The sequence below is a fragment of the Cladophialophora bantiana genome, assembly GCF_000835475.1.
Source record: "Cladophialophora bantiana CBS 173.52 unplaced genomic scaffold supercont1.4, whole genome shotgun sequence".
NCBI classification, from domain to species: Eukaryota; Fungi; Ascomycota; class Eurotiomycetes; order Chaetothyriales; family Herpotrichiellaceae; genus Cladophialophora; species Cladophialophora bantiana.
The window spans coordinates 1046106-1580885 of NW_015971578.1; the positions used below are offsets into that span (position 1 = coordinate 1046106).

At 52.2% G+C, this 534780-nt stretch overlaps 188 protein-coding genes and 2 non-coding genes across 190 annotated transcripts; 88 read left to right on the forward strand and 102 right to left on the reverse strand.

The window, feature by feature from the left end:
* Positions 1-1367: 1367 nt before the first annotated feature.
* Z519_03158 (uncharacterized protein) lies at positions 1368-3005 on the forward strand (the record flags this gene model as incomplete). The annotated part of the gene is made up of 1 exon (XM_016760910.1): positions 1368-3005. The coding sequence occupies one exon, from the start codon at positions 1368-1370 to the stop codon at positions 3003-3005; it is 1638 nt and encodes a 545-aa protein (XP_016622760.1).
* A 650-nt stretch (positions 3006-3655) lies between these two features.
* Positions 3656-5901, forward strand: Z519_03159 (uncharacterized protein; the record flags this gene model as incomplete). Its single annotated transcript, XM_016760911.1, has 2 exons — positions 3656-5196; positions 5298-5901. The coding sequence occupies 2 exons, from the start codon at positions 3656-3658 to the stop codon at positions 5899-5901; spliced, it is 2145 nt and encodes a 714-aa protein (XP_016622761.1).
* Positions 5902-7775: 1874 nt separating this feature from the next.
* Z519_03160 (uncharacterized protein) lies at positions 7776-8285 on the forward strand (the record flags this gene model as incomplete). Its single annotated transcript, XM_016760912.1, has 1 exon — positions 7776-8285. The coding sequence occupies one exon, from the start codon at positions 7776-7778 to the stop codon at positions 8283-8285; it is 510 nt and encodes a 169-aa protein (XP_016622762.1).
* Positions 8286-8934: 649 nt separating this feature from the next.
* Positions 8935-10584, forward strand: Z519_03161 (uncharacterized protein; the record flags this gene model as incomplete). Its single annotated transcript, XM_016760913.1, has 1 exon — positions 8935-10584. One exon carries the CDS (start codon positions 8935-8937, stop codon positions 10582-10584), a length of 1650 nt encoding a protein of 549 aa, XP_016622763.1.
* Positions 10585-11346: 762 nt separating this feature from the next.
* On the reverse strand, positions 11347-13371 carry Z519_03162 (uncharacterized protein; the record flags this gene model as incomplete). The annotated part of the gene is made up of 1 exon (XM_016760914.1): positions 11347-13371. The coding sequence occupies one exon, from the start codon at positions 13369-13371 to the stop codon at positions 11347-11349; it is 2025 nt and encodes a 674-aa protein (XP_016622764.1).
* Positions 13372-13781: 410 nt separating this feature from the next.
* On the reverse strand, positions 13782-15293 carry Z519_03163 (uncharacterized protein; the record flags this gene model as incomplete). The annotated part of the gene is made up of 1 exon (XM_016760915.1): positions 13782-15293. One exon carries the CDS (start codon positions 15291-15293, stop codon positions 13782-13784), a length of 1512 nt encoding a protein of 503 aa, XP_016622765.1.
* An 869-nt stretch (positions 15294-16162) lies between these two features.
* On the reverse strand, positions 16163-18586 carry Z519_03164 (uncharacterized protein; the record flags this gene model as incomplete). Its single annotated transcript, XM_016760916.1, has 1 exon — positions 16163-18586. The coding sequence occupies one exon, from the start codon at positions 18584-18586 to the stop codon at positions 16163-16165; it is 2424 nt and encodes an 807-aa protein (XP_016622766.1).
* A 611-nt stretch (positions 18587-19197) lies between these two features.
* Z519_03165 (uncharacterized protein) lies at positions 19198-20781 on the forward strand (the record flags this gene model as incomplete). Its single annotated transcript, XM_016760917.1, has 1 exon — positions 19198-20781. The coding sequence occupies one exon, from the start codon at positions 19198-19200 to the stop codon at positions 20779-20781; it is 1584 nt and encodes a 527-aa protein (XP_016622767.1).
* A 904-nt stretch (positions 20782-21685) lies between these two features.
* Positions 21686-23311, forward strand: Z519_03166 (uncharacterized protein; the record flags this gene model as incomplete). Its single annotated transcript, XM_016760918.1, has 1 exon — positions 21686-23311. One exon carries the CDS (start codon positions 21686-21688, stop codon positions 23309-23311), a length of 1626 nt encoding a protein of 541 aa, XP_016622768.1.
* A 334-nt stretch (positions 23312-23645) lies between these two features.
* Z519_03167 (uncharacterized protein) lies at positions 23646-24873 on the forward strand (the record flags this gene model as incomplete). The annotated part of the gene is made up of 2 exons (XM_016760919.1): positions 23646-24472; positions 24516-24873. The coding sequence occupies 2 exons, from the start codon at positions 23646-23648 to the stop codon at positions 24871-24873; spliced, it is 1185 nt and encodes a 394-aa protein (XP_016622769.1).
* A 323-nt stretch (positions 24874-25196) lies between these two features.
* On the reverse strand, positions 25197-27957 carry Z519_03168 (uncharacterized protein; the record flags this gene model as incomplete). Its single annotated transcript, XM_016760920.1, has 2 exons — positions 25197-26405; positions 26530-27957. The coding sequence occupies 2 exons, from the start codon at positions 27955-27957 to the stop codon at positions 25197-25199; spliced, it is 2637 nt and encodes an 878-aa protein (XP_016622770.1).
* Positions 27958-28257: 300 nt separating this feature from the next.
* Z519_03169 (uncharacterized protein) lies at positions 28258-30220 on the reverse strand (the record flags this gene model as incomplete). Its single annotated transcript, XM_016760921.1, has 3 exons — positions 28258-29520; positions 29574-29938; positions 29983-30220. The coding sequence occupies 3 exons, from the start codon at positions 30218-30220 to the stop codon at positions 28258-28260; spliced, it is 1866 nt and encodes a 621-aa protein (XP_016622771.1).
* Positions 30221-32305: 2085 nt separating this feature from the next.
* Positions 32306-35601, reverse strand: Z519_03170 (uncharacterized protein; the record flags this gene model as incomplete). The annotated part of the gene is made up of 3 exons (XM_016760922.1): positions 32306-32431; positions 32481-32549; positions 32608-35601. 3 exons carry the CDS (start codon positions 35599-35601, stop codon positions 32306-32308), a joined length of 3189 nt encoding a protein of 1062 aa, XP_016622772.1.
* Positions 35602-37888: 2287 nt separating this feature from the next.
* Positions 37889-38743, reverse strand: Z519_03171 (uncharacterized protein; the record flags this gene model as incomplete). The annotated part of the gene is made up of 3 exons (XM_016760923.1): positions 37889-38172; positions 38223-38562; positions 38627-38743. The coding sequence occupies 3 exons, from the start codon at positions 38741-38743 to the stop codon at positions 37889-37891; spliced, it is 741 nt and encodes a 246-aa protein (XP_016622773.1).
* A 1500-nt stretch (positions 38744-40243) lies between these two features.
* Positions 40244-42040, forward strand: Z519_03172 (uncharacterized protein; the record flags this gene model as incomplete). Its single annotated transcript, XM_016760924.1, has 2 exons — positions 40244-40604; positions 40665-42040. 2 exons carry the CDS (start codon positions 40244-40246, stop codon positions 42038-42040), a joined length of 1737 nt encoding a protein of 578 aa, XP_016622774.1.
* A 1144-nt stretch (positions 42041-43184) lies between these two features.
* Z519_03173 (uncharacterized protein) lies at positions 43185-52936 on the reverse strand (the record flags this gene model as incomplete). The annotated part of the gene is made up of 2 exons (XM_016760925.1): positions 43185-52818; positions 52878-52936. 2 exons carry the CDS (start codon positions 52934-52936, stop codon positions 43185-43187), a joined length of 9693 nt encoding a protein of 3230 aa, XP_016622775.1.
* A 479-nt stretch (positions 52937-53415) lies between these two features.
* Z519_03174 (uncharacterized protein) lies at positions 53416-55417 on the forward strand (the record flags this gene model as incomplete). The annotated part of the gene is made up of 3 exons (XM_016760926.1): positions 53416-53519; positions 53576-54755; positions 54815-55417. The coding sequence occupies 3 exons, from the start codon at positions 53416-53418 to the stop codon at positions 55415-55417; spliced, it is 1887 nt and encodes a 628-aa protein (XP_016622776.1).
* A 911-nt stretch (positions 55418-56328) lies between these two features.
* On the forward strand, positions 56329-59202 carry Z519_03175 (elongation factor 2; the record flags this gene model as incomplete). Its single annotated transcript, XM_016760927.1, has 6 exons — positions 56329-56337; positions 56392-56415; positions 56510-56558; positions 56611-56689; positions 56744-56858; positions 56914-59202. The coding sequence occupies 6 exons, from the start codon at positions 56329-56331 to the stop codon at positions 59200-59202; spliced, it is 2565 nt and encodes an 854-aa protein (XP_016622777.1).
* Positions 59203-60350: 1148 nt separating this feature from the next.
* Z519_03176 (uncharacterized protein) lies at positions 60351-62001 on the forward strand (the record flags this gene model as incomplete). Its single annotated transcript, XM_016760928.1, has 3 exons — positions 60351-60505; positions 60653-60989; positions 61168-62001. The coding sequence occupies 3 exons, from the start codon at positions 60351-60353 to the stop codon at positions 61999-62001; spliced, it is 1326 nt and encodes a 441-aa protein (XP_016622778.1).
* Positions 62002-62498: 497 nt separating this feature from the next.
* On the reverse strand, positions 62499-64500 carry Z519_03177 (uncharacterized protein; the record flags this gene model as incomplete). Its single annotated transcript, XM_016760929.1, has 5 exons — positions 62499-63510; positions 63565-63651; positions 63701-63826; positions 63876-63982; positions 64030-64500. The coding sequence occupies 5 exons, from the start codon at positions 64498-64500 to the stop codon at positions 62499-62501; spliced, it is 1803 nt and encodes a 600-aa protein (XP_016622779.1).
* Positions 64501-67409: 2909 nt separating this feature from the next.
* Positions 67410-68019, forward strand: Z519_03178 (uncharacterized protein; the record flags this gene model as incomplete). The annotated part of the gene is made up of 3 exons (XM_016760930.1): positions 67410-67535; positions 67594-67857; positions 67963-68019. 3 exons carry the CDS (start codon positions 67410-67412, stop codon positions 68017-68019), a joined length of 447 nt encoding a protein of 148 aa, XP_016622780.1.
* A 1639-nt stretch (positions 68020-69658) lies between these two features.
* On the forward strand, positions 69659-70440 carry Z519_03179 (nascent polypeptide-associated complex subunit alpha; the record flags this gene model as incomplete). The annotated part of the gene is made up of 3 exons (XM_016760931.1): positions 69659-69904; positions 70008-70066; positions 70119-70440. The coding sequence occupies 3 exons, from the start codon at positions 69659-69661 to the stop codon at positions 70438-70440; spliced, it is 627 nt and encodes a 208-aa protein (XP_016622781.1).
* Positions 70441-70852: 412 nt separating this feature from the next.
* On the forward strand, positions 70853-71566 carry Z519_03180 (uncharacterized protein; the record flags this gene model as incomplete). The annotated part of the gene is made up of 3 exons (XM_016760932.1): positions 70853-70864; positions 70968-71450; positions 71537-71566. The coding sequence occupies 3 exons, from the start codon at positions 70853-70855 to the stop codon at positions 71564-71566; spliced, it is 525 nt and encodes a 174-aa protein (XP_016622782.1).
* A 482-nt stretch (positions 71567-72048) lies between these two features.
* Z519_03181 (uncharacterized protein) lies at positions 72049-73854 on the reverse strand (the record flags this gene model as incomplete). The annotated part of the gene is made up of 1 exon (XM_016760933.1): positions 72049-73854. One exon carries the CDS (start codon positions 73852-73854, stop codon positions 72049-72051), a length of 1806 nt encoding a protein of 601 aa, XP_016622783.1.
* A 1349-nt stretch (positions 73855-75203) lies between these two features.
* Z519_03182 (uncharacterized protein) lies at positions 75204-76609 on the forward strand (the record flags this gene model as incomplete). The annotated part of the gene is made up of 6 exons (XM_016760934.1): positions 75204-75363; positions 75414-75534; positions 75583-76139; positions 76194-76308; positions 76360-76491; positions 76546-76609. The coding sequence occupies 6 exons, from the start codon at positions 75204-75206 to the stop codon at positions 76607-76609; spliced, it is 1149 nt and encodes a 382-aa protein (XP_016622784.1).
* Positions 76610-76845: 236 nt separating this feature from the next.
* On the reverse strand, positions 76846-77523 carry Z519_03183 (uncharacterized protein; the record flags this gene model as incomplete). The annotated part of the gene is made up of 1 exon (XM_016760935.1): positions 76846-77523. One exon carries the CDS (start codon positions 77521-77523, stop codon positions 76846-76848), a length of 678 nt encoding a protein of 225 aa, XP_016622785.1.
* A 239-nt stretch (positions 77524-77762) lies between these two features.
* Z519_03184 (uncharacterized protein) lies at positions 77763-83159 on the forward strand (the record flags this gene model as incomplete). The annotated part of the gene is made up of 5 exons (XM_016760936.1): positions 77763-78593; positions 78641-79220; positions 79265-80502; positions 80560-82038; positions 82092-83159. 5 exons carry the CDS (start codon positions 77763-77765, stop codon positions 83157-83159), a joined length of 5196 nt encoding a protein of 1731 aa, XP_016622786.1.
* Positions 83160-83773: 614 nt separating this feature from the next.
* On the forward strand, positions 83774-84586 carry Z519_03185 (uncharacterized protein; the record flags this gene model as incomplete). Its single annotated transcript, XM_016760937.1, has 1 exon — positions 83774-84586. The coding sequence occupies one exon, from the start codon at positions 83774-83776 to the stop codon at positions 84584-84586; it is 813 nt and encodes a 270-aa protein (XP_016622787.1).
* A 521-nt stretch (positions 84587-85107) lies between these two features.
* On the reverse strand, positions 85108-85385 carry Z519_03186 (uncharacterized protein; the record flags this gene model as incomplete). The annotated part of the gene is made up of 2 exons (XM_016760938.1): positions 85108-85299; positions 85365-85385. 2 exons carry the CDS (start codon positions 85383-85385, stop codon positions 85108-85110), a joined length of 213 nt encoding a protein of 70 aa, XP_016622788.1.
* Positions 85386-85981: 596 nt separating this feature from the next.
* On the forward strand, positions 85982-88171 carry Z519_03187 (uncharacterized protein; the record flags this gene model as incomplete). Its single annotated transcript, XM_016760939.1, has 2 exons — positions 85982-86509; positions 86534-88171. 2 exons carry the CDS (start codon positions 85982-85984, stop codon positions 88169-88171), a joined length of 2166 nt encoding a protein of 721 aa, XP_016622789.1.
* Positions 88172-88497: 326 nt separating this feature from the next.
* On the reverse strand, positions 88498-89836 carry Z519_03188 (uncharacterized protein; the record flags this gene model as incomplete). Its single annotated transcript, XM_016760940.1, has 2 exons — positions 88498-89631; positions 89687-89836. 2 exons carry the CDS (start codon positions 89834-89836, stop codon positions 88498-88500), a joined length of 1284 nt encoding a protein of 427 aa, XP_016622790.1.
* A 254-nt stretch (positions 89837-90090) lies between these two features.
* Z519_03189 (uncharacterized protein) lies at positions 90091-90843 on the forward strand (the record flags this gene model as incomplete). The annotated part of the gene is made up of 2 exons (XM_016760941.1): positions 90091-90218; positions 90276-90843. 2 exons carry the CDS (start codon positions 90091-90093, stop codon positions 90841-90843), a joined length of 696 nt encoding a protein of 231 aa, XP_016622791.1.
* Positions 90844-92062: 1219 nt separating this feature from the next.
* On the forward strand, positions 92063-92755 carry Z519_03190 (uncharacterized protein; the record flags this gene model as incomplete). Its single annotated transcript, XM_016760942.1, has 2 exons — positions 92063-92163; positions 92233-92755. The coding sequence occupies 2 exons, from the start codon at positions 92063-92065 to the stop codon at positions 92753-92755; spliced, it is 624 nt and encodes a 207-aa protein (XP_016622792.1).
* A 2833-nt stretch (positions 92756-95588) lies between these two features.
* Z519_03191 (uncharacterized protein) lies at positions 95589-97067 on the forward strand (the record flags this gene model as incomplete). The annotated part of the gene is made up of 3 exons (XM_016760943.1): positions 95589-95997; positions 96047-96220; positions 96274-97067. 3 exons carry the CDS (start codon positions 95589-95591, stop codon positions 97065-97067), a joined length of 1377 nt encoding a protein of 458 aa, XP_016622793.1.
* A 30-nt stretch (positions 97068-97097) lies between these two features.
* Z519_03192 (uncharacterized protein) lies at positions 97098-97535 on the forward strand (the record flags this gene model as incomplete). Its single annotated transcript, XM_016760944.1, has 1 exon — positions 97098-97535. The coding sequence occupies one exon, from the start codon at positions 97098-97100 to the stop codon at positions 97533-97535; it is 438 nt and encodes a 145-aa protein (XP_016622794.1).
* A 1192-nt stretch (positions 97536-98727) lies between these two features.
* On the forward strand, positions 98728-100791 carry Z519_03193 (uncharacterized protein; the record flags this gene model as incomplete). The annotated part of the gene is made up of 3 exons (XM_016760945.1): positions 98728-99403; positions 99510-99713; positions 99872-100791. The coding sequence occupies 3 exons, from the start codon at positions 98728-98730 to the stop codon at positions 100789-100791; spliced, it is 1800 nt and encodes a 599-aa protein (XP_016622795.1).
* Positions 100792-101863: 1072 nt separating this feature from the next.
* Z519_03194 (uncharacterized protein) lies at positions 101864-103061 on the reverse strand (the record flags this gene model as incomplete). The annotated part of the gene is made up of 2 exons (XM_016760946.1): positions 101864-101884; positions 101943-103061. 2 exons carry the CDS (start codon positions 103059-103061, stop codon positions 101864-101866), a joined length of 1140 nt encoding a protein of 379 aa, XP_016622796.1.
* An 834-nt stretch (positions 103062-103895) lies between these two features.
* Positions 103896-104471, reverse strand: Z519_03195 (uncharacterized protein; the record flags this gene model as incomplete). Its single annotated transcript, XM_016760947.1, has 1 exon — positions 103896-104471. One exon carries the CDS (start codon positions 104469-104471, stop codon positions 103896-103898), a length of 576 nt encoding a protein of 191 aa, XP_016622797.1.
* A 3959-nt stretch (positions 104472-108430) lies between these two features.
* Positions 108431-111082, forward strand: Z519_03196 (uncharacterized protein; the record flags this gene model as incomplete). The annotated part of the gene is made up of 1 exon (XM_016760948.1): positions 108431-111082. The coding sequence occupies one exon, from the start codon at positions 108431-108433 to the stop codon at positions 111080-111082; it is 2652 nt and encodes an 883-aa protein (XP_016622798.1).
* Positions 111083-111457: 375 nt separating this feature from the next.
* Z519_03197 (uncharacterized protein) lies at positions 111458-112630 on the forward strand (the record flags this gene model as incomplete). Its single annotated transcript, XM_016760949.1, has 1 exon — positions 111458-112630. The coding sequence occupies one exon, from the start codon at positions 111458-111460 to the stop codon at positions 112628-112630; it is 1173 nt and encodes a 390-aa protein (XP_016622799.1).
* A 756-nt stretch (positions 112631-113386) lies between these two features.
* Z519_03198 (uncharacterized protein) lies at positions 113387-115143 on the forward strand (the record flags this gene model as incomplete). Its single annotated transcript, XM_016760950.1, has 3 exons — positions 113387-113680; positions 113753-113819; positions 113876-115143. The coding sequence occupies 3 exons, from the start codon at positions 113387-113389 to the stop codon at positions 115141-115143; spliced, it is 1629 nt and encodes a 542-aa protein (XP_016622800.1).
* A 1471-nt stretch (positions 115144-116614) lies between these two features.
* Positions 116615-117627, reverse strand: Z519_03199 (uncharacterized protein; the record flags this gene model as incomplete). Its single annotated transcript, XM_016760951.1, has 2 exons — positions 116615-117160; positions 117220-117627. 2 exons carry the CDS (start codon positions 117625-117627, stop codon positions 116615-116617), a joined length of 954 nt encoding a protein of 317 aa, XP_016622801.1.
* Positions 117628-119227: 1600 nt separating this feature from the next.
* On the forward strand, positions 119228-121782 carry Z519_03200 (uncharacterized protein; the record flags this gene model as incomplete). The annotated part of the gene is made up of 6 exons (XM_016760952.1): positions 119228-119419; positions 119479-119509; positions 119776-120024; positions 120095-120258; positions 120318-120636; positions 120698-121782. 6 exons carry the CDS (start codon positions 119228-119230, stop codon positions 121780-121782), a joined length of 2040 nt encoding a protein of 679 aa, XP_016622802.1.
* Positions 121783-122125: 343 nt separating this feature from the next.
* Positions 122126-124355, reverse strand: Z519_03201 (uncharacterized protein; the record flags this gene model as incomplete). The annotated part of the gene is made up of 8 exons (XM_016760953.1): positions 122126-122350; positions 122495-122722; positions 122810-122939; positions 123051-123162; positions 123237-123383; positions 123469-123708; positions 123795-123899; positions 123977-124355. The coding sequence occupies 8 exons, from the start codon at positions 124353-124355 to the stop codon at positions 122126-122128; spliced, it is 1566 nt and encodes a 521-aa protein (XP_016622803.1).
* A 2184-nt stretch (positions 124356-126539) lies between these two features.
* Positions 126540-127403, forward strand: Z519_03202 (uncharacterized protein; the record flags this gene model as incomplete). The annotated part of the gene is made up of 2 exons (XM_016760954.1): positions 126540-126738; positions 126799-127403. The coding sequence occupies 2 exons, from the start codon at positions 126540-126542 to the stop codon at positions 127401-127403; spliced, it is 804 nt and encodes a 267-aa protein (XP_016622804.1).
* Positions 127404-128417: 1014 nt separating this feature from the next.
* Positions 128418-130532, reverse strand: Z519_03203 (uncharacterized protein; the record flags this gene model as incomplete). Its single annotated transcript, XM_016760955.1, has 2 exons — positions 128418-130153; positions 130211-130532. 2 exons carry the CDS (start codon positions 130530-130532, stop codon positions 128418-128420), a joined length of 2058 nt encoding a protein of 685 aa, XP_016622805.1.
* Positions 130533-136252: 5720 nt separating this feature from the next.
* Z519_03204 (uncharacterized protein) lies at positions 136253-138649 on the reverse strand (the record flags this gene model as incomplete). Its single annotated transcript, XM_016760956.1, has 5 exons — positions 136253-136734; positions 136812-136880; positions 136926-137498; positions 137702-137752; positions 137821-138649. 5 exons carry the CDS (start codon positions 138647-138649, stop codon positions 136253-136255), a joined length of 2004 nt encoding a protein of 667 aa, XP_016622806.1.
* A 937-nt stretch (positions 138650-139586) lies between these two features.
* Positions 139587-142331, reverse strand: Z519_03205 (uncharacterized protein; the record flags this gene model as incomplete). Its single annotated transcript, XM_016760957.1, has 1 exon — positions 139587-142331. The coding sequence occupies one exon, from the start codon at positions 142329-142331 to the stop codon at positions 139587-139589; it is 2745 nt and encodes a 914-aa protein (XP_016622807.1).
* Positions 142332-143078: 747 nt separating this feature from the next.
* Z519_03206 (uncharacterized protein) lies at positions 143079-145566 on the reverse strand (the record flags this gene model as incomplete). Its single annotated transcript, XM_016760958.1, has 2 exons — positions 143079-143252; positions 143305-145566. The coding sequence occupies 2 exons, from the start codon at positions 145564-145566 to the stop codon at positions 143079-143081; spliced, it is 2436 nt and encodes an 811-aa protein (XP_016622808.1).
* A 474-nt stretch (positions 145567-146040) lies between these two features.
* Z519_03207 (uncharacterized protein) lies at positions 146041-147748 on the forward strand (the record flags this gene model as incomplete). Its single annotated transcript, XM_016760959.1, has 3 exons — positions 146041-146102; positions 146154-146208; positions 146261-147748. The coding sequence occupies 3 exons, from the start codon at positions 146041-146043 to the stop codon at positions 147746-147748; spliced, it is 1605 nt and encodes a 534-aa protein (XP_016622809.1).
* Positions 147749-148594: 846 nt separating this feature from the next.
* Positions 148595-151440, reverse strand: Z519_03208 (uncharacterized protein; the record flags this gene model as incomplete). The annotated part of the gene is made up of 2 exons (XM_016760960.1): positions 148595-150964; positions 151018-151440. The coding sequence occupies 2 exons, from the start codon at positions 151438-151440 to the stop codon at positions 148595-148597; spliced, it is 2793 nt and encodes a 930-aa protein (XP_016622810.1).
* Positions 151441-152192: 752 nt separating this feature from the next.
* Positions 152193-153173, reverse strand: Z519_03209 (uncharacterized protein; the record flags this gene model as incomplete). Its single annotated transcript, XM_016760961.1, has 1 exon — positions 152193-153173. One exon carries the CDS (start codon positions 153171-153173, stop codon positions 152193-152195), a length of 981 nt encoding a protein of 326 aa, XP_016622811.1.
* An 860-nt stretch (positions 153174-154033) lies between these two features.
* Positions 154034-154999, reverse strand: Z519_03210 (uncharacterized protein; the record flags this gene model as incomplete). The annotated part of the gene is made up of 3 exons (XM_016760962.1): positions 154034-154395; positions 154446-154501; positions 154563-154999. 3 exons carry the CDS (start codon positions 154997-154999, stop codon positions 154034-154036), a joined length of 855 nt encoding a protein of 284 aa, XP_016622812.1.
* Positions 155000-155896: 897 nt separating this feature from the next.
* Z519_03211 (uncharacterized protein) lies at positions 155897-157208 on the forward strand (the record flags this gene model as incomplete). The annotated part of the gene is made up of 2 exons (XM_016760963.1): positions 155897-156209; positions 156268-157208. 2 exons carry the CDS (start codon positions 155897-155899, stop codon positions 157206-157208), a joined length of 1254 nt encoding a protein of 417 aa, XP_016622813.1.
* A 236-nt stretch (positions 157209-157444) lies between these two features.
* On the reverse strand, positions 157445-157972 carry Z519_03212 (uncharacterized protein; the record flags this gene model as incomplete). Its single annotated transcript, XM_016760964.1, has 1 exon — positions 157445-157972. One exon carries the CDS (start codon positions 157970-157972, stop codon positions 157445-157447), a length of 528 nt encoding a protein of 175 aa, XP_016622814.1.
* Positions 157973-158708: 736 nt separating this feature from the next.
* Z519_03213 (uncharacterized protein) lies at positions 158709-161207 on the forward strand (the record flags this gene model as incomplete). The annotated part of the gene is made up of 4 exons (XM_016760965.1): positions 158709-158785; positions 158835-158909; positions 158965-160966; positions 161019-161207. 4 exons carry the CDS (start codon positions 158709-158711, stop codon positions 161205-161207), a joined length of 2343 nt encoding a protein of 780 aa, XP_016622815.1.
* Positions 161208-162473: 1266 nt separating this feature from the next.
* Positions 162474-164518, reverse strand: Z519_03214 (uncharacterized protein; the record flags this gene model as incomplete). Its single annotated transcript, XM_016760966.1, has 3 exons — positions 162474-163022; positions 163059-163835; positions 163898-164518. The coding sequence occupies 3 exons, from the start codon at positions 164516-164518 to the stop codon at positions 162474-162476; spliced, it is 1947 nt and encodes a 648-aa protein (XP_016622816.1).
* Positions 164519-164545: 27 nt separating this feature from the next.
* Positions 164546-165164, reverse strand: Z519_03215 (uncharacterized protein; the record flags this gene model as incomplete). Its single annotated transcript, XM_016760967.1, is given in 2 exon segments — positions 164546-164916; positions 164936-165164. 2 exon segments carry the CDS (start codon positions 165162-165164, stop codon positions 164546-164548), a joined length of 600 nt encoding a protein of 199 aa, XP_016622817.1.
* Positions 165165-168170: 3006 nt separating this feature from the next.
* On the forward strand, positions 168171-172232 carry Z519_03216 (uncharacterized protein; the record flags this gene model as incomplete). The annotated part of the gene is made up of 13 exons (XM_016760968.1): positions 168171-169095; positions 169148-169200; positions 169263-169738; positions 169790-169845; positions 169896-170077; positions 170166-170380; positions 170534-170928; positions 171086-171174; positions 171234-171243; positions 171308-171511; positions 171572-171692; positions 171750-171841; positions 171910-172232. The coding sequence occupies 13 exons, from the start codon at positions 168171-168173 to the stop codon at positions 172230-172232; spliced, it is 3141 nt and encodes a 1046-aa protein (XP_016622818.1).
* Positions 172233-178900: 6668 nt separating this feature from the next.
* Positions 178901-181550, reverse strand: Z519_03217 (uncharacterized protein; the record flags this gene model as incomplete). Its single annotated transcript, XM_016760969.1, has 7 exons — positions 178901-180157; positions 180251-180291; positions 180355-180526; positions 180645-180724; positions 180846-180909; positions 180987-181014; positions 181120-181550. 7 exons carry the CDS (start codon positions 181548-181550, stop codon positions 178901-178903), a joined length of 2073 nt encoding a protein of 690 aa, XP_016622819.1.
* A 722-nt stretch (positions 181551-182272) lies between these two features.
* Z519_03218 (uncharacterized protein) lies at positions 182273-185419 on the reverse strand (the record flags this gene model as incomplete). Its single annotated transcript, XM_016760970.1, has 9 exons — positions 182273-182373; positions 182428-182550; positions 182608-184593; positions 184643-184720; positions 184773-184876; positions 184933-184994; positions 185051-185086; positions 185145-185157; positions 185229-185419. 9 exons carry the CDS (start codon positions 185417-185419, stop codon positions 182273-182275), a joined length of 2694 nt encoding a protein of 897 aa, XP_016622820.1.
* Positions 185420-187612: 2193 nt separating this feature from the next.
* Z519_03219 (guanine nucleotide-binding protein alpha-3 subunit) lies at positions 187613-188984 on the reverse strand (the record flags this gene model as incomplete). The annotated part of the gene is made up of 6 exons (XM_016760971.1): positions 187613-187712; positions 187769-188007; positions 188066-188195; positions 188259-188387; positions 188450-188795; positions 188855-188984. The coding sequence occupies 6 exons, from the start codon at positions 188982-188984 to the stop codon at positions 187613-187615; spliced, it is 1074 nt and encodes a 357-aa protein (XP_016622821.1).
* Positions 188985-192770: 3786 nt separating this feature from the next.
* Positions 192771-194157, forward strand: Z519_03220 (mitogen-activated protein kinase HOG1; the record flags this gene model as incomplete). Its single annotated transcript, XM_016760972.1, has 6 exons — positions 192771-192826; positions 192881-192928; positions 192987-193116; positions 193166-193209; positions 193266-193365; positions 193426-194157. The coding sequence occupies 6 exons, from the start codon at positions 192771-192773 to the stop codon at positions 194155-194157; spliced, it is 1110 nt and encodes a 369-aa protein (XP_016622822.1).
* A 923-nt stretch (positions 194158-195080) lies between these two features.
* Positions 195081-195470, reverse strand: Z519_03221 (uncharacterized protein; the record flags this gene model as incomplete). The annotated part of the gene is made up of 1 exon (XM_016760973.1): positions 195081-195470. The coding sequence occupies one exon, from the start codon at positions 195468-195470 to the stop codon at positions 195081-195083; it is 390 nt and encodes a 129-aa protein (XP_016622823.1).
* Positions 195471-196777: 1307 nt separating this feature from the next.
* On the forward strand, positions 196778-198165 carry Z519_03222 (uncharacterized protein; the record flags this gene model as incomplete). The annotated part of the gene is made up of 6 exons (XM_016760974.1): positions 196778-196877; positions 196930-197027; positions 197076-197107; positions 197155-197303; positions 197357-197946; positions 198025-198165. The coding sequence occupies 6 exons, from the start codon at positions 196778-196780 to the stop codon at positions 198163-198165; spliced, it is 1110 nt and encodes a 369-aa protein (XP_016622824.1).
* Positions 198166-198786: 621 nt separating this feature from the next.
* On the forward strand, positions 198787-200850 carry Z519_03223 (uncharacterized protein; the record flags this gene model as incomplete). The annotated part of the gene is made up of 1 exon (XM_016760975.1): positions 198787-200850. The coding sequence occupies one exon, from the start codon at positions 198787-198789 to the stop codon at positions 200848-200850; it is 2064 nt and encodes a 687-aa protein (XP_016622825.1).
* A 585-nt stretch (positions 200851-201435) lies between these two features.
* On the reverse strand, positions 201436-202344 carry Z519_03224 (uncharacterized protein; the record flags this gene model as incomplete). The annotated part of the gene is made up of 1 exon (XM_016760976.1): positions 201436-202344. One exon carries the CDS (start codon positions 202342-202344, stop codon positions 201436-201438), a length of 909 nt encoding a protein of 302 aa, XP_016622826.1.
* A 793-nt stretch (positions 202345-203137) lies between these two features.
* Z519_03225 (uncharacterized protein) lies at positions 203138-205139 on the reverse strand (the record flags this gene model as incomplete). Its single annotated transcript, XM_016760977.1, has 2 exons — positions 203138-205018; positions 205071-205139. 2 exons carry the CDS (start codon positions 205137-205139, stop codon positions 203138-203140), a joined length of 1950 nt encoding a protein of 649 aa, XP_016622827.1.
* A 591-nt stretch (positions 205140-205730) lies between these two features.
* On the forward strand, positions 205731-207012 carry Z519_03226 (uncharacterized protein; the record flags this gene model as incomplete). Its single annotated transcript, XM_016760978.1, has 2 exons — positions 205731-206166; positions 206225-207012. 2 exons carry the CDS (start codon positions 205731-205733, stop codon positions 207010-207012), a joined length of 1224 nt encoding a protein of 407 aa, XP_016622828.1.
* Positions 207013-207151: 139 nt separating this feature from the next.
* On the reverse strand, positions 207152-208070 carry Z519_03227 (uncharacterized protein; the record flags this gene model as incomplete). The annotated part of the gene is made up of 2 exons (XM_016760979.1): positions 207152-207756; positions 207905-208070. 2 exons carry the CDS (start codon positions 208068-208070, stop codon positions 207152-207154), a joined length of 771 nt encoding a protein of 256 aa, XP_016622829.1.
* Positions 208071-208528: 458 nt separating this feature from the next.
* Positions 208529-209514, forward strand: Z519_03228 (uncharacterized protein; the record flags this gene model as incomplete). The annotated part of the gene is made up of 2 exons (XM_016760980.1): positions 208529-208582; positions 208795-209514. 2 exons carry the CDS (start codon positions 208529-208531, stop codon positions 209512-209514), a joined length of 774 nt encoding a protein of 257 aa, XP_016622830.1.
* Positions 209515-209823: 309 nt separating this feature from the next.
* Positions 209824-211354, reverse strand: Z519_03229 (uncharacterized protein; the record flags this gene model as incomplete). Its single annotated transcript, XM_016760981.1, has 4 exons — positions 209824-209946; positions 210085-210867; positions 210921-211222; positions 211285-211354. 4 exons carry the CDS (start codon positions 211352-211354, stop codon positions 209824-209826), a joined length of 1278 nt encoding a protein of 425 aa, XP_016622831.1.
* Positions 211355-211790: 436 nt separating this feature from the next.
* Z519_03230 (uncharacterized protein) lies at positions 211791-212387 on the reverse strand (the record flags this gene model as incomplete). Its single annotated transcript, XM_016760982.1, has 2 exons — positions 211791-212090; positions 212148-212387. 2 exons carry the CDS (start codon positions 212385-212387, stop codon positions 211791-211793), a joined length of 540 nt encoding a protein of 179 aa, XP_016622832.1.
* A 22-nt stretch (positions 212388-212409) lies between these two features.
* On the reverse strand, positions 212410-213698 carry Z519_03231 (uncharacterized protein; the record flags this gene model as incomplete). Its single annotated transcript, XM_016760983.1, has 4 exons — positions 212410-212521; positions 212610-213071; positions 213135-213342; positions 213398-213698. The coding sequence occupies 4 exons, from the start codon at positions 213696-213698 to the stop codon at positions 212410-212412; spliced, it is 1083 nt and encodes a 360-aa protein (XP_016622833.1).
* Positions 213699-214805: 1107 nt separating this feature from the next.
* Z519_03232 (uncharacterized protein) lies at positions 214806-216236 on the reverse strand (the record flags this gene model as incomplete). The annotated part of the gene is made up of 3 exons (XM_016760984.1): positions 214806-215333; positions 215389-215925; positions 215976-216236. The coding sequence occupies 3 exons, from the start codon at positions 216234-216236 to the stop codon at positions 214806-214808; spliced, it is 1326 nt and encodes a 441-aa protein (XP_016622834.1).
* Positions 216237-218830: 2594 nt separating this feature from the next.
* Positions 218831-219418, forward strand: Z519_03233 (uncharacterized protein; the record flags this gene model as incomplete). The annotated part of the gene is made up of 1 exon (XM_016760985.1): positions 218831-219418. The coding sequence occupies one exon, from the start codon at positions 218831-218833 to the stop codon at positions 219416-219418; it is 588 nt and encodes a 195-aa protein (XP_016622835.1).
* A 1175-nt stretch (positions 219419-220593) lies between these two features.
* On the forward strand, positions 220594-221492 carry Z519_03234 (uncharacterized protein; the record flags this gene model as incomplete). Its single annotated transcript, XM_016760986.1, has 3 exons — positions 220594-220953; positions 221010-221335; positions 221390-221492. 3 exons carry the CDS (start codon positions 220594-220596, stop codon positions 221490-221492), a joined length of 789 nt encoding a protein of 262 aa, XP_016622836.1.
* A 215-nt stretch (positions 221493-221707) lies between these two features.
* Z519_03235 (uncharacterized protein) lies at positions 221708-222522 on the reverse strand (the record flags this gene model as incomplete). The annotated part of the gene is made up of 3 exons (XM_016760987.1): positions 221708-221851; positions 221913-222306; positions 222362-222522. The coding sequence occupies 3 exons, from the start codon at positions 222520-222522 to the stop codon at positions 221708-221710; spliced, it is 699 nt and encodes a 232-aa protein (XP_016622837.1).
* A 448-nt stretch (positions 222523-222970) lies between these two features.
* On the forward strand, positions 222971-223891 carry Z519_03236 (uncharacterized protein; the record flags this gene model as incomplete). Its single annotated transcript, XM_016760988.1, has 2 exons — positions 222971-223745; positions 223803-223891. The coding sequence occupies 2 exons, from the start codon at positions 222971-222973 to the stop codon at positions 223889-223891; spliced, it is 864 nt and encodes a 287-aa protein (XP_016622838.1).
* Positions 223892-223932: 41 nt separating this feature from the next.
* Z519_03237 (uncharacterized protein) lies at positions 223933-224742 on the reverse strand (the record flags this gene model as incomplete). Its single annotated transcript, XM_016760989.1, has 2 exons — positions 223933-224602; positions 224669-224742. The coding sequence occupies 2 exons, from the start codon at positions 224740-224742 to the stop codon at positions 223933-223935; spliced, it is 744 nt and encodes a 247-aa protein (XP_016622839.1).
* An 876-nt stretch (positions 224743-225618) lies between these two features.
* Positions 225619-233250, forward strand: Z519_03238 (uncharacterized protein; the record flags this gene model as incomplete). Its single annotated transcript, XM_016760990.1, has 1 exon — positions 225619-233250. One exon carries the CDS (start codon positions 225619-225621, stop codon positions 233248-233250), a length of 7632 nt encoding a protein of 2543 aa, XP_016622840.1.
* Positions 233251-234540: 1290 nt separating this feature from the next.
* On the reverse strand, positions 234541-236280 carry Z519_03239 (uncharacterized protein; the record flags this gene model as incomplete). Its single annotated transcript, XM_016760991.1, has 1 exon — positions 234541-236280. One exon carries the CDS (start codon positions 236278-236280, stop codon positions 234541-234543), a length of 1740 nt encoding a protein of 579 aa, XP_016622841.1.
* Positions 236281-237099: 819 nt separating this feature from the next.
* On the forward strand, positions 237100-238053 carry Z519_03240 (uncharacterized protein; the record flags this gene model as incomplete). The annotated part of the gene is made up of 1 exon (XM_016760992.1): positions 237100-238053. The coding sequence occupies one exon, from the start codon at positions 237100-237102 to the stop codon at positions 238051-238053; it is 954 nt and encodes a 317-aa protein (XP_016622842.1).
* An 886-nt stretch (positions 238054-238939) lies between these two features.
* Z519_03241 (uncharacterized protein) lies at positions 238940-241186 on the forward strand (the record flags this gene model as incomplete). Its single annotated transcript, XM_016760993.1, has 1 exon — positions 238940-241186. One exon carries the CDS (start codon positions 238940-238942, stop codon positions 241184-241186), a length of 2247 nt encoding a protein of 748 aa, XP_016622843.1.
* A 474-nt stretch (positions 241187-241660) lies between these two features.
* On the reverse strand, positions 241661-242862 carry Z519_03242 (uncharacterized protein; the record flags this gene model as incomplete). The annotated part of the gene is made up of 2 exons (XM_016760994.1): positions 241661-242634; positions 242697-242862. 2 exons carry the CDS (start codon positions 242860-242862, stop codon positions 241661-241663), a joined length of 1140 nt encoding a protein of 379 aa, XP_016622844.1.
* A 2345-nt stretch (positions 242863-245207) lies between these two features.
* Z519_03243 (uncharacterized protein) lies at positions 245208-247270 on the reverse strand (the record flags this gene model as incomplete). Its single annotated transcript, XM_016760995.1, has 5 exons — positions 245208-245557; positions 245606-246029; positions 246075-246260; positions 246315-247102; positions 247156-247270. 5 exons carry the CDS (start codon positions 247268-247270, stop codon positions 245208-245210), a joined length of 1863 nt encoding a protein of 620 aa, XP_016622845.1.
* A 1506-nt stretch (positions 247271-248776) lies between these two features.
* On the forward strand, positions 248777-250260 carry Z519_03244 (uncharacterized protein; the record flags this gene model as incomplete). The annotated part of the gene is made up of 4 exons (XM_016760996.1): positions 248777-248936; positions 248991-249274; positions 249323-249444; positions 249492-250260. 4 exons carry the CDS (start codon positions 248777-248779, stop codon positions 250258-250260), a joined length of 1335 nt encoding a protein of 444 aa, XP_016622846.1.
* Positions 250261-251174: 914 nt separating this feature from the next.
* Z519_03245 (uncharacterized protein) lies at positions 251175-251570 on the forward strand (the record flags this gene model as incomplete). The annotated part of the gene is made up of 2 exons (XM_016760997.1): positions 251175-251440; positions 251510-251570. 2 exons carry the CDS (start codon positions 251175-251177, stop codon positions 251568-251570), a joined length of 327 nt encoding a protein of 108 aa, XP_016622847.1.
* Positions 251571-251694: 124 nt separating this feature from the next.
* On the forward strand, positions 251695-252747 carry Z519_03246 (uncharacterized protein; the record flags this gene model as incomplete). The annotated part of the gene is made up of 1 exon (XM_016760998.1): positions 251695-252747. One exon carries the CDS (start codon positions 251695-251697, stop codon positions 252745-252747), a length of 1053 nt encoding a protein of 350 aa, XP_016622848.1.
* A 599-nt stretch (positions 252748-253346) lies between these two features.
* Positions 253347-253829, reverse strand: Z519_03247 (uncharacterized protein; the record flags this gene model as incomplete). Its single annotated transcript, XM_016760999.1, has 2 exons — positions 253347-253632; positions 253804-253829. The coding sequence occupies 2 exons, from the start codon at positions 253827-253829 to the stop codon at positions 253347-253349; spliced, it is 312 nt and encodes a 103-aa protein (XP_016622849.1).
* Positions 253830-254923: 1094 nt separating this feature from the next.
* On the reverse strand, positions 254924-257924 carry Z519_03248 (uncharacterized protein; the record flags this gene model as incomplete). Its single annotated transcript, XM_016761000.1, has 3 exons — positions 254924-255208; positions 255265-257769; positions 257919-257924. The coding sequence occupies 3 exons, from the start codon at positions 257922-257924 to the stop codon at positions 254924-254926; spliced, it is 2796 nt and encodes a 931-aa protein (XP_016622850.1).
* A 995-nt stretch (positions 257925-258919) lies between these two features.
* On the reverse strand, positions 258920-260686 carry Z519_03249 (uncharacterized protein; the record flags this gene model as incomplete). The annotated part of the gene is made up of 1 exon (XM_016761001.1): positions 258920-260686. The coding sequence occupies one exon, from the start codon at positions 260684-260686 to the stop codon at positions 258920-258922; it is 1767 nt and encodes a 588-aa protein (XP_016622851.1).
* Positions 260687-262317: 1631 nt separating this feature from the next.
* Positions 262318-264811, forward strand: Z519_03250 (uncharacterized protein; the record flags this gene model as incomplete). The annotated part of the gene is made up of 4 exons (XM_016761002.1): positions 262318-263026; positions 263484-263572; positions 263628-263713; positions 263845-264811. The coding sequence occupies 4 exons, from the start codon at positions 262318-262320 to the stop codon at positions 264809-264811; spliced, it is 1851 nt and encodes a 616-aa protein (XP_016622852.1).
* Positions 264812-265264: 453 nt separating this feature from the next.
* Z519_03251 (uncharacterized protein) lies at positions 265265-267448 on the reverse strand (the record flags this gene model as incomplete). The annotated part of the gene is made up of 4 exons (XM_016761003.1): positions 265265-266879; positions 266927-266955; positions 267001-267308; positions 267361-267448. 4 exons carry the CDS (start codon positions 267446-267448, stop codon positions 265265-265267), a joined length of 2040 nt encoding a protein of 679 aa, XP_016622853.1.
* A 766-nt stretch (positions 267449-268214) lies between these two features.
* Z519_03252 (uncharacterized protein) lies at positions 268215-270186 on the forward strand (the record flags this gene model as incomplete). Its single annotated transcript, XM_016761004.1, has 5 exons — positions 268215-268413; positions 268475-268680; positions 268729-269172; positions 269229-269330; positions 269386-270186. 5 exons carry the CDS (start codon positions 268215-268217, stop codon positions 270184-270186), a joined length of 1752 nt encoding a protein of 583 aa, XP_016622854.1.
* Positions 270187-270343: 157 nt separating this feature from the next.
* Positions 270344-270459, forward strand: Z519_03253. Its single transcript, XR_001677167.1, has one exon. It is a non-coding gene; the product is annotated as a 5S ribosomal RNA (ribosomal RNA).
* A 197-nt stretch (positions 270460-270656) lies between these two features.
* Positions 270657-271196, reverse strand: Z519_03254 (methionine-R-sulfoxide reductase; the record flags this gene model as incomplete). The annotated part of the gene is made up of 2 exons (XM_016761005.1): positions 270657-271048; positions 271142-271196. The coding sequence occupies 2 exons, from the start codon at positions 271194-271196 to the stop codon at positions 270657-270659; spliced, it is 447 nt and encodes a 148-aa protein (XP_016622855.1).
* Positions 271197-271767: 571 nt separating this feature from the next.
* On the reverse strand, positions 271768-273357 carry Z519_03255 (uncharacterized protein; the record flags this gene model as incomplete). Its single annotated transcript, XM_016761006.1, has 1 exon — positions 271768-273357. One exon carries the CDS (start codon positions 273355-273357, stop codon positions 271768-271770), a length of 1590 nt encoding a protein of 529 aa, XP_016622856.1.
* A 2425-nt stretch (positions 273358-275782) lies between these two features.
* Positions 275783-277216, reverse strand: Z519_03256 (uncharacterized protein; the record flags this gene model as incomplete). The annotated part of the gene is made up of 3 exons (XM_016761007.1): positions 275783-275889; positions 275946-276433; positions 276492-277216. 3 exons carry the CDS (start codon positions 277214-277216, stop codon positions 275783-275785), a joined length of 1320 nt encoding a protein of 439 aa, XP_016622857.1.
* A 1038-nt stretch (positions 277217-278254) lies between these two features.
* On the reverse strand, positions 278255-278743 carry Z519_03257 (uncharacterized protein; the record flags this gene model as incomplete). The annotated part of the gene is made up of 1 exon (XM_016761008.1): positions 278255-278743. The coding sequence occupies one exon, from the start codon at positions 278741-278743 to the stop codon at positions 278255-278257; it is 489 nt and encodes a 162-aa protein (XP_016622858.1).
* Positions 278744-279149: 406 nt separating this feature from the next.
* Z519_03258 (uncharacterized protein) lies at positions 279150-280766 on the reverse strand (the record flags this gene model as incomplete). Its single annotated transcript, XM_016761009.1, has 1 exon — positions 279150-280766. One exon carries the CDS (start codon positions 280764-280766, stop codon positions 279150-279152), a length of 1617 nt encoding a protein of 538 aa, XP_016622859.1.
* Positions 280767-283614: 2848 nt separating this feature from the next.
* Positions 283615-284676, forward strand: Z519_03259 (3'(2'),5'-bisphosphate nucleotidase; the record flags this gene model as incomplete). Its single annotated transcript, XM_016761010.1, has 1 exon — positions 283615-284676. The coding sequence occupies one exon, from the start codon at positions 283615-283617 to the stop codon at positions 284674-284676; it is 1062 nt and encodes a 353-aa protein (XP_016622860.1).
* Positions 284677-286057: 1381 nt separating this feature from the next.
* Positions 286058-287037, reverse strand: Z519_03260 (uncharacterized protein; the record flags this gene model as incomplete). The annotated part of the gene is made up of 3 exons (XM_016761011.1): positions 286058-286431; positions 286539-286652; positions 286740-287037. The coding sequence occupies 3 exons, from the start codon at positions 287035-287037 to the stop codon at positions 286058-286060; spliced, it is 786 nt and encodes a 261-aa protein (XP_016622861.1).
* A 419-nt stretch (positions 287038-287456) lies between these two features.
* Z519_03261 (uncharacterized protein) lies at positions 287457-289065 on the reverse strand (the record flags this gene model as incomplete). The annotated part of the gene is made up of 6 exons (XM_016761012.1): positions 287457-287891; positions 287958-288109; positions 288156-288307; positions 288385-288638; positions 288697-288777; positions 288850-289065. The coding sequence occupies 6 exons, from the start codon at positions 289063-289065 to the stop codon at positions 287457-287459; spliced, it is 1290 nt and encodes a 429-aa protein (XP_016622862.1).
* A 1220-nt stretch (positions 289066-290285) lies between these two features.
* Positions 290286-292322, reverse strand: Z519_03262 (uncharacterized protein; the record flags this gene model as incomplete). Its single annotated transcript, XM_016761013.1, has 3 exons — positions 290286-290378; positions 290432-291790; positions 291846-292322. 3 exons carry the CDS (start codon positions 292320-292322, stop codon positions 290286-290288), a joined length of 1929 nt encoding a protein of 642 aa, XP_016622863.1.
* Positions 292323-293458: 1136 nt separating this feature from the next.
* Z519_03263 (uncharacterized protein) lies at positions 293459-295261 on the reverse strand (the record flags this gene model as incomplete). The annotated part of the gene is made up of 4 exons (XM_016761014.1): positions 293459-293981; positions 294041-294968; positions 295031-295186; positions 295219-295261. 4 exons carry the CDS (start codon positions 295259-295261, stop codon positions 293459-293461), a joined length of 1650 nt encoding a protein of 549 aa, XP_016622864.1.
* Positions 295262-298758: 3497 nt separating this feature from the next.
* On the reverse strand, positions 298759-301857 carry Z519_03264 (uncharacterized protein; the record flags this gene model as incomplete). Its single annotated transcript, XM_016761015.1, has 1 exon — positions 298759-301857. The coding sequence occupies one exon, from the start codon at positions 301855-301857 to the stop codon at positions 298759-298761; it is 3099 nt and encodes a 1032-aa protein (XP_016622865.1).
* A 904-nt stretch (positions 301858-302761) lies between these two features.
* On the reverse strand, positions 302762-303679 carry Z519_03265 (uncharacterized protein; the record flags this gene model as incomplete). The annotated part of the gene is made up of 1 exon (XM_016761016.1): positions 302762-303679. One exon carries the CDS (start codon positions 303677-303679, stop codon positions 302762-302764), a length of 918 nt encoding a protein of 305 aa, XP_016622866.1.
* A 744-nt stretch (positions 303680-304423) lies between these two features.
* Z519_03266 (ubiquitin-conjugating enzyme E2 8) lies at positions 304424-305177 on the reverse strand (the record flags this gene model as incomplete). Its single annotated transcript, XM_016761017.1, has 4 exons — positions 304424-304563; positions 304623-304804; positions 304853-304967; positions 305054-305177. The coding sequence occupies 4 exons, from the start codon at positions 305175-305177 to the stop codon at positions 304424-304426; spliced, it is 561 nt and encodes a 186-aa protein (XP_016622867.1).
* A 1377-nt stretch (positions 305178-306554) lies between these two features.
* On the forward strand, positions 306555-307580 carry Z519_03267 (3-methyl-2-oxobutanoate hydroxymethyltransferase; the record flags this gene model as incomplete). Its single annotated transcript, XM_016761018.1, has 1 exon — positions 306555-307580. One exon carries the CDS (start codon positions 306555-306557, stop codon positions 307578-307580), a length of 1026 nt encoding a protein of 341 aa, XP_016622868.1.
* Positions 307581-307854: 274 nt separating this feature from the next.
* On the reverse strand, positions 307855-308488 carry Z519_03268 (uncharacterized protein; the record flags this gene model as incomplete). Its single annotated transcript, XM_016761019.1, has 3 exons — positions 307855-307899; positions 307954-308153; positions 308245-308488. The coding sequence occupies 3 exons, from the start codon at positions 308486-308488 to the stop codon at positions 307855-307857; spliced, it is 489 nt and encodes a 162-aa protein (XP_016622869.1).
* A 601-nt stretch (positions 308489-309089) lies between these two features.
* Z519_03269 (uncharacterized protein) lies at positions 309090-310808 on the reverse strand (the record flags this gene model as incomplete). The annotated part of the gene is made up of 1 exon (XM_016761020.1): positions 309090-310808. One exon carries the CDS (start codon positions 310806-310808, stop codon positions 309090-309092), a length of 1719 nt encoding a protein of 572 aa, XP_016622870.1.
* An 846-nt stretch (positions 310809-311654) lies between these two features.
* On the reverse strand, positions 311655-313886 carry Z519_03270 (uncharacterized protein; the record flags this gene model as incomplete). Its single annotated transcript, XM_016761021.1, has 1 exon — positions 311655-313886. One exon carries the CDS (start codon positions 313884-313886, stop codon positions 311655-311657), a length of 2232 nt encoding a protein of 743 aa, XP_016622871.1.
* Positions 313887-314720: 834 nt separating this feature from the next.
* Z519_03271 (uncharacterized protein) lies at positions 314721-316525 on the forward strand (the record flags this gene model as incomplete). The annotated part of the gene is made up of 3 exons (XM_016761022.1): positions 314721-315584; positions 315637-315764; positions 315835-316525. 3 exons carry the CDS (start codon positions 314721-314723, stop codon positions 316523-316525), a joined length of 1683 nt encoding a protein of 560 aa, XP_016622872.1.
* A 183-nt stretch (positions 316526-316708) lies between these two features.
* Z519_03272 (uncharacterized protein) lies at positions 316709-317543 on the reverse strand (the record flags this gene model as incomplete). Its single annotated transcript, XM_016761023.1, has 2 exons — positions 316709-317424; positions 317480-317543. The coding sequence occupies 2 exons, from the start codon at positions 317541-317543 to the stop codon at positions 316709-316711; spliced, it is 780 nt and encodes a 259-aa protein (XP_016622873.1).
* A 360-nt stretch (positions 317544-317903) lies between these two features.
* Z519_03273 (uncharacterized protein) lies at positions 317904-319394 on the forward strand (the record flags this gene model as incomplete). Its single annotated transcript, XM_016761024.1, has 1 exon — positions 317904-319394. One exon carries the CDS (start codon positions 317904-317906, stop codon positions 319392-319394), a length of 1491 nt encoding a protein of 496 aa, XP_016622874.1.
* A 460-nt stretch (positions 319395-319854) lies between these two features.
* Z519_03274 (uncharacterized protein) lies at positions 319855-321619 on the forward strand (the record flags this gene model as incomplete). The annotated part of the gene is made up of 2 exons (XM_016761025.1): positions 319855-320080; positions 320169-321619. The coding sequence occupies 2 exons, from the start codon at positions 319855-319857 to the stop codon at positions 321617-321619; spliced, it is 1677 nt and encodes a 558-aa protein (XP_016622875.1).
* A 5680-nt stretch (positions 321620-327299) lies between these two features.
* On the forward strand, positions 327300-328040 carry Z519_03275 (uncharacterized protein; the record flags this gene model as incomplete). The annotated part of the gene is made up of 1 exon (XM_016761026.1): positions 327300-328040. The coding sequence occupies one exon, from the start codon at positions 327300-327302 to the stop codon at positions 328038-328040; it is 741 nt and encodes a 246-aa protein (XP_016622876.1).
* A 70-nt stretch (positions 328041-328110) lies between these two features.
* Z519_03276 (uncharacterized protein) lies at positions 328111-330234 on the reverse strand (the record flags this gene model as incomplete). Its single annotated transcript, XM_016761027.1, has 1 exon — positions 328111-330234. The coding sequence occupies one exon, from the start codon at positions 330232-330234 to the stop codon at positions 328111-328113; it is 2124 nt and encodes a 707-aa protein (XP_016622877.1).
* A 428-nt stretch (positions 330235-330662) lies between these two features.
* Positions 330663-332414, forward strand: Z519_03277 (uncharacterized protein; the record flags this gene model as incomplete). Its single annotated transcript, XM_016761028.1, has 1 exon — positions 330663-332414. One exon carries the CDS (start codon positions 330663-330665, stop codon positions 332412-332414), a length of 1752 nt encoding a protein of 583 aa, XP_016622878.1.
* Positions 332415-332710: 296 nt separating this feature from the next.
* On the reverse strand, positions 332711-334429 carry Z519_03278 (uncharacterized protein; the record flags this gene model as incomplete). Its single annotated transcript, XM_016761029.1, has 1 exon — positions 332711-334429. The coding sequence occupies one exon, from the start codon at positions 334427-334429 to the stop codon at positions 332711-332713; it is 1719 nt and encodes a 572-aa protein (XP_016622879.1).
* A 1129-nt stretch (positions 334430-335558) lies between these two features.
* Z519_03279 (uncharacterized protein) lies at positions 335559-336153 on the forward strand (the record flags this gene model as incomplete). The annotated part of the gene is made up of 2 exons (XM_016761030.1): positions 335559-335609; positions 335680-336153. 2 exons carry the CDS (start codon positions 335559-335561, stop codon positions 336151-336153), a joined length of 525 nt encoding a protein of 174 aa, XP_016622880.1.
* Positions 336154-337311: 1158 nt separating this feature from the next.
* Positions 337312-337603, reverse strand: Z519_03280 (uncharacterized protein; the record flags this gene model as incomplete). Its single annotated transcript, XM_016761031.1, has 2 exons — positions 337312-337391; positions 337456-337603. 2 exons carry the CDS (start codon positions 337601-337603, stop codon positions 337312-337314), a joined length of 228 nt encoding a protein of 75 aa, XP_016622881.1.
* Positions 337604-339378: 1775 nt separating this feature from the next.
* Positions 339379-340010, forward strand: Z519_03281 (uncharacterized protein; the record flags this gene model as incomplete). The annotated part of the gene is made up of 2 exons (XM_016761032.1): positions 339379-339523; positions 339586-340010. 2 exons carry the CDS (start codon positions 339379-339381, stop codon positions 340008-340010), a joined length of 570 nt encoding a protein of 189 aa, XP_016622882.1.
* Positions 340011-340433: 423 nt separating this feature from the next.
* Z519_03282 (uncharacterized protein) lies at positions 340434-341752 on the reverse strand (the record flags this gene model as incomplete). The annotated part of the gene is made up of 3 exons (XM_016761033.1): positions 340434-340608; positions 340715-341264; positions 341359-341752. The coding sequence occupies 3 exons, from the start codon at positions 341750-341752 to the stop codon at positions 340434-340436; spliced, it is 1119 nt and encodes a 372-aa protein (XP_016622883.1).
* A 622-nt stretch (positions 341753-342374) lies between these two features.
* On the reverse strand, positions 342375-344826 carry Z519_03283 (uncharacterized protein; the record flags this gene model as incomplete). The annotated part of the gene is made up of 3 exons (XM_016761034.1): positions 342375-344151; positions 344221-344339; positions 344404-344826. The coding sequence occupies 3 exons, from the start codon at positions 344824-344826 to the stop codon at positions 342375-342377; spliced, it is 2319 nt and encodes a 772-aa protein (XP_016622884.1).
* Positions 344827-347673: 2847 nt separating this feature from the next.
* Z519_03284 (uncharacterized protein) lies at positions 347674-350005 on the reverse strand (the record flags this gene model as incomplete). Its single annotated transcript, XM_016761035.1, has 5 exons — positions 347674-348336; positions 349003-349422; positions 349485-349609; positions 349662-349830; positions 349889-350005. The coding sequence occupies 5 exons, from the start codon at positions 350003-350005 to the stop codon at positions 347674-347676; spliced, it is 1494 nt and encodes a 497-aa protein (XP_016622885.1).
* Positions 350006-351704: 1699 nt separating this feature from the next.
* Positions 351705-352749, reverse strand: Z519_03285 (uncharacterized protein; the record flags this gene model as incomplete). The annotated part of the gene is made up of 2 exons (XM_016761036.1): positions 351705-352535; positions 352627-352749. 2 exons carry the CDS (start codon positions 352747-352749, stop codon positions 351705-351707), a joined length of 954 nt encoding a protein of 317 aa, XP_016622886.1.
* A 1316-nt stretch (positions 352750-354065) lies between these two features.
* Z519_03286 (uncharacterized protein) lies at positions 354066-355521 on the forward strand (the record flags this gene model as incomplete). Its single annotated transcript, XM_016761037.1, has 5 exons — positions 354066-354901; positions 354956-355079; positions 355139-355183; positions 355244-355399; positions 355450-355521. 5 exons carry the CDS (start codon positions 354066-354068, stop codon positions 355519-355521), a joined length of 1233 nt encoding a protein of 410 aa, XP_016622887.1.
* Positions 355522-356319: 798 nt separating this feature from the next.
* Positions 356320-357114, forward strand: Z519_03287 (deoxyribose-phosphate aldolase; the record flags this gene model as incomplete). Its single annotated transcript, XM_016761038.1, has 1 exon — positions 356320-357114. One exon carries the CDS (start codon positions 356320-356322, stop codon positions 357112-357114), a length of 795 nt encoding a protein of 264 aa, XP_016622888.1.
* A 331-nt stretch (positions 357115-357445) lies between these two features.
* Z519_03288 (tRNA pseudouridine(38-40) synthase) lies at positions 357446-359604 on the forward strand (the record flags this gene model as incomplete). The annotated part of the gene is made up of 3 exons (XM_016761039.1): positions 357446-357690; positions 357752-358009; positions 358071-359604. 3 exons carry the CDS (start codon positions 357446-357448, stop codon positions 359602-359604), a joined length of 2037 nt encoding a protein of 678 aa, XP_016622889.1.
* A 1529-nt stretch (positions 359605-361133) lies between these two features.
* On the reverse strand, positions 361134-362822 carry Z519_03289 (uncharacterized protein; the record flags this gene model as incomplete). Its single annotated transcript, XM_016761040.1, has 3 exons — positions 361134-361317; positions 361363-362370; positions 362431-362822. 3 exons carry the CDS (start codon positions 362820-362822, stop codon positions 361134-361136), a joined length of 1584 nt encoding a protein of 527 aa, XP_016622890.1.
* Positions 362823-363909: 1087 nt separating this feature from the next.
* On the reverse strand, positions 363910-367548 carry Z519_03290 (uncharacterized protein; the record flags this gene model as incomplete). The annotated part of the gene is made up of 1 exon (XM_016761041.1): positions 363910-367548. One exon carries the CDS (start codon positions 367546-367548, stop codon positions 363910-363912), a length of 3639 nt encoding a protein of 1212 aa, XP_016622891.1.
* An 813-nt stretch (positions 367549-368361) lies between these two features.
* On the reverse strand, positions 368362-368892 carry Z519_03291 (uncharacterized protein; the record flags this gene model as incomplete). Its single annotated transcript, XM_016761042.1, has 1 exon — positions 368362-368892. The coding sequence occupies one exon, from the start codon at positions 368890-368892 to the stop codon at positions 368362-368364; it is 531 nt and encodes a 176-aa protein (XP_016622892.1).
* An 884-nt stretch (positions 368893-369776) lies between these two features.
* Positions 369777-376826, reverse strand: Z519_03292 (uncharacterized protein; the record flags this gene model as incomplete). The annotated part of the gene is made up of 4 exons (XM_016761043.1): positions 369777-370523; positions 370576-376332; positions 376402-376572; positions 376644-376826. The coding sequence occupies 4 exons, from the start codon at positions 376824-376826 to the stop codon at positions 369777-369779; spliced, it is 6858 nt and encodes a 2285-aa protein (XP_016622893.1).
* Positions 376827-380682: 3856 nt separating this feature from the next.
* Z519_03293 (uncharacterized protein) lies at positions 380683-387201 on the reverse strand (the record flags this gene model as incomplete). The annotated part of the gene is made up of 1 exon (XM_016761044.1): positions 380683-387201. The coding sequence occupies one exon, from the start codon at positions 387199-387201 to the stop codon at positions 380683-380685; it is 6519 nt and encodes a 2172-aa protein (XP_016622894.1).
* A 2940-nt stretch (positions 387202-390141) lies between these two features.
* Z519_03294 (uncharacterized protein) lies at positions 390142-391167 on the reverse strand (the record flags this gene model as incomplete). Its single annotated transcript, XM_016761045.1, has 3 exons — positions 390142-390827; positions 390880-390948; positions 390999-391167. The coding sequence occupies 3 exons, from the start codon at positions 391165-391167 to the stop codon at positions 390142-390144; spliced, it is 924 nt and encodes a 307-aa protein (XP_016622895.1).
* A 291-nt stretch (positions 391168-391458) lies between these two features.
* Positions 391459-392391, forward strand: Z519_03295 (uncharacterized protein; the record flags this gene model as incomplete). Its single annotated transcript, XM_016761046.1, has 2 exons — positions 391459-391507; positions 391559-392391. 2 exons carry the CDS (start codon positions 391459-391461, stop codon positions 392389-392391), a joined length of 882 nt encoding a protein of 293 aa, XP_016622896.1.
* A 607-nt stretch (positions 392392-392998) lies between these two features.
* Z519_03296 (uncharacterized protein) lies at positions 392999-395035 on the reverse strand (the record flags this gene model as incomplete). Its single annotated transcript, XM_016761047.1, has 1 exon — positions 392999-395035. One exon carries the CDS (start codon positions 395033-395035, stop codon positions 392999-393001), a length of 2037 nt encoding a protein of 678 aa, XP_016622897.1.
* A 518-nt stretch (positions 395036-395553) lies between these two features.
* Z519_03297 (uncharacterized protein) lies at positions 395554-397635 on the forward strand (the record flags this gene model as incomplete). The annotated part of the gene is made up of 1 exon (XM_016761048.1): positions 395554-397635. The coding sequence occupies one exon, from the start codon at positions 395554-395556 to the stop codon at positions 397633-397635; it is 2082 nt and encodes a 693-aa protein (XP_016622898.1).
* A 1153-nt stretch (positions 397636-398788) lies between these two features.
* Positions 398789-400771, reverse strand: Z519_03298 (uncharacterized protein; the record flags this gene model as incomplete). Its single annotated transcript, XM_016761049.1, has 5 exons — positions 398789-399087; positions 399187-399448; positions 399500-400615; positions 400671-400696; positions 400747-400771. 5 exons carry the CDS (start codon positions 400769-400771, stop codon positions 398789-398791), a joined length of 1728 nt encoding a protein of 575 aa, XP_016622899.1.
* A 3049-nt stretch (positions 400772-403820) lies between these two features.
* Z519_03299 (uncharacterized protein) lies at positions 403821-404171 on the forward strand (the record flags this gene model as incomplete). Its single annotated transcript, XM_016761050.1, has 1 exon — positions 403821-404171. One exon carries the CDS (start codon positions 403821-403823, stop codon positions 404169-404171), a length of 351 nt encoding a protein of 116 aa, XP_016622900.1.
* A 706-nt stretch (positions 404172-404877) lies between these two features.
* On the reverse strand, positions 404878-405590 carry Z519_03300 (uncharacterized protein; the record flags this gene model as incomplete). The annotated part of the gene is made up of 2 exons (XM_016761051.1): positions 404878-405318; positions 405564-405590. 2 exons carry the CDS (start codon positions 405588-405590, stop codon positions 404878-404880), a joined length of 468 nt encoding a protein of 155 aa, XP_016622901.1.
* Positions 405591-406471: 881 nt separating this feature from the next.
* Z519_03301 (uncharacterized protein) lies at positions 406472-408110 on the reverse strand (the record flags this gene model as incomplete). The annotated part of the gene is made up of 5 exons (XM_016761052.1): positions 406472-406737; positions 406837-407135; positions 407233-407636; positions 407720-407905; positions 407961-408110. The coding sequence occupies 5 exons, from the start codon at positions 408108-408110 to the stop codon at positions 406472-406474; spliced, it is 1305 nt and encodes a 434-aa protein (XP_016622902.1).
* Positions 408111-409281: 1171 nt separating this feature from the next.
* Positions 409282-411286, reverse strand: Z519_03302 (uncharacterized protein; the record flags this gene model as incomplete). Its single annotated transcript, XM_016761053.1, has 7 exons — positions 409282-409553; positions 409612-409956; positions 410039-410293; positions 410347-410491; positions 410542-410829; positions 410882-410987; positions 411039-411286. 7 exons carry the CDS (start codon positions 411284-411286, stop codon positions 409282-409284), a joined length of 1659 nt encoding a protein of 552 aa, XP_016622903.1.
* A 1879-nt stretch (positions 411287-413165) lies between these two features.
* Positions 413166-414778, reverse strand: Z519_03303 (uncharacterized protein; the record flags this gene model as incomplete). Its single annotated transcript, XM_016761054.1, has 2 exons — positions 413166-414619; positions 414670-414778. 2 exons carry the CDS (start codon positions 414776-414778, stop codon positions 413166-413168), a joined length of 1563 nt encoding a protein of 520 aa, XP_016622904.1.
* A 1294-nt stretch (positions 414779-416072) lies between these two features.
* Positions 416073-418058, forward strand: Z519_03304 (uncharacterized protein; the record flags this gene model as incomplete). Its single annotated transcript, XM_016761055.1, has 8 exons — positions 416073-416178; positions 416238-416340; positions 416403-416499; positions 416549-416704; positions 416758-417081; positions 417134-417253; positions 417307-417381; positions 417438-418058. The coding sequence occupies 8 exons, from the start codon at positions 416073-416075 to the stop codon at positions 418056-418058; spliced, it is 1602 nt and encodes a 533-aa protein (XP_016622905.1).
* Positions 418059-418579: 521 nt separating this feature from the next.
* Z519_03305 (uncharacterized protein) lies at positions 418580-419860 on the forward strand (the record flags this gene model as incomplete). Its single annotated transcript, XM_016761056.1, has 1 exon — positions 418580-419860. One exon carries the CDS (start codon positions 418580-418582, stop codon positions 419858-419860), a length of 1281 nt encoding a protein of 426 aa, XP_016622906.1.
* A 1707-nt stretch (positions 419861-421567) lies between these two features.
* On the forward strand, positions 421568-425287 carry Z519_03306 (uncharacterized protein; the record flags this gene model as incomplete). The annotated part of the gene is made up of 2 exons (XM_016761057.1): positions 421568-425000; positions 425055-425287. The coding sequence occupies 2 exons, from the start codon at positions 421568-421570 to the stop codon at positions 425285-425287; spliced, it is 3666 nt and encodes a 1221-aa protein (XP_016622907.1).
* Positions 425288-427691: 2404 nt separating this feature from the next.
* Positions 427692-428827, reverse strand: Z519_03307 (uncharacterized protein; the record flags this gene model as incomplete). The annotated part of the gene is made up of 2 exons (XM_016761058.1): positions 427692-428430; positions 428496-428827. 2 exons carry the CDS (start codon positions 428825-428827, stop codon positions 427692-427694), a joined length of 1071 nt encoding a protein of 356 aa, XP_016622908.1.
* Positions 428828-431011: 2184 nt separating this feature from the next.
* Z519_03308 (uncharacterized protein) lies at positions 431012-432524 on the reverse strand (the record flags this gene model as incomplete). The annotated part of the gene is made up of 2 exons (XM_016761059.1): positions 431012-432384; positions 432470-432524. 2 exons carry the CDS (start codon positions 432522-432524, stop codon positions 431012-431014), a joined length of 1428 nt encoding a protein of 475 aa, XP_016622909.1.
* A 762-nt stretch (positions 432525-433286) lies between these two features.
* Z519_03309 (uncharacterized protein) lies at positions 433287-434012 on the reverse strand (the record flags this gene model as incomplete). The annotated part of the gene is made up of 1 exon (XM_016761060.1): positions 433287-434012. The coding sequence occupies one exon, from the start codon at positions 434010-434012 to the stop codon at positions 433287-433289; it is 726 nt and encodes a 241-aa protein (XP_016622910.1).
* Positions 434013-434390: 378 nt separating this feature from the next.
* Z519_03310 (uncharacterized protein) lies at positions 434391-435066 on the reverse strand (the record flags this gene model as incomplete). The annotated part of the gene is made up of 2 exons (XM_016761061.1): positions 434391-434896; positions 434946-435066. The coding sequence occupies 2 exons, from the start codon at positions 435064-435066 to the stop codon at positions 434391-434393; spliced, it is 627 nt and encodes a 208-aa protein (XP_016622911.1).
* A 5772-nt stretch (positions 435067-440838) lies between these two features.
* Positions 440839-443097, forward strand: Z519_03311 (uncharacterized protein; the record flags this gene model as incomplete). Its single annotated transcript, XM_016761062.1, has 1 exon — positions 440839-443097. The coding sequence occupies one exon, from the start codon at positions 440839-440841 to the stop codon at positions 443095-443097; it is 2259 nt and encodes a 752-aa protein (XP_016622912.1).
* A 1005-nt stretch (positions 443098-444102) lies between these two features.
* Z519_03312 (uncharacterized protein) lies at positions 444103-447481 on the forward strand (the record flags this gene model as incomplete). Its single annotated transcript, XM_016761063.1, has 6 exons — positions 444103-444639; positions 444709-444987; positions 445040-445501; positions 445560-445887; positions 445941-446305; positions 446366-447481. 6 exons carry the CDS (start codon positions 444103-444105, stop codon positions 447479-447481), a joined length of 3087 nt encoding a protein of 1028 aa, XP_016622913.1.
* A 792-nt stretch (positions 447482-448273) lies between these two features.
* Z519_03313 (uncharacterized protein) lies at positions 448274-452334 on the forward strand (the record flags this gene model as incomplete). Its single annotated transcript, XM_016761064.1, has 2 exons — positions 448274-448669; positions 448720-452334. 2 exons carry the CDS (start codon positions 448274-448276, stop codon positions 452332-452334), a joined length of 4011 nt encoding a protein of 1336 aa, XP_016622914.1.
* A 1629-nt stretch (positions 452335-453963) lies between these two features.
* On the forward strand, positions 453964-455401 carry Z519_03314 (calcium/proton exchanger; the record flags this gene model as incomplete). Its single annotated transcript, XM_016761065.1, has 2 exons — positions 453964-454440; positions 454496-455401. 2 exons carry the CDS (start codon positions 453964-453966, stop codon positions 455399-455401), a joined length of 1383 nt encoding a protein of 460 aa, XP_016622915.1.
* Positions 455402-456079: 678 nt separating this feature from the next.
* Z519_03315 (uncharacterized protein) lies at positions 456080-457344 on the forward strand (the record flags this gene model as incomplete). Its single annotated transcript, XM_016761066.1, has 3 exons — positions 456080-456367; positions 456468-456836; positions 456898-457344. 3 exons carry the CDS (start codon positions 456080-456082, stop codon positions 457342-457344), a joined length of 1104 nt encoding a protein of 367 aa, XP_016622916.1.
* A 255-nt stretch (positions 457345-457599) lies between these two features.
* Positions 457600-458168, reverse strand: Z519_03316 (uncharacterized protein; the record flags this gene model as incomplete). The annotated part of the gene is made up of 2 exons (XM_016761067.1): positions 457600-457737; positions 457776-458168. The coding sequence occupies 2 exons, from the start codon at positions 458166-458168 to the stop codon at positions 457600-457602; spliced, it is 531 nt and encodes a 176-aa protein (XP_016622917.1).
* A 2261-nt stretch (positions 458169-460429) lies between these two features.
* Z519_03317 (uncharacterized protein) lies at positions 460430-461249 on the forward strand (the record flags this gene model as incomplete). The annotated part of the gene is made up of 2 exons (XM_016761068.1): positions 460430-460944; positions 461093-461249. The coding sequence occupies 2 exons, from the start codon at positions 460430-460432 to the stop codon at positions 461247-461249; spliced, it is 672 nt and encodes a 223-aa protein (XP_016622918.1).
* A 152-nt stretch (positions 461250-461401) lies between these two features.
* Z519_03318 (uncharacterized protein) lies at positions 461402-462111 on the forward strand (the record flags this gene model as incomplete). Its single annotated transcript, XM_016761069.1, has 2 exons — positions 461402-461731; positions 461821-462111. 2 exons carry the CDS (start codon positions 461402-461404, stop codon positions 462109-462111), a joined length of 621 nt encoding a protein of 206 aa, XP_016622919.1.
* A 4890-nt stretch (positions 462112-467001) lies between these two features.
* Z519_03319 (uncharacterized protein) lies at positions 467002-468021 on the forward strand (the record flags this gene model as incomplete). The annotated part of the gene is made up of 3 exons (XM_016761070.1): positions 467002-467357; positions 467418-467485; positions 467594-468021. 3 exons carry the CDS (start codon positions 467002-467004, stop codon positions 468019-468021), a joined length of 852 nt encoding a protein of 283 aa, XP_016622920.1.
* An 814-nt stretch (positions 468022-468835) lies between these two features.
* Z519_03320 (uncharacterized protein) lies at positions 468836-469387 on the reverse strand (the record flags this gene model as incomplete). Its single annotated transcript, XM_016761071.1, has 1 exon — positions 468836-469387. One exon carries the CDS (start codon positions 469385-469387, stop codon positions 468836-468838), a length of 552 nt encoding a protein of 183 aa, XP_016622921.1.
* Positions 469388-471167: 1780 nt separating this feature from the next.
* Positions 471168-472300, reverse strand: Z519_03321 (uncharacterized protein; the record flags this gene model as incomplete). Its single annotated transcript, XM_016761072.1, has 3 exons — positions 471168-471948; positions 472007-472034; positions 472081-472300. 3 exons carry the CDS (start codon positions 472298-472300, stop codon positions 471168-471170), a joined length of 1029 nt encoding a protein of 342 aa, XP_016622922.1.
* A 509-nt stretch (positions 472301-472809) lies between these two features.
* Z519_03322 (uncharacterized protein) lies at positions 472810-473997 on the forward strand (the record flags this gene model as incomplete). Its single annotated transcript, XM_016761073.1, has 1 exon — positions 472810-473997. The coding sequence occupies one exon, from the start codon at positions 472810-472812 to the stop codon at positions 473995-473997; it is 1188 nt and encodes a 395-aa protein (XP_016622923.1).
* A 655-nt stretch (positions 473998-474652) lies between these two features.
* Z519_03323 (uncharacterized protein) lies at positions 474653-476672 on the reverse strand (the record flags this gene model as incomplete). Its single annotated transcript, XM_016761074.1, has 3 exons — positions 474653-474779; positions 474892-476554; positions 476615-476672. The coding sequence occupies 3 exons, from the start codon at positions 476670-476672 to the stop codon at positions 474653-474655; spliced, it is 1848 nt and encodes a 615-aa protein (XP_016622924.1).
* A 750-nt stretch (positions 476673-477422) lies between these two features.
* Positions 477423-480533, reverse strand: Z519_03324 (uncharacterized protein; the record flags this gene model as incomplete). The annotated part of the gene is made up of 1 exon (XM_016761075.1): positions 477423-480533. One exon carries the CDS (start codon positions 480531-480533, stop codon positions 477423-477425), a length of 3111 nt encoding a protein of 1036 aa, XP_016622925.1.
* Positions 480534-482402: 1869 nt separating this feature from the next.
* Z519_03325 (uncharacterized protein) lies at positions 482403-483671 on the forward strand (the record flags this gene model as incomplete). The annotated part of the gene is made up of 1 exon (XM_016761076.1): positions 482403-483671. The coding sequence occupies one exon, from the start codon at positions 482403-482405 to the stop codon at positions 483669-483671; it is 1269 nt and encodes a 422-aa protein (XP_016622926.1).
* A 1096-nt stretch (positions 483672-484767) lies between these two features.
* Positions 484768-486570, forward strand: Z519_03326 (uncharacterized protein; the record flags this gene model as incomplete). Its single annotated transcript, XM_016761077.1, has 1 exon — positions 484768-486570. The coding sequence occupies one exon, from the start codon at positions 484768-484770 to the stop codon at positions 486568-486570; it is 1803 nt and encodes a 600-aa protein (XP_016622927.1).
* A 5895-nt stretch (positions 486571-492465) lies between these two features.
* Z519_03327 (uncharacterized protein) lies at positions 492466-493517 on the reverse strand (the record flags this gene model as incomplete). The annotated part of the gene is made up of 4 exons (XM_016761078.1): positions 492466-492742; positions 492824-493222; positions 493283-493390; positions 493450-493517. The coding sequence occupies 4 exons, from the start codon at positions 493515-493517 to the stop codon at positions 492466-492468; spliced, it is 852 nt and encodes a 283-aa protein (XP_016622928.1).
* A 917-nt stretch (positions 493518-494434) lies between these two features.
* On the forward strand, positions 494435-495391 carry Z519_03328 (uncharacterized protein; the record flags this gene model as incomplete). The annotated part of the gene is made up of 2 exons (XM_016761079.1): positions 494435-494599; positions 494657-495391. The coding sequence occupies 2 exons, from the start codon at positions 494435-494437 to the stop codon at positions 495389-495391; spliced, it is 900 nt and encodes a 299-aa protein (XP_016622929.1).
* A 408-nt stretch (positions 495392-495799) lies between these two features.
* Positions 495800-496159, forward strand: Z519_03329 (uncharacterized protein; the record flags this gene model as incomplete). Its single annotated transcript, XM_016761080.1, has 1 exon — positions 495800-496159. One exon carries the CDS (start codon positions 495800-495802, stop codon positions 496157-496159), a length of 360 nt encoding a protein of 119 aa, XP_016622930.1.
* Positions 496160-497344: 1185 nt separating this feature from the next.
* Positions 497345-498250, reverse strand: Z519_03330 (uncharacterized protein; the record flags this gene model as incomplete). Its single annotated transcript, XM_016761081.1, has 1 exon — positions 497345-498250. The coding sequence occupies one exon, from the start codon at positions 498248-498250 to the stop codon at positions 497345-497347; it is 906 nt and encodes a 301-aa protein (XP_016622931.1).
* A 422-nt stretch (positions 498251-498672) lies between these two features.
* On the reverse strand, positions 498673-499568 carry Z519_03331 (uncharacterized protein; the record flags this gene model as incomplete). The annotated part of the gene is made up of 2 exons (XM_016761082.1): positions 498673-499363; positions 499411-499568. The coding sequence occupies 2 exons, from the start codon at positions 499566-499568 to the stop codon at positions 498673-498675; spliced, it is 849 nt and encodes a 282-aa protein (XP_016622932.1).
* Positions 499569-501570: 2002 nt separating this feature from the next.
* Z519_03332 (uncharacterized protein) lies at positions 501571-502257 on the reverse strand (the record flags this gene model as incomplete). The annotated part of the gene is made up of 1 exon (XM_016761083.1): positions 501571-502257. The coding sequence occupies one exon, from the start codon at positions 502255-502257 to the stop codon at positions 501571-501573; it is 687 nt and encodes a 228-aa protein (XP_016622933.1).
* Positions 502258-503065: 808 nt separating this feature from the next.
* On the reverse strand, positions 503066-504936 carry Z519_03333 (uncharacterized protein; the record flags this gene model as incomplete). The annotated part of the gene is made up of 4 exons (XM_016761084.1): positions 503066-504414; positions 504465-504685; positions 504739-504808; positions 504864-504936. 4 exons carry the CDS (start codon positions 504934-504936, stop codon positions 503066-503068), a joined length of 1713 nt encoding a protein of 570 aa, XP_016622934.1.
* A 973-nt stretch (positions 504937-505909) lies between these two features.
* Z519_03334 (uncharacterized protein) lies at positions 505910-506569 on the reverse strand (the record flags this gene model as incomplete). Its single annotated transcript, XM_016761085.1, has 1 exon — positions 505910-506569. One exon carries the CDS (start codon positions 506567-506569, stop codon positions 505910-505912), a length of 660 nt encoding a protein of 219 aa, XP_016622935.1.
* Positions 506570-506977: 408 nt separating this feature from the next.
* On the reverse strand, positions 506978-508153 carry Z519_03335 (uncharacterized protein; the record flags this gene model as incomplete). The annotated part of the gene is made up of 3 exons (XM_016761086.1): positions 506978-507106; positions 507223-507965; positions 508054-508153. 3 exons carry the CDS (start codon positions 508151-508153, stop codon positions 506978-506980), a joined length of 972 nt encoding a protein of 323 aa, XP_016622936.1.
* An 801-nt stretch (positions 508154-508954) lies between these two features.
* Z519_03336 (uncharacterized protein) lies at positions 508955-510049 on the reverse strand (the record flags this gene model as incomplete). The annotated part of the gene is made up of 1 exon (XM_016761087.1): positions 508955-510049. One exon carries the CDS (start codon positions 510047-510049, stop codon positions 508955-508957), a length of 1095 nt encoding a protein of 364 aa, XP_016622937.1.
* A 1364-nt stretch (positions 510050-511413) lies between these two features.
* On the forward strand, positions 511414-513700 carry Z519_03337 (uncharacterized protein; the record flags this gene model as incomplete). The annotated part of the gene is made up of 5 exons (XM_016761088.1): positions 511414-511493; positions 511558-511574; positions 511633-511781; positions 511838-513619; positions 513674-513700. The coding sequence occupies 5 exons, from the start codon at positions 511414-511416 to the stop codon at positions 513698-513700; spliced, it is 2055 nt and encodes a 684-aa protein (XP_016622938.1).
* A 250-nt stretch (positions 513701-513950) lies between these two features.
* Z519_03338 (uncharacterized protein) lies at positions 513951-514979 on the reverse strand (the record flags this gene model as incomplete). Its single annotated transcript, XM_016761089.1, has 1 exon — positions 513951-514979. The coding sequence occupies one exon, from the start codon at positions 514977-514979 to the stop codon at positions 513951-513953; it is 1029 nt and encodes a 342-aa protein (XP_016622939.1).
* Positions 514980-515533: 554 nt separating this feature from the next.
* Positions 515534-517135, forward strand: Z519_03339 (anthranilate synthase component I; the record flags this gene model as incomplete). The annotated part of the gene is made up of 1 exon (XM_016761090.1): positions 515534-517135. One exon carries the CDS (start codon positions 515534-515536, stop codon positions 517133-517135), a length of 1602 nt encoding a protein of 533 aa, XP_016622940.1.
* A 364-nt stretch (positions 517136-517499) lies between these two features.
* On the forward strand, positions 517500-518445 carry Z519_03340 (40S ribosomal protein S6-B; the record flags this gene model as incomplete). The annotated part of the gene is made up of 4 exons (XM_016761091.1): positions 517500-517643; positions 517719-517775; positions 517860-518119; positions 518184-518445. The coding sequence occupies 4 exons, from the start codon at positions 517500-517502 to the stop codon at positions 518443-518445; spliced, it is 723 nt and encodes a 240-aa protein (XP_016622941.1).
* Positions 518446-519084: 639 nt separating this feature from the next.
* On the forward strand, positions 519085-520379 carry Z519_03341 (uncharacterized protein; the record flags this gene model as incomplete). Its single annotated transcript, XM_016761092.1, has 3 exons — positions 519085-519245; positions 519327-519418; positions 519517-520379. The coding sequence occupies 3 exons, from the start codon at positions 519085-519087 to the stop codon at positions 520377-520379; spliced, it is 1116 nt and encodes a 371-aa protein (XP_016622942.1).
* Positions 520380-522527: 2148 nt separating this feature from the next.
* On the forward strand, positions 522528-525594 carry Z519_03342 (uncharacterized protein; the record flags this gene model as incomplete). Its single annotated transcript, XM_016761093.1, has 5 exons — positions 522528-522623; positions 522677-522738; positions 522886-523160; positions 524436-524564; positions 525392-525594. The coding sequence occupies 5 exons, from the start codon at positions 522528-522530 to the stop codon at positions 525592-525594; spliced, it is 765 nt and encodes a 254-aa protein (XP_016622943.1).
* Positions 525595-526911: 1317 nt separating this feature from the next.
* On the forward strand, positions 526912-528075 carry Z519_03343 (uncharacterized protein; the record flags this gene model as incomplete). The annotated part of the gene is made up of 4 exons (XM_016761094.1): positions 526912-527028; positions 527091-527376; positions 527431-527851; positions 527907-528075. The coding sequence occupies 4 exons, from the start codon at positions 526912-526914 to the stop codon at positions 528073-528075; spliced, it is 993 nt and encodes a 330-aa protein (XP_016622944.1).
* Positions 528076-528589: 514 nt separating this feature from the next.
* On the reverse strand, positions 528590-529856 carry Z519_03344 (uncharacterized protein; the record flags this gene model as incomplete). The annotated part of the gene is made up of 2 exons (XM_016761095.1): positions 528590-528697; positions 529560-529856. 2 exons carry the CDS (start codon positions 529854-529856, stop codon positions 528590-528592), a joined length of 405 nt encoding a protein of 134 aa, XP_016622945.1.
* Positions 529857-530886: 1030 nt separating this feature from the next.
* Z519_03345 lies at positions 530887-530958 on the forward strand. Its single transcript has one exon. It is a non-coding gene; the product is annotated as a tRNA-Arg (tRNA).
* Positions 530959-531562: 604 nt separating this feature from the next.
* Positions 531563-533295, forward strand: Z519_03346 (uncharacterized protein; the record flags this gene model as incomplete). Its single annotated transcript, XM_016761096.1, has 4 exons — positions 531563-531947; positions 532036-532337; positions 532391-532512; positions 532569-533295. The coding sequence occupies 4 exons, from the start codon at positions 531563-531565 to the stop codon at positions 533293-533295; spliced, it is 1536 nt and encodes a 511-aa protein (XP_016622946.1).
* Positions 533296-533432: 137 nt separating this feature from the next.
* Z519_03347 (uncharacterized protein) lies at positions 533433-534596 on the reverse strand (the record flags this gene model as incomplete). Its single annotated transcript, XM_016761097.1, has 1 exon — positions 533433-534596. One exon carries the CDS (start codon positions 534594-534596, stop codon positions 533433-533435), a length of 1164 nt encoding a protein of 387 aa, XP_016622947.1.
* Positions 534597-534780: the final 184 nt, after the last annotated feature.

Genomic DNA, 534780 nt, shown 5'->3' on the forward strand with positions numbered 1-534780 from the left:
TGAAAGTGACGAAAGTCCCTGTAATGGGAACTGACAGAACCCCCTACCCCCGACACCACTGAACAGCAATGAGCTAATATGTAGTATCACCCCTAGCGGCCCCTTCCAGTACATGAAGTGACGACAAAGAACGAGTGGCAATGCTAGAACCTGATGCTCATCCCGGGCTAAACTGGTATTATCCTGACCGGCGCCCGTGACCGGACTCGCGCCCCCACAAGTTCACCACGAGGTATGCTACAATCCGAATGTCAGATTGCGTGCCTGAAGGCGGAGGATTTAGGAAGAATAAAATGGTAATTTTTAATCTTTCGCCCGGAATTGCCTCATCAGGAGGAGCCATTTCACTACAGGGCGAGGTTGCCAGTATACGATGCAGTGATATTCCACAAGGGCGGAAGGTCAGGATTTCCAACAGGGTCGCGTGGTTTTTCGGGCGGCTGTTAGTCAGAAAAGCCGCCTGAATCCGTAACCAACTTGGCTTGGTAGCGGTACCAGGAAAGACAAGGGCACAGGGTCAGAGTGGCATGTTTAACCAGTAGGCGGCAGATAGGAGATCTCTGGGTTCATAACTGTATCTCATCCACTGAAGGGAGGGAGAGGCAAGGGAGACTAGGCCGGGAGCAGAACGTTGGCCAGGGTTGGCCGGGGCTTATCCTCACTGCAAGGCCCTATGGGTGCCCTATGATAACGATGAGGGCCTCTCGGTGGCCCCCAAGGAAATCTTGCATCTCGTCATGCACTCACGCCTGCATCCGCAGCTGTGGTCATGCTGTCACACTGCGGCTGGCTTCTCCGACAGCTGGGACACGCCGCTCACCACTCACCATTCACTCCTCACCACCACTCTGGTGATAGGTGCCACTCCTCCTAAACCATCCTTTTGCAGCACTGGCTGCTCTATCTGTCGATTACTCGTCTCGACGTGTCACTCAACCAAACCGGCGAGTTGTAAGGACTCGTACAACCTGCTTGCCCATCCCTCTGCCAACAAACCCTTCTCCCTTTGTTCATTTCATCCCATACTTCGTCTAACACTGTCCATACTGGCAATAATCTTTCTCCAATCCTGATTTCTCTGCTACCATATCGTCGGCCTCGTGAAATTGAATTGCCGGAAAGGAGCATACAACCCATTCGTGCATCTCCTTGATCGGAGCTGGACTTCCACCTTTGATTCCGACGGGCTCAAAAACACGCCATTGCAGCGACAAAGGATATCGACGACACAAAGACAAGCACCGTCTTTTGTCAATTGACTCAATCCTCCAGTGCAATTACCATCCTCAGCTCGATCCTTCCATAGAACGGCCACTTCTCGTGCTCGCTGTAGCACGGCCCACCCGTACGTCCGCGGGTTGGGAAATATGGCCTTCCAACAGTCCGCGGCGCCGCGGCCCATTGTGGTCAATGCGAATCAATCTCAAGAATCTTCGTCCCAGACCCAACTACCACGTCCAACAGTAGAAGATTCCCAAGAATGGGTGCTCTTCTCCCCGAGCACGGCAGAGTCAACCATCACCCGTACCCAAACCAGTCAGACTGCAGGGGTCTCAAGAGCGAGCGATATATCACTTAACACTGCTGGGCGGTCGGGCAGACTGGAGTCCTCCGTTTTTGATGAAGACGTTACGGAAGATGGCGAACTCGACAGCCTTGACGATGGATTGCACGCATTCAGAGAACCTCCCCTGTATCCTATCATCTCTAATCAGACCCAGGGAGCGGTGTTACCGACCCACGACGGCCTGGGAACCTTCCCCGCTTCGAGCCCTCCCGTCCTCGAACAGCTATGGCAGCATGAAGCGTATAATCCAAAACGCAAGTACGACGGACATCACCGGCGACCTTCCAGCGTGCAGAGGAGACTCGATACGATAGACGAGATTGAAGCGCAGGCGAGCGAAGAAAAGAGAATGCGGATAGAGAAGTGGCGGATGGAGCAAAGCCAAGCATTGATGGACGAGGTGGAACGGGAGACACGCCGACGGCTGAGGAGGGGATCTCGCCAGTCCACTTATCAAGAGACTCTAGCCTCTATCAACGAGGATGTGCTCGGAACAACACCCAAGCAGAGTGATTATCTACCCAGGCCCACTGCAGAGCCAGAGGAGTCAGAGGAGTCAGAGCCGTTCTGGCGCCGCATCACAAGAAAGTTTATCCGTGATGTTATCGGCATTGATGAACCTCTCCTGTCGGTGATATTTGGAGAGAGTCTCCCAGAGGAGGCTTATGAGAGCCGGCCGTCCTCCAGCCATGTTCTGCGGCCGATACCTGAGCTGGCATCCGAAGGGCGTGCCTTGGAGGACTCAACGTGGAGGGACAAACTTCTCCAACGCATTGCCCGCGAACTGGGTGTCTTGGTGCATCAACTGTCACCACACCCAGGGGCTTTCACCACTTACTCCCGCAGTCCTGATTATGCTGGCATGCCAGTCTCCGCAACTCGACCAAAATCGCAAATTTCGCCACCGCCCGCCGAAAGCTCAGTGAAGAACACCATCTCATCCGGAATGACACCTAATTTTCCGCCCACCGTACGTGATCTGGCCCATGCTGAGAATTGGGGTTTCGAGGAGGACCCGGTCTCTACCACGTCACCACTCGATTCATCTATGAGTCTTCAGCGGGAGCGGGAGTACTGGGAGAGAGAGCTTGATCTAAAGATGGTGTTCCGTTACCTTAGAGACAGGTTCGTGAGCAGGTCGTCTACACAATCTCCTCAGGCCTCAAGACAGCCTCTTGAAGACGCGGCCACTCGGACGGCGATCATACGCCAGCATCATCCACTCGTTGCCCGGGCTCAACGATCTCCTGTGCGATTGCGACGTGAATCCAGGACGAGCATTCGAAGACCTGCAAGCAGCTGCGCCAGCGAAAGCGTGCGGAGCAGCAGGAAAGCCTCCTTAGTGAGGAGCGGCTCCAGTCGGAATTACTGGGACATTGGTGGAAGCGTCGGAAGTGGCAGCATCCTGGCGAGCGGTGGAGCTTGGGGTGAAGTGTAGGATATCATGACATATACGGAGCATTGCAAGACATGTTAATATGTCTTATGGCATTATGCATCGGCTCTGGGAGCCTACTGTATGAATATGGATCACGACCTATCATGTTAGCTGAGGAACTCAACTTTCTTATTATCATGAGCAGAAGACAAGAGTCCGGAGGATGATGCTACTTTAGAGAGCCTAAGACTCACTTGTGGGATAAACAGGCTTTGCTTTGATCAAGACGATGGGAAGCCTGTTTGGTAATCTCTGTTACTTGCACTCTTGGTTCATCTTTCGGATTACTTCCAGGCTCGACACAGATGCCGATCACATGGAGTCACATGTAGTCACATGGAGTCACATGACGAAGACCGAGGAGCACGTTTGATTGGATTTCCGCCACGAGGTAGTGGACCCATTTTGACATACTTGGTAGATGCCTCCCACCCCCACTGCGCCATTGTTTACATCTTGAACCTGACAGTTCTACGTTGCCCAGTTCAAGAAAAAGAAAACCTGTTCTCTTTTCTTCGAAAACCTCTCTTCATGCTAGTGTTTCCAAATTGCGCCTGACCTCGCCTTCGCCTGCAACTACCTTTCCGTGACATTCGGTACTGGTCGCATTGGCCTCGATCATCCGCAAACCAGTGGCCTCTATCATAACCATGGCCGAGGAGGACGACCTATACTATCTTCAATCGGGCTTCGACCTGAACAGCCTTACTATCCCTCGCATACGTTCAATCCTTGTTGCGCAAAATGTCCACTATCCATCCTCAGCAAAGAAGGGTCAACTGCTAGAAATCTTAGAGAAAGAGATCCTACCACGGAGGGAGAAGCTGCTACGTGCGCAAGCTAGAGTCCGGCGCACAAGCAAAGGCATAACGGATGTTCCCAGCTGTCAAGCAGAGACAATTGACGGCGACCAAGATGATGATAGACAATTGATGCCACCTCCACCCCCTCCGAAAACGCCGCGAAGCAGGAAAAGCAAGTCGGACCTCAATGCCGGCAACACTGCCACCCCAGCTCCGTCCACTTCCAAGCGAACAAAAACCCCCAGCAGAAGAAGCACTACCAGAACACCTCGCGTGTCTGACACTGAACCAGAAGCGGAGAAAACTACCATCCGCAGACCGCGAAAGAGCGCACCCTCTGAGCCTGTCCTGGAGCCTTCAGTTAAGATTGAAGCACCAGATGGCAAATCGAAGAGGAAATCGCTCGAGGCAGCAGAAGCGAGTCCATTCTCTGACGACAATCCATTCCAGTCCGGATCCAGTTCGCCGTCGATTTCCCATCACCGGAAGTCCTCGACGTCTCGGACACGGAAGTCCTTGACATCAAGCAGTACCACAAAACGCGGGCAGACAATTTCGCCTCCCATCAAATCAGAAGAATTTACTCCATCGCGCTCAGAGCTCTTATTCCCAGTTTCTCGAATAAGCTCTGCTGACGCCGAAGACGGAGTCGCTGTTACAGAAGAGTTCACACCCGATGCTGCCCGTGAACTTGCGGAAGAAGAGAGGAACGGACAACTAATGCCGAGTCGGACCTCAACTCTTGTAAGACGGAAAAAGAAGAAAGAACCGAATGCGGTAGTGAAAAATGCTCCTTTAGCCATTATGACGACCGTGCTCGCCGCTCTAGGAGCATGGTACCGGCGAGAGAAGATCAACATCGGGTATTGTGGGGTGGGGGAGCCCAATTGGTCTTTGGCCTCTAATCCACACATCCCCGCTTGGGTACATGAGAACTTCCAGCCAAAGTGTGAGCCCTGTCCGCAACATGCCGTATGCTACCCGAACATGGAGGTAGAATGTGAGAGCGATTTTGTGCTCAAACCTCATCCCTTAAGCTTGGGCGGCTTGATACCGCTGCCACCAACGTGTGAACCAGACAGCGAGAAACAGAGGCGAATTAAGGCAGTGGCAGACCGAGCCATCGAGGAGCTTCGAGAAAGGCGAGCCGCCTATGAGTGTGGAGGAGATATCACCAGCTCGTCAAGTCCGGTTTCAAGAGAGACTGAGGCCGTTAAGACGGTGGCAAAGTCCACAGCACCGAAGTTGGAGGTTGCGGAAGAGGACCTCAAGCAAACAGTGTCGAAGATGAGAAGGAAGGGAATGACGGAGCAGGAGTTCGAAGAGCTATGGCGCGGTGCGCTTGGAGATATTAAGGCGCGAGATGAGGTCGAGGTCACTCAGGATCGGTAGGGTTGAGTCTCATCTCTTCTCTCTCGCCCATTATCTCCCCCTCTCTTTGTTTGCGAATCACTGACTGACTGAAGTTCCCGTCTTCCAACAATTGCAGATCCGGTAGAACTCTCCTCTCGTCTTCCTCCCTTGCCAGACTGCCCTTCGCCTGCGCCGTCCGACGATCCCTTCTCCGAGCGTTTACAGAGAATCGAATCCCTATTGCAATTTTGATTTTGATTGCATCGGCTTCAGTCTACGGTCGTCACAGGATTATATCTTATCAGCAAGCCACCGCACAAATTCCTGGGTTAGTGGCTACCACGCTGGACAGATTAGCGACGCAGGCGGCTCTAAATCAGGATGCACGCGCCTCGGAACCGTTTATCAGCGCCGGCCAATTGAGAGATGATGTGCTGAGAAACGTGTTCAGTGCTTCAGAGCGGGAGCGTGTCTGGCAGAACGTGAGGAAGATTGTGGAGGGGAATTCTAATGTCAGGGCTTCGACCCGGGAAGGAGGGAAGACGGGCGAGTGGAGTCGTGTCTGGGAGTGGATTGGACCTCTGGATTTGGCGCCGGGACTGGAGGGACGAAGGTCAGGCGGGATGATTACTGATGCAAGGACTGCAGAAGGGAGCAGCCGTGGTGATGGTGTGGGGAAAGTGGAAAACGAATCAAATGTGGGCGTCAGGAGGTGGGACGAGGGAAGACCGATTTATTGATTCTTGCTGGCCCAAATTCGGGAGGATCTGTTGCCCTCTGGGTAACTTGGGTTTGGTGGTTTTCGTTTTCCTGCTTTTTGATCATTTCTCGGGACAAAGGGCAAACAAAGCCCTGGGACCTGGAATTGCTCCTCCTTGAACATGATGCTTTTGAGGATATAGCATGCACATGGGTTGTGTATTATTAATGAGCGGCTGATGAGTTTTATTGTTGTTGTTGTTGTTGTTGTTGTTGCTGGTGAACAATGATTCACAAGGTTGCACTATATAGTTCATGTTTTGGTAATTAATGCTCATGTCAGTACACTCAATGTCTGGAGGGGGTGTTCATCTAGCCTCCGCGTCAATTTTGTGCTTACTTATATGGAGTATAGAGTAGAAATTAAGGACATTGGTAGCACCCATGTCCCTAGGTACACAGAACCCACAGAATAACAACCATGATAACTACTGTTCTTGAATAGTACCTACGCAGCAACAAACGTAAAAGATACTGTTCCACTTTGCTCAGGTTAGCCAATCATACATGTTACAGCCACTGGATTCCCAAGCTCTTGCTATGTACGGAAGTACTTCGTACACGTGGTTCGTTCTCTGTAAGACGAGGTACAGTACATAGAGTAGGATTTTCGCCCTCCATCTCCAGTATCCACCTCAGCCTTGTCTACCTGTCTCTGCCTAACAAGTAGGTTTATATATATATCAAGACCTTTCAAAGGCGGAGACACATCCGAAGTCTTGTGCCCACTAAGGAGAGACGCCATGAATTCTCCAAGCCCCTTCCATGTGTGGCCCCTTAGTTCGCTCCTAGGCTCCTCTTGAACCCAGGTGTCCGTTGGACTCCTCTTTTGATTTGATATCTCGAAACTCCGCCTTCCCGGCAGAGGGCATCAGGTGATGAGCCACGGACGGCGCCGATCATCGTCGTGAAAACAAGTTTTGGCTCAGACAACGCTTCTTGAAACAAGGACCGACTGCACTAGGAACTTGTCGTGGATAGCTTTGCCTTTACCTTTGCATTGCCACCATTGCCACCATTGCCCCTGCCCTCGTCTGCGCCCACTCGCCCGATTTCCATTACCTGCTGTTAAACTCGAAGGGGCAGGCTGAATGCACCCACCCACTGCACTACACCTTCCCATGCCCCCCTGGCTGTTATGGGGTTTTGGTTTTCGATTTGATTCAATCCAAGTTGCCTAGGGACTTGGGGGGGGGGGGGGGGGTTGTTTGGATCCCCATGAAGCGTCATAAGTCATGAGGTTCACGCCCTCCTCCCGCTTCCACTCAACCCTTCTGGATGTTTAGATTCTCGATGACTTACTCCTGTTTGCACCTGTCTATCTGTCTGTCTACCCGCTTCGACCATTTCCTGAGCTCTTAAAACTCTTTCAAAAAGCTAGTGCAGCTTGCGATAGCTCTCTCCTTTCCATTTTTCTCTGCCTTTGTCCCTTTTGCTTTTCTTCGCACCTCAGCCTCGTTGGCTACGGCACAGTATACCCCGCGGCACTCGTTTACAAGGTGCCTGGTGCATAATTGCTTGGACTGGGAAGGGGGGTTAGCTTTTGCGACGGAACTTGCCATCCACGACGCATTGAGATTCTGCGGAATTCGCTCTCCATACCGCAATTTTCATAGCTATTGGAAACGACGAGAGCCTCTTCCCTTCCTGGATCGGCGCACCGACCCTACATACAGTACGCTCCGAGTAACTTTCCGAAGGAGCTTGTTCGGACTTCAATGCAGAGGAATCTGCCCTAGCCATCGCCCCCGTCTTCGCGTTTTCTAAGCACCATCCCTCTTTTCTATCCAAGGATCTTCGACTCCAACCAATTCGCAAAAGACTTGGAAGAAGCCGCCAAATGCAGCGCTTCGAGATGGCCACGGATCCGACCGACCCCCCGGCCCTCCGCTTCCTCGACACTCTCCTTCCCTGTACCTTTCTTCTCTCCACATTCGGCTCGCTCATCACCTTCACCACCACCGTCGGCATCTTCGGTGGGCCGCGGCGATACTTTGGCGAAATCCAGGTCTTTATCGCTCTTGCATGGTTGTTTTTCTTGTTATCTCTGGCAATGGCAACAGTTACCAGTATGGCATTGGCCTTCCACAGACAGCATGTGAGAGATGCCTTTGAAAGGGGGTATAAGTCCTGGAGGGGCGGGGCGGGAAATCGCACGGCTGGCGAGAGGTCGGTAGTCTTCGGGATTGTTGTTCTGGGCCTGGGAGGAATGTGGCTCATGTTGCTGGAGTGTCTGGCCTTTGTGTTTTTGAGTCTGTCGGTGGCTGCGTACTGTCTTGCCGTGGGCTGGATTGGGTTTGTCGTGTCTGCGGGCATGATGATTCTTACCGTGGTGTTTTGGGTTCTGATGGGACAGAGGGATTGAGGCAGCAGTGCGACGAGAGAAGAAGGTGTCGTTCTGTGGAGATTGGAGTCCATTTCTAGGAAATCAGATATGACTTGTTCATGGCCTCCCAGCAAGCCATGACTGGAAGCAACTCTTACTTTCATTTTGAGACCAACAATGTAAAGTTCCCAGGCTCTTATTTAGGTGTTTTTCCTAGGCGTTGACTAGGGTTTGTGAAATCGAAAGTGCCTGTTCATATTGCCTACATCCCCGGAGCTGTACTACCATCGGAGCACCGTCACACTCTGAGTGGTCTATCATGGGGCGTGTGGTTAGAACTACCAACAGCCACATAGATAAGGATAGGCGCAGGTAAAAGCATCAGAGGCAGGGCGATTATGGGCAATCTTGATCGTGGAAACGGGCGTGTATGCCTACCTTCGACTACTAACACTTGATATACCAAAAGGGGCACGACTGGTGTCCCCACCGAGCGAATATTAAATAGTACCCCCGCACATTAGACATAATGCCGAGTAAGGCTCGGCATGTTTGTAGCCGATTATGAGTTTGTGACGTTTGCCCCCTTGTCAACTTCAATTTCTCTCCTGCATTGAGAACGGTGGACAACTACACACACACACTCTCTCTCTCCACCGTGTCCTAACTGGTAAATCGTGACCAAGTCATGGATTTAGACCAAGACCTTCCCTCCAAACGGCGCCGGACGTCAAGCGAAGACTCATTCTCATCCGGAAATTCCACGGCCGAGCCAAGATCGCATCTTCAGTCCCTGCGCCATTCAGATTCCGCCCGTTCTGGCCGAGACGCGAGGAGAGGGAGAGGATACTCGAGTTCCAGGAGCGGAAACGTCAGTCGCGATGACACACCCAATTCACGGCGGCCCAGAAGTCGCAGCCGGTCGCGTTCCAGGAGGAGTTTGAGCGAGTCCCGAACCCCAAGTTCAGCGTACGAATCTGGGCGAGAGCACCAGCCCCGTTCGAGATCACGGTCACGGTCACGGCGGAGGTCGAGGTCGAGGTCAAGGTCGAGATCCAGAACATATGACTCCTCGTTCGATCGCCCACGTTCACACTCTCGCTCCAGACTTCCGTCGGCATCACCCATCCCTCGCCCAGCCGAAAAGCCCAAGTCTCTCACCTTCACCCCTCTAGTTACGATCCCGCGTGCCCACGCTCGAGGAATCACCTCCATCAAATTCTCCCCCGACATGACTCTCCTGGCAACCGCGTCCGCCGACAATGCGATACACATCTACTCCGTCCCCTCAAACCCAACACCTGAAACATCATTTAAACACATCCGCACTCTACGTGCGCATCTGGCAGGCGTCAACGCAATAGCTTGGTCGCCAGTTGGACCACCCTATACCCTTGCCTCAGCCGGCGACGACAAGTCTATCCTCCTCTGGTCACCCCTTTCGTCGGATTTCCCAATCGCGCCCTCACCTTTAATGGGTCACAGCAACTACGTTTATTCCCTCGCTTTCTCTCCTAAGGGCAACATGCTTGTTTCTGGCTCCTTCGACGAAGCAGTGTTCCTATGGGACGTACGCTCCGGCCGTGTGATGCGCAGCCTTCCCGCGCACTCTGATCCCGTCGGTGGCGTCGACTTCTTAAAAGATGGTACTATGGTCTGTTCCTGCGCCGGCGACGGATTGATTCGCATATGGGATGCCGGGACAGGGCAATGTCTCAAGACGCTTGTCGACGAGGATCGCAAAGCCGTCACGAGTGTCAGATTCTCGCCGAACGGGAAATTCGTGCTTGCGTGGACGTTAGATAACTGTGTCAGGTTGTGGAATTACATTGAAGGGAGATGTGTCAAGACGTATCAAGGCCACGTGAACCAAGATTACAGTCTCAGCGGAGCAGTTGGGAGTTATTCTTACAAAAGTGGGAGCGGACAGAGGAGATTGGAGGCATTCGTGGCAAGTGGGAGTGAAGATGGGGATGTCGTGGCGTGGGATGTCACGAGCAAAGAGCTTCTCTGGCGGGGCAAGGGACACCGGGATGTGGTTTTGGGGATGGACTTTGGGCGGACGAAGGACGGGAAGGGCTTGCTCGTGAGTGGTGGGAAGGATCGCGATCTGAGGATTTGGATGCTCGAGGGCGACGATGAGGGAGATTACGACTTCTTTACTACCACGGACAAGCAAGGCTTGGAAGGCCGCGACGATGACATGGACATGGACATGCAAATGACAATGGATATGACCGACATGGTCGACGGCCCGACCTCACGAGGCAATCACGACCTGCACGGAGATGCAGGCGGAGTCGCAGTCCACGGGAACGATATGGTCATTGATGGGTGAAACTCCTATTCGATCGTCCATAGGGAGTACACAGTAGCTCAGCCAGGTCGCGAGACGAAGAGCTCCTACTGTAGGTATCTCTACTACCCGCGAACGAGAAGCCTATTTGCCAGATACAATTTTATCCTGGGTAGGGTGTGAGCGAAGGCGGCTCTACCTGAGCAAGTTTGAACTGAGCACTAGCCTGACAGAGCACACCTCGAGCACCTGGCGAAGAGGTAGGACGGACTACAGAGTACAATGAGCGATTACCCCCGTGCTAAGAGGGACTTGTTCTGGCTCCCTCCCTGGCAATCGGCAATACTACGTACCACATGCCAACCCCTTGGCCCCCTCCTGTGGCTTTCATTGTGCCTGGCCCTTCCAAGTCTTACATGCGCCTATCTTGTCCTGACTTATCCTGTCTTGACTTGTCCCGACTTATCCTGTCTTGACTTGTCCCGGCGCTTCAACGATGCGAATAGAAAGATCCGACGCATCGCATCGCATTTTCGTTCCGAAGCCGACAAAAGCCCGACTTCCCGCACATCACGTTCAATCTACCTGGCCTCGGACGTCTCGAACTCAATTTGTTGGGGTGGGGGAGTCGGTCCTTTTTTTGGTTTTGCTGGCCAAACTCTTGAAGAGACAAGGAGCTTTGGCCTGTGGCTCGGCATATAGTAGGGTAGAGTAGAGGGCCAGTCTCGGTTCTGGTCCTGCGCGGGTATATAGTCCTTCATGACCTTCGCGATCGATCTACCTCCGACAAAAAGACCACGACTACTATCGTGGAACGCGATAGTTCCCTCTTGCTTGCTCGGCCTTGAATCCTTCGCTCTGGCTTGGCAGCGGCGCTCGCCTCCGCGAATTGCCACCGGCGCCGCCTCCGGTACTACCAGAGATGGAGGTGGCATTTGTCGGTGCCCCTGCGCCGTTGCCAGAGAGGCCCGGGATACCTCCACCTCCTCCAATACCGGGAATTCCAGCAGCAGCCGGAGCAGAGCCGAGGATAGGAGGAGGCGGCATCTGACTGCCGGCGACCGGCGGAGGGGGTGGGAAACCGGGCGGCAGGTTGAGTTTCGTGAAGTCGATCGGCGGTACAGCGGAGGTGCCTGGTAGGGGTTGTTGACCGGCTTGCCGCTGCTGTTGGGTCAAGGCGAACAGGCGCTGAATGGATTCGGCGTCCATGCCCGGTACGGGAGGGAATGGTGGGATTGGAGGAACCGTCGCGTGAGTCTGGCCTTGACCACCTCGTGATGAAGGCCGACCCAGGTTACTAGTTGCACTAGCATTGCTCTGCAGCCCTGACAAGAGAGATAATGGTGGCGGAGGAACATTACCGATGCCGGGAATCGGTTGCGTCGTTCCATTCATTCCTATACCAGGGAGACCAGGGAGACCAGGTAGACCAGGCAACCCTGGAATAGACAACCCTCCGCCAGCGGGTGCTTGTCCCTGATTTGCCTGATCCTCCAGTCCCTCTGCCTCATCTTGCTCTTCTTGCTCCTCGAGCTCCTTCGCCTGCTTCTTCCCAAACTTTCTATCCCATGTGCCCTGTGCTTCCGCCCCTTCCTCACCCAGGTGAAATTGGTCTTTGAAGCAGGTCGTCTGCCCGGGCTGTGCGCGGGACCAGAAGCGCGTATAGTGGTCATTAGAGCCCGATGCGAGAATATGCCCTAATGGGTGCCAGTCGATAGACCAGATCGAGGAATCATGCGCGTGAGGAATGCGGTGGGCAGGATAGATTGATTGTGCAGGTGCGGAGCGTGGGTCTGATGATGCATAGGGCGAGGTCATTGTGGAAGAGACGCCAGCGGGTGTATTAGGTTCTGTGAGTAAGTAGGAATGTAGGGAGCCATCGTCGCCGCCCGTGCTAATAAGGCTGGGGTGAATTGGGTGCCACGATAACGTAGTCACACCTTTCTCATGGCCCCGCAAGATGGCAACGTCGCGCATCATACGTAAGTCAAAAATGCGGGTTTGACCGTCTCGGCCAGCTGTAGCGAGTAACTGGTCGCGAAGCCGGCTGAAAACTGTGGCCGTGATGGCGTTTTTATGACCATGCAGCGTGGTTAGATTCCTGCATGTCCGAGGATCCCATAGTCGCACGCTGTGGTCTTTACTTCCCGATACGACAAGGCCTTTCGTGGGGTGCCAGTCGCAAGCTTTTACGTCCCAACCATGCTCTGTGAACGTCGATTCGTTGGTGGAAGAGGTGAAGTCCCAGATTTTGAGAGTGTTGTCATCAGAAGCGGTGACAAACTTTGCATCAGAGGGCGCAAATGCAAGATCTCTAATTGGCGCATCGTGGCCCTTGAATTGATGGGGATTGTTCAGAGTTGGTTGTAGATAATACACGGTGCCTTCGTCGTTCGCTGCGACGAGCCAATCCTTTCGATTCGACCACTCTGCAGCGCGTAGAGAACTGGAACCCATAGCAGTAACAGTCTCAAAGTTGAAAGACATGCCGTTCCATAGCATGAACTCTCCATTGTGCACACCGGCAAGGAGTCGACGACCTTCGGGCATCCACCGCACAACCGTCACCGGCTTTTTCGATTTACCTAGTGAGGTGTGAAGATGGCGAACGGGTATCGACTCAGCAGGGGCATCTCTTCGAGCTGGGGGCGGCAATATGTCGATCACATAGCTTTGGCTAGGTCTTTCTTGTTCATAGTGATAGCTTCCCTTGTAAGGTGGTTTTCGGTTGCCCATCCACTGAATCATGGAGGAGCCATAATCGGTAATTGGTCGGGGTCTCCGTCGACGGAAGCCGCCTCCTTCTTGGTCATCGTAGACATTGGCCATGGTGTTTCAGAAATGTATTCATCGAGAGGGAAGTTCCAGGTGTAAGAGGTGGAGAGGTGGGCGATATCACGAGGTGCTTTGGAGGTGCTTTGGAGGTGCTTTGGACGCCAGACACTAAAGGACTGTGCGCTCAATATGGATACCTTCAGATGTGAAAATGCTCTGCCTCTTACACCAGAGAATGAATTAAGGTGTAGAGCGCACCGGGAAACGAGTTGGAGATAGATGGTTGGTGAAGGATGTATCCGCGAAGTCTGAAAGGGCGGAAACGGAATTCAGTGTGTATGAGGTCACGTGAGGAAGTCTGGGAGACGTGGGTTTCTGTCCCTGTAAAAGTCTGTTTGCTATTCATATCCTAAGGACCTGCCCCTTGAACAACGATAGTCCCAGAAAGTTGTGCTACAGTCTAGTCACCTCTGTACCTTGCTGAGCTCTCCGTACTTTGCTTGCCAAGCGAAGAAATAGATCATCGCAGCCAGCGGTTGTCCAACAAACACGAAATTGATCCAAAAGATACAGTTCCCAATAACCTTTCCAGTCCCATCCATCTTTGCTAGAGGCTCTGTAATCTGAATCAGAGGCAGCTGCAGCACCATCCCAAGAAAAGCAACTCCGAGAATATTGTGTGAGGGCACTCCGACGGCGAGCTCGTGGAGCAAGCCTGAGAACACAAAGACCCACGCACTGGCTGCCCGATGTGACCAGCCACGACCAACCAGAGGGGAGTAGATATGCCTCCGCATGAAATGATAGACCGGCTTATTCCAGGTGGACCAGTACATCTTGAGGCTTGTGCTGTTCCACCAATCTTCGTAAAAGACTCGATCGCCAAACATCATGATCTCGGCCAGTGCATTGAGAAAAGACTGAAACAAGGCAAAGAATCCAGCGAGCCAGACAATCAAGGATATAGTGGACAGCTTCATTAGACGTTCCGCAATGGAAGAGAAGTCGAGCACGGCCATGCCATCCAGCGAGTTGCGCAAGACTGGAATCGCGTACTGTGCACACGTGAGCCAGATGAAGACGCAGAGAGCAACGACTTCTCCGGCCCGTTTGAAGAAGAAAGTCCATCTAATTCGGTCTGTGCGCGGGTAGTATGGTTGATAGACCAGTGTCGGTGCCCACCAGAAGTAACACAAGTTAGGAAGCGTAATGTTGCGCGGATAGGGACATTCTGAGTAAATGTCAGGAAGGGCCGATTCAGGGCCACCAGGGTTCAGCATGGCATGGCGAAGATCTCGGTTGGTGAAGGCATATGAGCAGGTCTTGAGCCACACCACGATAGCGTGGAGCTCGCTGATAGTACCTAAGCCGGGATTGTGGATGAAGTAGTAGACCACGAAGCTCGAGATAAGTAAAGCAAGCGAGGCATTCAAGGTATGAGCGACAGCAATCCACCACCAAGTGTTGAGGAACTCTCTCGTCTGTTTTTCCGTCTCGGGCTTTTTGTTGGCATCTGGATCGCTCTTCTTCCGTCTTCCAATGACTCCTTTGGCATTTTCCATGGCCACTTTCTCGATAATATAGGCGACAAAAAGATGACATGGCGTGAGGGCATAGAGGGCCAGAGCGATCTTGATATCCTGATTTCGAAGGTTCGACTTCAGAGTAATGAGGAGTCCGTACTTTCTCGCGTTCTCAATGACCAGCCGCAGGTTCATGACTATGATGGTCAAAACCATGAGATTGCGGAATCCTATAAAGCTCGGCGTCTTTTTGGCTTCATGGCTGAGACACGATGGACGAACTTGGGAATGCAGCGCTGCAACATGACGGTACTTGCTGCGGATCTTGGGTTGTTGCGGCTGAGGTTTATCGGTGGAGGGCTCGGGAACCTCGATGGGTGGTCTAACACCGTGGAGACCTTTGGCTGCGATATCTTGGGTCTCTGAGATCAGCGCATGTACGTTGTAAGCCATGATAGAAGCCAGAACCTGCGAGGTGTGTGGTTGCTGTCTACCGGCTGGTGGTGAAGTTATGTACTTTCCCCTCTCTTTCAACTTGGACAGTGGATCAACAATCAACCATGATCAACAAAACCGGGCCAATGGCAGAGGAGGAGAGACCCGGCAAAGGATGGATACGAGGGAAGAAGGCTCGTGGATGACATGGCGGAATGCAGAATTGAAACGGAAGCAATGAGGTAGGAGGAGGACGACCAGGACCCTTCTGGGCGGATGGCAAAAAAGGTACGGAGTAGAGGCACGGGCGCAGACGCACATGGCACGCAGACGAACTGAAGAAGCATAATACTCGGATAAAAGCACCAAGTGACTGTGGTTGGGAAGTGGAGGGCCATTTGACGGCCACCCGAGGCCAGGGGAATCATCTGTTGGGCAATCCCGCAACCTGTGGGATTGGTCGATTCCATGCTTCGCGAGCATGTGGAAATCCCAACTGTTCTGTGCTGAGGCCTTTTCGTCAGGAGGGATTTCATAAGTATTCGCATATTTGGCATTTCCACCTTCTGAGGAGAGATGGCTTTTTCGTTCTATTATTCACGGCACAAGATTTGGACCCAATCCCAGGTACATACAGCATGGACCGACGCCGACACCACTCCTGTAACTCATCTCAGTTACCCGCACAGCTTGGGTTTCCTATACAGACACACGTGCCGCACCCAATGCGTATAGATGCGCTCATCTTCTACAGCTTCGTGAACCTCAAACGAATCTGTCAGGCAGAGAGCAAGCGAGCAAACCGCCCCGACTGTGGCCACGTCGTCCAAGCATCTTGATTTAGTCTCCCGACGCCACGAGTGCCGGGTCTAGTGGGATGATGACAATCACGTCTTCTTCTCTTGCACTGCTTGGTTGGCAGTCTCTGGCGCTTTGCTGGCTTCGAGATCCTCCTCGCCCTCGCCCTCACTCGGTTCTTCCAGTTCCACTTCGATCTCGTCTTTCTCCGTTGGCGGACCTTTAATATGTTCCGGGTCGATGGCCAATTTGTCCACATCATCCTGTGCTCTCTCGCCGCCACTCATTTGCCATTCCATCAACTTCGTGAAAGCACCGTCGGGCCGACTGCTGAGTTCCTTGTAGCTGCCCATCTCCGCAACACGTCCATCGCTACCCAGACATATGATGGTGTCAGATCGTTTGATGGTCGAAAGACGGTGCGCAATGGAGATTGTCGTGTTACTACCTCTTAGCAGCGAGGCCAGCGCTTCGTTGACCAAGGTCTCAGACTCCGCATCAAGTGCGGATGTGGCCTCATCCAAGATCAAGATGTCGGGTTCCTTGACCAGGGCTCGAGCAATGGCAATGCGCTGCTTTTGGCCACCAGACAGCTGGGTGCCCCGGGCGCCGACGGGAGTGTCAAGTCCTTCTGGGAAATCGCTAATGAATTGGCAGTTGGCTCGTCTGGCTGCACGCATAATCTCCGCGCGGGTTGCATGAGGGCGGCCGTAGGCGATGTTCTCGGCTATGGTGCCGGAAAACAAGACTGGTTCTTGTGACACGATGCCGATCCTGCGTCTGAGAGATTTGACGTTCATCGTCGCAATATCCCTGCCATCGATCAAAATGCGGCCTTCGGTAGGTGTGTAGAACCGCAAGATCAGAGAGGCAATCGTGCTCTTTCCACCGCCGGATGGACCGACAATGGCGACATTGGCGCCCTGAGGAATTTCGAAATCCAGATTCCTAAAGATACTCACTGCCGGTCGAGTAGGGTAGCTGAAGGAGAGATTCTCGAACCGAATGGGGCCTCGTGCTGATACCACCTTTTCACCTTTTGTGGGAGATATGGTTGGCTCTCTGTCCTGGAGTTCGAACAAGCGTGATGCGGCTCCCACGCCTTTCATCAACTCCGAGTAGAACGACGAAAGCCCAAAGAGCGAGGAACCTGCGTACGCAGTGTACATGAGAAAAGAGGTGAGCTCTCCAATACTGATTGTTCCGCTCGACACCATACCACCGCCGACATAGAGGAGCGACAATATGGTCATGTTGCCCATGAATCCAGTGGAAGAGAAGAAAGTGGCACTGATGATCGATTCTCTTTTTCCCAGCTCGAAGATCTTGCGCACCTGCGTGTTGTACCGATGGACTTCGAGAATTTCACCTGCAAACGCCTGTGAAGTTCGCACATTGCCGAGCCTTTCTTCTGCAATCTTCGTTAACGTGCCGACGTTCTTTTGGATCTTTCGACTCAGATTCCGGATCGCTCGCCCATAAAAGAATGCACCAAGTGCGACAGGGGGAAACAGTAGCGCCAGAATACCGGTCAACTTTAGGGACACCCATGCCATCAAGCCAAAGCCAGCAGCTCCACTGACGAAAGCGCGGAGTCCATCGGAAAGATTTTGGGTAATCGACTTGCCGACGATGATGGTGTCGGAGCTGAGTCTGGAAATCAAGTCGCCTACACGATTTGCATCGAAAAACTCGGCATTTTGAATGTAGGTTTGCCGGAACAGCCTGGATCGGAGTCTCGCCACAATCCTCTCGCCCACAATTCGAAGGATGATGATGCGTCCGTAATTGGCCGCGGCACCCGTCGCAAGAATACAGACAAGGGCGGTGTAGAATGTTGTCAAGCTGAGCCCAAAGAGCATATCAGACTTCTGCTCCAATTCGGCACCCTCCGTTTTCGCACCCCCTTTGGTCGCAATATCCAGGATCTTGCCAATTGAAAACGGTATCGACATGGTGATGGAGGACGAGATCAGGAGCAGGAGAAATGCCAGCGCAAGGACTTTTGCTTCTGGACGTGCAATCTTGATCAACCGCCATATCTCCCCAAACCCAGCGTTCTTGCCCGCAGCACCCTCTTTTGACAGTCGAGCGCTGAGATTCACGTGCGAGGCCTGATGTGCTTTTTCAGATCTGTGAAATGCATCCTCGTCATCCGCCTCATCGATGGATTTGGATCGCTGCTGCTCCTTAATAACCGGCGTAGGAGTTTCGTAAAGTGTGCGACCGCTCGAAAAGTATACCGCCCGGGCAGCTATGCTGGGCTGGAAGGGCACATTGAGTCGATCTGGCCTTGGCGCAGAACCGTTGAGCAGCTTCAATGAAGGAAATTGGCTCGGATTGATGGAAGCCTTCGACCGCGCCCATCCATGCAAAGTGCGGGATGATATCCGGGAGTGTCGAGGAGAGGAATTGTATAATGAAAGAAGGATATTCTGGTCAAGCTGGTTTAATCGAGAGCCATGTTGAAAAGGCCTGAAAGCGAGCAGCACCGAGGTACGCGTAGCAATCATGCCTGTAAGAGATCGAGGGATGCTTCAACGGACTAAAGATATGGGCGTGTCCCTCCTTCTCTTCATCTCGGCGACAGTAGTGTAGGAGGGGAGGTGCCAGTGAAGCCGGGACGTCGAATGGCGCAATGAGAGCATTGAAGAAAGCTGAGAAAAAGGTGCCTGTGTCTGCGACCCGGATGGATCAATGACGATTAACCGGCCGATGAACGGAGACGCGAGACCGAGCCCGAAGCTGCAGCCAAAGCTCTTAAGCAACTAACTAAATAAGGTACCTAGCGGGCCAGTTGGGTATCACTCTGCACCTAAGGCTCAGAATGTAGGTAATAGCCCCTCCATTTTCTTGGTGTGTGCGCGGCTGTGCCTGCAACCCACGGCCACTACGGCCACACCCCCACTACGTAACCGGGAGTGGCACTTGGTTAGATGGCAAACATCAAATTCACCATCACCCGACTCGAGGTGTTCTCTTCTAGAAGGATCTTTGTTCTCACGAGGACTCGAGAGGCTCAACAACAAACCACAAACCAAGGTTAGACTTTTCCATATACTCGACTTCTACCCTCCGACTGTTTGCCTACGATTGACACCTGCCCCCGTAACTTCGCTTCGCCATGCCCATCTCCTACGACAAGTGGGATAGGCTTGAGGTATCAGACGATTCTGATGTCGAAGTGCACCCGAATGTTGACACGAAGAGCTTCATCCGAGCCAAGCAGCGCCAGATCCACGAGCAGCGAGCACAGCGGAAGCATGAGATCGAAACCCTCAAATACGAACGGATCGTCAACGACGGTCTGCTCGAACGTATCAATGCCTTACTAGACGCTCTGAAGAGACATCAAGAAGATGCAAGCAGAAAGAACCCAGAAGAACTAGTGTTTCAAAGTCTGATCGAGAGTGCTGGCGATCCTGCCAAAGATGAACCGCCAAAACCGCCCGAGGGCGTTTATACACACCAGAAGGAGCAGCCAAGGTATTCTAAGATGATGGGCGCCTTGGTTGATCAGGTCAAAAAGGAGATCGACGAAAACAAGGCCACATCCACAGACAGATATGCAGACTTTCTGCAAGGGGTGAATGGTCATCTAAGTAAGGTCCAGAAGCTACAGCAGGACCTGCTGAAGCGGCTGGCGCAACTGGAGAAGGAGGCAACCGCCAAAATTACAAGCGAGGACATCCATTTCGGCTTCGATTCGTCTCACATCAACAAGCCGAAGCAAAAGGCGACTCCTACTGAGAAGCCAAAAGTTAAGGAGAAAACTAAGACTGAAAGTGTCGAGTTACTTAATGCACCTAAAGGACTAAGCTCACAAACACGAGAGGCTCCCAAGTCTGGCGAAGGTGCTGTTTCTTCCGGTGCGGAGGCGGACATTGAAGATGATGCTCTTCTAGACAAGCACGAAGACGAGGAGGAAGATGAGGCCAGCATCAAGCTCACGCCAGAGGGCAAGCAGTTCGCAAAGATCAAACTTGGAGACTATCGAGCATGCCTACAATTCATCTCAGAGCATCCGGACATCGTTAATGAGAAGACTCAAGACGCACTCATGATCGAAGCCTTCAACGCTCAAATGAAAGGACAGGATGCTTATGCGCGAACCTGCGTGCACCAGAGTCTCCTGATCCAATATTGTCGCCAACTGGGTCGAGACGGGGTTGGATTATTCTTCAAGCGAATCACCACAAAAGGCCATCAAGCGAATCAGGTGTTCAACAAGGATTTGGCTGAGACATACGGCCGCATCAAGACTCGTGCGGCCGAATTACAGAAGGAAGAAGCAAATGACTCAGCCGGCGTGGAACAAATCCAGCTCCATGCTGTCGAGCCTGGAACAGAAATCCACATCAACGTGCCGCAAGCTGGCTCGGATGATCCCGTCGAACAGGAGGCACGCAAAATCTTCGACCGTTTCCCGCCGGGTCTACAACGTGCGTTAGAGAGCGGCAGCCTAGACGAGGTCAACAAGGTGTTGGGAAAGATGAGTGTAGATGAAGCTGAGGAGATTGTGGAGTTACTGGGTCAAGGCGGCATGCTCAGTCTACAGGAAGGAGTGATTGACGCCACCAATGAAGAGGGCCAGAAGAGGCTCAAGGAGATTGAGGAGGAAGAGAAGCAGAGGAAAGCTGAGATGGCAAAGAGCGTCGACGCGAAAGGTCAGGGTTTAGGGGAGCCTGGTGAGGCTGTCGACTCGTGAGATGATATTTTGATGTCGCGCTGAAAAGGACCCTGTCCGATTGTCGCAAATGGATATATGGGGGCTACAGCATTTTACATAACGAGACACCTTTTGTTTTGCTTTCAGCAGAAAAAAACGGCTTTAGCAACTCTCATCAGCGGATAGTCTTTTAGCCTTCTCTCTGCTTTCAGGCGATCGCGGAATCTTTCTTGTCAGACAGTAATAATAAATGTGTAATGTGGCTGCCATGCTGGGCCCGGGGTGTACTGGCCAAGACTGGCTTGACCGGGTTTGACTATTACCCACGCAAGGGTGCCGCAAACAAAATCTATGGTCAGACAACATCTTTTTGCCTTTCTGAAAAACTCTCGCGAGCAAAGTCCTCATCTTCTCTCTTGTTGTTGGTGACTGCTTATGCTCCCCTCTTCCGTCTCAGCTTTTTCCGCTCGTGTCCGTAAGGCGTTCATCCGGCAGAAATGACCATCGAAAGGATAGTTGCCCTGGTGTGCCTTGTCAACCAAAGTTCCCCCTCGCGCTCAGCTCAGCTCGATTGGCTGCGCACACAAAGTTCCTGAACTAATGCACCTCGTCACCAATGCGCAGGAGGCCGTGAGGCAGTGAGGTAGACACTCGAGAGCCTGGCGTCCAATGGCGTCCTTCTCGGTCATCATTCAACTTTGCTCAGCCCTTTACAGCATTATCAGTGAATGCTAATGCTACATACATACCATAATAAGATTCAAAGGCCCTCTTCACCCCAGCATGGTTGTCTGTTGCTCTCCCAACACCGTTGCAAACGGATCACCTGGATGTATTTCCCAGCTCACTGACCAGACATCTTTCGCAATTACTTAGGCCATATACCCTGTGTCAACCACGACCTGAGGCAAGCTGATATCCGATCTGGCGTCGCCAGGGGAACATGTCAAATTATGGCGAAGACATGGACACTCTCGATGGGATGGTACCTGTGCATCAACACGCCGACCAAGTCTCCCAATCGTGGAAAATTGCTGGACCTAGTCCTCAGCAATGGGCCGATATCAAAGATATCTTCATCCAGCTGTACATTGGTGAAAACAGAAAGCTAAAGGATGTTAGAACGATCTTGTGCAAGAAGCACGGTTTCAATGCCAGCGAGAAGATGTTCAAACGGCGAATTACAGAATGGAAGATCCACAAGAATTACAAAGCAAAGGACAAAGAGCTTCTAGCGAAACGTGTCAAGGCATACGTGGATGCCGGACACGATATTCAGTCGATCTCATTCCGTGGAAGGCCACTGAAGCTTGATCGAGTCAAGCGGCATTGTCGCAGCGACAAAAGGTTTACTCAACTTTGGGAACAGCTATCCCAGAGTCCAGAATCCATTTCTCTCGGAGACATCACAATCAAGGACGAGTCGCCGTCTCTGGTCACAACCAGATCAAGGACCCTTCCAAACTCTACCGCATCACCCGAGGAATCTGATACCAGTATGCAAGACGAAAAAGACGGCAGATTCGGCGCCACGACAGTCAACATTCTCCCGCCGACTGATCTGTGCAATATCCAAGCTGCCCTTTTCTACACTCGAGAGGCAGTCCAATGGCAGTTCACGACCTTCAACCGACTCAAGTTGAATGAACTGCAACGTCGATTCCCGAACTCCATTCCAGAAGAGGTAAGAGCCGGACAGACAGACCAAGTATCAGCATTTTGGCTGGGGCTCTACCGTGGCTTCGAGTACCTTCAGACCGGAAGATCGCCCGATGCTTGGAGGACTTTCGACGTCTGCTGTAACATGGTCCAGCCGCTGATACATTTTGCACCCCTTCAACTCTTGTCATGCCTGCTGGTACACTTTGCAACTCCGTGGCCCGGCATGGCAGCACTAGAGCAGCACTTGTTAAGCTTTATCTCATCCATGGCAGCAAGCGTGCTCGGGAAACACCATCCTTATGCTAAAGCTCTAAGTATGATGACTGTCGCTGATAATCGAAATCATGTCATTGAATCAATGATGCAACTGATAGTTGAAGGCTACAGCACTCGACGAAAGCCTAGCAATTCGTCGCTCTTTGCCTTGCGAGTTGACCAGATTGACATGCTCCGAAAACGGAAGAACTTCCAACCTGCGCATCACATGTGCCAGCAACTGATCAAAGACAGTCAGTCAATGCATCCTAAACGGTACAGGACTGCATTGGCGGCTTTGGGAAGGCTCTATGCGGATCAAAACGAGGAGTTTGCTGTCGAGGGGGTGGCGCACCGCATCCTCCAGCATGAGACGCAAGATTCGGGTTCGACAAATAGTGGAAGCGCGGCTTGGGCTTGTGATCAGCTCGCCACCCTTTGCTTGGCTCGTAAAGACTATGCACTAGCTGAGCGATATCTTCGTCGGGCGGCGTGCATGTCTTACACCAGACTCCCGCACCGTGGTCCTTCGACAGATTCTTTCGTCAAGAGGCTTGATTCCTGTCTGCGGCAACACAGCAAGAAAGGCCATCTCAGCAAAATCCCTGAAGAGTTAGGTATCGAGTTCGGAAAGACCGCTCACTCATCGTAACTGGTAGTAGGCAGGTCACAGCGTTTCAATTTGTTGGCACTCCACCGACGCGAAAACCCTTGACGTCCACAAATAGGTCTTGGAAAGAAATTGAGAATAAGTTGTCTGGAATAACTTGAACAGTATGGCAAGTCGGAGTGGACCAGTGTCTTACCCAAATAAGGCCAATTCCGGCTGCGCATGCTCGAGACTGACCACAACCCTGAATCAGGAGGAAAGGCCTACCCACCTCAAGTCATGCAGGATCTTGCGACTCAAAAGCACGTCTCAATGCTGCCTCAACATTCGGGGACTTGCATTTTGAGCGTTGCAACCAGTTGTCCACCATACCAGAATGCCATCTTCATATTCCCGACAAGCCTACTTTTGTGAACTGAAGTTCCCGGCCGTCGAAACCATTGAGATATTGAACGGCAAATCAAATTTTCACCAATGGCACTCTGAAATCCGGCCCATTCTGTTGTCTAATCCCCTTTCTTCAGATTTGATACTTGGAACCTGGACGGAACCTCAGTCTCCTCCATCCTGGGACCCCGAAGACCAGGCATCCTTCCACGAAGAACGCAGAGAATGGCACGGTGCGAACACGGCTTCCTGTCGCTTCATCCGTGCGACATTAGCCATGAATGTGAGCCCGTTTGTCCGCCAATATACTACTGCAAAAACACTTTTCTTCAACCTTGTGTGGCTTTACGGAGAAGACGCAGGGATTGATTCTCAAGGTGGCCCTCCAGTACCTGCGAACGCTGAAACTCTGAACGCAAAGAAAGGCCGTGCCAGCCTTCTGGCCGCACTGGAAGCGAAAAGAACCCTGGACTATCTGCAACCTGTCTGCGGGACCCTCAAGCTATCCGCTTCGACCTTCCCACCTTACAGAACCAACAACGGCAACAACGAGGTTACTTCCATTTCTTCGTCGGCGACAGAAGCTCCTACCTCTTGTAACAAGTTGCTGAAACTGCAACCTACAATTACCCCAGAACCCGCGCAGGCGCCAGAGCAACATGTCCCACTAGTTCGTTTGTTCAAGCGGGCCCGCGTCTCTCCTGACGCCAATTTGGAAACCATCCATGAACACGATGAGCCCCATCCAGGAAGGCGTGTGCCGTCCGGCTGTGCGATAGATTTCGACTACGGTCTTTCCAGGGGAGATCCAGTCCAGTCCGGCGGGAGCATCAGCCCTTTTTCTGACTGACTCGGGCAGTGAATACGATGATGACGAGGTGTGCCTTCTCCCCGCGCAGCAAATGACAAGTCCATCGCTGGTGTTGTCCATATCCAGGACTGCTGACTCAGGGGATCAGGATCAGGACGAGTGCCACCTCGAAGACATCGACGCCGCTGAATCCGCATCGCAGCCAAAGAAGCGTCAAGTCTCTAGTCCGGACCTGGAGCTGAGGCTGGCAAAGACAAGCATTACCTCCATTCTAAAGACCGTCACGGCAAAAAACAAAGCGAGGAAGCAGGACAGATTCTCCTTTTCGTTCCCTCTGCGCCGGTTAAGTACGGAAAGGGAAAAATCCACGGGCGAGGGCAAGGGCAAGGGCAAAGCGCGGGCTTGATCAACTGGGACGGATATGCGATGGCAAGCTTTGGCAGTTGATGTGGATGAAGTATGTAATGTGTCGAGACAGTATTGACTTTCCTAGGATGAGAGGAGAATCATGTCTGTCATTGATCGGCTCGGGAAGTTTTTCTCCATTTATCTATTTGTTTCGGGGCGGAGTGGTGCAGAACAGAGCATAACAGAGTAGATAGCAAGCGGACAAGCTTCAGCTTCTAGGATTCCTCCTGCCATCATTTCCATCCCCCCTTCGCCCTTTCCCCTCTGCCCATTCTTCTAACTATGTAATTGTACGGTCAAGCAAGATCGTCCATCTATCCATCACCAATCCAGCCGTCCCCCATCATCCCCATCCCGCTGATGTCCTCGCCCTCCTTCCCTCTCCTTGCCGACAAATAGCCCATAGAGCCCGCCGCCGACGTTGTTCCGCACGGTCTTCCACCCGCCTTGTTCGCCGTCCTCCCGCTCTTTCATGTAGTGGCTCAGGTCCGGCGAGAGCATCGCTTCCGAAACCAGTACTGGAGTGGTGTACCGCGCGCCGAACCAGGACACGCCGTCGTCCTCTTTGCTCTTCTGCTTCGGGTTGGATCTCGCGGCACGATTAGAAGACCGTCTCACCTCTTCTTTGGCAGCCTCGCTGGCGAGTTCGGCCCCAACACCACCGGTAGCGACGACGATGTTGTCCTTTATTGGTCGTCGATCAACCCTCACGCCCTGCCGCACGGCCTTGCTGACGTCCTCGTCGAAATAGTTGAACGGCATGAACACGACGGAGCTCGCGCTCGTGTGCATCAGCGTGTTGGGGATGTCCTGGCTGCTGGGCACGTGGTGGCCGCCCAGATTGAAGTACACGACCAAATCCTCCTCCTCCACAGCCTCGCGGTCGGCGACCATCTGTGCGAAGTCCACGAGCGGCGACAGCGGCTCGAGCGCGTTGAGGTGGTGCGCCGAGCCCGGTTCGGTCGAAGGGTGGTTTCTCAGGATCCACAGGTCCGACGACGACCACGGCGCCGAGGCGCCCAGTGCTGTCGAGTTGACGATCGTCAGGTGCGCTGGGTTGCCCATCCCTGTGCCCGGTAGGACACGGTAGGCGCGAGTCTCGCCCCATTTGTTCGTGTTGTTCGGCGCGGTGATGAGGTACATTTCTCCGGAATTCTTCGGCCAGTCGAGCCCCGTCTCGTGCGTGATGGGCCTGTGCACCATGTGCATGGTATTCCGGAACCCAGGCACTTCGGGTCGATCCCAGTCGTAGGTTCTCCGGAGAGGTTCAATCGACGTCCGCATGACGGTGTTGGCAGTGCCGCAGATGTCAAAGTCGGCACGGAAATTGACGACGTGGTCGTGCATGGAGGTGTGCAGGGCAGGATGGACGCGGTAGCCGTATTCATTCGCGGACGAGTCGCGTTGTGTGAGCGGCGAGAAGGAGAACGAGGTGGAGGAGCGTGGCTCTGCGTGGAATGCCCCGAATATGTAGCCGCTAGCCCTAAGCTTGACTTCGACAGAGCCGTCGAGGTAGAAGATGTAGTCGATCTATCGATTGGCAGATGGCATGTCAGAGAAAGAAACTCTCTAGATGAGGCCGAAGAAAATAAGGGAGGGCTTGATAAGGGAGGGCTGCTGGCTGTTGGCTGCCGCTTGGAGGGAAGGGACTTACCGTGTAGTCATAGTTCCCGACCGTGCTCACACTTCTCACCACGAGGTAGGTGTTTCTGCTGACGGTCGCGCTGAACGCCGAGGTGTGTCTCTGCAACGGAGCGTCCGATGTGTATTCAAAGACGCAAATGGCGTTCCGGTTCGTGTACATCTTCCCGCCCCGGTGGTACGACATATCCATATACTCTGCGTGGCCGGGGCAATCCAGTCCCGGCACGAGGCTGAACATCATCTTGCCCATGCCGAAGAAGGTGTCCAGAAAGTGGAGGCCAGATTGCATGGGTTCGACGCCGGCGTAGTGGGCCAGTGCCTCTTGCAGGCCGAGTTGGTAGATGATCCGTGAATTGTTGTAGCGGATGTCGAAGAGCGACAGGGCCGTCGCCTGTGAGGTCGAGAAGTAGAACGAAAAACCCATCCAGGAGAGGTAGTTCTCTGACCGGTCGAGGCGGTACCGCGGGCCGTAAGGCTGGATGGAAACCGGAGGCGGCATGGCTCGTTCTGGGGTCGAGGTGATGAAATCTTCAGTATCAGTCCACGAGCCGTCTTCGTTGACAGCGAGGCGCTCAAACCCTGGAGACGCCATGGCTGCTCGGAGCATCGTGACATTGTCATAGAGAATCCCGTTGTAGAACCACTCGCCTGTCGTCCAGGTCTCGGGGTTCGCGCTGGGCAGGTTCAACTTGACGTACAGTCCCTGGGGCAAGAGACTGCGGCCGTCGGATTTCATGCCTGGACCGAAAAACTCCAACCAATGCACCATCCGGCCTGAGTCGATGAGAGCCGGTCTGGAACCCATGACCAATCCATTCGGGTCGTCAGGATCGTGCCGGTTAGTCTTTGCGCCCAACAGGTCCTGAGTAACATCAGACGCATCCTCGCCGATGGACAACGCCCATTCAAGCAGAGCAAAGACATCGGAGATGGGACTTTGGACATAGTTGCGGCCAGAGTTGTGGCAGTACGTCAAGGGCAGGATTTGAGTCTTGTTGGACGGGGGCAGGGGCCCAACCATATATTCGACGATGAAAGCGTTGTCGTCCTTGGGCTCGACAACCGAGAGGCGGGCCCAGCGGTCCGGGACAGGGCCATTGTGGTCCAGATAGTCGACAACACTGGATTTGTTGGGTCGTAGAAGTTCGATCAGATTCAGCGGGCTGCTTCCTCGAGCGCCGGTCGAGTTGAATATATTGGTGTTTTCATGAAGCCATATATATACCTGCGATGCCTCGGCTTCGTCCAATTCCGTCCAGAGATTCTCTGCAGGGGCGTGGAAGTGTCTGTGAGGATGCTTGGGTGAAGCCGACGAGTACAAGGGCGGTTGCCTGATCGGGCCAGAAGTGGAGGCGGAGAGGAGTAGGAGGAGATAGGCGAGGCTGCACAAGATAACGGCGGCAGAGATGGATATGCCCAACAGCCTCCACGACGCCATGGTGGCAAACCGCCCGACTGTCGTACGCAAGAGAGGGACAGGAAGAAGAAAGAGGAAAAAGGCCACGACAAAGTATCTATCCGTGGGATCTCGTGCTGATAGACATCAAGCGGAGATGCCCTGATCTATACGGGCACGGCGGGCTACAGTCTCCCTCTGAGGTATAGCTTCGTATTTAGCCCGAGAGTGGGAGTCTGGCATGCACAATTCATGTACATATCTCGACTAACGCGGGATGCCGCCCCGGGGGTCTTGAGGTGCAATTATCTTCCCATATTTCTGCTCCGTACCATATCTTCTTTACGTTGCAACAATCCCGTCAGGCACTCGAAGCTCCTTTGCGATTTCGTCCTTGTTGACTCCCTCGGCATCTCCATTTGTTGTCACGACCTTGTCCTCGGTCACGACCAATTTCTGGCCCTTTTCCAACGGTTCGTGTGTGAAGCGAGTGTTGTTTAGATACCATGTCAAGCCTTCGACGTCGCCCGTTCTCTCCGCCGCCGCCCATCCGTCGCCAAACCATCCAAATTCGTTTCCATCAGCCGGAGTCATTTCAAAGTCGTCGAATCGCACCTTCTCAAGCGCCTTGACAGCATGGATGCTGCTCCCGGGCCATAAGGCGGTCACTCGGCCTCGCTTTCGCTCTTCCGCTGTCGCATTTGGAGGTGACGACTTGTACCAACTCCCGCATTCGGCCGAGAAGACCGTGCGCTTGAAGAAGGCATCACAGTAATTCGTAAAGTACTCCACAACTTTCCTCTTGGGCTCAATTGTCTTGATGTTTCCCTGTCCAAGTCTCTGGACGATTTGCCCGACATAGTTTGCGATTGCTTCGATGATGATCAGGAGATTGCCATTGCCTACACCAGCATTGGGGCCAAGTGACTGGAAGAAATTGGGGAACTGGTCGGTGCAAAGACTGAGGTATGTTTCCGGCCGTTCTTTGTAGCGATCTTGAAGGTTGATTCCACCACGTCCATATATGGGGAAACGACCTTGGAAAGACGTGTCAAAGCCCGTGGCACAGACGATCGCCTCGACCGGCCTATGTTTTCCATCGGTAGTCACGATACCGGTCTCATCGATATGCGAGATCTTGGTTGGGATCACGTTGACGTTGTCGGCAACCAGGGCCTCAAGATATCCAGGACCAGGAGTGAGTCGCTTGCAGAGAGGTGGGAATTCCGGGATGAGGTGTTCCGCAATCTCTGGTTTCTTTTCCAACCGATTCCTCATGTCTTGGTTGAATGCTGACCACGCGCCTTCGTGCTCTTTGGTTCCCCGATGCGTCAGAGCAAAGCAGCCTTGCATGCCAATTTCAAGGGCCTTGCGATATTTGACGTAAGATTCGGGGTCTTTTTCCCAAGCCTCCATTTCGTCCTGAGTGTAATCAAAATTCCCATCCTGTCCATCATTCCGCTCCCGAACGAGTTCATTGCCAAACGACGCCGCGATCCACGTCCGGCCACGCACATAATGGTCCATGGATTTGACGTTGGGCTGCAAGTTGGCGACGATCTGAATACCACTACTGCCGGCGCCAATAACTGCAATATCCCTGCCCTTCGATGTCAATCAGCAAGAGAATGTAAGTCAAAAGGTGGGGGCCAACTTACTGATACGTCGTAATCAGAATCCCAGTTTGCGCTATGAAGCAGCTTCCCCTTGAAGTCGTGAAGGCCTTTGATGTCTGGCCATTTCCATTCGTTGAGAGCACCAATGCCGGTCATGAAGACGTCGCCGATGTCCTCCACAACCTCATCGGTGTCTAATCTTTGGAACTTGACGTGCCATTTCGAGGTTTCTTCATTCCATCGAGCTTCTATACATTTGTGGCTGAATTTCATGTATTTCTTGACGTCGTATTTTTCTGCGACCCTCCTCCAGTACTGGAGGATTTCTGGTGCACCAGCATAGAATTTGCTCCAGTGTACTTCTGACTCGAAGCTCAGTTGGTATGAATGAGCAGGGATATCTGTGCCTTTTGTCAATCTTTGGTCACTGCCCAGACCGAGTTTTACATACCACAGGCACAGCCGGGGTATCTATTCTCAAACCAGGTACCTCCCACATCTGGGTTCTTCTCATAGATTGCAAGTTCCACTGTTGGTAAGAACTTGGGAAACTGAATGGCGGCACAGATTCCCGAGACACCAGCACCGATATAAATGACTTTGAGTGGCCTCGGCTCGTCGATTGCTCTTTCCGATATCAAAGGATGAGCGTATAGGTCATCCGACACTTTGTACCCAATTGATCCCATCTTGGCTGAGCTCTCCACGTAAACGATTGTAGATGTGGCGAACCGCTTGGAGCGAGGTCCAAAAATGACAATGAAGGTGATACGCAGAAGGTAGAACCCCGGGTATGCTCACGGATCAAGGGCAGGCACTCTAAATCTAAGGGACGAGGGAGAAGGGGAGGAGCAAAGCAGGCTGAGAAATCGAGAGACAAATAGCAGAGGGGATGCTGCTAGCTATTTATTGTCTCACCGCGTAGTCTCCAAGAGGAAGGTGTACTCTCGCCATATCAACCTTCCAGTAGGCCAGAGCTCCGGTCCCATCGATCTGCCGGGAGCAAGGGGATCATAAGACAGTTGGAATACGACTTCTAGCTCGGTCTCCAGGAGCAGCTCGAGCCTGAAAGGGAATCTCAAGAGGCCCCGCCCCCCTGGGGAAGGCATCGCGCAGGAAAATCGCCATTCGGTTGAGGGGCCAAACGCTCTAGAGGATGTACGGAGCACATACCTAGCTCGCTAGGTAGATGGACTTGGTTGCATGTGGGTGTATGTGGGTGCATTGGTCTCCACGAGGCACGAGCTGGATTCTCGGTGCATCATCCGGCTGCCTTACTAGAAGGTTAACCATAATGGGCTCTCAGGCATGCACGTCAAGGCTACCAAATGGGTGCGCAAGGGCGCTCTCCGCGGCATTGACGACGGCACGGTGGGCGTGGTGGGATTTTTCCAGTTGTTTTCCGGCGAACGAGGCTCGGCGCCCACGTAGAAATGGGTTGAGGTGTTTCTGGGTGTTCTTGGGTGTTCTAGCATCTGGCGAAGTTATTATTATCAATCCTTTTTATCGTCAGACGGACACCTTCCGTTTTGACAGGTTTTGTAAAGGTGCGTTTTCTTGCGGTGTCGAAGGCTGAAATGCGATTTGAAGCTGAAGAGGAATTCACTGCGAACCCTCTACAGGGATAATCCTATCCTTGATTTGATATACCAGTATTTCTGATCTCTTATGAGCCGATGACATTCCCGAGGTTTGTGGCGTCAGACTCACTGTGGAGGGGGCCGAACTGCGGAATTGCATCGCATTGAACAGGACCACAAGTAGTAACAGACCCAGCTCCACATGCTAAATGTTGTTGAGTTTACGCTTTGCATGTGAATTGTATGTACAGGAGATACGTCACTCCACTGGCTGATTGGCCATTGGGGGATCTTCGAGGTTTTGTCCAGGTCGAGAAAGTTCTTGCTTGATACAAGCGCTTTCAAAGGCCTAAAAAACGACCGGAAATTCTCGAGCCAATCTTTTCCTGGTATTTGATTGTCAGTTGCAAGGCTTCGATGAGTTTGGAGGTGAAAAAAGGGGGCAGAAGCGACTAGCAAGGCAATATACCGGAGACGGCTGCCAGCTCATATGTTGGCGATACCGCTTCAAGAGTCATTCAGCGAAAACCATAGCCTCGCTAGCTAACCAGGCGGATAAAAATGCTACGCACCGAAACGGAGCGTATTTTGAAGGGTTCTAGACAAAGAGGTTACCGGATCCAATGTTGTCAATAGACGAAACATATCTCTCTTGCGAGAGATGCAAATGGTAGGTAATATTATGAGACTGCTAAGGTAACGCCGTCGGACACAGGTGGCGGACGCGCATAAGGTCTCCCGAAGGCACAGAACAAGGACCTGTCGAAATGGTGGTGAGATATTGCAGACCTTCTTTTTCGTGATAATAATACCAGAGGTTTTATCGCAAGGCTGACCAAGGCTGGATAAGGCTGGACAAGGCTTGATACCCAGTAACGGGCTCTTGAATACCAGAGGGTCGTTGAGGACATATAGCACTAACCACAGCGATTCTATTGCGATGTCCATGCTTCCTTAGAGTGAATATGACAAGGTAATCCATTAAGACAGACTGAATTCTTCAGTGCGATCTCTATCTTGTCTATGCTCTATCATGAGGGTATCAGAAAATCTGTCTCTATTTCCCTCTCCAAGCGGATTTGTTTTGCATGGTCTCATAACTCCGGATACTCCTTTTAGACAGCCATTATTCGTTTCAACACCTGCCGATGCACCTTCAAGCCGTAAATCATGGAAAAGGTTTCGTGTCAGCATCTAGTCGTCCTCGTCCGAGAAGACTTCTTCGCCGCGCTTTCTCCGGGCCATGCGTTCCTTCTTCTTCTTTCTCAGTTCAGATGACGTCAGCTTCTTCGCTTTCTTGTTGCCTTCGATCTTGTTGCCCTAAAAGAATATTAGTCTTTGTCTCAACAATATACTGCGTCAAACGTACCATAGCATCGAACTTCTCCTCTTCGTCGTCATCCTTTGCGGTCAAACGAGGACCAGAGCCTTGCCCTTGCTAAAATAAAGAGTTAGTATATCTCAACAATGACGATTCAAAAGCGAAGTTGACTTACAATCCAGTTGTGTCCACTGGGGGTCATCCGGCCGTTCATGACACTCCAAACTTCTTCGGTCAAAGACTCGGTGAATTCGGCGTTGTGGGAGATGATCACGACGCCACCTTCAAACTCCTTCAGAGCCTTCGAGAGAGCACCCAGCGAATCACGGTCGAGGTAGTTGGTAGGTTCATCCAAAACAATCAAATGAGGGCGTTGCCATGTGCAAGCGGCAAGAACGACCTTAACACGCTGACCACCAGATAGACCACGCATGCGGGAGTGAGAGATCAGCTCAGCATCGAGACCGAAGTTGGCACCATGTGCTTCAATCTCACGTCGGATCAGAGGTCGGAATTGACCGCTGGCCAAAGCTTCCTTCTGATCGACCTCGGCGACCATCTTCTGGTGGGATTGCAAGATCTCGGAACGGGGAATCCAGGCATTGTCGGCAGTCATCATGGGCGTCCATTTCTCGTTTTTCTGGCCAACGTTCTCACCAAGAGCGAACGAACACTCGTACTCATACGAGTTCTTGAACTTTCTTCGGGCGTGGATACCAATCACGCGTCGTTGAGTGCCATCGATCTTGTATATCTTGTCCATAGCTTTCTCGTCATCTTCAGTGACAATCTTGTTTGCACGATCCATGGTTTCACGGTCCTCGCCTGTCTGGAATCGCCATTGGATGTACTCTGATGGAGTCTTGTCCAAATGGTTATCAATGTGAGCGAAGGCGTGCTGTTTAATATAGGCGATACGAATATTCTCGTGCTGGTAGATCTCACCCGATGTAGGGATCAATTCACCGGTGAGAACGTTGACAAGGGTAGACTTGCCAGCACCGTTGGGACCGATGACCGCAATACGAGAACCAAGAGATACCTGGAAAGTAATATCCTGAATCTGTGGCTTGTCGGTTCCTGGGTACTGGAAGGCCATCTTATTGACACGGACAATAGCCTTGGCTTTGGTCTTGACACCTTCGAGGAAACCAGGTTCGGGGAACTTGAAGGACAATTCGGAAGCACCGAGCTCGAAGTAGGAGCGAGCAGATGGCACTCGCTTGGCGAACTCGGTCAAATTGCCACGGTATCTGCGCAGCTTGAAGCGTTCGTAGTGGATGACGTGCTGAATGACGTTGTTCAGGAATTTGGAATCGTGGGAGACAATGATGGAGGTGCAAGGAGAGTTGATGAGGTAGTTCTCCAGCCAGGCAACGTTCTTCACGTCCAAGTGGTTGGTAGGTTCATCGAGCAGGAGGATATCGGGGTTTTCGAACACAGCACGGGCAAGAGCCAACTTCATCTTCCAGCCACCAGAGAGCGAGGTAATAGGGCCCTCCATCTGGGATTCAAGGAAACCGAACTCCAAAAGCTTGGCCTTGATATCAGATACAGGCGTGTCAATACCGACGGATCTCAGCTTCATCTCGGTCCAGCCCATGACAGTGAGTTCCGTATCGGCAGCGTCCAGGTCATGCTCAACGAACACGGTCTTCACTTCGGACTGCTTGGGGAAACCTTCGACTTGCTCGTTGTTGATAGCTCGCATGAGAGTGGATTTACCGGAACCGTTGGGACCGAGCAGACCATAGCGTTGGCCACGCTTAAGCCGCAGCGTGGTCTGGTTGAGAAGGATTTTAGCACCATAGGCCAAGTTGAATGTACAGTTGCAGAGATCTTCACCCTCCTCCTCATCTGGTTCGGCCTCAGGTTCGTCCTCAATACCAGGGGAAGCACGCTTGCGGAGAGACTCGGCAACCGCTTTGGCGTCGGCTTCACCGACAATAGTCTTGAGGTACTCGACGGTATTGGAAACCCAGTCGGGTTCATCGATGACCTTCTCGTCGATCAACTGGCCTGCAATGGCAGCGACGTAGTCAATGACAGTGTCAGCCTTTGAAACGGCGCCCTTGTGCTTTTGCTCGATGATTTCCTTCAAGATCGGGACGACAGTGGCGATTTCACCAGCGTTCGAGATTTTGGGGAAGGAGCCGTCCTCCTTGACTGCACCGACACGCTTGAGAGTCTCCAAGCCCTGCTTGGTTTTTTCACGAGCCTCGGGGTCGGCCATGTTCTCATAATTCTTCGTAAGCGCAGGCATCAACTTGGGCAAGAAAGCCGCGACGATTTGAGGGTCTTCGACCAGTTTGCACATGTTGTCCACGATGACAGCAGACTTTCGCTTAATGGCGGTGTCGCGCTCAGCGAGGCCACGCTCAAGTAGAGGAACCATAATGGCCAAAGTCGGCTCATGGACATCGGTGACGAAAGTGGTAGCACCAAGCAAGTGAACGGTCTCGGGAACGTTCTCAGGTTTAGAGATACACTTGATGAGCTCGGGAATGAATTTCTCGATATCCTTGTTTTCGATCAATTTGCAGATCTTTTCCATTGTGCCATATGCCTTCTTCTTGACTTCGGGCTTTGTATCCCACATTGACTCGGAAACGATCGGAATGAGAGTAGGGACAAGGAAGGAGAGCTGAGTGGGAGCGGTTTCGACGAGAGCCTCGATGCAGTCGAGACCGGTCATCTTCTCGGGCCATTTCTGGGCCGTAATGATGGAATTTCGGATGTGAGGAAGGGCGACCTTGACGGCATTGGGGTTGATGGCTCTAACGATGGCAAGAGATGCGGCCTGCGCAGCGTTCTTGACTGAAACCATCTTGTCACCAACTGCGCTCAGGGCCAGCGGTAGCAAGGAAATAAGGTAGGGTTCGGCACCGGGAGCAATGGTGGAGTGGGAGGCGATGGCTCGGATGCCATCCAGCGCTCGCTCTCGCACATTAGCATCCTTCTTATTGCTCAGTTGTTTCTTCAAGATGTCAACAGCCTTGAGAGGCACATCGTGCTCCTCGATGGGACCATTCAAGAATGTGGCGACGTTGCCAGCGGCGCCGTTTGCCTCATCCTGAGTCTTGGAGATGGACAGTTGGTGCAGCAACTGCTCCAGGGTGGCGATCGACTGCTTCGTCTCTTTTGACGAGGAAGTAGGAGTTGAAGACATGGTGTCGACTGAGGGCATTTCTGGTGGTCACTCAGGAAGTTGGGAAAAGGGATAGATAACTCGACTCTGGTGTTTTGTGGGTGGAAAAATTTCAGGAATGTGAAAAAAAGGCGGTCTATGTCGGCTGAGACGGAGGTGCCCACGAAGACTGCGCTTCCACGCCGGTCTCTCGCTCTATCTAGCGTCTAAAAGGTAGGGAAAAAAGAACGTGCAAAGACTCTATGAACAAGAGAAAATGCGGGAGGAGTCTAGAGGAGGAGGAGAGGTGAGAGAAGAGAGATTGTAAGGAAGGAGGATGGTCAGGGTGAGCAGGCCTGGGTTTTATTTTGTATCTGGACTCGGCCGTTGACTGCTCACAGAATTTTTTTTTTCCGCTAGTGGCTGCCAGTCCCTTTGCCAGTCCCTTGCCAGGCCTCTGTTGGCCTCTGCCACCGGCTATCACTCGTCGCAACCCCTGGTCCATTTTGTACATTCGCCAGTCACATCCGGGCGCATCGCCCCATTCACCCGGCGCCCCCATCACTCTCCCTTGCTTCTCCCCCATCGAATCCATCAAATGGCTGCTCACTCCCAGTTGACTTTGACCGCCTTCCTCTAGTCCTCTGCCGCGTTGGCCGACCCAGACCACAGAGAGACACTCTCACCAAGAAGCCTCCCAAGATCCCAATAAATGAGTCCGACCCGGGGATCCAGAGGATCTTGCTCCCCAGGTTTAGTGGCATGGATTTGTCTGGACAGGTCGAAAAATCTGAAGAAAAAGGGGGCAATCACACCAAGGCATAACCAGGCATAACCAGGCATAACGGGATGGCGCTCCATGTGCCAGGGCACCATGTAGTTCTGGAAGACCTATTTTTGTCGCCACTCAGCCATGGATAATCGACATCCGCACCCTTCTGTTACAGCAACAAGGGAACCGGGGCAGGGGGTTTCAAACCAGTCCGCAGCCTGTATTTACGCCTACCACGTCAGATCTGAATGCCCAATATCCTACCCGGTACTCGCTAGCACGTCCAGAATACAGCTCGCACGGCAAGTTGACAAGGACCAATTCCCCAGGTCGCCTTTTTCCCGCCAGACATGAGAAAATGTGTAAGCATGCACAGGCTTCGCCTCCTAGGTGGGCGTTCCCACCGACTGTCCCCCTGGTGATTGGTAGCCATCTTGCCTTGAACAGCTTGTCATCCATTTTACTCGTCGGGCTTGCAGCAGTCGTCCCCCGCCCTTCTTTGGTGAGGGTTACTGAGGTAGCCTTGGGCTTGAGGGCCTGTGGGAACCCGTCCACGTCTTTCTCGTATCAAAAAATCCCCCTTATCGATAGGAATGGAACTAACTGATAAGAACGACAATTTTCTCCCACAATTTCTCCTAGGCTCCTGAAATTTCGCGAGGATCAAATACGAGGCCCGCAGACCACAGAAAGCGACGAGTGAGACGAGCCCCTTGTCGGTGCCTCGAACCCTTCTCACATTCATATTGTTTGCATTCAAAGCCTGTATCGACACGAGCAATGACGGTGTGCGCGAAAATTTACAGGAGAGCAGCCAACCCAACCGCTGGGGCTCCGAGAAGTCGGCGAAACGTTCCTGTTACAAGCTTGCCGATTGGCTGAACAAACCAATTGCAAGGATATTACCGTTCTTAGCGGCTTATGTCGTATCTTCGGTGCGAACTGGGCTTTACTCTTCCATTGTCAGCAATGAATGGATCTGACGCTGTTCGGGTACTACTGGCACCGCTACTATTGATGGCCTCTTCCACACGCGCGAAGATGCGGATCTACGCCATTGGAACACCTGTGAAACACCTTCGAATATATGCTCTCTGAAGGACCGTGACTGACTAAACTATTCGAAAGTGCTAGCTCACAGCCATGCAGTGGCAGTCGCGCGCTGTCTTCCCAGAATCTGGCACTCTCCACATTGGACGTTGGCAGACATGAACTCGCTAACATGCAGGGTAAGCCGTTCAGGGCGCTGCATTTTGCACCGCTTTGCCACACTTTATTTCCCTAAGTTCTTCGGGGTAGAAGTTTCTATATTGGGCCTTCGACGGAATCTAGTTTTGTCGTGTCCAGACGACAACTCACGCACCTGTGGGTTTTCAGAGAGAGAGAGTGAGTGAGTGAGAACCAAATTCGGAACACGAGGAGGGTAGTCTAATCGTCATTGAACGCATTGTCGCATAAAGCATAGGCGATGATCCCAAAGCGCACAGCGGACAAAGAGAGCTAGACACTCGACACTCCTCCAAACCAATCAACGAGCACTCGTGAACCGGACCTTGCTCAGTGATGGTGACGGTGTCTGCGCCTGCTGCTGTCGCTATCACTGCTGCTACTGCTTATACTTCTCCTGCTACCTGACCTCCTGCGAGAACGGGAGACGGAGCGGCTTCGGCGGCCATCGTAGTCGTCATAGTATTCGCTATAAGCCTCGCCTTCCCGGCGTTCTTTCTTCTTGTGCTTGTCCTTCTCATGCTTAGACTCGAGCTTGTGGCCGGCATATGCACCTGCAAGCGCTCCGGCAACGGTGATGAGACTGTTGCTGTGACCCAATTCATGACCAGCCCCTGTGCGACGGTTAGGCGTTGTCCAACAGGCATTGGAACATGGAACTTACATCCGCCAACGGCGCCACCAAGGAGAGTTGCGCCTATATTCTTCTCGGCCTCGTGTCCGCCGTGATGTTTCTCTCCCCTTTCTCTTGACTTTTCTCTTTCTTTTTCCCGTCTTGAGCCTCGGGAGCTGGGACGGTCGGCGTAGCGATCGTCATACCCGGAAGATGGGGGGGCATAGTATGACGAGCCGTCACCACGGTATTGACTGGCAGCAAGGGGCCCTGAGTTGCGACGTTCACGGTTGTAATCGTACTCGCCAGCATACTGGCCTACTTGCATGCCAGAGGAGCGGGGGGATCGGTACTGATCTTCACGTGGAGGCTGATACTCTCCATAGGAAGACTGATGCAGGAGTCAGCCAAGACCTGATGCCGGTCAAACACAAAATTCAACAAAATAGCCTTACCTGTGGAGCAGTGTAGCCCTGGCTGCCCTCGTATTGTGATCGCGGAGGCGGCGGGTACTGGTTGTGCCCGCTTCCTGGCGGAGGAGGATACGGGTTGGTGTTGTAATAGTCCGACATGTTGATATGCGAGAATCAAACAGCGACTTTCAGAGACGAGTGAGGCAGAGTACCGTCGCTATGTTTTCAAGGGCATCGCATCCAGGGCGACGAGTAGCATTCAGCCTTAGTCACTCAATGTCATTCCGGGCAATGTCGCAGAGCGTGGCGGGGCTAGCCGGAATGGCGGACCAGCTATGACCTCATCGTTCCGCACAGCCACGAGGTCGATGCGAAACGCCAAGCCCGGCAAGTCGCAGGTGCTGCCAAGACTTGTCACCCGTTTCAACAAAATGCCTCTTGACGATCAGCAAAGTTTCCCTGCAAACTGCATTTCCGCCTCTCTCCGTGGTTGGCAGATAGTCACGTTGGAACAAACATAACGGCACTCTACAGTACTTGGTAGACTTTGCTTCTCGACCTCTCTGGATCCTGCTCGAAAGAAAAAAAAAAATCAAAACCTCGGACGCAAACAGACTCAATACTGGTTGATGCCTCTCCTGACCGCGTTGCAGACGATAATCCTTAGAGAAATGAATGTTGTGCCAGAAACCCTCGCCCCTGAAGAGCAGTGAGAAATATCGGGCACCGAGCCTTCTTTCAATGGCCACACAACACATCCACTGGACAGTGCTTGAATTGGGATATCGATCGGGATATAATAGCAGCGACCAGCACCAGGAATATATTCCATTGTGACATCCAGCGCCAGCGCCTTACCTGACTCGGGCATGAGTAATGGCATCTGCAGTACTGTACTTGGTATGTTCCTGCATCTCAGAGCCTTGCCGGATCCTCCCGCAAGGCAGCCAACAGCCGTCTGTGGCTTGTTGCCCAAAATTGGAGACGGTGGCCCAGCCAGGTGGTTACTTCAGCTAGATTCGGCGCACTCTCGGGCAGTTTTCAGTCGACTTGATTTTTTTTCTCGCTTGCTTCCCAATCAGCTTCTCTTCCAAGGCGCGGGTGTTCTCAACGGTACATTCCAACTGGCTTCGGTCTGAACTGCGCTGACTTATCACTCCCCACCGGCCTATCTGAGTGGCATTCGGTGCCTTCGCCTCAAAAAGGGGCATGCCGACTTTTCCTTCACCTGATTTAAGCTTAATTAACTCGGCTATCTCATTGGCTGCAGGGATGTCTCGCCGCCAGCCTTTCCGCACACTCACTCCACTTGGGTCAATATCGTCGTCGCTCGCGCTTTGCGCACGGCCGAGTACGGCACAGGGATATCGAACCACCTGCATGGGTAAATGAAATCAATGCTGGATCCTGGCGCCTTGTGGCATTGGGCCCGCACGTACTCTGGCGGGGTGGTGCCCTGGTTGGGCAGCGAAGTCTCTAGATCGATTTTGTCAAGACAGCACGAGACTTCGGGACCCATGGTATATATACACCTCACCCCCGGGTCTTCGTTGCCCCTTCTATCCTCCAGCTCAATCGTGGCATTCTAATCTGCCTAAAGAAGCAGTCCTACTGTTCAAAGCTATTTCCCTTGGCCATCTTTAATTCGCCGAGCTCACCATGGATCACAATCACATATCCCATTCGACTTCTCTCACTACAACGCCCACGGTTTCGGACGCCGGCGGCGCTCAGGAGCATGGCGTTGAGAGATCAGAGACCAGGTTGACCCGGGCATCCACTCGTCGGACACTTGAACATTATGAAACCAGACCGACGCAAGATGCCTCGGACTTGCTGGATTTGCCTTACGACATCCTCAGCGATGAAGCCGATATGAACGAATATTTGGAGGAGACGACGACTGGAGTGATCCCCAAGAAGACGATATCGAGAGTCACCGGAATGCTTGAGGAGCATGAATTGGTTACTTTCAAGGTTGGCGATCCGGAAAACCCAAAGAATTGGTCGAAAGCCTACAGTATGTTCTCCGCGCAGCAATTTGGTTGATTCCCGCGTTTGCTGACGCCTCTCTGAACAGAATGGTGGTGCACTATGGTCGTGGCCTTCACTTGTTTCACTGTCGCCTTCAATTCCGCTGTTATCACGGCCGACTTGGAGGGAGTCTCGGAGAGATTCCACGTCTCAGAGGAAGTTTCCCTCCTGACCATTACCATGTTCGTCATCGGATTTGGCGTTGGTCCCCTTGCATTTGCACCATTGTCCGAACTCTACGGTCGGAAGCCAGTCTACGTCATCACCATGGGCTTGGCCGTCATATTTGAAATCCCCTGCGCCGTGGCACAGAACATTGGCACACTTTTGGTCTGCCGTCTGATCGATGGCATCGCATTCTCTGCACCCATGACCCTCGTCGGGGGCACATTGGCCGATCTCTGGAAGAATGAAGAGCGCGGTGTCCCCATGGCTGTTTTCTCGGCAGCTCCCTTCGTCGGCCCTGCGATCGGCCCCTTAGCCGGCGGGTTCCTTGGCGACGCCGCTGGCTGGCGCTGGCTCTACTGGATCCAACTCATCCTCGCCGGGTTCTGTTTAGCCATTCTGACCTTTACCGTCCCGGAAACCTACACCCCAGTTCTCCTGGCCAAACGCGCAAAGAAGCTCCGTAAAGAGACCGGTGACAGCAAATACGTCACAGAAAGGGACCTCGACACCCGTCCTTTGACACAACAACTCGTCATCTTCCTCCTTCGGCCACTGCAGCTACTTTTCCTCGAACCTATCGTCCTTCTCATCTCGTTATACATGTCTGTGCTCTATGGCCTTCTCTACATGTTCTTCGTCGCCTACCCAATCGTATACGTCGAGGGAAAGGGATGGTCTGAAGGTTCTACGGGACTTATGTTCATTCCGCTTGCAATTGGAGTCGTCTGCTCAGCCGTCCTCTCCCCATTCGTCAACAAGCACTACCTCTCCATCTGCGCCAAGTATCCCGATGGCAAACCCCCCGCCGAAGCCCGTCTCATACCCATGATGCTCTCCTGCTGGCTGATCCCAATCGGCCTGTTCATCTTCGGCTGGACATCATACCCGGACGTCTCGTACTGGGGACCCATGATGGGCGGCTTCCCCGTGGGCTTCGGATTTATCTTCCTGTACAACTCGGCTAACAACTACCTCGTGGACACCTACCAGCACCTGGCCGCCTCGGCGCTCGCCGCCAAAACCTGCATTCGATCCTTCTGGGGCGCGAGTGTCGTGCTGTTCACGGTCCAGATGTATCACACTTTGGGGTACCAGTGGGCCAGTTCCCTCTTGGCGTTTCTTGCTCTAGCGTGCTGCGCGATCCCTTACGTCTTTTATATTTACGGTGCACGCATCAGGAAACTCAGTAGGTATGCCTTCCACGATGAGGACGAGGTATCTCCTGTGAGAACGAAGACAGAAGGGGCAGTGTAAAGCGGAAGGCGGCCCACGGGCCCTGAGGGATTGCAGCAGTAATGGGGAAGAAAGGAGTGATGGAACCAAATTGGCAGAAAGGAGAGTGTGTATGTTTGTGTCTGAGAGAGAGATGGGGCAAATGCCAGACGAGACTTTCTCCCACTCAAAGGTAGCAGGAGGTTCTCTGGCACGGCGGTCCCGTCTTCTTTTTTCCCGCCCTTCCTTTTTTTTCCTGGAAGAGATTTCTATTTTCGCGGAGAGTACGGGTCATTGATTCTGTTTTTGTTGTTGTGGACGTTTCAGCGTGGGAAAAAGGAAAGGGAGGGAATCGGGATTTTGTTTACTACACGGCTCGCTTTGGTTCGGGCTGCGCGCCATCCATCATCCCTCCAGGACGATGTTGCAAAACAGATATAAATGGACGCGGATTGGACTGGATTCACTGATTGATTCAATGGTTGCTCGATTTGGCTACTTGCTTGCTTGCTTTTTTGTTTATATCTAACTCGCCTACTTGCCTGCACGGTCGTCTGAGCCTAATCGAGTGATCGCTTGGTTGATTGACGTGGTTGCTCAGAGTCGTCGCTGTTGACGATGAAGAACACATTTGCGGAAACGAAAAGGGGAGGGGGAGCACCAGGGTTGGAGGAGGGAGGGAAGCCTGTGGTGCCACCCGCCTGAGATACAAAGACGAGAGACGACAGATGACAGATGACAACTCTAGTGCAATCAATGGAAAATTGGACAATGCTACAGTACGGAGTTCATCACTATTACTTCATTACTTACTACATATTAACCAGACAACAATATCGTGTCGTCCAATGAACCCAAAGAGATACCCAGCCTGGGCGGACATTTGGGCATCAATCATCGATCATCGATAGATACGAGTGTCTTTCGTTCGGCACCGCAAGGTTCATGCAGGTTGGCGTCGCATTTACTCTAGATCCATATCCCTCAGTTCTATGTCGAAGGCAAGTAAAGGGACTTGGGAAAATCGGTCAAAAAAGGTATCGACAAAAAGTTTTGTAATCAATGCCATTTTGAAGTGTTTTAATCCCCGTGCTTTTCCCGAGCAATGGCCGAACCTATTCCCGCTCCCATTTCAATGATGTTGTCCTCCCCGCCGTCGCTATGCCTTTGAAAGAAAGGAAGGAGATCAGCTCGCCCCCAAAATCCTGGTGTACGCATCCTCTACCTCCCTCGCAATCTCCAACAGACTCACAATCGCAATGCTGTGCGTTGCCTCCGGCAGCTTGTCCCTGTGTAGCCCGATCCACTCCAGCGGCGGCGTCGCCTCGCCCATGTCCCTGAGCTGTGGAGTATCAATCACCGGCGGCTCAAGGGCCACATAGGTGAATTTACTCAGCGGGACATTGACAACCGCCGTGATTTTCTCTTGGCGTCCATTCTCACCCTCTGAGGAGGGCTCCGCTGTGACTTTGATGGCAGAGGGTGGCAAGGGTTTCCCCAGGCGCTGGGCGAGAGCGCGCGAATGGGCCTGCCACATTCCTCGGATGAAACTGATTCGTGCATAATTCCAACCCACGTCGACTTTGCCCTCAAAGGTGCTCCGGAAGGTATATTCGATGATGTTGGAGTCCGCAACCTGCCAGGTTTGCATTGCTGATACTAGGCGGGGCACTTTCACAATGGTGCCGCCTCGAGAGCTAGTGGCTCGGTCGATGACATCTGGGACGGATACCTCGCTTAAGGCCTTTGTGGTGGCCCGATTCACGCTTGACAGCGCAACTCCGAGTTGGCCTAGGGTCATTCCTAATGCACTGTGGGTTTTGCCTTCAGTTGTAGCCACGGCAAACCTTGCTTGTACTTCTGTGGCTTCGACCTTGAGAATCTGGTTGTCGAAGAATGTATTCGGGAAGACGCCAGCATCAAGTGCTCCCAATGTCACAACGACGTCTGTGTGCAACGCGAATGTGCCTTTCGCAACAGCTTTTTCTTTGCGCTCCCTGGCTGGGGCCGGGGATGCCCAAGTGCTAGATGGGAACACCGATTTCCTTCGGAGGAACTTATCCAGATCCTGGAGCGACGTCTCGTATGCTTCATGTTTTTCCTGCATCAGTCTTTCAAATGCCTGCACGAGAGCCAGGCCTTGGGCAGCAGTGGCCGTGGTGCAAAACACTTGGAATTTGCCGCCGTCGACGAGCCCGACCAGGCGATCGCTATCGCTCCCAAGACCCTGCCTCACGTTGTACATTAAGAATTCGAAGAAAGAGATGTCTGCTACCGCGAATGGTTGATAATCGAAGGCAGCCTTCACGCGGAAGTGCTCGAAACCGATAGATGCCTGGACAAGCGGAGCGCGGCGCGTCCCTGTCGCATCTCCTGGCCACTTGATCGATGTCCGTGCTCGCATGTTCTCCATCTCAATGAATCCGCTCATCCGCCCTGTGCTATCGATGCCCACCCTATCGAACCCAATGCACAAGTTCTGCTCTGAATCGCTGTTCTTTCTCGACGACGCCCATAGCTTGGAGATGGTAAAGACTGACTTGCCGAGGCCCTGGCCGAGGTCGACCTGGAGCTGGACTTCCTGCACAGACACGATGGCATGCCATGGTAACGTGCCCTTCCCGGAAAGCTCCTGATAGCGCTGCATTGCATAGGCCCGCTGATCCAGCGGCGACGCAACAGGGGCGGTTGGTTTTGACTTACTGCGAAGTTCTGCAGGGTACCATATTTCGCGGAAAAGAAGGAAGTCCTGCAACTGTTTCGCATTGACGTCCATCTGCATCGGGCTGATGTTGAGAACCACAGAAACACCTGTTGTAGTACTAACATGTTTGCTGTTCATCAGTGACATGACAATGGAATTCACTTCAAAGCTAGCAGTTGATTCCCGGGAGTAAACGTGCTGCACCGAAGCTGCAAGTTTATTGAACGTCGTCTGAATGGCAAAGAATCGTTCTTGATCAGGCGCAGATACAGTATTGACTCTGACAAAAATGTCTGCAAATTTGGCAGTGGCCGCTACTCTTGCAATGGGTTGACAGCTCAAGCTGAACTCTTGTGCCTGTATGTAAAGTCCAGCATTTACCTTGCAGCGCCCAAAAATGGCTGTTGGGTTGGAGTTATTCAGTGTCGCATCTGAAAGATAGCTGCGGGCGTCTGGTGGTGAGTTGGGCTTAGCGGCCCCGGTTCGATTATCGCCCAGGATCTCTTTAATGCTTGCGGATATCTCTTGGATCAAAGGTACGACGGTGGGGTAGAGAGTATTCGAAGATGCCGCAACTCTGACTTCGGTGCTGAGGGATGGTTCGTCTTTGTTGTCGTCCTTATATTCGACTTTGAGAGCAACGCCAGGAGCTTTCAGCACGGCGGACGAAACGTCTTCTCCTTGTACTGCCTGACCATATCGACCCGCACGGGATCGTTTCTTGCCCTTTAGAAATCCGAACACGGAACTCTTGTGTTCGGCTTCTGCGCGAGGGCTGATATGGACTACAGCCCCTGCAAAATCTGCGTCAACTAGGAGAGATGCCAGTCGTTTCCCACCTAACAAATCCAATTGAGAGGTCTGTGGTGTTGCTGGACTGGTCTCGTGGAGAGTCTTTGCGCAGCGTAACTCGCCGCCGGCATTTCCAATGGAATTTTTTAAGGCATGGCCTGAAATAACGACGTCAGAAGCGAGTCGAAGATCCAGGGCTTTCCCCTTTGCTTGGAACGCGAGACGTCGCTCATGTTTCGTGGACAGGTAAGCCGTTGCAAAAACCACTTCTGGTAGCAGTGCAGAGTTGGCTGTTCGAAGGGTAGGATTCTTCGACTGGGACTGTGGGACGATTTGTAGCTGTGTGTCTAATATCGACAGTCGAGCAGTACCCTCTTGATGGGTCTTGAGATCGACTTTTCTTATCGAGAAAACTAGGTCCTCCATCTCACGGGTAGCTGAAACGGCAGGACTTCTTGTCAAATTCCATCGCACCATAATGTTCTCAAGGTCAAGCGCATAGGTCGAAGCATAGAGAATAGTGGACGCGCCGTCGACGCTCTCAGCTGCTTCACTGGCCACCTCCATTGGTTGTTGTTCTCTGGGCTTCAACCGATCGGTGATACCAGCAGTCGTCATCCTCCGAATACGTTGGATGTTGTCTTCATTATCAGCGAGTTTAATTGACTTGATCCGATCTTGCAAAAATGCAATAATGTCGACTGCGAGGGTGGCGCTTTCCTCGAAAAGCTCAATGGCTATTCCATCGCTCCAAGCCCTGTAAACCTGAACTGTTCCTGAATTCCCAACGACCTCGGTCTTGCCTGAGGCCTTGACACCCACGATGCACGTTCCAAAATTAGCTCGCTCGTGTCTTGTGCTGCGATAGAGCCCGAGGCCGACGCCCTGAGAATTAAGGATGAATTGTGGTCGTTCATGAATCGAGTCCGGATTGTCAGTCTCGTTATGGATGTACAATGTTGTCGCTTGAAGCTTGAGCTCCATGTCAGCCCGGTAGTCCTGATCTTCTCTGGTAGATGGAGCAGTAAAGTGTATGTTGATGCCTGCAAGAGTTCCATGGATTGCATAACGAAGCAAGAGGGTGGTATCGGGAGGTCTTTCCGCCTTTGGTTTGGATTTTTCCCCCATTATATGTTCAACGGACTCTTGGAACTGCTGGACTGCTCTTCTGGAGTCTAGTATTAGTTGAATCACGCCAGGCTGATTTAGTGCGTCGAAGCAAGCTCGTACACCCGATGCTTCCAGATATATCTGTTCAACAGTCATACGAGCCCGGACGGAAACCAGAGCAGCTGTCTGAGCCAAAGAAAGGTGCCCGTTGATCGGCGGCATCTTCAAGAGAGTCAGGTCGCTTCTGGAGGCACCATGGGGCACTTCAAATAAGTGCTCGTGCTCTTTGATGTCAAAATTGACATCCAGGCCTCCATTTCGCCGTGGAATGATTGACGTCCGAGCCACGTTTCCAGCAATTGCATAGTGCAGAGATGGGACAATCACAAAGTTCAACCTGTAATCATCCAAAAACATGGCAACACGGAGGTCAAGGTTGAGAGCATCGTTTGAACTTGAAACCTCTCGGATTTTGCTGCTGCTCTTGCTTGGAACCTGATGGACGAGGTCAATAATCGTCGCAACCTCTTCGCGGACGACGGAATCGGCGACTACGAGCAGCTTGACAACGTCTTCCTTCATCTGGAACCGAAACTTATGCGAGGCTGCACAGATCTGAACAACCATTTTCTGATCTCCAGAGCTGGCCAGGGGCTGGGGCCATACTGACCCGTATAGCTTTGGCATACGGAGACGCCACATCATCAATGTGTGAGAATGACTTCTGAACTTGGCCATAGCTGTGTATGCCGCAATTGTGAAAGAAGAAATTGAGGGCTGCGATCCTCCCTCAGAGAAAGAAACAGCACTTCGGAAACTTTCAGCTGCCCATTTCAGCCTGAGGTTGATGGTGGTGAGGTGAATGGAGGCTGCATCGGCTCCCACCATCACTGTAAAGTGATTTCTCGTTGCAGAAAGGCTTTGCGCTGTCTTCTCGATGGAATCATGAGTGTTTGGTGTTCCCAATGCCAAAGGATTACCGAGCTCAACGACCTGCCGAGCGAGCTCCACTAGGGCCCAATTGAGGTGGAGCGACGTGTCTGCAGTGTAGGCTTGAAGAATGATTCTCCGCGAATTGCTGCCAATCCCGGACGTACCTCCTGGGCGCAAGATTATGTTGAAATCGAGGCCGAGTATAGCCAGATCACTCTGACGAGGACCCGGATCCAAAATAATCCCAAGTTTTCCCACGATTATTTCCGTCTGTACGACAAGCTTGTTGTCTGGTGTTCCCGGCGTTTGAGCACGCCCGCATTCAAAGAGGGAGCTCATGATCGGCACATTGTCGTGTGCATAGTCCCAGCCTCGCCATTTCTCAAAAGAGGAAAGAACCTGGCGTTTGGCCGGATCTTTTAGTTCGAGGTCTTCGCAGCCACACTTTTCGATGAAGTCTCGCCCCTTTTCTTTCTCGGTGGTAGAGAATATGTATCTGAGCCTAGAAATGATCTTCCACGAATCACTCAGACGGACATGTTTATCAGCGCTCCTAAGAACGTAGGAGGGCCTGGTTAGAAAGATGGGATCGGAGATGGCATTGCCTGCCTGAGTCAGATGGTAGATCAAGTGCCTTGATTTGTAGCTTTGATCAAGCCCTTCAAAGGCGTCGAGAATGCGATCGACCATTGACACTGTCCTCCGAATCAGCCCTGCCATGCTGTTGAGTTGATCCGCCCACAAGACCACATCGAAGTTGCTCAATTGTAATTTCGAGTTGATCTCTTCTTTCATGCAAACCCAGAATCCCACGTTCGCAAGCGACAGTGCGGTCTGAGCCGAAGGTCTCTCAGCGGCGAAAATATCGTCTCTGACAGACATAGAGAGATTTTCGATTGAACCATACGCAAGTTGACTGTGCGAAGCCTTGGGTTCCAACCGCGCACTGGTTTTTGGATGTAAGAGACGGTAAAACAACTGTGAGCTCATAAGTTTCACATCGTATTGGTCCTCCCTTGAGACTGGTGTATCGCTCTCGCTTCGTAGGCCGTTGATCAATCTGATATGCGCAAAGGGCAACTGGACAGCGAAGTCCACAACGTGGCCTTTATCATCGTGTTTGTGAGTTTCTAGTATCCTCTTCATTACGGTAATCTGCACTTTATCGAGCTGGTCTACCGGATGATCCTCCTTTAGTTCCCGGATAAAGTCTCCTATTGACAGAAAGAGGGATGGAGTGCAAAACCCTGTCAGGCCATTCTGGATCATGAAAACGACACCGTTGTGCGGCGTGTCCTCGAACTCGTCTGGCAAGGCTCCGGAATCTTTGCTGTTCTGGGGTGTCAGGGAGGGAAATTTGGCGGGACCTTGTTGAGGTAGCTGCGGCAGGTTTCTTCTGTCAGGTTCAACGTCGTGCAGCGTAAAGTGCGGCGGGGCCCATGGACTAGAGAACGTGACCAATGCTTGATGCGTATCTCGATCTCGAGAATGAAGACGGTTCAGACCTTCACGACTGAGACCCGACTTGTCCGACGGGGGCGCCCAAGATCCTGGGAGACCATGATCGAACTGATGCCGCACGCGGGATTCGAGAGACGGTGGCTTCCTTGGCGGAGTTGATGACGCCGAGATAAAGGAGTGGTGTCGGTCAGGACCCCGTCTGCTAGTGTTGCGATCCCTTGGTTCAGGAAAAGTGGTCTTCTCTACTCTCCCGACAGGTTCAGGCATTGAGGGCACTGGCATCGCTGGCGGATCACGGGCCCAGTCAGGTATTCTGTGGTTGGGTGGATAATGCTTTCCATGGTCTAATAACCAATCTGTACGGTGAGTTCGTTGGTCATGATAGCGAATATGTTGTTGTTGCAAAGCACGGTTGTGCGCAAGGTTGTCTGTCTTGTCCAGTGTCCCGATCCGAAGAGAGGTCTCAAAACAAGCAAAGGTTTCTACAGGGCCTGGTCTTCGATCGTGATGTCGCAGAGCTGCTTTGTAATCCACGGCTGCGAGGGCAACCCGGGGGATGCTGGCACGCAACATCTTCGCAAAGCTGGAGTTGGCCCAGTCGCTGAATGAGACATCAGATTCCGACAGTTCCAGCATGTAGGCAGTACCTCCTGAAACAAGCCAGAGACGAAGACCTGCAAGACTGGCTCTGAGAAAGGTTACGTCGTGGACAGCCGTCCGATTGAAAGGCGGTAAGGAATTTTCCTCGTCGTCCAGGGTGTAGATGAATGCCATAATTGAATTGGCCAGGATCTGGACAAATTTGGAGTTGCATTCGCCTGCGATCTCGCCAACATTAATATCCCAATGACAGGCATAAGTAGGCTCAGATGGTGGCGCGCCGAAGAGTCTATGACCGTACACATCAGCACCATCAATGAATAATTGACAATTCGTGATTTCGCTAGACGGCTCGTTTCCGTTGACACTTATAGACTCTAGCGAAGCCTCAAGTGGGCTCGAGCTAACCTGCAAGTCCATGTAATAGTTGGTGAAACGCATGTCTGCGTCAACAAGCAGTATGTCCACACGGACATTTTCTCGCTGCGAGTAAATGTTCGCAGGCAACAGCACGCAAGAGTTCTCGGCTCGGATAGTCAGGATGACATCGAGGTCATTCTCCTTTTTGCTGCCTGGTCGCGGTCGATGCAGCTCATTGCCAGCCAGCATGTCCTGATACTCCTCCAACGTCCTGAAATGCAGATCTTCGCCAAAGTAGTTCTCCTTGACGTTCACAAAATAGCGAATGAGGTAACCATGCAGAAAGAACTTGGGCGCGTATCCTGTAATGGTCATGAAAAGAGAATCTGTCAAGCCTGGTGACACATTGGGGTAGTAGTTGTAAGAGCCTTCCAGATTGAGCAGCTTGAGAGTCATCATCGTCGTGTCTTCGGCGAGAGTATTGAGCGTGTTCCATACAGGTGTAATGAGTTCCAAAGACGCATTATGGCCCTCGCCAATAAATTTAACGCTACTCTGACGAGGCGAGTAGTACTGCATGGGTATATCCACGTTTCCAGCCAGTGATTGAAATCCTAGGACTAAGAATGCGTTTTCTTCGAGGTCGCATGGGTTGTCAATGATGTTATAATCGTTTGCATTGAGATAGAGCTTGAGATCAGGGAACTTCAAGTGGAGTCGATAGACAAAAGGTACAAACGTCATGTAGTCAGATTTCTGCCCTGCCGTAAAATCGCTAACAAGATCGGTTAGCAGGATCATGTGGTCTCTCAAGATGAACATCTCCATGGCACTGCTCTCAATGTCGAAAACCCAGGTATGGAGGGCGTTCCATACCAGAGGATTAGATAGGTCGCATGTAACCTTTTGGGACGGACAACGCCAGAGCAATGCGTGATTGACACTGGAAGTAGCTTTTGTTTGTTTGAGGTCAAGCCGCAGATGATTTCTGTAGCCTTCTGATCGCGGTACCATGTCCATGTCATATCGCACGGTCGAATCTTTTCCTGCTGAGACGGTCAACCAGCCGAATGGGCGGATATCGGGACCAAGCTTGGTCTTGGGAGAACGGCGGAATCGAAAGTGTCTCTTTTCGCGTTGCTTCCGTACCGCGGCAGCTTCCCTGACTGCATGCGCTCGGTTCCTCCATTGCCAATCTTTCGAGCGTTCTCTCGTTGGCACGCGGAGGGTAACTTCGTCTTCAAGATCAACGCGTATCGTCATTACTGTGTACTGCCGCACATCTCCTACTTTCACAGATGGAGCCGGTGACACCGATCTGTAGGTATTTGGGAAGAAGGCTGTTTGGATTTCAACGCGAAGTCGGTCGGCCCAAGGTCCGTAGTTGACAAACCCGCCTTTGACAGTCAGGTCCATTCCGTATGCTGGTGGCCTCGACATGTTGATGTCGTCAATATGTGCGTGTCGGGCCAAGTCCGCATGTTCTTCTGTCACATTTCCTGGCATGTCCCAGAAGAACTTGAAGTGGACAGCCGGCGAGTCGAGAATTTGTGAAAACCTGGCATATTCCACATGAGACCAGCCTTCGTGATCGTCACGCTCGTCCTCGTCCAGGTACCTGCCAAGGCCATGCCATGATCGATTCTCGTCTTGGAACTCATCATAGGGGTAGTGTTTCTTAATATTACCGTCTTGCGATGCAGTAGTCCGTAACGAGCCCCTTGAGCTGCCTGGAAGAAGACGTCTGAGACCACGGAAAGCTTTACCAATCCGGCGTCTCAGACCGAATTTCACCTGCCACCACCGTCGTCGGTGATTCAGAGATTCTGCAGCTGATATGATCCTCTCAGCAGCGACATACTGAGATCTACGAAAGTCAGGGTTGGGTTTCATTTCGACTTTGGGATGGTCGATGGTGAAGTCGAACACCTGTCGGAAGATGTCTGACGACCCCGCCGCAGCTGCATCGACATGACCTTTCGCCGCTGTAAAGGTCGTGACAACCAATGCTCGCGTGTTCTCATTTCCAAGTGAGATTGCACCTTTTGAGCACTCGACGGCAATCGGCAGGGCTCGGAGAATCCAGCTATAGAACGACGGTACATCTGCGGCAAGTCGCTCCGTATCCGAGGCCACGCTGGCGTAGGTGTCGGCGCGCACAATAGGCACAGCGAAATCGCCCGACGGCGAGATCCGCTCAGCCTTTTCGCTAAGCGGGCTGTCTGCGGAGGTGTCGCTGGTTGCATCATTCGAATGAGGTCTTGTTCTGTCCCTGCGGAGATGAAGCTTGCCCAACTTGTGTTCATGTTTCTGCCCAGTAGTATGGGTCTGTGGACCGCTGTCTTTGAGATCATGATTCAGGACATCGAGAATGATGGACTCGTAGACAGGTGTTCTGTTGTACACAAACCATTCCAAGCCAGAGATATTGACGGAGATCCGAGCATCCGCAATCGCTTTGCTCCTGACACGGCCATCCTCGGGGTCTTCAAAGGGGGTCTCCGACTTATCAGAACCGTCTATGAGTGAGGTTTTCTTCTCCTTGAGCACAGACTCCTCGTCTTCCTCTTCCAGCCTGGTAAGATCTACCTGTCGTGAGGAAGACTGCCAATATCTCCAGGTGATGTAGCCATTCTGAATGAGGACAGTCTCATTCTCGGCGTGATAGCGGAGGCCTTTGAAGAAGATTCGCCCGGCTAAAAAGGATAGCTGCAACGCTTGAATGTCAATCCAAACTCGGTACTTGTGCCAGGTAAAGGCTCTCAGCCCGTAGGAGACAAGGGTCGCGAACAGGCGATTAAAGTAAAAGAGGAAGAAGAGCGTTAAACAAGAGCAAGTGCAGAGTTCGATGAACCATGTCCTGGTAAAGATTAGGATCAAGCTGGATCATTCCTAGGTGCACCTGTCACGGGAGCTCACCAATTGAAAGAAGTATTCCTCGAGATGGGCACTCCGACCAGGTTATCCAAATCTGACATATTTCACACGGCTTCTACCATGCGACGACGCGTTCATGGTTGCCGGTATTTCAAGAGTGATTGCATCATCTGTTGCATTTGCAGAAGCGCACAACAAGAGAGGACGGCTGCCAAAAGTACCTCGAGTTATGCAACGGATAGCGAACCTGCGTTGAAATGCGGATGCGGATGTGGATTTCAGATGCAACTGTGATGACTGCGGTGATGCAGTGTTTCCCCGCAGAAAACCCGACCAAGCGCATCTGAGCATCCCATCCATCACTTGCACTTTTTCCTGATCGCGCTGCATGACCTCTCAACGCCCCTATATGCGATCAAACGACTCATCACGTTACCGAAGAGGGATTTCAGTCATTCCTTTACTTTCCTTTCTGGGGATTCTACGAGTCGACGGAATGTTTGATCTGAATTCCCGGTAACGAGACTGAACTCCTCGCGCAACGCCGCAGGTGCCTCTACGGCGTCGCGCGCCATTCATCATGGAAGCAATGGCCGGTAGTGGTGGAACGGGCAGCAAGCTCACGAGACTTATCATTATCCTGGCGGGAGTATCGTCATTGCTTGCTAGTCTAATATCGTTGGTGTATGTCGCCATATCCCCAATCTTGTTGAAATGTGCAATGCTAATTGGGAGGCCAGATCAATATGGCTCCAATCCAAGAATTACAGGAAGCCTTTGCTCCAACGATATGTCATTCGAATCCTGCTCATGGTGCCCATCTACTCCGCTGCCTCGTGGGCCTCGATCGTGTCCCTAAGAGCCGCCTTCTATCTCGATCCTCTCCGTGACATCTACGAAGCATTCACGATCTATACTTTCCTGCAACTCCTCGTCAACTTCCTTGGCGGCGAGCGATCCCTCATCATCATGATGCATGGGCGAGCTCCTGTCTCTCACCCGTGGCCTGTAAGCCTGTGGTGCTCCAAGATGGACATTTCGGATCCGCATACCTTTCTCCTAATCAAAAGAGGCATTCTGCAATACGCGTGGCTCAAACCCATCCTCAGTGTTGCCACCATCATCCTCAAACTCACGGGGACGTATCAAGAAGGCTATATCTCCCTGACCTCGGGCTACTTTTGGACGGGCCTCCTATACAATGTCAGTGTGACCTTGAGCTTGTATTTCCTAGCTATGTTCTGGGTCTGTATGCATGAGGATCTGAAGCCATTCCGACCTATGCCAAAGTTCCTATGCATCAAACTCATCATCTTCGCCTCGTATTGGCAAGGATTCTTCCTATCCATTCTTCAATTCCTCGGGGCCATTCCGAATGACGTCCCAGGTTACACTCCGGACAACCTTGCTGCAGCCATTCAAGACGCCTTAATCTGTTTTGAAATGCCCATCTTCGCCGTTGCGCACTGGTATGCCTTCTCCTGGCATGACTACGCCGACGTCACGATTTCGGCAGCGCGTATGCCAGTCAAATACGCCATAAGAGATGCCTTTGGTCCCAAGGACTTGATTCAGGATACAAAAGAGACATTCAGAGGAAAAGATTACGATTATCGAACGTTTGATTCTGGGGACAACGTCATTGCTCATGAAGAGTCTCACTCTCGCGTTGCCAGGATGATGGACGGCATGAGATATGAACGAGGAGGCAAGGGCAAGTACTGGATTCCAAAGCCTCAGGGGCCAAGCAGTCGGACACCACTGCTCCCAAAGGACGGGTCATCAAGGGCACCGGCGCCAGAATCGCGAGGCAAAGCTCACGACTACCGAGCAACAGAGCCAGATATCGAGATAGGTATTGATGCGGAAGACGAGAGATTGTTCACTAATGCGCGAGCTCTGGAGTTTGGGGATTGGAACGTAAGTTGTTCATGCTTTCTTATCCGTGGGTGGTATATCTAACCGTCCTCCTTCTACAGTATCCAGTTATTACCGCACATGAGGCACGACGCGAGGACTGGCTCAGGCGTGATCCAAACTTGCTGACCACCTCTACAAACCGCAACCTCTTCCAGCCGACTCGTGATCGGAAGAGCCGTCGTCAGAGTGAAATCCAGGAGAGCATCCGAAAAGGCAAAAATCGAAGCACGTCGCCTTCCGAAAGCTCCTCACACCAGGGTGCCATCGAAGCGAAATTAAAGCGCCCCAAGGAGCGTTCCCCTTCAGCTTCTGGCAAATCCGACCGCAGCCAGCTCGTCGATCTTGTCGTCGAGGACTCGGAGGCAGAAGAGGCGGAGCGTGTCAGGGCTCGCAAAGAAGGCAGTGACGCATGGAATCGAAAACCGCAGCGGCATTTTGTGCGCACCTACGGCATCGACGAGGCGGCTCCAGAGGGGCAAACGATACGAGAAGGTTGGGATCCGGCCAACGTGCCCTCGAGGCCGCCACCTCCTGAGAGGGCTGTGAGCGATGATGAGAACAACTTTGTTGATAAGCTGGACGAAGAACAACCCTGGGCAGAACGCGGAGAAGGACAATATGCCAGCATGATCGACGAGGACAATGTGTGGAGCCGGAGTTGACATTTGTAACATCATTTCGTAAGGCAGGAAGAGCCCGGTGCGACCTCTGGCACCAGAGGCTCGTTCAGATTCTTTGGTTTCTACATGGAGAACCTTCTGTTCTGGTACACGTGAGCAATGAGAGCGTTCAAGCGAGGATAGTTTGTGTCGCCACAGGCATCGGTCAGTTCTGGTCTCCTCAACGGTTGAGGTCGTCTTTGCGCCACCCATATAGCATACTGGTAGGTACATTACGAGCATGAGCATGTAAAGCCCATCGGATTACTCAATGCCCTTAGGCCACTGAAGATGGAACCGTCATCGAAGAGTCTTGTTCATGCCACAGCTTCCGCATATATCATGTAACAGTCACGCACCATACAGCCTTGATGAGTCACCGGCTCGCACGTCGCTTCTTATTTGAGGACGGCGGGATATGCAGAGTCATAGCAGCCCTGTTGGGGTATCTGTAGCTACGGAGTAATAGGCCAAGTAGGGTTTCTCAGAACAGTGGCCAGCCCGGACCAAGTACGAGCCCGGAGTTAACAGCTCTCACGGCACCAAGGGCGACTGCGGCCTCATTGGCGGGGTACCGCCCAGTCGCACCACACACTTCACTCAGTCAAGCCCCACGTGAGAGCTTGCTTGGCAATTTGCCGCACTCGACTCTTGCATTTCTAACCACCAGGATTTTCTCATTTCAGTCCAACCCCTCCCTCACCCTCTCCGTCTCTTCCCCTTCCAGTCTTTCCTCGTCACCGCGCGGCTCAACCAGCTGCAATTTCCATCCTTCTTCATCTACCCAAGCGCAGGTTCTCGCCAGCATTTTGGCAGATCGAGCGAGCTCTCGATTCTGCACCAATTCTTTTCAACAGCTCCAGGGAGCGCTTGTTCCGCCGTTCTAAGGCATTTCAACATCAAATACCGTCAAAATGGTCAACGTACGTCTATCTTCTACAGGCTCTGGATGGGCGCCATGGCTAACACATGGACAGTTCACAATCGAAGAAATCCGCGCTGTAAGTTGCCCCTCTTTCGACAGCATCCCCGTTGTGGAATTGGATTTCATTGGGCTCTGCTGCTATGCTCGATATGGACTAATACCCGAAAAAGTTGATGGACAAGCCGGCGAACATTCGCAACATGTCTGTCATTGCTCATGGTGCGTTGTCAACCCTCAGTCTTGAGAGTACACAAACTGACTGAAACCGCAGTCGATCACGGAAAATCCACCTTGACCGATTCTCTCGTCCAACGAGCCGGTATCATTTCTGCAGCAAAAGCAGGCGAAGCGTAGGTTTTGACCATCGCCATGCATGCAATTGAAAGATAATAACAATGTTACAGTCGGTTTACGGACACAAGAAAGGATGAGCAGGAGCGTGGTATCACCATCAAATCGACCGCCATCTCCCTTTATGCCCATCTTCCGAACGAAGAAGACTTGAAGGACATTCCCCAGGTGAGAGATGACCAGCTCGGGTTGATAACTGTGCGGGCGACTAACTCAATCTCAGAAAGTTGATGGTAATGAATTCTTGATCAACTTGATCGACTCACCCGGTCACGTTGACTTTTCGTCTGAGGTGACGGCCGCTCTCCGAGTCACCGATGGCGCCTTGGTGGTCGTCGACACGATCGAAGGTGTCTGCGTCCAGACCGAGACTGTGCTCCGACAGGCTCTTGGTGAGCGTATCAAACCCGTCGTCATCATCAACAAGGTCGACCGTGCTCTACTTGAATTGCAACTCCAGAAGGAAGATCTCTACCAGTCTTTCCTCCGTACGATCGAGTCGGTCAACGTCATCATTTCCACCTACCTCGATAAGGCCCTTGGTGATGTCCAAGTCTTCCCCGAGAAAGGCACTGTTGCATTCGGTTCCGGTCTTCATGGTTGGGCATTTACCGTGCGGCAATTCGCCGTCAGATATGCCAAGAAATTCGGCGTTGACAAGAACAAGATGATGGAACGTCTCTGGGGCGACAACTACTTCAACCCAAAGACCAAGAAATGGACCAAGACCTCTGAGCATGAGGGTAAGAATCTCGAGCGTGCTTTCAACCAGTTCATTCTCGATCCAATCTTCAAAATCTTTGATGCCTTCACGAAGGGAAAGGTTGACCAACTCGTCGAATTGTGCGCCAAGCTTGACATCAAGATCACTAGCGAAGAAAAGGAACTGCCCGGCAAGGGCCTCCTGAAGGCTGCCATGAGGAAATTCTTGCCGGCCGCTGATGCTCTCCTGGAAATGATGGTTATTCACCTGCCATCTCCTGTCACAGCCCAGAAATACCGAGCCGAAACCTTGTATGAGGGTCCGGCTGATGACCCAGCCTGCATTGCCATCCGCGACTGCGATCCTCATGCTGATCTCATGCTCTACGTTTCCAAGATGGTGCCGACTTCTGATAAAGGTCGTTTCTATGCCTTCGGCCGTGTCTTTGCCGGTACCGTCCGATCCGGCATGAAGGTCCGTATCCAAGGTCCCAACTACGTCCCTGGCAAGAAGGAAGATCTGTTCGTCAAGTCCATTCAACGTACCGTTCTGATGATGGGTCGTACCGTTGAGCCTATCGATGATATGCCGGCTGGCAACATCATTGGCCTGGTCGGCATTGATCAATTCTTGCTCAAGTCTGGTACTCTCACCACCTCCGAAACCGCCCACAACCTGAAGGTCATGAAGTTCTCCGTTTCCCCGGTCGTACGACGGTCAGTCGAAGTGAAGAATGCCAACGACTTGCCGAAACTCGTCGAAGGTCTCAAGCGATTGTCCAAGTCCGATCCCTGCGTCTTGACCCAAATCTCGGAGTCTGGTGAGCACATTGTCGCCGGCGCAGGTGAGCTTCACTTGGAAATTTGCCTGAAGGATTTGGAAGAAGACCACGCTGGTGTTCCTCTCAAAATCAGCGACCCAGTCGTCTCGTACCGTGAGACGGTTGGCGGGACCTCCAGCATGACTGCCTTGTCCAAGTCCCCCAACAAGCACAATCGTCTCTATGTCATCGCCGAGCCTCTCGGGGAGGAAGTCTCCCGGGACATTGAGAACGGCAAGATTACCCCTCGCGACGATTTCAAGGCTCGTGCCCGTATCCTTGCCGATGAGCATGGCTGGGATGTTACAGATGCTCGTAAGATCTGGGCGTTCGGGCCCGACACCACTGGCGCCAACTTGTTGGTTGACCAGACCAAGGCCGTCCAGTATCTCAACGAAATCAAGGACTCTTTCGTGTCCGGCTTCCAGTGGGCGACTCGTGAAGGTCCTATTGCTGAAGAGGCCATGCGATCAATCCGGTTCAACATCATGGATGTGACTCTTCACGCTGATGCCATTCACCGTGGCGGTGGTCAGATCATCCCCACTGCTCGACGCGTGCTGTATGCCGCCACCCTGCTGGCAGAGCCAGGTCTCCTCGAGCCCGTCTACCTGGTGGAGATTCAAGTCCCGGAGCAAGCTATGGGCGGCATCTACGGTGTCCTTACTCGTAGAAGAGGTCACGTCTTCTCCGAAGAGCAACGTGTGGGGACCCCGCTTTTCACTGTCAAAGCATATCTTCCCGTCTTGGAGTCTTTCGGTTTCAATGCCGATCTGCGTGCCGCCACTGGCGGTCAAGCATTCCCTCAATCCGTCTTCGATCACTGGCAGATCCTCCCTGGTGGTTCGCCTCTTGATCCCACTACCATGGTTGGCAAGGTGGTCACGGAAATGCGTAAGAGAAAGGGTCTCAAGGAGCAAGTTCCCAGCTATGACAACTACTATGGTGAGTTTCCCTTTGCTCCGTATGGAATAATGGACAACTGCTGACCGTACAAACAGACAAGTTGTAGAGCACGCGGCGTGAAGGCATTAATAGACAAGACCATGACTTTACGAATTGCATACATGAGATTATGGTCCTGCATTGTACGACAACGACCTCCAAAAGCATGTTTCCGCGCAATGAGATGCTTGGAGTGGGAAAGTGGATTCCAAGGAGAAGTCAAGGGGTTCGAAATGAATGTATCATGAAAGAGGATGGGCCCGTCAATCCTATCTCCCGTAGCCAGGGTTTTTCGCTCAATTTCTTTTCCCTGCGATGTGATAGATGAATGTGTAGCCTGTTGTCCGTGGCAGTGGTGGAGAATTCCCTGCAGGTAATAGAACACAATCAATTCGTTGACGAAAGTGACGGTTCCGCCAGCACGAAAAGGAACCATCAGGCATTCCCACGTGACCGGATTAACGGCAGTCAAGTTCCCCTCGAGTCTGCAGCGTCAATGTCCTCGAGATGGCTGGACAATACTCGAAGACAGCTGCTATAGGGTACCAATTGGATAGATCATGTTGACGCGAATGCCGGAAAGTGTCTTCTCAACCGGCTATATTCAGGCGGTCGTTGCTGATGACTTGATTGAAGCACTCCATCAACCATTACATTGCTGCTCCAATGATGGAGTGCCGCTTCTGTTGAGGCACTTGTCTCCCTAGCAAGGCGACCCTTTTGCCTCTCTGCATACGCAAACTTGAAGGAAGTTTGCGGTATCGATAGGTAGGTGTCCGTGTGCAGCGGGGACAAATCAAACCCCCAAAGTCGATGGTGGTTTGTTGTGATGCGAAGCAGCTCGCCTTTGTCAGGGACAAAACATTCCTTCCAAGTTCCTGCAGACGTGACATTAAGCGCCTTTGCCTTTGTCCACCCCGTATCGCGGCTTAGTATTGTTCTCCAGCTGACAATAGGCACAATCCTCCGTTTGCGCATCGCGCAAGGGAGCCCCTTCACAAGTAACATGAACCCTGACCACCGAAACGAAGGGAATGATTGTTTCCCATTCCACGGCCCAGGTTGTTCACGCTGCCACCCTGTCCCTGCATCCTGATATATTTCTGTGGCCCTGAAGCTTGCAGAAGAACACTGACAATCCAAAAACCTAGAAATCAAGAAGCTCGAGACCACTCAGCATTTACTTGGCACAATGGGAGACAGACGCGGAAACCCGAAGAGGATCGAGAACTTTGCAAACGTCGTGAAGGCCTACACCTCTCACTACGGCAAGAATGATGACCAGACCACTGTGACCGAGGAGGAACGGAAGACAAGACAAGCGGCGGCGGCAGAGATTGCTGATTCGTGAGTACATGGCTTCCGCCGTAATCAAGTCATTCATTGGCCCCATATCGAGCACGCTCCCGATGGACCATATTCCATATCGAAAAGCCTCTCCAAAGAGGAAGAAACCAAGTGGCCAGCACTAACCAGAGAACGGTTTGCCCACAGATACTACGACTTCGCCTCGGCGGCGTATGAGAACGGCTGGTCCACCCACTTCCACTACACGCCCTTCCCACCTTCATTCCCGCCGGGCGAGAGCACAATCGCTACGGCGCTGTCCTTCTACGAGCACCGCCTCGCCTTCCTCATGGACCTGAAGCCGCACATGAAAGTCCTCGACGTGGGCTGTGGGATCGGCGGTCCCGCGCGGGAAATCGCAAAATTCGTGGGCTGTGAGATCGTGGGCGTGAGTATCAACCAGGGCCAGATTGATCGCGCCATCTACTTGACGAGGATGGAGGGTTTGCAAGATAAATGCACGTTCGTCAGAGGAGATTTTCTCGTAAGTCTCAACGTTCTGCCTGCCTCTCCATCCCCTGTCTCTCCTTTTGAATCCTGTTTCTATCTCTCTCCAAGATGTGCAACATCCCACAAAATCTTCGGAGAGAGAGACAGAAAGTGAGACAGAGATTAAGGGGGGGAGATATTGCGTGTACATAGACGCTAAACCTACGCGGCAGAACCTCCCCTTTGCCTCCTCCTCCTTCGACGCCGCCTACTCCATCGAAGCCACCGTGTACTCGCCCTCCCTTTTGCGCGTGTACAGCGGGATATCGCGTGTACTCAAGCCGGGGGCCGTGTTCGGCCTCTCCGAATGGGTCATGACACCGAAATACAACCCGCACGACAAGGAGCACGTGGGCATCCGGAATCGGATCGAGAGAGGGAACGCGCTGACCATGAACACGAGCGATCAGGCCCGGGAGGCGATGAGAGGGGCCGGGTTCGAGATCCTGCACGAAGAGAATTTCGCGGCCCATTTCGACTACACAAAGAGCCTCATGGAGGATTCAGCCGCCGCCGGCGGAGTGGGAAAGAGGAAGGGGAGGAGGGTGCAAAGACAGGAACCCCCAGATCTGGATCCTCACCAAAGCCCCGTCCTCGTACCCTTCAAGTCCTTCTCTTGTGGCTCCGGCTCCGACGACATGGTATCTCTCCGCCCAGCCCCTCCCCCCTCCTCACCTTTCCCATCCCCCCTCCCGGTGCCACCGACGACCTACCGACCATGGTTCTGGCCTTTCGTCAGCGCCACGCACCTAGCAACAACCTGGACCGACTACTGGACGGTGTGGAAAATGTCAAAGTGGCCGCGCCGCTGTTGCTACTGGATGGTCTGGATCGGCGAGCGCGTGGGCCTGTGGGACAAGGGTGTCACCGACGCCATGATCACGCTGGCCTACTGCGTCGACAGTACCACCGAGGCGGGCAGGGAGGAGATTTTCAGCCCGTGTTGGTGGTTCATCGGGCGCAAAGTTGGAGATGGAGACGGCGAGAATATACAACGAGACGCGTAGGACCGAACCAACGTCAATAGGGATCAGAGTGGAAAAGTAGACGAAGACCTGAGAGTCCGATATGCCGATGAGCCGCAGCCGAAGGAAGGAGCCGAGTCGTGCGATGCTGGTTGTAGGAGGCATTCACAATAACAATCTGCTTCGAAGTCCTGCAATACCCAGGCTACTAGTCGTATGCACGTTGCAGAAGCTGAGGCGCGGTTATCTAGTGTTGTATTCGCAGCTATCAAATGTATCGGCCATCGTCTCCCTGGGCTGTCAATACACCCGAAATCTGGTCCTCAAACAGGACGACAATGCAGCTCTTTGGGATATTCCATGATATCCTCAATTTCCAGCGAGAGCGATGTCGGAGCAATCCTAGACCCCCATAGCATACGCAAACAAATCCGTAACATTTCGTGTCAATTTTCCATTGCACAATTCTTCTTCCCACCATTGCCCTTCATAAAGTCTCTGCGCTATGAGTCCAAAAATGCCACCCTAATATTATGGCCTCACTTCCTTTCCTTGCCAGCAAGATTAGGAAGTCGGTTTGGAAATCGAAGTCGACAAGCGTCAACTGCGGCCTCGAGGCGAGCAGCGAAGCTCGACGTGAAACTATTCTGGGCGAATCCGGCCTTGACAAACTTGGCCCATGTGTTGGTCAGGACCAATTCTTTGATGCTGAGCTCAGCCTTGTCGAAAACAGTCTCATCGAAAGTATCGGGAATGCCAATGTTAGCGGGCAGTCTCTCACCGAAATTGGTCATCTTCAACTGTTGCAACTGAAGTGATTCACTGGCGTCGCGTTTCAGCTCGTCCTTTCCACCTTCTCCTATGGCTGTCGACACGACTGACAGTTGGTCTTTGCCCATTTGGCTTTCCAGATCCTCTGAGACCGTGGATGACCAATAGTTTTCAAAGGGGGTAGCGGCGTTGGATGCTGGCTCTGCGCAGACTAGGGCGGCATATTGCTCAAAGATGGCCTCGAGGTCTCTGAGATGAGCTGAAGAGATGTTTATCGGAAACTCCGAATATTTCAAGCTCACAAACGAAGCATAAATTCCAACAGCTTGTTGAAACTGTCGTCGAACCACGTCTGGGTGTTGGGTTCTGGTAGGTCCTTGCTTGCGTAGCGTCCCGGACCTGGGAGTTGCAGTGAGCCAGTTGGCCTTCCAATCTCGCACGTGAATCAGAAAGCTGATGTTCTCTCCCGAAAAGTCCTTCAACGCCGAGAACATAAGAAGAGGAGTAGGATTCAACTTCAAAGTCGTCTCGAGGGCGCTCATGGTGTACATCTCTCCTTGGCGGGCGCTTGTGGTACTCTTGACAGACCGGCGCGTAGAAGTCCGTGATCGAATCGCGGCTGTCCTGGATCCTGCATCAGATGAACCGTCGAATTTCTGCTTTTCCTCCCACTCGGCAATGATTTCGCGTGTTTCAGTCTCAAGTTTTCTGTTCTTGAATATCTGCAAGAAGGGAACAAAGACAACTGAGGCTTGCATAATGACAATAGAGGGAGAAAACCTGAAATGCGTGAGTGACAATCCACGCCAATAGGACAATAAGAGCTGATCTCACCATAGAGGAGGGACAAAGTACCTGTCCGTGGTCGTTTGCAAGGGTGGCGCATAGAGTGCAACTAGCCACATTGGTGATGCGGGTAAACTGATATTGTTAGTGTAGGAGCGTGGTGAAGGTCACAGCCAACACTCACCCAGCAACAATGCAGGCAATGGTTTGTGCCCGCCATCCGTGAACGTCATGGATATTCCGAACCCTCCACAGCAGTATTGGGGCATACATCCAAGACCAGAAGATTTGCCACGCAATAGACGGCCACCTGGACTGTATTAGATTTTGAAGCTACCATGTTTGAGCATCAGGCTTACCATTCCCATCCACGTCGGCAGCGTGCTCTAATATTCGCTCCATCCGGGCCACCAGACCCGGTGCGAAGCTTCGGGGAGACAAGAAAGATGATGAGGGTGAAGACAACCTGACGAGTTCAGTCGCAGGGCGCTTGGTTCAGGGGCGGTCACTCACTTGGACAGTCATGCCAATTCCAATCCATGCCATGGTGTTCTTTGTGGCATTGTATGTCTTGAGTCTCTGCCACCACTTGCGCCATAGAGGAGTCTTCTGGTTTGTGGTCGACTTGGATTCGACCAGGACATCTCCTTGCGCATATCTTTTCTGCGCCGTTGCAACAGAGAGTAATTGCGAATTGGTCGCTTGGAAAAGGGCAATCCCCAAAGGCAAGTAGATGCTCATGATCCAATATTCAGTGGCACAGGGGAAGAATCCATTGAGGACATATGCGATCATACACAAAACCCAGTACACATGGAGAGTTGCAACGGCGCTGACTGCCAGAGGAATGTTCCGAATGCGCAGGTACGGGAGGTGTCGGTTGCGAATGAGAAAGATGACGGCAGGGAGCAAGAGGCATGTCCATGCTATGACGAGGCCGATGTAAGTAATCCCGAGTCCGTCAGTGTTGAATCTCAGCGCCATGTCGTAGCCATCCGCGTAGGAGCTTTGAACTTTGGTCGACACATTTAGAGTTCCTTGATCAGGGCTATTAACAGCGCGAGGCACGGAGCCTGTACATGGCGAAGTCGCTGAAGCCATCCGTACCAGCGGGTAGCGTGTTCAGTTGGGAGATTTGGAATAAGCCGATGTCTTGATGTCGATATGACGGTGCAGTGAGAGATTGGAAGGAGAGGATGGAGATGCTGGACAGATGAGTGAAGTAAGACGAGCACGTGTCGACGTGGGTCGGCAGTGTGCGTCGTTCAGAGCTGACGGTGCGCGCTCTCAGAGCAGCAGGTGAATTAATGAAGCGGAGGTGATATGGCGAATGTGCGCGGCACAAGGTGACAAGGAAATAAGGAGACGGAAGGGGCAGGAGGGAAGGTATTGAGAGGAAGGCACGGGGAAGTACAAGATGAACACAACCGCACAACAAAGACAGAAGTGAAGCAGAAGTGAGAATGTCAGATACGTGAGATGATTTCCTCTCTTTTTTTTGTCCCCTCCCGTTAGTTGACACTTGATCGTCACCTCCAGCTCACGAAGCTTGCCTTGTGCCTCTCGATCATGGACCATGGTTGCTTTGGGTGCGGCACGCGATGGGTTTTATGTACCGTTTCATGGGCACTGCACTTGCCTTCAGATGTGTTGCCGCACCCCTCCCAGCAGATTGTTTGTCCCTGCGCACATCCGGAGCGCAGTTTCGCACATGGGAGAACACCAGTTCCTCGTCGCCTCCGATCTGGCCTGAACGAGGCCTGGCACCCTCCTTGCGGAAGATGAGGAGGAGGTGGAGGAGAAGGAAGTCGAGTTACATGCCTCTGCGAGCCTCGCAGGACGCAGCATCGGGTCGCCTGGGGCCTTGGCCCTTGGCCGCGAGAAACAAAGACAGCCACCAGGTGGAGTTGACGAACCCCAGTCACCTTCCAAACAGCGTTCCATGCTGATTCCCCTGCCGGTTCGTCTGCACAACCTTGTCCAGATCAAGCGATCGACTGGTGTCGTGCTTCATGTCCTCCTAGCTGATGAACCCGGTCGAACGTCCCTTAATTCTCTACCTGGTCAGCTACAAAACACAAGACGCAACCCAGCACACGCCATCCAGCTGATCGCGGATGTTGTCACTCCAGTCCCCGCCGCATCCGAAGCTGAGCCACTCAATTGCAGAAATAAGTGACGCTGTGAACCCCTTGGTTGGGTAAACACTCCACGCAGAATACTTGTAGTTTGGGCAGAGAGCTAGAACCTCCTCAAGCGCGCAGTACTTCCGAAGGAGCTTCGTGGAAAAGACATTTGACAGATGCACTGGTGTTTCTCAAAGCAACAGATCATCACTCTGCAGGGAAGAATTCCTCGCTTTGCCATGGTTGCACATAGGGAGTTTTACACCGGTTCTTGATGCGATTGTGTGACTCGGATAGCTGAAAACCATTCTACGAGAGAACACATCATCCAGAGTGGCGACGAGATATAAATACAGAGCAATCTCGGTGACACTTGTATTTGGATGGCTGGCTTCAGCTCACGCAGCGAAAAGTAACGCCAAGTTACATTGGACACCTGCAGTCCTTTTGTGTACAAGTCTTAGTGATATGTAAAGCATCTTCTGGAAAGAGGGAAATTACTGAAAACAGGGCCCAGCACACGACCACGGGAGTCCAACGCACATCCTTCAAAGAGGCACTCCAGGCAGTCAACTGCTAGGGGAAGGTAGTATGTCGTGGAAAAGGTGGTCGGACAAACGGGCGCATTTCGATGAGTTATGAGCAGAATCGATTGATTGGTGCCTACCGAATCATCTCACTCTGGCAACGTACATCACGCTGTCGGCAACGTGCAGGATGTAACGGAAGATTGCAAAACAGACGCGGGCCAGAATCCAGCAACCATACATGGGATCAAAGGGGTTCGTCAGGGTGGCCACCTAAAGAGGACGTTGGCATCGAACCACGTTAGATTCACCTTTTTGCCCTGGTTCATGTCAGCAATAAACTCGCACGGCTGGTTGGAACATCAATGGCTATCAAATTTCCTCAGAGATCTTGGTGAAAAGGGTACGATCATGTCAATATTGATCATTTACTATCTAGTGCAAAGGGTGTAATCATCGGAAGGAGTCCACCTGAAAGAAGACGTACATACCTTTCAAAGCGGGCTGTCTGTCACATTCTAAGACATCGAGGGAGTCAAAGAAACGAAATCATGCCGAATCCCTAGCTGACGGATTTCGAGTAAACGGGCGGCAAGGAATGTGGTCGCAGCAGGTCAAGCAACAACTATCGGCACTGTCAGTTTATGATTCATAAATTTCATAGTCCTCAGCGAAAAGAAGCTGCAGTTTTCTAAATTCAGCATATGTAAGAATTGAATATCATCTCTTTGGCACTGTTAAGAGGCTCCGGCGAGAGCCTCCAGTGCCAAATTCAATCGCAAATTATAACATCATGAGAGAGACGGTTGAGAGTAAACGTAGAAACACTCACAAGAAAACTAAGCTGTGGGCCTCAGCATCAGCCTCAGAGAAGCGTGAACTCAGGAGCTGGTGGACATTGCACACAAGACACGGCAACTAGAGATGGGAAGCATGCCTTAGCAGCACACAGCAGTGAGGAAAAAGAACGTCAAAAACAAAAGACTGGAAGAAAATTCGAGTGGTCTTTCGCGACGCGAAAAATGGCTCGAGAGGGCTTAGTGCCGAGCTTTGGTCTTGGCGGAAAATGTGTCTTGGCGTGGACGCACTATCTCGAATTTCCCTTGCATGTTGCGAAGGTCTCCGAATTGATAGTAGAGGCGACAACATTATTCCCCATAACTTTTCGTATGCTTGCCAAACATCTCCTGCTCCCAAACATACAGCTAATAATTGCGCATAGTCCTCTCTTACCGGCAAGATGTCCAACGTCGATATCAAGCCAGCCGGGTGGAAGTTGGTCGAGGTTGGCCGAGTGGTCACTCTCCGCTCAGGACCGTACGAGGGCAAGCTGGCTACCGTGGTTGAGATAATAGACCCGGGCAGAGTATGTTCTGACTCTTGAGAAGCAAAGGGGAAAAACATTTACTCACGAAAACTTCCAGATCCTGGTAGACGGCCCCTCCACGAAAGAAGATGCAGTTGTCCCCCGACAGGCTATCGCTACCAGCACCGTCTCCCTCACACCTTGGGTCATCCCCGGCCTACCAAAAGCCGCAGGCACTGGCGCAGTGAAGAAGAAGTGGGAGAGCTTTGAGGTCGACAAGAAGTGGGCAGAGTCATCCTGGGCGAAGAAGAGAGAACAACAGGATAGGAGGAGAACCCTGACCGACTTTGAGCGATTCAAGGTGATGAGACTGAAGAAGCAGGTGAGCCACACTTTAGCGATCTATACGCCGCCCCAAATCGGAGTCTCTTGCTCCAAGATTCTCTGGCGTCTTGTGGGAAGTCAACACTAATGGACAGGATTCTAGGCACGATTTGAAGTTCTGAAGGCACAGGCGAAGGTTCGGGCAGCAGCAAAGGCATAAATTCGGCACGGATACGGCGTCACAATCCAACTCCACAAATTTCAAGATGAACAAAGATATGCGGGCTGCAGCATGTCCGAGGGTAGGCACGACTGTCGGTTCGACTGACCAACACAATCCGCGGCTGTGGCTCTCTTCTCTCCGCCCGCGCGGGAATTTCTGCAGAAGCATGATTCCATAAATTCATGAAATGCGATCAAACGTTCAGACTATACGGGCTGGTTGCGTGAGGTGTTGTCGGGCTTTCCGCCTTCGGTGGTTCCATTTCTGTCGGAGCAATAAGTAGGATGTGTCCGACAAGCCCAGGTTGCGAGGTCTTTCTACACGCACTCATCCGTTGCGCTCCTTTTCATCTCGAGCTATGACTATTCTTCTTGACGCCATTGTTCGATTTCACCTCCGACCCATTTCGGTCTCTATTCGCCTATGTTTTGGCATCTTTGACACTATCCTCCCTTGCACTCGTAACGTTGTTTGAGCCTGACAATCCTCGTGTTACTTCGACAAACCCATACATAAGCTTCAACATCCGAAGTCGGAACTTGTTATAGACGTAAGAAGGAGGCTTCTAGGCGATCGTATACTTCTCTGACATATCAAACACTCCGTGTGTAATATACTCCATCCTAAGTACACAAGAGACGACGGCCGTCTCTTCAACGGTGCGGGGCACGTATACCATAGTAATGTCAAACAGATCCAATCTGTCCCGCATGAGCAATGTCTCCCACCACAGCCTTTCTCAACAACCTGCGCACCAGCGAAAACAAAGAAACGCCATCTGACATGGCAGAAGTGTGAATGTGCACATCTCTCGCTAGCTCAGAGAGGCCAGAGGCAACAGGGGCAGTAAGAGTTTCGAGAACGATGCTGTTCCACGTTTCTCTTGGGCCGACGTCCTCCGTTGTGTGACTGCTGCATTTCTCTCCCAAAGTGTCCGAACACACCACAGAATTTGCACATCATCTCATTAAGAATAGAGGCAAACCCTCAATCAAATAGCTCTGCATCTAGGAAAAACAGAAGGGGTGATTGCAGCATTGAATCGCGGGATCTTTGAATGTATCACGTCTTGCCTCCAGATGATCACTCACAGTTTAGAGCATCTTCCCGGCCGTGGCTGTGCTCTCTGAGCTGAAGCTCGCACTGGTGATGGAGAGATGATCCTAGTTGAACAAGACCGTCAGAGACTTATCGGTCCGTGCGGCGCCTAGCAACCAGGCTCCGTCACACTTATGGTGTACAGTACCTAACTAGGTGGGTATTATTAAGAGAGGTCAGCCTACGCTTGGCCATGATTGCCAGGAGAGCGGAGGACTCGTGACCATATGAAGAGACTCACAATGCCAAGCCGCACTCATATTGGCAATTTACCCGAGGCTCGTCAATTCCACAATTCAATGAACAGTCAAACGTCCACATCACAAAATCTCATTGTTCATCAACCGCTCAGAGAGGCTCAACTGTAAGATCCCTAGCTCCCACCACTTGTCGATTGAATTGATTGGCGCTCGAAGACACAGAAGGTATCTATCGCAAAGAGCATCAATCCTACCCCACAAGACCCAAGCAGAGCCTTGCTAACATTTGAAACTGCGCAGCACTTTTCAGCCAGTCCTCTCCTTCCCAACCAATCAAGATGTCGAACCCAAGAATAGAAGAGCTCCCTGACGACGAACCCGACAAGAAGGCAGCAGCAGAAGACGCCTCCAGCTCGTCTGACTCTGAACCCGAGGCCGCTGCTGAAGGAGAAGCCAATATTCCTGCTGGTTCTGCGGTCGCAGTCCACAGCCGAAATGAGAAAAAGGCGAGAAAGGCAATTGGCAAGCTGGGCTTGAAGCATGTTCCGGGAATTACACGAGTTACATTGAGGAGACCAAAAGGAGTAAGTTCTCTCCCACACCATGGCAACATAAGATCACAGAATATCCCCTGTGGTCGCGTGGATACCGTGGCAGCTGTAGCAGATCGCTGACTATCGCCCATAGATCCTCTTCGTGATCTCCAACCCTGATGTCTACCGATCGCCAACCAGCAACACCTGGATGTAAGTTGAAATTGATATCAGCGGCGAAATGTTCATTTAACAAGACTGCTAGTATTTTCGGCGAGGCTAAGATTGAAGATCTTAACTCACAATCCCAAGCCGCTGCTGCTCAGCAACTCGCAGCCGCCGAGGCAGCCAACGCAGATCACGCCGGCCACGACCACGGACCAGAGAACGGCAAGGGCAAGGCGGTTGAGGACAAGAAGGCAGAGGATGAAGAAGATGATGAGGAGGAGGTTGACGACACCGGTCTCGAGGCCAAAGATATCGAACTTGTCATGACCCAAGCATCCGTCTCGAGGAAGAAAGCTGTTAAAGCTCTGAAGGAGAACAACAACGACATAGTCAACTCTATCATGGCGCTGAGTGTATGATCAGGAAAGGGCAAGCCAAAAGTTTCTGGATCTGCATCGTTCTACAGGGGTAGTCGGTCTTCCAAGGGATTTGTTCGGTGGTCCTCAGCAATCCAGGCAGTATTTCGATGCATACAGGGCTATGTCTTCAGATGCATTTGAAAAGAATGAAACTGACATCGGCAAACTCTTCTGTTGTCTATCTCTACGCATTCGTAAGGCCCCAAAAGGTCTCCCGTAGATGTAAGGTATCAGAGCGACGTCAGGAAGCCCAGTTGGTGGTTGAGCACTTCGAGCGGTAAGGTGATCACGTGATCAGCTCTGGCATTGGGTTTCATCGAAGCTCAGGGACCTTCAACTTTGCACCTTCTCAAAATCAAGTTCGACGACTCACTCTCTCTTGTCCAGCATCTTGACCCTCAAACCCCTCAAAATGGCTGCCCAAGTATGTTTCCCAGCTCCCATCAGTCGCTCACCGGCTTTTCCGTGACAAATCAGGGTGCCCGAAAACCATTTGACTAACAGCACCTTTTCGCTTCTCACTACAGTCCCGCGCAGCAATGAAGCTCGACTGGAGCAAAGTCGGCACCCAACTCGGTCTCCGCGGCAGCACAGCTACCGCCCTAGCGAACTTCAAGAAGCGAAACGACGACGCCCGCCGCCGGGTGCAGGTGCTGCAAGACCAGCCCTCCACCGTCGACTTCGGACACTACCGCTCCATCCTGAAAAACACGGCTGTAATCGACGAGATCGAGCAGTACTTCAAAACCTTCCAGCCGAAAACCTACGACGTTGGTAAGCAGATCAAGGCCATCGAGAGCTTCGAACAGGTGGCAATCAAGAATGCAGAGGAGACCAAGGGTAAAGTGGAGGTCGAGCTAAGGAGCTTGGAGAAGGCTTTGAACGATATTGAGGGCGCAAGACCGTGGGATGAGACTACCGTTGACGAAGTTGCTGCCGCGGCGCCGGAGATTGACGAGTACACGGCTAGGCTGGTCAAGAAAGGACGATGGATGCCACCGGGATACCAGGTACGAATACTGAATCTCTACTTCTCCGCGCGCAGAACGACAATATTTTGCCCTGCAACTAGACTGCTAACTTTCCGGCTTTACAGGAGAGGTTCCCCAATTTGTCGGTGCTGTAGATGTCACGCTACATGGAGATTGCGGGAAGAGAGAGGGCCCTTGGTTGGGAGCGGCAAACTTTTCCTCAGAATCAATGCTTTTGTTTCCCCCTCCGAGAATTTATGTATAGTGGTTTAGATCAAAACATCAGCAATTGTTCAACAACTCTATGCTACTAGATCAGTCGTTCCGTTACCCCCCTTGTGGCCTGACGGCCAGATGATCGCTTGGGAACTGGGATCCATGAAAGGGGGATCTATGAAGGGACACCAATTCGCTTAAACCGTCGGAAACAGCAGGAGTGGCAATACTACAGGGTGCGAGAACCGAGACCAAGAATGAATTCAGCGCCAAAACCAGTTTGAATGCTCCCCCGATCTATTCTGACACATCAATTCTCTACTACCTAAAGAACTAGGAAAACCACCGAAAAAATACTCAATCATGTGTTGGTAACTGTCGTAAACCACAGTTCTATCCGCCCTTGCGCGGTCTCAGTTTCCTACAACCCGGAATCCTCCTGTTGAAACACGGCGGTCTGGCTGTACGTGTTCCAATCGCTGCACTGCTTGAACCAGTCCTGTCCGATGCCCAACGTCTTGATCTGATCGGGCTCCTCTAGGAACTGGGCACCCAGGCCCAGTCCTACATGCCATGCGATGTGGCAATGCATCAACCACGCGCCAGGGTTGTCCGTTATGAAAGCGATGACCAGGTAGCCCGAGGCGGGGAGCATGGCGACGTCCCTGCGGGGCGGGTTCTTGTAGTTGAGGGTCTGCGAGTTGTTGAAGATACCCTGCCCGGCGCCCAGAACGTAGAAGTCGTGGCCGTGCAGGTGGATCGGGTGCGGGATGGGCGGCGCGATCGTGGGCACGGCTTGGATGACCCAGTATGACCAGGCGTTGGCGTTGGGCAGGGGGATCAAGTTCATGCTGGCCGGGTAGCTGGTGTTGTCCGAGAGCGCGTACTGCAAGGTCGGGTCGTTCCACGGCACCTGGATGGCCGTGAAGTTCAGGTTCCACTGGAACAGCGTCTGCTGGGCCTGGTTCTGCACGATGGCGAAGCCGACGTCCAGGCGCGACGACTGCGGGATCGTGTAGTTGCTCGGCACGTCGAGTTTGACGTACGGGATCAGTTGGCCGTTGGGGTCGTTGCAGTCCGCTCCCGGGGGGGCGTTGGAGCGGGCTGCGTTGGAGGGCAGTGAGGTAGAATTGGCGCCGGCGTAGGAGAAGATGGCCAGGGCATTGGTGTTGAGGTTGCTGCTGCAGCCGGCCTGGGGTACGACGTGGAACCAGTAGTTCCCGATCGGTTGGTTTGCGTCGATGACCACGTCGTAGCGTTCGCCGATGCCGATGAAGAGAGACTGCGTGGTGAACGGCTTGACGGGCACAAAGTCTGCAGTCATGACGGTCATGTTGTGGCCGTCGAGGCCGACCTTGAAGTTGTCGTTGGTTGAAGTGTTGATCAGGCGAAGGCGGTGCTTCTTGCCCTTGGTCAACGTCGTCCGGCTGTATCGACCTGCGGTGCCATTGACGTTCATGTTGGTGCCGTTGATGAGGATATTGTTGCCCGGCGGCGGTCCGCGCGGGAACCCGCCATTCTGGATCAGTGGCCCCAGCTCGAATGCACTGCGGTAGTACCAATCGGTGATGGGGTAGGCACCCAGATCTATATCGTAGTTGGACGTTGCAGGCCCATTGATGATCATTGTGCCCACGACGCCGTCCGTGTATTGGTCCGAGAAGTGGCTGTGGTACCACGTCGTACCAAACTGGGTGCACAGAAAGGTATACGTGCGCGACTGGCCCGGCGCAAGTGGACATTCTGTCACACCGTTGGTGCCATCCATATGGTTCGTCTTCCACTGACGTAGACCGTGCCAGTGCATGCTGGTCCCGTTTGTGGTAAGGCTGTTCTTCACCGTGATCTTCAGCGTATCGCCCCAGTTGGCGACGATCGTGGGTCCTGGAAACTTGCCGTTGATGGCGTAGACCGGCCTGGAGAATCCATCTGGAGCCATAGTGGTGTTTTGTACCTCAAGGTAGTACTCAACAACCTTGCCAGTGTTGGGCCAGGTGCTGTCATAGTTTGTCGCGATGCTGAAGCCGTTGCCCCAGCATTGGCGCGTAAAAGGCCCGTTGGTGCACTGAGCATCTGGCGTATTGGTTGTAGTTGCCGAAACAGCAGCGGTGGAGGACGCTTGCCTTGGCAGAAGGCCACTGTCAATCTGAATTAGTTCGGCAGTGGGAATATAGGCGGCAAAGGCCTGGTGGAAAATGAGTGGAACGAGGGACAAGAAGAGCAACATAGCGAGCGACTAAGGTAGGGGCGGAAGGAAACAGGGACGGGGCAAGAACGCAGGAAACAGAAACAGCTGGCATACAAGAGATGTCAATATAAAGAGGGATAAGATATTGATATGCAAACAGTTACCTCTTCCCTTGCGATGGCAAAAGGTTCATTTGATCGGCATAGTGGACAGCGGCCTGATCGTGGTTGAGAACGTGGTACACTCGAGATTTCGCCCGGGTGTCTTGGATCCCTAGCAGCGTTTAGGGGCTTGATGTCGCACAAGCAAAGAATTTGACAATTCCGTGAGCCACCGGCGCGGTAGTCTCGGTCTCGCCTCGAATAGCAGGACCAGATTCGGCCGGAAACGCGTTGTTGGCTACAAGAAAACAACTGAGACAGTTCTTGGTATCTAATTTCGGCGATATACGAGCTGTGCCTGTTGTTTTCAATCAGGCCATGAGAAATCTATTCACTCGGTCGATCGAGTCAACAATACAACGGTTCGGATTCAAATGCTGAGGATGGGGAATACAGTTAACAGTCGACGGTTGGAGACCACGAGGCGACAGAAGTTGTATAACTTCTCCGTATACCAGAAACGGTCTAGTGCCATTTCCAACCAATCAGGACTACTCCCCCTTTTTGACCGCGGAGCCTGGAACTCATCGAGGACAACATCATTTTCTTCCCCCTCGCTTCATCCGGTCAACTTTGACATTGAACCCACAATTCCAATTGTCTGATGCTCCTTGCAGCGCACTCACCGAATTTATACAATCCTGGTCTTGGTCCCATTCCCAGTCAGCCCAAACATTGTATTGCGTGATTCTGTCTTGGCGAGAGCGCTTCTCCATGTTTCTTTTATTGGAAGCCCTACAAGAGTCTTGGGTTACACGACACGGTCTTGCGGACCACAGCAGAACCAGAAACCCGGATCCTTTACAATGTCTCTATGGCAGCTCTTCTCATGCTATCCGGCTACCTCGGGACCTCCAGATTCCGAGACAACCACATTGTGAATGAAGCCGAACTTTCTGAAATCAGAGCTTGCGGCGATCCATTCCGTCGACTTCTAATTTTGAGTTGGATTTCGTGTCCTGGATGTGACTGATTGTCCATGTCTCAGCTGGATTTTTGCCAAAGCCAGACTTCATCGATGTCTGCAGGGTTCTCCAGGTCTCCGTTCGTTGGGGAGGGGAAGACAATTCTGTCTCAGTTTTCAATGTCTTCTGCAAAGGGGAGTGATCCTTGGTCTCCGCCGGCAACGATGAGCCGATCCAGCTCCTCTCTGTGCTCATATAGGCCAAGTGCTGCCCCTTTTCGCAAGAATACTTTCATTTTGCGTCTGCGTTTTTTGTCGTCGATATGCTTTTCAACCCGTGCTTTGTTTCCGCCCTTTTGGCTTTGGCAGGTCGGGCTGCTGCTGACTGCTTGTCGTATGGATATGATTTCGTCAACCAAGGAGGACCCTACTGCGTCAACACGACTTCTACAGCATATTTCTCGTTCGGAACAGAATTCTTTGGTAACTAAGGAGTACCGTAAAAGAGCCGACTTGATTCTGACAATGACAAGGCTGCCAGCCAAGCGACGTCCAAGATGTCGTTACGCCAATTCTGGTCGATCCAAATAGCGACGAGTACTTCTGCTCCGACATCGCCGTCCAGCCAGATGGAGAAGATATGGTATCCACATGGTAATTCATTGTTCTCCATGGGCAAGTCTGCTTCCTGACAGCAAATAGCAACGTCCCCGGGAACGAAGTGACGAAGAACAACATGTTCTCTGGAGACTGGACAATCGTCATCGAAGGCCTGACATTTGCCTGGATGAGATCGTTTTCCATCATTGCAGCACCACCAGTGGTCATCACAACTACTCCCACCGCCACATTCACAGTCACGTCAACCCCTTCTACTACCATCACAACAACAATCACCAACGTCTTTTTGACCACTGCATCTCCTTCCACCGTCACAGTTCCTACCACTACCACGACAAGAACCATAACCACCACTCCCGCCCAAGTAACGATATATTCGACGTCGATCATTACACGAACACGTACCAGCAAAGTATTTTCCAAAACAGTCTTGACCACTACTGTCACGACGTCATGCAGAACACAGCCGCCGGCGAAAGACCCCACGTGTACCATTCGGCCCACGAAGGCTACACTTGCTGCAGCCAACGCATCAATCACGATCCTCCCATGGATGCGTCAATTCGCGCGACCCGGCCAAGACGGGCGTAGGCGAGCGAATGAACGGAGAGATGACACGCCAGTCGATAGTGGCCCAGGTACATTGCAACGCCAATTTGTGCAAGCAACGACCGTGCTGACCGCTTCCTTAGATCAATGTACCACAACTGTTGTCGATACTGCCGATGCTATTTCTTCATACACTACAGTTACAGCCCCGACAAGTACTGAAATTGATACTGAAAACGCAACAACGACAACCACTGTGTAAGTTAAACCAATAGGAGTCTAGCGACAGTCACTAAGTCTGAGCACCAGCACACCGCAGCCCGTGACGGCGTATTCTGGAAAGGCAAAGACAACAATCACAGTAACAGCACCCACGCCCACCCGCACTCGTACAACTCGTACATATCAGACAGTTTGGACCACCTCCACAATATGGGCAACGTATGTATAGTGGACTTCGATTCTTCTTGGAGTGTCTAGCTAACAGCATGCCAGAATCACCTCAACTGTCAAGACGTCGCCATCCGGTTGGGTCTGTGCTACATCTGCAGGGCATTGAATGGGAATGACAGGGGGACGGGCGGAAGGGTTGTAGACATGTTCAGACTAGAAAGGATAAAGGGGGCTGCAGGGGCCCACTGTTAACTTTTGTACTTTCCTCTTCTCAGTCAAGTAGTTTATTCGCACTTCCCGCGGTGACCGTAAAGGATCCCACTGCCAGATCTCTGTAATCTTTTTTTGTATGCTTCAGCCGCTTTTATTGATTTGACATCTTCTCTGACAAGTTTCATCAGCCTAAACTAGCGAGGCGGTTGTCGCTAATGCCAAGTCCCACAGTCGCTGGCATGAGGATCTCAAACTGGCGGTATGCCTCATCCGATTGCCCCATTTCTCAAGCACAAAACCTACTCTCTCTTCAGTCGAGTTGAATGTTGCAGGCAACAACTCGAACGCGATATCGCTCAGCTGCAGCAGGTCGATGAAGGCTTGGTGTAGCTCAAACCACTCTCTTGTGTCTTTCGGCATCAGCCTCACGCCATCATCAAACAGCCAGCGCGGAACAGGTTCGCAAAGTATGACGACGCCTTGACGCATTCTCTTCCTCAACGCCGCCCAGGCAGACGTCCCAAGCATTTCTTTTGTGGTTCGCGGTGGACCGTATAGTTTAGCATAAGCGATAGGGTCAATGCCAGATCGATCGGAGATGATGAATCCTTGACTTTGGAGTTTTTGTTCCTCATCCAGCTGCGTCTCGAGCACACGTCTCTGGAAATCCATCGCTTTCTCTGACCCGACTCGAATATCGTCTCTGTTCACATCTGCTACCACCAAGATGCCGCGGGCTATCTCCTTAATGATAGCAAAGGAAAGGTAGGTTTGTTCTCTTCGTATATGCTGAGAGACAGCTTCAACCAAAGTGGTCTTGCCAGTGCACTGGGCCCCAATGATGTATATCGAAGGCGTGTCCTCCATGGACGACCAGGTTTCTCAGACACAGACCAGTTGCGATCGAAGGAAAATGGAGTTACACAAACAATCCCACCTTCGGAAGGCCTTGGATGATTTGGCAACCGGGGCCCCTGCAAGCGCATATGCAACCATCAGGACAGCTGGTGGCTGCATACCATCACGTGCCAGCCTTCTTTTGTCGACCTCAGCTCCCTCAAATCGCTCCTCCGTACTGACGATGTGCCGTATCCTTCATTTCAGTCATGGAAAGAAGCAAGTATACGCTACAGAAAACTATCGCCATTTCGGACTCGGAGTGGCGATACGACATCGCCGACTTGCCAGGATCAGAGAGATGTCGTCAGGCTGGATGCATCAAAGCAATCCAACTGTTCTGTACATCCTTGGTGCAGGGCATATACCTGCATTGGACTCCCATCTCTTTGAATCGGGCCACTCGAGAACGCCGCTTGGAAGATCTTGTGCAGATCAGCGTCTCGGACTTTGGACCGGTCCGTGACACCCAAAATGGATCTTTACCAACAGATCACAAACAGGCTGTGGACTATGTTTGTCGTTTTCTCTCCTCTGGCGTCGTGATTAACGATGTGCGGTATTCATTCTATGGACACAGCAACAGTCAACTGAAGTCTCGATCCTGCTACCTCCTAGCCGGCTCAAAGCAGGAAGTAGCCAAAAAGGTTGAAGCTATGGGAGACTTCAGCAAAATCAAGACGGTTACCAAAAAGGCAAAGCGGATCGGCCTCTTATTCTCGACTGCTGACATCGTACGAGATGTCCCAAACACCAGATGTCGAGATATAGAAGACATTGAAAGAAATGGATTCGTCTTCACCGATGGATGTGGTCTCATTTCAGAAGATTTTGTCTGTCTACTGGCCACCAAGAAGCCCATAATATTTCGGAATCGGCCGTATTATCCCTCAGTGCTCCAGATTCGATATCGAGGCTATAAAGGGGTGGTATGCGTTGAGCCTCGGATGGAGAAGGGTCTCTGGCTCAAATTGCGGAAGTCGATGAAGAAGTTCAGCGGAACAGATGACATGAGCTTCGCCGTCGTGGCATACTCAAAGGTACAGACACCCTCGGATGTGAAACATCGGGTTACTAACACCCAAAGCCCTACACATACGGATATCTAAATGATGAGATTATGCTCCTGCTCAATTCCCTCGGCATTGACGCAGCTGTCTTCTCCAAGAAACAGAAGGAATATTTCGGGTTTCTCGACCGGTCGAGAACGGACCCCGTATGCGCCTTTCGCCTGTTGAGCTCTCTGGGCATGGCCGCCGAGGCTGAGAAACTCCTGATCGAGGGTATGGAAAAGGTCGAATGGACTGTTCGGAAGACGGTTGTCCAAGAATACGGCAGGATGCTAAACAAACACCAAGAACAAAGAACCCGAGTTCTAATACCCCGGTCTCGACTATTGTTCGGGGTATGCGATCCTTATGGCCTGCTCAAACCAGACGAGTGTTTTCTGCGTGTAACACTGGAGGAGTTTGGGGCCCCTCTGACCATCACTGGAGTTGATGTCCTGGTGTCGAGAAATCCGTGTCTGCATCCCGGGGACCTCCGCAAGCTCAAAGCCGTCAAGCGGCCGGAACTCAGCCACCTCACAGATTGTGTGGTCTTCTCCACGAATGGAAAGCGGCCGACGGCTGACCTTATGTCTGGCGGCGACTTGGATGGCGACACATGTGAGTTGAAGCAATAAGGGTTGATCTTTGCTGACTTAACGCAGTCTTTGTGTGCTGGGACTCTGACCTGATTCCCCAGGCTATCTCAGAACCGGCTGAGTACCCAGGACTGAAGGAAGCAATTAGATTCTCTCCTATCGTCGTGGATGATCTGATCGCATACTTTGCTGGCTACAACAACATGTCCCTTGGACGTATCAAGAAGGTGTACCTCGGATGGGCGCGAGCTCAGGGTCCGCGCTGCAGCCAGTGTCAGGAGCTCAATCGACTGTTCTCACAGTGCGTCGATGGCAATCGTATCAAGATACCTGACCCGCTCCTCGACCCCCCTGACGCTTCATGCAACACAAAGCCGTTCATCCTAGACATCCTGCATGAGGCAGCAAAGGAACATTGCAGCTCAGTACAGAAAATAGAAACGCCACCCAGCATCGCAGAACGGCAGACATTGGGGCATAATATTGAGACCATGAGCTCTGTAGATCGAGATACTCTGGAGTTTATCCTTAGCAACCCGACTCCTTTTTCGGATTTCGAACTGGCTAAGGTGACCGTAAGCTGGTGCCGGAGAAACAAGGTTCCCTTTGAAGATTTTTGGGCCTATTTCGACGCCTCTCAACTTACTCCCGATGAGCAGGCGTGGATGTTGACCGAACTGCCTCCTTCACCCAAGTATCCGGCCCACTTCAAAAATGGACTCCTCCAGTCAAACGTTCTCTCGCGTGAAGACCTGCAAGCCTTTGGACTGGACCGGCATTCTCTACATTGGAAATGCGTCTTCGATTCTCGATCCGATCCACTGCGAAGGCTCATGGCAACGATCAACCAGACGTTCCCGCAGTTCGCGAAGAAGCTCCTTATCCTCCGCTTGGGCGAACGGCTGAGCATCGCAGTCTACTTTCCACGGCCGATCGAGAAAGAAGAAGACGCCATCGTTCACGAGACCGTGAGACTGTTTGCGTTCCCGCATTCCCAGAAGGACAGAGCCGCACATCGACGAGTCGTTCCGACCAAAAAGAATTATAGATTCTACTACGACGAAAACACGATGCAACTGTATGAGAATCATCGCAGCAACACCTTTGTTTTCTTGGACAGGTCGCCCAATGATGACAGCGCCTACGGACGCGTACAAGGCAGAAGCAACCGGGCTCGTGCCCGCCAGGAGACAATCGACCAAGGGATCAATTGCGACTGGAGGGTAAGTATAGCTCTGGCAAAATTCAGTGCTCAACTTGCTACTCACATTGGGCGGACGCGGGGAGAGCCGGTGACTGAGGCGGTAAGTCGCGAAGATTTGGACCACACATTGAGAGGCTGTGTTGGCTAAATATCGTAGGAACTCTATGTCATCAGCAACAAAGACGTTAGGGCATTGCGGGATCTGGATCTCTTGCTCGAGAGCGTCGATACTCTCGAGGTTCTCCCTAATTTTCCTGACGAGAAGCCGCCATACAGCCTCCCAACTCTCATTGACATCGACTGGAATCTTTACAGCGACTTTGTCGTCCAGGTGGTGCAGCACAAGAACTACACCCTCCTTTCGGAAGCAACGGATCCTCAACTCGTAGACCTGCTCAAGCTGAGCTGGAAGAATGACCTCGTTGACCTCGTGTCAGAGATTTATGGCCAAACGCTGATCAAGCCTGAAACAACGGACCAAACAACCACACTGCGGTGCGCTCCTGAGGCCATTCGACGCCTCGTTGAATTTCTCCACTTCAAGCCTGTGATGGCAATACACTTCGCGCGCCTATGTCCGTGGTCTTCGCTGCCGGCCCCCTATTCGAATGCACTCCGGCAGGAGGGATTTGCTATTCTGCGTGCTCTTGTACTTTGCGCAAACAGGGTGGGAGAGCTGGTAGTGAGGCATATGTGCGCCATTCTCAAAGAAGACATCTCTCTAACTCTGTCCGCGGTCCGCGAACTGTTAGAACTTGCCTCTGTAGCAATTGCAAGTCCGGATTTGCTGCTGACGATCCTGATGGAATGCGGAGACGCATTCGCCAATGCCATTCCGGACCTTGATCAGCATGTTGTTGCATATTTCTTGCGGAATATGTTCGGGGCTGTGATCGATCATTGCGCCGAGGCTAGCGACAGTGATGAAGCTACACCGGGGTCATGGACGTTGAAACCAGGGGCAGCAAGCGGCGAAAGGGTCTCGGTTGTGACCAGCCTGCGTCGCATTGATGCTCCCAGGCTGGCCAGGCTCGCAGTCGGCGACCACGTGCGATTCGTTGCGGAGACGGCGGCGACAAATTCTTCTGCTGCGCGACCTACAACCTTCGACGCCTTGGTGGATACAGCAACCGACAACAGGGTCAAGTTTCGATGCCTCTCACAGCCTCCCATATTCCTCGAGAAGACCACTTGGACAATGAGACACTGTGGTCCAATCGTGAACACTCAGTCGTCAGGGGAGGCATTAGTACGTCTTCTTGTCGAGAAAGATCAATCCTGCGCCTTCTACCATACTCTCCTGAGCACCAAAAATGCGGTCATGATGGGCAGCAGAGCAAGAGAGACCACTTCGAAGCAGAGGATCGATCTGATTGAGGGACTGAATGAAAGTCAGAGTCGAGCTGTCGGTGTGTCTATCGATTCTCCGTTAACTTGTCTCTGGGGACCCCCTGGTACCGGGAAGACCTCAACTATAGTTGGATTGTTGCAAAAATTGCTGAAGGAAGACAAGGCCGAGAGGGTGTTAGTCACAGCTCCGACGCACAATGCTGTGGACAATGTTTTACGGCAGTATATCAGGAAAGCGCTGGACATTGACCCCAGTCTGCCACAGCAGATCCGGGTCTCTACCGAGGTAGGTATTTTTACACGCTCATGAAGACACTTCTCTAACAAGTCTCTATCTAGATGATGAAGGTTTCTGACGATATGAAAACTTACACCATTGATGCGATGTTGGGAAAAGATTTGAACCAGTATCCAGCTGCAAGACGGAAGGCCATCGAGCGGGTTTCCATGGCTAGGTTGGTGTTTACAACTTGTGTGGGTGCAGCGTTGGGACTGCTTCGGAAACAACGCTTCGACACAGTCATCATTGGTGAAGCCTCTCAACAGACGGAATCGGCGTCTCTTATACCTTTGGCCAAAGGTTGTCAGCGAGGCATACTCGTAGGAGACCATGTTCAACTTCGGGCAACCATCAGTCCCCATGCGTCCACATTAGACTTTGATGTGTCGCTCATGGAACGCCTCTGGGGTGAAGCCTCGGGCAACGACCTAGGAAGAGTCATGCTGGATACTCAATATCGCATGCATCCGAGCCTGTGTACCTTTCCGAGTCACGAATTCTATGGGAGCCGCTTGCTGTCAGCCGATATTTGCGGCACGATAAATATCCCCGTCTCGAGTTTTCCGTGGCCGAAACGAGCAATCAACGCCCAAAACTTAGCGAGCCCTTCCAACAGATCGGTGTTTGTGCAGTGCAGCGATGCAGAGGACCTCGGCAGGAAATCCAAGGTCAATCAAAGCCAGGCTAAGATCTGCAAAGAGATTTTGAGGCTGCTGACGACGACGCCGGAAAGCGATCAAAAATGTCCAGGCACGGGACCTAGCTCGCCACCACCTTCTATAATAGCAATCTTGACGCCATACGCGCGCCAGGCAGAATTGCTCAGACAGTATTGTGGAGGAAACCTCGTGTCGAGCATTGACGGATTCCAAGGCCAGGAAGCGGATGTCATCATCTTCATTACCGTGCGATGCAACCTGCAAGGGGAGATAGGGTTCCTGAAAGACATGCGGAGGCTGAACGTTGCGCTGACCAGAGCAAAAGCCGGGCTGATCATTGTGGGAGATCAGTCGACGTTGACCAGGAAAAAGGCGCAGGAGGAGGCATGTCAAGTATGGGATCGCCTTATTGAGACGTGTTCGAGGGTGGAGCTTCCTGGTGTAGGAGGGAGAAGTGCAGCAGTCTGACGATCACGTTTGCCCATGTTAGTTCAGTGCAGTTGGTTATTATTATTATTATCATTATTGTCAAATAGTGTGTACGGAGCATCTGGACGAGAGGTTGGAACAGGAAAAGGCTGGGCAAGGCTGGGTTGTTCCGCTGGGCAGCAGCCAAGGCTGTCCAATGAAACCGCGCACGGGGAATCCCTGACCAATAGGAGGAACTGATGTCTCGATCGGACAGATTATTCCTCCGAGTCAAGCTGGAGTCGTTCCGCTTCTCTCTTCCTTCTCCAAGACCCACTACCACGTGGGCAGGTGAAACTTCAACCTCGTCCTTGTAACCCTCCGCCGGGCTACGTTGTGAGCAACCTTGACTCTACCTAAGCCTCCTCAGGCTGCGCATCATGAATCGCACCGTCGCTGGAATTATGGCTGTCCAAGGCAGTGCTACTCTGAAAATCAACACGAGTACTGTGTATAAAGACTATGGATGACCCTCCGCTGTTGTGCTCATCATCCAGAACAAACAACAGCAACAGTAACAATAGCAGCAAGAACAGCAGCAGCAGAATCCGGCTCGAACAAAAACACCAGCGACCAATACATTCCCAAGAAACAATCTTACCACACATTCAGCAATGTCTTCCCCGACCGTCGCATTCTTTGGCGCTACCGGTGGCGTCACAAACGCCATCCTGGTCCACACCCTCAGGGCGGGCTACAAAGCAACCGCCCTCGTGCGCACGCCTCAGAAGCTGCGCGACCAGCTTAGCGCTCAAGGCCTCTCCACGGAGACCATCAGCAACCTGACCATCATGCAAGGCAACGCTCTCGACGTCGAAGCTGTTAAGCGCACGCTCTGCGCGTCGTCGCCGACGGGCCTGCCCTCGGCCGTGGTCACTGGGCTGGGCGGCAGCCCAAAGCTCCAATTTGACTGGCGCCACCCCTTCCAGATCGCGCAGCTCGACAACCCCTCCATTTGCGAGACGGCCGCGCAGACCCTGCTGGCCGCCATGCGCGACATCTACGCCGAAAACCCCGCCCTCAAGGACCACATGAAGCCGCTCTTGGCCTTCATTTCCACGACCGGCATCACGCGGGGCCCTGAAGACGTCCCCTGCTCCATCCGCTTCCTGTACCACCAGATGCTGACGCTCCCGCACGTCGACAAGCGCAAGATGGAGGACCTATTCCGCGGGGACGCCGCGTCCGCCGACCCGGCCTTCCGTGCCATTGTCGGCATCAGACCGACCTTGCTCACCGGCGGGGCCGACTACAAGGACGCCGTGGGGCTGAACAAGGTCCGAAGCGGCACCGAGGCGAAGCCCGCGGTCGGGTATACCATCAAGAGGGCAGACGTCGGCTGTTGGGTGTATGAGAATGTGGTCCGTGAGGCGGTGCAGGGGGAAAGGGGCAGGTGGGAAGGCGAGATGGTCAGTCTGACCAGCTAGCTGGCATAGCTAATATGGCTGCCAGCTAAGCTACAAAAGTCAAGCTAGACAGGGGGCAGGTTGGGCAGGTTATGGTATGGGATGGGATGGGGTAGGAGTGGCGATTGAGCACGGGCGGGGATGATCAGGAGTTTTCTCAGGTATATATCTAGATGACAGGTAGTTCACTGCACTGGTTGTTTCAAGAACTGAGCATTGGTTTGTTTACATCGTCATCATCATCATCATTATTCGTTCTCTATGCTCGGCAGCGCCATGAGGAGCGCATCGGGTATCGTAGTAGTACTAATAGTGCAGAGGTAGGTATTATGCAGGTTGGGAACAAGGTGGGAGCCGCTCTTTCTCCTGGTCTGTCCAAGCCGCCTTTTCTTTTTTCAAAAAAAAGGAAATCTGGGTAGTAGTATTGAAGTCAATGAATGCCCCCCCGCCGGTGTTGACTTCCTCGTCACTCCCTCATCTGATCCATTCTTGGTTGTGGACTCTCTCTCGTTTCTCTTCCACAGCTCGAGAGAGCCCATTAATCAGATAGTACTCGTTGTATGGTGCGTGCGCGTCGTCCTACGGTGTCTTCGGTGGTAACGGTTGCAGGTGAGGCAGGAGATGACAATGTCAAAGAGCGAGACAATGCCGTTGATGATGGCGGTACAGATGGCGCCTATGCCGTTGACGATGGCCATCAGCACAGAGCCGATGGTGCGACAGATTGATTCAAACTGTTGGTCAGGTCGTTAGGATGTGATTAGGATGGTGAGCACTGGGAAACATGGAGAAGACGTACGCAGGAGACGACTGCACCCATTGCGGCAGTGTGTATGTGTGTGTGCTTGATGAGATGAGGTATTGGTATGTCTGGGTGTTGTTTGTGTATTTTGTTCTTGGGATTGAGGATGAGCGGGTTGAGTAGGATGAAGGTAGATTTTTGTGTGCCTTCAGAAACAAGGGGATCAAGGTGTCTAGAATGTTCACAGAGGGAGGAGCAGGAGTGGGTGCGTGACGATAGAAGCCACCTTTGTACTTGTATCACTTCACTCTTGCCCGGCACGAAATAACATCACTTATTAGCCTAGCGCTCGGACATTCTGTCACTGGGAGTGGCCTTCCAGCCAATACGAGCTGAGGAGGAGGTACGACGTCATGAGGCCATGACGTCGGGGGAGGGGTGGGGGAATCCCATCTCGAATCGCGTTAACGAGTAGATCTCACACTGTTCGTTGTGTGCTGCCAGCCACTTCAAGAAGATGCCCGTCGCACGGGGTTGCCCGTTCCACTAGGGCTGGGATGGGAAACAGCCATGATTGCATTATGCCATGGTGGGGACTAAAGCGGAAATGATGTGTCTCACGAAGCCTGTCAGATGCCAGTTGACGTCCGATCGAGAGCACAAAAACAAGGCACATGCTGGCAGAAGGGAGACAGAAAGACCTTCAGAGAAAGAGAGCGTGGGGCATCGACGTCATTTGCAGATCCGTGCCGATGATCCTGGGCGCCCAGCGGCCGCGTGACTGGCTGATCGGAGATGCGTTTGTGGCGTTTGTGGCGTTTGTGGCGTTTGTGGCATTGCCGCTCCTCGATTTCTTGGCTGAATTGTGGCGTCGGTGGCGGTGCATGCAGGAACAAACCCAGCGCAAGCCAGGGGTCCAGTGTGCGAGAACCGCATGGAGAAAGACAGCTGTGATGCTGTTCGACGACATCTCCAGGTGCTGCGATGGGCACCTGGCAATTCCCGGCATCTTGTTTCTACTCCTCATCGCCGCGCTGACTGCAATCTCTACACATGTATTCTTCACCGTGAGAGAAAGCGCCGTCCGTTTCACAGTCCCTATTCCCCCACAACTACAGAGCGAATATCTCTGGAGTCGTGAACATGAAGACAAAGGCGACGAACCTCAGGACGAGGCAAGACCCTGTCCTATCATCTGCCCTGTCTGATGTTGACTCTTTCCACAGGTCTGCAATGGCCGAATATACCCTCGATGCCCAGCAGACGGTCGCCGTCTCGGTTCCCCCGTGACCCCAGCCGACGCGTCTGCAATTGATGCCACCATCTCGGCAGCAGCGCAAGCTCAAGTCCAATGGTCGCAGACGTCTTTTGCAGAACGACGTCAAGTCCTCCGCACGCTGCTTCGATATGTCCTTGACCACCAGGAACAAATTGTGGCCGCGTGCTGCCTCGACTCGGGGAAGACCAAAATAGATGCCTGCTTTGGCGAAATCCTTGTCACGGTCGAGAAACTACAATGGACCATCAAACATGGGGAAAGAGCTCTCTGCGTATCGAGGCGACCAACCAACCTCCTTATGTGCTACAAATCAAATACCGTCATCTATGAACCTCTCGGCGTGGTAGCAGCTTGTGTGAGCTGGAATTATCCCTTTCACAACTTCATCTCGCCCGTCATTTCCGCCTTGTTTGCAGGCAATGCAATCGTGGTGAAGCCGAGCGAGCAGACATGCTGGAGTACCTTCTATTTCATCGACATCATCCGTGGAGCACTTCGAGCCTGCAATCACAGTTCCGACCTCGTCCAGAATGTCGTCTGTCTACCAGAGACTGCAGACTATCTCACCAGCCACTCAGGTCTCAACCACATCACTTTCATTGGCAGCAGAGAAATCGCGCACAAGGTGTGTGCATCAGCTGCGAAATCGTTGACTCCTGTAACGGTGGAATTGGGTGGGAAAGACCCCGCCATCGTGCTTGACGACCCAACAACCATCAGGACCATCGACGACGTGGCCTCAATCCTCATGCGTGGAGTCTTCCAATCTGCCGGTCAGAACTGCATCGGCACCGAGCGCGTCATCGCATTGCCGGCGATCCATGACAGGTTGCTGGCCAAGGTCCTTCCAAAAATCAAATCGCTTCGTCTTGGCTCGGTTCTTCACTCCTCTCCCAACAACCCACCCGACATGGGCGCCATGATCTCCTCACGCAGTTTCTCCCGGATCGAGAACTTGGTTTCCGCTGCCGTCGCTAAGGGCGCAACCCTCCACTGTGGAGGCAGACGATACAGTCACCCTGAGTATCCCCACGGAAACTACTTCGCACCCACACTGCTTAGCAACGTGACTCCTGAAATGGCCATTGCGCAAACTGAGCTCTTCGCGCCTGTCTTCTTGCTCATGAAAGCAGGAGATGTGGATAGTGCAATTCGTATCGCGAACTCGACAAATTACGCCCTGGGCGCGAGTGTCTTTGGACACGACCGGCGCGATGTGCAAAAGTGCGCAAAGGGGATCAAGGCAGGAATGGTCGCCGTCAACGACTTCGGAGCCTACTACGCGTGCTCTTTGCCCTTTGGCGGCGTAAAAGGTTCCGGCTACGGACGCTTCGGCGGCGACGAAGGGCTGAGGGCTCTGTGCAACGTCAAGGCCATCTGCGAAGATAGTCCTTGGGCAAGGGCACTGGGCATCCAAACGAGAATCCCGCCCAAATTGCAGTATCCCGTGTCCAGCCACGGGTGGGAAGTCTGTAAGGCCGTGGTGGGTACGGGATACGCCTACACCCTGAGTCTGTGGGAATGGGCGGGGTGTGTGGTCAGGCTTCTAACGGCGTTGATGAAGCGCGAAGACCAGGGACGGTGACACGTGGCACGAAGTCAGAGGGCCAGAAACAGCAAAGAAGAAAGAGGAAGAGCCGTGCCTGAAGATGATAATGGTCATCTCACTTTCTATTATACTACCCAGCAAGTCAAGTACTTGATCGACCCGACCAGGGTGGAGCCGTCGATTCTATTCAGTCAACCCGGTTCTATGGTACATCATGCCAGAATCGTCGTAATAATTAGGTAGAAGCAACCTAATGTGATCCAATCCAACCCACCGGTGCCCACTCCAATCCAGCTCTGGCCGCGCGAACCTACCCTAGGTAACGGTTGTTTTCTATTCAATGACGGCGATCGGTACCGCCACTATGACCACGATATTCCCAACATGATAGCCGCCCCCACGAACATGGCACCGAACTGGAGTGCCGTCTTTCTCAGCTCGTCCCATTTATTCGGGCCCGTCTCCAACAGCTCCGGGATCACCGCCACGGTGCCGACGTACAGGAACGTGCCTGCTGTAAAGGGGAGGAGCATGTCTCCCCACGAGAGACTCGTGCCCCAGATGCCTCCTCCGCCTGCCAATGTGTCATCTGCCGCGCTTTTCGACCCGCCGCCGCCGTATTCTTGCACGAAGATGCCAATCAGCGTGCCCAGAAAGGCCCCCACGGCCGTGACAAACTGGGCGCCCATGGCTTTGCGCTTCGAAAACCCGGACTGGATCAGTAGCGCAAAGTCGCCGACCTCGTGCGGGATCTCGTGGAAGAAGACGGCCATGGTCGTGGTTGCGCCGAGGGCGGGGCTGGCGTAGAACGACGACGAGAGCGCCAGGCCGTCGGTGATGTTGTGCGTGAAGTCAGCGATCAGGTTGAGGAGGCCGGCGAGTTTGACTGACGGGTTTTGAGGTGCGGGTGGTGAGGAGGGGGACAAGGATTTGGTGTCTTTCTGAGCCTTGCGTTGTCTCATATCCCCATCTGCTACTCTCCCCTTTCTGGAGGAGGTGGCCGTTGCGGAGCCGTTGGTAGCAATTTCGTGTTTCTCCTCGTGCGCGTGTGAGTGGGAGTGAGAGTGGGAGTGGCCGCCGCCGTCACCTCCTGTAGCAATACGCAAGGCTTTATCCATGGCCATGAAGGTGACCAGCCCAACAATGATGCCCACACCCAGGAGGAGGTTTCGGTTCGGTTCGACCATGACGAACTTGACTTGATCACGCTCGTCTTCACCCAGGAAAATCTCGGGGAGCAAGTGAAAGAGCGTATCTCCCAGAAGGCCTCCGACAGCGAAGGCGACCATGATGCTTAGCGACGAAGGGTCGATGTTGGGAGGACATAGTGCGAGGAGGAAATTTGGAGGGCCCGAGATGTAGGCTGTTGCGAGGAGGGCGTTGATTGCTGGGGAGGAGGAAGGGAAGAGGGCGGCGAAAAGCTGGGTCGTCAATGAAGCTTGTGCCGGGTTATTCTTGGCTTTTGCCTCTGAGAGGGATTGCACAAAGGCGCATTGCTGTCGCCAAAGCCTCAGCGCTGGTTTATGGTGTTGGAAGGTTGGTCTTGCATACCTGGACCTTCTCCTCGATTTCCTCCCTCGTCAGCAGGCCGATGTCCTTGCCCTCGACAGCCTCTACGCACACTGAGATCACCAAACCTAGGAATAGTGCGTAAACAGAGTACTTGATCATGTTTGACCGTTTAAAACGTGGGGAAGCCATCGTCGCTTGTCTTCAGACCGAGGGTGAAACGGCACGCGACTGCGCAAGCATTGAAGAGGCACCAAAGGGACTTTTGCGAAGTGCTAAGAATTCAGGGGCATGTTGGCGTTATCGATATCGGGAAATCCTCGGCTAAATACACATTTCCGAGCTGCGGATTTTCTGCTCGCTGATGAAAACATTCGGCAAAGCAATTGCCTCCGACAGACATACATTCTATTGTTCGACAGAAGCATTGGGACATTCCTGCCAACATGGGTCGCGAAAGACAGAAAAAGAAGAACAGGTCTTCGATTCCGAAAGCCAGGCCGAAAGACAATAGGACAAAGGCTGGCAAGAAGAGAATCAATTTTCTCGGCAATGAGACAATTGCAAAGAATTGGTACGAGTTGCAGTCGTATAAACGCTATTCAATGCCGGCGACTGATGTCTTACGCAGGGATCGAAAGCTTACGCTATCGCAAAACTATAAGCGACTAGGGCTGTCCTCCAGATTGAATGCTGCGACAGGCGGGACAGAAAGGAAGGCGAGCAAGGACAAAACAGACACAAAAAGCATTCAGAGGAATCCCTTTGCCATTCCCGGGCCGCAAGCTGCCAACATAACACCCCAAGAAGTCCAAGTCGAGCGAGACCCGGAAACAGGCCATATCGTCAGGGTCATCAGACCAGAGACCGGCGGGGCTAATGACAATCCACTGAATGACCCTTTAAACGACATTATGGATGTTGAAAGGGAACCGCCGATGGGGCAGCCCGCAAATGGCATCGTGACAGAGCTGGAAGCGCAGGTTGCAAATGAGGAAGAACTGTTGGCAAAGAAGAGACGACCACGACAGCAGAGCCAGCGGGAAGAAGAATGGATCGCCAAATTGGTGGAAAAGCATGGCGACGACATTAAAGCCATGGTAAGAGACCGGAAACTTAATCCGATGCAACAAACAGAAGGCGATATTGCTCGAAGGGTCAAGAAGTGGAAGGCAAATTACGGCGAAGTCACGACATGAGTCAATGATGCGACAGATGGTCATGAAAGACGTCTGGTCTCCGAACCCATCCCACGATGTATCGCCCGCAGGACAGATGCCAAATTCCAGCAAGATAAACGAAGAAATACGGCAGTGAATTGGCTCGGCCCTGTAAATGGACTGGGCTGTGGTGGTACACGTCCAACGTACAAAAGGACATCCGACAAGCAGCGTTTTGGCTGGGAAGTTCACCGGAACCCTCTTAGGGCCCGTGAGAGCCCCGACCAGGAGCCACTAGCCTGTGCCTGGATCAGGACTATCCGATCAACAATGCTTTGCTTACCGAACCGTCAGGCCTTTGCAATGCGACACTGTGTCTTGGCCGGGGGATTTTGAAACTGAATGCCCGACGAGAGCTGGAAACAAGCGAGCCGAATGGAGAAAGGGGCAGCAAGCGGATATCGATGCCATGACTGCAATGAAGATAATGAGAGTTGATGGAAACATTCTCCCCACTGCCTTAATTAGCCGGCCATCCTTGAACAAGATGCTGAGTAGAAGGCGGGAGGGATCATATGAAGAGATTACGTAGGACGGAGCTGCCATGCACGGAGCAAATGGACTGGAGTCGCCGGTCACCGTTCTCGCTCTTTGTGTTCAGGCGGCGGGAAGCAGGCCATGCCCAGAGTTTTGGGGCGGAGAAATGCAGAGACTCGATTGGCCATGGCGCCGGCGGACCAAGCGGCTTCTCCTGAATCGCCTCGTGCGCGTTTCCAGCATCCTCAGTTCGCATACTACCATCTATACAGTTCAGTAGTATCATCATCACCGGCCATGGATCCTCTTGTTTCCACTCCCTTCGTTCCCGTGCCCCCCTCCCCCCCGGCGTGTCCTGACGACACTCAGCTCAGGTGCACAAACACCCTCCCAATATCAATCCAATGTCCCCTTCTTGGTCTTTGTCCTTCTGCCTGGGACGCGTCCAAAATGTCACAAGACGACGAGCCTCCTCCATACCTTCATCAAAGAATACGCCGTGACAAAGAACATCCTTATTCCGAGCTAAATTTTCTGCCGGACTCATAGTCATCCCATCCAGCAAAGGTCCTCATTTCAACTTGGCGAAGAGCTGCCAGACCGGAGCAGCACCGCCATCATGATGTTGACTATACCATCTTCTCCCAGGTCTGTTCGGTCAAACCAGCAGCGCGCCATGAATGTTGTTTCAAAGTCTATGCCGATAAAGAGCCCCCTCACCATGTCAACAACCTCCAAAATGAACAGCCCTTGTGCCACTCCCTCCACAACAACAGCTCCACTTATTCCAGACAAGATATTGCCAAACTTGTACCTGTCAGAGTGAGTGAAGCTTGTCCCATGTGCTCACATTGTCCTGCACGCCGGGGTGGGCTGACGCTTACCGGACAGCATTCACACTGCCGCCGCAGTCCTAAGCCCCAACTACAACACCCCGAACCGGCCAAGGATCAGATACGTTCTCTCTGTCATTGACAATCCAGATAAGCAGCCCAAAGTGCCTCCAGGACGTGAAGCAGAATTCGTCCTCAAAATGATCAGCCTCCGTGACCACGCCAACTTCGACCTGCTCAAGATCCTGGAGGAGGCCTGTGCTTTCATCAAATCAAGTCTGCAGAGTAATGATGGTGGAGTCCTTGTCCATTGCCAGAAAGGGGTATCACGGTCCGCTGCAGTTGTAATTGGCTTTATCATGGAAGAAATGGACCTTGATTACGACACCGCATTCCGCTTTGTTCGTGGTGGCCGGTCAAAGGCCAAACCGAATTCGGGGTTCCAGAAGCAGTTGGAGTTATGGGGTCAATTGCGTCACAGCATTTACGGTGCTGACGGCAAAGAGAAGCAAGAGTACGCTTCCTGGAAGGCTGATAATGAAAAACAGATCAAGAAACTGGGCTCCCGATGGACTGGTTAAGGCCTCAGAAAAATGGAGTTCTCAGCGGCTTCAAGAGAAATTGCGCTGCTTTGATTTAGCACTGCTCAAGAGCTAACGGACGTGCAGCATCAAGCACCTCTGTCCTTTCTGGGGATTCAGCGGGACCCTGGGTCGCATTCAGCATGTGCGTTAAAGCGTTGCTGGCGGGTTATCGGTCATGGTGTCGGGCTTGCACATATTGAACACAGGACACTGGATATCAATAGAGCTGACATGGGTGGCCGCACCGCTTCCGGAGCATGCATAACAGGAATTGGAAGGTGGTTGGACCGCACGTTGGAGTTGCGCATTAGTACAGAGGTGAGCAAAATGCTGTACATATGCTGACAGAATAGCCCCTTGAACAGCGGCCGTGCCTCCTTTCTCTTCCATGCTCTGCTCAATTCCCAGACTGTCTGGAGAGCAAGACATCCTCCATCCAGTTGTCCGCTTGGAGCGGATGATTTTCTTGGCCTGGGCATCTGGGCATCTGGGCATCTTCAGAATTGTGGCGGAGCGGAAGTCTTCGATGTTCCGACTCCCCATAGATCCCCCTCCCTCCGACACCCAATGGACGCCCACGCCACATTTAAGCTTATTTCTCGACTCCATACCGACTCCAGATGGCTGCGATACTCCTCCAGCTCACTTTCTCAGTTCACTTTCACCTCTTTTACTGTGTTCTTTCTTGTTCGAATCCCTTTCACACCCTCCGACACTCTGAGACATCTTCTTTCTTTCCCGTCGCCGGGCCGTCATCAACTCGCGCACAATTGGCTTCCCCAATTGTGTCCGGTTCGAGACCCTACAGTATCGTCCAGACGTCAGTTCGCCTTTACTCCGTCGTGGGAAAGTGAGGTCTAGCGATTCCTTCTTCTCGTTACTTATCCGTCACTCTTTCGTTACCTTGTTGCATTGAGAAGACCATCCAGCTATTTAATCACCTGCTCTTTTTGAACTCCTGCAGGCTTCCTCTTCAACTTCGCTTTCGACCTTGTGGTGTTTCCTCAGGTGATAGTTTGAACAGGAAAGGTGCATGTCTTCTCTCCCAAGTTTCAATGGGAACAAACATTTTCTTTGATGCTTCCCAGACTCCTTCAACATTTCCACGCGGAGGACACCAACAGTTGTGAACTGTTTTGCTGACATAGGCAAACGCAGGACGCCAATTGAACCTTTGCGAAGGATCTTCTCTTCCAGCATTCTTCTTTGTGAGTCCGATATTCTGGTAACATTACACCTTGGGAGTTGCATTTTGTTGTTTGTCCCTCGCAATAAAGCAGGTCACTATGTTGGGTGCTGAGGACAAACAGCAATCAAGATTCCTCAGATTGCTGCTTAATTCAGCCCCAGTAATCTGGAGAGCACACCCTGATTTAATCTGCTCACTCCCATGAGTATGTTGGTTGTCTGATACACTGACATCCACCAATATATATACAGACATCAAATATCACAAGCTGGAAATAAGAGGTCCAAGATACCCGGACTCTGCGGACCCCCGAGACCGTCCAAGATCTTCTGCCGTCGACACCGACCAGTCTTTTTGTAAGTCTGTCCTCTCTTCTACATCATTTTCTCGTCAAAATCCACTCAACTCATCCTTCCCCCCTCTCTTTCGCTCTCACATGGCCTAATTCACAATAATCGTTACTGCAGAGAAACTTCTGGCCCTCGAGCCTGAGACATGATGTCCACGTGGCCAGCAGCGGCGTCAGACGGCAAGGAAAGCAGTTGACATGTGGACGACGACGAGCATGTGCTCCTTGTCTCTCATCTATATATACCACCTCAGACTCTTCTTTCATCCTCTTCCTTTCGACCATCATTCCATCAAGCTTCAACCGTCTTTCTTCTGCTTACATTGCTTACTCTCATTTAGCTTGATACATCGACGCCTCTGATCATTTACCAAAACATCATCTGCTTTCGAGCCTGCTTGCGTCCATGTTTTTGATTTGTTTGCGGTCGATCTGTCTTGTATTCGTCAGTTCAACATCACTTTGAGGTTTTTTGGTAAGTCATTACTTTGTTCGTCCTGCTCTCTCCTCCAACCAGACTCCCCGAACCATGCATGACGGTAACATTGGATGTTGCGGCATCGTCTTTGTGCGAATATCGACGTTGAGATAGTGCGATGAGTCCATTCCTCTCAGCTGTGAATGACACTCTTTCATGGTTGTTAACTGGAGAATGCCCTTCGACTTGTGATACGGAACAGCGAAGCACGTGGAAGCATCTGTACGTCTTGCAGCCACTTGCAACAAGCGGAAAATCCTAGCATTGTTTACTTACACAACAGTCTCCGCTCATGCCGCCAAATCTGGTCGTTGGTTTCTCTGTTCAGGAAAGCGGGTCAACGCGGAGCCCCAGCAAGGCTGATGACATCTCTCATTCACTGTGTGCCCCGCCCCTGGAAATCCCCATACACGGAGGGCGACAAGGATCTCTATCCATCGACATGTGACAAGCTCGCTATAGAAGCGGGTCCAGGCCGAGAACGACAGGGCTGACTGCAAATCGACATGTGCTAAGTGTCTGTACCGAAATGTCTCGGCGCCTAGACAGCCAGGGGTTTAGATTTCCAGTCGACAAATACTCAACATTCAACCACAAACACGGGATAGACTACGACTGGCAAGGCTGAGATCATACACTTGCATGTTCTTAGCAATGCATTTGTGGCCGTCAGGGCCACATCCCTCTCGCACCACCTTGTTTTCATGCTCATACTTGATTTCCATTTCTTCAATGACGGCTGAGAGACAAGAAGCTGACAAAATGTTTACGTTTAGCGTTCGACTTTGTTTCCATTGCTGTTTCGTTATTCAAGATGGTCTCCACACGGGCACAGATATCCAGAGAGACGACCATAGCTATCCAAAATATCGATCAAGCCTGCGCCGCCACTCAGCTCACACAAGTGTGCACCAACACTGTGGTCTCTCTCACAAACGTTGCAGGAGAACTGACCGTGTCACCTACTGCCGGGCCGGATGTCGCCATGAAAGATATCAGCATTACCACCAGATCTTCTGTGCGAAAGACATCGACGGCCTTACGAAGCCTTATCGTGTGCTTCAAGCTTCCAGTCCGCAAGCAGGCTGGGGTAACAGCCACGAGGGTTCTTGTGGACTCCAAGCTGGCCATCCAAACCAAGAACTTGGTTGATGGGGAACCAGTTCGTCAACGAGCTGCTGCTACTTCCCCCGGCATCAAACGCGAACCATCCGATGATCAAGGTCAGAGATGTGTTGTTCGTTTTCTGGGATTGAAGCTAACTTTGCATAGATTCTGTAGCTTTTCCCAGGAAGAAAAGCAAAACATCTGGTGGAGATGACGATGGAGAATTCAAACCAGACGCTGGTTTTACTCAGCCGTCGGGCGTCCCCACTGTTCACCGTGCTCTTCGTGATCGAGGCGAAGATGGCACAGTTACTGGACGGATTAGAGCTGCCAAGAAAGGTGTGGATTTTGCCAAATGCTTCCACGAAATGGTGGCTAACCGCATCATACAGCAAAGGAAGACATTCGTGGTCCCTTTGTTACTTTCTCATCGAAATCTCTTGGCGGGTTCTTGAAGAAGATGAAGAAGCGACGGCCCAAGACACCGTATACCAACAAGACACGCTTCCAGTTCGGCCACGACCATCTGTGGTATTGGACGTCGCCATCTCCGTACGAAATCCGGAACGTCTCGCAGATTCTCGAGGAAGAACGGCGCGCAATCAACGAGGTTGCCGCAACAGAAGGAACTTCAACCAACCCGTTCCATGCTGGTGCTGGAGTTTCTGTCGACTCCATCGTCCGCGTCATCCTTTCGCAAGCATGCACCAATGAGTCAGCATTGGACGCACAGCAGCGGATGCTCCTCGCCTACCCTTATTGGGTCAATGGCAAATGGATCACGGGCAAAAAACCAAACTATCACGCAATGCGTGTACAGGGTCTTTCAAAACTTGAAAAGGTCCTGAAAAAGGCGGGGCTGGTGAACAAGAAACCAAAAGCCATCAAAGACATTCTTGACATTGTCTATGAAAGAAATGTCGCACTTTTGGAGCCCTTGAAGGATGGCGAGGTTGTGTACATCGGCAACGAACGCGGCGCTGCCGATTTTGTTCCTGGCTTGCTGTCTGTGGACTACCTCTGGGACATTTACAAACAAGAAGGCAAACAAGCTCTGCTTGACCATCTTGTGTCGCTTCCATTGATCGGCGTCAAGTCAGCGTCCTGCCTAATGTCCTTCAACATGTCATTGCCTGTCTTTGCCGTGGACACCCATGTCGCTGGTATGGCAAAGCTTCTCGGTTAGGTACCGGGATATTGCAACGATGAGATCATTATGTGCACTCACCTTGACACTGTGTTGCCGAATGATCTGAAGCTTTCTCTCCACCAAGCCTTCTGGAACCATCGTCGCAACTGCGCGCGTTGCAGTGCACGAAACAGTCAGTCTAGTTGGGCCTACAACAACACTGAGTGTCCTCTGGAACTTCTTGTCAAGCGTCCGCAGCGGTCAAAAGCCGAGGACAGTAAGTCAGCCAAGGTCCAGACCGGCCCACCGAGACAGAGCATCAAAAAGGAGCCTACAGACGAGGAACGTCTGGCACAGGGACTTGTGAAAGTTACCTATGAGATCGACGACGATTTCGATGCAGCAGGAGGCACAGGAGTGACCAGAACGATCTGGATCACGGATTTTAGTGCGGAGGAATATGATGTGAAGGAGGAAGATGACAGCATCTCTGAGGAAATTGTTATTTCGATCAAAATGAAATGAAGCATGGACGACGAGCACCAAACATATGGTGGCAAGAGCAGAAAAGTTCTTCTGATATGGATGTTTTTGAGGGCATTTGAATTTTGATTCCATAGTCGCGATCTGGGCAACAGACTCTTATGACGCATCTTGAGCTCGCAATAAAATGGATGTACTTCGAAGCGAGGGTTGATAATGGTAAAGCCCTGCTCTGTATTCCCATCCTCTATATTTCTCCTCCTTGGCATGGGATCCCTCAATTTATCCCCAACATCTTCAATCAACGACCATGGGGCTGGTATACTCCTCGTGGCTGACTTTCCGTGTATATACATAATCGGAACGTGGGTAGGACTTGACGTCAAAAGGTCCATCGATATACGATAAACAAGGCGGGATTTGCGGGAGGAACGGAATCCTTCCTCATCGTCGCCCGACCGAGGATCGTTATACTCACGCTATTCACCGCGCCCCAATGGTTCTGGGCAGTTCTCAGTTATCAGTCGCTTCGTGGTCCCGTGATCATCCGGGATCAGGGATTCATTTAGGGCCTGACTTTCGCCTCCTCCAGACCTCGAACAGGACAAATGCGCTCAGTGCAATGCTACCTTTCCCCACGACGATACTTCTTGACTTCTAGACACTAGGGGAAAAGGAGCCGCTCGCGTGCCACTGGCTCTATCGCGGTCCATTCTTATCTTCGAAGCCCTTGGTGGGCAAGCTTGGGCAAGCTTTGTCGACCAAGAGCTTAGGGTCGCACGACTAAGATGAACGACATGCCAGAACAGGCAGCTCGTGGTGTTCCTTCTTGCTTCCTCTGCGACCTTAACCAGCGAAAAGTACGGCTTTCTCTCTCATCCCTGCGATGTGCCTCCATCGCGGAGCTGCAGGCCCATCGTCATGGGCTCCCCCCTCCCTGGCACCCTCTTATCCATGCAATTGAGGGTTTTGGCAGCGTTCTTTCGGTCACTCCCGAGCTCGTGGGGTAGGATCGTCATCCTCACTGCAGCTGTCATTCCATCGTTACAATGCCTCGGGTCGAGCCAGGTGGAAACGAAAGGGTAAGGTAGGTCGTGCGCGAAGCTGCCTGTCGTGCTACAAAAAGGACCATCTCTGCCTGAAAGACGCAGGTCGAGGTTTCCCTTCGGTGCCACCCTCGCTCTTCTCTATATCTCTTTTCTTTACGGGGCGCGTCCTGAAGCGCCGTTCCACAATGATCTCTTTGCTTCCTACAGCTCTGCTGCTGGCCTCGGGCGCCCAGCTGGCTTTCTCTCAGTTCGTGGCTCCGCCAAAGAACTTGACAAGCAAGACGGGCTATGCAGGCGTCACAGTCCGCTACAAGTCCGTCCCCGCGGGCATCTGCGAGCAAGACCCCGACGTGAAGAGCTATGCTGGATACGCCGACGTGTCGCCTGGTCAACACATCTTCTGGTGGTTCTTCGAGGCTCGGAACATGGATCCCACGACGGCGCCGCTCACCATCTGGATCAATGGCGGGCCGGGCTCGTCTTCTATGATCGGCCTGTTTCAAGAGCTGGGACCATGCCGAATCAATCTAGACGGCGACGCGGTGAACAACCCATACTCGTGGTCCAACGTCTCCAACATGATCTTCATCGACCAGCCCACGCAAGTTGGACTCAGTTACTCATCCCCCGTGCCCGGCTACGAGGACCCGAATTCCGGATATCTGGTTGAACTGCCCGGCAACACCTGTCCAGAATACGCCAGTGACTGGTCCTGCGGGACATACTCGTACTGGAACGAGTCGTTGACTGCGAACAACACGCCCGCGACGGCACCGAACATGTGGAAGACGCTGCAGGGATTCATGGGCGTATTTCCGCAATATGCGAGAGAAGGGATCAACTTTGCGACTGAGTCATATGGTACGTGGTTTTGGCTTTTGGTGGAGGAGACGGTGCTACGATTCTGCTCGTCTACCACCGCACCCTTGAAGATCAGAAGAAAGGAAAAGGCTGACCAGTGCACTAGGCGGACACTATGCGCCTCTCATGTCGGAGTACTTTGAAGAGCAAAATGCGAAGAACATCACCGGAGCACACAACATCCGCCTCGAGCACGTCCTGATCGGCAACGGCTGGTACGATCCGTTGATCCAATATCAAGCCTACTACAACTTCACCGTGTTTCCGGGAAATACCTACAACTACGATCCATATAACCAAAGCATCAAAAGTGTGTTTGCCCCTGGGTCTTCCACATTCTTCACACCTTTCTGTTTAATCCCCCTCTCCCCCCCTCTCTCTCCTCCTTCCCAAACAACCCTGTGGCCTCATATTCCCGGGCACCTCTCCGAGCGTCTGAAGACTGAACTGACGACGATTGCCCGCTAGATCAAATATACAACAGCCTGTACGGACGTGGAAACTGCTACGACCAGACGGTGGACTGCAACACGCGCAAAATCGACGAAATCTGCACAGCGGCCGACAACTTCTGCTACCAGCAGGTGGAAAACATGTACGACATCTACCTGAACCGCGACGAGTACGACGTGCGGTACTTGATGCCGGACCCGTTCCCGCCGACGACTTATATCGACTACCTGAATACGGCGCGTGTGCAGGCCGCCATCGGCGCGTACGTCAACTACACGGAGAGCAATGCCGCCGTGGGCAATGCCTTTGGGGCTACGGGCGACGACGACCGCGAGATCGGCACCGTCGCGGCCCTCCAAAGTCTACTAGCCCAGAACGTGTCGGTGACCATGTACTTTGGCGACGCCGACTACAACTGCAATTGGCTGGGTGGGCAGGTGGTGGCCGAGCACGTCGCCAGCACCGCAGCAGCGGGGTACAGCAGCGCGGGCTTCGTCAACATCTCGACGTCCGACGGGATCGTGCACGGCCAGGTGCGCCAGGCGGGACAATTCGCGTTCGTGCGCATCTTCCAGTCCGGGCATGAGGTGCCGTTCTACCAGCCTTTGGTGTCGCTCGAGATGCTGGATCGCGTCCTCGCGAGCAGAGACATCGCCACGGGCAAGACACCGCTCACGCCCGCGTACAAAACCAAGGGCCCCTTGGTGAGTACTTACCGTGAGGGCAACGCCACTATCCAGTTCGACCTCACTCCCGCCGACGCCATCTACAACGTCACCACCGCCATGCCCCAGAACGGGACGAGCAGTGGTGGTGGTGGTGGTGGTGGCGGTGGTGGCGAAGGCGGCGACAAGAAACTCGCAAAGCGCGCGAAATATAGTCTCAGACGGGCGAAGAAGATCAAGAGGGACAAGTTGGGCGGATGGGCCAAATGAATGCTGAAGCCGATTGATTGACTAGCTCAATGAACCCCGAGTCCTCTAGGGCCGGGACCTCATTTAGGTACATAGATACCTCATGGAGATCCGCTGGCGATAATCCAGCATAATACCCAAGTTGCTGGGGAAAAAAAATTCCTAATGAGCAAAACCAAAACCAAAACCAAGTACCATGTCATTCATCTCATGGGAAATCAACACTATTCCTTCCCCTTCCTTTTCTTTTAACTGGTTTCGATCCATTGATGCATTTGCCTGTCCGTCTGCCTGCCTACGTACCTGCCTCTAGTGCCTCCTTGGTGGAATTCCCACCTTCGACGGACACGCACCCCCCCCCCCCCCCCTTTTTTTTTTTTATTTTAAACGTCCTGGATCCGAACGCACGATATATTCCGTACATGCATAGCATAGACCAAGCGAGAGTGCCCATGTAATAATCGCGGAGGTGCCAAGTCCGGAAATCCCTTCTATTCTCGCTGTACTCGCTATTCTCTCTCACAGATTGTGACCTTTGCTGGCTCCAGATTGTCAGAGATCCTTCCTTCCTTCCTTCCTCCTTGCAGGCGCGCCGTCTCTGGACTTCCTACATATAGCACTTTTGCTAAAGATACGTGGAATATTCCGTGGCTCCGCCCAAAGGGTTAATTGCTAGAGACCGACGACCGGCTTCAATCTCCTCCTCGTGCGCAAGCTCGCAATAGGTTTTGTTCTGTCCCGACGGGGGGGAAGTGAATATTTTGTCTGCTCCTAAACAACATATGGCACGTGGGTCATCATGGTATTAAATGGAGCGAGAGAGATGCATCGCGATATATCTTGTACATTCAAAGTTGTCAGAGAGTCGAACCTGCATGGGCCTGTAGCGTAGAGGCGTCATGTGAAATGGCCAAACGAGCCCCGGACTTTCAGCCTCACTAGTTCCGGCAGATGGCCTATGATAAGACGTTGCAGCTTTGCTGTAATTCGAGCTGACATCGGATTGCAAAGAGGAAATTCGCAAGGCATTGGAATCTTTTGGCCTTTTGGAAAGTCAAAACTCTGGTATTCTGGGGATTCATCACGGGCGTATCTATTCATTATAATGGTACACCTGTCGATGCCTAGGTCAGCAGATCATTACACAAGAACAGAAGTCCCCAGGGACTTACAAAGTAATCGGGGAGACCCCAGATCTCGAATCCAAGCCGCTTCGCCATCTTCGCGAAGCCCTCCGTCTCGATAAGATGATAGAAAGGAAAGGCAGGGAACATGGCCCCATCTCGATGCACCTCGGCCTTCACCAATAGTGCTGTCCCGCCCACACCATCCAAGGGCATCAGACGCCGTTCGTCGCGATCTTTATCCATCTTGGCCAGCTTGGTCATGAGTGTTCGGTAAGTGGCCATCTCGGCATATCCCTCCAGCAGGAGGTCATCAGGGCCCATCTTGCTGGCGAGCTCCTGTGCCACGTCGCTATCGCGCCAGGTGTTGAAGTCGTAGGGTCGGATATCCTCTTCTCCTTCGTCATTGACAAATCTCTGCATGCAACTGGGAGCGACGACAGCTTTGTCGTGACTGGCCAAGTCCTGGATCAACGTGGGGGGACTCTCGACCACGTCGCCATCCAACCATAACACCCAAGATGTGTGGGGGCCGATGGTGGTAAAGAGCAGGCTATTCCGTGCCCGAGCCATGGATGCTCGCCGGACCTTTTGATTTTCCATCTTGTGGCGCTCCTTTTCATCCTGGGAAGTCAGTGGCGGTTCAAAATCTTGCCGCAAAATAGTCACTGATTGAAACCGTAGCTCCTCCGGGCCTGATTGTGTCTCCCTTATTGCTTCTTGTAGAGCGGCCGTTGCCGCATTGCCTTCCTTCGTCTTGGGAGTGATGAAACCTAGGCTGATGTGCTCGTGGGGGTAGGTCAGGGCCATGAGATTGGCCCAGTATTCAGGGTAGAAGCGGGCCAGAGGGGTTAGAATAAGAACTTTCTCGTGCTTCTGGGCCGGATATGCCGAGGCGGTCAAGTTATTGAGCTGATAGTGCACGACGGGAGGCGGACGGCGGACACCACGAGCATTTTGGGAATTGGATTGCTTGCGAAAGGCCGAGGTGGGAGGAGAGAGAGGGTTGTCGGCTGCGGACGTCTGGACTCGTAAACGCAGTTCGGACTGGTCGATCGAGGTGTGGTGGATGCTGTAGAGGAAGTAGATAAAGACAACCCCTAGGAGGATGCCGAGGGCAGTGGTCCGGCTGCTACTGCGTGGCTGTCGCATGTCGAAGTATGCCATGTCCTCGCGACAGACCAGATTTCAACAACAAAAACGACGGTGTCACCTCGAGGACTGTTGCGTGGCCTGATGAAGCATGGCCGGGAGAAGGTGGCCTGAAAGGGAGGGGAGCCGGTGATGCCTTGACGATTTGTCGCGAGCAGAGACAAGTCTGTAGGGAGGAAATGTAGGAAAGAGTGAAAGGTCGAATTTAAAGGAGTGAATTGTAGTCTGGTGGTCCTTCGTCTTCAGCGCTTCGAGTCGTGGAATCGGAATTCTGGGGGCATTGGTGAAACACGGTGGAAGGATCAAAGCGATGCACCGCCACTTTTGGTTCTCTCCCCTCCCGTACATTTCCCAGCCACAGCAAATACGAGCTCGACGGGTATGACTGTCCGGACCGTACGGGGGGTTCTATTAGAGGACAGAATACTCGGCACAGTCAGACGCAGCGACTGGCACAGGGCAGTCTTCAAACACTCTCCTTGCTCGTTCTGGTCTATCTATGCTATGGACGTGCCAGCTAGACCACATTTTTCATACCCATCGTGACAATGCTCAGAAGCGACCTTCACAATCGCTATGCAGAGAATATCCCATTCACTCCCGAATGGAAAACCCAAAATTGCTCCAGGCAACTTCGGCGGCTCGGTTCCGTAGACTTCCAACACCAACGCCAGCAACTGAGGCAATGCTTGATGCAATCTGTAGCTTGGGTGGTGCCTTGACGCGGCCCAACCTCGTCGGGCTTCAATATGCCAAAAACAAGGGAAAATAAGGAAAGTCGCTGACAAATGGACAGGCTCGCAGCCTGCAAATGCACATTCCCGCTCAACCCGAAAGACATTGCCGCCGTCATTGATAGACATCAGCTTGTCTGACCTTCTTGTTCTTCTTCGATTCCTCCTTATCTGGCGAGCCGTCACTCCGCGGACTTCTTGCCGGACCTGGGCTTCCTGCTGGCGAAACTTTGCCTGCTCCGGCAACTTGGAAGTAGTCATCGCCTTCCTCGAGAGCCAGAGGCGTGACGGGTCCTTTGGGGCTGCCCAACGGATCCAATCGTGGTGCACCAGGCTTGATGCCCATCGAGGAGGCCGCGATCTTGGCCGACAACGTAGTCCTTTCGATGAACTCGCGTTGCTTTTCACGCATCAGTCTTGGTGACTCCATCACGACGGGTTGCGTTACCCGATTCAATCCAATGGCTGGGCTCTGCACGGAGGAAGATGGTGTGGCTGGTGAGTCGAGGTGGCCGAAATTGGCAGGATGAAACCGAGGAAGCGTCATGTGCAGATTCCTGGAAGGTTGCCGGGCATGTGGTGCGGGTCGACCCCGTGTCGGCTGAGGCGAGAGTGGCTGCTGGCTGGCATGGAGTCTTGGAGACAACGGCGAGGTTGGCGTGTAACGCCCAGAGTACGTGTCGTGATTCATCGTGTACCCCATTGAATCAAATGATGGAAGACAGATGGGAGGAGCGAAACGTCGCAGGCCGTGTTTCTGGGGATCGCTGCGACGTTTCTAGTGACTGCCAACTGTTGTGTGCATGCGGCAGCTGTAGTACCGGTGCAGTCGACTCGTATGAAGAGGCTTCAGCCCCGTCAGAGGGGGCTGGCGCTCGTCGCCAAATTCGGGTAGGACGGGCCGATAATGTAGAGACAAGGCCCGCGAGGGATGTTGGAAATATGGTTGCCACCAACTGGTCAATTCACCAGGTGGACTCCCGCGTTGCTTGGTGCAGCGAGTAAGAGATAGATAGGAGTGACGCTGCGTTGGTTTGCGTCGGTACTCGAAGTATGAAGGAGTAACAGAGCAGAGATCGTACCGGCCGAGATGAAAAGCGGATAGATATTTGGCGTGGAAATGTCAAAGGTTGGCGTGTCGCACACGTATTGTATGGTAGGTGGAGGAGCAGGCACCGAGTCTGGTCTGCGAAAGACGGGTCCGTCGCAGAGTTGTTGGTCGTGTATGCGTCTTGTCGTAGTGCAAATGAGAGTCAGACTCAGAGTCACGGGTTTGGCTTGGGGGCAGGGATGCGGCAGGGACCTGTGCTATCGTACTGGGGCTTGTGTTGAGGGGCTGTTTGATCTGCACTGACTGGAAAATCGTGTGAGAAATGATCAACAAGACGTTCCGGGATTGCCAGCCGTCAAGCGCACGCTGATCTCGGGGCCGGAGGGTTTTTGATGTTGATAAAAGGTTGCCAGCCTCGACCAGTGCGGGTAGAATATGTGCCAGGAAACACAGACCACCGTACCGAGTATAGGAAACTCGGTCACCAACCTCTTTTCCCCAAACTCTTAAGGCGTCATCATATAACCGAGACCGAAAAGATCTTCGTGCTTATGAAAATGCTAGTATATCAGGAGGCCTCATCGGTGCCTTGTGATTTGAAAAAGGTTATCCAAGGGAGAGACGGGTTTCCAATGATCAATGCAGGGCCATGTAGACAGACGCCTGAGAGAACATGGAAAGAAACTTCGATAGGCATTGGCTGATTGCGAATCGGTGGATACAGCGAAAGGGATTCCCTGACAGGCCCGATGACGGTAAGCGTAGAAATTGAGAAGGCCAGCACCACGCCACCCGTTCGGGCTGACCAACAAGACGGCGGGCCATGGGGCAGACGGCAACGACGAGCAGGGGGGGGCCAGGTCGGAGATCAAACAATGGGGGCCTCCGAAAAGGCCTTGGGCGCCGAGACAGACAGCCTGGGCCACCAAGACGACTGAAGGTGATGATGAAGGCGGTGTCTCAGTAGATTCTGGACAAGAGCAGAGTCTTGTTGATGTAAAGGATGGGGATGGAGATGGGGATGAGAAATGATTGGAAGCGCAGTTACAGCGGAATTCTTGTGATGGCCTGTCGAGGCTGAAAGGGGCAGCAGTCAGAGAAAATCCTCGTCTGACAACAAATCAATTCTCAACCTTCCGTGGGTCCCTTGCCGTCTTGCGGCGGCGTCTTTCCGTACAGTCCGACCCATTACTGCCCGTCTGACAAATGCCAATTAATGAATTCTCGAACCGTCACCGCTGCGAGCACTATTACAAGCCATGTCCGCACTACGCTGTTGAGCAACGTGGCAAGCCTGCTTGGCCTGCCCAACTTTTGACCAAACTCTGCAACTGTCCACTTTCTCCCCTTTTAAAATTGCCGAACCATGGATCCCCCAGATCCCATTTCTGGGTACCTACAGTAGGCACCGAGTAGTGCCAGCAACTGGATCCGTTGAGACGAGACGAAAGGCCTCTCACGCAGAGTGCCCGCAAGCAGTGACCTCCAAGTGACACGGGGTGGAAAGTACTGACATCAACACCAAGACACTCATCAACCACCCACCTGTGCCGTCGTCCCCGCTGGTCAAAGAATGCCGAAACCCGAGTTTCTCCTCTCCTACCACAATAGGTTGCCAAGTCTGCCCCGGCGGCTGCGCAAGCATGATGCAGGGCAAATGGTGCCATTGTCCAGACTGTTTGCCGAATGCTTCGTGCAACCTCTGGGAGCCCCTTTCACAGGTGCGGGGCACAGGGCAGCTACAACATTCTTTGTATCGATCAAGGTAAGCGCAGAAAAATAGTTATAGTCATGAAGGGCTTTTGCGGGGGAGGGAGAAGCGAACACAGAATATTTCCCGCATGAGGCCCCTACTTGAAAAACCAATGGGCCAAAGATGATGCAGTCCTGCCGCTGTCATTTTCCGGCTAGAAAGGGTGGGATGAAAAGAACTCTTTGTTGGACCCGCTCAGACCTGCGAGGTACTGGGTACTCGGTAGCAAGCTGAATTGAAGAATACCAGGTAAGTGGCTCCCTCAAGGTCCTTTGCTGTCAGAAGGGAGGTGGGCTTTACTGCTAATGACCATTCCGTTTACCTTGGAAACAGTGGCCCTTTGTCATTCGTCCTATTCTGTCAATTATATTCGATATAGCGGTCGCTTTGACGTTATTGAGGACTCTTGGGGTACTCATTCCGTGACAGCCTCAGCCACTTATTTTTGAATCTGGCTTGACTGAGGCTTACCGAGGGGCAGCACGGTTGCAGACTGCTAACCGAGCACCGACGTTTTTCTTTTGGGCGGTTTCAAGAGGCGAATGGCCCATGAACCTATCCACTCATCTGGGTTCTACTTACTGCCACCACTGCGTGACGGGCATGAGTAGTCACATTTCGAGACAAATCCCAAGCCACCTGACAGGACGATCAATCGTCTTCTTCTCTGACTGATCGTCGGTGAGGTTGTTTCCCCTATGGTATTGTACCTTGGTAGGTAATACAAGGGAATGTGGAACAACTTGCCAATACATACCCCGTACATGTGTACATACTATGTCGTAGAAACCCAAGGCAAGCCCCTCACACACCTTTCCTTATTCCCGTTCGCTCAAAGTAAAGATGCATACAGTAGCAGCAAAAATCTTCTCACTTCCTCGCGGAACACCGCTCGGAAGACGCGGGTTATCTCAAGTAGCATGGCACCGGCCACACCATGGGAAAGAGGGGCTCATCATCTCAACTATAGGCGGGGCCTCAAAAGAAGGGCTTACCGTAGAGATAATGGAAGATGGCCACGGAGATGCGCCTCACTACAACAAGGGAAGCACTCCATGCTCAGTTGTGTTGTTCTATGTATACTAGTGACCGAAGAGCCCTTGGATTCTGAAGAAGTACGATGTCCGTGCAACCGAGTCTCTACTGCCAAGTCAAAGCCAACAGCACAACGAGTTGAGGGCACATCAACGGGACCTACAGTCTGCCCAGTACACCTGGAATCCCCTTGATGCCCTCGCTTAGACGCGTCCGACATAGGCGCCCCAAGTCAAGAGTCGGGATTTCCTCGCTTCGCAGATACGCCGGTAAGATGTTCGGTCATCAGCCACTGTCCAGGTGCGCAATCGCCAACAGGGAGGGATAGCGTACGAAGGTACATGCATGCAGCAGCATTTTTGGCTCTTCCTATGCAGAGATCGATGTACCCCTTCTTGACCGGCTCGCCGGGTTCATTGACAGAATCGTATTTTCGTGGCGCAGCACGGCGGATGTTTGAACAGCCGAGTAGGCTCTGGCATTTCCCACCAATGGCCACTGCAAGCCTTGGGCGCATCCTAAGGAGCCTGAGGAGCCGCCAGACAAGCGAACCAACTGCTCCTCGTGCTCCTCCTCTACTTGCTACTCACCAATTGCTTGCCTGGCGGAAGCTGCAGCCGTGCAGATTGTTCCCCCTTCTTGAACTGGCTAGCCAGGGACCTCGTCAACCATTCTCTTCCCAATGTCGCCTCCTCGAAACACTGAACATCTCAGCATCACCGATAGGATGAGACTTATATAACGAGCTCCTTCATATGGTGGCATCCGCTTCTTGAGAAACCCCCTTGCAGTTTGGCTGCAAACCCGCGCCATGATCACTCCTCCGCAGCCAGCTATGACCGCACCACTCGATCTTGAATCTGCCGGCCGTGAGTTCGACAAATGGTTGGATTGGAATGGGACTGCAAATACCTCCCCACGAGCCCCCGATGAAGACGATCTCCTTGCGACGACTCAAAAACTACTCACCCTCCCAATATCTCCATCGTCGACCGTGAACGGGGATTCCCACCCTTCTCAGCTCAGGACGGACCTCCTCACCGCTCCTCCCACTCACGATCTCCTGACTCCCCGACACAGTTCGGCATCCCCAGAATCACGATCTAGTTTCGAGATGCGACTGAGCGGAGATACCCTGAGAGAACAGCCAACTCCCAGCATACGTCCCATGCTCAAGCGAAAACTGTCGCCCACCGACGTACCAACCACAGACTGTCGCCATGACGCACCCACTCCTGCTGCCAAAAAACGCCCCCACAACATCATTGAGAAGAGATACCGTGCCAATCTCAATGAAAAGATAGCTGAATTGAGGGACAGCGTGCCTAGCCTTCGTTTCGCACAGAAGTCAAAGATACGGGAATCCGCCAATGGAGAGTCTGACGAGGACGACTTGGATGGCCTCACGCCCAGCAATAAGCTCAACAAGGCCTCGATTCTGACAAAAGCGGTCGAGTATATTCGGCATCTCGAGTTTCGCACCAAGCGGCTGGAGGAGGAGAACAAGTCTCTCAAAGAACGGCTCGAGACCCTGGATAAGGTCATTGCTCAAGGCGGCCACGATGCCCAAAGAACCGCTGCTTTTACAAGCAACGTGCTCATAGAAGAATCGCCACCTGGTTCAAACATACACTCTCCCTCATCATCCGAATCGACAAACACAACCCCAAACCCTCCACAAGGACTCATTCCACAACCCGAGAGCTGGAGACGGCTACGACAAAATCAACCCCAAGAACACTATGGCCACATCTATGACACCCCGACAGAACGTTCGAGGTTCAGGGGCAAATGGCCTACGAGGATCGTGCTAGGATCCATCGCCGGCCTCATGGTTATGGATGGCCTCAATGAGTCTGATATGGGCTCAAAATCCCGTGAAAAGGGTCTATTTGGGATCCCCCTCGAGCTTCTTGATGGATGGAAATTTCTGCGGTCACCTCGAATATACCTGGCCGCTTTCAGCCAATTCTGCCAGGCAGGCGGCATCATACCATTGATCAAGGGATTCGTTGCCCTGACATTCCTCGCCTTCCTTATCTTCTCATACCTGTTCAATTCGAAACCTCCACCCAAGACCGATGTCGAGGACTCGGGCACGCATTCGAGACAGGTTCCAGCCCCGGCCTCGCCCATTCAAGTCCGTCGTCGCGCCTGGAGCACCAGCATGCAGGAACTACACCTTCCTCATCACCACTTCTTTCCCGAGTGGATCGCCATCACTTGCGAATGGCTCAAGTATACCTTTGGCTACGTCTTTGGGGCCCGGGCCTATGCTTGGCTTACCGGCCGCACTACTGACGACGACGTGGCCCGGATCAAGGCTTGGGACATTGCCATTGACGCACAACTGGCTGGCGGTGATACCGAAGTCAGCCGAAGCCGGGTGCTCCTGACGATCTTTGGCGCCGGGACTCTTCCTCGGACACCTTTGCGTTTGATGCTGAAAGCACTCCATTGCCGGGTGCTCTTGTGGAACGTGGGCTCACTCGGAACTGGAGTATCCAGGATCGCTAACCGCGTCGGGAAATTCTTCGCCAACAGGCAATGGGGCCACGCCAAAGATTCGCGCGACAATCTACCCCTGCATCATTCGGATTCCCTCCCTCCGTATCTTTCAAACATGCTTGACATGCCGTGTGATCACATATTCCTGGACACGGTCTGTCAGAGGGCGTACAATCTGATGTACGACCGACCCACGCACGAAGGTTCTCCCAATCCTCTGTTGGACGTTGTTGTTGAGGATCATGCAGTGAGATCACCTCTTGATGCTGTTGCAGCATGGCGGTCAATGGTTTCGTTGACGCAAGCTTTGGAGGTGTCTCTACACTCACCCGAAGCATCCGATCGTGTCCAAGAGCACTTGACCGCTGCGCTTAAAATCGCGCCTCCTGGTTCTGCGGCCGAAACGCGGGCGTTGGCCGCAAGCTCGGTCCTCAGCAATACTGCTCGCACGGACTATTTCAAGAGGGCATCCGACACCATGAAAGTTTTGTCGCCCCCTGTTCCGCGGCCAGAAGCTGCAAGTCGACCTCCCTATTTTATCGACTCGTCGACGCCGCCATCAGCTAGGACTGATATCATGAACTGCTTGCATTGCGCAGAAACTTTGCGAATACTCGATTGTGAAGATGGCAATGCTGAGGATATTCAAGAGAGGGCATTGGCATTTTTCCATTCGAAAACCCTCCAAATCAAAAACACGCACCTCCTGACGCAGGCGGCGAGGAAGCATCTTCTCCGGCGACTGCCAGCTATTGATAACCCAGCGATTGCTGGAAGAGAAGAGGTTCGCGTTCTACCACACGATCACATATCCTCGGCTGACGTGTTGGGTATGCATGATAGCGAAAACAAGATTCCACGCCGGTATAGTGCGACCAGCACCGACTCTGGCTATGATAGTCAAGATGCTTCTATATCCTACTGGGACATGGATTCTGGGTCATTGCCCAGCTAACGCTTTCGCGAGATACGAGATTGCGGTTTGAATGTGTAACTAAAGAATCAGAGCTAGTCTCGTCTCTCATGGTGGTATATACGATAATGGCATGTCTTTTCCAGAGCACAAGGTTGTTGGTGCTTGTACAACACTTTCGACAATATAGCACTTTCTTGAACTAGTCAGCCTAATGAAGAAACTAGATCATGCCTCCCGCTTCCCTGAATGAAGGGGCTCGGAGGCAATGGAGATTATTTCAAATGACACAAATACTATCGTCTGACAACCATAGACTTGGAGGCTGTATGCCATGAACTCTGCCGTTTCTCTCTCCTTGACAAGCTCTTTCTTGTCTTCGACCTTCTTGCCCAACCAATTGTAGCGTTCCTTTGGATGGCTGAAGTTGAAAATGCGAACGATGCCATCTGGCAGATTGGCGTCTTTGACGCTCATTGCCATCCAACCGATATCATGGCCTCAATCAAGGACATTGCCAACATGAAAGCGAGGGTCCTCACTGTCATGGCCACGAGATCACAAGACCAGGATATGGTCCGAGACACTGCAAGGCAATACCCTCTTAAGGGTTCGACTTGGAAGTCTAGAGATGAGTCCTCAAGATACGTGGTACCTGCGTTTGGATGGCACCCTTGGTTCTCGCACCAAATATACGACGATGTCAAGGAGGATATCCATCCCGACCAGGTCGATCATTACAAAACTGTCTTGACACCGACCCCGGATGATGATGAGTTTTTGAAGGCTCTACCTGCTCCTCGGTCGCTTCGTCAGTTTCTCCAGGATTTGGAGGAGAGACTGGCCGAGTTCCCATATGCGTTGGTCGGGGAGGTAGGCTTGGATCGTTCATTTCGACTGCCACAGGGCCCAAGTGCCATGACCGGTGATATAAAGAACAAGACTTGTGGTTCAGACGAGGACTACACCCCCGGATCGCGTGAAGGGAGACCGCTTTCGCCTTATCGCGTGAGCATTGATCACCAAAAGGTGGTTGTGAGGGCTCAGTTCGAGCTTGCGGCAAAGCTACAGCGCCCTCTTTCTGTGCACAGCGTCCAAGCCCATGGCTTAATCTTTGAACTTATGCAAGCCATGTGGAAAGGCTATGAAAAGCCATCGAAAAAGGAAAGAAAGAGAGCCATGGACGCTCCAAATGCCCATCAGAGCGAGGACGTTCCAAAGGGCCATAACCAAGAACAAAGTCCTCCTTACCCGCCACGGATATGCATGCACTCCTATTCCGGGCCCCCGGATGCACTGAGGCAATTTCTCGCGCCTACTGTCCCAGCGGAGGTCTACTTCTCTTTCTCGACAGCAATCAATTTCTCAAATGCGTCGACAACAAAGGTCACCAATGTCATCAAAGCGGTGCCAGACGACAGGATACTTATCGAGAGTGACTTACATTGTGCTGGAGAAACCATGGACCGGCTTCTTCTGGAGATCATACACAAGGTCTGTGAGGTGAAGGGATGGGACTTGCAAGAGGGGGCTCGCCGGCTAAAAGAAAATTGGGAAAGGTTCATTTTTGGCGCTGCTCCTCAAGGTTAAGTACTTACTTCACTTTGCATGCAGGTTCCGCAAAGGGATGTATCCTAGACACCCAGAATTCCTACCAGTCTCACAGACACAGATAGACTGACCGTTCTCAGGCTTGTGGCTGCATGTATGGTAGGAAGAGTTGTTGCTCGATCAATCTTCTGAGTCCATAAATCCAAAACTCCGCCAACGATTTACACGGCCGCTCCCTCGTGAAGCCCAACTAGTAAGCAGGGAAGGGTTTAACTCCAATATGTGAGACATTTTGCTACTTGAGGTCGCGGGCTCATCCATCCCCGCGATTCTCTCTTCTTCTTCTTCTTCTTCTTCTTCTTCTTCTTCTTCTTCTTCTTCTTCGTCGTCGTCGTCGTCGTCGTCGTCGTCGGACCATGTGGTGGTATATGCATGGATCTGCCGCACTTCAATCGACGGTCTTCACTGAGGCCTAGTCACTGGAATAAACTGGCATCAGTCGCACTTGAGGCGGCGCAATCCTGCAAAAAGATACAGTCTAGAATTTACAACAAGATGGCATCCCATGTCAGTTGATCCATTGTCAGACTCACAAACCTCGTTGAAAGGCTCTCCAGGTTTTTGCGTGTCCAGGGCTTAGGAGAAGTCGAGCAAGCCGAGTTCTCCACTGAATCAAGTGAAAGTTGGTTCAGGCGAAGAGTGTCGAAGGTGCTGCCTCACCAGATTTGCGTGTTGCTTCTTTCAGTGAGTTTCAGTTTCTGACAAAGATCACATTCAGCAGATCCCATCGATAGGATGCCCGGTCACCAGCCAGATCAACATCAGATTCCCCAGATCGCCCCATTGTCAGCCTCACCAAGGGATATCTTTCATCTCAATCCTCCTCAGAGTTTCGCCTACACCGACTTCGTTATCAAAGCACCGCTTCCTCAACTTCCTGATGGCATGCCTGCAGAGACCGCAAGGCGAAAATATCCACGCACGCGCTTGAAGAGGCTGATCAGGGCAGTGGAAGCTCGCCTAGGAGGACGCCGTTGTTTTTTCAGCGAACTGCAGCCGAAAGATCGGAAGCAGGAGTCACAATTCGAAGTGAGCAAGCTCTAAGCGAGCTATGAGGTCGAACATTGGCCGGGCGCGTTGGCGCAGTTTGACTGGACGCAGTTTGTCATGGCGAATATCGAACGCGACGCGATGCGCAATGAATATGGACCGACTGTGAAACTGACCCGTACGTTCCCATCCGACATCTTATATACCGTGAACGCCACTAATACGTCTACTCAGTGCCCATACTGCCAGCTTCGGCCGTGCCGATCTACCAGGAAATGTTGCGGCAAGAAAGGAGGGGGTCGGCGAGGATGGACGCCAACTTGGGCCACATCACTGGAGTGGCTTTCAATGGTGAGATACATACCTGCCCTGCCGGAGACTCTCGAATACAGGCATTATCCGACGGGTCGAGTCAACAGCACGGGTTGATGCGGACATCGTTCATGCCACTACTTTCTTCCTCTCCAAACATACGCGACGCCCTCTTTGAGCATAGCAGAGAGGAGCTTGAGGAATTGGTTCGGAATGACCTCCTGTTCCGCAGTGCTTGCGAATACCACCATAGACTCGTTCAAAAGGACTTGAGGCAAATGTACCGCTGCTATTTGCGTTACGTTGGTCGGCAGCCTGGAATGCACTTGTGGACGTGGCTAGAAGTTACACACGAAGCAAGAAGGTTGATCAAGATGACCTTTATTCAGCAACTGAAAAATTGGATGCAACAACAACCAGGCATCAAATTCGACTTCCAGGACGTGACGGGGACCGTCCTAGACCTTCAGCTGAGATACTTGACTTCACAGGCCCGACATTTCGATCCCATTCCCACACAAGCTTCACCACAATTTCAAACAGAGCTCCACCGCCAGCATGTGATTGCCGCGATGCTAAGACAGCGACGGATTCTCCGAGAATGGACGACGTCTATCGCAAGGCGGTCCAGCGTGCGCGATGGTGAGAGGTATCGGAGAGAAGGCGAACATATCTTGGATATGTGGACCGGCACTGTCGAAGAGTACGAGGCGTTCAAAGAACGGAACAGAAAGGAGAATACGGTAATCACAGCCGGTATGTTGCCTATGGCGACTCAGCTTCGTGTTCGTGCGCCGAGGGCTCAAGTTCAGAGTCATGCAAGGGTCCACGAGAAACAACAGTCGCCGGATGGAGCGCAGCGTCCGTTGCACGTGCAAGAACAGGCTCAGGTGCCAATGCCGGCTCAGGGACAAGAGCAACCGGACACAGATCTTGGTGCTGATGCATGCGCAAGAACAGGGCCAGGCGCAGGAGGCGCATGCGGTGGCAGTGCCAGGGCCAGGCCCAACCCCAGGACTAGACTAGTCGCAAGAGCAAGAGCAGTTGCAGACCGCCGCAGCAACGCAAGGGCAACGCCAGGAGCAGTCGCAACCACAAGAGGAGCTACAAATATCTCCTGCACAAGAGCAGATGCCACTTCTGGAGACGAAGGCATTGGGCATACGATTGCGACTACCAACGGACGGTAAGTCTACTGTCTGAGCCGTCGGAGGAGAAACGCGATGGACGGGACGCGTTTGAATTCTTTTCCTCTTCCCTTGTACCTGGGAGAAGCCAGCGAAAAACCAGTGAGAGCGAGAAAGGAAACGAAAAGGAGAAATTGGAGTCAACAACAGGTCTGCGCTGGGAATCACAACTGTCCGTACAAGCACACATGGGTTCCTTGAGCTAGTATCGGGATGAACTTCGACGGCTTCAACTACCCAGCAAGCTAGGTAATTAATGGGACACTGCTTGGACCTGGGCAGGTGGACATCAAGTGTACGGAGTACGGAGTACCTGCAGTGGACAAGCAAGCAAGCAAGGGACCGAGATTGATTCTGCCGCGCTCTCTTGCAACTTAAGCCATCCCGGCTGCCTGACTCAGTCACTCACTGTGCCGAGTCGACTATGTTTCGGTTCCGGTTTTCTACCCGTGGCATTGGCAAGATGGGAAGACGACGGAGGAACAGGATTATGTGTCAAGGCGAGTGAAGGGATGGATGCGACGATGTTGCAACTACCTTCTAGGTTCTTACACCTGGACACGTACCGTAATGCTGAACAGTCTGAGCTGTGTAAGAGAGAATTTGCACGGAGTATGTAGCGTTGAGCCCATCACTCCCTGGGGGTTCGATATCACTTCCACTCCACTCCAGCTCAATTCAGTTCAATTCCCATTCATTGAACGTGATGCTCCTGCCTCGTTCCTCTTCCCTGCGTCACTCTAACGACTTGCTTTGATACTGTAGCGCCTCGGCGGCAGCGAGGAGCATGCCTAATGAGTAAACCCCAAACCCAGACCGTCGCCCACGACATTGGGCAGGGCCAAACACATATATATAGGCCCTCCCTTCCATTCCTTCAGCGGCGCCATCCACGTTCTACATCCCCACGGCCACCCATCACAGCGCCCGTCCAGCTAGGTAGATGAGACGGGCTTCATCGGCGGCTCCCACTCGCGCCGGGCACTGAACAGTGCTCCCCTTTCCTCATGCCTTTCGAAAACAATGCTGGCTAGGACCCCTCTCGACAGGGGTTTCACGACCCAATTCTGTGGATTTGAGACTTGCGGCGAGATACACATTGCCCATTTGCGCGCCGACCACTGCTGGAGAGATGGACAGCAAGATAGTTGGTCTTTGTGGTGCTCCACAGGGTCACCTCATAGGAGGCAAGAATCGCAATTCGGCTTCCTAAGACCAACAAAATTATTTGCGAGGATCTCAAGTCACGGCCGTGGACTGGCTAGCATCGGTTGGGGAACTTTTGGCATGGTGATAGTCCGCTGCTAATGTCGACGGTCTGGATGTTCGTTTGAGACATCCTGGAAACGGCAATCTCTCTTTTGACTGGGTGTTGTGGTGACGAAGTCCAAGGTCCTCCAACACAGCATGCAAATGGGACAACCCGTTGTCAACCATCCCTTGATACGAATTGATGTTCATCCCTCTTGCCATCTCAGCTAGACCCTGACAGATATGCCGCCTCGACCTGCCCACTGTTATCAGCAGTGTTCTTCGCTCCGCGGTCGCTTTTTAAGAAGCAATTCCCCTGAATACCACCCCTGCTCAGCGCCAGGGTAATATTAGCCCCGTAGACGACCGCCTCGCAGTCTCCGCCAGCGACGTTGTATGCAGCGCATTGGTCGATGCAAGCATCAATGCTGTACGCCACAACAGCAGTGAGGTCGGTTACAGTTCCACCGCTGAAGGCGTCAACCCCACTTGGCCAATCCGTGTCGCAGAGAATGGTCCAGGTTGCAGTGCTGAGCAAGGGAGAGACGTAGTCTGTGTTGTTGTCTGCAGGGCAGTTGTAGCTTCCTTCACCGGAGGCAGAGGTCGTTGCAGTGGAAGTCGGAGCGGTGGAGGTGCTCGCTGTGCTTGTGGACAAAGATGGAGGTGAGGGAGTCGTGGGAGTGGCAGGATTGGGGGTAGTTGGAACAGTCGGCGCCGGGATAGTTGCTACTGCTGTTGGTTGTGTGGTGGATAGAGATGTGCTGCTAGTCTTTGAGGCAAGAATGTCAACAAGGTGGACGAATACAATATGAAGCATTCCAAACCTACGTTCGCTAAATCGGCCCTTGCGCTTCCTGAGCTATTCTTGCTCGCAAGGACGCCTCCCACACTTCCTCCGATGATGGCGGCGACCATCAAAGCCGTCACAACGGCGACCACGATTATGAAGGCCCTGGTGCTGAGACCACAAATCTTTCGTTTCGTTTTTTGCTCAGACCAGGCAGGCTTCTCTTGATCGTTCTCCAGAAAAACTTCAAGACCTCCCCCTCCTCCGCCACCATTTGAACTGTCGTTGTTGGTATTGTTCGGGTTGGCATATCCATAGGCGTCCGGATAGGGCTGCGTCTGTGTGACGACCTCTTTCCCATGGTCGACGCTAGACACAACCTGCTTGTCGCTATAGGACGAGTGATTTCCGACGGATGAGAGAGCTTCGGCAGACGGTGGTGAGGCCATTGAAGCTCTCAAATGCCAAAGCGCAGTTAACGAGCAAGAATGGCGCTGGCGAGAGGAAGGGACTGTGATCACAAGATCGAGAGAGGAGCATGAAAGAGCGGATCCCAATTTTGCAACCCCAGTGTACTTGTAGAGAAGTGGAGACTGTTCCCAAGTCGTCACGGTTCGAAGCGGGCGCATTTTGATTTAACGGCGCGAGGACTTTCGCTGCACGTCGCTATATAACTGGTGGCCTTGCCTGGTAGGCGTTTTGGAAGTACGCCAGAAAAGACGGGACAGAATGAAAAGGCAAAAGGCCTGGCAAGATAGACCCATGATCGCAGCAATGGGACGTTTGAAACGAGCCACATACCGTAGCGCCAACACGCGACACTCAGGGTTTGATCGGGAAACGTACCTACCGAGTACATTGGAAAGAGGCCTAAATTGCCTAGCCCAAACGCACAGGGAATGTGTGAACAACCTTGCATGCGTCGAGTTCGAGACCAGAGATGTGGGAGGAACAGGCTTCGCTTTGGGCAGTGAGGCTGTTTTGATTGGAATTGGGCAAGAAACAGGCGAGCAAGGTTCTCGGTAGCTGAAATGAGGCTTTCACCTACTTTGTAGAATCACAAACCTTGGCAGCGAGCGTCAGGTGACAGCGCCAAGCTCGGGGGCTCTCGGGGGCTGGCAGCGGGCTCAGGGGCTCAGGGGTCTTTAACCATTTCAGCCTGGTGAGCCTCGCAGCCTCGCCGAACCTCGCTCCTGGTTGCGCAGCCACAGTGCGACCACACTAGTAAAGCCAACCACTCATCCAAGACAGTATCTGGAATGGTACAACATGGAAGAGACAGTGCAGTGCGCTTCTTCAGGCACTAGTCATATTCTACACGTTTTTGCTTGATTGATGCCTATGCCCTGCAGTAAGTCAGCGTCCCCGCAACCCTGGTAGTTGTTTATCACGACCTTCGTCCTTCTTGGGGACCCCTTCTTGTCCCTTCCTCGCCCGGGCGCAGCCAGTTACACCACAATGCACAGTTCGTCTTTGGAAACTACAGTTGCCTGTCTGCACCTTCTTGGCCGGGATAACTTGAGCCTTACATACACGGCAACAAGGCTAGCGTTCTGAAGCGCTTCACGGACCTCGCCGCGCCATTGGGGCGTCATTCTGCAAAGGCGCCGGCTAATCCACTTCCAGCAATACCAAGTCCGCCAGAAGAGACTTGGCAAAAGCACATATAGGAAGCAGCCGCCTTCGCTGTCGCTCTGGAACTGGCCGGCCTCTAGCCAGCAACTCGAGGCTATACTGAGCGTTGTCGCAGTCAATGAGCAGGATCCATTAGACGCTAAATTGTCCGTCGAGCCAGTGGCACTTTTCACCTTGTTCGACTTGCGCGCAATGGAACAAATGCTGGAACATGCGGTAACAGAGAGAAGACAAGGAAGAGACATCGAATACGTCTTTACCCAACCTGGAATCGTTGCTATGTTGGCGGCTAGAGGAGATATGTTGTTACTGAGAATCGGGATTTGAGATTATCACTATCACTATGGGTATCGTTCCCAACCGACTCGAAGGTGCCGCAAAAAGAGAGCCATATGGCCATCTTTGTCATCCGACATGTTCTCGAACGAATTACTACGATCCATGTTCTCCGCAGGTGGTGACCGACCTCTACAGCGCGACGGCGAAAGCCCTTCGATAACTGCCGTGTCGCGTCCGGATATTTCGCAAAGTACTACCGTGTCTCCTTGCCACTTTACGAATCTCTTCGGCAGGGTACCAGGATTCGACTGGCCGGGACAGAAGCCGGTAAATTCAGCGATCGCATGAACCTCCACTTCTATTATGTCGACCTCACTCATCTCCAGGTCAATTACGAAGCTCTCTCCTATGTATGGGGTTTGTACAAAACTCCTCGGGTGTCGATTGGACGTCAATCGAATGTTGGCTTCGTCCTCCTCAGAGATCGCCCGATGAAAATTACAGTCAACCTTGATCAAGCCTAGCGTGCTCTTCGCCTCTCACACGCAACAAGGATTATCTGGGTTGACGCCATCTACATAAATCAGAATGACATGCTTGAACGAGCTCACCAGATAAGTCTCGTGGGCGCAATATACCAAAGCTCAACTAGGGTGGTAGTATGGTTCGGTGAAAACTTCTAGCTTCGGCGGATGAGTACGATGCCGAAGAGAAGGAGGAGTTTGCAGCAGTGTGCGATGTCGTCAACCACTGGTTAGGCAACGTGCCGACCTGCCAGCGAGCCAGCTTCAGTGTTGTGTCAGATACAGGCAAGTCGCAAATATTCAAAGCCAGTGGAACGGAGTATGAGGCCTGGAGTGTTGAAGCATCAGAGCAAACATGGATGAAACGAGAGTCTACCGTCCCTGGAATTCAGGACTCGGTTAGACGAGGTAATTGGCAAACCCTTCCTGGTCTATCCTAATTCTAGTCTCATGTCGCTAACAGTGCTGCTTTGTTGAGCGATAGACACCGAGCTAGACCCAATCGCTCACCCGGGTCAGCAAACAAAGGCATTCTGGAAGGTGATCTCGAGATTCTTCAATAGAGAGTGGTTTTGGCGGCTCTGGGCTTTCCAGGAGATCGTTCTCCCGAAGACTGCGGTGGCAAAGTTGGGCTCTGTGGAGGTAGACTGGCGATGGATTGGACTAGCTGCTGCCATTCTACGAACGAACCATCACGACAGATGTCAAGCCTCAGAATTGGCGGGATACATAACGCTTGCTTGATGTTCCGCTTGTCACGTCAGAGTGATCTCCCACCCATCAAACTGGACTTCTTGCGACTACTACGACTTACACGACAGTTTAAAGTTACCGACGTACGTGACAGGGTCTATGGACTCGTGGGTATCGGTACCCTCGATAATGACCCCGAAAAGGGCAAGCTCTTCATGAAGCCCGATTATCAAGTCACCACACCTGAATTATGGAGAAAAGTGGCGGTCAACATTTTGGCAGCTACCAACAACTTGACACTGCTTTCCTGTGTCCAGTCTCGCACTGGTGAGCTGGAGACCTATCCCCGGTTGCCTTCTTGGATCCCTCAGTGGAACCATGTTTTCAGAACTACAATCTCCGCATGGGCCCATGATGAGTCCTTTGAACGCCGCGAACGGCTTCCCTCGACACCATGGCGCTTCGCCGACAGCTGGCAGCTTACTAGTACAAGGCACCAAAGCTGGAGTAATCGGCTACGGCTCGGAACTAATGTTGGACAGCCCTGATTTGAGCCTGCTCACCTCCGCTGGTCTGCATCAGGTTTTCGAAACCGATAGTGGTCATTGCCTATTCGCTTCGACATTGACAGCGGGCATGAATCTCTATGGGTCCCAGGCACATAGCAACCGCAGTTGCGGCGCCGACTTCACCGCCTATCTCCATCGCCTGGATCGCTTCAAGGACTGGAATCCCATGAATCTCAGTGATACGGGCGTTACGAGAGAAGCACCGGGATTCGCCGAGATGGCACTGCGAGTGCCCCGGGACAGGAGATTGTTTTTACCACTGAACGGCTACATGGGTCTCGGCCCCGAAAATGTGTGTGAAGGTGATGTCGTATGCATTCTTGGAGGGGACATGCCTTTTCTTCTCCGACCAGTTAAGGCAGTCGAATGTGCCGACTCTCCAAAGAGGACCTCCGATCGGTTTATCATCGAACCAGACTCAGACTCGAGCTGCGAAGACCAGGAAACCACCACGGCAACCTACCGCTTGGTTGGCGAATGCTACGTGGAAAGACTGATGAAAGGCGAAGTCATTAAGTCCCTTAGCCACAGGAGAGAGTCTGCAAGGGCCGCTCCCGCCGGATCTCATCTTGGAGACGATTCTCGGACAATGGCGCTTTGCAAAGGAGCGCGTGGAGGAGGCACAAAGGGAACTGAGAAGCGTTGGGACTCAGCAGCCGGAGAAGACGTGGTTCGATATAAGATGAAAGCTTTCCGGTCATGGATGCGCAGAAGTGCAGACGGAAGACGTTCAAAAGGAAACTGGATTGTTCACATTTGCCACCGCGCCTCGGTGGACCAGCCCCGGTCGCCTGGACCAACTACCGCCGGCACAGAGCGGGAGAAGCCGCTATCAACATCCAAGAATACGAGTACAACAAGCAATATGGCGGAGGTGTGGGGGAGGTTCGAATGTGGGAGGTAATACCAAGTCCACAACAACCGCCTCCTACGTTCAGCACGCCAGTGTCAGGCGCTCTGCCCTGATGATTCGATGTCCTTGCCCTTTTCCAGCATTTCACCGACTGAGTCTGTCTCTGGCGATCGAGCGATGTCTGAAATTACGGTGATGATGTTGATCATCATCATCATGATGGATCGATAGACTCGTGAAAGGGACAAAAAAGAGGGCAAACTTTCCGCCAGTTTCAAAGAAGGTCTTTCTTCCTTCCTTTCCTGTACAGGCTGCAAGCCAGCCATGTATGTACACGATATATGACTAGATGGCTAGTCACTAGCAATACACAAGACTACAACAACGTCTACGACTACAACTTTCCCAACGCTCCTTTCTTCAGCGTGAACAGGTTCCTCTCCCCGTCATTACGGACCCGGCCTGTCCTCCCGATCTTCTCGTCCGGTCCGGACGAAAGCTGCTCTAACGTCTCCTCGTCGGCGTGGTTGGCGATGAACCGGTGATCGGTGCTCTTCAGCCGGCCGACGATGTATGCTCGAAGGGGCGTGTTGTCGCGATTGAATTCAACCGTGTATGTCTGTGTTGTGCGAAAATGCCATATCAGCTATCAGCTCATTTCTGGCTCGCTACGGAGCTTGTTCTTTCCCTTTCTCTAGTCATATTATACCCGTAGAGCGTGCACGGGAGGGCAAGAAATATTAATGTACAAAGTTGCACGTACCTCGATAATAGCTTCATGTTCTCCTTCGACCTTTGCATCGACCTTGGGAACGGGAAGGTCGGTCACAAACTCCGGCAACGGGTCTCTATCAGGGTATGGAAGCCCGCCTCGCCGACGCGTCGTAGATAGGCATAGTACATGCTGGTAGGTCATGACGCCGCCGTTCGCAAGGATCAGGCCGTGGCGACCTTTCCCTTTGCGCAGTTGCCGTGTCATTTCTGTTATTGCCTGAGAGGAAGAGAAAAGAAAGGGAGAGAAAATGTCAGTAGCAGATCCCATAGTAAGCTCTTCAGGAAGAATACGCCAGAGACTTACATGCATGGAGTAGTTGTTCCCTGCACCTCCGAAGCTGGTCAGCCCTCCGAGGAGAGTTATCGGTTTCGTCCCATGCGTTATCGGCAGGTTCAGATGTGAAGCGGCTATTTTCGGGACGATCGGGAAACATCTGGGGCGAAATAACACGTGTCAGAGAGATAAGCAGAGAGAGGGAGAGGGAGAAAGGGTGAGAGAGCGGCGGCGGCGGCCACCAGCTATTATTCGCCGTGGGCTTACTTACGAATAGAAGTCGAAAAGGTCGATGTCTTCCTTGGTGAGACCCGATACACGTAGAGCTGCATCGATGGAGCGTTCGATTGACGGACTCGTAAAATAGTTTGGTCGTTCCCAAACTGGACAATCAAAGATCAGTAACTCCGCCCTGGAAAATCAGTGGATTTTGTGCAAGGGCGGTTCAGGTACGCACAATGATTGCTATCCTGCGTCCCAGCGCCGCCGAGGGCGTAGATCCACTTTTCCTTTGGAATGCCCAGTTCTTCGGCATACGCCGTCGATGTCAGAATACATGCACCAGCCAGATTGATGGTGTTGAAGGCATTCATAAGGAGTGGATCTAACATCGTCCCCATGTCAGCAAACCAGGCTCGTCGCTCTCCTATCCTTCTCATTCTTCGTCGTGCGTGGCGGCGATCACTTACAAGGGAAGCAAATCATGCGGTTGCGCTTGGTGACCGCCCCGATGACCTCCTTCGTGGCTGCCGGCTTGCCGTAATTCCAAGCGTAGGGCTGTTTCTCTGCCACCTGGGCGAATTCGGCGTACAGTTGTGCAGACTCGTCATGGTTTTCCGCTATTGATTGGCCCCGGTGCGCACGGAAAGCGTTTTCGAAGAGTGGATAAATGTGAATGGGGGCTCCTATTGAGTGAATCGCACCAATATCTTGGTAATTTGTGAGCATATCTGACAAAACAAAAAAAAACAAAAAAAACAAAAAAGGGTGAGTACACGTATGGAATCTGAATTACCTTTCCCCAGATCTCTGCGTGTTGGAGTAAAAGGGGTATCAACTCTTTCCCTTGTCTTGGTCCATCCTGGCGGCGGCAACTTTTTGGTAGCAGCACACGCGGTCACTGTTCCAAAGGAGCGAAGCATTAGCGTCCAGACACGCTCTTGCTGGAGAGAGGATCCAGTAGGGTGTGTCTCTCACACGATGCCAAAGCCTCTCCACCAGTAACGACTGCGACCTTCGTCTGCCCGGTCGAAATTCTCCTCGCTGCCTGATCGAATAATTTGCCAGGCTTATTGCCCCCGTGATCACTGTAGAATCTATGCCGTGCATCGACCCCTAGCCTGCGGCCAATATCACCGGGTAGGTCGTCATATGGCCAAGTCCATGTGCGGACGACATCGATGCTGTCGATGGCAGATTGGAGTTGCTGCCTCTTGTCTTTGGCCAGACCGGTGTCTTCCAGCGCGATGGCAATGGAGTTGAGAATAAGTGTCAATGGCTCTTGTGCATCAGCGATGGAGGTTGAACGGTTGACGAAGTCGCCAACGCCGACGACGATAGGAATCTGAGGCGACATGGCTGGTGAGACTTGGATCTGTTGCTGGTAACGAGATGAACACCTCACTCATTTTACTGACAACACGAAGTCATCTTTAATGAAAACTTGATGTAAGTCTCACGACTCGAAGCCACTCGAGCCATCCCAAGAGGTGGAGAAACGCCTGCGTTTGATTGGACGTAGCGTTGGACTGCCGAAGCAACGCTGATGACAGGCCACAGTAAGCCGAGTCTGGCCGAGGTATGTGTGCCTCGTAGCATAAAAAGAAGCCGGTCACCGTGCCGCTGCGCTTGGTAGCCCGGCACGGCGGTCTCGCTTGAGTCGAGCTCGATTCGAGATTCGGAGGGCTGCGGGTTCTAATTGCATCCAGATCAACGTCAAGCGCGAGATCAAAAGAGCCTGAGATATTCTCTGGCAACCTTCCTGCCAGCCTTGCATGCCCGAGCCTTCTATGCGTTCGCCTGTGGCGTTTTATTCGTATCTCGGATCATCGTAAATCCGGACAGTTGTGTGGAAAGGAAAAATGCCAGCGAAAAACTCCGTGGTCGAACTCCCACGAAAGACCTCGTGAAAGTGTTGGCAGGAGCTTGGCTGGATGTAAGTCTGCGGAACGTGGATTTCCACGACGAGGGAAACCAAAAACAAAGCTGCACAATTAGCTAAACGGAATCAATGGGCTCAGCATTGGCCCAGAGATTGAGAGACACAGACGCAAGACGAAGTACTTCACACTTTGAGAACAATATGAGTGTGTGAATCCTAGGTTCCTGGTTGCAGGCGACATCCCGTGCAGTTCACTCCTCAAGACATGGCAGCCCTAGGAATCGCCTTCTCAAAGACACCAGGTAACAAGCCTAGGTGATTTCCCGCCGACACTTCTGAAAGTGATATACCAGTATCATATCCAAATCCAAAACCTTCACTGAACTTTGGCCACCCGAAGCTTCGGGTTGCACATGGAGCCGAAAAGAGCCGTACTGAGATCAAGCAGGGAGTTGCTCCCACGATGGAATCTCGTTTTCAAGCGAGGCCGTGACGGTATATCGTTTTACCCGGTGGCCCACTGGACTCTGCGTGAATACAAGTACCGAGGGAGACGCGGAGTCTCTAGCCAGCGCGGTGCATGTACCTGTATGTAGTTGATCGAGACAGATACGAAACCAAAATTACCGCGCGGGCTTTGACCCTCAAAGGTGCGCCTGCAATCATTCTGCTGGATCCAATGAAGCTGCAAACCTGCAGCTAGTTGATTGCCGAAAGATGCACCACCCAAAGAGGAGGATGATTCCTTGACGGCTTGCGTGGATCGAATGTCTGGCAGCAGCACCCATCACTCGGCCTTTTCTTGTCGGTCCTACTACATCCGCTTGGGGGCTTTTGTGCGACTTCTAGCAATGATGTGGAGCATATCTCAGGCAGCACATGCTGAAGGTGTATATTCGACAGGTTTTAGGACGCAGATGACGACCTTGGCTTGCATAGGCATTCAGCTTCACTTTTTAGATCGAATTACTGAGCAGTGTCCCTTAGATATGGGCATAGTAATTGCACCTCTTGTCCATAGCTAGGGTTGGCTGTCAGCCATTGTTGAGGCAGATCCTTGTGAGAAATCCTCAAATACCATTGGGGGACTGGTACATCATCTTCATGGAGACTCTATCGTTTCGTCTTCCGTGTTGACCAGCAGCCTCAACCGGGAGGAGAGCGCCGGAGAGCCAGTCGAGTGATTTCTCCGGTGGATATAGAATGCCTTCAAGGTATTGACAGGGGGGCTGTGAAATACGGAAACATAAAATGTCGGCTAATGGTTTATGCGCCAGGGAAATCGACCCCTGCAAGCTAATGGAGATCTCGCCTGCATGGAGATCTTGTGGAGATTTTACCGGCAGATTTTGATACCTATGCGGAGAAGCTGGATGGGATTTTCGCGCTTTCAATTCTTGATTGCAGTGCCCAGCCCCAGGGACCAGGAACCCTCTTCATACTTTAGCCGTGAGATCCATTGCCACTATGCCCTTTCACTTGTGGGGGTCACCTCCACGTCCGGTCAACGGAGCCATTCCGTGCTCGTTGGGATGGGTACCCCGTCATATAAGCATCGGATTCTCTTGGGCGTTGACGTTTTCAAATCTCACGGTTTGAAGGTTCGATCTTTTGATAGCATCTGCCGGATTGTTGTGGTCTTTAGGCATTAAACAAACCATGGCCGACGAAAGCAGCATGGATGACTCGCTTGAGCTTTTCAAGAGAAGAAGCCGTATGGCTCGATGGCGACAATATTTGGCGGAGGATGTGAACAAGGAGTGGGGAGATTTGATCTTGATTGTCGCGTGCTTCATATCCGGCCTTGTCGATAGTGCGGTCTTCAACGTCTGGAGCTGCTTCGTGAGCATGCAAACCGGTCAGTTGTCCAGGTATGCGTAGCGGTCAGAAATGTGCTTGCTGATATGCTGGGCTGCAGGAAACACCGTTTATGCTGGTCTGGGAATGTCTGGTCAACCTTTAAGTCAGCCATATCGCTGGGTCAAATCTGGCACCGCAATCCTCAGTTTCTGCTTGGGAACCTTTTTCTTCAGCCGAGTCTGTCGTGTCTTGGGTCCGCTTCGCCGAGGCACTCTAAGCGGCTCGTGCTTCTTTCAAGCTCTGCTCTGCTTTATCAGTGGGGCCCTTGTGGTCAGCGATGTTGTCCCCAACGATGCCGGCGATCAGCTACCCTACAACTACATCGTCCTGCTTCCTCTGGGGCTCCTCTCATTCCAATCGGCTGGCCAAATCGTGATGAGTAGGATGCTGTTGTACAACGAACTGCCGACAGTCGTCCTGACAAGCACATACTGCGATTTGATGTTCGACCCAACCCTGTTTACGGCACCCCTCACTCAGAACCCGAAGCGCAACCGCAGATTTGTGTCCGCCGTGGCGCTCCTCCTGGGAGCTGGGCTCGGAGGTGTCTTGACTGAGGGCGGAGACATTTCTAACCCACTATGGATTGCAGGAGGCACCAAAGTTGTGATGGCCGTGGTGTGGCTCTTTTGGAGAGCAGAGGGATCAATCCGGCTGGAGTGAATGAGTGATTTCTAGCGAGCAGTGGCGGTCGCGAGTTAAAGGCGAGGAAATTACATCTGTGGTCATGACCGAATGGCAACGAGGACTTTGAGCGGGAAAGACCGAACCTCATGTATATATTGTTTTCAAGTAAGAGAATCGGGTTTGATGATCATTCGGTCAGCAACGATCAACCGCATCACAGGCTGAGAAGCGCAGCTGCGCAGGAGTATGCTGCTGCACGTGATGAGGCGGATAATCATATTGTTCCGAGAAAAAGGGGGAGAAGGCGCTACAATCGGAAACCTACCTGTTATACATGGTACTTGGTTACCCCCGTATTAAACTCCCTACGCGGTATTCCTCTGCTTTTTGGCTTGCCGTGAATACGTTTTTCCGTCGCTTCCCAACTCTCAGCATTCAAACACTCTTGGCACGAGCAGTTACGGATTCCGAGATTGGCCGATGGAGCTGAGCGCGAATGGGCTGGAAAACATGGCCTTATCGCTCGCATGTCCGTGGCGAAACGGCCATCCACCTTGCGGTGTGTGGAGAAAACCGGATCAGGCTGGTGGGCTCAGCTGCTGGCGGTGAAATTGCGGCGACGGCTAAATGTTACCACAGGGGGCGTTGAACTCTGAGAATAGTGGACCGAAAGTCTCAATAACATGGCATCTGCTGATAGATATCTTGCGTCCACAAGGGCCTCATATAACAGAAGCTTCTTCTCTTCTGCTGGTCCAGGCTATAACAAAAACAACGCCTTTTGCCAGGTAGCATCGCAGCACTCTATGTGCTCAGCCCTCTTTTGTCTTCCACAGAAGGAAGTCGAGGTCAGCGCTACCGGCTTCCACTGCTCCTGCCTGTATCCATGTTATGCCTTTGCGCATCGCGTTGGTCGCCATATAATCATCATCATTCATACACTCGTACGCTCGAACCAAGTCGGTGCCCTGGCCCATCGCTCGCAAAGACAACATCCAAAAACAACAAGGTTGAGGCAAGACCTGCTCTTTCAAACAGCATGCTGGGGTATTACATCTTCTCACGATGAGTGATAGTTGTGTTCTCCTCGCTGCTGCTCTCCGTCTTTACGACGACCTCGCAGATTTCATGGTCTTTTCTGGAAGCGACCACAGCGTCCTTGACGGTGCGGAACACCCTGACACAGGTCACTTTCGAGGTGTCCATTGAGTCGTCCCCATCCAACAAGGTCCATCCTGCTCGCTCAAAGCGCTGTCTGGTCATGTCACTGAGGGCAACGAACCGCACTTCGGTGCCATCACCGGCGTAGTGTCTCAGCTCTGCAAAGAAGTTCTTCAGGCCCACGACACCGCTGGTGTCGAAGTAATTGACCTTTGAAAAGTCAAGTACTACGACATTGATCGGCGGTAAGCTGGCTCCCTGGGTCTTGGCCTTCCTGCGCAACCGGGCGATACGTTTCTCTGCCTCAACGGACCAGTTCCGCTCAGCCTCCTCGCCGTTGCGGTGGTTATATTCGGGAGCATGGTATGTTTGGATGACGTCCAAAATATTGGTCTTGACCCTCTGGATGTTGGGGAAAAAGAAGGATTCTTCGAAGCGGAAGACGCGGGTGTCCGGAGGAATGTGGGGTGGCATTCCGCGTGCAGCATCCAATGACGCCGCAAGTTCCGAACGTGAGTCTGCTCCAACCGTCTGAACTTGCTTGAAGACTTGGCGGAGCAAGACATATACGACATTGAATCCCACGGCGCTGGCGATTCCAATTTCGGTGGAGGTGAACAGTGAAACCCAAAATGCAACCATTGCAGCGACAAAGTCCGCAAATGAGGTTTTCCAGAAATGGTAGTAAGTGCTTGGTTTGCCGATGAGTGGCCAGATAGCCGTGATGACGATGGCAGCAAGTGTGGCTTTCGGGATCCAATACAAAGCTCCAGTCATCTTGTAGATGGAGAGAACAATGACACCGGTGGTGACCAGGCCAGAAAGAGGGGATTTGACATTGCATTGGGAGTTGACGGCCGTTCGGGACATGGCGCCACCAACACCCATGACTGTGAAGAAGCTGTTGAAGATGTTCGTCACCCCCAGGTAGCAAAGCTCTTGACTGGGATCTATGACATAGTTGTTTCTCAGCCCGAAGGCCCGAGAAATTCCAAGATGCTCAATGGAGGCACCCAGAAAAGCCGCGATGCTGCGACTAACAACTTTTCCAAAGAGAGCCGAGTCCACGGCCTTGGGAGTATGTATGCTGAGAGACGGGACCTTGCTGACATCGAATAGGTATTCGTCACTATCCCGACCTTTGTTGACGGCGTAGCTGATGCCGGTGAACAAAAGAAGAGCGATGAAAGCCCGAGTGATGGACAAGAACCAGATGATCTTGTTCTTGCTTCCCCATCTCTCACCAGCCTTTTGTAAGGCGACCAGAAGAACAATGCCAGCAAATCCGACACCTGCAGCACGACCGTTGCAGGTACCGAAATTGGTCAAAATATCATGGATCTGGTTAGCGGTACCACTGCCAACATTGCCCTCGCCAATGAGATTGGCGACTTGACCGAGACCAATGGTAATTGCAACAGCGGAGATGAAGCCTGTGAGCACTGGGTACGAAATGAAGTCGAGGAGAAAACCCAACTTCAAGACACCAAGGCCGGCCATGTAGACGCCCATGGAGAGTGCAACCGCAGATGATATTGCCTCTGGGGCATATCCTTCCTCTTTAAGATCGTCCACGACTTGTGCGGTCATCAAACCGATCAACGAAGTCGGTCCAGTGGAGACATCTGCTAGAGTGTAAGTAGGCCATTTTTCCCTTTCAAAGGTAATTCAGATCACTGCACCTTTTGATGTGCCCATAATGGCGTAGATAACCGCAGGCGCCCAACACGACATGAGACCGTATTGCACAGGGATTTTGGCGATTTTGGCGTAGGCAAGACCTTGGGGAATCAACATGAGCGACAGGGTCAGGCCAGCCACAAAATCGGTCAGCAGCCACCGATAATTGTATCGAGGCAGCCATCCAATAATGGGGGCCTTCTCCACGACATATCTTCCTGCTGCTTCTGGCGTGGCACGCAAGCCCTGAATACCATAACGGATAACCCGGTTCCAGGTAACATCAGTCTTGAAGTCATTCTTCACCCTCTCATAGATCTGCATTGTGATAGCAGTCCTGAGAACAAAGATTGGAGCGGCAAATCAGTATGGAGGAAGGCGGAAGCAGACGCAGGAAGGAGCAGATTGTCGAGAATGATATTGAACGGGATTGAAAGAGGCTTTTGATAAGCTGGGAAAAAAGGCCGTGAATATAATCAATATGCATGTCAGGGATGTGACAGAAGACAGCCCCTTGTCATGCAGGATAAACCGGCAAACCCATGTCGTGTTGGCTGGTGTTTGTGATGTTCTTTCGTTGTTCGTTTAAATGTATGCTGCATTGGCCAGTCGCTAATCAGGGTATGAGCTTGGTCTAGAAACGAACAAGATGCGAAGGGCTAGCGGGGAGCCGCCGTGGAAGGCACCACCGGGATGGTAAGTGTGAGAGTGAATTGTGGGAGAGTGTAAGAAAAGGACAGAAGATCGGAGAGTGAGTTTGTTAGGGGCCTAAGGGGAAAACGTGGGTGAGCATCGTTGCTAAGCAGGATTGGCGGTGGAGCTTAACAGCCTAGTGGACCCGCTAGTTCCACGCTAGAGATCCACTAGTACGGAGTAGGTGTCGTTGGAGGGTATAGAATCAACCAATCACAGGGTGTATAATACCCCAATGGCACATCTGCAATGCGGGGGTGGAGACTGTAATTGGAGGAGACACTTGTGCCTCTCATCAACGCCCTTTACCCATTCCAACCCCCCCCCCCCCCCCCCAAAGCTGAATAACCCCAGTCCAAGCCAGTCGCAACGGTCCTCGTATTCTGTTTTGTCACGAACACTCTTACCACGTACGCTTAAACCATCCCCCGAACCGCTATTCCAAATTCTGCCTCTTCTTTTACGACTTTGAACTATTGCATGAGCCAAGGCACTGCTCTGTCTTGCAATTTGCCTACCAAGCTTGACACGAGGCTACTTTCAGATATAATAGATCTCCCCCCGGAACACTGTGCCCCGCGTGGCAAGTTCCCCGGGAGACCTCGTTTTCACAACCAGATCCGGGGTCTGGGGATTGTTTGCGAAGAGGAACAATTTTCTGGAGAAGTCACACACACTCGCACGATGGCTTTTCTTCAGAGCCAGCAGTCGTGAATACAGCATCGATACCATAAACCGTGTAAGGGCTTCAGACCGGGAAAACAAATAAGCTGCATCTGGAGGGTTCCTCGAGGGCAGACTTGTCGACACCCTGTTCCGAACCGCCAACATGTCCAGCCGGTGCCGGTCGCCTCTCACTTCGGTTATGAGATCCCTGATCTAAATTGGACGTCAACATTTGCAACCCTCTGCCGTGTTCCGCATCTTGAGAGAGACACACAATCCTGGATCGGTGGTCCGCCCCTTCAGAAAGCTCGCATGACCACCTCGAGAAGAGGGCTCCTCTTCTAGACCGTGGGCCGGTACTCGGTAGTTCAGCACCGTGATCGGAGCTCCCAGACGGATTCCTTCAGGTCCAATAAGAGCCTACATATATCTCACACCGTTATTGCTCCAGGGTAGCTTGTGGCAACATGCATATACCCAGCTCAGACAGACCCAGTAGGATCCGTAGTCTCAGGCAGTTAGCATGACCCGAGGCAGAGACTGTAGCGATGACAGTCCCTGTCGCTGTGGCCGACTCGTAAAGTCACAGAGCCGTGGGGGAAAGGACTTTGGAGTAGAGAAAACGATTTATCCCGACCTTTATATTCATATCCAGACGCTGGGTCGGGGATGTTCGGGCTAATAGTTATCACAGTCTGGACCACGGCATCAGCACCGGAGATGAGAACGGCTATTCTCCCCTTCATTGGACACCGACAAATTTTCGTAGCACGTCCAATCTTGTCTTTTGGTTATTGATAAAGAACGCAGATAATCCTTGGTTTGCTGGGAACCCGTGACATGCAACTGCCTCTATTCGAGGGTCGAGCCTGTGAGGAAGCAGCAACCCACATTAGAAGGGTGACGGCCAATGATCGTCCTTCCGCCGGCAACAGCACCAAGCAGCTTCAAGAGTAGACACCAATGTTCCCACACCAGTACATTCCAGAGAGTCCGATGCTGTTCTCTTCCAACGGTACCAGATTGCAAGACTTACGCAGTCGCATCCCCATGAGAGTACCGCCCTTCGAAGTCACTTGATCCGCTGGGTGAATATTTAGCCAAAAGCACGCTCGTCGCCCACCAAGGCAGGTCCCTAGATCCAAGGATGCGCGGATACACACTTCTCAGCTGGGAATTGCTCCTAGTGTAAAATGAATATGCTGAATGCTCCAGGATTCTGAAGCACGGGGAGCCCCAGCTCACGGGAAACGGCAACGATGCCACAGGCTAAAGCCCATTCGTCATTTTGTCGCAAAGATAACGTACCTGTGGCTAGCCTGGATGATTTCAGCCAAAACTTGCGATCTGGCCTGTCGAACTCTTGCCACCCACCTCGTGCTGGCTGGGCAATTTGATCAGCCGGCAGGCGGCTCTCGAGCGCATCTAATATGGGTGGCGCACTAGTGCTCTAGGGGCACTAGTATTCAGAAACCACATGGCCGATGTCGCGAAATGTCTTGTCAGATATATCGGATCATACGGCCTGACTTGATCTCAAGCGACAACATGTCCTCGAGTGGAGGCGACAACCAACTCAACTGCTCGAACGTTTCAGGATCTCTGTAAGGCATGTCGTAATGGATCTTGATCGAGCGATTGACACAACGAGGCGTCAAAAATTGCCACTCTGCTGACGAAGGCCGAGGTCGCTCGGGGCGAGAAGCATCTAGCCCAGAATTGACCTCCACCAGCGGTTCAGCCCGGCGTCTCCTTCGAATATCCTATCCTGGAGTTCAGTAACACTGGCTGCAAGAAGATCTCTCCTCCACAAAGGCGATCGTTCGGTTAATGAATCAACCAAGAGCTTCAGCTGGAGACTGGAGAGTCGCGGAGGTCGCAGAACCACCATCTTGTCTCCATATGGGCAGTGCGTGTGACTGCGTCTCTGGCTTCTGGCGTGCGTGGGTTCCGATTAACCGGGAATCTAGATTTGTAATTTTTATCTTTTTGGTGCAAGTACTTGTGGCAGCGGATCGTCTGGCAAGTAACTTGTCTGCCCTCAAGGGCCCCTCAAGGGCCCCTGGTCTTGGGTCATGCCACGCTGGGCGGCTCTGTTATTGCTTCCGGTTACCAAAGTCAGAGACTTTCTCAGCTTGAGTGATCCTGGACCGACCAACCCACCAACCTCCATTTTCATCCCGTATCTGAGTAAGAGCAGTCACCGACTCAGGCTCGCACCTTCGAGTTGCTGCTATGCACGGGCCTCGTTAATTATGGCTTGGAGGAAGGCCACCTAAATTCCATTGTCGCGGCTATGAGCAGACGTATCAGTCTCTAGATTTCGTGACATTGTGCATGTCGCAGGTTCATCCACAGAAATCCGTGGTGATGAATGTAGACGAAGTTAAGTAGGCGCTAAAAAATGGTTAGCCATATTTGTACTGGTGCTGCTGATTACGCCGTTAAGCTTATTGATTAGGGTGCGGAGCGAGCCAATCGCATGTCATGTAGCTTTTATTGATATATTTCTATGCTCACAAGGAGCCACAGACCGAAGTGACGAGTTCTGTCAGACTGACTCACTTCAAACCAGATCGAATTCCAAATACGTTGGTGTCGAGACAATGAGAAACAGCGAAATGTACCGCCTAAATCATTATCCTAAACATTTTCGTGATTCACCAAACAAGCAATGCCCGACAGCGAGCAGCATCTGTACGAGTCTTCAAAACAGAATTTGCTGGAAAATCATGCACTGAGAGGAACGAAATGCCTCAAAAAATGAAGGCAAATGACGTCTTTACAGTCACCGGCAAAATAACTACGGCCGAATAGCTCGGAAAATGGCCTTTGATGTGGCTCAAAGATGTCGCAGACGGCCGTTGGTATCGGCATAGTAATTTCTAGGGAGATTGTTCTGACAGACACTAGGAAAAAAGTCCGTCTGTTGCAATATACTTGCAGAGTTGAGCCTGCTAACCAGAGTATTTACAAATTCTGTATGGAGATCTTGATTGGAAAATGAGGTAAGTCGAAGATCAAAGGTGGAAGATTTGCATTCTCCGTCTTCGGAGGTCAAGTCAGGGCTGTGGCTGTCTACCAGTCATCACGAACTCTCATTTTGTTATGCAAATTTTGCCAATGATAGACAAGCCTTAAGTCGACTGCGCTCAAGACTCTCTGGACTTTGCATTGGACCTGGATTTCTTTCTAGGGCGGGCAATGTCCTAGGCGAAGACGTCTCTGGAGAGTTTGCTATTCCAGGAGTCAAAGCACAATGACAGGTGTCTTCCCTCACAGATAGTGTCCTACAGCATTTACATTTTACGCAAACAGATATTCCGCAAACTGAAAGCACCCTGTGGCCGCTCAGCGTCAGAGTGCGGTCTGGTCGAATATCAGATCGATCTACACGTGAAACCTCCGAACCAAAAACGGTACCTGTTTTGAGGCTTTAGAAAGCTACTCAAGACAAAACTCGGCCCTGAGCACATTCTTTCACACCCCGAATTCAACGTCGAGTTCGAATGGGGTCCTTGACAGCGCCATCTACAGAATAAAGATTGAATAGCATGGATAGGGATGGTGGAATGATCTAGCTAGTGCGGCGTGTGATTAAGACATGAAGGTAATGTTCGTCATCCCGACCGCGCTGCTCATGTCTTGAGTTGATACCCCGAATCAAGACAGCATAGGCTGGTGCCGTCTCAAATCCTACCCAAATTGACCGTCCGAAAGGGTTCCGGCCAAAACTGAAGATAGGTCTTGGGGAAAGAGTGGTAAACCAAGGGATGGTTCAACGCCTGCCGTGACCTCGGTGCTTGCTGGCCGAGGCCGCTCTGAGCTCTTCAGCCTCAAATTCAAGACGGCAAAATGCTCGTAGACTCTGCGATGGCCAGGCACACTCTGAAGCACAATCTCTGTGATTCCTTCTTTCTCTCGGAGAACACGGCCGGTGGAAGGAGACTAGTTGGGAGACTTGACGCGTACTGCAAGAAGGAGAGATCTGATCGCTCCAGACTGTTGGCGCCAATCATATGGGATGCAGGTTCGTCAAACCATGAGACAAACCAGGAGAGGCGCTTCTAGTAGATGGAGAGATTGTTCGTCAGTAACTGCATGTAGGTACGCCCAAGGGCACTTATTTCGCTGGACGCCAGCCTCGGACAGCTTGCGTACGTTGCCTCAATCTGGAAGCGAAACGCAGACCTAGATTCGTTGCGGTGTCAAGCCTTTATGTACCTGTATGTACCGCGAGGTGGCGATCGATTCGGCAGATGTGGAGATGGAATTCCGAAAGCTCCCCTCGAGCTTCCCGAGTCTTTCTGAGCAACCGCTTTCCGAATGTGACCCATTTCCACGAATCTAAAACTGCTACAGCCAGGATATGCTCAAAGATCAGTTCGCGGCTTGGATCGTCTCTTATCCTAGCACGTTTTCTGCGAGTCATCTTTGCGAGGGGGAACGTGGTTTGATTCCGCCTCGGATCTACATATCTGTGGACCCCTTTTCAAGTCAGCCTTATACATCATTTGACGTAAATGACAACAAGGCTGATCGAATTATGTACCTCGACATTGATGAAGGCTCCATGAGAGCGATCCAGGACATCTAGCACTCGGATAATCCACACTGACGTTAGCGGCTAGAGAGGACTGGATTACTCTGTGTTCCCGTCTCTGCCACCGAAGTCAGCTCCCTTTTCAAACCCTCTCAAAAACAGGCATCACGGCTAGCGGGCACTCCACTTCCACCTTCTTTCCTCCCTCAAGGACCTGCACATCCTGAACCTCCCCATCATCAAATCTCTTCCACTTGGTGCCTCTGGGCAGATACACTTCTCTCCTGGTCATCCCCTTGTACATAACTGGCGCCACAAGATACTTGTGTCCAAACAGGTATTGGTCCTCCACTTCCCAACACGCTTTATCGTCAGGAAACTCGAGGAACAATGTCCTAATCACCGGCATCCCCTTGTTGTGTGCTTGTGCCATGAGGTCGCGGATATATGGACGAAGTCTCTCCCGCAGGAAAAGATATTTTTTCATGATCTGGTAGCACTCTTCGCCGTAGCACCATATTTCATTCGGGGCGCCAGAGAGACAGGTTGCGCCGCCGGTAGTGCCGTGTTGAGGCTGCTTTGGTTCACGATCACCGTGAAGGCGAAAGACGGGACAGAAGCAGCCTATGTTGTGAAATATATTATTAGCATTATTCGGAGATATGTGGAAGCCCAGACTGGGTTCTTTCTGATCCACTTACCGTATTGGAACCATCTAGTGCAGAGCTCACGGAATTCAGGGTGTTTAGGATTTCCTCCATGGAAGCCGCCTGGGTGAAGTCAGCATAGTGTATAGAGCAACGGTCGCAGAGTACACTCGCCAATGTCCGTAGTCCACCATGGGATACCCGCAATTCCAACATTCAAGCCCGCCGCAAACTGGTCTCGAAAGCTCTCCCAGCTGCTCGCAATATCACCACTCCACAACAATGTCCCAAACTTCTGACTTCCAGCCCAAGCACAACGGATGAGATTACATACATCCTGCTGCTTGCCATCTTTTACCATTCCTTCATAGAAGGCCTTTGCATATTCCACCGGATACGCGTTCCCTGTGCTCAATACGCTTCCACTATAATACCGATAAATATCAAAGTCATAGGCACTGTACTCTGGCTCAGCCTCGTCGAGCCAGAAAAGTTTCACCCCCTTATCATAATAATTCTTCTTGACTGTCTTCCAAACAAAGTCTCTCGTCGCCGGATTCGTGAAATCGGCGTGGACGGTCTCCCCTTGAAAGTCCATCGAGATCCGCAGTCCCCGGTCCTGTCGTATCAAAAATCCGTTTTCCAGCATGTGGTCGTAGTTTTCGGATCGCTTGTCGACTGTAGGCCAGATGGAAACGAGGAGCTCAATATTCATTGACCGAAGCTCCTTGATCATGTCGTCTGTAATGCAAAATATCACGACGTCTCGTCAGAGCTGCATTCTTCCACCTTGATAGCAGGGCCTTTTTCAGGAACAGAGTGAGGTGAAGGAGGGCCGAATTGGACTTTGATGGCTGAGGAGGGAGGGGGAAAGTGGAACTCGGGCGCTGACTCCGACGCCGACTCCTTCCACGTTGATAACAGTCTTCGCATGGCAGACTCACCGGGGTCTTTCCAGTAAGTGGGGTCGAACTTCCATTCTCCTTGTTTTGGCCCTGTTGTATCGCGTCAGTCACCCTTGAGAGGGAGGTCATGTGTTAAGAAATCGCAGGTGTGAGCCTACAATGAAAGAAGTCCACCACAATGACATCAAGCGGCAAATTGCGTTTTCGGTACTCTCGTGCAACGTTCAGAAGTTCTTCTTGAGTTTGATATCTCAACTTGCACTGCCAGAAGCCAAGTCCGTATTCCGGCATCATTGGCACCTTGCCCGTGATATCCGCATAAGTTTCGATGATCTGAGCGGGAGTGTCACAAGACACAACCCAATAATCCAGCACCCTCGTGGAATAGGCCTCGAAGCTCATTGTGTTCTTGCCCAGGACAGCTCTGCCGACGGCTGGGTTGTTCCAAAGCATGCCGTATCCTAGGTTCGAGAGCATGAAAGGAACGCTTGCTTGAGAATTGCGCTGGGCCATTTCAAGGTCAAGCCCCTTCAGGTCAAGAAACGGTTGCTGATACTGGCCCATGCCATAGATCTTCTCATTCCGATCGACGGATTCCAAACGGTAGGTCAAATGGTAGTCACCGCCCAGCAAAGGCTTGAACTCCCGTGCTTCAATCATCAAGGCGCCGCATTTTGGATCCTCGACATCGGAACGGTTGCGCTGATATTCTTCAAGTAAGAGCTCGCCTTTGGCGTTCTTGACGATGATTTTGCCCCGTGAAGAAACCGTGGCGCAAATGTTGCCATTGCTAATTGATGCATGGCCGTCCTGCATAGAGATGGAAACATTGGTCTTTGGGGGGGTAACAGTCAAGGCCCAATTTTCCGACGGCAGAGTATGAAACTTGGTGGCACGAACCCGAAGGGCATTGGGACCCCAGGCTTCGATCTGAACATGTTCGGAATCGTAGGTATAGTGCAGAGCATCATCTTTGGAGAGTAACATGGTTAGAATACCTCGGGCAAGTTATCTCAATGCGTCTGAACTTCGTGACAAGCCGCAAGTTCACCTTTCGACCTTGCGCTTCTGAAGAATGTGCTGAAGTTACCCGCCAGATCCGAGCTAAAAGAATAGAGGGTCGTAGTTTCCTACCGTGTGGAGTGGCTATGTAGCATAGAAAGTTGCCTGATCAACCACGGAACTTCTCGAATAAGTTATCCCGCCCGGCTGAATTGCGGAGATGGGTCTTTGATATCAGGCACATTTCGGATGGCCATCAGTTCCGCCCGTGGTTATCGTTGCCTTTTACGATTCGGATTCCTCATAGTCGTCTTCTTGGTATCCTCCCCGTCTTCAGTGCATAACCCCAATTATGAGGTGTTAAGGGGTTGTGATACAACGCATAAGCAGCAAAATGCGCTGAGACACCGCGCCGCCGAGCCAGGACCGGAGTGGGGGTTCCATTTGATTGGAAAGGTCATTTGACCTCCAGAATGAGAAGTATAGTTGAATATAGAAACGAGCCTAATCGAAAATTGTTGCGGTTGAATTTTTTCAATGAGTGTTCGTACTGTCACAACAACACAAGCTTGATGAGTTTTCCTGTCGAGGGCCTCCATTTGGCCTCCACCACAAAGGTCACGTGCGTCGGCCAACCCGGCGCGTTCTAGATCACGTGTCAGGCTGCGACCTTTCAAGGACCTTTCCCGTGGCAATAAGGAATACTGTGGCTCAAATGACTCTAGAATCGAGTCATATGAGGTAACTTTTTGTATTATCTGTAACGCATGAGTTCCACCACATCCCTCCATCCCCAAAACACCCTGCATACTCCTGGTGCTCGTACACACTCTGCATCCCGACGTGCCCGACCCAGCCGTTCCATCCGTCGTGGGGAAAGGTACCCAAAACACCACTCCAATTGCACATCAAAGTTAAAAGCTCACTGCGGTTTACTCCTGACTGTCAAATCGTCAAGGACATCAGTCGTCGACCCTCCTCTTTTCGTTTCAGCAACCTGGAACGCACTTCCCTCACCTCCTATATCCAATCCCTTTGCCGCCCGCTCGTACGCCTCATCGCTCCGATCCGTCAAGATCCTTATCTCCTCTTCGCTCAAGATTGGCCTTCTCTTTTTGCGGTTGGCTTGTCCATCTGCGTCCTCGTCTTCATCCAAATGCGGGACGTCATACTTCTCGAAGTCATCATTTACAAGCGCACCTCTGATGTCATCCGCGTCAGCGCCCGACGAAAGAAGAGACTTGAATTTGCCCTTCTGAATGACCAATTTCTCGAGTTTCCTCTTTGTGTCTGCCTTCAGTAGTAACGTCTCTTCCACAGTTCCCCTCGTCGCAAGACGATACACAATGACGGGCTTCGTCTGACCGATACGGTGTGCGCGATCCATCGCCTGGAGATCCTGCTGTGGATTCCAGTCTGAGTCAAATAGGATCACCGTGTCCGCTGCTGTCAAGTTGATCCCTTGCCCGCCAGCTCGGGTTGTTAGGAGGAACAAATTGTAAGATTTGTCCGTGTTAAACTTGGTGATTTGTTCGTAGCGCTCTTCTTGGGCAACCGAGCCGTCAATGCGACATGCCTTCCAGCCGCGCAGCTCTACAGCGTACGTTTCCAAAATGTCTAGTGTAGTCTTGAATTGGCTGAAGATGAGGACTTTATGCCCTAATTGGAAGAGTCGAGGGAGAAGTGTGTCAAGCAGAAGGATCTTTCCCGACGCCGTGACCAGGCTTTCATCAACGTGTGGGTAGTCCCCTGATTTCTCTTCGGCGGCTGTACTAGGTTGCCAGGGCCAGTAGAAGTTGTGGGGACTGTTGCAGACGAGACGTGCTTGCATCACGGGATTTTGCAGCTTCTTGGAGGCGATCTCCCTTTTTGCAAGTTTGAATGTTTGGGCCCTTTCGAGCTCTTCTGCTTCCTCGGAAGAGATTTCTTGCGAATCCGGCGATGAAGAAGCACGGGCCAGGTTGACATCTTCTTCCCCCTGTTCAATCCGCCGAAGTCGAGCATTGAATTCCCGGTCTGTTATATCTCGATAGCTTGTACGCGCTGCTTTGCGGCCCCGTCGAATGGAGCCGGTGGAAACAACCGAGGCTGGTGTTGAGGCTCGACTGGGTTTCAGGCTCTTCACAGGTGTCCCGCGCCCACTAGTGGTTGCCTTTCGCTTGAGTGAAGCAGTCCGGCTTCTGGCCTCAATGCGCTCGGCGGCCTTCTCTTCCAAATATGATCTGCTTGTGCCTGCTAAAATCTCCCGGTACAATTCTTTCTGCTCCGAGGTCAGAGGTGCATATAGAATGTACTCCCGCTTCTTGGGAAGGTCTGACTCCACGTCCGCTTTGACCCTTCGAAGGAGAAAAGGCTTAAGAATGGCATGCATGGTCGACACGAGGTTATCCCTACGTCTCAACGTTTTCTCGTCTGCATCCTTCTTGCCTTCCAACACACTGGAGAAGTCGAACCACCGCTCAAAGCTATCGAGGTCGTTGAAAACTTCGGGCAGCAAGAAGTGCAGAAGCGACCAAAGCTCCGCGATGTTGTTCTGGAGGGGCGTACCTGTAATCAGAAGTCGATTGGCAGAGTTGTATGTCATCAATTCTTTGATCAATTTGCAATTCATGTTCTTCAAACGATGTCCCTCGTCCACAATGATGTATTTCCATTGATAGTTTGCCAGGAACTTTCGATCATTCATGCAGATCTCGTAGCTGGTGACAACAACGGGGAACTCGTACTTGAATTGATCTTGCATCTTCATGTTCTTCCGCCTCATTACCTCGCGCTCGTCTTTGCTGCCATGGTAGAGAATCGTGTTGATGCTCGGGGTCCAACGTTTGAATTCTTCGACCCAATTTCGGACGGTGCTTAGGGGAGCCGCGATCAAGAAGGGTCCTGAGATATTGTTCTCCTTGAAGAATGCAATCAACGAGATCGCTTGCAACGTCTTCCCAAGCCCCATCTCGTCCGCTAAGATGCCAGAGAGACCATTCATCCAAAGCGATTTCAGCCACTCTAGACCTTCAAGTTGATAGTGCTTCATTTTTCCACCAGTGACCAGAGAGGGTTGCTCGGTCGCGACAAGATCCTGGGTCCCAAGTCCCTGACCTTCATATTCGTCGGCAGCCTCTGCCAGCGCTTCCTGGACTGTTGGTCCCTCTTTCGAAGTCTTAATAGCCTCTGAGTCAAAGTAATCAGTGATGTTCTTCTTCGCAACATTCGTCTTCTTGGCGGCACGTCCCCGACTTCGAGTGGCCTTCTTCTCCTGGCCTTTCTCCTGCCCACCTGCATTGTCCTCATCCTGAGCGTGTGTTCTTGCAGATTTTCTTGTTGGGCCTTTCGATTCAGCAGCCTTGGCAGCTTCATGCCTCTGCTTCGCTGCAGCCCGTCGAGCCTGCTCTTGATTGCGCTTCTGCTCTTGCTTCATCTTGTCTGCCATAATTGCAACGAAGACCGAGCTTGTTTTGAGGAGGTTTGTAAGCGCCCGCGACTTATAGTCCATCGCTTCGGTGTCATATCCGTCCACCTCCATTTTGTTTTCATCTTGCACTTCCTTGTCCCCGTTGGCACCTGCTTTTACTGCGGCAGGGCTACCATTGATCGGTGAAGATGGCGGTGTGCTCTGGCCAGAAGACATGGCTGGTGTTGCAGGTTCCGAAGTTGCAGAACTTGTTGCCATTACTGTCACTGTATTCTGGATCCAAGCATCGAAGGGAGACTCATGCGGAGTTATGCAATCGAGGGCGTCCCGAGTTCGCTCAGCAAACGGTAGCAAGTGTGCGAATCAAACAGAGAATGCTGTCTTTGTGGACGCTACCAACAAGGTCAAGGAAAAGAGACCACAACTGATCTGGAATCTCGAATCGGGGTGCATTCTGGATTCTTTAAGCTGGTCTCGCTAGAACTGACCCCTTGCGAGAAGAATGTGGTGTCGTCACGAAAGCGGGAAGACACGCCCTTTCATTAATATCCACTATACGCGTACGCGTTGGATCGGCGCTAAGATCGTAATTCAGTGCGAAAATACCAGGCACCAGAACGCAATGAATACCAGGGGCATGGCCACTAAAGCTACGAGTATGAGTACGCGCCACGTCTGGCTGTGCTCTGATGGCCCATCCTACGAGCATTACTGAATCAGGAGCAGCTGGAGAACAATTATGCTCCTGTCCAACCAGCCGTGTTGTGGGTATTTCTCCATTGTAGAACAATCTTGCCCCTGAAAGTCATAACACAATCATCAGACCCTGTATAACCAAGCACAAACATCATAACACTCAGCATATACATAATTGATCTCATGCTGCAACCGTTCCCACTGCATTAGCACCTCTTCCACCCATGCGAGTGCGCTGGCGCTCTGGGCGACGTAGCGTGTACCTGTAATTCATGTCAGCGGGATATAGAACTCAAATTCATCGGCCACCTACTTCGCAAACGCTCTGGCAAGCGCCTTCTTGCAACTGAGCTTCTGACTGCCAACAAATGAATCCACAGTCACTGCAATCGCGCGATCAATGTCTTGCGAAGAACAGAAATCAGACAGTCTCATCTTGCAGAATGCTTCTGCAATTCTCATGATTGCTTCGAGATGACGGACCTGCCAAAGCAGTCAGCCAATATTGCACTGCGTTTGCATTCTGATGACTTACCGTAATAGGGTATGCGCCTGTTGCGAGAGATTCTCTTCGCATATCTGCAAATAGCCTGGCCACTTTATCTTGATCGATCTGATAAAGTTTCGGCCGACATTTCTCGCGGGCATACATGATGTACTTGCGCAGCAACTCCTGCGGTATAGCTCCTTCTTGCTGTGGTTCACCATTGTTTATGGTATTCTCCTGATCAGTTCCCATGGCGGCGGTGTCTCCTGCATCGGTCTCGAGTCTTGCGGGATGCGCCCGTCCATGACTATTGACCACAAAGGTGGCAAGACGCTCATCTTCAGCCGGGTCAACGGTATCTCTAACCACGCATAGAATGTCGAAACGAGACAGGATTGGCTCCGTGAGTTCGACATTTTGGCTGAAAGGAATGGTGCTGTTGTATCGCCCTCCGGAGGGATTGGCTGCGGCAACAATGGCACAGCGTGCCTGGAGAGTAGTAACAATGCCAGCCTTGCTGATTGAGATGGTTTGTTGTTCCATGGCCTCGTGGATAGAAGTTCGATCGGCATCGTTCATCTTGTCAAACTCGTCAATCAGGCACGTACCTCGATCAGCAAGGACAAGGGCACCGCCTTCAAGCCCCCATTCTTGTGTGAGCGGGTCCTTGCGAACAGATGCAGTCAGACCTACTGCGGAAGCACCCTGTCCTGTAGCAAAGACCGCTCGATGCGCCGTCTTCTCAATGTACTTCAACACCTGCGACTTGGCCGTACCAGGGTCACCAAGCAGTAGGACATTGATATCACCGCGGATCTTGTGCTTGCCTTGAGCTTCTTTACTAACACCGCCGAAAAGAGACAAAGCAACCGCTGTCTTAATATTCCGATGCCCGTAGATAGAGGGGGCGATTGAATCGACGATTTTGTCCACTATATTGGGATCCTTCGAAAGAGCTCTGATCTGTCGTTCATCCTCTTCTGTCAATTGGAAGCCGGCGAGCTGATCGTGAGTTTTGATAATGTGGTTGGCTTCAAGCATAGTTGCAAACACAGGGAAGCCATTCTTGTTATTGAGCTGACCGCTGTAGTTGTTACGATAAATCGCTGTGACTTCAACCTCTTCACCAGGTTTCGCCTTGTCGATCAAGTCCGCAAGGAGGATGACTTCTCGATGTCGTGGTAAACGGCCCGCTGGTACTGTGCCCGGAGACTCTTGCAAGGTCAGTTTCTGGTAGTTCCGGTAGACGGTCTTCTCGCTGTTCAGAGTGAAAGGTCCTCGAGATTGACAGTTCTGGCAGAATGTCAATTTGACTTCGGTTGATGTCGATTCCTGCGCAAATGGTCCGAGGGTAACGCCACACTTCTGGCATGTGAATTTAACCATCTGAAGTTGTGGGAAAACACCAGTTCGTCTAGTGACGACTCCAGAAACCCGGACAAGACAATTGAGATGCGATTGCCGCAGTTGACGTAATGTATATTGAACCGGCAAATCTGAGATTCGGACATGAATTTCTGGGTGAATCAGTTCGTAGTTTGGATAATGCAGCCGGACCACCTCGAAAGCGGCTTTGTCGAAGATCTTGAGCATCTCCGACGGAGCATTCGCAAGAAAGTACGCTAGGATAGCTTTCGTGGAAGCCAAGTGATCGTAGGAGACTTCAAGAGACTCTGAGTTAACCTCTCCCAAGGTACGGATGCGAGTGCCGTAGACTGATGTGCCATTCGCGTCAATATACTCCGTAAGGAACGACTTGAACTCGCGAGCAATAGTTTTCATGACCGAGGGCAGAGTGACCCATTCAGTAATGTTCGATGCTTTGACATCCTGCAATGTCTCCAAGGAAAGTTCTTCTTCCAGAATATTCTCATCAAGATCCATGTCGTCCTGATCCTCGTCATAGTGATGGCGGCGTCTCCGAGGTTGCTTGGTTAGGTCAATCCCGGCATCTTCATCGTCGTCTGGCATGAATGCTGCGGGCATGCGACGCCTTCGAGCCAGCTCACGGTCGCGTTTGTTGAGTCGTGCTTCCAATTGACGCCGGGAAGCTAGGTCCAGCTCGTCGTATTCACCTTCATCGTCGATCATTCGACCTTGATATGTCTCTTGGTCGCGGCGTTCACGCTCATCATTCATAAAGTTGTCTCCGAACAAGTCAATTCCGTCTTCATCTTCGGCCATCTCATCAGCATCATCAATGTCACCAATGAGGTCGTCCTGCGCTTGCAAGTCATCGTCCCCCAGGTCATCATTCTCGTTCGTAGGGAGCAGAGGGGGAGAAGAAGGGAGGGCTGAGGAAGTTAGCATCTTTGCTGTGGCCGAGAGAGGATGTTCAACTTGCCAGCTGGTGACGAAGACATGATCTCGTCGTCTTCATCGCGAGCCCTCTTCCGTCTGCTGACGTTACTGGGGCCTCTGTTTGCCGCGGACATGCTCGGTCGAAGCGGTGAACTTGGAGAAGTTAGTGTCCTCAATGAATTGGGATTAAGGAGTTAGATAATATCAGGTGTCATACCTCATTTTTCCACGACTCGATACGTAGGTGAGCCTTTGGAGTCTAATACCTCGTACGTAAGGGGGTGAATTGAGTAGGGGAGTGTCGCAGTTATTAAACCACTTTACGCGCGAAGACGCGTCACGAGGAGACACGCTAAAATTCTGGGAAGCGGGGAATTGAGGTCATCTCAAGTTTGGTCCTTCGCGCAATGTTTGCAGGTTTCTGCATCGATAGACACTCACTTACCTCGCTCTTCTTCTGTCCGGTCTTCGCAGCCCACGGAAATGGAGGCCGTACCCGGAAAGGAAGAAGTTAAGCAATTTCCAGACTCGCAGACCGCTTCTGAGTGAGAATCCCCGTCTAAATACTCTGCTCTCCTCGATATTGACCATTCTAGTTTCATCGATCAACAGTTAGCCCTCGAGGCTGATGCGCGAGAGGTGCTTCCATATGTAAAGTCTCGCCCCTCTGCTCATTATATCAAGTCGCTAATATCTCTGGTAGAAATTCGACAAGTGTACCAACATTCTCGGGCCCTTGCGACAGAATGTCTTTGCCTGCTTAACATGCAGCCCGCCGCCAGCCTCCGCGGCGCAAGTTTATACGCCTGCAGGCGTCTGCTATGCCTGCTCCATTTCTTGCCACGGCGAACACACTCTGGTCGAATTGTTCTCCCGCCGCGATTTTGTCTGCGACTGTGGCACCAGCCGATTGCCGTCGACTTCGCCTTGTACTTTGCGAACCGATCCAGTGACGGGAAATCGAGGGGTTCAGTCGCAGGAACCACACAAGGGAAATCATTATAATCACAACTTTCAGAATCGATTTTGCGCGTGTGGCGAGGAATACGATGCGGAGACGGAGAAGGGGACGATGTTCCAATGTTTGGGATTAGGGACGGTTGATACTGGCGGCTGCGGAGAGGATTGGTATCATCCAGAATGCCTGATGGGCTTGTCGAGAGATTGGTACAAGTCCGTCGATACGAAGCAAGAGCTGGAGGAGGAAGTACAGAAGAAGGATGAAAAGACAGCAGATCAAGAGGTGGAAGATCCCAGCCATCCAGTCCCGCCGGGTTTCCCAGACGAAGATGACTTTGATACCATGATATGCTACAAGTGCGTGGAGTCCAACCCCTGGATCAAGAATTACGCCGGTACACCGGGCTTCTTGCCAGCTGTGTTCAAAAGGGACGGCCAGTCGGCCACAGTGAAAGATGTTTCAGAATTGATCGCACGATCGACCGCCACACTACCTTCGACTGCTCCCGTTTCCCTCAAGCGCAAAGCCTCCGACGGCGCTATAGAAACCGGACCACCAAGCCCTTCGAAGCGCGTTAGGAACGACAACGAAACCAGTCCACCACTATCGATTCCAAACACCTCCATCGAGACACTTGACAAAGCTAACAACGACACAATCATCATCCCTCCTAGGCATCCCTCAAACACCGCAACCGATACGAAACCCAAACATAAACACGACAACCTCCCCAACCCCTCCCCAACAGGGACCTTGTCCCTCTTCTTGCGCGCAGATTTCCGCGACCACCTCTGCCACTGCCCGCAGTGCTATCTCCACCTGATCCCGCACCCGCAACTCCTGGAAGAGGAAGAAACGTACGAACCATCGCTATCCTCGGGTGCTTCCTCACACCACGGCGGCGGAGCGCACTCACGATCCTCGCGCGCCTCCCTCCTGGAACGAGGCGAAGCCGCTCTCTCCACCATGGACCGGGTGCGCGCAATCGAAGGCGTCATGGTCTACAACCACCTGCGCGACAAGGTCAAGGAGTTCCTCAAGCCGTATGCCGAGAGCGGCAAGGCCGTCAGCGCTGAGGACATCAAGGCGTACTTTGAGAAGTTGAGAGGTGACGAGTCTGCTATCAAGGAAGCCAAGGAGAGGGAGGGCAGGACGAACAGTGAGGACGGAGGGAATGGAGATGGCGGCGGCGGCGATAGGGATACCAGGAGAGAACAGTCTGGGTATTGAAAAGGGAAGATTTCCCGGGTCATTTCACATGGTGAAGGAACATGCTACGGTTGCTAACGGCCGCGAGAGAATCTGGAGCTGGAGAACCCAACAACCCTCATGTAACTCAAAAACACACAAGGCGCGCCCGCGCCCGCGATCGCAATATTGCAAATGATCAGCGAAGGAGGGAAGAACAAAAAAGTCTATTCTGTTCTGGAAAGCACTTTTACATTAATGTCTGCATGTTCGCAGAGCGGTCGCTACCACTCTGAATACATCCAGACAGCTGTCTGTCTAGCCTTGGAGCTCTTGTAGTTATGAAGTTGGTGCATTAAGGTTCCCTTGACTCGTGTTCGATGCATGTTTTTGTTCCCCAGCGCCTCTGCCGCTGCCGCCTCAAATACATCTAACAAGCCGACGATGATGGGTCTGGCCTGGGAGCTCTTGAAGTCGTCAAGAATTGGTGCATTATCGAGCGATTCTTTGCACTCTTGTTCCATCCATGTTTGTTCCCAGCGCTCCTTGTGGGCTTTTCCATGTTGATATCAATGCTTCGTACAGTTCTACCACTTGATTTCCGCCTCAGGACTTCCCAGCACGCCTTTTGGTCGTTCTTCACTCTTGATATCAGTACTTCGCACAGTTCCACCACTCTTGATTTTCTTTCAGGACCAGTCTCGCTCGGTTGAATAGGAAAAAAAAACAAGTTGAATTGCTCGGATCTCGAGTAAGATAGAATATGCTGGATAATGTTTGGCCGTTGGTCATCTACTCTGACAGCTCACAATTGTCGCTCGGAAAGGACGATCAATACAACGGTTTCCGACTAAGCTCGTTTGGCCCGTGATTGTTTCTGAACTTGTTTCAGGCTTTTTTGACAATTTCTGCATTCGCCTTCTCTGCAGCAAGCCTCGCTTGCCTCTCCCGCGTCTTCTTATATGGGCCTCTGGGTCCTCTCTGGCCGCCGGGTTTCTTTTTATTGAGAGTCTTGTCTTGCGTCGTCTCTTTCTCAGTAGTCGACATGTCGGTTTGTCCACTTGTTGTCGTACTGGAAGATGCCTTCATTTCTCGGTTCGCTCGAGCACCCGTTGGAAGCATCGGTTGGTGCTGACCAAGCTCAGAAGTCTGTCCAGATGGTCGCCCTCGGGTCACATCATTCCCCACTGCGTGAGAATTGTCTTGGGTTTGCTCCGAAGGCAAACAAGGATCGGCGCTGCGGCTTGTAGAAGGCTCTTCACTTTGTTCCTTGCAGTTCAGCTTGATTTTTAGTCTCTTGGAGTTATTTGTGACATGATTTTCCAACTTTATTTTGTTTTCTCCATCATGGCCACTAGGCTGAGGCGTGGATAGCTCCAGAGGAGATTGAAAGTCAAAAGTCAACGACGAATTTAGGGTAAGAGCCAGGTCTGGTTGCAAAGAAAGGTTATCCTCTTGCCCAGGCACCTTGACACGCATTCTACGCGTCATTGGTCCTCGGAGCCGGGCCTGAAACTCTTCCGAGTTTTCGTTCTCAGATATCGGAGAATATGATGGCGACAACGGAGATCTTGGATCCATGGTGTCTAGGAGCGCAGTGTTCTCGAACATCCTAGCCAATGTATCTGCCGGCTCAATACTTGGGATTACGTGGTTGGATTCAGTGGGACTGTTAGTCTCTCTTGAAAGAGACACATCTGCGGCGGAAAGCTCACAAGATCGTTTGGCTTCACCATGAAGACGGTCGATTCCACCGCCGTGTCCTTGCAAAATAGCTTTGGAAGGAGTCACAGGTGCCACATTGATTAGCACTCGTTGAACCTTGCTAGGATCTGGGCGAATATCTGATCGAGAAGCCTTTCGCTTTGTGTTGCTAGTCTCCAGTGAAGCCTGAGGAAAGGTTGCAGCCCCAGGAAAAGTGACCTCGGCCGTGCCATCAGGCAGCAGTCGTTCCACATCCGTCACCATTGGGTTTCCACTGAAGCCAAACATATCGGTCTCGAATAACAAGCACATGAGCGGTGAATGCCCACAAGATGGCGGAGTCCCATTCAGAGACACTTCTGTAGTGTCTGCAGAGTTTGGAAGGTAATTCTCTTTCGCCCCGTCCATGGGCTTTGGTTTCTTTCTCGAAATTTTGGCCAAGCCGTCCTTGTTCTGGATCTTGAGAACTAGGCGGTGAGGATTTGGTGCCATCTCAGCAGTCGAAGGATCGGCTGAAAATGCGACGAGGCCTTGACTAAGGCCTTCGCTTTCTGAATCCCGCGACTGTTCTCCGTACTCGAGAAGTACCATGACCAAGGACTTACTGGGGCTACTGCCTCTAGCACGCGGGCCAAAAGCAGCCGTCAAGTCATCTGGCGGCTCGAATTGTAGACATTGGTCTTGTCCCGAAGCGCTATTGTTGAAGGTTGATATGATTGCATGAGAATCGGGTGGGGGCACGTCTGCTCCGATTTCTTGGTCGACTTCTCGCGCATCGGACCACAGATCTCCCGCCGGGCTCGATAATTCAGCAAACTTTGTAACGGTAGCCAGGGAATGAGGTGCAGTTCTCGCGACCAAACTCGGATCCAAATTGATTGATTTGCGCTCTGTCGTTAGGGGATGCTCAATCGAATGGATCGAACTGGCCGCTGTCAAGAGAACGGTGCTGCTCTCCCCGCTTGTCTTCTGCCTAGACAGATCGTGTCTGGACCTCGGGCGCCCCGGACTGCGCTGTACCTTATGATTCTGGTCGGCCTCTGAGAAGGACGAATATCCTGAATCGGTATGGATATCGAGATTACTGTTCGACAAATTCGCTTTACCCGTTGTACCTGGGACATATTTGAAGAATCCATCAAACTGCCCATCTAACGGATCTGGCAGCCACGTTCCAAGCAAATCTGTCGCAATGCCACGACTTGACAAGAAATCTTCTGCAAGACGAACCTCAGACTCGAACGCTACCTCGTAGTTGCTTGCAAAGACCATGTAGTGAACATATTCATTGAATATGTCCGGGTCGATGTAGGAGGACGGTTGAGGACATCCCGAAGTTTCAACGCTAGCTTTGGAACAGAAATCCCATATCTCTGCGATCGATGCTGGATGCAAAACCCGCAGGCCCACTGCTTCCTCAATCTTGGTTGCTTCATGCTCCGTCAGTCCCAGAATCCTGGGCACTGACGTCGAGGGATGCTCAGCTGCTAGGGCTCTGTATATGTGATGTTGAAGAGAGAGTGGAAGAAGACCCCACGCGACATTTTGTTCCGGCTGAAAAGCATTAGTCGCTGTCATCTTTCGATAATAGAAATAGATTTACGTACCTCTGAGCTCGTGCTTGGGGTTGCTGTGGCAATTGTCCCATCTGGAACTGATTCCACGAGTGATGTCTTATCTTGCTGCATTGTGATAGGTACACTTAATTGGCGCTGTGCTTGGAGAATGTCTCCTCCATCTGTATTGCCGCCAACGAAGCTGATACCCAGACCCTTATTTGAAAGTGAACTCAAGATTTCAGTGTTTCTCACCAACTCTTCAGATTCCTCTGTATTTCGCGCAGCAGGCGTATTGCCAGACGTCAGCCGCAGGGAAGGAAACGCTGCTGGAGGGTTGTTTGGATTGAAGGGGACAACCTGGGCTTTGAGTAACATTGCAGAAGTTGGCTTTGTTCTATTACGATTTTGAGATGCGGCGTGGACTTCATCTTCGAAGCGAGTGGGCACCGTGATACTTTTTCTCAGCTGCATAGCTGCATATCAATACGTTCCGTAAAGTATAGGAGAGAGATCGACAAGGGGGGGGAGCACGTGAGCAATCTGAGAACGGCAAAAGAGTGTGGTGGTGATGGCACGTGAGTGAAAGGAATGGTAGCTACCCAAGACATGAGAGACAGAAGACAAAAGCGGCTTGAACGGTTAAGGGATAAGTGGAACCGTTGTACCAGACCCTGTGTGAATATGTGAAGAGCTGGAGTGACGCGATTGACAGTGGAACGCTTGTCTGTAAGGGAGGCGCCTTCAAATCAGTTCCTTCTCACCCAAAGCTTCAGGATAGGAGGGCGCCACCTACCAGTTCACAAGAAGAAAGCCCTGACAGTGAATTGCCCGTTTGGCGCAGTGACCTCCTTGGTGGCAACCTCCATATTCATATGTTAATGTTCCATTTCTCAAAGGTCCCATACAGTGAAGTTCCTGCATCGGAATATTGTGTCTCTCGTGCACCGCTCTTCACGCAGGCTAAATCTTGCTCGCCAGGTGGTGATAGAGAAAAACGTGGCAACTTCACGTTGTGGTTGGAGAGGCCCCATGAAGGTCCGTGGAAGAGGAGTATTGCCAGGCAAGGCACTCGATTCGGTTGATGACATAGTCAGCTCGACGACCATCGTTGGAGAATGCAGCGTTTTGCCCGGCTAAAGTGGCGAGGTTCAGGCTTGCATCCAGTCCCATGTCCGAGCAGGAGTCTTGATTTTGCCTTGTATTGTTTCGGCCCACGATCATGGTCAATCGAAGGCGTCTACAAATGGGGCAACGCCTTCACGAACATGAGGACCACACAAACACTCGGCAGCGCACTCCATGTCTTCGTCAGAATCGTAGAAATCATCCAAACTTCGCTTGCCGAGTGTTTTGGGTTGAGACACAGCGTTGCTGCCATGGTTGGAAGGGGCAACACTTGAAGCGGAGACCTGACGTTCCGCTCGGGTAATGGCTTGTAAATCGAGAAGGACGTTCTTCGATTCGTCCGATAAACTGATACAGAAGCGCTGCGACTGGATAATGTGAATGGCGACAATCGCGTCGACTCCATACACAATCATCAAGTATGCCGCTACCAGTAACGGGGATCGGTCATTTCCGGACTCACAGAAGACGAGGACTTTGCCACTGACGTCGTTAATGTCTTGGGCGGGGGTTCTGACACATGAAGACTCGAGATGGTCATTGATCGCTCGAACAATTGACTTGACGAGTGGGATGAAATCGTTTGGCTGCTCAAAGTCCAAAGTCAAGGTGGCTCTTCCCGCGCTCGAAGGAAATTTGGCCGGATCGAGGAACGTCGGCCGCGCCAACAAGGATCTGGTAGAGCGGACGGCAACAAGGAGGGTGATGCCTGCCTCCTTGACAAAGTCAGGGTCCTTGGCAGCGCTGCTCGGCCCCAGCAGCAGGAATGGGAGGATGTACTGGGCACTTCTGCGCATCTCGTATTGCCATACGAGCATCGAGTGGGTCAAATCCAGCTTGTGGCTGGTGACCAGCGCGGCTAGGAAATCTGGATTACCATACTGTGTGGAGATTTGGGTAAACGGAACAACACGGACTTTGAAAGAGGGCTTCCCGTCGTGGTACTCGAGGTTGGGTGGAGGCACATAGACCTTGGGAGCATCCAGCTGTCGTTTGTCACTGTAGCCTTGTGCTGCAATGTAGACGCCCGGGTTGAGCAGCCAGGAGACGTCTGGCCTAGCCTCGGTGTTGGAGAACATGCCAGGATGAAGACACTGGGGAAGCGTTGTGACGGCTTTTGACTGGAGGCGAACCAGACAGAGATGGCAGGCTCGGGATTGTCTGTGGTCGATGGCGTAGTTTGATGGTGTTGCGGAATGCCCGAGTGAAGAGTGCGGTGGCACTCAGAAGGTTGCTCCAACAGGTCGATGGGTAGTCTTCATTCCTGCCATAGTCGGGAGATGTGTTTGACTAGTCCCAGTGAGGCTGCGGACTACGCGTACCAGGTACGTAGTGAAGTGGTTTGGAAAGAGCACGCCGGTCTTGAGATAGTCCTTGTGGTGATCACTGAATTTGCATGGGACGACAGGTTCTGGCCATCTCGATTAGTTTTACGGAGAAGGGTAACAACAGGTCAAAAATCTGTGGTAACGCAGCCAAAGAGCAATGTAGAAGATATTGCACGAAGAACGGGTACATAGGATGCAGGCAGTGGTAACATGGAGGAAGGTTGATGGTTTGATGTCACTCATTCTGAGGAGAATATCGAGAGAAGCAAAGCCGAGGATCAAGCGGGAGTCACGACAAGTACCCAGCTGGCCCAGCCGGCCCAGACGGCCCAGACAACCACCACTTGCCACCACTTGTTATGTACCACCACCACCACTCCTATCATGACTTTCACGCCAATTCAGGTTGCCCATCTCCTTTTTGTCAACACGCTCATTTCTTGTGTAAACAGAGTTGAATCAATTGTCAAACTTGGGTATCCCCTCGCCCCCTTTTGTTGGGAGTGGTAGTGTACAGTAAGGCAGCGCAACATGGGGACTTTTGCTACTGGGTCTATCTTCTTCATCATCTCATAATCCATCCCGCGATCAGTGTACCCCTTCCTCCCTGGTCATTGGCCTTTTCTCTTGGGCCTGGAGCTTCCAGCATCTTTCCTAGGCTGCGATAGCGCCTGCTTTTCATGCTGTTGTTGGTCCCGCTTGAACTGTCTTTGTATTTGCCATATTGCCCTCTCCACTTCTCCACTCAGCTCTGGAACACCTGTGATTTTGGCCACCAGATTGTGGCTGTCTGCTGGGAGGATTATCTGCTCGGGTGGTGCACTGCCGTCTAGGACTTGACTTCGCGTGATAAACGTAAAATCCGGTGCATCAGGCGCCACCTGCTCATATAGGTCCTCAATCTCTGGAGGCGAAATTGGCCGGAAAAGTCGGTTATCCACAATAAAATCCAAGTGATCTGAGCCTTTCAAAGCTGGTGGCCTGTCAGCGAGATGTGGACTTGCCCAGGGACGTTGGACATACCTCTCCAATGGGACCAACACCTATATGCAGCATAAAAAAAGGGAAAATTGGGTATTCTGGAACATGTCAGCCATGTTGATGCGCCTGTAAAGGGAGGAGGGCAGGGGAAGACTATACACAGGCACCAGAGCAAATGGTATGCAGATTGGCATGGCGACCATGCTTCCGATAAAACGATTCCAATGCAGTTGCTTTCTCTCCCTTGCCAGTCTTGCCAGAACTTTCGGAACATCGTCTTTATGCATGACGTTACCAGGGTAGATCACATCGAATTTCTTGCCCTGCGCAATCTGCTCGGCCTGCAGTTTGGGATTGGAAGGCGGAAAACTCTTTAAGCCCCATTCCTGGTAGGGTATGCGCTGCAGACCTTGATTTCCGTAGTACACAACTGTTTTCCTCCATCCTCTGTCTGCGGCTTCCCACTTGGCCCATGTCTCAGCAGCCTTCGCGGTCAATCGATCGACGATGGTGGGGTTGGTCTTCGGCTTCTGGACTCCGCGTTGACAGAAGACGAGGGCTTGTCGCGTGGTGAGAGGCAGGAGGAAGATTCGCATAGCCGCGGCGACTGCCGACAGAGGCGTAAGGAAACAGAGACAGCGACCGTGCTGCGCCGTTCAGGGAAATTCTGATGAAATCATGGCCAGGGTGACATTCGGCAAGTAGGAATCAAAGAAAGACGCCCAGAAGCTCTGAAGAAGAGAACGAAAAAGCAATATTCTCCCGCGTCCACAATGCTAATGATCGAATAGGTGTGCACGGCGAATAGAAGCTGCAATGTGGCCTTTGGTGCAGGTGTCGGGGTGTGTACATTAAACCGACTATTTTCGAAAACAAGTCATCCATGAAGTAGTCCACGGTGCAGATGGTGGTTTTCATTGCTTTGGGAGTTTGGTCTGCAACGTCATGGCGGAATCTCATGCATTGATTCGCCCCAAAGCTCCCCTGGACTTCCTTAATATGCATAGTGACTCTGGGCACCACCTATATAGGTAGGTACTGCTTGGTAATTACCGGGTATTACTACCTAGGCACTGTCGGGCGAGCCTGCCATCTGCGGCAACCGACAGCCCCCATTCGCCAGAGTGGGCACCTCGTGGGCTAGTGAGGCTGACACCAAAGTTCCCGCAGTGATGAATGATCGATCGACTAAAACAGCTACTTTGTGCTACCAAGGCAGGTTATACTCCCCATATGGCACATGGCCCAGCATTTTCTAGTGCATCTCTCCCTGTTTACACGTCTTTGACCATTCTCTTTTTCATGCCGCCGGAGCCACTAGAAGAAGATAGCTCTTGATGCGGCATTGACGCGGCCACTGTGAGGATCACACAGAGATTTCGGGCGGACGAATGCTCTCGACATGCCCTTCCGAACACGCCGCAGTTGAACCTCTCTTCGCTTCGGAGTACCCAAATTTCTGGGCCTTCTCAGATCTCTAGCCGACCAGCAACATGGCGGCTGAAGCTGGCTTTCCGTGGCAGACGCCATCAAGAGATCCTGAAAAGACCTCAATGGTAATGCCAGAGCGCAGCAATGTTCCACCGTCGCGTTCAACCAAGCAAGAGGGAGAACCAACACCCCCAACCAAGACGGCCGCCTTGCATCCGCAATCCCAGCCTCGCAAACACATCCACCAGCAAGGGAAGCATCAGCATGCTACAGCCAAAGGTCCTCCGCGAGTCAGTCTACCAACTGCGCGCAACACTCCCTCAGAACCTGTCAGACCTAAACCTACATCTCCCCTCCCGGTCCGAACCATTCCACGTAGGTTACGCACTTAGTCCGCCGGAGCCAGGTCACCATGGCTAACGCATTTGAATAGCATGGGTAAGAGATGCGGAAGAAGATGATTTGAGCGACCCTCAGTTCCAGAGCCTGGACACTCCGCACGCAGCGTTGGTCGCGCAGCATCACCACAGCGCGTCAACAGCAAGGCGGACCCTTATATCCAGCAGGCAGTCTCACGAGGAGGGCTACTCTACACCTTCGGGCCAAGGGAGGGCTCCACGAACCTCGAGGTGGATGTCCTTTGCCCAGCCCAGTGCCTATCCTCGAGAGAACTTCAACAGTGAAAAGGTGGACACGGACTGGCTCAACCAGAACTTCACCGACTATTCCAAAACATGGCTTGAGGACCATGACGATGACGACGTCGAGGACGGCAGCAGCCGTTATCGCGCATTTCGCAGAAAGAGACAAGTGTGGTATAAACGCGCCCAGTTCTACATTCTTCGAAATCCATTTATCCCTCTTGCTTTCCGATTGACGGTTTTGTCGTTTGCCATCGTCGCTCTAGGCCTAGGGGCGTCAATTTACCATGAAACCGGCAAAATAACGAAATGCATCAAGCAACCACCGGACCGGCGCAGTGCCGAATGTGTCCAACGCGTCGGCGCTACAGCCACCGATTATTATCGAGATCCTTCCGGCTTGATGGCGGTGATAGTGGACGCCATCGCCATTGTCTACACCATATATATCACCTACGACGAATACTTTTCGAAGCCTCTAGGGCTACGACCGGCAAGAGCAAAAGTGCGGCTGATGCTGCTCGATCTGTTCTTTATCGTGTTCCAGTCGGCAAACTTGAGTTTGAGTTTCGAATCCTTGACAGTGGATGAGGGTTCTTGCAAAACTAGCAATTCTGCGAGGACAGCCGGCAGGTTCGAGAGCATATGCGATAGAGCAGAGGCCTTGAGCGGAGTGTTATTGGTGTCACTCACTGCATGGTTGATGACATTCTCCGTTAGCGTCTTGAGGTAAGCCGAACCAACCCAACCTTCCTTTACGTATTGACTGACGGGGTGCTCGCAGGCTGGTAGAACGAATTGATACGAAGTGAAACGAGCTTACGATCCGGACTCCGACGAAAAGTACTGAGCTATTTTGTACAGAGTCCTCCCATGGCACGACCTGTGCCAGCGGAGGGCAGCTCAGTATCACTAATGGCTCAGCATACCCATTTGTCCATCCTCAGTGAGGCACCGCCGCCCATGTCCTCAGGCTTCCAGACTCGGCCCTTCATCGCCATAGATCGGATCACGCTTGAACCAACCCAAGTTTCCGATCTGCTTGACCTGCTCCTCCTCTCCGGGCTTCCCATAGCACATATCCCATGTTTTGGCCCTCTCATAAGAGCCAACCATTTGGAAGCCACCATAATCCTCTAGTAATCGGTGACCGACGCCTGCAGGGACGATTACAACGTCACCTTGCTCCAGAACGGGCTCAACGCGACCCTCGTTCTTCTCACCTCCGAAACAGCACTTCGCAGATCCTGATGCAATGCTGAGAACTTCGTGGGTGGTCGAGTGGAAATGTGTTTCACTAAACATGGTAAATGTCCACTGTGGAGAGACGACTCCAACGGATTTGAGGTGAGATTCGATTGTTGCGGCATCGGGGCATGCAAAGACGCCGCGGTATATCATAAGAGGTTTGCCTTGTATGGAGGTGTTTGGAATGCCTTTATACGCGGGGATTTGATGCTGCGAAACCCGCAAGGCACTCAATGGAGTGATGGACATATTGTCACTTGTAAGAGAAGCTCTAGAGGCGTGCTGTCCGTCTGGTGGCTTCAGAGTTGAAATTGCTGTGAGGATCTGCCGTCCTCAGAGGGTTATTATTAGACCGAGAACAAAGGAAGACTTTGTAGCTAATGTTCACATGCTCCGTAGTTGAATGACCACCTTTCCCAAGGAGCAATACTGGGACAGCCTCGGAGTGTGTATCGCTGCCACCAACTGCCACCACTACCACCCATCGCCCGCAATGGTCCTTTTAGCTTCTATTCCCTTCCTCTCCGCTAAGTTTCCCTTGTGTCTGAATGACGTCATCGGCAGCGAGTTAGTCATCATGTATAGGGTAAAAAGATGATCCGGCCCGATACAGATATTCTGCGGCCCTTGCACCCTTGTGCCTGCACTGATCACCACCGAATCTCGACTTCTCTTCACCTGGCCATGAGTTACGTCCCTGTCCAGGAATGAAGTTGTTTCTGTCCTGAAATCGTGACGATTGGATCTGAGGCGCCAACTGTCCCATTCGGTCAAACGTCCAACGAACCTCGGATTTCTCTCATCCCCTCCTTTCGCCTTCACCTCGCGCATCGATCTGCAAGAAGTCGTAAAGATCTGGGACAATAACAAGCACGCAACTCCCTGAAGGAAGACAGCTGGGCTTATCTCCGTTTGCCACAATCTTTGCGAAACCGTCCTGTGTCCCGAGTGCAGTTTCACACCAAGTGTATAGTGAAGAGAGAGCATGGCCTCAAGAACTGCACCCACGGCGGGCACAGCCTCCAACCCAGCGATGCGGGCGCGAGATGACCTTGATTCTACGTAAGAAGGTTAGGATAATGAAACGAGTGGTCCTGCTAACAGTCAGTAGGTGGACATATCTCGAAAAGAATGTCAACAATGTAATGACCAAGTTGCAAGAGGGCCTTGACATGAAGACATACATGTTTGCTAATCCCCCTCTGTTGTTGCAAGTTGTAGGCTTGCTGACCCAATGCCAGGGGCGTGTATACAGCAGTTCACAACTTCTGTACCTCCCAGAAAGCAGCAACGAATCAAGGTCAGGGTGGCTCGTCGGGAACCTTGACCCCCATTCACCGTGGCGCTCACCTGCTGGGCGAAGAACTCTACACCCTCCTCGGCAAATATCTCACGGGCCATTTGCGCGACGTTCTAGCCGCATCCGAATCACATACAGACGAGGCCCTCCTGGCCTTCTACATTCGAGAATGGAAACGCTACACCGACGCAGCTAAGTACAACAACCACCTCTTTAGATATTTGAATCGACACTGGGTGAAGCGAGAAATCGACGAAGGCAAGAAGAACGTCTACGATGTCTACACCCTACACCTCGTCAAATGGAAGGACGACTTCTTCAAAGCGGTGGAGGGAAAGGTCATGGAAGCGGTCCTGAGACTCGTTGAAAAACAGCGCAATGGGGAGACTATCGACCAGATGCAGATCAAGGCGATTGTCGATTCATTCGTCTCTCTCGGCTTGGACGAGCTCGACAGCTCAAAGCCCACCCTTGACGTCTACCGCATGTACTTCGAGCGCCCATTCATTGCAGCCACCAAAGAATACTACACCAACGAGTCCCGACGGTTCGTGGCAGAGAACAGCGTGGTGGAGTACATGAAGAAGGCGGAAGCACGACTTGAAGAAGAGAAGGAACGAGTGGGCCTCTACCTGCATCCCGACATTATGAAGAAACTCATGGAAACATGCAACGAAGCTCTTATCAGCGCTCACTCAGTTTTGCTGCGGGATGAATTCCAAGTGCTGCTCGATAGCGAACGTACGGAGGACCTGGCCCGGATGTACAAACTCCTTTCCCGGATAAAGGACGGCCTGGACCCCCTGAGGACCCGATTCGAGAGTCATGTCCAGAAAGCTGGCATTGCAGCTGTTGAGAAAGTTGCGGCTCAAGGAGACAGCTTTGAACCGAAAGTCTACGTTGATGCGTTGCTCGAAATCCATGGCAAATACCAGCAACTCGTTAATGTCGCCTTCACTGGAGAGTCAGAATTTGTGCGATCCCTCGACAATGCCTGCCAGGAATTTGTCAACCACAACCAAGTTTGCAAGACCAACTCTACTCGATCCCCCGAGCTACTTGCCAAATACGCCGATCAACTCCTCAAAAAGGGCGCCAAGGCGGCTGACGAGTCTGAACTTGAAGAACTGCTTGTGCAGATCATGGTTGTGTTCAAATACATCGAGGACAAGGACGTGTTCCAGAAGTTCTACTCTCGCATGTTGGCCAAGCGTCTTGTCCACACAAGTTCTGTATCTGATGATGCGGAAACGAGTATGATCAGCAAATTAAAAGAGGCATGTGGTTATGAGTACACCAACAAGCTTCAGAGAATGTTCCAAGATGTTCAAATTTCCAAGGATCTCAACACTGCCTACAAGGATTGGCATGACAAGATTCTCGAGGATAGTGATGAGAAGAGAACAGTCGACTCCACGTTCCAGATTCTAGGAACGGGTTTCTGGCCTCTGAATGCTCCCAACACTCCATTTGCCCCTCCTACTGAGATCAACAAAGCTATCGAGTCCTTTACGAGGTTTTATGATCAGAAACACAATGGCCGCAAGCTGACATGGTTATGGCAATTGTGCAAAGGCGAAATTCGGGCCAACTACATCAAGAGTCAGAAGGTGCCATACACTTTCCAGGTTTCGACCTACCAGATGGCTATTTTGCTTCTGTTCAACGACTCGGACAAGTTGGATTATTCGGAGATCAAAGAACTTACCAAGTTGACGGATGAAACCATTGAGCCGGCGATAGGCATCCTGTGCAAAGCCCGTGTCTTGAACTCGACCCCGGATGACGGCAAACCGGCACCCGGCACCAGTTATGCGCTGAACCACAACTTCAAGAACAAGAAGGTCAAGATCAACTTGAATATCACTGTCAAGTCCGAACAGAAGGTAGAATCCGAAGATACTCACAAGACAATTGAGGAGGATCGAAAATTGCTCCTCCAGGTACGTGTTTTTTCAGTTGTCCCCTTGGGGTACGACCTGCTGACTGTCTCAGGCTGTGATTGTTCGTATTATGAAAGGTCGCAAGAAGTTAAAGCATGTCCACCTAGTTGAGGAAGTCATCAACCAAGTCCGCAACCGATTTCCTCCCAAGATCTCCGACATCAAGAAAAACATCGACGCCCTTATGGAGAAAGACTACATTGAACGTTTGGACAATGATGAGTTGGCCTACATCGCGTGAATAATGCTCTTATTGCGCAGGATAACTCTCTCCAAGGGCGCGGAGCTATTGGTTATCTTTTACAAATTTACGTCTCTTTCGGGCAAGAGCCAAACTCTCTTCGTGGGTTGTCATGCTTCGTAAAAACCCAGCCGGAGACTAATCAAAACTCGGTAAAGATATGAGGTAGGGCGAACGGGACGGATGGATTTTAATGGTCTATTGAGCGGGCGAGTCGACCTAGTCAAGGCGTGGTACAAGCCTTACATGACATCTGCATTGCGCGGCGGTGCAGGAGGTTGCGTTAGGGAGCCTCTCATTTTTCATCTTACGGCCATAAGCCAGATGCCTCTCAGCGGTTCTCGGAGCGAATGGGCGAGGGAGACAGCTGATGAGAAACGAATTCGATTGAACGACATCATAATGAAGGTGTCAACAAAGTCGCTGGAAATCAATGGGTGGGAAGTGGGAAAAGGACCTGGCGACGTGTACATGCATGCGGTGGCTTTCACAAGACAACAATTGAAATGGCTTGTGACAAATACAGGAGCTCGGACTAGGTACCTAGAGTACTCGCGAACGAAAAACCTATTCTCCAGCACTCCTGAGCATCGTACTGTGCTACAAAGGAGGCCCAATCTTGGCCCAACGACCAGCTCGACCTGCGTCTCGGCTGGGCATTTGCTTCAGATAATCCTTAGTGACTCGGTGTGCCCTGGCAAGTCCCCACCCCTACGCTGCTGCCTGGTACCGACGACACATGCAAATGATTGCTTCAGAGAGCTCCGTGTTCCTTGACTTATCCTTGGGAACACCATCGACCCTCTGGAGGAGACTCATCATCCCGAGGGAGGGCGGCGATGCCGTTTGTGGCGGGCCAGCCTTGCCGCTTTGTGGTACGGTTGAGTGGCCAGGCTAGTGAGGCTCAACTTGGGCTCAGCCGCTCTTCGTTCATCCATTTTGTCCACTCGTCCGCTTCGCCATCATTCTGCGAGCAGGACTTGTTTTCTGTCTACTCCTTTCTTATATGACCTACGTCGGAATGCGACTTTCTCACTTCTAAAACGCGGCAGACAACGTCACTTAGATTGCAGTAATTGGCTTGAGTGTCCTGACGGGAGCAGAGGCGCACACCCCCCGGATGAGAACTTCACAGGCTCAAGCAACACGCCAGGCTTGGGACTGTGGGAAGATCTTGCCCGTCTGCATATACCTTTCCGTCACTTCATCAATAGATAGTATGGGCGCATCCGCCTCCGCAAGTTCCACACTAACAGAAACTTCGAATCACGCATATATCCAGCTTTTCTTTTGCTCCAGTATGCTTATACAAGCTCCACGGATAGGATCGTCCACGTTTGGGGAGATTTCGAAGATCAGGACTCCGCGTTTCCCCGACAAATCGGCCCAGGTGCGCTGTTCATGTTCGGAAATTTGAATCTCATACCAGTGCCCTTTGTAGAAGATGCTCTGATGTTGTGTCAGGGGCCGCGCCCCATCCAGGGAAACACCTTCAGCCTGAAGAATCACCCCTCTCTTATTCTTAGAGATGTGCATCATGGGCGCATCGCCGCGGCACGAGCCAGCTTTTCCAGTGTCAAGGAAAGAGCTCGGCATCCAACGTAAACCTTCTGTGGTCATACGTGGGAGGTGCATGAAAAGCACATCTCTCGGAACCGTCTTCCACAGGTTGACGAGAACTTCCATGGGGTCAGACATTCGCGCCTGCTGGACCGTCACTACGTCCACGTCCGTTATGATGGCAAGGTAGATGGCCTCGTCTCCCGCCCAGCTCGTTGTGCGCCATGCAATGGCCGAAGTTGCTTCCGCGAGTCGCTAGTTCGTGAGATAGAGGGCGCCGAGATATGGTACCATCTGTCGGTACACGCAGCGTGTCTCCGTGTACGATTGCCAGCCTTCGATGAATAATGGGTCAAACCCGCGCAGCCAGTACCGGTAGGAGCCATAATAGCCTTGGGCGTTGTTGATCATCCTTGACAGTTCTTCGTGATGTGTCGCAATAGGCGAGTCAGTCGCCTCTTTCCATCTACTGGGGAGGTCTTTGTCAGTAGGGCGTTTCTGCCTCTCGATCCGAGAAGACAAACCAGATTGTTCCATTTGCTGCTGACGAGCTTGCAGCTCGGCCCAGAGGGCTGCTTCTAATCGATTGATCTTGTACTCTAAAGCGGTGATGTGCGCTTCTTTTTCTGATGCTCCCACGTCATTTGGATTTGGACTGGCCAAAATATCGAGCGGCGCGACAAGGTGCTCTTTATCCAAGTATTCAGCCTCTTCGACATCCGGTCTTGAGGTAATGGATTGCACAATTAGCTCGTTTTGGGAACCGGCGTCTTGCTTGTCAAGTAAATCGCTAGAGTCGCAGAGCGCGTTGCTTTCGGATCTGGCCATCGCACACACCAAGAGCATAGCAAGTTCTGAGTTCATACTGTGGCGGTCACCAACCAAGTCACAAAAGCGAATGACAGCATTCCCAGAGGGCAACTCTGCATGGTATTGTGTAGTCAGTCGATCTCCCGCCACCGCAGCATCCTTGAGTTGGAAAGTAAATGGTCCTTGCCAAGGCACTTTCATGCCACATCCAAAGATGAGTAGCCCAAGGGGCGAATTTGATTGCCAGCAGAAGACATTCTGGGGCGACCGTCGAATCCAGTAGAATCAAGGACTAGGACCTTTTCTGCTCCACTGTATACCTTTCTCATACTTAGGATTGCGAGTTCTCTTGTTGTAAGCTTTCGAGGCACGCAGATCGTGTCGATCCAGAAAGGTACATTTCCATTCCGACTCGGATACAGTGAATTCACTTGAACCTGGATTCTTTGGAGCTGACAGGAGGGAAGGGCATTTTCACGCAGATTTCCCGATCTATCGGACCAGACATGAGATATTGCGACGTAAGACATGCAGTTGGAGTCATCACTGGACTCGGGTCTGCGCACCAGCAGTCGATTGCCGGATCTGCCCAAACCATGCGCAGGACGATATGTTGTGTAGTCGATTTTGGAGTAGATACACTCTGCAATTGTACAACGGTCGTGATGCCTTGAAAGAAGTGAGCAGTCCACCCGGGAGAGATAAACCAGAAGATTGACAAAAGAACCTTCTAGTCGATTGATGAGAGTTGCTACTTCGTTGATGCACCAGCCAGCTTGGAGCAGCCGTGCACATACATTGAGTGTTTCGATCCAATTGTGACTCCGGGTGCCACCAAAGCCAGCATAGATTTCTTCCTGCGGGAGATCGAGCATTTCCGCCAGCGCCGATATGGCCAGTAAGGTGTTATTGTCGTCGTCCACCAAGAATGAGTCTATCATGGAGACATCGTCCACAGCTCGACCTCCTCAGTGTCGGTCACCAATATTGGTTTGCATTGGCAAGACTCTATGGACAGGATCCAAGCAGTCGTTGACAATTGGATAATGTCGAATTCGCTCTTCCTTGCTGGCGCGAGACTCTGCAGCCAGCCAGTACCACAGGTAACGGTGGATTGAAGCTGTGTTGAGTCGCAGACCTAACGACTGATCGTAAATTACGAACTCTTCGGGCGTCACGGAAACTCCTACTGTGGTGAGTAATTTAGTGATTGTCCCGAACCACAACCAGGATTGAAGACGTGGCCCTACTTGCTCAAGAGAAATTGTCACATTGAGACCGTCGGCGATCTCGTGTTTGGTAAACATGAATTTGTCAGGTTTTAGGACTTCAGTGGTGCCTGCAGCGTTGTCACATACGGCACATATGCACGAGGCTTAGGACATGCTCCCCTGCAGTGAGGTGGGAGGGGAGATGATCCATAGCCGTGAAGGAACCTTTGGAGGTGGTCAAAATGCCATAGATCTCATAGGCTGAGGTCAAGAGCTTCCGCCAGTCAACGATGCGGCTGTGACGGGCGAGAAAAAGCATCTGCGGCTGGTGTCTGCTGAGGAGCTGATGGACAACAGTCACCTCATGTGTGGTCATGGTTACAGTCACAGCCTCGAAACGAAGCAATTGTTTGTATAATTAGAATTGCCGCCGAGATGGGCGAACGGTCGGAGTTGTGCAGGCCATCAAGAGCACCTCACACGAGTTCCTCGAGGTTTCAATCATCATGCGAAATTGGCATCGCATTGCTCTCTGATGGATTGATTGGTCACTCGGCCATTTGCCACGTTTTCAGTTCGATCGGTTTGTTGTATTTCCCTTCCAGTCATGTCCGTGGAATGTCGTCTGGCGGTGCAGATGTCTCGCGGGAACCCACACCTACCCCTCTACAAGTAGACTGCTCAAGACCGCTGTAGGGATATTGGGGTCAGAGCACCCGCGAGTTTTCCCACGCAGGTGACCATAACCCATGGTTTCAAGAGTAAACTCACGTTCTGCTCCCCCCCCCCCTTCCAGGGCAAGCTCCTGTGTCCGACAATGGGACTTGGAGTCATCCTCGAACTGGATTTGAGAATCAACATCCAATTCCATCTTCAATGAATTATAATAGCCGGAGCTCGAATTATCTCAGACAATGGAGTAGCTTCATCAGCCTTAGCGTGGAGCACGTCGGACAGCAAGATAAAGTGTCGAAGCTAGTATACAGAGGATCAAAGCACAGATTGCTCAATGCGATCACGTACTTTTTGTATCTGGCCAGCTTCTTTGTGACCTTAGGCCAACAGTCGATTGAAGAGCCAGCCAGCGTTAGCTAACATGGTGAGCCTCCTACAAGTAGCCCTGAAAAGGAGCTCCTGGCAGTAAAATCCGGTTGCGAGCACAAAACTGGGAAACCTCCAAGCTTGCAAGAGGTCAAAATATGTCGACGTTGAGTTAGGCCACTAGCTCAGCGTTTAAGCCTCCAGTGAGCGTTACTGAGCGTCTAGAACAACTCCTTGCGCTACTCCCTCAGGACTTCCTAAGCCGAAGTCGGGGCCTAATTTGGCTCCTTTCTCCTGACCACCAAGAATACTCGAGAACGAAAAACCTAATTGCCATTTACGAGTTGATCCTAGAGGGTGATTGAGGGCCGCTTTGACCTGAGCACTCCCTGAGCACTCCCTAAGCAAATTCACCGGGGTTCTAATCTGGCCCTTTACCATGAGCTATACGTACCTCTCGGCTAGGCATCTGTTTTAGACGGGCGTCAGGGAACCTACTAGATTCCCTACTCCTACGCTACTGCCTAAACTTCCTTGTGGCCTTGTGCCTGGCGGTGCGACAGGGTACTTGGTTAAGTCGTATGTCGTACTGGGTACTGAGCGCAAGGAATCTAATTAAGCAAAATAGTGGTCTAGGCGCCGAGACGCCTAAAGTCTCTGTTGACCTGTGGGTAACTAGTGGTGTTGGGCGCAGCCTCACATGCGACCCAGAACCGGTGAAGGGAGGTAGGTCAACAGAGAGAGTTCAGCCCGAACTACCAAGGCTGAAGATCACGTGATATCCAAGAAGGGAAAGAGGTGGTATGGTGGAATGGTGGTCTCGCATACAAGCAACATGTGAGAATCAGAGGACCCCACTGGCACGCCGTCTCTTGTTTAGGTGTCTAAGGCTTTAGGGGTCGACGCGGCCATCGTGCTCTGATGCCAATTGAACTCTGAGGGGGCAAATAGTGATGCTGTCGGCGCCCGGCCTTTGATACCAAGGAAAACAAGTTGCGCTTTGCATATATGAAACTGGCGAGTCGACACTGCGCGGGTGTCTTGTATCTTGATGCTCTTGTAATCTAGGCGCGCGGAGGTTCGATTGAAAGGACCTGAACTATCACGCATCAAAACCCTAAGGTGAGAACAATGGGGATCAAAGCAGATAGTGGAGCTGGAAAAGGCGTGGCAGGACGCAGGGCTTTCTTATCTTACCTTCGTAGTACATAGGCTTAGCTGTCTGTGCCTGGGGCCATTGGCCCTCCAACATCGAAAGCGCCTCATCAGAGAGGGGAAACTGGTCCTCCAGTGGCTCGTCCGATTCCCACCCAGTTATATGACCAGCCACGAGACATCCTGGCACCCGAAGTTCCCCTCACTCGTCAGGCAGATACTCCCAGACCGGGTGGAAGCGGATCATTGCTAGAGGCGATACAAGAAATCTTGTCTGTTAGGCTGATCGGGTGGATGTCCTAAAAAGCTTCTGGGCTTCACGCCGAGCGAGGTGGCAATGGCGGCGGCATCTGAAACACTTTGGCAGGCTTTCACAGCATCGAGTGCATACTCTGGCGCTTCTAACCCCTCTTGGTGCCCCTATGTTTCTTTGAGGGCTGAACCTTAATGTCCTGTAAGCCACCCTCGTTTACGAATACCTAGTAAGGTCAATTACTTGGACGCTCCACCGTCCGGAAACGCGGCACGTCTCCGTCTTCCCCTGACGCCCTTGATTGCGCCTCCCAAGCCCCGGCGCTTACTGGTGAAATACTCTCCATGAAAATGGTCCGTTACGGGTCTATGATAGTATCACCATCCAACGAGGTGCAGAACAACCCCAGTATCATGCGGACTATGTTCAGAATATTATCTCCATTCCAGCCTGAATGCGTCCAGTCTCAGGGAAGCGAGAAGCGGCTCTGAGCCCTAAACTTGCTAAATGAGAAAGAACCAGTTTGCGGCTTCTGGCCTGCTTCATCCTTCGTGGAAAGCAAGGGCCCAGGCACGGAGGACAAAGTCGAAGCCATGCCATTTTCGCTTCGTACCAAGGCCAGCCCATGCTCCAGAAGCTGCAGGCTAGCGAGGATGATGCTACCCTTTCCCTGCTTAGAGGTTGGAGGTTGGGGGTAGCGGTACCATTGAATCCAGCAGTGGCTCAGGGGCCTGTCTGGCTGGTTATATCTGCCTCGAGTCTGCCTGATTACACTGCCATTCCACCCCTCTTAATATATAGAGCATCGTTCGTAGTCTCCCACTCTTTTGACTTGTCCTTCACCATTTCCCAGCTTGGGAGACGTTCTCGACCATGGTGAGAAGGCTAGCGCGTTCTATCGGCGTCATTGCCTTGCCAGAGAGCTAACCAGCGATGCAGGTACAGCTACAAGATGCTGATGCAGAATCGTCGACCCGAAGGACGTCTGGTCAGATATATAACCCGCAAAGCGAGAACGATTCGAGAAGCTCGGGGCGGTTGAATACATGCTCAACCAGTAACCCCTCACACTCTCCCAATGTGGCTACACACGACCAAGATGATCCTGATGAGCCTCTACCTTCGATTGAGACGGAGCCTGAACTCGGACCAACTCTCACCACTGACCGCGACTCGGCACTGCGGGCCAGGTCTCCCTCCTTTTTCATTAGTCCGCCTCCTTCCAAAAACCCATTCTTCACTCCTTCATGTACACCAGTCTCTAAAGCTGCTCCTGTCGCTGAGTCGCAGGTTTCGAGCCTTGACGAGCGCATGGCAGCGCTAGGGCTATCCAGGGATTCCACTCCACATCAGTCCTTGTCCAGAAGGACAGCTTCTCCTACTCGCAACAGCACGCACGATCAGCCTTCTTCCCCTGATATTATTCCGAATGGCGGCTATGTCGCTCCAATCTCCCCAACCCCTATTCTCAGGGAACCAGATGGCTTGCAGTCTAGCCTACCAAACAAAGCAACCCATCTTTCTCCACGGTCCCCGAGTCCAGACATTGTCATGGGCGACGGAGCGAGCAGTCCTGGATCTGCGTCCCGACGCCGCTCGGGCTCTCGCGTCGACTTAACACCCCACAACGTTACTGAGGAAGAGCCTCCCGACGCAACGTTCCACGACCCCGACTTCCAGCTCCAGCTTGCGATCTCCAAGGGTCTAGTTGAAGATCTCGTTTCTATCCTGGAAAGATCCTCATTACATAATGAGCCCGAATCACGAATCCGGGGGCTTTACTTGCAGGCTGTTAAATTGAGTCGATATCAGCATCCTTCTACTCGTACCGTTGGCCTAGTGGGTGACACCGGGGTCGGTATGTCGCATTGAGGGCCTTTGGTGGGATTCATGTCGCTCACAGCCATCAGGAAAAAGCAGTCTGCTGAACTCGTTGTTAGATCGCATCGGGTTTGCACGCACCGTTAGTGGATGACCCTTTCCAAGGCTCCATCATCGAATTGCTAACCACTATATCGGCTACAGGGTAACAGTGGAGTGGCATGCACATGTGTTGTTACAGAGTTTCACTATCATGAGAATGCCAAGTTTGCCCTCGAAGTGGAATACTTCACCCGGGAAGAGATTCGAGAGCGGTTCACCGAGCTTTTGCGATCCTACCGAAGCCATCACTTACATGAGCATGATGACACTAGGACGACGGCAGATCACCGTGGGGCCTTGCAAGAAAATGCAAAGGCCGCTAAAGATACATTTTGTGCCGCATTTGGGAACTACCTCGCTCAGAATGAACGATTCCTGCTTGATTATCCGGAAGAGAATGTGCTCCAGACACTGCAAACATGGGCTGTGAGCACGGGTTTTCCAGTGGGAGAAACCAACACGGCGCCCAGAATTGAATTCGCTCGTGCAGAGGACTGCTCTAATCACTTAATGGAATTGACCTCTGAGCCAGTAGATGCTACCGAGCCCTCTAAATGGCCATTCATTCGAAAGATAAGGTTTGTGGCTCCAACAGAGCTCTACCTAGCGCATTTTGCCAACGAAAGCAGGGTTTACCTCAACGCCTATATTCTGAGCAAAGGTCTCGTACTGGTTGATCTTCCAGGTGAATGCCACCCTTGAGTTGATCTTTTCTCACGGATACTGATAATATAGGCCTTCGGGATCTCAACTCGGCTCGATTGAACATCACAGAGAGATACTTGCTCGAATGCGACGAGATATTTGCTGTCTGCAATATAGGCCGCGCCACGACGAACCCTAGCGTCAAGGAAGTGTTTGAGCTAGCAAAGAGGGCTTCGTTGTCGAATATTGGAATCGTTTGCACATACTCTGATGTAAGGCTGGATGCACTGGGATCCGCTTGCTGCCCACACGACCTTCATTTCGTTTCAAATTGTGCTCTTCCACTGACATTTCGCCTAGGAGATCCTCGCCGACGAAGAAGAGCAAGTTCCGGATGAAGGAATTAGGAATGAAATCCGGAGGTTGAGAGGGAATGTTGACGACCTTGACAAAATCGTTAGAGCGACCGAAATCGAACTCCTCGACGACACTTCTGACGGCGATGTTGACGATGACATGAAGGACCAAATGACGAGAAATGTGATGTCATTACACACTACCCTCGCAAGGACAAGGTAAATATTTCCAACTCATGACTTTACGGCTGAAACTCATTGGTCTACTTTGCTTCAGGAGACATCTCGCTAGCGCAAAGTTCGAGTAAGTCTGAATCGCTCCTCGACCGTCACGGTGACCGTCATCAAGCATTCACTCAAACCCTTTGCCAGATTGATGAGGTATCTCGTCACCGCCCGCAACCAGAAAGTCACGGGAGAGCTCCAGAAGCTTTATCAGAACCAAGTCCCTACAGCGAACCTCCCTGTCTTCTGCATCGGCAACAAAATCTACCGGGAAAACCGAGATAAACCAAAAACCGAGGCTCTGCCCTACCTGCAGTTGTCGGGAATTCTGCAAGTCCGGAGACATTGCCTTTCCCTAGTCGCAGAAGGCCAGCTCCGTGCTGCAACAGAGTACGTCACCAACGCCATTCCAGCATTGCTCGGATCGATTGAGCTCTGGATTCAAGCTGGTGCGGGAAGTGTGGGCGCCGAGAGAAAGCAGGCAATTCGAGGAGCTTTGGATCGGATTGAAGAGGAGTTTGAAGCCGTAAGTGCTTTGGCACGTCAGTCCAACCAAGATCGGGGCTAATCTGATCCGACTTTCTCGAAAAGATCAAAGTCCCAACCTCGATTGTCAATAATGTGGGTGAGACGATGGACCAGCTTTTCGCGAGGCAGATAACACCACTCGTGGGTAGGTTGAAGTGGTCCAAAGCTGAGATGCGTATGCTGATAGCCTACAAGGACAAGCGTTGAACTCGAACAGCTGGAGAGAAGCGGCGATAGATGCTACAGCTGAGTGGTCAGGGGTAAGCCATCCGAATGCTCGACAGGTCTCAGGCTGAATACACTAACAAAGAAACTACAGTGGAATCAGGGTAAGACTTTTGATTCCTCTCCGGCTAAGTTCGTTCGACCCAGACAATCCTGACCTCCTTTCAGCTACTTACATTGCCTTCTGTCGAAAGTACGGAAACCATGAGACAGAGGCGACAATAATACGCCGCTGTTGGAACGAAGAAGCTATGCAAGCCATGGTTACTGATATGAAAGCTCCGTGGCAAAAATTTCGCCAGGACATACTCAGACTTCAAGACGGTGTGTCTGAGGCAATTGAAAACATTTTCGGTCGTGCTGTCGCTCAATGTATGTGACCTGATCTCTCGTTTTCGAGGCACTTCGGCTCGCCTGCTGATGGTTCTTCAGCTGCTCCGCCTGGGCTTCCAAAAAATTCTCTGCGGACTTTGACTGTCACCCTGAGACACAGGAAAGCCCTGCTTATGACGCAGGTAGAAAATTTGTGTGGTGAATTCGAAAAAAGCGTATCGTGAGACATCCCTACCATTGGGCTACGACGCTTCCAAGTGGCTGACTTATCGGATAGAATTCTCTGGACCGATGCGTCTTCCGGCATTCGCAGCTCATTCATGGGTCAAGCCATGGAGCAATCCTACAACACATGCATTAGTGACGGGGGTAAGTTGCAGAATCATTGGTTCGAGGCACCTCAGTGCAGAGCACTCATTCGATGATCGTTCTTGCAGGGAGAGGAAGCGACAAGAGGCGTAAAGCCACTATACGCAGCGGGTTTGGCAACGACCAGCTTTTCCCAACCATCCAGCGCAAATTTCGCAACGGGTTCTCCAAGCTCAGCCGCGACCTGGACGCCAAGATCCAAGAAGCCGTCACGACACATCTCGCCGTCGTTCAACGGGATGTGGATACCTTGAGGAACGAGAATGTGGTCCTGGAGAGCGAGAGCGATCCCAAGTTCCGAACGCTGCTGGAAACCGAGGTGCGCAAAATCAGAGTGCAACTGAACGACGCGATTGCGGTCTATTCTCGTCTCGCACCGCCCGCCTCCTGAGCACACCGCAGCGATAGGGGGTAAGGACTAGGTATGACCAAGTCTTGAAAGAGGAGATGTAGGACAGTCACTGAGGTGCAGGATCGAGGAAGACATGGATCCGAGGGGAGTGTCCTGTAAATAAGGTGTCATGAGGAGAATACGCCATATGTAAACTGAATCAAATGATAACTTACCATGAAGAAATGCCTTTCCACCGCTCATTCTAGTGCCAGCTGATATTCCTGGCGAGGGATCATCTGCATATAGATGTCTTGCGAACCAGCCATCCACTGGGAGGGCGTCCTGAAATCCCAAAAGAGAGGAGGCGTTCTTGGAATCTTATACTGCCGTCTCCTGCGGCTGCCTCGCGAGGCTACGGTAGCTCCGACCTTCGATGATACCTGTTCGAAGGATACGCATAAGATATGGCGCTTCCCCTGGTTGTACAACGACTCCAAAGCTCGTTGGGAGCAGGGCACAGAGCGGAGATGTTGGCCGTAAACTGACTGCCCTAGCACCCCTCGCAGTAGAGTTTCAGGACCAAACAGTTGAACCTAAACTCCGCCAATAAGCCCCTTCCGGACAACGCCTTTGAAAGGATGGGTTTATCCTAAGCCAACCTTATGGGGACCGGCCGACTGTACACCAGCCATACTCGCAAGGTACCTAAATTAAACAATATTCGCGGTCGTAAATAACAGGAGCAAGTGAGGAGTGAACCTTGAGAGTGTTGCCACCAAGGCCCGGGGCTATATTCTTTCTCCTTTAAGTATATAGTGTAAGGGTTTGGAAAGAGTTCTGCAACTAGCTAGCTGACCTAGTAACAAGGAGGATAAATTTGAAGAAGAGGAAAGTACTTAGGAGGTGCTACTTCGTCCCCTCCTTATATCGTACGTCTCAACTTCGGTCCGAGTTTCATAATGGGTATATGAAATATATTCCGTCACTAGTAATTATAGCGATAAAAGCAGCCTCTAGGCTGCGTATATTTAGCTAGTTCCTGTTAGGACACCTAGTGCTCCGAACAAGTACATAACCAAGTGGCCCAGCATTCTACTATGGAATGCCTGAATTGCTAGTCTTTTGGGTTAAACACCAGCGGCCGTGGGCCACTCTCAGACATCGCTGGGCATTCCAAAATTATATGGGCCGCGAGATGCCCCTTGAAGTTCTCTAACTTCGGAGTCTTCTTCGTCCTTCGTCTATAGGTAGGCGATATATTCATTCACAACTCGCTGGCAAGCCATTTAAGACTCATTCTTCTTCCCGAACCAGACCGCATGCAGCTCGATGCGGGTATCTGAATCACACCAACATTAGCCCAGGAGTAATATCGTCCATGCAGAAAAGAACACACCTTGAGCGGTAGGGCGTATGAAGCCTTGCAAAATGACAACTACCGACAAGATGCTTGCTGCGACACCGAAGACTATTGTACAAAGGACTTCGGTAGACATTGATGTCAAAACTGTCCAACTAATATTGGCTTTTTGTCTCAGCCTTAGTATACTTGCGAGTTGACATAGAGTCTGACGTACCTACAGGTATCCTGTCTAGCTCGACTGGTCAGAATTGGAGAGGAATGATGCGGTTGCACTTGACGGTCTTGAATGGAGGCATTGAATTGTTTCTAGATGGGAGAAGCAGCTTGTTGAGGTGAGCAATGTGAAGTGTCACACCTTGAGAGCAGCTGACGTAGATATATGGCCAGGGCTCCGAGCGTCGAGCCTGCCTTCTCATTTCAGAAGTGTGGAATGAGCCAGTGCAGGTTTCTCATCGGCATCAGCTTCTGTAGCTACGACAAATTCGGAATGCCGCTAAGTCGCCAAAACCAAGAGAAAGAAAATTAACGGTGACGGAGTCGAGAGCCAGTGCAGGAACGTAGTTGCCCGACGAGGCTGAGGCAGGGATGTGGATATGCATGTGGACTTGACATGGATCCTCACCACTCACTCCTCAGCATTCTTCGTACTCGCTTAAATGAGCACACCGCGGTCTGCCGCACGAGGCGGTTTAGATTGAGCCAGTGCGTGGCAGCCTTACAAGAGAAAAATCGGTATAGCGTCCCAACAAGGGTCCCTAGATGCCCAGCTCGCCAGTACTCGCACCTGGTACCTCGGCGCTCCCTTGCCGCTTCTGCTGAATCATCGGCAACTTTTGGATTCCTTCGCTTTCCTTGAAACGGAATAAACTGGTGAGCGCTCTGTCAATGCATATCCCCAGTCGAATCCCGTCCCACCCCTTGATTCATTTGGCATATCGTGTCCGGCCACTTTCTACCTTATCAAATCCTTCTCAGGGATACAGAGACCAAGGCGCCGTGTCGTCATGAAGTTCCTGACTGGTCATCCGCTAGCGAGGCTCTCCCGCTGGCCTGATCTCATATAAAGTACTCCGGACCTTCAAGCGACAGCATTGTTGAGATGGAGCAACCCATTAGGCACGGTTATTCCCGTGGCGTTTACCGCCCTCGCGAAGGCCCCTCGACCGTCGTCTCTACAACATGAATTAGCATTGATATTACGGGGGTTTTGTGAACCATCCCCGTGCAGGCGTTGCTAGGCGTCATGGTATGATTGCCAAACCGGAGATTCTGCCGGGATCTGGAGGGCCTAGTGAGCCCAATCGGACATCTCAAAATTGAGACAGTGTAAGTTAAGCCACCGCCATCTAGGGCTGTGGGCGGCGGGCTGTGGGCGTGCTATGTGTGAACCCCCTTTGTCAGTGTCCAGTTCGGGTAAGAAGATCGCCTCAAAATCCCCCTGACTCTCTTGGCCCTTAATGCTGAAATCCACAGATATTCTTGAATACTTAATTCTCATCCCTCTTTACATGATCAGTGTTGATATTTTGCAAACGAAATTTCCTTGCTCCGTACCTGGGAGGCACGATGCCGACTCTGATTTCCCTATTCAATCTTTCTTTGGTCTCGACCGATAGCCCTGGGGCCCCTGCAAATGAGCCAAAAAGGGAGACGTGTGTCACTTCAATGTTTCCTTGTTCCCTATGTTCCAAGGTGTTTACCAGAAATTTTACCTTGAAAAATCATATGAGAGCACACGCCAACGACAGACCATTCCACTGCCGTGTGTGCGGCGAATCCTTTGTGCGACTACATGACAAAAATACACATGAAAAACTCCACGATGGGACCAAAAGCTTTGTCTGTGGCGGAGACAGCGAGGGTCGACATGGACAGAGAGCAGGGTGCGGACGCTCCTTTGCTCGGTCCTCCAACCTTCAACGACATCGACGGAAGTGCAAGCTACGTCAATCTATTGCTCGACGGCCAACGCAAATGTCTAATATTCACGATATAACGTCAGGCAATCACCAAAATACGGCAGTTGCATCTTCTGTGGCGGTTGCATCGCCTACGGCAAGGATAGGCAGGCGTCTACTTGAATGGAACAAACAATCTACCATTGAACTTTTGGAGTCTTTACAACACGAAGCCGAGCCTTTGAATCCTCGCGAGCCCAATCAAGGACCCCCACCGTCACGCACATTGACACCATCCTCTGTGCTTGCACCCCTCCGGGACCACATCGCTGCAGGTAAGCCACGTAGACGCTCTTTGTTTGTCTGGGATGGCTTCGTGTTTACTGACGTTTCAATACAGAGAACAGGTTCCTGAATACGGCCCGCTGTGGGCAAGTCACACCTGATCTGTTGACGCAGGCCACTAAGTATATCCAGACACACCACCGCCTGGAAATCCTCCAGTGCGTGTACCACTGTCCAGCTACTGGAATAGCCTGTCCTTCATGGATTCCTCCGTGCCCATGTCCGCCTTGGTGGTGCGCACGTTACCGTGAGGCGCCATGGGAAGCTTGTGGCAACCGAAAATGGGTCGAGCCTGTTCCTCACAGCCTCTCCAGGTATTTGAGAAGTCATGGAGTAGCCTTTGACACTGTTGTTGAAGTTCAAAAGAATGAGGGCAGATCTGACTGGGCAAGGCCCCCTTTCTCGGTTGCCGGAAGCTGGTCAGCCCTCTTCACAACGGACGACCCTACTTATCACACGGGTGAACCCCTTATTTCTGTCATTTCCTACACGCTCCTGGGCTTCGAGGACCCCCGAGCATTTGAGCAACTGGCCGAAGGGGCTGCCCGAATTTTTTCTCGCCTGGCTAATTGCCGATGCATCTGCCTCCGACGATGATCCGCGAAATCTCCAGCGCCTAGTTGCCGAAGGAGATCTAGTTCCAGCTTATGACAATCCCGGAGATTTTCAAGAGCTGTTTGTCAGGGAAAATTTGCTAGATTTGACTCGACATTTCGATCACGTACCGTCTTGCGGGCGGCCGTTGTTTCGAACTGAAAATGGATGCATTGGGACTGGTCCACGCTTAGTCCAGCCTGGTGATGTCTCTTGCGTCTTGTTCGGCGGGAAAGTTCCCTTCATCCTTCGGCCCGTTTCGGACCATTTTCTTCTGATCGGGAAGTCTTACGTTCATGATGCCATGCACGGCGAGGTAATAGATCGACTCGATTCCGGAGAATTGGAGGAGAGGCTTTTCGAGGTTTGGTGATCCTAGCCCAACTGGACGGGACTGAAACTGGAGGCGTGCAAACGACTCCATTGCCGAGCGCCGCATGACCTTGTTCGTCATCTTCAACTGTTTCCACTCAGTAGATAAACCCAACAGCATAATCAATGAAGGCCCCAATATCCTCCGGATAATCGTCCTGCCAGTCTCCTTCCTCGACGGTAAACCCTCCCACAGAACCGCCACCTCTAACAGCGGCAGCCTGGATCAAGGACTCAACGTGGTGGTCCAGAATCTCGGACAATTTCCCTGTCGATTTCAACTACCCAGCCTTGTGAAAGCCACCCTTAACCATTCCGACCTCTTTGGCCCTTCTCGAGACAATGGATCTTCCACCAACTGCGCATACTGATGTCCGACTGTCTAGCACAGCTTATCCTTCTTCAGCGACGGATGGTTTCCTCCGAGAAAGGGATGCTCGTTTTAAAAGACAGATTTCTTGATGGACACCCCGGTACACAGTTCCATCGTTTATAGTGTAGCAGAGCACTTCAGGGTTCGGCATGCACGTGCAACAACGCACAGGGGCCTGTCCAGCAAGTCGGGAATCGAGAACGTGTTTCTGGTTGACGCTGACAAGGCAACACCGCCGCCGCCGCCACCACCAGAGAGGCAGCGGCTAGGGCAGCGAGCGCCTAGCACGGCGACGGCATTGAGAAGTAGGAAAGGGCTAGCGAAACACTCAGGAACAGGTAGACGACATCAAAAACATAGAATACTCTATCAAACTGCAAATAATGGCACACTACCAGCACTGCAAACTGTTCCGCACTCCCCTACCAGTTCATTTTTGGTTTGACATGTGACTTGACAACTCTCCCCCTGCTACCACTCTACCAGCCCAGCCCAGCACAGCCACTTTGCCTTGTGACAATAGTTCTGTCAGGAAATGAAAAAGTTTGGACAACGTGGAGATCCGAGGATTACGGGACCTGAATGGCAAGTCCATCTACTCCTCCTTCGGAGTTACAATTTCCAGATGCGTGAGCGACTGTAAATGAGTGGCCGGTTGTTGGATCTCGTCTACGCTAAGGTACGAGGGACCCTTTTAGTCGCTTCTAAGTGAAAACCTGGTATAATGTAAAGTTTCAAGACTCGCACTGTTGATGCCTGGTGCCCGATGATGGCCAGGATAGGTAGGAAAAGCCCTCCATGATAGTCTATTACATATATCGATGAGGGATTCGAGACTAGTTAAAACACGGATCCTATAACGGCGGTCTTTGGTCTCATCCATTCCTCCTATTTAGACCTTTGGTCTGTAGGATAATAGCGTGGTAAGGAGTCGACAAATTCAATGGTCGACTTTAGACAAATCATCCGCTTACGAGCAGGCCCCAAGGTTCTTCGCGCTCTTGAGAATACCCCTCAGGAGCTGCAGAAGGGGAAAACATGAGAATCTAACCAAGAAGACTCACCACGCCTTCTAAGCAAGAGACCTCCGCCCTGGCACGGATCGGTATTTGAATTTCTGGCGCAATCGCCCTGCCGCCCAGTTGAGAATTGAGTTATTGTTCTCGGCTACGATATAGCCTCATGTAAGCTTGGTGACCAAATCCATGGTTCACGTGTTACTATGATAGTCTGAAACAGGTACCCAGCAGAGAGGGAGGCGTAGTCGATCGCTGGGGGCCTGCTCAGGGAGTGCTCAGTGAGAATCAGCTAATAGTTCAGTAACAACTCAGGTGAAAGCGGCCTTCGCTCACCCTCTAGGATCAAATCGTATATGGCAAGTGGGTTTTTCGTTCTTGAGTAAGCTAGGTAGCCAGTGGTCGGCATGAACATATCGGTGCCTGCTCTTGTTTTGCGTAAGTTGTCGAGGAATGGAAAAAAAGGACTCTCGCTTGGGGACGGCGAGGGACGGTACTGGTATGGAATGGAGTGGAGTGGGAGAAGACGGTATAGTATGTATGGGATGGCTACCCGAGAGAGGCAGCCGTTGTCATTGGATGTGCTCTAAGGAAAAGTCAAGACCCCAGTAGAGGAGCAATGCAAAGTGGAGGTAAAAGCAGCCAGGCAGAGAGTTAGTTCGTCAGGCTTTCTTTTCCGTCGAATTCGAATCGCATGGTTCAGCTGGGGCCGGGAAAACTCCTTTAAACCTTGATATCATGTCCCCGTCCCTGTCGCCGCCCGCCTATCCTCCTCCTCCTCCTCCTCCTCCTCCTCCTCCTGTTGCTGCTGCTGCTCCACCACCTCCTCTCCCTGACTCACCCGCTCCAGATGCGGTCTGGGTAGCAGTACCTTTGCCTTGCTGAGACTGTTGCATCCGTTCCCTCGCCCAGGTGCCCCAGCCGCTCAGGTACGCACCTGCCCGGGCCGCGCCCTCGCGTGCAGAGGCCTGGATCTGCGAGGTGTCGACGCGAGGGGTGCGGTCACGGAGGGATGTTGTCCAATTCGAAGCGGCGGGTGTTGAAGTGCTGGCGACCGACGAGGAGGGTGGCGAAACAGGTGTCGCTTTTGATCCAGAGTCACCGTCCGGCTCGACGACCATCCAACTCGAGTTCGAACTCGCGCTCGAAAGAGCCACGGCTGGTTGTTTCGTCGCAGGGTCCTGGTTCTCTTTCCTTTCACCTTCCCCGCTGGTCCTTGTAACGCTTTGGCTGCGGCTCGTCCTCTTCGTCGCCCGCTGCTGCGCCCTCTGTTCCTTCGCCTTTTCCACCTCGGCCCAGAACCTCGCCATTCCAGCCTCGACTCGCTCGCGCCCACTCTGCAGCGTGCGTCCCAGTTGTTCCCTTCCCTCCCTCACCCTCTCGTCAAGATGGAGATCTGCCATTCCCCTGGCGACTCTCCTTTGCAGATCTTCAACAGTCAGCCCTCCGCCAGTTGGGTGCCGGGGCTCGATGATGTCGAAAATGCGATTCCCCTGCGTGAGACGGTCAAAGAGGGCAAAATTGTTGGTCGATCGCCACATGACGAGGAATTCAGGATTAAAATCTGAGGCGGTATCTCCGGGTTCAGGGAAGTTCTCTATATTTGCGACAGAGGCGGGGATGCTGTTTTCCGAGAGGGATTCGTGGTAGATCTGATATGCCATACTACTCAAGAGGGAGAGAATATATTCCTCAAATTGCATGCGAATGGCGTCTTCGGAACCTGCATAACCCATGTTCTTCGGCCTACTCGGATTCTCCGGATCCCACGTATCCAGCACGGTCTGAGTGAGGTAGTCGATCCAGCGACGATCTGCTGCACTAAGGGCGAGAGCGGTCCGCAAAGAAGGAGAAGTGATTGTGATGGAGTTGGATTCGTCTAGGTTTATGAGAATGTCGCTGTACCTTTCCTTCTGCTGGAGCAGGAGGCTGTTGGTGGAGCCGACAACATAGGATTTGGTGTCGTAGTCGGCGAGAATGTCGAGTTGTTGGAGGGGAGTGTATGGGCCAAACATTGAACCCTACATCATTCAGCGATGCAGAGGGTTAGCTCGCGTAAGAGACGAAGCTAGAAGCTGGGCAATGAGATTATCATTTCCCTCCTGCAGACTTACCTTTCCGAATAATTGTAACGGCAAACCCATATATGCCAGTACTGCGACCCATGTCAGCAGCTTTCTTCCACTGGGAACAACAACCCTTGAACCAATAAGCATACATGAAGCTCTATCACTGGTCTTTAGACTCGTCGCCTTCTGCACGTTCTGTGCGTAAGCATCGAGGCTCGGATCCGCGGCGTCCTGCAAGTTTGCAATGAGTCCAGGGATGAGCGAGATCAAGGCAAACTGCATCATGCAGAGCCTTTCACATTTGGAGCCAAAGAAGAGCATCTGCAACAGGATATATCAAGTGTGAGTATAATGGACAGTGAGCATAGATGGTCGACGTGATTCATTTTCCAACACGGGCGACGAGGATTGGTGGTGGTGGTTGGACAAGAAAACCTACCTTCCGCTGGAGCAAAAGGCATTTGACTAGAGCCAGCGTCTGATGCCTAAACTCATGTATCAATTCTCGAAGAGAGAGACCTGCAGACGCCTCAACATCAGTTCCGCGTAAACCGATCCTCTAGCTGGGGCCTGTGTATCGGCGCGTCGCTCGATGATACAAGGTGCTGGAAGACGAGACAGCGTCAGGTCCGGCACGTACCGAAATGATGATCTTTCCCGTCCTCATGGGTAGGCGGCGCTCTGACTAGACTGTCTTGAAATTCCTAATTAGCCAACCTTGTCAGTCTTCTCTCCGTCTCACGTAGATTTTCGACGGTCAGAGTGAATGACACTCACCTACCTTCAAAATCGAGATATCTGAGAAATCCCTATATCACACATCAGTCTCTCCCGTACCCCGATTGATCACCTCTACCACTTGTCCGAGAAAAGGGACAGTGACAGCCGAAAGCACAGTTACTAGCCGGACTTACTCCTGCGCAAACCAGGCTGCCGTGACGATTCCAAGCCTCTCTCTCAATTCCCCCATGCCCCTCGCCGTAGGTGAGATAACAACAACGGCTTTCTGGACAGTCGAGCGCGTCACACCCACTGAGCGGCGCTTGAGTTTCTCCGCCCGGATCTGTCGCGTACATGAGATGCCGAAGAGACTGGTGCCCTTGCCCGTGCTAGTCGCTGCACCCGTACCGCGCGGATTTGCCTTAGAACTTGATTGAGCTTCGGTGGGTTCGGAGTCGTGATTCCGACTGTCAAGCAGCGTAAAATAACTAAACTCCTCTGCCATGGCATGTGCCCCGTCGGAAAGCGCCATAAACGGCATCAACGACCAGTCATTGTGCTTAAAGAGGTTCTCGCCATCGCTGTGGACCCAGAATTCAACCTCCGGGCCGCTTCGTCCATCCATCCGTCAGCCGAAGGAAGCAGTACTGCTAGGCGTGGGGTATGCTGCTAATTGAAAAATAGAGGAATTTGAATGGGGCAAGAAGATGAAGCGTACCGAGCATGGTGGAAGTCGACGACAGCAACCTGAGGCGAAACAGTAGTCATATTGGGGTTGTGGTGGGCTCGATATGCATCTCAGGCGCAGGATAAGCCAAGTGACGCAGGCTTCACTATCCTTTTCAGAGGCAAGACGAAGCGCCGGGTATGTGGTGTATGGAGTATATGGTGTATCTTTAGGAAAATAGCAGGCGAGCAGGGTTGAGGTCGAAGAGGAACGGAGTCTACACCGTTTCCGGACTTTAGTTATTCCGGCTTGACTTCGTTGTTTGGCATGACCGCCGTGAGTTAAAGCGAACACCCGTCGCCCCCTTTCATCATTCACATATACTTCGTACCAAAAGCTCGATAGCAGAATACGTGTTATGCAATAAGAATGCCGTACTTTCCGCACTCTTGAGAATCATAATCATGCTTCGGTCAAATCATCGTAGCTCCCCATGCCTCTACCTCCTGCCCCTCTGCTCTACGTGACAGGTTGATGTTGCTTTATCCATGCTCTCCCCGCAATCCAAGGCCTCAGGAAGGGTTTCAATCCGGTGTTTAGTCGGGGTAATAATGCTCTTCCCGTCTTAATTACCAATCTGACATCTAAAGAACGTATACCATTCAAGTCCTTGGCTCCTTCTAGGGCTCAAGGCCGGTTCGTGCTCTGACCTCCTTCTCATCCTTGACATCGAGAGGCTCAATGTTCCAGATCGTATCCGCGTACTCGTTGATGCAGCGGTCTGGACGTCAGGTTAACATGGCACCGACAACAAATGGACTCGAATTAGACGTACCCGACGTGAAGAATCCCATTCTAGCCACACTCATAATCGACTTTGTGACCCAGGAATCCTGATCTTTGTAGGCCTCGTCGATAAGATCTTGCGTCTGGCAATAGCTGTTGAAGTCATCGCTCACTGCACAACCATTTCATCAACCCAAGGTCCGTCAGTGAAGCTCGAAGAGAATCTTACCCAGATAATAATCGCCGTGTTCCACAATAGCACTGATAAGAGCACCAAAAGCGGCCTCGTCACCGAATGTGCCTTTTTTGATGCAATCAAACACTTTCAGAAGCTCGGGGTTGACCTGGTAATTGCCATAGAAGTGGTGGTGTCGCAAATCCTCCACATCTTCGGACAGATTGCCAAACAAGAAAATATTTTGTTCCCCAATTTCTCGAGTGATTTCAATGTTTGCCCCGTCAAGTGTGCCAATGATCAACCCGCCATTCAGCACAAATTTCATATTACTAGTGCCCGAGGCCTCAGTACCGGCGGTGGAAATATGCTCACTGATGTCCGAAGCTGGGATAATGATCTCTGCCTTGCTGACATTGTAGTCTGCCACAAAAACCACTTTGAGCAAATCGCCAACATCCGGATCCTTGTTGACCACCTCTCCGACCTTGTTGATCAGATGGATGATGGTCTTGGCCATCCAGTAACCTGGCGCCGCTTTGCCACCAAAGATGGAAACTTTTGGTGAAACCTTCTTGCGCTGCTCAGGCGTCATGGCCTTGATAGTCAGGTATCGATGAATCACACCGAAAATGTTGAGTTGCTGGCGTTTGTACTCGTGAATGCGCTTGACTTGAATGTCAAAGAGAGCTTTTGGATTGACGCTCACCCCTGTGGTCTTCAAGATATGCTGGGCAAGTCGGACTTTGTTGGCATACTTGATTTCCGCCCATTCTTTCTTGAACGCCTTATCATCGGCAAACGGCTCCAACTTGTTGAGAAGGGTTAAATCCTTGAGGAATTCATAGTTTCCGATCTTCGAAGCAATCAGTTCGGAAAGGCGTGGGTTGGCCTGGTGCAGCCATCGTCGGGGTGTAATGCCGTTGGTGACATTGGTGAATTTGTCGGGGCCATAGACCTTGACAAAGTCCTTGAAAATGGTTGTCTTGATCAAATCCGAGTGGAGCTCAGCCACACCATTGACCTTGTGGGAACCAACAATTGCTAGGTAGGCCATCCGGACCATCTTGGGCTGTGACTCTTCAATGATGGAGACTCGCGCCAGCATATCGCGGTCTTTCGGGAAGCGGCGCTCAACAGACTGCAGGAAATAGAGGTTGATGTCGTAGATGATCTGGAGATGCCGCGGAAGGAGGTTCTGGATTAGGGGTACCGACCATTTCTCCAATGCTTCTGGCAGAACAGTGTGGTTGGTATAGCCAAACGTCTTAGTGACGATGTTCCAGGCAGTATCCCATTCGAGACCTTCCATGTCGATCAGAATGCGCTGTAGCTCGACGATTGCCAGCGTTGGATGCGTGTCATTCAGCTGGATGGCCACCTGATCAGGGAATTCGGACCACTCGCGCTTGGACTTTTTGAACCTGCGGACGATGTCATGCAGAGAAGCGGCACACCAAAAATATTGTTGCTTCAGACGGAGCTCTTTGCCCCTTTCCAGGTTGTCATTTGGATATAATACAGCCGAAATTGTCTCGGCACGCTGCTCGTCGGCCACGGCACTCTCATACTCGCCAGAATTGAATTTGGAGAAATCGAACTCACCACTTGAGGCCTTGCTGGACCAAAGGCGCAGGTTGTTCACGGTTGGGGTTCCGTAGCCCGGAATGGGCACATCGTAGGCGGTCGCCGTGACGACCTCGCCGTCCTGCCAGGACACAATCTGCTTGCCCCCGTCGTCCGTGAACTTGTTGACCCGGCCATAGAACTGCACATCGACCGTGACGTCGTGTCTGGGAAATTCCCAAGGATTGAAGTCGAGCCAATAATCCGGAATTTCAACCTGGTACCCGTTCTCAATCTCTTGCTTGAAGATGCCATATCGGTACCGGAGGCCGTAACCCCATGCCGCATAATTCAAGGAAGCCAAGCTGTCGAGGAAACACGCAGCAAGTCGGCCGAGACCTCCATTGCCCAAAGCCGCGTCATGCTCCTGTTCAATGATGTCCTCAATCCGGAATCCGAGCTCAGCAAGACCCTCTGTTCCTAATGTCAGTGCGGCGAAGACGGCAGCGTGGAGAACACTAACCTTTGGCCACGTCTTTTAGTCCAACGTTGAGCATCGCATTGTCCAGTGCTCTGCCCATCAAGAACTCGAGGGAAAGATCTTCCAAGTTTGTGAGCTATCACACATCCGCTATGACATTCCTGTCACTCACAGTAGATCCTCTTTTGATCGACAAAGGTCTGCCTCTGCTGAGTCTTGTTCCAATCAATGATTAGGCGATCTCGAAAGGCCAGCGCAGTTCCGGAGTATGCGGCTCTGTAGCGACAGTCAGTGGGACGGGTCGTATGCAGAAGCAGAGTGGCAAGACGCACAGCTCGTCGCAGTTGAAGAGGGATCTCGCCAAGGTGGTCTCGATGTGCTTGACACATTCTGCCTGTTGTGAGAGCGTCAGATGGTGATTGCGCTCTCGAACAAATGTCAAATGCTCACTTCAAACTCTTCCTTTCTCGTGAAGGGGCGCGGCGACTGTCCAAGTTCGGGTTAGAAGGTGACGGGCTTCGGGGACAGAAGCTTGAAGCTTTACAAAATTTCTCCAGCTGTTGTCGGAAATGGGTCAGCTTGTCCATTGGGTCTGGTAGATATGGAATTTGAGGGAGCCACTACTCACGCCTCTCGCATGTGCTCGGGAATGCTTGATTCCACGGCCTTGATGTCACCAGCTCCAAAACCTGTGGCAGTCCTCTTGTGCTTGGGTCGAGTGAAGCCAGGGCCGACAGGGCCTACCAAGGTCGAAATGGGAGCTCCTGTCGAGGGCCTGCGCTCGCGCGGGAATGGGGCAACGGCAGCTGCGGCGGCCATCTTGTCGGCGGGGGTGGGACTAGACTGCGCGAACAAGGCAAAGGAGGGAACGGTGATAAGAATGGGATGGAGGAAAAAAAAAAAAAAAAATCAATGGCTTGAGAAGTCAAGTTGCCTCGAGAAAGATAGGAGGGCAGAGTGAGAATAGCAACGGAGAGAGAGGGCAGAGGGGCAGGCAAAGGACGTGGTATAGCTCGATAGGACGGGAAGGAAGGGGAAGCTGGATACTTGAAAAGTCAATCGAGGTGTCATTCCAATAGCCCTCGTGCTGTGCCCTCTGGTATCCTCTGGTGCCCTTGTCCTTGCTCCCGCCTCATTGTCATGGCTCATTGACTTCCGTTATTGCAAATGCAATATGCAATATGATGGATGCCATGCACAACCGGATCCAACCTATTAACGGGCTATTTACTACCCAGCAGGTACCAGCTCCATCATTCAGCATTCGCTGTGCATTAGTGAGCTCCCAGCAAGAGCGGGCCTTGTATTTGCTCGAAATGGACCATGATCTCTCTCTGCCTACAGGAGTCTCGCCTCGAGGCATCGTCGATCAACCACATTGCCAGGGCAAGCGGTGAGCCATGACAACGAGAATGCCATGCTTCAAGGCCAACTGCATCGCCGTATCCAAGATTTGCGCGCCTCCGATCCTTTACCCCGCCTCGCCCGCCTGGAGAGCTGCCTGCGCCAACGCCTCACAAGCCTGGAAAGCTCAGGCTGGCGGGCTCCACCGCAACCCGAGGTGGACAAGCAAGTGGCATGTGCAACTAGAGTGGCGAGGTTTCTATTGCGTGAATGTTTGATTATTACTACTGGGTACAAATATGTTCTTTTATGGCTAACTTTGGGATCTAGATATACGAACGACTACGACTACTAGCCCATCCCTCCACCTGTTTTCCCTCGACAGAAAGAGCCACGTTGGAGACAAGGACAGGGTAGAGAGAGAAGGACAAAGCTGCTCTTTACGGCGCTCGGATGGCGGGGGTACCCTTTACTCGTTAGGCGAAGTAAGAGCTTGGGACAAACGAGGATATCGACCTGATAATCATCGCTCTCGCATCTCCACCGCATGCCTTTTCCGCCACACCAGTTGCCCTTCGAAACCACCCTTGACCACCCTAGGTAGGTAGGCGAGACCGCTTGATTGGACTGATACCATTACCAACCACAGCCACGCATCGAGTAGGGAAGCACCAGGTGGCCCCCCAATCCAGCACCTCGAGGCCGGATCCTGAAAATGCCCTGTTCCCTTTTCTGGCTAATATTACTCGCTCAACAATAAAACTCTGACCTATTTATCAATGCAAGGTGCTGTGATGAGGATCATGAAGCCCAAACTTTCATTGAAAAAGAGACAAGGCTGTGGCGTGATCACCATCAGACCACCAGCGCACCAGCTATCATTCACCCACGTCTATTCTCCATTCTGATGCTGAGCTCATCAAGGCTCATGACAGAAGAACCGACATGTCCTGTAATCCACCGGCGGCTGCTGCGTATTATTAATTGCTTTCCACATTGGGCCTCGACCCCAGGGTCAGGCTGAACAGATCCCGATGCTGCCGATGCTGCAAGAAAAGGAGGTCTCACGTTGAAATAGTGTCTTATTATGAGTACACGGCGACGCTTCCAGCCTTCAGATGTCGTATCTCGCCCTGAGGCCAACTATCCAAATGCTGTGCGTCTCCTGTCTCCAGTTCTCACGGGATGGCCTCGACTGAGAGCAACATCGAACGCTATGGTCGTTCATCATATCTGCCCAACGTTCAAGATTCCGTCCCAAGCATCCTACGAATGCCGTGGTTTTTCCATGGCCAAGTCAGCCCTTCGTCCCAAATCAAACAATGACAGCCCGTTGCCGTAGCAGCCTCGGCGTGCGCAAAGATACCCTTCACCACGTGCTCCGACTCTTGACTTGACAAAGGAAAAAGACTATTCCAAGACGCGAACTTTTTGCGGCAAAAAGGACTCAAGAAGCTCAGGACTGGCAGCAACAAGGACAAAGAAAAAACAAAGCATCGAAACACCGCTTGTCGAGTAACATCAAAGGCCTCCAGGCAGAAAATATGGCAGCGCGTAGTAGTGGCGCCATCCCAATCCGTCATGACTCCCGATTCATCACATGAGACGCTGGACGCCGGGCAAAATGCAAATCCCAAACACAAACGAAATGGTTTCTGGTCGTGGCTCTCATAATATTCCCGAATCCTTCAGGGCGTTTTGTAGGATGGTCTCCTTGACCGCGGCGAAAACCAGCCGAATGTTCGTTGTGTCTGTGGCTTGCGTAAGACTGCACGCACAATTAGTCGGGCTAGGAGGGAACATATACCGTGGACAGTCACTCACTGAGGGTAGAGGTTGAGTTGGGCTCGGTTCACCTGATTGAACCGCCAGAGGAGGTACTTGGCGGCCCGATTGACGTCGTTGCCGCCAGAGTAATCAGGGAAATAGTTCCCTAGCGGTGATCGACCGAGCTTCTCCTTGAAGAGGTCGACTTTGTTGAGAAACAGGATGATGCTTGTCCGCATGAACCATCTGGAGTTGACAACCGAATCAAAGAGCACAAGGCTTTCCATCATCCGGTTCTAGAAGGGTGGTTAGCAACCCCATCACTTTTACTGTTTGCTCCGACCCTCTGCATACCTGATTCGACTCTTCTAGTAGAACTTGATCATATTCACTGAGTGCCACACAGAAAATAATCGACGTGACGTTCTCGAAGCAGTGGATCCATTTCTTGCGCTCACTGCGTTGGCCGCCTACATCGAACATGCTGGGATAAAGTTAGCTACAACAACTTCACTTCCAATGCTCGATTCTGCTTTGCGATACTGACTGGATGCTCAATTGGCCCATAGTGAATCTGGTCTCATAAATACCCGTCGTCTTCGTGCGTGCGCGTAGGACGTCGGCCTCGTTTGGGATATAATCAGGTGCTGCCAATCTTCGGACTTCTTCGAAAAAGCTATCAACCTGTGAGCTGGCCGGGCCTCCACTTTACCTCAGGGAATGAATGCCACAACGTACTATGGGGCTGAATCCATCAAGTAGAATTCGCTCTGTCGTTCCATTGTTTTGGCTGCCGCTGGATCTTTCCAGACGGCTTCGACGGCATCGGCGACTTTGGGATCCAGTGATGTGTCGGGATCCGGGTCAACGTTAAATTCCATTATGTACTCCACGTAGTCCTTGACAGTTTGATCTTCTGGTTCAATTTCAAATTGCTGCATGGCGCCGATCAGCGCCTTCATGCAATCAATGAGGTTCTTGTAGATGGTGAGTCGGTAGAGTGCCCTCTCCTCCTGCGTGTAGCCATTCTGGTGGATAATCTTCATTTGCTTCACAATCGTCGACTTGCCACTCTCACCGGACCCTACAAGGTTACGAAATCAGTCGTCTGTACGCAATGGGCATGTTATTCATGTCGCCTACCGAGCAGTAGGATTTTGCATTCTCGCCGTAACCTGCGGGAATCCTCCTCTAGTTTCTTGTCTATCGCCTGACTTCTCTTTTTCTGCTCCGTGTCTTCGGCCGACGCTTCTTTGCTCCCACATGCACCCATGTCGAAGGAATGTTGGCAGTTGTAGCACTGCGACAGCGAGAGCGCTGCAGAAGCAGCGCTAGATGCGGCTGCAGCTGCAAAGGGAGCTGCACGGGTGTTCTCCTGCGGTTGCGGCCTGAGTGCGGGGGGAGGCAATTAGATGCCGTGATCGAGTTCGGAAGGTAAGTAACGAAACAGCGCAGGCTCGATCAGGAGGATTGGAGATCCGGAGGGCGTGTTCGCGAGGACGGCGGTGACTTGAGGACGTCGGTGACCTCGAGGGTGTTGATGATGGTGGTCGGGGCCGAGACCAGGATTCAGACTTGTCAGTGGAGCTCGACTCGGGCTGGAGCGGCTTGGAAGAATGAAAGATGGGTGCGAGGGGACTGAAGGCTGGCAATAGCTGGTAGATATAGAGTCCAGGAAACGAACGGGGGGGTTGTACATATAGCTCGCTGCCAGAGAATGTCGTCGCGCAACAAGGTGTTGAGGGCAGCAAGGCAGGGTTTGTTACAGCAGAAGAGAGATTTGTTACCAATGAAGTAGTCGACAGCTGACGAGAGGGTGGAATGGACCGATCGTGGAGAACGAGTCCCAAGTGCCAGAGCCAGAGCGAGAGCGAGTGAGGTGCCCAGTGGCAGCAAATGCCAGTGTGCCAATGCTAGCCAGACCCTCGAGTTTAAGCGGAGTAGCCGAGCAGCTGGCCTTGAGGGAGGCAAAGAGGCCACTAGGCACTAGGCTAAAGTTCCAGCAGCCAGGCTCACTAGGCACTCCCCCAAGGTCCCCCCAGTCGCTAATAGTGCTGCGCGCTTTGTCTTGTCTAGGGTAGCGAGGGACCTAGGGGAGCTCTGGGTCACCTACGAGGAGGTTGGGCATTTTGTCTCTGGGATATCCCTCTACTGTGCGGAGTATTTCAACATTTTTCAATCTACATACCGACTGCTACAGTATATGTAGCAACAGAAAATATCCATTCTCCTCGTCGATGTATGTACTCTGCGCAAGAGCAGTTAATATTACTTAGGACGTAGGGAGTCCGCCGACTGCCCGCTTTCTATCTCAGAGACTCTCTCTACATTGCATTCCGTATCAGACATCTCCACCCCCCAGAAAGCAGCATCGCTACCAAGTTCTTCAAAAATACCAGGGTCTGCCACATGGCCGTGCCCGCCGAGGACTGACAGTTCCTGAGCCAAAAAGAAATCATCATGTCGCACGACGTTTTATGGTGTCAAGACTTTCACCGTACTCCGTACCGGTACACCTCAATACCATGGCTATTATGCAGATCCACCAGCCCATTTCAATCCTTCAGTCCGACCGGTAGCCTCATCGCTTGACAACGCCCTGGCTTGACCAAGCTTAGCTGGAGATTTGTCAGGTCAGCATGCCAGCACATGGTAGACAGGCAGGCCTGTGTTTTCAGATCTTCAACATGACGTCGTCAATGGCCATCCTTTTGCAGCAGAAGCAATCCTCCCTAAAACGCCATGAGCCAAAATTTCATGGTAAATTTCCGACACGCTGCTGGTCTGGGTCACACTGTTGCGGACTTTCGTTTTCTTCTGTGCCGAATCTCCCGCTGATGTCTTATTCAGTCCTTTTCTTCTTGTCGGGAATGTGCCTAAGAATCCAAGAAGGGAACTCCGTCATTCGCCAGCGAGACCGATGTGGTTGCTGTTTCAGCTCTCGTTGCAAAAGACAGATATTCAAATACTAAGCCAAGTCAACTGTCGTGCCTGACCAGAACTCGTTGACTGTCACCTGTCCTTTCCTCTGAAGCTTGAAATCAGGGTACATGTCAGGTTCAAAACCTTCCCTAAAAGGAGCATTTTTGTCTTCCAACCAGTCAAGCGGCAGGCTCCGACAAAACCATCAGCCACCGCCACGGTCTTGCCTACGAGCTCCAAAAATATTCCGATGCGCATAGTGTGAAACCGAGGCCAGTAACTATGTCTGAGACTTTATCAAACTCCACTTGCGTCTGCAGCGAGGAATTGAGTTATTCTTGGACTGGTTGGAACCGTACAAGTTGTCGAGATTTTCACCACTACATGGCCGAACTGGAAACGTATCGGTAGTCATGCCTTGGGCTATTCATCGCCCTAAACTATCTATATATTTGTGCCGCCATAAATGCAATTTACCAGAGGTTGCCAAAGGCCGGATGCCTCCAATGTCATTCCAGTTTACTAGCAAGTACCAGACGATGAGATAGACGGAGTGTCTTGTGCGGAACCTCTAGACTGGCTTGAATGTCTCTTTCTGTCACGACGGCCTGGTGTCTATCGAGAACGCCTTACGACCCGAAGGAGTCAGTTAGTTTGCTGGGCAATGGGCCGCCCTTAGGAAAAGAGTGAGAATATCGACTTGGCGCATGCAGTCTCGTTCACCATAGGCATGGGTAAGAATAATGAATGTCTCGTTGAAGTTTTAGAGGCTCATCGCACGAGAGAATATCTCTCAAAAATGTTCTTGGTAGGCACAAAGGCCTGCTGAAGCTGTTCAGGATACTCCCAAGAAGCGTCAAGCTTCCCACCGGTCGTTGAGCGGACAAGAATCTTCGGGCCAGTAATTTCTCGAACGGGCACAACGGGAATAATTGGCCCTGTATCGCATTCACAAACCTCGCAATTGAGACTGTGGTACCTTGGCTGGTGGCTCTTAGTGGAAGGACATGGCAGGTGAGATCATCAATTATTAACAGGGTCCGCGACTGGCTCGATATGTCTGCGCTGCAGCTTTTGCTTCCAGTAGCATATGGATCGAGAATATCAACTGGAATCGAAAGGGAGAGATCTGACTAACCTGTGGCGGTCGGGGCACCACGGGTGTTTTGGGAGAAAGTGCGAATCGAAATCGCTGCTGGCATCGTTGGCAGTCGTCTGGGCCATGCCGAAAGGGACAGCAGGATGATTTCTCCAGGCATGGGTCGACGGAAGAATGTACCACCGTGGCACGGAAGGATTGGGAAGGGATTGGATGAGATGGAATCGACGGAGAAGGAGTGTCAAAAGATGGAGGGGCAACTGTTGGATGATAGCAAGAAGCTGTTCGCCGTAGAAGGTGCTTGGAGGGGGGGAATGACCAGCCGCTAATGGGTGATTGCAATCGTCATCTTCCACAGACGGGCATCAGGCGTTTTCACAACCAAAAGGCCGATTCTCAAGCCACTTAACTAAGGACGCCGTTAGCAGTTGCTTGTTGGGGGCTTGGGGGCTCGCTAGGGGCCGCCAACCTTGACTTAGTAACCAGAACTGTTACCAGAAGTGGCCCAGCCGCGCCGAACGTCGAAGGGGAGGTGGGAAACTGGTCTGCCCCACGTTGGCTGCTGCTGCCGCGCTGCTCCCTGCTGTTCTGCTCTTCTCGCATGCCAGTATCCAGCACTCACCACCACATGAAGTCTTTGTAGGTAGTGAGTGACATTGGCCACAGTCACTAGCACCATACAATATTTTCTCAAGCCTCGTCGACGTTACAATAACCATTAGTGGCGCCACTCACGCTTTCAGGTTCGTGCTTTTCATCCGCCGCAGACCTGTCTCCCATCCCCTTCACTAACTGCGATCCCCCCAGAATAGCTGAAACGTTCCCAGAACTTCAAACCGCCATACCTGTTCTAGAGGCGTCGTCTTCACTTCTACCGTTCCTCCTCGTTCCCTTGCCTTTCGCTGAGTCGGCCACCGTTGTTCTTCTTGTCCACTCACGTCGCGATCTCTCTGCGACGGCTTACACTTTTGCGATCCAAACACCTCTCTAAATCTCTTGCCCGAGTCTGGCCTCCGCTCCGTTGGACTTCCGTTCGAGATGGCGGAGTTCGTGCGAGCCCAAATATTTGGGACAACCTTTGAGATCACCAGCAGGTAGGCAGGGAAACGAAGTCTGAAGCAAGAGAAGCAGAGTTGACTGGAAGACAGGTACACAGACTTGCAACCCGTCGGCATGGGAGCCTTCGGTCTTGTCTGGTGAGCACCGTTTGAGATTTCCCATGTCCAGAACCACCCGCAGCTGACAACCTCCAAGTTCTGCCAAAGACCAATTGACGGGGCAGTCGGTGGCGGTTAAAAAGATTATGAAACCCTTCTCGACACCTGTGCTCGCGAAGCGCACCTATCGAGAACTCAAACTGTTGAAACATCTTCGACATGAAAATGTGAGCCAAAAGAACCCCGAACTACTTTGTCAGGGTACTGAACCATCAGGTCATATCTCTCAGCGACATCTTCATTTCCCCGCTTGAAGACATGTATGCGGAACCGTCTATATCTCAAGCGAGATACCCAATGCTGATGTTGAATGCAGCTACTTCGTAACCGAACTTTTGGGTACTGATCTCCATCGCCTCTTGACATCGAGACCGCTCGAGAAGCAGTTCATCCAGTACTTTCTCTATCAAATTCTGGTATGTATACCTACCGGATACGCCTTCCGATGCTTCGACCTCTAACACTGCCACCCGCAGCGCGGCCTGAAATACGTTCATTCGGCTGGTGTCGTCCACCGAGACTTGAAGCCGAGCAATATCCTGGTCAATGAAAATTGCGACCTCAAGATCTGCGATTTTGGTTTGGCTCGAATCCAGGACCCCCAAATGACGGGCTACGTCTCGACCCGGTACTATCGAGCTCCCGAAATCATGCTTACCTGGCAGAAGTACGACGTGGAGGTGGACATCTGGAGCGCTGGCTGTATCTTTGCAGAAATGTTAGAAGGGAAACCTTTATTCCCAGGCAAGGATCATGTCAACCAATTCTCTATTATTACCGAGCTGCTCGGGACGCCTCCCCAGGATGTAATTGAGACAATCTGCAGCGAAAATACCCTCAGATTCGTCCAGTCTCTCCCCAAAAGAGAAAGGCAACCCTTGAGTGCGAAATTCAAGAATGCCGATCCTTCCGCCGTCGATCTTCTCGAGAAAATGTTGGTGTTCGACCCCAAGAAACGAGTGTCTGCAGCTGGTGGCTTGGAGCACGAGTACCTTTCTCCATATCACGACCCAACCGACGAGCCAGTCGCAGACGAGAAGTTTGACTGGTCGTTCAATGACGCTGACCTTCCTGTTGATACCTGGAAGATCATGATGTACTCGGAAATCCTCGACTATCATAATATCGATAACCAGGAGACCGAAATGGGAGATAAGCCCTTGACGGTGGAGCAAGCTCAGGCTGTGAACAGTCAAGTAGTCCAATAGAGTGGGCGGACATCAAGTCGTCTGTGCTAGCCATGTTCAGCGCAGTCTGGGGCGTCAAGAGGCGATTCTGTTGCCTGCTCTTCATAGGACTGAGATGAACGATTACCACGATATGTTTTGGTGTAATAGGGAGGAAAATGGGCATACCAAAGATTTCCGCAACAAAAGGACACCATTTGTACGATTGCTCCTATACCTCTGTGCCGCTTAGCGGCCCTTCAAGCAGGGTCCAGTCTGGACCATTTGTCAAGTGAAGACGAGATCCAAGCCTTATGAGAGATGACGCCGAAGACGTTCTCATCCGACCAGTCCAGTACGCCTGAGAACGATGTCCCCGGTCTTTCTGACGACGGCACGAATACTATGCCTGCCTTGTTACTCGGTCACTACGTAAAGGGGGCAACAGCAACGTGGAATGAATGAATGCACGGCGGGCGCAGCCTGTAAACGAGGAAACAAACAGATAGAACCCTTTTTCTTTGGATTGTTGATCACGATATCATTTGTTTGAGTAGCAGCAAGCTCGGTTTTTTTTTTTCTTTTTTTGGTTTTTTTTTTGGGTGACTTTTTCCTCGAGGTCATTTCGCCCGTCCATGGACGGCCGTATCCATACATGCATGAGCTCCGTTTACCCCAGCAACGATCAGCTAGCCTCCCTTTCCACAGTCGAAAAGATGCAAGGAGAACAACGAACACCCTTCAGATCTGATTCTGCATGTAGGTGAGTCCCCTTTGCTATTTTACCAGGTTTGCCTGTGAAGTTGCTGGATGTGGTGGAGACGTAGTAACTGAAAGCATGCGGCGCCTCTCTCACTCTCCCGCGCGAGGGAGATTGAGAGAGAGCGGCTGAAAGCTGAGTGTCCGTTAGTCCGACTTGTCTGGAACTCGATTTCGGCATTCAGACTCACCTCATTCGACCACGTTTATTCGACATCGTTAGCCTTTTCCTGGTCATCGGCGTTCTTCTCCTTCGTGGCGTCTCCTTGCTCCGTGACCTCGTTCTTCCCCTTGGTCCAGCCGAAGAAATAGTCAGAGAGACCGCTCCGGGATTTCGGGTCGTCAAGTCGCGGGTCAGAGAGGTAGAGTTTTCCCGAGGTGCTGCCCCAGGCAGCAATGGAGCCGTGTTTGGCGGTCGGAGTGTTCAACAGGTCACCGTAGGATTTGGCCTTTCTCGGAGAAACCGGAGCGTCGAAGGCATCAGTTGTCTTGGTTGCGATGGCTCCCGAGGCAGATTCGCGACGTGGTTCGTGCTCTTTCTTTGGCGAGGAGGGTGCGGTTTTGGAGGGATCGCTGTTTGGAGTTGGATTGGCCATGATGGATGCGACCGAGATGGAGGATTATGGATTGGCTTATGGATGTGTTCAGTGGATGCTGTGTTCAAGCCTGGAAGCTACACCAAGGTTCTGAGGCTGAGGAGTGGTTCGTCCGTGCTCTGCGTGATCGAATGTTTTGGTTGACAAGATCTGCCGCCTCAAAAGGGAAAGATTGTTGCGATGGAAGAAGCTAGTGTTTGCTGTCGCGGCTTGACATGAGGCTGATGCAGTCAGGTGGTTCAAAGTACTACAGCATTGCTCAAGGCTGCGGCTTGTCTCTCTTTTCCCGTTTTGTTCGCGTCTGAATGAGGCTCAATGAAATAACGACACGGCTTGGACATACGTGAGTCAAGTCTCCCCATTGTCTGCGTCACGCATTTGTCCTGATGGCGACGGACAAAGTCATCTCTTCAATAGCAAGGTGCCTGTGCTTGCTTTGCTTTTCCTTGGTGGTCTGTCCTTTCTTTCAGTCTTCACCTACCACATTATCTGAACAAGACAGGACTGCATGTGAGAGATCCTTCAGCTTGCAGTTTTCGACGCTTGGTTGGAGTCTGAGCAGGTAGGTACCATTGAGCCTCACTTTGAGGAGCGACTTGGCGTCTTCCTCTTAGGAAACATTGTCGTTGTCAAGCACAGGCCGGGGCGACGGTGGGCAATCTCGATTTGGGGCGCAATCAACGCCCAGGACTTGCTCCTCAAGCAGGGTTGAAGTCGTCAGGTTGAAGATGTGATATATATATTATCGTCGCGCAGTTCAAGTCAATCTGAAGTCAAAGACGCAAGCTGGTGGCAACGTAGTCTGGACAACCGCAAACGCTATGCCTATTGCAGAAGTACCTCGGCATCATGCCCATCAACAAGGTTGGGCAAAGGCTGCGGCCGATATTCCACAGCACGGCTCTCAAAGTTCCTCCGCTGCCATTGTCCAAGCATGGTCTATTCCACTTGAAGCAGAAGTGGCTGACGATTCCCTCCTGAGGTAAAAACCAGACTCCCTCCTACTCGCTCTTGTTCCTGCATCCTTCAGACTGTCCCGCCCCCAGACCCCACACAGGGTAAGACGGCCGAGAAGCCAGGGCAGCACAAACTCTCGTTTGAGAACGTTCCTTCGGTCTGTCTGACGCCTCATTCATTCACATTCATCTGGTGCATCGACCGGTCTTTCACAGTGAGTAATCAAATATCCACTCACCGAAGTGCTTGTTTCTCACATATATCAATAGCCTTGCCAGCTGGGGACTGTGAGCAACGGCCGGACCAGAATCCTACTTTTCGAAAGTTCACTACGTTTGTCAAAAGTCAACATGACAGGCCCTCCCACGGCCGACCAGGCGCTCTCTGCTCCTATCCATCAAGTGTCTCTCCTGGAAAAGTTGGATGTTTTCCCGGGGCTTCTGTCACTCTGTGAGTCTCGCTTTAGGTGTTCAATGTTCCCTTGCAGCTAATAAAACACCAGTCGGGACAGCCGTCTATGCAGCGGTGGCTGCCCCTTTCCGTGGAGACTCAGGAGCTCATACGTACAAGCAGCACATCAGTTATGCCGTCGTGCGAAAGGTAGGCAGGCGAAGCTCCAGCTCTATGCATTGTCACTGAGGCGGTCAGATGGTGAAAAGGTTCAGCACGCTTCAATTACAGTGAGTGCACGCCGACTTTTTGCCGGAAACTCGGCTTACAGACTCAGGTATATAGGCGCCCCATTCTCAACCATCTACAGGAAGTGGTGTAAAGATGCTGGCGTTACACCGGAATTCGTAACTTTGAAGTCGGGATGCAAAGCATTCTGGGTAGGCGACCCGAGCACTGCCAACTATGTCTGTGTATATTATCACGGTAAGCATAATCTTTGTCTGGAGCAATTCAACAATTAACAGATATATCGATAGGAGGAGGTTTCTCCCTCGATGGCGATGACACCCATATTAAGTTCTGGCACGGTGTCCAGGATGATCTCCAAGCCGCCAACATCTCAATCGCATTCTTGTTTCTTGAATATTCTCTCGTACCACACGCCACTTATCCGAAGCCAATCTACGAAGCCATCGAAGCAGTCAAATACGTCATGGAAGACCTGAAGCGACCAGCATCGGAAATCATGCTCGCTGGCGATTCTGCTGGGGGGAATATGTGCCTCGGAGTTTTGTCGCAAATTATGCACCCATCTTCCGAGTTTCCCGAGCTCAAATTGGCCGACGGAGAGAAGCTCAAGGGTATTATTGCCGTGGCCCCATGGACCAGCTTCAACTTAGACTGGGAGAGCGAGAAAAGGAACCGTCACAAGGACATTGTCACCACCCACGCTGGCGGAAAGTGGTCGAGCGATTACCTTGCAGGACAACCAACGACACCCTTCGCAGAGCCGCTCACCGCTCCAGCGGAGTGGTGGAAAGATGCCAAGGTCGAGCATTTCCTGGTTGTATGCGGAGGGAATGAGATCCTCCATGACTCGATTGGTGCATGGGTGGAAAAGTATAAGGTGCGTGTCTCTATTCGTCTCCTTGGTTGAGCGCCGCCAGCTCCTTCAGTGAAATGTGCTAACTCTGCATCTCGAAAGTCCGTCAATCCAGATTCCATCACTCATGTGGTTGGGCAGAATGAGGCACATATTGCCCCCATCATTCACTTGCGGTTTAATGACACTGCTGAAACAGAGCAAGGACAGGCCATCAAGTCGTGGCTCAAATCGAAACTTTGACTTTCTGATTAGCTCATGCGCCTGTCACCACAGTCCAGATCAGAAATATATATTGATGTCTACCCTGCCAATAGCATTTCGGCTTGAGAGCAAGCTATTTTTCGTTTCACGACGCTCTTTTTGCAGCCGCTGTCAAGATCTCAACGGAGTCCATTCTGCAACAAACCTGTTTCATATTATATGGATTATACCTGATCAACGATCTCCTGGTAAATCAAAGCAAGAGCTCCCTATCTGCAAGGTCCAAAAAAAAAGGAAGGTGGCTTATGCTTCACTAATCTCTCTGGTCCGCACTTCACTGCAGCAGATGCGCCATGACACCACAGCCTTTGCGAATATGGCTCCTTCTCATATGTTAGCACTTCAACCCCTAATTTTGACACAAGGATTGCTCAAGTCGTCGATGTGTCACGAACTATCCGCATGTCATGCTTTTCTAGAGGCTCTCGAATGTGTGATGGCGGGTTGGTGAAGCCACGGCAACAATAACCGTTTTCCGACCTCATCACGTTTGATTGCTCTGCTTGGACAAACCGGTCTACGAAATATCGGCTACTGGAGTTTGACTTTGGTATGTATGGCTTTGAAAACTTACCGGAGGAAGATCTCTGAGGCGCATCTATGAGTCCCCTTTCCACTCCAGGTCATCAAAGCCGATTCAGTGAGACCTCACCCTGCCCTTCTGGGACTCCAGCATCATGGCTCTCACTGCCACATCACTGTAAAAGCTCAACAGCTACGCCGGCCACGCAATACTCCTCCCAAAGCTGGCGCACTTCCGACCACAAGCTACTATCAAGGACGTTAACGATCGATCCTGATCGCCAACCGACAGAAGGTTTGCAGCGAAAGTATTCAATCTTATCATGGTCCCTGTTCCGATCTAAGAGATATCGTGCTGAATCTCATTCACGAACAGTTGAAACCCGCAAAGAGGCAGTTGCAAAACCTTGTTGGTGGCCATCGGCTCCAGATCTCACAACAAAAAAGAAGTTGAAAATCAGCCCACCGATCCCTCTTCGGCCAGAGTCTTTGTGTCGTCAAAGATCACTTCAGTCGACGCATCAACACGGATCGAGAGATCTCTTCACGGATGGATACCTATCAGGTCCCCCGCCAGTTCCTCCTTCAGAATGGGATGCCGAGACTCGAAGAAAGCAGCAGTTGGCCGATCTAGATCCGGACAAGAGAGGTCTAGCATTTGTTCGAATCCATCCCGACGGCTGGAGCAAGGTCACCCCAAAACAATGGGTGGAAGATCAGTTCAGCAACAATTCGTCAGACGCTGGCGCAGACGACGACCGGAGTGTGTACAGTCAGAGCAATGGCGGGGAAATTTGTAAACCACTGGAGGGAGCTTCTGCGGTCGAGAACGAAAAGGGACATGTAGCCTCCCTGCATCCGCCCACTGACACTGTCGAGCAGCCCGCTGTGGGAGCCCTTAATGCCGAAGTTGGCATACATCCACGCTGGAGCGCAGGATTGGAAGCCGGCTTGTCTTCTTCCGATCCTATTCGATACTGGATGTCCTCGCTTCGACCCCTTCCTGACCCTCATCTATCTTTTCCGACTCAATACAGTGACGAGGGCGAACATGACGAAGACGATTCGAGCCCACGCAAGTCCAAATGTCAGAATAAACGACCTCATCAAGTCTTCACTGGCCCATTTACATCGAACCAGGAACCCTCAGCAAGTCTCGAGCCTGCAATCAGAGTGAACGCATGCCATTCCTTTCATTCGAACTCATTGCCACTGGTGCCGCGACCCTTGAGGTTATCGCAGCGGCACCTGAGAGCTCCACCGCCTGCCACTGCCACCAAAAGAGAGAATGAGATTCCACATAGCCGCAGTAACTGTGGCCTTGTTTGTGTGCAGGACGACCAAGATCCCGAATCAAAATCACTTCAGTCGTCCTGGTCTACTATCTACTGCGGTGGCGAAGGAGGAGGCGATGCAGCAGCTGGTGCAGCAGCAAAAAAAAAAAGACAAGTCGGAAATAGGCTATTCATTGGGCCCTTGGGTAGAACATATAGAGAAAAGGCTTTGCCACCCTTGGCCCCTATCTGCAGCGACGACGACGACTACAACGATGACAACGACGCTTGTTCGAATCAAGACTGTGGCTATCTGGAATCACTATACCAAGACGGCAAGGTCGGAAAAAGGGAACAGGGAGAAAATGAAAAAGAAAAGGGCACGGACCGACTCAATGCAGACATTGACGAGATTCTCGACATGTACCTGCCCGTGAGTCCTGCAACAGGACCTCGAGACAAGAATTCTTCAGGACCGAAAACCGAGCGTCTGGGCGCCGGGACCAAGGACAAGAGCAAGAACAGGAGCATGAAAAAGGCCAAGTCTGCGCAAAGCATGTATCCGCCTCAGCGACCTGCGCGGCCGTCATTCGCCACGGATCCAGAACTAAGGGTGAATAACCAATCAAACAACTGTGGGATGTCGCTGCTGCATGGGACGACGACGACTAAATGCACAACAATGACAACAGCAAAGACAATGACGAGCCCTGGTACGCCGCTCATAATGGCGTATCCTTGCGCCTATGACCCGGAGAAATACCCTGAGCTCCGGCACGGACGGGAGGAATGGGAGAGGAGGGTCTGCTTAGGGCCAGGAGCAGCAGCGATGGCTTGCGTCGACGAAGATGGCCAAATCTGGATTTAACTGTCTCTTTTTTCTTGCCAATTTGTCAATTTGGTTTGCCCTAATTAGCCCGTGCCCCTTGAATTCGTTCGTTTGGGGCCACAGCACACATTACTCAAGGCCCAAAGGGCGGCTGCCGTATGAATCTGAGGGGCTGGAACCCCTGCAAATCGACGTACGTTTCTTGGTAGAAGGAAGAGGGGATAGGTCTAATAGTTAGTTATTTTATTCCTCTTAGATGCTTTTTGCGTCGGTTTTGCAATAACTGTCGAAGCGCAGCGGTCGGGGCGGCCGGGCGGACGAGTACTTCGTGTGTCCATGACGGGATTATGATCAGAATGAATCATTTTTGATGACAAAACAAATAAATCCTTTGTTTTCTTTCCGTGCTTTTGAGATCCATTCACAATTTGGTATCCGTCTTCATTTTGTTGGCCTGTCTGTCTGAGTTGTTAACTACTACTCGTCCCCTAGCTATCTCCTTCTGTTGCCGCCTGTTCCTCCTGTCCGCAGTCCTCTTCGACTTCTTTGTAAAGCAAACCTCCTCTTCCCGGGGGAGCAATGTCGTTGTCGTCATCGTCAATGAAGAAAAGGAACTTCCATGACTTACACGTTGCTCTGGACAATCTCCTTGACTTCCTGTTCACTCAAGCCCTTGAGGCCCAGCAACTCGTTGTCCGTCCTGCCCTCGAAAGTGCCGCCGGTCTCCTCGCCGCCAAAAATCCCGCTCAGAATGAACCCAACCATGGCCTTGCCGATGTCTCCGCCCTTGGTCAGCTCATCCATGCTCTCCTGGTACAGCTCCTTCGTCATCTTCACAGGCGCATCCCAGTCTTTCCCGTCCTTCTCCTTTGCGTAGGCGATCAGTTTGTTCTGCGTGGTGACCGTGTCGTTCACGTAGACGGGCCGGTTGGAGGTCTCGGCGAGGTGTTCGATCACTCCGATCACGGCTTGACCGATCGATTTCAGCGTCGTGGTCGAGAACTTCGTATCGCCGCCATTGTACAGTGTGCCAGAGTGTTTGGCCGGGTTCAAAATGAAGCCATGCTGGAGACCCCAGTCGAAAAAGGGCCCAGTGATCACCAGCGTGTAGCTGAAATTCGGGTTCTCCTTGACCTTCGCCTTGAGGTAGTCCTGCGTTGCGACCTTGTATTTGAACACCGGGAGAGCAGCGGTCTTCGGGTTACATGTATCACTGCCAAACTCGGATGGGAGGAATCTTTCCACCCCGGCGGCGACGGAAGCGTCGATTAGAGGATTCTGCTCGCCCACGCTGGTGGTTGCGAGGGTGGAGACCACCACTTTGACCCCTTCAAGAGCTGCTGTGAGTTCGGGTATGGAGGTGTAATCGACTTCTTTGATTGTGATGTTGCTGGACTGGGGGAGTTTGGAGGCGCTGTTGCTCCCCTTGCGGGTCAGCACGGTGACGGGGTAGTTGGCCGCAACAAGTGCGTTGACGACCGGGAGGCCGAGGTTTCCTGTGGCTCCGGCGACGGCGACTTTTACAGGGGCCATAATGTGCACTGTAGCGGAAGACCAGTGTTGGTGATTTCTCCTCTGAACAATTTGAAAGAGTGCTTGTCTGTGGACACACGACAGCGGGCAGAATAAGACGATATCTAAGTATCCTGATATGTGAAATGTGGGGCTGGCTTGGATTCAATGGGGATGTGGAGTTGCTTCCCGTGTCTGTAGCTGGTTGCGGATGTCAGAGTTGCTTCGAGAAATGGTGTGATCGGCTTGAGATGGAGGGAGGAAGAGAAAAAGCTCTTCTCCTGCAGAGTCGAGGGCCTTATTATATTCCCAACTGTCAGCTTCCGTCCGGGAACATGCTTCGTATCTGACAATGTCGGTGCTGTACACTCGAAAATCCAACCCGCCCCCAACATTCCGTTGCAGAGCTCAATTCCGCTGCGGGAATGGTTAAGGACCTGTCTCGTATGTCTCCGCATTGTAGATTCCGTGGTCCGAAGCTTGGTTAGTTCTTCGGTTTGAAATCCAGCAAGACATCAATGCCGACTTTCCTGATACTGGTTTGTCAACAGTGCGAGTGTAAGACGAGGCTACGCCATGTGGAGACGCCAGGGGTACAAGGCACCTTGCCGCTGAGTCATCGCCTTCTCGTTTCTCGATGAAAAGTCGCCGAAAATCGCTAAAGCGGAGCAGAGTTGATCCGACAGAGTACGGGGCGTGCAACCCGGTCGATGGCGACATTGATGGAGAATGGAGAATGGAGACCCAGCGAGGAAAGACGCAGCATTAATCATGTGTCAAGTGATAAATGAATATACAGTGTTGCTCTGGGCCCTCAGGAAGGAATGCCCTCGTACTCCCACCCATTATCTCCTCTTCTCCGCGTTCTGCTATTCCTTCGGTTCTGGTTACATTTGACTAGGATCGTCAACACGCTCAATAATAGAATGATCAGTGCCGCTACCGTCGGGATGAGGATCTGTCTCTGCTGTTCTTCCTGCTTGAAGTCGGAGTAAGGGCATGTTGCATTGGGACCGCCGAGCACCCAGCAGTTGGCTTGGTCTAAAGAGTTAAAATTGATCCAGACCCCTGACAAGATCCCGTCTGAACCATCATCTCGCGGATTCGTGTCGTTCAATATCTGCCGGTGCAAGTATGTGTTTTCAAGCCCCGTCCTAGGGAGGTCGAACGAAGTATCTTCTGGACATGCATCTGGAGCCGCACTATATGGAACATCGAACGTGGAAAGACGCCATGCATATGGTTGGCCTGCAATGCGACATGCAGCTCTCCGTGATTTCTGGCACGGCTCCAACCGCCAATGCCCCCGGTATCGGCTGGTTGCGTCGATCACTGCACACCGAAGGTCGTCATTTGTGTTTTTGCCGTTGGCTGACGTCGTATTTCGTGGCTCTCCTGGAGCCCATCCAAACACCGTTGATTGTGCAAAACTCTGGTAGGAGATCAAATTGTTCTGAACGGATGAATTCCCAAGCGTCATTTTCGTGATGGACGAGAAGCCGCATGCCGTTAAGTCCTCGGCAAGGATGGGGAGAGCATTTGAGCTCGTGTCCTGGATGGCTGCAACCGCCCAAGATGCATTGGTCTGAGCGACAGTCGTTTCACCTGAATGGTAATAGCAGCCCGAGGTCACCTCCCCGCTGTTGCTCCACTCGACAGGCGGAGTTGGAAGCAGCTCGCTCGCATTGAAGACGTTGCTCGACTCGCTCACAAAGTCATACTCTGCCATCTGTGGATCGATTTCATCCCAGCTCAGCAGGAGCCTTCGGCTGTCAGTGAGGAGGATCCAGTTTTGTCCAGGCCAGCCGTCTGGTGTTGAAACGATGCCGTCCTTTTCTGCTTCCACCGTACGAAAGTAATTTGCATCTGTGGGTACTTTGTAATCATCACGGAACCACGACCTGTTCAGATCTTTTCGATCATCTTGTAAGTTTTGAGGAGTGTATATATTCCTGCTGAGCGCAGCTTCAAACTGGGCTCCTATAAGCTCATCAGAACGAGGCAGTCGGCCCGGCATCGGTGTCTGTGCAGGCGAGGAAGGATTGGTGAACGGCGCGGCGGCGTGTAACTTGATGTCAAGGAAATGTAATCGTGCCGAGATGGTGTCTGAGGTTTGGTCAAAGTAATCATTGTACAAGGAAATGACGGCACCAATGTTCAAATCCAGGCTACACATGTAAGGTCCCAATTGGAGTAAAGTTCCACCTGTAACACCAGTAGAGGTTGGGATGGCCACATCGCTCGTGGAAATTGTGGCACTACGGCTGATTGCGGGAGTGGTCGTGGCAATCAGCGACGTAGAGTTGCCTACCAAGGGTGACGAAGACTGCCGCTTTTCGAGAGCAGGAGCAAGAGACACCGTTGCATTTGAACCTGCTGTGGTGGTAGGAAGAGGAGTGGTAAGGGAAGTAGACGCCGTGATTGAATATAGAGCCGACGTATCCACGCTGTAACCAGCAGTCGCATTGCCTACCAGCGGCGGAAGCTCGACTGGACACAGACTGAATTGGCGATTGATGTTGTCCCAGTATAGATCAATGATCAAACGGCGGAACTGGCTTGCAAACAGATCCGAAATACATGTTTGAGTCGGGAGGTCATCGTAGACCCCATTGGCAAAGCAGGCTTCTGTAACGTAAACTCCTGGATATGTTATGTAATTAATGGGGATTTGCCCTGAGGCATCTCGCATAGACTGGATTAATCAGTGGAAACAAGCATTTAGAGCCTTGAAGCTGGAAACTCACCAGGAACACAGTCCCCCAGTGGTCATCCGGTTCCGCCGCCGGATCAGGTTGGTATTGGAGCGTCGTCATCTGTCAGAGCGGCGTCTTGACATGTTGAAGGGGTATGAGATAGTCCACTTCTTCCAGCAACGAGGAAATGAGCAAAGACGGGTTGGAGTCAAGTTGACAATGGCGATAGAATTTCGTCGCGGAAAGACCCCTTATCCAGCAAATGGAGACGTGATCCTCCTGTATATCAAGGTCAAGTACGTATTAACATTGGTGTAATCCTCTGTGAACCCGGAATGCTGAATACCGCGGTCGTTGTGGATGTTGTGCAAGTCGCGCGAGGACGACGACGAGGTTCAGCCATAAGATGCTGCACAGCCACGGTCTTGGCGACGAGGCTGAAGTCAGTGGCGCCAGCACAGACGCAGGGACAAATGGTGCAAATGCTTGTTCATGGGAATTTTTGGCGCCTCTCACTTTGGTCTCATCGCAAACCGTGTCTTCTCCAAGGGCCCAAGTCACCCTCTATCACTACACCGACGACTTTCGCTTCTCTCGAGCCAGATTGAATTCTACCTTTGTAGAAGCCTAACACATCGAACGGATCATTCACACGCACACCCACTTCCCTCACTCTTTCGCAATCCTCTCCGCTACCTGACCCCTGCAACCATGGCATCCCCAGGCGGCCCTCCGCCGGGCGCCCAACCCTTCAGCCCACAACAAATCCAACAATTGATTGCCATGGAAGCTCAAAAGCGCGGAATGACCATCCCCCAATTTCAAGCCTTCCAACGACAACAGATCGAGGCCGAAGCCGCCAAAGCGGGAATGTCCCCTCAGCAGTTTGTGCAGATGAAGCAGGAAGAGGCTAGACAGCAGTTTATGCGCCAGCAACAAGCGGCTCAGCAGCAACAACAGGCACAGGGTGGCCAAGCACAAGGACAACCACGAGGACCGCCGCCCGGGCAGCAGGCCCAACATATCCCGTTGAATGCAAAGGTGGAGGCTAAACCCGAGGCGCTGGCAGTCGCGAAGTTTTTACGTTCCCAGGATTTGAAAACTAGAACATGTATCTTGAATAGCGAGAGGAAGGATATGTTCAAAGGTATGACAGAATGATTCGTTCTATACCATCGTTCACCGCTGACCATGACCCTGTACAGTCAAACGTGCATTCCGTGCCCTGAACTCCGACACCTACAAGAAGGCCCAAAAGAAGGACCCCTTATTGCCCAAAGTCGAGAATGACGTGGATGCCCGTGCAGCCCTCCAACTCCTCCCCCTCTCGATGCTCGCTTTGCGGGTTTCCAAAAAGGATGCACATGAGGGACACAACCACCCCAAACCCAAGAAAGAGAAACGAGTCAAGGGGTTGTGGGAAGTCAAGATCGAGCAACAGCAGGATTTTGACCCTATGATGCATTACGTCTGGTTGTATGAGGGGTCGCAGTGGAAGACTAAACTGTGGGCAGCATTGGTTGTCGTCTTGGTCTTCGCAGCAGTTCTTTTCCCGCTCTGGCCGCTCGTATTGAGACAGGGCGTGTGGTACCTTTCGGTTGGCATGATGGGGCTGATTGGTTTGTTCTTTGCCATGGCTATCTTCCGCCTGATCCTCTTTATCATCACCTTCTTCCTTGTCCCCCCTGGACTATGGCTATATCCCAACCTCTTTGAAGATGTGGGCTTCTTCGAGAGTTTCCGGCCGTTGTGGGGCTGGCATGAAACGAAGGAGGATATCAAGCGAAAGAAGAAGGAGAAGAAGGCCAAGAAAGCTCAGAAAAAGCTAGCCGCTGCCGCTGCCGCTGGTGGTGGAGGCGAGAAAAACACTGCTCCTGTGGTGGTGCCGCCCTCGAATGGTGCCATCGTCACGTCTGCAGTCGAACCTGCTGCCACTTCGACCGCAGCTAAACGACATGTTGCCCCAACGGTGGAGGAGGCTGATGATGAATGAATGAATTTGACACCGGGATCGAGGCGGTAACATGGTTTGGCACGGCGTCCTGGGTGTCTGAGAGTGCTTTGACACAAAGAGGGTGGCTGATGTACTTATATAGGCCGAACTTGGGTTAGCATGATTGACCGAGATGGTCTCAGCCGACTTCGCCCCATCCCATGACTCGTGCCAATTTCTGTTGATCTGTCTGTGCGGCATTTGGCTGCCCCTCTTCGTGAGGCCTCGTCGTTTTCCCCATCTCACCAACTTGTGCCGTCACTCTCGCCAGCAGAACCCTCATGCGGGCTAATTCTTGGCTCAATTCACCGTCTCTTGTGACCAGGTTTGGCTGAATGTTCTCCTGCGGCTCGCGCAGCGGCTCCATCAACTGCTGCAAACGTCGATACTGTGCAAGTTTCCCTTTCAATACATCCCTCTGCTGGCTGAGCGACAGCAGTTCTTCGCGCATGCGGGTATACCGTTCTTCACGTTCCGCGTCCCCTGGTCCCTCTCGCCCTTCCCGCTCCCGGGGTCTGTGGTCCGGGTGTAGATGGAGGCCGCCGTCATAGTCCTGCGGCAAAGACGCGATGAATTCAGAGTCGGTGAGGTCGGCGTCCCTGCGGATTGCGACCGTGTCGAGGTCGGGGTCCGCGTCGTCCGCGGACACGAGCGTCCAGTGCAACGACTCGATCTGCTCGGCGACGTGGCGCTGGGACTGCGTGGAGAAGATGAGGCGGTTGTGCTGTTTGATTTTGTCGTTGACTGCAAAATGTTGATTGCGCGAGTTTCGTCAGCGAAAAATGTGTCAAACAAAAACAGTACTAAGTCACCATACTTCCTCTTTCATGGGCAGCCGGGGGATGTTCAATTGCTATTGTTCTTTAGGACAAATGCATCTGTTTTGTATTACCTTTCGAAACGAGATCCTGGATCATTTTGTCGCTGAGATGACCTTCTGTGGGCTCGGGCAGGAGGAGATCCCGCCATTGAGTCGACGGTTCCAGGGGCGTTTCCAGGTGACGGACCTGGGACCGGATGAACGCTGCTTTGAGCGCCGTGATTGACGGTTCGTCCATGTTCAAAAGGAGTGTCTTGTATCAGTAGAGGTGGTTTCTTGTTGCTGCTGCGTACTTAGTCCATTGACCACGCGACGCGCTCCGCAAGTCGCGTCTCGGGCAAATACTCAGCAGTAAGGCTGCCAGCTCGCTGGCTCGCCAGTTACACCCCCCAAAGCACACCGTGCTCGACCGCAAGCACTTTAGTGTGGAGCACAAACACCGCAAGCGAAGTCATCGCCTCTTTTGGCCTTTTGTCTCGGAAGGCCGCACCGTTCAGCATCAATGACCTCGGCTCATTTCTTGAAGCGGCTTCGGCCATCTCCAAAGGAACAAGCGACGCATGAGTCGGTCTTTTTGCCCTTTCAGATATATCATCTAGAAACCATGTATCAGATCTGATGTGACTCTCATAATAATTGCGTTTCGTTGAGTCCCTTTCCTCTCTCTCACTGCGATAGACTTGGCTTCTCGTCATCATGGCCTTGCAATCTCGTCCTAGAGTGCTCATGTTTGATATTGGAGGTGTTTGCGTAAGTTTCCAGCTCGCTGTTTTCTGGTTCAATGCCTCGGCTTGCTGTTTAATATGCTTGGGGATGCCCACCGAATCCCGTCGCGGTTGACGGATCAATACACTGGAGAAAGAAGAGAGAAGAGGGAGAGAAAAATCAAAACGGAAAATGGGACATTTATATCTCGACACAGCTGTATGTCTGAGAGGGTATTGATCTTTTCCACGCTCTAGGTCCAATCCCCCTTCCAAGCCATCCTCGACTACGAGATCAAGCAGGGCATTCCCACCGGTTACATCAACTACTCAATCCGGGCGCTGACGCCCAACGGAGCCTGGCACAAGCTGGAACGGGGCGAAATCCCGAACAACGCCGAGTACTTTCGCATGTTCAAGGCCGACCTGCAGCGTCCGGACTTGTGGGAGCAATTCCACCGCGACAAGCTCTCGCTCACAGACGCCTCAAAGCTGCCGCCCGTGCCGGACATCGACGCCGAAGCCTTGTACTGGACCATGATGAGCCACTCGCGCAACCCGGACCCGTGGATGTACCCGGCACTGCTCAAGCTGAAAGCCGACGGCCGGTACAAGCTCGCCGCGCTGTCAAACACGACCGTCTACCCGGAAGGTCACCCGTTCAACGACCCCTCGCCCGACGACGTGCGCCAGGTGTTTGAGATTTTCGTGTCCAGCGCCCACGTCGGCATGAGGAAACCCAACCGCGACATCTACGAGCACGCGCTGCAGCTGATCCGCGACAAATGGGGCAGCGACATCAGACCGCAGGATATCGTGTTTCTGGACGACATCGGCGAGAACCTCAAGACGGCCAAGAGCTTGGGCATCAGGACGATCAGGGTGGTGCTAGGCAAAACTAAGGATGCCGTCAGAGAGCTGGAGAACGTGACCGGTTTGACCTTGGTGGGCGAGCCGTGGACCAAGGCGAAATTATAATAGATGTTCTTTTATCGGGCCATTTTATTTTCCTCTCGCCAGTTTGAGTTTGGAGCTCTCTGGTCGGAACGTCCATAGAGAACTGGGATATAGACAAAGGGGGCTGTATCATGAACTACCGACAGATCCTTGTTGCTTTACCCCTGTACCAAGTGAAGTGCCATGGCTCAACTCGGGCCAAGCTATCGGGCGATATCCAAGCGGCTGGGCAATAGTTAGACCTGTTTCCCTGCGCCCATGCCAAATTTTCGTCATTCGGAAGATAATGCTCTTCCCCCGTGGAAGATTGCTCGAGGGCGAAGGGATCCCCTATGTCCACACGAGCGGCTCAGACGAGGTCGCCATCTCCGGAAGGGCAAGGTCCCAGGGTTGTAGGCGTGATAGATCGGCCCGGTTAGTTTGGCGGATCTTCTGACAGTCCAAGATGAGATTCTATCAAGTGAAAAAGAAGTGTTAGCTCCCTTTTTGCTCCAATTGCCGCTTTCTCGCTAATAGCGTGGGGACCATTTAGCACCCTAGGGGCGCCGAAGGAAGTTGTGGCACTCCTGCCAGAAAAGTGTCCCTACATACCTGGGGAATGAAATGCCGGCGTCCCTCCTCGTCAATCTCCTCTGTCCGAACCTTGAACAGCTCCTCATCGCTGTGACCAGGGACCGTTAGCTCGGCGCCAAAATTGAGAGAAAATTTGTAGGGCGCAACACTATCAGTATTCCAGATCGCTTTCTTCAAGGCTGGGTGGTTTTGTGTCATGTCGGCAGTCGTTATCAGAAATCTTTCTTTCACGAAGGAGTAGATCGTTTGAGGATCTGATGGCGAAGCCTTAAATACGTAAAATCTGAGCTGGAGCTTTTGGAGGTTTGGAAGCCAGTGGCTGGCAAACGAAGTGAACGCGTCGAGGCTTCCATCCAAGCCATCTGGGAAGGACAGACAGCGTTGCAACCTCGCCTTCTTCACTAGCGCCGCGTTGCTTCTGGACATGTAGAAATTCCCTTCCGAATAGAATGCTGGGAAGTCCCCTGCACTCGTGTCGACCCACACGTTCTCACCGTAGAATATCACACGTCCCTCTTCGTACATTTGGCTGCAGGTGAAGAGCAGACCTAGAGCGTGGACCTGTCCATCGGGTTTCCAGATCTGCGTGACCGTGCAATCATGTCCACGGACCGTGTCATCCATTTCGCGGTGCACTCCGGAAGTGGCAGACGCTCTCTCCGCGACAGCATAGCTCCTGAAGCGTAAAGGGATTTCCTTTTCACCCACCAAGACATACCGGACAATCTTGTCTCGGATCTCGCGGGGGATGCCTAGGAGCTGTAGATTTGGATCCCTGGAAGCACCCGAGACCTCTGCTGGCTGGGTGGGCGGGAATTAGATTGACGTGTTTTCTTCGACGAGGGCAGTCTTACATGAAGCTTTGATTCCCCAGTAATGAGTGACATGAGCCATTGACTCCTAGGTGCAGTCGAGGTGACAGGAAGCCCAGGAATAAACTGTTCTTGCAGATATGCTTTCAGAGCAACATTGCCACCTGCATCAAAAGCAGGGTCGTCTAAGGCATCCTCTCCCCGGCAGAATGCATTAAGGAAGTCTTCTGGGCCAACCCGATTTGGTCGAGGGTTCCATTGTAACAGCAGCTCGGCGGCTTGAAGTCTCGATGAAGACGGAAAAGGGGCAATGCCGTCGTCTTTGAGGTCTTGATGCTCGGCCTCTGACCAGAAAGTGGATATGTAAGTCTCTGACACGGCCGTGGCTCCTTCATAGCTTCCTTACCATCCATTGAGAAATTGTCCACGCCTCGGATATCTCCAGGAATAGAAGTTGAACGAGGACTGCCCGCCATGTTGCTTATGGAGGAATTGGCACTGGCTAGAAGCAGGAAAGCGCCAAAGATGAAGTCTTTTGTATGGAGATGTTACAAAGAAGCTGAGAATGCTCGGAGAGGCTCTGCTCTTCCTCATGGGACGAATGGAATGTTTACCTTCCACGTTATGTCATTGTGTTCTTGCTAGTGTAAAATCGAACAATGCGCGGTGAGTAATTACGAGGAATACTCTATTGAGAGATGTGGAATGGTCAGAGCGACAAGCATGAAACAAGCCACGTGCACAGCCCAGCCACAGCCTCATCAGACCGTAATTGCAGGATGCCGGCGGCGGCCGGAGTTTTGCCGCCATTCCCGACTTTTTCTTGCTGCTTGCATGTGCTTTGTTATCTGCTCGAGGACGTATCTGAGTCGCCATGAAACGTAGGACTCTACCCCGGGACTCGCATGATGCTTACACAGCAGAGCCTTTGCACTGGATACCTTCAACAACCTCTGACTTGAGTTCACCATCCCCAGTAACTCCCATCTCGGCCGCATATGTCGTCCGCGGCGTCCATCGCGACGATGTCCGCGGAGTTGTCACTTCCAACATCCGGTCGACTTGTTCTAGGGTAAGGCCTTTGGTTTCAGGAATGAGGAAATAGGCATAGACAAGGCAACACGCGCATAGAGCACCCCAGATAAAGAACACCTTGGGACCCAGGTTACCTTCGTCGGAACTCACCATGTACGGTGTGATGATGGCGATGATCTGTATCGTGAACTATGTTACTGGACGCCATCAAACAAAAAGGGATATTTCACTTACACAGTTCCAGAGCCAATTCGAAGCGGTGGACAGCCCGACTCCACGAGACCGGATAGGGAGAGGAAACACTTCTCCAATCACCACCCAGGCTCCGGGTCCCCAGGTGGCTGCGAAAAAGAAGATGTAAATGCAGATAAATGCAATCTCAGCCTTGACAGTCTGCGGGTTGTGGCCGTCGGAAGTTCCAGCGATTGCGACGATGAACTGGCACACGACCATGCCGACAGCACCCCAGATCATGATTGAACGACGACCGAATCGTTCAATGATCCAGAAAGACAGTGGAGTTGAACAGACATTCACGAGGGTTGGTGATTAGAGAAATCAGGAAGGGATTCTGAATAGTTCCGAGCTGGGTGAAGAAAGTGGTGCCGCTAGATTACCGTTAGCATCGGACAGCCGACAAAGCCTTGGAGGATGCTCTCGCGCAAGAAACAGGTAAGTTTGCCAAAGACGACTTACAAGTAAAAGATGAAATTAACTCCTGTCCACTGCTGCATCATCTGCAGAGAAGTACCCAAAATCGTTCGACGCAGGTTTGAGCTCGGTTTGAAGAGACTGCCTTTGAAGCAGTTGGTCCCACTGGCAAAGTAGCTCCCTTGGGGAATGACTCGCAGCTCATACTCATGATTGGCGACGACCTCTGCCAATTCCTGCTGGATCAGCTCGGACGCGCGAGGCTGGCCTCGGAGACGAGCAAGAGCGTGAGTTGCTTTGTCTAGGTTGCCGCGTTTGACGAAATATCGTGGAGATTCGGGCAAGGTGAGCAGTCCTGCGGCCAGGACAATTGCCCAGAGCATTTGGAGAGCAATGGGAATTCGGTATGAGCCAGAGTCTGTGAAATTCTCGGTGCCGTAGACAACGCACGACGCCAGCAGCAAACCCAGAGTGATGCAGAATTGGTATCCAGAAACAAGAGCGCCCCTATGTTGTTCATCAACACTGGGCATCCCGAGCCAAAATTTGTGAGTCTTTAGCGAGACTTACCGGACTTTGCGGGGGGAGATTTCCGACATGTACAATATGATTGTGGCGGACACAAAACCAACACCGAACCCAGCTATGAGACGACCGGCAATCAGAAGGCCGTAAGCTGTGGCGGCAGTCTGGAGGGCAGCGCCGACGCAGAACACGACGCAACCGGCAATGATGGTGGTTCGACGACCAATGAAGTCGGCGAGGTCACCGGCAATGACTAGAAAGACGGAGTCAGTCCTTGATATTCAAAATAAGACTTGGGAACACCCTACTTGCACCGAAGAAGGTTCCACAAGACAGGATTGACACGATCAGGGACCGGCGCCACGAAGGGATGACAAAAGCCGCAGTCTCCGCAGCCGTCGCATTTGACTCGGGATACGGCTTGCCAGTGAATTCATGAATGAAAAACTTCATCGCCATCACGCCGTTGATGTAGCCCGAGTCATACCCAAAGAAAATTCCCCCGAAGGCCGCAAAGGCGCACATCAGGTAGGCCCTCAAAGTGACCGGCGCTTCAACACGGGCGACATCGGTCGTAGCCGCAAGGTGGACAGCGCCTTCACCAGGCATGGTGAATGAGCGGAGTGTGAGATATTGTCCGGATAGAGTGTTTCTGGATATTGTTGTGAATGTTAATACACTTGATCAACTGCGGAAGTACGCGCAGGGACGCAGAACAGAAGATGTGGTGAGGTCGTTGCGGGTGGAGGATGAAGAGAAGTCAAGGTCCGCGAGAGAAAGAGAAGAAATAAGGCGTATCGAGCAACCAGCCGGATGAAGCAGGAGCGGTTCGAAGGTTGATTGACTTCTTGTAGTCGGAAAGGAAAGGCTGGATGAGGAAAGGAAGTCGCAGGCAATGTTTGTTCACGTGGACGTCGAACAAGTGAAGAGACGCCCCATGGTAGAGTGCCAGAGTGTCAGGCGGACGGGTCGCTTTGTCCAACAATGGCGACTTTCTTCTTCACTGTCCCTTCTGTTCCCAAATTTCGATGTACGTCCTTAGGGGTTGATGACTGCCTTGTCGTGTGACAGGATGACAAGTGACAGGGGATGCTGGGGAGAGGTAGGACAAGGTTACGCGCGGGCGATTGAGACACGGCCGGTTATAAATAATCTAGGTGGCATTCTTGCTCTCTGGTCAATCAGCCGCAAAAGCTTTGATATGGACGGAGGCGACCACAAGGCTGAACCTCAGTGAGGCGGGCAGCCTTGTCGCTTGGAAGTCAGATCTGTCACACTCTCCATTATCCCTGCGATCTCATCCCCTTACATCACCTTTCTGCTGTTTCATGATTTTGTTGACGGATCATGATGCTCGAGATCCGATTGCCATAACTGACATTCTTAAGCTTCACCACAAAGAATAATTTCGCTGTGACACGTGCCCGTCCCATCCTTTGTTGCCCCTGAAATAACACGGCAATAGATGTTGAATCTAGACCCGAGGTCTTTCCCCTGACATCCTCCAACTCAGACCTGCGTAGGCGACATTTGGGTATTTCGACTTTCTTGACACTCAGATACCGCGCAATCTGATATCTCGACGGCTGTGAGATAGGCCCCGTGGAGTATGTTGAATGCATCGTTCTCACACTGGTAGAATCGACCTCTTTAGAATTTCTCAAATAAACGGCGTTGATGCTGCGCATCGAAGGAGGGTTCCTCCTTTGGACAAGTCTATTTGTCCTGGAACACGACCTCAATGACCGTATCCGAGCTGCCTTCAGGTTGTACAAACGCCACAATCTCTAGCCTCTCATCTGCTTGCTTGAACAGGTCAATCCAATCATCCTTTCTCCGCTCAAGAGCATTTAGCACCGTCCACATTTGCAGGTCCGCCGTTGTGGTAAGACGTTCCAACGGTGGAGGGATGACTCCTATCGGAGGCATCACATTGTCTGAAACAATAATTCGCGCGCCATCCTTCATAGTTCCGCCTAGGCCATTGATGAGGTTCCGTAGGATTTTAATGGCAATGGCATCAGTCCAGTCATGTAGAACATGCCGCAGGAGGAACACGTCGGCGCCGTACTGGGGTTGGGGAGTCATAAAATCGTATTGCTGGAATGTGATCCGCGATTTGAGGTCCGTGGGGATGAGTGCATTAAAAGCATTCTCGACCTCGGGCAAGTCTTGGACAACAAATCGAAGAGCAGGAAACTTCTCAGCCAGTGACATGGAGATGAATCCACTAGATCCGCCAACCTATGCACAGGTGGTTAGGCAAGACATTGACGGTTTGCAACTAACCAATACTCACGTCGACGACAGTAGCTTTACCGAGGCCCTCCCAATCGAACCCTTGAATAGTGTATCTTCTGTCATGGCCACCACCGTCCATGGCTTGCATAGCTTGGGCAAATAGACGAGCGCGCCAGCCTCTCTCGGGCCCTTCACCATCGTTCGCCAGCCAGTCGAACAAGCTTTTCCCTTTCCCCAGGTTCCAGGCCATGCTGAACGCAGTTTGCGTCGGATCTTGCGTATCGCCATACTTTTCCACAGCATCCGCCAAGCGTGAACTGGCAGGCAGAACCTCTCCGAGATTGTGACGAATCCAGGGTTTCAGTGTCGGATTCTTGACCGGGGCCATGGAGAGAGCTGTGTGAGCGACGTGGTCAGGGCGGGGTTCAAAGAATATGTTTTTGGTCATGGCATGTCTAAAGAGCCGCCGGAGTTGTCTTTCAGTCAGGGGGACTTTTCGTGCGAGATCCGCATAAGAGATATCGCCATCTGATGGCACCGCGTCGAAAATGCCAAATTTTGCGAAAGCATTAAGGACGGTGAGATCGTGCTTAATCTACAAGCAGTGAGATAACTGAAATGCACCTCCTCGCCATCACCGCATACCGTGTAGGCCTGCCAGTAGATATAATCCTGTGGGCCGGCGGCCAGCTGTTCAATTGCCCAAGCCGAAGTGATGAGGTTCATCCGCGCATCTTGCAGTTTGGCGAGGTCCGGATTTTCAGGGTATTTCATGGGGCTGCAGGCCAAGAAAGATGGTTGTGGGAGCTTCTGTCCTTTCAGGCTGTCCACGATGGTCTTTGCGCTGGAAGCAATAGACTCTGCTAGGCCAAGGAGGCTGCGCTGGTCGATATGTGGAGATGCCATTGCCTAACTGACCAGTGCTTCATGTGAAACTTGGGGATTACGAAGATGGAAACAGAAAACAGAAGGGTTGGGGAAGAGGCGAACTCATTATATGAACGGCATTGTTCGATGCGTGAGCCTGAAACCACGGACATCGTTCGTGTCATTACCATCACTGGCTTGCAAGCGAAAGTCCGGATTTGCCTGACTGGTCGTCCTGGTGTAGGCCATGCTTGGATTCAAAGAATTCCCGTGCCATTTGCGTAACAAGCAGTCCAGGAGCAGCTTTCTCCAACACGATTACTAGTGCCAATACCATGCTTGACTGATATTGGCAGGTGCGCATCCAGTCAGTCCCACAAAGATGAATTGCTTAGGAAACACCTCCTGACTCTCCTCGCGCGCAACGACAGCAAGTCGCGTCAGCACTTGAAAGCCGCGTCTCTTCCGGTATTGACTGACGATGAGTATCTTTCTTGGACTCGCGAGTCGGCGCAAGGTTGTGGTTGGTGGTTGCTATTTCAAAGAGTTGCTCGCCATCTCACATGAGGCGGGGAGGATTCTGTCATATCGGCAATGGAAGCCCAAGTTAAGACTCTTCAACAGACAGTTTACGAGGAAGGATGAATGTGAGGCTAGTTGGTTACATCACGGTTGAGGTTGGAGGCATAAGCCAGAATCGTACTTGAACGAGAAGCTTGTCCAGATGGAGAACTCGGTGATCCGTTTATTAGAACAATCTTGACTTGCAACGGCGAAATCCCGAGGAGGCAACAATTTAGGTGATGTCTTCGTCAACTGATTCGTGGTGTATGAGATGGTGTTGTTCCGACCAATCGGCGGTCGATGGGTTGTCTTATGAGGTTGGGGCTGAAGGCGAATGCACGGTAAAGAGGGAGTACAGTGGAAAGAAGAGCCAAGGGGGCTTGTTCGTATTGACGCAGAGAAAGAAAGCAGACCATTCCATATGGAGAATCCCCGGGCTCTGGAATGATTACGTTGTCCTCTAATGTATGGAGTCCATGTCTTAGGTACCTTCCCGCAGTACGAAGTGTCGACCAGCGGCCTTTTGATTTTGGATGTATCACCTAAAAGTACATGGACAAGGGGCATCCGAAATACAAAGGCTTCACGTTTCGACAGGTGGTGAGGCTGTTGAAATTCACCAGCTGTAACGTTCAATCTCGCCGCTTACCCTGTGACCTCATGCGGTTGAAGTGACTCTCTGGGTCGAGTGATATACATACGGTTGGACTTTCATGTACGCTAGACTGATGCGGAGATCCATGCCAGAAGGGGCATTTGTCAAGTGCCATTATGATGAAGAGTATCCCGAATCAGCAAACTCAGGAGGCAAGCCACCCCTCTGGCCTTGACGGACTCTAGACCCTTATTGTGGAGCTGCAAGGAACCCCACCCAAGGTCTGGGGTCGGCACCGGTGAGGGCCGTACTTGGCTAATACCGGGAACGCTGCTGGATCCCCAGCCTACTGGTAGACCCTCATGCCCATGGTAGGGATTTCACTTGACTTCATATGGGATTCCACTTTACTATTATTCATGCAACTCTGTTGCAAGTACCTAATCCTACGCTTCGACTCGCTTCTCTTGCCATGGTTCTAACAGACGGTCAGGCCGAGCCAAGGTCGCCCCCGGTCCTACCATGCTGTGTGAGGATGCAGTGTCTTCGCCAAGAGAGAAACAGAGTTCCCATACAGGGAGGCTTCCCTCTCCGGGTTCTCGACTCTGTATTCACTCTTCGGCTAACCATTGTACCATGTGTGAGCTGGAGCTGAACGCTGCAAAGTTTTTGCAACTCGCTTGATTGGCTATATGCAGGTTCAACTCGCCTTGTCTGGTCTTGCGCTCGGCTGAAAGCAGCGCCAAGGCTGAGACAATCACTAAGCTCGTGAAAGCTTTCTCAAGCTCGCACGGCGTAAGACTGGGCCTTCCGACGTTCATATTGTTGGTGGATGGTGAATTTGTATCGGGTAATTGCCCCGCGTATGTATGTACCTAACTTCAGCCCCCCTCATGTTCATCCCGTCGCCCAGGTGAAAAGGACGTTGAGGGAATTCGTGCTACCAGCACCACGACCACCTTCGAGGCCTGAAGCAATGGCGAAGCCGCTCATCATATACGGCGCGTCGTCCCGCCAAAAAAAGGTTTCGAAGAGAAAACAGCTGCTCCGGGTGTTTCGAGAAAACTCGAGCAAACGGAATCCCTCACTCTATCTAGCTTGTTTGTCGAACCGGAACCATTAGGTAGTTTCATCTCTTCGTATCTGCCCGCCTGTCTGAGAAGATGATATGTGTGAAGTCGCCATTTCTGCTGGCTGCTCGCCTTCCTGTCCACTGTCGTCCTCGCCACACATTTCCGGCCTCTCTACCGCATCGACCTTGCTCAGGAGTTTTCCTGCTGCAGCATGCGAAACTCCAGCCAACTCAGGGCCGATTTGCTGCACTTCAACGGCCTGGTCAGACGAGATGATTGCACATCAGGCGATACTCTTTGTCCTGGTATGACCAAAACACATTTCGTTGAGTCCAAGTTTTGCTTTCGTTGTTCTTCTGTTCGCTTTCACTGACTAGTCCGCCCAAACCCAGACGGCTGCTATGTTGGTGCAAAACGCCGTCTGCTGCGCTGGTGGAGGTGCTGTTCCTGCCGGGGATGTTTGCTGCGACGACAGCGCGGGCGGCAGCTGCGCGATCGGCCTGACCTGCGGTTTCTGCGATACCGACGGCGTTTGTTGTAGCGACGCTTCATGTACCGTGTTGGCAGACACAGACGGATCGTCCGTGACACTCGGCCCAGACGACTGCAAGGCCACAGCAGGAAACACACAGGCTTCTGTGGCAACAGTGGGGGCCAGCGGGTCGACAACTCCTGCGTCGACTCCCACGCCGACTCCGTCCGAGACTCCACCGCCGGTTCCAACCACGACTGAGACCCCACCGCCAAAGCCTTCCAGCACGAAAGCACCACCAAATCCGACTACATCGGCGGCCATCACGGTGGTCGTGACATCAACCTCTACGACGCCGGACCTATTCACCAGCACCGAGGTGGTGCCACCCCCAGAATCGACCACCGCGTCAGTCGCTCAAAGTGCTGGCGTGGGGAGAGGTGTCCAGGGCCAGGGACTTGTCGCGAGGACTACCGTCGCGCTAGTGACGGTGAGCTTGCTGCTGATGCTCGCTTAAAAGTCCTTGTCGGCGGCAGGGCAGACGGAGCCGCACTGGTCTGGTGTGAGCATCCGGTGCTTGGGGATTTTGTGACGGGCATTGAAGAAGCCAATATACCAGTACTGTCTAGTAATTGTGGAGATTGATGATGACTGCATTCTGAACCCTCCAAATATGGCACCCTTTCTTCAGTGTTCCAGAATTCAGATATCCCGCGTTGATTGGGCGCCTGTCCCGCTGCGAAGTGTGATCCTTTTAGTTGACGGACATTAATTTGAGTGCCTCTTGAGACGAGTGATCGGACGCTGAATTTCCAAAGCTTCTCAGAATGGCGGCGGTGAAATAACGGATATCAAGGGGAACCAGAGGGCGAAGGACCTTATCAAATCTTTTTCGGCGTCCCTGGCTGTGCGAGCCTGGAGGATAGTACCCTTGAGGATTTGAGGATGTAAAGTAAGCCGACGACAATGTGGCAGACTCAACACCCTCGTTTGGTCTCATGGCCTTCGGTGGAGAAGAAAGAACGTTCCGCAGAGGTAGATATCCAGCTGCAACCACAACACCTCAACGTTATGCTAGACCTCTAAAACAATCCTCTACGGTTTTCTCCTTCATAGATTATGGTTGTTAATTTTCTGTCATCGATTGACAATTCTGACATAGGTTCCAAGTAGTCCCTGTTTCAAAGGACGTGGGAAAGCTGCAGCGATCCTCGGCTTATCTCATACTTACTCGTTGTCTTTGGATAGTTGAATCCGTCGACGCTGGAGATGGAAAAAATAGAATAGCTTGCACCAATTTGACTAGCAGTAGGAGCTTATCCGACTATGAATGGAAGGTGGGGTTCCCTATGAAGAAGGTGTACTCCTCGTCATTATTTCTCCCTTGCCATCAATAGAATGGAACACGGAGGACAAAAAGGAGAGAGCGTGACCACTGCCTCCCGTGTAGTTGTTTCGCCCAGACATACTGGTAGATATGTCGGGCTCGGCTCGCTGTGCAGCCGAGCCGAGTCGGTGCATGGGGAAGTAGAACCCGATTGGTTCCAGCCTTGCTCAACGAGGTTGCGCTCCTGATGTATATCAACTGCAACATCCAACGCTTGATCATGTTCTATATTGAGATCCGGCTTTCAGGTACGTGTTTTTGAAAGTGCTGTTTTATTTTCCAATCAGGACACCGCAATTTAAAAAATGTCAGCGAAGTGCTCCAAGTTAGCACTCTATCGCGGCTGGCCCGAAAAGGGGGTCTACAGCTGGTCCCCCTTTGTGACCAAAGTCGAATTTCGGTTTCGGCACGCTGGACTGGCCTACGACGTCGATGCTGGTTCGGTCAAGGTTGCACCAAAGGGTAAAATCCCCTATGTTGATCTCGGGCCCCTTCAGGTCGATGGCGAAAAGGGGCCCTCTTTCCTGGGAGACTCAACGTTCATCATTCAGAGACTCTTGAGCATGGGTCATCTTCCGGATCTCAATGAGAGCTTGCCCAAACAACTCAGGCTGGAAGATCTTGCTCTTCGAGCTCTGCTGGAAGACAAGTTGTATTTCTACCATGTGAGTATTTTCCAACGCTTGGTATTTCCTCAGCCGGGTTTGACATCATTGATTAGATGCGCGAGCGGTGGCTCGAGAACTTCTATGTCCAAAGAGACAAGGCCCTGTGGTCGATGCCGTTTCCAGTCCGCGTGCTTGTCGGATATCTCATCTATCGAGGCATCACAAACACCTTGCACGGTCAAGGAGTCGGACGTCTGAGCGGCGAAGAAGTTCGAAGCCTGAAGACGGAGATCTGGCGGACGATCGACAACGTTCTTGAATGTAGATTGCGACATGCTTCGGGTGATCATGACCTTGTTTGGCTACTGGGAGGAGAACAGCCCACTGAAGCCGATGCAACCCTGTTTGGTTTCATAACTTCTGTGCTCGTCAGTGATAGGTGAGTGCTCTAAGTCTGTATGATTAGCAGGGAGTTTCTGATTTCGCATCCCAGCGCTCCAGAGTCAAAGAAACTTGTAAAAACCTTCTCAAGCGTCATAACATACGCAGAAAGGATACACAATCACTTGTTCCCCGATTACGAGAAATGGAGATGAATGACCTTTAGAGGGAAAGCTTGGACTCGTGCTTCGACTCACAGAGACGCCTAGAATATTATAGGATACCCACAACGGCAGTTCTTCATTTATCGACGTTGAACTCGCCACCTGAGCAATACTGTCGGTGATTAGAAGATTACCTAGCAGGCAGAGGATCCGGAAGCAGGCTGATGGAAGAAATAGGACTGTCGACTAATTCGGGGAAACATTTATCACTCAGTCGTCACACCTTCTGCTCCCTGCTCTCTTTCTTGTTTTGGCGGCCTCGAGATATCTTGAGTTGGGTCCATTGGAGTTTGGATCTTTCTCAAAATCCTGGCAGGATTTCCCGCCGCTGCGTGGAAACCAGGGATGCCCTGCCCAAGGGTTAGAAAGAAGGATCTATGCAAGAGGAGGTGGATTCTCAAGGATTGATACTTTTGTTACCACGCTTGCGGCTCCAACAGTGCAGCCTGGCCCGATCGTCACCCCTGGCAAGATAATAACATTTCGTCCCAGCCAGCAGTCTTCGCCAACATTTATCTTCTTCCCAAGCTCGGGACCATTCGTTCTGTTCTTGAGTGCCGGGTCAAGGGGATGCGTTCCTGAGGAGAAGCTGCAGTTCGGCGCGACCAAGGTACGGGCTCCAATGCGGATGGGGCAGGTGTCGACAAACGAAGAGTTCAAATTCAATTGTGCTCCTTTGCCCAGCACGATATTGAAGCCGTAGTCGGCATGGATCAGGCCGACGACGGACGGCTCCTTCTCGAAGAGCTTGTCTTCTACCAAAGATGCCTGCTGGGGTGGAAGGGAGCGAGTGTCGTTGGTGATTCTGTGAAGCTGACATAGACATTAGACCATGGCTAAGCAGTCTCTCGCTGACCTACTCTCTCCACAGTTCAATGGCTCTGCGGCGCGTTATCCAGGCTGAGGAATTTAACTTGTTACAAGCTTGCTTGCATCGATCTCGAGCGGCGATGAGTTCGGGGACAAAAGCATGATATAGCTCGCCTCGTTGGGCCCTCTGCCACTCTGGATGGTCGAGCATCTTGTGAGACGATGCCCACTGTATTTAACCTGTATTTAACGCAGAGTGACTGATGAGAGGAAGACCTTCCTTTACCTGGTAGAAGTACATGTACCGAGTACGAGGTAAACTGGCAGGCAGTCAAACAGAAACGACCCCGGAACGGAAAATCATTGATGCGATAAAGCCAGCCGGCCTTTTTTCCCCCTAGTTTCAAGCCTCTTTGAGGAGAGTCTGATGACACAATTCTGCAGACGCTTTGAGAATCTCGCAAGCCGCAAGCCGTTCTCTTGCTATTGTTCTTCCAGCCCATGCATTCCCTTTTGACACACTCATTTGTTTGGTTATTTTAAAAATGTCCTTTGTGACGGGCCTTGAAATGTGGGCTCTTTGACTGCAACAACTGTCAGATAACATCATCCCCTTAAACCAGCCATCCAGCTACTCGCAGCTACTGCAATTTGAGACCATGTCCGACTCCTCAGCGCCCAGTTCTCCGGGAATCATCCATGAATTCCCTAGGGACCGGATTCAAGAACATATCAACGGTAGTGCTCGAACAAACTTGTCACCCATGTACATCCCACCACCATACCTGCCTGGGGGCAAACGGGCACTGTCAGGGGTTTCGATTCGTGCCTTTGGGTTAGGCATTGCGTTGGGCATTTCTACGGTCCTAACATTGGAGTTGGCATACTGGGGCAATGGCCTATGGAGGGCACCGTGCTTCATTGCAACACTAGCCATTTTCCACTACCTCGAGTTCGATATGACAGCAAGATATAATCCACCGGATGCCTCGATCTCGTCCTTCCTGCTGCTGTCAAATGGCATTGGCTATGCCGCCGCCCACGCTTCTGCCACGCTTGAGTTGCTGATTCGGTATTGGCTGTATTCTGACTACGCGCCCAGATGGCTGGGGCTGCCATTTCATATCCCCAGGATCCTTCCATCGATTCCTACCTCCATCACAGTTGGACTGGGTGCCACTTTGATCGTCGTGGGACAACTTGTCAGAAGCGCCGCCATGCGACAGGCAAAGACCAATTTCAACCATGTTGTGCAATGGACGAAGAAAGCTGACCATGTCCTCGTGACGGGTGGTGTTTATGCCTTTTCAAGACACCCATCCTACTTTGGATTTTTCTGGTGGGGGCTTGGAACGCAGCTGCTGCTGGGAAATCGCATTTGCTTTGTAATATATGCTGTGGTGTTGTGGAAGTTCTTCCACCACCGAATTATTCGTGCGTTGTTGCTGCATCCGTTCTTCTCACCCTGCCTTGCTGATATTTCGATCACAGATGAAGAAAGGCATCTTGTCTCTTTTTTCGCCGAAGACTACATTGACTACCGCAAACGTGTTCCGGTCCGCATCCCCTTCATTCGATGAGTTTTCCGTCAGTCTTAAAGGACTGTAAGTGTCAATCGGTTTCAGCCGTCTCCGGGATTCTTCCGCTTGCGACCCCGGACTGCGGCATTGGACTTGGGGACTGACTCGACGGTTTGGATGTTGACGGATTGGTATATGGGCGTGGATGTTTGGTCGAGCCAGGGGACATCAACCGCGTCAACGGTTTCTCGTACACACCGCAGCAGGTTTTCAGTACCAGGTGCCCCCTCCTCGATGCCGAGCACGCCAACACGAGGCTGGTGCAGCGCTTGAGCCAGCTTCTCTTCAGCCTGTGAAGACCATTCCACCAGTCTGGCCCTAGCGACCTTGGGAGCTGAGGTTGCTATCAGCAAAGGAAGGGAGGATGTCATTACGTCCGGAAAGTTCTGGCGGCAAATAAATACCACGAAGAGATTTGCACGTGAATGTCCCAATAGGTCGGCGTCTGTGTGTTGAGATAGGAGTTGGGGCTTCCGGCCGCGGGCTAGGGATTCAAGTCTGCGCACTGTGCTATTGAATCCGACCGTGAGGTGGTCGTAGATATCGGGCATCCATTCTGGCAGAGAGTCTTCTTGTGTCTTGTTCACCTTTCCAGCTCTTCCCTTGCCCTTGGAACGGGCAACCTGGTCGCGTCTGAACTCGCCAATGGGCTGCAGCAGCCGGAGGAGGAGCTGCAGGAGTGCCTGCTCAGTGTCAGGAGAGATGGTGGGCCTGGCAGACGGATTTGTGTTAGTCGGCGGAAGCTCGCAGGATTATGTTTTGATGACAGGTAGATACCATTGTGGCTCTGGATATGGAAGTGACAAAGCGTGAACGGTTGTTGTAGTCGGAGTTTTGTTTTGTTTGTCCATGGCTAGTAGCAATCAAATCCAAACGCATCCCAACGCACGCGATGGTGGTGGAGCCAAAAAAAAAAAATCCAAGAACACGAAAGGCGCAAAGGGAGGATGACGTGTGAGAGGGCCACCAGCTGGGAAGGCCCCCTCCTTCTTTCTCACGCGCCGCCAGACGCGTTTGGTGACTTTTGGTGACTCTGGTGACGACTGACGACGGATCGCCGACCGCCAATTAGCAGGTGTGCCGGGTCCTCTTAGCCCCTACCACTTACTACCACTTCGTCTAGGACAACCTTGGTCAACGGCAGCCTGCGAGCCTGGTCCATCTCTGTCCAACGACCATCCGCCTCACAAAACCACCATCCAGACGACTCTCTCCATCGCCCATCCTCAGAACAAATTCATTCTACTTTGGTTTATCCATAGGGTTGATTCCCTTGACTCTTCCCCTACCCGTCTTTGCATACCCTTATCCCCCTATCCCCTTGTGGTGACAGTTGCCTAAGACTCACATCTGGGCCCCGCCTCACCACCACCGCACTGAAAACCCCCTTCTGTCTCTGCTGTCCGCCAACCGTCCCTACTCGACGACAGACATGGCTCCAATCGACATTCATCTATCTCCATCACTGCTGGCCGTGCAGTGAACACCCATCTGCCCTCTCTCGTTTGATGTCAAGGTGAAAATCAGGCACCGCTGTCGCCCGCCCCGTTTGCCTTGTTCCTAAGTGGCGGCCTTCTACAGCTTTTGCCAAGACCTCTCACTGCCTCATCTCAACCACTCCTTCACTCTCCAGTCAGTTTCGTATTCACCGCTCTCTGTGTCTCTCTTCCTCTCTTTTGGTTGCGGACCTACCGCTCTTGCGGGCTTCCAAATGCGACTCTCGTAACATGTCGTCCTCAATATCCGACTCTTCCATCCGCAATCGAAGCGACTCAACCGAAGGTTCTGAGCTGCCTGAGCATGAGCACAAGCGCCCAAGGCTGAGTGATACCAAGCCTGATGGGACGCATGTCATGTCGGATCTACAGCGAGACAACTCCAACCCCGCACTTTCTGTGCCAGTCGTCCTTGCAAACATCGATGAGGAAAGAGCTGTCGTCAGAACCCCTCCGTTGCCTCCCAGAACGGCAGCCCCTACAGCTCTCATCTCTCCTACCAGCAAGGTCACCATTAATACCCGCCCGTTATCATCTCAGTCGGTTACGCAACCAAATATTGAGGCCGGAGAGCCTGCCATGCCATCCAATTCCTCGCTCTCAGACGCCCCCACTGTTTGTGCGGACGCAGAGAAAGACGACAACACCGACTCTGCTCCCCAACGTCGTCCGATGGACTCGGCAGAGATTATCTCGATACCTTCCTCGCCGAGCAAGAGTCCTGAAATTGAGATTGCTGAGCCCGAAGACTTTGACCAAGATCCGAACGAGACGAAGTGGACCGGTCGCATCAGTGGCCGGAGGTCCTCTCCACCAGCCCTGAAGACAGTTCCACCAGGTTACGTAAATCGGACGTTCCCATTTTCTCAAGAATGGTCATCAGGAAACACTCATAGAGTGATTGGCCGCATATCGGAAATTTTCCAACACGCTGGTGGACAGAATGGGGCAATATTCCGTCAAGTCAAGGACTGGATGATCGAGTTTGTCACCGTCTGTGATGAGCTCACCGCGAGACTGGTTGAAGAGGAGAAGGAATTCTGGTTCCGACTCCCAGATCTCATCGAAGGCCTTCTGCGACGAGAGGCTGGCCCACCTCCCGGAGCTCGGACCGAAGACCTCGTCGACTTCTTCGTTGCCTTCGCTCAAATTGCAAAGCTTCTGATCGACCTCGACACTCGGAGACTACGCGTGTTCTCTGATGATACAGAACTGCGTGGTTTGAAGTCTTTCAGCTTGTCGTGTGCGCCTTACCTACAGCCTATGACTTGGATCCTGTCGGTGCGGATCCCCTTCTACGACGCGTTGTCTCGTGCACACAACTTCGATCGGACCCATTTCTACACCCTCGTCATCGATCGCCTCGGGAACCCATCCACAGTCTCCTTGTTGCCATCCATCTCCGCCCTCCTGTCGGAAATATGTGCAGTTTTACCCAAGCGAAGCGACTTCTTTCGACATTTCCACAATTTGCTCTCAGTGACCAACTGCATCATGGCTCCCATCTCCAACGTGTGCAATATCGAGACAAACTTTGTTTACACGGCCTTCTCACAGCTCGATCACATCCGCAACGGTGCCGCAGAAATCATTTTGCAAGCAGACAATGCCATTCAGCACGCCATCGTGAAGCAAGCTGCATGGCTCAATCTAGAGACAGCGGGAAAAATAATTGACCTCCTGAATCCAATGGTGTCTACGATTGCAGTCGAGATCCCACAGATAGGCCAGGACATTATCTCTTCGGCTGGAGTTGGCTTCGCGGACTCTGATCTCACCGATCTCCCCAGCACGATGCCGTATGCCTGGAAGTTCAAAACACTTCGGAAATTCATAACCAACGGACGGATGGAACTTCGAGTTTCTGGCGTTGACAGCATGTCCACTGAACTTGTTCAAGTATTCAAAGAGCATATTAGTGGCCACCCACAGCCTGCAACGACACATCCATTGGTACGCTTTTTGGTCAAATTCATCAAGGAGAATCAATTGGTGGACTATATCGTCGGTGTCGACTCTCACCCCCAACTGATTCGCCGAGCCCACAACGTAGTTGGTTTCCTCTGCGTCTCTGGGACTTACACGGACGTCGAGACGGACAATATCTGGAGAACGATCGTCGAGAGCCAAGACCCACGAACTGCTCATGAGGTCTTCAATCTTCTCCAAATGTGTTTTACTGTATATGACCTTCATGCACTTTACTACATCTGCCGAAAATTGGCAGACTACCCCTTTCAGCGATTTGATCCGCACGTTATGCAGTTCGCGGCGCTTCTTCTTGAAAACATCAGATCCAAGACCGGTATATCACCTCCGCATGTTCCATTTGCCACAGATCCAATAACACGGAAGTTGTGCATCCGATTGCTGCGAGAAGCCTCGATGGAGGAGAACGCGTCTCTTGAACAAGCGCCTCAGATTCGGCGGGACTTTGCTCAACACCTGACTAATGTACTAGCTCTGGGCCGAACTGAGGCTGACTTTGCCACGATTGACGAGGAAGAGCAGAATCAAATTATGTCTGAGGCTGCTGCAAACCTCCAAGCCCATACCGAGTATGCGTCTGGCGATCTTCAGGTCTTACACTGCTTATTACCAATGCTGGGACCAGATGGAGTGGCTGAAGCTACCGAAAAGTTCGACCTATTGGGACTGCTCGTTGCCGACTTTGCATACCTACGAGATCAGTTCGACCTGATGGTCGAACGCAACGTCTCCGTCAAATCAATCGAAGCTATGTATGAGGTCCGTTCTGCGTGCCTGTATTACTTCATTGTGTTTGTGCCCGAAATCTTCACAGCGGATCTAGTGCAGGCGTTGTGGACATCCTTCTATTCCTTCTCACAACTGCCTACTGCCGTGAGAGCTAGAGCATGGGAGACATTGACCCATGCAATAAGAACCAAGCAAAACAAGGATCAGAACCTCGTCTTGGACTTGATTATCGAGAAACACCTGCCAACGCTAGTTCCGCAAGACTACAATGAACAAGTACTGGAGTTCCTTAGGGTATCGATTCTGTATACAATCCGACGCACTACAGAAAGCATCCCAGACTCTGAGGATGTCATTGTGGTACCCGGAATCGAGAGAATGTGGAAAGTCATGTTGGATGCGCCTCCAAACACTGTCGAGAATCAAGCAACCGACTTCATCATCAATACATATTTGGATAACAACCTTGTCACACGACGGTCGAAAACCGTGATAGACGCAACACATGCTTCTCTCGTGGACCGATCTGTTCAACAGGTTATGGCGTCTGCAGCTAAACTCAAGTCATACACGGACGGTACCACGAGCGGCGAAGATGAGGCCATGGTGATTATTGCCTCTGAGCACGAAATACGCGCCGAAGAACTGCGTTTCGATCGGTCTTTACTGTTTCTCCGAAAATTTCTCGAAGGGATGAAATTACGGCCTCGTTACAGTCCCATTCCCGACCAACAGGTACAAGGGTTGGCGGATTTCCCAGGGAAGAAAGGCGAGGTTGTAGAGCTCAATATTCAGATCATGGCCAGTAAGTATATTACTGACAAGATGCAAAAAATCACAGTTGGATCTGAGAACACTTGCGACGAATTACACAAGTATCTTTGTGAGGCGAGTGGCTTCACTCAATTCTCAGTTTTCAACATGGGACAAAAGGTGTTGCTCGCAGGACAATCTACGACTGTTGGAGAGTCGAAGGTGGCCTCCGGCCTGCTGATTGTCCACAAAACCTTGAACACCCCCGAGAGCCCGCCAACTCGCGCCACTCGTGCCTCCTCACCCGTTGACAACAAAATTATGCATCATTTTGACGACCTCTACGAGCTACTTGATGCTGACGAACGTTTGTCACGAGAAGTGTACACGTTCCTCAGCCTCTTCTCTGCACAAACTGAACTTGTCCGAGTCGTCCGGTCAAGGGAGAGGTCACCAACGGAACTTCTGCCTCCAGGAAAACCTTTCAAGCTTTTGTACTGCGCCAGAGCTTTGCGATCTTGCATCGAGGATGAGTCGTTCAGCTCAAATCCAGACTGCCAATTTCTCATTTACAGCATTCAGACTATCGTGCAGGTCCTACCCAAATTGGAGTTGAACAACCCCTCAGATGGGCTCCAGATGTCGACTGCACACAGTCTGATGGAAGCACTTCTTCTGGCATTCAGAGCCAAGGTCCCCGCAGAAACGTCCCGCGAGTATGTCGTAGACCACCAAGAGTTCGCGGTGCAATCCTCACGGTTACTGCGCTTTGCCCTGGAGAGCTACACAACCAGTATGGATGAGATCTCATCCTCAGCCATGGTGAAACTTGTCTTGGAAACATTCATCGAAGCGTGCTTGCATGATGATCGAATTTGGACTTATGTCGATACTGAAGCCGGTTTCAAGGACTTGATCATCACTGCTTTCGTCCAAGATCCTCGAGTCGAGGTACGACATTCACTCCTCGAGGTTGTGGTCGGTTTGACTGGCGCTGTTGGAACAAAGCTATACCTGAAAATCAACAATCCAAGAGCACCACGATCTCGCTTCCCACCTGCTTCCATTGAAAGCTGCCTCTCTCATTTGTGGACCGCCTTAGCGGACATCGTGCCTCCCGCCTGTTTGCAGCCTGAGCGGTGCGCCGAAGTCTGCGAGACAATGCTTGCCATCCTAAGGAGAATAGGCAAGTCTTTTCCTGTTGAGACCCTCAATCAATATTTTGACCAGTGGATCTCCATTCTCCTGAGACATGACCACGTCGAGATTGTTGGTCAACCCCTAAGAGATCATGTGGTTGCCTGTCTCACCAAGTTGCTCCTCGAAAGTTGCAAACTGCTGAAGGTGTCAAATGCACTTCCTGCTGGCAACCAGATCATCGAGCAGATCATTACGCTGTTCCTGTTTCCACCCCTTTCTGACAATGGGGCCGGGATGGACAAGAACTCGAGATTGCCGGTCTTGGATAGTACCGTACGGGAAAACCTTTACAATCTCATTCTTGCTCTGTGTCAAGGCCCACGAGAGCTCGCGACAGTGGTCACCAAGTTGGGGGACGACCTACTACCCCCAGACTTTTTTGAACCCATTTATTCACATGATCGCCAGAATCTCCGCACAGAGGTTGGGTACGCCGGGCTACGAAATCTGTCGAACACGTGCTACCTCAACTCGTTGTTTTCCCAACTCTTCATGAACGTGCAATTCCGAGAGTTCTTCTTGAACATGCTGAGCTCGGATGAGTCGAAACAGAAACTCGTCCTGGAACTCGCAAAAGTCTTTGCATATATGCAAAATTCCTATGAAAAGTCCATTGACCCTTCGATGGCGGTTGAAGCAATCACGACGTATGAAGGCGAGCAAATTGATGTCTCGGTGCAGATGGATGTAGATGAGTTTTTCAACTTGCTCTTTGATCGCCTCGAGAGTCAGATTGATCCTTCTGCCAGGGCGGCATTCAAGTCGATGTACGGAGGGCAGTTGGTTCAGCAAGTCAAATCGAAGGAGTGCGACCATATCTCGGAGCGACTGGAGCCCTTTTCTGCTGTCCAAGTAGAGATCAAGGGAAAAGCTCGTTTAGAAGACAGCCTTCGTGCCTACGTCGAAGGAGAAGTTCTTCAGGGCGAAAACAAATATTCCTGCACATCTTGCGGGCGTCACGTGGATGCTGTCAAGCGTGCCTGCCTGAAAGACGTACCCGACAATCTGATATTCAACCTCAAGCGTTTCGATTACGACATCATGACCGGGATGCGAACAAAGGTTAACGACGAGTTCCAGTTCCCCGACACGCTCGATATTGCGCCGTATACTCTCGCAAGACTTAGTGATGAGCAACAACCGGGGGACCCAGACTACTTTCAGCTCACTGGTGTCATCGTCCACTCTGGTACAGCAGACTCTGGTCATTACTATTCGTTTATCCGCCAGCGACCGTCAGTAAAACCTGTCCACGATTCCTGGGTGCAGTTCAATGACCAAGACGTAGGTGTCTTCGACACCAACCAGATGCGTGACAACTGCTTTGGAGGCACTTCAGATACTGGCTTTTATCATCTTCCGAAGTTCTACAGCGCGTACATGCTGTTCTACCAGAGGACATTGAGCATTCGCAAGGTCGAGGAGCAGTATCGTGCGCACGATGTTATAAACCCTGTTCGCATTCCGTTGCCGCATCGACTAGAGCAACACATAGCTCAACAAAATGAGCTCTTCCTGCGGTCTTACTGCGCACAGGACGCTTCGCATGCGCAATTCGTTCAGAAGCTCCTTGAACGTATGCCGCAGGGCGTGGACAAATGCAGTGAAGATCACACGCTCGAAACGGCTGTGATCGAAATGGTTCTGGACTATGTACGTTCGGTATCGTCTCGCTTCAAAGAACAGCCATCATTCGAAGAGACCATTTGCGTCCTTCTCACTTATACACAGCAGTGCCAAGAGTGCGCAAGAACAATAGCTCACTGGTTTCAGAACAACAGAGTACTGGAAGACGTGGTCGTCCGCAGCCCGTATCAAACAGTCCGGAAGTCTTTTGCCAACCTATTCTGTGTCGTTTTTACTCGACTTCATTCGTTGAAGAACGAGATGGAGTCTGGTCAGGCATATGAGAAATTGACGGCGGAGTATGGCGCTTGGCTCCAGAACTGTCTCGGCCAGCTATCTCAATTGTGGGACGTGGTAACCAAAGCAGGTCGTTGTTGGCCGGACTATTTTGGTCTCTTGTACACCATCCAACGACTGGGTGACGAGGAAACCATCTGGATCCTGGAAGAAGAATTTCTGGAAAAATGTATCGACATAATCATGATGCACCTGAATAATCCTGCCGAGTTCCCCTTGTCCAGGAAGCTCAAGGCGCGATACACAATGTATTTGAGTGCTCGAGAAAGGAACCGGCCCTTCAACCACCCAGTGCTCATCCGCTTCTTTGTGAGCCTCCTCTTGCGAATCGACTTCCACCTGCCTGCAGAGGGAGAGTATCGCCACTATGACAAGAAGATTGGTTTGACTGGCCCGGAAATTGAACTTCTGGGGTTGAACAAAATCCCCCCCAATTTGGAATGGCTCAGGCGTTTGATAGCAGGGCGGCAAAATCCGGCAACGGTGGACAGTCTCATCGAACTGTTCTCTGCAGACCGACGACTTGCTGGTGCTCTCTCCAACCTTCTGGTGAATGGACTCAATGATCGTAGTATCAACACCGCCAGCAGCTTCCTGCGATCAGTCCTAACCTTCTGCGAGTATTGTCGCTCAGAGAATCAGATATTCGACCTCGTGCAACCCGCACTAGAAAGTATCGCAACGGTAGGCGTTGAGTATGGCCGGGAATATTTCGAGTTTGTCGACGCCTTGTTGAAGGTGGAAAATGTCCACCTAAGCTTCCCTGTTGGTTTCCTAGAGGACCTAGTACTGCAGACGGTGCACCAATGGGCACCGACGTTTTTGCTCGCGCCCAATGAAGGTCAATTCAACATCCGCCTCGGAACCGTGGACTTGCTCAGACGCATCCTGTTCAACCCTCTACAAGAGACCGGGCTTCAAGACCCCCGACTCTACTCGACACTTGTCACGGCTGTGCAGGAGTTGGCGTCTAGTTGTTCCAACTTCGTGCAGACCACCTTCTTGAATCCTCGTAGCCGAGAGAGCGGCACGCTCCAGCCCGGCCAGGTCAGCCAATTGATCGATGTGGTGGAGCATTGTCTACAATACTTCGAACTGGACAACCCGATCCAGGAGGAGAAGATGAGCGAAATCCAGAACACCATGCTCGCACTGAGAACCAAAGCTGAAACGGCGATCGAGACATTGAGCTCGGCTGATTGGCAGGACAATAGCAGTGAACTGGCCGAATTGAGCGCTGAGGATTACGAAGATCCGCTTAGCCCGTGAGATCATACGCACAAAACACTGTTGGGCATGCGATACTGCTAAGGGACTAGGAACATTGAACCAGGCGCAACTTTCGGCGTCATTGATTAGAAGAATTTCTTTCAGGTACTCTGTGCACGCAGGAAGGGCGTTGATGGATTGATCTGGGATACCGAAAGGTATATGCTTTACGAGATCCAGCGGACAGGTCCCCAATGGCGAAAGACGAAGGATAATGAGCAATGCGAGCTTCCCTGTTTGAGGAATTGGAATGGCGCAACGTGCAAAATGGTGAATGTGAACATGGGAGGCGTGGTTGCTGTGGGCTATTTCTTTGCGGTCAGTCTTTTATGGTCTTCTGTTCCGGAGATGAAAGGGGGTCTCTACAGTTCAAAACAAAACGAAGCTGATTGAATTCAGACTTCGGGCATTCTGCGAAGATGAGTCTGGCTTGGAAGCAGCAAGGGCAGGCAAGGGTCAATTGGTGTCCCCGATTCGAATGCATGGTGCTGAAACAAAGGGCCTTTTGGATCATGTCAGCTGATAGAGGATTGTGGGAGCTGGTTGAGACGCGAACGAATATGAAAAGCAAGCAACAGACCTGGTTTTTCATGCCCAGGAATCTGCGGGAATCAAAAGGGGGTTGCCCACATGAGAACGTAATCCAGCCCTTTCTTTTTCAATCCAAGACAGGCGGGAAAGGAAGGGGGGCAATCAGGAATTCGGGTTCCCTTGTTCTGTCATGACTCTAATGAGATTAAATGAATTACAACGACCAAGACAAAGAGTGTGTGTGTGAATTTTGGTATCTCGTCTGCCACCATATCACCCATATGTACTTGGGTCTGGGCATGTAAGTAACCCACTATGTAGCGCTGGCGTGGCCATGTCCATGTCCATTCCATCGTAGAAAAGAAGCCAGTCCGCCATTCTACGCGACACCTGGCGCCTCCACCCCAACGCCTCACGCTTGACACCTTGAGGCATGAAGATATACAGAGACAGACAGACAGACGGATGAGATGCAGATGTAGTAGGGTAGGTAGATGATGCAACAAGCACCAGCGCGGACAATTTGTTCTCGCACCGAACTTTTGGCAATCCAATCAAGCACAACACAACACTTCGGCCAAGTCACTTTCCCGAGAAAAGTGGCAGGAGGGACGAGGAAACAGAAAAGGTCGAGAATATAGAAGGAAGGGAAAGCCAACGAGTGCGAATGCGAAAAGTCGAGTAGATTTCCGAGTAGATGCCTTCTCCTCTGCCTCGGGGCCCCTCTTTGGGGTGGTATCCGTCCACAATGCTCGTTTCTTACAGTGTCTTGACCCTCATCCACTCGCCTGTGCCGACTCCAAGGTTCAAGCCGTTGCGCGCCCACCATTCTCGGACCTCGCCTTCGCCGCCGCCGCCTACGGCGTCCTCCATGGCCTCCTCGATGTCGCACGTCTTGTACTCGACTCTCAGGCCGGTCTTGCGACTAACGTCCTTCCACCACTGCAGGACGCCAGCGTGGCCGTTCTTCGTGGCCCCGACGAGGACCTGGTTGTCGAAAATCATCTTGCTTCCCTTGAAGCGGTGCCACATCTCCAGCACGGGGACGTGGCCGTGTTGGGATGCAAGTCGGGCGACGCCGTCTTCGTGCGCGTACGGAATGCCCGACGTTTCCCACCACTCGATCGAGTTCGTCCGACCGCTCTGCGCCGCCAACAGGATGCTCTTGCCGACTTTCAGCGGCATCTCGCGATCTGTGCCGGCCATTTTCTGGGAGTTCTCCTTCCACCATTCAAGCACCTCCACGTGCCCTTTGGCGCTGGCCGATTCCAGGGCCTTTTCCGTGTATGTGAGTTTCAAGCCCGAATTGAGCCACCAATCCAACACCTCCACGAAGCCGGCGCGGGAGGCCCCGTCCAAGGCTTCGGGTCCGTATTCCTTCTTGATCACGGCCGGACAATCCTTCCACCATTGCAAGATGGTGGGGGAATTGTAGATCAAGGATGCCTTGTGCGGGAGAAGGGCCACGCCAAAGGAGGTCCAGAAGATGTCCTTTTGATGGAGAGCCAAGTAGGTGAGCAGGTCGGTCATGGAGAAGCGGAAGATGAGTCTTGTCGCGATCAGGGACAAGGTGGTTGGAGGGTTGGAGGAGGTGTTTGTGGTGAAGTATTTTTGGACTTGGGGCACCGGTTTGGTGAGGATGGTGTATTCGAGCGAGGCAGACTTGGACGAGCCAGGCTTGGGGACAAGCGGTTCCCATTCGTGCGGCACCGGGAGGTGTGTGTAGATTCCCAGCGCGGTGGCGAGTTCCCAGTCAGCTAGGTGGTCCAGAATGATGGTCCAGATCTCGTTGGGCAGCCGGGGTTTGGAAGACGTGGTTTTGCAGAGCGGGAAGTCTGGGATCGAGGGGTTGGTCTTGAGATGAGCCGTCCGCAGAACTGACTGGGCCTCACTCTCAATTGCCTCGATCATCTCTGTGGGACCAGCCCATTGCCATCGGAATACTGGGATATGGTCTTCCTCGACAGAAATTGTGTCCGACTGCGCAGGATCCTCCAAGTAGTCGAAAATGGCAGGAGACAGAACACGGACCCAGTCCCACTTCCGCCGCAGTTCAGACAACTGCCTGTTCCAGATGGGGTGTCTGAATTGATCCCTGCTCAACTCGGGTAACAGGTCAATTCTCTTTGACACATCCCAGCACCTCAAAACATGGAGGAGGACGTCGGTAGTGAAGCCGCTCAGCATCAAGCAAATCATACCGGCATCGATGGCCAGGAACATGAAATCGGCCCATCTGGCCAGCCGATGGCCCAACATCATGACTTCATTTCGGTGCGGATCTTGGGGCTTGTTCTCTATCCACTTTACGTGGTCCAGGCTGACGCCCGAGGCCATGTGTTGCTGAAAGTCGGACTTGGAGACTTCCGAAATGACTCGGAGGTTGAGGTGAGGATGGTGGAGGAGGTAGGGGAGCAATTCGGGCCCTATTCTTTGGCTCACATAGAGCAGAGCGTTGACCCGCCGTCGAATCGGGCGGCACGGCGCTGGACGTTCCATCTTTTTAAGGGGGTCTGGTTGCGAGGTATACGCCCTCGGGGCCAACGGAAATGAGGGAGGTATCAAGAGATGTTATAAATTTGGTGTTCTGAGCATTGGTGGCGAAATTTGGTTATCGGGAGGGAGGCGGTGGGAGGGATTGGCGATAAGCGCGCGATGCGGCCGGGGAGATGCGGAAGGGTTGGCGGTAGAGGGTCTTTGAGGCGGATAAAGAGTGTTCCTGTCCGGGTTGCAGAGCTGGGGGGGGGAGGAGAGGAGGAAGAAGCAATGCTGGTGGTATTCAGGACGTGGTGGTACAATAATATGGGAATATTCAACTATGGGAAGAGGGGAAATCCAAAGAATGGCCGATCAGACGATACACACTGGGTACTACTCAAGTAATGTGTGACCGCATAATTGGAGCCATGTGGCACGCTGCGGGCCTCTTGATAGGCGGCTGTAATCTCCATGCCACTGTAGGCTGGTCTCTGGTCTTGTTCCTGTTATGTAAGTTACCCGCACGGCGCACCCTCTGCAGGCCTCGACCACTCCACCACTCCACCACCACCGTTAGCAGTAGCAGTACCATTACCATCAGCCATCAGCCATCAGCCATCAGCCATCATCCCATCCCCCATCAATAAATTGGCAAGATCCCGATCCCCTCAGCTTGATGGACGCACCAAGGCAGCATCCATCCCCTTCTCCCCGTGCCCGTGTGACTCGGTCTTCCCACTGACGCCTGCAATCGACAGCATATAAAGCGACGGCAACGCCCTCAACGCCGAGAGAATCCCGCCATCTCCACTGCCCCCAAACCATCTTGCTGCCACCGACATGCCTCTAACCGACGTAGCTTCCTTTGTGCAACACCTCCTATCATCCAAACGCATTGTTGCCTTGTTGGGGGCTGGCCTGTCTGCCTCCAGTGGTTTGCCTACGTTCCGTGGCGCTGGAGGTCTATGGCGCACCTACGATGCCACCATGCTGGCCACCCCCGAGGCCTTTGAACAAGATCCTGGTCTATCCTGGCAATTCTATTCTTACCGCCGGCACATGGCTCTCAATGCCAAACCAAACAGAGCCCACCTTGCCCTGGCAGAGTTGGCCCGTCGCAATCCCAATTTCATCACCCTCAGCCAGAACGTCGATGGTCTCAGCCCCCGCGCCGGTCACCCTGCTGCCCAACTCAAACTACTCCACGGTAATCTGTTTGATGTCAAGTGCTGGGACGAGGACGGCTGTGGTTATCGTCGCAAAAATGATTTCACCGACCCCATCGTCCCAGCTCTGGCCCTTCCTCCGGAAGCTGATGACTCGCAGCTCAAGGCCGCTATCGAGAAGAAGAAGAAAAAGAAACACGCTTTGATTCGAGGAGCTGACATCTCAGATATCGATGTGGAGATCCCCGAGCTCAAGCGCGAAGATCTTCCGCAATGTCCGTCCTGCAAGAAGAATCTGCTTCGTCCGGGAGTGGTGTGGTTCGGCGAGTCCCTGCCCCAAGACGTGATAAGCGATGTGAACGAATACTTCGAGCGGCCTGAGGAAATCGACCTCATGCTGGTGATTGGTACAAGCGCCAAAGTATACCCCGCTGCCGGTTACACGAACCTGGCCAGGGCTAAGGGTGCTCGAGTTGCTGTCATCAACATGGACCGCAGCGATGCAAGAGAGCTCACAAAGGACGATTGGTTCTTTGAGGGGGATGCAGCGGTCATTGTGCCCGAGATTCTAAAGAGCGTAATTGGGGAGATAGGAGAGTTCGAGGAAACGAATCGACCAGTGCTATGAAGCCCAGAGGTCAAGCCCGTGAGTTAGACGACGACGGTACGAGCCACGTGTAGTTCAGCATCCGATACAAAAGACAGAAACCCGCGAACAAGAAATGTTTCACCATGACATTGTGTTTAGCTGGACCAGAGCACTTGGTCCATGCAGGCAGGATATCTACAGCTTTCGGCAGCAAGCTGGCTTAGCGGTTCAAGTCCGATGTGGTCGGCGAATTGCTGTGCAACACACGAATAGGATGTCATCAAAGACAAACGCTCTATTCTAGTGTCGGCTTGGACCCAGCTGGTCTTGGCGGTCCTTTTGATGCTTTGTGGATCATCTGTGCTGATGGTGCGATTTCGAGGGCTGGGGGCCAAAATCATCCATCTCAAACGCCACACCCACCATTCTTCAATCAAAGGAGGAACCCGTCCATTCATCCCTTGGACTCTCAGAGCCCCAGGGCTGAGAACCGGCGACTCCCTTCAGTGTGCCAATCAAAGCTCGAAGGTGCCTGTCCAACATACAGATGCTTTCTTCAGGCAGCCTTCTACTTCATCTCATTCGCTCTCGCCGACCACAAGGCAACCAGCAGCCACCTTCGACTATGCTACAAGTTGGCCTAGGATATTATGGATCTAGACATGTGGTTAGCGTTTTCGCACACTGCATGCTCTACCAGGAATCCCAACTATGACTCCTGGTCATCCTAGAGCGTTGGTTGCAGGTTTGTATCTTTCAAAGCCAAGCCACGGCTCGAAAAGCAACATCTCTTCACGGGTAAGTACCATATTATCCCTTCTCGCCCTCGTGGTCGTGCTCAATCCAAGATCTGGACTGCCAGTCAGGATATCTGGCCAGAGCAGCATGAACCACCCTTGTCCATGCTGATCATCAATTTCCCACCATGGCTTCCACGAATCCTTTCTGGTCATTTGTCACTCCTCTCACCGACAACACGCCGCATGCGCTCTCTGGGCGTCTGAGCGACATCCTAACTCACGGCGACCGCATACGGGTGCCTTCTAACGACGATGCTCGAAGCTATACACAAACGACACCCGACTCAGCTTGGTCACAGGCGTCATTCCAGGACGTTGCCTTCACCTTCGATACATCCCAGGGGAAGAATGTGGCAGCCTTGAAAGACGCCGCATCCATCCGGTCCGACGATTGGCCCTTGACCGAAAAGTACTATTCCGTCTCTTCTGCACCCCATGATCTGAGATGTCCAAAATGGACGCTCTGGAAGACCATCCTCCTCCCCACCTCGGCTATCATCCTTCCTATGGCCTTCCTTGTTGCTGGCCTACTAGCGTTGATCTTCGGCTACAGAGTCAGATCTGAGGACAGCTTATTTGCCCAAGTGTCGAACTCCCACGTCTTGAGTGACCATGCCGTTGTACTAGTCGATTATTCAGCAACCCGGATCGCATTTGTCGCTTCGTGGGCGTCGACTCTGGCACCTCTTCTTGCTGGCTTCATCATGAACCTGTCAAGTTTCCAGTCTGCACTCCTCATGTACCTCTCCTCGACCCGTTCTGAACAACAAGACCTCCCAACTCCCTATCAATACAGTCTGCTCGTCGGCCTTTGCTTGGCCTCAATGGGCAGACTGAGGAGATACTTCTCGTACGCGAAAGAAGATGGGATAATCATCCCTCCAGCCCTTCGGCGAGCTGCACGGACTTTGACATTAACATTTGTCCTTGCTTGTGTTGTCTTTGGCGCTGATACTGCTCTTCACTACACAACTTCAACCATCAACTTCGACCGTATCTCGGTCTCGTCCGAAGCTCATGCTTATGGGTACGGGTTATCGTCAGCATGTCTCGCCCTCAACCGCAGCGACAACTTTGGCCTGCCATGCTCCCGTAATGGGATTCTCGCCGGGACGGATTACAATGCCTACGTTTCAGGCCAGAATGAGATCTTTTATCTTCAACACGGCACATCCAACGTCAGCGAAGTTCGTCTCGTCGACACGCCATCATACGAGTCGTCCAACGTCACATCCTCAGGGGCTGCAAAGGTTGCCCTTCTCATCCCCCAAAGCACAGATTTGTCTCCCTTCCGTGACTTCCAGGCCTATTCTACCGGCGTAATCACGACCTGCGAACCCATTAGCGCCCTCTGCAACTGGACCAGCGGCGGTCCAGGGGATTACTACAGCCAATTCAACTGCAGCGAGAATTTTTGGGGGGTGCTAGGAAAAGCCCCCAATGTGAGCGACACAGGCATGCTCATCGATGACAGCTCGGTGCCACCATTGGGATTCAAACGTGGCGCAGCCTTACAATACGCATTTTTCATGGACAAGGGACTGAGCATCCCCTACGACACAGCCGGGGATCTTGGCCCCTTTATGCAGGACTCGGATCTTATCAACCCAGTATATGTAGGAGTTGCTGCACGTTTTCAAGACACAGCCCAGCGCGCGGGGGTGAACATGTCTTCAGATCCAGGGGTCTACCAAGGCCCTACGCCGTACATTGACTTCACACTGCGATGCCAGTACACCACGTACCTGGTCAACTACAACTGGGTCAACTCTTCGGCTCAAGTAAACACGCTGACTCCTTCTCCGAACGGTACGATTGCGGAGATCTTCCATGGATACAACATTTACGGCAGTTATGACAGCTTCGACAACGACCTCCAGGACTTCATCCTCGAGGCAGCGCTACAATCCAACCCGCAACAGCTTGCCGATGTTTTCGCAAACAGCTATTCATCGCGCGTGATGAACGTGATTGGCCCATTCCTCTCGTCCCGCACCAACCTGCAAGAACAAACGCGCACTCCATTGCTCGTGGCGAAAGTCCCGAAGGTGCCACTGGCAATCCTCGTTGCAGGGTGTCTGTGTTATGTCGTCTTCGGCGTGGTAAGTGCGGTATTGGCATATATCGCTTTGAGGACGGTGGATGTACGAGATCTGGCGCTTCGATTCAGCCTGCCAGCGCTGGGCCTGCACGCTTTTCGAGACGATAATACAGAGAGGGAAGCCGTAGATATTGACAAGATTGGCAAAAGGGGCGGCGGGTTCGAAGAGGAGCGTAGGGTATTCAACGAGACGAGAATAAAGGGAGAATCGATGAGGGTCGCGGTCGAGGGCGAGCCAAGGACCGGATTCATGTTGAAGAGCCTCGTGTGACCCCAGCCCTCAGCATGCCTGGCGCTTCCTTTGCGAGGCAAGGCATGACATTCACACATAGACGGGCCAGAGATCTTGCGGGCAAGCCTCTCTCGGCCCTTTGAGTCTTGTGTTGTGACAAGAGACATGAAGCGGCGGATCCTGTGCATGACCTCTCTTAGATTTTAGAATTCCGATTGGTTTTTGCGAAACCCATGTGTTTTCAATTGTGTGTTTGTATAGATAGGTGCTCCGTATTAGATGAAAGATGAAAGAGGAGAATAGTAGTGGTACCTCGGGAATTCATAACTCTTCCATCCACCCCTTTCCCCATGTTTGATTTCTCCCACGTATGTGACCAGCCAGCCAGCCAGCCAGCCAGTTAGGTAGGTAGGTAGGTCTCTCGACTTCCGCTTCCATTCATTCATTCATTCATTCATCCATTCATTCTTTGGTCCATAGTCCGGTCACCTAATCGTGGCCTCGCAAACTGAGTCATTTGTTGCAATTATCGGTTACATTAATGCCTGTGAGCACTGGGAGGCCTTCTTCCAGGGGAGTCAGGAAGTCCTTGTTCACGTTCACTGCTCCGACCCCGGCTCCAGCCCCGACTCCAATCCTGTTCATGAAGCCCATCCCGAGCAAGATCTGCTCCTCTTCCAGCAAGCGCGATCCGTCAACGACTACGAACGTCTGGGCCAGCCCCTGCTTTGCGTCCTTGGGCCCGAGTGCGACGCCGAGCGTGATCTCGAACGTCTTGGCGTCCTCGCTGTACGTGATCTCACTGACCCTCTCCAGCCCGCGCACGAGGTTCATGGTGATGAAGCTGTCAAAGACCGTGAGGTTGATGGCCGCGAGCACCGAGACGGGGTCCCCGGACGCAGTCTCGGTGACCATCGCGAGGACGTCGTGCACCTTCTTGGGCACCTCGGCAACGCGGGAATCGGAGCCCGGCGTGGTGCAGCAGATGGCTTGGATATATGCCGGGCAGGTTGGGGCGCAGTAACACGGGCAACCTAGTGGGCGATTTGGGTGGCCCCAGAAGAGGTCCTTAGGGCGGAGGATCTGGTCGAGGAGAGTCTCCTGCGTGGCGTCGTAGACGACGCCACTTCGCTGACGGTCCGCAGCAACTTCTGGTTCGTCTGGCGACATGGAGGCCGGTGTGAAGCAGCAGATAATTTGGACGTTTCTAGGGCACCAGGACTCGCAATGGCAAGGGCAGCCAAGTGGTGGAAGAGGAAGGGGCCGTCCGATACCGGGAATCAATGGGCGGGAGATGATTCCATCTGGGGAGCCCTTGGCCCTTTCACTGGTCGTCTGTGATCGGTCGAGTGCACAGCATCTGGGGTTACAGCCAGGCGCACAAGTCAGACACCTCGGCGAGCAGTCCGCATTGACTGGGGTGTAACTGTCGACGATGTCGTGCCACTTGAACCCGTCGTCGAACTTGTCTCTCCAGTTGAAGTTATCTGCCACCAACAATCGTCAATGGCAAGGCTGCCAGCGAAGGGACCTGGTAGAGTTGACTTACCAAGAAGACCCTTGTACTTCCGGACTTTGGCTGGATCGATGGCTGACTCCCCAGCCGCATTGGGCACAACGTGCTGCGAAGAGTTGCCAGCATCACTAGCAGCGAGGACAGACCCTAGGAGAAGGAAGCCCGTCGCAATGGTCGTTAGAAATTTTATCAGCGCCATGACGAGTCGCGGACTCTTCGTTTGCTGGAGGAGTACTAGTATTAAAGGGATTCAAACCAGGAGGAGAAAAGATCGCTAGGAAAAGGCGACGGCCTTATCGTCTTTATACGATGCAGAATGCTTTACCATCTCCTGAACTGCCTGCAAAAAGGCAACAACAGGTCGATGACGGCGTAGTGTGGTTTCTGAAAGCTTCGAAAAAGGGCTGGAACGCCTCGTGATGCTCCCAGCGGCATTCCAGCACCCATAGGGCTGCATGGATCTCCCACCTGGGAGTAGTGAGCACTGACCTGAAATGGCCCCTGGGCGGAAGTCGACGCCAATGGCTTGGAGTTGGGGGCCGGACAAGTCTTTTGCACCCAGTGCCTAATGAAGCGTTATCATTGCGAGCTGACCAACCAGAAACATATGTACATTGTAAGACTGCCGTAAGGCCCCCAGCCACCCAGGAGACATTGTTTGCAGAGCGAATGGACCGGCGAAAACCGAGCGCCACTAGACATGGACGCAAGGCATGTGAAACGAGACGCACTTTTTCTCCTATTCCTCGCAAGGATTTAAGCCGAGTTTGAGGAGGTGTGCCAAGGCGAGGAACGGCCTAGCCAACGGCGTGCAGTTTTGATCAAGGAGACGCAGCTGGTCAGCGACGCGACGAGATGGTGGCCGCAGTCATCAGGGGTAAAGTTGGCCGCTAATGGTAGTCGGTGATGGCTGCCGTCGACATGTCGGAGGCTCGAATCCATCAACAGAGCACATGGCTGTGCCTGATCGAGCTTGTTCTTTTGGTTCTGCTGCCAGTGAACCTCAAGTTCGCACATACACCCCGTATCAAGACGCGAGGTCAGGATCCGTCTGAGAAAATGTTGACGGGGTATTCCACGGTACATGATCAAGAAGGAGGCGTGCAGAGGACTGGACGAGATACCTCGTAGGGAGGAGATTGAGAGGGCAGCCTTCGTCAAAGAGTTGTCGATGCTTGCGGCGCAACAGTGGCAGTGGGCGAGTACCGAGTAGCATTGGCAGTGTTACCCAGTCGGCGATGCAAAGAGCACCGTTGACTTTGAAGCACCACAACCACAGACTGCAGGGCGCCGAAGCACCAATTCGTCTAGACAGCATCGGTCAAATTGTCTGACTACACGTTGATCACAGCTACGACATGCGGGAAGCGAACTCCAATAAGCTTCATTGATTGACAATGCGTGCGAAGATCAAGGAAGATCTATTGGATCTATATATCAACAAGCGCAAGTAACACGTACATATTAGGAGAGAGCTCGAATAATCTGCTGGATTGGGTACTATGACAAGAAGAGCTCTCTCCGAAATAGGTATAGCCAGACCTAGCTCTGTCCAGCCTCGTGCCCCAACGTCTCATGTGGCGATACTCAGATATTTGCGAGACTGCAATATGGCCAGCCTAGGCTAATGACTTTGCCAGCGGGCGAGGTCGCCGACGATGTCGTTGTCCTTGAGGCACCTCAGCAAAAGACTCTCTTCCGAGATAGGTACTTGCCTAAAAAAGCTTAGCCTTTTATCCGAAAAAGGCTAAGCGTCGAATTCGATTCCGAATCGAATCCTTGTGCCGCCCAGACTCGGGGCCTCAGGTGCCCCGGGACCCGCTTCGTTAGCAGTCGAGGTTTGGCAACCTGCCGCCTAACTACCTGGGTAATATTCTTCCTCGTTCGTCCTAGAGCCACGGAGGACTGGCACTAGGGTTGAACGCAATCCCCAAGATGAGACAAATATTGGTTTAGGATGCTCACGTGAAGCTACTAGTAGTTCGGCGGTCCTACAGGAGGTGGTTAGCGTGGACGTGGCCAAATCTCTACAAGTACATGGATACGAGTCCCGGACAATCTATTGCACTTTTACTGGCGCGACCCGGTAGAGAGATAAGAGCGATGAGCAATGAGCCGGGAAAGCTCCCTGAATCTTTGAGGCTCGAATGGAAAAGTGTAGCACAATGGGCAATCAATTGCTAATCAGGCTTCGAGTTCTGGAATTGGTGACCGGCAGATACTCCAGCGGATGTCCCCCAAAGGGCTTTGGACCGAATGCAACCACAATGTATGTACTGCGGCCTTCTGTGACCAGCATGCGCCCATCTTCCCTCATGCGCCTTTTCTGGATTATTGCTGCGGTGCAAAACAACAGAAAGATATCAAAGCAAGACAGACCACATAGCCTCCCCAGCTAGAATAACGCAAATCACGGTCATGTGTCCTGTAACAGTCCTGGGTATTTTTGAGTCGTAGAGTCGCGAATCCCGCGACGAGCGGCATAAATGGTGATGATAACGTCGAAAAGATGAAAGACAACCATGAGATCCCCAACGTACAAGTCTAGCAGACCGTTGCCGCCCGTCGGTAGCGGTCTCTGGGGAGCCGCAAACTTTTGCCATTCCGTAACCTGTCTTCCGAGTAAAATCGTTTTGCAATAGGAAGGTCTTCAACTTCTTCGATAGACTTTAGAGGAAAGGTGGCTTTTGACTTCGGTGGGGTATGGTGCGTGCCCAGCAGAAAACAACAGAGGAGAATGACCATCCCTGACGCAGCAATCCCTAATTGCTTGCAATAGACGTTGAATCCAGATTTCCATATCATCGCTCGAGATTGGTGGCTTAGGTGCTGCAAACAAGCGATGATTTTGTCGTGGTATTCGGCGACTAAGGATATGAGACTTTCGAGGAATACTGGAAATTGGTTAGCCCTTTGTTTGGGTATAGCAACGGGAAACACACCGTAGAAAGCCATCAGTATATATGAATACTTTCTTGGCTTCCAGAAAGACGCTAGTAATGCCGGCATCGCAAAGAGGCCCAGTAACCTTAAATGAAGATGCTCCGCCATCTGGCATGGTATAGTGATGACGGCGAAAAGTGAGCTGAGAATAGCAGACGCCGCTTCAACACGCGTCAACACTTGATTGACTCTGTCAAGTTTGGAGGACACTCGTCCGGCGGTAGCACTTGCAGTGTCGAGTTCGGACGCAAGAGACGCAGAGACATGTTTCATCCGTTCGCCCAAAGCAAGATTAGCCCTATAGGCTGCAGACAGTTCTTCGCTGAGTTGCAGATGATGCCCTACGCGCGCTAATTGCGTCGACTGAGCACCAGAGATCTCATCAAGACTGTTCCTAACACGATAAAGAAGCTCACCGACATCCTATCCCTGTCAGTCCATGTTCAACCCCAAATGGTATACACAAACCTGGACCACTGCATCGGCCTGTATGTTCTTCAGAGCTCTTGTAGTAGCAAGGGCAAGCTCACGAACGTTGTTCATCTCCTGTTCTTGGGCTGCAGCCACCTCAGCGGATTGCTTGCCAGTGGTTGTGATTGCCTCGCGCAGCAGATCTCGCAGTTTGGCCGAATCAGCAAGTATGTGTCCAAGAGCCTGTCAGGGATGGATCAGTGACCCATCCGATAGCCCTTGTAGGACGCCACTTACCTCACTGGTATGGGTCACATGCGCGTCTGTGCCAGCCATAGCTCCCTTTAGAGTCTGAAATGCGTCATGTAAGCCCTCTTTAGCCCTATTCATCGCGTCACGGAAGGTGTTAAGCTCATGTCTATGCTGTGCTTGACGTTCGTCCTGATTTTCCTGCAGAAGCTTGCTCACATGCCGCATCTCATGCTGCTGCTCTTTCAGGAAAGTCAACCACTGAGACCGAGTGGATCCGAACGCATCACGAAACTCTGGAAGGAGTTGCGCCAGCTTTTGATAGGACCGAAGTGCTTCCAATCTGGTGGACTCGATGGTGGTGGCTTGACACAGAGTGTTGGCATCCTGTCTGTTGTTGCTGTAGCTCGTCCAGTAATAATGTTCCGCAATCAACGCTTCGAGACAAGAAGCCAAAACTTTGCTGTTGACCACATCAATTTCGTGATCAAGTCGCTGAGGGATGTCGAGTATAGGCTTGCAAGGGGAGGGAACTGCTGCTCTGCCCTCCCCAGTCTCGCAGACAGCCACTCTGACAGCGTAGACTGACTGGGCTCTCTCTAGTAGTTCATGTTTCCCTTGTTCCCGGCTGAGGCTTGTGCCAGCAGTTTTACAAGTAATCAGCAACTGAGCCGCGGCTGCTTGATGGCAGGTGGATTGGCTGGCGAGGTTATTGACCACGTGTATAGCCTTCTCAAATGTCGGGTCATTGTCAGGCTCTCTGAACGCCAGCAGATCGGTGAGGCTTGGTTGAAGGTCGTCTTGGAACTTCCGAAAGCCAGGCCATTTCAGATCCGCTGGAGGCGTTAGAGCCAGACGGCAGCTTCTGCTCGAAGAAGGGTCTTCTCACCTTTCAGAAACTTTGCTTGGGCATGAGCGGCAAAAATGACAGCCACGGTAACCAAGACCTGAACAACCGAGGGCACTCGAGATCGCGGCGACGAGGACATGGTCGCATACATCATAACAGTGTGAGGCGCCCCTTCCGAGCGGCGAAGCAAATGACAAAGCGAGGTGCGGACAAAGGAGAAGACCGAAACGGCAAAGCAACAGACAACGAGAGGAAAAGCGCGTCGACAGCTGCAGAGATCTCACGCCGAGCCCACAGATCCGCGCCGGGAATCACAGGTAGCATATGCCTAGTATCATTCGTAGGTGTGTGGTGTGTGGTGTGTGGTGGATGGTTGATGGCGGACGGTGAATGTGAAGTCAATGTGAAATCTGGCGACCGTGTCAAGCTGAGCTCACCTTTTCGAATTCCGCTGGTCACAGGCAGAATCTGAACTGTAACTACATGCCTCACGATGACGGCCTGAGGGTCTCGAGTTCATTAACGGGTGGTTTAAGATGTTGTTCAGTTCAGACGGAGTGGTGAGGTGAGTGATGAGGAAATGGGTAATGAACAGCGCAACAGCTCACTGTTGATTTTCTCTCCCACTTTGCACGTCTTCTCCACCTTGCACTGACAGACTTGAATGCTCTCGGATATTGATCCCATCCGTCCAACCCTCTCTTGAGATGCCGACAACTGCTTCCAATCAAATGCCGTCGACATTAATAAGCATGCCTTAAGCACGTCTCCTGGGTGGCTCCCGGGAGGCTGTTCAATGGTCCATGGATCGAGACTTGTGCAGGTGCCCCTCTGCTGCCAATGCCGCCCCTCGTGCCACCAACCAATTGCCCCCAAGTGGCACACCAGCGCAATTGACGCCAGTCATATTACAGGGCGTCCTCCCAAATAGCCCCTCCGTTGGCCTATAAATGAAGTCGTCTGGCCCTATAGCCCGTAAGGTTGGGCATGGCGCGGCCAACACCCCCCCAAAAAGGACGGGATTCCATTCTGATCCCTCCAGTGACAACGTGGGATGGAAACAATCCGAGCTTGGGACCTAGTTTCTCGCCTGATCCTGCCTTTGAAATCGACCAAGATACTCTGCCCCCAGAAACAAGCATTTCCGTGGCTTATGCAGGACGCCGACAAGCAGCTCTGAAGCCCGAAGACGTAACAAAAAAATCGCCATGGTCTTGGACCCGCCTCAACGTTATTTTTATGCCCTGGTCCATGTTTACCACACCTCGTATCAACTCCTCTTCCGAGTTGAGTGAAGTATGTGAGGGGAAATACTGATCTGTCGAAAGCGAGCGCTTCAAAGATGGCCGAATGGTTTATCTACATGGTAACCCCCCATTTGGAACGAGACCTGAAGTGATCCGAGTGGTTTTTTCCAGGGCGACAACTTCATGATAAAGTGAGCTACCAGGGTTCCGCCAAATCCAGCACGCGATCGTACCCAGTCTTCTGCAACATAAAGCGTCTGCAAACAGGACCACTCCTTGGAAAGGGAAGGGCGATGAATCGAGAGAGAGATGTCGCTCTTGTTGATCGGTCCAACTCCTGCAAAGATGCCTCACCCCCAAGGGAGTCAGATTCTGATGATGGATCACAGCACATGGTTAATCGGATTAGGACCATGACCAAATCGAGTCTCCGAATCCTCGAAACAGAAATCAACTCAGCGAGGGGCTCTGCTCGGACACTGCTCAAGGTGAAGCCCGCCAATTTTTATGCTTTGCCGCTGGATGCAACAATGGTGGAGGATGACCCCAATCCTTTGGCAGCAATCCAATTCTGTCAGTATCCAAAAACCCAGGAGGCAAAATCCTCATACTGAACAAATCCAACAGTCGTTGAGGTGTACTGTCCGCCCATGTTGCGTTATCCAACGTTCAGGCTGCAGGGCAGAGATTCTGCCTTCCTCGATATCAACCTTCCAGCAATGATGCAAGACCCGTTGATCACGGCCACCTCTCTCGCATTCGCTCTTCGAATGCACGACAAACGTCTGAGCCGGAAGGTGTTGGGTTACTACCGCAGGGGCCTTGTTCTCCTTCGGAAAAGACTCGAATCCAATGACCCCACCTCTAGTAACGCTATACTGTTGAGTCTTATTTATTTGATGGCTGTTGAGGTTGGTTTACTGTTCGTGATCACCATGTTTGGGACTAAGTCCTGACAGTCACTATCTGAAGGCTTGGGATCTCCTCTCCAGCACCTTGGAGCCATGCGTCGTATGATACAAATTCGAGGTGAGCTCAGAGATTCAGGCTTACAAGGCTATATCAAGGCCCATATCAGATCGTAAGCCATAATTCTCTGCAGAATTCACGCAAATCTGACATCTACAGCTGGGAAATGTTCCTCGGCGGAGTGTATGCGGAACCTGACCCAGATCAGGTGCGAATGTTTCCTTATGGCTCACTTGACTATCCCACCCATCCATTCGATCCGGAACTGAGCCTCATCTTAAGTCGTCTGCCTTTAGGCTTTATCGAATTGGCTATGTCTTGCAGACTAAGCATTCAAGTGATACGAGTGGTGCAGGCCGGTGCACAACTCATGTCCAATCTCTTCCATCAGGAGCAAAATCTTGAGCACGACGACAGAGTGCATTTTCCACATTCCCCGCCATCGTATTCCGTATCACCTGCTCAAGTTATGTTTCTGGCCATCGCCATTCTACAAAATCAAGATCGCAACATGGTCGAGGAGGTGCTCGCAATTTCATTGCTGGCATTAGCAATATCGACTGAGGCTTTGGGGGAACACATGACAACCGGCTATGGATTCATCCAAACTTACTGCATGGGAATCTGGGACGTCAACATTGAGCGAGAATGTCGCAGTACTGGAGCGCTGGGACTTGGAGATTTTCTTCTCTGGACCAAAATGTTACTATTGGCAACATTCGACCACGACACACAGACCCGAAGGACTGCCGTCCAACTGCGACAGGATATCCCATTTCCGGAGTTCAAGCCCTCGCATTTTGAGGTCTGCAGGCAGTTCTTCTGGACGGAGTTGTCGTCTCTGTCGCTGGAGCTGAAGATGGCGCAAGACAGGGCACTCCGCAAACCACGGCGTTCCGACGAGCGAACGAGTCCTCGAACCGATTGACAGCAGACATGATTGGGAAAGCGGGTCCTGCTAGGACTGACATCATGTTGCTCGATGAAAAACAAGAACCTAATGCCTTTCACCCAGAGTCTCAGGCTGCTGGGCATCATGAAACCTTGTGTTTGCAATGGACAAGGGACAAGCAGCGGCGCCTTGATTGCTGATGGTATGTCACACATCTCTTCCGCTCTTTCCGCAGACACGCCTGGCACGTGAGGGCTGGAGGCTTTGTATTCTTGCTGCCTCAGGCGCAGAAACACCTGGGATCATTTCGGCATGATCAACTGATTGGACGCCTGGGATCAGCCCAGAGCAGAGCATCTGATCTCGCTGTTCGATCCAATCATTTAACAATTCGCAAGGAGGCACCAATTGTGGACATGAGAGAAGAGAGAACATGGAACAGACTGCAGGTTCCAAAGGATAGAAGTAGGTTACATTCTGGATGTGACAAATGGTCAAAGTTTTCAATCTGGTCAAAGTTTTATGCGGCCTTTTCGTGTACCCCACTGTGCCCACTGTACCGCGCAGCCTCGTCGGTTGCAAGGCTGTTCCGTAAGGCAAAGTTCTGGTCCGCGCTAGAGTTAGGGTTCGCTTAGGTCAAAGATTGGTCACACACCAACACTTTCTCCGCTTGACTTTGTTGTGATACTGGAACATGGCATGGGCCCAATGGAGCCTCCCAACTTTCCAGGAGAAATTTTGCATCCAAGGTTCAGTGACTGTAGAAGATCAACCCAGAGGAGTCCCGTAGACAATATATAAAGGGTGCCTTCCACGCCCACCCCAGGTAGACCTCCCCATACCACATTACGTTCTGCATCAGTTTACTTGACAAGAGCCCTCCAACGACCCTCCAACGACATCACTTTGAAACACCATTTACTTTACTACAAGCCACCAAAGACATCACCATGGGTTGTATGTTCTCGAAGAAGGTCCGCAAGGAGGCTGAGGAGGAGTGGCTCCCTCCTCCCATCGTCTTCCCAACCCCGCCCATTCGAGTGCGCCCCCCATTCGAGCCTTTGCCAATCCGGCTCCCCGAGATTGGCCCCAACGGTGAGCCGCCGCTCCGGGCGATCCCTGTGCCGGCGTGGCGCAGGCGGCCGGCAGACCAGTGCCTCTATCACTTGAGGTACGAGCTTGGCTCCGACGACTCCCTGGTCTGCGAATGCCACGCGTAAGTACATGGTCCCTTGGCGTTCTCCCTCCGCCAAAAACAGCAAGATGCTTACATAATGCTTGGCAGAGCCCGCCGAACTGCAATGCCGCGCAACCCAAGATACCCTGGGCTTCTTTGGGGAACCTGAACTTGCTCGCCCAAGACTCGCCGGCTGCACGTCTCTTTCTTCTCGGTTCTCGCTCTCGGTTTTCTCTCCTGGCTCTCTCCCCTAGGTTCTCTCTCTCGGTCGCAGCATCACGACCACCTTCATCATGGATGAAGCCAAGACTCTCATCCGAACGGCTGTGCGCACTTTCTTCCCTCATCCTAAACAGATCATCATTGTCGACGCTATCCTCATGCACTCAGTTCTGCAAATGGACGACCTGAACATTCTCCTCAATTCTCAGCCTAAAGATATCAGAAGCCTACTGAACCCTCTCCGCACCGCACGCCTCGTCCAAACACAATCCCGCAATGAAGCCAAGATAGGCTCTACAAGACCCTCTTCAAGAGAATACTACTATTGTCCCTTTCACCCGGCAATAGATGCAATCAAATACAAAATCGCAAAACTCCGCAAGAAAGTGGAGGCGATGTATCAACAAGATGAGACCAAACGCAAAGACTGGCGCTGTCCCCGCTGCAAAGCGGAATATGAAGAACTTGACATACTCGACAAAGTCGGAGACGAAGGCTTCTACTGCGACAGATGCCATGCGACACTGGTCCAAAATGAACAAGCTGCACAGAAAGACCGCGGCAATCACGAAAAAATCAGAAAGCTGAATGATCAGCTCAAGAAGTTTGACGACATGATCCTCAAGATCGATCGCACAGACATTCCCGAAAACGACTTCGCCTCAGCATGGGACCGAAAGAAAGACGTCCCCCGACAGCAGGGAAGTGGTAAAACAGACAACTCGGAACAGTATGTTCCTCTACAGAGAGGCAACAGATACTACGACTACAAGAGAAGCGGCCCAGAGATGGTCGACGTCAAAAACCTCACCGTCAACTTGACTAGTGGTGAGGAACAGGAGCGTGAGGAAGCAGAGCGCAAAGAAGAGCGCAGGAAATTTCTCGCCAAGCAGAATCAACTGCCAGTGTGGTATACAAGCAGTGCAATCGGGGCTACCACCAATGGAACCGCCACGGCTGCTACCACTCCAGATGAAGACGACACAGCAGAAGCTGAAGCTGAAGCAGAAGACGACTTTGAAGACGTCATGGATGTCAAACCAAGCAATGGCATCAAAAGAGAATATGAAGTCGCATTTGAAGGCGACTCAGAGGAAGATGAAGAGTTCGAAGATGCAGTTTAAGCAACACAATCTGCACCAGGAACAGGACCAACGCAAACTGCAACAACAACGACAACCACGCAAACTGCAGTGTAGTGATGACTTGATGACTTGATGACCTGGATCACTGGGTATTTTTACGACTCGGCAACAAAGCAAAAGCATCATTACATATTGTTATGGGGTGTGTGGAAAGAGACAGACATTCTTATGGTATCATTACGACTATTGTTATGGGGTGTGGGAAAGAGACATTCTTAAAGGCAGGCAACAAACCGCATCATTATCAAGGCAACCCAAGGCATTCTTATCATGGCAAGCAAGCAATTCTCATGAGCGTTCAGATCATCGTTGGCGTTGGTTGGCGTTGGCAAAGACATGGGGGGGGTTCTTTTTCTCATTGAACATTGGGTTACGGGTATCATTAAGGAATTTCATGATCACGATCATGACAAAGAGCATCGTTAGGAAAGGCATCCAGTTGTATCAATACAGTATTTACTCAACAAACTCTTCTGTTCCGTAATCATTTCCTGTTTTATTTCCTCTTTTCATTCCTCTTTCATTCTCTTTTTCATCTCCTCTCCTCTCCCCTTCCCCTCCCCTTTTGTTCACTGTTGTCACCGTCCAAAAAACAGGCCCAGTATCCACCCACCGATCCACCACACCAGCAGGCCCCCCACGACGATGATGCCCGCGACCTTCAAGACGGCGACTTTGTCGCCCTGCCGCGCCATGCGTGTCAAGCGGCCCGCGCTGCCGCGGATGTTTGTGCTCATGCTGCTGAAGACCTCGTTGGTGTTGTCCAGCGTGCCCTGGCTGCGCGCATTGTCATAGATGTCCAGCGTGATGTGTTTCAGGGCCGAGGTCTTTTGCGACAGCGACGAGAGGAGCGCGTTATTTTGTCTATTTTGGGCCGCGGGTCAGCCTGGGCATTCACTCATTGCCTGGGTCGGTAATGTAGCCCTTGGGATAGGACTTGGATTTGTTCGAGAGCGTGGAGCGGAAGCGGAATGGAGACGAAGACAGTAGGGAGAGGAGGCCAAGTGGCACGGGGGACGTAGGAGGGAGACTTACTCTTCGCGCGCGTATGCGTCTGCCATTGCGCCGGACTTGTGAAGTGGAGATTTGAGACTTGCAACTGCGACTGCGGCTCAGGACCGAACTGCTCGTGATGCCTCCCTTGCTTGGACCTTTCGACGCCACGCGGACGAGTTGTGTCAAGTCGGGAAATTCGCTCAGATCAATCGCGAACGTTGCGAAGAAATCCCGGAGGAAAGACGGGAGACAACACAGTGGCCGGGTTCAGGTTTGTACTACTGTACAGATCCTCTTGCGATCTTCTTCTTCTTCTGCCTACTCTTCTTATTCTTCTTCACCTCCTAGTCGTTGTCGTCTCTGTGGTGCGCGGACCGGGAACTTCTTACGGTACGGGCGCGTTACGTCGTGGTCGGCTGCGGCGGAGAACAGGCCGGTTGTTTGGAAAAACAGTAGAGATTGTGTGAACGCTGAAGAGAATGAGATTCGGGAAGGGAGCGTGAGTGCAATGGCGAGTCCTTGCAGTTAGATGAGGGAGGAAGATGCCGCTCCGGGGTTCCGCCCCCTCCGCAAGGCAGAGGATCTTAGCTACAAGTTACTCGGTACAACAGTGTCCGTCTCAGCCTTGTCCTGTATCCGTCCTTCCCACAAACGGGTGAAAGCATGACCATGGGCGAATATTACTTGGATTGGTTCTGACTTCTTGGGATACAGGAGATGTATATACTTGCTAGGGCCTTGCAGGCATTTCATATATCAACCACTGAGTGCCGGTGCATCTACACGCTTGAAACGGGCTCCCTTCACGCGGCCAGTCACCAACATCTGCTCAAACCTCCCAAGCCAGCAAGATCTTCCTGTGTCCTTCTTCTTCTGACATACAGCGCTCACTTTGATCCATGTATCTGAATATCGTATGTCATTTTCGAGAGATATGGGATCATATCGTTCCTTTGGTTGAAGATATTCCATCGCAAACACGCCCTCTTCCTGCCACCCGCTATGCTAGAAAATCGACTAAAGAAAGCGCTCCGAATACGCTGGGGCTCCAATGAGTCAAAGCTTTGAAGAGTATATCTTGTCCAATGTCAAAGCGGCTAAGTAGCCAGCTGTCATAAAGAACAAGCAGCAATGTCTTCTCATCAGACCTCACCGAATATTACCACATGTCGTCGTCATCTTCGTCCAGCTGGGATCCACCTTGACGCGAACCCGTTTGGTGCAACTGCTCCTGTAGGTGATTGTTGTGATAGTACTGATTATATGCACCCACACCGCCGCCATATGCTGAGCCATTACTTTCTATCGAGTGCTTGCTTCCTCTCGAACTTGGCCGCGTACTGCCAGCTTCATATTCGTAATTTGACGGATCGCCCACAAAGTCCTGTTGAGAACCATATGACTGCTCAGCTTGGAGCGACTGTTGTTGCTGTTGAGCTTGTTGCTGCAGAGGAATTAGCACGAGCATTTTCCAGATGCCACCCCCCCCAAAAAACTCACCTGTTGATACCGCTGATATTGCACATACTCGTCCGGCTGTTGCTGTTGCTGCTGCTGCTGCTGGTCTTTCTGCTGCTGTTTCCGTTGCTGTTTGGCACTCGTGGGTAGATTCATCTGGGGGTGCATCTGCTGGACCTTCGCCAAATAACTGTACATGAAATTACTGAGAAGCACCTGCGAATATAGGGCTCGGCGAGGATTGGCCAATTTGATGTGTGCCATGCGGTAAATTGCCCTTTCTTCCAGAATTGAAAATCGAGTCCAATTATAGTCGATGTCGGCTTTCAATTCTCGGTAGGGCGGTTCAGGTGACAGACCTCGATCGCGGTATTTTTTGGAGCTGCCATCTTTATCGCCCTTACTCCTCTTGCCGCCAAATATGGAAGAGAAAAGGCCTTCTTTCTCCTTTTTGTCGCTTCCAGACGCTTTCCGCTGGCTCTCCTTTTTGCGTTCTTCATCGAGCTTCAGATGCTCTCGATCAAGGACAAGACTTTCGCGTCCTCTGACACCTCCATCGATAGACGTTTGGAGCACATCAAGTCTAGTATTGTCGTGTTGCTGAGGAGGTTTCGAGATTTTGGCCTTTGGCTTTTCCGATTTGTCCTTGTCTCCGTCTTCCTTGCCCAGGAGCCAACTCCAGCTCGACTTTTTAGTCTCTTCCTTTTTTCTAGGTTCAGCCCTCTTATCCACTGTGAGAGTCGGTATAAAAGACAGGTTGCTGGTATTCGTGTCATTTCCTGGCAAAGGGGATGGTTGTTCGAGGCTCTGTGATGGTCTTGATGGTGGCAGGATCTGATTTGCCGGAGATGGTGTTCGTGGTGTGATTGCTGGCATGGATCCTTTGGACGGCATTGATGGCCGTTGCGGGGAGATTGCTCTTGTTCGGCTATCTTCACGGGAAGATACTCTTTCAGGATGTCGTATTTGCGGTTGCGCAGGCGGAGGGGTCATCGAAGAAGATCTCGGCGGCTGGACAGAGACCGGAGGAGTCTCTGCAGGAGGCGGAGTCTCAACTATCTGGGGCACTGGTTTGCGATCGAACGAAGTGCTCGTGGACGGAGGAGATATTGGAGGAGGCGGTGATTTTCGCGACTCGGGCATGCCCGTCGGGGTCGTTCTTTTCGTCACATCGTCATTGCTGAATATGTAGTCAAATGTTGTTGATACAGAAGAAGTTCCGCTTGCGGAAGACGAGTTGGCCGGCCTCGAAAAATTGGTCGGGGTGGTCTTCCCGACATTTACTGCGCTAGATGGATCCTTCAAAGTCTGCGCGAGGTTGGGTATCTCCATGGACAGGTTCGGCAGCGGAGGAACCGCCGGGACGCTGGATTCAGGCGATTCAGGTCTGCTGCTTGAAGGGCTCCCACCAGCAGCCCTTCTCGCTGCACGTTGAGCATAGGTGCCTCGATCTCCCCTCCCTTTGACGCTTCCACCTCGTCTATACGTTGTTCTTGTGGACCTTTTCAGACTGGATCCCGGAACCGACGGCAGTATGATATCTGGGGCGTCGTCTTCCGACGAAGGCTCTAGGCTTGCCCTCGACAAACCCGGGGTGTTTGCGACCAAGTTTTCCAATTCTTGCAGGTTTGGGTCTGGGGGAGCAGCCCGGCGCGACAGTGATCTCTTCCTCTCTAACCGGTCCGCACCATCTTGATATCCCACAGAGCTATCAATCTGGCGAGATAGCATTGACTTCTTCCTGCGCAAGCCAGAACTTCCTCCTTCAGTACTCAAGGAGGACGAGCGCGAGGAGGACGGCGTCGCAAAAGCAGACAGCTCGCCAGATCTCCTTCTGATTTGCTCCGCTTTGCTTTCCAAAAAGGTCTTGAACTCCTTTGGGGCCAGTTCTGGGTGTAGTCGGGCAGGGACCCAGAACAATCTGGAGGAGTCGTCTTCGCTAGAAGAAGGGGATGGGGCACTAGGCATGCCGGCCGCGCTCAATTGAGGCAGGTCTGGATCATCGGTCGCGCCTATATGCATCGACATCCGCCTCAAGGCTTGTAGATTGCTCAGCTCTTGCGCCAGACCTGCCGGGCTGGACTCATAGTCAATATCGTTTAAAGGGAAGGGAGAGGTGGCGGTATCCGAAGGGGGACGTTCTCTCGAACTGGACGCGGGCGACGAAGATGCGTGATTGCGGTGATCCCAAGAGTGATCCTGACTAGACGATCGTCTCGAGACGCCGTTTGGTTGTGCCACAGCATGATCGCTTGACATGTCTCGGTAGGGTAACTGCTTCCTAGGTATAGACGGCGTCCTCCTTGGTGTTATGTCCTCTTCCATTTGGTGGTGGCCATTGATTTTAACTTGTGCTTGTATATTCGCAATCTGGAGCGAGTTCGAATAGGACGAAGGGTGCTGTTGGTCTTGTTCGGGATCGTCGTCGTAGAGGTAGCCAATGGTTTCGGTGACATGGTGGTTTTCATCGCTTATCGACAATTGGGGCAGGTGCCCCCTTTGGCGAGCCGCGAAGCTCGCGCCCGTGTCTCGACTCCGGGTTGAGGTCTGCAAGAGTCACCGTGTCAGTCTGGTTCATTACAGCATTCACATTGCACCTAATGTTCCTCCTTCGTCGGAACCTCTGTACCCGACCCTTAGAGCCAGCGTTTTCCACAACGATCCCGCTCGAAGGGAGAGGAAGCAATTCGACGAACCTGCATGGAGCGGACCGGGAGCCGTTACGGGTCTCCAGGGCTGACGAAACTAGGACTGTCCCTTATCAAAGGCGCGTGCAAACACAGGCAGCCAAAACCTTCCCTCCTGGCCCGCCTCCTGCGCGCAATGGCCGACAGGTTGGTGCTGCGGGAGGGACTCCTCTAATCATCGGACTAGGGCAGGGGAGGGTCGTAGAGGACTGGAGGATCGAGAAGGAATATTGGACGTTGGGCGACACTTGGCGGGCAATGGAGGTTGTCAAAAGGCGGCTGCGGTAATGGTGCACGAAGTTGCAATGACTGAGATCATGGGGGGAACGATCAACGCGGACGAGAGTTGGGTGCGGTTGTTGGTACCCAGGCACGCGGCGGCCCTCAGGGCCCAAGGTCAAGGTTCAGAAGACGGGGATGGTGCAGTGGCCGCTGACAGGGCAAGACAAGTGCCTGGTTACTCAAAGGGAGTGACAGCTGGACTGCTAAATGTAGAGTCGTGGGTTGGTGATGTGCAGGACAAGACGACAAGACAGGAGGATGGCCATCATAGCAGCCGCGCTCTTGCCATCCAATGGTGGGATTGCAAGCCCGTATCCCTGCTAGACGAACCCATATTATTGAAGACTGTGCCTTGATCAGTGGCGCTGGTGGACCCTCTCTACCTCGTACTTGTGCTCGATCATTCGCCTGGCGCCGTGCCTCCCTTTCCGCTAAATCCACCATCGGACAATTGTCACATCGCTGTGCTTCTCAGTCCTGACTTGCCAAGCGAGGCGGAAGGTTATCTAGAAGTACCCGGCGAGCTGGTAGCATATGAGCACTCTATATGTACTCCGGACAGTCTGTATGCTATCTACTTGTAGACAAACTGGAAAGCCCGTTCTTTACCCAGTACTCCCCGTGTCGACCTCATCTTCATGTCATTGACCAAGTCTCGTTGGTCCCATGTCTCGTGGCTTTGGATACCGAACTCCCAGATGGCAACAGCGCCAACTTTTCAAAGCAAATCAACCCCATGGATTATCAAATGGATCCGATGTACTTCCAAATCCTCCACTACTTTTGGCCGGCGGGGCCACTGGCGTCTGTGTTGTCGACGCCGAGGTCCATCCCCCAAAGTCCTCGTCGGCTGTCACTGATGCCTGTCGCACGGGTTTGTTGCTCGACGATATGGGCTCTCCCCATCCTCCATGGATATCATTCGGCGTAATGTGGGCTGGTGGTCTCCCTAACTCGACTTGGGGCTGCGATGGCTTTGCAGGTGTCGGGTCTGGCGCCCCCCAGGGGCTGCTCTCACTGCCTGAAGCCCATGGATCAAACATTGATGAATTGGTTTGAGGCATGGCTGGTGCTTTGAAAGGCTGGGGAGCTGGCTTCGGCCCCGGTGCAGGCTGCGAAGACAAATTAAAAGGTGAGCTAAACGTCGAGTTGCCGACAGTAGGTGATGATACTTGTGGCATGGGAGCTGGCTTGGGTGGCGAGGTAGGTGTCGAGCTGGCAAATCCACCAAAATCGTCAGTCGCAAACAAATCAGCAGAAATAGACGTGGCAGAAGGCCTAGGTCCTGGAGCTGCGGCGGGCTGCGGGGCCGGTGCTCTTTGCGTAAACGAGAAATCTAGTCCATTCGAGGTCGACGGCGAAGTGAGGGTAGGTTTTGCAGCAGGCGCTTTGGAGGGGAAGGCTTCAAAGAAACTGCCACCACTTAGGGGAGGCGGCGAAGCCACCTGGGCTGCAGAGGGCGTGGCTTTCGGCGCTGCAACAGGACTGGTCAAGCTGCCGAACGCAGAAAATGCGGAGGATGGCTGTGGTGCCGGGGGTTTTGTGGTGCTTGGGTTAGGGAAGCTCAATCCGCTGAAGGCATCAGCAAGTCCTCCAAATGCATCTTGCTTCGCAGCCGGGGGTGATGTTGCCGTTCCACCAAATGATGGCTGGCGATCATGCTGAGGTTGAGGTGCTGGTTGAGGTTTGGGTGCAGTAGAATACAGCGACAGAATTGAACTCTTCAGATCTCCTCGAGGATTGGTAGATGCTGGAGGGTTAGACGCCGCACTCGAAGGTCGACCAACGCCACTTGATGACGAGCCGCCAAAGAAATCTAACCCAAGTAGAGACTCTTGTGGCCTCGCAGCGGGTTTCGCAGCCGGAGCCGGGGCCACTGGACCAGTTCGCGTGGGTTTTGACTCAAGAATGTCTGCTGTGTTAGGCCTGACTGGTGGAGCTGGTGCGAAGTCGTCAAAGAGATTCACATTTGCAGCAGCACGAGGCTGCGGAGGTGGTTGGGTGGACGCTTGACGCTGAGAAGCCGACCTCTCAATTTTGGCCTTCTCTTGCACAATATTCAACGGCATATTATCGTCACCTTCGGCATCTAGCGTCGAGGGATCGGGCATGGGACCGTCCATTACCCATCTCTTGGATTCGTACTTTGTACGTATGAAGTTCTCAATCTTTGCTTCCGATGGCACGTGCCCCGGCGCCAACTTGGCCTCCCAGTATTTGTTCGCTCTTGTGTTGCCCCATTTCAGGACACTCTGCAGTTGCTCGTCCGTCCAGGCATCCAGATCAACCGACTTGACTCGACTGATATGAGTACCCATCCCTCGATGAATGCCCGAACAGCGAATGCAAATAAACACACCGAGATTCCAGCTTGCCCATCGTGGATGCTTGTTTCTTTTGCAGTCGGCGCAGACTTTGTTTCCTTCGAGCTTGACTAGAGCTTTAAGAGTTTGGGCATTCTGGGCCGCCCTGTCATTGCCGGGCCGTCGAGACATTGAGATTCAATTCACCGTGACGACTTGGAGAGGGGCCCAATTCGCGAGTCGACGGGTACCAAGTCTAGGGAAACGGAGGTCCGAACAGGCGAGGGCTCTTCAAAAGGGTAGACGGAAGCCTCGTTCGCTTGCTGGTCGAGGGCAGAGAATGGATTGTTCAGTGTCCGATCCGCAATGACGGCGAGACATGAAAGTTCCAAGTGGTCATTGCTGGCGGGTTGGAATGACAGAATTTCCCTGTCGGCGCTTTCTTAATGGTCTTGGGGCCTCCCGCACCCGCCGCTTTAGTGGAGAGTGTCTCGGGTCACGTGATGGCGCGTCAGATCGAGTCTGTTCTGACATCGCAGCGTCTTTTCGTTTGCCCTTCTGTCTTCGAAATCATCCTCCTCGCCTTCGATTCGATAAATCTTGTCTACTCCCAACTGAGATCACCTGTCCGAGATCATGCAGTGAAGGCTTCCCGCCGAGCACACTTTCAATACTGATTCTGGCATGCCTCCAATTGTGGATGGCGCATTCACAGTCACAGCCCACGACGCCTGCCACGATGTTCTACGCTTCAGCCTTTCCTGTCGAGCTCGTGCAGGATCTCTTCATACCATTACAGTCAAGAACGAAAGCAAGGATTTGGGAAATAGCCGGTCCTTGATCTGACCCACGTCCGCACTCGAGTCGGTAGAGAAGTGATGATTCCTCCTACCATACACACCCTCATCACTCCTTGCGCAAAGGTTCTTGAGCTCACGCAAAGGCATTATTTTTGGCCAAATCCATTACTTGTTCACGGATGGGGACGCGTCGGGTATCTGATCAAGCGGGTCCTGACGACTTTGGACATAGCATACGCGTGATTATGGTCGGTATATGTGCGTTCAAATACGTCAATACTTGGACACAGCCTCTTCCTTTGCTCAGGAGGGTCACCGTCTTTTCCCCCGCCAACACACGGCCATATTGGTTCTCGTCACGCGCTGAATGCTTTTTTTTTTGGCTAGCATGAAGAAACCGCACAGGGGCTTTCCTTTATTGATGAGCTAACTCTACGGACACAGCTAGGCATGCTTCTAGGATGATTGTGGAAGAGCCAAGCGGTTTGATCGTATCCTAAGTCTGTCACTCGCAACAGAGGTGTCGAGTAACACCTGCCACGAGACTTTGCAGAAATGAAGTCTTGAGAACGCCCTCTTTGCGCTTTGGCAGCCCAAAGAAAAGTAAAGATAGTCCGATGTTTGAATGTCGGCTCGAGTCTGACCCATTGCCCGTCTTTGGGCTTGAGCAGCCTCTGATGGGCCCCGGTCTCCCCGTACGACTCGAGCAACAACCGTAGTGGTGTATGCATCCTCGTCGCTGTACAGAAAATTTCTCTTCAGGGATTTACCTACTACGGGCTTCCATGGCTTTGCGCAGAATCTGATCGAAAAGCGATTCCAGGCTCCACGAATGGGAAACGGTGTTGCCTTGGTTGCCTGATGAGTCTGAATGGTTCTTCTGTATATGCCAAGATATGCAGGACGCTCTTTTGGTGCCCGCTCAGATTCTCAGCCTCATCGATGCCACCTGATGGTATCATGCTTTCTTTCATTCACCTTGTGGTCTTAGCACTCTGATTTTGGGATCAGAGCAGTTTGGCCATGGCTGATCCCGTGTCAATTGGCGCCAGTGCAGTTACACTAATTGACTCGAGTTCGACCTGTCTCACACAACTTGTGAAACTTATCAAATGCCTCCAAAACGCGCCAGCAGAGATCGAGGCGTTTTCTAACGATTTGACTGATCTCCAACACTACTTCGATGATGTTAAGGATCTCTGCGAGAAAATTCGCGCAGAACCGACTGAACAATTCCGATTCCCGACCGCTGTGTATAAACCTCTTAAAGATGCTGAACAAGCGTTGGCGGATTTGGGGGAAATACTCAAAAAGTCGCACTCACAGACTTCTAGCGCACAAAAAAGGCTGGCATGGATATTGCGGAGAGCCAAAGCAAAGAAAATTCACAAGCAGTTGCAAAGAATCAAATCGGAGCTTGGAGCTGCGCTGGTGTTATCCATCAAGGCTGACGGACATCATGTTAGCACTCGGATCACAAGAATCGAAACTCGGCTAGAAGCCTTGCAATCTACAGCTATCACGCACATACCATTCCTCATGCAGATTTTCGGGCACCAGCTCGAGAACAGGTTCCCCAGTCTACCTGAAGGCCCCCATCTGGAGTCTGGATGTCGAAGCCCACCGAATACTCCCATAGGAGACGCCGATTTAGACCAGTTGTCTAGTACAGCATTGATTGTCCCTAGTGGTGACTCCCAGATAGAAGGTAACGTATCATATTGGGAGCCGTGTATGTTGATTTTGACTCCCTCTAGATTTTAACAACATATTACAACCGGTTCATACCATAACAGACCCTTCATTACCCGCGAACAAGTTATCTTCGAATACCACGGTGTTTTTTCACGGTAGTCGCGTGCGTCGTTGCACTGTGTCGTGTGATTGTGTCTGTCACTCGGCGAGAAGATATCCCGCTCCTCCATTGCTGAAGAACTTTCTTGGTACTTTATTCTTGGGTTACTCTGGGTCCCCGGGGTTTTGGCCAAAATGCAATGTCAAGGCCTGCCAAAACTCTGACATGACGTCAATTGATATTGTGTACTGCTTCCCTTGGTGGTTTTGCCAACGATCACTACACATTTCAGCATCATTGTCTTCCTCCTTTGGTCCCTGTGTGCAAATTACCGCCAGAAGACGAGTTCCTTGGGACGGAGATTGGGATTCTTTGCTCAAATTTGCATTGACAGGGAACGTTGACGGCGCCAAATCACTGCTGCGGGACAGGAAGGCCTCGCTTACCGACGTCGACCCTAACCATGGACGTACGCCCTTACATGTGAGTGCAACTGGTGACTACGGTTGGAATCTGACTGACCGGCAATGTTGTATAGTACGCTGTGATTCGCAACAAAACTGACATGTGCGAGCTCCTTCTTGGAGTGGGAGCTGATCCGCATTTGCAAGATGATGATTACACGTAAGTCATTGGGCCAACCGTCTCCAATCCATCCCGAGCGTGCCCGCCCGCCCGCGAAGGAAGAGGGTGAAACTGAAGCAACAAAGATCTGAGCAATATGATACATTGTCTGACACCCCAAATTTCCACAGGACTCCGTCTCAAAAAGCCTGGGAGCAGATCCTCTGCAAGAGAGGGACGGTTGCCGAAATCGATGGCTTAAAGCGTTTGTTCCCGGGAACCGAAGAGCTTGAAACCTGGGAGTTTTCGTACGTTCACAAGGTTGTCCTGGAGATATTTCCTGGCAGATTGGCCGATGAGTTGCAGAATGAGCAGTACCGCAGCCAGATCCACGCCGTGGATTCCACGAATCGGACGCCCCTTCACTGGGCCGCAATCAGGAAAGACGTGGAAGCAGTGAGGTACCTTTTGGAGGCCGGGTCAGATGCCAATTGCCGCGATAGTTTCAATAACACACCTCTCACCTTTGCAGCGTCGACTGGCTCTGTACCTATCCTAGAACTCTTAATCCTCCATGGAGCCAACGTCCACGCCAGAACTTCCAAAGGCAGCCAGGCACTCCACAATGCAAGTCGGCATCAACGAGCCATTGAGCCGGTCAAGACTCTGTTACGGGCAGGAGCATCTCTGAACAGTACCAACGATCTCGGCCACTCGCCGCTGTCCGGAGCGGCGATCCAAAACCGCCATGAGATTGGGGGGTTTCTGCTGGACAAAGGCGCGGACATGAATGTGCGCAGCTTACACGGCGACACGCCCCTCTTCCAAACCATTTTCCACAACAGTCACGAGTTCCTGCAGCTGCTCTTGGAAAGAGGGGCGAGTCCCAACGACGTCAACAACGCAGGGTCGACCCTGTTGCGCGCGGCTGCGTCGGAGGCGGATGCGCGAACCGTTGAGATTCTGCGCACGTCGAATATAGATTGGACTCAGTGCCTGCTTCGAGATCCCAACGGGAGCATAGCGCTGGAGAAAGCAAGGCGTCGAGTGAGCCCCCCAAAGGGCTTCTTGGAGGAATTTGAACAGCTTGTCGCGGCATTGGGTCGGGAGGGACGGCTCCGAGTCGATTGCCCTTCCCAGAAGGAAAAGGCTGTCTAGAGCAAATCAGATTGGATATTCTCCATTTTAATATCGCTATGAATTTGTCCTGGTTGGGGTATGGTGAGATCATCAATCCGATCTATATGATTGTCAATTTGTCCAGAGGGGTCAGTCTTCCAGGATATCGGCCTAGAGACGTGTGATATGAGATATCGGTATTCTGGTTCCAAATTGCCACTGTGGTCGATACATATCCACGAGCACTGACCTCCGTCCGACCTATCGAGGTCTCCTTGACCAGCAACTGGATTCTCAGAGTCTCCACCCTCGTCGCCGTCAATTTCTATAGCTAGACTCAAGACATGTCCTTGAAAACTAAAGACTATAATGCTATACCTATATAATACATTTTTATTTCGTGCATACCCCACATACGAGCTACAGCGGTCCAATTTCCTGCCCTTTTTTCTTTCATTGTTATATCATTGGTGTTGGCGTAATTATAATTTGTTACTGCGCGACATTCCGATTCCGCGAGTCCACTAGGTCCTGGTGATAGATCCGGACGCGCTCGCGCATAAGGAAACATGTCTCCTCGAACACGTTCATGATCTCCTCACGAGCGTGCTCGCTCTCGAACTCGACGACGGCGAATTTCGACTTGCGCAGCTCGACGCTGCCGCCGCCCTTTCTGGCGTCCTCGTGCTCGGGGTACCCAAACACCGCTAGATTCCACTGGTCTTCGTGACGCGGTTTTGTCTCATGGATCTTGACCGGAACTCCCGTTTTGTGGTTATTGCTCTTGATGACAATCTTCTTGCACTTCCTGTCCGGGTTGTTGCAGTGGCAGTTCTCAGGGCTCAGTCGGGTACATTCGTCGATTTGGATGGCAACAAAACACTTTAGGCCCTTCTTGCCCTCTGTGAAGAGAACCAGTTGGGCTGAGATGGGCCGCTCAATCAGAGCCTTGTTGCCTGACTGTTGAATGCTGGTGCTACCATTGACCGAGGTAGCATATGACCGAGCCCAACCACCGGGTCCACCACCATTCCAACCCGACGAGCCCGTGAGAGTCGAGCTCTGTCGTGCCCGGGGGCTCGCCGAATCGGTCTCGGGAGATTTGGAAGGTTGCTCGTATCTCTTCTGGGCGCGGCAGACCCAGATCTGTGCTCTCCCGCCAGCACCAATGCTCTTCAGAGGCCCTATCATCGATTCCTTGATCTGAACAGATGCCACTCCAGTCTCGTCGGCAACAACGCCGAAATTTGTGATAGCCTCTTGCAACCTGTGCAGATCATCCAGTCGTCGGAATGTCAGAGCACGGCTTTGATGATCCGAGGCCTGTGCTTTCCAACCGAGACTTATAGCGTCAGCCGAGGCCTCCGGAAAGCTGTAGAAAGGCAGCAGGAGAACCCTTTGAGAGTCGATTTCGTAGTTTTCGATTGCTCGGTCGGTGCCGCGGGTGAGAGTCCGCACAAGTCTTATCCGACTCGTATTAATCCTTAGAACGGAAATCTGCTGTGCGCGCCCAGAGTCTTCAGGTAAAGAGGCACGAAAGATGCGGGTTTCCATCCCGTTTGGCTCGGTAAGGTCGTCGAAATCGTCCACTTCGTCAAAATGGACCCAGATCTCAAACTTGTCGTCCGCCTCTTGCAGAATCTGCTGATCGTTTGGCGCTATTAGTGGGGACTCGCGGGCATAGAATCGGCGACATTCATGAATGACTTTCCTCAGTAGCTGACGAAAGTAAGCACCCCATAGAACGTCCAGACATCTGGTTTCGAATTCCGGGTTTGCTTGGAGTTGTTTTACAAGCCACACGCTTTTCATAAGATTGATATACTGACAGGTATCCGGTCTCACGAGAAGTGGCGGCTCAAGAACGAACTTCTGAGTACTGTTGCCCAGATGGAGAGCTAGCGCATCAATTCCCTTCTCAATGGGAAAGGGGATCGTAGATCCCGAGTTGGTGGCTGAAACTTCGAATTTTTGCTCAAGGAAGTCTGGGACTTCGAGGAGTAGGCCGTTGCTATCTATTTCCAGTTTTCGAATGATCTGTTCGAGCGAGAAAATGATGTCTTCGTGAACAATGGCTATATCTCTCCTGAGATCGGTGTACATCTTTCTATATCAGAGTAAGATAGAGTCCAATTGTAGGTGAACAATCCTTACAGCTTCAGTGGGATGAGGATCAGGTTGATCTGTCCATATTAGCCACCAACCTTCCAACGATCGCTTCCTCCTACCTTTGAACAATGGAAGGATACTCGTCGTCCCAGATATTGCACATATTTCCCAAGTCCAGAGTTCCACTGAACATTGCGCACGAACCCTTTGTCCCTGCTGAATTGGCTGTTCTTTTTAATCAGTTTCTCGCATCGTTTCAAGGTGTCGGTAAAGTCGCCGACGATTGTGTAGAAAGAAGCCAGGTCTTGGGGGTTTTCAACAGTTCCGGGGGGACCCTGTCTGTTGACATGTTCGACCGAGACGACGATGGCCTCCAGACCATCTCCCAGAAGTGATATGTCCTTTCCGAAATCGAGGTATTCCTGCTCTATTTCCAGTCAGCGGAATCCTTCGTAGAGGTGAAATCAACAAGTACTGACGAGCACTCGTGTATTGGCTGAATCCAAGATCATAGATCGTGTACGCAATCCGCGCAGCAGCAGCAATCTCAGCGAGTGGTAGTGGCATGATTGTCGACTTGTCCAAACGGCGGGTTTAGGTGCGACCGAGCAGTAATGAAGGAAAACATTGCTCAGGCTGGTGGCAAATGGTGAGATCAACTGTCCGAATTGGTTGACTAGGCTGATTGCCCTGCTTTGCGAAGGCAGTCTGGACTGGGGACAAAAATTCCACCCGCCACCCCAGGGGTATCAGTTGAGAAGTCGCCGAGTACAGCGGCTCGAGCAAGGGGTCTCAGATCATCTCAATTGTTCTGGCAGTCCATGGCTTTGAGGGTGTGAGAGCATTGGTTGTCGGTCCTCAGCCTCATCGTTTAGCGTTATTTCAGTGCAGTAGTTTGGCGGGGCTGTACAGCCTGCTGGGCCAATTTGAGGATTCGCAATGACCTTGGCCAGGAGGCATTGCAGATTCTGGACTAGAAATGACGCTCACTCGACGCCTGGTCTTCGGATTTCGCCCAATCGAGACCAACATGGAATCGTATCAACCGAAACCTTGACTCACCAAAATGTTGTGGCTTGAAGTCCCTCTCTAGCGGCCGCCTTTTCAAAGCATACGGACCTTTTCTTAGGAATGTGACTGCTTGGCTCCGAATACATTGCGCCGCAGCTGTGGCGGAGTGGAGGTGGAAGCCCGGTAGAAGATGTTGTTGCAATCTGACGTTCCTTTATCAACGTTTGATTTCAGAGGTGCGTGAAGATTCTCCTCGTTCTCTCGCCTTGGTTGAAATCTATGCTTCGTTGCCCTTCTCAGCCTTATCTCCTCTCTGTTCAACATGTCCGAGTCAAGAGAAGCCATCATGCAACGCATTGAAGAGATGGAAGTCGAAGACGGAGCAGAACGCCCAAGATTCACAGAGGAGGAAATGGAGAAGATCCGGCAAGCCAGGGTACAGCCTAGGACCGTTGTGACAACCCGTCCAACCTCCCTGGGATACCTATCCATTGCCTGCATCATAATCAACAGGATGGTGGGTAAGTCTTCGCCACATAAGACACTCCAAAATACCTGGACGAGGTGCTGATTTTCATTAAGGGACTGGAATTTTTAGGACACCCACCACGGTCGCTCATGGAACCCATAGCGTAGGCTACAGCCTCGTTTTCTGGGCAGCTGGGGCCATAGTCGCTGTCTCTGGCGTTCTCGTCTTTGCGGAGTTTGGCATGACTGTCCCAAGGCTGCCAGTTGAGAATGAGCACCAAAAAGAATCAGTACCTCGAAACGGGGGCGAGAAAAACTATGTCAGTCTATCTTCGACATGAGAGGACTCGGGGCTAACCTTTGCGAAGCTCGAATATATGGTCAAACGACCACTCTATCTTGCCACTTGTATCTATGGCATTCCCTTCATCTTTCTGGGAACCGCAGCCGGCAATGCGATTGTCTTTGCCGAAAACATCATGCAAGCGGCCGGCAAGGAGGCCATGAATGCCTCAGTTCGAGGAATTGCCGTCAGCGTGATAACATTTGCGTGTTTGCTGCACGCCATCTCGAGAACCGGAGGCGTCTGGCTGAACAACTTCTTTGGCGCCGTCAAGTTCGTCATGCTGCTCGTCCTGTTCATTCTCGGGGTAGTGTATGCCGCTGGAGGCTTTGGCGGGAGCGACGAAACGGCGGCGAAGAACCTGAACGTTCACAAATCCTTTGCTGGAGCCGCGACGTCCTCTTACGGCTATGCCGAAGCCTTTCTAGCAATCATATTTGCAATTGGGGGTTTCAATCAGGCCAACTATGTGAGCACACCTCCGAGGACGGCGGAGTGTAGACTCCAGACGCTGACATTGGACAGGTCCTTGGAGACATCGATGATCCTCGAAAGAAGTTCAAGCACACTGCTGTAACCACTGTCAGCATTGTCAGCATATTGTACATCTTGATCAACATATCCTATGTGGGTTACCGCAGGTCCAGGATGCGCCGTTGTCACCAAGCTAACCGTCTCGTAGATGCTGGTCGTGCCTACCTCGGTCCTGTTCGAACACGCAGATGACACCGTTGCCCGGCCGTTCTTCCAACGCATCTTTGGAGAGAAAGCCGCCGACAAGGTCCTCTGTGGCTTCATAGCCTTTTCGAGCTTCGGCAACATCATCGTCCAGACCTTCACGGCGGCGCGGGTGAAGCAAGAGATCGCCAAAGAGGGCATTCTCCCGTGGGCAAAGTTCTTCGCGAACAACTACTCGCTCTGGCCACGGCGGTTGCGGCGTGACACCAGAGCAGAAACCTCGGACGACACACCGGCGGGCGCACTGATCCTGCACCTCGTCTTCGCTGTGGCGTTGATCCTCCTGACGGTGCCAGAACAGAATCCGAACGATGCCTATCGGACCATGGTCAGCCTCTACTCGTTCACCATCGACGCCTTGTTCGGGTTTGCCGTGGGCCTGAGTCTGCTCATCCTGCGGCTTCGACCAGGCTACCACTGGGCGAGCAAGTCGGACTCAAATGCGTACGTGAGCATTTCTGCCGCGCTCATCTTCACCATTGCCAATGCATTCCCGCTGGTTGCCGTCTGGATTCCGCCCTCTGGTGACACGGGCATCACGCAGCCGGTGAAGTGGTATTTGACGGGTACGATTGGCATGGGACTGATTGGCTTCTCTCTGATGTATTGGGTTGTGTTCTCCTATGTCGTGCCTCGGTTGAAAGGCAAGAAGCTGGAGGTGGAAAGGGAGGAGATCCTCGATGATCGAAACGGTTACTGGATCATGTGGCACGAGATTGTGCGGTTCAATTGGAGGGTTGTTTGATGTGTCAGCCTCTTGTTGTTGCCATTGGTATTCATTCACCAAATATACCAACATAGAGCATCAGTGTATCTTATATCAAGCCTACCGTTTTCATTACCACTTCCACCTCCACCACAACTCGATATAATAGATACATAAACTGGATGTCCTCCCGCAATCGACCATAGGATATGGAAAGCAGGGCTTCCCGTTCGCTCAGCCGTACTTAAGCCATATGCCGGCCTGTTAGTACCAAGGTGGGTGACCACTTGGGAATCCAGGCTGTTGATTGTTTTTATGCGCGATTTCTCTCTCCTCTCCCTTCTCTCACTAGTCACCTGACTGCCGCATGGAACCTTGCTCCTGTGAAATTGATCGACCACTCATTCGTCAAATAACAGGAACATGGTGTCGATGATGTTTTGGGGTATTTCTTCTTTTTTTCTTTGTCTTGTTTTCTCTCTAAAGAACAAAAGACTCGAGAAGTCTCTCTATTTCGCCTCCCCATCCCCTTCCTTTCCCGCTTGTGCATCACCCTCGTTATCGTGAAACTTCAGACTTATACTATTCACGCAGTGTCTCTCGTCCGTCGGCGTCGGATAGCCCTCTCCCTTGAACACATGTCCCAAGTGCCCCCCACAATTCGAGCAGACGATCTCTGTCCGTTGCATGCCGAAGCTGGTGTCGGTGTGCCGGGTTACGGCACCCGGGATGCTGTCGAAGTACGCGGGCCAGCCGCACCCGGACTTGAACTTGTGGTCTGCTTTGTAGAGAGGGGCGTTGCAAGCGGCGCAGGTGTAGACGCCGTGGTCGGGCATGTGCTTGTCATACTCGCCCGTGAAAGGGGCTTCGGTTCCTTTTTCGCGGAGGATGCGGAATTGTTCTGGAATCATCAGCGGCGGTCAGTTGTGGCCGTCCGCAACGCAACAATATGTAAAGTTGGTCTCGCTGGACATGGACGAGGTGCGGGACGAACCTTTGTTCAGCACTGCCCTCCACTCATCATCCGATCGTGCGTCCGGGTAGGTCATCTTTGCTGAAGCTGGGGTTGAGGTTCCGAACAGAGCGCTCAGGAAAGGGATCGAGGACATGGACTTTGGGACGGTAGCGCGACGGATCTGGGAAATGCGATTACCCCGCAGTGGTTGCTGGAATCGGAAAGCGGTGGCGTTGCCGAGCGTGTAGAGTCTGCGGACAATATGAGGGAAAGATGGAAAGCGCATCAAGAGGCTGTGGATGAGACGAAGGAGAATATATACTGTAGACCTTGTTGGATCCGGCAATAGAGCGAGGGAAAAAGGACGAAGCCGGAGAAAGGAGCATTTGAGATTCAGGCGAGCCAGACACCCTCGACTCCCCCAGCGCCCCCAACGCGCCATCGGTGATGATGCAATGGAAAGCACCGAGAGTGTTGCGATTGGTTGAAACTCAAGACAAGTGGGCGCTGATTGTGGAATCATTTAGTGCAACGAGGCTGAAGCACGTAGCGAGGCGGCGATTTGGAATTCTATACAAGTACGACGACATAGCTCCCAGCTCTGTCCCTCTCCCTCTAGGTCCCTGTAATTGTCTTCACACCGAGACATTCCTCACCCATCTCAATCAGCGGCGGTTCTTACCCGTCACCAGCAACTCACCGTGTCCGATCTCGACTTTCCATCCCTCCCTCATGAGCATCTTGCTCACCGCTGGCCCTATCCGCGGCGCGTGATTCTTGCTATGAGTGCCCACTCCAGTCACGATTTTGAAACCAACTCTGGCAGGTCCGCCACCGCCAAAAGCATATTTGGCATCGCCCAAGCCATCCCACCAGCTCTGTGTTTTTGTGCCGGCGATTCGGACCGCATCTTGGACCGTCACACCATGAAGATCGAGAACGGTTGGTGAGGACTGTTCAGCTACGAGCAAGTCTGCTTCTGCAGCCTTGGCCTCTTTCGCCGCTCTGATGCGTTCTCGTCCAATCTCTGAGTAATGCGCGGCGACTCCTCCATAGAGCCGATCGGATTTACTTCGTTTGTACGCAGCACCCGCTTGATCGAAACTTTGACTTGCTGCTATCCGCAAGCTGGCCGCAGAAGCTCGATACGGGGTTTTCGCCATTGCCGATGTCGCGGTCGAAGTTCTGTCGGGAGCTCTATTTTCCGTGAGGTCGAGAGGGGCGTACTGGGCTGCATCGTGCAGCTTCCCGGGTGTTTGTGCGTTCTCGGATACTGACATGGCCTGCAACAACTCCTGCGCCGCAGACGGAATGTTACGGGCTAAGCTCAGTAGACCGTACATTTGTGACTTTGGTACATGTTCAAATTGGCTCTGGAATTCAGCAATCTGAAGATCGACGATGGGATCGGCTTCTGGCAGTTTAGTATATGCCATCCCTTCCGTGATCGCTAGAGCACGAATGGTGGATGCGAGTCGCGCACCATTAGAATGATATATCGACCGCACTACTTGGGGTTGGAGCTTGGTCCTTGAGCAAATAAAGTCGACATCTTCAGACATTGTAGCCCACACGTTGGTGGGAACGGATTCCGATTCGTAAGGCGACGAAGAAGCTGAGCTCGCACGCGAAGATTCGTTGGTCCGAGGTTTCCGTTTCTTTCTTCCTTTCCGCCGAGGCAGCACATCTTCTGCAAAACCATCTACACCCTTCAATACAGGCACATCTTCTGGTTCTTCCTCAAGACCCTGATTAAGGAACGAGAGGTTGAGAAGCTCGTCAACGGCTTTGTCGAGGCATCCTCCGTGACTCTCAAGGACGCTGGCCAGCTCACGCTTGGGTATGCCCGGAAACACATGCTGCAGCCACGCCGTCTTCTTCTCGATCGACGAGTTGTCGAGATCATGTTCCAGGCCGTCAGAGTCGTTCCATTTTAAATCGGAGACACCAGTGGTTATGCTCGTCACATCGTTTGAAAAGATATCTTCGGGGCACGACCTAGACGTGTCGGTTGCTTCTCTGAGGTGCACAGGAGCTCCTGTACCTGAAGGATCAAATTCTGCGTCCTCCTGTTCTATGGCAGTGGCCTTCAACCTATCGAGAACCGACGTCAAGGCCGCTCTATCCTGGGGCAGCTGATGATCGGACACGATCGCGTAGAAAAGTGCATCGTCTAGCGGAGGACAGTACTGGCCTCGAAGAGCCTCGCAAAAGTTAGCACAAATGGCTAGGCGACGGGGTTGGATCACGGCCATACCTCCGTCTGCGAAGATGAAGGTTCCAAGTCGCCCATTCTGAGATATTTCCGCGGGTCATGTTTGGTTTGGCGAGGCCAGTCTGGGATTTTCTGGGGCAGTCTGGTGGTGGGAACGGTAGAAAGGCCGTGCGAGGTACATTGTTGAGAGAAAGGCTAAAGCGTGAGGGGGGAAGGACCTTTATATGGAGTCCGAGATCATGCTGTAACTCGATCTGCAAGTGCGCTCATGCACGACATGGCCAGGATGAGAGGGGCATCGGACTTCGGTTGGCCGCCTGCGACTGCCTCGCTACCGCTGGTACTGTACCGCCTAAGTCACTAACTGGGAGAGCCTGGAGCTAGTAGCTCACCAGCCACAGTTGAAGCGCCCGCTTCACTGCCGCACCCCTGTTGGCCCCCAACAACCATTACTGCCTCGATGGTTCTAGCCCGACCGCCCTTGCTCTCCGCGGAGGCGTCCTCGCTTCCTCTTGGACTGCCCGAGTTGTGATCAGGACAGTTTCCCGTCTTTCGTCCCAGGAATTGACACGCTCAAACAAAGCCACCACCATTCCTATGACTCCGTACGGACTCCCCACACCATCTCTCCCAACGATTTTACGCGCTATACGGAGTGTTCGCCATGTACATGGCAATTTGGCTCGAGAGGTCGCGTGTCGTAGTATACTCGGTGTTGCAGCGGAATGATGCGGGCTTCTGAGTGTAGATCCGCTTGATGAATGTTGCAGGGGGAGGGGCCTCTGGGAAAGGGAGACGGTGTCGACGCGCCTAGATATAAGTGTTGAGAGTTGTGTCCCGTTGATCCACTCGAACGGATCTTGGCCACCATTACTGCCCCGAGCTGTGCTAGCAAGAAGTCAGAGCGAGCAAAACAGTGTCAGAAAGGGGATTCGTCGAAACAGATGGCTTACATGAACTCAGATGTTCGACCAGGTTGGAGTAAAGGTCAAAACGGAGGCGCTCGTCCATCTTCCATCTTCCAATCGATTTATTAGCAAGGGCAAGCCTAGACGGCTCTGTGCCTTTGACGCTCCCTGTATATTGCATGCCGGCAAAGGGATTTGGAACCGTGGCATACATGGAGTCGGTGAAGGAGAACAGGAGCGTAGCTCTCATCGGCAGTTACCGTTCCTCCACTGACCAGGCCCTAGCTCATCAGCATATAAGGGAGCCTTTATCATGCAAGGTCTCACCCAAGAAGAGGAGAACGGAACTGAGCCACGAGTATAGCTGCATCCTCGTTCCCCATATCACATCCCGAATATGAAGAACGCAATGCGACTATGTGCAGGAGAATTTCCTGAATCTAAAGCTGATTCAAGTGGGCATGTCTCCCAGACATTGACTGGCATGTCCATACAACGAAGCTGTTGTCTAGTTACGCAGATCTCCCGAGGTCGTCCAATCCGCGAGGAAAAGGGGGTCGGATACCCAGTATAACACTTGGAACAAACGAACTCAACTTACAGGACAGATCAAGTGGTCTCTGCCTATTGTTCCAACCTTTTGGACAGGAGGTACATCTCGATACCCGATTTTCGCTTTCTCGCGAATACTTCCGGACAGAGGCTCATGGTCACCACGTTCGTTGTAGTGGTACATGCCGGATCGGAACTGGGCGCCGGGAGATCTACAGCCCCAGCTTCGATCGGGAAAGAAGGGCGCTGCCTGCATAAAGGGGTTGGCAGCCTTGAACGTCTTGCGGAGTTGTAAAAGTGACAGCCAATTGCGATCGCTGCCATTTCGATCCAACAAAGGAATTTCCACGAGGTGTAGCACTGGCGATCCGGGCAAAGCCACTGAGCCGTGCCGCTCGTCGGCACTGGTGTAGGGTCAAAATCATGACGACGACAGCTTAGGGTTTCTTCACAGACCTTCATGTTAGAAGAAAACCAGGAGGAGAATCACCTCAAGCACTTTGCAGTGAGAAGGCAAGTCTGAAAGATACGAAAGGGGTATGTATGTTGACAGAAGGAAAGCACAAAGAATATTTGCTGCTGCTTGATGTGAAACTTGTGAAGCCCCTGGTACAAGCGGCCAGGCAAGGTTTGGGTTTGAATTCTGGCGTCGACGTCGTCGGCCCCGCTCCAGGAAACTCCTTGGCTCCTCAGCCTCACCAGCCTCGCAGCGCAGCCTTGCACAGCGTGCTCCATACAATCGGTACACAGATCCTTCTCCACATACTAGGTAGACATCATCTCGTATCCACCTGGCCTCATGGCTCTTGTACCAGAGGTAATGCATCCTGCTCGTGCCATTCACAATTATGCCAGTTGACTGTAGGGCCGCCGTCTCTCGCAGGTAGGAGTGGCGAATATCTGAGCCGTCCGGATTATATCAAAGATTCATCCGTAGCGGTTCCGAGACCTGTGGCATCTTCGACAATGCAGTGGACTTGGGCATTCGTATCAGTATGCTCATCCTCATGTTGGTCCGGAATGCCCTACCATGATGTAGCGGTCCAATAGAGACTGTGTATGCTCTATGCAATCGTATGCCCACAGAAATTTCGCGATTTGCGCTTGGCTGACTGCGAAACTGTCAGCGAGTTCCACAAGGTAGAATGACAAGGGGTTAGAGACTGACCAGGAGCAGGATCTGGGGAGAATGAGCGCACGATTTCGGCTGGTAAGGTCACACTGTCCTCAACAGCAGACATACGAGCCCGGGACAACAGCTGCACAATGGATGTTCGTCGTACGCGCAGTTCGTCGTTTAGAACCAGGCGATTCGTCACATCCGACTTGTGCTGGAGTCCACTCATAAGGAGTCCGAGGGTTGCCCCGTCTTCGATCGCTTGAGCTGCACCTTGACCCTGCCTCGGCCACATGGGATGAGCCGCGTCGCCCACCAGGACCAGCCTGCCCCGGTGGTATGTTGGAATTGGCTCGCGATCGCCGATTTTCCAATCCCAAACCCGGTCTTCAGCCTTGCTACCAATGGTTCCAAACACCAGCGGCAAAGCGCTCAACCTCTTAAGCAGGTCATCTCTGCTGAGCTGTTGGCCAGTCAAGGTCGGAAGTGCATCTCCATCGTCCGACACTCCATAGGCTCCGAAGTTCTGCAGTTCGTTACTAAGATTTCCATTAGCATTTCATCATAACCATCGTTTGGAGGGTAGAAGTGCCTGACTTATGACAAGGGTAACGAAGCAGATATGTCTTGCGATGAGCATCAAAGTAGAATGCAAAACAACCATCGCCGTCATCCATTATCTCTGCGGTGACGGGGTCCCTCAGGAGGGTCTCGGTCTTCAATATAAATCGTATAGCGGTGATACCACTTGGGGTAGCCGGAACTCTGTGGCCCAGGATAGCTTCATGGGCCAGAGAATGTATTCCGTCGGCGGCGATGACGAGGTCGGCATACATTTGCCTCCCGTTCTGGAGCGTGATACTGCCTGCGGGATCCCAAGCAACGACCCTCGACGACAGAAGGACATTGACAGGTTCTCCCGGACCTTCCGAGCTGACGCATTTCGTCTTCAGGGCATCGTGCAGGTCGACTCGGTGAGCGAGGTAAAACAGGCCTGGGAAGTCCTCGGCCCTCCGTGCCCACGGTATCTGATGTCCATCTCCCTTCTCGCCAAACTTGGGCGGCTTGTCGGTTGTGAAATGATACTCGAGTGAGTTCTTGAACGGAGCGGCCTTGACGTCCCTCTCGAGGTGGATGCCGAGTTTCATCAACGTGCGAGTGGCATTGGGAGGAACAGCAACTGCCGCACCGGCCTCGCGCAGCCACGCAGATGATTCAACCACCGTGACTGTATGACCTTCCCTTCGCAGGGCCAAGGCTGCTGTCAGTCCCGCGATCCCTCCCCCAACGACAATGATGTCCAGGTGTGCGCTAGGAGACATGCTGAAGAATCACAATCAACAACCCTCTGTCGCAAGAATATGAAAAAGCTGGGAGTCCTGTGAACGAGATTCGAGCAATGTCATACGCGCAAAGCAGAGGGTGTCTGCTTATGAAGTCTATTGACAATCGTTGTAAGCATGTGACGCGTGTCCTACCCTTCAGACCAATTTTGGTCAGATCTTTATTTGTCCATCCTGGCAGAAAGTGCTGCAATCTGCTACACAAGATAGAAACCTCCACTGCCTAAAACGGCATTTCCTGGGGACAAATATCTCTAGCACTAGTAAGAAATGATCGCTGCGTTCTTGTCCTTCTCAAGTCTACAGCATAAAAGTCCTCGATACAGGCAACAGATGGACTCAGAGGTCCATGACAGAGTTGTCCTCTAGCGGTGCTTGTGAGAATGAATCTCACGTCAATTTCCGACGATATACGTCCGTTGAAAGTTTGGGGACCGTATAGCCAATATTAGATAAGCCCGGACATACGGCAAACGACCAAAGACAGAGTGGAGACACGCCGATTAACGAACCAAGTCACTGAACAGGGAGACGCTAAATCGTCATCGACGTCGCTTGGGGTCGTTGGGCACAGACTCAAGTACCCCTACGTCGATCTGATTCTGCTCGGCCCTCATCAACACCGTCTCAGGTTGGTGGGAGAATGCCCACGGTCAAGGTGCTGTCTGCCGAACGAATCCCACCCGGAATGGCAACTTGAACACACATTCTGGGCTCTCATCCTTTGTGAGAACCATCTTGACAAGTGTGCCACGGACGCACTTCGATCGTCGTGTTGGGACAGAAGTCGAATACGATCCCGACCGAAGACGAACTAAGCACTATTAAACAACGGCGAACAAAAAGCAGCAGGATGAAAAACGGTATATTGGTTCATGCCAGACAAACTAATGCATCTCTCCCGCTTCACGTCATCTCATTCCATACCATGCACCGCTCGCTTTCGGTCAGGAAAAAGCAAAGCAAAGAAAGGAAAGGAAAAGTCACCAAGAAAGGAAAGACAGTATGTCGTTCCCGTCACTTCCCTTCCTCATTATTCATCTCGTTGATAGCGGTCATCAACTCGTGCGCGTCCAAGTAGACTTCGTAGAATTCGGCCTGCAAGTCCTTGCCGTCGCCCGGATCCGCAAACCTGATCATGCTGGCAAAGTCGACGTCGATCCTGCGCCCGTTGCGCAGCTTGTACCACAACGACCCGTTCACAATCACCTCCTGCTTGCCCTTGTCGGCGCCACCCGCCAGCACGAAGCACTTGCCCAACGTGTGCTCGAGGTCCACGACCGGCCCGTTGGTCGGGTGGATCATGGCGTCGCGAAAGGCGCGGATGGCGTCGTGGCCCGTCGTCGTCGAGCCGAACACCAGCTGCCCATCCGGCGCGAAGAGGTTGAGATAGTCGTGGTTGGAGTGCGGATCGTCCCACGACCGGAAGAAGGCAGGCAGCTGCTTGTCCAGCGGGGACGGAATGGAGGCCTGGTTGGCAAAGGTGTAGTTGTCTCGCGATCCCATCGTAGCTCGACTTGCTGTTAGTTTTTCTTTTGGCAGATCTGGGACCGAGCTTTGTGAGTATGGCAGCAGCTGACACAGATTTCTATCTGTCTACGGATGCGAGGCTCCAGTTATATGAGCATCGTAGGGCCGAGGCCTTGACCTGGAAAATGTGGGGTAAAATACGAGCATCGGGATATAATCAACTGCCGATCATCTACATCGTCTGGTGTATCGGTGGAACGAAAGGGCCAAAGGAGCAGTTGGCTGCTCCGTAGGTGCTTTTTCTCGTTTCAAATTTCATTAACTCATAGCTTCATCAACCGCAGGAGCACATCATTGGGCGCTCCATCGATAGAAGGGAATTAACATAGTGTGCTTGAAGGTCCGCCAAAAAGTTCCATCCCTCATAACTCATCCTGTAAATCTATACTTCCTTCCAGGTGTACCCTTTCCTGCCCAAGGCGTCAGGATCGGGAGTTTTCATGGCGTTTTTATCCGCAAATGGGTCATCGGGATCGTCATCGACATCTGTCTCGCTCTCGCTGTCACTTTCAACTTGCTTCGCCCTCCAATTTTTGGAATTTGACGACGGCCGTGGCGGTGGCATTGCAAGATGGCCTGGAGCTGGTCGGGGTGGTTTGGGTGGAGCCGAAATGCTCAGTCCCGCCACCATCTTCTCCGCGTCTCTCGCAGCAGATGCCTCGCTCTTGGCCGCCTGTCGACTGAGATGTTGCGCCTCCTCCAGCTCACTGTCCGAGTCGTCATCGACTGACTTGTCGAGAACCTCAAATGCCATCAGAGCATTGACCAGCTCTTCGTTGGCATGAATCAGACCACCCAAGAACTCCTCGGTCTCGACGAACTGGATGTATCGCAATATTTGACGCCGGAGCTGTTTGCAGGTCTCGAAGCGTTTCATCACCTCGGGATTGTCGGACACTCGTTCGGACTCCCGGTTGACTAACCTCAAGGCATTGTTCAAGCCAGTGGAAGCAACTGAGGATGCCGCGATCGACTGCAAGATATTGGGTTTTTCTTTCTCCAGGTTGAAACCTCCTTTGGCTTGCTTGCTTTTCTTGTCCTTCTTGACCTTTTTGGGCGCGAATGTGGAGGACTCTCCTAGAGCGACGGGAGAAGGTTGTTTGCGTAGCGTCGTGGGGCTGGACGACTCGCCAGACCTTCCGGTACTATCGGACCTGGTCCTTGCAATCTCCATCTCCTGCTCTCTGGCTACATCCTCTTCTGTTTCCCGGAGGACTCTGCTTTGTTCGCGCCGTTGTTGAACGGGTTTGTGTGTCCGGGGCAACGTGTTGTAGAGTGACTTGGCCCCTTCCAAACCTGGATTGTCTTTCGAGCTGGCAACCCACTGCCCAAAGAGGTCTTTGCATTTTGTACGGACATCATGGTCTGAGGTAGGGTCAGCCGCGGCTATTCGGAGTCGTTCCAACAAAGGCCCATCGGACAACAACGCTCGCTGTACTCTTGTCCCGCCATTCTGTAAAAGGCCGTCGAGAATGGTGAGAGCACGGAGTTGCCGGTGGACATTGCCGTATTTCAACTTCTTCCTCAAAGCTCGAGCGACCTCCTGCGAACCAGTGGCCTGCAGCTTGACGACCTCAAGAAGATCGGGGACTCCGGCAAGATCATCTTCGTCATAAGTTTCCGAGGTCAACTGTTCCACGTGGACCGAGATGGCGGAGTAGGGTTTCTTCTGTTTGTAATAACGATAACGAGTTATTAGTCGATATCTCCTGGGCGATCGAGCACAACAGGAAAAATGTAAGAGGAGAGCAACGAGGCGCTTGCAGCCCTTCTTCTCGGGAAACCGGCGCGTCAGGATCTCTGGGTATGGCTGTTGGGGATAGGCGTCGAAGGTCCTCCTCTTCTTGCGAGCGCACCGGTCGCACTCCTCCGGCTCTTGACAATGAATCAAGGTTTCTACCTCGTAGGGATCCGTGGTCCGGGGGCTCTCAGGTCTGGGGAGGTCGACGAATCCGGCATCGGGAGCGCATGCTGGAGCGTGCAGTAGGAAGATGGACATTGTGGCCTTCATGGGGGAGGAGTGGTATGGCGGGGTAGGTGATGCTGGGATGGAGATAGGCGAGTAGGGTCAAGACATGGCAGAGACGGTGGACAATGAGAGAGGACTCAGGAAGAGAGAGGACTCACCGAGGCGGAGAACATGGTTATAGAGGGCCTATGTACGTACGAGCAGGTCAGAGGCGTACAGTTCGGGAATGAGACTGGTAAATTGGGGGTTGAGCATTCAGGTGTGAACGGGTTGGAACGCCATGGTGGATGGTTGCTGCTTTGGGGCCTAGTGGCCTGGGGAACCAGGAAGGGAAAGGCGCAGTCCGCGGGTAGTCACCTGCAAAAAACAGACATGGGGGGCTTGTAGGCGTGCTTGCAGCGCGTGGATGCTCAACTGTCACTGCTAATGACGTTGGCTGTTGCGCGGCGGGCACCTGCCCCTCCTTGCCCTCCCCACTGCTGCCACCACCACCAGTTACTACCCAAGCCGACAGATTAACCTTCCCACTCTCCGTTGGCATCTCGCCTACCCTGTACATAGCCGCCATTCGCCTGCTGGGGCAAATTGCGCCTCATTTCCAAGGCAGGGAGGGTCCATTCTGGATTCAGTGGGATCATGGAGCGTGAGCCCTCAGCATTCGCATCGCAACGCCCAAAAAAAGACGCTGGATTCAATTGGGCCTCGGGCTGGTAAACCACCAAACAAACAAAATGACTCGTATTTTCTCACATCATTCTGATTTCCATCTGACGCCAACACCGGTAGTGGTGACAGCCAGCAAACCCAAACAGTGGTGACGGCAACTCAACCATGGCCAGAGACGTCGTCCCGCTTCTCAGAATCTTCCATCCAGCCGTCGACCCGTCACCTTTCTCCCATCTCAACGTCGGCGTGGGTTGACAGGTTTTCGCCGACATGGAACTATTCAAGAGCGGGCATATTGCATAGCATACTGGCCTTTGGCCAATTCGGGTCGCGGTGCCTGGGTCTACCACGGTAAGCGCAGGTCCCAAGTGCCACGAGGCATGCAGAAAGGCAAGCGGTGGAGACGCGAAGGATCTGGATCCAGTGAATGGCCGTCCCGAAAGAGGGAGATGATGCAAAGGTTTAGGTTAGGGCTAGCTGAATCCTTTTGACCACACCCATCGTTCCTCCTATGTGGTTCGTCGGTTAAGAGAGGCCACACCGCCTGGCTCAATCAACTTCTTCCTTCCGAGGCGATTGAATTCTTCAAGACACAAAACGCCGCCATCTGTTGGAGCCGACCATAGGTAGACCAAGGTCGAGGTGTGACGAGGAAGAAGAAATTCAATGCGGACCGAGGAGGTTACGGTATCCGGATGTTTGCTTTTTCCCTCCTCGACTCGCAATATCCGACGGTGGTCAGAGCGCTAGGGCGTCGAACAGGAGCACTCATCTACGAGCACGTTTGATTTGCGAGCACCTCTCGTTCCTTGGTGGGATTGAAGTCTCACGGTTTCACGGGGAGGTTGGGTGGTCACACTGCAACGGCCTCTGTTTTGAGCGTTGAACAACGAATTAAGGTACGTGTCGACGCGGACTCTTACGTGCAATGCAAAGGGGTGGTCAGAACAAGAATCATTGTATTTCCACCCATATCATACAGATGGGGCTGGTCTAGGTAAGAATGCTGCGACAAAGCAACAGTCTGATCCTGTCATCCAAGGACATCCATAGATAGGTACACGTATCATAGCCGCACGAATCCATCTGTTTGTGTTCCTGCCGATGGACCAAACCGACGGTGGTAGTTCCTGGTGTCTTGTCATCGTAACTGTACAGTCACTGTACGAGGTATGCTGTTGATGCTCTGGAGAGACCGGCGTCAATTGTGCCTGCATAAAGTACTCCATATGGGACCAGGTACGGAGTACTTCCTAGGCACCGGCTTCGGCTTTGTCCAGCCGATGAGAAATGCCCCCTTGATCCATGCCAGAAAGGCTTCGACGTAGCTTAAAGCCACACTGGCACCGGCGCACTCCCCATCCCCCTCTCCCGTGTCCATGTGGATGCGTTTTCGGACACAGAGAGACAGACGGACAGACAAACAGACAGAGCACAGACAGAGCACAGACAGAACGCCAGCCGTGTGCCAATTTGATGGAGGAATTGCGTGATCAACCACAACGGCTGGCGCTCTGCAGGAAGATAAGACACGGCGCCCTCCTTTGACAGCAGCGGCCGGACTTCGATCCTCTTTTGATTTCGCTCTCAATCAAACTCAACGTCAAACAACATCATCAACAAGTACGGAGGACGCTGTGGGTGTAGAGAAGACGGCGAGGAAGAGAAGCAAACACGCCAAGATGGCCCTGCATTGAATCGTGACCCTGTTGGGTCTGGCCGCTGCAGGTTCACACTCTGAGGCTGACTACCCGACTGTCTGACGCCCCTCCAGCGTCCCGAGTCCAGAGTCCATAGGGCAGAGGGATTGAAGATTGATTGAGATCTCCTTCCCGGCACTGGACTGGCGGTGAGTATGAGCTTCCTCGTGTTCAATCCCATCCACCTCCGCCGTCGGCCCGCTACTTTTGCCCTCATCGTCGTCTTCTGCTCCATTACTGTTTTGATCGTCGCTCTCATCCTGGCATCCCCTCACCGTCCAGCGACATCATCTCTGTTGGCTCGTCTGGGTGCGTTGATCTCTCAAGTTCCACCGCCTCCCCCCGCTGCCCCCGTCACCCTTTTAAGCTTCATATCGGGCCTTGGCATCAGATCCCAACACAGCATTGCCACCAACACAAACACAGCTCCGCACACGACCACCGGCAATATCCACAACAACAATAACAACAACAACAACGCCACAAACATCACAACCCCCTCACTCACCACCATGGCATACGAGAAGGAGCTCAAGGTCGCCCAGCTGGCCGTTGCCCGCGCCGCCATCCTCACCAAGGCCGTCTTCCATGAGAAGGCCAAAGGCACTGTGTCCAAGGACGACAAGTCCCCCGTGACCATCGGCGACTTTGGCGCTCAAGCTCTCATCATTGCCGCCATCAAGCACAACTTCCCCGCCGATGAGGTCGTCGGCGAAGAGGAGGCTTCGTCTCTCCGCGAACAGAAGGATCTCTCTTCCAAGATCTGGAATCTGGTCAAGGATGCCCGCCTCACCGACCCCGAGAGCGACGCCCTTCTCGGCGGCCCGCTCAAATCTGAAGACGCAATGCTCGACGCCATCGACCAAGGCAACTCGGCCGGCGGCAACAAGGGCCGCATCTGGGCGTTGGACCCCATTGACGGCACAAAAGGTTTCCTCCGCGGCGGACAATACGCCGTGTGCCTTGCCCTCATGGTCGACGGCGTCGTCAGAGTTGGTGTCCTCGGCTGCCCAAATCTCCCGGTCGACGACTCGGCCCCGCTGACAGAAGACATCGGCGCCGCGGCCACTGACGCCGAGGGCAAGGGCGTTCTTTTCTCCGCCGTGGAGGGCGAGGGCGCGACATCGCAGCCCTTGACCCGGGGCGCCGTGACAAAAGGACAGCCAATCCACGTGAGCAAGATCTCCAAGGTGAGCGAGGCGGTCATGTGCGAGTCGGTCGAGCCGGGCCACTCGAGCAAGGGCGACAACGCGCTGATCGCCGAGAAACTGGGCATCACGGGCCGCCCGGTGCAGATGGACAGCCAGGCCAAGTACGGCAGCGTGGCGCGCGGGGCGGGGGACCTGTACTTGCGCCTGCCCGTGCGCAAGGACTACATCGAGAAGATCTGGGACCACGCCGCGGGCGACCTGATCGTGCGCGAGGCCGGCGGCCAGGTCACCGATGTTAACGGCAAGCGCCTCAACTTCAGCCTTGGCAGGACGTTGCTCGAGAACAAGGGCGTCGTGGCCACGCCGGCCAACGTGCACGCCGAGGTCCTCAAGGCTGTCCAGGAGGTGTTGGCCGCGAAATAAGGGGTCGGAAATTGGACGGGCTGGTTGACTGGCGGACTGGCTGGCACGCAGGTAGATGGATAGGACATAGACAGACAATCAAGGTATGCATGCATAGAGGAAACCAAGAACGGAGTGGAGTTGAGTGGACGGGGGGATGGGAACAGTGATTGCACACTTGACCACCACACATACACGACACACCGGTATCTCACATCAAGCCCATACATGTATCCAGACCCGTACCTCTATCCATATCCATACCCCGATCCCTCTCCGGGGCATAGATGATCGCCATCGCGGTCCAGGCAAAAGAAAAGAAAAACATTAGTGGAACACCCAAGCGCATCCCGAACACAGCGAAGGCGAAGGTCAAAGGGCAAAGGACGCGGAGGAGAGGAGATCAAGGGATGTATGGGATGATGGATGTATACCGAGTAGACCGCTGGCCACCAGCCAACAGTCAACAGTATTGGGCGTATATTGTATACATGCATATGACTCCGCACCCACTCCGTACATACATATGTCGATAATAGATACAGAGAATTCATGTCTCGATTCGAATGAGCCTCGAGCCTTGGGTCTTGGGCCATGCCTTGTACATGGTATCATCAACATCCTTCTGTAATATGTAATGTATACTCCGTGCCGACAATCCCAGAGATATCTAGATGTGCCTACAAAGTAGCTCGACTCCTTTCCCCTCGCATAAAACAGTGTCCAGGGTAAGAATGGAGGACAACTTTTCAACAGCTTCTCTCTGAAAAGGACATTTCTGCTTTCCGTCAGGTTTTCCTAATCACGCCAAAGCACCATCTCCCGTCGTTGGACTGCTATGCCCAAACCATCAAAAATAGGCCCATCTACGTCCTCGTTACAGGATGGAACTATTATCGTCACAAGCCAGCGAAGCCGTTTCTATGTAGATACAGTGGAAGCACCAACATTAAAGGATATCGATGTCAAAGACTGACGCTCTCGGTGGCAGGGCGAGACTTGTTGGACTACACTCATCTGCGAATTGAGGAAGGCGTGCACTACGTTCTTGCTGGAGGGAATGGGACTGGAAAAAGCTCGCTGTTACGAGCATGGGCGGAACGACGAGTGCCTGGCGTCCCTCGCAATTTGCGTCTGCTCTTGCTTGGCCAGACACGGGTCAGCTCGGATGTACTGGCAGAATCCGATGAGTGTAGTTGAGAATACAGCGAGTTCTTGACGGATCATGGAATAAAAAGAATGGGATCCGTCTCTCCAGCTGGTCAGACGGTTGTTTGGTGGTGCTGGTGCGAGTAATGATGCTGGACAAGACCACTTTTGACCTTCCTATACGCTGTCTCCATTTTGTCTTCACTCTTCAATTCACTTTTACATCCCTTCTCCTCTCCATTTTAGCGCCCGTCTACTTAATCTTCTTCGCCTTCAACCGGATAGTCTCGTCGTTCACAAAGATTCCCTTGCCTTTATATGGCTCGGGCTTCCTCCACGCCCGGATTTCCGCTGCAAACTGCTTGATCGCCTGCTTGTCGCAGCCCTCGAGCAGGATCCGCGTCGGCTGCGGGGTCGACGCCTTGACGCCCCGGGGCACACCCATCTCGACCGGGTGCGCGTATCCGAGCTTCAGGTTCACAAACTTTTGGCCCGGGTATTGTGCCGTCTTTGTCTGCGCCGTGTCTTCGATCGTTGCGCGGTAACCGACGCCTACCAGCCTCAGGATGCAGAGGTGGCCTTCAGAGACGCCCGAGACGGAGTTTTGGACGAGTGCGCGCATGGTCCCTAGATCCACGGAAAAAGAAATATGATAGTTAGCACAACTTCTTTTCCTATGTAATCTATTTCGCGTATCTCTTCCCTTGACAAAGAGTATGGGTTGGCACACTCACCCCACATAGCTCGTTGATGTTTTTCCGCCGCATCCTTGACGTTGATGTTGATCTTCTTCGCAGACTCGTCGAGTTCGGCATGGAGGTAAGGTGGTAAGGGTACGGTCATTTGTCCTGTAGCATCCAGATGCGCGAATCAGTCTCAATGCTCCATGCACCTTTGTGTCTTCTGTTGCACCCGGCCCCAAAGTCCCTTCTTACCTAGAGGCCCTGTAACTTCCAACGCCGTATTCGGCGTGTCTGGATGTCTACTCCGCACGTTCCCTTTGGGCAATTCATAGAATCGTAACGACACTTCGGGGGGAACGGTGATGGGCGCTCGGCCGATCCGTGACTGGTAGCTCGGGGTTTGGGGGGCCTCAGCCAGCGTCGAGGCTTGCCTCGCTCTGAACGGTCGAGACAGCGCTGGGACAAGAAAGGACGGGATCTCGCGTGGACCTGAACTGCTGGCTTCGCGAACCAGGCGGTGGAAGGAGGATTGGAGGTTACTGCAAGCCATGGTCGTGTTTCGTAGAGAGCGTCGGTTCGGTATGGGGCGAAGACTTTGGAGTGAAACAAATTGCTAGCTCATCCTCCACGTATTTCGTAGTTTCAGGCTCTTAAAAAGTCCCAGCTGCAGTGCAGCGAATGGTGGCAGATAGCAACTCGTAGGTAGAGCGAGAGTTGGTCCAATTCCTCGATACATGCCTTTTCGCGAACTCCGCAGTCGCTGCCTTTGCAGCAGGAACCTCCGAGCCAATAATATTGCCATGCATTAAGCTCCACCGGTATACCCACTAGTCCAAATTGGGACTCTTCAAGGACGTGCCTATGTAATACTTAATAGTAGTACATGTTGTGTGTACATGGCGAGATGGCATCTATTTGATGCTGGCGCAAACAATTTCTAACCGGTGCATGCGCACCACCACCTACACACTACACCCTCAACTTCGAGTACTCTCCCGTTTGCTGGTATCTTTGCGTATAACGCGCCAACCCATCCTGCGTTCTCCTCACCAGCTCATACGGATTCGGTCTCCTGGACGGATCAACCCGAAGACAATCCTCTACCAGCCTTGTCAACTCGGACGAGTAGTGATGACTTCGGTAACCCATCAAGGCAGAATATCCGTTTTTCCGCATTGTGTGTTCCAGTCCCTCCGCTTTCCTGACCATCTCGTCAATGTGCTGGTTGTGCATGTCCATGGTCATCAATCCGTAGATGTTGGCGCCTATTTGCCAGACGACGTGCTTCATGGAAAATGGGGCATTTCTATTGCCCAATATGGGGCGGTCCCAGCTTTCGCCATAGCGGCCAGAGTCTCGTTGTTCCTGCATCCCAGAATTATGAGTTTTCCATTTGTCGACATTCTGATGAATGCAACGCAGAGAGGAAAAGTCAGGCGAGAGAGCAGGAGATGCGCAAAGTGCACTCACCGGTGGCATCCAAACAATGGTCCCGTAATTCTTCCATTTCTTGCTGTTCCTATCGTCGTCGAGACTGGTGTACTCGGCCATACCCCAGTCGGCAACTTTCAGCGTCGGGTACGGCATATACTTCGAGCTACCTGGGGCATCTCCAAGCAGAACTATAACCTCATTAGCTGTTGCAGTCGTCTATTTCTGAGCGCATACCGTTCTCCCCCTTCAAGTCCAGGTGCAGAACGAAATGGTCACCTCGGGGCGAACGGGCACCAATTGAATCCAGCCGAAGAACCTTCATGTGATAACATGCTTGTGCGAGGTCATTGAATGCTTGCCATACAAAGGCTTCTGGTATTCGCTCACTGCAGTCCATCAATATATCAGCAAACCATTTGCTTCTCTGCAACGTCCGCCATTCTGCCTAGGAGGTGGCACTTACTCGCGATCGTCTCGTTCGTTACGCGCCCTGTATGTCTTTATCAGGTCATGTAAGGTCCCGTATCGATAGTATTCGAGATACAATCTCCATTTCGGGCGGTCGCAGTCAAAGAATCTCACTTCACGTAATGAAGCAACATTTCGACATCCTTGCTTCATCAGCGCTTTCACCAGCGCTGCTTCCGTTGGAACGGTGGGATAGCCGTCCTCATCAACCTCACGACTGTCGAGGTTCGATTGTTTGATCGCAATAACCTGAGCACAGAGTCGGTGACCGTGGCCCCTAACAACAAGTTTCCGTCCATCTACTTACATCAACCGCCCTACCGTGGTTGTCAAACTTGGTCCATTTTCCGACCATACCAAAAGCCCCTTTCCCGAGTATATCTGTACACTGATCAGTAGAAAACAGGGGTTAGCATCAGGTCTTGAAGCAAGTGTCGGCAGAATCGTGGCCAGACCATACCTCCCACATATAATCGTCTTCACGATCCAGCTCAAAGTATGCCCTCGACAGGGCAAATGCCTCTATTCGTCCATCATACCACCTTATATCTTCCCTCCAGCGCCGTACTCGTCTTACTGTTTTCTCCCTATTGTCCGTCCATTTCGCCCGCTCGTAAGGTGAGTTGTACGTCTTTGCAACGCGAAGATTGGCCCCCGGGAGGTCTCTGACCCTCATGGTGAGACAACGTCTTAAAATCCAGGGAACAAAATCGTGTTTGGAGTGTTAGCAGCCGGGAAAACAGATTGTCAAAGCAAGGTCCGCTGTGCAAAGGTTGGACAACCAGGATGGAGTCATGTAAGAAGCAGGCACAAAGCAGACGCCCACGCAGAGGTTCGCTCGAAGGCAGCCATTGGATAGACTCGGAAAAGGAGACTCTCTTTCAAGCCATAAAAACCAAAAGACCGGATCCGGCATCCTTGAAGATGCTTTTCGACCCTTGAACCATCGACAATGTAACAAAGCGAAGCTTTATTGTACAGAAATAGTTCAGGGAGGGCCCTGAGCGGTAAGCATATCTCTCAACGCGGACGACCATTTTTTCTCGAAACTGTACAGAGTTCATAGAAGGTTTAAAAGAGCTCTCTTTCATGGAGTTGAGATGTGAGATGGCATGTGTGGAGGAGGCTGGAAGGATGTAGATATGGAGAGTTGAAAGGTGCACGGGCCACCCCTTTCACGCAAACGAACATGCTCTTGGAATCTCCAATGCACTTTCCATCCACTTCGACCTCTTCGACGTGTCCCCATCTCGTTACCAAAGCTGTGAATATCATCTTCATTATTGAAATGAAACATGTTCGCACAACTGGTCATGGAGACATATAGATGGCCGAGTCATGCTTGAGCTTTCCAACTGTAAACCGTTGTCTACCGCCAGTATTCAGGCAATTGCATGGATCGAAATCGTCCCTGGAACAGCGGTGGGACATATGCGAGAAGGGACAAGCGCGTTCAGAGAGTCGGAGAGGGGTCTGGAAGCAACAACGAAAACAGAGGTACCAGTCAACATCATTGGAATTGAGAGACAACAACATCAGATTCAACAACCTTCTGAACCTCATGGAGACCGACAGCCATGCACTTCATCATCTCGTGCACCGTTCCTCCACGCCCTCCATTGCCGCATTGGACCAAAGAATAGATGGTTACCGCAATATTATTAGATTCTGGATCGCCCGGTGAGGCGGGGATTCGACTTGCTTTTGAAAGGTCAGCCATTCACGACTGGCTTGTCTTGTGCTCTGCTGATGTTTCAAGTTAACCATAGCTGCCGCGAAAATGCAAAGCAAAAGTTATAATCAAAGTGAGTGAAATGGTGTCGCTGCGTCATCAGGGCTCTCGCAACAGTGCTGCGCTCGTTCCTCTTGAAATCCACAAAGTTTTTTCCATTGTCGTCAAGCAGCTTGGAGTTTCGCAAGAAGGGCGTCGAGTTCCGTCCAATTCGACTGGGTCATTGCAAATTTTCGGTGCTTACGAGACACAATATGCTTTATTTTTTCAATCAGTTCACGGGCTCAAGATGCATTTATCGGTCACTTACCTCGTCAAAATCTTCGTATTTATCTCGGCAGTTCTCGCAGTACCCTGGCTTGGGGTCTCTCCTAATAGTCTTCTTCTTCCTCGACGTATGCACCGCGCGTTCGGCCACAATGTCATCGACATGCGAATCTGTTTCTTCTTGAATGCCGCCCAACTTCTCTTGTGCTTTGCTTTTGGCTGCTCTTTGTGGAGCGGGGCCTCGCGCAGTCTTCAAAGCCCCGACAAGTTCATTCATCCGGTGAGATGAAGGAATAGAACCAACAGAAAGGCTGCCAGTATGAGTGCGCTCAAGGACCTGGCGCTGCAACTGATGATGCACCTCTTTACTGGTGCCGGCTTTGACTCCAGTGGCCGCCGTCGAAGAAATCATCTGAGACTGGATTGCCGAAGTAATGTTTGATCTTTGAATCCCGGATGCTGCTGGCTCTCGACCTATGTGTAGCTGAGGTGGCTGAACGAATTCGATTTCGTCCCGCTTCGGCATGGGAGGAAATGATGGTTGACGTTCCATGGCAGCGGCGTGACTCTTCAAGTCCTTCTTCTCTCTGTCTAGGTCCACAGAAGCATTGGCACTGTTATTGACCACTTGCAGGGCCTTTCGGGGGCTGACGTGGCGGGGAGAATCAAGTCCTGCGGCGGTCACAGCTACATGAGATCGCGTGCGAGGAATATTTTGTTCACGTCGTTGCTGTTGTTGACGTTGCTGTTCCTGCTGGAGGGCAAGCCTCTGGGCTCTCTTCTGCTCCTGTTCGATATCCTTCTTCATGGCAGGATCCTCGACGAATGGACATTTTCCAACGCTGGCAGATCGGAATTGAGGCCATTCACCGTCCGCCCTCTTTGCCACTTTTGGGTACTCCCTGACCAAGGTGGGACGATACTTTTCATCCATGTCATGAACATAGATGAAGGGACCTTTGAACGCGACGAGAGACATAAACGGAAGCTCCCTCTCCGAAGCAACTCCGAGTTTCTCGTTTCTCAAGACCTCCCCTAGATCTTCATGCTGATGCCGGGTGGTATGTGCCGATGCCCTGGTGTGATGGCCATGATTTCCACCGTCATCGAGAACAGAGTTGAGCACTCTTTGCAGTTTGTCAATTGAATAGATCTTCATGCCCATTTCTTTCCCTCTGACAAGAATGTCCATTGGATTGAATCCGGTGCGCGTCGCATTGGAGCCAGCAGAACCGCGAGGGTTCTTCTCGAGCAAAGACGGATTGATGGTCTGAGGGTGGTCTTCAATCGGAGAGGGTTGCGCAGACTCATCTCCACCCGTGGTGTTCTTCCCTAGCTCCGGGGGAATGTGGCGAGCCGTTACGATGTGTGTGACGGCTTTGGAAAAGAACTTTTCTTCTTTCTATCCCAAATGTCAGCAGACGCACGGGCATGAGACGCTTAGATCTATGACATACCGCTCCCAGAGCTGTTATGTGTCGGAGGAAGCGTGATTTGACCTCCTCGGAAATCCCATCAAAGTAGAACCTGAAGGCTGGAAACAGTTTTCGATAATGTCGTTGCCATGCTCGGAGTCCCGAGTCTTCCTTGGTATCGACGTTCTTGGTCACACGTAGGCTGGCCGTTCGATCTCTGTCTCTGGCAGCCACCAATTTCCGTTGGAACGCAGTCGAGGCAGACTCCCCATGGCCTCTTTCAAAAACGCGACCTTCCGGCAAGGGAGGTTGTGATGGTTTTTGAGGTGTAACTGGGTTGAAGACCTCCCGACCGGCCCTATCGACGGCCAGACGTTTGTGAGGAGGTTCATTTTCTTGCTGGGACACGTTGGCTAGGCTTCTTGGGCGTTTAGAACTGCTGTTGGTGAGCGGGCGGTGAGGAGAGTTGGCGGCATTGGAAATGCTGGCTAGCGGAACTCGACGAGAGGCGGTAGCCATTTTGGAGAGAGGATCGTGGGGCGATGGCGGTACGAAAACAGCGGCGGCCATTCATAAGGATAGAGGAGGTTGTCTCTGCTGGCTGGACGGTGGAGGTTGGATGTTGGCAGAGGTGGTTGAAGGATGGCAGGGAGGGGTATCTTGTGTGCGTGTGGTATTGGACACCACGCGACAGACGCGCCCGGTGTTTGTCGACTCCAACTCCAACAATGGGGACTAATAGGTGCACATAATAGTGGCTCGATAAAGGATACGTGCAGCAGGACCAGCACAAGCGACGATGACGACGCCGACGATAGAAGTGAGTGGGAGCAGCAGAGAAACAGAGAGGGCCGTGGACGACAAAGAGAGAGAGTGTGTGTCGAGTGTTGACATTGGACGGTTCTGGAGAGCAAATGGTAGCAGAGAATTGGAGCTGGTCTTGCTTGGGTCTGGGAGCTTGTCTTGGTGTCTTGGTGGGTCTCGATGGATCCCCGAGCTCGGTGGTTGCTGGTTGCTGCTCTCTGTGCCTGGCAACAACCGACCCTCACCACTACTCGGAACTCCGGTCATAACAACACAACAATCAACCTGCATTGTACCTCGTACTAGCTGAATTATATATTGGTAGTCCTATCCATTGGTATCCCTATCCCGTATATGGCGTGATGCCAGGGAGCATATCGAGTCTTGTAGCATTACATATGGGCTAGTCATACAATTGCGCCTCCGACTTCTCCCCTCCCCCAAGTAGGTGCCCTGTATCCTAAACCCTAACCATTTCAATTGTTAGGGCTGTCGATATGAAGTCGACATGTCCTGGTCCTAGATTCCCGTCATACCGTGGCCTGCTTGAGAATCGTGGCGGTGGATGTCGCTGTCCGCTGGTATATCTTCAACAGGCCGAGACTGCTTCCCGTTAAGCTCTATGACACACTAGGGTGAAAACTCCTCCTCGTTCCCGGCTGTAGCCAATCTAGCCTAGTGCCGGGGCGTCCTCGATCTGCTAGAACTGGTCCTCTCGTCGTGACAAGCTGGGGCCTCTTGGACGCATTGAGGTCTCCAAAACCCGGTCGAGTCGAGACAATTCCGGTTGAACTCGACCTTGTCCAGTTCGAAATGAAGGTTTGTTTGTGGCGGCCCGTCGGTCTCGCGGTTTAGCTGATGATATGTCTTGCGCCAATCTTGCCTAATACACCGGCCTCTTTTGGTTTCGGACTTCGATCTCTTCCCTTTTTCCTGCTCAAGAACCCGAGCATGCTGCCGCTCGTCTTCTCAAGCTTGCCACCGTCGCCGACCATGTCTTGATGGTGTGGAGCCGTCTGATCGGCCAGATTCGTCCAACTTCCCGACTCGTCCAATACCATCTGGACCCCGCCCCCTTTGCTCGTCTGCCGCGTGGCCGGCATCGGTCGCTGCGGAGGAATCGGTCTGCTGAATGATTTCGAGGACGAGGCAGGTCGACCGTGGGGCCCCGGCGGCACTGATTGCGGCATTGCTGCTTTCAATTCGTCCAATGGTGGAAAGTTTTCTTCTGGCCGTGGAGGGGTCGCGACCGCGGTGGGCGAGAGTGGCGGTGATCCGTCCGGCGATGTGGGAGCAGAGTGTGGTTCTGGTTGCGCCATGTCTAATTCAACATGTTCTTCCGGCACGGTGCCAGCAACTGCTGCCGCAGCACTCCTGGAGAATTGTTAGCGGTGGTTCAAACCTGTTTTTACCCTTGGAGAGCCCGTCCTTACACATCATAACTTGCCAGCGTGTAGTCGAAAGGCTCAAACATGGTCTCGATCATGCGGTGCAGCTCGTCTTCCCGAATTTCTCTGCTCGTCGCATCGTTGCGCAACTCTGCCCGCGGCTTCTGTTTCCTCGCTCGAGCCTCCAAGGGGGCCTCTTCCAGCAGTAATTCTTCCAGGTCATAGGTGGCATCGAAGTTGGTCTTCTCGCTCGAGGGAATAAACACGGGATGGATTTGCTTTCGTTCTAATGCCTCGAAGTTGATGCAGGTGAAGAAAGGATGCGAGGTGAAGGTGTCGAAGCCAGTGGCACCAATCCGTTTTCGTCGGTCTTTCTCGATCAAGTTCGTCATGGCATGGAGGCATGGCATTGATACAGGGGGTTTCGTGACAAAATATCGCGGGTTAGCCGCACAGATGGCGTCGACCAATTCTTCGTGCGTCCGTCCTTCAAACGGCCTCTTCCCATAAACACATTCGTACATGGTCACACCCAAAGACCACCAATCCACTTCACTATAATATCCCGAACCTCTGAACACTTCGGGAGCTAGATAGGCCAAGGTGCCCGACTTGCTCGTTAGCGGCTTCCCAGGCTTGAAGTCGGAGGCGACGTTGAAATCGGCCAAATGAACATGACCGTCGGAATCCAGAAGCACGTTATCCGGTTTGAGGTCTCGATGCACGATGCCTTGGCTGTGAATGTAGCGGAGAGCACAAGCCAGCTCAGACATCCAAAAGCGAATAGTGTCCTCGGTGAACGACTTCCGTTGGATGTGGAAACGAAGGTCGCCACCGTTCATCAGGTCGACCACAAGATACAAATACTCGACATCTTGGAAACTGTAGCGCAGATTGCACAAGAAGGGGTGGTTTAGATGCTCCAGCATCCGCCGCTCTCTTATGATATTGCGAACGCTTTCGGAGCGAACCACTGCGGTACAGTCAGAGATAATTCTGTATGGTCGTTTGGTTGATCCATGGCTAAGAACGGACCTTCATCCTTGCGGATGTATTTAAGAGCAAATGTCAAGCCCGAGTCTTTGCGCTCTACAATGCGAACCTTGCCGAAGGCCCCTTTGCCCACGACCCTCAGCAGACGAAAATGGTTGAGATTGACTGGCGGAACAGTGAGCACATGGGCCGTTTCCTCTAGACTTACGTCAAGGCATGGAAACCCTCACCTTCATCGGTCAAGACCACGGGTTTGCCCTGGGAATTCCCCATTGACCAGGCGACGCAAAAAGACAACAGAACAAAAGTCCTCCACTAAGACAGACCTGACAGAGCAGGAAGTAACATAGAGGTGCAACACAGGCCCGTACAGCTGGTTGCGGGTGAAGGGAGTGGCCAATAGTGTGGTCGTGGGTAAGGATATGGCGACGGATATGCGCTGGGGATAGTTGTGAAGACTTGCAATGGAGTTGAGCACCTGATGATCAGGCTTTTGAACCAATTCTGAAGTTTATCCAAGCCACATGACAATCAATGAGCATATACCAGAACCTGCCTAGCTAGACAACCGAGGTTGGAAGACCAGGAAGATGGGAACGCCGGCGGGAGGATGATTGAAAATGTCGTAGAAGGGCCGGGCCGGCGTCCAGACCTCGAATCAATCGATATATCGGTACAAGAGGAGCGCTCAGAAAATATAGCCGCGAGATGGACGTGTCGATTTGCGGGTGGAGGAATAGTCCAAGGTGGTGAAAGGCGCGGGATCCAGCACGACTGGGAAAAAGAATGGCAAGGCGACGAAACCTGACGGGGAAAAGAGAGTTTTGAAATGAGGTTGTCGAGATGCTGAGGAACCAGAGCAGAAAGGCCGGGGAAGCCTGGAGCGGGCCAGAAAGAGGAGGAGATAGGACTCGGTACTATCTGTGCCAACAACGAATTCGACTTGAGGATCTTTGAGGGCGTGAAGACGGCGGTCAGGGTCCTAATACCAGAAAGTGCAATAGCCGAAGCATCCAGTCTCCCTTCTAACGTCGTTTAGTCTGGTAAGGCGGAGGCCAACCTTTTGACAGGGGACCGGGGGCGAGGTGGTAGTGGCTGCTACTCCAGTTCCAGAAGTTAGGCTGTCAATCGGATCTGCAAAGGGAAATGTGAGAAGGGGGGATTGTCTGTGCGGTGAATGACAATTAATCAATCGACTCCGGTACAACGTGGAGGTGGTGACCGAGGTTACAGCACGTTTGGACCTTGATGGGAGATGGAGGGGGGCAATGACCGGGGGGGGGGGGAGATGGAGAGGGAGTGAGAGAAGGGTAAAAGAAGCAATGAAGAATACGAGGAGATTGAGCCGTGGTGACGGAGTGGATTTGGATTTTTCTCGAAGGCGGCCAAGACGAAGGCAACGGGGAGATGAGGAGGCCATGAGGAGGCCATGAGGAGGCCATTTGTTCCATGACCATCTCCATCTGCGTCCCCATCAGCATGAGCAATCGTCAGAGTCAGAAAAGCACATGGCAAACCAAGGCAAGACAAGACCAGACAAGACGAATTGGAACATTGCAAAATGGGGTGAAATTTCCTTTGCGGCGGGTCTCCTGTCTTCTCTCTTTCCTTTCTCTTTTCTGCTCTGGCTCTCCCACCGGGTGGCGTCAAACTAAAGTCGTCGACATTTTCCTTTTCTCTTACGTACCACGTGCGAGACTGACTGATTGACTGATTCATCGACGGACTGACCGAGTCATGGATGCACGGCAGAGACACCCCTTCCCTTCTACAGTACAAACCTACTCGGTACAGGCCTCACGGCTCGAGACAAACTCAATCATGATTCATTCCTCCGGCGATATCTAGTCTATATCGTCCCAAGTATGTATCTACTACTGGGTACCGTAGCCCCAGGACTGGCTCAATCACCCTTCCTCCATCCCCATCGCCCATCGCCCATCGAACGCCGTCCCATCCTCTAACCACGCACTTCGGCCCTAACCAGTTAGCAGCACCTGTTGCAGGCTGCGACCATGGCTGACCACGTTTCATCATCCGGGGCCTTACCCCTTTCTCTGGCCACTTCTTGATTATACCTACCTAAGAACCTCCCTAACCATCAACCGCCAAGCTGCCATTTCGTCGCCGGTGACTGGCCTGGCTGCTTAAACCGATCGCAGATTGTCTGCTCGCATCCGCTGCCAGAGGAGACATCGACATATCCGCCTTCCCTTCCATTGGCGCCCGGCATCTGGCACCCCCCAAAACTACCGTCCCGTCTTCCCTGCCATATCCGAGAGAAACCGAGGAATTGAGTTGTTCCAGAAACAAAAGAAGAAGAGCCACGAGGGCGACATGCAAGAGGCAGTGGCGGGCCCCCTTCTGACTGGCGCACCCCCTGGGCCGGACTGCTCCCACTGGCGGCCTGGTCTCAAAAGGTGGAAAAGGTGGCTGCCACGTTGCTGCTGCAGCTGACCCTGGTTCTGAAACAACTGCCTGCGTCTGCATTGGCTCGGACGAGACAAACTTTTCCCTAGTACCCATGTCAGCTCTTACCACCGACACTACCACCACTTCCAATCTAGGGCCCCTTGGGAGCTCCACGAGTAGGCACAGCACTCGTTTTGCCATTCTTTGGCCTCGCCGAGTTTGGATCCCGGCCTGTGCGTTCTGGACGCCGTACTGGGTACCTACCATTACTCCGTACCGTGTCCTCCATCCAGTAAAAGTACCACGCGTTTCCCAGTCTGCCTCTCGAGTCTTGACCTGGTCGGGGTCCCTACGTAATATGCAAGGTCTGAGTCTGGAAATTGGTCGTCCGTAGTCCGGGGCCAAGTTGTTCCTTCCGATGACGAAACCGGGACCACTCTTAATTATTACACACACTCGGCCTCCCCATTCATCCTCATCTCCGCCCAACATCTTCAGCCTTGATTTCCATCCTTTTACCGAGAACGAGGTTCAGCCAAATGTTTCTCATCCGACTTACGTGTACAAATTGCTACCCATAGACAAGCATCTCTTGGCTAGTCAGCCTGCCGGTTAAGCACGCAAGCGGAGCAACTTCTGTTGCGGCGGCATCAAAACAGCATCTCTTCCGTTCGTCACCAACTGGGCCGGTTCCTGTTCTTCCGGACGTCCGGTACTGCGTTCTCCGCTCAGGTTCCGTCAAAGACGATTTCACTTGTGCGCTCTCCATGCTTGCTGACCTAAATACATGCTGGTCCATAGCCCATAAGCAGTACAAGCCCGCAACCCAGGCAAGAGAAGAGCACGCTCCCAAAAGCTTCTCCTGAAATCTCAGCCTCGCAAACCACAGCATCAAGTCATTCTCTCAGATGACACCTCGCTTCCGCCGCGTCTGTGTCGCTCACTGAGCCGAAGAACCTGAACGACGTGGTCCAACGACCGTGATTATTCGCAATCAGGAAGTCTGCTCGAATCGATCTTTCCCTTTCTAATTAAATACCTATGCCTATTGTGCAGCCCGCTCGGGCCTACACGCTTGTGGGACAGAGAGAATAACAGGATAACGGGTACTTCGTACTCCTACACAACCTCCCTGAGGAGAAGAGGTTATTGTCTTGGACCCTGTTCAACGAATGCTTCCTGATCATCATTATCATTACACTCTGGCCTCAAAGCGTTGAATCTCGCAACGCCCGAAACAAAAAAAGTTCCAATGTCTAGGTGTCGCACCGCGTTAATCAGTATCCCTTCATGATGTTTATGTCATGAATCTGGACAACCCATGTTCAAGACAATTGGGAGGGTTAATCCCAACGCCCTCACCACCTCCGCCCATAGACCTCATGCTCCTTCCACGATTTCTTCTTCCCATCGCTGATGCGCATTTTCTCGCGTCGATCGCTTGTGCTCCCCCCAATTCCACTGCTGTATCCGCCCGTAGCCAGGGGCGCATTGGATACCGGAGGTATATTCCGACTCCCTTCCGATAACCCCCTTGAACTTCCTCGGCCCATGCCAATTTCCTCCACGTCGACGGGATGTTCTGACTCGGCCTCCCGACCAAACAGCCTCAACATATCCTGCATGCTCAACTTCATTGCGCCTTTCTTGCCCTGGCCCTCGATGGTCGCCTTTGCAAGCTCACGCTTCTTCTCCTGCAAATCTAATATCCGTCCCTCCACCGTTCCCTTGATGGTGATTTTGAAGACTTTGACGTCTTGGGTCTGATTCAGTCGATGCACACGATCAATCGCCTGTTCTTCCACGAAAGGATTCCAGAATGGCTCTAGAATCACCACTCGCGATGCGGCGGTCAAATTCAACCCTAAGCTTCCCGCGCGCAGGGAACAAAGGAGGACGCGTGTGGAAGGGTCTGTGCGGAGGGCATTGAGGGACGCTTCCCGCGCGTCGTTACGCATTTTGCCGTCGTACCGGGCGAAGCGGAAACGGTGGGAGCGGAGAAACGGCTCGATTAGATCGAGCATGGACGTGAAGAAGGAGAAGACTATGTATTTGTGTGTGTGGGAGTCCTCGTGGAGAATGGAGAGGAGGTGGCGGATTTTCGTGGATTGGAGGAGTGTGGGCTGTGAAGAGCTAGAGTCATCGGACGAGGAGTATTCGTCGTCTTCGTCTTCTTCAGCAGAGGTGGAGGCGTCTTCGTCGTCCTCCTCGTCACTGTCCTCCACTACACGCCTCGCTTGTTTGCGTTGGATTTTGACGGTCTTCTGCTCTTGCTTTCGTCGCTTGTCCTTCTTTGCCTTCTTGATCTCTTTCACCTGATCCGTTTCTTTATCTAAATCCTCCTGACATTCAACACATCGAATCGCGCCTTGGGAACTCTCTCTCGCAGTCAACTCAATCTGACACATATCGCATCTCTTGGTTTCCACCCTAAGGCCACCAAGCATGTTTGCAATACTATCCATGTCATCTTCCGCATTAGCTTTCCTGCGACTTGGTGTCTGATGACCACTTGAGGCATCGGTCTCTGTACTCAGGTCGCTTCCGGTAAGCTTCGGGTGATTGCACGCTTGTCGAAGTCGCATGAGGAGAACCAATGCCGAAGCGTAACTCATCTTGTTCCCGGCCATCATCATCTCGAGACTTCGATCTGTTCTTGATTCCAGGCGGTCATAGAACTCTCGCTCTTGATCTGTAAAGTCGGCTTCGATGTTCTCCACGGTTCGTCCCACGATCTTAAACCCGGGGCCTTTCCCTCCTTCAGTGGCATCTCCTTTACCACCTTCGTTGGCGTGTTCTTGTTTGAGTATATCCTTCGTTCTTCGCTTCATGAAGCTCTTCAGGATGAGTCTCAATCTCTTAACTGCAAGACCCCCCTTTCCATTATTCATGGGTTTGGTGATATTCTCGCGCCATTCGGTCAGATCACAATAGGGCTTGATACGGAGAAAGTGAATGAGGCTTTGGAGCTCGTCCAGGCCATTCTGCATCGGCGTTCCAGTCAAACACCAGCGGTATGCAGCATCAAGAGCACAAGCAGCCTTGGAAGCCTTTGCGTTGCGGTTCTTGATCGAGTGGGCCTCATCCAGAATGATCCTGTACCAGCGAACGCCGAAGCATCCTACTTTCAGGGATTCTGAACATCCACCATGTTCTGATGACAGCGTTTGGTAGGTTGTGATGACGACGTCATACTTCTTCAGGTCCTTGTAGCTTTTGGTTCTTTGAGGCCCGTGATGGACACAGATTGTGAGAGCATGGTCTTCGTCGATGCGATCCTTGAGCTCGCCTTCCCACTGTCTAATTAATGCCAACGGGGCTACCACAAGTGTGCCCTTTGTGACACCTTCGGGCAACTTTCGCTTGCTCTTGCTCTTCTCCAGCTCTTCAGCACTAGGCTTTGGGTTACTCAGGACGAGAGCGATCGATTGTATTGTCTTTCCTAAACCCATATCGTCGGCGAGGATACCACCGTATGTCTTGTTCTTGCCGATTTCTTTGCTGACCATCCAATCAACACCTTCAATTTGATGTGGTAAGAGCTTGACCTTCAACCCAGGAATGGCACCATCATCATCATCATCTTCTTCTTCCTCCTCTTCTTGAGCAGATTCGCTTCTGTCTCCACTCTTGACTGACATGTCTTTGATCTTGTCTGCTAAATCCTCAACCTTCTGGTCCAGCTGCTTCTTTCTCTGTCTCGTCCTTGGCTTGTCCTCTTCGTCTTCAAATGCACCTTCAAGTAAAGCCTTGATGCTTTCATTGGCCTGGGCAGAGTTCATGTATGTGTATGGATCGCCCGTTTCGTATCTCTGCTCTCTGAAGATCGAGTTGTTTGAAGGGTACGATGAACGAGTCAGCATGGAGCTGTCCTGGGTTAGGTCCACCGTTTTTGGTCGAACATAAGGGTTTGGAGGCTGTTGTGACGAAAAGGTGGGAGGAACGAAAGGTGTCGGCTTCCATGTAGGGAAGTTCGCTGGCTTGGGGATCTCATAGAAATCATCTTCTTGATAAGGCGGTCGAGAGGAGGTGGGTCTAGGAGGCGGTCCAACGTGCGACCCATTGTCTTTAAGCATTTGTAGAGGATTCGCTGTAGCATGAGGTTTGTGCAACTCTGGTCTTTGGGAAGGTCTCTTCGATGACACAAAAAGGCTGGAATATTTGTCTTGTGGTTGACTCCCGCTGACTTGGCGAGGAGCTGATGTGTTAGCACTCATGCCTGGTCGCATGAGCGGCTGTGTTCTTGCATATGGCTGCGCCGACGCGCCTGGCATTGATGGCCTCCCAAATTGAGGCTGCTCTGGTAAGGCACTTTGGAGATTTGGATACAGAGGCTGCGGAGCGGAAGATTCGTCGGCGCTAAGGCCCTTTTCCATGTTCTGAGGATCTGGAGAAGGTTGCGAGTTACCCATAGCTGGCGCAAGCGGGCTGCGGGCAGGTTGTTGTTCACGCACCATTTCGACCCTGTTGGGTAGAGAGCGTGGAATCGAAGAATTGCGTGGTTGCTCTTACTGCAGATTCAGGTGTGACATAGGGCTGACTCCCTCCGAAGACGAGTTTTGGGATATATAGTCACTATCCAAGTCTTGGAAGAGCGGCTTGAGTTTGGCCTGTGCGCTCCAGTGGTGAGGCCGCAGGCAGCGGTAGGCCAGTGTTGTCCAGGCAACCAGAGGGACTGTTTTTGAGGGGGACTGGGGCCTTCGAGAGATCTACCCTGCCTTCTAGCCAGGGTCCACGGCACTCAAGTGCTCTCTCGTGCCCAGTCTAGTGTTTGCTGGCGGGTTGAAGGTGATACTGAGCTGGATCCGTTGATAAAACCTGAGGCCGTGCAGATTACCTTCTCGCTTCCTGCAAGTCATTTTGTCAGCTATCAGAGTACCCATTGTTTATTGGCGTTGAAGGCTTAGCAAACACGCACTCTGCAGTTAAAGAAAGAGCTCTTGTCTAGGTATGTACGTATCACAAATGAGTTCGCGTCATCCACGGTGGCGGGATCTTTGCTGTTGTGCTATTGACATCATTGGAGAGGCTGGCAGAGTCGGTTTCTAGGGTAACTTTCTCAGCCAAGCGCAGCCTTGCTGCAACTCACAGCCTTGTCCCGTCTTGCCAGCAGGCAACTGCATCACAACCGGACACTCAAGGTTCGATAGACTACGAGGTACTAGTACCTCATTCCGTCTCACCTGAGGGAGTCATAGACAAACCCACATTCGGGGCACAGATCCTACGCGGTTACAAAGCTTGCTCAAGAGAAAATTCAGGTCTTAATACAATCAAGCCCTTCAATCAAGGCCGCAGATCCTCAAATCATTAGAGATATATAAACACACTCATTGAATTTAGTAAAAGAGAATGGACAAGTCATCCAGCAGCCGCCCTGATGACTCCCTCCCAGAACCTTTTGAGCCCCAGGACATGCGCTCTCGTCGGTTGAGCACAAGTACCATGAGTCGCAGCTCGTCTTTCTTCGTCCATCTTTGCAAGCTCTACCTCTCTGCCCCATCTCGCTTGGGCCCTCCTCTTCTCTAACATGACTGGATCAAGACGACGTACTCGGCTGTTCTCCATGTCCACTGCGACCTTCCTTGCGGCGAACCTCCTCACCAGGCTCTTTACTGTGATCTTTTCCGTAGCCTCCATCTCGTCTGCTTTCCTCTTCTGTGCTTGTATGGCGCGCCCTTCAACCCACGCGCGAAGCCCGTCCTTCAAGCTCTCTCTAATCACTTTCCGCCTCGTAGCCACGATGGCAGGCGAGACGCTGTGACGCACGCACTCTTCAGGCATGATATTGAGAGACACCAGACTGCTCATGCTCGGCCGTCGCTCTAGCTTGCGACCCAATCCATCCTTCAGTTTGCTCCTCTGTACGGCCTGATGTGACTGTATCAGGACCGGCGAGACCGGCGAGGAATAATTGGTGCATGTAGATGGGAGGATCGCTCTTTGTACCAAATCATACGGACTTGGCCTGTGCTCGAGGTTATGACTTAGCCGGATGCGTATCAAACTCTTGCTGATTTGGCGCGAGAGGACATTGGTCTTGCTTAGCCATATCCATGAATTAGGGGGACTAATGGCAGACCTGGACGGCCGTCGGGCCAACAGGATGGATAGCGTATGGGAGGCATGGTGCAGTCGCTGGAGATGAAGGAGAGGGTCGCAAGCGATCTCGCGTAGCACATGGCATGTGCGACTCACTTGGAGCAGATCGGGGATTTCCAGGAAGAAGAGGATGCGGAGGAGGACTTCTGGTGGTAATGAGTCGAGAGATAGCGACATGGTCGGAACGATATTTTCAATCAACTGGGGAATTGTGCGTGAAACGACAGGGTTAGGTCCCGTTCTTTATATCGAGGACTGCGATGAGGTGCAAGGGCGCTCCAAGCTTGGGGGTTTCGGGATCGAGTCGTCGGTGAACCTGGGACAAGTGTGTAACATGTAACAGCGTGATGTGATGCGGACTAGCTCGGAGGAGCAGGTCGCGTGGCTGGAAAACCACGTCACTCGGCCTTGGAAGCGACCAGTCGATGACGCAGGGGCCGCAGCGTGGTTGTGCCACAATTCAGTCTGACAGGCTGATCGTTGATTTTGGGCAGAACCGCTGCGCGCGATACCATGGAACATGGAGTACGAAGTACTGTGGAACAAGAGGATTGTCTGTCAATAGGTAAATATCTATTTGAAGCATCGAGGGGAGACGTGCAGTACTATTCACCGATTATCTGATGCTAAGCTGGAGAGCCCGCTCTAGGTGCTTCAGAGACGCCAGACTCCAGACCCCTCGCATCTTCATGATCCTCTTGCGGACGACACGGCATGGTATGGCATGGTACAGCACGGACCCCGCAGGTCTGGCAAACTCCCAGCTTCACAACTAGTAGGTGGGTGTCAAGAAAGACAGCGCAAGCATCTCGAAATAAAAGCAACCCCCAATCCAGTATGCCGTTACCGTTCTTCGAGCCTCCTGTAGCGCCCAATATACTCCAAGTGGCCACAGAACTCCAGTTCCCCAGGACTCCTAATTCATACATCCTCCATTGCACCAGCAGGCTCATCCTCCCCATCACTGTTGAAATCCTCCACCTCGCTCAACTCTCCGTCCGTCTCGTGCTCGTCTTCGTCATGATCGTCGTGGATGTTTGTAGCATACTGCGCGATGTACTCTTCATGACCAATTAATATTTTCTTGTTTTGATCTCATCTTGCAGGTCTGGAGCCTCACCTTTAACCCTAGCATCGTAGCTTCGAGGCTCCCGCATCAACAGTGCAGCCGCTTCTCCGTTCAAGGGATCGGTAGGGTTGGGGTATCGCAGGAGTTGAGGCAAGAAGACTTCAAAGATATTGATCATATCAAACATGGGTGACCATGTCTGGTTGATGACGTCCAAGCATACGGATCCCGACCTAGAAATCCAGATCAGCACAAGGCATCCAGCATCAACTGTGACTAACCCTTCGTCGATGTTTGGGTGGAAGATCTTGTTGACAAAGCCGATGGAGGGTGATTTGTAAGGATATTGATCTGGCAGTTCGACGTGAACTTTCCATTTCCCCTCAGCAAAGGGTGCTGCAAATGTAGCCATGCCGTCAGTCACCCCTGATCTTGCAGTAAACCGCCCGCTGGAGTCGTTGACGGGAAAGTCTTGCACTTACTTTCCGAAGGCCCTTTGAAGATGACGTAGAATTCCTGCATGTTGTCGTTGACCAGTGTCACCTCATAGTCGCTCATCATCAGCTTCATGACATCCGTCTCTATCCTCCGCTTAGGGCTGCTCATCGTGCCTCGCCAACTGATGATCTGGGTGGAACGTAGATTATGTTCACAAGAAGGATATTAAGCGCTTCGAAGATGCGTTCAAAATGTGAGAGGACGGTGGGTCGGTTCTGTGTCTTGGTTCCCAGGAGAAAAACGTGCCTATTAAATCTGGTGTGGCAAGATGCAGAAACGAGATCGGAGCAAAGAGTGATCACGGGAGGATGGCCGGGTGTTCTTGCGCGGATTTGGACTCGGCCTTTTCTTTGTCCTCGTGAGGGGTAGGGGCTTTGCAGGAGGGTTGAAGTCAGGCGAACAGGTAGTGAAGGACTTGTGTGGGCGCGAAGAAGGGGATGATGGCGGGATCGCAGTGAAAGCAGCGGACCTAGAGAGAGTGAAGAGAGGGAAGCAGGGTGTGAAGTGTAGATAGGACTTGAAGTCTACCGTGGTTCGGTGACGGAGGGGACTATCGCTGTGGTTGGAGACCGATTGATGGCAAGGGCAATAATGGGGGGATGGGGACCCTTGACTGATTTGGCCGGGCCTAACTGGTTTACCGGCTCGCCGCTTAGTCCAAAGCATCCAGGCCTTCACCATGCGCTGGTTGCAGCATGGACTAAGCCCTGAGGTTGTCATCGCACACACTACGCCAGGCCCTCACGCATGTCCACTACCCACTCTAAAGCTGATGATGGGGAATTCAGCTCGTCAATAATTATGAGGTAAGTACCTGCCCAGGTCCTGTTCATGTTCGGCGTCGAGACACGCATGTGTGTGTTGGCATGGCCGCCCGGCTATTGGCGCTTGGGTATAGTTGTAATTGGGGGATACGACAGCCTTGCAGTCACTGTCCGCCAGGCTGAGGATCTCGGTCTGGGGTTGGATGAACCGATAATTCGATCGTTGATTGATGAGAATGCTCACGCTTCCGAGGCAGCCATGGGCGTCACCCGGATGTGCCCTCGTTCGGCCGTTTGATTATGCTGATGGGTGGCAGTCGGCAGCCGAGCTGGCCGAGTGACGCCAAGGGACCAGAATCTCCCAACCGGTGCCTAGAACCGTCCCCCAGAATGCCTGAGCGCCCTAGACTCAATGGGTGCTAGGGCCCCGAGGCCGCCGCTTGCAACCAACAATAGCGCCTAGTGACCTCACTACCCCCCGGAGGCGCCCTGCTTGGTGCCTTCTGCTCGGCCCATTGTTGTCAACACCGAGGCTCAACCTCATTCAGAGCTTTTCTCAGATTTACGCATAAAGAATTCATCACGACGACAGTAATAAAACTTCTTCTTTCACCGCCACCGCATTCTATTCTGCAAAATGACTCAGATCAAACTGAAGTTCTCTTTCCTTGTCCTTCTTCCTCCCTCCTGCATACCCGTCTCAGAACTTGGGTGAACAAAAATGGCCTCAATCGCCCGCTTCAACCGAGTCTCGTCTCTCACAGGACCACTTCTCCGAGACACTTGTCGAATAGCCGTTCCACAAAACCACCGACTATGGCATCAAGTTCGCTGGAGCTCGCATGCCCCTTCATCCCCAGCTATGCTGGCTCGAGGCCAGAAGCCGGTCACGATCCAATCCCTCCAGAAGATGTATGCTGAGGACCAGCCCATCACCATGTTAACGGCACACAATTTCCCCTCAGCCCTGATGGCGCAAGAAGCTGGAATGGATATGATCTTGGTGGGCGACTCTCTTGCAATGGTGTCCCTCGGCATGCAAGACACTTCCGAGGTCACCCTCGACGAAATGATCGTGTCCGCACGCGCTGTCAGTCGAGCAGTAACCCGGTCCTTCACCGTCGGCGATCTTCCCATGGGTTCATACGAACTCAGCCCTGAACAAGCACTAGCCAGCGCGATTCGGATGGTCAAAGAAGGGCGTATGCAGAGTGTCAAACTTGAAGGAGGAGCAGAGATGGCGCCTGCAATCAAGAAGATCACGACTGCCGGAATTCCGTTGTGTGCACACATCGGTCTTACCCCGCAACGCCAGCATGCTCTTGGAGGATTCCGCGTCCAAGGCAATACGCTCGACAAAGCCATGTCCCTCCTCAAAGATGCCAAAGCTGTCGAAGAAGCAGGAGCGTTCATGGTCGTTTTGGAATGTGTTCCCCCCGATATCGCCGAAGAAGTCACCAAGGTCCTAAGAATACCAACCATCGGCATCGGTGCAGGGAACAAGACAAGTGGCCAAGTTCTCGTGCAAATCGACATGCTTGGCGTCCGTCCGCCCGATAGCTTCATGCCCAAGTTCGTCAAGAAATATGGGTCGATATGGGAAGCAGGATTGGCTGCCATTAAGCAATACAAGGATGAGGTCAGCGACCGAAGCTATCCAGGTCCTTCGCACGTGTACAAAGGTGATGCAAAGGTTACAGCGGCGTTCAAGGCGGCCATTCAGTCTGATGAGGCGCAGAAGGCTTGAATTCGCGGGCATTGTTTCGATCTTGCCCTCGTATGTTTCCGGCGTTTTGGGGTCCCTTCTCGAGCAAGCGCATGTCTTTCATCCGGAACAGAACTAGGACTGGGCTAGGTCATCCAAAAGCCGGCGTTGTAGAATAGCTGACGATCAATTGGTCGTCAACCTTGAAACACTAGTTTACCGAATCGAAGGCCTTTGTTAGCATGATCTCCTCTAGCTCTCCCGTTCAGCAACCCCAATTCGCTGTGCCGTAGAATGTAGCACGCAATCGCTGCCCTTAGCAGCATAGCAAAGGCGAGTAGGTCGCAATGAGAGCGCTTTGCTGAGGCGGATGACAGACAACTCAAAGTTGGGCACAAGGAGACAGAAAACGTACCCGATACAAGTTCCCAACACCTTCATCTAACCCTGGCGCAAAAACACTATTCACATAACAAAATAGTCCATCACCCTCTTTGACACCTACTTTTTTCCTTAGGAAATTCAACACCACACTGAATTTCGAGGAGGCACTAATCTTGAAGACTCGTTGTTTGAGGATCGGGGCCGAGCCGATGGGTTGGAAGCGGACAGAGACTGTCGCAACACACGGCGGTTAGAGGAAGAGACGGAAGCGATGGTAGGAGATAGGACAGGATAGAAGTGGAGAGGATCCTGTGCGAATTACCTTTTCGATCATCAATCTCTTCGACCTCCTTGAGTGCCTGGCTCGCGTCCTTGGGCAGGTTGGTCAACATGACGGAAGCGGTCATGCTCATGGGGAGATCTCCTCCAGGGCCAGAGTCATCTTCACCATTGCTGCCATTGCCGCTGTCATTGTCTGTTGCCTTTGTGTTTGGATCGGTATGGGTGCCATGCTGCTTGCCAGGATCCTGAAGAACTACCCTCGAGGGTTGCGAAGAGGATGACATGGCGGCCTAGTGAACCGATTTTCAATTCAGGTGTTTCGAACGAACGGAGTCAAGACATCAATGGATGAGGATTTGCGATCTGTTTGCTGCCTAGTCTCTTTTTGGTGGGTATCTACCTAGGAAGTGGTGATGGTCAACTGTGTACCTGCCTGCCCACGGATGCCGGTTCGTTCCTTGGTGCTTGCACGTGGTCATATCGCGTGGGATGTTGAAGTCTGCGAGGCTGGCGAGGCTGTCCAATAATAATTCACCAAAAGCCGGCCATGTGAAAAGCCCAACCAGCCCCAACTGACCCACCTGATCCTTCAATCTTCTATGCCTTTCAAGCCTTTCCGGGTCTTTCATGTCACGCATTATCATCAATCTCTCTGTCTCAGCGTACATTCCCCAAGCTTCTATCTGTGGCTCAAACTTTGGTGCATTGATGCATCCGTGGTTCCGTGGCTTTGACACCGCCAGCCCGGTATCCAACTTTTACAGCTGCCATCGAGCAAGTCAGAACCCCGAACAATGATCAGCTCAAACCCATGGTAGCAGCTTAACACTTCAATAGCCCGTCGGAGTCGCTTCACCTCTCAGTCACAACAACAGCCTGTGATCATTAGGAATATGTACCAGTTTCGTCGAGCCCTATGCTGTGCGCTCCGTCTTCACCCTCAACCAGGCGATCGGGGAGCTTGCCAAGTTCGCGGATCTTGAGCAACCATTTCTTCATCAATACTTTCTCCACTTCGTGAGTGCCCTTACGGTACCCAAGTCGCTCCAACATTTCTTCCTCCATTGCCTCTCTCATCAAGCCCCGGAACGCCAGCACTTGCTCTCGTGCTCGTCTGCCAGATGTGCTTTCGACCGGGTTCTCGCCCATGTGATTGTTTCTCCATTTAAGGAGTGCTTGACGCTCCACTGCGTTCTCTCGGACCTCCTGTATTCGGGCGGCCTCGTCCCCTGGAGAAGTTGTGAGACCAACCGCTCGCCGAAGAAGATAAGGACTCCAGCCTAGGCGATCTCCCTGTTGCAGCAAGTGTTCAACCATCTCATCAGCCCTCTTTGTTCTCTCTTGACCTGTTGCAAGCTCAGCGATGAAGTGCTGCACCAACCTGTTAACGTCAGGCACAAACGAGCTGTTCCTGAAATTGCTGGGTTTCCTGATATTGGCACTCAGCAGGCGCGCAATTACCGAACTCGATACTCCGTGGAGGGCGAGCCATAATATTATTTCACACTGCTCTTCACTAAAAACTTCATGAGCCGTTTGAGTAATAGAAGAACTTGGTCCTGACGCCAACTTCGCAATCAGCCTTGCTTGCGCAATTGCCTCGATATTTCTCGACACACGCACGAGCTGACTTGCTGGCTTCTGTGCTGGCTGGGAACCGCGTTGGCCTGGCTTTCCTTCCGGGGTCCTGCGTGTAGGAGAGACCACTTCTGCGTCAGGGGTAATCTCGAACAGTCCACTGGGGAAACGCCTACGTCGTTTCGGCGCCGGATGAAACATGCCATTTGCTCGCATTCTAGTTGGCACATGATCAATGATCCCTGTTGCCAACTGGCATACAGAGTCAGGCTCATCCGGCGGATCCTGCGCTTCAAATGATTCTCTCCAGCGCTTGCGTGTCGGACGTGAATTTTCACCCGCAATCCATTGTTCTACCGTCGGAAAAGACATTCCTTGGTGGTTTCGATTTTGCCGTGAAGCACTCTCTGAGTGAACTATCGGAAGGTCGAATATTTGATGGATCCCTGTCGCTGATTCAGCCTGGGCTACGTCAAACAGTCTGCGAACCAGCTCACCTGGAAGTTGTCCATCTTTATGGTGAAAATAAATGCGAAATGGAGGAAGTTTGGGTCCTTGTGGCTTAGGAGCGTCATGTCCAAAAATGGCATTCCCGAATTGACGACTTCCTGGCAGAAAGCCAGGCTGAAGTGTTGGTTTCGCTGCCGGACCTCGCCCTCCGCCCCCAGAGTTGACTTCAGTTCCAAAGGCTGGTCCCTCGGGCAGATGATATGGGAATTGAGAGTATACCGCAGCTGGATTGTTTGGACGCGTATGGAAAGGGCCATCAGCGACTAACCTGAGTGGCTCTCGGACCAGTTGTGGTGTATCTCTAACCCTTTGTTGAGTCCCAGGCTGAGGATGTCGGTGGAAAGGAGGTGGCATGTCTTCAGCCCATCTAGAGCGACTGCCGTCATTACAGTTTTGTGGATGGGCAAAATCAACCTCGTTGGCGAGCTCCCCTGGCTGGCATCCTGCACCATCATCGATGAACTGGTACTGAGGAGTCATACCGGGGTCAGAGGGGTGTCGACGCCTCTCCCTCATGTTGCAAAGAGCCCGCCTGGACAGTGGAGAAGCTGTTGACGTTTCGCTGCAAGCGGACGTTTGGTGTTGACCACGTCGTCGTCGCGTTGTGATGTGTGTTCTGGCGGGGTCATAGTCGCGATGATGTTACTCGGGCTATGCAAACAGATCCCGAAACGGCAGCCCGGTGTTATATGCGATCACCTGCAAGTGAAGACTATGGGTGAAGACGAGCAAGAGGAAGTTCATATGTCGAGTAACTTCAACCAGGGTGGAGTGAAGTAAGTTGATTCCACGAACTATATACGTGGCCCGGGACAATGTGAGGTGAGTGAATGATTCCGTTCTGTTGGGAGAGAAAGTGAGGTATGTCGAAAGGCGGACAAAAGGAAACAAAAGCAGATATTGTATTGTGTTGAACAAAGAACTTGCGGTTATTGACTGACATTTCAGATATCGCGATCTGGTATATTTTCATTCAGCCGTGAAATTGATACGAGTTCGAAACAGGTTGCTGGTGGGTTTATTGCAATACCTTCTCACTCGCTCTGCCGAATCGTATGTGCGTCCTACTCAAGGGAAGAGAGTAGTACTGCTTATTGTTTGGATATTCTATCATATGTACTAATGGCAGCGCGCTGGGCTTACAAACAGGAACGATCACGACTCTCCTCAAAGCTGGGGAAGGAAAAAAGCACGAAGCTTTGGACCAGGTAAGACGTGGTGCGTATGTTGATTAATGCCTTGCCGTCGTCTGCAAAGCATCTCGGCTATCCACAATGCTCTCATTATGCCAACCTTGCGGCACAAGAACAATCTATCCAAAACTCCATTTCGATGCTTTCATATTCACAGAGTCACCCATCATCAATAACTCTCAGGCAGGTCGCTAAAATCGGGAACGTCGGAATCACATTTGAACGAGGGAGAGTACGCTTTATCGGGCAATATTCCAGCCTCCAGGCCCAACATCCAGCTCCACTGCACAGCGCTCTCAGTCTTCCAAGTCCAGTAGAACCAACCCCAGGCTTGCTCAAAGCTGTGCATCTGGGCTTCGGCATACATCTGCAGAAACTGCTTGTAGGCAGCGCTGTACTGGCTCGGGTCAGCGTTGGCTTCCGCACAAGAACAAGGCGGCTCGGCACAGGTCGGTGTCAGAACTGATGTCGCTGGGTCGCCGGTGTCGAGTGTGCCAGCCCACCTGGAGCCGACACCGACGTTGTTCAGATTTGGTGTGCAGTCGGTGTCCGCCTGGGACCACTCTCCATCCAGAGTCGGACCCCATCCGGTTTGAGGGTTGTTTGCTGCAACCATTAGCCCAGTCCAACCTGAACAGGCGAGGTTGATTTTGTCTTGGTGCTTCAACTTGAGCTGCCCCGTGTTGAAGATTTGGTATTGGTGGGTGTCCATTACTAGGTTATCATCGACACCGTGGAACATGTCGTCCCAGCTATCCAGACTGAGAAAGCCGTCTCCGAAGACGATGCGTTGCTTAATGCCATTTCCTCGGATGATTGCGATGGCTTTTTGGTTCCAGTCAAGCACAGACTGAGGAGGGATTACCAGCATCTTTGGTTCATTGACCAAGCCATAAATGGTCACCACGTTCTTGTACCGATCTTGTGCGAAGAATTGGGACAGTTGGTTGTGGATGTCCAATGATCTTTGCGCATTGGTGGCGCCATCGGGGCCAAGTATCCAGCCGATATCGCCCTGGTGACCGCTGTGAGCCCATCCATTCTGACTCCCTGGGACGGAATGCAGGTCGAGGTTCACTCTCAGGCCGTTCTCTCGACAATACTCGATTGCTCGAAGCAAGTATCGCCAGGCAATCTTTGGTACGTATGGATCACCATCGTACGTTGTGACGGACCAATATGGATAAGGTATTCGTACATGGTCCAAGCCTGCGTTTTTGATGTCGATGAAACTTTGCTTTGTGATAAAAGTTGCGTAGTGCGTCTCGATAACGCGCTGCGCAGACGGCCCCAGCTTCTGCGACAGTGTCCACTCGTCGACCACGTTGGCTGAGGCAGGATAGTTGAACATTGACGGGGTGATGAATGGTTCTAGCGAAAGCCAACCACCTATGTTCACGCCTCTGATGGGCATCTTCCCATACTCCCACTGTTCGTTCAAAGCAGGGACGTTGTCGTTGGCTTTGGTGGAATCATCCCAGCTTGAATAGAGGCCCATGACCGAGAGACCACCAACCGTCTCGGCAGTGTATGTACAATTGAAATCAGCCGTGTCCATCCAGGTGGAAATGTCGGTGTAAGTGCCCTTTGCACTTGCCGGGATCGAACTGGGGTCGCAGTCATTGCTGATACTTGACGAGCCTCCGCTTGTAGTCGCCGAAGACGAAGACGATCCTCCACTGGATTTCTTGCTGTTGTTACTCACCACCACTGCAACAGGGATAAAAATTGCCAGCAATACTACGACGAGGATTACAAGCCACCACAGTCTCTTCTTGCGCCTTCCGTCGTCCGTGTCTGATCGTCTGTGAGCCTGGTATTCTTTCCCGTACCCGCCGCCACGTCCATGCGCGCGTCGGTGCTTCTCGCCCACTCTCCCTTCTTCCAGTATGGCACCACTAACATTCCTGTTTTTGTGCTTCCTCTTTCGTTGCTCTGCTGCCTTCAGGTTTTTGTATTGCTTCTGTTTCTTCTTGTTGCGTTTGCGCTCTTCGTACTTTTCTTCAAAATCCGCCCGGTCGTTGTACGCATTCAGCTTCGCCAAAGCATCGCTGCTCAACAGCTGACTACCGCTGTTGGTAGACGTTCCAGAGCTGTATTTTGCGCGGTCTCTGTGTTGTTGTTGTTCTTCCCTCCTTGGACCATCTTTCACCCCGCTCGAACTTCGGTACCGATCACTCGGTCGGCGCGGCCGTTTTTCTGGGGATGGAGAAGGCACAGGTGAGGCTTTGGCCTTTTCCTTCGGCGCTCTTTTCGGTGTGCGCGGCTCATAGTATCCTCCGTCCTCGTCGCTGTGCGAGAGACGGGGCGCGGGGGCAGGGGCAGGGCGCGAGTTTGGAGGACGATTGAACGCAGGACGTGTGTCGGCCCTCGCCGCAGACTCACGACGGGGCTTCGGCATGCAACTGGCGGTGTGTTTTCAGAAGGTTCATATCAGGTTTTCAGTCAGCCATGCTATTCATCGTTATGCGAGAAAACCAGAAGGTTTAGAACGACTTGTCTGCGCTGTACTGCTGGCTGTTACGCGTCATCGAGCTTGCGTGCAAGACTGGAAGTGCTGTTTATGGAAAGTTGGCAGGGCAACAGGGCAACTTCCCAGCCTTGTCGCCCCGCTCGCAGCTCTCACCCCGCCTTGCTTCCCCTTCAGCACCCGCTCGGTGCCCACTGTCATGATTCTGCAACACCAAGCAGACAGGCAGCTGTGTCGAATATTGCCACGCCATGATGTCTTCTTGAACCTCTTTCCACCTAGTTCCCCATCTCCGACTGCTTACGCTATACTTCATATCCGGTCAAGCTGGATTTGGTTTGGACCGACAGAGCCAAATCCCGGCCAACGACTACCTCTTGCAATGGCAGTACCTGCGGGCTAGTCAATGCTTGGGTAAGTCAATACGAGATCCCAAGCTCTTCCAGATGTGGAAGGTCTACTTCCCCGATGAGTTATCGGTCGAGTTTGTTGCAATCTCCTGGAGCCTGATTTCCTCAAAGTCCTCTTTAACACTGGGCTTTCTGGCAGTCAATTGAATCTATTCCGTTTGAAGAGACTGTCTCGATCCATTTTACCCGATCAGGGAGCAGGTTGATTCGGTCAAAAGAAAGCTCTCCATCCGTTAATCCTCGCCCTTTATCGGTCCTCGACATGTCTTCTTCAGACTTGTTATTTGGGTGGCTGTAAGGTCTTTAACAAGTAACCCATCTTGTGTATGCGACCTGCCTAAGGCCAACGATCAGGATGGCTTATGGCGTCTTTAATACTATTAAAGGTGGTGACAAGGCGAAAGAAATATCTCAAGGCTCCCAGCTGCCAATGGATGTTCATTTCATCAATGTCGACAGGCCTGGCCGTGTCCCCAACTGGCAACTGAGTCAAATCACAGCCCACGCGATGCGTAGGAACCATGAACGGCGTCGTTGTATAGAATTTGAGACGACAAGAGTACAACCTCTTCCGAAAGTGAACCAAATTAGGGGTGGTAAGAACCATGTTCCTGAACAGCAGAGATCGGGGAAATCGAGACCTACCTCCAACAAAGATCTAAATTCTCGAAGCCAGACGCTCCTGAAGCATTCGACTGCAGCCAATGCGAGTGCAAACGCACCGCCTGCCGGCGGAGACAAGGGGGCCCGGCCAATCTTGCTTTCCTCCCCATCACCCTGCTCAAACAAACATGGATCTTCTCCAGAGACGCTCTCAGCTGATGCTCCGGCGGACCCATGCGACTGCCCAAAATGTCAAGCCGAGTCATTAGTCCTTGCAGCTTGCTCTACCGACACCGTCTTCGGTGGCCTGCGAACCGACCCATTCCTACGATATCCTATTGGATCCCAGGACTATTTCCCTGCTGTAATCGATCATTGCAGGGAGATTATAGCACCGAGCCCTGCATTTTTTGAGCTTTTCATGACGCACGATGTTCTATTTGAGGCCATCATCACTTGGGTCCTATGTACCTACTTGTTGCATACACCCGAACTGAAGAAGGCTATGCTGTATCATTATGGCGGCTCTCTGTCAAAAATCAGGGAACGGCTCCTCTTACCGGGTTCTACTCGAAGGGCTGTGATGGCAGGTATTTCAAACCTGGCCGCTGTTTGCGTGCGTAATGTTCTCCTCCATGATTTGATGCCGTGTGCTGAGCTGAGTCAAGGCTTACTTTGAAGATGAAGCATCTTTCGCCATGCATCGCAACGCCCTTCGTTATCTAGGCCAGTTCAAAGACAATGAAGATTTGCGCAAACACGATATTGCTGCATCTACCAAACGTCCTTCCAGTTTGTGAGTTTGTCCCAATGCTGGCGGACCCCTGTCAACGTGGTTACAGAGATCTAACTTTGGGGTAACTCAGTCACGATGCCTTGTCGTACGCTCGACCAAGGATGAAGGGAACAGTTTCCAGAAAAGATGCCCTCCCCGAGAACAGTTCCTCGACTCCAATTGAGCTGGTATATCCAACCCTCCCTTTCTCCGTCGAACTGTCCGCCCGCCTCACCCGAGTTTGTGAAGGTTTCAGAGAGCTCGCGTTACGCAGGATCCTTTCGAGTCAGGTCATTGAACGGCTAGCCATGGAAAGAGGCCAAATCGTTCGCCTCGCATCGAGAGCAACACGAGACCGCGAACAGTCTCAGGCTCTCCGACAAAAGTTGACACCGATGGAGCGCCTGATCTGGTTGGGCTTCTCTGTGTTCCATCTCTACACTGCCACATACCAATTGGATCGCGAAGAAATGGCAGAAACATTCCTCGAGTGCTCGCGAAAGATGGTCCGTGGCTCTCCGATAGAAAACGATTGTCTTTTATGGGGTGGGTGCGTGGTCACAGCAACTAAAGAAATTGAAGGTTGTTCGCTCGTCCGGGGTGAAGTCGTGACTAGAATCCTCCTATCGAGGTTCAAGATGAGCATCGAGCAAATGAACGATGTGGCACGGAAATTTCTCTGGAACGAGTCGATGAGCTCTTGTCTGACAGCGGCCTTGCGTCACCGCTTTATCGTTGTGCCAGAGATCGAAGAGACGGCCGAGTGGCGTACATGGCTTTAACAAACATGTCCTGATCTCGTCGGATGGATACGAAATCGTCAAGTCATCGCTGACTACCTATGTGAAGCACCATTTCTCTAGGTGGATTTGCGGCAACAACCCCGTCGCACTATTCTCCTGTTGACCTCGTTTAGGTTATCAATTTCTGTCTCAACAGGCGACACTGAAATATCCTTGGGAGCGTCATTCGGGCTCTTTCACAGCGGCGAGAGCTGACTCCCGATTGCGCTCGTTAGTCTCGGACACATATGAGTCGAGATATGGCGGAAGATCCTTGACTTTGTTGGTGTCACTGGGGATTGGGGTGTCGAAAGCCTCATACACCGGCACCACTCCCGTCCAGGTGTTTTCAGTGATGTCGGATCTATTCTCGTCTTTCGCCTCGTCATGAGGACCTCCTTGCCGGATCTTTCCGCTGCCAGTTTCAACCTTGACTCTCAGAATGGTGGTAGAAGCCATCTCCACGTTATCAGGAGGGACTCTGGTGTTTTCCCAGCGCCCATCGACAACCTTGTTGGTGATCAAGCGCATGGCGTACAGTTTCTCCTCTTCCGTTTCCACCGGCTGAGCGTGTCCTTGCAAGACGGCAGATCGATAGTTATAGCTATGGGAATTCGGGGTCAGGGACAAGACCAGGCCATCGACTTTGGTGGCAGCGACGCAGATGGGCAGGCCGTTTGGAGATTCTCGAGCCAGGCGCATTATCCTTGAGCTGACGTAGCCATGAAGGTAACAGTCAAGCGGCTCATCAATGCTGGCCGAGGGATAGTCAAATGAACCCATGACCCCAATCATGGGCAAGATTGCTGGAAAGGGTTGCTCGGGGCTAGGAGCGAATGAGACATGAAGGACCGAGGTGGTGTTGATGATGGAGTGAATTACCCCCAGGTCATATGTCCCTACAAGATAGATGTCGGTCTCGAAACAGCAATGCGGAAGGGCGGGCCATGTTACCTCTGTTGTTATATCGCTTCACAGTATTCTGGGGTTTCTTTGGATACTCGAGATGGCGCACCATGATTGCTCGTGGCCGGCTAGGACTTTCTTTTCTTCTTTTCCAAGGCCGACGGCGATTTCACGACGTTCTGACGGTCTGAAGGATCAGCATTTGCACATCTCAGGCTGTATATCAATGGCTAGGTGAGTCATGGCCGTGCTGGCCCGTGCCAGATCGAGAAGGACTGGTATATCAAATCCCAAGGGCGTCAGTGGACGAGCCCCAAACAGGAAAGTGCACCCGAGCCCGCACCTGGCTGGTTGGAGAAGAGCGTCAACCTTGTCACACGGGTCAAAGTGATGGATTGCAACATGTTTCTCCAGTTGAACACCTCGATCCTTCACCCATCGTGTCATCTCACTGCAGGCATTGCTTCGGAGCATGTCGATGCGGAGGACATTATGGCAGACGCTCATCGGTGCCAATAATGCCCTCTGCCATTCGCGTGGTCTTGGAGCGACAAGACGCCAGAGGCCACAGCGGCGCCTGTATAACACCCTCACCATCAATGCTGCCGATCTGTCTTTCGGACAGCCCGTCCATGAGACTCACCCGCATGTCCTTCAGCCAGGGGAGCTGACCCCAGGCATAACAGCGCAGGAATATGCCGATCGCCGCACGAGACTCGCAGCCAAACTGCCAGACAAAGCCATCGCCATCATTGCCGCAGCCGATGTCCAGTTCCGGTCTGGCAGCGTCTTTTACGAGTTCCACCAAGATCCCGACTTTCTCTACTTGACCGGTTTCAATGAGCCCGAAGCTCTCGCTGTCATTGGGAAAGATACCACTGGTACAGACCATACCTTCCACCTGTTCGTACGGGAAAAGGATCCCAAGGCAGAGATTTGGGATGGCGCAAGATCAGGCACACAAGCGGCAAAGGACGTCTTCAATGCAGACGAGACGGGTGACATCTCCAAGCTGAAAAAGATCCTTCCGGACTTGGTGGGTGAAGCTTCTCAGGTGTACACGGACATCACGAGTCCCGATCCCAATCGATCGGCTCTCCAGCGGTTCCTCTTTGGGGCGTCCCGTAAGACCACCGACTTCGCCGCGCTGATTGAATCAAGGAAAGTCCACCGGCTTCGACCGATCATGAACGACCTACGAGCCTACAAAAGCGCTGCCGAGATTGAGCTTATGCGAAAGGCCGGAAGAGCATCGGGACGAGCCCACACGGAAGCCATGAGGAAAGCATGGACGCGCGAGAAGCAGCTTGACTCGTACCTCCGCTATCGCTTCATCGCGAATGGATGCGACGCGAGCGCGTTTGAACCTGTCGTTGCTGGAGGGAAGAATGCGTTGAGCATCCACTACGTTCGCAACGATGATGTGCTGCGGGATGACGAGCTGGTCCTAGTGGACGGTGGTGGGAAGTATGGTGGCTACATCGCCGACATCACGCGGACTTGGCCCGTGGGAGGTAAATTCAGCGATGCACAGAGAGATCTGTACCAAGCAGTCCTCACGGTGCAAAGGTCGCTGATCTCTCTTTGCCGAGGCAGCGCCAACATGTCGCTGGACAAGCTGCACAATATCGCGGAAGAATACCTTTCCAGCGAGCTACGGCAGATCGGCTTTGACGTCTCCTCCAAAGCCATTGAGAGGCTGTTCCCGCATCACTTGAGCCACTATATCGGGATGGACGTGCATGACACGGTGGGATACACAAGGAAAGTGGTGCTGCAAGAGGGACACTGTATTACGATTGAGCCAGGGATTTATGTGCCCGACGACGCGCGGTGGCCTAAGCACTTTCGGAATATGGGGGTGCGCATCGAAGACAGCGTCAGTGTGCAGGAAGACAGTCCGTTTGTGCTGACGACCGAGGCTGTGAAGGAGGTCGTCGATATTGAGGCCCTGAGGGACTAGTGGGCGTGTATACAAATATGCTGGAACATCTCCGCTTGTTGCTCCGTGCTGTATGTATAGATATTTTCAACAACCAGACATGCTCAAAGTCGCAGAGACTGCCGTCTTGTCGAGACGAGCATGATTGAATCCCTTCTCGTCCATTATTTTCGCCCGTCGTGTGAGATATTGATTAATCGACGCTCGATGCTGACTTTGGACCCTCTTGACCCTCCTGACCCTCGAATCCATCCATCGCCACAGTCGCACATCGCCGCCTCCAACCATTTTAATTATTTTGACACCCGAGCCCGTTTTGTCTTCCTTGCAGAGCACAGAGCACAGAGCACAGAGCACAGAGTAATACGGAGGGTATTTTGAGGGTAGCATTGGCGGCTGTCCCTCGGATTGAATTGGACCGAATCAGTGCCAGCAACTTCATAACTCTTCCATCTCGTCGTCATCACCACAATCGGTGACAATGACGCTCACGAGGGATGAAAGCGGCACGCCACACCAACACCATCATCCCACAGAGACAAGCCCTCTCCTCGGCAGCGAGAATGGCGCCGCCGTCGACCCGGAGAGCGCGCAATCGGTTCCGGAAACAGGCGCCGGCGAGATCGCGCTGGCCGAAGAGCCCAGTACCAAGAAACTCGTCGCCATCATGGCCGCAACCTGGATTGGTGTCTTTTTCGCTGCCTTGGGTACGTCTCTGTTCTTCTGATCGATTCACGCCCCAAGCGGACGTTCCCCGTGACTGCTTCTGACCAGCACGCTAACAACAACAAACAGACACGACCATCGTTGCAACCCTGACAGCCCCGATCTCGTCCAGTTTCGACTCGCTGTCCCTCCTTTCGTGGCTGGCGACGGGCTACCTGATTGCCAACTCGGCGTGCCAGCCGCTCTCGGGCAAACTGACCGACATCTTCTCGCGGCGATGGGGGCTCATCTTCTCCAACGTCTTCTTCGGCGCGGGCACGCTGGTCTGCGGCCTGGCGCCCAGCGCGGGAACCATCATCGCCGGCCGCATCGTCGCCGGCGTGGGCGGCGGCGGCCTGACCTGCATCGCGACCTACATCACCAGCGACCTCGTGCCGCTGCGGCGACGCGGTCTGTGGCAGGGCTACGGCAATCTTGTGTACGGGCTGGGGATGGGGCTGGGCGGCGTGTTTGGCGGTGTGCTGTCGGACAAGTTGTCGTGGCGCTGGGCGTTCCTGCTCCAGGTGCCCTTTATCGCCGTGTCGACCGTCATGGTCTTCTTCCTGATCGACATCCCCGTGAACCCGAGCACGAAACCGCCCCTGTCGCGCATCGACTTCCTCGGCTCGGGATTTCTCGTCTCCAGCCTCGTCCTCCTGCTCCTAGGCCTCAACACAGGCGGCAACCAGCTACCCTGGGACCATCCGCTCATCATCACCAGCCTGCTGCTATCCCTCGCCACTTTGGGAGTCTTCATGTACCTAGAGTCGCAGCCGCGCTGGGTGCCCGAGCCCGTGCTGCCCGTGGCGCTCATCGTGCGCACCCGTACCGTCCTCTCGGCGTGTCTGGCCAACTGGTTCGGCACCATGTCCGCCTTCCTGGCCATCTACTACGTTCCGCTCTACCTACAGATCCGAGGCCTGTCGGCCACGGCGGCCGGGCTGCGCGTCGTGCCCTTGGCGGCGGCCACGTCGATCGGCAGCCTGGCGTCGGGGTACGTGATGCGCGTGACCGGGCGGTACTACGTGCAGATGGTGGTTGTGATGGCGACCTTCATCCTGGGCGCGGCGCTGATCTGTAGTTTCCAGCTGTCCACGCCGCAGTGGATGACGTACGCGTTCCCGACGCCCCTGGGCTTCGCTTACGGCGGCATGCTGACCATCACGCTGGTCGGCATGATCAGCTCCGTCGACCACGAGCACCAGGCCGTCATCACGGCAGCATCGTACGCATTTCGCTCCACGGGCTCCACCATCGGCATCACCATCGCCGGCGCCGTCTTCCAGAACATCCTGACCGATGAGCTTAGGGAGAAGTTCGGCAATCTGCCCGGCAGCGAGGGCGTCATCAGGAGGATCCGCGACAGTCTGGAGGGAATCAACCACCTGCCCCCAGGATGGGACAGGGGTATCGTCTTGGACGTATACATGGACGCCTTGAAGGGCGCCTTCGTCTCCGGCCTGGGACTGGCCGTGCTGGCCGCCATGGCCGGCCTGGGCATGAAGGAGCACATCTTGCACAAGAACCTCGCGAGGAAGTGAGTGACTGAGTGAGTGAGAGTCGAGACCGAGAGAGATTCCATTAGAAGGAAGGCCTCAAGCACCTACGTACGCGGCACACATACCATACCATAGCAACCCGTGCAAAAGGGGCGAGGGGAGAGTCTATCCATATGGGTTCTGATGTAAGGCCTCTCCATCCATCTTTCCATCTATCCATCTATCCATCCATGTATCTATCAGTCAGTCGAGGAAGCCCAAAAGGATACCGGCGTCAACCAAGCAATTACGACCTCGACCTCGACCATGAACTCCGGGCATAGCCGCGTAGGTGTGGATCCGAATCGTACATAAATGAAACATAGACAATTGGGGCGGGCAGGGTCAGGTTTTTTTGCCCAGAGAATTGAAGACGTGTCCTTGTGTTTCTGTTTCTGTTTCTGTTTCTGTCTGTTTGTGTTTGGTCCTGGCCTAATTATGTGCCTGCGTGCCCATGCCTGTAAGAGCTCTATATCCGGCCAGGTCATGGTCAAGAACTCCTCGGCGGGAAGGGCCATTTGCTTCTCAAAACGCGTCCTGGGTGTTTGTGTTTCTTTTTGTTTTTATGGTCTTTTGCCTATGTACCTATCTGTGTACGTCCCATGAGACGCTCCAGATGCTCCAGACGAACCCACTGTCGATGTGACCCGGCGGTCCTTTTGACCGGCAGACCTGGCCTGGTTTGACATGGAGCTTTGACTCTTGACCATGGCTGGCTGACTGGCTGGATGGCCCTGGACTCAGTCCGGCGCTGGGCACCTTTTCGACCTGCATGTATGTCATTGTTCTTCTCCAACAGCAAGCAGCCAAAACAACCTCGGCAGCTGGTCTCAGCCCGTTGCATGTGTTTGCACATGGTGGCGTATGAAGATGACGAAAGTGTTTTCGCCCGTCATCACAGAGGCTCAACTGGACGACGGTAGCTCAACTGAAGTTGGAGGAGTGGCGCAACGGTAATATTCTGGCATTTTGAACAAATCGGATGATGAATCTCGTGGTGAGCCACACCTTGTACCACATGTAGGTACATGCGGGTACGCAGCGAGGAGGTTCGGGGCATGTAAGATGCTGCAGACACGACACAGGTACGTGGTCCAGAGGAACCCGAACGCAATGGGCGATGGATGGTCTTTTTGGGAGCATGGGGCATCAAGATACAAAAGTAATACTGCACCCCTGCCTCAGGTCAGGTTCCTTGATGTAGAGCACTCATTCAATGATTGGAAAGTGGGTTCAACCCATACATTGCAAAACAGAGATGAATGCCTCAATGTCGTATGATGTATCCTGGTGCTGGAGTCGCCTAAAGGTTAGATAGATCAAAACTTCCCAGCAGACAAACAAATCTATATTGAAGGCCAGTCACTGCCATACCTGTGCGTGAAGGCGAAGCGGCCACTATGCTGAAGAGGCTGCTGCAGAGCAAAGCTGTGTCTCTCCCCAGCAGAATGCTCTCCCCCTGGGACGGACAGTCATATCGCCGCAGAGCCGCAGAGTGGCAAAGCGCTGTTCGCAACAGAGCTCGTGACTGCTCAGTCCTGGAGAAGACCGATCGGCTAGGAAGGCCAGTTTGTCGAGCTGGAAGAGGGGGTAGTTCGGGCCGTAGATGTTCGCTCATCTGATGTGGCAAGCTTCGGTAGGTTTGAGACAAAAGTGACCCTAGGTTGGTGAGGGTTCGCCTCGTGCATGAGAATGTACTTGAAGCGGACGGTATGAACCTTGGCTTTGCGTTAGTTCTGTGTTCAAACTCTCCCTGCGGAGAGCTGTAACCTCGAGGTGAAGTGAGGCGGGACCTTTGATAGCCAGTAACAGCCATCAGTCCACCTCCTGGCCTCACAGGAGGAGGTCCCCAGTCTCTAGCCAATGCAGTAATAAGCGAGAACTTTGCAGGATCCTCAGCTCGGCAAGTGGTGTTGGACGGAAACACTTCCAGCAGAGATTCCCATCTATCCGTTTTGAGCGCGATTGTTGGGGGAGAGGAGAGAGACACGAAACGGTTGCTCTATGAAAACTCGCTTGAATTGTGGTGAAAGAGGAACGAGTAGACGAGCGCGCTCAGCTGGATCATAATCAGGCTGAGGCAAGCACGGTCCGCCGGGTGTTGAGCTTAGAAGGCGCGAGCAGACCCGTAAACCACGAGACCCGGATCCCTGTTGAATTGGGCGGATGAGCATCCACCTCCTCGAGGTCGGTAGCAGCACTCAGATCGACAAGGGGCCCAGTGTGCTAGGTTGGACAATGACCAGCACCAAGCCCGAAGTGGCGAATGGCATGGATAGTTCTGTAACCGCACGGCCAGACGGCCACGTAGAGCTCCATCCATGCATGGTCCCTTCATGAAGCTCTGAGGTGTTCAGAGCTAGGATGGCCGGACCGGCTGGCAGGACGAGGATTGCTACGGACCTCCAGACTTTGCTTGCTCCAGAGCGCATTGCATTACCCCAGGGCATCTGCAGGAAGTGTAAATGACAGTTTTGACAGCAGCCTCCACCAATATCGTCGAGCCAGCTCAACATCATGCACGAGGTTCTCTGCGTTAGGCTGATGCTGGAGAGAATGTAGAGGAGATAAGCCCGATGCCACTATACCGCTCGATGACGAGGGAGCTTGTTGGTCTCTGCTGGCAGACCGATATCCTGGTTAATCATGACGCTGAAGAAGAAATGATGATGTAGCAGACTGATCGGCAAATCAGCAGCCAGGGCTCGTAGCAGAGTTGTATGCTCTAGGCAAAGTCAACGGATGCTGGAGAAGGGATCCTCTCCCCCCCTGGTTCCCCCCTGGCGGCGGAAGGCTGACAACCCTCTCTTTCGTGAGTGCTCGTGTCAACCGCCCATTAGCCATGTTCTCTCGAGCTATCGATCTTACACTCCGCAAACGGGTGGAAAAACGGGTGGAAAAAGGGTGGGTCCAGCCCCTTGCAAACTCAGGCGCAATGAAATCCGCTCGCGAGCTGGGCCAACGACATTGCCACTCCATGCACACTCTTGAGGGCGCCACGCTGGAGACAGACCGTCCTGGAACGTATTGATTGCCAGAGGAAAGCTCTTGGGTCCGAGCCTTTGACGAGACACGATATGGCATGTCCTTCCGTCGTGGAAGGTCATGCTTGCGGTTGTGATGTTGCCGACGGGCCGGAAAAACACTCCAAAACATCCGGCCTGGCCACAAGCTGGTTGACTGGGTTTATAAGACGGAAAGCATAGCCCTCTGGCCGTGATCCGCAAAGCTGTCGGGGCCCTTGCAGTGCGGGCCGTGGAAACAATGACCCGCCATCATCGTAACTGCTGGGGCGTAACACGGCTCCATACCGAAAAGTGCGTGTGTTCTTGGTTCCTTCCAGATTCATCCACCTGTTGGCTTCTTAGCTTGGGCGGGTCCAGAGTCCACGACTCAAAATCTGCCACGCCGCATCACGTTGAAGAGAAGCATAGAAAACGAAACAAAGTTTAGCTTACCATGCAGTGGTAGACGTTGTGGTCAAGGCCGAGAAACAGATGATCCGTCAGAGATGAGGGGGGAGACCAGCTCACATCCACTGAGGGTCTCGTGCATGGCGCAAAATGCATTCTCTCGCGTCACGGTTGGTTCGCCACTACCATTTCGACAGCGGGGAGAGCTGTGACAACCGGCATCTTCTGACCGCAAGTGACCTGATGATTCAACTCGAAGCGAATTGAATTAGTCTCTGGTCAAAGCCACCGACATGTCTCACATAGCAAGGATCGGCGGAGGAAGGCTCGCTCGAAAGCTATAAAGAGGGTTGGAAGAAGATTGATCTGTCGAAAAGAATTCCAATCCATGGTCTTGAGCTTTGGCAACAAAAAGTGAATCGTGTTTCAGACCAAATATTCCACGCACACAGCGAGGCCTGGCCTCCAATACATCTGCCCACAACCACAACTGAGTAAACAGTGACCTCCCAGAACGCCCCGCTGATATTGGGGATCAACAACAGACCTCTGACGACGGCGGCCTCTGGTCCAGAATTTTGGCACCATAGCGAAGCTCCAGCCCAGTTGAGCAGCTGCTGCTCACAGGTAAGACTTATCAGCAAAGATCGAGGACGCAGAAGTAGCTCGACTGAGCCGTGTCTGACTTTATGCAGATCCCCGAACACTTCATTGGCTCTCATTCCTCGTATGCCAAACTGAACAGTCAAGCAAAATGTGTTACTATGCCAGGACCGATTTCCGGTGTGGAGATTGGAGATGGGGAAATATGAAACAACGTTGTCCTCGCCAACCTCGAATCGGGGAGACCTGTGGCGCTAAACTGGTCGACACTGACAATCTGTCCAGAGCTAATGAAGACTGTAAACATTGTCAGGAGAAAGCCGTCAAAGAAAGGCGACTCCAGAAAGAGAGGGACAATCTGAGGCGATGGCAGCTCGAGGGCGACAGATTCTCAGCCAGTATCGCCAAGGCAGAAGACGAGATAGGTCGTCTCGAGAGGCAAATCGCGGAATTGGAAGCCAGACGTACATCTGTGGTGTTCAGCGCAAGAAGCGATTGGACTAACAGAGCCCCGTTAAGGTATGTACGAACCCTCTCGAACACGACCCCCCTCCGGGCGGCTAAGTGAATGATCAATCCTTCGGCTGATCAACTAGCCATTTCTCCTGGTGGTTTAAGAGCTCACACTGATCGAGGCAACAAAGAAGCAACTGAGCAGGAAGATATCCGTCAATCAAGCTCGACCAAAAGTCGATTTCTTGACAGGGAATGCTGCGGTGATGACTCAAAAGCCGGGGGAAATGCTGGGTTCGGGGGAGTCCATATGGAAATGACGGCAGGGGAGTATATCAGTCTTTATTTCAGAGTATGGCCAGGTTGTTGGCGACATAGGAAGGTTGCAAAAGTGCCAGGGACCATGTCTCGAGCTGGACAGGCGCAACGGTTGATGCGGGAACCAGAATGACAACATGTAGGCAGAAGCAGTGTCGATGAGCGCTATCATGAATAATGACCTCCGTTTGTCTTTCATCCTGGCAAGCATTGCCGTCATGCAGGAGGGGTGACAGTGTCCTTTGTAGGCGCCGTGGTTGCATATGTGTGGGGTTTGACCTGGGCGTCATTTGGGACGAGAAGAGGCTCTCAACTTTGTCTTTCTGCTTGAGAGGTGCTTGAGAACCCCTCTGTGCTCTCCATCATTATTCCTGCCTGCAGTCAGGCCTTGCAAGTTCGCATAGAGAAAGACCTTGACCATCGTCACTGGGGATTGACGTCGTCGTGCATTGAGCGGTGGACAGGTGTGGTGTGGGTGCCCCTGACGACGCACCCTGGGTGAGGTCAGCCTGCTCACGATACACCATACCCAAGATGGTTAGCGTACTTTTTAGACCCGGCGGCTGGATCATTATTGTTCCGAGGCCGAGGTTGAGCGGCTACCCCGATATGTTACTTCCCCGCACCTTCATGAGAACGGCGAGGCTGCGGGTTGGAGCATCACCCACTCAATATCGCCGAGGCAAATCGTCGCGCCGCCGAAGCTCAAATGTCGGCAAGGAGAAAGAGAACGGACGATATAGCTTACCTCTTCGATTCTGTTCGCTCAGGGCACACATTCTTCCCACACAGACAGTTCTGGTCCGCCCTCCTCGTCGACCCCGGGGAATATCTCAGGCTACAGACAGGCAAGATTCAACAACCAGAAATCTTCCGTTGGCATTCTCTCGCACAAGATGGCGCCTACATTCCCCAATCTAACCATTGAGTCACCGCCCTCGGCTCCCGGCGTCCACATCATTACCATGAACAAGCCGCCCGAGAACCGGCTGAACCAGGCGTACGCGCAAACCATCATCTCAGCGCTGCGGTACATCGAAAGGGATCTCATGAAGCCCGACTCACCTGGAGCGGTCATCATCTCGTCCTTCTCGGACAAGTTCTGGTGCACGGGTCTCGAGCTGGACGAATCCGACACCAACATTTTCGCCAACGCCGACGGCTTCTACCCTCTGCTGGCCACTTTGGTGGATTACCCCTACCCGACCGTCGCGCTGATCACGGGACACACCTTTGGCGGCGCGTGTCCGTTCATGCTGTCCTGCGACTACCGGATCATGAACAGCAAGCGCGGCTTCATCAGCATGCCCCCGGTGAATCTAGGCCTGCATTTCGACGGCATTGGGGCTCTGCCTCGGCTCAAGCTTGCGCCGAAGATCGCAAGGAAAATGCTGCTCGAGGCCCACAAGTGGACCGGTGAAGCGGCGCTGAAGGACGGCATTGTGGACGAGATCTGTGAGCCGGATAAGATGAGGGAGAGGGCGGTTGAGTTTGCCAAGACCATCGCTCCCAGAGCGACCATGGGCGTCTATGGCTTGTTGAGGGCGGAACTCTGGGGCGAGGCGCTGGACAAGTTCAAAGCGATCAGCTATGTGCATAGGAAGAGGGTCGGCACAGCTGCAAAGGCAAAGATCTAGATTTGAGAATTTTATACGAAAGCACGATCTTTTCCCTCATCGTCTTCCCCCTTTGCCAACTCATTTTTGTCTACAATTTTGGCTTGACGACATCAAATTGCTCATGCCCTGTCGTGCCCAACGCCAGGGCCTCCAACCGTCTCCTGGCATTCTCTTCGCCTTCGCCCATCACAATCTCCTCGGTCCTCCAGTCCGGATTGAAGGTCAGTTGGTTCAGCGGATTCTCCTTGTGCGCCTTGTGGAAGAGTCTATTGTATACATCACCGTCATAACTTCCCAACGCACTCTCGAGCACGTAATCTGGAATAGACCAAGCGTCCACGAGCCTAACGGCGTGAGGCCGCACTTGCGCCATCAGGTCCTGAATCGCCGGTGCCACATTCTGCAGTCTCTCGATAGACAAGGCTTTGGAGAGGAGAAACTCTGAGGCGGATACATCAAGCGTGAAGAGTGCGAAGAGGCGGAACAAAACCTTCAACACACCCAAGGTCGCGGCATCAAGTGGAGGGCTTGGAGTGCTTTCAAACACGGCGTTGTAGAAGTTCGACACTAGGAGACTCTCGGAGTGGGCTCGACTGAGTTTGTGCAGACTGATCATCATGCTTGTCCATGGCTTCTTCTGGACGACTCTTGCGTAGTAGGCTTGGTATGAGAGGTACGACGCCCGGTGCTTGAATGCCTTCACCAGCTCCAGTGGGTTTCCCAGGATATCAAAATCGTGTGGTCTTGATTTGTTGGCGACAAAGTCTTGAAACTGGACGTCCACGGAATCGGTCGGTCTCAGTCGAGGATTCTTCGCCACCTCGGTCATCCTCTTGATCAGATAGGCCGCAGTCTGTTGTGTGATCATCCAGTTGTCTCCCTCTACGGTGGGTTTGGACAGATATTCATTGTTGAGCGCGATCATGCCGCTGCCACCCCCAAATCCGTGGCCTCCCATTGCGCGACGACAGGTCTCAATACCATCGGCTGCGAGAGTAGTGCACAACGATTTCAGACCGGAAGAAGCCGCGTGCATCTCTGCCAGACGAGAGAAGTCACCGCCCTTCTCGATCTGTTCTCGAGTGCCGTAGTAGAGCTTGTACATCGCTTCACCCGTGTAATGAAGAGCAAAGGTAGTGGCTAGAAGTGGGAGGATGCGGATTTGTACCGTGGGATAATTGAGCACGGCTTGTTCAGGGGCGTTTGGATCCGTTGAATCTCGATCTGGAAACTGTTGACGGATAGACAGATAACGGACCGCGACCGTGACAGCCCGAGCCAGAATGAGCCTCGCATGCATGATGATCTGAGCACGCACAAAAGTCAAAGATCCGTAGACGAGGGCGGCATTTTGAGGCTTGATATAGGTCCCGTTATTTGGGTCGACCCCGGAATACTTGGACAGCAGGGCCGAGTGAGGTACTCTGAACTGGTCGAAGAGCATATAGCCGTTATCCATACCAGGGTAACCGTACTTAGGGCCAATATCACCGATCACAATGCCGTCCAGTGGCTTGTTGGTCTTCATATCTCTGATCTGAACGATGAACTGATGAGGGCCATATGACTTGTACTTTTCTGTCTTGGGGTCTGGTAACAACAACTGCGCAACGACAATAGCATGGCTTGCCGTCCGCCCCAAAGCACCATTCCACCATTTGCTAGCTGTGATGGTAGGGCTGTGGATGATAAACTCCTTGGTCTTAGGGTCCCATTTGGCCTGACATTCGATCCCTCTGACATTGCTGCCGTGTCCGAGTTCAGTTTGTCCATAACAGCCGATGATCTCCCAGTTCTCGACTTTTGGTAGCCAGTAGGCTCTCTGTTCGTCATTGCACTGCTCTCGAATGGAAGTGATAAACATGGTTACATGCAGAGCGTAGGGGCCCATCTCGTCCATCAGATAGTCGGCCATGAGATAGTCGTCACGGTCCCAGCCGTGCTTGAGGGACAATCTCCTTAGCGTCTTTGCTCGTGCCAGGCCAAGATGATAGCGGTCCGGACGGGCCATGTTGAGCTGGTTTTTCTTGCAGAAGATGGGGATGGGTTCCAGAATAGAGAGGATCTTCTTCTGTCGGTTGAGGAAGTCATTGCGCGAAAGCAGGTGGTTTGCCAATTGGTCGGTATTCACGTTGGACCCGGCTCTCTCCTGAGCCAGAATACTCGGGCCCTGGGGCTCAGCAGGTCGAAGCTTGTCCGTGAAATCAGGCATGGCTGCAATGGGTCGTTGGACGAGTAAACTTGGTGGTGGAGTCTCTACAAACCTTAGCAGGATAGTCCTTCAGAAGGATCCCGAATCAGGAGGTGTGAAGGAGAGAGAAAAGAAAGGGACTCCTCTAGAAATACTCGGTATCTACGGTCATCAACCTCGTCAGCATGTCCGTTCGGTGGTTGTGAGAGGCAGCTCAGTCAATGGCTCCCCTCATCACAGCCAAACTGCCGAGGCTGCCAGCGGCTTTTGTCTGGTCCCCCAAAACGCCGTGATTGGGAGGTTCGGCGTTTTTTCTGGGAGTTTGTTGCGCTGTAGGGGGGAGAAGGCCAATCTTGCAACGACTTTAAAAGCCGGGGGGGAAGACGAGCAGTTGCTGATCCAGGATGCTGCTGGTGGTGTGACAAAAAGAAACAACAGCCTTGGAAGAGATGAAGCAGCCGCCTTTCGACAGAACCGACTTTGTCCCCAGTCACTCGGCCGACCACATTCTCCCCGCCGACCCCCTTTTCACCCGCCTGCTCACCCTTGCACATCGCCCCAATCCCAGGCCGGCGATACGCGATGTCAATGCAGGGATTGAAAGGACAGCCGCCCAGCTCCTGAGCGACGTGCTTGCCCTGCGCCGGGTGTTGAGAGATTCTCTGACACACGAAACCGTCCAAGACCTACATAATGGGCGAGAAGTCTATGTCAGTATTTTGGCGCCAGGGGGTTACGAGTTTGTGGTGGGTGTGCTGGCCATCCTTGCCTCCGGGGCTGCTGCCTCTCCCTTCAGCACCGCTCAGCCCGTGAAAGAAGGCTGCTACTACGTCAATAAGGCAAGGTCGGTAGCTGTCGTTACGGCCACGCCGGCTCTCAGGCTGGGTGAGGACGTTGCGAGGGAAATCCGCAAGACGACCAATCCAGACTTTGCCTGTGTGCCCATCAATGTGATTGAACACGAGGCACCCTTCGCACTCAGCGATATCAAGATCTCCTCCGACCGGTACCAAGATCCTAATGCCCCAGGCGTGGTCATCTTTACCTCAGGCACGACGGGGCCACCGAAAGGAGCTGTGCTTCGTCGGGCTGCCATGGTCGATGGGTCGATGTGCTTTGCACAGCAGATTGGCCTACAAGAGACTGATGTCCTCCTTCATCTCCTTCCTGTCCATCACGCTACTGGAATTTGGGTCTCATTCTTCCCCTTCATCCAGACGGGCGCTTGCATCGAGTTCAAATCCGGCAGCTTCGATCCAGAATGGACCTGGAATCGGTGGCGGAAAGGTGGTCTGACGCACTTCACGGGTGTGCCAACTATCTACATGCGGATGATGCGATACTACCTTGAACATGCCACGAAGCTTCCCCCACATGAGGCAGCGACTTACAAAGCCGCCGCCGCAGCCTTCAAAGTCTGTCTCTGCGGTACCTCTGCCTTGCCCAAGCCGATCAATGATTTCTGGACAGGTCTCATGAATGGTAGACGGATCGTACAGCGGTACGGATCCACCGAATTGGGCGTCGTCTTCAATATGCCCTCAGATCCCAGCGAAGACATCCCCGACGGCTCAGTAGGAGAACTGACATATGGTGTGGACGTGAAGCTCTCGGAGGGAGACGAAGGCGAAGTCCTCGCCAAGTCCTTCACCATGTTCTCCAAGTATCTACATGACCCAGAAGCCACCGCAAATGCGCATGATGCTGACGGTTACTTCAAATCCGGGGACGTGGCTCGACGGGAAGGGAAGTACTACTTTATCGTCGGCCGCGCGTCGGTCGATATTATCAAATCCGGTGGGTACAAGATCTCGGCGTTGGACATCGAGCGAGAGCTGTTAGCCCTGCCGTATATTGGAGAGGCTATGGTGGTAGGTGTTCCCGACATGGAATTTGGACAGCGAGTTGGTGCGGTGGTATCCTTACGCAATGACGAAGTCGCCCAGAACTTTTACAAGAAGAACAATAGAGATCCAGAGAAGCTGAGCTTGGATGACCTGCGTGCCGACGTACGGAGTCGTCTCGCCGGATATAAAATGCCGACCCTGCTAAGAGTGATTGAGGGGGAATTGCCTAAGAGCGGCACAGGGAAGGTGGTCAAGAAGACTCTGGGGCCGCAGTACTTCCCTGCGAACTACATCGACGATAAGGATGTGCAGGTCTGGTCGAGGAAGCCCACTGCAAGAGACTCAAAGCTTTGATCTTCAGTTGAACCATACTCTAGAAATTAGATTTGATTGCATTAGACGAGAAGAGGGAAATCCAGGCAACGGACTTTCGAACTCGAAATTCCTGAAAGAAGCTAGTTCAAGACTACAAAGGGACTTTGTTCCCCTCGACTCTATCACAGGACCTCTGCTCTTGCCTTCTCATTTCCTCTCCTGTAAAGCGACTCAAACTAAGCCGGAGCTTGCTATCCTCGCCATTCGGTAATCGATTGTGAGGATAGGGCAGTTCTCCAAACTACCCTAAAAATTCGTCTGTCCTGGTTCACGACTTACCAGTGAATCCGTCCCCAGCGTTGACCGGAAGTTTGAGTCGAAGTGACCGTGGCAGTGATTGTCGTGGTTGCGGACGAAGTAAATGTCGTGGTCGCAGTCACTGTTTCGGTAGTAGTTGTGTAGCGGGTCCGCGTGCCCATTGATGTCGTAAACGTCCTAGTCGTTCTCGTTATGGTGCTTGTCTCTGTGACTGTTCCTGTAACAGTCACGACGGGACCGGTGACGCTTGCAGGGCCTCTAGAAACTGTGATTGTCACGGTGGTAGCCGAAGCAGGGCAGCTGCTGCTCGTTGTAGTGGCAGCTGCTGCTCTTGTTGTTGTCGTTGAGGTGATGGAGCTCGTCGTAGAGTTGGAGGACGAGCTCGTGGTCGCAGAAGGAGCAGCAAAAGTGGAGTGGGAATTAGACGTCCAAGTGGTGAAACCAGTTGTCATGGAAGAGTTAGATCGAGATGTTGTAGTTGAAATAGGAGATGTAGAGTTGCTCGTCGTAATAGTTGCATTTGAAGAAGCAGTCGTGCTGCCGGTGCTGCTAACCCGGGTATAGGTTGCATTTCCTGAGGTGGAGATGGTGGCGGAGCTGGTCACCCAAGGACCAGCGGTAGCTGAGTTTCTGTGCGAGGTAGCGGACCATTTGGAATGGCTGGTGCCCCAGCTATGGCTGCGAGAGGAAGAGAAGCGGCCCCTACGCGAGGGCGAGGCAACAGAAGTTGTGTGAGGCGCACCCATAATTGTGCTTTCAGAGGTTATAGTGATGGAGCCCGAGCTGGCGGGGGAGCTTGAAGTCTCAGTCGAGATACTGCCAGCCGGGGATGTGGACGAAGTAACCCAAGATGATGAGGAACCGGTCGTGACGGATCCATCAAAGCTGGTGGAGATCGAAGTGGAAATTGTGGTAGAACTCTTAGTCACAGATGTAGTAGAAATGACCATTTTGCCACAATTTGGATCACGATAGAGCAGGAGAGCGACAGCGTCCCTGTCATAAAGGGGGTTGTCGAGGCTCTTGAGCAGTCTGCAGTTATTGGTGGAGGCTGTAGTATCGAAGACCACACCCACGCATCGACCTTCTTTGCTCTCGTTGGCAGTATCACAGCGGAGTGCACACAACTCTGGGCTGTTTTTAGTCATCCAGTTCCCTCGGAAGCTGCTCTCAGTATATGTGCGATCACAGACAAAGTCGTACCTCGCACAGCTATCTTCTGGGCTCAGGAAGCTCAAGTCTGCATATGGGCATGTACTGGGAGAAGAAGCGGCAGATTTTGTACTGGTAATGGACATTGAGATTGACATCATGGTAGAGGAGGTGGCAGTGGTTGCAGGGTTCTCCTGGTTAGAAGTAGTCCAGCTCGCGAATGAGCCAGAAAAGATGACCGAGTTTTGCGTAGTAGAAGAGGACATGCCGGAGACCGTTGTTGGTGTTGCAGATTGTTGATTCGAAGACGTGGCTGAGCTAGTTGCCATAGAATCAGTCGTCGAAATGGTTGTGCTAATGACCTGAACCGAGGAAGAGGTGGCGGATGTTGAAGAAGTCGAGCTGTAGTCGGAGCTGACACTGGCAGAGCTGGTCCAATCCAACCAAATGCTTGCTCCAGGGTAGGGCTCAGCAGGCCAGGTCGCCGCAGTATAGATAGTCGAGGAAGGATTTTGAGCAGAAGTAACAGAAACCATTGTGGTCATGGCCAACCACAAGGCTGGAGAGACCAGAGAAGAACGCATGTTGGCCAAAAGGATTGCGCAAGCCTGGATTCAAATGAGTGAAAAATGTGAAAACGAGTGACTGGAGGAAAAGAACGAATGGACTGGCTTGATGGACGAAAAAACTTTGTGACCAACGACCGAAGCAAATATATAACTTCAGACAGCATTGTAACAACATCGCAAATACTTTCCCCAAATAATGATTCAGATTATTTTTGGCTCAGAGAGCCACGCAGCAATGTCTCGCAGATCCTTACTGACAGAATGATGCAGCTAGAATGGGCAAAAGGGGTGTTTGCATCTGTACTGATCTGTGGCAGCCTCGCAACGAGTATGAGATGCCTATCTTGGCAAGCCAATGTCCGACGCAAGGGTGGTGATTGTCCGAAGTAACATCAACAATGGCATTCTTAAGATAGAAAACGATGAATTCCAATAGCAAAAGTATCAGCAAGGGCATGTTTCACCCGGAAACATCAATTCGATAGCAGACCTCGAAGCTCAGAGCATTGCCATGCCGGTGCGTTAATGCAGAAATTCCCTCTCCTCGTGGCGGCATCAATAAAGGCACACGAGCTCCTATCCAGGACATGATCTGAGCTTCTTGACCCAGCGCTGGTGGAATAGGAGCATGAAGCGCAACGCAGATAGCACCATTAGAAGCCTGAAAGCACATGTCTTACCTTCACGGTCGTAGAATAACAATAGCCGAGCAAGAGTAGAGGGATTTCTGGAGTTTTCGAGATCTGAGTAGGTGGACACAGACGCGAAGGCACAACTGTACAGCGATATTAGCGACAGGACCATCTAGACAGTGGACAAGATGGAGGATGGGCGGAGGCAATGAGCAGTATATGAACATTAAAAGTGATAAGAAGAGGGAGCGGACGGAAAAAACTGCAGCCGGAACGGAAAAACTTTTAGTGACGTGGTTAATTTCCAGCGGCTCGGAGCGCTGCTGGTGCAATCGAGGTTCCCTTGGTTCGACCCGCGTTGCTCACTGTCACTCTTTTGTTGCAACCCGACATCAGCAAGTCTTCTGGGCTTCTTGAGTGAAAGCAACGGCAGGCCAAAATGATCACGCCCCCTCAGTTATAGTCTGTCCTCCTTCGCACCTCTTTCCTATGTCAAACGATCTCCCGCCAGTATGGGAGTCTGCCTCTCCTGTCTAGGTGTCCGTCGTCACACCCACCATGAGGTAAGTACCCAACAGCCCCCTCGTTTCTTCTGTTTTCGGTCGGCCACTGGCTAACGACTGGTGTCGGCAGTCCGATCGTGCCCGTCTTCTCTACGATGACTACCCGGCGGGCCACAGCTACGGGACATGGGGCGCATCGAGCGTGCCTCCCCAGAACCTGATGAGCCCGGAGGAAGTTCAGCGCGAACAAGAAGCCCTAGACGGGATTGCCCAGTGGGCGAGCGACCAAATCGTCGAAATCTTCCCCTACAGCCACCGCTCCCTCATTATGTCTGCCTCGCAGCTCAACGGGCTCAACCACAGCAGCACAGGCGACCAGAACACCACAGCTCCCTCATCTACTCACCATCAAGACATTCTCTTGTCCCTAATCCCGGGAGACAAATCAAAGCGCTCGATACGGATATACCCTGCATCGCGACCGACTTCGAAGAGCGGCCTGTCCCTCCGGAGTAAGAGTTCGGTAGCGACAGGGATGAACAACAATATTGGAAAACACGGAGGGGATTCTGTCTTGGTTACACTGGACGTTAATTTGCCTTAAAGGCCGCTGAGGAGATCTTATGGCACGAGAATAGACGTATGACTATCTGAGCCAATTTTGACTTGTTATCGCCCATCCTCGCCGACAAAATATGGGATCGTTCACAGGCGTCTTTCTACCTGCATGGGCTGTATAGCTCCGCGATATCAGGTACACAGGGGAGATCAGAACAGGAATTTGACTTCGACGTACAGATGGGCGCGTCTCCACTAGGACGGCGTGTCGTGCAATAGGAGGCGAGCCGGAATCTGTTCGCGCAGCCGGTGATAGCAGCTCGCTATCGCCAAGCGCGTTGGCGGGTGAGGATTTGAAGCGGACAGATTGAGGGCTGGCCATGTTCGATTCTCGCGACGTGGCAAAATGCCTGGAGCTCGTGCTGAAGGCCTCGTCAATACTTGGGTGTGCTTTGCCGAAGGACGGATAGAGGAAAATGAGGCAATGAGCATAGTATTGAGCAAGATGGTTGGCCATGGGCATACTTATATCACTGCTTGAGAGATGGAGCTGTCATGACCGGGGAAGCATTTCCTTGCCATAGAGGAGTGGCTCTAGTGTATATCTACGACTGATTTCAATTGGACACGAGGCTGCGGAATACAAACCAGGTGAAAGCATCAACTTATGGAAAACGCCAATTGTGATTTCCTATGCTACTGGCCCGAAAAAGGAGGGCGACTATCTGAAGGACTGGGGGGTATCTCTGAACTCGGATCATGCTGCTTCGCTATCTGCTTGCGAGAAAGCAGATGCGGTTTGGGGGTATCTCAATTGTTCAATGTTGTGTGAAAAGCAATCTTCTCCGACCATCCTTCCTGGCCCGTTAGCCCAACTGTGGTCATTTGTTGTGTCTGATTAGGGAATGAGATGTTGAAGAACGAAGGGTATCGTCGATTTGCGCAAGGTTTCGTATTGGCGTCAAAAAAAAAGGGGGTATAACGGTTGATTAGACGCTCGTCGACAGACTGAAGAAGGACAGTGCTAAAATTATGAAATAGACTCCGGGGTATTTGCGTTGAGTGGTAGTGTTCGGTTGAAGCACGAGAGCCGAAGACTTGATAAGACATTGGTCGCGCGCTTCCTGACAACCGACATGACTTCGTGTGATTCCGAGTATTTAATCATCTGTCAAGTATCGTCTCTGCCTTCAGAAGACGCACCCTACTTCGCAGCAGGAGTGTTCGCCGGAGCAGGGTCGGCTGGCTTATCGGCAGCCGCTGGAGCATCAGTTGGGGCAGCACCTGTGAGAGAAAGAGAGTGAGTGAGCGCTAGTGTTTTGTGCGATAACCCCAGGAGGCGACTCACCAGCAGGAGGAGCAGTTGCATCGCTGGTCGAAGGCGCAGGGGCGGTGTCCGTGGTCGTCGGCTTAGTAGCGGCAGCAGGAGTGCCATTGGTATCTGTCTTGGTCTCCTTGTCCTTCTTGCGCCTGAAGAGAGCCTTGATCTTGTCCATTGCGTCGAGGGCTGTGATTAAGCAACGTGTATTAGAAAGGGGTGTTGATCTTGGAATTGGTATAAAAAAAGGTATTCTGGGCCACCGGAGGGATCGGGTTTTGAAGAAAGGAGATTCAGAAGAGACACATACGAATTCCCGGCATATGGACTGAGAGAGATTCGGGTCTGGGGAGGAAGGGGGTTAAATAGATGCGAGGCAGTTGGGTAGGTAGGCACGATGCCTTCTGGTCGGTTCGATAGGAACGGGCGGGATGGGGTGGATGATAGGGTCTTCCGAGGCGATAACTAGCAAGAGAGGAGTGAAGAGCGATGCAGTGAGTGGACGGTTGGACGTGACGCAAGAGCGATGGCTTGGAGAGTAAGATGGCTCAAGACGGCAAGATGGGAGGATGGGAGAGGGTGTTGGAACCTTGTCTCGTGATGGCGCAACAGGGAGAAGATGAGGTGAGGGTGGAGGATGCTCTTCGAGTCGGAGGTGCCAAACCTTTCTCAGGAGCTTGGCTAGGATAAGTGATCAGGTCTTATTCTTCACCTAGTGGCATGCGCTTCAGGCATTTCCCGGAAGCGCACGAGTAGTTTGATGCTTGTTTTCGGTCCTGGGGTGTAGAGGACGGAGCAAGTCGCCACTGAGCAAATGAGAAAGTTGTAGAACGCAGCTGCGGGAACAGCTTGTGCCTACGCCTCACCCGGCACCACGCACCACGCACCACGCACAATGCAGGCCGACTTCCTAGTCTTCTGGTCCTCTGATCTTCTGATCTTCTGATCTCCCGCGCTTCAATGGTCACCACCGCCCGCTTTTGAGCAAGATAAGCATGTTTGAAAATGCCGATAATGTTTCGTGCGCTTGCTTTTGGGCGAGGCGACTGCCAAACATCCGTCGTTCCAGAGTTCGCAGGTTGCCTAATGGCGAATGAAATAGGCACAGCAGGGCTTCTGGTTGGCATTTCACCTACCTAGCTTGAAACAGCGTCAAAGGGCTCGGACTCTCGGTACGTACTTGGCTGCTGTTGTCTCACACTGACGAGCTTCGGCATTTCTCGTGGAAGTCTTGCTTGTTCGACGGCTGTCAGAGCTGCACGCTCAGGAAGTAATATAGAAGTGAGATTGGACCCCAAAGAGTTAAGAGAAATGAGATCAACATCTTGTTTGAACAGATACTCCTCCCCACCGCACATGGGCGACACTGGGGGTAAAAGGCGCGGCGGGCGGCCGGGCTGCTTATTCGCCAGGCACCCACAGCTACTGTACCACAGCTACCACGGCCAGCACAGCTACTCAGCTTGCCAGACATCGATGACGTCCTGGTGGTAGCCACCGCAGCGCAGCCTGGTCTTTTTTTCAACTTCTTGCCTCGCAGTGGCCTCGTCGACATCCGTCAAGCAGCATGGCCTCCATCCTCCTATTGTCTCTGAGACGGCGACAGGGTGCAATCGAAACCCCAATGCCACCGCCAGCACCACCGCACCCATCCATCCTTGAACCCTACTTACCAAACAACTCCAACAAAGCGCGGCAATTCCGCCCGTCTGGTGCCGTTGGGGAAGTTGGATGACAACAAAATAAAGGCCTTCCCCGCACACGGGCAAGGTCGCGAGCTCGGTACCGATGGCTAACATCCAGCGGGGTACTCGAGTCTGATGGCTTTGATCAATGGAAAAGTTCTTCTGCTCGCAGTTTGCTTGAACCGATACTCGACTCTCTAGGACCAGCTGTTCTTTTTGAATAGGGACCAAAGAAATCGGAAGAGAGAAAACCAATCGTTTGGACAAAATGCGTCTCGACTATGTACCTAACCCCCCGACCAACCTCGCACCAGAGGATCAAGAGGTCCTAGAGCGGGTCAAGGCACGTCGGGGTGCCATGGGCCTTATCGCGCTGGATCTGACACTGTTGCATGCTCCCAAGATCGCAGATGGTTTGTTGCAGGCGCTCACGGAGTTACTAGCTTGTCCAACGCTAACGGATGTCCACGCCCAGGTTGGAACGCCCTGCTCGGCGCCGTGCGGACGAAGAACTCTCTTCCAGATGATATCCGCGAGATTGCCATCTGCCGTCCTGCGTTGATTAACCGCGCCTGGTACGAATGGCATGCTCATGCTCCTATCCTTTTGAAATCTGCAGGCTTTACGGAAGAAAAACTCGCCGTCGTGCAACAGTTGCATCCAACATCCAAGGGAGCGCTCGACGATCGCCAGTGGGCTGTTCTGCGATATGCCGATGCAATGACTCGAGACGTGTCTGTCCCTCAGAGTGTGTTTGACGATGTCAAGGCTGCCGGTTTCAGCAATCAGGAGGTCGTTGAGATCACGGCCACGGTTGCGAGTTACAACATGGTCAGCCGGTTTTTGGTCGCACTGGATATTGGAGAGGCCAACGACAAGGCTCCGGCATTCGCTAAATAGTACTGAAAGGCTGGCCAAAACTCCTGGTGACAGGGAGAGGACGACTTAGTCTTTCCTTTATCTAGCACAGTCGACATATTCTATATAAAACATTATATAAGAGAGGACTTGGCACTTCTTAAGACAGCCTTCGAATCAAAATTCAAGTCCCTTCCCGGCTCTGAGTGCTAGCAAACAAAAGAGTCCTAAAGATCAATGGTACCTGTCTCTTCTCGCCACTGTGTGTGTAGAACGTCTCGTCGGGGGCAGCGTTCAGCGAGCCGTCGTTGCTATTAATCGCCTCGTCCTTCTCACTGCGCTTAAAACAGCCTCCACCCGGGGTTCCCTTGATGATTTATCTGCCTGCCTCGAATGCCTGCTCCTCTGACTGATTTTCTCGTGCTCATTACGATTGTTTAGTGGCAGGTCCGTATCGTATGCTCTTCAGGACACGGCGGCAGCCTTGGTGTTGTCCACGTCCGTCTGCTGGAACCGCAACTGACACCAGTCTCCACACGAGATCGGTTCGTACTTGGGCGGATTGTCGTCGTCCACGCAGCTGGGCAGCACCCCGCACTTCTCGTTGAAGTTGAACCCGAAGAAGAACGGCATTGAGTACCTGTTGTGCTTCGTCAGAGAGTGGTCAACGTCTGAGATTTGGTAACGTGTGCAAGGCAAGCTAAAACAAAAAAGCACACAAAGTAGGGTTCTAACAAAAGACGAACCTGTCGACCGTGGAACGGTTGTAGACCCTATGCACCGTCGACTTCATCCGGTCATTGGTCAGACGCATCAGGTAGTCGCCTATGTTGACGACGAAGGTCCCTTCGATCGGCGTTGCCTTGACCCACTGTCCTTCCTTGCTAAGCACCTGTAGCCCGCCGTTCATGTCTTGCCAAAGGAGCGTGAAGCATTGCAGGTCCGTGTGCGATCCTAGCCCAACATCTTGACTCTGGGCGGCATCTTCTGGTGACATTGCGGGATAGTAGTTGAACACGCCGTCGCTGCCGGGGTACGTCGTCACGGCGTCGAAATAAGTCTCAGGGAGGTCGAGGCAGAGAGCGAATATGCCGACGAGCCTGCGAGCAAGCTTGAGACATTCCTGCCAGTAGGCGATACAACCGTTTTTGAAGCCCGGTAAGTGATCTGTGCCTTCCCAGACATAGTTCTCGCCGCGAATATATGGCTGGACTTCCGCGGGCACGGCGTCAGGGTCCTTCGGATCGGGATCGTACTGTGGCTCGTATCGCCATGAGAAAGACTCGCGGTAGTCCACTGTGCCCGCACGTAAAGTGTCAAACAATTCCTACAAGTAGGTAAAGCCAACCATACAAAGAGCCAGGCTCCTGGGGGGGGACCATATACTGACATCCTTCCGAGGGACTCGCCATTGCGGTATTCTTGGCCGAATAGCCATTGTACCACTTCCCTTTGGCCTTAGAGACCAACATCTTCTTGTCCTCTGGCTGGGCAAAGAAAGCCCTTGAGGCGTCCAGAGCAGCTTGGATGACGACTTCAGGGATGCCGTGGTTTCGAATGTAGAAGAACCCCGTATTCTCGGCCGCATGTCTGATGGTTCGGGCGAGCGCCTTTCGAGCCTCCAAATCGCCGTCGTATATCGGACTGAGATCGATCAACGGGATCTCGTCCGGTCGAGCATCTCGCGGCGGGTTGGTCGATACATTGCGATATACCGGCCCGTAAGCCGTGCGAAGTTCAAGCTTCACGAAACCTGCCTGCTCGTCTTGAGGAGGTGTCGACATGATCACAACCAGATAGACGTCTCCTGAACGATTCAGCAGTGCTTGGCGGGTGGTAAAAGTTGATGGCTGATATACCCCAAAGTCAATGCGTACGAAGATTGATGCCTTGTGTCAGGCAGCACCTTTCAGCTGGTCTATGGGCCCCCTGCTACAATTGATACCCGCCAGGACACGTCGGCGGGCGGCGACCTCCGAGATGTATGTCATTTATTTACTGGTAGAACATGCGGAGCGAGCAATCGCCTTGTCTGCTGGAGGTATACTCCGTTGACGGCGAGGCAAGGCGTGTCAGCTTGATAACGTTCGGCTTTGGATGTACTTTGTTCCGACAGTGCAAAAAGAGAAACAAACGTGGAATAGCAGTTGGAGAGGTCATCCTCTGTAGTAGTGTCTCTGTCTTCTTTGAGACAATTCGTCTTCATTTCATTGTTCCTATCTCCTGAAACAATTCTTGTCGTGCTCAATGCATGTCGGTGTCTCTACATATCCTGAGACACATTTACCCTCGCTTTCAGGGCATTAGTTCAGCTCACTATGGTACATCTATGTGCACATGACGCGTGTTCACCATCCATTTCGTTATGCACAATGTCGAAGGCATCGAAGGCGTCAAAGAGGTCGCTCATTCTCTCGCAAAGTAAAAGAGAGCATGCAACCATCCCTTCTCCATCAGACCCGTGAATGTGGGGACAAAGAGATCAGTCTCGTCTGTGGCTTCATCCGCCGCAGAGGGATGCTTCTGGACGTAGTCGATCATAGCCAGAAGAGCATCTGCCCAGTGTGTCATTTTGCCACCAAAGAACCACTCAAAGCCATAATGCTTGTGCATTACATCCGACTTCTTTTGGAGCTCCTTGCGGAATTCCTCAAGGCGCTCACGCGCAAACTTGACAGCTGGCTTGCTGGTGAGATCGGTAACGAACTCGCAGAGGGTGATCGTCGCCACAGACCAGGTGTGGAGGTCAAGTGGATTGTATCGTGGCGCGTTCGCGGTCGCATTCGCCTCTTCGATGAGGACTATGGTCAATTTATCGACACAGTCGAGGATAGGCGACGGGAGGGCGGGTTCGTGATCTTGATACGGACTCATGAGGAGCTCCCTGAACCAGTTCAATTGCTTGTAAATCACAGAATCTTCGGGGCTTCCGTTGAGTTGCCCCACGTTCAAGTCGAAGGCGCTCTCCGAAAGGGCTTTTAGGGCCATCCGCGCTCCTGCACTGTTCGGCTTACGGGGCACGAGGATGTCAGCGAGAAGTTCAAGCTGATTCGAGCTGATTGCGATGTAGGCTGCCTCAATAGGAAGCGCCTTGACACTGAAGTCTTGAACACGGAGGTCTTTTGCCGACGGCATGGCGGATGGATGGGTACCCTCGCCCAAGGCGTGGTACTTGAACATGAAACGGACACAGTTCATGGCCATGTTGAGAACTTTGGTGAAGCCAGCCAGGTCAGAGATGACGGTAGTCGAACCATGGGCAATATCGCGTTGCACCTGGTTCAGGACAAATCGACAGAGGTTAACGTTAAACTGACGCCCCCGAGACGAGGCTCCACCGTCTTCGATTCTCTTGACATCATACTCGCAGGTCAACATCACCAGGACAAGAGTCCAGAGCAGTGTCAGATTATGGTCCACCAAATGATCCGCCGCCTTGCAAACCTGGTCAAAGAGATAGGCTGCCAACTTGTCGTAGTTTTCAAAGAGGGTTGATTTGAGAGTCGAGGTTGGGCGGCTAATGGCTGGGTCAACGTCGTTGTTCAAGGAGGAAGAATCGTGAGTGCCGTTGAGAGTGACTCCGGCTCTGAGGTCTGGCAACAAGTCGACAGCCACAGTGAAGGCTTGTTGCATCTCGAAGTTGGCGTTGGCGACAACTTCATCGACGATCATGCGTTCGGGGAGCAAAGGAAAGAGTGGATGATACTGCTCGTAGTACTTGGCAAGAGACGCTTCGTCCAACTTGAATGGCTCCATGTCTTCGTTGGGACCCTGGATGCGCGGACGTTTTGCAGGACGAGAAACGCGGATTTGACTCCAGAAAGTCTTGGTAGGGTCGCGGTATTGAATCCTCGAGTTGACCTCTTCTTCAGCAAGCAAAGCCGCAGGGGAAAGAGTTTCGTTCGGAGCGATTGCGAGGCTTCCGCTGGCACGCGGTCGAAGACTGGAAGCGATCGAACTGATGCCCCAGCCGCCAGTGCTTGGAATGCGATCTCGCTGAAATTCGGCTCTGGAAAATGGGTTGACGGTCGTGGGAGCGGAGAAAGAAGAGGCGCGGTTAAAACCAGGACCACTTGGCTCGTCTGGCGAAAAAGTCTCGGCGAACCCTACGGGACCCGCGTCGAGTGACTGCCTCTGCTTTTGTTCTAACCCATGAACTCGCTCTGCCAGCGCGCTGATATATCTGTGTCACGTGTTAGTCTTCGTTCGGCGACGACATCATCAGACAAGCTCCATCGAGGAAACAACTGACCCTTTGCTTGGACCACGCTTCATGGGCTTGCGCTCAAATTCACAGTTAACGCCGGCCTTCTGGCAATTCGTGCATGTCTTTGGAGTGCCGTCCAACTCAGTGGGGGCATCGCATTTGACCTGAAGGTAGGTTAGCATCAAAGAAATATTATTTGGCTCTTTGCCGCGAGGTTTGTGACGGCACCTTCTTCCTGCGACACTCGTCGCATGCACGAGAGGCCTTTGAGCGCTTTCTTTTGTCACCAGTCTGAGCTTCTTGGGGTGTCTCTGAAGATGTATCAACACTTGCACGTGTCCCAGCTGAGGCAAAGGTAGGCTGATTTGGCGTCTGCGGAGGAGCCATTGCTGGATCAGGAGCAGAAGAGGCTGCTGCGCCATTTGGGCCCATGGGTAAGTTGTTCATGGCTCCATGGTTTATCTTGTCTACAGAAGTTACCCCCTCTTCCATCGGTCGCGCATAGGGAGGCATGGAGTAGTTGGGCGAGATGCTGGTCAGCTCGGTGTCGATCGGGTAGTAGGGCGAAGGGAAGTGCGAGGGAGCAGAGCCGGCGAAACTGCTCGTCGGATCATTAGAGGGTTGATCGCGACCACCAGCTGCTCCTGCCATCTTTGGGTCCAACGAGATGGGGGAAGAAAGAGATGATGCCGTCGCTCCGGAAGATGAAAGAGGATGAGGGTGAGTCGCGACCCAAGTGCGGCAACTGATGCTTTTGGTTGATCCGATTTCGCGCTTGTGCCGAATTGGGGATTAGCGTGGTTTATCTTATGCGGGAGCCTCGAGGCAGCGAGCCTTGTGCCTGCCTCGTGCTGCTGCCAGCTTGGCGATGGGTTGTGAGGTTGCTATCCGAAGAGCCGATAAAACCCGAACAATGGGCAGAATCTGGGGAGAGCTTGGAGGAGTATCTGTCCGATGCCGACCCACGCAATCTCGCTCCACCGCCTCAAGGAACGGATGCACTTTTGACCGACGTGCACGCCATCGCGTCACAGCCGTTACATACAACGCAGACATTGGACGGCGGACTTCGTCGCGCGGATGCTGTTGCGACAAACGTGGGTTGCCGCAATATCGTCCTGAATTCGCGGTCCTATCTATATACCTCGAGACGAAAGATTCAGGGCATTCCCTCCAACAAGTTCATGGTGATTGGAAAACTGCCTGAAAAGAAGTTGGGAATCTGTGACAATCAAGGGTGATATCTGCTTGTCTGAAAGGCACGTCGAAGCTAGGCTGGATTCACGACTCGAAGGCCAAGGCAATCTGAAGTGACAGCACAGTTATAACAGTCGCGGTGCTGATTACAAAAAGTGGCCCCCCCCCCGGTCGACAAACGCGAGCGACACGAGTACAAAGTGAATGGACGAGGTCCAAGTTGGAAGCAGCATCTAAAAGAAGTGCACGATGAGCAAGACATGGGAAAAAGGCCACTGCCCTCTGACGTGTGACCGACCGTGTTTTCTTGGCTATCGTCAGAAACTCTCAACGATGATGTGCGATGGAACCATGAGGGGCCGGAAGGCACAGCATATGATCAAATCTAGTTGACGAAGCACATCGAAGAGAAAAAGCTGAGGGGCACAAGGAAGAGGATGATCTCAGTCCGCCAAATCATGCATGCCATGTCGATCTCCACTAGTTTGAATGATTGTGTGGTTCGGTGTGTGCTCCCACAATATCTAAAATTATCAGTGGACTTTCCTAGTCATTGATTTATGTAGGAACGCCTGTATCTTGTAGGGAAGGGGAGAGGGAATATCATGCACTATGGCATATAACATCAGGCTGAGGGCCCTTGGTGTTGGAGCCACACATTGTAATAGACAACCAGTGCCTAGGCTGAACCGAAAAAGGGGCAAACCAAACAAACAGAACAAACGAAACAAGCAGACACCTGTGGAGAAGTCTGCAGGCTCCTCTTGCTTCATTGCTCATCCCGGTACTACCCAAGACCAAGAAAAGAGCGAGAGTCATGTGTGCGAAGTACGTGTCTTGGGTCGGCCACCCCTCGCTCTGCTTTCCGAGCCCTGCTATGAGCGAATTATTACCTCAGAGCGCATGCGTGGAAAAAGGAAGGAGACCCGGTCGCGCCCCCATGCAAGAATGAGGTCCAATGGAAAATCGCCGACCGCAAGGGGAGAGGGGCGGACATTGGAGCTGGGTGCTCTTACCTATCCAGACTCTACAAGTAGAGTCCAGGTAAATACCGGGTACCAGTAGGTAGAGGAGGAAATCCACCGTGGTCCAATGGCCCCGGCACCCACACCCTCCTTTTCAGCCACTTTCCCATCCAGGTCGGGCTCTTGTATGTGGGTGGGATGCGATGCTCCTGCAGGAAGATGGTCTTCTGCATGGTCTTTCCTTTTGCCTTTTGAGTCCCCAGCCTGCTATCTCTGTCAGCTGCTGAATACACAAAACGTAACTAGCCACACAGGTTGCAGCCAAGGCCCCGACGTCCTGCAGGCCCTGCCCGCGGGCTTGAAATCCTCCCCTCCAGAAGTTAGTGCTCGCTTCTTTCCTTTCGAAAGCAAAATGTTATGCTGAGATCGCAATTGTCACTCGTCGGAACCATGGACAGCTCTCCGCAGCAGAGTGTTGATCGTCATGACTTGAACTTTGATGAGGTCAGGAGTCGGTGTTGGCGCAAGATGGTCATGTTTGTGGCGTCCAAGTGGAGGGCCATTTTCAAGTTTTTCAATCCTGTGCATTCGGGTGCCGCGCCGACGCCAGGGCCCATCCCCGCCCAGTGCGTGCGGTCGATGTCCTAGGAGCCTCGGGCAAGCAACACGAGTACGGGAGTTTCAAGCACGTCTTGTTGGCTAACTTGGCTATCGACCTTCCTCGCCTCCCTCCTGTCCAATCTGAGCCGCTGGATCCCCTCGGCATCCCGCACGTTTTTTGCATTGCGCAACAAAATGCGTGTGGAAGCGATTGGATGCCACGAAAGCCCTTCCTGGACCTCTCCAGCATCCCTGCTTGTGGCACTGTGCATCTCCCTCTCAGCGGTGTCTACCCATCAACTGGCGGGGGAGTTCGTGTGCTGGACTAGGAACTCGTCGCTTATTCTTTCTGCCCTTGCTGCTGTCCTCCCTTTGCGGAGGACCTTCTACTGCGACTACTCGTTTCGAGTCTATTTCGTCTCTTCGCCGGCCTGCTCCGTGAGGGAGTAATTTCTCCTTTTTCCCTGTCGCGTCCGGTTGGCTCGGCGCTGGGCGGAGTCTGCGGTAATTTCACGGCTGACAGGATCAATACCTATGTCTCAGTCATGCTCGCTTGAGGGGGTTGTTTCTGGGCGCGTCTTTTCCCTGGCTTCTCGCTCGGGAGATGGCTCGATGGGTATGGGGAGCAGGGGGGTTTCAATGCTAGACGATCCCCTCCCGCTCCCTCCCCCCTCTTCCCACAATGCGAACGCCCTAGAAATTCTAGTTTCAGACTTCTTACTCTGAAATGTTATCATCAGCGAATGTCAATGTTGAACCTTTTCCAGCGCCCGCCCATGACTCCGCAGCGGGGGCAGCCGCGGCGCATCGGTGCGAGACCTGGTTGGACCGTCACCACAGGACTGCTGATGATCTGTCCAACGCAGTCGCTGCAGACGCCACAGATACACTCGGTGCAGGCGAAGGCATTTTTCAGTAGCCACGGCCGACTACAGGATGCGCAGTAGATCTCCAATACATCCGATTTGCTGCCAAATGAGGACGATTGGGAGTGCTGGTAAGGGTGTGAATGGTGCTGTAAGGGGCTAGTGTTATCGTTGGACGACGCCGACGTAGGCAGGCCGGACCCTGAGATGTGGAAATTCTGACCGGATCCCGCGCTCTCTAGGGACTCGACCGAAGGGAAGGGCTCGGGATCATTGGGTCCCAGGATATCTGGTGGCGGTGGAGTCAGGGTACGTTGCAGCGGAGAGGCATTGTATTGCCCAGGTTGGTGGTGTAGGTGATGACCAAAGGGACGGAAGCCCGGGGGTAGCGATGAACGCTTGTTGGCCTCCCCACTGGTCGACATGCTGTCCGCGGCGGACAATCTACGAGCGGTCGTGGTGGTGGTGGTGCCCGTGCCAGCAGCGGTGGCGGCAACAGTGGTAGAGGGCGGAAAGTTTGGCGACTGCGGCATCTGTAAGTCAATGCCAAGGGCATGTTAGCAAGGTTGATTATCGATAGTCTAACGCAAAAAAGAAAAAAGAAAAATGAGGAGGTTGGTGTACACATTAGAGTAATTAACTGAGGGTGCATAAACTTTTCAGTGACAGAACCCCCCTGGCTCTGGCTCTTCTCAGTCGCCTGGCCCGACCGCCACAGGAAAAATGGTTTCATCACCCGCATGTGGCCTGACCGAGAAAAATAAAAAACCAATGGCTGTGTTTTTTATTCTTCCGCTCGCCCCAGAGAGTCCGTACCCCTGGGCATTTCGTCATCTCCTTCCATTGAATCGGTCGGTAATTGAAGTCGTGGTCCTCAAAACCATCAATCGTGATTTTGTCGGAACCGCCAACAGTTCAAAAACAATCGACTGACACAACGCTGGGAGGTTCCTCTTGCCCGGGAGCCGTCATTCTGTTGCTCGCATATGTCCTTTTTGTGCCTTTCGTGCGGGTATAGCAAGACATGACCGTCGTTCGATTCGTTTTTGTTGTTTTTGGCAATAGTAGTGACAGTAAAATAGTACAAGACAATATTCCCTTTCTGGGGGGCCTTCCTCCGGGGGGCTCCTCTACAGTATCTCGATCTCTTGGCAGCAACATGTAAACAGAGGACAATCGAAAAATGTCGTCTGACTTACGGGAGTGAGATCACGATCATCATCAGCCTCAGTAGCACTCGTGGCAGCCTCGATCAGATCTTCCCATCTCTTGCCTTGAACCCAAGCCGCGGTGGGCGGTTCTGCAGACATTGCTTTTCGGCCTTCGACGCTCAGCCTTCGGGAGAAATCCTTGGCCGAAAATTCCCTAGATTTTCCGCGTTCGTGCTTGCCCTTGCGCGCATTTTGCCCCATCGACGGCTTTCGGGGTCGTGGCAGTTTCTCGCCGCGTCGTTGGATGGGTGGTAAGGATGAGTACCGGCTGCCCGGTGACTGCAGAAGAGAGGGTAATAGTTCTCGCGGGCGAGCAGGCTGAAATGTATCTTCGTGGAACTGTGCGCGTAATGATGGCAGCTCAAGACCTGAGGTCTCGCGTTTGTAGTCTGACTCTGGGAAAACATCCTGGTGTGCGAATGAGCACAATTCTGACTGTAGCCTGTAGTCTCGTTCCCGTTAATACTTACAAAATCGGAGTCCCACTGGTGGAGTTGGGTAAGGGCAACAGCAGCATTGGCTGCGGCAGGAGGTTGCGCAGTCAAAGTCCCTGATCCGGTTTGTCCTAACGAGGCGACATTTTCACTAGTACCCGCTGTTTCTTTTTCTCAGTATGAATAGGGAAGGAAACTATTGAGCCAACATACAAGGGCCTCTTTGGGCAGGAAGGGCGGCAGTCTGTTGGACATGTGGGCGTTGCGAGGGAGGAGTACTGATCATTAACTGGAAACTCTCCTCTGTAGCAGGCAATTTGGGGATATAATGATCGGGGTGGGCGCGTCGAATGTGCTCTTGCATCGACCGGTAGCGTTTTTCCTACAAATGTCGGGGTCAGCGGTTGGCGACGCGCAGAATGGGGTTAGGACAAGCGCACCCCAATGCATCTCTTTCTGCACTGCGAGCCATCTTGGTTTGTGAGCGGACACACAACCTCATTTTCTGCATCCGTCGACACGAGAAAAGAGCTGGTAAGGGCAGGTTTGGGCGGCATGGCCTTTCAGCGCTGACCCTAACCTAACCGCAGGAGCGAGTTTTAGGAGAGAAGGACGAAGGTCGGCGGCATTGATCGGACAGCCCACAACAAGCCTTGGCTGTTTTTGAGCTTGAAAGGGACCGACGTAATGATGGGTCCTCCTTCACATGATTTGCTGTTCGGAAAGAACAGGGTCGTGGGTGTGCACAACGCAACAGAGTCAACTGCTGGCCTTTCGACACGGTGTGCGACGAGGTAGGAGATGGGAGGAGAGGAGTGGGAGTCGGTATGGCCAGCAGAGGGTATTTTGGATTGTTGAGTGTTGGTGGGATGGATCGAAGAAAGAAAAAAGAGCTGTTAAGCTTGGACTGAGGGGTGAGAGTAGGTGGCTCGGTGAAAAGAGCTTGCCCTGGTTGGTATGGGCTCTTTAATTGGCAGTGGCAGCTTCCCTCCTTCTCCGGACGTTCCCCTCTTGCCTTCTCAGCCCTCTCTAAGCTCAGCAAGCTGCACCTGCTCCAAGCGCCAAAGCCCGTTAACCTTTGGCATTAAGAAATCGCGTCTGACGCCTAATAGGTAGCTGCTTCGGCCTGCCTCGCCTGAAAGGAAGCTCCCTCTCGCTGTCAGACACTGCTGCTGCTCTTGTCCGGGCTTGCCACGTCCCTACAACCAGGAACGAACAACCACCTTCCAATCAACCGTCACCTCCCTCACACCACCCACGAATCCCGGCCAGCACGGCTTTTGATCGATGACAATCGATCGCATTCATTTCTCTCCCTACTGGCTCCCACTGCTTGGTACCTAGTCAGGTACTTTCACCCAATCACGACCTTGGCAATAGCTCACGGTTCCTTCTCCTCACCTCATCCAAGGTAGCTCCCTCAGTGGCACCTATGGCGCCTTTCGTCGCCTGTTTGGGAGCTTGGGATCGATGATCGATGCTGATTGCGGAGCAACAGAGAGCTTCAGCCGTCCACTGGCATGTGAATTGCCGCCAATTGTGATAGCTTTAAGCAGGGTCTGCGTTCACTCGCTACAAGCTTGCGTTGTGACACCCTAGACAGCTTGAGCCGAGCTACCTAAGCTACCTGCCAGCTGTCAGCCGGAAACCCGTTTGCATCATGCAGAGGAGCTGTCTGTGCCGTCAACTCACGAAGCAATCATGCAGCATGCTGTCACACCAGGAGCTCTTGTTCGCCTGATCTGGAAGTCATGCTGACGCATCAACATGTTGCATCCGAAGGACCTGGGCTCGGACTTTCAGTTTCAGCAGGAAATATCTTCAATGATAAGCTTGTATCAAGAACGGCCTGGCATGTTAAATTCTAGAAACGCGAAAACGCTACTAGATACGAGACCCGTTAACGCTCCCTGCATAACAACTTGAGCGAGTTGTTTGCTCTTCGGAACAGCAGCAAGCTGCTCGGCTGGACCAGAGAGCTGGTCCTTCAAGGTAATTGGCTTGACCAGGCTTTGACTGGTCGGTACCCGAAATTTTGGAGGAGGCAATGAGCCTACCGCCTGAAGAGAGTTCAATGTCGTTCTCTTGCTGCATGGTCCCGCATTGTGCACGACACTCACAGAGATGCCATCAGGCGAGCAGGATAGCATCAGACCAAAGCAACTATGGAGCAATACAAATTCTGGAGGAAATCAAAGACCTCATCATCATCCCAGCCCTAGAAAACTGACCCGCGCATCTTGCAGTCCGAACGACCTAAAACCCTTTGACATATCTGTGCGCATCGGTAACTTCCATGACCTCGAATCGCATCCCTACTTGGACATTTCCTTCATTTCTTGGGCAACAGAGCATTCCAAAACAAGGTTTATACTTGATGCCTTCATCAACCCTGCGGTAACTGACCAACACATCCCAAGGCTGGTGGGCATCCTTCTCCGCGGTGTCGGGATCGACGTTGGGTACTGTGCACCGAGCACACCTTGCAACCACATCGACATCAATTGCATGCAAGTTGCCGCCCGTGAGTGTAGTCCAGTATGAAGAGTCTCCGTTAATACGCACTTTCTTCCACGAATCTTCAGACCATGGTTCTCCTCCTTTGATTATGATATTTGGTCGGAAACGTTCGATGGTAATTTCGCTCTCGCCTTTCTCCTTCAATCTCGAGTTCAGCTCGGCAAGCGACGACTCCGAGGCAATCTGAATGGGCAGTACGTCCGGGAAATTGACGCTTTCCGTACGTCCCAGTCGTTTAGGGGAGCCATTGCCGGCGCATATCCTTGGCTCGGGACCCTTCATCACCAGACGGACCTCTTCACCAAAAAACTCTTTGAAAAGAGCCAGCATCGTTGGATCTGTGTAAGCATAGGCATCGGTGATATACTCCCAAATATCGACTGAGACTTCTCTGGTGTTTTCACGGAGCCACTCCTGACTAGGATGAACAGGCACCTTGACCTGCTTGTCCGTGTCATGGCCTATGGTTATGACAAGGCTGTCAGAGTCGTAATCAATGGCGGTGTTGATCAATGTCATTTGCGGTTTTGAGCGGATGGTGATGAATTTATTACTACTGTCAATGAACTAGACCCGTCCGCCATGCATCGTCAGCCATCAAGCGATTCACCGGTCAGGTGAAAGGGTGAGATTCTGGCCACAAAATGCAAAGACTTACCATCCACCGTCTGTCCAGCCCCAGTCCCTGTCTCGTCAATCTTGCCGACTTCAGGGATATGCCTCGGCATGACTTGATAGGATAGATGCGCAGATCTGTGATCTCTGAGACTGTGTAAGTCATTTTGAGATGGTATCTAATTGATCCTGGTTTCTTTTGATCTAGGGGTCTCCGAAAAGACTCGAGTTCTTGTTCGTCACCTTAAAAGTTGGGCGAGATTGCCAATCCACAATGGAGATTGCAAGAAAGAAAAAGGTGCGGAAATGGGCGCGGCCTGCCTGATATGTCCGTCAGATGGTGGTCACCACTATTTCCTCTCGAGTGTCACTGTTGGTCTGGTCGAAATGATGATAGGTGATCAAGAGGAGCGGCAAGCGAGGGCAACCTGCCAATGTGAAAATGAAGTGTCTTTTGATCGTCTTTTGCCGCGAAAGTACTCGCTGGACGCTGCGGTTTTTGGGTTTCTTCTTGCTCAACTTTGGATTTTCTTGCAGCCGACGGTGATACGCACGTCACCACTCTTGTAGCGGCGACAGGTTACTTCCCAAGAGGGCAATACCTGCCCTCGATGCCATGCCCTTTCTGGCTATTTCGAGCGAACACAGGACCGTCACCTCTCCACCTTTCTCCGTGGACTTACGCCCACTGCTGTACATTGCAGGGCGTGCCAGCCCCAGCGGTTCGCATTTCGGAAAGCTGCATGAATTAATCAACTTTTAGTCGTTGCCAGCGAGCTTCATCTTTGCTCTCCCACTATCTCAACAGAGTAGCTTTGCATAAAAATGGCTAAACCAAAAGCATCGGCAGGCTGATGTCTGAGAGGGCAATGAATACCTGCCGAATATGGCCGTCGTCGACGAATCGTGTCGAGTTTGGGGGATTAGCAGTCATCGGAGAGCTGGTTAGCATGCGCACAGATTTCTATTCAGATGCTTCTCTCAGACTAATATATGCAATTCCGGCCTTACACGTCTCATATCCATCGTCACGATTAGTGTTACTGTGCAAAACAAATCGCACCCACTACGATTTCATGTTGACCAGGGCTTCATCCGGGCGCAGTTCCCGAAATTGATTTCTTCGGTTTGTATCTTGGAACACTAAGCTATCGGACAAGATGCTGAAGCCTTTATCCGTCAGTATAGCCATGGAGCAGGCCCGCCAAAGCAACAACGGATTGATCGTCCTGATGATTGCTGCGCGAAGTGTCTTGTGTACGTGCATAATTTTTGTTTGTACAATTTGGGGACTTAGGATAACCGAGCGCCAATCCTTTCATATACCTTTAGCAAAGATCATTCCAGATGGTTCTAGCTCCCTCGTGGGGTTCAAAACAACGAGGCGATGGCTCTTGATATACCCGTCTATTCGACAGCCTTCCATGCTCTCAACTATTGGTTCCATTTCTTCCGCGCTCAAATTCTAAGAGCGGGCTCAACATGGCCGATTACGCAAAACTCCCAGCCGGTGCAACACTCGATATCAAGCGGTTCAAGGCACACGTTGACGATGAAAAGTTGCAACATTTCAAGCATTTGCTGGAGCTGTCGCCAATTGCTCCTGCAGTGTTTGAGAATACCAATGCTGGCCGGAAGTATGGCACGAAGAGGGGTTGGCTTGAAAATGCTAAGAAGGTGTGGCTCAATGAATTCGATTGGCGGAAGCACGAAGATCGAATCAACTCTTTTCCTAACTTCAAAGCTTCGGTCAAGGATACAGAGGGCAACACAATCCAAATGCATTTTCTAGCTCTGTTTTCCGAGAAGGTCGATGCCATTCCAATTGCTTTCTTTCACGGCTGGCCAGGCTCCATCTGTGAATTCCTAGATATGCTGGACATATTGAAAGAGCGATATTCTCCGAAGGACTTGCCATACCACGTCATCGTCCCCTCGCTTCCAGGCTATGCCTTTTCATCTGGTCCTCCGGTTGAGACGGATTACGGAATCGACATCGCTGCTGGAGCACTCAATGATCTGATGGTCGGTCTAGGATTCGGCTCGGGATACTTGGCGCACGGCGGCGACCTTGGCAGTTTCATGAGTCGGTTGGTTGCCATGAACTACGATGCGTGCAAAGGAATGCACGTGAATATGATGGGTATGCCGCCACTGGAGAACTCGGACGAAATTCCAAGAGACGAGGAAGAGAAGAGAGCATTACAAAGGGCCGCCGAATTCATTGATACGGCATATGCATTTGCACTTGAGCAAGGCACAAGGCCGGCCACCATCGGGCTTACCCTGAGTGCTAGCCCACTGGCACTGCTCAGTTGGTGAGATATAAGATACAAAAGTATATGTCTCGTGCAAGCTTGCTAACGATAAAGCCGGATTGGAGAGAAAATTCTCGAATGGACAGACGAAGATCCTCCGCTTGACAAGATCCTCGAAGGTGTAACATTATATTGGTTGACGGACACTATACCACGATGTTTCTACCATAATCGCGCGGTAAGTTAGATCACTCCTTTCTGTCATGGTAGACAAATGACTAACGCTACGACTTGCAGCTGGCCAAGGGAGATGATAAGCCAACGATTGCAAGGATTAGTGTGGTAAGTGTTGGCTAGGATTTTGATTCATTGCAGACGAACTGATGATTGACCGTGTTTCAGATCACGAAACGGACAGCGCTAAACCTTCCATATGTCGAGAAACCTTGCGGCTACTCAATGTTTGCTCATGAGATCATCCCAGTTCCTAAGAGATGGGCGGCCATGACTTGCAACCTTGTGTCATTCAATCAGCACGAGAGGGGTGGTCATTTCGCGGTCAGTGAAATCGCTTGGGTCGTATGTTAGCCTTTCCTGACGCTGTATAGGCTATGGAGAAACCCAGAGAGCTGCTCTCAGATGTCGAGGAGTATATCAAGAAAGCCTGGAAAGCTATTTAGGTGCTGGCAAAACTTCACCATTGTGTAATTAGGCGGGGGGTGTGAAAAATAGAACTGTATGCCCCCCTTGACTTTTGAGGAGGTTTCAATGGGGCAAGTGATGGACAGGTTCCATCACCTGCTTTCGCCTCTGAGGTCCTGCGTTTACCCCTGGTCTCCCTCTGCCTGCTATGTGCTCGATGGTGTCTCCATGAGTTTAGCCTCAGTGGCATGGTAGAAAAACGGCTAGGAATAACAATTCCCTTGTTATTTGTAAAGGGAACTATTTCTAGTTTCATCATCGCATAGGTAGGAAGTCAAATATAGGATGGGGAAGGGATCGGGTTAGCGTTCTTAGCGTCGAGGGAAATCCGCCTCTTAAAAGCGACGGCACTGGCTGCCAAATTCCCGGGGGGAGGGTTTCCTTGCACCTTGCGTTGAATTGTAATATTGTTTCAGGGCACTCACAGATTACGAGGGACACAATGTAGTCTACCTGGTGATGGCCCGGCATGGGGCTATTTCTGAATGGGTAGCCGGTCCGTACATCCCCCAACTGGGGCGGGTTCTCCAGATGCGGAAGCCTCCCCATTGACACCACTTCCAACTATAAAGTACCACCTGGGATTTGGTCGACACGAGCAAACGAATCAGTCTTGGGTTCAGAACCAGAGAGCAGCGAAGTGGCTTTGACCGTTATCTTCTGATACTCATACATCCATTCATCCTACCCCTTCTGCGTACTTACCCGGGCTTCCCTAGGATCGAACACGAGGAGCCGCACGGGAGGCAAAACTACACAAAGCAGCACCAATCGTCATGTCCGAACCGACAACGATCAAAGTGACCTTGTCGCAGTTGGCCAAAATGATCGATCACTCTCTATTACACCCAACCATGACGGATCAGGAAATCCAGGCCGGTTTGGAAATTGCAAAAAAGTACCAGACAGCTACGGCTTGCGTCAAGCCATACGCGATCGCCCAAGCAAAGAAAGCCCTCGAGGGGTCAGGTGTTGCGGTCTGTCCTGTCATTGGCTTCCCTGCGGGCAATAGCACTATTGAAGTGAAGGTCTTTGAAGCACAGAAAGCCGCCGAAGCAGGTGGCGCAGAGATCGATATGGTGGTCAATATCGGCAAAGTCCTCTCCGGTGACTGGTACTACATAACCACCGAAATCGCAGCAGTCAATTCGGCAGTGCGGAAGTCAGGGGCGATACTGAAAGTCATCTTCGAGAACGATTTCCTAGAAGATAGGCACATCATCAAGCTCTGTGAGATTTGTTCCGAATGCGATGTTGCCTTCGTCAAGACATCGACTGGTTATGGATTCGTTAAACAGCCCAATGGCATGTACACGTACAAGGGCGCCACGGTGCCTCATTTGAAGCTCATGAGACAGAACTCTGATCCCAAAGTTCAGATCAAAGCCGCGGGTGGAGTGCGGACGTTGGATGACCTGCTCTATGTCCGGTCCATAGGTGTTACGAGAATAGGAGCCACCGCCACGGTTGCGATTCTGGAAGAGGCGAAAAGGAGAGGGATAGGTGACCAGCCAGTTGAGGTGGAAGTCAAGCCCATGTCAGGAGCAACCACTAATGGAGCGCCTTACTAGAGCTGATGATGGAGTAGATCACCATCGGACTGGACAACAGGGGTGACATAGGCCGTCCACAGCAGATCTATAGTATAACCAAGATGAACTACTTCGTGTACAGGGATACTCGCGAGTGCCGACGAGATATGCTTGAGGCTCCTTTCATGACTGCATCCGACCATCCTATACTTCACCGTACTAGAATCCCACGGCGAATCACCGAACCGCATTTTGCGGGGAAACGCAAATCGGGGGGGATTTGGAGATCACGTCGACAAAATTTCAAAAAGTTGCATCCTGATCAGTGTGAAGCCTCGCCTCTCGTTTTCATGTTTTACAAGTCGCCAACATGGAGACTGGCATTCCGAAGGCCCCTGCGCCAGGTGCGCCCGAGGCTCTCTCAACCTCCAACATCGACTGCGAGTCGAGGCCCCCAACTGATTCAAAAGGTGGAGCAGCGCAAGTTCGTGAACAAAGACACCGTGATCAAGATGCAAGACGTTCGAACCAGAATGCTGCTTTGGGGAGAGAAGCCAGACGTGGTCGAGGAGGTCATCAGGGCAAGAAGAGAAATATGGGGAGGAAGGAGTGGGCGTAAGTCTGTCTCTTTTCCCCCAAATGTTGCCACAGAAGAGGTCCTTCTAGGCCCTGCCAGGATTGCATCGGAAGCCATCTCACACTATATCTCGATCGCCAAGACTGACTTGCTAAGTAAGAACAAAGTAGACAAAAGGAAACGGAACGAGGATGAACAAGCCGCCAAACGACGACGGGTCGACCAAGGCAAGGACGAACTGCCCATTTACGCTACAAAATTCAGCGACGAAGTGCTTGCAGCTGAGGAGAGGAGACCGAAAAAGAAGGTTGCCGTCCTTATTGGATATGCTGGAACCGGTTACAAGGGCATGCAGCTGTAAGAATACCCGAGCCGCCGTTACTCTCGCCGTGGAGAGACTGACCTCCATGGCATCCAGAACGCATGATCAGAAAACAATCGAAGGAGACCTCTTCCAAGCCTTTGTTGCGGCAGGCGCCATCTCCAAAGCCAATGCTGATGACCCAAAGAAATCTTCTTTTGTGCGATGCGCCCGCACTGACAAGGGCGTCCATGCTGCCGGCAATGTCATATCCCTGAAATTGATCATCGAAGATGAAGATATTGTGCAGAAGATCAACGACAACTTGACACCCCAGATTCGGGTTTGGGGCTATGAGCGGACAAACAACAGTTTCAGTGCCTATCAGATGGTCGACTCGCGGATATATGAGTATCTGATCCCGACACACAGTTTCCTCCCGCCGCACCCTAGCAGCTTTCTCGGAAGGAACAGCGAGAAGTGGGCGGAGAAAAAGGACGATCTGCAAGGGTACAGAAAGAGGCAAGAAGAAGTGCTGGGATACTGGGAAAAGGTAGACGAGGACATGATCAAACCGATCCTGGCAGAATATGACCAAGAGATCCGTGCTATACTGGAGAAGGCGCTGTGGCTAAAAGCGCAAGGTCCGAAGAATAGAGAGGACGGTGAGATGCAACCGTCGAGTTTTCCTACTATGGAAAAGGAGGTCGAACACCAGACTTCAGAACCAGGGCCTCCACAAGAGGTGGAAACCAAAGACGGAGATTCACAGGACCAGGATCTTGCACATAACAATGGAGAACCCATCTCCTCTGAAGGAGACTCAACAGATCAGTCCAAGCCATTCCGATCCCGCGTCCTCGACGAAGCTATGAAACGCATCCGGCAAGCCTACATTGCTGCCAAACGAGCCTACCGCATCCCCACTGAGCGTCTCGACCGGATCCAAGAGTCTCTCGACCTATTTGTCGGCACTCGCAACTACCACAACTACACCATCGAGAAGACCTTCAAGGACCCCAGCGCAAAACGTGTAATTAAATCCTTCCTTGTCAACAGGAAACCGATCATTATCAATGGGACAGAATGGTTGAGCATGAAAGTCCACGGACAGAGTTTCATGATGCATCAAATCCGCAAAATGGTCGGCATGGTCGCGCTCGTGGTGCGTTGCGGCTGTGACCCCAAACGATTGATCGACAGCATGGGCCCTGAAAGACTGTCCATCCCTAAAGCTCCTAGTCTGGGTCTCCTGCTCGAACGCCCAGTATTTGAATCGTACAACAAGCGCGCCAAAGACGCACTCGGCAAAGAAACCATCGACTTTGACAAGTATAAGGACGCGATGGACAAGTTCAAGCAAGAGCAGATCTACGAGCGCATGTACCGGGACGAGGAGAAGGAGAATGTCTTTGGTAACTTCTTCAACCACGTCGACAACTTCCCCACTGAGACGTTCCTGTTCGTTACGTCCGGCGGCATCGAGGCGACCAAGACGAAGGCGCCGGTTGAGGGCGTTGGAGCGGTAGAGGAAGGGGGCAAGAAGATTGAGAATGCTCTGTTATTGGACGACGACGTGGACGTTGGTGTCGAGGACGAGGACAGCGATGCGGATGACGCTGTCAGGGATAACCACGGAGACGAAGGCTGACCGACCGTCGGCGTCGGTTGTTGAGCGCGCTCGGTAGATCGTTTGATACACAGACTCGAGAGCCAAAAACGATTTTTCAAGCCAGATAGCCCCTCTCAAAGTACAGTGAGGGCCTTTCTATTCCTATATCTTGAATTGAACACTACCACCTATTTGTGACATTTGCGTTGCCCCACGCGTATCAAGGGATTCTGCAGGAGACAAAAGAAGTATTAGGATTCTGCAGAGACAAAAGAAGTATTAGGATCCCTATAATGAAGTCCACCACCCAACACCACCTCGCTGAATTGATCAAATGGACGCTAATTGAGAAGCTAGAGTGCTAACGGCCATCGACGACTATCAATCACGTCGATATCCCTCTATTCGGTCTGCCGCCGCGGCGAACGATGTTGACTATTCCACCTTGAGCCGTAGACTCAAAGGCATCACTCAATCGAGACCTTTATCACATGAGTCGCAACAATTACTGTCGAATACACAAGAGATGCTATTAAAGAGATGGATTCTTGATCTTGAGGCAACAAGACACCCTCCGACCTTGTCTACGGTGCAAGAACTAGCCCGCCTTATTAGCAAGATATCTGGCGGCCCTAACAGTGTTAGTCATAATTGGAAATCGCGATTTATTCAACGACATCTTAATCCACGTTCCAAGGTAGTAAAAAGATCTGTTCGAAGCTGGTTAATTGTGCTGTAACAGAGCACTTCAGGGTTCGGCGTGCACGTGCAACAACGCACAGAGGCCTGTCCAGCAGATCGGGAATCGAGAACGCGTTTCTGGTTGACACTGACAGGGCAACACCCACCACCAACACCACCCCCAGAGAGGCAGCAGCTAGGGCAGCGAGCGCCTAGCACGGCGACGACATTGAGAAGTGGGAACGGGCCGACGAAACACTCAGGAATGGTAGACGGCATCAAAAGCATGGAATACTGGTACTATCCCCTGATTAAAAATGTAAAGAATGGCACTCTGCCAGCATTGTAAACTGTTCTGCACTCCCCTCTGCCAGCCCATTTTGGTTTGACATGTGACTGGACAACTTCCCTCCCCCTCCTTCCCCCCCAGGAACCACTCTACCAGCCCTGCACAGCATAGCCACTTTGCCTTGTTACAGTAGTAAGGTGGGAACCCAACCTAATAATGGTGAGAACTATCATTAAATACGCGTTATCTACGGGGGGACTAAGTATAGAGTAAAGGCTTCCGGTAGAGAAAAATCGCAATATGCGTCTAGGAAGAAGAAAGTAAGTAAAGGTAAGTGCTATACCTGGAGAGGGCTGTCAATTGAGGCCAGAACGCTAAACGAATGGCGAAAACGTGGATAGACTAGCTAGACGGGGGGCTACATAGACATCATCGTGACGAGATCTTTCTTCGCCGTTGTCTATGACCGCCGACAGCTGGGCGGTTGCGCCTCAGTTGTAATTGTTCTCTTGAAGCCGTTTCGAACACGCAACACTCACTTATCAACCTCTGCTTTGATGCAATGCTTTACCATCCAACTGACGCCAGCGAAGGCGTACTAGTCTTCAGCTGCAACATGCAGCCGCAGCCTAACTCCGTCTTTGGGCTTGCCGGTCAAGGTAACGGCCCATTTAACCGGCCCTGGAGGTACGCTTGATCCATCGAGCTTGTCGAAGCGCTGTAGGAGGCGAACAGTTACGTATGCGGCCTTTGTCAAAGCAAACTGTTGTCCAAGACAGATTCTGGTCGATGTTAGTACGGACTGGGTATCTAGTCAAATCACCTACCTTGGCCCACCGTTAAACGGCAGATATTCGAAGCCATACTTATGATTCTGCCACCGCTCCGGTCTGAACATATCCGCATCTGGGCCCCAGAAGTCAGGATGCCGTTGCATTACATACACTAAATAGGCAATCTCTGTTCCAGCCGGGATAAAAACGGGCGAAAGGCCGTCTTCGCCACCCCCGAAAGGCAGGCTGGTGTCCCTTGTGCACCGCCGTCCATTGAGAGGCACACTAGGGTAAAGCCTTAAGGTCTCATTTATACACCATTGTAAATATGAACAAGCCTTCAAGTTCGTAAAAGTGAGATTTGTAGGCGATTTGAAGGTTCCAAAGTCTTTAATAATGATTGATCGTAGCTTGTTAAATACCTCGGGATGTTGGACCAGCATGAGGAATAAGAAGCTCAGCAACGAGGCGGTGGTATCGCGACCGGCCAATAGAATGGACAGAAGCTGATTACGAATCTCGATAGGATCTCTAGTCTCGTTGACAAGGCTCTCAAGAAAGATGTACTTTTCTTTTTTGCTGCTCTCGACGGGATCTTGCTTTCTGTCGCGGCCCAGAGCTTTGTGCACAAATCGGTCGATGTATTGATGGCACAATCGACAGTCATCTCTATGCTTCTTCGTCAGGACCACAGAGTAGAATTCGTTCAGCAAGAGCGCCTTGGCCATGCGGTCTTGACAGGCCTCGAAGGATTCCACAAAGGCGCGGTCTTCAGCATTTTTTGCCGCGGCCTCCTCGGAGAGCGCAGAGAGTTGAATGTTTGTGCTCTCTCCGAAAAGGAATTCGCTAGCCGAGTCCATGGTGAATCGGGATATCAGAGGTTGAAAGTCTGTGGTGCTCGTCCAACAGTCTGCTTCTACAGGAAGTGCTCTGAGCAAGTTTTGTACATGCTTCTCTTCTAGATCCAACTCCCTGACCTGATCACGAGAGAACTGGGGTCGTAGAAGAGCGCGAGAGTGTTCCCATTGCTTCCCATCCGCCGAAAAGATGCCGTGGCCAAGTCTGTTTCCAGCGGTCAGCGGGTCAGCCTCTTTTCAGTGTTACGGTCTCAAGCCAACTCACAATGGAGCAAATGCGCCTCTGCGGATTTTTCCCAGCTCAAAATCCTTAAACTGAGTAGCCAGAAGGGCCTGGATATTCCTTGGGTCGCACGTAAAAAAAACCCTGTCGCCCAGGATGTACGTGTCATAAGAATAGACTGTCTTGTTCATACGTAGCGACACGTCGTCGAACACGCCTCGGATGTACTCGAGGATTTGACTCTTACTGTTTGCCCGTAGGGTCTTGATCACGTTCACAAGCCCCAGTGGATCCGGGTTGTATTCTGTGGGTGCTGGCCTACAGCCGAGCTGCTTTGCGGCTGCAGCATGGCGACGCCTTGTAGAAATCGAGGATATGACAAGGTAAAGCACGAAAGTAGTGGCAATGGTACATAGAAGAGCAATCGTCAGCATGATGTTCCGTGATGCGGCTTGGTCTGGTAGATGGTATGTGAAACGCTCGGATCAAGGAGTAAGCATACATGAAGTTCCACCATAGCGTGGCCTGCGACCCACTTGGCGACCATAAGACTACCCCCAAGGGAAGATTAACCGAGGTGACAAGGCTGAAAGATCAGGTGACAAGGCTGGCGTGCTGTTGCACTGGTCGCATTCAGAGCAATGTCACGAGCCCACCGTTGTCCCCAAGTACCCTACGCTCTCGACCCGAATCGGATGGGTGGTATAGGAAGAAAAGGGTAAGGCAAAGGATGGTTGTTGCCACGTACACGCCGAACCTGAAGTGCTCTGTTACACTATAAGAGTTTCCTCTCACTCGATTCGGGTGAGAACTCTTCTTCTGAAGCGTTGAGTCGTTGTCAATAGGACTACGTGATATAGAACAAGGCATTCAGCTACTCCAATTCTCTGTACCTACTGCGTTGCGTAGGTCCCTGATATGGACTCTGTATGTAACTTCTTTACAGTACCCTTCTTAGTAAGTTATTGACGATGTTAACGATAATGCTTGGTAGCATATTGAGCTACTAGCCTCTGATTAAGAGCCTTCACGCCTATACTGCCTCCGGGAAAATCGTCTCTTCGATTCCTTCGCCCTGTCAACGGTGAGAGGTGATACTAACCCGTCACTGACAAGATAGAAAGGTCGAGGAGGAATTCTTCATGGGCAGTAAAATGATAAGACTCTCGAGGTCAGGTCCATATTTTAAAGTTGGGTAGAGTCGCTGGGATACATGACAGAAAACGGGAGATGGGACGCGGTTCGAGTTAATTTTGCGAAGGTCGGACAACGCACTCTCTGTGGCAGTGAGAAATATAGAGGGACGCTCCCTCCAGTTTAATATGGCCGAGGAACTGGTCAGGGAGATGGCCGGGAGCGATTTGCCGTGAGGCTGGGGTTAATCGATACGGAGCAGGTACCAGAACCGTCAAAGAAACAGACCGCGAAAGGCGCTGTTGGCCCTACGCAGGAGGCAGCCACCATGCCATAGGTAGGAACTTCTTTTCATTGTAGCCTCGTGCTTTGGTGTCACGCGAGAAACTACCCCTCAATTTCAAACGTCGTCCTCACACCCATGGCCGCCAATTCAACATCCAGATACCTCAGGACGCCGGGCACATTGACCACGGTGGTATTATCACCGCCTACGAACTTTCTCCCCCCTCCATCCTCCCACACTTTAACCTTAGCGTCATCAAAAGTCGCGGGTCTCGCGCAAGCCCGACACCTTACCATGCCGCTCGGCTCGACTCTACCCCCCTTCTTTTTAACGGTGAATTGGTTGGGCACCATCATGGTGCTCAAAAAGCTGCCGCAAGTCCGACACACCCAGGCCCGTTGCTTGTCGCTGCAGTCCATCAGACGATCTTGGAGCAAGTACGCACACCCATGGGCGATCAACGAGTCACGCTCCATTTCACCGACACGGATACCGCCGCCTTTGGCTCTGCCTTTGATCGGCTGGCCGTGCAAAGCATTCACAGGCCCGGTCGTGCGCACCTGGAACTTGTCGCTGACCATGTGCCTCAACCGCTGGTAGTAGACCACCCCGATGTAGATGTCGGCTGCAAACTCCTTGCCCGTGATGCCGCTGTACATGGGCTCATTGCCGTAGAAATTGTAACCGGCCTGCAATAGCTGCTCACCAAAGTAATTTCCGGCAGTGTTGTCCTCGTCAAAGGAGAAGGGTGTGCAATCTTGGGCAAGGCCATGGAGAGCTCCAGATTTACCGGCGAGAGACTCGACGAACATGCCAATGGTCATTCGCGATGGAAATGCGTGCGGGTTGATAATGACATCTGGTTGAATCCCGGACTCACTGAATGGCATGTCCTGGCTCGGCCAGAGCATGGAACAGACACCCTTTTGTCCGTGCCTCGAAGAGAATTTGTCCCCGATAATAGGTCGTCGAGGAATCCTGTACTTGATGCTGATCGCCTGACAGGGCTGATCCCCTGTCTCGGAGCCGATTATTCTGATTTGGTCGATGTAAGCTTCCTCGGTGTCCTTGTATTTGAAGTACATGGTGTTCCCGTCCAAGTTTTTGAGCTTTCCTTCCGACGGATCGAACATGACACTGTGGTAAGCTAGAACTATTGACCCCTCGCCAACCTTTGTCCCGATTGCGGGTAGGCCGTCAGGATCAAGCGCCTGAATCACCTCTTGTGAGATGTTCGGGTCGCCTTCAGCAAAACCGAAAAGTGACTTGATCTCGGTCTTTGACCGAGACGCCCTAGAATCCTCATTGAGCCTGTAAACTTTGGTCTTGTAGATGACGCCATCACCGAACCCTCGCTCATGAGAGGATTTGTTAATTATCATGGCATCGTCCATATCGTAGCCAGTATACGAAATGACGGCCACGACGGCGTTCATCCCGTTGGGGAAATTGTCCAGTCCATACTCGTTGTACAGGGGAGGTCTTACCACTGGCGTTTGCCCTGTCTGAAGCAGATACGCCTTGTTGTCTGTTCGGCACATCATGTTCGAGGAAGGAGTCCCCATGGCTTGCTTGCTCATCTGGCACTGGTACATGTTTCGAGGCGATTGGTTGAAATCCGAAAAAGGGGTCATATTGGCGAGAATTGACAGGATATTTGTGGGCTTGAACTCAATATGCGTGGTCAGAGCGGGTATGATGTCCGCATCCACACAAGCAATGTTCATGTATTGCTGCTCAAATGGCCCGACGTAGTCAAGCTTATCAGACGGGATGTACTTGACGGGGCGTAACATTCGTGATGGAGAAGTGAAGAGGTACAAACCAGGATACAGACCGCCGTTCGAGGTAGGGACATGGCCTATTTCTAGCTCGTTCGGGATGTTGTGCTCTCCATTCACCTTCCAGTGCCGTAAAAGCTGGGCGATTTCTCTTGTCCTCTTCGCCCCGCAGTATCCTAGGATACGACCATCGAGCTGGATGGAAAGGCTCTCATTGACGGCCATTGAAGGCACGGAAGACACTCCGAGCCGAAGCACTGCGTTCTCAATAGCCGAAGTGTCGATCTGCTTAATTTGAACTTGGCATTGGTGAGCTAAGTGGTTCAAAAGTCCGCATGGAGCACCGTCAGGAGTGTGAACAGGGCAAAGAAACCCCCAGCTTTCAGGTAACAGCTTGCGGACAGTAGTCGTTTTCAATTGAGCAAAAAAGGCACCTCGATGTATACACCGGAAGTGGCTGATGAACCGATAAAAATTGATTTTCTCGGCCATGATTGTATAGCCTGACGTCTGAGACTGATCGAGACCAGTTTGACTAACCAGGTTCCCCGTGGAGAGGAAGTACTCCAGCTTTCCTGCAATGTTTTCGTTTGTCCTCCGTACTATTTTGGGAAGGAAATCGGTCTCAAAGGAGGGGTCTGTGAAGTTGGCGTCGCTCTTTAACCTGAGCCAGTCTCGGGCCATCGCACCGATGCCCACTAGCCACTCGTAGATGTTTTCCTTCAAGATCATACCATAAAGGAAGCCTCCAAGCAGGATCTCTTGACTGGAGACTGCATCAGGGTTGTCCAGAGCACAGTCGCCCGCAGCAAGGGCGTAGAGCTTTCTGATCATGAACAGAATGAGCTGAAACTTGTCGTTGTTCTGGGACGGAGTGACGTCGACGTTGCCGAGATGTGGTAGGACAATCTTCCTCAAAAACTCCTCGCCCACTTTCTCATCGGGCATCGTTATAGGCTGCATTAGAACAGGGCGAAATTTCTCCCCGAGATAAGCCATTGTCTGTGCTCTTGTTTTGAGGTTGTATGCCTTGTACGTCCGCAGGAGAAGCTCCACCCGGTCGGCGACAAAAGAACTGGGCGTTTTGTTCGAGGATGATGTGCCAATGATACCCTCAGCAATCTCCCGGTCGTTCGTCTCTACCAGAGCTTTCAGGATCATGACTACGGGAACCAGATATTCGTTTTTCCTCCACGAAAATCTGAAAGTGACATTCCCGTCTGTCAGGTAGTGGAGAACATTGGTATGCGAGGACTGATCAGGCCTCACGGAGCGAATCGAGATTGCGAGCTTTGAAAAGGTAGGCCCCCTCGCGGCAAATGCGGGTCTCGAAATGGCCATGGGGTAATTCCTCCTTGTTGCTATCAGCATGCGGATGAGCTTTTCATTCCCATTGACAATGAAATAGCCACCCATTTCTTCAGACTCCTCCTTGTGGCGTACCATCTGTGCGGGTGAGAATTTCTCGAGGTGACATCTGTTGGACCGCAACATAATTGGCATTTGTCCGAGATCCCGAACGGATTCCTGCCAGTCGCCATTGTTCACCCTGTATTGTAGCCTTGCTCTTAACTTTCCTCTGTAGGTTGTGTGCCGCTCTCGACATTCGGAAGGGTATATGTTCCGGTCTTCAATGCTGAACTTATTGCTCGGAGGAAGAGTGGGCTTCTCAAGTATGACTTCTGTCACTCTCAGATCAAGCCTATTGCGATGGACTGTTCGGCTCGGATTTCGTAAGTCGCCGTCGACCACTGTATAGATTCCAATGTCTTTAAGCCCGGCGTCGACGAGGTTATCGTCCCACAGGGCATTGAAGGACTCAATATGAGGCCTAACTGCCGCTTGAAGAGCCGGGAATGCGCTGCGATCTTTCGGCGTGTTTCTGAAGAGCTTATGGCGGCGCGCAGTGTCGTACTCAACAGACCATTTGGTGCTGGTCCCCGTCGTAGTCGCCGACATTGTTTTGTGCAGTCACCGTGACTGCTCAATCTTGCTCATGTAGGGGGAGTAGATGAACCAAGAAATGCAAAATCGGGACAGCAAGCAAGCACTCTAACACCAGCGCCGTCCGAGCGCGAGGACCGGCCGTTGAATTCAAGTTTCAAAATAGATGCGGTTGAAAAAAGTTCTATGCGCAGACTCCGCAGCCCTTATCGATACGGGAGCCTCGCGCATGAAGGAGCTAACCTAAATTAGACTAGTGGAGCTTTAACTGTGCTTGACGAGGCTGACTGTTCTTCGCTCTCATTAATGCATCTCCTCTGCTCTGAGGGCTCGCCTGCGATAGTTCTTATCGGGGTACAAATCGTGAAAAGGTTCTTCCATTTCTCCCAACAGATGATAATCCAACCCTCAATATGTCCTTCCCACGGAGAGCGCATAGTTCGACACCCATCCATTCAGGCGGGGATGTGATCGGTTGACCGCTTCGCTGCTAGAAGCTACGCGTCAGTCTCACCTATATTGACATGAATTGAGCATGATGGATTCATTCAGGTTCAGCTCTATTAGTTCTCCTCTTGATGAAGCCGTTAATTCATACACTCTATCGAATGTCTCGAGAATGTCGGAAACAAGGCACTGGACTTTGAAGCGGATGGAGTTTTCCTACTGGGTCTCAATTAAAGAATGATGAAAGGCACCTCCATGTCAGAACTGATCATTCGAGGGACTGAAGATTCCTCATCACGGTTGATATCCCTCGCCCGTAAAATAAATCCGCTTTTCCGCTCTGATGGCGATGCATTTTAACACAAGGCACATTCCCCAAGTTCAGATCCCCAAATCCTTGGTAGAAAGAGCACCCCTCTTGAGCAGGCCGACCATCAACGGACTCGAGTCCCCAGTGATCTCGATCCTCTTCAAGGCAAAGCCGTCTCCTTGTTTGACATACTGAAATCGATACGTGCCGGGGATAGCCAGGTCCCACTTCTTCCCGTCCGCGTCGGTCTTCTTCGACTCTCCCTCGCGCGGCTCGCCTGGCAGGTTGCCCCAGAGGGTTGCTTTACCAATCATCTCGTAGCCAGAGTCGATCTCGTAGCAGTTCAGATAGAAGGCTTCGTGACGCCAGCCGGGCAACGGCCCATACAAAGCTTTGAGGGCTTCGATGCCTTTATCACGGCCCTCGTACACAGTCCCGTCCGGCCCAACATACGTAAGGTCTGGAGCATACCATTTTGGATCGAAGGACTTTGTGTCGTAGTCGTCGCGGAAGCGCTCCATGAATTCCATCACCGGAAGTTTGCGGGTGGTACTATCGAAGTCGCCATAGTGGATAAAAGCCGGCTTTGTTGGGACTGCCATAGTTGAACAATAGTCGAGAGCGGAGTTCTGTGAGGATGAGCTTTCGAAAGATCTTGGTTCAGCGATGTTTGAAATCTTGTAGCAAGAGCAGTCAACACGGTCAAGGGCATAAGAAGTTGGGAGGAGAAACCCTTAGGCAAGTGCTTCATTTATCACTCTCAAGTTGGGCACCACAAGATTGGTGCATTCTGGACCTTTTAAATACGACCTGTCCAGCCGGTGAAGCTGGCTCAGGCCGCGTGCTGAAGCCTAGCAACAATCAGGGAGGGAGCAATTTGTGTTGAAGGGTCTACGTGAATGTGTCCTTGGGACACACAACATATGGGACGGCCAAGGCACTCATGCCAATCAATTCTGCCCGAAGTCCCTGCTGAAGCAAGCAGATTATCGTGTCCGGGCCGGCGAGGATATGTTAAGAGGACGGTTCAAAAGGATACGAAGCGGGGGAATTCGTATAGTTCTCAGCTGAGAGTATGGTCAGCAACATCAATTCTAGCACGGATCGTTACTGGCTGGCAGAGACTCAAACCATGGTGTTCATCCCGCTCGAAACCACGAGACCAGGGCAGTCGTGCCCGACCATGCCTTGTAAGTTACAGAGACAATCTCATTGCTAGCCCTGCTTTTGTGTTGAAATCTTGATGGCATGTCCATGCTCAACATCCACTGATGATCAATGACAAGAAGTAACAAGACACATGTCAGTGTATAACTCCGCTTTTAATATGCTATGTATACGCGAATGAAACTAACAAAACGGAAAGACCATAGAAAGTCCCCTCAGCCAGACCCATTGCGCTCCAAAAAGTTCCCTCATGACCCTCTGGCGTTCCAAGTTTCATGCCAACCAAAACCCATCGTCACATCTATACTCTCTACAGCCCTTATGCACCGGTCAAGTATTTGACCAACTGCTCCCGCTCACTCGTGGGCACAAGGCTCAATACTTCACGGACACCCTTCAATCCACCTTCCTTGTTACCCATCAATAACTCGGCGACTCGTTTGCTGACCGCCTCTGTCTTGACGGCGTCAATCTTGGCATACACCTCCTTCCTGTGGCTCTCATACCATTCAGCCACCTTGCGGTCATCCTTCTCGAACTCGGCATCCAACAGACCAGACCAGTTCTTGAGTGTGGCTAGGTTCTGCTCCCTTTGTGTCATGCCATTGGCGGTGGTCACCGGAGCCTGGCCTGCAGCCAAGCTGCTGTTGATTTTCTTGAGAAGGACCTCCTCAGACAGTCTCCTTCGAAGACGCCAGTAGAAGAAACGTCTGGCATTCTTCCATTCCAAAGGCATCCGGATTGTTCCCTTGGCCTGCATACGTCCCGCACGGTCGTGCAGATCGGCGAATTGAAGGGCAATTTGCAGGTAAATCGGTCCAAGGAGTTGCTCACGCTCAGTCATCTTGGCCTTGATAGCGTTGAGTTGCTCAGCACTCAAGTTTTTGGCGAGAGACTGAGCCTTAAGCCCGGCGTATGTGGGATCCAAGCGGGCCATGGTCTCCAGCTGTCTTTCTTTTCGGTATTTGATGCCAACAATACCCTCTGGCTCCAAGACACCACCACGCGACTCGATGTCCGCATACATCTCCATCTGTTCAGGGTTGATGGTTGGGTCAACAACGACCTAGCAGATGTATTAGCATTGATCGGCAGAATATGGAGGGATGTAAACTTACCCATGAACCACCACGGAGCTCACCGAAAGGAGGAATGTAGACGAAGACCGGCTGCTCGTACTTGACGAGGGCATCGACGATGTACGAACCATATTTGAGCACCTCGTTGTACATGTCTCGCTGACCTCCAGAGAAACCCCGCCAGTTGGCGAGGATCATACATGGGAGTTGCTCCCCGAAGTTGAAGTCTCTCAGGGCTTGTGCGGTCTTGAAGGCGGAGTTGGGGAACCACACGCCTCCGGCCTCTTGCACAATTTGCTCCATAGAGTCAGCATTTGCAGGGTCGGCGGGCGTGACGTTCTCGACAGTGCGGGTCTCAACTGCGATCACACCCATGGGGATGCCACCCAGTCGAGCACGACCCACAACCACGGTTCTGGCCCAGCCACCTAGAGCTTCTTGGAAGGAGTCCTTGTCGAAAAGACCAGACAGGAAACCTTCCTCATCCTCCTTGCCCCCGATGAGGTGCCTCACATCGTAAGGTCCCTTCGGTGGGTAGAACGTGATGTCGCGATCCCAGGGGTCTGACGGCGGGCTAACTGGAACCGGTTGGCCCTTCTTGTCGGGGACAAAGGACAGCCATTCCACAATCTTCTCGACACCTTGGAAGTCATCACTGGCAGTCATGTGGGAAACACCGTTCTTGTACATGATTTGGGTACCACCGAGCTGCAAGTTTGAAGTGTAAACTTCCTTGCCCAGCACCTTGTTGAGGGCAGGGGCACCAGTCAGGATAATTGGCTGACCTTCGATCTGAATAGCACGTTGACCAAGACGGACAAGGTAAGCACCGATACCGACGGAGCGACAGGTGACAAGAGTCAAGGTAAAGATGTCCTCATAAGCCCTAGATGTAGCCCCAGCAATGAGACCAGAGCCACGCAAGCATTCCACGCCCAGTCCGTCCTTGGCACCAACAATGGTCGTGATCTTGTGTCGCTCCTCGCCATCCTCGACGACCTTCTCGGTGATGATGTCAGTCTTGCTCAGCAACTCCCTCTTCTCAGGAGTCAGGTAAAGATACTTGAAGCCCGAGCTTGGGTTCGACTCGTCGTTCCACGCAACGGAGAAGTGAGGAATAAGTTCCTCGGCCATACCAATACGGGCACCAGAGTTGGCAGAAAGATAGATACGGGGAATACCAAGTTTTCGGGCGTATTCTGTGCACTTGTTGAAAAACTTGTCCTCCACAGGGCCGAAAGAGCCGATCTGGTAGGTGATATCGTTGGCAATGATGATGAATCTTCTGCCTCTTGGGTATTCTGGAGTTTTGGCGGTCAAAATCCAAGCGACCATACCGCAAGTATTAGTACCCGCTTCACGGGACACCTCGGTGACATTATCACCATCATCGAGGATCAGCTCGTTATACTCAAGGCAAGTCGCAATCTCCGGTTTGGACTCAGCCAGCGGAGCATGTTTCGCGACGGCCTTGTTCCAGCAGTTGTAGATGGCCTGTCTGAATAGCTCAGGGAAATCGTACACATACTGAGTGCCCATAAGGTGAGCCTTGTAACGTTTCGGCTGCAGCCACTCCTTGGTAGGGTAAGGTGTGGAAACAGGGCGCAGATGCATGGCACCAATCTTGGTAGTGCCACCGATGCTCTCGAATACCCACTCGCCATTGCGCGCCTTCTTTTCGACATATGTCTCTACTTTGACGACATACCCAGAAGTGTTCGTGATGATGACGCGCAAAGGATATGGCAATCCACTCTCGGGGTCTGTGCAAAGGATTCTGATCTCAGCGCCAGTTACTCGAAGGCGGAGGAATCTGCGAGAGAAGCGCTCCAAGAAGCCAGCAACTTGCTCCTCCACGTCTCTAGGTTGCAAATTGAACACCGGAGTGAAGTTGATAAAGATGTGGTTCAAATCAGAGTTGTTGTTGCCGATGATCTCAAGAGCGTCGCAGATGTCGTTGACCAATCGATCAGTCTCTGAGATAAGGTACTCAGCGGTAGGGATCTCATCCTTGAGACGTCCCGGTCGAACCACAGCACGGGTGAAGTAACGCTTATCAACGACCTTGTCCCTGTCGTCGCCCTTGCCAATGGCCTCGTAAATGTGGATATTTCTGTTTTCGGTAAAGACCGGTTTAATCTTGAACTTGGACAATCTTCCAAGTTCAAGCTGGAAAGCGAGGGCAGGTTCATTGTGACGAATGCTAAGGTCTTCCTCGTACGTCGGCCCACGGAAGGTGAAGTATCCAGGGTAGGTACCTTCTTTGTGGCCACAGATGAAGGTGATACGACGGACCTTGCGAGCCAACAATTCCGACTTGTACTCCTCGATCAAGCTTTGTGCACGATTCAGAATCTCTTCGTCGGTCAGGTTTTCAATGTCGCGGATGGCAATGTTGCAGACGTTGGTCAAATCGTCTTCAAGCGTCTCCTGCTTTTGTGGCCTTCTCTGGCTGTCGAGGGTCGGCATAAGATGTTGCGTAGTAGGGCGCTTCTCTGGAGCCCCTTTGGGGAACGCCTCGAGGGCGCGAGCGAGACATTCATCAACCTCATCCAGATAGTGGCAAGGGGCAATGACACCCTTGCGCGAAGGCTCGTCGTCTCCTTGCAGCTTGTTGAGGTATGATAAGTCACTGACGGATGCAATACGTTTGAACTGATTGCCGTTCTGGGAAGGAGTTGCCTGTCCTGATGGGTATGAAGATGCTAGTGGCAGCCCGAACTCTGATTGTCCCACTTTGCGAAGGACAAAGTCCCATGAGAGGTAAAACGGCGGCTCAACGTCGTTGTGATACTCGACTTCCTTGACGGTATAGGCACGGTAGGCACGTCGCACGTACACTTCGAGAGCGGCGAGACCAACCCATGGATCATGATGAGCGAAGAAGAGGGGCAACACATCAAATACGGTGTAACGAGAGTCCACTACTTCCCTCAACACGTCAAGGTCCGGCTCGCGATGCTCCCAGCCGGTCTCTCCATACTTGGATTCAACCACGGAAGATTTGAGGATATGCTCCATCTGAGACGCTCTCTCCTCCAGAGAAGGCAAGGCGCAGAGAATGAGCAGCTCGCGAGCCTTGAGCGCAACCTTCGCAGTTGCACGTGATTCAAGCTCGGTGAGTCGGCGCAGAGCTGGTCTGAAGTATTTGCCAACGTTTCCAACGTTTGGTTGATTCGGTCTGTAAAGATCCAAAATGGCGATGATCAAATTGTTCTTGGCAGACACGCGGGTGTGGGACAAGACAGTCCAAACCACTGAGATGAGATCATCTTTATTCTGTTCCCGCAGTTTCAAGATCACGTCTTCATCTCTAGCGGTGCCAGAAGCAAAGAGTTTCTCAACTTGGTAATACTGATCGAGGAGCCCGATGAAGACGTTGTATTCGTGGATCTTCAAGCCATCAGCGTATCTTGCACAAACATCCTCAAGAGGTTGCAAAGTGGAGTGAAGCGCGGCTCCGTCGTTTGTGGACATGTTCTCCTCAATGTAGCGGTTGATGGCCTTTTGAAGTTGCTTCGCCGGAAACTCAGCTTGGCGAGAATGTGCTCGCTCAACAATTTGCTCAAGCTGAGCGTCCAGCTTCTGCGGAGTTCTCGAATGCAGAGCAGACGATCTAGCAGCCCATTCACCATATGGCAACTCGGGCTCCCTCAATACCTGCACCAACTCCTTGAGTGTCGAGGCCATGATGACCTGGTTGTCGAAGCCCATCAGGATATTCTGGAGGATACCATGGAGGAGAGCAAATCGTTGAGGAGGCTTGTTACCCACGACCTGAGGGGGTCCAAGGTTTGGTAATTGGCCAGTGAATGTCTCCGCGGTCTTGACCCGAGAGGGATCATCCAAAGCCAGTATACCCAGGATATCACCACCTTCCAGAGTAGCTCCTGGCTGTTTGATGAATTGCACAACACCATCCTCCTGAGCAATGAGAGGCATGTACATCTTCATGACCTCGACCTCTGCATATGCCTGGCCGGCCTTGACGTGTTCACCGTTTTCGACGGTAAATTTGACCAGCTTTCCGGGGGACGGAGTTCGGAGCTGCGTGGGGTCATTCTCTTGTTCCAACAAGCAAGTCTTGCTGTCAACGCTCAGGCGGATGGCCGTAGGTTCTTCTTTCCAATAGAGACTGTGAGATCGACCGGCAACCAGCATCAACAGGCCACCATCTGCGAGAGTGCGGATGCCAACGGAGCACTTTGACCCGTTGATGAAAATGTGATAGCTATCGAGACTGGATCTTGTGACGGTGAATTTGTATCGATGACCCTCATAGATGAAATCAACTGGGAAGACTGTCTTGAGGACGTCTTTGGCGGGCACTTGACCCTTCTCGAGTCCTCTGCGATACTCAGCGATGCATGACTCACTGGCAATGTGAGCTTTGGTCACGGCGCCAGCGAGAACGGCGAGCATTTGGTCAGGTCGCTCGGCTGTCAATTTGTTGGAAATGAGTTGATCGAGCCATCCAGTGGTAATAGTATTGTCCTCAAAAGCGGGAGTTTCCAGCAGCTTGATGAGATATTCAATGGTAGTTCTGAAGTCTCCTCGGATACTCAGTTCCTTCAGAGCGACAACCATATGTTTGCGGGAAGCAGATCGGTTCTCACCGTAGGCGAAAATATGCCCGAACTGGCTATCGGAGAAACTGTGAATACTAGAGTTTGAGGAGACGGAGAAATAACCCCAGACGTTCGAGCTTGAACGGAAGTTGAGGTCGTGCATAGTACCGCTCGACGGCTTGAAGCCCTCACCCGGATCTTCCGAGGTGATACGGCAAGCTGTGCAGTGACCCTTCGGACGGGGTCGTCGTTGGGTCTTCAAGCTGGCTTCATTCTTGAAATGGAAATCGATTTCCGTCGCCGTGTGAGGGTCGACTCCGTACAACAAGCGAATGTCACGGATGCGGTGTAGCGGGAGACCCATAGCAACTTGCAGCTGAGCAGCAGGTAGATTGACGCCGCTGACCATTTCAGTTGTAGGGTGCTCGACTTGGAGACGGGGATTCAGCTCCAGGAAGTAGAATTTGTCGTCTGCATGTGAATAGAGGTATTCCACCGTACCGGCAGAGACGTAGCCGACCAACTCACCGAGGCGGACGGCTGCAGCCTCCATATTACGGAAAGTGTCTTGGCTAGCAATGGTAACGGGAGCCTCTTCGATGATCTTCTGATGTCTTCGCTGAACGGAGCAATCTCTGCCAAAGATGGAGATGTTGTTGCCATACTGGTCAGCCAGCAACTGCACTTCCAAGTGACGGGCATTTCCTGCCAGCTTCATGATAAAGATGGGAGATCCCGGAATTTCATTAGCGGCGGCGTTGTAGAGCTCCACGAACTGCGACTCGTCTTCGACTTTTCGAATTCCTTTGCCACCACCACCTTCGGACGCCTTGACCATCACGGGGAAACCAATCTTCCTGGCGGCTGCCAGACCTTCTTCTGCAGAGTGTACGCAGCCTTTCTCGTAGACATCATCCTTGACGGTCACGATACCGTCTTTGTCGATTTCTACCTCATCAACGCCCTCTCCTGACCAGGGGATGCAGGGCACCTTTGCGTGCTGTGCGACGATTGTGGAAGAAATTTTGTCACCCAGAGATCGCATTGCCGACCCTGGAGGGCCAATAAACACAATCTTCTTGGGTGAGGCCGCCAGGGATTCGGGTAATTTGGGATTTTCTGAGGCGTGACCCCAGCCGGCCCAGACGGCGTGGACGTTCATCCGTTCGGCGATATCAACAATCAGCTCGACATTGGCATAATTGTTGTTATTTGTACCTCCGGGCACCTATTGTCAAAGACGTCAGCGCTGCTCCTCTTGTTCTTGCTCCTTTTTGTTTTAGCGTAGCTTACGTACCTCGACGTATTGATCAGCCATACGAATGTAGTCCGCATTTGCCTGTAAATCTTCTGGCGTGGCCATCACAGTGAACTGGATGGCCCGCTCGTCGCCGAACATCTCGTAGGCCCATTTCCGTACGGAGCGGATTTCCTTGACTGCTGCAATACCGTTGTTTGCAATGAGCACCTGAAATTCAGCATTGTCAGCTTGCGGCTGCGCACAGACACACGGATTTTGTCTCTCGGACGTCCACTTACTGAGGTAATGACAGTGTGCCCATCGTGCTCCTGAACGAAGTCCTTGACCTTGCTCGGAGGAGCCTTCCCTAGTCTGTTCCCTCCAATGAAGTGATCTGCCACACTATGCTTTGCTTGCCACGAGCTGGGGGTGCCGTTGGCCAAGGGTTTGGTGCCATTGACACCGTTGACGGCGGGAGCCATGATGGTGAGGGAGAAAGGTCTATCTCATGCAACTGAGGAGGCGGGCTCTTGCCAGAGGGTCGATCGCGGTCGTAAAAAGGAGACGGAAGAGGTGAACGTGCAGGGCTCTGTGGACCGAAAAAAGGAGACCGGGATTACGCCAATATTACCGATGTCCCAAAATGGATTGCCCGAATTCTATACTGTCGCAGGCGGAGGTAAGGAGTGAAAAGGTCGGACGGGTGGAGAAGAGGTCGAGGAAAGTCTTCTGACTGAAGACAAGGAGGCGGAAGGAGAGAAGAAATGAAAAGTCAGCGATGGGTGAAGAAGAGGGAAACTGTAGTGCAGTGTGTGAGCGAGAGACACGAAGGCGCAGGGTATATTAGAGCAACGACGTTGCTGAGATGTGTCCCTGACGCTGTTTTGGGCCTGTTGGATGAAGCGGGTGCTGCACAACGGGGTTTAGCTGGATCTCTAGGCGGGCCGCAGCCAAACAACGCCTGAAGCTCCTCTCTGTGAGCCTCCAGACAATCAGATTTCAGGTGTTGGGAGCAGCCCTCGCAGCCCAGCGCCCACAGATGCATCGCCGAGCAAGGACCAACCGGAAATCTCTGGGGGGTGATTGGGCACCGGGACGGCCTAGCCTCGCCACAACCGTCGATCTATTCGCTGAGGCGGTCACTGCAAGCGTCAAGGCCTGTTCGGCGGCCTAGTGGCCCACACTAGCTTTCCCGCTTGATTGTCCCGCCAGTTAAACCCGAAGCCCACTCCCCATCTTGTCCATCTCCCATCCCCAACTCCAACAGAAATTTCTGCGAAATCTCTCTTTACTCTTTGTTGAGGCCCGGGCAAATGACGTCGGAATATTGCCATCAGAACAATGCCCTGGCAAACATCCCGAGGTCATTCGCCGTAGTCCTCATGCCCCTCGTGCCCCAAGAATCCCCCGGGTAGATGGAAAATCAAAATCAACGATAGTACATCCAACAAAAATTTCCTGGCCAACTTGGGTGGAAAGGGGGCCACAGCAACATCACAGTTCACGTCGCACAGATGGGTCTTTTTCGTATATCGTATCTAAATCTGTCTTTACCACAAACCATTTACGAGTGATTTTGTGGCGACTATCGTAACGCTTGTGTATCTCTCCCTTATCATCTCTCAGCCTCAGCTGGCACCGCTGGCGCCCAAGATGGGTTGAACAACCTTGTAGCAAGACATCCAGGGGAGGGCCTGATCCCGAGATCCAATGGTGGATGTGCCGCATCAAGGGCGGAGTCCGCCCCAGTCAACCATACAATTTCGGTGTCCGTTTTTGGTGGCTTCTTCGCCCAGTCTAAGAACCCACCGACGCCCACCGCTGATTCGCTCTTGTACTTGTATATACTGCTCCTACTCCTCCCGTCTTGCTGGTGGAAGACTCGCGGGTGTACGGGGAAAGCCAAGGGAGAGAATAGGCCGGTCGGAAAGCGAAAGAGATATGTGAGGAAGATCGCCGAGAAAGGACCGTGTCATTGTTGGTGGAAACACGTGGAGATGGAAGACGTAGGTCCTGGCACGAGAGTTGCGATAGATCTCAGTTCGAGCGAGTTCTTCAAATTGGCCCCCGACTCCGCATGCAGAATTATTGCATGGCGAAAGTGCAGAACTCAGATTGGGATCTAAATTTGGTGTTGGGCCCCCAGCAGAATGGCAGCACTTCCCCATCTGCGGCATCGCCTCGGATCCAGTCCGGTTAGCCCAAGATCAATCTGGCGTGTGGTGGGTCGATCGAGCGCGAAATTTCTTCGAGAATCGCGATTTCCATAGCCCATCGAGTTATTGCTCGAAAAAAGGGGGCGACGATCCATCTCTTCCTTGCGGCGGTCCTTGAGATAGCCTTCCTATCCCTTGAGACAGGAAGATTCGATGCGACTGTTGGCCCAAAGCAAAGTTCAGGGGCTAACTAGAGGAAACCGAGGGTGCAACGAAATACGAAGACCGCTTGATAGTCGATATGTGCGGAATTGGGAGGTGAGAAAGGAGGCTGGTGGGAGTGAAACGACAAATCCGTTGACAGCCAAGGCATATCCCATTCAATGCAATGAAAATCACCACCTTACTTGGGCAGACGGTTTGGACAGGACAAGGACAGAGCACCAGGTGACACAGGAAGAGAGCCGCAAAACGCCACCAAAAAAGGGGGGTTGTTGCCGCAAGAACAGCGCCACGAACACCCAAGAATTCATTCGCTGCGCCCCAGAATCAACTGTGGATAAGCAGCAAAAGAGATCGGAAATATCATTTTGACCTCAATATCTCGAACTACTCGGTACAGGGCGTCGTGATTTTATCTGCTGAGGTTCGTCCTGGAGGTTGGTTGTAAATTTGGGAAAGGCTGCCGAGCATCAGATGGCCCAGCAAACTCGGTGGTCATGTGACTTGACGGTAAGCCCGTACGAGGCTGAGTCAGTTTCAGGGGTGGCATCGACAACGAAAATCCGAGACCAGGAAAGTGAGCTCAGTTGAAGCCATTCTATACAACCAGCCTCCAGAAAGAGCCGTAGAAGTGATATATGGTGATCCAAAAATCATAATTTGGTTGTTTGATGGATCACTGGAGCGACGATTGTCGCACTTATGAGAAATTGAAGTCGGATGTGAGCTTCAGATGTGAGCTTCTTTTTTTGATTGCTTTTCTGAGATTTTGCAAGTTCTTTCCACAATCAGGGTTCAGGTTGCAGGCGATAATGACTACAAATGACAACACCCTATGATTGCCCATATCCCATTCCGTGTGGGCAGCGGTAGATATATTCTCGAATAGCATACACCATTTGACGAACTCAACACGAGTGAATACTGAGTGTGGCGGCTAACAACAGTCTTAACGACAAGCTGTAAGGAAAAATAGAGCTCAAATACAGGCAGGTTAAAAGAAGTTGAATGTGGAACTATCTGCACAACGTTCGACAGTTGGTAACGTCGAGCGGTTAATCATGGTGTGAGTGAAGGACGAATGTGTCGTATCCACCGCTGCATAAGGGGCATCGACGGGGCACAAATACTGCTCATGGAATGACCCACAACTATATGAGCAGAGAGCGAATGAGATATATGAGAAGTCCGCAGCGATGTGACCAGAGGTCCGCCCTCACTATGCCCAGGGCATTGTCAATAGAGAGCGGATATAGTCCATGTGCAACTTCCAGCGTTGATCGATAAGCGGAGGACGAGTCTCAATCTATCCAGAGTGATGGGAGCAAGGGATGCATGCATCGTAAGACTCGCTTATAACGATGTGGTTGGAGGACGAATGAATTCTATCCCATTGTGAATCTGGTCCATAACCTAGGCGGGAATCCTGAACAGCTTGTCTATGACGATGTAAGTAGGACGAACGTATCATCTTTTCGAGGCCGATGTCAGCAGAGGTCGAGTGCGAGATATCGGGAGCAGGGGTTAAATGGGAAATGCGCGAAGCCGTCGTCATCAAATAGACCAAGACTCCATCACAGCACGATGGCCCATGCGCGGCCGCTCTCGTCATACCAAGCCTTCCTTAACTGAAGTCAGCGCACGATCGTGGACAAAAGAATGTCATAATAGCCGCAGAGGAAGATGTAACGGGACGCCGACATCACTCAAAAATGCACAAAACAGTGGGGACGCACGATGCACTCAGCGCACGACAACGGACACTTGAAGACTGCTTCAATCTTGTTTTGTCCATTTCCTTTTTTTCATTCAAAAATTCAATACAAAAAATAAAAAAAAAAGAAACAAGAAAGTGTCTGAACAGCACGAGGCCTCTGCCTCCACCCTCCCCTCCCTTTCTGTCCATCCACCAGCACCCCCGGAACCAAACCACCGCACAAGAACAACCGCCCGCCCTTCCTCATGGGTCAACAGTAGGCCACCCTGACACACCAGGCTCGTCGGTGGCCTTGGCAGCCAGAAGATGGACACGTACTTCCTTCTTCTGGCCTGGTCGCCATGACCGACCAACGGCCTGGCGCATGGTGGCCATACGCTCCTCCTCGCCCGCCGCCAAAGGGGCCAGAAAGAGGACTTGGTTGGCGACCTGGAGATTCCAACCAGCTGCGTCGGGACTGTCGACCTTGAGAACAAGGACGGCAGCACCCTGCCGCTGGAAGGCTTCCACAGCCGCCCGCGCCTGAGCGCCCTGGTAGCCATCGTGGCAGATGACGCCTGCCGCGCGGCACGCCTTGACAAAGGCGGTTTTCATGCCCTCGAATTGGGCAAACACCAGGACCGAGTCTCCATTCTGGGTAGCCATCTGGACGATGGCCACCGCGAGCCGCATCCTAGCCCCCGCCACTGAGGCGGGAGCCCCCAGGGTCGCGCGGAGTTCGAAAAGGGAGACTGGAATGATGTCTCCAGCTCCCCGGAACTCACAGCAGTCCTTCGAGAGACACTGTTCGCACAGGAGGTGGCCGCATTGAGTTGCGACCGAAAGCCCTGCCTTGTGTAACGGCGTCTCGCCGCATGTCGAACATTCGCCCGGGGGCGAAGTGCTCTCGAAAGCGCCCTTGACGACACCCAGGAAACGGAATCTGCGGAGTCCCCGCAAGAGAACCTCCAGGTGGTCCTCGACCCTGGCCATCCGCAGGTCGACTTCTTTCATGCCGACGGCGGCTTCTTGGACCCCAATGAGCGTGAATGGGGCCTCGCCGCCGGCTCTTGAAAGAAGTCGCCTCGGCGATACAGGGTTCTCCTGCGAGTACTCGAGGAGGAGTTTGACTGTCTCGAGAGCCGCGGTGTCGGCTAAGTTGTCGTTGGCGGCGTTCTGAATGAAACTGGCAAAACTTGCCGCCGAGCCTGGCACCGCGTTCTTGAGGAAGGAGAGTTCTTGTAGAACTTGCAAGAGCAGTCGCGCTCTTTGCAGAACAAACTCCTTCTGTTCGTCGATCAAATTGGACAGTCTCTGCAGTTCGATCTCTACGAGGGCTCCCAGCACCTCGTCTTCACTCTGACCGGTTGTTCCGCTGGTGGCGTTCTGGATATCCTTTAACATTAGGCTCGCACAGACCAGGGCCTCTACCGGCCCGCTTGTTCGTTCGACCGAGTCCGTTAAGTCTCGGATACTCGCGGGCTCTTTTGGGTCGTCTCCTTTCACTATGTTGGTTTTGGTGGTCTTTTTATTGTATGTGCGGTCTGGGTCCATTGCCAATTGCTTAACGTCCGAATATGTGATTAACTCGGAAGCGGTGAACTCGAATTCGTAAAAGATCCTTTTCATCTGGGGACGCTTCTTTGATGGCTTGTTCTTTCGGATGAACTTCGAAGAAAATTCTTGGGCAAGTTCATACATTTGTTTCTTGTAAGCCGGCGAGGCGATCTCCTGATATGAGTGAAATTCTTGTGCGTCAGATTTATCTCTGATCATTTTCGATCGGTCCCTTCCAAATCCGAATTTCCCTTCCTTTTCATCATATGTCGCAATCCGCGTACCCAGTAGTTTTGCCATAGTATTGACATTGTCGTAATCATGGATCGGAGGTGTCCCAGAGAGCAGCCATCTCGCAGAAGCCTCGAGTTGTAGAAGTGCCAGCAACGTCTCCCCTTGGACATAGGTAAATTCATCCACAATGAGTCTTCGAAATGCAAACATGTGCAGGAGAACAGGTATTTTGCGGTCGGCTTTGAAGGTATCGAGTTCTTCGCGAAGCACGTCTGCAGCTGTCGACGCCGGTTTCTTAGTGGTAGCGTTTGCGCCGACCTTTCGACCTTGATTCCGAGGAACCCGTTCCCTCTTCTGATCGCCGTCTTGTAGCATCTCATCATCCTCATCATTATGGTTGGCGTTTTTTGTCTTTTTCTTGGCTTCGCGGTCGGCTTTTATTGCGGCCTTGTTTGTCGCCCGTGAGACATAACCCTGAAACCGTTCATATTTTGATTCAGAGTCCGTTCTCGATCTCACATCGTCCCATCCGGACCAGAATTCCTTTTCGCCTTTTTTCATTCCTTCTATGCACGATGTTAGATTTGACAAAGCCACGCTTAGCCATTCCTGAAACGCACGACCAGGATCGTCCGGAATGCAAGGAGAGCAAGCAATCTTGCGCAGAAAAGTCCAGTAAGCAACCTCGTGGAACATATCCCAAGAAGCCAGGATAAGTCGAGCCGAGCGGACTTGCTCGTGAGAATACCACTGTAGCTGTGCAGTTGTCTCAACGATGATGTAATACGGCCTATTCATTGGGGACGAGCTACTGCTGTCGAGTCTTTCCCAATTCAGAGTGTCGGCGAGCTCAGATGCCCACTGCTTGACGATATTTTTGGGCGCCAGTATCAGTGTCGCGTCGGAGTGAAACTTTGCGGATTGAGAGTCGGTTTTGAATGCTGTTGCAGATCGTGCATAGTCTAGCTCGACCAAGGCAAGAGATGTAGTGGTCTTTCCTGCTCCGACCTCGTCGGCGATAATTCCGCCGCGAACCTGAAATTTCGGCAAGAGTGCTCTGGCCTCCAATCTCCACCCTAGTGCAGGCAGGCAAGACTCGACCAAGGACATTTCATTCCACTGTGGTGGCTGGTTTTCTTGGGAATACATCCAGGCAAGAGCGCGAGTTTGGGAATCCCACAGCTGGCGCTTTAGATGTAAGTCATCGTTTATTTGCTGATCAACTAAATCTTCCGCGTTCGACGAAAGTTCCAGAGTGACAAACTCTTGGGGAGGAGCAAATCGGTCATACAACTCTATTCGCCACTCCAGAGAGTTGGACGCAGAGTCGGGCTGGTGGTGAAGGAATAGCTGCGTCACTGCGCGGTGAGCTAGTGTCTTGATGTTGACCACTATGTTCAGCATGATTTTGTCGTCGAAGGTTTGTAACAGCGCAATCGCCGGCTTAGGTCTTGACTTTAGAAGGTGCTCATAATTCGCAGCTTCGACTGGACTCTCGATGGCGCTAACGATTTCTTTGGCCTTGGTGCTTTTTAGAATCCATCTGAGTGGAGGTGCCGGAGGGCAACATTTTGTGCACAATTCAATCGCGAGATCGTCAATGGGTTGCCAGCCGTTTCCTAATTGAGGGATGCTGGCTGCATGTGACAAGATCCACCCGAATTCGCTCAATGCTTCGGGTTCTCGTTCCAGGTTAATGCAGAGGTCTCGGCGACACCGTAGTCTTTCCTGGGCGTGCGTATCAAAGCTCAAATCCAGGAGCAAGATTGTCGAGTAACTCTGTGCGCACTTCTTGGGAGATATCGGACTAGTATCTGGATTCTGACACCACCTCTGGATGGTGTTTGCTTCGGTAGGCATCTCCAGCTTCTGTCCAGGGGACTCTGACCATTTATCCATTAACTGGCAGCTGATTTCCATACCCTTGGCTAATTGCGCTGTAGCAACTGGTCTCCAGGACGCGTCGATGCTTGCGAGAAATGCGCCTTCGTCGTTGACGCTTCGCTGACATGGTTGAGTCGAGAATACTACACAATCGAGGCACGGGTCGTTCAAAGGGCCGGACTTCAGGAACAGAAATGTAGGTGCTTCAGATGAGGACGGGATCACTCTTCGGTGCAAAGTGCCGCTGGGAGCAGGGCAATTCTGGAGCAGCTTGTATTCACCGACAATCCCATCAAACATTGAAGACTGATCGTCCCTAAGACCACTTGGAGGATTGATATCCAGAGCCGCGAACGCGTTTAACGTCGCAAAGGGTTTGGCTTCGATGCCTAGATTCTGCTCCCATGACTTAACTTGTCCGCCTTTGCCAATGATGCGAAGCTTGAAATCTGTCGAATGCCCGTCTCGGTATTCCCAAACGCCCTCGAAAAGGGTCTTGCTTGGTTGCATTCTAGCCATCGGATATCGAAACAGGTCACGCATCGCACTCTTTGCAGGCTCATTTGCTGGAGCTTTTGCGAAGAGCAGCCACCTGGGGGCAGCGTCAAGATGATATCGCGGTTCCCCGTGGCTTGAACATGGATTACACATATAGCGCTTCTGGACAAATTCGAGCTCCAGGCGGCAATGCGTCGACTCATAAACGGCCTTCCACGAGTTTTCAAATTTGACCCCTTGAAATTGAACCTGACTTTTGATCGCTTCCAAGATTTGGTCTCTCGCGGACTTAAAAATGTCATCAGTGAACAATTGTGTTGGGTCGTCCGGGCGTCGGTTTTGCAGGACTGGAGGAAGTAATTTAGTCAGGTAGTCCACAAATGTGTTGGCAAGGTCACGTGGCTGGCCTGCGTTCATCAAGTGTCTTAGATCCTGGTGTCCATGCGTGTCTCTATTACAGCCCTTGCAGCATGTGTAATAACACTCTGGGCAAAATAATACTTCGTGTCTGGTGCGTCGGTTAAGCCCCTCACAAAGACATAACGGTTGGAGGTTTATAGCCTTGTAAATGATTGCGTCCAAGGATTCGGAACCCTCAGCATTTGTCCACTTTTGAACGCTGTAGTTCAGATTGTCCTGTTTGATCTTTGCTTTCAGGTCCTTGACAGCGCCGGCTTCTTCTAAGAGACAATCGTGTGGTGTATGTCTTTCGCCAATTGCCTTGTCCACGTACGCCGGGAATATGCTGGGATCCTTTGCCGAAATCTTATGACAGGCAATGATAGCGCTGAGAATTGCTGCTCCAATGACTGTGGTCGACATTGCATTGCCAGCCAGATCCTGAAGCTGCTTTGATGTGTTCTTTCCCAAGTCAAGTTCTCCAATCGGGAATCCTTGCAATGAGAGCAGCTCGAGCCCAGACAGTGGAGCACCTCGTCGGGTGTCGAACAAACAGCCCAGTGGTGTAACGCATCCAACAACACCCCACTGGCGACGGTCTGTATCTCGATCGATATTTTGGGAGATATTGATATTTCTGTGCTTGTATCGCATATCGAAGTCACGCCGAGCAACGTTGTAGAGAAGATGGATGTCGAGAACATCCAGAACCCTCTTGCTCTGGCGAATCGCCCAGCTTTGGTCGGCGTAATCGTCAAGTTTTGGTTCGGTATTTCCGCGGCGCTTGGTGAATGGCGTCCCAATTCCCAGCCCATCCTTGACACGTGCGGCCACATGCCTCTTGCGGCAGTTTACCCAGTCGGTCGAAACCCCCTTCGATCTGCTGTCCTCGAGAGTGTGCTGGCCAAGCTGTCGACGGGGATCGTCGTCGGCGAAGACGAAGTCGGAGTATGGCGACGAAGCACGACGTTGAAAACTAGCCATCAGCATGACCCATTCTCTGTGAGCTTTCTCGATATCGAATCCCACCTCTTTAGCTCGCTCTTTGTGTATGCCGAGTAAATATCCTCGGTTACGTGTTTGTGGAAGATAGTAATCCAAAGAATCCAGCTTTACGGCTACAGATTCGTAGCCTTTTCCCTCCCAGAAGGTTTTTATTTCTCCCCATGGAGCCCCTTCGACGTTTTCAATTATGAGGATGGTCGGCTTGTACATCTTGGCATAGGCACCAATACCATCCATAGTCCTTGCTGACTCGCCTTCGCCGCGCTCGCCTTTCCATTCTCCTTTAGAATTGTTCAAAGCAGAGTAGTCCACGCACGAAGAACCAGCGATCAAGATGTGGACATCGCCAGGAGGCTTTTGGCGCGCTCCATACGCGTTGACCGGCCAGCAAGCTTCATCATCGGGATTTTTTGCATGTCGGCCGAACTCAGTGACATCACGAAAGATGACGGGTGGACTAAAGTTTCGTTCGATGAAGGCTTGTTTTGGAGGTTCGATTTCGGCGCTCCCGAGGTGCTGATATTTGAATCTGTCACCGTCCCCTCGGGAGGTCAAAGACTTTCGAATAAGATCCATGGCAACAAATGGGCTCTCGGTGCCAGAGCACATGGTGAGGACTCTAATACCGCCTCCCTTGAAAGGTTCACAGGCCTCGAGCAGACCCTGGCTGACAGCATGTTCAGTGATGAAGTCGAAGATGCGGTGAATGTCCGACAGAGGGGGGGCAGTCGTATCGAGCCAATTTTGTCCGTTTATTGGATTCTCCTTCTGGTTGGCATCGGGTGCGTCATCTTTCTTCCCTTCATCTTCCTGTGCATCTTCGTCTTCTCCAGTTGGTAGCAAGGTCCCACCGGTTGGCCCATGCTGAAGAGCTTGTAGAATAGGATCATTAGTTACTAATATCTCACCATCGTCGGGATTCCAGGCGGCGTTTCGAAGCAGGTCAAGTTCATTTTGGCCCTGGTTTGCCTTGTCTGCCTTATCGGTCACTTTCGTGTCTTCCACTTCCGTAGGAGCTAGGTCGATATTGTCGTATAGGCGTTTCCTAGAGGGCCGAGCTAGTTCCAACCCATCCTTGAACTTGGTCCACACCCTCCACGCCTTCGTAGCCGCGTTGTTCTTGGCGTATGTTATGGAGTACGAATTAGTAGCGACCTCTACTAATTCGTCACGTGCCTTGGCCGTTGGCTTTCGCCGGTCATCCATGTTGAATACACTCTTGCAGATTTGTTTCTTCGTGCTGCCACCGAGAGCCTTGTCTTCAAGAGCCTTGCAAATCAGTCCAAAGTTCAAAGGAGATGTACGGAACTTTTGTCTCAGAGCACGTGTGGGAGGCTTTCAGTACATTTGGTTGTACAGGTCGCGCCTTGACAGCCGGTGAACTTGGAAAGGTTTTATGTGAGATATTTTGGGTCTTGGGGGAGCTATTCAACTGCTAGGCAAGTTAGTTTGGAAGATATAAGGTCGGTCCGGAATCAGCTTACAATGCTGTGGTGTTTATTGCATGGTGTTGGAAATTGGGCAAGATAATCGACTCGAATCCAAGATTCCAAGAGAGTTCCAAGAGGGTTCTCGATTGGAGAGATTTGGTAATTTTGAAATGATTGCCGCCTCCTGGGACTTGCTCTGCTTTTTGAAGGCGGATTCTCGTAAGAATTTTTGCCAAACGCTGCGAGGGGATGTGCGCTCGAAAACGAGATGCGATCAGGAAGGAATGGATAGGCACTCCACAAAAGGAAGGGAAAGTCTGTGCAAGATTCTGATCCGGAAGACGAGGATTTTGAAGGAATAAAGCGTAGATAATGGTGTTGTTGCGATGGTCTCTGCCCTGACCGAGGATGGAGAGGTTGAAGAGCAAAAATTTGGGTAAACAGGATGCGCGCATCGTGCATCGTGCTCTACGCTCCACCCCGGAGGCGCGGTTTGTCTGGCCAAGCATCAAGGACGAGCATTCTCTCGGCATTGCACAGGATAACATGGCCTTGAACCATTTATTCAATGCTTTCTTGGACGCAGAGAGGTCATTGTATCACAGTCTCGTGGTTGTGGCTCTCATTTCCGTCTTCATCCACCATTAGAGCGACCATGCAACGTCTGTCCCCTAACCTGCGCCAGTTTCTCAGCAGTCCTGTCGCCTTATTGGCGATGAACCAATTCTGTGGCCAGACAGCACGAGTTAGACGACAACAAGAACCTCAATGTTGTTAAGACGTATCACATTCCACGTGCATTGATCGACCGCAATGCTCTCGGTAGTTGAGCCAGCAAACAGACGGTGAGTTTGCTTGTCATCAACCGCCACTAACAGCTGATAAGGAGCCATGGCTGATTGACAGGGGTGTCTTGTGCTAGATATCTTTGTCTGGGAGACACCTGCAGAAGGTTCCATATCTGTGAAGAGACTGGCACATAGGACTTTTGATCGTGGTTACAAAAGCCATGAAACAAGACTCCTTCATACTGCTTCAAGGTTCTGGAATCCTGGCCCCCGAATCCGAGGTCTCTCAAGCCGCTGAATAGCCGAAGCCAGGAGACGAAAGGTGGCAGCAGAGCTCAAGGTTGAGTTGCTGATACTGAAGAGTCCATGAGAAGGCTACTGTTTTGGAACCAACATTTTCGCACATGGGTCGAGTAAACTTGCTTGACACCGAGCCCCCAAAAGCCTCGTTCTATCGCACCATGGTTTGTTGTGTTGTTGCGATAGAATCTTCCCCTGCCGAGTCCGGTACCAGATCCTTGGAGGAGAACAAGACGCCCTGGATGCTTTACAGCACTCAAGGCTTTGTGGAAGCGCCTTGGCCCGAGCTGACCGACTCAACATTCTCCGAGTGCTGAGGTGTCGGGAGAGGGAGCTCGACGAGTTCGACGATGTGTGTTATTTTTATATTTATGTGGGTCTCTTGGCAGCCCTTCAAGAAGCAGGGAGCATTCAACCTCCAGAGCTGGAGATGCCGTGCACAGGGCTGTGGTGTGATATTGTCCACAGAAGGAGACTCGTCGATCTTCGGCGCGAATGTGAGGGTATTATTTTGCCTATGGTTCTAGCAGCTTCCTGCGAGGAACCGGAGACGAAACCGTGCATCGAGGCCATCGGTAATGGCCGGAAGAGGCTCAAAGCTGATTCATAAAAACGATTTCGGACGAAGCCAGCCAAAGAGGTCCGCGTCCTTGTACTCAATCAGTCGAGGTTTGAAGGGAGGAGGTGGATGGAAGAGGATATCTGCGACCTTGACTTTGAGCATGGTGATGCTGGCAGCTGTCGGTGAGGTGGTTAAGGTAGTCTGAATCTCGAGCTGCTCCTCCAGAGTCTCCAGCTACTGGAGGAGCAGCTTGAGTGCAGGGAGATCGAGACGCAAACTCGAACGTGGCATTCGCGCCGACGCGGGAGCTACCAGTCTCCATCAGTGATATGGGCTCATTTCGTTGGAGGTGCCACCAGTGCTACCCTTGGCATCACTATGACACTATAGCCCTCTCTGCCTTTCACAGGATGCTGCGCTACCTCGAATCCCCTTGAATGTCGAATTGGAGCTCTGCAGCAGTCCCGCTTTGTAGCTGTCTACGGATCTCTAGGCTGCTAATTATTATCGCAACAGATTCGAGTCGATACTCCGCCTACACATCTGGACACTCGCTAAGAGATACACTGGGGGCCACATCGGTATGGCAGGGAAGGCTACACAACAGCCTCACCCACGCCGTAATTTTATTTCCCCCTTAAGAGCTAGGAGGATGGACGCTATGCGGATCGTGATGACTCGGGCGAGATATGAGTCGAGCAAGGCGCTCGTCGGTTGCGGAGGCCAGTAATGGCCCGAAAATCGCTAGCAGGACAAGCAAAAATGACTGAGACGGTACACCAGAACAGTCGTTTGATTGAGAGCGGCCTGGTGTTGAGTCAGGAGAATCCCTCCTAGGACGATTGTCAGGCGCTGAGGCTGAGACAGTCAGGAGCGTGTGTCAATGGAGGTGTACTATCAAGAGGAAGATCAGACTGGCGGTTCGGTGAAGCCAAAACACTAAAGGTGACCTCGAGTGAAGAATTGTTACATTTGCCCTGGGAAACTATTCCTGTTGAACATGCAAAATAGAACACGGCCTGTCAGGAAAGGAGCTGTTTCTCTGAAAGCATGGTCATCCGTCGTCTTATTTCTTCGCGGCAGGTTCATCTCCAGCATGGACATTAAGCCCAAGTCCATCTGCATCGAGGTACAACTTGTTCTTTCCTCCTGCTTCTTGTAGAATTTGCGCAATGTTGCGAGCGTTTTCGATCTGTCGGAGCTCGACATAGCTTCTGCTCTTCTTGATCGCATCGCCAATTAGTTCCGCAGACCTGGCTTCACCCTGTGCGCGGACAACGGTTGCCTGCTTCTCCTGCCTCGCTTTGTCAACCACGAACGCGGCCCGCTGCGCCTCCTGTTGAGCAACTTGCTTGGCTTCAACGGCAGCAGTGAACTCGGGAGAGAAGGAGAGGTGCGTCAATGAAACATCATCCAGCATAATATTGAATCGCGCCGCTCTCCTCGTAAGGTTGTCCCTGACCAGTCTCGCAACATTTTCTCTTTGGGTGATGAGCTGGCTCGCATTGAACTGGGCGACCACACTTTTCAACACTTCATTCACAATTGATGGAAGGACACGCTCATCATAGTCTGTTCCCAGCGTCCGGTAAATCTGAGGTAGAGCTTCGATACGGGGTCGTGAGAGGACGCGGCATGTAATATTGACCATCTGTAAATCTTTTGTTCCCGTCAGAGAGGCGACATTTCGTGGCTTCGCTCGAACGTCGTAGTCAATGGGCGTCTCAAACCAAGGTATTCGGATATGGGTGCCTGTTCCACGTCAGTGACCCATGAAGTAACAGAATATTGAGCGTTCGTCTACCTTCGTTGTAGATTTCTTTTCCCACTCCGGATATTCTCTTGTACTTGATGGCACGATGACCACCCTCCACTACATCTCGTCAAAACACATCGATGCCTGAAATATCTGAAAGGAATTACCATTGAATAGAGAATTCGATAGAACGACGCCGGCAACCCCAAGACCGATCAAAGCGAAGATTCCTCTGCCCGCGGCGCCGCCTCCAGGAAGGCCTCCGAAGCCTTGACCACGACGCTGTTGCAGAGTCCGCTGGATCTGTTGAAAGTGTTCCCGTGGATCGTAGGACATCTTTGCGCCCTTGCTAAGAACGCCAAATTGTGGACAGGTTGGCTCCCAGGTTTGAGAGCATAAGGCAACGTCGATGATGGTACCATTCAAGTGAAGCTTCCGTGTTGCAGCTGCGGAGAAGCAAAGAGCTTGGCGCCGCTGTTTAACTGCGTACGGGGAGGCAGTACATTCTCCTCCATACATTCCTCCTGCGTCTCTCTCAAACCAACCACTATTTACATGCCCCTCCAATCCTCTGCTTTCCCTACCGCCAATTTCAGTTAAATATCTTCAACCCGTGGTCAACTAAACATGGCTCCTGGACAAAGTCGCAGCGTCTTCGTGGGCAATATTCCCTTCAGTGAGCCTCTACTCTTGATCCTGTAACTTCCAGCCTACTGACTTTCATCAGATCTGAGCGAGGAGAACATTGTCAAGATACTCAGTCAAGTTGGCACGGTTGTCAAGTTCAGGCTGATGACAAATCCCGATACGGGCAAATCCAAGGGATTCGGCTTCGCAGACTTCCAGGATGCTGACCAGGCGGCCAGCGCGGTTAGGAACTTGAACGATTTCGAGATCGATGGCCGCAAGATCCGCGTTGACTGGCCTCACAACAACGAGAAAGACTCGGTGCCAACAAATTACGACCAGACTCCCGGTCCTGGGGCGGACGGACTCCAACAAACAGCGGCCAGCGCCCTCCCTCCTCTGCCTCCAGGTACTGATCTTCCTCCAAACCTCAGGGCCACCGATGCCATTTCACAGACCCTTGCTACGCTTCCGCCACCACAGCTACTCGATGTCCTAACTCAGATGAAGGCGCTTGCCATCTCAGATCCTGCAAGGGCAACCTCGCTCCTTAAGACTGCGCCACAACTCTCTTACGCCATATTCCAGGCTCTGATCTTGATGAATCTCGTGGATCCCAAAGTATTGGCACAAGTCGTCGAACAAGCTGCCAGACCACCTCAGCCGGCCAGCATTCCTCCACCACAGCCCGCTCCACAGCAGTATCCTGGCTTTCCGCCGCCCATAGTAGCCGGCCAAATGCCTCCCAGACCTCAGCAATATCCACCTACAACGATGCAACAACCACCTCAACAACCTCCCACCCAACCTCAGCTGTCTCATCAAGAGATGATCCAACAAGTCCTGGCCATGGATCAGAGGACCATTGATTCCTTTTCTCCGACCGAGAGGGCACAAATCATGCAGATAAGAGCATCAATGGGAGTCAGATGAAGTTGCCGAGTGCGATTTTCAAATCTATACCTCACAAACTATATTTCTCAATAAGCACACGTCAAAGCAGTCGAAAGATTTGGTCAAGGTACGCAGTACATTTTGCGCTTCATGACGAATATCTGTTCCGCCGGAATTGGGGATCAAATCCGTACCAAGCCGCTCTTGAGGATTTGTGATACGGAGCCCATCAGCAAACCTAATCCGACTACGAGGTACCAAGGCGAGTGGTAAACATGGTTGCTAAATGTCAACAGCCTCGAATGTCGGCAGCATCGCGGTCGAGGCGAGTCGATGTACATAGCAGTCTCTTCAGACGCCCGAACGGGGTGCTAAGGATTCGCCAACAAGAGAAAACGCAATAGCAGAGCAGTTAGATAATGATGGGGGTTTGGGGAAGCTCGAAACTATAATGTTCCGCATGTATTATAGATTCACATGGTCTTAATACTTGCTTTGCAATTTTCTAGAATGGTCTCATCAAACAAACCGCCAGTCGCCTTTTATTCTGGCGCCCTTAAAGGGCCTCATGGCTCTTCATTCCTATTCTTCGTGTCTGGATTCCTGTCCGAGTCCACTCTCCCCTGAAATGAGGTGCTAGGCTTCATCAAGCCTTATTGACTGCACTTGCAGGACTCGTCCCGATACCCTCGTCCGTCAATGCGGTCTGCGGCCTCAGTGGACTCCCCTTCCTGCTTCCATCACCTCCCTCTCTCCTTAGCCATCCCGCCCTCCCGGCCTTTCCGGGGGTCTCTATCGGCGACGGCGCAGGTGACGGACTAGACGACATCATCGTCACCCGTCTAGGCGCCCTGACATTTCCATTCCCGCTTCTCGGAGGACTGATCACCCATCCCTCTCCACCGCTACTGATGTTGCCGACGCTCTGCGGACTCCTCGGGCTCGTGTTGCTTTCATCATAGTGCCCCCTGCTCTGATACTGATACTCTTCCCCCCGCCTCTTGACGGGACTTTCGTCATACGGATCCCACCCGACCCTCCTCCTCGCGTCGGCTCTCAGCGCCTGCCGATACTTCTCATCCCCTCCTGCGCCCGTCGAGGCGCTCTCTTCCAAGAAGAAAGTAAGCAGTTCGTCCGTAATGGAGAGGTGTGACTGTTGCTGGAATTGTTGCAGTGAGGTGAGTCGCAAGAGGAGTTCGAGGAGGGATAAAGAGGTGCGGATGGAGTTGGCCCAGGGTGGAGCAGAGGAGTGAGGAGGCGAGGTGATGTGCACGTTTGCCATTGAATTTGTGAGTTGGCGCGTAGGGTCGTCCTTGTTACTCGTGCTATCAGTGGATTCTCCTTCGATATCGGATTCAGTGTCGCTTGGTTCAGACTCCGTGTACACTTCAAACGCAATCCATTCTGGGTCGAGAGATGGTGGGAAGCGCCATGGATCACCGTTGCGGTCTTCTTCGACATATTGCTGTTCCTGCAGCTTCTCCTCCAGCTCTGCTACTAGATCTTGAGCTTGCTCACTATCCTGGTCGACTTCTGCTATTCCTAGCGCCCCATCTCTGTCCCCCATTCGCCTCGGTGGGATCGCGTTCAGGTCTCTCTTCAACAACAATACCGGATGATTACTCTCTGCATCGCTCCCGATATTCAGGACTTTGCTCGTATCTGCATAGAATATCTTGGATATCTCATGTACAGGAATCATCTCCCGTATTCCTGCGAGCATGACATCGTCAAACGGGCCCGGATGAGCCTGGTCGTCTTCGAAGTCGTGGACGCGGTCGTCGTCAAAGTCTTCAATGATCATCATTTGGTAGGCGTATTCATCGGCTCGGGCATCTGCACGGATACTTGGTGCGGAATCAGGCAGGTCGGTCTTTGCATTTGGAATCGCACAAGGAGAAGAGATTTCGGCGGCAGGAATGGCGTCGGATCCGGACCCAGTCCCGAGCACGACGTCGAGGGGAACTCGCCGTAGCTTCACTCTTGCTTTATGAATTACTTCCTTCCAAGTTGTTTCCCGGATTTCTTCTTCGTTTTGGGGGCGATCATGGCCCGCAAACAGCATGTAGACGGTAAGAGTGAATGTGGGTCCGATTTGTACGGCGTGATTTGGAGAGATGGAGTACTGAGTGTCGCCTGCTGTAAGGAACGTGCTGGCTTGTAGAAGTCGTGAGGGGGAAACCGAGTGTGGTAATGACGTTGAAAGGCTGGCACCTGAGGTAGTGATGGCGAGATTGATCAAGGGCACGGCATCTTCAATCCTCTCCAGTAACTTTTTGATGTCCTTGACAATCAAAGCCAACTCTGCTTCAGTCTGAGCTTTAGCTTGGCTACTGAGCTTGCTGGTCTTCCGAGCAGCTTGTTCCTCTGCTGCCTTGGCTAGTCGTTGTCCCAGAGATTGTATCTCTAGGCGCAGCTCCTTGGTAAGAGCGACAGCTGATTCTAGAGAGGTGTTTCCTCGAGCTGCAATCAGTTCGATCATGTCAATAGCCGGCGACACGATGCGGATTTTATGCTGCAGTCGTTGTTGCAAAGCATACAATTCATCTCGGATGTTGCTTTTCGGCGTGCTGTTGAGGAGTTTGGCTGATTGCCTGATCGCGTATGACGCTGTAATGGTGACTCCTGAACGAATGGCATAGTTCATGGCCTGTTGGGTCACTTTCCCCAGGAAAACGTCCATTTTTGCAAAGTACAGCGTCGAATACTCCCGCTGAACGGCAGCTTTTGAGTGCGAAGGAGAAATGACAGCGTCGAGCAGAAGGAAAAGAGAGCAGATTTCGGAAGTGAAGTTCTCGGTGACACGTTCTTCTCATGCAACTGTCGCAGGTGTGCAACAGGCATCAACGCCCATAGTTGGAGAATGCAGTCTCCACGTAGCGTACTGCATGCTGTACATACCTAAGTATTCTTACCAATTGCTATTGCAGACGGATGACATTGTTGCTCTAGACCTGGGTGGCGCGAAACTGCAGCCTTACCAACAATGAAATCATTGCAACTCAGCCTTGCCAAGGAATTTTTTGTTGCCAAAAACTGCCCCTCCAAATAATGAACCTTGTGAACCCAACCGCAGTCTACTTCCGTCGAGATCCCAAATCTCCGCTTAACTTTGACTCACGGCCTGCAACCCTACACTTTTTCTCCTCTTAAGAGCGCTTTCCCATTTTCATCAGTCAAAATTTTCAACCAATTTCAAGAATGGCGGGCAACTTTGATTCCTGGGAAGACGCGGCGGCGCAAGAGGAAGACCTTTCGAAGAAGACACAAAATATGAGCATAAATGCCAACACTTTCCGGCCTGGAGCCGCATCTTTTCAGCCTGGTGCTGCCACTTTCCAGCCGGGGCAGCCATACCAACAGAATGGCTACCAGAACTACGGGTACGGGCAACAGCAAGGCTACAACCAATACCCTCAATACGGCCAGCAATATAACCAATATCCTCAGTATCAGCAGCAACAAGGCTACAATCAAGGTTACAACAGCGGCCAATTCGCCGCTTACAATCAGACACCTGGCGGCTTTCAACCCAGACAAGGTGCCCCCATAAGCATTGCAAAGAGATCGGACACCCAACCTATCGCTGCCCCAACACCTCAACAGCCCCCACCTCCAGCAACTAAGGCTGAAGCAACTCCCGTTGCCCCTGCATCCAAACCACAACCAGCTACCGCAGCACCTCTAAAGGCGAAGGTCCTTTCGATTGGTGTCCCAACATCGGCATCTGCCTCCCCTAAGAAACCAGCCTCTCCGACCACCAAGGACGAGCCAACAACTCTTAAAGCTGAGGCCGGAGCCAAAGCTGCTGCGGTGAAAGCCGTTGAAAAGACTGGTGAAAAAGTGTCCGGAAAGACATCACCTGCCCCATCATCAGGAAAATCTTCTCCGACACCAGCGGATGCAAAAAAGCAACGAAATGCGGATGAAGTCGCGGAATCACAAACGGCTGATGTGGACGCATCAGTCCTGGAAGAGATGTATGGGAAAGAACACGTCAACGTCATTTTTATCGGCCACGTTGATGCTGGAAAATCCACACTGGGTGGCCAGGTCCTTATTCAAACGGGCATGGTTGATGAACGCACACTGGAGAAATATAAGCGAGACGCTAAAGACGCTGGGCGAGAAACCTGGTACATTTCTTGGGTATTGGATTTGAACAAAGAAGAAAGAGCCAAGGGAAAGACAGTTGAAGTTGGCCGGGGCTTCTTCGAAACAGAGAAACGGAGATACACCATCCTTGACGCGCCGGGCCACAAAACATATGTGCCGAATATGCTGAGCGGTGCAGCTCAAGCAGACGTTGCAATCCTGGTTATATCTGCTCGAAAGGGTGAATTCGAGACCGGGTTTGAAAAGGGTGGACAAACCCAAGAGCATGCCATGCTGATCAAGACCACCGGTGCCAAAGAGCTGGTCGTCGTGGTGAACAAAATGGACGACCCTACAGTGGAATGGTCCAAGGAACGGTACGACGAGATTGTGGGCAAGCTGAAACCATACCTAAAAAAAAGGATCGGCTTAGACTCTACCTTCATGCCCATCTCCGCTCAAACGGGAATCAATGTCAAGGACCGCATTCCCCCTGACGTCGCAAAGTGGTACAATGGCCCCTCCCTCCTGGAATTCTTGGACGGCATGGCAAAGATTCAGCGCAACATCAATGCTCCCTTCATGATGCCCATTGGCGCCAAATATAGAGACATGGGCACCATGATCGAAGGCCGCATCGAAGCCGGCGTGATTCAAAAGACTTCCACCTACATCATGATGCCGAACCGCGAGGAGGTTGGCATTTCAGCCCTCTATGGTGAGACGGAAGATGAAATCCCCTACGCCACCTGCGGTGAACAAGTGCGCATCCGCTTGCGAGGAATTGAGGAAGAAGACATTCAGCCTGGCTTCGTGCTCTGCTCACCCAAACGCCTCGTTCACTGCGTCAAGGAGTTTGAAGCACAGATCAACATCGTAGAATTGAAATCCATCCTTTCTGCAGGGTTTAACTGCGTCTTGCACGTACATGCCGCCACGGAAGAAGTAACTTTTGCAGCGTTGCTTCACAAACTCGAACCGAAGACTGGACGCAAGAGTAAGAAACCGCCTCCATTTGCCGCAAAAGGACAGAATATCATTGCAAGGTTACAGGTCACAAGCGGTGGAGGCAAGATTTGTGTCGAGAGATTCGAGGATTATCCCCAATTAGGACGGTTTACACTCAGAGACCAAGGCCAGACCATCGCTGTGGGGAAGATCACCAAGTTGATTTTCGATGATGACTGAATGAACAAATTTGTGCAAGGAGTCAAATCCCGGGGTATTTGTCGTCCTTTGTGTACAGCGGGTGGTCAGGAATAGACCCGGCAAACATGAAGCACGAGAGGCAAGAAAAATGCCACGTGAATCAGAGACATCTCATGAACATCAAGATGGACCCGGGTGAGACACGGAGTGCATGACAGGACAGCTAGAAATGATTGCATCAACAGGTGAACAGCTGTTACAGCCGAGCAGACTGGGTTTGAGGTGGTCGGGACGAGGCAGGCATAAGGAAATGGCTCCTACTCTTTGTGCGCGAGCTGGATGAAATAAACATGATTGAGACACTGTCACTTCACCCAAAGAGCAAAATACAAGGAAGTAAGATGTCCCAATGCATTGCAACGCGCTTTGATTGTCAGGTCGGTGGCTGCGCTCCGTAACGATATCTCATCCGCATTGTAGATTCGCATCTAATAACAAGTAGGTACGCCATGCGACTTGCAATACAGTCCACGTTGTCATGTTCAAGTTCAAGCAGGCCCGCAGCGGCCATCCATGTATACACAACAAGCATGAAGGACTGTTTTTTTGTCTCGGATCTAAAAGTACAGTTTCCGCGGGGGGGGGGGGGGAAGGGGGGAAGAGATCAGACCCGACCGATCCAACTCGATCCAGTCAATAATACCCAGGTTCTGTTTTCAAGGCCCTGCGACGCACACAGCAACTTTTGAGTCCTTCCTTCCTTCCCATGATTCCAGGGTGCCAAGGCAGCGTCAAAAAGAGATGTGGGAAAAATAAATATGGTTCCTGAATCCTGTCCTGTCCTGTCCTGTCCTGTCCTGTCACCTGTGTCTGTTTGAACAAAGGTCAAATTTCTACCTCGGCGGCAACTCTCCAGTGCTCGTAGGCGACACAGGCGAGACGCTTGAAGACCATTCAACGGTGCTATCAGCGACAGTATCTCAGGGCCAGGTGCTAGATCATCATATCCATCAGTAGTCCCAACGACTACTTGAAGGCTGATGAGACCAGGCGCTGTTGGGACTGCAGTCACGGCGCCGTAACACTCTACCAATCGTGGAAGAAGATCGCAAGCGGACGGATTGAAGAGTATTTTTGCGATTGGATCATTTTGAGTCAGGAATGGGAGGGTCACCAGGCATTTACATCGAAACTAGCCTGTAGATTCATAGGTTGTTAGTGCTCGAGTCTTCTCCTTCTGAAAGTGCTGAGAACGGATTGCACACATAACGGAACGTACCTCATCGAAATAAGTCGTCACAACAGTCCTGTCAGCAAACTTGCGTCCCGCAAGGGCTTGCAACGCCTTCTTCGCAGATTCAGGTTCCTCATACTTGATGAAGATCTTGCCCACGCCAGCGGACTGCCGACTTCCCATAGATGGGCGAGGAATCTTCATACCTAGGATCTTGCCGTACTTTTGGCATTCTTCCATTACATCTTCGCAGATTTCTGCCACGCCGGAAGGGCTTGGTTAGCATTTGACACCCGAAGCAGAAAGGGGGAAACGGAAGGGGTAGGAGAGGGCATGTCCCTTCCTTCCCTCCTTACCTTCATAATCATCATTATCGATAAGTTCCTCCGGTGTCACCATGTTCAGTAGTTGTAGGACACGCCCGTCTTCCAAGTTTTCAGCCGTGGTTCCGGCGAACATAGACATGGCGTTAACGCCCATCTCAAGCCCAGCGGCTTGTGTGTATCCAATACTCGCACGGGTGACTTTAATAGCATTGCCCGCTAGATCCATGCCATTGAGACCTTCAATTGCAACGGCAGCGACGGATGGGTCTGCATATTCACAGAAAGCGATGCCCTATTGAGCGGTTAGAAAGTTGCATCGTAGGCCGGGGCCAATGTGACTTACCCTTGATTCCGATGCATCTCTGTCCCGCACCAGAACAAAGGCTCTTAGTTCTCCAAATGCTTTTAGCAACTCAATGACCTGGTCGTCTGTCAAAAAGGGCGGCAGATTTGTGATGGCTAGTTTGTTTGCTGTGTCGGGAACCTCAGTAGATATCTCGCCATCTGTATATGCATCCTCATCTGCAGATGGAACAATATAATCCTTGGGTCGTCGAATTTCCAACCCCTTGGGAGGTGCAGCCCCATTGCCGTTCATCTCAGAATGATGCTCCTCCATTGTGATTCCATCCATGGCCAACGCCACTGTCGCATCGGAGGGCTGCTTAAATTCCACCAGTGCGAAGCTCCTATCTTCGGCGATGTTTGCCTGTGTACAAGGATCACTGCTCTTGGTGACATTCAGACCATTGAGCTGGAGATTGAAGAAAGCTACCAGGCTCTCCTCGGTGACGGACGCCGGAAGGTTGTGGACGAACAATCGCCTTGACTGACGCGCATTAGACGGCCTTAGCGCGGTAGCATTCGCGCCGCCCGATGGTTGATTCATGAAGGCTTGTAACCGACTCGGATCCATCTGTTGTTGTCGCGGGGCGCCTGGCAATGGAAACATGCCCGACATCTTTGCTTGCTCTGCGGTGACATTCTCGTAACCGGGTGGTTTGATATCCCACTGCGTCATTCTCCTCTTGCGCTCCAATATCGGAACGACATCTGTGAGGTCGGGAGTGGGTTCCCTCTTCTTGGGAGGAGGACTGTTCTTCCGGCCTCGAGCTTGAGCAGCGAATTCATCGCGGTCCTCTCGCCCGCTCCGATCACGATCACGATCACGGTTGGCCCCCCGTCGGTCATCGAACAAGTCGCGATCCCTCCTGGGCGGCCTGTCGTCGTCACGACGTCTTGGGCCCCTGTCTCTGTCCCAATCCCGATCGTCTCGCCTCGATCCGTGCCTGTCCTCTCTTTCGCGCGCCCGATAGTCTCGACTCGAAGAATAGGAGTCCGCTTCGTAGTCACGTCGCGATGAACGGTGATGTGGAGATCTTGATCGTCTTCGCTCGCCTCGATCTCGATTTCGGTCCCGGTCGCGGTCTCTGCGCTCATCTCGTTCGTATCTGGAGGTCTAAAACAATGTCAGTTGCCACCGTTGCAAGACACCAAGATTCAGGATGACGTACGTGATGCTCTCTAGAGCGCCCGGGGTCTGAAGAGGTCAGCAAGCGTTGAGAGAAAACGCAGGGGGGGTAAAGGCACCTCTTGGGTAGTTGTCCCCGTTCATAGTCGCGACACAAGACGGAGTCCTGGTGTAAATCGTTACAGACACAGCCAAACGTGCAAAACAGTATTGGATCAATGAGCGCTGAGACTGGCTTAACAATGGCTCAGATCATGTGTCAACAACACACACGATGAAGTGGTTCAACTGTCGCAGCGCAGGAAAAGTGCAGCTGCACAAAGCCTCGTTTCGCGGCTCGGGCGACCTGCAACTTTTTCGACGGCGACCACATCAGGTCACGCCAGGCTCGAAGCGGAGTTTTACTGTCGCTGCTTTTAGCACCGATGGTGCCAAGCAGGTAGGAGCACTTGGGGGGGGGGGGGGTTGCCAAGATAAGTCTACTTTAGGTAAGTTAATGCAGGGGCGACCAAATGTGACAAACAGTGCAAACACCACAAGTATGGGATCGAGATTTGGTTGTTCTTCTACAGTTGTACATCGACACACCTAAGATCGGCCGTTATAGGAACCGACCTGTTAATTTGATGTGATGTACTTATGACGGTCAAACGAGCCTGTATGTGCTTCTTTTCGTATTCCACTTGGAACAGCATACTCCGGTTACTGTTACTTATCTGCTCTCGGATGCCATTATGGCTTTGTTCCATCAACTGCCTGATATGCGGCGGAGCCCTTTTGAGAACCGCTTCAGTGTATTCTAGACACTCCCGAAGCAACATCGCCACCCGCCCGTCTTCTCATCTCAACAATGCAAACCCCCCTCGCCGTGTCATGGTGTCAAAGTCAGCCAATTGTGGATCTCCAAGTGGCCGAGTTGAGTAAGTGTGCTGATCGAGAGGGTTCTCTATATGGTCGAGCCCTGTGACTGGCGCTGCACCCTTCCCATATTAAGTGACGCTGACGACTAGTGAGTCGCACTTGTATTAATATACCGAAATGGTTTCATTTTATTCATACGGACATACTCCCGGAACGTGGCCCTTTGGCACCCGCTGCTAAGCCGGTGCATTGGAGTGAGGGTGACTACGAACTCGGCATCAGCCACTGTTTTTTCTACATCGCACCTGACGTTGCCTCGACGGCTGATTCTGGGAGCAGTAATTGGTAAACATCTTGTCGAGAGAGTTGGTACCCGGCGCTTAACTTCTGCTTTGCCTCACCTCCATACCTACGGTTGCCTGCTAGCGCTCCACCAGGAGTATCCATAAAGGCGAGCTGGCTACCGCGTCGTTCATTGTATAGAACGCAGAGCACTGATTTATATGGCGCGGTACACTTAGAAACTAGGGATTTTGGCTAATCCACGACCAACGACATACCCTAATTAGTGGTCAAAACAATCAGCTGGATGGTTTCATTGATCATCGTACTGTTCACGTGACAATCTTTCTATCAATAACTCTGAAGATGCCTGTACAAGGTCGCTGAAGCCGATAAACTGAACTCGAAAATGTCAATGCTTAGGCTCTCCAATGCTTCGACTCATCAAGAACATCCGCAAGTCCCTGATTACCAACCACCGGCAAATGATTTCTGTTTGGTGTGCCGGAGCATCATGGAGCGAAGTGATACGCTTGCTCTGATCATTGACAAAAATATGACAGCACAGCAGAACTTAAGCGTGAGCGATGGGATCACCACTCCGACCTAGGTGAGCTTATTAAATCTGTCCTTAATGGCTGCCATATTTGCTCTCTCCTATATGCATCATGTTGCTCTGAAGTTTTCGAGCCTTCAGGCTGCTTGCCTCAGGGACAACTCGCCTTGAAAATTGTGCCGATCCGCCTCGACATGGGCTCGGAAACATATACCGGCAGCGCAAAGCCTGTCTTCTAGTTTCGACTAGGGTTGGAGTCCAGCCTCCCCAGGTGGAGAGGAAGGTTAACGACTCTCAGTTCCGTGAGAAACACTTGCTCATTTTGGTACACCGTTTCTGAGCAACTCTGCGGTGAGAGCTGCTCCTGGCACAGAATACGCAACGAGTGTGTGAGGACGTCATCGACAGTCTCCGAAGCGACTTTAGAGCTTGCGAGATCCTGGTTGGCAACCTGCATCGCGCAACATTCGTTGTGTTCCAGCTCAATCGATGATGGACGCCCAAAACGATTGCTTGCCCTTTCTGGAAATCCAGAGGCACCAAGCCTTCATCTTGTGGAGGTAGGGCCTGTCGCTGGCTCTCCGGAACCTTACCTGACACTCTCACACTGCTGGGGAACAGAGCCCATCTTTAACCTTGAAGCGGCCAACTAACATGCTTTCATGAAAGACACTCCCTTCGGTTCGTTGTCTCGAACTTTTCAAGACGCGGTACGGATCACACGACGTCTCGGATACAGCAGGCGATGGACCGACGCACTGTGTATCATCCAAGGTGATTCGGGGGACGTCGAAGCGAAAATCCGGAGCATGGGGTACATTTACGGTGGAAGCATCTGTATTATCGCCGCCTTGAGCTCGGCCAACGGTGCCGACGGCTGTTTTGCAGCGCGAATACCGCTCGCTCGAGTCCCCTGCCGACTACAAACAAAGAGCGGACACGACTTTGTTTTGGCTTGCGAAGACGTGGCGATGTATACTCGGAATGTATCACCAACGCAAGGGACAATGATTTTTGAGCATGGAGCATCTCATGATGACAGTCAAATACCGAGTCTACATCGGAGAGCTTAGGTTGTGCAAGAGCGTGTATTGTCTCCAAGGACGCGCTCTATTTTAGCAAGATTGGGTATCCACTGGGAGTGCTGTGAATCAATCCTTTCCGATGCAGATCCGCATGCTGGACGGGGCGTTTATGAGCGGAGCAAGTTGAAAATGAGCATGAGCTATATGATTGGAAGAAGATCCAAGACTATCTTTGCTGCCTCTTCGCCAAATGCAAATCATGCCATACGAGGCGATCCTGACGAGCATACCGCGGGAACTGTCAATGGTATCTGGCGAGAGTATCTCCTGGTGGACCTGCTATGGACATCTGCTGGCCGCTCGACGCGAACAGACGAATACAGAACGCACCCAAAGTCAGAGAGATTAGACAACAGACAGCCGACTTGGCCGTGGCTCTCAGTGGATGCCGGTGTCGTATTTGGTCCTCATGATCCTGACAAAATCGAGTTTACAGCGAAGATATTATCGGCTGAGATCAGTTGCTTCTGGAAATGAGCTGCATCTGACTATTGAGTCGCCGGTGTTCAGATGTGAGATTGCCGATGGGCCACTCGGACCCAAGTTGTCGAGCCCGGAGCTCTTCGAGGACAGCAATACCCATACACAGACGGAATTGGATTGGATTGGGCTTCTTAATTACCAATTCGACTTCAGGATGAATGTTGCACAGACACCTGAGGTGTGGGCTTTACCATTGACACAAACAGGAAACCATGAGTCTGCTTCAGGGAATGTCCCTGGCTTTCTGAGACAGAAGGTGGGCTCTGGTGATATTTAACAACACAGTTTGACATGGTTGATAATTGTGCCAGACCCAGTCGATGGTTCGCAATGGTCTAGAATTGGGACGTTTTCGTATCGGTTTCGGTTTTTAACTTCGAGGTCGATCGCGTCACCGAAGTTCTTGCGAAAAGAACGAGAGTCGACGTCTCCTAAACATCTTTTCTGTCTAGACATATCCACTGGCTTGGTCACGGCTCACATCAAATAGCGACATTTAGGTCTGGAAGCGCAAATGGACTTTGGTGAGGTTAAGATTTGGTGCTCTTATGGCCGTATACAGACACAGAACGGCAGATCCATCTCTCCACATAGTCTGTCCCAGGGAAACGGCAGGGCGTGAAAGGGAAGGATCAATGCAACACTTCGGAATATGCCTGCTCATGAAGGATTGAACTGAATGCACTCGGATTGCGAAGGTCATCCAACTGCAGGATGGGCGTCGTCTGGGTCCTTTCATCACAGCGTGGCCAACGGACAAACAAAGAACAAACAGCAAGAGGATTTGCCTAACACAAGCCTGTGGCACAGCTCCTGAGAACGCCTTTTCTTTTCCCTGGCCCTGGACATGACGTCCGTCATCACCTTTCCGCTGAGTTGGAGGGACAGCAGCTGGATTTGATGTGCTTTGACCTTTTCAGCCTCGTTGCGTCCATCCATCTATTCAACTATAAGCCCTCTCTCCCCCTTAGCGCATATAAATCTCAATACGGCGTCGTCGACGGGTTATGGCCACCCCTCCGGATCTGTTCCCTCGCGATGGCGATGTGTTCTTCGAGGGTCTTCTTGCGCGGGGCGCCGTCTTCGCCGATGAGCTGTGCCTGGTGGCCCATGTCGACGTGGATTTCGTCTCGCTCGGCCCGCTCGTTGTCCATGATGTTCATGTCCTGCTCCACGCCCTTCTTGTAGTGCCGCGGGAACCACCAGCAGATGAAGACGAACATGGCGACTGACAGGGCGGCCAGGACCGCTACGGGTACGACGACGGCGTTGCTGACCATTCTTTCTTTCTTATTTTGATGTTTCACCTTTATTTCTGGTTGGATTTGGTTTGGTGTCCGGGAGGTCGCAGATGGAACAAATCTTGGTTTGTTAGCCGGTAGTGGTAGGGTCTTTCTTTTGAACAAGGGTTGATGAAGGAAGCGCTAACAAAGCAGGTTCAGTCCGGACAACGATGATGGCTAATGATAATGATGTAACAGCGCACCCTCGGGCCTCTAAAAAAGAATCCAAAGAATAGCAAATCGTGAACAAGATCGTGGGCAAAAGAGGCGAGCGCTTTGATATGTATAAGCAACGACAAGCTTTTCCAATCAAGATGCAGGAGAATGGACGGAATGGATAGAAAAATCGTCCGACCGACCGTTAACTCTTTAGACTTCCTACATACGAATGTTGTTGCATCCTGGCGAAACATGGGCCAGCTTTCTCTAGAATACGACGCTGAGAAAACACGCCCGCGCCCCTCCTCCATCCACCCCCCAGAAGCCCGGGCCGGTATGCTGCCCGCTGCCCGCAATTGGCGAGTGATGGGCGATGGAGGGGTCCCACGAGACGCCTAGAACGGCTAGTAGGCCTAGTGAGGCTCCATAAAGGGCAGGCCATGCATGAGGTTGCTCCACTGGGAGTTTCCCTGGGCGGGTTAGCTATGCCCAGAGTATGGAGTACCTATGTGACAACTGTAGCTCGTACATAAGTGTACCTCGTTCATACTACGTAGCACGCGCCTGCACGCGCCTCGGTTGATCCGAGTCGTTTGGCTCGCTTTGGACTCCGTTGATGGGTAGGATGGAATTGCTGCAATACCCAACCTCCCGAACCAGGTCAGCTCATCACATCATCACCTCATCACCTCGCCCACCCTCGTCTTTGCGAGTCGAGATCTCTGCATTCCCGGGTTTCCGCGCCCCTCCCCCCTTTCCACCCCTGGTCTTGTGGGTACGGGGTATGGTGGATGGTACGAATACGACGAGCATCGATGGACCATCTCGTCCTCCTTCACCTCCTCATACGTAGGCACCAAGTCCCGAATCATGTACGATAAGTACACTAAATAACGGACAAACTGACTGACTGATAACTAATTGAACCATCCCTTACGATGGCTGCAGGGTTCGCATTTCGGGATAAAGGTCCACTACGAGCCTTGGCCGAGGAGGCAAGAAGACGAACCTAGCCATACACCCCTTCCCACCTTTCCAATTTGCCCTCGTCGACCCGGAGTAGAAGGGGAAAACGTAATACCGTCTACTCAATAAAAGCATGTATCCGGCCAAGTCCCTTTTTCCTTTTTCTTCGTTACAACATGGCAGATCCAAAGCCAAAGTACAAGACCAGGAGAGCGCACGCCAAATAAACAGGACCGCGAAGACTGGCGGCCGAGTTGGATGAGGAAGAACTTCCACTACCACTGCCGCTGCCACTGGAACTCCCATTGCCATTGCCAGTGCCCGAGTCGGACCCAGAAGAACCAGATGACGAATTAGAAGCGGACGCTTTCAGGGTGGCCAGTCCAATCGTCCCGTCGTCGAGATTATGATCAATGTATTTGCCCTGGAAGAACGCTAGAGAAAGCAGGCGAGAAAAATGAGCGAGTTAGCATTTCCACAACCACACTAACACGCACAAATCGAGGGAGAGATGGATGGGCGAGTGATACGTACATTGGCCCAGCACCCACAGTCCCGGCAAGTCCGCAAAATCCTGCCCCACCAGCGCGACAGTGCAGTTCGGATTTGACGCGTCTGTCGAAGGAACCAGCAGACTTGCGATCGGGACGTCAAAGGTCCGCGCTTTGACACTCTGCTCCGCGGCAGTCACGTTGCTGGACGGAAAGCGGAAACCAACCGTGGCGTTTGTCGAGCAGGATACTTGTGCTGTCAACAGAGGCTCGTCAAACGTCCCGTACAAGGAAACGACGGCGCCGAGCGAGTTGAAGATCTTGGTCACGGCGTCGGTTGGGCTAGGAAAGAGCATGGCAAGTCAGTAGGAAACGTGTTATAGGGGCTTGGAGAAGGAGGGATGGAAGGAAAGATGGCAGTGATAAAGTAAGAACCTACCCCACGATCGCGGTGCTGCCGCTGTCGAATTCAATAATCGCATCCTTCTCCAGTGTCTGCCCTCCCACGACAACATCGCCGTACGTGAACCATTCCTCGGCGATCGGCGTCTTGGTCAAGTCACCATCAAACAGATCACTGTCGAGGGTGCCAACGACCAACGACCCGGAATTGGCGTCGTTCAGCGCGAGCCCGAACCGGCACTCTTCCACGAGGCTGTTAGCGCATAGGTTGTGGAACCAAGAGGTGGCATTGTCGGCGGCGAAGCGCTGGGCGCCGAACCCGATGATGCCGTCGTGGGGGTAGTTCGTCGATGACTGGGACTCGTTGGCAACGCCGAGGGTTTGGTTTTCGACTGTGAGACCGGCAAGGGTCACTGTGTCTTGGTAGAGCGTGCCGTTGATCTACGGATGCGAACATCAGCTATGAGCTTGCCGTGCCACTAGCTGGCGGTTGGGGCGGATTGGGAAGGGATGACAGCCCTTACAAATGCTGACCCGGTCCCGTTGCTCTGGGCGGTCCCATAAGCGACGGCAAAAGGCTCTTTCGTGTCCACAGAGTCTTTGGATGGTTTGTATAATCCCATGTTGAGTACTATGTTTGTTGAGCCCGTGTCGACGAGTAGATTCATGCTGGATCCGTCTCCGACCGTCACATTGGTGAACCAAAAGTCCTGTATTTTATATCAGCGAGATCAATACATTCTGCCTTTCCTCGAAATCGGTTACACGGTCCGAGCTGAGCGGCTGGGTAGCCTTCTTTGAGTCTCGCTTCGAGGCGGTGCTGGGTGCGTTGTTTGTCGACGCGCAGAAGGTAACAGTAAGCATAGAAAGAAGGAATGCGGGCACCAGTCCTCGTCTGGATGTCTGAAAGTCCATTGTCCTGGGTAGGAAGTTTCCTCGCTCAAGCTGGAATTCAGAAGGCTGAATTATTGAGATGCCTCAGACTTGCGTCTGTTATATATAAAAAAAAGAGGGATGTCGAGAGAGAGGGAAAAAGGGAGTCTGTGGGTGACTTGGTCTGTGTACCTCGTACCCCGAAAAGAATGCACGGGATGTTCCTATATCGAAGCTGAAAGTAAAACGAAGGGAGGAAGATGGACAGCAAAAGAATGAAGCCTGGAGAAAAATCGCCCTGCGTTTGCTGCGAGATGGCGGCTTCTAATCTACGTTTTCCCCATCGGTACATATGGGGTTATGTATTTCCATCGTGCCCGGCCCCAGTCTGACTGCGGCATACCACGGTGCGCACAACGGTCCATTCGCTGAGAATCGAAGGAAAGACCGTTGACTGTTAGGGGTGTATAACGCAAAGAAGACAGTTTGGGCAAAATAGTGGTCGGTGCGCGTAGGCCAAACAAGTTAGAGTATACGAGCAAAAGTTAAGAAACAAGAGCGGGAATAAGGATGAAGAGGGCAGTGAGGGCCAAGAGATGCTTGGAAAGATGTGTAGCTAGTCGAGATGGGCGGAAGCGGGTCTGTGGCTGTTGCCGGCGTATCAGTTTCGCCCAGACCGTAACCTGTTAATCTCAGCACCATCGGCAGTGGCCCCGTCTTGAACTCGACTCCTAGACTTGATACACCTCCAAGAACGTCATGAGACGTTGTAAAGGGGCCGAAGGACGCACGCCGCAGCGAGCGCAGCGCTCTTGACGTGGAGATAGCCCTCCATCGCGGTATTCGTTGATGTGTGTTTGGAGTTGGGATGTGTTTTGGACACTTCTCTCCCGTAATTTCGCCAACTGCTTGGCCGGAGAATTTCCGTCTTCGCTTCAAGCCCTCCAGACGGGTTAGTGCCTACGAGCCCCCAGATGCTTTGGTTCTGGAGAGGGGACTCGGGCGTTAAATTTTTTTTCTCGTCTGAATCCAACTCTTGCTGACAAGTATTTGCAAGCATGTCGACACCATATCCACAGTCTGTCGAATCGGCTTGATAAAAGGCTGTTGTGCTGGTGTGCTTCAGACCGGGGGGAACTTTCGCACTTGGGCAATTACAACACTTTCCCACGCTTGCCGGCATACAAAGTAGACAACTCCACAGTCCAGTTGCTCATGTGACGCATAGCTGCTGTGAGGGGACAGGTGAAATGGCGCTCTCGTGTCGAGTCTGATTGTGAATCGATTGGGTATCATCCACGTGCACCTCGTCGACTATTCGGATGAATTCGTGGTAAAAGTGTACCATCTCCATAAGACCTTTAATCGGCATTCTCTCGTCCACCGTGTGCATCCGGGTCCCTCGAGGGTCATGACTGGCTCGCCATGGAGACATGCGATATATTTGTGGCGAAAGGTCCCAGTAATATCTGGTGTCGGTGTTGCCTGACTTTCTTAGCATCTATCGAGGAAAGTCTGAACCCCCCAGTCAACATCGACTTACCAGTTAACAACTCTGGGGCTACAACAACATCATCTCCGAAGACACCTTTGATGGTACCGGCGAGTAATCTGAATCGGGCATCCTCTGCGCTCGAAACCGGTGATGATTCCAGCTCATAATGTGCGGAAAGAGTGAGGTCGCCACAATCGGCAGTGTTGTTACCCGGTCGCGTCGAGGTGCTGTCTTCTTGTTGAGCCTTAGCACCGAAAGCCTGGAGTTTGAAACCTTGTTCCTGGGCCCAAGGCGCAAGGAGATGAACATAGTGGTCTTTCACGGCCTGGACAGAGTCCTGTATTGCGATGCGATGGTTGACGAGGACACTGGCATTTTCTGGGAGCGAGTTCACTAAGGGACCAATTAGCTCCGCCTGGACTACGGTCGTGTCTGTTCCGACAGCGTCGAAGACCAGCAAGCGTGGCCCGCTTACCCTTATCTCCGCCTTGGATCACATCAACAGCCGTGGATGTTCTGATCATGGCACGTCTCTCGCGGTCGCTTTCCATATATTCGAGGAGCTTCTTCGAGTTCTGTGCGCCGAGAATCGCCCCTCGCAGATCTTCCGGCATTTTCTTGGAATACAACGCTGCTTGTCGAAGGTAAGTCAGAGTCGGATTGTTTCGAACCAGCTGTGATTTGAATGGGTGGTCTTCGATCAATCGAATTATTTGGGCCAAAAAGCCAACTATCTCCGCGTCAGAACGTTTCAGCCAGCAAAATGGGATGGGGAGGACAAACTGGCCGTGTGGTCAGGTGGAGTGGAAGAATGACCCCCAGGAACATTGACAGTCACAGTGACATCGATATATCCTTTTTCGGCAGTCGCAGGAAGTGCGAAGTCGGTCCCAAAACGATTCTCGATGCCTGCAATACCCTCGTCGAACTGCGAGTCGATGTTAGCGATTGTCCAGCACAGTCGGCGAGCCAACACACAATCATTTCAATACCGTCCTTCCCATATCTGTCCAATAGAGTTTCCGCAAGACATCTGGCACCGTAACTCTGTTCGGCTCCACCCTCCTCGTCGAAGCCGACCGAGAGGATCACAGTTCGATGTGGTATGAAGTCGCATGCAAGTAAACAATCGATAGCTGTCAACATTGCAATGAGGTTCGACTTGTCGTCTTCGGAGCCTCGACCCCAGATATATTCCCCATCGTAATGGCCTGAGAAAGGAGAATAAGTCCATTCTTCGGAAGTCGACTCGCCGGCGGGGACGACCTGAATAATGTCAAAATCGTTATCCTCAAGCAAGGCAACATGTTACACCTACATCTGAATGTGCCATGAACAAGAGGGGTTTCATGGCTTCCTGTGACCCACGCCATGTGTACAACAAGCCATGCTGATTGACCGTTTCGACCGTCAGTTGTTCGTATCTATTGCAAATAGTTAGGACAAGAACCGTGCGAGCTGAACGACATGCTCACACTCTTGGAAACGCCTTCTTCAGATAATCCGAAAATTGAAAGAAAACCTCCCACCGAGGATCCTCCCCGACATGACCCATACCATCATATGTTACCGTTGGAATCTTGACCGAGTCGGCAAGGCGTGCGGCAACACTGTCTTGGAAATCCCGAGCCTGGAAGAGTTGATGGACGTTCTTGTGAGTGACATCCTGCCGTCTCCGAGGATGCATAACAGGAGGCTGATAAAGAATCCTATTCAACACCATCTTTGGAGGAGATTCGGTTCCTGAAGACAGGGACGGCCGCTAGAAGCACCTGAGGAAATGTGAGGTCGCAGCAAGAGTTCGGCGTTGAGCTTATATTCGAAGGCGGGGTACGGACTTCTTGGTGTTCTGATAAACGTCAAATGAAGGAATCGTGTTCAGGAAAGTGGCCGTCCTCTCGTCACTCTGTGGGTTTCGAGGGGATTATGGCAAGTTTCAGCGGATGTGCCCTTTTTGCCTCTGTGTCCCTCCTCCTCTGAGCTGTCGCGTTGACAGAGTGTCGGACTCGGCTTCGCTATTTCAAACTGTGGAGAATTGATAACGATTGAATGAGGCCGAGTTTTGGGCGCGTTCGAGAACCACACCATACTAGGGAATTGTAGCATAAAACACCTGGCTTCGACCAACAGCCTTTTTGAGAGTTCTGACTCTCCGAGCCTCGAGCTCTCTCATCAGATGCCCGATCCAGCAGGTGGCGAGCGTCGCAGCAAACCTTGCACCGCAGGTAATCCACCTTCGTGTTGGGCCTTGGTTGACGTTATTTCTCTACCGAACGTCTTTTTGGGGTCTAGTGTCGCATCTTCGCCTTCGCTTATGATTGGGTCGATCAGTCGACATCAGGATGGATATATAAATTATGTTATGAAAATAGGCATTGATAGGAACCACAGAAAATGGTCTCCCCAACACTATAAGAACTTCACACTGTCTTACAGTGTGATTCCCACCTCTTACACATCCCAGGGAGTCCGGATATCTGAAGGATGCGCCTTGCAGGGCCTAGTATAACACGGGTTCCGAAGTGCTTTTGAAAAAGGGAAACAGCTGTACCAGTGGGTGCTGCGATGTACCTTGCCGCAAAGCTTACAGGACAACATCAGCCTATGCAGAGGCTGTTGCGCACACGATGCGAGGTGACATGGACCAAAGCATATTGGGAGCCAGCGGTCTAAACCTTGCTCATCAGTCGCATTCCATGCATTGTGTAGTGCTTGTTACTCGAAATCTTGGTGGCGCCCCTCATATTTGCAGATTGGGAAATACCCCGGGACCAAGGTGAAGCTCCATGTTGCAGGCCCAGTGCAGACCAAGTTCAGGGCTGACAAATCGAGTAACCTCTTGCGCGCGAGAGAGGAGGAGCCCATAAGTCTGACATGCGGAATCATTCGCATTGCTGAACAGACTCTGGAAATGGAATCAAAGTCTATCACCTCCAATACAGAATCACTCGGGGCGGATATGATCTGCGCAGATGAATGTAGTGATTCCTTGATTCGAAGACGAAATTTGGGAGTTGTCGGGAGGCCTGTACGTTATCAAACCTGCGAGAGACCAATCACTACACTCCGAATGAGGGCGCTGAAGACCCGACCCTGGAACAAGATTGGCCTCTGGGCACGACTGAGGAGATTCCTTCAGTGTCGGCAGATGCAAAAGCCACATGGAGCCTTTAATCCGGATTTGGTCCGGCTTGCCGTGACCTCAAAGTATGGTTCTCAAGTTTGCTGCCAACTTGGTCAGTTCTGGAGAGTAGGCGAACGGAGTCAACTCACTAACCAGAATAAGAGAAGTTGCATATCCGGTCACCATACATATACGTGTTCATGTCGGGTATATAGCTTTGAGGGAGACATACCACCAGACTTTCAAAGGAATTGACCAGGACACGCCGTTTTCAAGTGTCCTCAGCCTTTCGATCAACCCAAACAGTGCTTCTTCGCCTGTCATCTTTCCCACACCATCCTGCCAGGGTCGAGGATCGCAAACCGGGCAAAGATTCATACCCACGATGCATGATGAGTGGCCGGAAGAACATGACGAAAGGGAATCGAGGCCACCAGTGCCGAGTCGTCTGCAGCACCGGTGAGTCATAACATCGTCCTCAAACAGCAACGATTTTCTTTCCGCTGGCCTCGTAACGGCGCGCCAATTCGGTCCAAGGAGTACCCTTGGTCGACCACAGATCTTGCAAAAAGCGAAGGATTCCGAGGTAGTACTTGAACCCCATGTCTTGAGCGATGTCTGTGTACATTCTTGCTATAAATGCCTGCCTTTCCGGATCCTCGCAGCATTCGGTGCCTGCGATAAAAACCGGCCATGGCAAGTTTTGCAGGCACGACGGTTTGTCTTCGAGCTGATTCAACTTCTCAAACAAGACCATGGCGGATGCGTCGACCTCGATCGGTTCAACTTGGCAATGGAAGAGGACTCTGTAAGTGTAGAGAAGTGCAGCATGGTGGTATATGTCGACGATCCGGACGAAGTCTCGACGACGTGCATCTCGTGGTAAATCAAGGAGACCGGCTGCCATCAGAGTAGACCCTCGGGCCTGCTCGAATCCAGCACGTGCATCAGCAGAGGTTATTGGTAGATCGGCCAGGTTGAATGTTCCTGCTGACTCCTTCTCATCCCGTTCTCGTGACCAAACTGTCACCTTGTGCAAGAGAGATAGGAATTCGGAAAAGATCAGATTGGAATGATCGGGGGCCGGAAGTATCACCTCTACAGTGCTCGACGGTCCGAAAATGGTGGTGCAGGCCAAGATGTCGTATATGGAAAGCTGGTTTCGGAGAAAGTGGAACAGAGCGTTGTTCTCCCGGTTTGTTGTTGCGAGGGCATTAACTAGCCTCCGTGCAGCCTGCCTGTGCGAGTCGGCCGCCGCAGCGCCGGTCTCTGTCTCTGTCATTTCATAGTTAGCCAGGGTGAGCATTGAGGCCAGCATCCACACTGCAGTATCTGGGTCTATCTGACTGTCCAGGTCGAAGCCAGCAGCCAACTGGCCGGTCACGTCCCGAATCTGTTTCGATATCATGGTGACGGCGGCGTCACGGGCACGGGCAGGGAAGCTCATTTCTTTCCCTGTGGTGACCGCGAGGTGCTGGGCAGAGATGGCCAGAATGGCGAGGAGAAGCACGGGCTGCTGTTCGGCTAGGGGAAGAACAAGACGGCGGTATTCATTTCTCTCGGAGTCTATCCACACCATCAAGCCTGCAATCTGTTTGTCATAGTGCTCCAGAAGCCGGGATTTCGTGTCCGGATCTGGAAACCCGGGGAACATGACGATCGAGGTGGGCTGAGCAGCACTGCTCTGTTCAAGGGACGTAGCGGACCTGGGCGAGGTCGAGTCCTTGGAAGCGGTGCTGCTGGGTTTAGGCGGCGGCGGTTTGTCAATGTGTGGTGTGGTTCGACCTTTGAGGTGCCCACGAACGGCTATACCATTGGCCCATCTCAATCGAGGGCCGTAGCCGGGGCAAACTAGACCTTTCTTCGAGCATTTGATGCATTTGGGGAGCGATCTATCGCAGCGGATTCGTCTTCTGACACAGGTTGGACAATCTTTGCAAGAGTCAGCCTCCTGATTGGCAAATTCCACCTTCTCCTCCGACCGGGGGACAGAGGAGGTTGCCAGTATGCACCTTGTGGCCCGGTGGTGGGCGGGCTCGAAGCTGAAGCCTGAGTTGCAGCCCCCGCCTCTTCACTCGGAAGGGTATTCATGGCGAGGTTTCGGCAGTTATCGAGGCTTGCAGCCAGTGTCGCTGGTCATGTTGATCGATCAGACGGGTGGATGGAATCAGCAGCAGGCCTCATTGTGTCACCGGTTGCAATATGCTTTCGGCAAAGAACAATCCAGACTGAATGAAGGGATTGAACTCGAGGTGTGGAAAGAGCTTATCGGTTGCGGCTGGGCTTTGCTTTTGGGGGCTGTGAGCACGTGACGAGTCCGCCATGAATCTAGCCTCCAGATCACAGCTCGGTATTTCCACACCCCGCACAACTGCGCGGCGCTGCACTGCCACCACCACTGCTGCCATCTGCCCTCTGGCCAATTCCATCAAAAGTGCCTCGAGGCAATACGTCTCGGCCGTCACGAGATTCTATTTCTTGTTTGGTTTCGAATACACAGTTATTTCAACTCGGTTATTCTTGGCATCCCGACGCCCAGCGGCTCTCACTAATCCTACCATGGATTTTGGATCGAAAATCCATATTGGCACCATTGGGAGAAGGATTACCCACCGAGATCTGGGGAAAGGTGGCTATAGATCCCGTCCTTCCGTCTCATCATCTTCCCAGAAACTTCTTTTCATGTTCGATGTGTGACCCCATTCTTTGCATCGCGACTGACACCTATCGTCTTTGCAGCTAGAAGCGCGCGGAAAGCGGAGGGAAGCCATGACTAAGGCTTGAATGGGATATTGACAAGAGAAAAAAGCCGGATGCTCCCGTCCTAGCACCCTTCGTTTAACGATCCTCCCTGAACACGAATGTTGGTTATGATTTGCCCAGCTCCGCGTTGATGGGGCCAAAGGTCCTAGCCGCTGCGAGCCAACCTCTTTGGGCACAACGCGGGCCCCCTTCCAGCTGCACCGAGCAGAATCTGTCATCTCCCCAAGATCCATCAGAAAGTTCTCCATGTGTTATCACGTTCATTGCAACCCGTTCCACCCCTCTTATCTTTGGGAACCCTACACCACCAGGTGCTCGGCAGAGAGATAGCGAGTGTCGATAAGTGCATGCAGCTAGACTCTCTCGAGTGGCAAAAAGGAGAAGGGGTGGAGTGAGCAAGGAAAGCCGATTTCCCACGTGTACGTACGTGGTACTTTAAACTTCAACCGGTCGACCTCCTGCGTCACTCAGATTCAACCCTGATCTTGAAGCCGCCTCAATCAACTCTCCGGCAAAGCACGACACATTCAGCTCTATTCCATGAGTTAAATCATACAGTTCCGCGCTCTTCCTAGGCCCAGTTGTCCGCTTTCGGATCCTTACCCGTCGTGGTTTCGTTGGGATGGACACGATCAAAGACGATTCGGTCGGCCTGAGCAGCGATGAGAGTAGACTTCTCAGCCTCGGCCACAAGCCAGAGCTGAAGCGGACATACAATTTCTGGAGCTGTGAGTCTCGTGAAGAAGCATGAGTCTGGGATCATCGAGGCTAATAAATGCCTGCATAGTGATGGCATATCAAACCACCATTTTATGCTCATGGAGTTGCAATATTGTCATGTTCTACTATATATTTACCCTCGGCGGACCGGTTTGTCTTGTCTGGGGAACGTGAGTCCACGTCTCAAGGGCTTGTGCGCCGAGGCACGCTTCTAACGACATGCGAAATCCAGCGTTGTGGTCACAATCGGGCAACTCCTAGTCATGGCTTCACTGGCTGAATACTGCTCCATCTGGCCTACCGCAGGTGGTCAACAATTCTATACCCAGGTACGCTTCATTGCCACTGGCGGAAGCGACCAAGCGCTAAATCCTCTAGGTGGTTGCCCCCGAGAAGTCACGACGATTCCTATCTTATCTGGTCGGCTGGTGCGTTCTGGTGGGAGAAATCTCGACGTCCAGCTCCTGTGCCTTGAACAGTGCAGAAATTGTGGCGGCTCTCGTCGAGATCATACATCCAGATGTTGAGTGGAAGGTAAGAATCACTAACCTGGTCAGTCACTCTTTCCCCTGCTAACTGATCCAAAGCCCTACATGACTTGGCTTATTTACACCGGGTTTCTGGTCGCCCCTGCCCTATCGAATCTCCTTCCCAAATACCTTCCGGCCTTGCAACTCTTTGGTGCATTCTTCAACATTTCAAACGCGCTGATCTGGACCATCGTTTTCCTGGTCCTAGCCGACAAGAACAGCTCCAAGTTTGTCTTCACCGAATTTCTCAATACGTCAGGATGGACGTCCAAGGGCTGGGTCTTCATCCTGAGCATGTACGTTCCCATCTATGGTCTCTATGGAAGCGATGGCGTCATGCATTTGGTCGAGGAGATGAAAAATGCTTCGCGCGATGCTCCTGTAAGTGGTCGATTCAGCCCTGTCGACTCAGTATTTACTGACCGCGGAACAGCGGGTCATGGTGTGGTCTATGGTATGGGCCGGCGTAACAGCGTGGCTTTCGGCTATTGTTATGTGTTACACAGTAGGCCCCAACTGGGAAAACTACCTCGAAGCCACCTCCTCCTATGTGGTATGGTTCAACACCACGCAGACAATTCTATCCATTGGCTAACAATCCTCTAGGCATGGTTCATGGATGTGCTGAACTCGACATATGGTGGAGGGATATGGGTAGCTGTCATGATGATGGGCCTGAATGTACGTGGCCCCGCTGAAGATCGGTTGTCCAGAAACAAACAGCTGATTGCGAACAGTATCTGATCATTGTCAACATGAACACCGCTGGTTCACGTCTCGCATGGTCAATGGCTCGCGACCGAGCTTTCCCCTACTCGGACTATTTCGCTCAAGTCAACAAGCGATTTCAGATGCCTCTCCGAGCTATGATGGCCTTTATTGTGTTGAATCTCCTTACAGGCCTCCTTGTGCTCGGCAGTTCGCTGGCTTTTTATGCAATCATCTCGGGAGGTGGTGTCGCCTTGCAGGTCTCTTACTGCGTCCCCATCCTTTGCGTGGTTTTGAGAGGTCGTCAACACCTGCCACCGCGGCCGCACTTCGATCTCGGTCGATGGGGCTATACCGTTAACATTGCCGGTTTACTCTGGAGTATCATTGTGGTACTGTTCTATGTCTTCCCCCAGTATGTTCCCGTCGTGGGTGAGATAGCGAACATGAACTGGGCAATTGTCATCCTTGCCGGTGTTGTGGTCTTTGGAGGAGTGTACTGGTTCTGGAAGGGCAGACACGAATACTTGGTTTTCAGCAACTCCATCCTGGACGACAACGTTGTCATTCATGGCGAAGCTGTTGTCACTGGCAGGGATGCAGCTGCCACCTTTGGACAACCTCAGCCCGAAAAGAGACTCGATCTCTAGTTGATTTGTGTATTGGAAAAGGTCCCTTCCCGCTAGATCATGAATATGGGAAAGAAAGCTGGATTCGAAGAGACGGAACATTAGATGATTTCTGAGCAGCACGGACTTTCAGATCTTTTTTTCGTGTACTTTGGATAGGGATGGATGCACTCGGCAGTGATATAGGGTCACAGACTAGCTCTTATGGGGACTAGGGTCGTTAGCAAAGGATACCAAAACAAAGTACTCGCAGATAGAAAATCGATTCAAACCACACCGCCTACGAGGTACTGGGTACACTAGCTGTGACTATGCAACGAGGCTGAGTGTGTTACAAGTCACTCGGTTAGTGCCGCGCCGTGTGGAGAAGGGCGCCTTCGCGATCGCGTCTGCTAAAAGTCCCTCCGCGCAGTAATGGGATTCAACCGCAAAATGTTGATCAGGGATCAACTTCAATCTTGAGAAGGGCAATTTGCAGTTCCTCCTCGTTATTCATGTTTTCTTCCAGCTACCGACCCAATTGTCCATAGTTCGCCCTCAATATGACCCGTATCAGCGAATGGCGCAGGCTTCCCGTCTCCCTGAGCGAACTATGCCTCGCGACTACCCTTCGCTGTGGTCAGTCCTTTCGCTGGCGTCAATGCGACGACCAGACTTGGGCATGTACACTACGTGGTCGCATTGTACAACTGTCTCAGCCCGACAAATCGCATATCGAGTACCGCTCGATATGGCCTGCAGCTGCGGCCTCTGAAGGGCCTCTGACGCCTCCTTCGTCCATTCCACCGACCACAGTCTCAGACGAGAGCTGCAACAGTGGAATCGAAAATGACGACACCAGAACCCTGATCCAACACTATCTTAACTTAGAACCGAATCTCGAAACCCTCTATGCCCAATGGTCGGCGTCGGATGCCAATTTCGGCAGGAAGGCGCCCAAGTTTACTGGTGTGAGGATCCTGCGGCAAGACGCCTGGGAAGCGTTGATCGGATTCATTTGCAGCAGTAACAACAACATCATACGGATATCGCAGATGGTGGACAAGCTGTGCATGCACTACGGGACATACATTGGCACGCTGGACGGTCGCCCGTACCATGACTTTCCAGAGCCGTCAGCGTTGACGGGCAAGAATGTCGAGAGCAATCTGAGAGAACTAGGGTTCGGCTACCGCGCAAAGTACATATATCAGACCGCGAAAATTATTGCCGACGATCGAGAGGTTGGCTGGTTGGACACTCTTCGCAATCCCGAGTCTCCTGCATATGGCACCACCAAACCCTCCCCCGCTGGCGAAATGAAACCTGAAGGCCGCGACGGTTATCGCCAAGCGCATGAAAGTCTCCTAGGCTTACAAGGCGTGGGACCCAAAGTGGCGGATTGTGTGTGTCTGATGGGCCTGGGATGGGGAGAAGCGGTACCAGTAGACACGCACGTATGGCAAATTGCGCAAAGAGACTACAAGTTGGGAAAAGGAAAGAATACGAGTATGACCAAGGGCACATACGACGCGGTCGCCAATCATTTTCGCAAGATCTGGGGGAAAGAGGCTGGGTGGGCGCACAGCGTGTTGTTCACGGCGGACTTGAGGACGTTCGCGGAGAGGTTGACAACAAAGATGGAAGTGAGCGTCGATAAAGGAGGGGGGAAGCAGAGGGAGAATGAAAATGTTGGACTAGTGAAGGTGGTTAGAAAGCAGACTGCGCAACGTGTATCCCTCAAACGAAGGGCTGAGCAGGCAGAGCCAAAGACGGCGATGAGGATCGAAGAAGAGGTAACGACAAATCTTAGCGAAAGGGTCAAACGGCGACGACGTAGATGATGAAACTGCGGTGGTGCTAGGATCCAGGATGTCGAATTGTCGAAACACAAGCGTAAGATCAACAGATGACACAGGATGGAGACTGTGGTCACCCTTGGGTGTTTCACTGTCACGTGTCTCCCCTGCCTCTGTGTCGTTCTCACGGGCTTTTGACATTTCGAGGACCAAGCATGGTGCTACGGAGTACCTAATACCTACTGGGTACTGGGCCTCGTTGGCCTCGTCCCAGTTCGAGGCCTTTAAAGCATGGGCTTCCCTGGCTAGTGATGCCGATGACGACGCTGTTCCAACAGCCGAAGTGCAGCGTCCTAGTTTTTATCATTCGATAGTAGTACTGGGTAGTAGTGGTGGTGGTGGTGATGATGATGATGATGATGATGCAGGAGATGGGCACTTCGCGCAGTGTCACTCCCCACGGCGCGCCGAATCAACAAGAAGGTCAAATCAAATTGGTCTTGTATCCAGGATGCAAGCAAAGGGAGATGCTTTACTACGCCATACTACGCTCCTTTGGGGAAATTGCACTCCAGCAGCGTCAGATATCCGGAGTATTACAGAGGCTGGCCCAGAGCTGGAGCTGGATGTCTTGAAGGGCGTTGGATCTCTCGTACACGACAAATCTGAGCATTCCGCGGTCGATTGTCAACTCTGGTGATTTCATTCGAAAAAAAGAGAAGAGTAGAAGATTCTGCGGCCGTTCTGTTGTCCAGTCGATCGAACAAGATGGCTGTTTGGGTGAGTGCTTCTGCACAGCCATTGGTGACAGCAATTTGGGGCCTAGATTGAGGGCCGGGGGGTGGATGGAGGTCACCAGTGCCCAGTGCGTAGAGGTGGCCCCGCGTCGTGGCAGGCATTCCACAGGGCCTGACTGGGCGACTGGGTGACGCCGGGCATTTGGACACCCGACTCTGCAGCAACGGCAGGCCCCTAAAAGCTTCTTGCTGGTGGTTCCTGGGCCTACGCTGCAGATTGACCACTCTCGGGCGTTTGCTTCTCTGACGCTCTTCCTCTCCAGCGGCACTTCTGCAGGTGGTACAACGCCCACGCCGGCCCTCCACTTGGCCTTGTTTTCGTGCCCAGCCCTTGCCAGACCTTCCCAGCCCTGGGCCTATGAGCAGCCGGTGAGGTGTCTCTGAGAGAGCCTGTGGCTTGCCCCGTCAGTCATCTCCCATCTCCCGTCTCCTCGATTGCTTGTCCATTGCTCCATTGTTCGCTTTTCCGCTACGGACAATCAATCTCCTTTCGTCACTGGCAGCTTCTTTTCCAAGGATCTTCATCTTGATCTTCCCACTCCCTACAACTTCTAGCAAACACCAGCATCCTCTTGTTTACGACTGTCGCTCCTTCCTGTCCGTCGTCCTTTTTCGATATCCCCTCCCGTGACCCAGCTGCGTTCGGGGTTTGGGTCGTGAAAAACATCAACACACCAATCATACCTGCTGCTCCACCAGTACCAGAACACCACCCCGTTTCAACAGATCCCTGCTCCTAGTCAGTCTCGTCCACGCGTGTCTCTCGGGTCGTCAGCTTAAATCCCACCGCGCTCGATCGACAGCCCCCAACTCCGAGATCCCAGTTTTAGAAGCTCTCTACCAAGTCTTCTGGTCTGAATCGTCACCGACTGAGCATGCCTCTACGAATTTCACCGTTGTAGCACCTCCCTCCTCCGTCTCGTCGCTGCGGCGCAGACACAGATCGCATAAAACCATGCATCTGCTCTCTCGGTTCCGCTCCAAAGCGTCGACCGCTCTACTGCTACTTGCTGCGCAAGGAATTTCGCAGACAGTACCTCCACCTAATCTCGACATCAAGTCGCTTGGGGAGGTCATTCTCGCGGGCGACTTTGACGCAATCTCTATTTACACGTCAATTGGGCAACAAGAAGGATACAATAACAATGGCACGCAGTCAATATTGTCGCAGCTACCAAACGGGGCATTCGACGTTCTGTCCTCCACCGACGCGAGCATCTCAGCAATATGTCCGTTGGTGGTTAACAGCACCCTCATGGGAATTGTGGTGGGAGGTAACTTCACCAGTGTCGGAGGAGTCGCAGCGCGATCTCTAGCATGGATGAACGCAACCACTTTGGAGGTCCAGGCGATCGGCGGGGTGCAAGGAACCGTCTCGGCGCTCTATTGTGATGAAGATGATTCAATGCTGTACGTTGGCGGTGCTTTTGACGCGGGTAATTCAACAAATGCAATTGGATGGGCAGCTGGTGGCTGGTCCAGCTTGCCCTTTGCGGGTTTCGATGGCCCGGTCAGCTCCATCACCAAAGCTCCCGATGGCCACATCATCTTTGGAGGTTCTTTCACTGGTCTCGGCAACATATCGTCCAGCTCTCTGGAAAATCCAGATTCTCAGATTATCAATCTCTCAACCGCTAATGTCACTGCCCGCGGCAACACGAGCACGGCCGGCTTGGGAGATCCGAGAAACGTTGTTTGTCCATCGAATAGCTCAGATGGCTCCTCCGACTTTTTGCTGGCCGATAATACTGCCGGTAGTTGGCGCGCGGATTTGGCATTCGGTTTCGAGCCCACCAGGCTGCGGCTATGGCAGACAAGTCAAAGTGGGAAAGGCACAAAGACGTGGCGATTTACGGCGCACCCGCTCAATGGCATCCTCAACTTCACCACTACCGACCCGGCCACCGGAGATCTCACTTCTTGCTCCTCAACGTGTCCGCTCGCAGAGTACAACGCGTCACAACCGTATCAAGACTTTTATTTCGTTAATCTGGTAGGGATGAACAGCTTCACCATTGACATCTCGGCCTGGTACGGAGACGGAGGTGGGCTCGCTGGAATCGAGCTCTTTCAAAACGACATCTTCTCTTACGCCATTGAAGCCTTCAATGAGCCCACCTGTGAAACCAGTGCCGCCCGATCCGACGCCACTGCGACTGGGTCTTGGTATACGACTCCGTCGAGGGAGAGTGTGTCTGACTATCTCACCGTCGTAGTTGGCCCCACGACCGTCGACAACACGTTCATAGTTTTCCAACCCGATGTACCGCAGAGTGGAAACTATTCCGTCATTGTCTATACTCCTGGCTGTCTCCAGGATAGTTCTTGCTCGGCACGTGCCATTGTTAGTGTCATGGGCAGTTTGACGGAGGATGGCAAACAGTCTTTCAGTACGACGCTCTTCCAAACAAACGATTTCGACAAGTACGACATAGTTTACCAAGGACATGTGGACGCCACTACAACATCTTTTCGGCCATCCGTGACCCTCAGACCATCGGGCCAACAGCCAGCCCAGTTGGTTGTCGCGTCTCGAGTCAAGTTCGGCTTCACCTCTACGACCGGTGGGTTAAATGGCTTGTTTGACTATGATCCCAACAACCACACCATCGACTACGCCACTGCCGACTTCTCCAAATCTGCCATTAATAACGCCGGCACCACGCTCAAACCAAACGCGAATGTTTTGGCACTTGCAACGCGCGATGACACCATCTATGCAGCGGGCCGATTCTCCGACGACGTTTTCGAGAACATCATGGCTTTCCACAACAACAACGCGTCTGCCTTGCCTGACGGTGGCCTCAACGCGGCCGTGAGCGACATGTACAGCTTGGATGACTTTTTGTATGTCGGAGGCAATTTCACGAGCACTGCTCAGGGCAATGTGGATGGCCTGAGCAACGTCGCTGCGTATCAGTATTCAAAAAATGCATGGGTCCCACTGGGCGCTGGACTTGACGGTCCGGTGGAAGCAGTTGAACCAATGCTACTTAATGTCTCTCAGAGCGGCGGTCCAGAGACTGTGGTTGCGTTCAGCGGTTCTTTCACGCGCATCCTCGCATCTGGCTCTACTCCTGTGTCTCGGGTGAATGGCTTGGCAATCTGGGTACCCTCCAAGAGTAGCTGGCTGGCGAACCTCGACGTTCCCAAGGAGGCTCTGGCTGGTCAACTGTACGCTGCGACATTTCTACCGAACCAGACTTGGCTTGGAGCTGGTACCATTGAGTCACTCGGGCTGGCTGTCAGTGGGGCTGCCGGTCTTCAACCTCAGTCTGGTGGTGAGGTCGCACTTTCGCGACTACCTATCGATATCACGCCCAGCGATGTTCCATCTGGCACAAGAAAACGAGCTGTTCAAGCTCCCCAGAATGTGACTGGTGTCAATACAGGGGTTTATTATACCGGCAATGGACAAAATGTGACCATCATGGGAGGTCACTTCACTGCAACTGCGACAAGTGGGTCCACCATTGAGAATCTTATGTTCTTGAATGGTTCCAATAACAACCGAGTGACGGGACCTCCTGCTGGTATGGATACCAGTTCTACCGTCCTAGCGCTGGCCCTTTCAGAGGACATCCTCTTTGCTGGTGGCACCATTTCTGGACGAGTCGAGAACACCGACATTAACGGGCTGGTTTTGTACGACATGAGTACTGCGGCATATCGCGCAATCCAACCAGCATCCTTGCAAGGTCCCAACGTAGTGGTCAATGCCATAGCCCCACGGTCAGGTACAACAGCCGTCTATGTGGGTGGAGCGTTTGACCGCACATCTCAAGATCTATCTTGCCCCGTTGTTTGCATGTATGACACCTCGACAAGCCAGTGGAATACAGTCGGGACAGGACTGGATGGCACCGTTTCGTCTTTGTTCTGGAGGACTGGTTCGGATCTTCTGGCTGCTGGCAACCTGAAGGTCCAAGGCAATCAGACGTCCCTTGCAACCTACAACACCGGCAGTCAAACATGGTCTGTGTATGAAATTGCGGGTATTCCTGGCCCCGTGACTGCATTCTGCCCCGCCACAACCGATGGGAATCATATGTGGGTAGCAGGTACGGCCAACAATGGCTCGACATTTTTGATCGAGATTGACGGAATCAACGTGAGACCAGTCGCTGATGCGTTCAGCCCTGGTACGAGCATCCGTGGCCTGCAAATCATGCCTCTAACTCGTGACCACGGGTCATCCCAATACCTTGACAACGATTATGCCTTGCTCGTCACGGGTCAACTGAACATCAGTGGTTTCGGAAATGCTGCAGCGGCATTGTTCAACGGAACCCATATGGAACCTTTCATACTAGCTTCTACAGCAGACGGAAACCCCGGTAGTATAAGCCAAGTCTTCACGTCCCAAACCGACGTTCTCAGATCAAGTGGTAAGTCAAGCCGAAGCTTCTGCTGTTGTGATTCTGACTGACCCGCTTCTCCAGAAGGTGGCCATTCCTTGGGGATAGTCGTTCTTGTCGCCCTCTGTGCAGCACTGGGCACAATCTTCCTGATAATATTAATCGGCATCATCCTGAATTACATCCAACGAAAGCGCGCTGGCTACAAGAGCGTGCCCAGCGTGCCTTATGCGGACAAACATTCAAACATCCGTCGGGTGCCGCCAGAAGCTCTCCTGGGCAATCTAGGGTCGAGGCCTGGTGTACCTGCAGTGTAAACCATGGAGACTGACACAAATAGAGGGCTTGAACCTCGCAAAAGGTTGATGATGATGATGCCACCATGATACCCATGATTTTCTTTGTTGACGACTACCGACTCGGGGCCGGCGTTATTCATTATCGCAAATCGGGAAGGGATTGAGGTCTGACGAAATGGACTCCCTTCAGTCTCTCAAAAGCACGCTATCTTTGTTCATAGAAGGGGTGGGCAACTGGACCATCCTTACTAATGTCATCTTGTCGGTGACTGAATGTCCGCTTCCTGCCATTTCTGGGAGGACATGGGGACATATACTGCATGGCGCTTTTGGCGTATGTTCTGGGGAAGGGGAGAAGACTGTTGATATCTGATGTTTGTTTGTCAGCCGGTTTTGCGTCCAGCCTAAAGCCGGAAGGGTTGGGGAGGGGGGAACGAGATAGAGAGGAGAAGGAGAAGGATGAGGGAGCCGGAGCAAGACCTGAGAGCTATTGTCTCCGGGCGATGCTGTAATGTTAATTGTGAGCGACCAATCCAACGAGTTGTCCTGTGCGTGCTTGTCTGTTCCCTCTTCTAGTTCCTTATTAGTTGGATATTTTAGTTTCCCTCTCATTACAAAGAACTTCGTCCTCGGTATATAGTGAGAGGAGGTCTGCAGCTTAGCTCGCCCGCCCGGCCTCTGCGTGGGCTCAACGAATGCCGCCATGTGGTCCCACGTCGAGTCGGACTTGGCAGTCTGGTTCGTTCGTTCGCTGCCTCGTCCAAGCCTACCTGCACGCGTGCATGCTGCGAAGGATTCGCGGATCTGGGGACTAGGGGATCTAGGGGCCACTAGTAGTATACGCAAAGGGGTTGGTGTGAATAAGCGGATACGAGTGGGCAGAGTAATATTACCGTACAGGAGAGGGGGGGGGAGGGGAGGAGACGACGAGGAATATGACAGAGAGAAAAGAAGACATGTCCAACCTCTTCATTTTGCCAACCTCTGAGTATACATGTATATATCTCCGCTAGGTAGCTCGGTAGGTAGGCTCCCTCGCTCTCCACAGGTAGACAATCCGCACAAGTTCAGTCCTCTCAATCTCTGATATCAGGGGGAGTGGGGTTGGGGGAGCGAGGTACTTTTGTTTTGCCTGCGGACTGGGCATGGACCTACAGTAGGTAGTCCATAGTGTACGTTATTTCTTTGTTTCTTCACTTGTTGTCACGTATTAGGTGGTATTACATGCGGGTTTTTTTTTTCCCTTTCTTCTCTCTTCTTCGCCTGTTCCGAGACTAACGTACGTAAGCACACACGCACGGACACTCTCACACAAGCACACGGTGACGGCGTGAAGGTGATCCGGTCGGACTTGATGTTTCCGTGGGCCTTTTTGCTCGAGGACGGACGCGAGGGGATTATGTAGATGTGCCATGCCGGTCCGTGGGTACCATGTGCTCGTCGCTGAGGGGGTTGGAAACCACATATGGGGATGGGGAAGCTGAAACTGCCGCCCGATAGTTGTTGTCCGGCTGAATGTCGAACAATGTAGATGAGAGATGTAGATGGGACATGTCCATGCACGGTGCTCGATCACCGAGCATCAAACAATCACTCATGGTTCGACGCATCCCGTTACCCTGTCGCAACTTCCCCCTTGTTGACGGTTCGAGTATCCAAGAGTTCATAGGTATGGCGAGGAGGATTGCAGTGACACGATGCACCGAGACAATGCGGATGCCGTGCCGCTGTTTCCTAAAGAAACATTTCTACTCAGATCGTCCATACCCGGAAAGGAGACGAGACAGGAACGACAGGAATAAAGGAGAGGGAGAGGGAGAAGAGCAACGAAAGACATCAGCATTGGCATTAGCATGAGGACGTAGTACAAAGTACTTGGACGAACATGATCAGTCATAAGGACAACGGTCTTTTTTCTCTGCATGTCATGAAACCCGAGATTTTCTCTTTCCAGATCCGAACTTGGATGGTCCTTTTCAAACAATAGATAGATCCATTGCCTCTCCCTAAACTTCAACCACTGGCGTTTGTCCGTGGCCGTAGACACAGCATTGGTGATTAGACGGACCAATATCCAAACTGACCGCCGTCATCGCCAACATGACCGATAACCAACAGCATCGTAATGGTGCCCCGGGGGGCGCAATCAAGGCTTCCGTAGCAAGATCTGACCGCAAGATTCAAGTTTGTTGACAGCACACCAGAATGCGCACAGTAGTGCCAAAATGCTCGACTGCGTACGTGTGCCCAGACTGGCCTACGTACCGCACAGCCTCACGCACGGTGCAGTCTTCTGTTGCAGAGTAACCATAAGTTTTCGAGATGCACAGGTCTCACGGCGGTCAACAGAACCAATTTGCCGGTGTACCTCGCCCGAGGAATCCACTTTCCACAGCTCAGGCAATCCGGGCGTTGGTCATCTTCAACCATGACCGTACAGGCTCAACATTTGCTCCTCCTCCCTGGATGGCCTCCGTCCATATACCACATAATGCCTTTGATAGGAATGAACCGATTTCATGAGGGCGGCTTTCCGGACATCGGCCAAATGCACCTCGATCTCGTCTCGGGACCACCTCAAGCCATCTGCACTGAACAGCTTGTAGGTAAAGCCTTGCAATCCGGCGAGCCAGTTGGCAAGCCACCAGCCGCCAATGTTTTTGAGGCGCTGGTCGCGAGGCCACGGTCCGAGAGGAATCTTGGAGATATGCTCGTGGATGTCAACGTAACCCGCTTCTTCCATCCAAGTCTTGATGTCCGCTGCTACGCGAACAGGTCGTGGTGGCTTGAGAGCCTTGGTAGCGGCATAGTTAAGATGCTCTTCCCAGGCCTTCATGGCCCAACCTTTGGGAATCGTGTTGTCGTCTGACACGGGCTGTGGGTGGATTTCGTGACACTCCAGCCATCCGGTGCCCGGACGAAGGTATTTCCTTGACGTACGGATCAAGTCTTCATAAGACGTAAGGGATCCTGCCATGAAACGCACATGGCAATAGTCCACGCTTCCGGGCTGTCGTACCCAGTCCTCTTCGGCACAGTCTTGGATTTCAAAGTAGACGTTTGAAGGTACATCATCTGGCTGAACTGCTGAAAGGTCCACGCCTGTGATAGTGGCATTGGGAAGGATGTTGGAGTCGGCGAGTTGAATCGGCCAAATCCCACTGGACGACATCATCATCATCATCATCATCAGCGACAGACCAACTGTGGGTGGGGAAAGACTTACGTGCCCGTGCCTATGTCCAAAACGGTCTGGACATTGTCTGGGTCAAGAGGAGCAAAGAACAAGCGGCCATGGAGGCGATTGAGGATTTCGTGCTGCTCGTCCAGTCGAACCTGTTCGTTTTCGTCGTTGGGGAATAGGTATGCGCCTTCTTTATATCGGTGGTATCTTCGGCCCCAATGGGTGGGATAGTCGGTGATGCTGGCAGTCAGAGAACGGGTATCATAGTGAGCATCCCCGTCAGAGGAATGAGTCGATTCGGAATCTGGCACTAGAGGGGAATCCATGGTTTGAATGGGCGTAGTCGTCGGTACTGGGGTTGCCGAAGACGACATGATAGTGCTGGGGACGAGTTGAGATGACCCTGCCGACCAGCCATAGGCTTATAGCAGGACCTCCAAATAGCACCTGACTTGGCAATAGTCAGAACCTGTCAATGATGATTCCTCAAACTCTGTTGGGTTGAGGTGGGATGGAAATAAGGTTCGTCAGACAACGTGTTGTGTGGAGGGGGGGGCACTGGTGGTAGGAGGGACTTCGTGTCAAGGACTGCAGATGGAGCCGAACAGCGGGCAAAAGGTGCTGAGGATGATTGAACCCGATGGCCAACCGGCAACCTAGTGTAGGGATACCGTGCAGTAGGCTGGGCGGCAAGATGTTCCAGAGGTAAGGTTTCGCTGGATGGAAGTGGTCGAAGCCGGGGAGAGGGCGGGCAGGGCGGTTCGATCGGCGAGGTATTTGGAGGATTGGTCGAGGGAATCAGAACAAAGGGTCCAGCCTGAAAGAACGGGGGCGGTTGAGAAGGAGAGATAGAGAAGAGGAGGAAGAATGAGGAGGAGGATAATGGGGTGAACAAGGGTTGATGGAGTCGAATGTGAATGTGTGTGTGTGGGCTGAATATGAATAATATTTGATCCCAATACTCGCCACCAGCGACCAGCAGTCGACGGAGAACTGTTGTAGAAGATGGAAATGGTGGATGGGACACGGAGTCGAAGAGAAGCAGAAGCAGAAGCAGAAGCAGAAGCAGGAGCAAGAGCAGAAAGCGACCAGATCAGACCAGAGCATGAGTCGAGGCCTGGCTGCTGGTGCTGCTGGCTGTTGCTGGTGCCAGGATGGTAGAGTGATGAAAGAAAAATGTGGGGAGATGAATGAGATGGTTTCCGAGTATGACAGTGACCAGCTTGCAGCTCCAACGTTCAAACCAAGCAAAGCAAGGGCCTGAAAATAGTGCCAGTACCACCATTGACCAGAGGGGAGAAGCCCGGCTGAAACCATAAGGCAGGCTGATGATTTGCAGCGACCCAAGAAAAAAGACCAGAGACCGTTGAACTTGGGCCACAACTCGTGGGGGATTTGGGTACCTACCGAGTACAGGCTGGTGGGCGCACCAGGCCAAGGACCTAAGTACGAGGTACCTACGTACCTGTTAGGTGCGCCATGTTCTGGGTAGGCGGGGGAACATGGTGAATGGGACACTGGTGATCAGTTGCACAATGACAAGAGACTAGCAGCGACCCTTGCTCCGGGGGCCAGGGAACGAAGAGAGCCAGAGTGCCCACTCATCCCTACTTCTCCCCCCCTCCCCTAACTTTACCAGTTAATGCCTCCTTCCTGGGTATTACACTGCTCAGCACAATGGCCTACAACAGCCTAGAAGCCGGCTGGTACAGCACTTGGAGATATCACTGCATAGCTAAGGTGGCTACTCACCTGCGCATGACCCTTTGTCGCACCTAGTTGAGTACTACACCATATTTGTATGTTGCTTGTACTCAGGCACATTCTCAACCCGGTTGTTCAGCGTCATCTTCATTAGCCACTTTTGTTTCCATCAGCGACCCGAGTCTCTGGTTCAGGTTGCAGGCGGCCTGCATACTGTGCATGTGCCGCAAATGCTGACAGGTTACACAATCGCCCCTCTGCCACTCCTCGCGCCCAATACCCATTGTCGTCTCGCTTTTTGGGTGCCATCTGGTTGCCATCTGGTGCCGCCCCTCTGGTCCCTCTTCATCAATGCCGAGAACGTTCTCCCCCGACTGTACACCGCCCTCGCTTGAGCATCCGGTTGGCCCATCTCAGCTTGCTTCCCAACTCGAAAGCCCTGAACACCATCACCGATCCGCATTTTGGTGCCTGAACCAATCTCCCTGGCCGAGTCTGGGTCTATCATGTGCCGTTCACCCGCTCTCTCAAAATGCGCAACGCGGCATCCTTTCAGCAACCGGAGCCGCTCATCCAAAAAAAAAACCAGCCTTTGCAAATCCCCCCACGCCTTTGTTTACCCTTTTCCCTTCCCCTCGCGTCCACGGCATTTCCCAAATTGTCGCATGCCGCGTGATCCAGATGATTCTGCTATGCACTTCCCGAGTCATTGGCTCGCCATGTCTGATGTCCGGGGACATCCAATTCTCCGAGAATGAATCAGTAGTGTCATGCATCTGGACGCTTTCGTCGCCGTCGCGCAGCACGGGCACCCGTCCGCAACCTGCCCTTCCGCGTGCCCTGTCCCTCCCTTCTTACTTGCAGCGCTTTTCCACAATGCTGGCCCCATGTTCTTCGTACTCCTTCTTCGATATCCACATCTGATGGAATGTCCCCAGGCTCGCCACGATGCTCCCGCCAATCCAGCTGCCAAACTTGCGCTCCACTGGCATTCCCGACGCTTGAATTCGCACTCGTGTATTGGGATATTGCTTGCTCAGCTCCTGTTGGATCCGATCTGGCAACCCGCGGATGAGCGATCCTGCACCTGTCACGACCACATTGCCAAGCAAAAAAGGTCGGATGTCCACGTCCACTTGGTTAAGGCTGGCCTTGACCAACCCAGTCACTGTGCCCTGTGCGTCAGGGGCCGGGTACAGCTGAGCTTCCTCGGACTCGGATACGGGCACATAGTAGCACTGCGGGTCGAATATCGACTCCACTAGTCTGAACCGTTCGGATGAAAATGTCTGATTATACCCGTCTGGAAACTCAAACGGATGCGCGTATTGTTGCTCCCGCGCTATCAGTTCGCCCTGTCCCCGAAACGGCGTATTGGGATTTGTCCATGCCTGGAGGGCGATCTCCTTGAATTCGAGTATCACTTTCTCTTCCTGATAGCGTCGGAACGACGGCCGCGGCGGCTGGAACCCTTCTGGGAATTGCTTCAACACCGCATTTGCCGGCTGTCCTGCATCCACCGGCTGTTTCGACTGAACGAGATAATGGGGTGTAATGGTTATCGGGTCTGGCTCGTTGGCTTCAAGCATGTTGCGCACCTGCGAAGATAGGAAGTTTCCTCCGATGTTTGACCGCATGATGCCCTTCTTCAAAATCATTCCATCGTGCACTGGTGTAACCGACACTTGGGACGCGCCAAAATCCAGAACTAGTGCTGTAGGCCTGCCCGCCGCCGCGGCGCTCATAACTCCAGCTCTTCCAAGATAGAATGCGGGCGCCGCCCATGACTCCAACGCAATCTCCACGCACTTTTCTCGGGCCTTTGTAGGGTTCCATGATGGTTCCGTCATGAAGAGAGGGTGATCTTCAAGGCACCGTTCACTGTCTACCGCCTCGGCCATTGCCTTTTGGAGGTCTGGCACGGCCTGGGGATCGTTGAGCCACTCTTGGAGCGCCCTGTTCGGTCGGACGCCTGTCAGTTTGTGTGCAAAGGAAAACTTCCACAGAGCTTCGGCTGCGTCCCAGTCTTCCACGATGCCATCTCTTCCCATGGGATTTTTGATTTCGACATCTTCACGAGGCACATCGATCACATGATCACCAAAGAATCGTTTTGAACCGGTCGAAGCGTAGAATGTAGGAACAATCGACTTGGGAGTATCTTCGCCCGCAAAGCCCGCCCGCACACTGGAGTAGCCTGGGTCAAGCACCAAGGCAGACACTTCATCTATCCGTTCCCCCTCTGTTAGCGAGCGCCCAGGTAGAGAACAATGACAACATATTGGGTACAGGGTTTCAAGTCTGATTCATACCTCCGGCGTATTCTGCGGCTTTGGGCTCATCTCTCGACGTCAATGTAGTTGCCATTGTTGGCCAGGAATTGGTGCGCGAGACGAATGGACTCAAAAGGGTGTCATTGAGTCACCAGGTACAGCTACACGTTACCCCTCCCGCACGAAATAGCTTTAGCTTGCGCGCAGTGAGGTGCGTCTCTAATGGGTTTGCTGTCCAAGACGCGCCGCGAAAACCCGCCAAGGTATTGCACGGAGCCGGAAAATTATAAATCCGCTGTCCCACCTGCAGCCTTGTGCGGGCTTCACGACCGAACTTGCAGGATTAAAACAGCAGTGCATATTTATTCATCGCAAACTACAGTAACTGCTCACGTGCGTGGACAGTCGGTAAACCAGAGGAATCCATTACGGAACGTACTAGCTCAAAAAGCCCTACGTTCATCCGTACGAAGGACTACAATGTTAGCCCATTGAAGTGTGCAGAGACTCTTTAGACTCTCCAACCTGAAAGCAATCCTGAGGGCAGTTTGCAAAAATATAGGACGCCCAGTGGTGTCGGCGGTCTAGCAGACAACCCTATTGGTGATTTCAAAGGGGAAATCGAATGGTGAGCTGTACAGGCAAAGATTCATTGTGTTTGCAAAAGAAGAAACAATGTACAAATAAAAGCACTCGCCCTTGTTGAAAAGACGGAAAACCATGACTTACCTGGAAAATACAACTCACGCGCCTTTGCAAAGGGGGGGAAGAGATAGTCCAGCTCAGTAAATCCAACTTGGACGCGAGCCAACCACGGCATGTCGCGGCGTCCTTTCCCGTAGAGTAATTTCCCCTGTTATGGCGCGTCTGTCATTTCTGCGTCTTCAGGCTGATGTGCTTTAGCCATATACTGGAAATGTTTGTTCCAAAACACTTTCCACAATTGATGTGCCCAGCGCCTATGTTTCAAATGGGACGAAAAAGCATGTGCAATACTAGGCCCATTAGTGGCACTCTGGTTGGGGTGCAGCGACGACGTTAAGCGTATGACATTTTCCTCGTAGCGCTTTGCAGGTCCGCTCTCGAATATACTGATCCAAAGGAGCAGATGCTCCTCTAGGACATCGATCGTCCAGTATTGTTGTGTCCCTTCTTCTCTGGCCAGTGACCACCCCACGAAGTCAGACATAGGGCTTCCCATGTGAATCAAAGCCCAACAGACGAGATATGACTCTGGAGGTGGATTGCGACATTGCGAAAGGCGAGCGCGGTGGGCGCTAAGGCAACCGATAAGCATGGTAAAATGAGCGCGAATTCCCTTGTCGGGTGTGCAGAAATTGACAAATGCTTCCCAATGCTCCATGGATTCAAACCGGGCCTTTTCAGCGTGCTGGTTCAGGATTTCTCCAATTTCCTTGCCGTCACAATAGGAATGATGGTATGCACGAGTCTTCTCCAGCGGGCAAAAATCGACGGTCGGAGGGCAAATGCTAGTCTGAGCAATGTCTGTATTACTGCAGGGAATACCGCAGTTATGGCCGCAGTTAGGGCATCCCGATGCCGGATTGAAGCTTCCGTTCATTTTGAGGTGGTATCTCAACACCTGTTGAGAGTGAGGACTGGGGGATACTGATAAAGGATTATTCTGGTGGATATATCGGATGCTGTTCATAGATTAATTATCGGCGGCAGAAGTGTCATTCTTGGAGCGGAAGGGCGGTCGACGGCCGAAGACATGGTACAAAATCCGCTCTTTGAGGCATTGACATTTGATAGTCGTTGAATGGGCTTTGTCCTATCCGCCCCTCGCGTCACCATGGCTCCATTAGAAGTCGGCTTTCTGTTGTGCATTTCCATTGAAACCATGTTTTTGGGACCACCTTTATCCACAATGGTCTTTGTGATAGTCGATCCCAGTAACGAAACTTTTTCTCTTTCGACGGCAACTGAGATGCCCACTCTAAATCTTGCCCTCGTCGGTCATCCTCCGAATTCGATTCAGCAACACAGTTCCCTGGCGTCCGAGCTTGATTTTCCCATCTTTACCAGGTCTTCTAGCCTTTGCCATGGCTCTGTGTTCCTTCTCGCGAGCCTCCCTAGCTTTCCTTTTCACTTCGAGTGCCGCTTTGTAGTGAGCCGCAAGCTCTATTTCTTTCTTGTAGCGTGATTGCTTCGGAGGACGCTTCCTCGATTGAGTATAGAGATTTCTACTCGGCTTCTCGGCTTCACTCTTGTCTGGTTGCAAATGTGGATCGCCCGCATCCATTCTCTCGAGCATTGCTTGTCGATCCGGATGTAATTCGAGGCTTGTGGGAGCATTTTCGGGCAGGACGTCAATAAGGTCGCCCTCAGAATGGGGCTGCGTAGTGGTTCGTGCAATTTGTGCAGCCTCCTCTTGAGCCTTCACCTTTGCATAGGCCTTTTTCACCTTTGCTTTTTGGATAAGGTCATTCTTGATCTTTTGTGCTAGCAATTGTTAGCCTAAACACACTCTACAGAAGGCGAGGAGTGTTACTTTTGCGCCTGTAAGTGCCATCGGGAAGATTTGCTGGACCGACAGAGAATCCTTTGCGTTTCTTCCTGTCTGGGTCCTTTGAGCCAACAAGTGAATTGTCGCTGGCTCGCTTGAGACTCATCTTGTCTTAGTCAATGTCCTCTTTTCAAAGTCCAAAAGAGCGCATCAAGATAGGAGGAGGAAGCAGAAACGACTGACGGTTTGGTATTCGGGATGCGGGGTGCGGGAAAAATGAATTAGAATCATGGTATGGAAGGCATATTGCGGAGTCAAATAGGTCTGCATAGCGTTCTGCTGCGTTCTCCAGGATCGTGGTCCGCCTTCTTTGGGAATAGAATGATGCCGTCCTTACGGACAATTTGGCTTGGCGTCGGTCCATTAATTATATCACAACGTCCATGATAAGTCTACTCCAGCGAAACCGCAACCCTAGTACTCAGTGAATTGACTGGGACTCCTGCGCTTGAATGGGCTTCAAATTGACCGCGGCTTGTTCACCTCCCGACACAACCTCTGCACCAATATCAGTGGCTTGCTCGCTAATGCATCCAAAAATATTGTACAAAATCGTCGCCATTTCTCTGATCTCGCCCTCCTGGAACATCCTTACACTACTGGGCGTGCAGGCTTCTTCCTTTTTATCCGGTTCACTTTGTCGTGTGCGAGCACCCCGGCTGTCATGTATCGACAGACAGGGGCACAAAGTTTCGGGGGCGGGGGGGAAGACACGTCAGCCAGCTCCGCTCAGCTTTTCGGAATGAGGTCAATTTGTGACAACAAGCGGTGGGCTCCCTCGTGTGCAAGGGCCAAAAACAGTGGCACCAGCGGCAGAGAAGCACCCAAAACGGCAGCCGTTGTCCCTAAACCTAACGTTGACTGGCAGAGATCTGGGGATTTCACCGGGCTAATTAGGTACTGTAGGTGAGTCAAGGTGAGTTTAGTAAATAATAACGTCTATTATCTTTCAAGAAACTGAAAATTACAACTAGTGATATGCCTTGTTAGCCTCTGCAACCCAATTGAAATTACCTCGAATTAGAATAACGAACTCGAACTGGAGCCCGTGATCTCTGGGATAGCCGCGTCAATTCCGCCACAGTAGGCGTTACCTACGACGAGGTCCCCGCCTGGTTCAGTTATGGCCGTGGACGGGTTAGGACAGACGCCGTCGGTTTGGCCGATGAAGCAGTTGTCACCAGTATTGGAATTGCTTACGAAAGCCCAGACTGACGTGTCTCCTAGCTTGATGGCCGCGACTCAACAGTCTAAGAGCAAGGCTCCATAGATTAGTTGTCACGTTCAGTCTTTCGGGGGCGGGGGGACACAAATGGAATATTTGTTGGGCCCTGGAATCATCCGCCTGGTCCAGGACATTTGCACTGGTATTGTATGATCCAGGAGACGAGAGGAATGACTGACCGTATGCGGTGTCTGTTTGGGGGTCTAAGACAGTCTCAAAGCCACCTACGACCTCGACAAAAGGCGTACCTAGGTATAGATCTAAAAAAGACGCGTATGGTCAGTCTCTTTTGTTTTCATCGAGTATTGTGAAGAAATAAAACCCAGCGAGGATAGGGTTCATTCCGTTTGCGCTTTTCTGCCGGGTTTACCCCGAAACAGACGCAGATTGAACTGGAGAAGACTAAACTTACCGGCGAGATTGTTGGTCGCACATGCTGCGTAGTCTTTAGTAGTTGAGAGGAGGGCCGTGATCACTGATGTCGAAGTACTCGTTGAGGTCTCGGTAACAGGGATGACCGTCGAAGTTGTTGCCGTGCTTATGGTGGTGGTGCCAGACGGAATCGAAGTCTCGCCGTGGTCAAGGGGGAGATAGCGGTTGTAGTCGTTGCTGTGGCGGTGGTGGTAAACGTAACGGTCTGGATCGTTGTCGCAGTCGTGTCCGGAACCCAGTGATGGCAAGAGACTCCCTGGGATAATGTCATCCGCGAAGACCTGGCTGTGACAATGGATTACTGCTATCCTTGCCGCGTCCGCCCTTGGCTTCTCGCTTGCTAATGGCACCAACAGGGTCAGAACAGCCTGATCCAGAGTAGGTGGAACTTGGAAGGGAAGTCTGAACATGAGTGTGAGGTAATAGGCGCAGCTACCGTTGACGTCCCAGTTGAAAAAGTGGCCGTCGTCGTCTCGTAGTTGTAGTATCTGTTGTCGTGGTTGTGTCGATGGTGTTTGGTGACCGACATAGTCTGAGTTACGGTAGAGAATGAGGTTGGCCCTTCTGTGATCGTAGTGCCGGTAACTGTGGATGAGATTGGAGCTGGCCCCAAGACCTTGGTGGCAGTGGCCGTGAGAGTGGTGGTACAGGGCTTATACCGGGTGCTCCAGGCTGTGGTAGTGTTCTAGAGGCCGCTGCTGGTACCCATTCTTGTATAACATTGTGTGCTAGCTGAAGAAGCCGAAGGACCTAGATTGTTGTTTGGCGGCCCTCGGGAAGCAGCAGCAGTCAGTGCCGTCCATGAGGCCAAGATGGTCAGGACGGATGAGGACAAATACATGACAGCAGCCTGGAGGACGAACGACGATCGTTGGATAGTTGGATAGTTGGAATCGAAATGCGAAAACGAATAGAACGAGCAATGGCTCTGAAAGACAGAAAGCGAGGGACCGATCGACACGAGCACAAAGAGAAAACATCGAAGCAGATATGAACACTCGGCACTGTGGGAAAGCATTGTCACGGCTTTTGAGATGGTTGATCTGACCACATCATGGCACTGATACTGTGGAAGCGCGTGGCGTAAGTCTGGGGCGCTGGCGCGGGAAATTGGGATTTTCTCTATCCACGCAATGACCTACTAAATAAAACTAAGTAAACGAACTAGGTAGATGGCGACACTACTCAACAGGCAGTAGAATGGGGACCGGGTGGAGGGTGGACTTACGCGCCGTCAATACTTGAATCTACTTATGCATGTTCTCTCTCGAAAAGAAGTGAAGGTGGCGTTCTCGAAAAGTTGATATAAGTATGGACGACCACGCCCTCTTGTATCATACCAAACTTTGTCAACCCACCAAGCAAGCAAGATAGCGACTACCTAACTTCTGCACTTATCCACTGATGAAATCTTCTATTCTCCAGGAGGCAATAAAACGTCTTTCTGGGGGAAATGCTACATACCTGGTCCCTGCTCGTAGTGGGTATAATCTACCTCGTACTAACTCTCCTGATTCAATTTGGATCACCCTTCACCATCCCGCCTCTTCTCGCATCGCTTGAGAGTGTGAAGGGAGCGGCGGCGGAATAGGTAGGATAAGGCTGGCTGACCGCGGCTGTTGGATCAACGTATTTGTACTTGTAGGTAGATCACTACCTTGCCCACGCGCTAATGACCCTTTGTGGAGCACCCGAGGTCAGCCGTTGTAATGTCCAGTAACCTACAGGGGGGGATCATGTACGGGCTGACACCCCCCCCCCTGGTTCACTAGCTTGTTGCAAAACCTCTCATTCTCTACCACTTTGTATGCCCACCGTTGGCTGCGATGACAGCTTTACAGCGCTCTGGCATACTCTCTATATACTTAATAAAGTCCTATTTATCCAATCTTTCCCATTCTTCTAGTAGATACTGTCGAACCTCAGCATCTATCTTTGGAAAACGTCTCCCAATTCGATATTTAAGAAGCCGCCAGACATTCTCAATAGGATTTAAATCTGGCGAATGAGTAGGCTAAACCATTCGAATAACACCATAATATATATAATATACTCTTATTAACTTTACTGTATGAATAGAAGTATTGTCCTCCATTAGAATACCTCTCATAAATCCAACTGTTTATTCGATCTCTCGAAGATGTTAATAAAAATGAGGTAGAACTCTTTAAGTATAAATCTATGCTGAAACTTTACCCTAATCTTTATCCATCAATATAAGAGAACCTTTTAAAATCGTAGATATCGACGCGTATGTCATGGCTACTAAAAAACCAGAAAATTTTGGAACTAGATAGCTTGGATGATATTTCTCTTCAACTGTACGCGTAACATAAACGTTTCTAAAGCCTCCTGTTGTAAACGAAGCCGCATCTGTCCATATAACGCGTTTCCACATCTCAATATTCCAGTTTTCATGATTTTTTGCCCATTATAAACGCGCTATCATATGCTTAGGTGTAAGAAGAGGCTTTTCTTGCGCTGTACGACGAAAATATCGTTCTTTTTCAAATGCCTTTAATAAAGAGCGTCGACAGACTTGAATATCTTTGAGTTAAGCGATTTCCTCATATAAAAGACGTCGATGATAGACATTAAGAGTTACACGTTGTATTAAACGTCGTCTTTTTCTCGTTGTAAGTATTGATGGACGTCCTATAGATCTTTGAGGCGTACAGACACTAGAGCGAACACAAAGTTAAATAGTCGTACGAGCAATTCGAAGTTCTCGCGCAATTTGTGAAAGATTCCACTTCGCCATATTATATAAGGTAAGAATTTGAACGCGTTCTCTCTCTATTAAGCGCTGTCCTCGAGGTCGTTCTGGATCCGCGTACGATTTACGATTCTTATGCTTGCCGGGCATCGTAATAGATAGATTGATCGACGAATAGGTAGGTAGGTAGGCAGGTAGGCAGGTAGGTAGGTAGGCAGATAGACAGGTAGGTAGGCAGGTAGGTAGGTAGGTAGGTAGGTAGGTAGGTAGGTAGGTAGGTAGGTAGGTAGGTAGGTAGGAATGCGACGCGCTAGTGAACCAGGGGGGGGGGTGTCAGCCCGTACATGATCCCCCCCTGTACCTCCTACAGCCTTGCCCAGCCCCGCAGCCTTGTGCAGATCGAGAGCATCTGGCTTGTCGGCTTGCCGGCTTGCTGGGTGCCGAGCAACTACTTACTGGGTACTACGGAGGAGGCAGCTAGAAGTCGTCCTGGACGGAGTACATCGCAGGCTGCCTAACTCCCTTCTGGCTGTAAGTAGCGCCCGTCCTCGCCGCCCGTTGCCCATCTCCCATAGTCAGAGCTTTGGGTTGGTACATAGGCCTGCCATTTCATCGTACTCCGTACTTGTACCGCGATCTTAGGGAGGAACCTATACGAGGTACTCCGTGCTTGAACTTGCCTTCTTGGATCGTAGGTTACCCACCGGCCACGGCTCTCCGTATCGATAGCACGTTGGCTGGGCACAAACCTTGACAGCATATTGTGTCTACTGTGCCACGCGGCGGAATATGGATTCCACACTTCTTTTGTATCCTTCAGGCACAAATTCGGTGCCTAGCGGCGCGGGAATAAGTATTGGTCAACTTCATTTAGGCCTCAGTCGCCGAATCACGGGCTTGACGGTGGGCTGCGGTGGGGTTGATGATGACCTGCAAAAGCGGGCACACAGGCGGAGAAGAGCCCTTGGCGTCCAAAACGACGTGTTGAGAGTGTGTGTGGATGACTCAATCACTCCACCACCTGCGGCCTGGTCTTGTACCTCGCAGACCCTCCCAACCTGACCTGGGCCTGCAATGGCACTTGAAACCGCTCTTTCTGACCTCGGAATTTACTTTCATCCACCTCTGAGCGGTTGCTCTTTCTGCTCACCATTTGACCTCGGATTGTACTTGTAGTCTCTCATTTCCTGTCAGCTGGCTATCTCGGCTCTTCATCCACAGGGCCTCCTCCACTTGCTGCGTCCCTCCATCGTCATATCCACCACCGAGACACACCGCAGGCGATCTATCATGCAACCATAACTCGGCGTTCCGTCGTCTCTCCGGTCCCTGCGATCCGGTCGTGATGTTTCTCATCTGTGAACTCTTTCCAGTCAGGGCGGCTCATCTTGGCAGCCTATCATTTCTGCTTTGTGTTGTCCAGCATCTGTGGTCTGTGGGAGGGGAGCATGCCCTTTGTCTGGGATCGTGAGCCACCAGCCAAAAGACGGAAATTGTGTTCAGACATGGCTCGGTACAGCACGCCACAATGTGAGGACAATGATGAGGAACAATTTCCATTTGAACATGCATCAAGCTCGGACGGATATCGTGACCCCAATCTGGACGGGGATCGAGGGAGCAAGGCGATACCGGTGCGGACGAGTGACAGAGAGGAGTTGATCCAGTGTATTAAACGGGGTCAGCGGACAACATGGGTTCCCAAGCCGGGGTTAGAGGCTTTATGTGCTGAAGTTAGTGTCGAACAGGATCCCTCCACGCCATCTACTTTGCCCTCGCAACAGTGTGATTCTCAACCTGACCACAGCAAAGGGTCTCGAGTGGGAATGGAGGACACAGTAGGAAGACCACTCCCGCTCTCCGCAGCAGACGCTTTACGACGCTCTATGTCTCCCTTGCATACGGGCGATTTTCTCGGTGACTTTTGGGACACGGCAGCTCGAATCCCCCAGCAGCGGCCGGCTGCAGGCCTTTCCGCACCGAGAAGACAGGATTCCCAGCCCGAGTATGATGGTTCCCCTCCATTCTGGCAAGCAGAAACTTCTCCAATAATGAGCCTCAAGTCGCAGCAGAGTTCTCCTTCGGATATACTCCGAAGGTCGCGAGCCCCTTCTCTGGGAAGCAGCTTGTCTTCGAGTTTCGTCATGAGAATTCCCACCAGCCCACTTGTTCACGCGACGAATAATCCTACTCTGGATTTCTCGCTGAGGGATCCCCAGAAAACTGAGCTTGGCAAATCAGCGAGAAGGAGAACGATGCCTCCCAACGCCTTCGAATCTTTGCACATGTCATCTATCGACACCAGCACACCGAACTTCAGCCGCCCATCACCCTCCCTGCAATCGCAACACCGTGATGACCTCTCATTCCCTCATGGACATCGACCACGTCGTTCGTTAAGTTCTTTCACGTATCAGCCAGCTATCGTTCCCCAGGCCCCTCCTTGGTTGAGACAACGTCGACCTTCTTTGGCAGCGGATGGATCTCCACGACATCGGGCTTCTATGGTCGGGTCTTTTGAGGAGTCCATTCTGCGTGGCAGGATGTCTACTCCGCCTTCGAAACCTCTCGACTTTGTGGCACAAATTGGAGTTATGGGGAAAGGTAGCTGCCCCGCCAGTCTGAGGTGTCCGGCCCACGTAACCGTTCCGTTTCCGGCGGTCTTCTATAATTACCCTTCGGCAAGTGCGTCCAGATCAATCTCAGACGACAACCCCAGCCCTTATGTTGGCAACATCGACCTAGAACATAACTTGAAAGCTCCGGAAGAACCGCGCCGCCGTGCACGGCGGCCTCAGGCTAATCTTGATCCCGAAGCATTGGCGGCTGAAATCACAAAGCCTGAGAACACGGCAATTGGCAAAGCTTTGGCTAAGGAGGCCCGAGAAAGGAAGGCGAACCCATCAATATCGCCCAAAGTTCCTCCTGGGGGAGCATACCGGGTCCCACAGAAAGGACAACTTCAGCTCATTATAAAGAACCCCAACAAGACCGCGGTCAAACTATTCCTGGTTTCGTATGATCTGGAAGGCATGCTTCCTGGCACAAAGACATTCATTAGACAGCGAAGTTATTCGTCAGGCCCGATAGTCGAGCCTGGAGGATTGGAGAAACAAGCCGCCTTGGCTGCTCGGGATCCTCTGAGTACAAAGGACATCCTTCGTTATCTCATCCACCTCAAATTTTGCTGTACGGCAAAGGGCCGTTTCTATCTTTATGACAACATTCGCGTGGTCTTTGCCAACCGCGTGCCAGATGACAAGGAGAAGCTGCGGAGTGAAGTTCAGTTGCCAGAACCACGTTTCACAGCCTACAAACCAGCAATGGAGCGGCATTCACGAAGCCCGAGCGTGGCCGATGGACAGATCTCTCCTCGCTCACAGCCCCGAACTACGTCTGATTTTGAGAAGCTGGACGACGTGGTCCGTTCCAGCAGCACGGACAACCATTTCGTACAATTGCGGAACTCATCCCCTACCTCGTTCCACCACCTTCCTTCAACCTCGACGTTCGACCGTGACTCGCCAAGGGCTGGGCAAACTGTGCGGGAGGAGGAAGAGGATACCGAACTCGAGCGCACGGTTTCTCCTACTCCAGGCTTTTTGCCTTCAACTTCGGCCCGGAGTTCGCCAGTGCCATGGCCCCCTTCCAATGGCCCTTCCATAGCACAAGGCTTCTCTGCCACTCCAGTCGAGGCGGGACATGGCTTACTCTCACGCAAACTCAGGGAACTCAATGGGACGGGTGCGGGACAGAGTGAGTAGGGCCTGATAGAGACGATGATGGAGCTCTGGGCGCTACATTTCAATATGGAATTGGAGATACCCACCTGTTAGTAACCGTGAGAGGAGAGGCCACTTGCGCAGGAGGGTGTGATTTTGAGATACTAATGATATATATACACTTGCTCGACACTATCCGCGAATTATATGAAATTAAATAGGGGTCTGTGCTGTATTATCTTCTCGGCCGTTCCAGCAATAAAGAGTATATAAACTCCATAAACCCCAACAGAACATGTCATGTGGCAGGCGAGGCGCAGTTCGTCCATGTACTGGTATCTTCAGCAGATGGTGGTGTGGAGGGTGGGCGTGGGGGCGGAGCAATGCATCATGCGTCTTCAGCACCAAGGTTCCTATTCGTCATGGTCTTTATGCACAGCCTAGAGGCACCCGAGGCCGACAGCCACTGGCAACTGCAGCTGGTCGCGTCAAGCTCATTCCTCTGCTTGCTTGTGGCATAGTTGAGTGAGCTGACGGCACCGACGGCGCGCCATCCAAGGCATCTCATGGGATCCATGGCCCGGGCCCCAAGTTCCTGTCCTTTAGAAAGGCTCCCTATTCCACCTGGCCCTGCGAGTTGCTCCTTGGACCCCCCTGGACCCCTCCGTGAGGTGTACAAGGTGTGCGTACAAGGTACTGCGGCGAACGGCCACCAGGCTAGACTCCCGCCAGTGCCAGCCGTCCCACTAACTTGCCTGCGACGCACAGTCCAGCCCAGTCCAGTCCACTCAAAGGTGCGACTTTCAACCACAACTACTTACCGTACCTACCTGCTCTCCATCATTTCAACTTCAACCTCGACTCCAGCGAAACCCTGCTACCAAAAACAGTTCCCCTTCGGCTCGCTATCTCTCCGACCGTCCTCCTCGCCCTCCCCAGACCTCACGCTGCGTTCCATATCCTTCTCGATGCAACAATCATAGGCCTTCTTTCCTTTCCCACTCCCTTCCGAACGTCGATGACCTGGGGAGTCATCCCAAGCCGAAGATGCATAAGATCAGCAACTTCACTGGCCAGGCCCGTCATGGCTGGGAACGGATGACTCCTGCAGCGTTTGGCATGTCGAGATTCCATCAGGACATGTCTACGCCGCAACCACTGAGACGTCCTCAAGGCTCGCCCGGAATCGTTTCCCAGGCGCCATCCGAAGCCGCCTCGGTCAACCTGTCCTTCAATGTGCCTTTCGCCTCGAACCTCCCTGGCCCCAACCCTGACGAGATCCTACACTCGAGTCCCGGTGCTTTCCAACGATGGACTTTTCCAGCGGGCACTCCCGAAGGCACGCCTATTCACAGCCTGCCTGTTCACGTGCAGAACGAGGAGAGACTGCGCTCTTTGTGTGCATACATCAGTGATCAGAGTGGAGGCCACATACAGGCGATCGTCACATCGTCGGAGCCAAAAGCCGGTCCGGCCCTGCATCGAAAGTCCCAAGGGCTGGTGACGAATGTCTGCATTTCAGGGGACGGGGACTTGGTCTGCAAGATGAGATCAAAAATCCTGAACGAAACACCCATCATGATGGTATGAAGCATTTGAGCCCCTCCACCCCCCCTCGACCGACCGGCAAAGGTTGTTGCTGACGAGTTCAAGCGCTCTGCTATTGTGGATATCGACCCGGCCTTGATCTTGGACGGCGCAGAGACCGGAATCCGCTCCAGTGTCCTCAGCCACATTGACCTTTGTGCCAAATATACCGGGACAGATATTTTTCTCCTCAAGCCTCGTAGCGCCGAGTCGTCTGCGGCCACTGCCTCCTATGGCAACGGTGTTGACAGCGGTCTAGATCAGCGGTATCGAGTCAACATCTTTGGAGATATGGAAAGTGTGGAACATGCGAAGACCCGGGCTCTGATGATGATTGACCAGATTGTGAATCCTCCAGAATGACCTCTGCCTTGGACCTTTACTGACACATGGACAGCTCAAGCATAAGATTGACGTGATCAAACTCGAGGTATCGATGCACACTTTGGTGTCAGGTCGTACCGGCAAGAACATCAAGATGATTGAATCGGCCACCAAGACTGCTATCTACTTTCCTCCTCCATTTCCCGGAGTTTTCGGTTATGTACCCCCTCATGCCACACGCCGAGCTGCGGACGAGGTCTTCATCACAGGAGAAACACAGGAACGTATAAACCAGGCGAAGCAGAAGCTGAAAGAGCTGGTCATGGGTATCAAACTCTACTCCAAGGATGCTGTGGTGTCTGCAAGCAAGATCGACAACATCTTACTCGACCGGCTGGATAAAGTGCGAAAAATCATGGAGACGAATGGTTCGCACGTTCTTTTCCCACAGCTTGGCAGCCAGCGTGGGCTCGTCCGAGTCCAGGGGACTGAAGTTCTACATGTCGAGAGGACAGTAAAGGAGATCATGGCGCTTGTATGCCAACCCGTTCTCTTGAGTCATCTGGCACGAGTGACTGATGATCGTTGAACAGGCTGGCCAGTTTTTCAGTGCTTCATGGTGGATTATGATGCCTGATCCCTCGCAGGGTCCCGCTCTACGTGCTCCGTCCCCTGAGGACATTCGGATCATGCTGAGCGACATTTGCACAAACTCTGGCGCTGATATCAGTTTTGAAAAATTCACATTTACGATCAACGGATCCGATGACGCGGTCAAAGCCGCAATGATGGTCATTAACCAGATTCCTTTCGTGAAGAGGACTCCCTATCAAATGCGTGTCAAGATCGAATTGGCAAATGAGCACAAAGAGTTCGTAAGTGGCAAGAAAAACGGCAAGATTAACAAGATCATGGGGCAGAGTATGAAGATTTCCTGACGGTCAACCTTTGACCCGCGCTAATTGTCGTCGTAGGCAATGTCCAAATCATCTTTGATGGTTTCAACGAGTACAACTTCTACATTGACGTGGTGGGCACTCAGTACGAGGCGACCAAGAATGGCTTGGATCTCGTGGAGCAAGAGATGCCGGCGTCGATTTCGTTCCATGTTCCTGACCAATACCATAAGCGCATCATTGGTATCGGTGGCCAACACATCCAACGCATCATGAAGAAGTATTCTGTTTTCGTGAAATTCTCCAATGCAATGGATCGCGGAGGAGTGGGTAAGGACGATGATGACATTAAAGTTGATAATGTCATCTGCCGCACACCAGCACGAAATGCGCAGAGCTTGGACTTGGTGAAGCAGGAGATCATGGACATGGTGGAGAAAGCCGTAAGCGAAGATGATCCCCTGAGTGATGCATCCATGTCCTTATCAGATGATTAAATTTAGGATGCCGAGTTCGTCTCCGAGACCGTGGTGATCAATAGGCTCTACCATCGCGAGTTGATCGCCAGGCTGCCTGAGATTGAGGAGCTGGAGAAGAAATGGAACTGCAAGATCGACTTCCCCAACACTGAACAAGCCAGTGACGTGGTCACCATTTCCGGCCCTGAATACCAAGTCCCGCAAGCGGTTGATGCATTCCTCGGGATGGTCCCAGAAAGCCACGAGATTGCTTTCCAGAAATCTGACGAGCTCGAGGCCTTCTTCAGCAGTCCGGAATTTTTCAACGATCTCCGCCAAAAGTTCAGGAACCAGTACGAAGTAGACGTGCACGCGAACCCCGAATTCAGCAGCTTGCCAAAGTCTGCTACGGCGTCTGTGGAGCGCATTGTTGGACCATCCGAAGGACGACTGGTTCTGACCTACACGCGGAACAATGCAGGCGGCCTCAAAGACGCTATTGACTACCTGATATCGCAGCTTGTGCCCCACGGGTTGGACGCCACCACTGTCAAAGGGGCGATTCCTCGCCCGAAATCCGACTCCTTTGAGGACTCGCTGCCCTTCTTTGAATCTAAGCTCTTGCAAAATGCGCCATCGCTTCACTCGACGGATTCGCCAACCCGATCGAGCTTTGCTGATGGAGAGAACGCGTCTGTGTCCGAGCGAGCCTCCCTGTTCGACCGTCTCCGCAAACCCGGCAGTATCTCGTCGTTTTCGTCCTTCATGAGCCGCAAAAACCAGAACAATTCACCAGGGACGTTCTTCAAGCATGCGTCTTCTAACGCGAGCAAGGCCTCGCTGATCTCCATGGAGAGCCGGGAGAGCGGATACAGAAATTTTTGGAACGACAGCGGCGTCAATCTACCTGAGGAAGAAGTTTCCAATTCTTCAATGAGTGGTGGCTGGCCATCACGTTTTCGAGAAGACAAATTCCCCTTTGGCAGCATTTCCGGAGACCGAACACCCAAGCACGAGCCTCGTGCGAGTTTCGACTCGGGCAGGCCACCAACATCACATTCGTTTTCTTCGTACCCGGCACCAATCGGGCCGCATCATCACAGCCAGATCCTGGGCAGTTCGAACGGACCTGCTAGCAATTTAAATCTTCCTTTACGCTAGGCTTTGGAGAAGTCTGAGTTGATCAGAAAAAGTGAATGACCAATGATACCCCGACATCGATATGCAGTTATGATTATCTGCCATTATGTCTAGCGAGATACCCTTTGATGCTACAACGAAAAGTCGAGAAGAGAAGGAGGAGGGCGCTGACAATTTTGGTTTACCGCTTGTTATGGAACCCAAGCAATGAGTTGCACATGTGTTGTTTTCGATAAGTTGGACTTGCAAAAAAGACAATTTCCTTTTCTTACGTGTCTGACCGACGCTCGTTATTAGGTCTCGGGGTTCCAAGATACCCTGCACGATTCTCATACGCGGGCGGCGGTTGCACATGGTCCTGATTGAAGTAACCATGCAGAACATGCTGCTACTGCTTGGATTGGTGAAGCCAAAAAGATATATACCCCAGAAAGCTATCTAGAGTCAAATGCATATCCACATGAATCCGAACCCCCTGGCCACTGCATGGTGCATGTATGTACATGTGTACGAGTAGGACTGGATGGCGAGGTGCCGCCCCCTTGCGTCAGGGATTCTGGAGACAATCACGTGAACAGAATCAAAGTGGCTCCCCAACTGTTTCCCTGCGGCGCGATCCTTGCGGGCTTCGAAGTCGCGTCAAACCACCGTTGCTGGAACTTCCCTGTTTACTGCAGGCAAACATTCTTATTATCTTCGCCTCCTGCATTTTCCCTCTTCTCACTCGACCCAGCGTACATCCTCGTTCTCATGTCTCTCGTCGACCTTTATTCCCTGTCATGCAACTCCTCAGCGACGAACTAAGTGCCAAAAATGGCCGATCTCAATGTCAAGATCGGACAAAGAGTCGAGACCCAGGACGGCAAGCAAGGCACCGTCCGCTACATAGGCCATCTACACGTTGCCTCTGGAGAATGGCTGGGACTCGAACTAGCCGATGACACAGGAAAGAACGATGGCTCCGTCAAAGGGGAGCGGTACTTCAACTGCGCTCCCGGCCATGGCATCTTCGTCCGTAAGGAGTCGGCTGTGAAAATCCTCAGTCAAGCAGGCCCCAGTGCAAAGCTCAACGGAACGTCGACTTCCAATGGACCCGCAGGGAAGCCGAGACCGTCCAGCATAGTTGCTCCGGATGTTGCAAGAAAGAGGCAGAGTCTGATGAGCGCCGGATCTGCAACGACTACAGGCTCAAGGTCTATGAGGGTATCTGTAAGCCAATTTCCAAATGCCCGAGTCTCTGACTAACTTATCGTCGTCAGTCTCCTATCAAATCTCCTACGAAGCCTGCTCCGTCTTCCGCCAGTTCATCCACCTCTACTCCCAGAACTGGTACTCCGGCAACTACTGCACGTACCTCTGACTCGAGTACAAAGTCCAGGCTCAGTATGGTTGGGAAATCTACAATGGCCGCACCCGCTTCGACACACCGGCCGAGCGCCTCAACGAGTAGGCAGTCGATCGGAGGTGGTCCTGTCAGACCTCCTGGGACCAGGCCGTCTTCAATGCAACCGCGGCCTTCCATGACCGCTTCTAGACTATCCATGACTGCCAAAGCTCCGCCTCGGACTGACAAGAGTGAACCTATTTCCGATGCCCTTGTTGGGAAAACGGCACCTCCGATCGCAGAAGAACGACCTGCTCCCGCTCCCGCATCAGACGAAGAAGAAGCTGAGGCTCCGGAGCCGTCAGTCATAGAGGCTAGAGTTTCCGCAGCGACCACCTCCCGTTCACAACCGCTGGCTGGTCAACGGAATGGGTATAGTTCTGCGGTCGAAGACAGATCCCGGCAGGCACAGGTGATCAAAGCGTTGGAGACGAAAGTCCGGACATTGCAGAAGCAAAGGCAAGAGGACCAAGCTCAAATACAAAGCGTACAGGAACTTCAAAACCAGGCGACACGGTACGAAGGAATCATACAAACTTTGCAGAAAAAACTTAAAACCAATCAACAAGACATCCAAGAACTCAAAGCCAAGTACGAGGACGCAGAGAGTCGTGCCGCCAAAGTGCCAGATCGCAGTGCGGAACACGACTCAGAATTAGAGCTTGCGACTCTTGACAAGGAGATGGCTGAAGAGCGTGCTGACATGTTTGAGAGTGAACTGGAGGCGCTGAAACTCAAGCATGAGGAGTTGGAGCTCGAGGCCGAAATTCTGAGAGAAGAGAACCGGGAATTGGCGTCGATCATGAGTCCTGAAGAGAAAGCCAGTGCTGGCTGGCTTCAGATGGAACGCGAGACGGAGAGGTTGCGACAGGCACTGGTCATGCTGAGGGACGTGACCCAACAAAACGAAGGCGACTTGAAGAACGAGATCAAGGAACTTCACGAAACCATTGATGAGCTTGAGCTGACAGCCTCGAAGTATGAAGAGGTTGCAGCGAAGCTCAGCAGATCGGAAGAGACCAACCAGCATCTCAGAGAACAGCTAGAGGCTGCGGAGGCAAACGACGAAATCTTGGATACCCTGGGACAAGAGCGTGACCAGCACCGAAACATGATTGAACAGTTGAAGAGGCAGGTTCAGGATCTCGAAGAACACATCCAAGTGGCAGACGAACTCGAGGCGTTCCATGTCGAAGAGGAGAGACGGCTGCATTACCAACTGGATGAAAGCGAGGCCATGCTGCACGATAGACATCGACAAGCCGCCGAGCAGGAAAAGACAATCGAAGACCTGGAATACACACTGACAAAATTCAGGGATGTTGTGCAGGGTCTCCAGGGTGACATTGACGAACTCCGCCGTTCGCGCGAAATCAGCGAACTCGAGGCGAATGAGATGAGTAGCAAGTCCAGGGCAATGATGGATCTCAACCTGAAATTACAGAACTCGGCTGCCAAAACTCAACTGAAGGCGATCGACCTGGAGCTTGGGAAGATGCGTGCTGAGCAGGCCAGTTTACATCTGGAAATCGTGCAGCACTTTGTCCCAGATACATTTGACATCGATAAGAAACCTATCCTCGCTCTATTATGTTTCAAACGGATCCGGTCGAAGGCGCAGTTGTGCAAAGTCATACTCGCGGAGCGAATGCGGGACCGGGCTGAGCTGCACGAAAGTCCTATGGCGGTATTTGCCGTGATGGAAAAGATGAATTTTATTGCGAATCTCTGCGAAAGATTCGTGCAACACCTATCGACATGTTCAGCGGACGACTTCATGAGGTATGCTGGTGCCCCGTTCGAGCTGGAGCCTGTGGAACAGGCAATGACCAGCTGGGTGGAGGCCTTGCGCCGCGATGAACTTGGTCATGAAGGTGCTGAATACCTTCAACGCATGGCTGATATTCTGGTCGACATGTCTGAGAAGTTCCTTCCGGACGCTCGCGAAACTAAAGCAATGGAGATGACCTCGTCCATCTCAATGGTTGAGAACTACACAGACAACATTGCCAGTCAAGCACAAATTTTGAGCAAAGCAGTGCAAGCCAAGTTAGGAGCGCCAAAGGACGACGACGAGGACTCAATACTATTCGAAAAGAGAATGGATCAGCTTGGTATTAAAGCCCGAACGATCAAATACATTTCTGGCAAGGTAATGCATGCAGTGAGCGACCTTTGGACGCGCTCAATGTGCCTAAGCGAGTCCATGTGGAGTAAATTCACTGAGGCAGAATTGTGCGCCGAGGTCTTGTCTCAATTGATCCAAAGAATTGGAGAATCGGTATTCGAGGAGCTCAACAAGATGGAAATGGACGAAGGTCTTTCGTATTCAAGGATCGTCGCGCTCATGACCGCGGCCGCATCTAGCCAGCAACAAAAGAGTGAACTACAGGGAACTGCTTCAGACGATGTGTTTGAGATCCTGTTGAAGCAATTACAGATTTTGCAAGGAAAAGTTGACGACCTGAACGCCAAGTCAGCAGACATATCTTGCGCCATCGAATTCGAGAAATTCCCCGCCCCCTGGACCGCTCGCGCCCGTGAAGTCAAGGCGCAAAAGGCACTGTCGCAAGATCTGCAGGAGGAGATGACTCGACTGAAATTGAGAATTCAAGAACAGACCATCCGGCTTAGTGAAAAAGACAAAGAACTCGAAGAACAGCAAGTCAAGGTTGAATTGCTGGAGTCGAGGGCTAAGGAGACCAAGGTCAAGGACGATGGTGTGAAAGAAATGAAAGACGAAATCAGCAAGCTTCGCGCGGAGAATGTGGCTGCCGTTGAGAACTTACAGCGACTCGAGACAGAATACCAGACGCTCCTCGAGGCCCAGGAGAGTCAAAAGATGGAACTCGAGGCAATCAAACACAAGAGAATCACAGACGGACAGGGGCTACCTCTTGGCCCCGCGGACGAGTCGGCAACGCTTCGTCTAAAGGCAGAAGTAGACCAGCTCAAACTGGAGATAACCGGTCTACAGGCAGCTGTTCGCTTCCTCCAATCGGAGAATCGACAGCTCAGGATCCCAGTGGGCTCTATTGCACAAAGCGCAGTCGAGCATGCATGGCTTGATCCCAACCATCTCAAGGGGCCACCGGCTACTGACGTCAAGACTCAGCAATTGCGCACCGGGTCGAGGGAAGTGTTTGCGAGTCTGATGGACATGGCCAAGGCGGCAAAGCCTGTCAAACTCAAGCGTCCACCTGTTTCCCGCCAAGACGCGGCAGGGAAGGTGTCGTACTGGCGAGCACAAACAGACACCACATTGTATCAAGTCCTCCAGCAGAAAGAGGAGCTGGAGCGTTGGAATGAGATGAAGGACGACCTGCTTAAAAGAGCGAGGATCATGGCTCGTTCGGGGCAAGTCTCTAAGCCAAAAGTTCCTACGCAGAGATACCTCTCAGCCTCCAAAGTTGACGCCGTCAAGGTGGCTGATTTGGAAGATGGGAATCTGGAACTCGGAGTTCGAGTTGATGGAATCTGTATAGTATGACGAGAATGTCCATTGTTCTGACTGGGGCGATTTGAGGGGATGTCCCGATGTTGAATATATTTTACGAGACTTTTAGTCGTCTCTTGCGAACATCATCTCGGGCTCTGATGGGCCCTTTTTCCCGCAATCCCTGCCAAAAACGGCAATGAGCACGAGCGAGGCTGAGACTTCGATGGCTAATTTGACCTCCGCTTCAGTCAGTGCTTTTCAAATTTAAGTGTGGCGCACTGCCTCCAGTTCCGAAAAGCGGTAGGGCCTGATCGGGCGCCGAGTTACTCGGGCGAGGCTAGTTACGAGTCTATGACGATGACGGTTGAGTCTGGGGAGGAAACTTGGTAGCCAAGCGATTTGATTTGATTTTCGGCCGACGGCGACGAATATAGGCCGCCGACGTCTCTGAGGCTGAGGCTTATGATGAAGGCAGGGTGAGGAAATGCTCGTGTGTCTGATTCTGCACATGTAGGTACGAGGTACATAGGTAGTCTGTGATTACCTGGGATTATGGTTGTTGTTCCTGGTGGCTAAACGAGTGGCGGCCGCGAAGTCGCCGGGCGCGATAGGTTTGGAGCCCGTTGTTTCGATAGCCGCGGCAGCCCTTGTTGGTGTTGAGTGGTTGCTGCCCCGACGTCACCAATATCCCGAGAGATGGTCGTGTGAGAGGCGAGGGAGGGAAGAAGACGGCTCGATGGCAGTATTCAAGCGTGTTTTTGCACATAAGCTTCTGTTTCTCAACAACTCTATGGTGTGTTCCCCTCCTCTTTTCCCCCTCTTTGTGCTTTTTCTTTGTCTCCTGTAGAGTGACCGGGCGCTCAAGGCGGTGCTGGTTGAGTGTCCTGCTGTTTCCGGAAGGTCTCTACCGAAGTAGACGGCGCGACGGTGATGGGCTTGGTTCCAAAAAGCTTACGGCCCCCGCTTGGAGGATCCAATGGGTGACATGAGAGGTCGATCGCGGAGGGAGGAAAGTCAACCAAGTCCAGGCAAACTTGCAAAGGCCAAGTGTGGCTGTGTAAGTTAGTGCCGTCATGTTGAGGAATGTGATGGGCTGGAGCGCAGCTGCGGGTGGAGAGGCATCTTCTTGACCTTCGCTTCACAAACGTATCGCAATTCCCTCTCTCACCACGCACCCGCTCGCACCACAGAACGATTCGAAATTCCATCTCGGTGTCACTCATTGTCCCATCTGCTTCTTTCCCCTCCTGCCCTCCTCGCCGCGGCACTCCACGCCCGTCGCCCGCCCCATCAACCCACCTAAACAACAGAAAATCTCTCGTCCGCAGCGGCTCGCCTTCGCCAAGTCCTCTGGGCGGGTACAAGTACATCAGAGGGAGACAAGAAGCATCAACCCTCCTTGCTTCGCCTTCCCACGAGGTCTCTCCGGAGTAGGGGAAGCTTCTCTCTCCTTTGTTTGCCCGGCTACCGCCGTTACTCAATTGCCTTGTTCTCCGCTCGGCGCTGTCTTGCCCCAAGATATCGAATGGGTACGTGCATGAGCTATATTACACCAGATCCCTCCCCGCCGCAGCACATAGCTTCTGATGCTTGGTATCTCCTCCCGTTGCTTTGATCGCATTCATTCTCCCGCCCCAAAATCACCGTACGGTCTCGGCTGACTTGATTCTGGCGCCTGCTATGGCGTCGTTGCGGAATGCGCCTACAGCTGCGAGCAATCTCCGCAAACATTTCTCCCACACGGCTCACCCTTCCCGCGAAGATATTCATATCATGCCTGAAGACGGCGGCATCAACGGTCGCGCAGACTACCCAACCGAACGGACCGGTCTCCTCTCGCGGATCACCACCACCGACTCTGGGACACCATATCACAAGCATGAAAATGTCTGGATCAAATACCCCTTCCTGGTGCTACACTTGACCTGGGAGGTCCTCAAGACCAACTACGTCAATGTCCTCCTCGTTTTTGTGCCTGTCGGCATCCTGGCAGGTGTTTTGGACTGGGCACCTGCGCTCCAGTTTACCCTCAATTTTATTGCCATCATACCGTTGGCATCTCTCCTCGCTTTCGCCACAGAAGAGCTCGCCGTTCCGCTGGGTCAGACGATTGGAGGACTTTTGAATGCGACATTTGGAAATGCTGTCGAATTGATTGTATACATCCACAGCAACATTGAAAAACGGGAGGGCGTGCTAATGCTGGAAATAGGTGAGCATCATTGCTCTCTCAAAGAATGAGATCCGCATCGTCCAAGCCAGCATGCTGGGCAGCATCCTGTCCAATATCCTCCTGGTCTTGGGATGCTGCTTCTTCGTCGGCGGCATCCGATATCCTGAACAGAGCTTTAATTCGACCGTCGCGTCAACAATGTCGTCGCTCATGACCGTCGCCACCTCCTCTCTGATCATTCCTGCCACCTTGTATGCTGTCATGTCCAACAACAAAGCACAAGACGATAATATCATGATTCTGTCCCGTGGGACATCGATCATTCTGCTGCTCATCTACGTTGCATACCTATACTTCCAGCTCAAATCCCATGCCAACCTGTTCGACGACGCTGAAGCACAAGGACGTGAGGATGAGGAGGCTCAACTTTTGGGGCCTTGGGCTGCAGGTATCGTCTTGGTGATCATCACCCTCCTTGTCTCTGTCTGCGCCGAATATCTAGTCGGCAGCATCGACGCCATTGTGGAAGAAGCGCACATTAGCAAAACCTTTATCGGTCTGATCTTGATCCCTATTGTTGGAAACGCGGCCGAGCACGTCACAGCCGTCATCGTTGCGTGGAAGAACAAGATGGACTTGGCCATTGGAGTCGCCATTGGGTCCAGTCTCCAAATCGCCATCTTTGTCACCCCTTTCCTGGTGGTGTTGGGCTGGATCATAGACAAACCCATGACACTGCACTTCGAGACCTTTGAGACGGTGAGCTTCTTTTTGGCCTCGCTGGTTGTGGTGCTCTTGATCCAGGACGGAAAATCCAATTATCTCGAAGGGTTGCTCTGCTTGGGTATGTATTTCATCATTGCCCTGGCCTTTTACGTCTTGCCGGACGATGCAGGCACTGGATTGAACTTGGGGAAGCTTTTTGGCGGCAGCGGTGGTGCCTGAGTGATCCAGACCTGGGGTGAGGTCGGAGATATGAGGAGGATCTTCCAAAGCATCCTGCACTTTCCTTTTCTTGTTCTCCTATCTTCCTTTGTTGAATGCTTTTCTATCACGTGCTCCAGATACGGCGCGTTGAGGGTTGTAACTCTGGACTAAACATTGACATGGCACGAGGACGACGAGGAACAGTCGTCACTTTTTATTTGTCCCGAGGGTTGCGCCAACAAAGACTCAATTCGAACAGCAGGTATTGGTCACATGGCGTTGGGTGGAATGAAAACAATTCATGCTCTTGTCGACTTGGAGGTTCTCTCGATACCCAGGCTTCAACAAAAATTCTTCGGTTTGGGGTTAGGGTTTCGGGCTTGTGTCTCATATGTACATGAATTATACCACGGATCGAACAATAAAGATGTTTTGATCCGGTCTGAGCGTGTTTCTTCTTCGTCCCAATGTTTCTTCGTTCCTTTCCGCCATGGATGAAAATGACCAGCAGAGACCGCGTTGCCGCATATAAGGATTTAATTTCTTTATAGCGGCAACTGTTTGTTTCCTAAATAGGCAACTGCCCTTGGCCGCAAACTGAGCCTGCCCTTGCTTGTACCTCCGCTTCAGAGCCGTTGACCAGATCTCCATCTCCAAATTCTGAATCATTCAATACGCATTCCAGCAACAGCAATAATGGCGCCTCGACTGCCTCTCTTGACGACCCGCTCGGTGCCATTCAGGACGAAACCTACGGTTCCGCAGAAAAGATTTGCTCCAGCCCCGAGTCTACTTCAACAGCAGCGCGCCACAAGCGATGATGCAGCTGCAAAGGACGGGTCCCCCGAAAAGACGGCTCTTCATCCACAGGCGAAATGCCCCAATATGGACCAATTGTCCCATGTGACCGAAGAAGCTGCTGCAATTGACAAGTTAATGGGAAACACGCCTCCGGATGTGGAGCAGGGGACACCGGTGCAAGAGGTAGGTAGAGACGGACAACCCGTGGCGCGAACTCCATTGGACTTCAATTGCAGTCTAGATATATGGTGGCTGACATGTCTTTACGATGATATCTGTGCAGATTCTTAAGCGCGATAAAGATGCCCAAGACAAGGCGCCTCAGGTCATGAAACAAGATCTAAAGCTGGAACCCAACAGCATTAATAAGTCACCCTCTGGAACCCGTTCCTTTTCGACCGCCGCGACCAAAAGTGCCGCTGAGGTTGAAGCGGTATCAAACTTGGGCGGATCAGTAGACAGCTTGGTTCAGTTTCAGGACACGAGAGTCGTAGGCCTGGAGTATCCCGACGCTGGCTTCGGGCATAAGTTTGGGTTGCCGGACCTTAAGCCGCTGGGCAAAGCGGTGAATTTCAAGAGAAGATATGACCCCGTGGTGGAGCAGGTAACAAGAAGCCTAATGAGGGATGGAAAGTTGAGCCGTGCGCAGAAGGTGAGAATAGACCTGTTCTCACCATACCCTGTCCAGTATGTGCTAAAGGTGTTGCCTGCAGAATATGCAATTCATCCTCGACGCCCTCCGAACCTCATCTGTACCGCCATCCAACAAGGACCTAATCAGCCCTTTGCCCCTGCAATCTCTCCCCCTCTCCCCTGTCGCTTATCTCACCGCCATAATCGACTCCGTCGCCCCTCTCGTCAAGATCCGCCAACAAAGAGGTCTACTGGGTGGCGGTGCCTCCATGCCCATTCCCGTTCCCCTGCGCCTTCGCCAGCGCAGACGGACAGCTATCCAATGGATATTATCTGCCGCGGAGGGGAGAAGAGAAGATAAGCTTGCGGACCGTGTGGCCAAGGAGTTATTGGGAGTTGCCGAGGGAAGAAGTTCTGCGTGGGAGAAGCGAGCAAGGGTGCACAAGATGGCAATCAGCGCAAGGGCAAATGTTAAGATTGCCGCGAACGGGAGGAGGATTCGGACGAAGAGTATTCGAGGCAAGTGATCGTGCCCGAGTCTTGCAGTGTAACTACGAACACATGGTGGAGGGGAAGGGACTCTTCTCCCTGGATGGGTTATTGGATATATATATTCTGTATCAACCAAGTCAAAAGGTCGGGAATGAGCCCGGAGATGCTCGCCGTCTACTCTCCTTGTCTATCTTTTATACATTTCGAGTCCCAGTGCCTTTTTCAACCACAGCCATCTCTCCAGACCGACGGCGGCCTTTTTGTTTTGCAAAGACATTCCTGCTATGGCCCTAGTCTCTGATAATCCTCAGGTATGTCGTCGCCTCTGTAAGCCCTTGGTCATGGGTGAGATCGCCACCAGCGGCAGCACGGGCACACTGCAATGCGGCGGCCGTCTTGCAGCCGTGCGAATAGCTCACGAAGTCATCCTTGTCCCGGCAGTCAACAGCACAGGCGGGCACCTCACGCCAGACCGGGCCTTGTCAAGCGGCGACCACTTGCTGATGAAGTCGAAGTCGACGGGGTCATGCACGTCGCCGATGTCCCGGCCACCGCGATCGCTGCGCCCCAGTCTCTGACGGTGCAGAGTATCCACGGCGCCGGCGTTGAGGACCACAGCGTCAAATATGTCCGGTTGCTGGACCATTGCCGTCGCGCAGTTCAATCCGCCCATGGTCTCGCCCATGGGGATGATGGTGCGGGTGTTGGTGCCGTATTCGGCGCCACGCAAGTGCAGCAGCGCCGCGGTTCGGATATCGTCGTCCCCTGTTTTCAGATGTTGCCCCGTCCGCGAGAAGATCTGGATCTGGTCACGGACGTTGATGGAGCGCACGACCAGGATCTCCCCGCCAGAGAGCATCCGTGCCAGCCTCAGAGTCAGCTGGCTAGGCGGAGCAACGATTTCTTCCGCTGTTCCGTTCTACGGTGTACGCGCTACCACTTTGCCGTTTGTCTGCATTGGTCCAGAAGAGATGTTTGTCGCCAATAACACCTGTGGTCCCTGGCGCCGAGTCTTCAGAGGGAGTCCCGATGTACCTGGGAATAAGTCAAGCATTGAGTTCAACGGCACCAAAGATGAAAGGATATTGGGCCAGGACGGACGAACGCAAGGAAGAGAAAGGAAAAGGAAAAGACTTACTTCCACTCTGCATGGGACTGCCTCGAAACCACCCCGTCGAACTTCAACCCCAGTCTACTATCTCTGTGATGGCTACTTTCTGCCGTATCTTCGGCTGGCTCTCTCCCGTTCACCGGCGCTGACTACACCTGACAACCCCTCCCTCTGTCATAGATCTCCAGAGAGACGAGCCTGTCATCTCGCGAAACCACGGCCTTGAAACGATAGGCTGGATGTTCCGCATCCGCATAGACGACCTCATCGACTTCCTGCCGACCGCCGATCGTGCTTCTTCTTAAACGTCTAAAATCCCAAGAGAGGTTACACGATCTCTTTGAGACCGAGCCTGCAGCTCATATGGTTCCAGAGAACGACTGCAGGGACGATTATTCGGAGCAAATCAGAATATGTGGCGAGAATGGGTTGATATAGAAATTCGCCTGATCGGGAAGGTGGGGGGGCTAGAAGGGGAATAGTGCATGAGCACCCTCCCCTTTCTTGCCCTTTCCACTTCCCTTCCAATATTAATTATTAATTTTCGGCATCACTCAAAATGTCCCGCTCCGGTGAGCCTTCCGGCCCGGGAAGAGGTTGCTGGCTGTGTGTCATGGCTTTAGATATGCTCCTCAAAGACCCTGGTTATCAGCTCGGGAGGAAAGTCAACTTCTGTCGCGAGACGCTATAATATGCACGCCAGCGACCGAGGTTGCAGAAGGGGCGAGGCGATAACCTACTGAAAACCAGCAGTCCCAACGACGCGATAGCGGCGGCTTGAGTGACATTCCCGCCTTACCTGTGTGTGGTGCCCACTGTGCCAAAATCCGCAGACCACCGAGATGGTGGATGTCTTGTTTCCAGGAGCACAAAATGTGTGTTGCAAGAATTTGCGACCAGAACCGCGGACGCGGAACATCCAAGCTCGCGGTCACGGAGCCGCAAAACGAAAGTAATCAATACTTGCTCATGGCTACTGTCAAGAGGCAGCATTAGCTTAGAAATTTTTGACACATACCGTATGTTGGATGTCGGAAAATGGTAGCAACTCACACGACTTTGCTTTTGAGCAATGACTGGACATACAAAGCTGTCCCTTCCTCAACGGTCCCCTAATAAACTCGTGGTAACCGAGCAGGCCGGTTCCTACAGAAATCCACCTGGATTTGCTGGCTAATGGAGTCATCCCCGACCCCTTCATTGGGAAGAATGAGGAAGCCGAGCAATGGGTGGGAGAGCAGAGCTGGATATACGAGTTACAGTTCGAAGTCCCTGAAGATGCAATTGGAAAGCCGAACCGCCGTGCTGCATTGGTGTTCGAAGGGCTCGATACCTTCGCCACCGTCAAACTCAACGATCAAACATCCTCAAATCCGACAATATGTTCGTGTCTCACAAAGTTCAAATTATAGAAGATATGCTTGTGAAGGAAAAAGGCTGCTTAGTTGCGCAGTGTCTGTAAATCACCTTCGAGAATGCAGAGCGAGTTGGGGATGAGAAAGTCCTCAAGTATCCGAGTCATGACTGGTTCACCATCAACGCCGGTACGGCACGGCTGGCTACGAGGAAAGCACAGTATCACTATGTAAGGACGTCCTAGCTCTGTTATATCCTCCTTCTGCGACCAGTTGTCAAGTGACAAAATCTGACTGTTGGCGTCCGAAATTCATGACCTGCGGACCCTGGAAGCCGATATATCTAGATCTTTATTCTGCGCGTCTATCGGAGATTTCAGTCCACCCAATTTTCGGCTCTGATCTAAAGCATGGAGAGCAGGAAGTTGTGGTTATGGTGGATGGCGCCGCTAGTCGAGTCAACGTCCAACTCGGCCGCGAAGGGTGGTCCAACAATCTCGAACCGTCAATGTTGAGCAACATATTGTGCGAGCGAATTTTCATCTACACCATCCTGATCTCTGGTGGCCCTTCACCCTGAGAGAAGCAAATTTGTGCGAAACCAGAGTTTCTTTATACCAGTCTCAGGACTCTCAGTCGAAGCTCGTGGACGAAATGAGCAAGACATTTGGAATTCGCAAAGTGGAATTGATCCAGCGTCCGCTGCCCGGCCAAGAAGGGGTCGGTTTCTTTTTCAAGATCAACCACGTCCCGATCTTCGCTGCCGGCTCGTCTTGGATTCCGGCCGACTCCTTCCTGTCTCGTATCTCTACGCAGAAATACAGGGACCGGATCAAGTTGGTTCGCGATTCTAATGAGGTTATGATCCGCGTTTGGGGCGGTGGTGTGCGCGAGCATGAATCCTTTTACCATCCTTGTGACCAGCTGGGCGGCCTTGTCTGGCAAGATTTCATGTTTGCGTATGTCAACTTCCAAGCACACGCACAGTTGCGAAATCGCGTTGCAGTGAAAGCGGAGCAAGATGTCCGCCGATCGAGACGTCACCCCTCTATTGTGCTGTGGTGTGGGAACAACGAGGATTATATCATTCCGCCGCTCAGACAGCTTGAATACGATTCAAGCGAGATCGACCCCGGAAAGATTCTCGAATCTCCTTTTCCAGCAAGTTGGTGATTAACCCAAATAGTATGTACGGCATTTGGAAATGTTTCCATACAAAGACTTCGCCAGGCTTGATGGTAGATTCGTCAGTGAATTTTGTATGCAAGCATCACCCGGCCTTGATACAGTCAAAAACTTTTTTCCTCCCAGATATAGCGTGCAGGAGAATGGCGACGTATCGGAAGACAAATCTTTGAAATGGCACAACAAAATGGAAGATGGAGGAGACAGGATTGCGCGCTACAGGAATGATAACATCAAATTCGAGACGGGATCTCTCCCCGTATACATCTACTCGACCCAACTGATTTAGTCCGAGGCTCTTTCTGCGACTTATCGATCCTGCCCACGTCTTTTTGGTGGGACCCTGGCAAAGAGTATTGTGGCGGTGCTCTTGTTTGGCAACTCAATGACTGTTGGCCGGTAACATCCTGGGCCATTGCTGATTACTATCTTCGGCCTAAGATGACATACTGGGCGGTGAAGCGTGAATGCGCTGGCACGACTATCGGTGTGGCAAGAGTCAAGCAAAGGAACGAAACGAATGGTCTGGAGGCATGGAGCGTGAACACGACGCTATCCGACATCAGGGTCGCTGTTCACATTGACGGATGGAATGTCGTGACAGGCGAGCCCGTTTTCCACCACTCGTGGCCCAATGCTTTCGCACTGAAGTTGAATCAAAGCACAGAACTCGGAAGGCTGGACCTGGGTGCTCTTGGACCGTCGCGTTTCAAGCTTTCCGAGAACGGCATAGGGCTCGAAGACATAGGTTTTGCAATTCGTCATTGTCAGGTGGGAGAGGATCCTCCAGCCGTACCGCGAAGCGTGGAATGTGTCCAGAGATGCTGGCTTAACACATCAATTTTCACGAGCCACTGAAGGAGGCGCCTTTTCAGGCAGGAGCCAGGCACCTTGGTTTGAAGATTGCAAGAAACGGTGCCGACACTGTGGTGGAGGCGACTGCCAACCTGCCCATCAAAGGCCTCCTGGTGCAAGTCATGGATCATCTAGATACCACTTGGGAGGACAATGGTGTTGATCCAGTTCCTGGCCAGATCGCGAGCTTGAGGTTCATGGGCAAAGGACTTGAAGTTGGTCAAAAACATCCGCTCAGGGCTCGATGGATGGGAGGAGAGTGGAGCAGACAGAACAATGTCAGACCGTCCCTGTAGTGTTGGAACAGATGCTAGGCTAGGATATCTCGGTAATGTTGAGGTTCAGGGATTGTCAAGTTTGTTTGGGATGAATAGGTTCATGTGCAATGTAATTGTAGGCAAATAATGCACAGGCAGGCAGCGCTAGTCAGACAGCAATACGACGTAGATTAACCAATTTTGGTAAAAGGCCTATTAGCCTCATTAACTGCATGAGTACATAGGCGGTCTTGGGCTACATGTCTAACTAGCACTGCGTCTCTAGGCGGGGCCCTTAGGTGGCTAGGCCGCCTCAACCTCCACCAGCTTAACTGCTATCTTCCATATGTTAGTTAACTGCCTCGGTCTATACACTTGCAACCTACTCTCTTTAGTCAACTTGAGATACGCCTTATAAAGCATCTCGTGCTACGTTTCTTTCTTCGCCTTGGTCGCTTGATTACAGCCGGATGATTATTCGCGACAACCATTCTAGTTTCACATCGCGGTGGTGGGCACAATGGCGACAACAGCATCGCTTTCCCAGAGACCGTTACTGGGCTCTGCACCTGTTCCATGCTCTGCGTGTCGGCGGTTGAACGTGAAAGCCGCAACGACAAGTAACCCTCCAGACTGTTGTCACTAAGTCAACGCCTACAGATGCGTTGCATAGGAGCCGACAATATGCCATGCGTTCGCTGCTCTAAAACCGGTGGAAACTGCGTCGTCCATGCATCTCGAAGGGGTCAGCAACAATCGGCCAGCTCAATGCAGAGGCAGCCGCCCGGTCTCATTATTACTAGGAGATGCTTCATACCAGCAGGACTGTGAGATTACAATAACTTATGCTGCTATCAGCGTAGTGCGGCTCTCGTCTCTAGCTCATCCAGGGTCGCTTCAGGCGTGTACCCTCCAAACTCGCTTTTACAAAAGCCGACGGGCGTCTCGTGCTGGCATTTCGCGGCCTGATCAAACCGTCTCACCCGAACTGCCATCAGTCTACTCCTCTTCTCCATTGGATGTGCTTTATTCGGCTGTTTCCCAGCAACTATCGCCGAAGCCCTGGTTTTGGCCTGGATTAGATGGCAACGCCGTCAGCCCCAGGTGATCTTCCAGTAACAATCTAAATGACATACCCGACAAAATTTTAGTTGAGATCATTGAATTGTAAGCGTCCATACACATGATGTGCTTTGCGAGAGAGGAGCACGGAACAACACATTCAATGGCAGTTTCTGGGAGAAGATCTTATACTAAACTATGTTCTTGTTGAGGACGCAGACCTAAGGGACTCGCCGTATGCGGTGAAACACAGGCGACCAATTGCTTATTGCGCAAGTTTTGTGGCGTCACAGTTTATCCCTGGAAGTACCAACGTCCGCGAAACAGCTCGCCGGGCCGATCTCAGACTTCATAAGGGCGACGCGGCGGGCCCTTGGCAGAAGGTGAAAGCGCTGGGTGGACTCAACTGCAGGCTTTTGCGATTCTCTATGCATACCGCTCAGCCGCAGATATGTTTCATCTCCCAAACGCTCCTCAGTCTCCAGGATTTCTCAACCATTGGGTCTTGAAGTATTTTATTGAGGCCTTTGCGCTAGAACCGGCCTTCACCGCTCTATCGATGGCCTGAGAGTCCTTCTGCAGCAGAACTCCACAGGCATCTCAAGGTCGCTAGCCTTTCAGAGATAGGTTTACTGGCTTTGGCTAGTGACCGTGTCTCATCATTTCTCTTTGATGGCGCGCACGCCGCCAACTGTCAGGAAAGACAGCACCATCTGCCCAGCGGTTAATTTGTTGAGAGATATTTCAAAGCCGTCAAGTGTGATTCGTATTCTAGCAGAGGTTGATCTCTACTTGCTGTGGAAACAAGCAGATCGATGTGCTCCAGGCCTTGCAGAATGGTGGTGGAAGCCATCAGGCACCATGGACATGGAGGCAGTGGTAGGAGTTCTAGAAGGCAAGGAAGGGATCCTCGAGGTTTGGAGTCAGCGATGGGGTCTTTGTGGAGAATCGAACATGACCATTTCGAATGTGGACTTTTGAAAAAACGTGGCCGTGAATTTCCACTTCCCAAGTACACGCTTCTACATCTGCACTTTTGGCACAAGATATATGCTTGAGAAAGCAAGGTCGGTCCTCGACGCACACACTCCACCCTACTAAGTTTTGGCGCGAGTGGCTAGAGAATCCGTCCTGAAGTCTGTGGAAACAGCCCATGCCTGTTCTTGATGTCTCGTGGACATCATGGACATGCCATCGCTCAGACGGAAGACCATTCAATATATGGCCAACTTCGGATATGCTCTGATAGCATTCTGCTGTCACCACTTAATACAGGCTTGTGGATTCGGCCACACCGACCTGCCTAACCCGAGGAGCTACCTAGATTCTGTTGAGGAAGTGGCCACGTTTATGAGAGAGATGGCCGTGGCAAACAACACTGCTCCTAGGTTCTATGACAATTCGATATTACAGCAACTCAAAGAGGTGTCTCGGAAGACAGAGGGTTCCGGCTTTGGCACCCAGTTATGGACAGAACGGCGTGAGGGAATTGCAGCCGGCCATGCGTCTGTCTGATCAAGCCTGATTGCGTTAATCGTAGAAGGCGACCAGGCCCGGATGGCATCCTTCGCCGACTCGTTCGCAACAAACGGGCCAGAAGGCCTGTTGCGACTCAGTCCACAATCTCCTAGTTTCTCCCTTTTCGATCCTAGCTGGGGAATACTCCTGAGATAAAATGTACTGGAGACTGGGATCCGCAGCTCAAGATATCACAGAACAATGCATGACCTCTGAAGCACCAAGGTGGTGATTGTTGCGCATTCCCCAGGTTTAGAGCAATGCCGCCCCTTGGAGACCTTCTCTCTGGGCTGACCAGCTCACCACTCAGAGCCACCTAACGGAAGCAATCAACCTGGTCCAGCTAAGACGTCCAGCTGGCGGCGCTGAAGGGGCAAAGAGCGCCTCATAACTACGGAAGTGCCAACTATTATACGCGAAACTAGTGGCCAAGGAGAAATTCAGGAAGTCTGCTGTCCAAGGAACATCAAAACGTAACACACTGACAGCGTACCTCGCTCGACATCTAACTAGCTGGACGGACAGACCTTCGTGGCTCCCCTTTGGCAGATACGAGCGAGGAGTCTTACACATGAAATAGAGACATGGAAAGCGACTGGAGGAAGAGACCAGCCCACATGTCACCGGGCTTCTCTTGGCTGCAACCTCGCTTCAGCCTCTACCCTCTTCATTGGGTTACCGTCACTGTGGCACCCAATATACCGCCGTGTCGCCCACGCACGACAAGGGATCAGCTCACATCTACCTCGTAAACCTGACGGACAGCGTGCAGTCTGACCCAGACTCACAGGTGATCGCTAGAAATCTGTACTTTTCCCAGATCTTACCCCCCAACCCCCGTCGAGCAGCAAGGGTTTCAAAAATCCGGTGCCTCAATTGTCTCTTGCGCCTAATCCTGAGCGCCACAAAACGCCCCAGAATCTTAAGATCGAAGGCTTGGAAGCCAACCTCGGTGCGATCATCCGGCATCCACTTGGGACCTTTCCTCCATCTCAATCATTCTTATCGCTCCAGAACTTCCACAGCTACGCATAGGCTGGAACTCGTGCTTCTGGCTTTGTGTTTATCACGATGAGTTCCCGATTCTCAGACCTGACATCCGACATTTGACAGTGTCCCATTGGGCGAACAACCATTAGCTCCAGATGTCAAAACTTCGGTACCGTCTGCTAGCTCCACGGTTGACAGCGATCTATGAGCCTCGCCATGCTGCGGTGGGTCTGGTTGAGGCTGGCCGGGGGTGGTTGGGACTCCCTTCCGTCCCGCCGCGGGAGGCAGATTGGACTCAACTATAAGCAAAACCTAGCAAGACGACAAGTTGGATACATCAGTTATCCAGTTCCCTTTTCTACCCCGACCAACACTAACCAGTTCCATGCTATCCAAGAATGCTTCGCGTGGCTCGACGGCACGAAAACGCCGTGTTTCCCGAGTCGACAGGTCGCGCACTCCACTCCTCTTCCCCCTTGATGGTGAGGGGGTGGAGCAAACAGTTTTCGCCCTGGATCGATCCCTTGTAAGTTGGCCACGAGAATGTCCTCGCATAATCGCCATTGGCCAACACCATCTGCGGTGCTTCGCTAGCCCAAGAGTGACATCTTGTACTTATACGGTTATGGCGAGTGCTTGTTCTAGGAGCCTCGCCACGGGCCGATGTGGCAAGGAATGCCGTCTGAACCCATGAAAATATTACCAAATCCAAGACGACAGCGTTGTGGTGCACAGAAAGTCGCGAGCAGGCTCTATATATCATGTGTTTAACACCCTTGGAGGCTTAGGTCGGTCTACACCTTTTCTGAGGTTACCTTTGCACGGAGACTTGCAGCACCTTCAAATATGTTCGATTCAAAGGATAATGTCCTTGTGGCTATAAGCATTACGCTTGCCGTGGCGACAGTAGTCTCTGTTTCGATTGAGCTGAAGAGACAATTGGAGACCACGGGACGGTTAACTGCAAGCAAGTGTGAGTTCCTCGCGGAAAAGTGAGCGACTAGTTCATTAATGTTGACTGACCTTTTGAAGGGTTTTTGGTCATCAGTGCGGTGCGATGGACCCTCGTTGTAACTCCAAGCCGTGACTTATCTTGTTGCAGTTCCTTGCTTTGGTGATGACATCCATCGTCTGTGCAGGTATGAGGACAAACTGAAATATAACCCTTCAGGATGACTGAGGTGTCTATCAGCCGCGGCGAAAGGCCTTGGAGCTTCCATCACTGCTACCGAATTCCTTCGCAGAGAGACTTTGCAGAAGGTCAGTTTTCCTCTCCCACCGTCTTCCATCTGTCACGGCTAGCTACTGACACGAAAATAGCTCATCGTTGCGGCCTTGCCCCCTTATTTCTTGTGCAACATGTTCGTCAAGCACGCATGGTTGACATTCTACTACGGCCTGTCACAGACCCGTGCCCAGAGATATTTCATCCACGTAATGCAGTTCCTTGCAGTGGCCTTTGGCACCAGTTCTGTTGCGGTTATATTGTTGCAATGCACGCCCTTGAGCTACGTCTGGCATCAGGCTCTGGAATCAACGAGCGGACCTGTGAAAGGGAAGTGCATCAACTTGATGGCCTTCTTCTATTTCAATGCAAGTTTCATGATTGCGAATGATGTGGTCATGTACCTGATACCGATGGTACTGCTTTGGAAGGTTGAAACGCTTCGTGAACACCGGTGGAGCCTCTATACGTTGTTCGCGATTTGCTTCGTGTATGTGGCATGCCCTGTTGGTTCAGTTTACAGACAGTGCTAACGTGCCTTTTCAAACAGCGTCATCCTAGCGAGCGTCTTTCGACTTGTCGCCGTCTACGAAATTGATACGTCGCCCAACCTTTCAGGTATGCTACAGCCCTCCTCCTCCTGCTCCTCCTCTCCTCTTCCTTCTCAACATGATCCGCACGTGTCAGCCTCTCGCCAATACTAAGATATGTTCAACTCCAAAACAGAAAATTACGCCTTGGTCTTCCTCTGGGCCGGCGTGGAAAACCACATTGGCATCTGCGCCGCCTGCGCCGGCGCGCTCAAAGCAAGGCTGAGCCTGATGTACAGAAAAGTCAAGAAGCTCTCACTCGATCTGCGCAACAAGTCGTGGCTTGCTTCGATATCAACATCGGCGTCAGAATCCAGGCTTGGGTCGACATCCGCAGACACACGAACGGAGGTCACTCGCACCCAGAGCACAGAGGACCGAACCCTGTACGAGCGCGCGGCCAGCCTACCTTCCTTGAACGACGTGCCAATCAGCGACGACAAAGGGTCCAAAGGCACGCGCATAGAACTCGTCGAGGTGCAGCAGCCCACGCCCAACGCAATCCACACCTCGCCCAGACACTCACGCGCAACGTCACGAGAAAGCTACAGTTTTCCACTTTAGTCGTGAAAAATGAGAAGTGGAAAGAGAGAAGAGAAAAAGTGAAAAAGCGGCCTCGACACATCCGCGCTCGACTGACGTAAGACTACTGCACAGGTCTTTGTTTCTGGGCAGGGTACAGGTACGCTCGTTCGTGGCATACTTCTCTCTGCCCCTCTCCCTTCTTCCCTCCCTCAGCCTTGTCTATGAGTCTATGTGTGTATGTATGTGTGTATGTATATGCGGCTGGATGAATGAGTGATTGGGTATCCCGGATGGTGTTGGGGGGGTGTGTGCAGGCAATGAGTGAATGTGGGTTGTTTACACCCAAATAAAAAAGGGAAATGCAGAACGAATACGCTTTACGTATAGGTTATGACCACGATCAACGGCAGCTAGGCTGAGAGATAATAAAACGTATTGAAGAAATGAAGAAAAGTAAATTATTTCCATCAGGAGCTGAGTTTCTTCTCTCTCTTCTCTATCGTGGTTCTAGCCCTGGCTCGGTGGGTATCGGCTGGCTCATTGGCTCGCTGGCTGATAGTCACTAATACATCGATAATGCGACGGAGCTTTTCTCCTACCCGCATAGGGCCAGGGGCAAAGGGCGAGAGGCAAAAGGTGTAGTAAGGAGTAACTCGGCATGAAATTGTCGTGCTGTTTGACCTGCGCCTGAGGCGCCGTTGTGAGCGGGGAGCATTGCCTCGATCATCCCTTGATTCTCTCGACTTCTTCCATACTTCGATACGGACACACGCGCTTCCATCCATCCAGACGTACATATAACAGACGTGGGTGTGGGGGTGTGTGTGAGACCCGTCCGTCGGCTTCCTGACCCTCAGACCACCACCTGATAAATCGTATACTCGACCTTCTCGACACCCTTGGGGCCGAGCACCAGCGCGACCTTGGCAACCAGCACCGCAAAGTTCAGCCACCAGTACTCTTTACTAGACGTATTGCACGAGAGCACCTCGGTGCCGTACAGCGCCGACGGCATCTCCCCTGCCGCTTCCGCGGTCTCACTTCCTTCGTGCTCCGCCGGGGTGCCGTCCAGGGCGCTCATGACAGGCTTGATCAGCTTGTCGTAGCCCACGCTCTGGAACTTGAACAGCGTCGACGAGCCCGTGGTCGGGTCCGGGTTCGATTGCGCAACGACTCGCAGGTCGACCTCGATCATCAGCTCGTCGACGTGTCGTGTACAGTAGTCTCCGCCACCAGGCAGCACGGTGGCGATCTTCGTCCCCAACGGTGTGGTCAGTTCGCCCAGCGGCGTTTCTACCCAGCTTATACGGCCGCGTGGGGTGGCGCCGGCGTCGAGGACCGTGGTTGGCGTGAGGCTGAGGTTAAGGACGTGTTTGAGTGTTGGTGGGGAGGTGGGAGATGCCATGTTTTCGTTTGGTTTGGCTTTGATATGCTGTGCCTCAGGATTGGGGGGCTGTTCGACTTGGAGACAACTTCGTGGGATGTGTGCTTGTTGGCTGGTTTGGTGCCTCCTGCCCTACTGTGTTGAGTTGGACGGTGTGAGAAAGGCGGAAAGACGGCCCTCTCCAACATCCCGTCGTGGTATTTATATACACAAAGTCAATCTTACCTTTGATATACTCGTAATATCGAGGCAGAAGTGAGCAATCGTATTATAATGTTTCTACTTCAAAGAGCGATCTGACCTGCCCGATCAGGGCCGCCTTCTTCGAGGTCCAACAAGGTTACGTCCCACTCGTGTGCTGACTGCATTGCGGGATACTGGGGTCTGAACTGTAGTATTCGTTTGCTAGCTGAGTAACATGGTTCGTCGGTAAGAGCCTGGATCTCAAGTCACGATCTGCTTTGGAAGCGACGCTTACAGGCCCCTTCCAGACCAGGCAAGCTTTGAGAAAGAGAAGAGATAATTGGGACTGGTTGTGCATACTTAGACTAGTCAGATCTCTTGGAGGCGCTTTTCCCCGGCTTAACTCAGGCGGATGCCATATTATACGGCCGTAGTAGCCTATAATATTACAGGATAAAGCCTCCAGTATTTGGCCGAACCCGAGTTCTGGATCCTTTGGGCACTTTGCCATGCTTTGTCTACCGAAATGTTTTGCTGACCTTTTCCATTTCTGAGGTAAAGGAAGTCTTTGTTCGTCGTCGTTTCCAGACTGGGCTCCGAGACTTCACCGAGTCGGCTCATTTATCATCCAAGGAGATGCACAGTCGCCCAAGGGGCAAGTAATAGAAAATATGGACGTGGTATACCGACCTTGAACAAACCCTGCGTAGGGGTCACCTCCCAGCGGGCGAATAAGATGAGCCGTCGATCACAGTTAATGCAATGGACTTACCAGGATCTGCATATCTGCTGGGGCAATATCAAGCTTCGAGGTGGCCCACAAGTCTTAATATCCGGTTCCCCATGGGTGAAGAATCTGCCTGGACTTGCTACGCTGACCAGAGACAAGAAATATCTATTTCAGCTGCGTTGCACCGCTCTATCAACCCAAGGTCGACCACATAAGAGACACGATGGTCTAGACACAAAACGTTGAATGACACATCATTATTCAGATGATGCTGAATTCTCCACATGATCTTCTTTGCCGTCGGTCGTATACCGAGTTGGCAGGATTACCCCACTGAGCATCGGTTAGGCAAAGGGCAGAATAAACTGAGCCGCCACCACGTGTTGATCGTGCTCGGGCGAGATGGTGTGCTGACGTTCCATTCAGGTCAAGATGTCTGGACCCAAATACATACCCTTACCTGCCGGTCCGTATGCGCCTTCTGAGCCGTAGGCGAACAAAAGACCAAAACGTTGAGAGGGAAAATATTCGGTGCCGCATCCACGAGCAACCGGGCCTAGTGCCAATTCAGCAAAGGAACTGTTTCCATATCAGGCCACATCCCTAGCTTTGGCAGGTAGCGCTCTACGCTCGGTCCTTGAAGCTAGTTCGGTCGGACTGTTTGCAAGTTGCAACGTCAGACCAGAGACAGTATTCGGTTGCTGCGAAGGAAATGCACTGAGCCGGACTGCTGGCAGATTTCGCAGAAGGCGTGGCTTAACAGACATCGACTCAATGAATGCATGATGTTCATTGTATGTTGTACTCCCTTGAGGATGAGGTGGACAATCCAGAGATGCTTGGCGTCGATAGTGTCGCTCCTCTGTTTTCGTCTGAACAAACTTTCTGTCAGAGCTCGTCCTTTGCCTTCCATTTGACATCCGCTGCGGCTCCCGAGAGCCTCTCGAATTCCGCTGTCAAGGCCTGCAAATGCGACCAGTCCGAGGAATCTTCTCCAAGGGCCCATGCAAAAACACCACCGAGACCCAACCTCTCTACAATGGCAGGGAATTTCTTCGAAATAGCAAGCGGCGTATCCCAAGACCAGAAAATGTCTTCGTCAGTGTCCCAGAAGTAATGCCCACCCTTGACATTGTCGTACAGTCCGTGTGACATTGCCCGATAAAACGACATTGAAAGGTCAGTCGGCACATCGTCACTCCAAGCGAAGGCGCCAGCACGACCAAGATCGGCGCCAGACGATGGGTCTTCCATCAGTAAGGTTTTGCAACCTATGGAGTTGGCCCTGCAATTTCCTTTAGGATCGGTTTTGTACCATCGAGGATAGAACGCGAATCCTAGATTGGCTTTCTCCGGCTCGAGGCCAATCCCTAAAAATGCTTCGATACCTGCCAACGAAGAAGCAAGACCAGTATGGTGGCCGGTGACATTGTCTCGTCGGTTGACCAAGTCATAGGTCATAACGTTGATAAAGTCTAGCACAGAACTGATTTTGGGCATTGTTTCTTTCGTGAATGCGAGCATGTCGCGCGGATGGCCTGGGACAGCAGCAGATATCAGCTTATTGGGCCCAAGAGCCAGTCTGATCTCCTGCAGGAGTTCTGGATACGCTTCGATTTCCCAAACTTTTTCTGAGTTGGGTATCTGTTTATAATCCTCTCCGTTGCCGCTGTCACCTTTTCAGCATACTTTGCGGGAGATCCTACAAGATGAATAGGACCACCTACCCTGGATATTCCCAATCAATATCAACGCCTTTTTGGTATTAGCGAAGGATCTCATAGTTGGCACGCCTACCTACCGTCTGCCCCGGTTTGATCCACCATTTTTCGGACATTGTAGGCAAAACGCATTCTGCTCTCTTGTGAGGCAGCAGCTATTGAAAAGCTAGCGGTGTCACCCCAACCCCCGATCGCTACCATGATCGCAGCTCCATCTGCGAATTTGGGCCGCACAGCAGCCACAGAAGTGAAAAAAGGCCACGATGATGGGTTCTCTTCGTTGAATACTGAAGCAGGCATGAATGCTAGAGCCACATGCGTTATATGGGAGACGAGAGATAGATCAGGCACGACGTCATGCTGCCTGTAGGGGGTTTTCGAATGAGCTCAAAATGGACCCTTTTCATTGTGCCGTAACCTACCCAGTCAGGTACATCACATATCTCGAACAACTAGCGTACGCGACGCCGAAGAGCAAGAGAAGCAGGCATCGAAGCATGGTGCAAAGATTAACACTCGGCAAGTAGCTTCCAGAGAGAGGGGGAGTCGGTCCGGACAGTTCTGAAGTGACCTACATGTTGCTTAGATCTTGACTTGAACATCAACAAAACTCGAGGCAGCGAGGCAGCTGAGGGACTTGAGGCGGACGGTTGGAAAAGTGCAAGTTGAAGCAGCATCATTTCTGTCCAGAATCGGCCTAGCCTCTTGGCATAAAAACGACCTCGGTTTATAACTGGGATGCATCAACACCTGCGTTCCTCTACCGACACGTGTCGACTCCCTCAAACACTCTCGGGAATGTAGGCTGTATGCTCGGCAGCTTCTACTCCTGGAGCAGCCGCAGATATGGCAGGATCACCTTGCAATTTCTTCAAAATGTGACTGCGTTCAGACCTTCATACTCCTTCCTCACGGGAGGTGCTAGATGGCCACTTTCCTCGACTGCCAGAGGAGCAAAGTTCAGATGTCTCTCTCAATCCATTTTGGCCCATGAGAAGAAGGCATCTCCCTCTCTCTGTGTACCACAGAAGTACACACTCCTGGACCCTTCCTCTCCACACAATTCCCTAGAGTCCTTCCACGCCTACGCCCTCCGCACTGGTCTGTCTCCGACCAGCACAGTCTACACAGGCACGGCCTACGAATACCTCGCAAAGTCTACCCTCCAGCCGTATGGGTTCAAGCTGCATCGAGTGGGTGGCAGAGGCGACCGTGGCATCGATCTTGTAGGCGTCTTGGAGATTCCAGTCTTGTCACGTTTGGGCGAATGGAAAGAGAAGAAGAGCAATGCGGCCACACACGAGCACGATTTTCTGGGACCCGAAGAGTTCAAGGGAGTAGAGACCCACCAACTGAAGTTGCTTGTCCAGTGTAAACGGCTGGCGGGCAGGCATGCAAGGATTGGGCCTAATTTGATTAGAGAACTGGATGGGGCTGTGAGAGCGGCAAGAAGCGCAACCCTGGTTGACATGATCTACCCTCAAACTAAGGCAGCGGGCACAGCAACTGAAGATAGGGATCGTGGGAGCAATGCTAGCGAAGAGACACGAGAGTCGCATCTGAGAGCGGGGCCGGCCATCGGCGTCCTGGTAAGCACGAGGCCGGCGACCAAGGGCGTGGTGGACAGCATGACCCGGTCGACTCGCGGCTTGGTCTGGATCATGATGGAAGAAGTCACGGATCAGTACACAGGTGGAAAAGAAATACGACCCCCAAGTCGAAGTGAATCGATGTCACCACTGCACGGCGACATTTCACCGCCAGATACAAGGGAATCACCTTCGGACTCAGAACCAGAACCAGGGAGAAGCCCAGGGCCTCCAGGAAAACCCCCACGCTCCGCTGCGAATTTGAAAGGCCGCATCAAGCAGATCCTTTGGAACCAAGGCGCCTGTGAAGCGGGGCTAGAAGGCGTGAACGTGGTGAAGCGATATGATTCAGAAGGCAAAGAAGAGGTAGTCCTGATGCGTGGGGGACGAGTCTGGGGTGGACGTTGACACTGCCGTCACCCCGTTCTCTAGGGCACTGTGGACCTTACTGTTAGGTTGGAGCCCTGCAGCTCAACTTTGCTCACTAGGTATCCCGCCTCAAATAGCGTCATGAGCAGCAGGGGAATAGGTATATCTAACAGTCCGCATCCTCCTCGCCTTCCATCTGAACTCGATATCGCATACTCCGGCTCTGGCCTGAGCATACCGTTAGTATGGAAACGTACAGCTGAAACTGATCAGGAAAATGAATATGAAACTTTGGTTTTCAAAGTCTGCATTGCAATGCCATATATACTCTAGCGAAATGCAAACAAACGGGCAATATGAGCTATGGTATCGTACATTGCCTTCCCCCTTCCCCTCCCGCGCAGCGTCACATGATATGTGCGAGATATGTGTCTGGCTCTCAGATCACCCCCAAAGCATGGTAGATGGAATGTGCAACTCACTGTACTTTGCCGAAACAAAACGCGCAGGGGGGAAACCCATGGAGGAAAACAAAACACAAGATAGAGAGATCTATCCTCCCTGATGGGATCGAGGTCCGCATCTGAAGCGGATGCACGCAGCGGATAATATTGGGACCAATGCGTTGCCTACTTCTCCTTTACCAATTAAACAAAGGAAAGTTTATAAAGGTCGATCGTGCTGCATCGGCCGCTTACAACTTGGCCTTCGGCGCCTCCATGCTGGGGAGGAGCATATCCCTGACATCGTTGGCCGCTTCGTTGAGGTAGAAACTCATCCGCTCACAGCCGAGTTTCTTGGAGACGATGTTGAATTGTAGACTAGGTCATTTGTTAGAAATATGCAACTCGTTACCAAGAGAAAATGAGTGACATGGGAGGACATGGAGATTGTACAGCAGAAGGGCAGAAGGGGAGAAGGGGCCAAACACACCTGTTCTCATTAATCATATAAGCAATCCCCCATCCTTGGTCTATGACTTGACTCCACCCGTAGCCGTTAAAGTACTCTGAACTCAACTGACTGCTCGAGATATACCAGCTGCTCGAGTAGGTATACGCCGGATCGGTGAAGATTTCAGGCGTCTCCTCGCCGGGCTGAATGAGTTTCTTCAACCCGAATAGATGACGATCCACGCCATACCCGTCGCTGGCATCAGCGGTGTATTGGACATGCGCTTGAACAGCGGCGCGGAAGAGACGTTCGCATTCCTCGCGGGAAACGGAGGGGTCGGCCATGGCGTTGCAGAAAGCGACGCTCTCATCCGAGACCGAGCGAGTGGTTTCTGTTCGGCCTTGTTGATACTTCCGCGTTGCGGCGGACTCGTATGTGGGTCGATTCTTGCCGTACATCTTGTGGTAGGCGAGCTGGATGACCATCTGCACATACGCGTCCGGGGAGCATTTGAACTTCTTGATCAATCCCTTGCCGTAGCCTTGGTACGCTTGTACGCGAAGGTCATGGGAAGCAATCACTTGACGGAACTGAGCCTGGGCGCTGGCCAAGTCGTCAAGCACGGCCGCTGAGGTTTCAAACTTCAGGGCAACAGGGTCCGGCAGGTCGGAGCGGATTGTCGGGTTGTCGAAGTCGAGTTTGTTGTGGGTGATTAAGGCGTTGACCGTGTCGCAAAGACGGTGAGTCGGTGTGCCATCCATCATGGAATGCTCACCCATGAAGCCGGCTGTGCCGTTATCATTGATGATGAACTGAACCGGCTTGTCATACCATCGGTTTGAGCCATCGCCGTGCCAGTAGATGTGCGCCCGTTCTTCGAGGGTGACGGGCATGCTGGAATCTAGGCACACGAAAAAGGAAGAAGATTCGATCTCTTTGAGGACTGCCTCGTTCAGCGGGGACGCGGCTAGGAGGTTTTCACGGGCTTTTGCGCCTTGGTCGCGAGGGAAAGAAGTGATGGCGCCGATGGGGTCGGCCATCTGGGCATTCTTGTAGACCTTGTTGAACTGGAGTTCGAGCTCGGAGGTATTGAGTTGCTTGCCCGATACGTGAGTCTGGATCTTCCAGAATTGGTTATTTCGCATGACAATGATGTGCTCGTTGCCTTCGGCGGGGTATTGGATGGGATAGTCACTGGGAATGGCAGCGACTCGGGAGGTGTTGAACATGTACTCGTAGCTGCTCATAGCCATGGGCTTCTTGCGCATATATTCGGGTTCCAGGCTCTTCTCGTCGACTTGTCTCTTGAACTCCAGGGCCGCGGTTGTTATGGCGGCAGCACGTTTGGCAGGGTTTCTTCTTCGGCGGTCATCCCGGAAGGAGTAGAAGTAAGAGACATAGGGCACCACAGGATCACGGTATCCCAGGTAGGCGGATTCGTTCCACCAGTCAATTATCCAGTTCTTGACCTTGGGATCTTGTGCTTTCGCTATTAACCTCTCTTGCAGTTTCTGCCCGATCCCGCCCGGCTTGTTCAAGGCAGCCACGGCCTTTTCGGAGGCCGCATACTCCTCCTTGGTCAGGAGAGGGTGGAGGCTTTTGAGGTAACGGGCGGAGGTTTCTTCGAGAGAAGGGACCGGTAGTCTGGGTAAGGAGTCCTCGAACCGGAGCATGGCGCCCTTGGAGAGATCTTCCCGGTACTCTACAGTCACCCGTGCGTGTCAGAGTTGCTCCTTGGCAGGGTTGTCCAGTATCAACTCACCCTCAGTCACCCAGAATTGAGGTCTGTTCGAGGCCTTTCTCTTGTTTGTGGGAGCCATGGCGAAGGCCTGTGGGCGTGTCAATTCCCCCACCTGACGTCAACTGTAGGGAAGATGATCGTGGAGTCTTTACCTTGAGAGCGGCCGAAGATGGAGAAGCACGGGGGATGGCACGAAGGGTCGTTTGTGCTCCTAGTCGAGGCAGTGTGGGAAACATCCCAAAGAACAGAAAGTCAAAGAAAGAGTAAAGGCAAAGAGAGACACAACAAGGGTATCGAGAAAAAAAAGTCTATGGCTGGATATAGCGAGCGATCGAAGGTGACGCGACACTTTTTAGATCGGAGGGGATTCGGAGAGCATTGGACGAGAGATGCAGGCGAAGGGCACACGAGGCGAGAGAGAAGGATGAATTGCCGCGGCGATGCGAAGATGGGACCGATGGGACGGTGTTCGCACTGGAAGGAAACGGCTTGACGGTTGCGAAAGGGAGAGACCGAGAACCGCCCAGAGACTGTGCAGGATCCTCTCTCTGTGTCCGTTGAGCCGAGGCACAGCTCTGTTCGGAACCCCATGGCTGCCCCCATCCCACTCATAACCTTGGCAAAAGCAAACAACGGGGCCTGCGTCACACGGGCAAACATCGGTAACCGGCCAGATGGGAAAATTCGGAGAGACAAGAGAGCCCAGACAGGATACGCACAGATGGGATGTGGGATGTGGGAAGAAGGCTTCTTCTCGCCTTGTCCCTTTGATCCGCTCCATTGATATAGATGCTTTTTGTAACGGGTATAAAAATGGCCCAACCTCTTTCTACTCCCCTGCCGTAAATCTGTGCCACGCCACCCCCGGACTGTCTCCCCCCTCGTGTTCATCGTCTCCCTCACGCCATGGTTGCAGCGTGTTCAGGCTGCACAGATGTCGCATCGTGGGTCGTCCATGCGGGCAATTCCACGGCTTGTCGATGGTCCCCATGTTTGCCACAACCTTCTCCATCTGCCTCGTGGATAATGTCTTGCCGATCATAATGCTCGATCGACACGCTCGCATCGCAAACATCTTTCTCACTTTGCTAGGTCGAGGAACATCAGACTCCCCTCGGCCAGGCGCCTCGCCCAATAGCTGAATGAGTTCTTCTAGGTCTTTCATGCCAAAGACAACCTCTCTGCTCAGTGGCAGGCTGACGAGGTTGCATCGTTGTCCAACCATTCGTTCTCCGCTGGTGTCTACTTCCACCAGAAATCCGTTCTTCTCCAGAGCCTCGTTATTCTCCAGCACAATTTCCTCTTCCACTGCCGTCAAGTCGAGTATCACTGGTCGGACGAGCCTTTGGTTGCCCACAACTGTCTCGGCCTGCAGTCTTTCAAAGTTGTATTTCTCGTCTGACGCGTGCTGGTCGATGATGAACAGTTCGTCCTGGGTTGATTGGGTCTCGTCATCGGACTCCACCTTAGCGGGTCGCACGGCTAGAATGAAGCCGAGATTGAATTGTCCTACGATCCTCATCCTGGCGAAATCCGGCTTCGACACGGTTAGGGAAAGTCTTGCCTCTGGGTCTTGGGCAGCACCATCGTCAAGTCCCGCAACTCGCGAAGACCGATCCTTGATATCGACATCCGCCATTTCAGCGTACTCGCGCATTTGTCGACATACAGCGGAGACGGAGAAGCCGACCGTCGCTAATAAATTCGTTGTCGACTCCTTCGCCCGTCCTCCGGCCAGAGCTTTTGTCGCCCGTTTCAAGTTTTCTTTTGTCGGAAGAGCTGAGCTTGCTTCAGCTGCCAGGATAAGCTCGGCGACTTTAGCTTCTTCAATCCTTTTCTTCTCATCGTCATCAATGTAGTCCGCATCGGATTCGTCCTCCATATCTCGTGTCGCGGTTGACTCATCCTCTGCTGCACCGTCGCCATCTCCGAGACTTCGCTCGTCCGAATTTGATTCGTCCTCAGGATGAAATTTCTCGTCCTCCTCGCTATCACCTTCCACGGGTTCCGCATCGACGTGTGTGACGGCGTCGGCTTCCTCCTCATCAGTTATATCAGACTCTTGAGCACCAAACCTGCGCAATTTTTGAGAGAATTGCAAAGTCGCTGGGTTTTTGGCGCACCTTTTCGTTTTGTTCGCTATATCCAGGCCGCCAGCCAAGTCACTCCTCGCCTGTGATTTAGGAAACTGACTACCTAGTATGGTTGTGATGGTCCGGTCTCCGATCGTGACAGTGGCGACCTCTGCCGGGATCCTCTTTGGCCTCATGCGATCAAAGGCGTTATGTACGATTCCTTTATCCTGGTCAGTCCTCGATTGCGCAACGGTTTCGATCTCTGGCATTTGCTGTACAATGTCTCGGCGGATAATGAACTGATCACGAGATCTAGGTTCGGCTTCAGCCATTCTCGCATTGAAATCACTGACATGGATCTTGACTGGATCGAAATGGGAAGGGCCTCCCACATCCTCGACAAACCGATTTTTATCCGGAGGTTCAACAATTTTCTGGGCATCACCGTCCCCCTCAGATCCTTCTCTTGCTCTTTCTTGTTCCGTCATCTCTTGCACCACTTCTCCCGGCAGTCTTCCATTCGGTTTCTGTATTTGGGGTTGCAAATTTTCATCCACCCCGGTGTCTGCTCTCGTGCTGGAAAAATTTCGGAAGTGATCTTGAAACAATGGCGTTTGGGGATCGACATCCTCCTCGCCGTATCTGTCATCCTCTTGCTCATCGTCGGGGACACTTGTGGCGTCTGATAACGATGTTTGCCGACTTGCAGTCTCGGGCTTAGTTGAGGATGGCTGCCGCTGAAAGCTCAGTTTCTGAAAAGCAGGCAGCTTGGGCGTCGCAAACTGAGACTGTGGGACGGTTTGGTCTTGCTGATCAAACATGTCATTTAATGCAGTCTTCAGATTCTCAATGAGCGATGCCGAGTCATGGATCAATATTGTTCGTTTGTCAGGCGATACGTTCACGTCGTATGCGTTGGTATCCATTTGAAGATCCGCGAATATAAAGGGCGACTGGGAAACGTTGAACGCCTTGTAGACCTCATTGATGGCTTTTGCAATCTGAGGCAGACCACACGGTCTTCCATTGACAAAAAACATTTGTCGATCAGGCGTCTGCCGGCCCTCCCCGAATACAGGCTTTGAGATATGGCCCTTGACACTAATGTTGGTATGGTTTTCTTTTCGGGCCTTTTGTGTCAATGTGGTCTGATAATCCAGCTCTAGATCTAAAGCGACCAGCGCGCTTAAGGTCTTAGCGCCGTAGACATTCGCAATATTCTCCCGGGTTGTAGCATTGCCTTTCGTAGAGAAGACCGTCATGCTTTTGCCCTTAGGCATGGCATTCTTGACCGTGAATTTGACATTGACGCCAATACAAGCATATGCCTGCAGCAAGCTCAGGACTTTGCCATACTCTCTTTTGATATTCTTGGTCAACTCTTTACGTCGCACAGGCAGATTCTCAAACAGATTTTCGACGGTGGCGATGGTGCCTTTCTGGGCAGCAACGACCGTGACAGACTTGAGCTTGCCCAAAGAATCAAAATCGAGCCGTTTACCCTTAGGCGCCTCATCCGCCTGTGCGGTCACAATTGAGAATTTGGAGAGAGCACAGAGTGAGGAGAGTGCCTCGCCCCGAAAACCGAAGGTCTGGAGACTAGAAAGGTCATCAAAGCTGGTGAGTTTGGAAGTGTAGTGCTTCAAGGCGATATTGTCGTAATTGGCCGGCGCAATGCCGGAGCCATTATCCTGTACTTCAATTGAGTCCAAGCCGTGGTTTTTGAAGCGGATGTCCACAGCAGTGGCACCCGCATCGAGGCTGTTCTCAACTAGTTCTTTGGCCACAGAACAAAGATCAACGATGACTTGACCAGATTGGATCTGGTGAACCGATTTGGCCTCGATGGCCCTGATGGTGGCCATCCCAGGCCATGTTGCTCCGGAGGGGTGACAGAGGAGGACTTGGACTGGGAAATACCACCGTCTCTCACCCAAACAGAATGAGACAACGATCGCGAACGACGATGTTTGGTTGGAACGCAAAGGTGAAATCAGGCTGAAGCTAATTCAGTGGAGGATTGATGTCGGAGCTAAGTTTGCCAAGGCGAGTCCCCCTTTAGGACGAGAGTGTTGCCGCCCTTGTACGTAGATTTTCTAACCTATAAGGGCATGGCCATCTAGACCACGGCCCGCCAAACATCCCTATAGATCCTGTCTGGTCCACCCTCGATCTCCCCGATCTCCCCGTGTTTCCAGTCTTTTATCAATAACTTCGGGGCTCTCTACTCCTTCCGCGCCACCGGATTCTTCGGATTTTTACCATGTCGACGCTAAAGCGACAATGTCGTTGAAGCAACGTCTTTATCCTGAGAGGCCCATTTTTAAGACAAATTTAATTATCCGATTGCCTTCCGACTTTGTCGAAACCACCATACGCTATTTCCATGCGTGGAGCAGAGCTCGAGCAGACGAATCGTCCTGACACACTAACATCTACGAGCAGCAATGGCGAGCACGGACAGAAAAGTACCATATCGAAGCGCAGGCAGCCAAAAAGTCATGCTGGTACACTGAAGTCTGTTGGGGGTTGCGGCTCGTTGACGCACCAGCTTTCTGGCACGATATGAAGTGAAAAGATCGCTGACGTATGCATCCGATGTCAGGCTGCAACACCTGCAGAGCTAGGCGTGTGAAATGCGATGGTAAGTGCCAGCTTCATAGAAGGCGAATGTGCTTCCCACAAGAGCTGTTCGTCGCACGTGAGACTGTTTCGTTTCATCTGTGCGAACTTCCATTCTTCATCCATTATTTTGATTGTTGCACCCACGAATATGCGAACAAATCTGCTGATGGCTTCTAGAATCCAAATCTTCCTGTTCGCAATGCACGGACCGAGGCGTCGAATGCGGCGGATATCTCAGGGATCTCGAGTGGAAGTTGGTGGGAGAGCAGCCCAAGGAACGCAGACGGCCAGCGAGTATGCTTGCTCTTCTTTTGGCACTTCCAATGCAAAAATCTGGTCTCATCGGCCCATGACACTGACAAACTCCAGAGAAACGATCTCATGGCTCGGAGGCGGTGTCCATTGAAGGAATATCTCGCCCATTCTACAAGGATGCTACTCCAGTCGACCAGACTACAACACCCCCTCCGCAATCTGAGACAAATCTCACGGATGGAATGGCTACGGCTATTAATAACGCGCCATCGGCACCGTCTCAGCAAGAGCGTATTTGGCCCTCGTTTCCACATGGCTAGTTATTCGACTTGACGGATGTTGATTTCGATGTCAACTATTTCGTTGACGATGGTAGTATCAGTTTCAATGTGCCTACCGACTTGGGTTCCCTCGCTAATACCTCACCAAGCCACCTTTTGGAAGACGATAGAACTCATGTGATCTCGTCGATAAATGCAAAAAATACCGATTTACAAAAGGAAAAGTCGCCAAATTTGTCCGACCTGATTATTTCACCAAATTACACGCTACAGTATTTTCAGGAGATTGGGAATGAACGAAATAGCGCACTCCAGTTATCGGAGACGTTGCAGAGCGCGACTGCTTCTGCGCTTGGCCAACCAAGCCAGAGAGCTGATAATCCTGAAAACCTCGATGTCCTTCACAAGGAGCCCCCGCCACGATCGGACACTCCGGAGACGGTCAAGCAACTTTTCGACAATCATCTTTGTAATGTTCTTTCCATCAAGGATGATCGAACCACGAATCCATGGCGAATTTGTGTGTGGCCGTTGGCTGACAGGTGTCCAGAGCTTTAGCATGCTCTTGCAGCGATGACATACTTATACATGAGCAATTCACAACCCCAATTCCACGCAGCCGGCTGGAGGAACTTCCACACCAGCCTGCAGGCTTTCGCACAGGGTGAAGATAGAAGAAGAATTACTCTTGAAGCCTCCCTGGCTGCTAGATTAGCTCTTGCCTTTGCGGAAGCGTGGGACGGCCAACGAACTTCTCCTGGTACCCTGCATATTAGAATTGCTGGAAGGCTTGTTCGAGACGCCCTCGACAAACATCGGACTACGAGGCTAACAGGGAACGAGCTGTACCGCCTGAACTTTCTGGCACGCACCTGGATGTATAAGGATGTCATGATTCGCTTGACAACCTCAGATGATGGCGAATCTGTCGATCTGGAGACTATGACAGCTTGTACACAGCTTTATCCTTTGCCAGTGGAACAGCAGATCGATCCACTTCTTGGTTGTGCTACCACGCTGTTCCCGTTGATTGGACGTCTGACCGACATCATTAAGTCTGTTCGACGAAGAACCGAAAAACATAACTCCCCATCCATTATCTCCAAAGGCGCGGAACTATGGATGGCGATCGAGGGTTGGAGTCCTTCTTGTGATCCACAGCGGTCAGAAGGTCTTAGTACGCCTCACATCTCCGATGTCACACAGACGGCTGATCCACATCTCTGGGCAGCGCCGTTGCTACTTCGGCAGGCTGTACCAGAACTCCCATGGGCTCATTTGATCTGGGAACTCGCAGGGGAAGTTTCAATCTACCTTGCAACTAAGCCCGTCACATCTCGAACAATGATCATACAGACATTCCCTCTCATGGCCATGAGCGGTGAGGCTTTTGATCAAGAAGATCGCAACTGGGTATGCGAGAGGTGGGATTCCATATCCAGGCGCATGCCACTTGCGAGACTGGACAAGTGCGAGAGAGTTACAAAGGGGGTCTGGCGGAGGAGGGATGTATTTGAAGCACAATCCGGAACTTGCCCCAGCTGTGGCGCTTACCGACTGACTAGCTCGTCAGGAATCAGTCCTATCATGGATACGGCTACTATCTTTATGGATACCGCGGACGTATCTGTTGCATCATCATCGAAGAAGTCCGAGGAAGGAAGCAGGCGCTGCCAATGCAGGATCGCGGGGGCAACAAGAATCACTGCGCCGCCAGCGTCCAAGTTTCCAGACTCTTTGGCTTTCAAAAAGGGAGTGGACAACATCAGTAGGGCAGGCAATCTGCATTACACAGTGAGAGGGGATTTGCATAGGTTGGAAGTCATGAAAGATTGGAACTGAGAAGGTGAGTTATTTCTGAGCTTTCTCCGATCCACTAATTCATGTATATGTGTGTGATTGTAAAACTGACAGTTCTACAGTCGTGCTCGGGTGAAGACTATATCCCAATATTGTGATTGGATGAGGTGTTACAATGTCTCACAATGCGAATTGTCTATATTGTACCATTGGAGACATAATCGTCTCGAGGCATTTGGAAGGGTGGTAAATTGGGCATGGGTACAGGTAGGTCAATTCGTTTGGTGCCCCGAGTGACTCGATAGGTGTGATCAACGATTCACAATTCCACAAGCATTGAATACTATGAATATATTCCCCCCGTCGCCATGGGCTAGTCTCTACGACCACTGTCACCATAGATCTTGTGACTAGAACTGCTTCGTGGAAGTTGTCGCAGTTTTGCATCTCGCTACTATGCGCGGGAGCCACACTGCATCTCCGAGACCTGGCGACGCTCATTCTTCGTCTGTTTTCCCATTTCCTGACGCGGACCGTTGCCAGGAACGAGATCCATACACCTTCCCACAGACCCCGAGGCGGGTCTCGGGCGTCTTCATAAGCGTCAATGGCAGGCTTGTCCCACACCAGATCTGCCGCTGTAGGATGCACGAATCTGGTCCGCTTCAGGAGCTTCCAGCCGAGAAAGAAGACTGCAGAGGCGAATATCATGGTGTAGTAAGTGAAGAAGCAAGTGGTCTGCCCGCCAAATTTCGAAACCCACGATAGGCATAAACGCAGCACGGTCTGGTTGAGTGGCACGTGAGCCCAAACGCCCTTACCTCGTACATTCCTTGCTATTAATATTAAAGCGGCCATCAGGGGTTTCCCCCTTTTGGACGAGGCTGGGAGTCAAGGCTCGAGCCTTGCTTGGCCTTGTTGAGTGGCACGTGAGCTCCGAACAAGTCCTTCCCCACCTCTTCAACGCCAAGCATGACGTCAATTGGTCGATCTGTGCAAGGCGGCGAATTTCGATGTTCGAGATCTTTGATGGCGAAAACAAGAGTCAACTTGCCCCCGTCTTCGTCACAGAAAACGATAGAGATCCCCATGCTAGAGCTGAAGTCCTCGCTTTGGATGAAATAACACTACCTCTCCAATGTTTCAAGACTTACCCGTCGAGGTTATCCAGCAGATTGTCGGATTTTTGCCTACCGTTTCAGCGATCGTCAACCTCTCCCTCACAAACCGCAAGATCCACTCGGTTGTTTCAGCAGACGACTATGGTGTCTTTCGAAAGTTTGTCCAAAGATGCTTTCCAACAATCAAATCGCCTCCATATTGGAAGGATGTCGCGCGCACCTTGACATCGCGGTCGCGAGCCTGGGACCGCCGAGCATTCATTGCTGAAGAATGCTGCCCGCCCCCCGACGACGGCGGCTACCCACCCCAAACCACCACTGGTTTTTCAATTGGTTACCGACCGGTCATTGACAGCTATGAGGCGTGGCTGGCAGGGTCATGGGCAGACCGAAAAGAAGTGCTCGCGTGGGGAGCAGCGGGGAGACTACGCCTTCGAACTATTGAAAACGGCGTGACAACTTGGAGCTCGTTCAGAGTCCCAGATGATCACAGACAAGAACTAGATATTCTAGATGTCAGGATCTTGCGGCCCCATCAACACGAAAACTCAGGTGGCGAAATGATTGTCCTGCAAAGAGCAAATCAAGAAGTCATCAGTATCGAGAGTTCATCCCAGCCCGACGCATTTACGCAGAAGTCTCGCTATACAGACCTGCCAGATGAATTCACCTGTATGGATATCAGTCAGAGCACCGAGCCTATCCTTGCAGCTTGTGGAGACCATCGCATCAACCTGTACCCGGTGAACAGCCCAGACAAAGCTGTGCGACCCGCCAGCTCCACTCAGATGGAAGAGAGACAAAACATTCGATCACGCATGCGGTGTGTCAAGTTTCTGTCTAAAAGCATAGTCGCCATCGCCAACCAATTCCTTGAGGGCCGAGGGTGCGCCCCAATCCGCATCTACAACATTCACCCTGCTGGCGTTTCCCCAACACCAATTGCTGAATCAATGCCCTTCACTGAATCTAGTCAACTATGGATGGGCCGGCATAGCTCCAGTGTTATTGTCGGGCTAGATGACGTAGGAACAAGCGGAGGCCGTCCTCAACAGCTGTTCTTGTCCGGCTGGACTGATGGGACCGCCCGGCTCTACGACATTAGAACCCCTCAAAGATCAGTCTCGGAATACGTGGATCCTGTGGATATCGGCCAGATTATCTCCCTCCTACCCATTGGCCACGAACGCTTCTTAGCCGGCAGCAGTCACAACGGTTGCTTGAAGACTTTCGATTTCCGTATGCCGGGAGCTAGAGCGTACTCGTATCTGGATGCGCGCCCAGACCATTCTGCAGACCGTCTCAAGAGCCCGACGCCACAACGAGATATCAACATCTTCCTCACACCCACGGTTAACATTAGTGAACGACTCTGGGAACCACTGTCACGTCACCCTCGCAGACGCTCTCAACGCTACCGGAGCTGTGTCTATTCCTTGTCAAGCCCCTCACCAAGCTCCCCTACGGTCTATGCCGGGATAGGGAACCACGTGTTACAACTTGACTTCATTTCTACTGACGACTTTCGCAATGGCTACAGAGTGTCAGGCCTCGATCATCCCAGGCACCATATTCCCCCGTCCGCATGGGACAAGATCACTCGGACGCAAGTGTTGAACTTTTCATGCTATGAAAGGCCTAGAGAAGGCAGAGAAAGCACGGATCCTCTGCTTCTGAGGAAACAAACTGACCTGATTGACGAATTGGCGAATCACAATATAGTGAGCGACGGGGAGAGGGAAGATGGATGGGACGAACGATGGCGACTGAATACCAAAGACAATGGGTATAGGGACCCAGACTGGCGCCGTGCTAGGTGACAGTCGTCCAGATTGGGGAATAGACCTCTTAGAGGCCAAAAATGCGATGGAGCTGGATGGATCGGGTACCGGATATCAAAGGCACCAAAGGCGGCTGTCGTTGCATCTTGATGGCGGTGGCGGTTGGGTCTCTCCTCAGTGGTCATTCTGCAAAAGCTCGTGCAAAGAAGCAATCCACCCGGTTGCCCGCCCAAAGCCTGCGGACACTAAGACGTGATCACTAGCGGCGCAAAAATAATGTCCGGTTGATCGTCTCAGGAGATATCGGCATGTTGTGCCTCTCCCCAACAATCGATACATTTTCTATGTAATCATGCCCTTTGTGTTTCTGACATGAAAGGAGTATGTGATCAGCGTAGTGGACACAGATTCTGGACGTCATGTCACCGCAAGAAGTGCTCTATTTGGCCGACAACGTAATGGAATATCTATCCAGGCCACCGCCCTGCATCCAAATAATGCTGCAAGTGAACCAGTTGTGGCCAACCAGCGTCAAGATCTTGTAAAGTCCGATCCTCAGTGAAAGATTCGTGGTCGTACGGATAGTACATAACCGAACCTGAAAGCTGAATTAGGCCATTCCAAGCCTTTCTTGAGAGGAACGACTGGTCAAAACCAACAATCCGTATCACATTGTCACCTTCACAGACGTCCCCGCGGGCGAATCGCGCAACCTTTGAAGGGGCAGCCATTGGAGAGGAATTTAAAGTATATCAGGACCAAGTTGTACATGGTTTCATCTGTTGAGGATGGAGCCGTGGTACCGAGACCCGAATGTTTATTCATCCCTGATAGCATCCGCGAACTGATAGAAAGCCTTTTCAGGTCCAGGCTATCGTCTAAAGAAAGACAGCATATATTCATAGTCGTCGTTCAGAGCTCGATCAAACAAGAGTGGAGCCATCCAATGATCGGTCTGTATGTCCCGGCGTCATTGATTGCGTTGTCAGATGCTCCTGTCACGAGCCCACCGTTGTCCCCAAGTACTCTACGCCCTCCACCCGAATCGGGTGGACGGTATAGAAAGAAAAGGATAAGGCAAAGAATGGTTGAAGCACAAGGCTATCGGTTAACGCTACCTTACCCTTTTCACGTGACAGAAAGAGGGGAAGCTATAAGAGTCTTCTCTCACCCGAATCGGCTGAGAGAGAACTCTTCCTTTTTCTTAAGCGTAGAGTCGTTGTCAATAGGACTACGTGAATAGAACAAGGCATTCAGCTACTCCAATTCCTTTGTACCTACTGCGTTGCATAGGTCCCTGATAGCTCCAATGATGCTTCCCGAAATTGGCAAACGGTGCTGAAAGACTATTACTTTGTCGGTACAAAGGCCCCGTTGTTTTGTACCAGCTGAGCATCGATGTCCTCCGAAGTCGAGCTCAACCAGTGACTGGCTGGAAAGACGTCTACTTTGAACAAATGCTTGATGAAGTTTCCAAATCGCAAAACATCTTCCTCTGGAATGTCGCATCCGGTGAGTACATCTTTGGACAGCTGTTTGGGCGTTCTCCCGTGATCCACGATGATTTCGTTGTTGCCTGACTGTAACCCGTACGACAGCCAGAAGGGCATATATATATCTTGTCTCAGATGTCTGAACCATCCCGGGCCCGATAATCGATCAAAATCTGGGGAGCAATTCTGCCGGAGCAGAGGTTCGTCGGTTGGTCCGTTTCCTGCAGATATGATACATTTGTGGATGAGTGAAATGATTTCGATATCGTATCCATTCATCAGTCACATATGCTGGCAGTTCTTGCGACAAGGACAAACCGCCCGACTTCATCAGTTTCGACAAGTTCAAGAAATATATTCAACCAGTTCTAGTCGGTCTCCACCCCAGCATTCAATATGAGGGCATCGCGGGCAAGGAGGAACTCCTGGATCACCCACATCCTAGACCTGTATGTACTGCTTGCGCATTCCTCGCTGATGAGTCTAGTTGATTCGCTCGGATCGTTGACCAAAGCAAATGCGGGATAGATCCCATCATAGCAATTCGGTTGCTCCGTTCCACTAAATCAGTTTGATTAATGCAAATCATTACAATGTGAGTGACGGGTTGCACACGCAGCTCTCTCACGACGATGCTGACGCAGTTGGAGGATCAAAGGGTGAGGAAAGGACTGAAACCGAGCGAACGTAACATTCGGAAGGGCAATGAGATGACCAAATAAAAAATGTTGTAAGCGGTAAATCTGGGCATGGCTGATCTTGTTGTATAGGTGGCGATGAGTTCTTGGGTGTCCATATGCAAGGCGTTAGACTAGGAATGGCACTTGCGATCCCACATAATAATTCCCTTCTCCGTGCCTGCTTGGTGCTTTTTGATGGATCTTAACGGCCGGCCCCCATAACGTAGTGTGATCTTAATCATGATATATCGAAGTCTCTCGTAGGTGAACCAGGGGTTATGCGCAATAAATTCGAACAAAGAAAAGAGACACTGCTTAGACCAACAATGGGAAATATCTGCCCGTGCATTAAGATCCACCAATTGAGGCTTGCTCCCTTTCATCTAGTCTCATTTTCAAATTGGCGTTGTAAGACTCAATTCTCTTTTTCTCGGCGTCTTGAGCGATGGTTTTTTGGACTCCACTCAAACAGTCCTCTCTTTGTCTCTAAGGTGAGTCTCGTATACGGCGACAACCTTGAGCGCTGCGTAAAAGTCTGCATCGGCGGTCGAATACGGTGGAAGGGCGCGCAAAGTAGACTGCGTAGACGAGACGTCCGTCTTGCTCCTTGCACGACGACCGGTCCTGAATATGCTCAAGAGTTTAGCTCGGACAATAGTGCGGCCACATTTAGGTTGTAAAACATGGATTTCTCTAGGGACTGAGAAAAGGATGCCCGATTCCTGTTAATGGCACCAATCTCATCGATAAGTTACCTGCCAAGGAAGATATCAGCAGTCAACTCTTCTAGAATTTATAATCTCACTATTCGGGATTCTTTCGGGGCCGAATATGGAGAAAAGGAAGGGTAGAAGGAGGCGTTAACGGGGGCCTTCGATCTGTCAGCTAAGCGTATAATATTGAGGTCCTCTATCCTTATCGAGCTGGTGCCGGAGAGTCTGGAAGCTGCTGAAGAAGATATTAGATTTAAGTCTGAGCCTGTGTCGGCACTATCCCTGACCATCTTAATTGTTGATAAAGCATCTGAAGTGACGTGTAGGACGGTGGCTGTTTCGAGACAAAAGCGTAACAAGGGGTGCAGAATCTTCACAAATTCGGACACTGAATAGGACCAAGCCTCGCATCCTCGCTTCGGGGTGCTTCCCAACAAGGCAGTCGAATTGGCCCACTGACTCGACGGGCTCGCCACTTGCCAGTAGGAATTTAGCCGCCTTGTTCCGATCCGATTAGTAGTCTAGCTTCATTAATTCTGCCATCGAAATGAGGTTACAATTAGCTCCTGTATCTATGGTCGTTGTAAGGGTATGGGTCTCCGCGTGGTGAATGGATGTCAAACCTCACAGCTCCATATGAGTATGACAGAGTCTTAGGACTGTGCCGTCTTATCTCGCCATCATCGTCGAGAATATCAATCCCCAAAAGCGTCAGCACGCGAAGACTTTCAAACACGAAGAATTGACCTGTGAAGTGGAGCTGACTGTCAGTGCCGCTGCAGGAACACTTCCCTCGCACCGTGGCCACGGAAGAAATGACTTTGCCGGCGGGGAGACGGAATGGCGCTCGCACGTCTCTGTTAAAGGAAAGGTCCAGACCAAGCTCAATAGCCTTTCCAAGTTCCGCGCAGCTCTTATCCACGCTCGTGTCCTTCAGGACACCAAGAAATTGATCTTCGACAAGCAGGCAAGTGGTATTCTGTCTCGTAATGGGGATAGCGACAACTTCGTAGGGAAGCATGGATACCAAAACGATGGCATCGTCTTGAGTTGATCTCTGGTATATCTTGCTTCGGTCTGACTTCGTTGGCCTAGATAGCACATGCCGCTGTCCAACTGAGTATGGTATGATTATATATCATGGACTGGATATTTTCAGCCATATCCTACTGTAACAGAGCACTTCAGGGTTCTGCGTGCACGTGCAACAACGCACAGAGGCCTGTCCAGCAGATCGGGAAGCGAGAACGCGTTTCTGGTTGATACTGACGAGACAACACCACCACCAACACCACCCAAAGGGGCAGCAGCTAGGGCTGCGAGCGCCTAGCACGGCGACGGCATTGAGAAGGAGGAAAGCGCCGATGAAAGCCTCAAGAATAGGTAGACGACATCAAAATCCTGGAATACTCTATCTTCCTGTAAAGAATGGCCGCCTGCCAGCACTATAAAGGTGTCCTGCTCCCAGCGATCTAATTAGGTTTGACATGTGACCTGACAGACCTCTGCCCTACCAGTCCACCACCAGCCCAGCACAGCCACTTCGCCTTGTTACAATATAAACCGGCACTCTGACCGCGCCTGAAAGAGGCGAAAAGATAGAAATTCATGTTATGGAGACGAACCCGATAAGTCGCGGGAGATGTGCCTTCGTCTGAATCGTTAACACGCACGTGGAGCATGTGCCGTCTACTTCGCCACCGAGGCACTAGTCTTCCCACTGCACTTTTAATCCTCTGTGCATCGGAGCAAGAGACGCAGGTATTTCACCCATCTTACCGCCAATAAATGCGAGTCTGTATCCTCCAACGGTCGTTGGCAATGATATCGAATTGCACGGCTGTCTGATGATGCTACTGGCATGTTTGATGCAAGACGCTTGAAAAAGGCGAGGCTCCCGGCTACAAGGAGAATGGCGACACCGAAACAGATAGCTCATTAGTGTCAATTAACTAAAGAGCTACAATATAGGAGTTGATGGTGACACAAGGGACGCCGGGTCTAAGATCCCTATGAGAAGGCTGAGGATTTGTTTAGGTGCGCATAACTGCATCATTTCTCGTCTCATAGTACTCTGCAGCCTAAGCCCCGGTCTTGGCTTATTAGCGCTGTGTTGGCTTTCAGCCTGACTGCAGTGTAGAGTTGGTCGCCAGGATTCTTTAGACTAACCTTGTATGGGGCGCAAAAGGCCAACAGCGGGGCCTAGTGGTGAGCTAGAAAGGGGAACGTGGCGCATCATGAAGCCGCCAAGGCCAGGAGAGCTGTAAATGTCTACGAGAATGATTCTGCCCTGCTGAAGGGGTCGTTTTTGGACATTCTAAGGATGCCTGTTAAGACTAGCCTAGGTGGGTTCGATAGAGATAGAATACCCCTAATTAGCAACGTAATAGAGAGCAGCTGGCACCCTATAGACAAAGAATTACTGCTCACGCTGTTAGAGAGCAAGCGACAGGCATACGTCCAGCAGTGTGACAGGGAGATAAGTTTGCCGGCCATCTTGAAATCGGCATTGGCCAGCGAGGGTGCGTGCTGGCCCACTACTGACTATATATAGTTCGAACTACAGGACTGAGTGTCGCTCTCAGATTGTACTGCAAGGTACGAAAGGTACGAAGGCAGTTCCGAGTAATGCTGTTGGTTGGTGCTCTCCGTTTCTTTTAATCGTTAAGCAGGTTTTTGTAAACATCGGCTCTTGAAGCGGACTCTGACATGGAAGTAACACGATTTGGACGGAATGCGACGTGACATTGACAAGATGATCTTCCAAGTCAAGGAAGGAGGGCACCAATGAACATCATATCCTTGCGAACACGATGTCTGGTCGACCGTGGCAAGTGCACAAAAGGGATTCGATGAATCAGGAGCAGCCGGAGACCGCTAGGGCCTGAGGTGGCGCCCTGCTATGTACGGGGTATCACGATCAACGCAATTTCCCAGCCCACGAGAGTCACCTGTTGTCCGATACCCGAGCTGAGAGGTTTATATTGTGAATAAATATATGGACGCAGCACGGTTTCGGAATAGTATCATTTGAACAAACGAATGGGACTAATAACGCGCCAGCACGGCAATGAGGTCCTTTGAATTCAGCGCGACGCCGTTCTTGACCTCCTCGAGCACCTTCTCAAACATGTCCAGATAGCCTTCTCGCGTGATCGGCACGTTTGGCGCCGCTTTTTTGGCGGGCGGCATTCGCTCGGCTATCTCTTCGCACAGGATCAGATAGTTCTCGGTCCAGGCCTTGTGGTACGCCGGTGGGAGAGGGACGTGTTTGACTTGAACGTTATTGAACGTGTCCAGCTCGTTTTCGAAACTCTTGAGCCAGCTGGAGAAAAAGTCACGCTGTCAGAATGTGAATTTTTTGCGAAGGGGGGAGAAAGGGAGGAGCGGGAACAGTCGTAATTACTCGAATTTCGTTCCGACCATTGTGCCAATGTTGAGGATGAGGCCCATGAGGTTCTGGCAGTAGGTCGTGTTAATGTCGGGCCGTGGGGTTATAGTGGCCAGGGTGCTAGGATCCATTTCCTCCCATTGAAGCCATCCACCGGGCTTGAGGAGCCTGGTGACAGTGGCGATTAAGGGTTGTGCTTCGTTGTTCAAGACAATGCCGTTGAAGAAGCGAATATGCACGATGTCAAAAGTCCCCGTCAAATCCGAGGGACATTCGCCCGTCATGACATCCAGGACCGAAAACTTGACGTTGGCAGGAAGAAACTCGGGCGCTGGAAAGTTGTGAGCGGCAATGTCGAACCCTGTCAGCTCGGCAGAGGATGGAAGTTCATGACTGGCTTCGATGATCCATGCGCTTTGGACGGAGAAATTAGAACGTCGGGAGATCTGGAAGAATGTTGGTAGAAACAGTTACCCATTGCCGCAACCCAAATCAGCGACTCGAAGTGGTCGATCTTGGGGGATGGACGGATGGAGGACATATCCAAGAGTCTTTTGGACCAGCCAGTGTTGGAGGTAAAGTCTGAGCGACGTCGCATCTAAATCAGCCCTGAGAAGCTGTCGAACGGTTTCAATTCGCACCTGGTCGAATTATGAAAGTCGCGAGATTTCCAAAATTGTCGGGGATTGTATTCTGGAGTGGCTGACATGGTAGGCAATATATCACTTCAGCGGTGATTCTGGATCGATTGATACGAGAGCCAGCGGTGTCTGATAACATTCTTGCAGAGGTAATCACCAGTTGAGATTTTATATGAACCAGCGAATGCCACCAGGTGTTGTCGAAGAACGGCTGAGGTGCTGTTGGGGCATTGGATGCTGGTGGCCTGACATCTTAGGCTGTTATGCTCTTGCTTCATTGACTCGCCTGTCCCTGTCGGTGACGGTGTACAAATGCATCTGAGCTAATTCATCAATGAGCTTCAGTAACCGAATATCTAGACCCACTGCGCACCCCCGGGGATGGCCTGGGGGAGTGTACGAGTGGATGGCGAGGTGAACTGATGTCCGGGACTGTAGCATCGCTGACAGACATTTTACCTCCCAAATACTACGGACTCTCAGGACGACGAGCTGTTCTTCGTCTACCTAGAGCTTTGGAGCAGCTCACATTCTCCAACCGAGGATAAGGCACGACATGCGGAGAACCGTGGTGGTTCTGCGCCTGCAACCTCTCCTCACGCTGAACGTGAATCAGGGGCGGCATACTCCAAATTCGCTCATCATCGTAGAAAACATGGAGAGAGATGGCGCATGGGGTCTTCTCTGAGGGTTGGACATAAAGATTTAAGTTCGGTCACTCTCTCTCTCTATATAATCTTACAACAGCCAGAGACCGTGCTCGTTGCATCACGTCCTGTCTCCGACACGTAATTCTGTGAGAAGAGAAGCCTAAGAATCCCATCAGAGACGTGGGAAGGCGCGTGGAATCAGCAAGGAGGGGAGAAGAGGAGCCAGACAATATGGCGGCAGCACCAGAGAATGCCATAGCCTTTATAGGCAAGCATCCCTTTTCCTCAAGTCTCGATGTACGCACCCTTGCCAACGAAGCTCAGGCCTCGGCGTGATGGGTTACAGCATGGCCGTCAATCTGCGCACCAAGATGTCCAAGGACATGACACTAGTCGTGGGTGATGTATCTCAGGATGCGATATCCAGATTTCAAGCACAGATGAAAGACGTGGGGCCGGTGGTCGTCGCGGCGAACGGGTGCGAGGCCATTCAGCAGGCTGTAGGTATTGTCTCGACGTCGACATGTGGCCCATTAGAATTGATGAGCCTTGACTAGAACACGATCATCACGGTCCTGCCTAATGACTCGGCCTGCAGCAGTGTCTATCTCGATCCATCAACAGGGATCCTCGCTGGCGTCAAGCAAGCAGATCCTTCCCAGATCAAGGTCGCCATGGAGTGCGGCACGATGAGCCTCGAAATCATCAACAAGGTCCGGGACGCCTCGTCACAATGCGGACTCACCTTCGTCGACAGCCCCATCTCGGGCGGACCGCTGGGCGCCAAAGCGGGCACACTTACTATCATGGTCGGCTGCGACGAGGCCGTCTTCCCAAAGATCAAGCCGCTGCTCGAGCACATGGGCACCAGCGTGCGGCGGTGTGGCGACGTCGGGGCAGGCACCGCTTTCAAGACCATCAACAACTACATGTCCATCAACAACGTCCTGATCGCCAGCGAAGCGCTGAACATCGGTGCCAAGTTGGGCCTCAACATGGAGGATCTGATCGACACGGTCAACTCCAGCAGCGGCATGAGCTGGATCACCCTCAAGAACAACCCGGTACCCGGCATCACGCCCGGCGGCGCCGCGAGCAATGGATACAATGGCGGTTTCCGGATAGAGCTGGGCCAGAAGGATTTGACGTTGGGAGTGCAACTGGCCAAGATGGTGGGTGCGAGACCCGTGCTTGCAATCGAGACGCTGAAGACGTTGGACGAGGTTGCGAGTGACCCTAGATATGCCGGCAAGGACTTACGCGTTGTATATAAGTGGCTGAACGAGCAGTAGCCTGATGTTGGCAAGTCGCTTCTTGATGGCGTGCCGCTGGAAGAACTCCATAGACCTCATATGACTAGATCTCAAGTTGCTGATTTCAACATGCCACGTCCGAATGTGGGAAATACCTGACAGAATGCAACCGAAGATCTGGGCATCTAAGGATGCATAGAACAGCCGAAATTGCTGCTTGCTTTGTTCTATTCTGCCGGCACGCAGTGTGAAGTACGAAATGGGATGATGTTTTGGTAGTGTTAAAGCGGCGAACAAAACGGATCAGCTGAGTGGAGGTGCCCCAGAGATGCTCTCGGGGTCTTTTGCCGCGAGGAGGATTTCCGATTCCGTTCATATTCAAGCTCCCTCCCATCAAATCCCTTTTCCCTCATCTACCACCTCCGACACCAACGTCTCTCCACCACCATGTCGCCCTCCAACGCCCCGTCCCTGCGCACGCTCTACCGCCGCCTCCTCCGCGAACTGCCCCCGACGCCTCAACCGCGACACACGCTGCCGCGAACGCCCATCCACGCCTCGATTCGCTCGCACCTGTCGTCCCTCCAACAGCAGCAGCCACAGAAGGAGAACAAATCCGAGCAAATGGCCCGACTACAGGAACTAGAGCAGTTTGTCATGTACCTGCGCGCGCAGCGCATGTACGGCACGCTGCTACAGCGGTATAATCCGGGCATGGGCATGGACGAGGAGGAGAGGGTGCGCTTGACGGCGCGCAGGGTTGGTATGGAGATGCCAATTGAGTATGAGTGGAAGATGAAGCGCTGAAGCAGCACTCGCTGCATGGGACATCGCGGGGAGACGTGGAGCAAGTTGTCTATGCGAGATTCCTGGCTGGGCGGAGTGAATGAGAGTGGTCGTGGTGCAGATGGTTGTCTAGACTGCCTCGCCGTGTTAAGAGTTTCCATGCTATGCTGGCTCGAAACCTCCAGCGGGGAGGGATCCCTGAGCACTCAACCGCAAACCACGACTTTTAATGTCCAAGGACGTTCCCTGGTCGTTATACAACTGCTGGTTGAAATCACGGGCACCAAGACCTCGCATTGACAGCCCACACAACATCCCAACCATGTTCACCTGGCCGAGCAACTCGAATCCAACAAGCAACAGTTTTCGAGCCGAAAAGACCATCACTCCGTCTCGCTGAGCTGTATTGAAGGGCTCCGACCAACTACCCTTCACCGTCAAAACAACGCTTCCCTGCCAGCAAACACTTCTCTCCATCGCAAAGGCCATCCATCCATGCTAGGACCTTGCTCTCCTCCCCAAATCTAGCGTGGTGGCGACGAGTAAAGGAAGATGTTATCATCAACACGACCTAGCGTTCACCGCTCATCCAGATGAGTCCCGCTTTGTTGGATGCATGCGTGCCAGCTAGGTACGTCCGCGTGCGACCATTCTCGCCCGAGTGACAACCAGAGGCCCGGTCGGCTGCGGCCGTTCAATCGCAGAGCTGAGCCATGCAAGGGGGATATGGTCTAAGAGAAAAAAAAATGGTGTATTCAGATAATAGAGAAGCCTAGAACCTGGAGGAGATGCCATACACCTGTCTAGACCTGTTCAACATTTAAATCTAGAGAAATGCTTTGTGTATTATCATCCAACACACCTAGCCAGAGAAGAACAAATGCTCCATATATAAGCAGAACCCTTCATTCTTGCCTCGATCTGACTCAATACGCCGAAGACGTCTCATATGCCAAATGACTGGTTCCCTCTTGATGCTCTTTGAGTCGAGCACATCCATTTCCCATCCCCATTCGGCCATGGAATGCTCACGCGAGATGTGTGCGGATGCTGCGCCGCCGCCCTTTTGTCCTTGACGCCCTCTGATGTTATTTCCCTCAAAAGCCGTCGGTCCGTTGCAACGAAACCTCCCAATTCCTCCGAAGCCTGCACTATTCTCTGTTCTTACAACGCAAAGCAATCTTGTTCATTGCGCAAATTCTAGTCTTAAATGGCGTGGCATTCTTGCACGTCAACGTCGACGAAGAAACCAAGATCGAAGGAGCTGAAATTACCGTCGGGGTCGAGGATCGTCGGATCAATGTTGGAGTCGTCCTCTACATCCTCGGCATTGTCGAACTCATGGAACTCGGGATCGTTGTTGATCAAAGGGAGAGTCCCAATGTATGGCGATGCAGTCATGAAATCTAGCCCACTTGCTGGCAACGAGGGTGGAAATGTGGATTCCTCAGGCATGAACGTCGCTACCGCTTCGTTGCCGAATCCATCTGCAACAGTCAACGAAGTCGACACGAAACCCGTTCTGTCGTCGCCAAGTAGACCAAGGGTTCTTTCTGGGAAAAGGCTTTCCAAAGACTGCACGGGTGCTGGCGAACCAGGCTCATTCCAAGAGCCAATAGTGTTGGTGATGTCCCAGATCAGCCCTGGTGCGGGGACTGTGCTGTTAAAAGAGTCTGCGAAATCGACTGGGTGAAGATTCTGATGGTCATTTTCGCTGGCCGTCTTGTTGGTTGGCGTAACAGTCTCCTCCACGGTCTCGCGGTTCGGATAATTGGTGTCAATTTTTGCAACAGGAACGTCTTTGTGCCACACATTCCACGGTTCAGTGGGTATCCCGAGGTTCTCGAGTTCTTCAACTCCTTGCAACCGTAGCCGTGTGATTCCCTCGTGAAGCTCCACAAAGACGTCTTCGTCGCAATCGCTATGAACCTCGGGCACGCTCTCTCCGTCTTTCAATTTTACTCGCACCCGATTAAGTTCATGAAAGTCGACCAACGTTGCAGGATTCTCCGGGCCCCTGTTGACGCAACCCATTTCGTACGCCTTGGAGAACCACTTCTCTGCCACTGAGAAGTCTTCAGCTCCCTCCCAAATCCATCCGAGGACTTTCATAGCACTCACGGTGACCCAATCTATGTCCTCACCATCTAGCTCCAAAAGTCGCAGCAAATTTGTTCTTCCCTCCTTGTCAAGATCGTAAGAATAATGTAGGTATCCGAGCTGGAACAGTATTCTCCTGCAAAAGTAGTGTTTTTCGCCCAATCCCTCCACGGCACGTTACAGCAGCCTATGCCAGCATTCCGAGGCTGTATGGAAATCATCACGCCGGGACATGGCCATGGCCATAGTAAACTCTAGTTCGAGGAGTTGTTCGGAATCTGACTTCCATTGTCTTTGGGCAACGTCGCGCATTATGCTCAACAGCAACAGTGGTGACATTTTCTGCGTCTCGGGGATTTGTGCCACCTGTAGAATCATCGAAACGGGATGGCTTTCTCCAAGAAGGCTCCTGGCTAGACTGAACAGATAGGAGATTATCCTCCTTGCCGCTCGACTAGTAACGCTGTCATATCATTATATGCGACCATGAAATATAACAGGAAATCGGGGCACGATGGGTGTTGTTGCCGCAGCACCACCGACGCCCGACTGTGAAGATTTCTTATCGCGGCCTGAGCGATGTCGAACGCTCTCACGCGAAAAGTAGAGAGGGCGTCATTGATCGCGTTGAAGAACTCTTGCGGATCCCACAAGCTTGATATGGTACAATCAGGTCCGTCGTTGGCTATCTGGTGTAGGAAGTAGTCGTCACCTTGATTCAGTAACCAGCCGTAGTAATTGTTGAATTGAATCAACGCCAACTCGAGATCGTGCATACCTTCAGACTGCTTCAAAAGGATCCTTGGCATAGTCGGTAGTCGGCGTGGTTGGCCACCCTTTGCCTCGCCAATTCGATCTTGGAAGTTGTTCAGGATGTGCAGATAGGATTTCTCTGGAGCAGAGTTGAGGGTTTTCGAGCTCCGCAAAGGGTTGTGAGCAAACAAAGAGCTGAAATGGCGCTTGACGCGTTCTGTTGGAACTGATTGACCATCAATAACTGCCGTCGGCATTTTCAACCCGGCCTGCACCAAAATGTCGAGAATTCTTGCAACGGCAGCCAGTTCTTGCTTTTTGAAGTTCTTTCTTGTCTGCAGCTGCTTCATACGAGTTTTGCACATAGATAGCCTTCCAAAAGATTAGCGAGTAATGCGATATATGGGATTGTCGCCTACCCTGCTTCGAAGTTGTGTTCTCGTGCAAGTCTTGCAGATACCTCGGACAGGGGAAGCTTCTCATGGATATATAGCTGGTGCCAATGTTTGTGGATGCGGTCCCATTCCACTTTGCTTGGAGCCCGCTTTCGAGACTCCTTGGACTGTGTCAGAGCCATGTCATCGAAGGGTTAACTGGGTGAGCAAACGGGGACACTCGTAAGTTCAACCCTAGCCTGATTGAGATCTGGAACTGGCTGCAAGACCGTAGTAAAACAACGGAGGTCGTAGGACAAGATGCTACACAGGAAGAAATGATATTACATGGACATGAATGAGTTGAAGTTCGCCTAGAATATATGCGTACCTTGATCACCTAGAAGCTCATGGCAAAAGTCGTTATGAAGACGGGCAACCACGCTCAATCAGGCAAGACGGACAGTACGCGGTGAGGCTGTCTCATCAATGTTGGAAGAACTCGTGGTCTTGAGCACGGCACAACAACTTTTGTCATGGCCAATCATGATTGAACGGTCCTCGTGTTCAGGCCGCATGGTCACCAACAAGGAAATGGAAGAGTGTCGGCGAGTCCCAAGGGAGCTGCATCGCCTTTATCTCATGATTGCGGTCCTTATACAAGGATGTAATTAGGTGGAAAGAGAGCGACTTGAAATGGACGAAGGTGCCTGCGAGGACTGGGGTTCCTTGACGGGCCTAGCGCATCATTTCATTTCAGGACTGGCGAGGTAAATCGACAATGACGGTAATTACCTCGCACGCTCCATAGCCGCCTCCTCCGCACGTTTAAACTCACCATCTCACCTTCTACTAACCGCTGTATTCCGCCTGATAGAGTTCTCGATACCAAGGCTGAGAAAGGCTGAGCCAGGCTGCGAGATGACATTGGCGTTCTCGGCGGTGTCTCGGACTAGAGCCGTGCGCTGGAACAGCTAGGCGAGGGAGGTGGTTTGCTTGCCTGGGCAGTTGTTCTGTTTGATCCCTTACCTACCTATGTATTACCGAGGGAACTTGGGTTTCGTCTACTTGCGCTCGGAAGAAGGAGGACGCTTTCCGGGCTTTGCGGCCAGTTTGCGCTGTACTTCTGCCAGCGCATGACGTCCTCGAGGCGTCGTCTGTGGTACAGGTCGTTTGGAAGAACGGTCGAGGGTCGCACCTCGTAGTAGTCACCGGGGCCTTCGGGGGGGGTCAGCATAGATGATGTCTGGCACTTCTCTGTGGCGAAGGGTATCCATGTCGCGGTGGGATGGATGGTCAGGGAAGAGCCGGTACGGGGCCACAAAGTAGCGGTCGGCTGGCGTGGGAGGCATAGGTGGCATGGCCGCTTGAAAGTCGCCGGGAAGGGAGTGCATCTTGTTGCAAGAATTCAGCCGGATCGAGCGGGATGAATTTTCGTATGCGTTGTCGTCGAACACAGGCGATAGTAATGGAGATGATTTTTTGGTGGGGGGGAAGCATCTATGTACTCATGCCTGGTCAGGAAGCGCAGAATGGCTCATTTGGGAGCACAGCCCCTAGGCTCACGTATGTACTTGTAGGTACAAGTAGTTTGCCGTGCTCTCACTCGCAATTCAGCCTTGCGAGTCTCGTGACCACGCAGCAGCCAATCATCCTGATTATGCCTGCATACGGAGTATTTATTCCTGAATTTCACGCCGCAAACGAGTCACAGGGGATCCGAGTCGTTACGTCTCCGCTGTTCTCCTGGTTCGCTTGCCTGTACTTGTAGGGTGTGCTCTGAGGTGGTATTTGCTATTAGATCGAAGGCCAGGCTGACTTGGAGCAGCGTTACACAAGGCTCCACATGCGTAGGCCCGCTAACCCCAACTAATAGTACCTGGCGGGCACGGCGAGGACGGGTGATCCCTCGCCTATCTCACGCGAACCGGGGAGAGGAGGGAGGCGAAGGGCCGCAGAGCTGGGTGTCGATTTATCACGTCTCGGCCCTCGTCGTGATGCCTGGGAAGGACGCTGTGCCTCGAAAAGAACCCAATGGGAGTCCCTAACGGGGAGCTGATAGACACTTCATGTTCTCTGAGGGGGGGCAAAATTTCAGCTTGGCCATGCAATAGCCTTCGTTCAAAGCTCATGACGCTGCGTGTGAGAGATACGTGACAAAGTCTTATCATGGGGTATAAGCAAAGTAGATACACGTATAGCCGTTCATGCCAAAAGAGCAATAACACCCGCCAACAGACCAGCAGCACTGAGGATGAGTTCACCACCTCGTCGTTTCTGACCATTGGCGGTATTCGTGGTTCCGGCACTTGTCGCAACAGCGCCGTTTGACTCGCTGCTTGCTTTGTTCGTTGTGCTGGTCGTGAAACTGCTCCCGGCAGTGCGTGTCGTTGACTCGCTTCCAGTCACTGTGCCAGGCATGGTGACGACTCCAACTGAGTCGATCGTGGCTGTTGGGACGGTGCTGCCTGTGGCAGCTGGTGTTGGGATGACAGTCGCCGTTGTGACCAATGTCACTTGCCCAGTCCCTCCACTTGAACTCTGATCATTCTTGCTCCCAAATGTCAACCCGGTGATCTGGTCAAGGGTGTTCCCATTTCCAACAGCCAATATCTTATAGCCAGATCCCGAACCCTGTATGGAGCCCGCCGGCACCGTGTATGAGCCAGTGTACGAAACGACGCCAGTTGCAATTGTCAGATCTGTGCTCGAATCGGAATTGGTGAGTTTGAGGTCAATGACCGAGGGATCAGTAAGACTGAGGGACCATGAAATGACCACACTCTTGCTGGGGTCGATCTGCGAGTCTGAGGTTGGCGAGGTGAACTCGAGAGCAAGAGAGGAGGAGAAGAGTGTCGCCAGGCAGGCTACAAAGCGCAAATGCGAGCGCATCGGCGGGGTGACGGTTGTTCGCGGTCCTGTCAGGAAACTTGTTGGGTCAATGGCGACACAGCGTCTGTCGCTGGGATCACTCGCCGATGTTGAACAAAACGAGGGTGGGCGCAGCTAGCAACAAAATAATAAAGAACGGACGCACTGGACGATAGCCAAATGCAGCACACAAGACACCTCCGCTCTGTGATAACCGCAAAGAGCGTGCACGGTGGAGGAATCGATGGAGGACGCGAAAGGAGAGATCGCCAAGGTGGAACAAAAGGGAAAACACAGGCGTCATAAGGCCCGCGAAAGCAATCAAACAGTTAAACCCCTGCAGAGGCTTGTATCTGCATTGGGAAGTTGGCGCTGACTTGGCTTTTCCTCTTGCGGCTTGTCTCAATAGTGCACCAGCGCCTCATGCACGCCTCCTAGGACAAGAGAACGAGGAACAAGCTGAAACTCAGGCTAAAAATACCCACCTTGAGAGTACTGTACAGTGGCTCGCTAGGTACTCGGTACCCAGCAGGTACCCGCGCATTCCGGACACTCCACCCAAGACATCACCATACATAGGTATGCTTCAGCCTTGTGTTGCTCCGGGGGCTCAGGTACAGAAGAAACACTCTGCGAGGCAATTGGAGAGGGGGGCCATGACGATTCCCGAAGAGCCTTAACAATAAACTCCTGTCAAGCAATACATCGTATATGTAAATGATAGTTTACCAGAGGACAATTTCGTTTCATAACAAGCCGGCTTGCAAAAGAATCCCGTCTTGTAACCAGACCTTTCCAAAATGTCACCACCAGCACCATCCTCCGAGCTCTACAAGTCAATTAAGCTTCCACCCTGCTGTCCAACCGGCCGGCCTGCGAACGGGTTGCCGTTCTGCTGGCCAAACCCGCCCCCGAACCCACCTGCTGGGCCGGTTTGAACCGGCATTTGTTGACCAAACCCACCTTGTCCTTGGCCAAATCCGGTAGCTTGCGCTGAAAAGAATGGATTGGTACCGGTTTGAGCGGCACGGAGGCGATCGAGACCCTGTCCAGCCGAGTTGACAAACGTTCCTGGTGCAGTGTGTTGAGCAGGAATACGCAGGTCGCCTGTGTTCCCAAATGTATCCTGTCCTTCTCCCGAAGCCAGCAGGGCATTGAGTTTGGCGTGTTGCGGATTGACTGGCTTTTGAGGTTGCTGGAAGGTCGGCTGCGGCGCCGAGTAATTCAGGATTGGATTTGGTTGTGAAGGCTGTGTAAATTGCGTAGTTGGCTGCGACTCGTACAGAGTGCCCAACGAAGGCTGGGTGCTTGGCCGCGCGAAAGGCGAAGGGGCCGGCTGCTGTGGCTTTTGGGCGAAAGGGTTGTTCGACCCGGTAGGTAACGGTTTTAGAGCATCGGGGACTTGAGGCGACGGATTGGTCCAAGGATTGTTGGTTCCAGGCTGGAGGTTGGTTTGTTGAGGTGATTGTACTCCAAAGAGATCCCCAGAAGGCTGTCCGCCATACGGATTGTTGGTCTGAAAGGCCGTCTGCTGGGGTTGAATAGTATTCTGTTGCTGCAGGAATGGTTGTTGGCCGAACTGATCGTATCCTATAGGCTGGGCAGGCTGAAAGCCACCGGGGAAGCCATTTTGAAAGCCTGTCTGCTGCGGTTGGGCATACTGATTGTTCAAGAAGCCGGTGCTCTGCGGTTGCTGTTGCAGTGGGTTGCCAAACCAATCTACGGCGGGCTGCTGCTGGTAGCCCTGGTTGTACCCGGTCGGCTGACTCTGCGCTGGCGCTGGTGCGGGAGTATCGTCGAAAAGTGAAGAGGCGTTTTGTTCCTCAAGCTGTCGGGCGCGCTGATCCGCCTCTTCCTGGCTAAGCTGGAGGGCCCTCAGGTATGCTGCGTCATTTTCATCAGAATCCTTGACTTGCTGCACTTTTCGGGCTCTTTCTTGTTCTTCCAGCAGGCTTTCTTGCATGGCTTTTCGGATGTCTTCTTCTTCTCTCCTTTCAAGGGATTCGGCGTGTTGGTTTGTTTGCCTTCGCTGTGGATATGTTGGACCGGCAATGGCCTGAGGCGCATACTCATCAATTCCCGTGACACGCGTCTTCCACAATTTCCGATCGGAACGTTCGCTGCGAAGGCGGTCCTCATCCAGAATGAGTGAAGTCAGTTCTTTGGCAGATGTTCGGACTGTATCGATCAGCATGTGCGATTCCGGTAGGTGATGCGATGGTGCTCACCATTTTGTCCCACATCTCTGCCATCTTCATCAATGTATTGAAACTCTCGCAATGTCTTGATGATGTAGATGTTCTTCCTGGCCCAAGTGACCACCAATTCTGAACCCTCGTGCAGACAATAGTCAAGAACCTTCAACGACTTCAACACATGACGCCAATTCTTGCCCTTGTCGTTCAGTCGCTTATCGAGCATATCCATGATCTCGTAGAAGTCGCCCGGGCTGTACAGGGGTCGTCAGCACAAGTCGCGGCCTTCTCGTTAGCCGGATCTTACTTGTTGAAGGTGAGGGCTGCAATTTCAGCCATGTCTGTGCCCGTTGGGCCCCACGGATCGTTGGATGTAGCTGTTTTACATTGATTCAGCATTTGAATTGAAGTTTGATGGGAGTGAACCCCTACCATTTCGCACCTTGACCTGGACGGGACTGTACCCCTTTGTGACATTTTTGACGCTCCTGACTACTTTCGACATACTTCCTCCTTTTCTGTAGATGGGCGCAGTTTGCAACGATGAGCCTCTGTAGATATTCTCGGGGGATCGCTGGTGGCGGGAGTCCTCGCTGAGTTCGTTGGAAACTCCGACAATGGTACGGCGACGGGAGGGCTGGTCCCGAAACGAGCGGCTAGGCGTCTCAGTGACCGAATAGCTGCGGCCGGTTCGATCGGTCACTGTGCGCACAGTGGGAATGTTTTGGTAAAGAAGAGGCGAGGCGAAGAATGCCAGATTGACGAGTGGGTAAGGCGCACGTCTGAAGAAGCCTCAAGGTGTTAGGTAAGAACAGACAACGTCAGGTGGGCGGCAAGGCAAGGCAAGTGCCCACAGAGCCCACAAAGTCTGCGCCGGTGGATGCCTATGCTTTCCTGCTTCGGGCGAGCTGGCGGAAGCAGAGGGCTGCTGACAATGATGACTATCGCCCAGACCTGGCTAGCTGGTGAAGGGAAATGATGGCGTGGCGCAGTTGCTAGGCGCAGTGGCTGGTGATGGAGAACAAGCAGAACGAGGTCCACTTGATATGCAAATGATTCCTTGATCCCTTCGCAAGCAATGCTTTTTTCAGGTCAGAATCTGCCGGCGCAATCGAGGCTGGAGGAGGCAGCAATGGCAGCAGTGGCAGCAGCAGCGGCGGATAAGAGGAAGACGATATGAAATACTATCAAACACGCCTCTTCGACGAGGAGGAGGAAAAGGTCCATGTGACAGGCCGTTAGTGTGCTTTTTGCTTGTGGCCTCAGTTGGCGGCCGCGTCAAGCTTCCCGCTTGGCAGCTTGAGCTCGTCCAACTCCTGTCAGCGATGAACCGACACTCCCGAAGCACCGCATTGACCGTCTCGATAGTACAATTAAAATGCCTCGCGCAATCGACAACTGACTGCGCCTTCCTCTCGATGCCGCGGCTGAAAGAAAGAATCGACGGAAACCATCTCCAGCCCGATCATCGTCTTCCTTCACTTCCGCATCTCCTCGACAAGCATCACTTTCGCATGCTTGATATCCCGTCCCCCCATGTGGTTCCTGATCTGACTGTAATACTTCTGGAATGCTTCCGTGTTGGCAAACCCCAGGTGTTGCCCCATACTGTCCCAGCTCGTGAAGAGGACGAACTGCTCCTGTGGATTCTCGCCTTCGACTGAGGGGTCGTACCCTTTGTCGATGCGCCAGCCTCCCACAACCTGCCCCTTTCCCCACCCGAATGACTTCAGTGTCTGTCTGTTGTCTTCAAACGTAGCTTGGAATCTCTCCTTGTCACCGTCTTTGACCGTGCATCGATCAATTGCGAGGACTTCTTGATTGGGCGGCAGTGACTGCGTGTTCTGGTCGATATCCAGATGGAACATCCAGTCCACCGTGACCTGGTCTTTGAGCAGTGCCAGTAACTCTTGATTCTGAGAACCAGGAATGAATTCGTGCATGTGGAAGTCGACCGACGGCCACGATCCCAGAAGGAAGATGACATTCGGCTCTTCCACGCAGTGGTAATACCAGAATTCGAAACCACTGGCCTTTTCCATCACATCTTTTGCTCTGGCTAAATTGGCACGCAGAGATGGAGACGAGGCTTTGGTGCCAGACTGCAGGCTGAGTCGTGCAAGCTCGGTGACTGCCATGATCAAAGGTGAAATAGAACAGAACTCGTACTAAAAAGACAGGCGATTGGAAGAAAGAACACCTAGGTATGCTTCGATTTTCATGTCGGGGACAATACTCTGTATTTACATTGCGCCCACAGGCCTTCGTCACCTCCCTGCTGCCTGAGGCCCACAAAGGCCAGACCCCATCGCTCAACGTGAGCCGGGCCTTGCGAGGAATGTACTATTATCAATTAGCTCTTCCTCGATCTCATCTGTCGCATTTGACTATCTTGCTTCTTCCGATCTAGAGACCGTGCACCGCTTATTCACTTTTGACGCGCCCCTTTTGATGTCCTCGTATGTACAGTCCATCGTGTAGTCCCTCCTATACACAATCTCATGACACGTAGCCCTTCGTCAGAGCATGACTACGAGACAAGACATCTAGCTTCCCTGTACCGAGCCTGGCGTCGGCTCATAGTAATGTAGAGCACCTTTGGCTTTGGCACAGGAAGTGTTTGGGCTCGTGGCATTGACTGGGATGGAATTACCGTCTTGAGGACGTCCGACCACCTAGAAACGCACAAGAGCCGTTAGCAAACAGATCGAAGCAGGATTTTCTCGAAGCAGGAGCTTTTTGAAAATCTATCTTGGAGACCACTCGGCTCCGTCCCAGGAAGAGCACTTACATGCATGTAGTACCACACTTCGCTAATGACGGTGCGGCCACTATCAGTACTATTTGCTGCAATTCCCGCTGCCGTGGTATTGTATCTAGGCCCGCTACAGCCAACGTACGGCACGGCACCGTACTTCTTCGCCAGCTGACCTTGAATTTGACTCAACGTGTAGGTCGTGCTGTTGCTGGGAACGATCTTGGCCTCGTTCAACCACTCCCACGTCGGGAGTCTCTTGTAATACTTGATAGCCGTCTGGAAGAAATCCAACACGTCTTCGTGTTCGACGTACTCCGGCCCGTAGCAAGGGAGGTCGAAGGTCGAGTAACAGGTCGCGTGCTTGGAGAATTCGTGGCCCCAGAAATCGTGGTTCGGGCCGCCTTGGTTGATCCAATATTTGTTCATCCAATCCAACAGATCATAGCGGCCAAAGGGCTCGAGGAACGTGCCTATGTTGGGCCCCGTGTAAGGAGGCACCACGGTGCCGTTGGGCAGCCCGGTCGTGGTGTTGGGCGAAGGGGCAGGATCGTATTGCCGTGTTAAATCACAGTACTGGTCGTACGAACCGTTACACAGATCGGGCCAAAGTCCGTGAAGCGTAAAAGAATTCGGTGGTAGCTTTTGGCCTTGAGCCTCGAGACCAGTGTACGTATTCCAAAATTGGGTGGAGAGCTGGAGGCCACCATATGTTTCCGTACAACAGCTGTCGACTTGGTCGGGTGTGGCCTGTGCGGAGCAGGAGAGGACAGCGGGCTCTGACAGTTGAAGTTGGTGAGATCATCTCCTGCACTCTGGGGAAAGACAAAGAGCTGGAAGATGTGGCCAAAGCAGATGTTCACTTACCAAGGATACAGGTGTGGTTTTGATTGCTTTCACCGTAGAGAGAAGCTTTCACTGCGCCCGCGAGGGCACCAAAAATGACGATGGACCTTATTGATGCCATCTTTGGATTGGTTGTTAAACCTGTAGGTGACGGGAACAAGAGGTGATAGTGAACAGGTCAACGACAAGCTCTCGCGGGGCCAGAAATTCAGGGCAAAAGGCAGCTTATATACCAACTTGCATAGCTTCAGCAAGTATCCAATAGCTCCTAGGTCGCTCTCTTGCGTCGACCAGGTCCGCAGGAGAGGTTCCCAAATCGATCTCGCATCTGCAGAAATCCATCATGCTCCTCACAAAGCGGACGGGGTCTGAATGGGAGAGCTTGAGCTTTTGACGAGTCGCAGGGCACGGTTGAAGCACCTGCACACCGGAGCTCGAGCCTGGAACGTGAAGAGGAAAACAGTTCAAAAGCTCCCGGGCAAATGCAAGTAATCAGTAGGGTAGCACTATAGTGAGTGCGAAAGGTGCCTGGAAACAGAGCTTTTGGTCGCGTGCACGACTGATTGGTAGACGGGATAACGAGGTGGGAATCGTGGGAAGCGAGGATGAGAGACAAGAGGTTGCAACCTGAACGTCCTCGGTCGCAAAAGGCTTGAGTGGCAAAATGGGCTACTAGGCCGCGGCAGATGCTTAACCACTGGCTCGGATCTCGCCGCCCTCACAGAACAAAATAATATCAATGGGCCAAGACCGAGATTGGGCGTGTGTCATGCTCGGTCAATGGAGGTCCCAGATGCAGAGTTGATCTATGGCATTCCGACAGGCTGGTACAAATCAATAACGACGGAGGGAAGCGGGATCTCCCCTCATGAAGAATTATATATTTAATCTCCGCCGAGTCCAACCAATCATAAGAACAAAGTCATTCATCCGGGCGATAGTCGGTTTGTCCGAGCATCTCCTGTCCTTTTGGCAGGTCTGGCGCACTCGTCGTGGTTGGCTGTACGGGGGCTCGACTGGCTGCGGCATTGAGCCGTTCATCTAACGCTTTGAGGGCCAGAGCGCGCCGTCGTTCGGCCTCTTCTCTTTTGCTCATGCCTCTTGTTCCACGTGCGTGTTTATTGAAACTCGGAAGGCCAGCTTCCCCTCGGGCAGCTGCTTGTTCATTTCCGCTCGCAATTTCTTCGTCGGAGAAAGGTACACATATCTTCAGATTGCATAGTAGAAGGTAAACCTGGTTGCAAAATGCCGCAATCGGCGGTTGGATGGCATTGGGAAAGAAGGTCGCAAAGGCAAAAGTTTCGCTTGCATCGCCCTTCAAGCCCGGGCTGTCGGTTGTGGTTCCCGACATATCAGGCTGACGCTTGTAGAAGCGAAGATAAGTCCAAGTGGTGATCAACCCGTACCAAGCGAGGAAAAGACCAACGTCGGTTCCGATGATTAGACCAGATAGGGTGTTCAGTGCGAGGAAAACTGCTGGGAAATGCTTGACCCGCATCTTGATCATGCCCTTGTATATGCTGACGGTATGTTCGGGGACCAGCTGCTTGAAGGCAACCAGGAAAGCTGCTTGGGTCGAAATGCCGCCAGTTATGGGAGTCATGGCTCTTTCAGGGTTGCCAGTAATAGCGCCCCAGAGGATGTAGGTCGGGACCATCAGGAGGTTGGGTATTATAGACGAAATCAGAATAACATAGACAAAACCCTGCGTTCCCCATGCTCTTTCAAGGTATTTCCCGCCAAAGAAAACATTGATGCCGTTAATGAGGAGAGTAAGGATATTTTGTTCGACAAAGGTTGCGCTGAGAAAGGTCCACGGGTACCATATGCATTGCGCAGGAACCAAGGCTAGATATGGAACAATAGGTCGTACGGGGGGATTTGCCGTTGTCGCATCGCCGAGGCCAGCATTGTCTGTCGACAGCCTCCATCGAGCAATGTTGTAGAGGAAGGATAAGGAAATAAGAACCCCAAGCAGGACTCGAGTGACGGGAGGGAGGTTGATGCGAAGTGCCATTGCGCGCGATGATCGAAGGCCTCAATTACATCCTGTCGCTGTCAAAGGAGACAGCAATCCTGGCGGCCGGGGAAGCGCAGTCGAAGTCGGTCTCGAGAAACGTATGGAGTATGATGGTGGAATTGTGATGTAGGAACACGACTCCAAAGAGTCTCGGAGAGATTTGGCGGCGAGAGCAGAGCAGAGGCAACAGGGACCAGGAAGTGCCCAGCCTACTAGCCGCTTCTGATTAACACACTGGTGACACTAACTACAGTGGGAGGAGACTGAGTTGCTTTGGGTCATGACCAGGTGAAAAATATAAGGATGGATTGTGATACTTAGGAACAAGGCAGAAGGAGGATTGGGTGGTGGTTGTCGAGAGCTGCTGTAACAATTGATTGTGTTTGTCCCTCATGACCGACAACCACCTTGTTCACAGTCGTACAGTGGTTGTGGTCACGAGATACGTCGATGCCTAACTGGGATGAGGTTGAGGAGGAAGATGTGCTTGGTAGTGGATCGAGTCACGATCTGCCTGACGTGTACCCTGTAACGGGTACATAGGAGGTAGGCTACCTGTACTCGGTACGGAGCACCTGTACTTATAGTTACGGGTAGTTCGTTGTACGAGCAGATACAGCGTTCGTCCGCCCCCTCAAGTAAGGAGGGTAGGGTATGTATGTTGGCCAAGCTGGTTAAACCTGAAACTCGCACACAGCGCTCCGGGCGATTGATTGGTTCCAGGTGGAGGGTCCCTGGGGTTCCAGGTGGGTGTCAGGGCTGCGGTGCTTGGCTCTTGCGCCGAAACCCACTAACGCCCCCCCAAAATGGGCTGCAGGCCCAAGTGCTGCCACACATCCAGGCGCTACGAGCCTAAGCAGCCAGCAGCCTATTCTCTCGGTTCTCGCCCCGTGACAAAGTGACAACCTTGCCATTCATTCCATCCATCCATCCATCCATCGCAAAACTCATCTCCATCACCAACTTTTCACCGAGAACCTGGTCAAAACACGTCGCCAGCTTGATCGGTACGAACTTCAACTTTCTTGTCCCTTTCAAGCCTGTACAATTCCCACGTCGTGGCCCTGTGTCAATCCCGTTAATACCTTGTCTAATTATTTGTTGCGCCCTGCTAATAGCTTGCGCTGTCTTTTTCACTCACCCGTAGCCCATCTCCATTTTCCCACGCGCAGTCCAACGAAATTGGGACGAGCGACATCATCATCCTGCACATTATTCGTTTTCTGCAGAATCCTCCGTCCGATTGACTTGTCATTTTCGATACTCCGTGCGGTGAACGGCGACTTGCTGGCCAACGCTCCCCCAAATTTGGTCACGAAGAGAGACTCCCTGCCGGACTTCAATTTGAGCGGAATGTCGGCATGGAGACCGACGCTCCATCAACATTCAGCGCAAAGCCACCTCCACTAACTTCAGACCAGCTGAACTATCTTATATGGAGGTGCGCACATCTGCTCTTCTCTTTGATATACGGTGTTTCGACAGGGACTGACGAATTTTCGCAGATATCTTCAAGAGTCAGGTAGGGCCGCGTTCCGGGATCCACCGCTCGCTGCACACCACTGACCCAATCCTAATAGGCTACGCCGAGGCCGCGGTCAAGCTTCAACGCGATTGGAATGTCGAGGCAGAGAGCCTCCCATTTGCGAAATGCGTCAAAGGCCACGCCCTGGTTTCTCTGGTGCAAAAGGGTCTCCGCTATCACCACTTATCGCTGACGATTGATGAGGTATTCAATCCACTCATCTGCGGGTGGGAATTGCGCTCCCGCTAACCCGAATCTAGAATGGCCGGCCCTCGAAACAGCTCGACCCATCCATGTTCTTCTTTGGTCCCGAGAGCGAGAAACCTCCGCGAGAACTGCCCGAGGAAGTCGTTCTTTCAGCACCTTCACCAAATGGATCTGTCGCTGAGCCCCGAAGACAGCCTCGGGATGGCATTGCGAACGGTCTTCACGAAGCCCTGGCCGCACAGCCGGCCCCCAAACGAGGCCGCAAAACAGCACCCAGTTCGGAACGCAATGGAAGCGTTGCGCGCAAACCTTCAACATCTGCCAATCGACACAGCCATGTCTCCGCGATGGATGTGGATATGCTGAACGGCCACCTCGTCCCCCTTACCGATGCGAGGTCACCATCTGCCACCGAACCCGGAGCCGACGAAAAGGGTCTACTTATTAATGGTGTGAAGGCTGATGAGCGCATGGATATTGACGAAGGATCACCAGCCGCAGATCACCCCAACCACGAACCACATATTGAGCTTGTTCTACCCTCCACTCATACGCTAGCTACGGGGCAAAGCATCGGTATCCAAGTTGCTCCTGCCAAAGTGGCAAACCTTTCTGCATCCACCACCATTCTTCAAATACCTCCCACTACCGGCCATGAGACATCCAAGCCCGTTACGCGCGTTGCCTGGCGGCCCGGAGACGACAAACTGCTAACAGCCATCGGCGACGACTATTGTGGCTTCTGGAATGTCGCCGATCAAGCTTCAGATACCAGTGGCCCAGCTCACTTTCAAGAGCTTCTAGAGTCAGGAGAAGGGAGGCTGGTAAGTGCAATGGCCTGGGAGCCGAATGGGGAATTGCTTGCGGTGGCAACATATAGCGATCACTCAACGCAGATCCACTTATTTGACGGACAAGAACTTTCTATGCTGGAGGCGTTACCAGCCTCGCAAAGGGCGATTACGTCGCTACTGTGGCACTGTCAAGGCTCACGTTTGCTCGGCATCGCTCCCTACGACTCCGACACTACTGACCCTTCCCAACCCAGTGGTTCTTCTATACTACTCTGGGACCTGTCCAAATTGGACGGCCTTGCCGAACCTTCCACGGTGCTTGTCCCTGAGATTCTGGTTGACGTGGATGGCGCATTTTTTGGCGGAGATGGCGTTGTCTGCGCCGCTGGGCAGAACGCTGTCTACTATTGCCGAGCTTTTACAGATATTGGAGTTGAGCAGAAGTGGACTTCTGACCCCGATGATGCCGACCAATGGACATTTATCAGATGCGCCTGGCACGGAGAAACGGACGCCATGTTGGTTGTCGCGTCAGCCGAAACTGGGACATTGTGGATGCCCGCTCAGAACATTGTCAAGAGAGGGGCACATGATACACCTATCACGGGTCTAGAACTTCGACCTCGCGTATCTGGTACATTGAATTCTTCGTGGAGGCAAGAGTTTGCCACTTCTTCCATGGATGGGACTATCAAAGTCTGGAAATGCGACGGAGAAACCACGTCCATCATTTCAATATGCAAACTCATTATTGGGCACGGCTCGCCTGTCATGGCGCTGTCATATTCTCCCGATGGTTTCTGTTTAGCCGGAGCTAGCTACGATGTCGCTCGCATCTGGAACGCCGAGCATGGCCACAACCTGATGGCAACTTGGAAAGACGAACAAAATATGTGGAAAGGCTCAAAATTGAAGGATGATGACATGATGAGTATGGGCGGCATATCGAGTGTTAATGGCGATACGATTCAAACGAGTTCTGAGCACACTTTGGTATGGGATGGCCAGAGTAAAAGGCTCGCCTTTGGCCTTGGATCTCAGGTAAGCATTGTCCCAACTGCTCACCTCAAATCGTGCTATGCTCATATGTTTCAGGTCGCTCTCATTGAGTTCCAGCGGTGACCATCTCACTCCCCATGGCCAATGTCGACCGAACTCAACAATCCGATGTACTACTAATATTTATGACCATTAATATCCAGGGTATTGGAGCGGTTACAAGAGTTACCGGCGCGTGTACTGGATGATTGAATGCCATGGTCAGAGGTAAAACCCGGGTCCGAGAAAATGAACAGATGAAGCACATTGGAAGCAATGAAGACATGAACTATTCAAGGTTGGGCTATACCAACTACCCTTGGACACTCATTAATCATGTTCCAGTGGCTGCCTCAAATTCACCCCATTCATTGTCGCTGTCCTCCCGAACAGTCTCGAAACCCTTCGCACGAGCATATTTCCCTGCGCTCTCCGAGGATCTCAACTCCTCCTCCACATCGCGGAACCCTCTAAGCCACGCCGTGACACCCTCCTGTAAGGCCCTTACGTCGGAAGCACCATCAAGACCATGATAGCCTCCCCCATCAGCTGGCTCATCCACATAGTATCGTCCGCGGAATCTGCCTCGGCCTCTGGTAACTATTTTCCGTGAACGAGAAGTACGGTCTGGTGTTGGAGAACCATTAATCCATCCCTCTAAACCAGACACTGCAGTCGACATGGCTTTAACCGCTGTCTCCTTCTTGGCCGATTCGGATTGGATCTCCCTCAGTTGGATATTGAGGCTCTCGTTCTGTTGGCTGAGGTATTGATTCTTCTTCCTGAGGGTCACGATCTCTTCGGCGAACTCTCGCACGCGGCATTCTTGTTGAATACACCGCTGCGCGATCGCCTCGAGCTTTTCGACAGTTAATTGATGCAGGTGGCGTTGTTCCTGCTGCCTCATGCGCATGGATTCGACGGTGGAAGTCAGGTGCGTGCGGATAAGTTCAAGATCGGTGTCTGTGGCAACCGATGTGTGCGGCAGAGGCGAGGGCACGGATTGACTTCGGTGCGTCGTCTCAGAATCGCTCTCTTCGTTGGACAGCGGTTCCTCCTCCAATGCAGACTCGATCTCGGCCATGGCTCTCTTAATCTTCCGTCTCTTCTCGCCTCGAATCGCTCCATCCTGTTCGCAGGCCCAAATCTCAGAGACCAAGCCATTGAGGCGGTCGGCAATCGCGGAACCATCATGGGTTTCGTCAGGTTGGGAAGAACTCGATTCTTTCTCGAGGGGAGCTGGTGATCGGGTCCTCATACTAATAGCGGAGTCGGCGAAAAGAGAGGTGTTGGTCCAGGCTGAACTGGGTCGGGTTGGAGATGCAGTGCTGGCGTCGTCAGGCTGATTGTCGGCGAGCGACATATTTGTTTCGAGTCTGGAGATAGTTTACGAGTAGATGACATGTGCGAGTGTGTAAATAGAGATCCGACTTGGATTACATTATTGTCTCGGGTGTGGCTGAAGTTCAAAGAATGAGCGCAGCCTGCCAGCTCGAGCGGAATACGGGAAGATTAATTGACTGACAGATGGGCAAAATGCGCATGTGCCACAGTTGTTGGGTCGTGGCTGGAGATCGAGTGGCTGGCAGGCTGGACAACGGAACGTGCAGAATGTGTAGAATGTGGGGGGTGAAACTGCGCTTTCGGTTCTTCCGAGGATGAGCCGAGTACGGCCGGTGCAGACAGCGGTGACTCCTCGACTGCATGTTCCATCTTCCTCTTGCTTACCGCAACTCCTCCTGTATCTCGTCAGTGGTCGTCTCCGATAAATACCTTGTCATCAATGGCGGGCCTGAAGGTCTGACGGCTTCGGTCCGATATGTCCTATTTGTCGACCGAAATTCGATAATATCCCACAACCTCTGGTGATTACCTCCATGGTACTTCTTGCTCACACGACTCTTTCCACCATTTGCCATGGCTCACATATTCCAGGCGAAAGTCCAACCTTCCCTTGAGGAGGTGTCTTCCATCCTCTCTAAATCTCAAACCTCCGAATTCCCTCCGAATCTGGTGCCCGTATGCGCTCAAATCCCCGCCGACCTTTTTACTCCCACACAAGCATATCTAAAGGTGTCAGAGGGTTCCAAACTCTCGTTCTTGTACGAGAGTGCTGCAACTACAGGGACGATCGGGCGGTATAGTTTCGTTGGAGCGAACCCTCTCAAAGTCATCGCATCCGGCCCAGGCCATGGACCAGAAGAAGATCCCCTTCCACGCCTCGAGCAAGAGCTTTCACAGTACAGAGTTGCGACTGTGCCCTCCCTTCGACTTCCACCTTTGACTGGAGGAGTCATTGGATATGTTGGTTATGACTGTGTCCGATATTTTGAGCCCAAGACGGCTCGGCCTATGAAAGACGTTTTGAAGCTGCCCGAGAGCTTCTTCATGCTCTACGACACAATCGTTGCGTTTGATCATTTCTTCAACGTCTGCAAGGTCATTACTTACCTGCGGGTACCGTCATCGGAGTCGTCCCTTGACTTGCCGGCAGCGTATCAAAAAGCATGTGAAACACTGCACAGGACGATTTCCCTGCTACAGGCGGAACACATACCTCTGCCCCACCAACCGCCCATAGCTCTGAACCAGCCGTCGAAATCGAATTTTGGCAAGACAGGATATGAGGCGCACGTCACACGGCTTAAGAAGCATGTGTGCAAAGGAGACATCATTCAAGCCGTTCCTTCCCATCGGATATCCCGACCCACGACTCTCCATCCGTTCAACATTTACCGGCACTTACGAACCGTCAACCCGTCGCCGTACCTGTTCTATATCGACTGTGCGGACTTCAGCATTGTTGGTGCGTCGCCAGAACTGCTAGTTAAGGAAGAAGCCGGCCGGATCATAACCCATCCGATCGCCGGCACTGTAAAGCGAGGTCAATCGCCTGAAGAAGACGAGCGTCTAGCTGAGGAATTGAGCAACAGCATTAAAGACCGTGCCGAACATGTGATGCTAGTCGACCTGGCCCGCAATGACATCAACCGCGTCTGTGACCCATTATCTACCCGCGTTGACCGATTAATGGTCGTAGAGCGATTCAGTCACGTTCAGCATTTGGTCAGTCAAGTCTCGGGCGTATTGAGAGAGGGCGAGAATCGCTTTACCGCTTTTCGAAGTATTTTCCCTGCCGGCACTGTGTCGGGGGCGCCAAAGGTGAAGGCCATGGAACTCATTGCAGAACTCGAGCAGGAGAAACGTGGTGTATATGCCGGCGCGGTAGGTTATTTCGGTTTCTCTCGCGTGTCGCTCGACGGATCCAAGGTTGAGGACGAAGGTGCGATGGATACTTGCATCGCGCTACGCACCATGGTAGTGAAAGACGGCGTTGCATACCTACAGGCCGGAGGGGGAATTGTCTTTGATAGTGTCGAAGAGGATGAGTGGATCGAAACAATGAACAAGCTGGGAGCAAATATTAGGACCATTGAAGAAGCGGAGAAAAGGTACCTAGAACTAGAAAAGCTTGGAAATGGGAAAGCGAATGGGCAGGCAAACGGTGTCGCCATATAGACCAAGTGTACATCTAAGCTTCAAAATACCACAAAGTTCACGGCGATCCCATCATTGGCGAAAATTCAGAAGAGCATCGCTGGTATTGCAACCCAGCATGGTAAGGCTGAGGATTGTGTATCGCCCCGGAACCGGATAATTGTTCTTACGTACATACTAAGCCGCATACGGATTAACAGGATAAAGCTTGGCAAGAATTCGCACAGAGGAAATTATCATCGCCTTTTCTAGGTTTTATTGACCCTGCACTCAGGAGCGTCTACAGCGAACACTTCTCTCTTAGCCTTCGACAATTCTCAAACGCTGATACCTGTCAAGGCTTTGATCAGTCTTGACGGTCCTCATCAGCCATATTGTCGACAAGATGAAGTTGAATATTTCGTACCCGGCCAATGGGTCGCAGAAACTTGTCGAAGTCGAAGATGAGCGCAAGCTGCGCGTCTTCATGGAGAAGCGCATGGGCAATGAAGTCCCCGGTGACAGCTTGGGAGATGAATGGAAGGGCTATGTATGGTCACCTTGTTATCCTTGCTCTTGATATGTTTTGGATGAAGGGCGCTGACGAGCTTTTGCGCGAAAACAGATCTTCCGCATCACCGGCGGTAATGACAAGCAAGGCTTTCCCATGAAGCAGGGTGTCGTACGTACTACCGTCCCTTAGCTTGGTGAAAGCGCCAGCGAATCTTGACAAAGAATCCTCGCTGAGACTTGTTCATAACAACAGATGCTCCCTACTCGTGTCAAACTCCTCCTTGCCGACGGCCACTCCTGCTACCGACCTCGACGAACCGGTGAACGTAAGCGCAAGTCTGTCCGCGGCTGCATTGTTGGTCAAGATCTTTCTGTTTTGGCTCTTTCCATCGTCAAGCAAGGCGAGGGTGAGATTCCCGGTCTCACTGATGTGGTCAACCCCAAGCGCCTTGGTCCCAAGCGAGCCACCAAGATTCGAAGATTCTTCGGCCTGAGCAAGCAAGATGATGTCAGGTATGTGCCTCCATACAATCTACTCGGCATTACACCGCCACCCGCCAACACTGTTGTCTTACAGGAAATTCGTCATTCGTCGCGAAGTCGTCCCCAAGAAAGAGGGCGCCAAGCCATACACCAAAGCCCCCAAGATCCAGAGACTCGTCACTCCCCAGCGCATGCAACACAAGAGACACCGCATTGCCCTAAAGAGAAGACGCGCCGAGGCCGCCAAGGACGCTGCGAACGAGTACCATCAGCTACTCGCTAAGCGTGTGCATGAGGAACGTGAGAAGAGAACCGAGTTGAGGAAGAGACGGGCCTCCTCGATGAGGAAGGAGTAGCCAGCGCCAAATGTGCCGTCAAGATACTGTTTCCACAACAACTTCATGCACACTACTCCAGACCACTCATGAAAGTTGAACAATGCCAGCTCGAGTCATTGGAGACAAGGTCTGATGCGACGTTTACGGGAGATCAAAAAGCATGAAATGTTGTCCAAGAGCCCAATGGCTTGGGGACTAGGGCTGAGGAGAAGCATGGGAGAGGGTGGATTGTGGTGTGGTGTCACGGAGCGATTGATGGAGAATCAGAGGCCCAAGGTCCTGTCTTGCAGGCGCCGTCGGAGACATAGATCAGGTGAAAAGCGCAGCTTGCCAAAAGAAAAGACGTGACCTGGCGTATGCTACTCTCCGTTCCTTCGTGCCTGTTCTGTCCTTTCTTTTTCTTGACACTTTATTTCGGCCTCCTGACACGTATGCAAACCTTCCCTCGATCGTCTCATTCTTCCAAAGACTCGATTCCAGTTCAGCGCCCAGTTCTGCTCGGGGTTTGCCGCCAAGTCACTGTGGTTCAAATTGCTTGACCCCGAAGAGCCCCGCCAACCAGAGGTTCTGGTTTTGTGCGCCGCCCGAGTCAGTTTCGCGGGGGATCCTTATCCGTCGCCGTCAAATTTTTCGGTTCACGTTGGACTTTTTAGCCCTATGCCAGACTTAAATGTTCCTCCTGCCCTCGCTGCTGCTCTCCAGAATGCTTCTTCGGTGACCGCATCTCCTCAGAACTTCGCTGAAGCCATGGCGTCAAACTCCATCAAGCTCCTGACTGGAAACAGTCACCCCGAGCTTGCGCATGCGGTCGCAAGAAGGTATTTGCTGTATCCCACCATCTCAAGGATGCATCGTCAGGTCATCTCCTGAGAAGCTGACTCCTCGTTGCCGTATCTTAGGCTAGGTATCGAGCTCGTCAAGATCATGGTTTTGCAATACTCGAACCAAGAGACCAGTGTGACCATCGGCGAATCGGTCAGAGATGAGGATGGTATATAATCCCTTTGCTGCGCGACTGTGTTTCCACAGCACACACCCTCCATTTGTACTCGGGTTTTATCTCCAAAAGCCTAATGCATGGTGAAACAGTCTTCATCCTTCAATCTACCCGCCCGAATGACATAAACGACGGCCTTATGGAGCTCCTCATCATCTGCAACGCCTGCAAGACCGCCTCCGCCCGTCGGGTCACTGCGATCCTCCCGAATTTCCCCTACGCTCGACAAGACAAGAAGGACAAGTCGCGTGCTCCTATCACGGCCAAACTTATGGCAAACATGCTCCAAACAGCGGGTTGCAACCATGTCATCACGATGGACCTGCACGCTTCACAAATCCAAGGCTTCTTCAACGTGCCCGTGGACAATCTCTACGCGGAGCCGAACAGTGTGAAATGGATTCGAGAAAATCTCATGCACGCGAGCGAGTCGGGCGTGGAGATGAACGGACCCAGACAAGAGTGCGTCATTGTAAGTCCCGACGCTGGGGGTGCAAAGAGAGCTACGTCCATGGCCGACAAACTCGATTTGCCCTTCGCTTTGATCCACAAAGAACGATCGCGACCAAATGAAGTCTCACGCATGACCCTGGTTGGTACGGTGAAAGACAAAGTTGCCATCGTGGTGGACGATATGGCAGATACCTGTGGCACGCTCGCGAAAGCGGCCGATACGCTGATCAAGCACGGTGCGAAGGATGTTGTGGCGCTGGTCACCCACGGTATCTTGTCGGGCAAGGCCGTCGAGACTCTGAGAAACTCGGCGCTGAGTCGATTGGTCATGACAAACACTGTTCCGGTCAGTGAGGACAAGATCGAAGGTCTCAGGGTGCCCGAAGGCCAGAAAGGATGTAGGCTGGAGTTTATTGACATTGCGCCTGTTCTTGCGGAGGCCATCAGACGGACGCATAATGGTGAAAGTGTGAGTTATCTGTTCAATAACCCGGTGTCATAGCCTTCAGGCTACAAGTTGAACGTAGGATGGCGGCGGCAAGAGTCGTGGCATGGATGGATGGAGCGTTCTGGGACTCCTCGACCACCAATGATTTGAGATGCTAGCGACGACGAATGCTGCTGAACGCCTGAGACATCAAGCTTCCATCTCCCTGAAGACGTTGATGCCCCGATGGATTACCTATTTCAGCCAGTTTGGAAGCCAGTTCCTACCTTTCGATCGCTTCGGAGACAGAATTTCCAAGGCCAGCATCTGAATGGATTTGCCGGAAGACTCTGATTAACAATATTCGAATTCAAACTTGTACCTTCCTGAGGCGATTTGAAACAGGAAAAAACACCAAGGGCCGTTGTCCCTTCCCGACCTGGACATCCTGCCCTGGCTCAATGGGCACCTGTTCGCTCGAGTTGGTTTATCGCACTTTGAGCGACAATCGTACTACAACCATCCACTACTTGAGTCCGGGGCGGGGGTGTACGCAGAGGGGGGTCAGAGAAACAAATGGAACGGCCTCGACTTGAGGAGAAGTCGAACAGATGGAGAAGTAACTGGGAGGTGCAGGACGTTTAGATGCTCTGATGATACGTATGTGTTCTGTGGACAGGTAATTTAGACAGATTTGAATGCTTATGGCTTCCAGGTGGGCGTTGGAGATGGCTGTACAAGTTTCAAAGATAGTCATTTGACTTAATAGAGGCAGTAGAGGTACGGAATATATTCAGGGGGCATGTCCGGGGAAGAATGATCCCATCCAGCCCATCCCATCACTAACAAGAGGATACACCAGTGGCGAAATGGGTTCAGCCCGCCCCCAAAAATAAGCGTCTGCAAAGGCAGAAGTCGAGAGCTTTGCTTGAGGTACCGAGTACCGAGTACCTCCCTGTTAACATTGAGTTTACGTCCTACCAGCTCGCTATTCCACGCACCACAAGTCAACGGAAGTACTCGCTTACATACTTTGCCTAAGCTGACAGAAGGAGACGCCACACACACGAACGTCGAGAAGCCCCCCGCAGTCAGTCCTCTTACAACAGGTCACGGCGAGACACAGTAGAGGATGTTCCCGACTCAAGAATCGGTATGTGCTCGTCCTCCAACTGCGCTCCCATGGCCATCCTCCCCTTGGTCACACTCATTTATTCACGCGGCGAGAGTTTAAGGGGGACTTGAGCGCAGTGATGGACAGGGGGCCGTGCCAGAACGGGAAGTTTAGCGCAAGCAGCAGAGCTCTCCCGGGCATGCTGGAAATCGGATTTTACATCCAGCAGAGGCCTCGACCTTGGAAAGATCCTTGACCTTCCTCTTCAAGATAGAGGAACTAGACGGGGCCAGCAGAACCGGGGAACGCCTCTTTATTCTAGTGTCTTGAATCACAATGCTCTCCAGGACTCAATGGCCAGATCCATCCCACAACCAGCCCCAAGGGTTCCCATGTTGGTGACACCAACAAATGTATGCGTGGGAAGTTCAGCCATGTAGACTGAAGCCACCAATGAAGATCACTCCTCGTTCAGAAATTGAGATCGACATGGGATTTCGAGATTCCCATAGCCCTCCAGAATGCCAATGCAGGTAGCGGTAAGGCTGGGCTTTAAAAAGCTGCCCTGGGCGCTTCTCTTCTATGTTGCCTCTTCAGCATTATAGGTTCAGAGAACGAGAACTCCCAGTTGTCCTGGTCTTTTTTGGTCTCCGTCAGCGTGAAATCCTCTCTACTCTTGATCTCTTGGTTGGTTGCGGCTGTCGCAGCGGCAGGGTCTGTGGGCTCGAGTGGAATCTACGGATTACTCGCTCCTCTCAGCGGACATGCCCCAGCTCAGTCTTATTGTTCCAGCCACTATCCACCGTCCACGGTGATTACTATTGTGACACTAGTCAGCTCAGCTTCGGTAAAGGTCAAGAGATATGCAAAGACCACGACGACAAGAACAACGACAGCAAAATCGACGACAACCTCCACAAAGTCTTCTTTCACAACCTCTACCAAGCCATCTACGACATCCGTCGATCCCAAAGCCGCCCTCTTCTCTACCTTGTTGTCCGAAGCAGGTGCAATAGTCTCAACTCTCTGCTCCTGCATTGAGAGTATACGGTGAGCTGACTCCCACCGTGACCTGAGTGCTTGAAACTGCTCTCGGTCTTTAGAAAACTATGACAACGTCTAGTACGACGACGTCGACTACAACGATAACGACATCTATGATTCCAACGACTACCCCCACGACAACGACTACGACTACAACAACGGTAAAGATGAATCTAGCGCTCTTTCTTATGAGCATCAAAGCTGACTACCACAGACGACCGCCACAACCACCACATCCTCGACCACAAACGCTGCTCCATCTCCTGTCTGCTCAGAGTAAGAATACTCCCACTCGCTGCTCCAGCCCCCACCCCATACAAACAGCCTCCCATCTCTTTTTCATGCTCTGCATCATATTGATATCTAAGACATCCTTAAATGATCCGCGAGGCCCCAGCACATTCAACTGACTTTTCTCCTTAGGAACCTTAAAGCCTGCACTGGCAGCTCCGACTGTATAAGCCTCGACGTCGTGACAGATTGCACCTGCTATCCGCGCGTCTCGGGCTGCGGAGCCGGGGACGGCGTCTGTCTCCCAACAGACCAGACGGGAAACAACACGCCCTGCACCGACGACTCGAACTGTCCGCTGCTGTCCTACTGCGGGCCTACCACCAGTGGCTCCTTTTGCTACGCCACATTCCCGGCCTGCGTTGGTGAGGCTCCTGCGAAGCGTATGTTCCGCAGAGACCAGGATGGTATGAGCAAGGCGAGGCACCGGAGGAGGAATCTAGTAAGTGGGGTCCAGTATTTACGACAACGACTTTGTTTGCCATTGCCAGAAGCAAATATTTATATTGTCGTACTTGTAATAATAATAGCGAAAAGTACTCCCCATACAGGCTGTATGTGATGCCACACCCCCTGCAGACCTTCTAGAAAGTGCACCTCAGGAGCGGCATTTGAAACACCGAGAAGTGTCACACGCAGATGATTGATTGGTTAGCATTTGTTCTATCCTGATTCCTGAGAGATGTCTGTCTATCTATCTGCCCGTTTCAGCGATTCCCATTCCTGTTGACACATATAGACATTTGGCCTGTGTCTAGGTAGAGGGCCATATCGAAGACTCCGTGTCAACGTCATCCGTGATGGTGTCGTCCTGAGCAAGATAGTCATGATATCTCTTGGTTTGTGCCGTTACCCCGTCTGTGCGCGGGGCATTGATCGCAAGTTGCCTTGTTAGCCCTGTGCGCTGTTGATCTAGGTGGTGACCAAGTTAGCGGCCCTGATAATCGATATTCCTCGCAAGGCGCTCAGGCTCGCCGTCATGTCAAAATCCCGAGGCCTCTTCGGCCATTTCATACGCCGTCTTGTTTGTTTGGGACCTACCTGGCCCTGTGCACGGCCCACCGACTAGCCCACCAGCCATACCCTGTCCGCTGTGCCCCTGCTATTGTTATGCACCTCTCCCCGTTCTCTGCAATTGTTCATCACGTGTTCTTGTTCTTTCCATTCCTGGCCAAAGTTGTATGGGTTTCTTCACTTATTATCATCTCGCTGAAGATGGCAGGGCGTACGGGCCGGCCCACTGTCGTGCTCTTCCCATCTTTTGCCGAACAATGATGATGGCCTTACTCGGGCAGGCCTCGTCTTGGAGCCGCCGGATGCCAGCTTACCAATGCCCATGTCGCCGTGTATGACCGCGCCTCTCTCGCAAACCACAGGTGCCATGAAGATGGGTCGCACCAGAAGGGAAAGACGTGGTCCTGGACAACGGAAACCTGCTCGACAGATACTAGTGGCGAAACCCACCTCTTCATTTCCCCAGTCACCGTGGAGCTCTGCTTCGGGGCTATAGGCTCAGTGACTCTTGCGCGCTTAGGGTTGTAGGCGAACCCAAGAATCAGAACGTCGTCATCACCCTCGTCAGAAGATTCCACTGTGTACGGGGACGAACTCATAGGCATACCGGATTGCGACAGGTCGTTGAGTTAGACGGCGTAAGGGCTTTGCTGACTCGCTTGACATAGTTTTGGAGGAAGACCGGTTCTCTCCGAGCTTCTCGTCCGTGGGTCCACGATACGTAGGAGCCATAAAAATCGACCCGAGGGTTTTGAGAGGGATTGCGACGTTAGAACACTGGACAGAGTATGCCGCTGGTATGTGTCCATTTTCACCTGGTACCATTCGTCCTGAGCTTGTTTCCGCATTGAACGGTATTCCTCTATCGCCTCTGGTCTGCGTGCGGTGATTTTCTGCTCAATATCTTTCGCATTTCGTTGTGGTGTTGGTGGTAAGCGTCCTCGCCGGGGCTGCAGGGGGAAGTCATAGCCCGGCGGTTGATGCAGATTGCAGACGAATCGGTCCCAGGACCCCGTGAGAAGGCATGGGTCACTTTGACAAACAGCTGCCATGAACATTCGGCATGATCCAATCCTATGTCAAAGGTATGGTGGCGGTAATTGACAAGACCTACCGATAGCATTGTCTTGTCAGTGATGATTAGGGTCTCCTCCTGCGGGCCAGCAAAGAGCAGCTTACAGATTCATACTAAAAGTATGCCAACACTCCGACGCTGCTGACTGTCTGTTGCAGCCGAACTCTCTGCCATCCAGATGCCGTGCCCCATGCCCCTGAAAAATGGGGGATTCCGTCCATTCGAAGACCCTTTGCATCTATACGATATTAGGGGCTTTGCAGGGTAGCAAATGTTCACTCTTGAAGTGCAACAAAAATCCAAGAAAGCAGGTTCGACCGGTGCGATCGCGAAGTTGCTGATTTATATATAGGTTGATTGCATCAAGTTAGGACAGGTGCAGAATGAGCTTCCCGTATAGTGGACTGTTTGTGGAAGGGAGTATGGGCACAGCCCTAACTAGCTTCGAATGAAGTTGGTCGTAAGAGATGTTGGGCACTAGACAAGCTTGCCAAATGTTGTAAACTTTTTACATGCCGCAGAGAGACTGGTGTCTGATACCTCTACTAGACAACGGCCTGGTAGGTCCGGTGTTTGATCTGCTAGAGAAACATCCTTTGGGCTTTGGTGTCGACACCTGCTTCTTCGATCCGGTGTTGGAACACAATATTGTCGATTTACGCCAGTGCATTGGCAGCGAAATTGTGATTTGGGAGCTCATGGAGTTGAGCAGCAAGGTTTTGGCACAGGCGGCGAGGACGCCAGTCTCGTGAGGTCGTTGAGAAAGGGAACGATGCCGACACAAACATTCATCGGAAGATCATTGGCGTGTCCTCTGGGTTCATGCGTCGATCCTGTGTAACGCAAGCAGTTTACCGCCCTTGCTCATCTGCGCGGACTTGGGTATTTTGCATGAATGAGACAGGCTCGGGCGAACATGGCCAATGAGCAATGTAATAGTGATGGTATTGGTTTGTCAGAACGTTGAGAGTTGAATGAGATCCACAGACAGAGACTGCAAGATAAGCGGAAGGGGAAAAGAAAAGAGAAGGAAAATCAGAGACGCCTTAAATAGGAGGAAGATGCGCGATTAAGTCTGCGGCTGACTGGCCGCGAGTGCATGGTAAAGAGTCCATTGGGAAGGTTAGCAGCCCGGTGATTGTTCCGGATAACTTGATCTTGACTCCAGCCTCACAGAACGGCTCCTCGACTCACTCACTCATGCTCTGGTTCCAACCTTTGTGTCACAGACCCAGATAAGGGAACATGAACCATCTATGCCCGCGTTTTTGTCGTGGTGGCTAGCTCCTCCTGGTCGACTACCGACCCAGCTCCATCGACGCCCAGCAAGGCTCCCTGCCAGCCAACCAGGGGAGACATTACCTAGGTATATGATTGAGTCTTTCGATGATTGGTATGCCGCAATGGCGCTTGTGGCAACGGACATTCCTTGCACAAACTGCAGACACAAAGAAGCCAACGCATGTCTATGAAACACTCCGACGGACAGCAGGGAGACTTATACAATCTCGATGTCTGAGAATGTATTGGAACAGGCGCTCTGAGCAGAGAAATGACATCTGTATCTCCTCTCTTGGTCGCTTGAGTGGCTGTCAAAATTCTGACAGGCCCTCGCAGTCGACGGAATGCGGTTTGCACACATTTCAATAAAGGAATGTGACAGATGGCACAACACAAAGGATCAGTTTCATAAGTGGTCAGCCATTCGCCGGTCATTCATTTCTAGTTTCGCCCCTTGGGTCATCTCAGAAGTCAAATCCCGACAGCTGGTTGTTGGGCTACAGGTTACCAATCTCTTCTGGTGCGAATCGAGCAGCCTTATTAGCGAAAAGGTTGTTCCATCCTTTCCCTACCTCAAAGCCTGAAAATCGTGCCCGTGGCGACTAATGGGACTATCCGGCCAATTGTGGTCGCCCCCTTCATCCCGGACGTGAGCAATGGGAGATGGTTCAGGATGGGACGATAGCGCTGAGGGGGGTTTCCGTGTCCACGAAGCTATCACTGAAGGTAAAATTATTGTTACCTGAACATGCCAGAGGTCAACGATATTCATGTCCGCATTTGCAGTCATGCTGCCAGGAACGAAGGTGGTGTCCGCGGAGGCTTATGGTACATCTAACTGGGCAAAGACGGCAAAGCTCTCAGTCGTTCTACCCGACGGAAAACGAAAGAGATTTTTCTTGAAAGTGGGTTTCTCTCTACCATGTTGAGTGATGATCCTCGCTGACAACTCACTGGTATCGAGTAGTGCGCTCAGGGGAAAGGGGCTCGAGCCTTGGCTGAAGGCGAATATCACTCCGCATCTGCCATCAATGCTGTAGTACCTGGATTGGTGCCCAGCCCAGCTGGATGGGGCGAGTATGGCATGGACGGATCACAAGTGTATTTCTTTCTGGGAGACTTCCACGACATGGAGCTCTCCGCCCCTCCAGAACCGGTCGACTTCACGGCTCGAATAGCCGAAATGCATCGAGGCACATCTCCAAATGGAATGTTTGGATTCCCTGTTCCCACAGTGATCGGCGTTATGGAACGTACAGTGACCCGGGAAAAGAGTTGGGCCAAATCCTTCACCCATTAACTGAAAGATGTCATTAAGTACGACAATGAGACAAACGGCCCGTGGCCGGAATATGACGCAGCTTGCCGCCAGCTTATCGAAGTCGTTATACTACGACTATTGGGAGCGTTGCAGTCAGATGGCCGTGACATTGTGCCAGCCCTGGTGCACGGCGACTTATGGGAACAGAACGTCGGAATAGCCATGGAGACGGGCAATACGATTGTCTTCGACCCTGGATGCACCTATGCCCATAATGAGATGGAGTTTGGCACATGGAGATGCTCCTGGGCGTTTCACTTCAATTCTCCAACGTACATGCGCCTTTACCAACAACATATCCAACCCTCAGAACCGGTGGAGGAATGGGATGACCGCAACCGACTGTACAGCATCCACCCCTACCTGACAGACTCGGCAGGACATCCAGGGAGTATGTCGAGGCAATTGTAAGTCTCGAACCCCCCTCACCCTGGAATGGGAATGACTAAACAATGTCCACAGAGCCTACAATGAGATGCTTTACCTGTGTGAGAAATATGGACCTCTCGAATCACTTGAGCAATATGACCCTGAGAAGGATATCAGTGTCACCGGCGCATATACCCCGTTCGTCATAAATCAGCTCGATGAAAACAGGGATCGCATTCAAGGTATAGAGGCAGTTCGGTAATATTATAGCTAAGAATAGGCATGTTGAGAGACTATTAAATGGGTACTCAAGACGGAAGGGGCCAGATTCGGCTCCCAAACTTAGCTCAGGGAGGTGCTTAGGGAATTACTCAGGGATACCTTCACCTTGGCCGATAGCGACCCCTCTGGATTCGAGTCTCCACAAATTTGCGAAGAGGCGAGTGCAACAAATCTAGATGCTGAGCTTGGTCTTCTCGGACATGGTGAGCAGATCACTCATTCCGGCATAGTTCTTCGTCCCCACAGACATTCCAAGGCATGCCACATAAAGTAGTATTTCATCCTTCCATCAGACTTTCATCATTCCTGATCCATGAATTCGTTGGCTCATTATACTGAAAGCCAGCTGGTGAGAGAGCCCGCTCCCATTGTGGCCATAGTCCTTCCGCTCTTGCGTAGTCGCTTGGAGATAACCCTCGACTGTCGTGAGAGTTTAGGCAGCATCCCACTTTCAACATCGCGAGCAGCTTGAGCCGTATCTGTGCGCTGCACATTCACGGCGGAGGCTCTGAATCGGAGGTTTCTGGCATGTTGAAGTCGTCAACGTCTCTTTCCTCACAGTAGTCGAAGAGTGCCGGGTCTTTGTCACCGTAGTCTTCAAACTAAATCGGCTGACTTCTTTTACCGCACCAGTACATCCTGTTGATAGTAGCAAAGTGTCAGAGTCATCGGAGAGAGCTTTGCTGTCATGGGCAGTAGATGCCACATCACACTCGTCGCCAGTATGGTTACCACCATCATCAAAAGGTATCACTTCTCGTATATTGTTGTCATCATCCTTGAAACCGGAAGATCTGCAAACTTCCATAAATTTTCTTCGAAGACTCGAACAGAACCAGAGGCACAAATGAAGAGCGCCTCGCCCTTGATTGTCAACGGCATGTATGTTTGCGGCTTCGGCCAGCGGGAGTTCCAGTGCTGTCAAAGACTGGTCTAAGGTTGAATGCCGCATAAGGCAGAGGCGTTTCCCCTCTGTTGTCTTGAGCCTCTTTGTCGTACCCAGCGCGGAGGAGCTCTTTCAACGCCGCTGCGACCTGGCGTCTTGTAATATCCGTACGATTTCGGCCACTAAGCTTAAATAGAGGCACACTCGGATTTTTGCGAGAATCTCCCGCAAGACATCCGTTTGCGATAGCGAGCTTTGCCATCGAACGACACGGATTTAGATTGGTTATATTCCTCATTGTAAAGTATTCATGCCCACATTCGGTTTGGATTGTAGCTTCAGTATAATTACTCTAAATGGCATCAATGAGATTGTATATATCGTGAAAACCGGAGATCTGAATCAGTCTCATTGAATCGTAAAAAGGATGAGGATGAGATTCGTACCATTCAGACTGGTCTGTGCTTGCTCCCCCTTCCAGTAGCAATCGAAAAGTCTCTGAGCAAGCTGAAAACATTGCATACTATTGCCATTGTCAGGACCGGCGAATCTAAGGATCGAAAAGATCTCAAACCTACGTAAAGGAGTGAGTTGTTGTCTGGGTCGACATCCTGCGGGGAGGCTTTCATATCTCCTATCAGCCTTCTCACACCCTCCAGATCGTTCATCGACACGGAGCTGATGATTTCGGAGCCCCAGGGGACGACATTGAGTGCTTGGATTGAAGTGTAAATCGGAAGTCGTTGAGAACTCCTGGAAATAGTGGGCATGGTAATGTAAATGCCGGTTTCTGCACGACTGCCGATCCTTGGAATGACGGAAACAGCGAAATTCACTGCATCATCGTCATCACTGACTGAGACTCCCTTTGGCATCCGATGCGGCTGTATTCGAAGTACTCCACAAGTCGTACACCGCGTGCTAATATCACAAGAGCTGATGAGTGTGGTACATATGCTTGGCGGGCTGCCGTCGTTCAATACGCTCTGGGCCTGAATTCATGACGTCTGTTCTTTGTGCTGGTCGCTTCTTTGTGATAATGGATGAATGCCGATGCAAGATGACCGACGAGATGCTCTTTGCTGTTGAACCCTCTTTACTGAAGCCTCATACGCCCAAACAGCGGTGTCATGTACTTTAGAAAGCAAGCCGTCGCTGTTTATCTCAGTAAATAACTCCGATTTGCCCATGCGATGCGATGTGATGTGTTTGTCTCGGAATGTGTCATCTTAGAGGCGATGGAGCAGATCCCTCATCATCTATGCAGAATGCATAATACTCTCAGGGTTCGTGCCGTAGTGTAACAGAGCTCGTTGAGACTGACAAGGTCTGGCAGGCTCAATGGCTACTTACGTAACGGGGAACCCATTTTAACTAAGTCTCTCAACCACCGCCTTTCTTCAATTGCCTTGTTCCAGGTAGAGTTTCTCTATTTCTGGGCGGAAGGCTTCCCATTCTTTGTTTCCGATGCGACGTGCTCGGGGATTAGAAGGTTGTTTAGCTTGGTGGGTTTGAGACGCACCAGCCATTCTTGACATTACCTAGACACAATGGCACCCGAAAATGTTTAAGAAGAAACCGGTCTTGATGATGGATGATTGCCGGGTGAAGAAATCATTTCCGTCAGGCTGAGAGGACTGATATGAAGCCAAATGTAGCGGCTAGCTACATCTGGAAAGCGCGGCACAAGTGGTACATATGGAAATGCCAATAAGAGCCTGACGAAGCCACAGATGGTACATAAAGAAGGGCCAATCACAGTCCACCTTCTTCCTAGGGGCTAAAGGGGGGCGCATCAGTAGCGGTCGACGATTGGAGGGTGGGCTCCCACGTGACTCTGGTCTCCTCCTGACGCCGCAAATGAATAATATAAGTGGCGAGCTTGAAAAAGAAGCTCAAAAAGTAGGTCCTGTGGCCCAATGGCAAGGCGCTTGACTACGAATCAAGAGATTGTCGGTTCGATCCCGACCAGGATCATTTTTCTTTTTTTTAACTGTTGTCTTCCATTCTATCATATGGTGTCTGCCAGACATGCACCTGCGTGCTGTCCCTATTCAGTAACTACATTGTAGCCAACTGATCAATCCATTCGGTTGACTCGCGCGTTAATTCATCGCTCAGGCTGCTCTATGCTCACCCCTAGAAGACCGGTGAGCAAGGCCGCTTATTTATTAATTATTTTTCTCATACAAGGGAAAGTTCCCCTTTTCATTTCAAAGAGACGAGGGCCGTCACCGAAACTTACGAGAAGCATCGCATTCCTTACGTCCTTCGTATACAGTGGCTACATGGTATCTAGGATGGGAGAAGTGTTGGACAGCCGGATTGGGCTAGTGGACTCGGCAAGGCCACCAAGGCCGCCAGCCTCGCTATGTCATCAACGGCCTACCGAGAACCGTAGAATTACCGATCCCAGAAAGAGGATGGACGGCATCTCTGACGTCCCCCCTTTTCCGCCATGCTGACCACTGACCAGATCTCACCTTCACTTCCATAGGCTCCGCATATAGGGCTGCTTGGGGGCAGAATGACCGAACCTAAACTCAAGGAAGGCTGAGAGGTCAAGACAGGCTGGCCCGTCATGTTCATCACCTACAATGACCTGGATGACATGCGGGACTCCCGCAAGCGCTCGCAGATCAACGCATACGTCAATCGCGGTCGAAGGGTCAACAAGGTCAAATCTTCTACACAACGACAGTCACGCCCACTACTTCAATGGCAGGCGCGACATTCCATTCGAACCTCCGCTCCCATCAAGGTCGAGCCAGAGCTATTGGCAGAGGCCAAAGACATCACCAACGTTCGAGAGCCGAGAGTTACCGAGGAAATTATTTACGCGTTGCTGAAAAGGCGACGTCTCCCAAGAATATCGCTCCACCATACCCTGGGTGGCCTGCGAAGGGATCCCTTCGCATCATTTCCCATCCCTCAGTCCGGACAGGTTGAATGGGCGGCCGATTTTTGTGAGTACCAATCCGGCAAGGTATTGTCGTCGGGCCAGATTCCTCATTCTTTTTTCCTGCCCCAAGCTAACGCCTGCTCAACTGTCAGTCCTCCAAGATTATGCCACCATGAATGCATCGCTATATTCTGACGGAGCAGGAAGGAATTGGCTCACAAGCACGCTTTTCCCACTGGCCCTGCAATCCGACATGCTCTTTGAAGCACTCATTCTTTCCATGGCAAGATATTCCCAGCCTGCCAGCACCAACGCCCTTGTGCCGGGCGGTGTTCACTTCGCACATCTCCGTTCGAGTGTTCTTGGGAAACTCCATCGGACTCTTTCTCAGGATAAGGAGATATCGACTTCGGACACGACCATCCACACCGTGATATGTTTGATAGCTGCTGACGTTGGTTGATTCTTGTCCTCTTTTGCTCGACGTCGACACTAACTAGCTGCCAGTTCTTTGCCGGTCACGATGATCATGCGGCAACTCACCTCAAAGGCCTTCAGACGCTCGTTTCACTCCGTGGTGGACTTGAGCATGGCAACTTCGACCGCCAGACAAAATACAATCTAGCAGGGTTTGTTTATAGTACCTATTGGTTAGCCGGGATGACTCTAATACCGATTTTCTCAGCACACATGCACTATGCTCATTTGCAGAGCAGCGACTACAGGAGTCGTCGGGACCGCCCGTCAAACCAGAATCCGAACTGACGTACCCAAAGCATCCATTCTCGCCACAACTGTGCACGGAGATTGCAGTCCTGCCCCGTGGAATCAGTGACATTGCCCTTGACGGAAGAATTTCAACGCAGATCATCGAGCTGCTCTGCCGTCTCGCCAACATGGCCCAAGAGACCCCATTGACCAACCGCGCCACGACGGAAGAAATCTACAACGTCTCGGTCGACTTACTGACCTTTACAACCCGAACAAATATCTCTGCTCTAGAACGGAGCGTCTGCGTCTTTTGCTGGCTGTTTGTCTTAAGGGAGACACCCAACCGGAACGAGAGCCAGAAGTTTTACGGACAGTTCCTCGAGAACATGCGACGCCGAATAAAGGAGCTGGCCCATTCGTTCATGTCGCTGGAAGGTGCAAGGCCCGACTACGCAATCTGGGGAGTCGCCATCCTCGTGGTAGAGAACAGCGGGGAGAGAATCGGTCTCACCGAGGACGATCGCTCTGAAGTCTTTCAAGACCTCGTTCGCCGCTACACTGTGGCGAGGAGCTGGAAGGAGACGGTTAAAAGCCTGAAAAGGTTTTTCTTCCTGGATGATTGGGTCGCAGAGTATCGTGTCTGGTGGAACAAGGAGATTGAGAGATATAAAAAGCGATCTCCAGAGTTCGAATCCATCTAACCGTTCTGGGTCTGTTGGACTGGCCACCCTACTCGCCAAACTGAGAGAGCGCCCAGTTCGCAGTTGAATCTCAGGGACCATCCTAGGTACAAGCTGCAATATAATGTGTCATGGTTATGACTGCCAATCTACCGGCATTATGGCTCAATCACAACAATACCGCCGCTTTTTCCCTGCTTCTCGGCAGTGTCGAATGCCTCTTCCCACTCCTCCAACTTGAACTTCGCCACGACTCTCGCACCCAGCGGGTTGACATCATCTGCCTCTCTGTGCAGCTTGACAAGCCCCGCCTCCACAAGGGCGATTAGCCGCTTCACGTCCGCGGGCTCGTACATCCACTTCCCCTTGACGGTGATGTCCTTATGCATCAGCACACCGTTCGGCAGGACGAGATCGTGATTGCCCCCACCCATGAGACACATCCTGCCGCCGTTTCTCAGCGCGAAGATCCCAGCCTTGAGATGTCTCGAGTCCGCAGCGGCGGGAGGGGAGATGTCGAAAAAGACGTCGATCGATCCGCCGAGACTCTTCAGCGCTTTCAAGTCGGCTTCCCAGTCTCCTGTGAGAGGGATGCACTCGACCCGGTCCCTCTTTTCCGGAGCGACAGCGCTCTTCAACTGCGCCAGGATCTCCTGGTTGCGCCCCATGCAGATCACCCGCCCAGCGCCCAGCTCAAGACACAGATGCGCCGCGGCGGATCCAAATCCGCCTGTCGCAGGGGCCACGACGGCCGTCTCGCCGGGCTTGAGGTCAATGCACAGGGGACCCAGGCCGCCGTAGGCCACCAGCATTTTGGGGATGTACATCAGATCTCCCAACTGGTAGCCGAGCTTGGCGAAGAGCCTGTCCTCGTCCAGCACGAAGCAGTTCTCCAGCGGCCAGCGCACGTACTCGGCGTAGGTGCCGTCGCGCCAGGCGTCGCGCATCAACTTTGCCGACGCGGGCGTCATGCCCTGGACGATGGCGCTGAGGAAGGTGGCACCCGCAGAACGATCGACGTCGTCGCGTCCCCTGATCGTCACGTCGAGCAGACATAGGTTGCCAACTTTGAGGGTCGTGGCATCGGGTCCCAGCGCGATCACGCGCGCCAGCGCACTCGCCCCCAGCGTCAAAGGCGTCGGGTACGGGTACTTGCGCACCCCGTTGTAGATGTCCTTGGTGTAGCTGATCACCGAGGCCTGGAGGACGCGCAGAACTGCGGAGCCCGGTGTCGCTTGGGGCGTTGGGATCTGTTGCACGGTCGGTGGCTGTGCGTAGACGTCTTGACGCAGGGCGCGGTGAGTGGGAGGGATGGACGACATTGTTGGTGATGGATATATATATATATATATCTGCTTGTGTGTGTATGTGAGTGTGCGAGTGGGTGTCTGGGTGTATCTCGCTCGGCGTATGTGTTTCGCAGAACACGTTCCTTCAGGTACCAAAATCTTCCTTCCCTGCGAGACACGGGTTGAAGAGGGGGTTTGACACAGTCTTATACTTGTC